Genomic DNA, 576,716 nt, shown 5'->3' with positions numbered 1-576,716 from the left:
GCGAAAACCATTGACTGGTTATTTGTCTGTCTTTGAAACAGATATATGCTTACGTGTTAGTCTGCTATCAATTTGCTAGCTTACCATTTAAGCTACAACATGAGCTTCTCATAGATTTTCGTGACATTGTATAGAAAGGCCACCAGAAAACTAATAATTTTTATATATAGTTTTGCCCCCATGTCTGCCAATGCGCAAAGCCTAATACGATTCCAAGAGATAATTTTTTTTTTAAAAGCATTTTAACTTCAGGCAATTGTACAAAACAAAGATAAGTGATTGATTTACAACTGACATATTGCACTTACACTTACGTCTAATTAGCCGTAAAATCTATTCCTGGAATGACAGAAACGTCTGTAAGTAGGGGAGATAACATTGACTGACACCATGGCTGTCTTGTATGATTACCTTTTCATGATTTATTTGGTTTAAAATAGTCTTTGTTAATTTTCACATAATCACATGATATTAAGAAATTTTCACTAGATAAAGTTATTATCCATTTAAGTACTATTGTCCGCCTTTAGGCTAACAACGTAATATATGTGTAGTATTAAAGTCTTTTTTATTAAAAATATTTTCAAATTGGACAACTGATAGCATGTGGCGTGTTTTCTATTTATGAAATATTTAGGTTTGGTGCGGGGTCGGGGTACGCAACTTAGACATACGTTAAAGTTGCTTTTGGCAATTTAGTATTACCCACCAATGTGTGGAGCTCTTATTGGTTAATCGGTTTTGTATCAGTATTAAACTTTGATTCTTTTGTAAATCAAAAAGATATATATTTGTTTTACGTCATTTACATAAAATGACATTTTCACAAAACAAATGGTTCATGTTTTTACTGTAGTTGGTAGCTCACACATATTAAGTGCACCTCAGAAGTGTACGGTTCCTTAATTAGCCGCTGCTTCACTAGTGCCATAGCAAACTCACATTGCCAAGTTTCACCTTAGCAAACTGTTGTAATTTTGGTGAAGTGTGATGGAAGGAAGGATTCAAAAAAGCTTGCCCGTGTATGGAAAGAAATTCGCTGAAGTCTAAACATTATTGTTATAAAAGACATAATTATAATTTTACTACATTACTCCAGCTATAAAAAATAATGATAACACCTTTTACTCCTCATCCTGCATACTCGATTACTTTAGAGTGACGATAACACGACTTCTCCAGCAGTCGGGACTTTGATGAAATTGGAATTTGATTTTTTTTTCTGTAAAAAGTTTAAGAAAATATTAAGTTTAAAGTCGTTGTGTGCTTCAGCTTTGTTTTCTAAACGCGGATTAGTTACAGGATGTACAGTGATATACATTAAGCTATTTTAGTTTACATGATTTACAGATTACGAATTTATCCAGTACTCAACTGCGCATGAATGCAGTTGTCGTTTTCATTCCCGAACAATATATATAGGAAAAGAAACATTTCAATAAATGATTTGAACTACATGGTTGTAATATATAAATTAAGGCCTTGGCTTGCGCTCTAGATTTGAAACAGTCATTAATTGATTTGTAATTTATTACTGTCTAGACGTGCTTCTGATATATAAAGTGTTCTTTTCATGATAGACAGCTTCTACTGATAAATAATTGAAAAGAAACAGACACAACCCCTTTATAAAACTGTGCTTCTCTTGCCTTCTGTAAGAGCAGCGAAGTACTGTAAAAATATACGTGTACGTTAGTTATTATTTAGACAGAAATAACTTTTAAAGTAATGCTTCAGACACTGAATGCTTAATATGATTATTTCATAAATCCAGTTATATTTTGTTAGTGTCTTGCCTTCCACATTCAAATCTACAGTTACATTGCAAAGAGAAAATATATTGATATTTAAACTGGGAAAACCTTCATTAGTATTGAATATTATTTTGCAAATCTCATAAACGTATAACGCCTCGATAGCCTAGTGCTAGAGCGTCCGCTTCGAGTGCGGGAGGTCGTGGGTTCGATTCCCGGCCCTTAAACTATACGTTTTACACTGAATAAGAGTGATAAACGTGTTATATGACTCTAGAGTTACATTTTTCACAAGTTTGTTGCTAGCATATGAAACAGAATTCTAGTTTGGTATATGATTTCATCATAGAGAATAATAACTCTATAATAATGGTATCAATATTCTTCAAAATAGCTCCTCTTATTATTAATATTATCAGTTATAAGTTGTATTATAAGTATTTAGAGATATTTTTGTGCATTTAGACCGATATAATCTAGCAAATTATCCAAGAACCGCTAGCGCGATTCGTGGTCGCCTGAAGTCCTAAATTGAATATGGTTTATATCCGTCTTAACGCACAAAAATGACATTACAGTAGTCCTCAAGTATGAAAACTGCCTTTCTAAAAATATGTGTCTCTCAGTCTGAGTTTGAAACATACTCTAAGAAAACAATGCCGTGTTAAGTTTAAACTATTGAGTGCAAATAATTTATCGCATCGGATTAGTACAAGCCGATTAATACAATATAGACTTTTACTCAAACGAACGAATGAACAATATGTTATCCTCAGGTAATTCTGTTTTACTGGTGCCTTAAATATAATGTATGTTTCGGTCAAGTAAAACCCTGCACTTAAATGCATTTTCCTATTATTTATCAATAAAAGTTACAGGGAAATATCAGACTGCTAAATATTTACCAGCATGATTTCTTGTGAACTTGAATGAAGCACAGGTATATATCAGGAACAACACGGGTGACGTGAAATGAAATGGATGCTTGAATGGAAATTGTTACCTACCAACCACACACTGCATGTTTTGAAATGCCATTCATTTTTAAACCTGACTAACTAAATGGAGGAATGGTTAAGAAATATTAACAAATACATCTATGAATAAAACGCCGGTTCCTCTGTTCCGGTTGATATTCCTTTTCATATATTTGGTCTTCGAAATAAAAACATTTTTAGTTTTACTATTATCTCAAAGAATCTCATTGTATTGCTCATTTGAATAAAACAGTAAATGTACGTAGCTGAAAGCAGTTTGTTTCGTCCAGCTGCGAACGAACAAAGGCTTTGCAGATTATGAATCTATAATACGATTAATATTGTTATTATAACAGTACCTTGATCTGCAATGTTATATTCGTCTCATATTCGTCTAGATTGAATTTTGTAAGGCATCTGTCCCTCTAGGCGCTTGCACCCAATTTGGTCCGGCATGACAAAATTCAGTTGATACATCATTGCCAGTAAATGTATTGTTTTTTCATGACCCTTTTATTAAAGGCATATACTTATTTTATTTATGTTGTATCAGCAAAAATGACTATAACTTTAGATAAATACGTATACGTTGAACACATGGTTGTGTATTCATTAGTAAAATACATACTGTAGACAGAAAATTCGAAGTTATATATGTAAATTTACAAAAACTTAATTGTGTTGATGTGTTCCAATGAATTGACAGTATTATAATGAATGATATTGCCTTGCAGAACTGTATGCCAGATCAGCATGAATGTGAAAAGCAGAGTAGGATTATACAGAAGATAATACCAATTGAACAATGATGCAAATAACAAAATATTTCGAGTGTTCACATTTGATCGTCGTTTGATATTTAACGATATCATCGTAAAAACATATGCCATATCTTATAAACTGTTGAATGTCAGTATGATATGCCACTATAATCTATGTCCCAGCAGAACATAATTATTCAGGAAAGTTTTATTGTAAAATAGTATACATCTCTGTATATAATAATTGTGTAATCTACTGTATTTATACATTCCAGATTTATATATTTTGATATAATACCGGTCCCCTTAATGATAATTAGCTCCAGAATCGTCCAGACATCACGTTTTATATTAAATATTTAAATGTATGTCAAAATTTGCCACTTACCACTCCACTGATAATCAAAACAACATCAAAACCACGTCCATCTTCAATATATCCATGGAACATCAATTAAGGATTATATATACAACATTTTACAAATGTATTTACAGACATTTCTTGCTTTGTGATAATTTGAATGTTAATGTGGTCATATGAATTCGATACAATAAATGGAAGTTTAGCGCAAAGCTATGAAAAACCAGTGATGTCTGTATGATTTCACATTGCACAACTTACAAAATTGAGAAGTTTGAGATCATGATCTTTTTAAATGTCATACTTCACAATTTCGCGAGTTTCTTTTTTTCAACAAAAGTTTAACGTGAAATCATGAAGTATGAAATGATGATCTTCTGAACCTTACACATCACGACTTTAAAAGTTATAAAAGTTTATAAAACGTAATCTCGTATTATACATGAAATAATTAACATCGAGCACGTCACATTTTGAAGCGTGAGGTATGAGGTAACGAACTTCACAATTTCTCAACTCACTATTTATAAACTTTTTTTAGTATAACATCATGAGCTTTACAAGTTCTGGATTTATAAAATCTCTTAAACTTCTCGGTTTTACGCTGCATGAATTATAAACTTTAATAAAATACGAAATCGTTATGTCTGAAATCATAAATTTCACGACTTCATGATTTCCAAAATTTCACAAAACGCGAATGTATGTAAAAAGTCATGATGTCGGGAAGAATGAAAACGTGAAATTCACATTTCAAGTTTTAAGCCGTGTTTGTGAAATCAAGTAGACAACGGCGATCTTTCGTATATAGTATAGCTTTCAATATACAGACTGTTAGTAACAGACTTTGTCTCTTTTACATTTGTTTTAAAAACATGTATAGTACCTTCGTGATATTCAGGATTTTGCAGACTAGAAAGTTAAAACTGTGTTTTTGAATACGTAATTTGCAAACTTATTACCTTGAGCAGACGCATTGTTATCTAAAAATGAAGTTTTGTTTTATCTAATACGATTAGTTAGAAAAAAAAAGAGTTTAGAATAGTACATGCGCAAATCTTACTGCAAACATATTTTTGGCGATCTCCAAGATGTCTTAAAGAAGCTGTATGCTTAGTGAGTTAGTCATGTATGTGCCTTCTTTAGAGAGTAATTTGCGGCATCATCACTTGATGCCTATTGTATGTTTTAATTAACAGTATAGTATAGTGTGATCTTTTTATTTTCTTCTTTCAATAAATGAAATGCTTACCAAGGCTAGAGAGAAAGATATGTATTTCTTGTCAAATGTTTTCAAAGTATCTGCGCACGCTCATCTTTTGAACAGCTACCTGGAGGTAAGCTTTGTACAGGAGAACACTTGAAGCTCGGTACTATATAACTTAAAACTTTGTGTCCAGTCAGGTACCGTGTAGGAGCAAAAGAATGGCTTTGATTTAGCGAGAAAAGGAAGAGTAGTAACTGTCGGTAATGATATATCAACTACGAAAATAACATACCTCGTAACTGATTGAAACTCTGCAATTGTTTCGCACTGCTTATTAATGTAATGAAATGTTATTTCTAAGGAATCTGAAAATAATACACAGATACTTGTGCAGAATTGCATTTCCTGGTTGCGAGGATTATTAATGAACACAGAAAATGATTAATGCTCTCTCGATAATTCTTTCTTTTGACTTTAGACAATTCTTTTATGATGATGTCTTTTATAAACATAAAAAGTTATGTGAATGTTTGAACTATTTTCTTCTGTGAACGTCTCAAATGGTCATGGTAAAACGCCAGTGTAATAAAACTTTCCGAAGTAAAAAGCAAAAGTTACAGTTATAGTCACCTTACTTCTATGATATGATAAGGATATGCTCCTAAAACCATTTTCATGCGCACTAGTTATTACATCATTTGCATTTATGGAAAATGAATACAGCTGATGTAACAATATACGTTCTCATATTGGCATACAGTATTTGTATGTTGTTTGCTTTAAACATTAAATCTCTCAGTCATTATTTAAGTCACGTGACAACTTTCGGGTTTTAGTTATTGAGAAAAACGAAAGATGTCAGAACATGAGATGTTGCTTCATGCGCAATACATATACAATAAGATATACATATAAAACACAGTTACATGTATGCGACCAATCATAATATGATTTATAAGAGACCTACCTAATTCAAGTATCAGTACATCTAACCTTAAAACATAGGTCTAAAACTATTATACAAATATACAATATATTCCACAGTGTATAAAACTCATTTTGAATATAAAAACTCCTTCTTTCATGAAGAATGTTGAAGCAGGATTTGGCCGATACATACAACAAACTTCCATTGGTGGATATGTATTTTAGTTTCTCAGTATCTGACATGCTGTCACAATCAGAGTTTGCATTAATTTTACAGTATCCAATAGACTTTTCCTGACATTTACATACAAAGGACAATGAAAATGTACATGTATCTCATCCTCCACTATATTTATACAATGGAAACATGTTCTATGACACCACGCAGTATTCTCGTAACGATCCGTTTCTAATCTAAGCGGTGCCACACCGCACCTGAACTTGGCCAATGTACTTCTGTACAGAAATGGTAATCTACATTTAGCATAAGCTTCTTTTCCGAATTCAACTTTAAATAATATATGCATCCTTAACATATTACGTCAAACACTTCTAGTTCCAGTGTCTCTATTAACAAAATTTCTCCATTCAACAATTTCTTTTTCAAAAATCTTAGATTCAATACCATTTACTACTTGTTTAGTGTTGCTAATAGGTGTATCAACAATATCCGACATGTTTATATTTTTCAGGCATGCTTTTAGCCTTGAATAACTATTTCTTACATTTTTTTTTACTTTGCCCAAAAATACATTTTCTTATTTATTCTGCAATCATTCATATTTACATTTCTAAAATGTTGTCTAAAACAGCTCCCCATTTTATTACCATTTGTTGGCTTCCATTCCATTTCACCCACGACTGCTGGATTAGGGGTGTATTTACCGACACGAGATAATATCCCATTGCCCGATTTTGGACGGCATTAATTCATGCGTATGATTTATCTCCCCATATTTGTGCGCTATAACTGATAATAGGCCACACCATAGTATCAAACAGTTTAGTGAATGTAGAATATTGGAAACCGCCAAATGTTTTACTTTTAGAAATAACTAAACCTAATGCTCTAGATGCCGACATAGCCACACTTTTGCTATTTCATGATAATCTAAGAATTCATTTAAAACTACACTAAGATATCTTTTCTGAAGGTAAGCCAGCAGTTTTAAAAACATGTTCAGTTTTCATAACACTTTTAGGTCTGAAATGAACAATGATTTGCATTAGTGCTTGGCGTTACAATTACATATGTTTTAGTCTTTACTTTTAACAAGCAGTAAGAGTTATTTCGTTTTATGAATAACGTGTTAATTACACCTTTCAATATTGAAGATATTCTACAAATTTTGAAAAATGTATTGCTACAGGATATACTTCAGGTAACACTACCTGTCAGTAATAAAGATCTTCTTGGTTTCAAGTATTTCCTTGTGTTTTATTATTTATATTTGAAAAATACTGTAAAGCAACTAATGCAGCTTACCAAAGCAAGCCATTGTTTTGACAAGACTTTGTGGTGAGACTCTCATGCTTCTGTGGTACTAATTAGGTTCCGTTTCAAGGTAATATACAAATCAGTCAACTATTGCTGCACGTGTAAATTTGTGGGTCAACTCCCTCTAAGAATCTCCAATAGATTAGGTTGTTAAAGTCGCAACTGAAGTAAAAAGCAAATCAGTTTTGAGCTTATCATATTAAACCGCATTATTCGTAAATACTCAATATCGCCAATATTGTAAGAAAAATATTATTTATGTCAAACATAAAAATGAAACTTCATTTCATAATAACTATGTGTTAATGCATATTACAGTGTTATTATTTCATTCATGCATATAGATTTATGTGACGAACAATGGCTGGTTTTTATTTAAGTACATGTATATAAACGCAATGATTATTTCTCAATAAAACCGTAACAGGATTAGAATACAGAGAGACAGACACCTGGACGATGATTACCACACTTTGAAGTAATTGGTGTGTATTTATTTCATAATACAAAACAGACATATACATTTGTTTGTTTGTTTGTTTTGGGTTTAACGTCGTTTTTAACAGTATTTCAGTTATGTAACGTATAGCAGTTATATAAAATGTAACATTTTACTTTTTAAATAGTCCAGAATTGTATGATGATTTTCAGTAAGTAGTTTTAAAAAAATTGTTGAAGTTATTAAAGTCAATTTTTGATCAACTAAATTATTAATTATTAACGGGTTGACCATTTATTTCCTTACCAGATCATTATTCGTTTAAGCATAATAAAGAATTAAAACGACAAGCTAACGGTTGAACAATTATTCCCTTACCCGATCCACGGGGTGTCAGAGTAATAAAGAATAAACAGACGCATTAACGGGTTGAACAAATATTTCTTTCCCGATCCAAGGGGTCTGGCATAATATGAAATTATTAATCTAAGGTCCATTGTGAAACTGGTCAATATATATATAAACGAAGAGCAGCTAATAAATTAGTTTCCCAGTTAGAACTCGCATTGCTCATTCTAGCACATAATGTATTGATGTTAAACAAACTTGTACACTGCCTTCGTTGGTATTGGTGTAAGTTCATTAACCCGATTCAAAAGATACAAAAGTAAAAGTTAAGGTAGAGCAACTTGTCTCATTATACTCCTAAGCATGAACAGGGAGAGAAAGAAGAGTAAGTCATATCAGTGAGGTAAACAAAACAGCATGTGAGCTACTGGAAATAGCTAAAATCAGCCAGATATCATGTTAAGAAAGTTTGTTTAATCGTATGATAGATATAAACGTAATAAAACTTTACCACATCTTCATTTTAATATTCATGTTTTTATATTTTAACTATCACATCGAACAAAAATACACATATATCGTATCTTTTTATGTCTGTATGATACACCACTTTTAAAGTAGACATATTGAAGAATGTTCTTAGGATAAGTTCATTGCAAATCAGATTATCGTATCACGCTCATAGTTATTAAGAAATAAATTCGTACACTGAAGTATACTTAATTCATTATGCCACTAAAATACAATCTGTTCAAGAGACAATCAATCTAAAACAAAACATGTTGCGATTAAAGATTTCTTTGTATGCCACGATATACTGTATATCTCTCCCCTGAAATAGCAGATGTAATTTATATCTCGAGTAAATTCAATAATTTCATGGAACATCATTTTATTAAGAACATTTTTCTTGTTTATGTGAAAGATATTTCAATTATGGTAAAACGGTCATATAGCTGACATAAATAGTTGACTTTATTCAGGCTACACATAACTTTACCAAATATAAGTTCAAATATGGATTGTCTACAGTGAGTAGCTTGCAAGTGGCAGTTCCATGATATTTGTTGGGGAAGGGAGTGAGGGTATGGTGTTATCTGGCGTATATTTCCTTCCACACAATGCCATTTTTTAAATGGCAAACTTAAGAAAAAAGCAATTAAAGACGGAAAAAGGATTTAATTTGTCACCAAACTATAAATTTTATACTAGGTCATCAATCATTAATTTTTCAAATTCAATTGTTTTCGAGCGCACCCCCTGTCCCCACCCTCGGACACTGCCCTTGTTTGGTTCCTTTTTAAACGATTATTTTAAATTGTTCTTAAACGAAGTTGAACTATACACGACATTTTTATAGGTTCCAGCATATGTATAAAAGCTAAGCATAATCTTAGGGTGTGGTTTAATGCTTATGAATTTTTACTCTCTAAAATCTGTTTTTTTTTTCTTATTGGATTAAGAGGCTTTATAATATTTCTATTAGTTTCGCATATGTCGGTGCTTATGGGGATGAGGGGTGTTTAACATCTCATTGCCTTTCATGAACATACCCAGTTAGACCGAACCTGCTATTATTTTGTTTTTAAATTATTGTTTCTTTTTTTGTGTGTGTGTTTCCTATGCATCCTGTTACAGATTATTTTCACTCACTACCTAATGTATGCGCTAGATATTCAATTCTAAATATTTGTATGATATCGTTATCCACTTTATAAAAACTTAATTTAGCTTAAGATGAATGTCTGTTTGAGAAATAATAAAGAAACAGTAAATTAAGATGATAAAACTATTCAGTCGTGCGTCAATATAAATAAATCCGAGCATCCATCCGGCTATTAAGAAATAAAATGAGCCGCACCATGGAAAACCAACATAGTGCATTTGCGACCAGCATGGGTCCAGGCCAGCCTGAGCATCCGCGCAGTCTGGTCAGGATCCATGCTATTCGCTAACGGTTTCTGTAATTGCAATAGGCTTTGAAAACGAACAGCATGAATCCTGACCAGACTGCGCGGATGCGCAGGCTGGTCTGGATCCATGCTGGTCGCAAATGCTCTATGTTGGTTTTCTCACGGTGCGGCTCAAATAGTTTTAAAATTTCAATGATAACCACACACGCAGCAAGATGAAATTAGGATGATATTTTAGTAGAACATTACCAGATCTTGTGCAATAGATACAAAGCAGATGTCAATTTCTAGACGATTTTCTTCAAATAAAATCAACGTTCATGTTTAAAGATACTTAACAAATTAGATTAAAAATAGTAATAAATAAGAAACAACTGTAATCAAAGGGTGTCCTTTGTGCCTTTTACACTGACAAAATCTGATGAGAAATATTGTATTTAAAATAAATGATTCATGATATACGCAATAACCTTAGATAGATTTAGAATTTATTTTATAAAAACTAACTATGCTTCTCTAAGGAGGCATGCACATCTTCATACTGAATGCCTCTTTGCAGATGACATTAGTGCAGGCGTTTTGTTTCATTTCATATTGTTCGTTACCATTTCATGTGTGTATTTCGTCTGTAGAAGAAGTCTGTACTTTTGACATGCAGTAAGATGCTTTTTTAAACACCAAAAAGTTTATTTGGTGTGTGACATGTGCATATGCTGTAATTTGAAAAGTATGGTTTACACAATACACATCACAAAAGACGATGGATATATTATGACATTGTAAGTTGGCTTTCAAGTTACGGACTCGAATGTTTCTTTAATTTATGTCACGCGTTATTTCACGCCTCTATAGGAAGTGGTCAAAAGGAATCTGATCACGCAAATAAAATCTCAGAGTATCATGATACTATTCCAAGCATAATAAATAACAAGGCACTCATACTATCAACAAAATATCATCTATATTGAAACAAACACTCATCAAAATGTTTAACTTATTACTTCACATTAACGAGTATATTTCTTCAGGAGTTCCAGATAAGTTAGGAATCCCTTTGCACCCAGTAATGAATCTCTGTGAAACATCGCTGTGAAATATTAAAAAAATAAAGGTAAGTGCAGATTTCCCGGAAGCACAAAGCACAACAAACACAGCCAGGGACAAACATCGCAAAGTTGGCCGACTCAAACAGAAAATGTAGTGGAAAGATATAGAAGAGGAGTTACTTTAAAAATCAAACAAAAAGTTATATGCAAGATATAAATGCCCATCGGGTTTTTATTTGGATACAATGCTGCTTTGTAAAATATGGGTGTGGAACATTATATATCTAACCTGCAGAATTACCTTAACATGTAGTTTTAGCAATAAGTATTAATTTTCATCTAAACAGGAGGAAAATTAAAATGTAGCATTTCGAATTTTACTTTAACTTAGACATGTTAAGATTGCAGTCTCAATCAAAACAGAAACAACAATTACTAATGTAATATACATATAGAAAAATGCATGCTGTGAAATGCACAATCATCTCTAAGGTTATATTAACCTCTACCAGACGTACCATTACCACAATTAAGTTTGCTTAACGAATTAATTTTGTATTCAATAAATGTACCACACTTTCCATTCAGATATAAAAGAAAATAATGTAACTTAAAGACAGAAATTAAGCAACACCCTCATTGTCGAGTATATGGGATACACTTTTATTTTGGACCATATAAAGATGGTAATGAATAGATTCGAAACGATAAACAGAACACAGTGAATAGTGTGTTAAAGGACCCACGATATTGCACAATAGATTTTAGTGAATAAACAAAAAATGGTATAAAGAAAACACCAAAACTGTATGTAATGCAAATTATTATGTAATATAAAACAATGTTATTTATCATTCCTCTCCTTATTTGTAGAGCAGAAAATATATTTTTTATTTAAACATTCATCAAATTGTTGATCCGATTTATTGATAAGGGAGGTTACTCTAAGTAAAATTTTCCGAAAGAGCAATGTTTTCCAAATATCCAATGAAATTGTAGGAAATGAATTACCAGATCACGTGAAACTTTATCAGTAAATAGTAAACACTCATTATAAAAATAATGGTTTCTGTGAACTACAACTCTGAAATAATTAACTTTCAGCATTTCCTCATTTCCAAACATACTGCATTTATGTGATACTTCATACACATGCACCTGGTTATAAGAACTTGCCACAGGTGCTGACCTTAGTTGGTGAAATAATTAATTCAATTTTGTATGTAAAGGGATCACCTACTCGCAATGTCAAGGTCATTGCAGGTAGATGATTTGTATTGCATGGTAATACTTCTTTATCATGTTTATTCTTGACTATTTCTAACAGTTGATAACATATATGTATTGTGTTGCTAATGTTGATAATTTGTAACCAGTCAGTCTAATACAGTAATGATGAGGTAATTTCTCATATTGCAGTAAATGTACTTCAGACACAGTACTTGGCGGCGTCTTTGATGATTGCATCAATGAATTTCCTTGTGTATCCATTGGGATACATCAGAAAAAAGGAGACCAACGTAACACATTTCATAATACGCACATAAACATTGACAGCGTAAACAAAGCTGCAGGAAAAATGAAAAATCAGTCAACCATAAGGCCGAAAAAATATCATTTTACGGGAGACTGAATTAAATTGAACTGTACATTTAGTTATATGCTGCTTAAACATTTAAGAACTTTAATGAAAAAAAAAATCAAAGAACACTTTTAAAAAAGAGTAATGAAAAATGAGATGGAACATGCCTGATGGACCGTGTAGTTTCAGGTCCAATTGAAATATGATTCAGTGCGTGTTTTGTTTTAGTGGTGGATTTTATTTATACAATAAGCAATAAAATAGGTGCAAATGTCTTTTTCCGGTACTAAATAGATCTATAGAATATTTGTAAAGACGAAAATGCCCGAAAACGACATTCCGTACTTAGATTCAGTGTATTAAATCGTCTCCTCTTCTCGTCTTGGGATTAGTCGTTATGTATGAGTTCCGACAATAGGGAGTGTTAGGGGTGTTGTCTACATTTGAATAACAAGTCTGACAATACGAAGCTTAGTTATTAGGAAAAATAACTTTTCCGATATATATATTCAGCATATTTTCAATTTGATAAACCTCTATTCAAGCTAATTCTATTTTATGCATAACAGAATAGAAAATGTGTTTGTACAAATAATGACGCAAAACATGTTTTAATCTTCTTTTTGTGACATAAGGTAATGACGATTAATAAGGCGGAATTTCAGAGAAGAACATACGCCCACTCAAACACGCACAAACAGCATTTGACATTGTTTATTAAATGAAATGAACCAAGCCGCAGTTTCGGATGCAATTGGAAGTATGGTAGATTGTGCTGTAAAGTAAGTGATAATAGATATAATCCATCATACAATATGTTACATTCACGTGTTCAAGTGTAATACTTGAATAAAAAATCGGAAAAAACTGAAGGGGTAAAAATTGCCTGTAGCTTTCCGAAACATAGATATTGTAGATAATTATCATACTTGACATTTTAAAAACATGCTTTACCCCCCACAAAAATGCATATATGAAGTGAAGATTAAAGTATAAACTCTAAATCTAGCAAAAGATTGGTCAGAATTTTTTTTCTTTTGACAGTAGTTATAATATATGCAGAAAAAAGACTTAGCAATTGACAGCCATTTATGTTTGAAATAAATAAATAGATATGTTTCAATCCAAATTGGCCATGCATTGACAGACATATGTGTTAAAAGAAATTTCAAAACATTGTAAATTTTGAAATACTAAAGGTAAGAAGTTCCACATTTACATTACAAGTTGAACTAACACTGTCTATTTTCTATCTATTTGTGAGATTTGCCACTTATACTAAATATTTGCCACTTATACTAAATATTTAAATTTCATATTTAAAGACAAAACTGTTTTGCCTGTCATGACTTAGAACTTTAATACTGTACGTTTGGTATAGTTATTATCAGGTATACAAGTGAAATTTCATTTAGGTTGTATACTACCTTTCTCAGATAACTGTTGCGGTGAGTGTAGAAATGGATTTTCTCTGATTACTTCCCGTGAACAACACAGCTCAAAATTAATTGATGACACATACACAGTTTGAAAATACTGAAGGAAGATGTAAACGCAATATTCACTTAAAGAAACGTCTAGTGAAATGATATATCCCTAACAGTGATTGTGTCATTGAATAAATCAATGTTTGGAGTGCAGAGGTAAAGGAACTATATCATGAGAGCGCATGCCGAGTCAATGGTGTTGCTATATGTACACATGGTCCTCAAAAATTGAAAACAGAAATAATCTACAAAATTAATGCTTATAAACAGGGATATGAGTATACATGTTTGTTTAAATCTTTCGATGCCTGTATAGTAGGAATATTTTCTCCATTTTACCGTCGAGCAGAAAATAAGGCACTGAGTAATGCGTACATTAAATCTCTAAGAATTATTCTCTATGATGGTGTGTTTTGCTGTTTTAGCTCTTAAAACATTTGCACGTTAGTTTTAAGGCGGTCAATTTCTTTATTGAAGAAAAGGACACAATTATAGTTTAAGTTAGATCTGTATGAGAAACTTATGTTTTATTGATTTTCCTTTGTAATTATCCCTCTTAAATACAAAAGTATTTAAAAAGCTGACTGTTTCCTTTTATTTGAATATAATAATGTCAAGTTTCACACATGTATTAAATAGATATCAGGATGTTCAACTATCTGAAACAAAAGGCAAGTTTTATTTTTGCGCGTAGCTTCTGAACTAGTTTATTTTGCAATCATCCTCTCTCTTGCGCAACCCAGATGAACAAAGGGAGGTACTAATCATTGTGCAAACTTGCATTCCTAATATGCAATATGAAATCCACCAAATATTTTCCTGTTTTGTGTCATATTCATTTTCAGCACACCACCATGACTTTTAACGCTATGAAGTAATCATTATGACGTCAGTGTTGTAATATTGTCTGGTCCTTTGAGATCATGGAGTCCATTTGATATTTATGTAATAGAATTCCGCTTAAGCTGGTGCTAGGGGTGTGACAGGTGTTGCACTTTCCATTACCTCTAATGGACAGACTCAATCAAACCGAGTCTGTCATTAGTTTGTTTGGATGCATTCTTTGATTCTACAGATTTTATTAGTAAAACCACACTGACTTGATGCATAATACAGTCTAAGTGTGGATTTTCTTTGGCAAACTAGGCGGGTTACGTAAGAATAAGAATTTCAATGTTATCACACGCTACATGTAAATGAAAAGATGTTCACATTCACTTATAAGCAAATCAGAGTGTACCAGTAAAAAGCTAGCTATAAACATTAATTTAAAATATATTAAATCCTTGTTAAATTCTACTTTCGATAACGTTTTTTTCTCTCGTATATATATATATCAAAGGTCTGAATATTTGACTCACATAGTAGAAAATATTGTTGAGTCCGTTTTGTATTGCCTCCTATTTATTATTCTGATTGTTTGACTTTATGTAATGATTATCCTACCATGTAGATTATTTGTACCCTTAAGTTGGCGTGCTGCTTGATACATTAAAAATCTAATGGGATTTTAAGCGTAACATCATCCGTGATATAATTTCAGTTTTAAATCTTGATTTCATAAATGTATATATAAGTGTAAAATGTGAAGTCAGAATGAGTCACTGCAAATACGTACATAGTAAGACTCAAACCGTGGATTTGGGGAGCTATACGTCTAATGCGATAAATCAACGTCAATTTTACTGAAAGAGTGCCGAGTTGACCGAGCACGTTAACCTAAGTGGGATATGGCTCTCTCGACTAGACATTTAAAAATATTAAAGGATTAATTATGCAAGTAGCGTACATGCGTACTTGTCAACCTGATAATTTATCTAAGATTATGATAATCATATTTCTTATATCGTTTCTATCCAGATGAGGTTTAAGGAAGTCAAACTAGCTTCTAAAACTATTGTCCATGCCATTATTTAAAAGCCTACATCTGATTCAAGATGACAGCAAACAGATGTCAACGAGAAAACACTTGTAACAAAAGATAGTACATAAGAAGCAGAAGCAAGGTCGTCAAAATATCGGTCTTACCGTATCTACATAATTACTGCATTTCCCATATTCTAGAATTGAAAAGATGTGACATTATCAATGAAAATAGAAATTTACTACGTATATATAATCACTCTGACTATCAAATGTGGATTGTTTAATATACAATTGAAGAAATTTCATACCAGAGTAAATCTCAGTATTTAATGCATAACATGTTATTTGCTACATTGTTTACTACTTCAGTCAATAGGAAATGGTCTGATGTATGTCCAGTTCTGGTCACAATCTATACAGCACGTGCGTTACTAATTATTACCTTCGGTAAATGTTGATATTTTTATATTAGTTATTCAAATATGGTTTCTTCGATAGACAATACTTTGGGAAAATATGTAAGGAGAGTAGCAGGAGGGGACGATTATCTGTACTGCAGTAATGTAAAAATGATATAATTAAAAAAAATGCAAGCCGTACTTTGAAGATATGAGAAAATCAAATTGCAATTATCTGACCAATATTTTCTACTGTTTATCCTCAGAACTTCTAAAGGAAAGTGGAAAGGCATGCCTTGTCCATGTGTCGACCGTAGGTTGCGTGAATCGCAATGCTAATGCATATTATGATGTTTACTTTAAACAATTCTGCACCTTATGAGCGTTTGTCTTTCGAACAGTTATAGTGTACAAAGTAAAACATACTATATAAATTTTGTAACAAATTGAAAATTCCAGACATCATTCCTTATGCATCATCAAATCCACTAAAAATATATAAACTGACCTCTGACAATCTGCTACAAAAATACAAAGACGTAGCAAATAGACCTATAGACGTTTTTATAACATCTTTTACATATAAATCATAGTTTGCGGATGTCTGGTACTTATACCATGTGTAAATGTTGAGTTCTACTCAACCAAGGGCTAGAGGGCGTGCACGGTAGCTTGCATTTCCACTACCGTCCATGAAAAGGCTCAATCAAACCGAGCCTGCAACATTTTCGTTTATGTCGTGTTAGGTGTGCCTGTTTTTTATTTACTATACTGACTACTGGATGTCGTTCAGAAGTACTTTCACCATAGGTATAAATTGATAGTTTTTTTTTTTCATCAGAGGAGTCAAACTGACTCCCAGAGAAAAATAAATGTATAGATACACTTGATAGAGGCCCTGACATTGGTTGCTGTCAAGTTCAATGCTCATTCCATTGGTAAATTACACTGTGATGCATGGAGATATCATGAAAGGAAAGTAATTACCTTAGGAATGTATTTTGTGTTTATCTCTGAAGAGTGGTTACAGATTAATTTTAAGATAAGGGAGTAATCAATTTCTAAACTAAGAGTGTCTTTATGGATACGAGTTCTTTAACCTGACATTATCTTTTCTAATTTCCAAATTTAAATCCCTTCAGATCATTTAAATGTTTTTCCATTTTATTTTAAGTTTGCGGCTATTGACAAAATGATAGTCGCCGTGTAAAGCGAAAAATGTACTGAAAGCCGTCGGTGATTAAAAAAAGAGTATGCCTAATATTCAAATGAAATTAAGCATAAGGGGATAAATTAAAATAGGTAATTTCTAAAATGTTTCTTTCCTTAGACAAAATGTCCGTGGCAAGGCAAAATATACTAATACTGATTTAAAACATTGCGCGCATTTTGTTCTCTGTAATGTAAAAGATAAAAATCCTAGGCAACGGTGTAAGGTACAAATGCATTTGTTTCCCTGAACTGATTACAAACGAATATAAGTTGTGTCTTGATTCCAAACAAATAATGTCATACCAAGATAATTTAGGTGTTTTGATGGTGATAAATATGATGGGTAAATAATGCTGTTATACTACAAATACGCTAACATGTTCAACTTGGTACAACCGCCAATCTTTCATGGCTTTCCTCCATAAACTAGGCCCGAGCAGTTATCTGTATCATTCAGATAGTAAGTAGTAATACAGAAATTACATACAAAGAACTTGAATTTGATCATTTCACAAGACCGTTCCATAATATTAGGTAGATATAGATACTTAGAATTTCAGAGATAGAAATACATTAGATAAAGTCTAATTATGTATTTCTAAGTCCGCCAAAAATGATTTTACAAGTGTGAAATTTATAATAGTTTTGTTTATAGTATTTATATTTAATTTAAAGTTGTGATCCACAAATAATGGCAACTTTTACAAACATAGATATCTATTTGTATATTTCTTTTGAAATTACACAATTGAGTGAAAAATGAAAACGGGTTTAGACACAATATCATACCTTTTCGCACAACAAAAAAGAATGTTTGTCACATTATGGTAAAAAAATAACTTTTAATAATTCAATAATAGAATGAAATACCAGCAAGTATTTTATAGTGAAGATAAAACAGTTTCGCTTGCATCAAAATGTAACAAAAGAACAGGTTTCGTAACACAGGACAACAGGACAGGTAGGATTAGTAAAGATGCAATTATATTGATATCTATTTCCTATGCCTACATTAGATGCCATATGAAGGGTTTTACCTGGCAGAGATTACTTTTGAACAGGATGAACAGTCATAAACCGGTTTAAACTCCCAATTGGAATCTGAAACCGGTACCTGCTTCCTACCCCTACATGTAGATTGATTCATCTATGCTGCTTTTATGGTTTGTTCTGTCGAAGCAATTTGTCATACATTTGGTACACACGTACTTGCATTGTTACATTGTATAGAATTTTGATTTGGAGGTGCTTTATTCTTACTCGATCATAGTTCTTGTTTTCACCTTTCAAGAGCCGTCAGTCAAATAGACTTCTGCCTTACAGAAACGAAAAAAAAAACTGACATGCCTTTGTCACATAACACACATGTATTAGACATACGTTTATTTTACTTTATAGATTACCCGGTGCCTTTACATTCTGATAATGAAAATGAGTGATAATCTGTATGTAGTTTGTAGATGACATCTATGAATTCAAAGAACAGCTTAAATTGACATTTTATAAAGAGAAGTGTTGATTACAATATCTTCTATTCCAGCTTGAATTGAAGTTTGCTTGCTGTGAACGTGTGAACTTTGTGAACTGTGTTTTATCAGATAGTAAACAGTTGCTGGGTAAACAGTTGCTCAAAATTCATACAGCCATGTATTTGCTGCAAAAACCATAAGCTGTTAAGTAGCTGTAACAAAAACCTTAAGTAAGACCAGTTCTTAAACTTGGTTGTCCCCAAACCCCTGTATACTATGAGGATGTAGTTACGTTAAACCTAATGCTTATTTTAATCTTACACCTGACGGTACAGTCTGTTAGAAAATTAAAAAAGGAAGACACAATGCAAAGATCGTAGCTCACGTTGCATGTTTGGTGAATAATCCCTTTACTGATAACCGCTACGCTGTCTTATTGGATTGTGCGATGACTACCCAAGAGTGAGATTCCGTGAGATTTATCTTCTAAATCCTGTAAAATCGGATGGAGAAGTGGATATTTTTGCCAGCATTTTGCCTAGTCGTTCTGCCTTCAGAGAAGTCATTATGATACATTTATTGTCGAGCCCGCTTGTGGAAGCGAAGACAAAGTTGTCCAAATGGCTGTTCGGTGTATGTGCGTGCGTGCGCCCGGATTTGTTTGTCCGGACCATAACTTTGACATGCATTGAGAAATCTTGTTTGTATTTGGCATGGATGTTCGACTCAGTGAGAGGGAGTGTCCTGTGCAAACCCCAGGTTCCTATCTCAAAGGTCAATGTCACAGCTAGGGGTCAAAGGGCGGGCTCGACATGTTGCCCGTGGGCATCTAGTTTATTTTTTGCGTTATACAGTCTTGTATTTTGTCATGGATTTTGGAGCTTATCTCAACGATGAATTATTTTATTTACAATAGCTTTTCTAACTAGTTGAAAGTAAGGTAATGTGTGAAGTTAGCACATCCCGATCGCGATTAAACATCCACTTTCCTTTATATATGTTACTTACCTTCTAAGACGGTGCCCCTATTTTAAACTTGAGTCTCCGTTTCGCTATATATGTATTATACATTGCCTTGCTTAATTTTGGTGCCTCTTTTCTCCACCCCAACAACCTTCTTTCTCTCCCCCCCCCCCCCCCCCCCCTTGTTTTACTTCGTCACCAATTTTATATCTTTCATATAACTGAAATAGTTGTTGAAAGATATTTGAAACAACCCGTCTGCTTTATCTTTTCACTACAATTTCTTCTGTAATTTCTTTTTCAGGTGGGCCTTCATTACAATGTGTGTCTGGCTTTGTTTGTTTTGCTCAATTCTTCCAGAGAGTTAACTTTTGCCTTTTTATTTTTGTCCTAGCAGGCGAATATTGTCACATGAATTTAAACGTGATAAAAACTTTTTTTGTGAAACAATGACATTTACTTTAATAGCACAAAGTACGATATTGATTGAATTTCCATTACATTGTAAAACAAATAGGAATTATAACATGTCATACACAGAAGACATTTTGATATATTTAATATAACAGAGAAATGTTAAGAAATGACTGTGGCTTACGAAATAACTATAAGTACATAATCATGAGGAATAATAGCAAGCTGGTTAGAGTTTACATTCAAACAGTACTGTTTTTGAAATGCTGGTCCTGATTTTGCTGTTATTTGAAAAGCTCCATCAATATAATTTGACTTTTTAAAATATGATATCAAACGTCATTCAATATGCAGTCAAAAATGTAACAATAACCCTAAGTAGACCAGTGGGTTTACTTCCTATTTTGACATTTTCACATGTATATAAAGGCTACCTGTCAATAACGTTTTGTTCTATCTAACAGTGGTAGTTCTGTGATTGTAACTAAGACATTGAATAAACAATTGTCATCATTTACCATCTATAAAAAAATAGTTGCAACGTTTTCTGTCGTTTAGAATTTACATTTGTAGATTCAAACTTAAACGCAGTAATCGGAACAGGTAAAGATTATCTACATGTAGATGAAAGAAACTCGACATAATTTTAAAATCATTTTGTATTCTTATTGTACTGACAACTGATACGTATCAGAGTCCTTAATGACATTTTAACGATACAAAATGCACAGATGTTAGACAACAGCATGGAATGTAAATATATTGTTCATCTGGAACAAAAATGCGTGTTAAAACTGATCATATGCTTTAAGAACATAACAGATGATTGCGACGTCAGGTCTTTTCATTTATTGATGGGAAAATATAGTATTTTGGTGTTTGGTTATGAGTCACACTGAGAGTGTTGATGTCTTTTGTTTCTGGTTCTAGCTGTACTGTTGAAGGAAGATCTAAATGTGCCTTTCGGACATTAATTCATGACTAGTCAAGTACCTAGGGAAAACTACTTACACTGCAAAATTTTGTAGCCGAGAAGACTCGCACCGTTAACGGTGCGGGATAAGTTTTTTTTTAAATCTGCTACGAACCGTATACTAAAGGATACATGTACTAAGTCAGAGTTTTATTGCAAAGTTTCCTCTTGAATTTTATACAGGCCTTATTAACAAGAACGTTAATTAAAATTGAATATGATAAGTCAGTTTGTCACGTCTTGATTAATAAGAGTTCGTTCTGTAGATAACCAACAAAATTGTGGCAATATAGTATGTAAGAATCAACATCCGAATAACTGTTCAAAAAAGACTGCTTTATACCCCAGTCACACATACGGCGCGGATAGCTACGTCTAGACACGGATAGAAACGTAGTAATCCGTATCGATCCGTACCTGAGCCGCACGGATTGGTACGGATTGATACGGATTACTACTTTCAGGTACGGCTCAGGTTTTAGGTCCTTTCCAAATAAAAGTATTTTCACAACTTCGTCTGCAAACTTTTTCAGTTAATCTCTTTTCAGCATAGTTTTAAGAATATAAATGAATAACAATCTTACACTGTAGAAACAAAATGTGATTGAAATTTACCTAAATACACTGATTTATGTACATATGGCTACATTATTTCAATAAAATTTTAGACATTAAACACATTGTCTTGGCCTAATCACTTATCACTGTCAATTTGAAACTAAAATTTTATACATCTCATTTTTTCATGCAAGTCGTGTATAATTACCATAATGGAAATACAGTTATTTTGTCACGCGTCTTTAAACGGATATTCGTTTAAATTAATTTTAAAAATTACGTGATCCCGAAGAATTTCCGACTGATTACGGAAAGGCGATAAAAACGAAAGTAGGACAAAATTTGAAAATTTGTTTTCAAATTAGAATTTTATGAGTTAAGTGAACCTACCTAACACTATACAATCAGGATTTGTCCGTTCGGCACGGAATTTAGCCCGCTCTAAACCGGAAATGGAAAAATTACCCTAACACCGGATCCATTTCCGTTTCCCCTCACGTGACATCCACGCCTTCTTCAGTTTTTATACGGCGTGAAGCAGTTGCTTAGGCAACTAATATGGGGGGAGGTGGGAGGGAAATAAATATTGTACAGTGTTAGGTAGGTTCACTTAACTCATAAAATTCTAATTTGAAAACAAATTTTCAAATTTCATTTCGTTAAGTCTCACCTACCTAACACTATACAATCAGGATTAATTAGATTACAAAGTATTATATGGTGGATGGGATATTAGTTACCCAAAAATGAAATTTTTTTACAAATAATTTCATAAAATAATGAAATAACTCACCATAAATGAGTCTTCTTCTGTGTTATTGTTGGATCTATAATCCAAGCTGACATAAATACCATATAATATAAACATCCCTCCTGTACAATCTCCAGTATTATGTACACATTATACACTTATCTATATAATCTTCTTGATATATGAAAAATTCATATTCCAGCAGCCGCCCGGAAGACATAACCCACAATATTATATCAGTTTGAATGTTCATTCTGTAAACATTCAAATTTACCCTTTAAACTGTCTCATACATATCTTTTGAAATGTTTATTCTTTAAACATTTAAAAACTCTTGATTTAACTGTCTAATATAATGTTTCACAAAAGTGGTCTCGCGGGACCAATCAGCGGACTCCATGATTTGCTCCAAGGGAGCCCCTTTAAACAAAGCCCATGAAGGACCAATACTTCTGGTAGAGTGTGCAGTAACATGTCCTAAAGACTTATTGCACAATTCATAGCACAATTTGATTGTGCTGACTATCCATCTCGAAACTGTTTGCGTCGATACTGGACGATGAGGTTTATTTATTGCAAGAAACAATTTCAATGTACCTGCCTCTGAATCAGATCTGAACTGTTCTGTTTTCCTTAAATAATAAGTCAAAGCCCTTTTTGGATCAAGTCGTTTATCCCCTGTAAATTTTGGAACAAAAATGCGTGTTTTAACATGACTGGGCCTGTCAGTTTTTGATAATCCAGTCCGAAGAAATGAAATACCGTTTCTTTGAACATTTAAAAATTGTTCTCCCAGTTTCAGCTGTTGAATATCACTACATCTTTGAAATGTGGTAATAGCAATCAAAAAACAGGTCTTTCATGTGATGTGTTTCAAAGAAGCATCCCGCATTGGTTCAAATGGAGCCCGTTTCAAGCAACCTAAAACAGAAAGTAAATCCCATTCAGGAACAAGTTTCTTTTTAGGGGACGTTCATTGAAAATACCTTTCAGTATGCGTATAACAGTTGCATTTTGTCCGACAGGTTTGCCGTCAAAAGGTGGAAGAACTGAACTAAGCATTGACCTGTAGCCATTAATTGTCCTATATTGTAGTCCTTTCTCATAAAAAAGATAAGATAAAAAATCACCACAGTCTATCAAAGATGCCTCATAAGGACGGATTTGTTTTCGATTACACCAACTAGAGAATATTCTAAATTTGCTTTTGTAGTCACTTTGAGTGCCTTCTCGCCAAGATGAGGCAAGTAAGGATCTAGTGTTCTTCGAAAAGCCTTTTGATAACAAATTTTTGTCGATAACTTCCATGCAGTCAGGTCTAGACTCTGAGGGTTTGGATGAAGAACCTTGTTCTGTCCCTGTGATAGTAGATCTGACATGCATGGTAGTTTGACAGGAGGAGCTATCAGTAATTGTAACAACTGTGGGAACCAAAACTGACGGGGCTAACATGGGGCTATTAGAATCAATGTACAGTTCTGTTGATGTTTGAGATGATACAAGATTTTGGGTACTAACTGAATTGGAGGAAAAGCATAGGCAAAAATGTTTTTCCATGATATTGAGAGAGCATCCACTGCAAATGCTTGTGGGTGTGCCATCCATGAGCAGAATATCTCTGTTTGTTTGTTCTGAAAAGTTGCAAACAGATCTATTAGAGGAGTACCCAAAATCTTGAATATCTGCTGTACTACAACCAAATTCAGGGTCCATTCGGTCTCCTGAATCAAATTTCTCGACAGTGCATCCGCTAAAAGATTCTTTTTCCCTACAATGTAAGCGGCTTTCAATTTGATGTTGTTCTGAATCGCTAACATCCACAGTGACCATGTCAAGTGGCACAGCTGTGTAGAACGGGTCCCACCCTGTTTGTTGATGTATTGTATCACAGTTGTATTGTCTGTCCTGATCAATACATTCTGATTCCTGATTTTGTTCAGAAAATGTTTGATTGTGTAATAAACTGCCTTCATTTCTAGACAGTTTATATGCATCATTTTCTCTGAAGGAGACCATGGACCTTGAACTGTTAGATTGTTCATGTGACCACCCCAACCCCATGTCGTACTTGCATCTGTTGTTATTATGACAGGAAAACTGTCTTTCACTAATGAGCGCCCCTACAGAATGTTCTGATCCTGTAACCACCATTTCAAATGAAGTATTAGCTCTGGTGTAACAGGAATTGGGTAAGATAAGGACATTCTTGCAGGGCTCCAATGCTGAAGTAAATGGAGCTGGATTGGTCTCATGAACAGACGGGCATATGGTATCAGTTCCAGACAAGATGCTATCATTCCCAACAATACTAAAAACATTTTTGCTGAGTTTGTTCCTTTCATGATTGACAACACTATATTCTTTAAATTTTCTAATCTTTCCAGAGTTGGAAAAACTATGCCTCTGTCTAGATGAAAATTGCACCCTATGTATGTCAAATTTTGCATTGGAACTAAATGGGATTTCTTTTTGTTCACAATGAAGCCCAGTTGAAAAAGAGTGTTGAGAATTAAAGATCTGTCTTGAAGCAATTTTTCTCGACAATGTTTTAGAGCTAACCAATCGTCTAGGTATGTGGAAAGTCTTACTGCCTGTTTTCTTAGAAAAGCAGCAACCACTGCCACTATTTTGGTAAAAACTCTTGGGGCTGACGTTGGGCCGAAGCATAGAGCCCGGAACTGATACACTACATTCTGAAAAGCAAACCGCAGATATTTTCTGTGACCTTTGAAGATTTTTAGATGGAAATATGCATCTTTCAGATCTAGATTTATGGCATGATCGTCTCTTTCTATCCTGTTTAGGACTTTTTGAACAGTTTCCATTTTGAAATGTACTTTTTTAGAAATTTGTTCAATGGTCGAAGATTTATTACTGGTCTTAATTCCTGAGAGTTTTTCTTTGGAACCAGAAAAAGTGTACTGTAGAAACCTTCCTTGATAAATCTTTTCGGAACTTTTTGAATAACATTTTTTTCTAAAAGATTTTCTATTTCTGTTTTTATGAGTATAGCCTGATTCGGCGGAACGTTTGTGCTTTTTATACCCAAAAAAGGAGGTTTCTGCAAAAATTCCAACTTGTAGCCTGTTTTGATTGTATCCAGAACCCACTGGTCTGACGTTATTTTTGTCCAGGCATGATAGAAAAGAGACAATCGGCCCCCGACAGGAATATGTGGAAGTTTCGCAATTATACATATCTTGTCATTGGTCATTTGATTTTCCCAGTCTCCCCTTGACCGAGGAGCTGTGGACTGATTTCTTTGTACTTGTAGGGAATCTAGATTTACCCTGTTTGTAGTTGAATTTGTTGTCATCTTTTTTCGGGATTCTGTAGTTCCGAAAAGAATCTCTAAAGCCAGTAGACGAACTTTGTCTTTGATAATCATTCGATGACTGATTATCATATCTCGTTTTTTTGACATTTGAACGAGTATCAGAAGGTAACTTCCTTTTGTTGTCCTTTTTCTTAAAATCTGGAATTATCTCATCGATCTGCTTCTTTTTTTCTTTGCGGTCCTTCAAAAAGGTATCAAAATCTGGACCAAATACCCCTTTGCCCGATAACGGAATATTGGCCAGATCAATAGCATCATCTAGTTCATACAACTTCGAGTCTGTCATGGCAGCTGTACGACGTATTATATGATGAAATGCTCCTGTACGTCCAAACTGATCCAACTGCTGTGTAGTCATAGAAAAAACATTCTTTACATGGGTGATAACTTTGTCTTTATCCCAATTATCTTCTACAAGAAGATCTTACAAGGTTGCTAAACTTTGCTGTACATATGATGTCAAAATAATACCCATTCTAGAAGCCTGTTGGCCCTTGTTAGCAATTTGTTCAATTTTCTTACACGGTTGTGTAACAAGAGAACGGGAATTATTCTTTGTGAATGAACCTTTAGCACCATAGTTCTTGATCAAACAAGATTCCAACAACTTATCTAATGGTGGAACTTATAAGAACTCTTCTGTTTCTTCGCTTATTGGAAAAGAGTCCAGATTTTCCTCAGAAAAACATGATAAAAAACGAGGTGTCTTGGAACGTAAACTGTTTTCAATAACTTCTTTCTGAGAGTCATCAAGTTCTAAGCCTATACGTTTCTCAGTTTTCTTAACACTGGCATATTCTCCAAATAAGTCTTTTAAACACTTTTTAGATTCACTAGAAAGAGTGTTATTGTCATTGGAATTACCAGAATTTTGTTTAGAAGTATTCTGATTAATAGACTGTCCAACTTCCTGCGACTCAGACAGGAAATTTTGTTCTTCTTTGTCTGATAAACTGATATTGTCACTGTCTCTAGAAACACTCGACTCTCTTGACCTAGAAAAATCACCGGATGAACTACTGTTCGATTCAAAACGCCTATCCTTGCATCTACTTCTATAAGATTTCTTCTTGGGTGGAGAAGTATGCCGTCTGTGTGACACAGATCTGTCCCGTCTGTGTGACCGGGCTCGTGAGTGTCTGTGAGATGTACCCGAATGCCTGTGTGGTGATCGGGAACGTCTGGCTTGTGAACGAGAACGCCTGTGTGGCGATCTACTACTGGATATATCTCGTCTGTGTGACGAAGATGGATTATTTGACCTTTTAAAGTCTGATAATATTTTCTTCAGTTCATCATGACCTGAAACTGACTACTTACGTGTCCACTTTTTCCTAAAGATTCTTCGTCAGAAATTTCAATAGTTTTCCGTTTAGAAACAGATTTCTTTTTCTGTAAATCAAAATCCGAATTTCTATTGTCCAAAACTGGAGAACCCTTAGTCGCTATGGGCGAAACTGCGGACAACTGGCGTTTTACTTCTTCCTCAGCCATAGTAAAACACCAAAACACAAATAAAATTTCAAAAAAGATCCCAACAATCACTGAGAAGAGCGAACTTTTTTTGCATCCGACTGCTTCACGCCGAAAGACAAAACTGAAGAAGGCGTGGATGTCACGTGAGGGGAAACGGAAATGGATCCGGTGTTAGGATAATTTTTCCATTTCAGGTTTAGAGCGGGCTAAATTCCGTGCCGAACGGACAAATTCTGATTGTATAGTGTTAGATAGGTGAGACTTAACGAAATGAAATGACCACTCATGTCAGTCTAAGAAAATACAGAAACAATCATTTGTTTCTCTGTACATATGTAGATTTCAAGGGAATATTGCACGGCTATCGTAATGTTTGGTAGTATAAAATTATTTCAAAATGTGTAGTCTTGTTTTAAGATTTATGTCTATTAATTTGTCTTTATTTTGCACCTTTAAGATTAGAATAGCTTGTAGTATTTAAACAAACAGCTTATAAAAATAGTATCCTTGTAAATGCTCCTTTAACACTGCTTTGATTGTGGAGGAAGACCCACTTTGTAATTGTAAGTGTCCATTACTGACCAAAGGTTTATAGGTTTTTAGTAAGATCTTAGTTCTGCGTAAACTTTCTATACTATATTTATCTTGTGATGTCAAGGCTTCCTGTGATATAGATATAATTTGTATTTGAAAATGAAAATGTATCAACGCATACAGTGACACCATTGATAAACATTTTTGTTAACTATTACAACAACGTGCATAAATGCCGTATGGCGGCCGTAAAAACTCTCCCCGTACTTGGATTATGTGCTGTTATATTTTCTGGTCCTTTGGAATAATAGCTATGTAATAGAATTCTGCTTAAGCCAGTACTAGAGGTCTTAAGGAGTGTTGCACTTTCTTATATCTGTCATAAACAAGCTCATTCGAATCGAGTCTTTATTATATTGCTTTGTTGCATTCTATGCTTCCAAAGGATCGTCCTACAGATTTTATTAACAAGTTTAAGAGCTTAAGTTCCGTCTGACGGCCGTAAATGTCTCTCTGTACTTGGATTCAATGTTATTATGATTTCTGGTACTTTGTGATCACGGAATCCATTTAATGTCTATGTAATAGAATTCCACTTAAGCCATGACGGGACGTTGCATCTTCCATTACCTCACATGAACAGACTCAGTCAAACAGAGCCTGCTATTATTTTGCTTTGTTACATTTTATGGAATATACACCAAATTTTCAGGATTTAATTACATATAAAGGCGTTATATACAAAAACCCCACCGGAGAAAAAATACTCCCGAGGAAGGACCAGTTTTGAAATCGTCCCAACGATGCATTTTGGAAACGACCAGTTATTATTTCTCTACAGTCCCTATCTATTTTTAGATATCAACAAAGTAAAAAAAAGTAAAAAAGAAAGTATCTGAGTTTGCGAAAACTAAATTTGGAGACTGTTTACGTAGACTAATACAATTAACATCATTTGAAACTTTTGGCCAACTCTTCCACTAGGAGTTAGTGGTACAAACATACACTCAGATGTAATTGTTTAATAATATATCTCTATTAAAGGTAATGTTTTGATTAACGACTCATCTACTTTGCTAGTATTTTTACCTTGATAAAGTCTGAAAAATATTTTACATAATAAGATACTACTCGTACTTATGGTATTATACAGTGAAATGAAAAAGTGACTGTTCCAGGCCCGCACCCAACCACCTCCCCCTCCCCTCAACACACACACACAGCGGGGCTACCTATAGATTTGCAGATTTCTGAAACTGCTATACTTCGTTCTTTTATTTATTTATCTATGTCATCTTATTTTTTACTTTATCTATGTATTTTTGATTGATTGCACTTCCATACATACACTGATGCAGGGTTTCATATCAAGAGGGCTGCCTTGAATCGCAGTATTCGATTTATTCTCCGTTCATTATTTAATATTTAATGTCTCCATAAGAGGTCTGAATGCTCATCAATCTGCAATTATTACATATAAATGAGTAAACCGAGATGTTTCATTGACAAACTTACACTTTGCTCTGTCGGATACCTCATCAAACTTTCATTAGTAAGACGACCGTCATAGCGGGTTGTCGTATGCTGTTTATATACGGACTTTTGTTTGATAATTTTTCTAATCATGTTAACAGCTGTTAAACTACTGATTTGTCCACCATTTCTGTTATTTCCAACATTTATCTTTAAGTATAAGACGGTATACCATTGATAACCATTCGTAAATGCTCCGAGATGGCAAGTTTTGATACCAAGTTATTTAGGATATTTATTTTGGCTGTTTTTAAAAGATTTTCATAAAACCTTCAGGATATTTTAGTTTACATAAAAACAGCTTGTTCATACAACAATGTTATAAAATTTCTATAAAAATACTTCTCAAAAATTTGCTCTATTAATACAATGGAAAATACACTTATGTCAATAAGGCTGAAATTATTAATAAAGAAATATTTAAAATTCTGAATGATCTTGCAAAGTAAAAACCCGCCCGCTTAGCTCAAAATGGAGAGTGCAGATCTACAGATCACTGCGTCGTGAGTTCGACCCCAGGGCGGGGCGTATGGTCTCCGTTGCGATTTGATAAAATACATTGTGTCTGAAATCATTTGTCCTCCACCCCTGATTCGTGCGGGGAAGTTAGCTGTTACTTGTGGAGCACAGGTTTGTACTTGTACAGAATCCAGAAACACCGGTTACGTTAACTGCCCGCCGTTACATTAATGATGCTGCGAAACGGCGTTAAACCCAAAGCAAACAAACAAACAGACTTGCAAAGTAAAGCCTTATAAGTGGCGTACAATTCATTTCAATTGCCATAATGAAACTAACTTCTTATTTCGAGATAAATAATGTGAAAAGAAAGGAAAAGTTTCAACTTCAAGGAAAATATGCACAATATGATTTACCTATCAAGTAGACGGTGAGCAGGGTTACAGTTACTATTAAATGGTAAGAAAACCATGAATAAAGTACACTTAATATCTTTTTTTTGGAAAAAATAATCCAAAGTTTATGCTCTTGATACGAGTTGGCGCTAGGTACGTTTTGATCAACCGAGATTTCAACAAATAATCGACAAAGGCCATACTTCTATCAATTTCTTTTTCCAGATACAGCATCAAAGTCAACATAACGTAACCAGTATGTTCCAGTAAGTAATACATTACACATTTAATCTAAATTGCCATACATCAAAAGAAAACATACTGAGGGTTAAAAGGTAGTCCAATTGAGGTATAAAATGTAAATACACAATCATGATACCTTTCAGCCAATCAGTGCAAAAAGTCATAAATCAAGTTTTGTTTAAGTTGGAGTGATCAAAGACAAAATTAATGTCTCATACGACAAATAAGCAAACAAAAAGTTTCTTGTGCATGACGATATTTCTCAAGTTGATATGATGTGGTAACGACGTAATCATCAATTAGGTAAACGTTAAAAGTCAGCAAGCAGAGTATTCGATGCTATTAACAGAACAATTCCAGTTATCATGAAACATGTTATTGACAACATCACATTAATTTCAATGTGCATCCAGAAAAAACAAAGCGTTTCCGCTATTAACCAACAAGCCCTGTCATTTACAGCTCAATGTCATTTCCAGAAAATACATGGTGTATCTAATCAGAATAGCAAACTATTTATTTTCTCCGTACAGCTATCGTTTATATTTATTTGTACGTGACAAGCAGTTTATTTTGGACTAAATGGCATTTCCAATAATTTGACTGACGTAGTTTGCAGAGCATGTTTTGCTTTTTATATTTAATGCTCCAGATATGATACCTAAACCTATAAGGAGAAAAAACAACAACAGCAGTAACAACAAGGAGAAAGCAAGTGCAAATTGCATGTAAACTATACCGATTGCAAGAGTTTAACGTACATGTAGCTCAGTGAGTTTAAAGAGGGAGTTGCTTTAACGGGATACTATGGCTTCGTTGTTTTGTCTGATTTTGTTTAAAAAAAGACAATGTCATATCTTTTTAAGTAATCCCGTATTTTAGAGGACGTCTGCATTGCATTCACATAAGTTTCCATTACTGCATTTCGCAATGATTAATGAAATTTCGAATCACTCGTCTAAAAGACGAATTAGGTACTTTTGTAAACACGATGTGTTTGACGTAAACAGTTGATTAATTTATTTCGGTACAAACTGAGGTATGGTCTGGGAGTCACAGTCAGGTGGATTATATACACTTGTATTCGGAGTGACCCATACAATTAGAGCACATGATTATGTTTGAAAACGAATTTTATAAATATTGTCGAAGTATTCAATGTCGTAAAATTTATCTAATAGGTAAAAACGTTTTTTTTGTCACGAATGTTTTCTTTTCTAAGATCATGTCATACCTTTAAATCATACCACTTCTCTGCTTGAATTAATTTGTTTGAAATATAGAGCTGATATGAAGTAATATGAAAGTAATGCATAAATCTTGTACTGGGCTATATTTTTTGAAAAACAACATTCAGTCCTAGAACTATTTTATCAAGATAACTAAGTAATCAAAGAACAATAATAATCTCCCACTGGATTCATTGTCCAAAGTAAGTCCATTTTTTCCCTTTCAAATTGTAACACTTTATATTTAAAATGAAAAATGCGTCATATAAATGAACTCTATAGAATTGAGGTAATATGTGATCAAGTTTTCAAAACGAAGGTAATGTCAGATGAAATTTGAATTTCAAGAAACCATTCTTATATTCTTTATTTTGACTGCTTCTTTTCAGTTGTACTAAATCATTGGTGTTTAGCTTTAGTGAAACAGAAAAAGGGAAAACTCCAGGGGTCGCTCAAACTCCAAAAATGAAAATGCTTCATGCTCGGTTCGACTGAGCCTATTCAAGGACGGTAATACAAATGCATGTTACCGTTCACTCCCCCTGGCCCCGGATTAAGCAGAACTCAATATTTGCACATGCAACAAATAACCTGTAATAAGTTCAGATGTGTTCATACGGCTGTGTACATGGAACCCTCAGTGATACACAGAGTGCGATTCCATGAAAAACGGTGTATGTTCCCCAGTTAACATAATGGGTTTGCCATTAAAACATTGTACAAATGTATAACATCATCTATATTGGAGTCCCCGATAGCAGACACAACTCTATCTAGTAAGTGCGTATTTGTTCGGTGCAGTGTGAAATTCGTAAAAGCCTATAGATTGACAAGGCCATTGTCATCAATTCACATCCCATTTGGCAAGGTTATTTTCTACTTTACTTAATGGGCAATGCACTGTCATATGTCATTTTACGACTTCAGTCAAATTATATGGGACATATTTATGCAGTCATTGCATTGCATGTATTGTCTTGTAGACATTGCTTTCAGAGAATAATCATCATTGGATTTCGGAAAATGGTCTCCTCGATCAAAAGTATATTCTTAGAATAGCTTTACTGATATTGTGCATTCGTAATTTTATGAATACCATGGGTCATATATAAGGAATTTTAATGATGAAGACAATATTAAGCGCAAGTTTAGGAATTCTCATGCAAGTGTCATTTAACAGTATTCAAATATAATTTTAACACTTTTCGTTAGAGGAGGCGGAGACACTTGTACCAAGAGATGTTATATTTTTTAGAATTGTTGCATTGTTGAAAGTATAATTTTCATATAAGATCTTTTTGCAGGTTCATTGTGTTTTCTATGACCATTGTATGCTGAAAGTATTATCTGTATCCTTTTGACGAAGTAATTGTTAGGTATTTACTTTATCAGCTGTAATATCAAAAACATTTAGATGTTTATATATTTCATCATTATATAGTGACTGCCTCTTATGCCAGTAAATACCCTGACGGCTTTTTCTTGTTTTGCCCATTACGTTTCACTCACAAAGTTGATCTAAATCAAAGGTATTTAACCACGAAAACACGAAATTGCTCAAGCAGCATAATTCAATGTTTTGAGATGAACGATAAACAAAACTGTAAGAAATATATCATCTCATAACAAAAAGCCAATGAAGAAATTTATCCCAATTAGGGAAATTTGAATTCAGACATCTCATCTGGTATTGAAACACAAAAGTATCGTCATGCTAACAATATGTGATGCTACAGTATACTGATTAAAACTTGAATCAAATCAAACTAAAGTCCATTTTGTTGAAAAAAGTGTAAAATATGAACAGAAAATGGAATATTTCAGAATTGTCTAAAGTTTTATTAACTGAGTGTATACATTTGTTTGTAATTAAACAGTTTCTAAAATATAATTAAGTAGATGGCATTGGTAGAACTAGAAGCTACACAGATTTCAAACTGTCGGTGACATACTGGCAAACACAGGGTTATAAACTGTTTTTTTTTTTAGTAAAACATAAAAGCTTTTCCAGACCCAAAAGTAAACAACAGTTATCCCTGCAGTTTGACTTGGGACAAATTATCAGTACATCACAGACTAACTAACATATTATTTTCTACTTTAGGTAATGGAAAATTGTCTTCCATACGTCATGCCACAAATTTGAAATAATCAGTATTTTGCTTTTTACGTGGCGTTCATATATTTTGTACTCCAGAATGATCATATTGAATACTGTTTATTTAATGTTAGTTGTTCAGACATGTTTTTTTCACGACAAATTCGCACTCTAACCGAAAGTAGCTCTATATAACAAGAAGGTAATGTTTATAATTTACCTGAAATGAATTATATATACAATGTAGATAGTTATATTAATAAGAAGCTGTTTAAAAGGCCTGTACAATTATTTTAAACCATATCAACATTTATTTCTTGCCCAATTATTTCAAGTCCAATATCTTTAAACTCAGAAATTAGTCATGTGATAAAATAACTAAAAAATCATTCTTTAGTGCAAAAAGAAAACCTAAACAAAATGTCCAATAAGCAATTTAGAACAGGAAAAACAAAACACATACTGATAACCATGATATTAACATTTTATTACAAATACTGATATTCGAACTCAGTACTGCTGTAATCGCTACTTTTGGGAATCTTCTCACTGCATCAATACAATCGTTCATTTTTGAACGGACCAACGTCACTCTCCTGAGGTAAAACTTATCTGAAAACCTCAAAAATACATTGCAATAGGTTTTCTGTCCAAGAGTAACAATTGCAGAAATAATTTATCAATTGTTTGCAACTTTCCTTAAACCATAAAGGATGGAAAGTGAACTTATAAAACAGTAGAAAATAGTATCTTTTTCTCTAATCGTTATCTTACATTATCTTACATTATGCACATAAATTTTAACTGCCATGATTTCACTGGGTTTTCAGATGAGGTCAACGTAAACATTGACCACATAATTGATGAGAGGATAAAAGTACAAAAATTAACACTATCTACGTTCAGTATTTTATTGAATAAAACAACGCAAGCTAAACTTAATAACAAGTTACTTATTAATATTTTGTGGTGGGCGCATATCGTTCTAATATCATTTAAACCACATAATTAAAACATTAAATAATATGGCACACTTGTACGACTGCAGACATTGTATCAAATTTCCCCGTTTCATATCTTCGTGTCTGTGCAACGGACAAACATATTTATCAACTGATTACGTGACAACACCTAGACAACATTGTAATCAGAATTCCATTTTCCTGTTGATCATATCGCTTGATATTTTCCTAGACAGTTCGATGTTTGTTCCATTGTCTAGTTTTACTTTACGGTTAAGACAAAGACTGTTTGTGTAAGAGGACAAATGATCTAATATCAGCCAATGCCGAAGTCAAAAACAGACCTATGCTATGTGTTTCGTTGTAATTATTGCTACTTAGACTATCAGACGTGCAGAAAATGTACTTAGCTAACATACCTTTAACATTATGTATTAAATAACATTTTTAAAGCTACTTTAAAGCCTCTGTTAAAACAAAGGCTAATAAAAAAACAACGACCAGAAATAGGTACTTTGTCATCTACCTATCTTTGATAAATTGAGTTAATACTTGAGTTATATAACATGTATGGCATATTTCTATTAAATTATGTGACAACTGCACGGCAGGATTAGAATTATATGTACCTTTGATGTTGGTAGCTAACCTTAGAACAATTAATAATGTAAAATATTTTATGAAGGAAACCAAAAAATTAGAAATTCTAAAAGTCATTCTTTGTGCATCAAAAAACATACAAAATAGATTCATATTAACTTCTAATAGTGTTAACACCTCCCTATCTACTTAGAGAACTACAATAAAGCAGTTAAATAAACAATTTTAAATATCAAATATCAATTTGAATAACACATGAAATAACACGTGTATTAACTGTCAGTGTCATGCGAAATCATACAATCTGTATAAATTTCATAACTAATCACAATGAGTCAGATAAATTGTGAACCAAATGCTATATATCGCTAAAACATAACAGATACGCTTTGGCTCGATTAAAAGTATGACGTAAAATTCGAGATGACCCACAGACTTTCCTAAAGCCTTTTGACTGGTTCTTCAGATAAGCAAATTCTACACTCGATGCAAGGATCAAGTAAGCAGCGCTACGTGACGACTAGAAGGCCTCATAAACATTAATAGTTAAATGTTATATTAGACTCAGTCAAGATATTATATATATACTTTTGTGTGTACCATTTCAAAAGACATAAGTTTTTAAACACAGTCATTGACAGACACGCGCCTCATTGAGAACGTCGTTAATTTATTATTATTAAAATCTGATCACTGACACTAAATTTTATTCATGCCTCACAAATGTTTTACATAAATTATGTGTCCGTTTTGTTTGTCAGTTAAGTTTTGTTAATAGTACGTTTGATTGTCGACGATAGTTCCTTTGTACTGCGAACATCAATGAAAACAGTTAAATGGAATAAACATGAGTATTGTTCACATGCATATTCCAATACATTGTTTTCCAGTTTGACATATGGTACAAAAGACAAGTATAAATACATGTAGCACAAATTATCTGTAGTCGCGGTTCACCATTGGCCGTTTTAAATAGGTTGTTACTCAGTTTTACCAACCTCATTGGCAAAAACAGCTTTGAATCTTATTTTTGAAATTTATCAATCATATTTAGATATTTAAGCTAGGTAAACATATCAATATGTGTTACAACACAAAACAGCAAACAGACACGTAAATGAATGGTTATAAAATCAGTTAATATATCGTAATATAAAAATGAATTACGATAAAAACGAAGTATTAATTCCTGTGTTATTTTACTACTTGTTTGATGCTTAAATTATATATAATTGTTTAATCTATTTCATACGGTTTCAACATAACGTTGCATATAGAGATACAATTGCCGTTCAAGGTGGTTGTGCACGTTCCGGTCAATCATTTTATCTACAATGTAGATTTTTTATTTAATCTTGTTTTCTTTAAAGCTTCAGAATATACTTGGAACTTGCTCTAAATAAGAAAGACAGGGTCGTATGCTGGTTTGTTTTAGCTAGAGTCTTCATTATGGGAGTCTATTGGAAAACACAATTGATTGCAATAGGTTATTAACATGGAAACCCTCAGATGGTCAGTCATCGCACAATAAACAATGAAAGCGTAGTGATCAACTTTAAAATGCACGAACATTAAACATGAAGTATATCTAACAAAAGAAAAATACGGTTTGAGCCCCTTTCAATAAAACTTTGTAAATTTCATAATAGTTTTGATACTTTTGTCACAGAAATATCTTCAGATTGCTTTTAAATAATAAACCTAGAATTACGGCGAAGAAGAAAACATATTTATGATAAAGATCTGATGTAGAACTATGTTTCCACAAAAAAAACGAAGAAAATGCCTATAAGTAATTTCTTCAATACCAATATTATCGGGATATATCATCATACGTGGAATAGCCAGTATGATCTTGACGGTAATGGGCCACAGGTACAATCGGCTTTGGATATGTTTTGGCATAATAGTACTGTTTGTTGGAAATATGTAAATAGAACAGACACGAATGTGATTGTCACGTAAATGTCAATTTCCAGTTCGATTACGGTAAAAGCTTACTATCCAGGAAACTATCCGGTTTACCAAAGCGTGTACTGCTAAAATTACAGTTTAATCTTTATTTTTAAACATATTTCGTGTATCCTTATTTGTCCTATTTGACGTTTGTTTTCATGATAGCTTTACATGTATATATCTTCTCAATCTGTTTTTGTTACATGTCTTCTGCAAAGCAAATGTTTACATTTTAGTTCTGTGATGCACCTCTGTGCACTTATATTTTTTTATTTGATCCTCGCTGTCTTGATCTTTTACCTCGTCTATGTATATGGTAATCATGTACATAAATATCCATATTTTGCTTTATGGCTACGACTTGAGGACGTCGTATTCTATGAATGTGGCTTTTGTCTATTGGATGCATACCTTTATTACTTTGCATATTTGTTTTAAGTTTGATGGGCCGTTGGTCCAGTTGTAACACGCTTGACTGTCAATCCAGAGGTTCGGGGTTCGAATTTCGGTCAAGACACTGGATTTTCTGAGATGCTCTTGAGTGTTTCCCACCGAACTTAGAGGCCTGTACTGCTTCTTCCCAGGAAAGACGGCTTCGCGTGTACCGGTGCTATACACCGGGCACATTAAAGAACCAGACTGTCTATTCACAAAGAGCTAGGTTAAGTTAGCAGGAAAAGTCTGTATCTAAAACGGATTTCTCTCTATCTGTTCTGGGGGCTTTATCTCACAATATTCCTTTGGTCAGATCACTCTGTGTCTGTACTAGTAGAGGATGAATTTCGCGCCCTGTATGGCTGCGTTTGGTATTATATGTAAAGCGCCTTTGAACGTGTTTATCATGAAAAGGGCGCTATATAAATCGGTATAATAATAATAATAATAATAATATAATAACTATGTAGTTAACCAAATCGTTTACAGCAGAAATACAGCTAAATCTTTTATTTGATTAAACGAAATGCCTATTTAATCTGATAGTACATGCTTATAACTTCCGTTTTATGTACATTTCAGCAAAAGTAAAAGTACATTAGTTCTAGTTTCTCGGCATTATGATTTGTAAATTGTACTGTCTGGAATGTTTTTGACCTACGTCTAATTTCTTACATAAGGACATTCATGAAATTCACATTTTTGCATTATTGCTACATTGACTGAATAGAATTTCTTTGTCTACAACATTAAACTTCAATATTGAATTATTGTTTTAACTTGCTCCACGTTAGTCTTCAATTGTTACGTATGACTGAATATTGGTAGAATAATAAATGGTATAGACCGTGAGATTTCTTGTAAGGCTTTGATTTTGTTAACCGCCATGAGACTGTTGTTTAATAATGCTTGTACATCTGGTTTATATATAAACTCGACACATTATGAACTCAGACTATTCCAAAACTTAGTTCGTTAGCAGTATAAGTGATGAAATTTGCAAAACACATTACTCTACGTATCTTTGGCTCAATAACCATAATATTCCTTTGGTATCATTTGTTTTACGTAGGCAATCCAGGCATTTTGGTACGTTTGATAACCGAAACTGACGTTAACTGTTTATCCGAATATAATAACTGGATTATTAGATAATATCAAAACCATTCCTAAAGTAATACAAATCATGTAACATCAGAAATAACAACAACATTTAATGAAGGGTAATTATTATTGATATAAAACAGTGCCCTATTTAATGGGTAATAGTTACAAGTGCCTTCATCGATCACGTTTAGATGAATATTCACACAAACATAGGTACTTAATATTTACATTCAACAGTTTACTTTTCTACGCATTTTTATGAAAAGTTCGACTACAAGTAAATATTTGTCTGGTAATGTGATATATATTGACCCTGTAATCGTCTTAGATTTTCTTACAGCAAAGGAACAATTCTTAAGAATTCACATCTGTTTGCAGCTTTTTATCTACTTTACTATGAAATACAGTATTTACAACATCTAAAACGTCAGCATTTCATTGAATTTTAGTTTTAAAACAATTCTTCACTAAGCAGTTACTGTCATCCGGAAATGGTTTCCGATGATGAATTGGAGCAAATAATTATATAAATGTATGTAATACTTCGTCCGCAGCCGTACAAGAAGTCTTGTAAAGTGCTTTTGATTTTGATTAACACGACTCATAGACTGTTTGTAATAATTGCCTTGTACATTCATGGTTTTATATAATAAAATCTCTGAACAAATCCTTTGGAAGCGATAGAACGTAAGCCAAAGAATTTAATATATTGTTATTGAGCAGTTCATGAAGTGATGAATTTGCAAAACCACAAAATTACTTACAATAGTTCTTTAATGGGAGTCAATAACACATTAAATACTTCATGAGTAAATATTATAGTAGTTATAATGACGTAGCACATCACAGTTGCATTTTGGACTTTGATTAACCGGACAATTCATGACGTACATCAATTTCCGGATAAATATATGATTAGCTTGATTCCATGTAGGAATTAATACATTGCTAATATCGACAAGGTGGTAGTTCATTTCATGATGTTTTTACTATCTTTCAAAGTTAAAATATGATACATTAACAACATTCCAACATGTAAAAATGGTTTAAAAATTTTTAAAATCTAGCTTGAAATCGCTGTCTCTTTAATTGTAGGAAATATCTTAATAACAGCTACGACTTAACATCTATTTTACATTAAGGCCCTGAATTTTTTTGTACGACTGTTTCATTAATAATTACCCTTGTACAAAATTTCTGTCCTCGAAATGTTATCTAATCATATACTCCATTTATGAAAACTTGCGTGACGTAAATATTTTCAATCAATCTAGCAACAACAAAAAACTGAGCGCTTGAAACTAGCTTTTTGATTGGTTTCGAATTTTCTAATTATATTCTTAACATGCAAAACAGTCCTTTATTATTTCAAATGTTTAGAAGATAATTTGATCGACATGCAGAAATACTCAAGGGAATGTCATCATGTATCCATTTTAATATACATTTAATGAAGAGTCGTACATAATGGTTCTAGTGAATTAAACAAACTTGTACATAGTAAGGTAAAACTTCAATAAAGATATTAATATGATTAAAACAATATAAGCATATTTTTAATCAAGTAATTAGTAACAATTAAAGTTATTTCATATAAAAAATATCAAACGTTTTTGTCATCATTATACATCGACATATTCTTTGTTACTTTTATTGCAAACTTGTAGAACTTCAATCTGATACATATGTAGCGCAAATGATTATTTTATTGATAATGGATATATATTTGAGTCCTTAATTACATATTAACGACATAAATAGGCACAGGTCTTGAACACTGGAATAACAATAAGACATCTGCTACCAAAGTACCAGTTCATGCAGCTAATAAATATAATAAGATCAGTTCAAAAACCAAATGAAACGTAATAAGACAATAAAGGTTTGCTTTTGCTGTTAAGGTTTAAGTAGGACACAGTTCATGTGACGTGCTGATGACCAAATTTCCGTGATAAAATATATGATGCCTTTCAGGGCAGTAATTCAGCAATAGACAGTCGATGTTTGTTTTGTTTTGGGTTTAACGCCGTTTTTCAACAGTATTATTTTTCAGACTTGAATTGAATGACCACTTAACCCAACGTTCGACGACTGTAACAGAAATCGTTTTTATAAAGACTTTTTTTTATTCTTGTCTTGACGAAATCTTCAACTTTAAAGATCATGTAAAGCCATGTTGAATTACCTACGAATTAAGAACATCCGAAAATATTTAACAAAAGCAGCCACTGAAATTTTAATTTTGTCTGTAGTTGTTTCACATCTGGATTACTGCAGTGTCATACTGTTATGGTGTAGCTACCGGTTAGATGCGTAAAATGCAGCGTAATAAATAACTATTCAAAACATGTGCTCTAAACTTGTCCTTAATAGGAGGAGATTTGACAGTTCCAAATAAGCATTGTATGTCGGTGAAAGCAAGAATTGAGTTTAAGATACTTTCTTTCATGTATTGCTGTTACAATGGCAGAACACCTATGTATTTAACAGAATTGTTTACATAGTATGGTTTGAGATCGTCAGAAAATTCTGAATGTCGTTATGTAATTCCATAGTGTAAAACATTTAATGATAGAAGTTTCTGTACTATTGGTCCAAAACTATGGAATGAACTGCCGTTAGAACTACGCAAATGTAAATCACTTGATACATTCAAAACAAATCTTAAGACACTGTATTTCAGAGACTTCATGGTATTGTTTTAAATGTTTTGTTAATTGTTTTACATGTATATGCGATAACAGCAGGTGAATGTTTTTACATTTTAACATATATATTTTCAAGGTTTGTTAAATTAAATGTACTTGCTGGTACAGGCACTGTGGGTAGGGTAGTATGTAGTAGTTCTTGTTTAAAAATAATAAGTGATGGCACCATTAAAGAGGGAGTTTGAACCTCCATAGGTAGCCCGTCTGCGCATATACCATGTAGAGCCTTAAGCACTGGTACGCGGCAATAGGTGTAAAATGGCCTCAAGGGGCAGGGTGTAGACATGACTGTTTGTTTAAATAAAGTTATTACCATTATTATTATTATTATTATTATGTACAACGCCATTGAATATGCCATTGTATAGAAATAGGCGTTTAATCAAATAATTCAGTTTCATTTTATACCTGGTCTTCGGCAACAACCAGCGAATCTTCATTACTCAAAGAATAAATCTCAGGAAAATAACGCCATTAAAATAAGCAACAATTATTCCGTTCACAACTGATTTGCAAACTCAGTCTGCTGTCTCATATTTGCAGTTTAACCACTTGCTCTATCCGATGCCTCATTAGGTTTCATTAGTAATATGACCTTCCCAGTGAGAACAGTATGTTATTTTAATACAATATTATGTTGGGTTATCTTTCCGATCATGTAAAATGTCAAAGGTTGGTATTAGAGAAGGAATGATACGAAATATATCAGTACAATGTATTTCATACAAAAAAAAAAACGTGTTGTCCGCCGGAAGAACCTTCATGAATGATTTTACCTTTCAAAAATTAAAATATGGGGTACTGCAAAGTGCGGGCAATAACAGGATCATTAGGATGGAAATGTTATTGTTTATAAAGCCTTCATTATGCGTTTTACAATGTAATTGTTTCCTCAAGTATCAGACGTTCACTAATTATTTGAGCCACAACATGAGAAAACCAACATAGTGCATTTGCGACCAGCATGGATCCAGACCAGCCTGCGCATTCGCGCAGTCTGGTCAGGATCCATGCTTTTCGCTTTCAAAGCCTATTGCAATTAGAGAAACCGTTAGCGAACAGCATGGATCCTAAAAACATCCTGACCAGACTGCCCGGATGCGCAGGCTGGTCTAGATCCATGCTGGTCGCAAATGCATTATGTTGGGTTTTCTCTCATGGTGAGGCTCTTTTGTGGTCAAGACAATTCAAAAACCTCCATTTCACCAATACATGAATTTATTAGTGGACTATATGACAATATATTTGAGGCACACAAATAAAAAAACAATATTATTTTAGCAAAATTGGATAAAAGTTCTCACACAAACTCCCTTACCATTACTAACTACAATACACAAATGATGCCCCTATTTGAGAATTGACTTTTACTAGATTGTGTGATTATGTAAAAGGAAATATAAGTGTAGAAAAGTGTAGAAAAGTGTAACTTTAACACATTTGTACAATTTCCTAAACTATATTTGTTTTGCTTTCAGTGTTTAAAAGTTGTTCTAAGGTAAATAATTTAGATATCTGAAGAAATATGGTTTTGATATTTTTTTCTTTCACTCGAAAAAAGATATTGTAGAGAGTGTTACCAAACACTGATTTTTCAGCTAATTGCTGAATTTGAAAACTAAAACTTTAAGTCTTAGATTAAAACGGTATTACTTTATATTAAATTTGATAATTCATTTCGTTACCTTCATAACTATATATGTATAAAGGACATACAAATTTAAAATTTACATTATAGGAAAAACATTCGGCGGTCCAAGGCTGTCTTTTATATTTTGTTCTATTACAAGGAATTTCAAATCAATGTAAACGCCAGCATTATCCCTGCTGTTTGACATTAAGTAATTTATCTAGATTATTTTCTACTTTAGTTAATGGGAAAAGGTCTGTCATATGTCATACCGTGGCAGAAATCAATAGTATGAATTTTATACAGCGCCTTATATATTTCACCCCTACACAGCCTTTAGGAGATATTGTTGTTCCTGAATGAGGACACGCGAGTAGGTTTGACGTTAAAATGATGAACATTTTAAGCGAGTATAAGTAATAAGAGGGTAATAAAGATGTAATTAAGATGTGAATTTACTAAATAACAACATAGGTGTGTGACTTTGAAGATCATGTGCAATCCTTAATTCATCATTTTATCATCAGGGCACATCTATTTCAGATTGCACAGTGACTGTCTCGCTGTTTTTGTTCTGCAGTTTGTATCATATGATTTTTAGACTTTCATAAAGGTATGTTATATATGACAATAATTATCGTCTTAGTGTTCGATTATAAACTCATTAAAATATAAAAAAATAAACTGCAATATGTAGGATGTTTAAATAATGTGCTATGATTACTTTAAACTTGGAGATAAGATGTGGAACAATGTTATTAAAGTGTATAATATTCTTTTCTCAAATAAAACCTGAGTAAGTAAAAATGAAATGGCACTGAAGTCGCCGAAAACTTCTCTGTTACGTTGTATTTATACATGTTTAGAAATGAGAGAAAATTCGTCATCATAGAATAACGAGTCCTGCTATGTATATATTTTAAGCTTATGTTAGACTAATAAAATCATCATCTTAGACCAAACCAACAATAAGAAAATACATAATTTATGTTGAAATTACTGTTAACCTCCGTTTCTTCAGGCAATATGTCATACCGAGACTATTTAAGTCAAGAAGAAATTTCCCAGCTATAATGATGGCCATCCACATAGAATAACCAACAAGTAGCGTTCGGATACGTGAAACAAGAATGTTTCAGATAATTTAAATGCAGGAAGTTTATGTTTGACTACGATAAAGTATTCATGTTTGACTTGTTAAAACAATTCAGCCTGCAAAGCACATAGATAAATGAGCCGTGCCATGAGAAAACCAACATAGTGGGTTTGCGACCAGCATGGATCCAGACCAGCCTGCGCATCCGCGCAGTCTGGTCAGGATCCATGCTGTTCGCCAACAGTTTCTCCAGTTCCAATAGGCTGTAAAAGCGAACCACATGGATCCTGACCAGACTGCGCGGATGCGCAGGCTGGTTTGATCACAAACCCACTATGTTGGTTTTCCCATGGCACGGCTCAAATCACTTATGACGTAAAAAGCTATCAACGGCCTCTTTTTATACGTTTCAGAGAGGTATGTAAAGTTTGGTTTATCAATTAGTATAAATGGCCTGCATACATTATGTATATTTATCGATGACAGCTGACATATTGTTGAGAAAAGCAAATCAACGAAACATTCTAAACGGTATATTGTGTACGGCATGCTAGCCAAGAGCAGGCTTTAGTCCCGGTTACCCGCTTTTGGTCATTATCTCGTCCAATGGTTACAACTGTTTCTAAACTTAAGTGTCACAAAAGATGTTTGTAAATGTTATTTTTTGTATCTGGTGACAAGTTTTTGTCAATCATAACATTCAGTTTAATTGTTCATTAATTGTATTAACCAGCAAGAACTGTCTTCTGCAATAGCAAGTTTGCATTGTATATGTATTCGTCTTCTTTAAATTATCATTATATGATATGTATATGATATCTATATTTATACTAACCTAAATAGATTAACAAATAATGCAGTGTTCAAAAACATAATAGAATAACATGTTCAAAGGTCTACAAATATATCAGCCATTTATTATTACAAATGTATATTACTTAAATTATTTCTACATAACATATCAATACATGACATATAGATAAACATACAACTACATACGGTAGTGACATTCTGAATTCATTTGAAGTGTCCAGCGTCATGTAAGTTTCTTGCTATCAAATGAATGTGTTTTCGTTCAGATTACAGGAAGCAGCTCAAAAGGCATTTAAAATGACAAGGACAAATGTTTCAATTCTTCTTATGACATTAGGTTAAGTTATTGCGCATTGTATTTAATGGCAATGCAATGCACTGTCATGTGTAATGTTACGGAAATAATCAATACCTTACAGTTATTGCATTTCCTGTCTCCTAAACATGACATCTCTGAACAAGTATGGATTACGTGATCACTATTACCTATAGCGAATTGCTGTGATAATGAATTTTCCGCAGCATGCGGCGGATTATGTTTGATATGTATGCTATTGTTCAGCATAAACAAGGGGACTTCTAACAATGACATCGTCACGGTTTTATGAACAATATAAAAGAAGTATTGACTTTACTGAGAGCATGTCGTCACGTGTGCTCTCCTGTACGAAAACCCCTTTGTTTGGAAAGGACCTTAAGTTTATTGCAACAATGGCCCGTGATTCGTTAAGAGTATTACTAGCATTTACATTTACAAATATTCATATTCGACAAATGGTTATCTTTAAACTGAACATAGTTCATTTTAGAACAACATCTAATAAATAAAAGGAGCTGCAATAAGTAATAATATCAAAAACCTTTAAAGTAATAAACATAGATTTATAAATTGTTAAAATAAAAGTACGTAGATTACGAGAAAATGCAAATAATGTGGGACTGTACTGATACGTTAAAGGTGTACACAGTAGCGTAAAATATGTTTCAAATGCAAACCTAGACACTCGATCATTCTCGACATGCTGACATGCAATACCGCTTTGTGTATTCATGGTACGATAGTGATACTATACGGATTTATTTGATACTTTAGAAGTAATCAGCATATATGATATTATTTAACTTTATATCAAGACCATCTAAAGAGCTTTTGTCACCGCTGGTAAAAGCAACGTTCTGTGACAAAGAAAGGTCGGAGTAATATAGGTTTGGCATTAGTTGGTGGCATTTGTTTGTCCGTCCGCTTTTAAAAATTTAAACATGCACTCATATCTGCTTCTTTTCAAATGTTTCTGAAACAAATTCGTGTGATCATAGTAACTGTCCTTGGATTCACTGATTCATTTATTACTTAACGGAGCTCTCTGGAGTAAACAGTATCAACCGTTCGAGAAAAGCATTATTCATAGTTAATTTAGCATTTAGATAGCATATATTGTTATTATGCAAAATAAAATAAATGGTCTTAAAGAAAAGAAATTATTTTGCTAACATCCAAAAGGCCTTCCATTACTAGCACGTATATGGTGAGTCAATGAATTAGCAAAATGTACGATTTGTTATATATAAAGTCTAAGATATCTGCATGATAAGAATATCCATTGTTTAACTTTTACGACCTTATATGGGACTAAATATAATGTGTTTATATAAGTTCATATAGGATTGCTCCTGTCCGTACATCCGTCCGTCCCGAATGCGTCCAACACCTGACACACCCTGATTTGCATCAAACTTTCACAGATGAATACGCTTCACGTGCAAATAAACAAAAAGGAAGAATATTTCCCCGTGACTATTTGTACGGCAGTTATTGTCCTTTGATAGTTTTGCTATATAGAACATAGAGAAAAAATTTTGTGTATCAAACTCCTCAAACACATTTGAAAGGATATGTTTCAAAGTTTCACAGATGAAGGACCTTCATGTGAAGATAACCATAAATAATGGCCTTTTTTCTTTGGCGGCTATTTTTTTCTATAGTTATGAACCTTTCTTCACAAAATAGGACAGAGTGCGGAAATTTGGTGTGTCCAACTCCTTATACACTTTTTTGAAGGAATGAATTCAAAGTTGCTCAGATGCAAATCCTTACCTGAATACACTTTGCTTCAACGTTTTAATCAAACATCCTTCATGTGAAGATGATCTGTACTAAAGTCTTTGGTATAAAAGTTTTGACATAATTCTAGTTGATAATCAAAATTCATGAAATTGAAGTTTGTAGCTTTCTACTGACTTTTACACGGTTGCCATTGTTTGTTTATGGTATCTTTACAAAACACTTGGATCGGTTCGCTGTTTGATAATAATCAATAATCTCCCTGGCCGGCCTAGCCTTGCATATTCAGTTGCACAAAGAAAAACAAACAAAGTAACTACCTAATTCAAGACTCATTTGATAGGAGGCGTGAGAGGTGTTGCACATTCAATTACATTACAGAACAGACTCAGTCAAACCGAGTCTGCAATTATTTTGCTTGGTTGCATTTTATGATTCCAAAGGATCTTCATATAGATTTTATTTACTCTAGAACTGTTGAAGCAGTAAAATGAAATAACTTGTATTTACTAAATTACCATGTTTATGTTTTGCAATACGAAATGATGTAATTTGGTTAGTTCAGTGACCGCATACGTCTATTTGTATTATTACTGTACGGAAAAAAGACAATGTAAACAAAAAGCAACTGTCTAGGAATCAGTTTTGTTAATCGTATTTAGCTGTGAGATCAACGAGAAAAACAACAAATATTTCTTCTGGTATTATCACGGAATCAGTAAATAAAGATGTTTGTCCAAGCTATGTCAATAGTCTGACGGAAAGGATAAAAGTATTAGTGGTCGTGATGTTTTATGTTAGTTAACATTTTCTGGCATGTCATGTGGGCTTAAAATATCCACTACGTAATGCCCATAAAACGATGCTGTATCGATTTCTTTCGTAATCAGACGAAACCCTATTTTTTTGTTGATTAAGCAGATTAAACATACGAAAAAATAAAATATTTCTTATGTCAGTTTTTTTCTGTGTGTACTTCACATTCCATGTCTACTTTTTTACTTTGGTTAAATACTGAGTGTTTTTTATTTTAAGTTACTAGTAGTACAATACATACAGACTTAATGCCTTCATCTTCTATACAAAGGTAGGTATGCCCGTTCAACATACAAATATCTAAATTTATTTACCTCTACAAGCAGAATATGTGTATCAAACAGAACCTTGGTGCTATCATACCTTCCAAATACTCTTCTTAAACTTGTTTCCGCTATATAAGGGCATGTATGAAAAGGAAATTAAATCGTCGATGTTTTCCTGTTTACTTTTCATTTGCTTAACAAATGTGTTTTCTTACATATTTTAGCAATTTTGTGTCATTCAGAACAAACAAGCATACATTGTTAATCACGTTTATATCGGATGTGATCTATTAGTCTTACAATGAATCAAGATATAAATTAGATCCGAGCATGCAACATTCGGATCCAAATATGGCTTAAGTCGTTTTCTTTAAAGCTGTTTTATGTTCGTTTATTAATGTGAACAGACACAAAATATACAGCAGATTGGTTCAATTGAATGCCTGTCAAATTAACTCAATGTACCGCTATTTCAGTCATTTTTATAAATGACGGTGCCTACGTTGCAGCAGTTAGCGCAATGCCCAGCTTTATACCGATGACTCACTGGAATATCACGCAGAAAGACACGTAATATAATACCCCACCAAGTCACATTATACTGACACCGGGCCGACCAGTCTAGTTCTATTCACTTAGAAATGGGCGCCAAGAAAAGGAGCTAGTAGAACCATTTTTCACGCTTTTGGTATGACGTAAACCTACGACCTCGAAGCGGAAACTATATCATTAGGCTACCGAGACAGCTTTTGAAATGAATTATTTATGATTTTATTTTCATATTTTTAGCTCTAGATGCTCTTTACTGCAGTCAGGCGGAACCATTTAAACGTATCTGAGATCGATTTATCCAAGGAAGTAGTGAACATTAACTGAGCTGTTCATGAGGTGGTCCCCTCTTAGGAAGCAATCGTGGTTGTGGGCCGAACAGGGAACATTTTCTCCTTGGAAATGATCAAACAATCGGACCAGTGATATAGCAGATAATGTTTGAAGCATTTTCAAGGTTAAAATGTCCAACCTTGTGATATGTTTTAGTCATACATGGAAGTATTTTTTTTAAAAATTAAGATCTTGCTTACGTTCTTTTCTTGTCTTCAGACAGCTTCATATTTAAAGCATCACTGAAGATTTCAACACTTTCATGCATCACCAAGAATAAAAAGAAGATTCTGGAAAACGCAGAAAACCAGATTTTAATAAATGCATGCGGATCTAGCGGCAATATTGTTTTCTTGGACAATCTTGGTTTAGGGGTTACTTATGGTAGCCCTGGAGGGACAATTGATTTCCGTACTTCCCACTTCTGACTTCTAACTTTTGCACTTCTCACTTCCAACTTCTTGACTTCCTACTTCCTTCTTCTAACTTCCGCACTTCTGACTTCTAACTTCCGCACTTCTAACTTCCAACTTCCTGACTTTCGACTTCTGATTTCTGTCATTAAAATAAAACGCTATACAACACGTCGCGAGAACGAAAGACTCTTGCATGAATTTCATCACTTTCCTTATCTCTGCTATTAGCTGCATTTAAGAGTCGATGTTATTATTTTGAGTACAGTCAATGCAATGACTTCTTTGATATTGTGGTGCATGATATTGAGTAAAATCGTGATATGACAGTGCATTTTCCATTAAGTTAAGTAGAAAATAATCCTGTAAATGAGATTTAAGATAAACAGAAATTACTGATTGATTTCTCAGTGTAAATACTATTTAAGAGAGTTGTGTCTGATGTTAAGAAATACAGAAGATAGCTTAGATTAACATAGCTAGTGTACAGGCAGGACACTATTTTATCAGCATGAATGTCTCGTCACCAAGACTATAAATTGAATTCAGATCCATGTTTCAGCATATAAATGGGTGCGTATCCTCAAAGAGAAATAAACCTAGCCACACTGGAACTGGAATGTCTTGAAAATAACTATTCCCAAATAATCCTTAGAATGGTTTTTCAGCCATTAGCAAACATTGACACTGAAAACACAATTCCCAAGTTATCTTATGCATGTCTTTTTGTTATAATCCATTGTTCATTTATATTTTGCATGAAAACAGAGATGGTTACAGTAATACACTGGATATTTAATAGCTGATATTTAAACTGTTATATAAATAGTCATTTCACCTCTGTTGTATATTTTTTTCTCAAATTGATGATGCTTAAAAATTGTTTTCATATTTACACTTTTGGTTAGAAACATTATCTCTGTGTGGACCTCAAATGTGTGTCATGTACAGTTAAAAGCTTTGTATTTTTGTACATAAGGTGAACTACAATATTTGACCAGTTGCAATACTTGATTACTGAAGCGTGACGGATAGATGTTTACAAGGTTGATGACTTTGAACCACTTGCCTCTCAACGCTGTGTGTTCAAAACATCACTTGAGATGAAGAATTATAAAAATAAAAATTGCTGGCTTTGATGTTGCTGCTTTTGACAATATAGGACAAAATATGATCCGCAACTTGAGAAAACCAACATAGTGCATCTGCGCATTCTGGTCAGGATCCATGCTGTTCGCTTTCAAAGCATATTGCAATTAGACAAACCGTTTGCGAACAGCATGGATCTGACCAGACTGAGCGGATGCGCAGGCTGGTCTCGATCCATGCTGGTTGCAAAAGCACTATGTTGGATTTGTCATGGTGCGGCTCAATTATGATGTTATTATTTCTGATTTCAAACAACCTATCCTTGAACTGTCGATTTGTTTCTTTCTGCAGAATAAAATCCTAATGTTTTCGACAGATAATTAGAATGTCAAGTAAAAGAGAACAAATTCGGTATACATTGGGAACGGCTATACTGACCAGCTAATCAAATAGTGACAAACACTTGTAATGTTACCGAACTAGTATCAACGCACTGCCATGAACAAATGCAGATATGGAACATTATAAGACAAGAATACTCGAAAATATCATTATTTCTTATTGTGGCTTAAGCGATACGCTAACCACAATGCTTATTTTTATTTACGTTAAGAGTTAAAAGCATCAAAACTGTGCCAGTTACACTTCCACACTTCTGTAAGACTTTATAAACGAAAATTGAAATATTTAAACTGTGCTAACAAATTTAGGCGTTATTGAAAATTTATGTTATAAATATATAAGACTTCTAGAGCCATTCTGGGTATATCTGCATGCTAATGAACTGTATTTGCAACAAATGTCATAGTCTGCATTTTTCTTGTCTACTATAAATGTATATGTTGAATAGAACAAGAACTCTAAAGGTATATCTGAAAGTATGATATTTATGTAAATACAAATTAATGAGTTTATATGTATTGACAGAATGTTTAAATCAGTATACAATTAATACATGTACAGCTAAACACTATATAAATATATATAACTACTGAAACTGGAAACAACCGTTACCTCATTGAAATTTAATTATGAATGCAGTCTTGCTCACACAATTAATTTATATATTTATTTAGTTAGTTAATATTGACGGGGATTACTATATTTGTAGTATAAACATCTAACGATTAAATATTTTAGTGAACAACGTTAAGCATTGGATATTTAAAACATAATTGACATATTTTGTCGTAATGGTAGTCTTTTTTCAGATGTAATTAAATTTTATTTAAGATTCGATCTCGTCTTTTCCGTTGATTAAATAGTAAACGATAGTTTCTATCTATCTAAGCATACATATATTTTTGAATATTAAAATTTCTGTTTTAATATATACCTCCAACCTAGAAAACTTTATTTGTTTCAGAAAAACTATGTTTCTTAGTCACGGTTCTATGATATCTAGATAAGAAATATTGAGTCAAACGAAAGTTCTTATTATTTGAATTGTTAAATGTCTACAAAAATAAATACGACAGAAAAAATCAGTATTGTCATTGATTGACGCTTATCGCACTGATGATGTTTCAAAATGTTTCCAAAATTACATTACTTCGGTTAAGTTTAACTATTTGAATTCCAAAAATTCAGTTTTAAAATACCTCTGTCTCCATGATTCGATGAAGAATGAGAACTACTCAGTACACATTCTGCCGGTATATGTAATCATGGGACAAATTTCAGAGTATCATGAGGCTGCTAAAAGGATGAATCCTTTTTATTTCACCTTCGATCTCAACATACATGACTGAAGGTTGTATTATGCACGCCGTCTCATTATAGTTAACATTTTTGTATCATTGAACATATCATTTTTGACTGAAGGACAGACAGACAACCGGACAAAAAAACGCTCTTAAATGATAGACAATGTAAACTACACAGAAAATGAGCAGGGCAAAAGGAACAATGATGGCCACCAGTTAACTGTGTGCAGAAACAGACACTCTATATCACTGCCATATACTATGCTTTGTTCCTAAAATCGGAAGACCTATTATTTTGCCTTGAAAATTTACATTCCTTCATTTATTAGTACAAGTATCTAATCACTTGGGAGTAATTTAAGAGAATGCCTTCGGTAATTGCACACTATATACTGAAAGAGTTTCAAGAAACGAAAATGTATTCAATTGCAAGAAACCGTTCTTCGTACGAAAAATGTAATAATTACATATTAAATACCTTATTGCGAGGAAATTCCATTATGTGTTCTATCTATGTATGTAATAAATCTAAAGGTTACTCATTGATAAGGTATTATTAGCAATCAGAAAATTAACGTTATTTATCGGTTTCATTACTTTTATCTAAATAAGCAGAAAATAAGATTCAATTGTTACAGTAGATCTGTAACAAGGCTCATATTGCTCTTAAGTTGTTATTGACCTAATCAGGAGTTTAACAATATCGGTAGCTTAAAGCTGCAGTGTTTAAAGCAATTGTAATAAAGACCACTGCTTACAATACACATATCTCTTTAAAGGTTTTCTGAATATTTGGTGTTAAATAAATGTGCGCACGTATTGTTTGATAGAAAAAGCGTCGAAAAAGGTCTGGATAAATCTTGATGTGGTATGTATTTTAGTATATTATGGGTAGAGGTTAAAAAATAATGTGATTATAGAGTCTACCAAACTTATGCGTACACAATATCTTTCGCAATGTTCACATTTTGCAAGCTGGACCCTTGGCAATATCAAAATATCTTATAAATCAGAATAGAATAATCAGCGCTTTTTGCCTAATACTTATTTGTTTTTATTCTAAAGTTACCAGTTATTTCATATGTTAGAAAAAGTATCAATAACCTGTAACAACGTTCAAAGAATAATTTTACGTATTTCCATTTGTAAGCAAGCAGATATATATACCGGTATGAGTCTGCTGTATTATCACAGCTTGTTGATTCACTTATGATTAAATTTTGGTGGTACATAAATATTACTGTTTTTCAGAACTTGGAAATTCGGTATGATCTGTAGATTGCAATTGAATAAATAACAGAAAAAGTGCAAACTACAGTCTAGCCACAGAATTGTAATGCATTACTGTTGATTACATGATAACTTAAAGTGTATTCCCAAGTGATACAGGCGTATCTACATTCCCCGCAATTGTCAATAATTCACAGAGCATATATCTCATGTTGCACTGTAAATTGTCTCGATGCCATTCAGTTTTGTGATTTTTTTTAAAGATGCGTAATCCGTTTCTATCTATATCCATTGCTGTCACAAAAATGTTGGTGTAAAACCTATCATTATATTTTTTTCTCAGTGAATTATTGAAATATTAGAGTGAAATATATCTGCTACAATGAAATATATCAATTTTTCACTGGTAAGAAACTATGAAATGGGTACAATTAGTCAAAACGTGAAACAAAAATAAATTGTTTGACATGGCCACGAGTAAAATGTAAGATAAGATGTTGACGAGTGTAAGATATTTAAATATTACATGTAAAACAAACAAATTTTCATTTTTGAATTATTATATGTTTCGAATCAATTTACCCGTATTTTACCTAGTATTATTTTACCAGTGAAAAATATAATTGATATCTTTCACTGTGAACATACCAGATATATTTCATTCTATTATTTTGATAATTGACTGAAAAAACATGTTATAAAATGAGGGTTCAGGGCGTTAAATGCTTCATGAGAGTAAGCTATCAAGCTGGCTTAAGAAGGTGGGTGGTTCGATCAAGGTGCCCGTCCAGGATGAAATGATACGTCTTCCTCTACCATCAAAAGCTAGAAAATCGCCATATGACTTATAATTGTGTCGTTCTCACTTTAATTCCAACAAAAAATAAAAAGACTTTTGATATTGTAGAGTATTGATTTAAGCTTTCATGTGTTAGAAAAATGTTTGGTTAAAATAATCAAGACCATCTTGTTGTTAGCTGTTTGACATACGACTATTTACCCGAGAAAATTTAATGCTTGAACACATAGCTACAACGGCTAAATCATTCCTGCCAATCTTAACTCTGAACCGTGGTTTATCAAATGGTAAATCACGAAAATCCTTTATATACTTGATATATAAAGAAATTCAAAATACTCGATACGTAAAGACATTCATTGTTTCTTCCTTCTAAAAATATATCATGGATGTTGAAAGCTATATCAACATTAATGTATTGGGCATAATTTATGTCAGTGTGCGAACTTTATTTATCCACAATATTGCGCACTCTCAGTTGTTTCGTGGTTCCATACCCGTGTCTATTAAACGACACAAATACCTTTATCATGTGCTATGTAATACTAACAGAATGTTTTGTGTCAAAGAATATTTATCTCGCAGCTTCAAACTTTTGAACATTAACCAAACACTAGCTTTGAATTCCCACGTACTTTACTAACATTTCTTTAAATGTTTTGCTATAATTTGATGGAATAAAGAGAATCGCCTGGGGAATCCTACTGGTAGCAGAAATATAACAAAATATTAAATGAGATTTACCAGCGTATGTGAAGAAATTACCTAAAGCAACGAGCGAGAAAATACTTCTTCCTTTAGTCAGCAATAGTTTAGTAGATGATAAAATGTATGGAGATATCAGTTGTCATGTGCACGTAGAATGTCACCAAGTAAAATAATAACAGACTCGGGTTGTAGAAGTCTGTTTGTAGAAGGTTACCGTAATAGAATGTGCGTCATCTCTAACGCCCAATGCATCGATGGACCGGTTCAATCTAAAGTAAAATAACCTGTGCCCTAGGATCAAAAAGAACCAGAAAATATGAAATCATCGGGTCTAAGTACGGGGAGGCCTTTTATTTACAAATTCTTAAAATTAGATGGAATGTTTTAAATAAAGCATGTTCAAGAATTAATACATATGTTTGAGTATTAATTGAATAAATCATTGATTTCTCCGTTACATGTACAACAGGTTTTTGTAATATGTATATTATTTAGTCTCGCAACAGCTGTTAAAATATGATTTCTTCGCTTTTGAAATAGAGTTAACCCGTAAGAGTTAGTATTTTCACGTGATGATACATGTATTTATTGTTTTTACAGTACAACTATCTAACTTTATACACACTGTGCTTGTAGTTCACAGTGTTAGACATACTAACATAAGGCGTGGTAGAACGTAGAAGGGCACACATGTCTGCTGACAAATTGTCTACAATAGACAATAAAACTTAAAATACAGGAGCCCCGGACAGTGTTTAACAGAAACAAAACATAACCACATATAATGTATGATATCATAACAATTAAGCACACAATTAAAGGCAGTTCCATAGAAATGTTACAATATTAAATAGATTGACTATGCCTATATTAATAATGCAGTAAATGTATAATATAATTGTATACGAAAGACCGGTGGGGACATTTCAAACTCACCCGTTTTTCGTAATTGTAGATTTTGTTTGTGTAATAAAAGGAAGCTACAAATGTATCAAGGCATTAAAATAACTTAATCATAAAATACATCAGCGTACCCTAACTGATCTGATTTGCGAGAACCTTTACCTTACCATTTGCAAATCAAGGCAAACATAGTGACGGATGGGTCAAATATGATGTGAAAATACTTGACCTGATAAAGAAAATTAAATCTCTTTAGATTATTTTCTACATTTGTAATAACATAGGATACTCACAGGGATATTGACTGCTGATAATTTCATCATGGATTGATTGATCAAAATGCAATTCAGTTATGCAGAACATAATTTAAACAGTCAGATATCTTATTTGCTCAGAGATGCATTAATACTCATTAAGTGTTTAAGATTTAATCTCAGACCCCCGTTATTGTTGTTAAATCGGTTTCAATCAAACGTCAACATTGGTGAATCCTATGGAAGCTAGCATTGTCAAGTAATCAGAGGATGAAACCCATTGTGTGTTGAGACATTATACCATAATGAAATTTGTGATTGGGTTCCTTTTCTTTTCCACAGATCAAATTAAACCGGTTTTCTGACATCCATACACGAGTAAAGCGCCAAAACGTACAACATTACTTTATTTACATAAAATAATACACTTTTTATGCGCTGTTGTTATGTTTGATATTTTTTAATGTTTTTCTATACGTTCATTTTTCAGGACTGAAACCATTGCATTGTTTGAACAGTGCGATGATTGTTAGCTCATTTTGTGACATTTTGTTCACTTCCATAAAGGAAACGAATGAAACGAAATTAAATCTACGATGTATGTACATGTAATGTTGTATCTAGCTAAACTATTCAATTTGTGAACGACATGTTGATCTAAATACGAAAGAAATACATATCCTGTATTTAAATCCAGCTTTGATTATTACGAGAAAATAATTCCATTAGACATGTTCATAATTTAAGTCGGCATATGGCACAAGAGCACAGTTGTTTGCACTTGCAAAATAAGGAAGTTGTTACGCGGAAAATAGTTCCTGTTGATTAAATATTGATGTAGTTTCGAGTAAAAGACCTGCAATGAATGGCATAATTGAATAGAAAAGATAGAAATAGTAGGTACATGTACAATTTTACAGAATGAGAATGTCTGAATATGCAAAACATGACTTTCTGAAAGGGCCAGTTTTGCCTGTTTGTGGCCATTTAGAGGGTATTCTTCATCGCATGTGATTTGGTGCAAGATGGTGGAAAAAGAGCCTGTCAACCCCATGTTTATTGTGGTCGAAATGTTTTGTCTTGAATTTCTCTGTTGAATGTAGGTAGTTTTGAGGGGTTTTGAATAAGGCAAAATTGCAATAGTGGCCAGTGACCATATAGAACATATAGTAAAATTAACTGTGGTCTTAGGCCATATAATTTAACTGCACAAATAATATACAGTTATTGCATGGGTTGACGGTCAATTGTCAATGGTCAAAATTATTGTCCCTGCCCAGACGGACTGAGGTTTAATAGTTTTGACTAATGAAATCCATAAGCGTTGTGGATGTCTAAATGTTTTATATTTTTCTAATCTTAAGATAGTGAAGGGATTGGGAGTTTTGTACATGACTGTTCCTATGGATTTTTGTCATTGCTTTGTAATATACTTAGACATCTAACTTCCTGTATTTAAAGAATCATCAAAATGATGTTGATTAGGCTTAGCTGGTGCTTTGGGTGTAGGGGTGTGTCACAATTGACTACCTCTTAAGAATCGACTCAGTCATACTGAGTCTATCTTTTTTATTTGTTCCTTGGCTGCGTTCTTTGATAGTACATGATAGTTTCGCTGATTTTGTTGAATATCACATCAACAGTGCTGCCTTTTAGTGCCGTGTACGGTGTTGTTATACTTGTTGATCCTTTGGGATCATGGGGCCGGTAGATTTCCGCTAGTGGCGGTAAGGCGTGTTGCACACATCATTTCCACTAATAAATAGACTCAACTATGTGTCAAAATGATTCTTCTACAGATTTGCTTAGATTACACAACAGGTATATATGCTACAGGGTATCAACTGGAGCTTTGTTCCTGTATATATGTACTCACTCGGACATCTATACATTCAATAATTAAAGAAGTAGTAACTTTTCATTTAGAATAAACCTCACTTAAAATTTAGAAACAGATACCTTTTGTGTTATTCTAGAATTCTGGCTGATATCCTAGCGATATGCAATATTGTCAATAAATACCTTTGGTGGCACTTTTGAGTTTGAGATTTTTTTTCTTAATTGCGTAAGCGAGTAAAACAGAATAAATCACGTTCATTCTTTCAACTCGATTACTATATGACCCTAAGTTTGTGTCAGTTAAACAAAGAAGGAAATCAAACTAAGAATATTTGGTATTTCACAACGGATTTGGCTATTATGACGTCACAGTTATCATATTGATAACGAGGCGATGAACGTAGGTCAGCAAGTTTTGGATCTACATGTTTCTATAGATCTGTTGAAATAAAGATAATCAAGACTTGCTTGTGGTTAAACGTGTAATATATCACGAATAATACTTCAGATGCAAAGATGTATTACCTTTAACACCCTACGTTTTAATTTTTGTGTATCGGAGTGACAAAATATGTAAATGTCGTTTTATTAGAATTAAGATTGTTTTCTTTCTTTCTAAATATATCATATTTGTATGGTTATATGTTCATTTGTACTGGAAACGTTTATGATTCTCTTAAATGTTTTAAACCCTAATTCAATTGACGAAGTCTCACTTATTTCAATGCCAGAACTTAGCTTAATTAGTAAGATCATTCTGGATTGTTTAATCAATCAGTCAATCAATTAATCAGTTTAATCGATTGAAAAATAAAATGGTGTGAAGTATTATTTCCACGACATGTTTAATTAAAGTTCGAGATTAGGTTGAAACAGAAACATAACAGTTGGTGACGCAGATGAAAACTTTCTCCTACTAATCTAGATGTTTAAGAGCTTTATACATTGTTTCAAACAGTTCATTGACACACTTGATTGATAAACGTGATAAATCGGTAAATGGAACATAATACTCTTGTCAATGATTAACATATATCAAGCACAAATATGTTACCATGATCCCGTTTTGTGACATATGCGCCCTGAGATCTTTTATTGACCACGTGCCCACGTCTTTTAAACGAAACAAAGCCTCCTCTCACAAGTTACGTATTACTAACAGATCATTACTTCGCAACAAAAAATGTATGTTCTTGATGCTAAAATGTCTTGATATCGTGACAGCTTGCTTCAAACGTTTTAACATTAAAAGAAAAGATCTAGCTTTGATTGCTGATCTGTGAAATGACACACACTTTACTTGTTAAGATGATAGGCTATAGAAGGAAGTATATAGCGACTTCCTACGAAGTAGCAGAAATGAAACAAAATAATTGCGGCTCAGTGTTAGTATACTGATACATTAATTGCTTTATCATTAAACGTAAAAACGTAAAATACTTCCTAATTTTAGACGACTTTAAAGTGTTATCATCGCAGTTTATTACTTGGTTCCTACATGTAATAATTATTCGTTTAGTCATTTATGGTACAGGTTCTCTTTTATTTACTGTAGCCAGGCGTATTATCAGAGCTAGGTAACAGCTAGCAGAATGATTTTTCATTAGTCAAAAAGGTTAGTTTTTCAAGAATAAGATTAGTTAAACGTATTGTATAATCATCTGAGCGGCAAATCTGTACATTGTAGAGTACCAGTCTGTCTTAAATAATGGTATGTAATGTCATTTTGTAGCTTTCGCTGTTTTGTGAACCTATTTTGACTTTATTTATTGTCAAAACCTTATGTTTATTTCGGTCTATTTTGAAATTTCTTTTTACATAACACATTTATCAATATAATGCGTCTGTACAGTACAGCACGTACTAAAAAGCAAATAAACGAATATTTCATTATGTCAACATATTTATTATAACAACAACAATGTGTCCAAACAGTAGTTATATAAACAACTACATGGTATGTTCTATAAATTGTAAATTAATTGTACTGCAGTTTCTAATAACTTTTATAAAAACTTACCGTTAAAAATCAAGCGGCCATATTTGATCTGACCATTGCAATACAATATAAATCAAGGGCTACACATGTGTAGTAAAACACCACTCCAAGTCATTGCTATTCTGGCATTCAGTCATTAAAATTCAGTACGTAGTAAGATCTTATCAAATAAATACAGGAAACGTATTGTGCATTCAATTGATTTCTAGAGAAGTTGTCTGACCCCACCGTTTGCCAAACGAGACATTGACGGTGTGATAAGAAGATACGTGGCCTGATAAGTATTGTTATCTTTGCGTTAAAGGCGTCAAAACATTATAGAATTGTTTTGTTACATGTTTAATAACTTAAGACATTCGAAATGTCCATTACCGGTTGATAATTTCATCATGATTCCTTAAATGCTGACGATTTCATCATTATTCCATTAAATACTGAAACTTTCGTCACAGTTTGATTACAATTTGATTGAATTGTACATAATGATTTTCAAATGGTGAGTTTTTTCCCGGTACGAAATGCTTAGATAACTACCAACTGTTTAATCTGAGAAAGTTACAGCTGTAAAAGACCTGTAGGTGGAAAATATCAAACAGTTGAAAGGGGTGGGGTGCCAGTTAGGTGTCTGCGCAAGATGTTTTTTGATTTTATTTATATTTTATGGCAATTTACCTACATGTATTAAATTTCATTAAGAAGTGTTACTGTTACCAGTTTTGACTTACTTTTATAGATATTCATATTTAAAGTGGGTGGGGTAATTTGACATGTGACCAGCCTGGAACACAATTTCCGTTACTTATTAAAAAAAATAGTTCAAACTTTTTACCTGAAACTTTCATGATAAAATAACTATGCAATGGACATTCACACAATACGTTGCATTTTAAATTGTCTTAAATACTTTATTTCATCACAGAGCCACAAAGTTGTCTGATCAAATTTATTGATTTTCAATGGACGAACTTCACCAAAAAGCTAACACATTTTGTATCAGTTGAGATATTCAAGTGATTTTTTCAGCAGATATTATAAACTAAATAAACATTAAAATGACAGTATATCAGTACACTCTGATTAAAATTGGAAGAGTGGTACACTCTCAAACTGGGAAAAAGTGGGTGGGGTAAATACAAATTCGATTTGGGTAGTAATTGCCACCCTTTCAAGAGAATTACAATTCATCCTAAAACTTTTTGTACCTCTGCTTTCGTCCCTTAAAAACAGTCCTTTTAACACCAGTAATATTTCTATAGCTGTAACTTTTTTTACAGCTGTGTCTCATTTGCATAATTCGACCTGTTTTACAGTTGTTTTACAGCTGTAAAATGAAACCTACAGCTTTAAAATCAATGCTGTTATATAAAGTCTACAGGTGTAAATTTGAAAAAAAATCTTGACTGTAATTCTGAACAAAAATATAGGTCTTTTACACCTGTACAATTTTGTACAGGGATACATAAAAGAGAACATAAGTCTTCGAAATAGATTTTGCTGTAACAATATGTTTAGACGAAGTAAATAATATTGGCTTATAGTCGTTGTTTTTATTTTTGGTGGAACAGACAGTGACAAATGCCATTCCATGAGTTTGACAGAACACACAACCCTTCTTGCTAAAAAAAAAAAACATTTTAGGTTGACCATCCATGATCATACTGAATTTGTCATGATATTACGGATTCTATAATAGCAGATCATTCCGAAATTCCAAAATGTCTGTCTGTTTTATGTCATAAATGGATGTGTAATGGTATCATAAAAATACCTAATCAATCTTTCAAGTTTGTACCCACTAATTACACATGCTTTTCTCACGATTCTAGTGGATATACATAAAGTAAATGTAGTAGACGATGTCTAGGCCCTTCATGTCACTTTTCAGTCAAAATATTTCTGCTATAATTTCAAACTGAATGTAACTTGCAATGTCAGTTATAACAGTAACTGAATTCAAAATTGGTAATTCTGTCTGATGATTTAGTTTTGCATGCACAATGAATGCACGTTTCGGTATTTTAGGTATAATTGTTAGAGGTCGTGGAATTACAGTACATGTAAAATTCTCAATCCAAAGATCGTTAGTTCGTGCCCCACTATGCACAAGACTATACATTGTATGACAACAGTACATGGCCTGGTTTTTACATGAAGGGAATTCGAAAATGAATCAGTTAAGCTTGAAGCTTAAATGAATCAGTATAAACTAAAATGGTCGCAAAAATCCATTAGTTAAAATCTCCATTTTATGGGACATAACATTTCATAAAAGTAAATATATGAAATAAATAAATCAGAGATTCTTTTTGGAGTTTATCACAAACTTCCGACAGATAGGAATGATATGTGTTATGCTGTCTGAAATTCAAACACCAAATTCATAAAAAAATGATGTACTAGACATTTTCGTTAACTTGACACGTATTGTAATTTAATTTTGCATTTGTATTCAGCTGCATTCACAAACAATTTAATATGCTTAAAAAAGTCCGAGACTAACTTTCTGATTTCAATCTTTAATGGTGTTGATTGCGATTCCATTACTATGTATTTATTATGTATAACGTCTGAAAAAAAATAACAAAAAGATCTGAACTGATGTTTTATTTTTCCTCGCTTGTTCTATCAAAAATTTTACTCAGTAATATCACGAGATAAAACTCTGTAACGTATTTATAACGTTAATTTACTCTAGTCGAGAATTTACGCAGGTTACTGTATTCTGATTTGGGCTAGTATAATGCGCTGGAAATTAAATATTCATTAAGGTTTTATATTCACTTTACATTGATAGCGAAACAAGTGTTTTAACCTACAATTATTTACGGCGACATGTATTTTAATGCGGGTCTCTGTAGGCTGAATTGTCACCTTGATTTTTACAATTGAAACCAGTTTCTAACGTGAACTTCCATGATTGTAAGTGGCAATACTAAATTACTAGATCGTGCTTTGTTGAAGCAATTTCAAATAGGGCAACATCTTTACAAAACATACTGATGACAAGTGTTTCATGAAAAAATATAATACTTATATAAATTCTTTACTATTGTTAAAAAAATTCACTTTGGGGACAATAACGAAATTTCCTACATTCAACAAGGTTACTCTTTGATAAAGTATATATTGTAATTTAAAACATGAAAATAATTAATTCACACTTTCAGTCGGTTTCGTTACTTTTATTTAAATTAACATAAAAATGTTGAAATTGTTTTAACCGAGAGCTTAACGATGTGAAGGGTAAAAAGCTGTTGTGATCAATACAAAAGTGATTAAGACCATTGTTCTAAATACATTATGTACAAATGTCATGTTATTTCTACAGGTTTGTTTGCAAACTAGATGCGCATACCTCACGCTTGACAAGTCAAAGTGAACAGAGACAGTGTAAACACGTTTTGGATATATCTTTATGTGGTATGTATTTTGTGTATTGTGGGTAGAGATTAACCCTTACCATACTGGACACGATTGATTCTGCCTTTGCGACCAGTGTAGATCAATATCAGCCTGCACATCCGTGCAGTCTGATCGTGATCTGCACTGTTCGCTATTCAATCAGTATATATCTTGGTAAGCACCCCTTTTAACAATTAATGTACTGTCCAAACTGGAAGATGGAACAGTTCATTATAGAAATTTAGCATGGTAAGGGTTAAAGTTAAATGTAATTATATTGTTACAATTGCAATAGTATGACTGTCTATCAAGGTTGTTGGCAAGAAACATCTTTCACAAATGTTTGACTACGACATCACCACCAATTCTTTCCTAGTCAGGAGGAATCACATAAACTTAGAAATAGAGGTGGCTATACCAACAGTTTGATATTTTGAACTGAATGCGTCTTGTGAAGGAATGATGATTTTGCAATAATTGTTAAATCAATTATGATGATACAAAGTTTTACACAATATCTGCTAACAATTTAATAGCTTTCAATTAAAGTTTCAGGAATCTGTGCATCAGAGATTTCAGCTTTTTAAGTCCACATGTTTATCTTGTAATATTTATTGAATGCCGTGTCGTTCATTTTGTATAATCGTCAAAAGAAAAGGCACCAAAGTTACAGTAACGCCACTTTGTGATAAACGTCCACACGTTCCTCATATCACGTCACAGATGTTAAGTCCGGAGAACAGAACGACCTGGAAGTAGCCTTTAACGTTGAATACATTTTACAAAATAATATTTCCACACATGACACACTGTATTGCTAGAAAATACAAAATGTGTTTATTCATTTACTGATAAAAACAAACATTTGATATTTCAAAAATGTCCGAAGCAAAATGGACAACTCCTGTATTGCCATGTGGGATTTCATCAGTTATAGTTCATATCAAATGCCTTCACAGGTAAATACATTCAGTAGAAAAATGTATACGCTTAATCTGCTTTTAACAGTTTGAAAGAGTCTTTAATCAAATTTCTCAAAATCACGACAATCAAAAACGTCATATTCCTTAGTAAAAGAGATTCATATGCTTATTATGATGAGCATACCAAAAGACATTGCAAAATTAACCTGAAAGAGGTTGTTAAAGATTTGGTATTTTAACAGTCCATTGAGGCATTTGACGCACTCAAAGCAGGCCAGATGATAATTGTTATAGTTGACTGTCTGGATGTAATCGTAAATGAGAGGTTCCCATAAGTTAATTATTGTTTATTTCTAAAGTTACTGGCTTTAAGACTGCCGACGGGAAGATATAAACATAACAATATTCCATGTTGTGAACGTTGTCTTTTGCATGTGTTACAATAGCTGATATTTTAAGGACAATTTGCACCGGTACATGTTATCTTGAAATAAGGAACAAGATATTAAGCAACATTACTTTGCAAATCAGTTTTCAGGTTGCACACATGAAACTACCAACAAAAAGACATTAAATTTTTTAATGTTTGTAAATATATCAAAGAGACAATAATGAAATTAAGTTTGGTTTTAGAATTAAAACTGCATCTTAAATGTTAACATAACATACTTTTCCTGCTGCAAGGGGCCTCCGTGACCGAGTGGTTAAGGTCGCTGACTTCAAATCACTTGCCCCTCATCGATGTGGGTTCGAGCCTCACTCGGGGCGTTGAATTCTTCATGTGCGGAAGCCATCCAGCTGGCTTACGGAAGGTCGGTGGTTCTACCCAGGTGCCCGCTCGTGATGAAATGATGCACGGAGGGGCACCTGGGGTCTTCCTCCACCATTAAAGCTGGAAAGTCGCCATATGACCTATCATGTGTCTGTGCGACGTTAAATCCAACAACATTTCCTGCTGCATGTACCAACTACGCATCATAGTTCTGTAATACCTATGTCCTTCTCTGTGGTTTGTGATCATTTTGCACTGAATAATACATTTGATTCTTTCCTTAAATTGTATGAACGTGACTATATATAGTCAATATTGGTGTTAGTTGATGTAAATTTTTCTGTTCTGTACGTTGTGTCCAACAGTGAGTAAGGCATTTTACAATTTGTTTAACATGTTAAAATCACATTTGATGACAGTGGCCCTTTGTGTTAATATATCTGCAGCAAAGTACACCTAAACTGTCAGAGCAATAAGTCAACCATCAGAAATTTGAAACGATGAAATGAAAAGATGACTATTAACAACATTCTACATAGTTTGTTACCAATACATGATGCCGGTTTAAACTTTTTCTGTTATATCTGATTGTCGGATATACATCGTACACTTTATGAGATTATGTGGAACACATTTATTCTCATTGAAATCAAGTTTAGTTAAAAGCCAAAGAAACAAAAAGCCAAAACAGAATTATTTGCAGTAACGATTCTTTTAGGTTGTGACATCGTTTTCATTTTTATAAAAAAAAATGATGGGTGGGGCTACTTTTCCCTGTATTGCTATATAGAAAACTTTAAAATATTCCCCTCTGAAACCACTGACCCGACAGTAAAATAACTTCACACACATGTTTCTTGGGTGACCTCGGCATTTTACTCTAAGTTTCTTATGTTTCTTGATATTAATTTTAACGTGTCCATTTGTTAAGACTTGGGGCTGTTAAATTATTTTTTTTCACTTTTGATCTTTACTTACGTTGGTGTCAGTTTATTGATCAGTATTCAGAGTTGTTCCCCTAAAATATCTACATTTACCGCGCATCATATTCTTAAAATGATTCACTTGTTCTCGGGAAGACGGGATCTCCACTCAGTTATGAACCATTTTATCTGAAATGAGATGAGAGATAATTTGATAGAAAATAATTAATTCAAGCCATTTATCGTTTTCATTACTTTATCTAAAGTTGCAGAAGATTCGTTTAAGAGACTGAATAGTTACAATAAAGCACTGAGATAGATATCATTGGCATAAGCAGGTGCGTAGAATAAAGGAGATTTTATGTTGTTGAATGTAATAAATGCAAAGAAGGTTAGTCTATTGTTGCTAATGGTTTATTTACAATTAACATATTGTTTAAAACATTTCTTTATAAAACATATTAGATTAAGTTTATACTGTACTGTGTAAATTATATGTTATAAAAAAGATTTAAGTCGGCAAATATCATAATATATGTGTCCCGCTATGACATTTTTATCCCAAATGTTACAAAAGTATGCATAATATGTGGCATTTTACTAGACGTTGCCTTTATATTTTCACATTACTAGTTCATAGCAAGATTTGTTACTGCAGGTACAATCAGCATTTTGATGACTTGGAATAATTTACAACACGGAATAGTTTTCCTTTAATCAGCTTTAAGCAAATCAACAATTGAGTACGACAATTTGAAGTAAAAGATAAGATTGGAATAGGGAGTTATTCAATCAATTAATATTGATTGAGACGTATACCTGCGAAGTTTTATCTACAGATAGAAAAGACAAGTTGCATAATCCGGAATATTGTCATATAAAATAATTGATAAAGCAAACAAGTAATGAAATAAACTACACGATAACAAGAATTTCTCTCCCTTTCATTCCAGAGGCCCAGTAAATATAATCCATGTATTGAAATATATTCGTCTGTTAGCTGGCTACTTCGATACAATGCATAATGATTAAACAAAGTAGCCGTACAATCTAGCTTTAAGTTGAACTTGTCGGGTTTACATTTTAATTTAAATAAACAATGATAAATCAAGTTTAACCAAGTCATATTTTTGCATCATAAATATTGTACTTCGACGATAGCTTTTCAGATGTATTTTATATTATATACGGATTGTTTGCTTTGCTTATACAAGATCGAAGTAAAGGTGAAATTTCATTACTGAATTGTAACTGAAAATATCGGAGAAACGTTTGATATAAATTCAGAGCCTTTTTGAATGTCTGAAATATATGCCCCGACTTGATTTATATGTATGTAACGCAATTCTGTTTGAAATTATCATGTTTTAATATATTTTAATATCTTTTATTTATCGAATAAAAATAATATTTACTTCTTTCTTTTACAAAGATATTTTAAATAATGCTTGTGATACTAACTGAGCACTTATTTTGGAACATATCTAGCTTCTTGATGTGATAACAGCAATGCAGAGATGTTTTTGAATATATTTGAATTCAACGACAGAAGGTAATTATATTAACTTTTATCTTTGCAAATTTCGAATAGATCAGAACAAAATATACGAGCCGATTTTAACATTGAACTGATTTTAAGAGAATTTGGCTAACCTAATAAGGTCAAGGACAACGATTGATAAATAAAATAGACTTGAAGATGGTTAACTGGTTAATTATAGCATTTAGTAAGGTACACTTACTGGACTGTCTTTGTGACACGATTGAAAAAGTAGAATTTTCTGAAGGTCTATTAAATACAGATGATTAAATCTTGGTTTGATCGGAAAATAACTTAATTCCACAAAATGTAATTTCAGCAATCGGTTTCGCTTTCGCTCAGAAGTGCTTTAAAACTCATTGATTGCTTGGGAGTTAATCTTAAAAACGCATCATCATTGTGAAATTGTTTTACGTCGAATGCCGACATTGGTGAATTCTCTGGACGATAAAATCATCAAGTAATCAAGAAACGAAACGAAAATCATTTTGTGCGAAGATTATATCAGATTTCTTTCTATTCAGTTGATTATCTACCGTTGGTCATTCAACAGAAACTTGATACACCATATTATTTACGACGTTTACGGCTTAATTAAACTGTAGCTTGCACAAAATGATCCCAAAGGAGCAGAAATAGTATAAAACTAGTCCAAGTAAGTGGACTTTATGATTGCCGTTAGCCATCTACAATGTAGCACTTATATTGTTCAAAATCAGTTCAGTCTACAGATCCGTTAGAAGCATACGGCTAACCACAGCAAAGACAAAGATACTCCCAATGTCCACAACAGCGTCTCATAGTTCTAAGTCACAAAATTAAAATGCAGCTGATCTTCATTTGTATTTTTACGAGGGTCCAGGAAAAAGTCCTTTCACTAATCGGATGCCGTCGTTGTTTAGCACGTGTATGTTTGCGTCTTATCCATCAGGTAGTAAAATCACTGGACATTTCTTTAAGAACACTGCTAACAAGAGCTGTCACAGCAGACAGCGCGCTCGACTATTTCGATGCTGGATAGTGAAATTGGGCACATCGGAGGAAGCTGGAGCTGTCATTGGAGCGTTTAATTACTCCAATCTTGATGAAGATATTGGACAATAGCTTAAGTCTGTGTCAAATGTATTAAGTAATAACAGAGGTAGGGGAGTGTATCAAAACATCAGATACGTATTAAAGGGACATAAGTCATGGAAAATGTCTGCAAAAGTAATGCACTATGTGACACATCATGTGGCTAATAATGTGGAACAACCATTTAAAGTTTGAATATATATCATTGTATATTTCATATACAGATTTCCTAAAATGCATTTTTAGCTATTTTTTTTTTATTTCAAACGCCTATTTCCGTACAAACGTATCAAAAAGGTTTAATAAACACTCATTTTTAGAAAAAAATCCCTAATGTTCTTAGGACGACTGGCACATTTTTATACAATCTCGCCAGGCATACGTATGTTTTTGACAACACAGAAAATGACGTCAGACGACCTTCAGCTTTTTCCGGAAGTAAAGAAAATGAAAATAAACAGGCTAAACTTGAAAACGAAAGTCGCATTTGCATTGGTTATAGTCAGGGGTCACGCGCAGGGGTCACCCCGTCTAAAAGTGTCAGTATATGCCTCGGATGTTAGATATTTCCGTATTTGAGAGCTGCAGACGTAGACATTTCAGAAATAGTTTCAAAAACAAATTCGTATAATAATGTTGATTTTACGTAAGCGTGAAAGGCCATCAGACGCTAATACTTGTATTACGTTACAGGCGCGGACAGGATATATTGTCAACTGAGGAAGCTTATTAAAGCGAAAAATGTTTTGAAAAGACTGTGTTGGTTTATGAATTATAATCAGTGAGACAGAACAGAAGCGCGTCACAACTTGAACCTGAAATTCCAGTAAAAAGGGGGCATGACTCATAGCATTATTGTGACAGCATCATGAATATTGAGTCAAATTATGCGGATGGCCATGTGGAACATCCGTTTTAAGTTTGAATCAAATCCATTTAGTAACAACAGAGATATAATGAAAAATTAAACTAAAAATCTAAGTAAAAAGGGGACATAAGTCACTAAATATTTGTGCCAAAGTTTAGAGAAGAAGTCTTATCTAGAAGTTCTCTGTGTAGGACTATATACCAATGCCTCTAACCGATACCACAGAAAGACCACCATACTGCATTTCACGGCTGGCTGAATGATTATAAAATGTGCTTTTGTTAAGTGGAAATACTTTAATAGTTTAAAAGTTCAAACTGTTGCTGCCACAATGTTTTATGAATATAATACACGTCTATTTCATGTTAAATTGACGACTATTGTTTTCCCTCATATCTGCAAAAGGCTAAAATAGCAGAAAATGTTACTAAATATATTGTTTATAGTTGCCTCCCTTAATTACTCTTACTCTTTAAGTTTAAGTGCAGAATTGTAAGTGGTGCTTTTCTAACCATGACTTCTGTAAAGAAATCCAACCTCAGCTGCAGAAACTTTAGTAGGATACTCTTACGAATGCATTCATTGTTTGTCTACGACCGTATCAAACTGTTACATATCTAACTGACATAGTTAACAGACACTATATATCACAGTTTGACATCTAACGATACAAATAACAACCAGTTGTCTATGAATTGTTTTTGCAGTGAGAACCGTAATATCTGGAGGTTATCACGTAATTGCCCAACTATCTGTTTGTATTTTTGCCTACATTCATGACAGTTTATTGAATAATAGCACGATCTTTATTATGTAAGTTCTACATGCAACAGTTACTTTCACAACAGTAAAATGCAAGTGACTGCGCATAACAGTATTTTGTATTTTCTGACCCACTGAAGTCCAGTGTATTTTCTTTTTATTTGTACTTTTTCTTACGTTGTTGTTATTGCTATTTATAGTTCCATGTTTTGAGATTTTGTATCGTTTCTGGTTTGTTGTCGAAATAAAAATGTCATATACGTGAAAACATTTTTGACATTATCAAAGTAGTAATGACTTTCTGTTAATTGGTCTCCCCTTTGCACGGTGCGTGCTGCCAGGTAACGTAATATCAAGGAAAACGAAGACTAATAGGGGTGCATTTCTTTCGTGACGCTCTTTAAATGTGTAGTTTGATTTGTACACAGTCTACAGAGCTGTTACCATGCTTACTAATCATTGTCGTGTCTTGGAAGATTCCTTGTGTTATGATACAACAAACACGTATTAATGTTATGGTTACATAAAAATACGGAGAGGTCAAGGAAATGGAAAACACTGTGAAAACCATACTACATAATGTGTCAGAATCAGCTAAATAACATTGTATAACATCTTCTTAATTAAGCTATGAAAATGGATTGGGTTTCAATGTGAAATCATGACGGACGTTTGTTTTTTACAGTTTAGGAATGACTTGTAAGCAACACCCCTGTAAGCTTTTGATCTAAGGAGATGATATGAATGTACCCGACTTCACTTCTACTATTGAATTTAACTAAATATATTCCAAACAATATGCAATCAAATTTACACGTTTACAGACAAAATTTACATAAACAATGAATAGAGATGGATTGGCAGGTCTTGAAGTGCTATTTTACGCCTCCAGTAAAAATGACGGATATTGTCCGGACATGTGTACCTAGTGATTCAAACATTAAAGTTAGATTGCATAAGAAACCAAATGATGAATAAATTGAAAGTAGCTTAATATTAAAGCCAAAAACGATAAAGTCCGTTTGTCAATAAAGCGAATCCGCGATTTAAATTTGTTATATGAAACCATTGTTTGTCCTAAAAGTTCTTTATAGAGAGCGTGCACAGTGACTTCCTGCCATTGTCGATCGAATTTGCACGCCATTGTTTGTTGTTTATTCACCGCATGACACATGCTGATAATTTTAAGTAATATGTATGCAGTAGCTGGCTTTTCTTTATACTCTACAACAGGTCTATTGTTTTAAGTATTTATATCATTAAAGAAGCAATAATTATGCTTATAACTAACTGGAATAATTTTATGCTCGTACTTCTTGTTCTATGTTCTTTGTATTTAATATATATTTTTTTTTATTTCTTGACGGCGGTAAACATTTATTCTACGTTCCATATCCATCCTTTGTAGGCATGATGGATTATTTTTGTATTGACAAGCATCCCGAGGACACTGAATGATCTCCCAAACGTGCTTCAATGTTATCGAACATGTCTCTTTTGTTATGAAACCACACTTCGTTAGTTAAATAATTCCCAAGTACAAAACGATAATAGTTTCTACCGTATCACTAGCTCTTTCATGATAATATATAGTGCAGAGAACTTCAAGCTTAAATAACTTGCAGTTGTTGTTTGCATGTAACTTCCGCGTTAATTTCATTGTTACAAAAATACATGTATGAATACTCATAGGTGGGACATCTCTCTTTATTGAAAGCTGAACCTAGGTTTTCGGTATATAACTGATTTGGCCAAATGAGATTATTCCGGACATCAATGAAGACAGGTCAAAGTGTTTGATGCGTAAAAAGCTAGTGCTGTGTTTTCCTAAATAAAGTCACAGTTTTATTATGTGAAATGACTTATATTCTGAACTACTGAAATAAATAGAATAGAATAAATAGAATATTTCAATGTCAAAATATCTAAAACACAATTTAATACCTGTAATACGCCAGTGTTAAAATGCAATATCACTCGTATCCGTTTATATAACCAGGGAAAAAATATTTCCAGAACATCATTATTCCTGAATTCGGCGTAGTTTTGGGTATAATGAAAACTGTCTGGGCATAGTGATTATTACGTTAGTATGACATGTTGCAGACCATTTCCCGGTATATATAGTGGAAAATAATTCTTTTTATTCCAATACATGGTTTGATATATTATGAATTGTTCAGACCGACCTGCAACTTGTCGTCCCTTATCTCTGTAAGGCCTGTAAATCACGTTTACAACTGAATGCCGGAAGAATAAGACGCTGAACTGTGTACAGAATAGCCATGTATATGATATGTAAGCGCAAATAAGACAGACAAATTGCGGAATTTATATAAACTAACTATAAACTTCCATGGCTGTCTTCTCACAATAACTCATAAATTTACAGAGTATACTGTCCGTTTTTCAATATGATTTTTGCCTGATGCAGTACATGAATAACAAGTCCATGTATTTCATATATTGTCTACGGAGCCATTTCCTTTGTGATGTGGATGTAAACTGGTTTGTGTGCAAGTTGAATCGAAACACATTTTGTACTTTTAAATTAGATATCTGGCACAATTCTGTTATTTGACATGGGTATGACTTGATTCTCAGTTTTAGCCGATCTAAGCCGTGTTGATGTGCACCCATTCCGTAGCAGAAAGGACTCGATCTTAGAAGCAAGTAGATGGCAATTTTCCCAAACGAATTCCATGTTTGAACTTCAGATTCATTTCCGGAGAATTTTTTTTTAGGATTCTTAAGGTCGGTTCGAAGGGTGTTGAAATTTCTTTACCTCTTTTTAACAAACACAATCACACCCACTCTGCTATGATGTTGCTTGACTGCATTCTAGGCTTCCAATTATTTCGATTTTAGTATTTATTGTTCATGAGACAAAAACACGGTCGTAGACTTAAACTGAAGACATTTATGTCAACATAACATACACATAAACAAGTCAGATTTACATTAAGATCCTCTTGAAATGCATTACTGTAGAACTAATGGCATGGGTAAGCATGTATTTCTCTATTCAAATTTATTTCCAAGTGTTACAGACATATTTGTCTTGGCAAGACTGTTGTTAATGTTATCTAAAATTCCTGTATCAGCATAAATTGTCTGGATGCATCGTCTCAATGAAATAATACTTGAATTTTAGATTCATCAAGAAGCCTTCTTTCTTTGATATCTAAAATAAAACAGTTTGATATTTCACGTATTGTCTTAAAAACGATATCAATTGAAGAAACAGTTTCACTTGTATAATTTAACTGTCAGAAATTAGAATTTAGACTAAATCTTTTGATCTGAATATACTGTCGTTACATTTTGTAATGACTATATTTTACAGACTATAAGTATTATTTAAACACCGCAATAACAGAAGTGTTCTGTTTGTAAATTAAAATAAATGCTGTTCTTACTGGTCAAGTAATGCCTTATATATAAAATAATGATTCAAATCAGTTTGCAAAGCATTAATGGACTATTCGCATTGAAGTAATACAACGTAATCTTTGTCTAGAGTAATGATTAATTATTTTAATTAACTACTTATAGATCTTCATTCTATGTAATATTTTTCCAATGTTACTGTTTCATTACATTAAACAAATTTAATGCAGATATATATTTATTTTCATTTTTAACATAGAAATTGTTCATAAAACATATGAGCCGCGCCATGAGAAAATCAACATAGTGGCTTTGCGACCAGCATGGATCCAGACCAGCCTGCGCATCCGCGCAGTCTGGTCAGGCTCCATGCTGTTCGCTTTTAAAGCCTATTGGAATTGGAGAAACTATTAGCGAACAGCATGGATCCTGACCAGACTGCGCGGATGCGCAGGCTGGTCTGGATCCATGCTGGTCGCATACCCACTATGTTGGTTTTCCCATGGCACGGCTCATATATTGTAATGCCATACATACTACACGAGATTTAATTTCATCTGAAACTGACAGCTGAGTTTACGTGCAGTAGGCTATAATAAGAGAACTCATAAGGTCTCCAATTCTGAGGCGTCACATGTGTTAATAAATGGGTCATCAAAGATAAATCTTATTCAGTATATAATTAGTTGTGTCCCATGTGCTCAAATGATTCAGTGCATGTGTCATTTAAAACTAATAGCTAATGAATAACGGATAAGTGGCATTTTAATGAAAGCATAGGGATTATGTCAATTTCGTCATTCGTAAATCTAGCAAACGTAACTAATATTAGTTGTATGTCGTCTTCTCTTCCATTCATATAGTATTTTAAATTTCGCCCATGAAGAAGTTCATACTTTTTTGAAAAAGTAACCTAGCGTATATCTGGCTCTACTTAATGTGGGTTCTCTCCTTCACAATGAAAGAAGAACAGTAAGTACAATCTAATTTGTACGTTTTTAAACGTTCACGCTTATGGTAAATATTAACTACCTTTTTTCCTGATCAGTCAATGCATCGGAGTATAGACAAAGTAGTGGGCCAATAATGACACGCGGTCCTTTCCGTGTGATTACGTATTCACGTTAGGAAGATCAGTATTCTTCAGACGAAACTGTACTTTTATTAGGAAGAGTAATAACAATTTAATGCTGGCTAGTGTTTTCCACTTATATTATATCAATTTATAAACGTAAAAATAAATAGTCGAAGATGTATTTACGTTTGAATAGAACTGTACATGTCTTGTTTGGATAATATTTCTTGTGTGTTTACACGGGTATAGTTAAATAAAAATATCATTTGTAAGCATAGAACAAAGCCAACAAGACAATAGCAAACTCGATTTTACTGAGTATTTTCATGAGAGGAAAGTGCATCAACCCTCACGCCAACTAGCCCGACTTAATGCATCACAACTAACGTATACATAACGGTTAAGTGTCCTTTGTTGTCTTTAAAAATATTCAAAATGATCATTTTCGATATCATTATATATTCAAAGCGAGTGAAATCTGATGTTAGTCTCAGCTGGATCTCTTGACAGTTTAATGCTACAGAGCAGCTGATGAAATGAGAGAAAGATCGTTAAATATTCAGAAGTAACTCCGAAAGTGCCCCGTGGTCTTAAAATGAATAAAACATTGAACACTAAACCTAAATTCCATTGTTCCAAGGATCATTAAATATTAACTCCATTCAGTACTTTAAAATATTAGTTCTGTCACATGTAAACTGTTTCAATGTATGTGTCATTCAAACGATGCTGCTCTATTCTCATTTGTTTTGTATTAGGAATTAATTATTTGTAACGTATTTTGTAACTTTAATTTTTATGCACTTAGGTTCATGTAAGGATCAAACTAAATTCACCAGCTCTTGCTTCGAACATTTGGAAAATCTAATCTAATCAAAACTAACTTATGAAGTTTTGCCCAGTATTCTCACTTTGTCAGATCTCAAGAAGTTAGCGAAAAAGAGTGTTCACTTGGCAGTTATAACAGAAAAAAGTGCAATCCGCTTTTGTGTACATAAATTTTGCAATTTAATATAAATAAAGACTGATTATGTGACATCAAATATCTATAGAAGGTCAGAATGTGTCAAGAATGTACGATACCTGGATAAAGAGAAAACATGCAGTTCGTCACGAATATGACTTATATTACAGAAGAAGACCTTACTCGAATTGGGCAAAATGTTTATAAATGTTCGTTTCCTTATTTTACATGATATAATTATACTGTGACAACAAAGTAACAGTAAGATTTGACAAAAAAGTGTTAAAGGTCTCAAACTTGGTAATTTATAGAGGTTCATATAAATATGTCAATACATGCCTTTCAAACGAAAGCATTGCCTGAATATTTACCAAAATTACGTATGAGAAGTTATGTCTAGCATGGTAATTGTATATGGTGTGCACGCAGTTCTAAAAAACACTGCATTTAGATTTTCTTATTTTAGTCTTGTTTACTTCAGTATATTACATATTTTTATTTGTAATGAAATTCTACTATTTCTTTCTTTCTTTCCTTTGTTGTCGTTGTTCTGAAGTTCGGAATAGTTAGGATTATATAATTATTGAAAGTATAGATATTGGGGTCATTATTGCATAAAAGTGTTTTTTTGCAGTGAAATAAGTCCACAGATATTAATGATAATAACACTTTTAATAATGCATTAATACATTAATTTCAAGATCTGACAAGTCAAACGTGTCTGTCATGCCAGACTATTACTTTTTGTTCCTCTAATTTCCATGATTCAAAACACATTAACTGGATTGTAAAGTTGGCATTATCCTTTCATGTCAAATTGTTTATATAGTCAACCAGGATTGATTTATTTCGCTCCACCCGGAAGATGAAGCGGAATTGTCACAATTTATCGATATGTAAAAAGACCCATGTTTGTATTCAATCTATAAAAGGATTCATTAAATCAAGAACACTCGCGTACTGCAACGGTACGTATAATATATAACTCGGGTTATTCTACAATAAAATCTTAATATTTAGAAATTTTATTATTTTGATTCTAACACGACTTACTTCAAATAACGATAGACGAGAATAAGAGGATTACTTTCATCAAACGTAAATTACAACTGCATGCTACGCCGCAGCAAAGTCAAAACACGATGCGCGCGTAGCATAGATCCTGGTCAGTTTATTGCAGAATAACCCGAAATAGATTTTGCAAGTATGTAGATTATTAGCTGGCCGTGTTAGCATTAGAAATAATAATTTAACTTAGTTTCAGATTAATTTGAGTTGATTATGACGAAACATAGTACACTTTCCTTACATTTTTTTCCAACATATGTTTAAGGTGCATGATATATTAAAGACCTTATAATATAACAAGATCTATTTGAATATTCTATCGACGCGTAGACAGCTACCAAGCAAAGTATTTATAGACTCTGTTTGAGTCTGTTCGTCCGAGGTAGTGAAATGTGCAAACCACTAATACCATCACTGGTGGTGACACTAATCATATGCATAGCTGATTCGTCAACCAAAACAATATAATATATATAATTCATTCATATCTTATGAAATATCTAAACTAAAAGTTATTAGTTTGATTAAATCAGTTTAACGCCCGCTAGGGTTCTCACAAACAAATTCACATGCTATTGATAATGCCTTCAGAACATATTTTTAATTTTTGGAAATCATTGTATCGTTGATAAAGGCAAACCAGAAAATTTCTAGAATTGAATTATTGCCTTATGTCATATTGCTTATGTGGATGGCCATCTCTTAAGACAGACACAATCAACTGAGATCAATGCGTTACCCTTAACCGATATTTCTGCTGATATCGGAAGTTCTGAATGATATTCCGATAAAACAGCTGACTTGTTGAGAATTATAATACCCTATCAGAAAAATACTTATGATCCAAGATTATGTTAAATATGAACAGATTTCTTACGATTTATAATCTTATCAAATTTGAAGAACATTTGTAAAAAGCCTTAATCTTTCTCAAGTAAACAATGTTTCAATTCAAGAAGCGATTACATCGTTGGTACATATGCTCTGTGTAAATCTGAGGCCGATTTTGTGCTATATCTTGTAAGAGGGTAGGATAAAAAAGATTATCGAACAGAATTATTGACTTTGCCAGTTTAATTAATTCGTTTACCCGCACTGTTTCTATTTAACGTTGTGAAGCATAGGTGGAACATGTTTTCTCTCCTTGAATTTAGTTAAAGAGATACATTGTCAACTAGATATTTGAAGGAAAAAGATATTTTTATTGAAAGATTTTACAATGCCTACAAAATTTCTTTTTAATAATTCATGAATTAAGGAGTAAGTTACAAAAAAAACCCATCAAACCTTTGTGTCAATGTTACTGGTAACCCAAATATTTTTAAAGTAAGCATTACTAAAAGTCAATATAATATGTGTTATTGTAGCGGTTTGCTACCCCAGTGATACGTTGCTTAATTGCACTGGAACAGAAATCATGGTAATTCGACAGCATTGCATAAATTCGCCTTATCTTCATTTTAATCAGGCTTTCATTTGTTAAGGAGTTATTTCTAGATAATGATATGATGCCGTCTTACATTAAAGTGTACTTGCGGGATATTAAAACAAGTTTGATTACACATTAACTTGGTGTATAGGTTAAACGTTTAATTACTCTAAGCACATTTAGGATGAACGTTACTTGGTCAATTAATAATGTTTCCTTGCACGAAAGGTTTTGTAAAATGAATACAAAATAATCGTTATCGTGTAAAATAACAAACATGCAGACTGTATATATATATTATACAAAAGCATGACATTATAACCAAATTGTTATTTAATTGATGTACTCCGGAATAAAGTTTTCAACAGAAAGTAATATCAGGTGCAATTTGAATTTTCAGGTACCATCTCTACGTAGTATCTCGACGTAGATTTTTATTCAACACAACGATTTTACTGCAAGTGGTAGAATCGTTTTGACGTAGCAACACAATGCAGAGTTTAAGTGGGTCCTAGTATGCTTGTAACATCAAGTTAATAATAGATACTTTTTTTTCGGTCAGTAGCTTACTGCAAAATACTATTTCCGTAACACATATAAGAGAATCATACAACAAATATACGACTAATATTTTACATTAAACTCGGCGATATATGACCATTTTGAGTTGATTCGCCGTAAAACCCAACACACTCGTTTTACATTAAATAGATAAACAGCCAAAAAGACCCACCCGCGTTAAATTATAATTCGCCCTCTTCCCCACCCCTATTCCCACCCCGATAAAATACAGTTCTAAATTTTAAGTAAAAGTACCCTTCAGTCCAAAGAAAATAAATCGCATAGTTATATCGTTTCAACTTCGTCTGTATCATTAGTAAATGGAGTTATAGCTATAACTGCATGTTACCTTTGAAGTTGTTATTTTTTTTTATAAACCGACACCCTTTTTCTTTTGTATATTATTGCAACACTGTTGTTTAAACCAAAATAAATTTTAGTTTCTTTCTATGCAAAATACAAAGTAAATGCAAATTTGAAAACTTCAAGATACGGCCATGTCTGTCATTACATAAAACAGCACATCAATATACTGATTCACAAAACACCAAGTAAACCGTCAAGACATTTATAAAGCCTTCTTGTATTTTCAGTTTATCATATCCACCTTGACATGAAAAATAAAACTGCACATGATTGCCGCATTGAAATATGTAACTGAAATACCGTTTTCCTGTCGTTCAGACATATCAAGGCAATGTTACATGACGTAGTAACACTCCAATTCTAGTTATCCCCGCTTTTAATCAGACAATACAATGGAGTAGGGTATTAAGATCTTATCAGATATGTCTAGATACAGGAGATCAATATTATTTGGAAGGAGTTTCTAAGGAACTGTCTCAGTCTACATATATTTTTATGTAATTAAATAAGACATAGGAAAAGATGAACAATGATTATTGTACAGCCTTGGAAAACATTCTAGGGAAATAATATAGTTGTCTTTAATAAGCAAATAGCTTCAATAAAGCTTTAATTCATGGAATTGTATTAAAAAAGAATAGTTAAGAAAAGAAAAGAAGAAAATGTAAGCCTGTAAATATCAGCGTTACAATACATTTATACCAGTGGCATTGTGTAAGCATATAGTGGTACCATTGTCGCGGCTTTTAAAGGAGGTTAGAGAGAAAGTCTTGATCCCGTGATACAAATGTATAAAATGCTTCAGTACTGGTGCATCTTGATATGAATCGCATTGGTAACAAGATTCGAATCTTTTGTATCGAGTTGCAGCTCCTTATAGATCAAATCTATGTTTCCGGTCAAGATGCGTCCTGATATCAATCAAATCTTTAACATACTAGGTGGACTCGTTCCGATCGGGTTTGATGAATAAGTAATTAAAATCTTTTAGGTGGAGATGCACCCTGATATAAATCAAATCTATAAAATTATTAGAATTTTTCGATGGAGGTGTGCCTCGATATAAATTAAATCTATAACATAAATTAGAAATGCATCGGTTTACTTTATGAATGGCCTGACAATAGAAACGGTATTGCCGGTTTCTCATCGAAACGATTTCCAGACATATATATCACATGATAGCTGCGTTATCACATCTAGTTAATTCAATACAATTTCGGTAAAATTGGCTGAGTTGATATATTTTCTTCTAGAATGTTTTTGTTCAGAAATTGTGTGCCGATAAAATTATTGAAAATATAATTTAAAATGAAAAACATATTGCGGCCATGCATTGCGAAGAGCATGTATGTGCTTGGAGTGTAGACCTTAACTCGTCAGCTAATTATAACATTAAACACATGTGCTACTAAGTTTGTTTAGCAATTTCATACTGATTACTCAGTACATGTATGTATAACATTAAGCACTTCTCCCGCATCGCCTAGTAAGTAATGAAAATAAAAGAAAACGCGTCCATATAATTCACTTAAAAGGGTTCTTTTACCTCAAAATGATTTATCCAAAGTAGACAAGATGCTTATAACATTTCTTTTACCCTTACGCAATATTAAATGCAACCAAAAATCTCTTTGGGATAAAAATGTATCTGTATACATAAACACCGGCATCTTAAAAGAAATCATTCCTGTTGGCACGATATTCGTTAAAAACAGGCGTAAATTTAATGAAATAAATATGAACTGACAAAACTTAAAGTCTGTATACACTACTTGGAAATCCGATTCCGTACCATGTGTGTACCCATATTACTATCATTAATTCTTATGAGCCTGTAAATGAGACGGTCCTAGTAGTACTCAAATAATAACAAGACAATGTGGGAAAGTGTAATCAAATGTTAAAAAAGTAGCTTGATATGAGACGTATTTGGATCTCGTGGATTTTACAAGGCCGGATAATACTCGGCTGGCTAGAACTGGCAAATCCACTACCCCTGATCAAGATACTGTTATAATACCCTTAACAAGTAAGATATAACATTTAGAAGATTCTGCATACTGCAATAAAATATTTTATTTCAATCTCTCCCTACTATTTTGTTGATACAGTACTCATCGTTTTGCCTTTTGCTTGCAGTGTTTTTTTTTTTTAATTATGATTAAAAAATAAATTCAAAGTGATTCCTATTAAAGTAAAGTGGCTTTGCAGTGCGTTAACATTACATATACTACAGTTAAATAAAATTTTTAAAAATGTTTTCCTCTTCTTGCATGTAACGAACTATCTGACAAATGTATTCGTTGTGTGTCAGTTTTTTTTATTTAATCTATGATACTCCATTTTTTTTTTGTAATTCACTGATTGGATTCAACTGGCATCCTTTCATGTTAAATTGTTTATACAGACAACCTGCTTTGAACTGTTCGTTTGAAAGGTTTCATCGGGAAGATAAAGCAGTACATTCAACATGATGTCACAAAACAATTGCTTTGATCCAAAGTAAAACTGTTATGATCTTATTTTTGTCGAAAAAGTAACAAAATAGTTTTTTTCTGAAACTCTATACATTACTTTGTCACATAGTAAAGCATATTCTTAAAACAATGGCAAAGTACATTTCTGTATTCATTATGAAATTGATAGTCGGAAATTTAGGTGTAAAACATTTTGTCAAAACGCTTCTGAACAAGTGAACGTTTCACTTATAAGAAGTAGTAAGGCTACCACTCCATAAGTTGTAGTATACTCTTACACAAAGTTCAACATTGTTAAGCATCGACCTGAACAATAAATTGATGTCTTCTAGCGTTTACTTAACTATTTATTGCATATCTTGTGAAAGTATTTTTAAGTGAACTTTTTCTAATACTTTTTTTTTAAAAAGTCCAAAAAGAATTAATATAGTATGCTTTTCTTAAGTACTTTGTACCTTTATACGGTGCTTCATCACCGGTGAAAAAATTGACGTGTTTTTATGTATTTCTTGCGTTAAAATAGGTTGTTGGTATCGAATAACTGCATAATTTCATATTTAGACGATGTTTTTTTGGTGTGTATTTGTTTAATGTGTTTAATTAATCTTTTTGTCACCATTACCTATATTCAGCAGATTGATGGAGATCTATACTCTACCCTTCACCTTGATTTCCGTGTTTAAACCTGAAACAGCTTGCCTCTTCAGCAATACATTTCATTATCAGAAATATAACCACGATTCAAGACTAAGTTAAACAAAACATCTCTTTCATGATTTATAATCATGTAATAAATAACAGGCAATTTGGTCAATCAGCAATAATTCTATACAACTGAAATTCATGAATAAAATACAGATTATTAATCATATGTTGCGAGCATTGTTAAAGAACAGCATGTACTTGGTTTGTATACAACATAATGTCAAGATATGATTTCTGTGTCTTTTGTCAATTTAAGGAATAGATTGTGTTCTTCTAATTATTTTGAATCGTAAGGCTCCTTCAGTTCTATGAAAGATTTTGGTAACTAAAGGCATTGCACTTAAACTGACGCGTTTTGCTTTAAACCTCAAAATATCAATCGGGCAATGCAAGTGGTTTATTTTATGGCATGTCGGACGTAAAGCTAATAGATTATTAGTCCCCTAATGGTTGAAAACCGTTTCGGGGACTATAGGAATGCGCTTTTTCGTCCGTCCTTCCGTCCGTCCGCAATTTCGTGTCCGGTCCATAACTCTGTCATTCACGAAGGGATTTTAATATTACTTGGCACAAATGTTCCCCATGATGAGACAACATGTCGTGCGCAAAACCCGGACCCCTAGGTTAAAGGTCAAGGTCACAATTTGAGGTCAAAGGTCAACAGGGCTTTTTTCCTGTCCGGTCTATAACTCTGCCATCCATGAAGGGATTCTAATATTACTTGACACAAATGTACCTCATAATAAGACGATGTGTCATGCACAAATTTCAGACCCCTAGCTCAAAGGTCAAGGTCTCACTTTGAGATCAAAGGTTAATGGGACATTTTTCCTGTCCGATGTATAACTTTGTCCTGCAAAACAGGATTTGAATATTACTTGGCACAAAATGTTCACCACTATGAGAGGGAGTGTCATGCGCAAGAACCTAGACCCTAGGCCGAAGGTCAAGGTCACACATAGATGCCAAAGGTCAGATACAAGAATGAATTTGTCTGGAACACTTCTTCTTCATGCATGGAGGGATTTTGATGTAACTTGGCATAAATGTTTACTATCATGAGACGGATTGTTGTACGCAAGAACCAGGTCCCTAGGTCTAAGGTCAAGGTCACGCTTAGAGGTTAAATGCCAAATTCAAGAATGACTTTGTCCGGAGCATTTCTTCTTTATGCATGGAGGGATTTTGATGTAACTTGGCACAAATGTTCACCACCATGAGGCACTCTTGTGTTTTAGAATTATGTCCCTTTGTTATTACTATAAATATCTTATATTGTAACTTGGAAGAATCGAGACCAGTTTTATGTGGTACAATATGCATGTTACATCCAATTTTAGGTGTATTTTGACCTATCTCTACCTGGTAAAGAGTTTTGTGTGGACTTATATGGAACTTATTTATTTTTAAACATTTATTTTATTTTTCATTGAATAAAGTAGTCATTTTAGGGTAAAACTTAATAGTTTCAGTAAGAAAATAAAAACAGTAAAATAAGAAAACATTAAACAGTTTATGTAAGCTAAATATAAGCAGGTGCCTACTATTTTATGTATGTCGTGATGATAAGGGGCTCTTTAAGGGGCCTCCGTGTCTCTGACATAGAATCACTTTCCCCTAACCACAGTTGATTCGAACTCTCGATTTGGGCATAAAGTTTTTCTTGTGAGATAAGGAATCCATCCAGCTGGCTTACGGAAGGTAGTGGTACTACCTATGTGATAGCCTGTGACGAAATAATGCCATGCAGGGCTCCAACAACAAAATCTTGAATATCACCATATAACTTATAAAAGTATCTTATGTTTATCCTTCTAACATTGAAATATCTATCAACGTCAAAGAAGGCTACAATGCTGCGTGTTATCGATATTTCTCCAAGAAGAGACAAAATGAAAGCTCACAGTATTTTAAAAGGCTGTATAAGAATTATTTTCTTTCTATACCATGTCTTTATCTTGATAACGTAGATTGCGTTTAAGGGAAATACATCCAAAAATGTGTCAGACAGTTTCTTGGGAATTCAATCGAATGTAAAAGATGATCTCGTTTATTTACGTAACTCTGTAGTAGTTTCTGATTGAATGCAGGAAAAGCTAGAAATTGGGAGAATGTGTATTGTTATAACGCTCTTCAGAGAATGATGGGGTCTTGAAAATGTGATCACGTTTAAAGAGAATTCCTATAGTTTTTTTCCTTTCATAGAATTTTTTTAAATTCACATATATGATAGGAAAATTTGTGCTGAAAACAATGAACAAATAAAAACAATAGGTCACCAGGCTTGTTTTTGTGAAAAATTGTTTTGAACACACCCACTGTTGCTGAAACTGCTAGCGATTTTTCAACATTTTCATAATTTTCTGCTTTTTTATAAATACCAACCAAAATATACATCCAGGCAGCACAATACGGTTTTTTCTTTTTACAGATTTTATTATATACTTATTTGATATCATAGCCATATTTGTAATACTCTATCCTTACAATAATGCGTTCAAATGAAAAAAAATATTGTTTCATATTTACTTTTGTGAACTTTTTTCAATGAAAAATACCCATAGTGAAGAATATTTTGTTTTAATTTTGAAAAAACTCTTTCATAGAAATTTTTCTTTTTCTTCTTGTGTATAGATAATTGTATTGTGAGCATAAAAATGGCTAAAAATGTATGGGTCACCAGGCTAAATTTTATGTTAAGACCGCTAGAATACAACACCTGTTCGGACGGAAATGGCGCGAACCTGGCCAAATTGATAACATGTATGTCTGCTAAAAGTTAAAAAAAAGTTTTAAAAATTCTTAATTCTTTCTATAATTGAATACTAAATAATCTGAAAGGTGATATTGTCTTATAATTACTAAGTCAATTATCTTAAATTATATGAACAGCACTGTCTTTGTACTAAATGCGATGTGAAAACACAACCACAAAAATAGCAAGATGCCTGTCAGGCATGATACTTGTCAATACAACATAAACCAGTATCAACATTTGATTACTGATATAACTTATCAAAAATGTTATTTCATTCAAAATTCCTCATATTTAAGATTGTCTGTAACATGTTTCAACAAATGTTGACTTCAGTTCAGTTTTCCATAGAAAGTGTCGGCTGCGCAGAAAGATGCGCATAAAAAACTATAGGAATTCCCTTTAAACCGTATGAAAACACAAACTTCATACTTGATAACGTTAACAATCACTGCACATATTTATTGTAAATATATATATATATATAAATTCAAACACAAAGCTTTTGTGTAATAAAAGTATTATGCATTTACATGTAGTTAAAAAGTATCACTTTAAACATTACTAAAAATAGAATAAATGTGTACTGCGACTAAAACTGTTACAATTTGATTTTTTCTAATAAACAAATGTTACTGTTCGACCTAGGCTTGCATACGTAATTAATTTATACATTTAGCAAAGCTAAAATAGTTATTTATCTATGTTTTTAAAACTATACTGAAAAGAGATTGACTGAAAAGTTTGCATGTGAAGTTCAGAAAACATATTAATTTCGGAAAGACCGAAATTGTTTACCTGTCATCTTGTAGTATAGCTGTATTATACCTGTATTATCAGAATGATTTTCATTAAATTTATATGGGAGGGAAAAGTTGGGCACTATATTGTAGAAGGTATTTTATCTCGAATGATCAGACAACATCCATCAAAAATGGTTGCTATATCAAAGACTACAATTAAAATATTAGTGATTTGTAATCTTAAAACATTGGACTTCAATTGAATGCTCACACTCTAGCAACGCGTAATAAATTGCACACTAAGAACATTTTTCTAAGATCGATAACGCTTAGAAAATTGCCATGATGTGCAATTTATTTCGAATTGTACGGGTGGTTAAACGTTCATACAAAATTTATAAGTTAACGCCGCTGTAACAATAGATATACGAAATCAGTATTACATTGGACTGATATCCTTACAACGTTTTTGGCTTCATATTTACTCAGATTCAATCTTTATAATTGGATAAGAAAATGAAGTAGTAAAGAAATGATCCTCTGTATACGCTTTTTATATAATATATTGCAAATGTTTAATGTTATTTCTACTTGCAGAGAAATCATAAGAAGGGACTAACCTCTCTGTCCTTTTGACATGAAAGTCTGTAACAAAAACTCCAACATATAATTCATGTATGAGGTGGCATCTTACATTAATCCTACACAGAGTGCAAATGCAGGGAGAGGGTTTTGTTTCTTTTTCACCAATGGTGGCGGGTGGTGGGAACATTTTGAATTGTGAAGGTATCCTGAAACACAAAGACTAAGACCAAGGCCACACGTGGAGTGTGAATGTGTGCAAGGTCGGTTTTATGTCCGAATTCATCAAAGGGGTATTGAAGTTATTCCTCATAATAAGAGGATGTGTCGAGCACAAGGCGAAGACCCCTGGGTCACATTTGGAGGTCACATGTAAAGAGCGTAAGTTTCATGTCTGATCAGTAACTCATTCATCAAGAGATTTCAAGGTCAACTAGCGCATTGTTCACCATAATAAGTCAGCACTTCGGGTACACCACCCAAGTCCCTGTCTGAAAAGTCAAGGTCACACTTAGAGGTTAAGCGTTTATAGGTCATTTCCTTCTTGTCTGGTCAGTAACCTTTCTTTGCATGGATGCATATTCCAGTACCTTTAGCTTAAACAGTCATCATAACGGATTTTGTTGCATGTAAACCTCTAGCTAAATATCAGGGTCGGACTTGGAGACATTTATGGTAGTTTTTTTTCCAATTTGAAATGTATATTCAAATAACATGGCAAAACTGGTCACCATTACAAGACAATATGTCATGGCACATCCCAGATACCTCCTTGAAAGGTCAAGTCACAAGCACCAAAGTTACCTTTTTTGTTGGTACATGAAATTGCTTCCTTTTTCAGGTAAAGAAAAATACATGTGTATTGTTTTCCCAGTTATCGATGCAGCATTATCATGATTTATAAGTACATTATTTTGAGGTGCATTGCAGCTCTGCATCAAACAACACTGGTATTAACCTCAGCTGGTGTTAAGTTTGAACACAAGTACCATTTAATATATGAATATTGTTCTCTAAATTCATGCATTTTATTTTAATTAATCACGTCCCCTTAATATGTTAAGATATTTCATTACATTTTTATTTCTATTTTCTTGCTTATCTAGAAATAAAATCGCTTTAAAGCTTTAAAATAAAGATATCAACAATTTGAAAGCATTCGCATTTAGATGTCCAGACATTTTCAAATTGCATAGTTACCTCTTCATGAATTATATAGTATATAGTTATGATTTACAAACATTCATAGTGAGAACAAGATGTTGTATTTGCTGGCAAAATGCTTTGTGAAAAGTGTCCCAAGGCGTGGGTCGTTGGTACCTCTGCAACTATTTATTGTTTGTTTTGGAAGAAATAATAATCAATTCAGTGATTAAACATATCTACATGGAATATTGAATATATCTGAAAATCAAAAGCTTAACATAAATGAGCACTTTTAAGCTAAATTCCGCTTTAAGAATTTTTTGTATTCCCGGCTATGTATTGTTTTGCTCTCTGTCAACAAATAGATATGTTGATGAAAAACTCCACAGTATGATAAAAGTGCTGAATACAAATGCAATACTCTCTCTTTTAACATATTCGGATGTCTTTTTCTCCGGATTGATGCATCTTAGCCGATTAGAGTAGAGTCAAAATATTAAAGAAAATGTTTCACTTTTCTTTAAACGTGAATTGTTTGAAGAAATTGCTAGTAAGTTTCTGAATGTATCATAATTCATAATTTGGAGAATTTCGTTTTGCATTAATCCAAGCAACTTTGGAAAACCCATTAAAAGCTCATAAAAGAAACTTCTAGAATATATACGTCTGACATACCAAAGATTGCTTCAACCAACATAAAAGTTTTATTCTGTTTAATTTGAGAAAAAAATTTTAATCAGAAATATTGGCTTTTTTTTACCTGAGATGCCATTTAATTTGCAAATTCTACTCAATATTGACTGAGCGATTAAGCTAGCAAACAACATTCTTTTTCTGCCTACCGGGGAAATAACGTGGCAAAAGAAATAAAGTTTTTATTTTCTCATTTAAACGAGTTCTAGACACATATATTACTTAGTAACTACATTCACGGCTGGTAAATTAAACGTTTCCCAGCATCGGATATTTCAATCAGATTGGCTTCATTTATTACTGTTCTCTATACCGCATGATAAAGCAGCAGCAATTTACCGACCAATGTACATTTTAGGAATGTCGCATTTTTACTTTTATATCATTATTTGTCTATAAAAAATGGATAAAAGTTCATCAAGAAAAACCACACTTGAAAAAATAACTCATCCGCCCATACAGCACTCTACAAGGAAATATTATTATTTGTAACTGTGTACACGTATAAATGCAATAATGTAGAAGTAACATAGATGGAGGAGGAGGACAGTTATTTAACGCCGGCAAAAAACCCACTTTCTAATTTACTTTCGTCAAATCTCTCCATTAAACACTCACTTCTATTACACGACAGTGTAAATAAAATGGTAAAAATAGTTTGTTGGTAAAAATGCAATTGGGATATTGTAGAATGCTATATAAAATGGCATAATAATAATGTTCTGACGTTTGTCATTGGTTTTTTTGTTCTAGCATTATACATGTACAAAAATACATAATGTATATTAAAATAATAATATTTATTGCTTAATGAAATAGTTATCTTTACATTTTACTTTGTTATTTGCGCTCAGTCGCAAAAGGTTTCTTTATAAAACATTATGCTATTATCATAGGGCAAGCATAAAAAGGAGAAAACATTTAACAACAGAGAATCTAGTAGATCCGGCTAATACGATACAAACTCTTGTTGACAACTAGTCTGGCTCACTGGCTGCATTGTTACTTCTTAAAATACTGCACATATTTTAAAGTAAATTTTAAGACTCTAAAGTAGCATATTTTTTATCTGATGGCTAAACAGTAAAGCCCCTATATTCGGAGAGAGGGGCATTGAAAAGGTCAATATAGAAACAATCTGCCTGTGATATTGATATTACAATAAACTGATTTCTTGGGGCCTGTCGCAACTTTATCAAAGATAGATTCTTTGCTACAGTGTTTAACATTTGACAACTGGACTGGACGTTTTGTCAGATTTTCAGTTAGTAATGTTTTCTATAAGCTTAGTACCAATAAAGCACTGTCCGAACCAATGAAAACATTTTCTAGTTGTGTTATACAGATTATAGGTATAATGATATGGATCTTTTTGCCTTTATCAGCCGGTCAGATTTCGTTCGATGTGAAGTTTTAACAGTACGAAAAATACGTTTCTCATCATAAATCATTAGAGAAATAGCTGCTTTGGTGGCATCTGCAGCTCATAAATTTAGCAGCGTTACTTAAGCAATCACTGGTGCAGAACACTGATAACGGGGAGATACATACTATTCGTGAAAAGATTTAAACGATAGATTCCTACGTGATGTACCATATTTACTGATTCAACAACATTATAAACAATTACACTTTAATACTTACAGTGAGATTTATACTCAACTGTGAGACTATGAAAGTCCTGGCATATTATAGCGGTATTACAGTTCTCCGCGCTGCTTGACCTATCCGCAGCTTTTGATAATATTGATGTTCAAATGTTGTTTCACAAATTTAAGCGTCATTTGCGAGACACAATTGTACCGGGTTGTCGTCATATATTCTCTGTTTCTGTGTCAGTATACTCTAACAGAGACATAAGTTTACAGGAGTGTCGTAATCAGCATATATCTATGATTATTAGATTTTTTTTTAATGTAGTATTAGTAATAGTATTTTCACGCATTCTTGAAATTATCAATGTACATGTATGTGTATTTTTATCATGATACTATCATAACCCTTTTGACAAAAAACATTGTCTTAGAAAATTATGCTTTTTGTTACGAATCAACCCAAATAGTAAGATATGCATGGTAGACAGTTATTACCAAATGATTTTACACGCTGTATACGACTTCTATACGAAAATGTATCTCACCTAAAAAAATGCATTACTGTATTTATTTTACCAAACAACGTTTAAATCAGAAGCATAGGCTGCTACATGATTTAAAACTCCCTTTATATATTTGAGATTCTATTCAATATGGATTGAGTGTACTGCACAATAAAAGTCATTTTGACTACTAGAGAAATGGCCTGACACTAGAAACAGTGTTGTCATTTTCTCATTGAAACGAGTTCCAGACACATATATCACTAAGTAACTGCGTTTTCACGACTGGAAAATTGAATGATTCCCAGAATCGGATATTTCAATTAAATTGGCTACATTTATTGCTTTTTACAATGTTTTGGCTCTAGATGTGTGTGATGGTAGAAGCAATAACTGTCGAATGTTTCTTATTATATAACATTTTTATTCTGCATTTCGAAGAGAATATAATATAATGATTGAATATTGCTATGACTGTTGATATGAACATAGTGCTCTTTCTGTTATAACTAAATTGCTGTACTCGGCATTTTCCTTCATTAGTGGATTTTGTTGGAACTTAGTTGAATATATGAAATACCTTTATATAGAGAGCTACAGATACTACAAAACGACGTTGAGTAATAGGCATTCGTTTTAAAGAGGTACATCTTTGCTGACATTGCACATTCACAATGTTTTAAGTGATACATGTGAAGTTTTTTACATATAATTTACAGTACTGTTCCAACACATGAATGGGTTTTAATGACGAAGATTAATTGTTCAACTTTTTCAATTACAAACTTTAGGCAAAAGACACCATTTCGCAAAATGTGACGATATCGATTAATTTACACCAAAGCCGTAACATGAAGTATGTACAATGTTCATGCTCTCTATGAAACTTTAACCTCAAAAATATTAGTTAAATTCAGTTTCTTTAAGTGGAAAGTTATTCGGAGTTTTAGCTGCTCCGTAAGAAAATAAGGCAAATATCTTGTAGAAAATATTGCCTACATAAGATTATCTCGTGGAAGATACAATACTTGTTCTTGCTGAAGTCCTTAATGTCTGTAGTGCGTTACAAATTACTTTTTTTCATCAGTAGTTGATCAATGTCTGTATACACTGTAATACATTGTACTTACAATGGTGAGGAGCTTTCTCGAAAAAGTACCTTAACAGCTTGCAATGTTTTCTTTATTTCTTTTCTTTTTTTGTTTTCGCTAAAATTCACCATTATTTAGTTTAAGTGTTGCCCTAGCATGCTTATGTTCCTTTTAATGTGGATTTGAAGAGCAGTATTATTAGTACTACACATAGTATTTGAAGTCACAGTTTTAAAATTGATCTTCACTGCCTGCATTAATTCCCTTTTGTAACAAAGATAATATCTGCATTGTCAAACACTTGCTGTTTATTCCCTAATCGTCGATGTTTCGTAATAAATTATTATCGATGTGACGCTTTTGTAATAAATAATGCAATAATCTTTCATGTGGCAGATATGTTTTGTTAAACATTGAACTCCATGAAAATGTTTTCACACTTTTATGCGTATATTCGCCAAATGATTAAAAGCACAGAAACTCCTTTTACAAAGAAATATCTGAGCTCTTGATAAATTTTAGTCAAGGTGTAAAAATCCTAGGAGGCGATCATAATGATGTTCTTTCAGTGAATGATCGTATTTACAAATCCAATAAAGATAAAGATAAACCTAAATCAGTACCTGTTTCAAACTTAAAAAGTCTCATAAAATCCCATAATTTAAAAGATATTTGGAAATTCAAAAACAGTGAGAAATGTCAGTTTACTTGGAGAAGAAAAAACAGCACCGGAAAAAGTAGAATTGATTTTTGGCTGATTGAGGAAACTTTAATACCAATGACGTTATGTTGTGATATACGACCTGCTCTAATTCAGTGTACAGATCACATGGCAATTTCTTTAAAACTTAGAATACCAAATAGGAGAGGAAAAGGGTTTTGGAAGTTTAATAACTCCCTATTAAATAACGATGAATATATAGAAAATATAACTAAAATAGTAAATTCTGTAAAATCTGTACATCCCAAAAATTATCAAACAAAATGGGAACTCTGTAAATTAGATATAAGAGAATATTCTATAAAGTTTTCAAAATTAAAAGCTAGACAAAGGAATAATAGAATCCAAAAGCTAGAAATAGAACTAAAATCTCTACTTTCTTTATCCGAGAATCAGCTAAATGATGAGATAAGAAAACAAAATCAATAGACTTGAAAATGAAATCGAATCATTATATAATTTCAGAACTCGAGGTGCCCAAATAAGAGCTAGGGTGCAGTTTCTCGAAGAAGGAGAACAAAATTCTAGATATTTTCATAGTTTAGAAAAATCGCGACAAGTGAGAAAAGTTATTACATCATTAAAAGTTAATAACAAAACAGTAACTCAAACTGAAGATATTTTAAAAGCAGAAGTTGAATTTTATAAAACATTATACGACTCAAAAATAGATATAAATAGTAAAGACTGCGATTCTTATATAAATGAAGTGCTTACAGAAAACATAAGACTAAATAACCAACAGGCAGAATTATGCGAAGGCAAATTCTCAATAAATGAATGTTTCAATTCTTTAAAAGATATGAAGCTAAACAAAAGCCCGGGCTTAGATGGATTAACTGTTGAATTTTACTTGAAATTTTGGCATCTGAATGGAGAACTTGTTACGTATTCATTAAACGAAGGATACGAAAAGGGTCAACTTTCAAACAGTCAAAAACAAGGTATTTTTTCATTAATTTACAAAAAAGGTGACCCAGAAAATTTGCAGAATTGGAGACCTATTTCATTGCTTTGTATTGACAATAAAATTGCAGCTAGAGTCCTAGCAAAAAGACTACAAAAACTTCTTCCTTATATTATAAGTTTAGATCAACAAGGATACTTTAAGAATCGATACATTGGATATAACATTCGACAGATTCAAGACATTATAGACTATACAGATATTTTAAATATTGACGGGGCTATTCTATTTTTAGATTTTAAAAAAGCTTTCGACACGGTTGAATGGAATTTCATGTTTACAGTTTTAAGAAAATTTGGATTTAAAACATCATTCTTACACTGGGTCAAAGTGCTTTATACGAATATTTCAAGTTGTATTTTAAATAATGGATGGAAATCTGATTCCTTCAAAATATCTAGAGGAATTCGTCAAGGCTGTCCATTGTCAGCCCTCTTATTTATAATCGTTGCCGAGATTTTAGCTTTAAAGATACGAAAATGTGAAAATATCCAAGGTATTTCCGTTAAAGACAGTCAATTTCACCAAACTCTAAAATTAACTCAATTAGCCGATGATACCACTTTATTCTTAAAAAACGAAAGTGATATTTCAACAGCCATATTAATTATCGATGAATTTGGAAAATATTCTGGTTTAGAATTAAATAAAAGTAAAACAAATGGTTTATGGATAGGACGTTCTAAAACAACAAAGTCTTGACTTTTTTGAACAAATACCATTTACTTATTCATATGTTAAATCTTTAGGAGTTCATTTCGGAAATAATTCAAAAGAATGTGACAAGTTAAACTGGGATTCAAAATTAAACACATGTCAATCACTTATAAAGGCATGGAATAAACGAAATCTTACTATGTATGGTAAAATTCTGATAATTAAGTCTATCTTGTTACCAAAAATAACATATTTACTACAGAATACAGTTCCACCTAAAACAATATTAAGTGAATTCAACTCAATGTTCTTTAAATTTCTCTGGAATGGAAAAAATGATAAAGTAAAACGAACGACAACAATAGGTCACAGATTAGATGGAGGGTTAGATATGATAGATATTTACTCCTTTTATAAAACCATGACAGTTAAATGGGTTAAAAACTTAAAAACAACAGAAAATGCAAATTGGAAAGTAATACCATCTTTTTTCTTAAACCAGTATGGTAAAAATCTTCTCATATTCAATACTAACATAGATTCAGTTAAAAGCCTTCCAAACGTAAACTTGAAAATTCCATTATTTTATAAAAATTTAATTGAAACTTGGATAGAAATAAAACAAAAAGATGATAAAACAGAGAAGGTACACACTTTTTATGACATTCGCAAGCAACTTATCTGGGGAAACAGATTTATTAAACACAAAGGGAAGTGCCTGTTTTTCAAAGCGTGGATTGACTCTAATTTGATTTTTGTAAATGACATTATTTCAAACAATGGCGAAATAGATCCAAATTTTATATATGAAAAATTAACCAGAAAGCAAAATTGGATCGCAGAAATTAATATCATTAAACAATCTTTGCCTAATTCATGGAAACATAATATGAAATCCGAAACGTCTGTGCATACTAAAGTTAAAACATATTACGATATTCGTATCAAAGGCAAACTTCTCGAAGAAACCACGAACAAAGACATATATAATATCTTTGTTTCTTCAAAATTTACAAAACCATATACACATAAATACTGGGAAGATATTCTGTCCTGTGAAATTAACTGGAATTCATTCTACTATGTTTTGAATAAATGTAATGTTGACAACAAAATAAAACAATTCAAATATAAAGCCGTACACAGAATACTCGCAACTAATTCAAACTTGTTTAAATGGAATATTGAAAGTAATCCTTGTTGCAAATTATGCAATGAATTCGAAGATTATGACCATTTTTTCCTCAATTGCAAATACTTAGATTCATTCTGGTCTAAAATTGACAAAACTTTCAGAAAATGTGGAATTAATAAATCTTTTAAAAATTTAAAAAGCATAATAGTTGGTTATAAGATAGAACTTAAGGAGTATAATGACATTAACTTACTATTAAACACAATTTCATACTGCATATATAAATCGTATTTTTTGAGTGAAAGAAGAATGAAACATTTGAACATTTGGAATATCTTGTATACTGATATTTTAATACTTATTAAGTTTCTCGAAAACAAAAATTTATGTACACACGTTCTTAAAGACTTTCTTAAATACACGTACTGTTAGACACTTTTGACTTGAAAAGAAATAACTTAAGTAGAAGAATATGTTAGAAAAGTATGAGCTGTATTTTGTAATGCTTTTTTGTGTCTTGATGTAAACTGTTAAAAATATGTCTATATGTAATAATCGTCAATAAACGGGCTGTTGTTTAAGCAGTTCAAAAAAAAAAAAAATCTTTCATGTGAAATTGTTTATACAGACAGTTTTCTTTGATTCCTTTGATGTGAGAAGTCACAGATGGAACATAAAGCAAAGTTTAACACGCACTCGCACTATATATATTAACGATCTAAATTAAATATTTTGTTTTCTCACATAAAAGTATCGTAAATTTAAATCTAAATCTGTAACCCAATATTATGATTTACATCAATTGAAAAAATGAAAGAAATTGTTCTGTAAAGAAGCCACAAAAATAAATATCTTATAATAATAATATATAATAATATAATATATTTTAAACACTTTATATACTTTAAAAGCATATGGTAATATCTTCTTTTCAGAAAAAAATCTGAAACGGGTGGGTTATTTCTTTCTTTTTTTTCTTAACTTAAAATAAACAATAATTGCTATCTTTAACATTTACGAAGAAAAGACGAAAAACATATTCAAGAAAAACTTGATTCGGTAGCGATGTACAACTTACATCGGGATCTCAGTCTTCGTTCTGTACCCCCCCCCCCCACCCCCCTCCCTCACACACACACACATGCACAGCCCCATCCCATTGTGAAAGAGGAACATGAAATGTCAGGCTATATTGAAAGTGGGATTATACATTGTGTCAGTCGCAATACACATTGATAGCTCGTGTCGTTTTAAGACATATATAAAACAAGAGCACCGCCTGGCGGGTGCTGACGCTCATCTGATTTTTTTTGTATAATAGAAATATTGTCCCACCCATGATTTTCTAAGTCTAAAAAGGGCCATCATTCTTGCAAAAAGCAGGATAGAGTTATGTTTCTTGATGTACAGTGTCCACTTATGATGGTGGAAAACTGTTGCAACTTTTGAAGCAATAGCTTTGATAGTTTATGAGAAAAGTTGCCTTAAAGGTCCAATACTAAGGAAAGTGAACATTTTAATTTCTTTTAAAAAGCACAGAAACTATTTCATTTTATTGGAAAATGAAAGTTGGTATGTAGAAATTCGAAATAAATCGCAGTATATGTACAATTATTTTTCTATGAAGTATGAAGAAAGTTAAAAAGACCTGGGGGGTCATTCTGTCGATTCATTGAAATTTCAACATAATACACATAAATTTCTTTGAGTTCCAAAGACCTTCTGTAAATTTTGACCTGCCAATCTTCATTATTTAGTGTCTTGCACAAGTCTATGCACTGGCTATGAAAAAAATTGCCAACTCACTTTCCCTTAGTAATGGACCTTTAAACGTAATACTCAACCAAGAAAATGATTTTCTAAGTCCAAAAGGGGCAATAATTATTGAACAAGTGTTGCAAGTTTTAAAGCAATAGCTTTGATAGTTTAGGATAAAAGCTGACCTAAACATAAAACTTAACCAAGAAAACTGATTTTCTAAGTCCAAAAGGGGCAATAATTCTTGCAAAAAGCAAGATGGAGTTATGTTTCTTGATGTACAGGGTCTGCTTATGATGGTGAACAAGTATTCCAAGTTTCAAAGCAATAGCTTTGATAGTTTAGGAGAAAAGTTGACCTAAACATAAAACTTAACCAAGAAATCTGATATTTTCTACGTACAAAAGGGGCCATAAATCTTGCAAAAGCAAGATGGAGTTATGTTTCTTGCTATACAGGGTCAGCTTATGATGGTGAACAAGTATTCCAAGTTTCAAAGCAATAGCTTTGATAGTTTAGGAGAAAAGCTGACCTAAACATAAAACTTAACCAGGCAACGCCGACGCCGACGCCGACGCCGACAACCGCTCAAGTGATGACAATAACTCATCATTTTTTTTTTCAAAAAATCAGATGAGCTAATAACATCGATTTATAGAATGGCGCAATACACATTGATAGCTCGTGTCGTTTTAAGACATATATAAGATGACATCGGACTACTGAATGGCTACAAATACTATCACAAAACCTTAATAGAAACCTTTATACAAATTACGAACTCCGGGCTCCCTGGTACGTGCACGTTATGGAGAAGGCACATATGGCGCTAACTGGTTCAGCTCCCTAACTAGGTCAACGTGTGGCCTAGTTAGCGAAACCAGGGGAGAGTGACCGTAAAAAGGGCACAAACATTCTTCCGGTTTATTATCGCGTCGGATTCTCATCGAGCGTTCATGTGCTGGAACCGCGCCACGACCCGAGGACTTGGCGGGCTGGAATTTCATAAAATCTTCATCGTCGGTGCCGGATTTACATTCCCGAGAATGTTTTGAAAGATTTGGCCTCAGCTGGTTCATAAACAGGGAAGAAGATATCAGCACTCTGGGGGCCCAATAGAGGCACATAAAGGGAAATTGATAGGTTATATGGACGTCCGACCGGAGGCCTTCTACAGACCATATCAACGGGATGCAGATCAGACGCGACTAGTGTTCAGTGCTGGGTGATATACTTAAATTGGTAGTGTTTACAGCAGTATCGGTCTAGACTGGATACTGGGGAGGTAAATATGACGCCTTCCGTGGGCTCGACTGGAAATAAGTTGTCCCATCCATTCCAGGTGGGGACTTTCGTCGACTACCCGCGTTAAACAAGAAACTTTACCGACTGAAAGAAGTATTTACATTTCATTGGATTGCGCATGTCTTGAACTACCTTTTTTTTACAAATATCCTGTATCAAACTATCTGCGAGTATGAATAAACAACGACCACAAGATCAAACTTTATTGCTAAATGGAATAATTTTCCTGGTCAAGTACCTACGACTATATTCTAGGAATTTTCATAGCATGTAATCGCATATGTGTTTGCTTACGACGATAAGCAGGGGTAATATTTCTGTCGAATACGGGCGAGCTGTTAACTTTCTTACATTTGGCTGCTCATTAGAAAATATGTACTTTGATAAAGCTAAACACACTGCTCAAATTGGGAATATTCTCGTTATCTATTAAACAATACACAATTAAATCAGATAATAATAATAAAAAATAATGTAACACTGACTGATTCTGATCTGTTCCAATTAGTTGGCGATTTCCTTAGTTTATTTCCTTAAGGGTCATATTTCATATATACGAAAGGTGATGATTGACTCACCGATCACTTTTCTGTAATACTATGCAGCATACGCTATAATTATAATGTAAATGTCTGCGTATGTAAATTATTTAGTGCGAAATGCACTTAACAAAGTGTGTTTAAATAGACCGATAGTGTTACAGTTGATACTAAATTGGAAATTACGTAGGTGTTTTAAATGTACAATGTGTTTGTTATCTTTCAATCTCACCATCCTGACATTGTTTTTAAATATTTATTGGATTGGCAACTGTAAAGATATCATATTGATGAAAAAGTAAACGCACGTGGCATAGAATGATGTTAAACCGAGACGGTGTTATTTCACCAAACTTAAACAATTTCCAGCTCTTATCAATCATATGAGCCGTGCCATGAGAAAACCAACATAGTGGGTTTGCGACCAGCATGGATCCAGACCAGCCTGCGCATCCGCGCAGTCTGGTCAGGATCCATGCTGTTCGCTAACAGTTTCTCCAATTCCAATAGGCTTTAAAAGCGAACAGCATGGAGCCTGACCAGACTGCGCGGATGCGCAGGCTGGTCTGGATCCATGCTGGTCGCAAACCCACTATGTTGGTTTTCTCATGGCATTGCTCATATCTCGTGAATACATGCTGCTGATCGAATCTAAAACCTAAGCGTTTTTCTCTACTTTAATGATTAATTCAAATTATTTGGTATTTAAAATTGCGTTAACCTAAAACGTATGTTAAATTGTGTTTCCTGTTTCCTGTTAAATATTTCTTAGCTTATTTATAAGCTTTTTCACGGGTTTCAAATAAAGACAATTATTGCCAAGTTCTTCCTCCTAAACTAGCGTGTTATATTATTCTTCGTCATACGGAGACACCAACACTGTCAAAACTGTGCGCCATGTGACGAGTGACATGTAACTGTGTTGATTTTATTATTACATTTGGATTCAGTGTTGTTATAGTTTTGGTCCTTTGGGATCATGGAGTTCATTCGTGTTTACTATAATTATTATTATTATTATAACAGATTTATATAACGCCCTTTTCATGATCAATTTCACGTTCATAGGCGCTTTACATAGTTCAAATGCAGCCACACAGGGCGCATAATTCATCCTCTACTAGTACAGACACAGAGTGATCTGACCAGAGGGACAGAGTGAGACAAAGCCCCCACGACAGAGAGATCAGAAATCAGATACAGCCTTGTTCGGTTAACTTAGCCTAGCTCGTTGCGAATAGACACCCTGGTTCTTTAACGTGCCCAGTGTATAGCACAGATATACACAATCGAATTACGCTTTGGCCAGTGCTGAGGGCATGAGAGGTGTTGCATATTTCATTATGTTTCATGAACAGACTCAGTCAAAGTGAGTTTACTATTACTTTGCTTTGTTGCATTCTGTACTTAAGGGATTTTCGTTTTGACTACACAAGTTCTTAAATAACATGAAATATTTTGGAATAAACATCTGTATTTAAACTGGCTTTGTCTGCGCCTGTAGTTGCACATTGAAAAAGACTATAAGAGTATCGAAACACATTGCAACAACAGGAATATATTTATATGTGTCTGTTTAAGAAAAACAGTACAATTTTAATGTTTAGGTATGTAAAATCTAATAATACCATTGAAGTATATGTCTTCTTTTCATACGAATAATATTTATCACAAAATGTCTGACGTCGTGGAAGAAGTGAAATTAAGCCATTACATAGTTTTTGTACAACATACACTAGTGTAATACTTTTCCTAGTTGACGTCGCTTTAAGTAAAAAAATGTTGCTCGAATTGACTCGGTCTGTAATACTGAAGAAAGACGAAATTTTGATATGCAAGTAGGAAAAGCTACATGTAACATGAGATGAAAAGAATATTACATTTGCTTCGTTCCATACAAAATTTCTTAATAAAATATTAAGTTCGTTGAATAAAATTATAAAATGCTTGGCAGATTCTCGCATTTTATCACTTTATTCAACTCTACTAATAAATTCAAAATTAAAGGACGGTCATGTAATATCCTGTATGTATTGCAGTTGTAGGTCAAAAAAGCCAAACTTTAGTACATAAATAGTGAACATTCTTTTCTATATACAGATAGATAATATTCTGTTCAAGTTCTCCTCACTTGAATTTATGACCTCGTTAAGATTTATTTTGTACTTAAGTGCTTTTCTTTCTTTTCTTTCGCAATAAGTGTATACTTATTACAAATATTACAGGAATGTAGTGTTCAAGACTACAAAAAAGTCTTAATATCAAAAAGAAGTGTTATAAACTACATAAAATAGTAAAATCTACAAAGTAGTGTTAAAATTACAAAGTTATGCTCACAAAGTACAAAGTTATGTTACATGTAAGAAACTACAATATTATTTTAACAGACTACATAGAAGTGTTAAACGCCATAAAACAGTTTTAAGTTGTCTTCGTCCACAAAGTTATAACCCATCAATAACATCATAAACATCAAATATAATTATATTTACAGTTAAACATCACTTTACTTTTAAGGTATTGATAATACTCTCATCTATATCTTGACTTGTTCGTGGACTTCAAAACCAAATATGTGTAAGAAATATCTTACAGTATGGGAGGGTTGACCTCCCATAGTTTATGTATATTGATTACGGGTAAAAGCCAGCTTATAATTTTAAGGTTAAATAAAAAAAGTCTTATTATCTTAAATGTTAGTTTAAACCAGATGATATTAGTTTTAAAAATGCACTTTTATTTATATTGTTTGTTACAGTAACCAAGTTTCGAAGAGCAGATCATATGGTAAATATTATACAAATTGAATCAGAGTTTTTGTACAGATCGTGACATTTCTTTTTTTTTAAACAGTAATCAACAAAAGACAAACTAATATTACTTTTTATACTTTAAAATGCATTTGCCCATGGAAAACCGTGTATAGATAATAAGAAGGAAACTTATCTCTGCACGAATTTGTAATTTAATGTTTGTCTGTAATATTAAATCGATCTTAAGAACCATTGATTAGATAATAATACACATGAACATGCAATTTCTTGTTTAAACGTGGCTATCCAAGTTATCGCTATTTCATTAAAAAAGTAATTTCACACTCGGTGGCAGTTTTAGTAGGCAATTGATGAGAAACCTGTTCAAAAGAGCAAGACAGAAATCGTACTGTGTTATCTTATAATTTTATAAGATGTTGTTATATCATACGGAGCGAAATGTCACAATTTGCGATCGAAAGTTCTTTCAAATATGCTTTTTAGTCAGCAGTCAATGTTATGTCTGCGGGAAACCATAGAGTTATATTTTAATATATGTTTGACTTCTTTCCCGAAGTTCTGTGCTAGAAAACGTTTCAGTGGACTTTGCGAGAGACATTTATTTGTAAATTATACAGTTTATTAATAATATTGTATCCACTGATTATATTGTGATTTTGACGTCATGAAAAGAAATAGCTCCAGTTAAAAAAGAAAATAGCAGAGATATTTGATCGTAGAGCGGTTGCAGCTCAAGAAGTAACACTAACTGTCTACGAAAATAAGGGTTGTGAATTCGAGCACCAACTCAAATTTAAATTACTAGCAGGGGAATACTTTGCACACTGGCTTTCCAATCCAGAGGTCGGGGGTTCGATCCCCGGCAGCAACTCGGGAATTTTCAGAAACGCCTTTCAGTGTTTCTCACCCAACTAGAGGTGTACTGGTGTATCAGTGCTATACACTGGGCACTTTAAAGAACCAGGCTGTCTATTCGCAACGAGTTAGGCTAAGTTAGCCGGACATGCCTGTATCTGATTTCTGATCTCTCTGTCGTGGGGGCTTTGTCTCACTCTGTCCCTCTGGTCAGATCGCTCTGTGTCTGTACTAGTAGAAGATGAATTATGCGCCCTGTGTGGCTGCATTTGAACTATGTAAAGCGCCTTTGAACGTGAAATTGATCATGAAAAGGGCGCTATATAAATCTGGAATAATAATAATAATAATATCAGTTTCCTGTGTTGGTGCTTTATAAATGGCACGCTACAGAACCAGAAAAGCTTCTAGTATTAGAGCGTCTTCAGTATCCCGCACTATCCCTATAACTAACAGTCTTCTGGAGGTCCTGGAGTTGTTCATATGAGTTACCGATGACGGCTATATATAAGCCTACAAACAAACAAACGAACAAACAAACAAGTATATTTGTCATTCATTGAATTGACAATCCGTGCATGTCACTTTACAATGCAAATAGTCATCCTAAACTTATGTTAAACAAAAATCCTAAAATTCAGTTACTTTATGTGAATACTGAATTCGATCATTGTACTATGTTTATTATAAACATTATGATAGATTTATTTTGTTGATACAAACATTGCAATCTGAAATTTAGCTTTAAGCAATTTGCTAAATTATTGTTACTATTTGCTGCACTAAAATGTATCCAGTTGTAATAGATGTTTCTTCAGTTAATAAGCATTTTATGCTCAGATGCCTGCATTTTATTATGATAAATTATAAATGTAATTATCTGTATTAATTCATTATGAGCAATAATTACCGACTATACTATGTCAGACATGAGACTTCTGAAATCATTTAGATGAGCTCCATACGTGGAATCAAACACTTGTCGCAATTAATGAAAACTACATATGATTTCTGTAATTATTGAATTTACAGTGAAACTGCTTTTTGAGCTGATGTGAAACATATAATTATCAGTAGCCTATCGTAAACGTTGACTGAATTCTTCTGTGTAAAACTAATATAGAAATCGACTTCGCTCTTTAACCTTTAGCCTGCTGGCGGCAAGTGAATCTGCCTATGCGACCAGTGCAGACCAAGATCAGTCTACACATCCGTGCAGTCTGATCATGGTCTGCACTGTTCGCTATCCAGTCAGTTAATTTTCAGTGAACACCCCGTTGAATAATAAATGGTACTGTCCAAACTGAATGATGGACCAGTCTATTTTAGAAATTTAGCAGGCTAAGGGTTATAGGCTGTACTGGTTACAGTAAGATGAAAAATGATAAAACTCATTAACTGTAGAATTCTTAATCTGTTTGTTTTATCTCGCCATCGTAGCATTGTATTCATTCAGTTGTCAAGATTGGCGACGACTATGCTGCGATAGCATCGGCAAGCTTTATTCCAATCTGTATATGCACGACATGTTGTATTAAGATCGTGTTGGAAATAGTGTTACTGATTTCGTCTGAATGAATTTAGTGTTTCCACAATCATTTGTGTAGGGTTATGCACATTAATCTTAAGTACAGTACCTAAAGCAGTATGATTCAATACTGTTGTTGGTTAAACTTTTAGTTAGAAAGAAGAAAATGAAACATAAAAGCGTGAAATAAAACGAAATATATCATTAAAGGAAACCATGCCACAGGTTTAACAGGGATATGCACATGTATATAGCATATGTACACAATATACGCAAGTTCCGAGCTATTTATCAAGAGGCAAAGCAGCAAGAGAAACACTATTACCACCCATTTAAAACACAAATATGCACCTATATTACTTAAACATTATGTTGAAATCTACATTTATATCAATAAGCTTCCAGACATTTAAAGCTTTTTTCAGTTAAATCGTGAATTCAGCTAAAACCAAAATTTAGCATTATGTTGCCGATAAGATATTGCATTGATCTTGGCTTCACCTTGCGGCGTTTTTTCTTCAGTTTGCTATCTTAGGGTTTATTGATCTTTGTGAAATTATCGTAATCAGTCACTCTAATGGGCCTGTGAAACATTAACTAACTGCAAAAACATCGCAAAAGTGTCAAATCTAGCGTAGTAACAGGAAAAGACACAATTTTGTCAAATCTGTTGTTGATAAAGTTAGCAGTCATACGTAAATATAACGTTTTTCTTTCTGTTATTTAATAGGCATAAATATTGTTGCGCTAGAAACTGTTTGTAGAGCGCTTTTAAACACATTTTAATAGCAGTCATTATTCCGCACTTAGTACCTCTATTACGTTTTCTTACCACTTCCGCACGCAAATTGTCACTTAGTTCGACATTGCCATGCTTAATGAACAATGGAGATTGCCAGTATTCAATCAGAAAATGCATGTTAGTTCACATAAGTATATTATCGATGATGACGATTGACATATATGTTCTATAATAATAGACAGTAAATAAAATATCAGTTTTTGTCTTGTCTACTTGTAAGCTGATTGTATGTCTTAAATCTAAAATACTTTTTCTATCATCTTGAATATTCCTTGTGAACACGATTGATACTAAAATGGTAAAGCGTCGGGTTGAAGAAAATAGAAAAAGTGGAAACTCCACAGGTCGCTCAACACAACAAAAACGAAAATGTTGCAGGGTCGGTTTGATTGAGCCTGTTCATGGACGGTAGTTAAAATGCATGCTACCGTCCACGCCCTCTAGCCCCGGGTTGAGCAGAACTCAACATTTACACATGCTAAAAGTACAAAAAAACAATTTAGAGACATCCGCAGATGAACAAGCGAGATTGCCAGTATTCAATAACATGTTCCACTTCCCAAAATACCCTCACCTCTATATTTACTCCTTATATTATCCATTTTTGTATTTTGCATTAAAATGCACTTGTTGCGTGATTTTTTAGTATTTTTCAATTTCAATATCAGTTTATTGGCAAATCAGCATTTATACAATGCCTTTGGCCATTTACAAACACATTAAATAAATAAATACGACCAAGAGGTTGAACATATATACATACAATAAACAAACAATTACAATACACATTATAAATATAACACATTTCTAAGAAGCAGCAATAACTGTAAGTTTTTCCTTCCTAATTTCCATTGCACTATACACATATTTTGCAAGATTTCTAATGGTTCTAACATTTGAACTAGACATAACATTTGTACATTTAGTAACGGATGCCCAAGAACTATTTTTGATAAATTTTTGGCGTAAATGTGCATAAGACGGACAACAAACTTTAAGTAAGAAATGGTATTCACTTTCAACTTGATTTCTGGTGCATATTTTTCGTATCCTGTTATCTCTGTCAATTTCGTGGAATCTACCACTTTCTATTTCAAGACTATTTGAACTAAGCCGGAATCTAGCATATTCTATTCTAACTTTTCCATTTTGTAAAACATGGAGATATTTTTCAAATTTGAAATCTGTTTTAAACTTTACATAGTATTGTATCTTTGGCTAGTTACTTAAAATATCGTTCCAATTCTAACATATTGATCGCGTAAACGTTGACTAAACAAAGGAAATTATTTAATATTTGCATCAAAGTTCAACATAATATCACTTTATCCTAATATATCAAGAGACGTTTTCACATTATTGCACCAGTTCTTATTATTAACGCCATAACCAAAAACAGCTTGTTCATTATAAACCTTGTTCATCAATTAATTTTTCACAATATTCAACCAATATTTTAAAGACCTCTCTTTACAAATAAGGGAAAGCGGAAACCTACCAAGTTCCCCAAGAACAACTGTCAGCATTTGATGTTTGCTGACGAACACCTAAAATATTTTTACAAAATTTTGTAATGTAATTTATCCACGTCCGGAAAATTGTAAATACCCCAGACTTCACAGCCATAGAGAATTATGGGTACCACCAGAGCGTCAAATAGTTGTAATTTCGTTTTAATGCTCAGACTTACTTTATTGAAAATTGACAACAAGTGATTGTAGGCATTGAGAGCTTGTTCATATAAACTTTTTACAGCATATTCCATATTACCTGTATAAAAGAACTTGACACCTAAATAACAAAAACTTCTACTTGTTTAGTATTAATAGTCCAAAGAAAATCTAACCTACCTTTTTCTTTGTTCAAAAATGCATATTTTTGTTTTATTTAAATTTATTTATTTTCAGACCCCACTTATACGAATATTGCGAAATTGCATTAAGTTGCAGTTGCAAACTCTGTTTGTCTGTGGTGAACAAAACAATGTCGTCAGCAAACAGTAACATATATATAGAGAGCAAATTTACATCATTTTCAGACATGTTATTTAGATCAATTGTCTCCCTTATATCGTTAACAAATAGTATAAATAAGAGAGGAGAAAGTGGTTCTCCTTGTTTAACACGAAGTGAAATATCGAAAAAATCAGAATATGACATATTGTGACAATCTTTGATACATTATTTGACGTTTTGGTATATAGCCTGGACCGTTTTAGTTGCTTTACAGCTTACACCCGCTTGAATAAGTTTTACCCATAATGCATCATGAATAACAGTGTCAAAAGCCTTTTCGTAGTCAATAAAAGCACAATATAACTTTTGTTTGCTAGCAAGGATATTTTGAATAATAGTGTGTAGTATAAATATACAATCAACGGTACTGTGATTTTCTCTGAAGCCGAATTGTGCTTTGTTAAACATATTTTCACTTTCACACCATTTATTAATTCTATTTCGTAAAGCAAGAGAGAAAATTTTAACATAACATTAACAAGGGTAATTCAACGATAATTAGCTGGATTGTTACAGTCACCTTTCTTATATATAGGCACAATAACTCCTTTACACAATGCTTCTGGATAACAACCAGTATCATATATAACAATAAAATTTGTACAAATTAAGGAGATATAAAATCTGTAGAGTCTATAAAAATGTCTGCTACATTGTTGTTAAAATCACAACTTTTTTGCCTGTTCAAACCAGAGATGGTTTTACAAATTTCTTCCGCAGTAAAAGGACAATCTAACTCCTCTATAATTACGTTTTCATCTAAGTTAACAAAATCAGTTATGTCAAAGTCATTTGCATTTTGCGTATTGGCAGTTTTCTTAAAATGTTCTACAAAATCGCTCAGAGAAATATCATTTTGTACTTTAGATTTTTTATGTTTATATTTATTTACATACTTCCAAATTTTTCTTGAGGACGACGTACTAATGGCAGACAGATTTCTCTTTTCTTTAATTTGGTACAAGCGTTTTGCTTTACGCTTAGCTTTACAAAATTCACTTCTTCTTGATAAAAATAACATACGATTTGCATTTGTTGGGTAATTATGAAATAGCCTTTTATTTCTGTGAAAAGTAGCTTTCAACCGTTTACAATTTTCGTCAAACCACAAAGATTTTCTAACCTTCTTGTCTCTGTTCTTCCTCTTAAACTGTCTACCGTTGAGTTTAAAAGATACATTATATATAACATCAGACATTTCATTTATACATATATCAATATCAGAAACTCCTGATGATAAATTATGTATAATGTTATCAAATAACACCTTAGATTCATTTAAAGTACAATATTTAACACATCGTTATCCGTGTCTTCCCATACAATATTTTCATAGCTCACATTATCTTCACAGCAAGTATTCATGCATGAAATCAACATTACTACAGTTTCTTTTTTGTTGCGGGCCTCATTTTAAATGCATGTGTCTGTTGTGTGGTAGCAGACACACGTGCACGTACATGCACACCGATGAGTACATTTCCTTAAGAATTATTAAACGATCGACAGATCAATATCTTGAGCATTCAGTATAACTATGTAAATTCTAAATCATTTCATGTTTAAAAAGCAACTTCTTACACAAATGATATGAACGAATAGAAATTCATAATGCGTTAATACTATTAAATAACTGGTACGTGTATCTAAATGGGGTATTCAAATGGACAAAAACAGTTTATTTTACAAATATGAATGTCTTTTATTCAGCACAGTTCCACAACATCCGTCTTTAGTTTTGCAAGAAATGAGTGTTCAATACAGCTTATTCATAATACGCCATGATTAGATTTGTCATAATCAATTAATATAGAGCTCGATTACAGATAAATAATAGAAAATTAATTGAATTACCCAAATTCCTCGCTTTTATGTATTTGTCAGTTCAAGCAGGCAAGTTTTTTACTCGTTCAAGATTGAATAATGTAACGGTTATAAGGCTGACATTACATTCTTAACAGTATTGACATTAACAGAGAATTTACAGTCTGTTATGATCGATATTAACTTGATTCATATGAGCCGCACCATGAGAAAACCAACATAGTTAGTTCGCGACCAGCGTGGATCCAGACCAGCCTGCGCATCCGCGCAATCCGGTCAGGATCCATGCTGTTCGCTTTCAAACCCTATTGCAATTAGAGAAACTGTTAAGGCCCATCTAGACGGTACTCCTTGCTGTATAAACTTTGATCTATACATCAAAGTTTACCGTGTAGATGGGGTCTACTACACTGTTTTATAAACCTCTCTGGGAGTATACAGCAAGTTTTTAGGGTAGAGCATGTTCTATTTCTGTAAACCTTGGCTGTGTCGATTTTGTTTATTTTACCAATTACATCGAATTAAAGCGAATTAGTGTTGTTGTATGACATTCCAGAAGTATTGAGAGTATGAAAGTGTACAATTTATGAATTTATTTGTGATTATATACAAAATGTCGGCTAGTTGGAGCATCGCAGACACAGAAAAAATAATTATATATTATCATTGGGAAGAAGAATTATGGAATATAAGAAATCCTAATTATTCCAAGAAAGACTGCAGACAAAGAGCACTTTTGATAAGGGGTGTGACTAATTCCAACAGTTCAAGAAATATAAATGCGTATAAAGTTTTTAAATGATGTCGGATCTTCAGCATCAAGTTCATGTAACAGTGCATTAAATGCACCAAATTTATCCCTCCTGGCTATCCATGACCTCACCCATTGTCTTCCTATCAAATTATCCCTTCTAATTTGCTTAACAGTAACACGAATTATTACTAAACAAACACACAACAAAAGGTCTTCTTCAAGCATTTGCATTGTGTAGAAGGAATGTTGGCGGAAAAATTAAATAAAGGATAATGAGTTGCATAAACCATGATTTGCCGTGTAGATGTACAAGGTGTACTCCTTAAAAAAATGTACACCTCAGGTTTATACAGCAAGGAGTACCGTCTAGTTGGGCCTTTAGCGAACAGCATGGAACCTGACCAGACTGCGCGGATGAGCAGGCTGGTCTGGATCCATGCTGGTCGCAAACGCACTACGTTGGTTTTCTCATGGTGCGGCTCATATTTAGTTTTTTGACGAGAAAAATTACGCAGCTTTTAATTTTAAGATAAAAAATCATTGTTTCTGAAGATGCTGTTTTCAGTGCAACATAAGTTTTCATCGAAGTCTCTTCTACACTGATTAATACAATAGTTTGGACATAAACCAGATGGTGAGTATTTATCTTTAATATAGAAGCCATCGATAAGGTATGAAAGTGTAATTGTAGTTGTATGATAAGACAGGGCATTGCATTTCCTGACACCAGCTATGATATCTTGAACATTATTTTTCAAGTTCTTAAAAATCTTAAATAGTTAGATAGCGTATCTCTTGATACAACTTTCAATTTGCACATGTATTGTTTTTATTTAATGTAAAATATTGTCACGACATTGACTATTTGAACTGTTGCTCGGTAATCATCATCCGGTACATGTAAATTTTATGATATCGTTTGCATGTTTCCCGTACATTAAACGTGTTTGCTCTTCAGACTCCTTAATTTAAACTTTAAACAGTCGTTCTGTTAATTCTGTATACCATTCAGGAATGGTATAAACAGTGTACGGGACAAGTTTACATCGGAGGTTACAAGGATGTGTTCATATAATGTCCGTGATGAAGTTACATTAAACGTCAAACATAACTCTTAATTGATTAGGTTTTGTTTGAAATTCAAGACTTAGCCTTTTATATGGGCGTTGGTATTTTGCAACTGGCATAAGTGTCTGTGGTAAAGATTGACAATCAATTTTAGTTTTAGAGATAATAACTTAAACATAGGTGGCCATGAGGTCTTGTGGTAACACGCTTGACAGCCAATCCAGAGGTCCGCGGTTCGAATCCCATTCCAGGCACAGGAAATTTCGGAGATGCTTCCCACCTAACTCAGAGGCCAGTATTCTTCCTAGGAAAGACGGCTTCGCATGTATCATTGCTATATATTGGGCATGTTAAAGAACCAGACTGTCTATTCGCAAAGAGCTAGGTTGCTATATGCACATGCCTGTATCAAAAGATGGATTTCTATCTCTTTGTCTCACTCTGCCCCTCTGGTCAGATCGCTCTGTATCTATACTAGCAGAGGATGAATTTGGCACCCTGAGTGGCTGCCTTTGTGCTATGTGAAGCGCCTTTGAACGTGTTTATCATGAAAAGGGCGCTAGATAAATCTGGTATAATTATTACCACTGTTGGGAGACAAAGAATTTGTAGGACCTAGTGATGGCCTAGACAAAAAACCAAACTTACATACTTTGATTTTCGAAGCAGACTTGATTGTATTCTTATATTTTGACAAATGATTATACTTAAAAGTTAAATGGTTTTACGGTCTTATCAGTTGCTGACGTAAAGGGTTGTTCAGCACTACACTTCAGTAAGCAATCAAAATAATGGATCTTCTTAACCGATATCGCCAAGTTTTAATCGAAAAATAAATATTATTTTGAATCAAGATCTTACCAATGGCGCATAAGATCGATTTAACCTTCAGGAAATATATTAAGACAGAATTAATTAACATTAAGTAAAGGTTATAAGGAGATTCTGGTGATTAAAACTTAATAAAAGTAATTTACACATGCAAAAAAAAAAAAAGAAAAAAAAACAACACATGAATTTAAGAAACTAACTTATCTACAAAACTATTTTATTCGAAAATGCTACCAAACTTTGACCTTGACATTGTACAACAAAAAAACTTATACTAGGCATATAGTAATTCGGATTGTTATTATATTTAACAAAATACGTTAAATTTAAGCCCGTACAATATGCGGCATTTGCCCATGTATTATCTTGAAATTTACATGAATGTACTATTAGTTTGGGAACTGAAGTCCGCAAACATAAGAAAGCTGCAAACTTTGACAGTGATTCACATATTAACAGATATCTTAAAGTTATTTCAAGCATATCAGATTTGTTGGTGTCGCCAAGAAATACGGAATTATTGTACTTAAGGGACTATGACAAGATCAAAATCAATCTCTTTTATGTCTTTTCTTTTTTCATCCGTACAACTGCAGTTCCCCATGGTCTTCATTGATTTTGTCGCGCTGTCAAATGTGTCTTTTAAAACTTTGTAGTTACTGTACTAAAGGTACAATCATGCGTCAATATGGCTTTACAATTTCCAAAGATTCCGTAGAAATCAGATCATTCGTAGTGTAGGACTTCTTTAAAGAACTCTTTGATGTATAAACTTTTAATATCCTTTTAAGAACAAAGGACTAGAATGTTCTCTTTTCAGTAGTTATAATGATATTGTCCTCTTTTTTTCCTTTCTTGTTAAATACTTTTTTTTTTAAATCCAGTCAAAGGCTGATGTTTGTATAGTGTTGGATTTTATTGTTACCTGTCACTGGTTGTAGATGCAGACTGTAAAGTTGTCTCATTAATCACAATGCTTGGATTTTCAAAAGGTGTGACAAACCTTTACCATTTTATTTGTAGCCAGTCTTTTACGCAGTTGCATAATAAAGCATTGATGCTTGACGTGGCTTATAAACAATGCATTGAGGAAACCAAATCTATTACACCTCCTTACATACAAATATAGTTACTTTCACATGCGTTAAAATGGTTTGCATAATAAATGATTAAGTGGAAAATATGCAGGCCGCTCAGCAATTTGACAGAGTAGTAGTGGAAATAGACGGTACGGGAAATTCATGCTAACGTCCACAACCTCTAGCCCAGGGTTGGGCGGAACTCGACATTTTCACAAGTACAAAAATACAGTTTAGAGGCATCTGCAGATGTTGTCAGACGTCTGTGTACATAGAACCTTTAATAATACATAAAGCGTGCAATTGCATGAAATGCAGCTTATGGTTCCCAGTTGAAATAATTGGCTCGCCTAAACGGGAAAACAGCGAACAGTCCTAAACAAATTAGAATTTAAAAATGGAATTCTACATATCACAGACACTGCCTAGACACAAAATTAGAAAGCAGGCAACATTTCCAAGGGGATATTAAACTATCCCAAATGCTATGAAAGCTTGAGTATAGGAACCAAGTTAAAAACTAGATATACAATAAACACATCATAAATATCCTGTTGAAAGATCTAAGAAGATTGAAATATCACAGTTCTGATTAAATGTACGTGCTATTTTTGTATATATTTTTCTTCTTTTTCATTTTCAGAAAGCCCATAATATTTCACACCTTTATTGTGGTTTCAATATGCGTGCTTATATAGATTACGTCTGAAATAAAAAACAGTATAAAATTGCGATAAACAAATTCTTAAAAACGATATCGATGAAATTGTAACAATAGCATAATGACACATAACAAGCCCTAGATTTGACAATGTACATTAGTTTGAAAACACAAAATACGTTTTTCATAAATAAGTTTTCATTAAAGCTATAAGCTGTTGTAAATAAATCAACATATATATAACATATATATCTCTTACAACAAATGATAATTTAGAAAATAGATAAACTTTAATTCGTAACTAACTTATTCTGGTGACAGTAATAATATTATAAACAGTCACGACCATGGAACAGATGAGCAAAACACTAACTAAGAAATGTACCGGACAGACATATAAATGCACATAACAAACTGTTTTATCTAGATAACAAATTATATTTTGTACCTAACATATTGGAAAACGCACATGACGAACTTTCAATGGGACAGCAAACTAAGAAATGTACTGGACAAACTAGTCTACGTACATAACAAACTGTTTTATCTACATAACAAATTATACTTTGTACCGAATATGTTTTATCTACATAACAAATTATTATCTGTACCTAATATATTGGAAAATGCACATAACGAACTATCAATTGTACAGAACAAACTAGTAAATGCATAACACAAACTAAGAAATGTACCGGACAAACTAATAAATGTATATAACAAATTGTTTTATCTACATAACAAATTATAATTTGTACCGAATATATCGGAAAATGCACATGACGAAGTATTAATTGTACAGCACAAACTAGCAAAAGCACAACACAATCTGGAATGACTATGCAAAAAAAAAAAAAAATATCATTTCCAGGCAGTCTAAGCGTTCCATAGAATAATGATGGCATGTATCCCTTATAACAATGGAGTGATCATTGCTCTACATTCAGGCATTGTTTTTATGTTTGTTATCTTAGGGTTTATTGATCTTTATGCCATTGTCGTAACGAGTCATTTTAATGAAACTCTGATTCATTAACTAAAATGTTGCAAGCGTGCTTGAGTAAAATCAAGCGTAGTAATAGGATAATACATGCTTTTGTGACATCTGTCGTTGTTGACGGTAACAGACCTATGTAACAATAGTGCAGTTTATTACGACAGACTTAAATGATGTCGTGCTTGAAACAAACAATAGTGTGGTGACGTAAACATGTTTATTTTTCAAAACATTTTAATGAACCCTCTTAATACTCATATTTATTTATGCCCAATATATTTCTTTCTCCAGTACATCCATTTAAGGAAGTGGACCCGAAGTTACACTCGGCTGTTTAAGTGAGATAACGTATTCTGATAAGGATATTTAGCATTCTTCGAAAGTAATGTTGCTCAAGGCACACATGACTTTCCGTGAAAAAAACAAGGATAAATATCAAACGGGGAATGCCACGTTCTAGAAACGTAGCCTCCCCAAAACGAAATTCACAATACGCAGCTACACACACTTCTAACACACACACTCACAAACAAAGCAAACGCACGAGGACAAAAACAAGCAAATAAAGGAACACAGCGGGGCACCACCTTGGAACGGTCAGTAGTAACAGGAAAAACGCAGTAATAGAATACGGAGAACATTTAGTTGCCGACTATCATTTGGGGTATGTTTTTAATAACATTTTGCGTTGGCGGAGATCTACATCACTGTAGTGTTTAAACGCTTTCTTGAAGTCCCTGTAATCCTGCATTGTCACAAAAATCTCTTGAGTATGAATCGTAGCTGATACGTGTCGTATAAATGCTCTCATTCTAGATAGCGGCTACATATGTCCAAGAAAACAATGCAATTATTAGCACCACAATCTTTGGCACTAAGTATAATTATCAAGATGACTTTTCAATGGCTTCGCAAATTGTCGCTAAGTACCATTTCCCATGCTTACTGAAATGTCATTTAGGAGAAATAATCATGTTTTTACCTGAGAATGCACATTAAGATATAAACGATGCCTCCAAAATTGATTTTACATAAAGACAAATATCACGAGAGAGTTGGCAGAACATAACAATAATATATTGTTCTTGTCTGCATGTAAACTGCTTTTACGTCTAATTTCTTTGACATTTTTCCGTCTTGGAACGCAAATGGTATGTGGCGGTTTCAAACCAATTTTCAGTATTTCTTCTGTTTGTTTTACTCTGAAGAACATTTTCCGAAACATTCTTTTAGGGCTAAATGCCGTTTTCAATTTTATTTCAGTTATGTTACAACAGCCAGTACTACCAGAACTTTTCTGTTCACTGAAATTAACTGTTAACTTCTCGACAGGCGGCGGGCGCTTTATTTCAGTGACAATTTAATATAATCAAAACGTTACGGCGAATATAGGTCACGCCCGGGGATCCAGCCCAGGGGCCTTCATGGCTGAGTGGTTAATTTCGCTAATTCAGTTGCCCTCAGAATGTGGATTCGAACTTCACTCGAGGCGTTGAATTCGTCATGTGAAGAAGCCACCCAGCTGGTGGCCTATGGAAGGTCGCAGTTTCTACCCAAGTACCTAATCGTGATTAAATAATGCACAGAAGGACACCTGTGGACGTCCTCTACCACCAAATGCTTGAATGAGTTGTAATAATGACCCTGTTACGTTAACACCCCCCCCCCCCCCACCCAAAAAAAACGACAACAAAAAAAAAAAAAAACAATACCTTTCACCACCCACAACCCCCAAAAAAAGAAGAAAAAAAAAAGAAACAGATCCGTAGATCTGCTCCCTCCCTAATGAGATAAGCGGGCAGACTTTAATACAGGTCCTTGCTGTTGTCATATTTTTATCATAAAGTGATAGTGCCTAAAACATTGTCATGGAGACTATTGTCACTATATGTCGTAATTGTATTTTTTAATAATTCCCATTTTTCTGCTGATACAACTGCACTTATTCTGCATACAAAATATCTTAAAGCGGGTTATTAATGAATTGCAGACATTTCAGTTTTATTTTCATTATACAATATATATAGAAAACGCAACACGAAGTGTGTTTATGCCTTTGGCGCGCCACCAAACATACGTTTCAAGGTTGTCTTTTCCAAACTGTGAAAATACCGCGTTAATTAAAGTAATATTGACAAGAACGCCAAGGTGTATTTTTTATGAACTATATAGGGACCGGTATATCAATATCTAAAGCAGTCGAAAAACACAAATGCGCAATTTTTAAATTCTTTCATATAGAGAAAGTTAATGTGTATATCAATGGCATTCAGTTCACTAAAACAAATTGTTTTATCTTTGGCTATCACTTTTATACACCTGGTACCTAGGTTTGACATTGAAAATGACACAACACGATATTTATTTACCAACAGCAAAACATAAGAAGTGTAGCTTATCGTTACTAAGCAGCAACTTCACATGATAACGACCCAGATGGATAACGGACATATAATAAAATGTACTAGATTCACCGTCAGTATCACTTTTATTTCGGTGTCTATTTAAGAAGCAAATATCGTTATACGTTCAAGGCGGTAATATTGCTTACAGTGTTGAAAATTAAAGGATTTACAGTCTAGACGATGCTTAGCTTAATGATCAGAGTAAAAGCGATTTAAGTAGCTTACAGGATATTATGAGCATCTCTTCAAAACAGTTTTCTGAACATTCTATTTTCAGTGCAAAATGAGTACTTTTGCAGGTTATTCTAACATTGTCAATTAATGAAACTGTCGGAACATAAAACCAGATGGTGAGAATTTGCCTCGTACTGCTGCAAACGGTAAAATATATGTTTGGTACTATAGGGACTTCAAATAAAGTGTCACCAAATACGATAGAGGTGAAATGTGACTTTATGTTCTATGAGCGTCGTAAATACGTAGAAAACATTTGTTGTATTCATCAGTTCCTGACACATTATTACTTTGTAATCATATAGAGGATATGTATTTGTTTCAGTGAATGCATGAAATATTTTCCAGTGGGTGGGCATCAGATGCATTTATTTCACAAGTGTCATATGTTAAACAATCTATATTATAAAATGAACATTAAAAACATAATCCATCATTATATTTCAACAAACTTCTAATTAAAAAAACAAACAAACTTTTATACATTTTTTACTAGCAATAAACGAAACTATGTTGAAAAATTTCTTTTTATCGAGTATAGCTTGTTTTCATCAATTTTCGTCTTTATATATTTTTTAGACATTTTTCCGTAAGTCGTTCAAAATTTGTATCTGCCGTTTAGAGCACAGCATGTAAGTGTTGCAACTGTGTTATTAAAATTCTGTAAATAAGAGAATAAAATACATTGCCAAGAAAACATATGTTTCAAGTATCTAAATGCAAGGAGAGATAATTTTACTTTATCACTGAAATAAATGATTGGGGGTACCACAAACAAAAGGTTTGTTACTGTCTTATGATGAACATTATACCTTGTGTTTTAAAGGTCAAATCTTTTCTTTTTTTTTTCATTTTTAAGATACATATATAAAATGCTTTTAGTTCCCGATAAATTTTTAGGTATTCACGCTTATGATTATTCAGGTATAGAATAGTCGTAAAACAATATATAGACCGTCATGCACAAAGCTGTTTTTGTTTCTCTTTTCATATCTTTCGTTTGCCTGTATCGTTATACAGAGCTCAGATTACTGTGCGCTTCTTATTTTGTTATCTGTTCATAAGAAAAAAAGATGACTATGTCTTTTCAGTAATTCTAACGATTTTGTCGAAACATTCTCTAAATGATATAGACAGTTCATGCGCCAAATCTACTGCTGGCGCTACAACTGTCAGTTTTAGTTACATTCGAGATTAAGTTACTACCATAATTCAAACTTTATTTTGATTTTAATTAACTATAACTTAAGTATCAGTCCTTTAAACGTCAAATTGATATCTAGGGATATCTTCAGTACATAGGTATGTTGCAAATAGCATAATATGAAAGTCCAAAAAAAAAAAAAAAAAAAAAAAGAAAAAAGGAAAGTAAACCTTATATGGCTTACACAATTTTGAAAAGTTTCAAATTGGTGATAATTGGAAAAAAATATATTGTTTGCTACCAGAATGTTTATCTTCTGCAGCGAATTAAGCTTTTTTTGAAATAGATTTTGAAACAGATTAATTGCTAAAATCATGTCACTGAATGTTGCTGAAATCAAAATGGGTAGTTTTGCCATAGCTCGGACAGATTCGAATGTGTTTAGTAGAGAGCATAGACAAGGACCACAAATATATTTAGACCGTAGGTCAAGCTTCTTTCATGGTCATTTTTGATTGTGGCCGACAACTGTGGCCATATTGAAAATTTCAGATTTGTTTAAACATTCGGGCAAAAACTAAAAACAAACTAAAAATATTGTTGAAAGTATTTCCATTTTCGTCAGATAATTTATTCGATATTGAATAAATTGTAAAATATTGCATGCAAAAACAATACTTCTTGATGAACAGAAATTTGAAATTTAATCGATTTGAGACTTTCAGTTTTTAGGTCATCTTTTTTTTTTTGGGGGGGGGGGGGGGGGGGGGGGGGGGGGGGGGGGGGAGGGGGGGCAAATGTGAACCTTCCCCTTTCGTTTTAAAGTTTAACTTAAGATGAAAGGCTGTTTGAATTACGAGTATTGTCAGGATACAGAAGGAAAAACGTCTAAAATATTTATAAATACGCAAGTTTTAATCAGCAACTGAGAACTAATTGTAACTCATTAACTTTTTGACTGTATCCAAAGACCAATACATTTAGGAAATAGATCACCATCTTCAAATCAAAACACATTATCAAAAGATTTCTTATCAGTTGCCAGCGTAAAGTGTTATTAAGCAATGCATTATCTGGTTTGTTCAAATGAAATGGTGACTCTTTAGAGAATTTGCAATGTCTTAATCAGAAAATGCATGTTAGGTGGAATTAAGATCAAATCAATGTCGCCGCAGATCGATTTAACATTAAGAATATAGATTTAGAGAGAGTAATGTTAGGTGTTTGTCTTTTCTATCTATAATAAGGTTGGATATAATTTATAAACACGTGTGTGGGATCATTATGTATAACATGTTAAATCCACGCAAAATTACATGTAATTACATACGAAGGTGAAATAAAGGAATATTCCTGACGTACAGGCCACAAGTTCATAGTTTGCTAATCATCATGCATTAGTCAATTGTATAGACATTTCTAAGGAAATAACTATTGATTTATCTGTCCACTGACAAAGATTGATAAACTTATATATATATATATAGAGTCTGCATTATGCAACCTTGTGGTGCCTAATCTCCTGAACCCATGCACACAATTTATTGAAACTTAATACAAGTGATCAGTAGTAACCAAAGCTGTGCATGATGGATGTTAAGTTCTTTCAGATCATAATTCTGCACAGTTATGGGACACAATTAAATGAAACTTCACAAAAGTGATCAGTACCAACCTTACTTGTACATGGTGCATGTTAAATTCTTTCAAAAAATATTTTGCAGAGTTATGGGACTTTGTTTTTTTGTTACTATACTATACACATAGAGTCTGCATATACAATCTTGTGCGCGCCTAATCTCCTGATCACTTGCACACAATGAAACGGCCAGCACCAACCATAGTTGTGCATGGTGCATGTTATGTTCTTTCACAAATAATTTTGCAGAGCTATGGGACTTGGTGTTTTGTTACTATACTATATATACAGTCCACAAAATTATACAATCTTATGTGCGTCAAATTGCAATGTACTTTGTCAGTGCGGGGTGGCGGCGGAGGGGGGGTTACATTCATCATCTTCAGTAAAAGCTCTAGTTTGTTAATGCATCAATCTTTTCTGAAAAAAACGAGGTCTTCTTACAGATCTACTTCCCAAATACCCAAATATTTTTCTTTTACACCTGACATTAGGTGGAATAATAATCATTACTCATTTTAACCGGCAGTCGACTCACCAACTTCGGAATGATAACTCTTCTAAACATTTTGTTCCCGAGGCGAAACCTAAATCGTCTACTGGCTAAGGGGTTGGCTAGTGTAACTGCATTGCTTTCCTGGCAATCAAAATGAAACTGCTTATTACTAATGCCTCCAAATCACATGTACATGTACCCGTTCAGTAGCGAACTAAAACTAAATAAAATGTACTAATTCCTGAAAGCAAGATTAAGAATTATGGATATCAATATAAAATACAAATATTCTGTAAATTGCTGGACAATCATTGGCCGGTCATTGACACAGACTTTGTAACCTCGACGATTAGCCATGTGCGTTTTAGGTAAGACAGACTAGAAAAACAACCTAATTTTCAGTTAGGCTAAAAATAATAACTTAAAGGTAAAAAGGGTCCTAAGATTACAGGAAACAATAAATGCTTTTTACATTCAAAATGGCCGAGAAATAAACAACAACAGACATATGGCTTTATATCTAGATCATTATGTTTATGTCGTTTCTATAAAATATTTAAATGGTTACAATACTATCAGAAGCGATCAAAAAGTCAAATGTAATTGGTCTGCTAGATTTCTATTTTAACACAATTCGAAATGAAAGCCAACACATTCAGTTATCTCAGTTATCGAAATTGAGTTTGCCAACTGCATGAATAATACCTGCACACTGTTTTCATGTTAAATATACTTTTGTAAACATTAATTAAATCAGTTAGGAAAGGATAATTATCAAGTTTATGGAAAATGAATTTATTTTAATATAAGGCCTAGAAAACTCATAAGGTGGCACGGTAAGCAATTAACGGTAGGATGCAACAAATGTTGAGATCAGTTAAAAAATATCTGCTTTTTTGCATTATATATAATTTTTACCCTCAGTTCAGCTTTGGCAAAGATAACACAAATTGGCGACAACTTCTATTTCTGTTCACAACGGGTAATGGCAAGTACATACATAGAAGACAAACTGTGTCTGTCTTCCAAACATTTGTTATGCACCCACGTACATTCTAGTAATAAAAATCATAACATCCATAGATGCCAAGCCAAGTATGACCATTTAAATGGAGAAAGCACTTTCAACAATATAAACAAGTACCTGATGAATATTGTATCCATTCAATTGTTAAAAGGTCAAACCAAAATTGCGCTCCTATGTCTATCATCTAAGTAAATTAAGAAGGCTTCTACCCTTGAGAAGCCATTTCAAACCTTGCCATTACACGGTTCAACGCATGATGTGCCCGAGAGCAGTGAAGCGGATCAGAAGGTGTTAGCTTCCATCAACTATGATGATTAGGGTAATGTATCTTAAATGGTTATGTCAACAATAGATTTCAACCTCCTCTCAAACAAGTGACGTGTGTAGCAAACCGAATCACACACATTTTTTACTCAGATTCTGCATATAATTAGAGATTTGCGTCCAAATCCATAAATTTCATCTCATTTAGGAGACCTGGCTCTTCTATAGGGAAACCAGCTGCCACATCATCCAAAGCAAAACTCAGACGTTACTCGAAAAAAATACAATTGAAACCATTTGCCATAAACATGAGCTTTTCAAGAGCATCAAAAATAGTTTCTGATATGAAAGTAAGAAGTGTAGGTACACTTGTAGATCCTTGTATTATTCCTGGTACAGAAACATGACTAATTTACAGTAGTTTTCACCCAAAATATTATCAAGTCCTCTGGAAGAACCGAGACGTCTTCTACACATCTGCTGGTGGATGAACTTCATACGTTTCGACAAAAACATCAAATGCGTTCGTTCTGGGAGAAGGCATATCAGATGCAAAATATTAACTGTTCATCCCTCGAAGTCATCTTGCAGCATCGTCTGCTTTGTATATAAGATATAAACATTATCATCCCTAGCCAATGTGAAGTAGCGTGAAAGGTTGCAGTAAGAGTAACAAAGATCTTCGTTCACTTCTTTACCAGCAATCCGTCAAAAGTACTCAAATTCAAACCTATCCTATGAAAAAACGACCAGGAAGTTGTCCTTACTGACACACTTATATTCTTGGACAGAGTTTAGTCGACAAGAAGTTTTTCTTCGGGACAAATTAGAATTTGAAAACACATGTTAATTTATTGCATGAAATATGACAATTTATGACGTAAGTGTATTGACACAAATAGAATGGCTAGAGCAAACACGAACTTTTTCTTTAATTCGGAACTTTTTGCGTTCAAATCGTAATCTTAAATTGCGCATTGATCATAATATACGCTACAGAGGCAGCTTCAAACATGCTATTCAATATTTATTAATATATAAATAAGTAACAATACGTATTATCATCTCTATATCCGCAAGAACATACACAGTTATAGAAGTTAAACAGTTTCTAATTTATTGCAATAGTTGCTGTAAATAAAACTTCAGAATGTAGTTTTATAAAGGTTACACTGTATCTTTGTTCAAATATTTTTTTTTTCACTCAGAACAGGTCCAATGTTAGGCCGTTCTGAAATCATTATCAATTCTTCTTTGTTTCTGTTTAGAGCCTTATGGTTTACTGTTTCATAATAATAGTGGACATTTTGACGCCAAGTTATATCATTTTCTTGCCAGCAGGTATGGAAATAACGTAAATCATTAACTCTCTATGTAATTTACTCATCGAGCAGAAATATTATATTGAATAATGTATGAGCTAATCGCGTGCATAAACCAACGGAGAAGAAACATCGACCAAATAATTATAAATAACATATAAGACCCGGCGACAGCTTAACGCGGTATATTTATTATGGACCGTTGAACTACAGTAAAAACAGTTATGTGATGATTTTGTTCTATGATATATCTTTCTTCTATCATCTAACAATATGTTACTTTACTTATTCAGTGGTTTAAAGTATTTGCTTAACGGTCTAAATACTACCCAGCCGAGTTTTGAAAGAGGTTGTTTGTTTGGGACTGGGAATGAAGTTATTCATATGCGCGGACTAACAGTTGCGTAAACTTATTAATATACTATGTAATAACCCGATAAAATGTTGAAAAATGTTCTAGGAGCCAACGAGACAAAGTGAATGATTCAAATGACTTATCTCTACAAAACTAATTTAATGCAAAGGTGGTTGTTAAGCATAGCAAGCAAAAACTTGCATTGGACGTGTTTAGATCAAGAACATAATCATACCTGTGAAAAATTTTGACTCTTAATATTTGAAAAAATATAGTGTGGCATTTTGAACTATTTTCTGTTTACCACTAAATACGACGACTCTTGTTTCTTTTTTTTATAAATGTACTAGGTACCTGTAATCTGTTACCATTTTCTTACAGTTATCACGCCTAAGTCTGACAAATTATGTCAGAGTTTTTTTTTAGGAAATGGCGATTACACTCTCATCACCATGTAGTAGTGATTTAGATTCTACACTTACGTTTCTTTCCATATCATTTACATAACATAGGTGGGCAAGAGTGAAATTTTGAGTGAACACCGTCAATCCATAACCTGTCTATATCAATGCAATGTGAAAGTAAGCTATCTATGTTAAATGCAGGACAACGCAGTCATGCATCTAACAGTCTTGAAATTGTTTCCTTTAATTCTCTCATTTCTAGATATTTTCCCAAAACTTTGACGCATATATATAGGTAGCAGAGATTGTTCTCCTTCCAGCAATAGCTTTTTCAAAACAGTTTTCCTTGGGACATTCTGTGGGTTTTGACTTTAGAAATATCTTCTGTCTGTTGACAAATTTCACCACAAGAAATGTCACAATTTCCCAAGGGCAGTAATTGACTTGATCTCTACAGACTGTAGTAATTATGCATGCTATTTTCATGCCTACAGGTAAAAAGTGCATGGTTTGCATGAGGTACTAGGTCAATAGTCACCTAAGCCTACAATAAAGTCTTAACGGTGTTGTCTCCATTTATTCCAAATATTTTACCAAAGATTATTTTTTCCCAGATGAAATAACTCTTTTTTTTTTCAGAAAATGATAGTTTATTTTGTTCAGACTGTGTACTTTGATGCAGATAACTGCACAACCTATCACAATCACAATCAATATATCTAAAACAGGTAGTGTCTACTTGAAGTTTGTATTTTTACGTGGCTTCCTCAAACTGATTTTATACCCCATGCGAAGTATCTAACATACAACGGTGATAACCCACAGTGGTGATAAGCGGTGATAACCCACAGCGGTGATAACCCTCAGCGGTGAAGAACAAGTGATAATGATTATGCTACTGTAACCATTCAGCAGTGGAGGCCTCCCCTTAGTCAGTATTAGAAAATCATTGAAGACAATGACACACAAAATTAGCATTAATTACGTTTAATCAGGCAATACCAATGAGTTCTGTAATTATATGAATTTGCAGTAAAATCATATCTTCTGCTCGTGCAAAACATTTGTTTTGCCAATCAGGAACTGGTTTTGCAAACGCAATTTTCTGCATGCAACTGGAATAACGGATGATTTTGTTGCCTTATTTTTGCTACCGTTATTAAATCAGTATAATAATGAAACTGACCTAAAGCAAATGTTATATAACACGTAATTTGATGTTCTTTTTAGGTAAAAAAGATAAATAATAATATCAACTTTTCTCTGGTTTGCCGATAGTTGTATTAAATCGGTAATACTCATTATTATTATTATTCAACTGTTATTCAACTATAGTATCGTTTTCAAGCAGTTGTCAAGCTAAAAATTGAAACAAAGGCTCCGAAGAACATCGGCTAGTAATAATATATAACCTGCACAATATATACTAAAGATAAGATGCTGTCCTAAAAATCTTGTTATTTTCAGTGATTTTGTCTTAATCTAAGATTTTGAGTTTTTAAGTTTTGACGAGTTACTAAATTAAATTTATATTGATAATTCATAACCCAGATACATAATTTTAGTAATAATTGTTTATACTGGTGGAAAGCTCATGTCTCATATCCCAAAGATGTATTTCAGTAAGTCAACAGGATGTCTTACACTTACATCTGTTTTATACAACTCTCTGTAACGGAGTTCTTATTATATTGTGATATTTATTTTTCGGCCGCAGGCCAGGTATTGGTATCATCTTTACTTCCTGTTTTTATCTGGGGTGAAGGTCAATTAACAGCTGATTAAAACTGTACATTTTGATTGGTGGATGAAAAATTCCATATTTTCTTAAAGGGTGTGCAAGTGCTCTGAGCTATATTGTTTGACAGTATAATCCGTTGCAAGGCTTCTGTGGAAATAGCTTGTAAAACGTCATAAACCCGAATCCCAAGTTCGACTCTGCCACTCAGATACGGAGTGATCTCCCATAAACGATTTAAAGTCAACTCGTCCCCGAGTCAACACGTTCCCATTTTGGACATTTCCTATCTCTTGACGATTTCAAAAATGGTCATTTCGCACCCCCGTCACTTTCGGCATCTCCTGTTTAGTCTTATTTTTTGTTAAAATTTCCTAGATTATAATATATATTATTATGATGTAAAATATGTGTTCAGTAAAATAGGTTCTACATAAAAACATGAAAATGTTACTTTAAAAACTACATTTTGTTTTACTCTATAAATAACCGATCGTATGTAAAAGTGCAGAGTGCGTGCACGTTTCATAGATAAAGTTTGCATTGACTAATGCGGCCGTGTATCATTTTTAAAGATACTTCTTGTTCAAACAGTTATCTTAGAATCAGATGGTTTCTGTGTTATCATCGCAACAAGTCATTGTAATGAGTTTATTAGATGGCAGCTTTAATATTCAATTTCTCGATTTTGCTCGAAATATTTCGGGAGAAACTTACGCTACTTCAATATATTGTCTAAATTTATTGTTATGTCATTTCTTGTTATATATTATACAAAACGACAATAGAGTTTTTTTACCTGTACGGCTGCTTAATTAAAAAGCATTTACACAGTCGCCAAAATCACATTTCACTTGGACTCGAATTGTGGCCGAGGAGGTTAGGAGGTATTCTACACTTAGTCTAATGACTTGACTGTAAGCTCAGATATGAAAACGTTATAAACATCTCTACAACTCTCAATCACCCTTACTCTTGCTTGAGAACCATGGAACACGTATTGTGGGAAATGGAGCTGATTGAATTTGAAGTCAAGAAATATCTCAAGATACAAAATCACGACCTAATAAAGCATATTTGTTTCACGGTCGTCTACACTAAGTACTGATTTAATCGATTTTATCTTTTACCAGCGCTAAGTACGGCATTAAATCTTAAATGAACAAAAATTACAATGAATTTCTAGGGAGATATTGTCATGTTTTAATCAGAAAACGCATGCTTGTTTATATTAAGAATGAATCAATATCGCCTAGGCTGTATAGTATCAAGGAGGTACAAGAACAGTTAACAAAATATAGCTAAAGAAATGACAGTTTAATCGTTCATGTCTTTATGAACGTTGTCTGTAAGCCCTATATTTTTAAACTTTTTAGATACTTATGAATTCTCTAAAATTGTTGCAAAGTTATTCAACGATCAGTAGTAGATATTCCTGAATCTGAATGTGCCCCATGTTAAGAAAACATTTTCAGTCTCAGCTGAACTTGATAATGAAATTTTACTTGTTATAGTGTTACCTTAATTGTACATTTATAATTATATATTAAGATAATAGTTATTTGTAAGTGACTATTCAGTATTAATGGTCCAGTCTTATTAGGAATTTAGTCTTTTAGAACTTATACAATTAGCTATCAAATTTTCAATGGCAAACTCATCTGAGATCGAAACTTTTTAGAACATTACTGACAATAATTGATACCAGGGTATTTTTATCAAGAAAACATAAATAAATGACAAGTAGCATTACGTATTTGATACATTACGAATTTGATTAAAAATAAATTGTAAGTAAGTACTCAGTGTTACGCAACTACATAATTCCTCAGTGTAGAAACGTGTGTGCATTTCATATACTGAGGAACAGGATGCTTGACAACAGAGCTTTATATGTCATGATACTACACGGTTTAAATTGGTTTCGAAACCATTACAATACAACTGACATTTCACAACTGAACAGCCAATGCTTGGGGCTATGCTATACCTTTCTCTTCTGTTCGTTTGACGACATAAACAGTAGTCACATAGATATTGGCGATGATTAGTTGTCGCCCTTGGTCTAAGATGTAATATCTTTCATGTAAACCAAATAACCTTCTTGCTTGTAGCTAGTCTGGAATATTACTATTATACAGCTTGTTCGCCATAATGCCTTGACCAACAGAAATATGATTCCGCTTATGCCAGTGCTGGGGTACGTCACTTTGCTTCATCTAGTATCAAGATCAAACTCCCGCTAAAAGTTTGCTATCATTTTCACTGGTTGCTTTCTATGCTTCCAAAAACTCTTCTTATAGTTTTTTCTTAACAATTATTTTTCTATAAATACCATTTTCCCCAGAAAATAGAAGCTATGCAAACAATTTCAAAAGTTGAACAGTTTTCTAGACCTCTATAATGATGTTCGCTCACGTATATATAGATAGAGGAAACCCATTGGATGTTTTTCTTTTTTATTTATATATATATATTTATATATATCATATAGTTCTGGCAAGGATAAAGTAACGGACACACCGAATTACGGATTTGGAGAGTGGGTTAATTATTACATCTTGTAAAGCAGTTGAAGTTCTTCCTGCTCATATCTCAATATACATTTGTGCACACTGTTCAGGGATGATAAGGATAGGAACGTTTTAAAATGTTAAGAGTATATTGTGCAAGTTTTGTCAATTATTATAACTCAACAATCGGTTTATCTTTGCCTTGTCCCGTTTTTCATGGAATTGCACTCTAGTGTAGCACTGAAGATTCCATGTATTAGGTTGTATGAACACATCTGCGGATATCGCTTATGTTTGTACTTGCAACATGTGCAGATATAATATGTGCAGATGTTAAGTTCGTCTCAGTACGTGGCTAGAGGACGTGGTCGGTGGCATGCTTTTCAAATAGGCTTGATCATGCAAAACCTCCAACATTTTCATTTTTGACGGGCAACCTTTAGAACTTCCACTCTTTCTTTTTTATTGGTGGCTGGTCAACTCTAACTCAGTGAAACTTTTGTTATGTGTATGGTAATGTGTTTGAAAAAGCCTGTCAATACACAGATATAAGACGTTGAAATTGTATTCAGATCATTTTGAAGACGTGTAACCGCTTATACGTAGTCTAATATAATGCTACGCTTCACTGACCCATTGTCATTTAATTATTTTACGACATAATATAAAGCAATTCTTAAATAGTATAAAATTTGAAACATAACAGGGAAGATAATATTATATCACAGTAGCAAATATAGCTACAGTCGCACATCTCAAAATGGGTCCGCAAGAAACAGAAACGGTTATCAAAGTTACAGCAAAAAGGTAAGGTATGAGTGTTTTTGAGAACAAGAACAAAAGAGAAAAACATATTCTAAAGACGTTTTACGTAATCTCCCTGAACCATTGAACACGCACGCACGCACAAACACATAAATGAACGCATACACGTAGAGAAATGTTAAACCGACAGCAAGAACAAATGAAGGGACAAAGGATCACAAAGGGTCAATGTCTAGGTATGACCAGCTGGGAGATCAAACCGGATTATCGTGGGCACATAACCTGATTAATAGTAAAAGTAAAAAGAAGAGGTAAAAGAAAAGCGTAAAAAACGTAAAATATGAAACGAACAAAAATCATGTTGAAAAAAACAAAACAAGGAAGAATATCCAACAGGGAAAGCCACGTTCAAAAACGCAGCCTCCCCAAAGACACACACGAACAACTCTTGAACACCATACACAAACCTGAACACAAAAGGACAAAACAAACAAATACAGGAACACAGTGGGGCACCGCCTTGGAACGGTCGGTGGCAAAACCACCACTGGGGAGCTTAAACCGGTTTATGGTGCACCTAACCTCTGTCTTACCCCCACCATGTTCCAAAGTCACAAGACAGTGTAAATAAAAGTAATCCCCGCCAGGTGAAACCCTAACATACGTAAAGGCAACAGAAGGTACGTAATGTAAAACACAAAGATGCCCTTGTAGATATAATATAAAAATGCAATCCTTAAGAACCTAAAACGCATGTACTCAATGCCTTTGCAGAAGACAGAGCAACAAGGGAAACACCCTTAAGGGCCCGACGGAACAGGCCAGAAAACGGAAATCAAAATAGCTCAGTCCTGTTGGGATTTAAGAACTACTAATCATAGAGTCCTCCACCTGATCCGTCAGACACAATCAAAGAGGAAAGCGTAGCGTCCAACTGTAACAGGGTTTAACACCAAACATGCGGTGTGTCTCAAAACAGTTGGGTCATAACCTCTTTTCATAAAACGTTTAATTACTTTACTAAATCACCCAAGTTACCCGGATAATACAAAATGATGTGATAATTGCAACATGCTATAAAATGGCCGATCAACGATTTTGAAAATTTCACGTTTTTCGGTAAGTTGCTGTGGCTTTCGTCGGGCCCTTAAGGGTGTTTCTCTTGTTGCTCTGTCTTCTGAAAAGGCATTGAGTACATACGTTTTTGGTTCTTACGGTTTGCTTTTTATATATTTATACACGAGCATTTTTGTGTTTTACATGCCATGCCTTTTTGTTTCCATTACATGTGTTAGAGATTCACCTGGAGGGGATTACTTTTATTTACACTGTCCCATGTCTTTGGAACATGGTGGGGGTAAGAGTGAGGTTGAGTGCGCACCATAAACCGGTTTAAGCTCCCCAGTGGTGTTTTTGCCACTGACCGTTCCAAGGCGGTGCCCCACTGTGTTCCTTTGTTTGTTCGTTTTGTCCTTGTGTGTTGGCTTTGTGTGCGCGCGTGTGTGTGTGTATGCTTATTGTTCATCTGGTTCTTATGTGTTGGCTTTGGGTGTGTGTGTGTGTGTGTGTTGTTCGTTTTGTCCTGATGTGTAAGCTTTGAGTGTGTGTGTGGTGCACACGTTTGCGTGCTTGGTGGGGGGGGATGGGGGTTCGTTTTGAGGAGGTTGCGCTTTTGGTGCGTGGCACTCCCTGTTGGATATTTTTCTTTGTTTTGATAAGAAATTTTTACCCCCAAATGTTGCAAAAAGAACGAATGGCGATTTGTTTCCATGGAACTCAAACTATTTTACTGTTTTTTTTTTGTGAATACAATACACAATACAAAAACCATGTACGTTTAGTTTGAAAAATCATAAAAAAATATTTAGTATTGTTTTTCATGCTTGTAATTCACTGTATAAACCACTCTACCATTTCACTATCTGACATAGTTTACAGTAAGTTGTTTACTTTTGCCGTTTTAATGTCAAAACCATTTATATTGATCTGTGTATGAAAAATGGATAATAGCCAAAAATGACCATGGATAATGCCCTACATGCGTTGTCTTTGAAAGTGGATAATAGCCAAAATTGAGTTTTTTCATTGACATCCTATTACAGATTGACCAGTTTTGTGTGCGTGGACATGTTTTGATAAATTACTTTGTAACAACATGATGATATTAGCCTGTTAATATTTTTATGCGGGTAACAGGCACAGTGTACATCTTGCACTTCCTGGTATCAAGTACACATGTGCATAAGTATTATTCCTCCACCCACCCACCCCCCGCCGTCCCTTTTTACCCCACGGTCTCCATATAAAATACATACATGTATTTGATTTGTCAACTACCCTTTATAATCACTAATAGCACAAACCCTGTTCACATTCTGAATACCCAGGTGTACATATTGGTACACCAAGATCTCTCTTAAACGCACACGCACACGCAATCCACGTCACATGTTGTAACTGGAAATCCCGGACGACCAATTCACCGTGACACAGTCATAAATTGTTTGCGTAAACGCGGGATTAATTTTCGTCGTCCAGCTCGATGTCAGGCTCTTGTCGTCGTCAAGAAAAGCAACGCTGGGCTCTAAATAACCGACGACGTCAGTGGGGAACTGTTGTATTTAGCGACGAATCAAGATTTAATTTCCATCACGCTGACGGATAGGTCAGAATATACAGACGCCGCAACGAACGTTTCGCAAATAACTGTGTGCCTGAGGTTTATCCGTACAATGGTGGCAGAGTCATAGTATGGGCAACAATAAATTCCACCTTCAAGTCCACCCTTGTATAGGCTGTCATACAGAGCAATGGTGGCTATACGCGTTATTGACTGCACTCACGTTGAAGCATGGAAAGAAATATAATCTCAGACGATATTCATTTTTTGATGATAAATTTTTTTTCTGTTATGTTTACTTTGATTACACATATAAATTTGTATGGCTAAACATCAGTAGGTTATAAATATTGACTATTACAATACTCGTTGCGTTTCTTTTTCGTGTCAGTTTACAATGTTGACTATTATCCATATAACATTTTGGGCTTTATCTTCGAAATTTCTGTGAACACTTTGGTCAGTATCCATCGACTAATACATATGCTTATATATTTGTAAATTTGGGTTATTTGATCTAAGATAAAAACTTCCTAACATGTTCATATCATTGTTAATATAATAACTGAAAATTACAAAATAACATTCATTACCCAAAGTCCATTAAATGAGGTTGACAACAGTTTGAATCGCCAAACTCGTTCTCAAAAGCAAAATGTAAACATTGTTAAAGGGTTTCCAAAGTGAATAATATGTCCTATATGCAAATTGTTTAGTGCAAATGGTACAGCTTGTAAACTATTTTGAATCAGTTATAACACTTTAAACGATCAGAATGAGTAATTAGAAAATATTGAAATAAACAATGTCCTTACCAAGTTTGACAGTTCATCCAGTTTGTAGTATTTTGGAATTATCATATCATTTCGTAATATCCGGGTAACAAGGGTGTAAATACAATTGGAAAATTGCCATGACCCAAAATCTTACGAAGTTTGTAAACCACATCCCCATAAAAAGCGGGTTTTGATATACCTTCCCGCGTGATTTTAAATTGCTATTGTATTTTAAAACCAAATCTGAATTACGATAGTAAAATTTAGAAAAGCATTTTCGTAATTCATAATAACGGTAGCTCTGTTGAAGAAGCTTATTTGTAATAAATAAGTTGCGTTCATTGAAATCTTCAACATGACTACACGCTCTTGCAAACCGAATTAACTGAGAAATATATACCCCATAAGATGTAGCCAGGGGTACATCTCCATCCAAATGTGGGAAATTTACAATACTGAAATTAAAATCATCCCTCTTGTCATAAATTTTGGTATGTATGAAATTGTCGTAAATAGAGAGATGTAAATCTAGAAATGAAGTAGTATTATCCGAGTTGTTAGTTTTATTAAGCTGCAGCTCCCTGGGATATATATGTTCCACTAACTGATCAAAAAAACGAAATATCCATATTAAGTATATCATCAAGATAGCGTGATGTATTATTAAATGCAGTTATAATGTCTGCCTTTGTATCTTGAGAAAGGCTCAACATAAAATCTCGTTCATAACAATATAAAACAAATCTGCAACAAGGGGTGCACAATTTGAATACCAATTACTTGTCTAAAAACCGCATTCCCAAACCTAACGTAAATATTGTTCAATAAAAAGGAAAGGGCTTACAAACTTCGTCACAGGTCAACATAGTAAAATTCTTTACAATGCAATTAGTAAAAAATGCTTTATCGAAATTGCATGCGAGAAAAGTAGCATTTTCCCTGGCAAAAGTCTTTTGAATTAGGGCAGTAAGTTTTTCCTTTATCAATTTATGAGGTAAAGTCGTATAAAGAGTGGAAAAATCGTAAGTACTGACTGAAGACACCCTGTAATTTTTAATTCTAAATTTATCTAGGATTTCGCCAGAATTTTTTACCGACCAAAATAAGTTTTTACCCGAGTTGTCGTATACTTTGTCACAATATCTTTTCACGTGGGCTTTAACAGCAGTAAGGCATGATGTTAATAACTTGGAAATATTTGTGGTGGTACAGGAGCTTGAATTAGCGATAAAACGAGCTTTATATGGCTGTCTATGTAATTTTGGAATCCAGTATAAGTAGGAAGTTTAATTTGCTGGTCATCTATACGAACTTTCAAATTAGAAACTTCAGTGATGTGAACATTGATCAATCGTTGTTCATCAGAATTACCCGGTGCATAAGTTTTGGTACTATTTAGATCGTTTCGTAAAACATTTATATAATGTAAGCGTCAAATCATGATAATATTGTTAGCCGCCTTGTCTGCTGGAACTAAAACATATTTAAAATGAAATTCTTGGATTTCTTTTTTCAGATGTCTTAAAGTGAACTTGGGCTTAGGTGGAAGTAGTTGCTCATTTGTTTTATAAAATTTAATACGGGAATCGACAATTTTAAAGATATTACGTTTCCAAGAGGATAATGCATTTGAATCAGCATTTTCACGTCGGAACCATTTTACACAAAAAGTTTCGATGGATTCTGCAATCTGACCACGACATGCATCAAAGTCGATATTTGAAGGAATTCTGTATTTAGGGCCTTTAAAAATAAATTACGAATACGTTTGTCTTTGATAATATCAAAATTACCAGTGTCTGCATCTGAGTAGCAAAATTTTGAGTGTTTACAATCACAGGAAGTTGGAGTATTAGTATATACATCTAGGCCTGAGACGATTTTATTGTAATTGAATATAATATTTCTTACAGGTGTTTTATATTTATAACAGATAATCGGAACTTCAGAGTTTCTGAAATATTTAGGCACAGAATCAATGACACGTTTATCCCGAAATATACTAGGTACATCGGTGAAGTCAATACCTTTATTTACAAAACATATTTTAAGGAAATGTCTGTCATGGTCAGATTGTGTGTCGATATGTGGACGGAGAATATGTTGCGTATAACTTTGAATAAGATATGATACAGTGTAGAAAGGATCTGTTTGAATAACATACTGGTCCGCTTCTTCGTCGAGTTTAAAAAATTTATGGTGTGATACCAGATGCATATATTTGTTATAATAACGTACGTATTCATTTCATTTTGTTGCAAGCAAGTACGGAAATAACGTACCCCAACAATTATGTATATCATTTCCTATATATGTAGCGTTATCATATAGAAAAATGAATGAGAAAATCGCATGCATAAACCAATGAGGAGAAACACGAACCAAATACAGATAATATCTTGTGACAGATTTGACTGGTTTATTTCTTAAGCCACTGAACTACAGAAAAAGTCAGTCCAGTCAATTTATGTGAAACGTTTTTCCTTCTCCCACTTTACCGCGTTATTACTTTCGTTTGGCAAATCCGTCGCGGAGTGTGTATAATTCTTCATGTGAGGACGCCATCCACGGATAGTCGGTTGTTCTGTCCGGATGGCCATTTCCAATTAAAAAAAAATGCAAAAACGCAATTTACTAAATTGTTTTGCCGCGTACTATCCTAGTAGTTCTGCACAACCCGGGGCTAGAGGGTGTGGACGGTAGCTTGCATCCCCACTACCGTCCATGATTAGACTCAATCAAACCAAGCCTGCAACATTTTCGTTTATGTCGTATTGGACGACCTGTGGTTTTCCACTTTTTATTTTTGTATTATTCTCTTCTTATCTATTTAGTTTTCAGTGTAAAATTTGTATGAAAGTTATGTTACAAATACTTTATGCTGCTTTCTACATTTCCGCCTCTTAATGTCTATCCTGAAATATAGTAATTGTGTTTGCAGCGTTCACATTTTAAGATAAATTGTTGTTATGCTTTCTGCTGTCAATTTAATTAATGCAGACAGAAGTACGATATCATTGCTCTTTAAATGTAATTCATCGCTTTCCTGTACTTTTCTCTTGTCAGTGTTTTATGATTTTGATGCGTATATTAAGAGTAGCTTTTACCTTCATCTAACGTTTCATTGATTTTAATTTTTCATATGACAACATATTGTGTATGCCTTGATCTTAATTGATTTACTTTATTTCAATTCATGTTCTATGTTACTTACTCAATGTATAATTTCTAAATAAAGATAGAAGACCAAATATTTGACTGGCTATAGCAAAATATGTTATCCTCGTTAAATAAAGTTATTATCATTATTATTATTATTATTATTTGAACTTTGAACTTGAATTATTATTATCATATTATGATTATTATTATTATTAGTAGTAGTAGTAGTAGTAGTAGCAGTAGTAGTAGTAGAAGTAGTAGTAGTAGTAGTAGTAGTAGTATAAGTAGTAGTAGTAGTAAATAATTATTACGAATAAGATACTACGGATTAAAAAAATCGAAGGTTTCGTAACAAAACAAATTTCTTTCCTAATCAAAATTGATATTGCTCTCATTTCATCAGAAAAATAAATCGGAAATTATGCAGCTACGGCGGCGTGAATTGAACCACCAGTTAAGCAACCACATGGGTTTTAAAGCAGTTTTTGATATAGTCACTCAATGTATGACCAACATGGGGATTCGTAGACTTATTTACGAAATGAGGCAGACATCAAATACAATGATTTATATCTTCTGGATAATGTCACTGTCCCTTGAGACAAAGTGAATGTTATATTTTTGTCTTTTTCAGAAGGAGGTGATTTCTGCGATTCATACAAATCTGCCTTCTGTCTAAACACAATGCCAATATCGAAAACAACCTTCTTATTGTTAAATGTTGTTTAAGAAATAATAAATATGTACCTATATTTTATCAGTGAATAAAATATGGGCAGGAGTTCGGATGCATAATAATTAAATCACGAGTGCGTAGCACGAGTGATTTAATATTCGCATCCGAACGAATTTTCCGATATTTAGTAAATTTTAATTAAAGTATTGAGTAGTTACTGCTGTGAAAATGTTATTTTCAGTCACATCTAAGGTCGGATGTAGAAATCAGAAGTAAATACTTCATTCAAAGTTTATCTATGCAGTTTCTAAAAATAGTACACGTCACCTACATGACGGCACTGAAACATAATCGCATATAAACACGTAAACACTCGAGTCTGGAAGATTGGAACATGAATTATGATTTATTTACTGTCAAGTAGAATCTAGTTGACAGTTGTGGTGCCTACAACAAAGAAATTGTAAACTACGCACACTGCCAGATATAGATGCACAGGTCTTAAAGTTGAAACTTACCGGTACTGTCTATCCTGGCTGAAACATTTTCTTATGGTAAAAATATAAACAAATAAATTCATCATTTAGAAATTTTGTTTTTGAAAAGTTGATGTACTTTTATTACTACATGTATTTGTATTATTTAGCACTGAAAAGTCGAGTATTTAGTCGGCATATAATTGAAGCAGAGTAGATTCCCACAGTCCTGTTACAATCGTAGGGCGGAATGGAAAGCTATATTTTATCGTAGATTTGTGTATAGGCGATTTCGCTATATGTTTATATAGCAACTGCTGCGAATCGTGTTAGAATTAAGTTTAATTATCGACAGGGATTATTTAACATTCTAACAGAATATGTCACAATACCTGTAAAGATAGTGCTAATATGCAAGAGCAGTGTCAGACAATCAAAGCCTGAAAAATAATATTCCTATAAAGGGTTCCATTGATAACCCTGAGACTGTGGACGATAGCATGTACTCACACTGCCGTCCGTGGACAGAGCCTGCAACGTTTACATTTTCCTCGTTTTGGACGTTTCCACTTACCATATTCTACAACCCTACATTTGTAAGTCATTGTCTAGTAATTGTATGTTAAAATTTCCATATCATGTAATGGACGTGTATGTACATCGGGCAATATGGAAGAAGATCCTTTTGAGGCATATGACGCAACCAGCAAAAAATAGCTAAATCGGTATTATTGAGTCTGTTCAGGGGTGCGATAATAAAATGTGCAATTATTTTTACGACTTATTTCTTTCGGAATATTGTAACATGACCGGGTATCTCGCAAGTTGTATTCTAATTTCGAACTAACTGGTCTTTGGTACTTCTTCAACAGATTACGCCTAGGTGTTATATAAACATCAGAAACAATGTGGTTTAATATATAAGTAAGATATGCTTGACGTTTTCGCATTTTGACAATGGACATATTTGATATTAAAAGAATTATAATCAGCAAAACTTCGTACTGTATTGTTCGTGAACAAGAAAATAACTGATAGAGCTTTTATGTTGATGCATGATTTAAAACTTGTTGCGTCCAAGGATTACACAATCACCACGCATACACGGCTTTCTTTTCAAAATACACGCATTTACAACGATGTATAAATAAAGTATATGGAAATTAATTTCGGTTTACAACTGAGTAAGATACACGTCTCCAAATGTGGGTCATTACGTAAGCTAAGCGAGTTATTACAAAAAGATAATTACCCTGATATCCTTTTTGTATCATATTATCATGATTTACTGGCAAGCTTCCAAAGCATCTATTGCTGCCGCCGAAAACGTTTCTCAGAAAAGATTACCAAAGGATACTTGCGATGCTTTCCTTTATTTCATCACAGCCCACACAACAAAGTATATACACTTATCATCTTATAAAGCCGAAAAATGAGAGTTAATGAATCCGGAATATTCTTACTGCTGATACATATATTTTAAAGAAGTCGCTTTAGACTGTGTCTAAAATTACTACACATCAAAATATGATTAATCTTAAGAACTGTGTCTGGTGAACTATTAATATCATGAAACAGTTCTGTAAAATAGGCCACCATAGATAAACCAAATATTCATTCTTTTGAGAATCTCTATTCACGAGGGATAATAAAATGTGCGATACACCTCACAACTATTAACACAAGTTTACACAGAACTCTATTATTCATAATATTAAAAGGTGCACATGTCCATCCCACACGTCCGCCAAATATCACAACACAGGTTCCAAGTATGAACAGACTTTCAACAGCTGCCACTTGGATAGTAAGTGGCTGGCATATTTTTATTATCGTCATAATGAGCATGAAATGAATAGTTTAGAATGTTTGTTTCACAGAGGTGATAGAATTATTGAATTAATTAACTGTGTTTGACAACCACCCGTTTGGATTCTTCTGCAGCATTGAGAGTAGTCATTTTCAAAACAAATAGTTATGCATATTCATTATAATTCAGACAGTTCCTTTATCTCTCGTTTAACGTTAACTGAATGTACATTACATCTCACCTCTTTAAAGTACAATATAACATGCAAAATGTCATAACAAAGATTTACACTGTAACAGTTTAGCACATTATTACCATTTGATGAGGACAAGGTAAATTTTTACACACTCGGATTAAAATTCATTTAAGAATAAAGGTAGTTAACTAGCAAACAAAATTGTTTCTAATAAATGTTTTAAGAAAAACTGTTAGAAATTATTTCTCAGAGCAAAATTTCAGGAAACGCTAAAATGCCAAGACAGAAGAAAAATGTTTCTTCATCATAAAGCAAAAAAATCCACATAATGCCCTTTCACTTTAGGAAACGTTTTTCGCAAATTACAAGTTATGTAAGCCTGACTTAAGTTACAGAAAAAATATAGCGACATAGTGCCGGGAAGATAATGTATCACTAAATGAGTAATAAAATAAAAATGTCGTGTTATAAACTGTCGCTGATTACTTAATGTTAATTTTGTTTTATAATAATTTTTGGTCGATGTTTCTCTCCATTGAATTATGCCCGCGATTACTTCATACAGCATTTAATATGATACGAATTCTCACTGACATTCACTGGTGTGCAATGACGTCATTCATATCACCATAATTACGTAAGCGAAAGCCACAAGCTGACAACATAAATTACCATCAATAAAAAAGGACGGCTTTTCTGAGGTGTTCTAAGTACATCAAAAAATGTGTGTCAGTGAATTACTAGAATTTATTAAAAACTTCGTATCAGTATGAAACAAATATAAAATGAGCCGCAGCATGAGAAAACCAACATAGTACATTTGCGACCAGCATGGATCCAGACTAGCCTACGCATCTGCGCAGTCTGGTCAGGATCCATGCTGTTCGCTAAAGGTTTATCTAATTGCAATAGGCTTTAAAAGCGAACAGCATGGATCCAGACCAGCCTGCGCAAGTTATATATATGTATCATAACACTGAGGCATTTTTTCAAGTATGTACTGGTTAATTATCAAACCTTCTTTAAACACTTTTAAAACAAGACGTGGAAAACTTAAATATATGTTTAAATGAAATGTATACAAACTTTGACTATGATAAAAGATTAAGAGGAAACAACTTCAATTATTTACATGTAAAAAGCCTATTCCATTGCATTTAATATTACGACGTCGATAATGGATTAAAAGTGTTTTGATCGAATCAGAAAAGAAATGTTTTAAAGTGATTAATTAAACTATCAATTAATCAACACAAAATTGTCAATGACATATTGCATATAACGACAGAATGTATGGCCGCATTAGGGAATCGTAGTGTCACGTATGTCAGGATGCAGACATAAAAGACAATGATTTACATCATTTGGATACTGTCACTGTCCCTAGTGATATGGTGTGCTATTAACAGAAAGTTATATCTTCTTCGAAAAGTGATACTGCGATACACACATTTCTGATAGGCTTGCAATTAGGTTTGTCTCTTAATCAAACGAGCCGTACCATGAGAAAACCAACATAGTGGGTTTGCGACCAGCATGGATCCAGACCAGCCTGCGCATCCGCGCAGTCTGGTCAGGATCCATGCTGTTCGCTAATGGTTTCTCTAATAACAATAGTCTTTGAAAGCGAACAGCATGGATCCTGACCAGACTGCGCGGATGCGCAGGCTGGTCTGGATCCATGCTGGTCGCAAACCCACTATGTTGGTTTTCTCATGGCACGACTCAAACAATGACGCTCTTCTTATTGTGCAATAATATGAAATATTAAAATGATAATGAAAGATTGGTCATTAGTCTATTAGTAATGACGTTTACTAAATTGAAAATATCTTAGTTAAGAATATTTTTGCTTACACTCCATGTTGGCTAAATACTGATAAAGGAACGTGCTACTTTAAGTACGTTGTGTAGCTTAACATGACATTTTTATATACCAAAGCTTCTTTGATGCCTTTATGTAACCATTTATATCTTTATTTGTTACACGTGTGATATCAGATTGCAAATACATGTCTAAAACACTCGAAAATGACAGAACGTTTCAGTCGAGTTATGAATGTAAGGCTTATGAGTTTATAGTTAAGCTATAAAGTAAACCTCTTGTTAATCGTAGTCAGTAAAATGTCCCCAGTTGCTTTTGTTGTTTAATATATCCAGCCTCTTGATCCCAGTAGATACTACACGGTTCAAATTCGCGTGTTCTTTTTTTTTTCAGAGGAAGCTGTCTGTTGTTATCGATAAAGACATTGTTAAGACAACATAAATAATGATAAAAAAAGTTCCCTGGTTGTTTTTAGATACTGTATTTCTTTACATCAGTAAGTACACTACAAACTCATTAAAATACTTTGCATCCCCGTACTTAAAAAACTTTGCAACTAAGATAAATAGTATTGTATATTGAGTGTCTGAAAGTTTTTTCCACACCATGTCACATATATTTGACAAAAAATGATTTGTTTCACTAATTTATATTGTAAAGGGGGTATACCGCCACTGCATAAATACAGGACACAAAACAAATTTAAAGACAGATATCTAAATACTGCCGATCAGGGTATACTGAACAAAATCAAGTAAAACGACTAAAAAAGGGGTCAACCCTAGCTGTAAGTCTATTTGATAAAGTGTATTCCAGTTTGTAACCGATATCTTTCGTAGTCATTCGCAGTAAGACAAGTTTTGTATTACTTTTCATGAATTAGTTTGCGAACTGTGCATAATGTGTAAAATGTGATATCTAGACAGGTTTGATAACACTGTCTTAAGTGAAATCTTATTTCATATATTTAATAATGTGAATATTCGAATTGCGCTGTTACTAAAACGTTATAAATGCTCATCACCAAGACTTCTTTTATAAATTGTCTTACTATATTAAAATATAGTTAGGCTTTCATTGGAAATTACATTTTCTCCAGCGCTGTTTGATAATTATTTTATGAAAAATGATGTATGTATGTTATTTGCTGACCTGCTGTGAACAAAGGAATGTAGTGCATCTTGTCAAAATTAAATATGAACTTAAAACCTGATCAGTATCAGGCATGCTGCTTGTTTTTATGCTTCAAGGTTATAGTAATCTTGAGGATTGTACATGCCACTTAGTATTGTTTCAAAATCTATACACGATATATGACGGGCTTCATCTTTGGTGCTGGTTCTCCCCTCTTTAAAGAGATACCCATCGGACAATAGTACGATATGGCAGCGTACTGTCCCGTACACTTTGTCCAAGCCGGCTTTGATTGCTGATGCGCTGATGCCAAGCATTCCGCGTATCTTCAATTTTTGCAGCTAGATTCAGCCATCTTTTCAGCCAGTATGATATACTAGATGTATTTCAACTGCTAATAAAATGTGCTTTTGCATGTGATTTTATTGCCATTTCTATTCAGTTGGACGGGAAAAAAATCAGTGCTCTTTCCATTGATATGCCACACTTGTGGGTGCACGTGCAAATTGTTAAAATATTGGATTGTTGCCACTACGTTTCAAATACTCCTTGTAATTTTAGTATGTGAGTTGTAGTTATTCCCCTGTTGCCGACAAATATCAAAATATCAAAAGAAGATGCACGGCATATGCAAAACATAATCGTATGACTGTAATGCCATTAAACCATGCTACGACATTATTCTATAAAGAAATATGATGACATGTTTGTCCAGTACATTGTATATGTATTTCGTTTTTACTTAGATGCAGCATTGTGTTTTCGCTAGCAAATCCCTATGAGGCTTCCGATAACATTACATTTAGACATAACACATTATATAGAAAAGAACATTTATCGTGGAACTCGAGTTTTGTTTCAGATGGCATTTATCTTATCTATAATTCATGTCTATACTGTTTGTAGAAATGAAGGATTAATTGTTGACAACTTGAAAGCATCTCTAAGGAAAAGAAATATTTTGAAATGGATGTTTCCTGCCACCTACATCAGTTTACACACATATTGATTTTCTGTTGTTGTTATTGTTCAAATTTGTTTTGAAGAACAATAAAAGATACGTTTTATACAATTTTGTCAGGTTTATGATATCTGCCATCAGTTCTCTTGGGGTATCATGCACGAACAATGCTGATTTAATTCTGCAAAATAAATTTCTACGATTTCATGTGTTCAAAGCATTTAATTGAACACAGTGTTTGTTTGTTTTGGGTTTAACGCCGTTTTTCAACAGTATTTCAGTCATGTAACGGCGGGCAGTTAACCTAACCAGTGTTCCTGGATTCTGTACCAGTACAAACCTGTTCTCCGCAAGTAACTGCCAACTTCCCCACATGAATCAGAGGTGGAGGACTAATGATTTCAGACACAATGTCGTTTATCAAACAGTCACGGAGAACATACGCCCCGCCCGGGGATCGAACTCACGACCCCGCGATCCGTAGACCAATGAACACAGTGTAACATTCTCATCATTAAGACGAAAGTACAACTTTTCATTAAACACTTTTTGCAGGGACATTTAAAAGATCAAATCACTGGCTAGGGAAACGGTGCTAGATGTTGAAAGCTGATTGAATGGCAGTTTCTCTTATCAGTAAAACGTTCTGCTATCATAGCGCACGTACTTGACAGCGTGGACTAAAGTCACGGCCACTGTGACTATATTGTTGTACTAGTAATTAAGCCAATCTGACTGCTTTGCAAATTGGTACAGGTACAAATGTAGTTATGCTTAATAAAAATGAATCATGTTTGTACATAAAATGCACGAGTTTCCATTATTGTGAGCAGATGTAAAAGGATGTAGAGAAGTTTCTTAGAAATGTCATTGCGAAAAAAATCCCTTTTTTCAAAAAGATATGTCACTGTTTAATTTCCCATTGATGTAGAGGAGTCTGCTGAAAATATATGACAATACGTCCTGAAAAATTTCATGCGAAAAACAGGTTACATTGTGCGTACTGTATAAGCACAAATAAGACAGGCTGTACTAGTCTTTTATCATTGTGCGTACTGCATAAGCACAAATAAGACAGGCTGTACTTGTCTTTTATCATTGTGCGTACTGCATGAGCACAAATGAGACAGACTGTACTTATCTTGTATCATTGTGCATACTGTATCAGTACAAATGAGACTGACTGTACTTGTCTTTTATCATTGTGCGTACTGTATCAGTAAAAATGAGACAGGCTGTACTTGTCTTGTATCATTGTGCGTACTGTATCAGTAAAAATGAGACTGACTGTACTTGTCTTTTATCATTGTGCGTTACTCTGTCAGCACAAATGAGACAGACTGTACTTGTCTTGCATCATTTTGTGTACTGTATCTGTAAAAATGAGACTGACTGTACTTGTCTTGTATCATTGTGCGTTACTGTACCAGCACAAATGAGACTGACTGTACTTGTTTTGTATCATTGTGCATACTGTATTCAGCAAAAATGGTGCAGATGCTTTTTTCCTTATTGTATCAGGAATAATGAAGCAGACTATATTTATCTTATGGCATTGTGCGTACTGTATCAGCAGAAAAGGTGCAACTATATTTTGCCCTATGTTTTTTGTGCGTACTGTATCCTAAAACATGATGCAGACAGTATTCGTCTTATGTCATTGTGTGTATTGTATCAGTACAAATGGTGCAAACTAAATTTGCCTTTATCAGCTCAAACAAAACACACAATATTGTTCTTTCAATATTGTCATTGTGCGAGCTGTATCAGCACAAATGATGCAAACTAGAGCGTACTATATCAGCAAAATGAACGCAAATTTGATTCGTTTGATGTCTTTTTGCGCATGATGTCAGTACAAATAATGCAGATGATATTTGCCTTATGCCTTTGTGTATAATGTATCATTTCAAACGAAGAACACAATATGTTTCTTATGTCATTGTGCATGCTGTATCAGCACAAAGTAATGCAAACAATATTTGTCTTATGTTACTGTGTAAATTATCAGCAAATAAATAAAAACTGACTTTTGTCATAGTGTTTTCTGTTTCAACACATTATAATTGTATTGTGATATTCTGCTTATTGTATCAGCTAATGTTATGCAGAATGTATTTTTCCTGCATTTTGTGCATACTGTATCAACAAAAATGTTACAAAATTATATTTATGTTTTGATGTAGAATATTTTTGATACATGTTAGTGTGTGTTTTATACAAAAAAAGAATGATGCATAATTTAGTTATCAAATGTTATTTCTCGTATAGTAACAACAAAAGTGATGGTGGTGCTTCATTTTGAAACATTTCGTAAAAGTATCGTACAAATGAAGTTGCTGGATGTTGTCTGTGTAGGGAAATCTATTGACCATATTTATGTCGATTATTGCTTTTTCTCCCAAAGATATCATTTAGGAAATATTAACGCCTAACAAAGTGGATATTGCACTGCATGTATACTTTTATCATTGTCATAATAACAGACAATCGCTAGCACAAAGGGTTATAAAAGCAACATCGACGGTCGCCTCTAAACGATTAATAACATGTAAAAAGAATATTCTGACCTTAACAGCTTAGATTCTTTATAATTTCCGATCAAACAGATCGAAATGATTACCCTCGTATGCACCAGAAAGTATACTTCTAGAGGTTTTTAAACTGGTAAATATATGAATCCAAGTATATCTCAGTTTTGATTTGTGTAAGCATTCCGTGTCAAACGCATGTTTATTCTAAAGGAATTATTTCTAGTGGCCACTAAAAACGGATGTTGATATATATAACATTTAAATATATCAATCTAAAACGTTCATATCACAAGGCTTATACTATTCTTTTATTCTAAGCAGATAGTAAGAACTTTCTATTTAATGAAAAATAATGTTAATGGGATTAAACAACAAAATCACTGTGGTTGATAATTTCAAAGGATTAACCAGAAACGGTGTATTGACTGTGAACATATCCTTAATACAAAAATTATTTTTCAGTACCTTTAGCAAAATATGAGCCGCGCAATGAGAAAACCAATATAGCGCGTTTGCGACCAGCATGGAACCAGACCAGCCTGCGCATCCGCGCAGTCTGATCAGGATCCATCCTGTTCGCTAACAGTTCCTCTAATTGCAATAGACCTTGAAAGCGAACAGTATGGATTCTGACCAAACTGTGCGGATGCGCAGGCTGGTCTGGATCCATGCTGGTCGCAAATGCGCTATGTTGGATTTCTCATGGCGCGGCTCTTATTATGGTGTTTCGTAAAATCTGTGAAAACACCTGTATCAGCAGAAGTAATATACGTTAAAAATCGTTAGGGAGAATATACTGTAATATTTTTACATTATGGAAATGATGAAAATAATTTTTTAGCTTTGGAGGATTCGCACCATAACATTATGTCAAACTCTTCTAGTATATAAATCATCATAATTTGACAGAATGTTTGAAGCATTTATAACAAAATATGGTACACTTGTATTGAATGACTATATTTAATGAAAAAGAATTACACTTCGAGCGTGATTTCTATCATTAAGAGAAGTAATTATGTTCAATTACATGAATATTACAGCTTAAAATGCCAAGTTTCTGTAATGGATTATACCTCTAAGGTAACATTGTTTTGGTATCATCTTAAATCTTCAGAAATTATGCAGCCACGTTAATGTGAAGATTAAACCAACAATTAAGCAACTGCTAAATTTTAGGTATTTATTGGCCATAACAAGACTATTTGTGATCACACTGGGGAATCGTAACGCACGGATGAAAAGAGGCAGACTAAAATACAATGATTTATATATTTTGGATAATGTCAATGCAACCTATGGCTAGGCTTGGTTTTAACGGACTGTTATATTTTGTTTTCTTCCTGGCTAATTGATTTCGACGACATTTGCGAATCTAAAATGACAATAGAATCTCTAATAAAACTTAACTCGAAGATTAACACAATATTTCCTATTGTGAAATTTAGTTTCTTTTTAATAGTGCAATTATATCAATGTCACAACGATACAAAAACGTATTGTATTTTCGTTTTAGGGTATGTGCGAAGTAAAATTTAAAATGTTCAAATCTTATTCTAATATACTTGTTTCTGTTATAACACGCTTTCGCTAAAATGACTTCACGTAAACGTACGATGACGCCAATGTTGTTGCGATCAAGAAAGAGCGCTACTATATTTTATCTACTGTTTTAGATTTAAGGCATATTAGAATCGAAATAATGTATAGCAAAATCGTGTTTTATCTTTATCAATACACTAAAAATCGGTTATACGTCGCCAGAATAACTCCGCTGACGTATAACCTCTTTTCGTGTTTTACTAATAATAACGTTAAAACACGGTTTTTCTATAAATTATTTCATAAATAATATAATATCTTAATTAATATAGTACTGATAACAAATCTTAATGTTTTTTTATCAGAAGGACTGGTTTAGTTTTCATTTTCTCTTCTCTCCTGTTTCGTAAACAACCACGATTTACAGTCCGAAATTAAGTTTCAAGTGAACTAGACGTATACATCCAATTAGCCATATTCAGGTAGTTTCTGTTATTTTGCTATTCACCGATTAATTACAAAAATAAGTAAGAATACTTGCAACAGATAATACTTAATTTGACTAGTTTATAGTATTTCAAAAGTATACATTCGAACTATAAGCGTGGCTATGAAGTGCGAATTTAAAGTACTTTGTATTAGACAAATTATTTCATGTCTGCTAAGTGTACTTGTGAATAATGGACTCATAACTCGTGATATTTCGTGAATAGACACAACCTTTGTTCACTACGTTTTAAACATGGCAAAGCAAACTATTGCAGTTGATACTCAAAGTTTTGTCTCAGATATTTGATACCTATAAACAAATGACGATTTCATAATAATGGCAAAACTGATTTTCGAAACTCTCAACCGTATCTAGGAGTATCCGTGCAATAAGTAATGAATAAATTTAGTATTGTAATGAAATAAACTTTTTAATACTTTTAAATCAAGCATATAAATCCACGTTCACGGGTCAAATGTGCTGTGTTTACGGATTACAAAATAAGCGTTCACGAATTCTTTCTAGAATAACAAACTTGGAACGTTGATTAAAGTTCTGTAAAAATAATTAGAAGCCGACTTCCTCTTTTGTTCTGTGCCTCTCAATGACAACAAAAGAGGAAGTCGGCTTCTTGTTATCTGGATACCATGAAAACACTGGTCGCTGAATGTAAGAAAGTTTTTATCAAATATGTTCCTGCATGTTTGTATGTGGAGATATGTAATTTGCAATCTAAATCACAGATGATTGTGTTTAATGTGAATAGAATTTGAACAGACGAAGAAAAGGTGTAATTGCATTCGATGTACTTTGTCTAGTTAATAAATACTATAAATGATTTAGTCAGGTGTTTATGACAATCGCAATTTAACTTTTTTTTCACCACAATATTGATAAAATGATATGGTGGACCTAGACTTTAAGAGTTGAAAGCGTCTTAGGTTTAAAACAGACTAGAAACGTAAAAATAAAGAAAACATTATGATCATCAGAGTTTCATAATGTTTTCAATAACAATTCCATACACTATAATTATTCCATCTATTAAAGAGGCGGTGGCAATGCAAGTGCTCTAAAAACAAAAGTACAGTTAACACTTTAAATTAAAATAGACTCAGCGATAATATAAAGTCAAAACAATACTGTTTTATTTCTTATTTCATTACAGACATTTTGACAATTCAGTAGTTTAAATACTCATTAAATGGCTATAAATATATGAGATTCTATCTCTTTTATCATGCTATCATCACAGTGATTTCAATCAATCGTCAAAACTGGCGACTGAATAAAGCGAGCAAAGACATACAATTTGTAAATACACGTCTTTTTTATTCATATTTGATGCGAATATTTCTTCATTTCAATGATTTCTAAATTTCTAAAAAGACCGCGGATCGTTCAGAGCCGTGAATTATATACCATATAGAAACAACAGTTGTTAGTATTTGGGAAAGTAAATTATAGTCACCAGTACAGAAATGCATCCGAACGCTACAGCATACGAACTACTCAAGAAACGGCACTCGGGTACTTTGCAAAATACATTTGACAATAAAACCGATCAGACAAAACGATTTCGTTTGAAAAGTGTGTGTACTGACAGATATGCAGGACAAACCAAACGTTTTGCGGATGCAGGCACTAAAATCTGTCAGTACTTATCTTTAAAATTACGGAAGTGTCATACTACAGTCAAAATTGCTTGAGATACCTCATCTAATAAAAGAACACCTCATCAAGACACTACATTTTCTGTTTTATTAAAGAACATAATATATGGTATAAAGATACCAGTTATGTGAAGAGATCACTTTATGCATTTCCCCTAGGTGGTCAATGTGCAATGGATACGAATAAAACTGATAGATATGATATAACCTCAGTCAAATAAAATGTGTTCCTTATAAATAAAGACAGCAGACAAACAAAACAAGATTCTTTCACGGGATTCCCCTACAGGGGATGGCGTTTATTTACACTGTCCTGTGACATTTGGACATGATTGGGAATAAAAATGAGGCTGAATGCGCGCCAAAGACCAAGCTAAGATCCTTAGTGGTGGTTTGCTACTGTCCGTTCCAAGGAGATGTCCTTCTGAGTTGAGTGCCTTTAATTGTTCGTTTAGTCTACGTTGTCTATTGATGTGCTAGTCATGTGCGTCATGATACATTGTAGCTGTTTGATTAGACTGTGTCCATGGAAAGTAGACTTTCTTGTTATATTCATCCTTCTTTTCTAATTTTAGTACCGAAAAAAAAAGGCCTATGAATTACCGGTGTTCAGTTCTGTATTTCTATTTTAAAATAAAATACTGCCATGTAAAGTTTTTGGTATGTGTATCTGCTGAATGCTGCGAGTGAAAAACGTGATATTGTATTGTAAGAGTCCCGATCTAGATGCACAGTCATTTTCCCGCCCATTGACACAAACTTCATGAATGACAAAACACCATTTTAATCATAGATTTTGCTAGAATTAGGTATTACATAATTATAAGTATTGGCAAACAAGTATATTTCATTCACAAGGGATGATAATTTTATGGGAAAACACATTTATCTGTTCTCATTTATCAGCAATCTGGTAAGGTATGTTTCGAACAATGCAGCAAATATAATTTTTGTTTCTCTGTAATGATATGAAATTAATTCTCTAACATATTCCGTTTCATTTATACAAGATATTGGCAGTAAATGTCAATACATTTCGTGATCGAATATCGAAATCCAGCATTTTCTGTAATGGTGAACGAATCAAACTGTTCATTTACAAATTATAAAATACGTAATGTATACCTAATACAGCAAATTAAGATGATAATTACAAACCGGTACGACTTAAAGACCCATCACAACCTAGTGACCTACTATTTTCTCCCACATGAACTTTGTGAAAATCACTCTGATAATACTGTATTACAGGATGACAGATGGACAATCTAGGCCCTCCCTCTCATAATGTGTTTTCACAACTTCATCTGCAAACCTACTCCGTCAGTCTCTTTTCAGCATAGATAAATAACTATCTTACCCTGTAGAAACAAAGTGTGGACTAAACTTAACTTATACATTGAATACTGAGCATGCTGCTACATTCATTCAATGAAATATATAGACATTAAATACATTGTCTTGGCCTAATATATGTTACTGTCAATTTGTAAAAAGATACTCGTATTTCTCTTTTTTTTTCATGCAAATCATTAGCTCATCTGATTTTTTGAAAAAAAATGATGAGTTATTGTCATCACTTGAGCGGTTGTCGGCGTCGGCGTCGGCGTCGGCGTTGCCTGGTTAAGTTTTATGTTTAGGTCAGCTTTTCTCCTAAACTATCAAAGCTATTGCTTTGAAACTTGGAATACTTGTTCACCATCATAAGCTGACCCTGTATAGCAAGAAACATAACTCCATCTTGCTTTTTGCAAGATTTATGGCCCCTTTTGTACTTAGAAAATATCAGATTTCTTGGTTAAGTTTTATGTTTAGGTCAACTATCTCCTAAACTATCAAAGCTATTGCTTTGAAACTTGGAATACTTGTTCACCATCATAAGCAGACCCTGTACATCAAGAAACATAACTCCATCTTGCTTTTTGCAAGATTTATTGCCCCTTTTGGACTTAGAAAATCAGTTTTCTTGGTTAAGTTTTATGTTTAGGTCAGCTTTTATCCTAACTATCAAAGCTATTGCTTTAAAACTTGCAACACTTGTTCACCATCATAAGTTGACCCTGTATAGCAAGAAACATAACTCCGTCCTGCTTTTTGCAAGATTTATGGCCCTTTTGGACTTAGAAAATATCAGATTTCTTGGTTAAGTTTTATGTTTAGGTCAACTTTTCTCTTAAACTATCAAAGCTATTGCTTTGAAACTTGCAACACTTGTTCACCATCATAAGCTGACCCTGTACAGCAAGCAACATAACTCCATCCTGCTTTTTGCAATAATTATTGCCCCTTTTGGACTTAGAAAATCATTTTCTTGGTTGAGTATTATGTTTAAGTCAACTTTTCTCATAAACTATCAAAGCTATTGCTTTAAAACTTGCAACAGTTTTTCACCATCATAAGTGGACACTGTACATCAAGAAACATAACTCTATCCTGCTTTTTGCAAGAATGATGGCCCTTTTTAGACTTAGAAAATCATGGGTAGGACAATATTTCTATTACACAAAAAAAATCAGATGAGCGTCAGCACCCGCAAGGCGGTGCTCTTGTTTATACTTACAATGATCACGGACATACAAAAGAATGCAGATATTCTGTGGCGCGTCTTTAAATTTAGACAAAACGTGTGTATGATTGCAATAATAACTATTCTGTTTGTCATTTCTCTCCTCAGTTTGTTTACATTACACGAATAGTTAAGTAGAGGAATTTAGGCAAAGCCGCTCAAGAGGAATCATTTAAAAATCACATCTGTCAGTACCGGCCAGAATGATTTCATTTGTAAGAGCATTTGCGACTTTTTTATGGAATCTCTGTACTTTTATCTCAATCCAGTTTATGTTTATCTTATTTATAGGAGGCAACGCAATATAAATCAGATACTCAAACAGCTGTGGAAGGATTTTCATAACCAAACAATAATTGTGAAATAAATTAAGGTCTGTTTGAATTTGTAACGTTTTAATTCGAGGAGAAAAAGATCGCTAATTAATGAGCAAATGTGGTAACCTGAATGATGCTCTGCAAACATTTACAAATTCAAGAAATCCTGTTCAGATATTTCACTCAATGAGCAAAGATAAAACATATTGAATAATGTATGAGCCAATTGCATGCAAAAGACCATAAAGAGAAATGTCGACCAGATATTCATAAATAACATATTAGCACAGCAACGATTCAGTGATACAACATAAGGCAGATAATTATGTAGATTACTAAAACCTTTGTGTCATTTATATTTCTTGTCCTCTGTGATTTATATATCTTGTGTCATAGACAAAATCAATATAATCGCTTCTTTTTTTAAAAATTTCTCTTTAAGATATGTCAACAAGTGGTATGAAATACAAAACATTGTATATATTGTCTTTCTTTTTCAGTTCACGTAATACAGTGCATAACGTTTACTATAGTTTATTAACTGATTAATGCTCACAATTGCTATTGCAAATATCTGGGCAGGTTTTCATTCGCTAGAAATTAATGATCTGGCACGCATTCTATTTTTTTTTTTTTACTTAAATTTAAGTTAGACTTTTTGTTGCATTCTGCTCTTTTCCCTTAATCAAGAAAAAGAAATTATCATAATTTTAATGTTTGTTCTTTTAACAGTCTCAGAACCAAACAATAGTTTTAAGGAATATTTGTATCTAGATCTGTCTATAGCCATATGATAAACAAATTCTACGACATATAAGAAGTATGCAATGCACTTCAAACTAACTATAATTTTATCTTGAAACTGCAAATGACAGGCTTTATTATCACTGTTCTATTTAACATAATTATTCTTTAATATTGTACTGCATGCTTTTTCATATAATTTCAGTCATACTATGCATCTTTAGTTTTAATCCTATCGATACAGTAAAATTAGAATATTAGTTTCAGTGCAGGCAGTGGAAAAATCTAATGTTTTTGCTATTAAGCTGATCGCAGACAGCTGTCATTTCATTTGACAAAATGAATCCTGTTCCAGTCACAGACTAGGCAGACCTAAGACAGAGAGACAGATAAATTGACATAGAGCTGACATAGCACAGACTCTGACTAATTATGCATGATCTGCTCGCTGTTTTTTATGAATACAAAATATGGTTTGTTGCAGTTGAATAATTTTGAACGAAAATATGAAAAGAGAATTGTGTAAGATAGCTTTAGATTGCCAATACAACGTTCAATATGTGTCCTGCTTCTGTTATTGTAGTTATCACTTTATAAATATTTAGTCAAATGGTATACATTTGTGACCGACGTAACGAACGGGTTTACTTAAGAAATATTACATCTCAATTGGTGATTCGTCATTGAATAAAAGTAATTTTTAGAGTTCAGATGCGAAAGAATTGTATCACGAAGGCGCCGGAGTAATATTACAATACGCATCTGAGCGACAATTTTATTTAAGAAGAAAACACTAAATTAGATAATTATATCATTTCGATTTTAGCACGTTTTTAAGGGTTATTACCTACATCTTTGAAGATATTTCCCAATATTTGCCAGTTTTGTTTGGTGTTCTTTTCCAGGTCGTCGCTGTGACGTTTCACGCTATGACGTTATACTTGTGACGTACAAACTGTGTGTGTTGATTAATAACACACAGTTTCAGTCTTTTTTGTTTAATAGGGATATAAAGCTGGTCGTGATAGAATGGATCGTAATTTTGATCTTAAAAATGATTGTTGTGTAATATTTTGACGTTGATATGTTAAACACACAATATGCCTAAATGGTATTTTATGAGAAGCGGCATGTTTTTTATGCAAATGTCCGAAATACTGGCCCCGTTAGCAGTCTGAGGGTATTGTTGAATATTATGTTAATTGGTTACGAGGGGAATTTCTATCAAAGGTAAAGCAAATGGATTTGAGAACTATAGAATGGAAAGTACTAAAAATGTCATTGCAGACTATCTCTTGTTTTTGCGACACGAATTCTGATAGAACTTTACATGCTTTCTTTCAAATTTAAGTATATTGGCAATGACTAGTATCTTGATATACTGTTAATTTTAACAATGAAATAGTTCATGTTATGTATCTTTTTGTTTTCACGACAGTGAAAACGTTCTAAGAATGGGAAATATCAAGTTATACGTCTCAGTTTTTGTAAAATTTATATTCGAAAGCGTGGTTAAAATGTACTTTTTGCATTGCTGTGCCATAAATATGTCACCATGTCTTGGTGATTGTGTGTATTAAACACATGTGCTCAAATTTTATTGGAAGTATTAACTATAAATGTTTACTGTACAGTTAAGATATATTTTGAAAAAGAAAACACTTTACATTATTGTTGTTATGCAGTCTAAACATTCGTTGTGTGCAAACAATTCTCAGTTAGAAACATTTAAAGAAAACTAGGAAGCAGAGTCACAAAGGTCACAAAGTATATGCTATGTAGGTGTCTTTATACTGACATAATTTTTCTGACACTACAATTATACACGTGTAAATATTTAGTTTGTCGTGATCTAAGATGCAGAACGGTGATAATACTGGAATAACAAAGGGCGCTAGATAAAATATATTGTCTCACCTTTATATGACCGGTCTAAAGACTTGTATGTACTAAAGATTTCTTTGAAGCTAGATTTAATGAATTGTGATACAATCACATGACAAGCAATGCTTAAAAATACAGATAGGATATATCAACTACTACTAGTATGTGAATCTTCATCCTGAGACGTATCTAACTATGTCGGAGTTCTACGTTAATTTGATTTTTAATATGTCAATACATTTACCCATAGCCTACTTATTCTGCCTTTGCGACCAGTGCAGACCAAGATGAATACACTTCTTGTCTGCACGTCCGTTATAATTGTTTGGTAATGTTTAGATGTTTTTGTTATTAATATCAATTTATGAATGACAAATGATGAACTTTGTCAAGGTAATATCTCTGTCAAACATGGTTTTATCAAACCATTTAACACAAATAACATTACGCATATTACCTTAACTTTAAACTGAGCTGTGAATTGCTATATTCTCTATATGTAACGCTCAATTTATATGGTACTTGTTGCACTTATATGGTATAATAACATTTATGGGATTTCTTTTCCCTGGTATTGTTATAGGATCTGGCGAATATGTATATTTTACAGACGATGAAGTGCATGAATGTAAAACGGACATCAAACATGAAAATATCAATTTAAACTGGACTTTGTAATTTCTGAGACAATAACGTGGTTCCGGCTTCTTGTCGCTTTTATGTTTATTTCAGTCATTGAAAATTAGTTCCTGACATTAATTTTACAATTATATCTGTTTAGAAAAGAGGTTATTGAATATATCTTCTGTGTGCAAAGAAGCCTCTAACTTGTGTTCATTCAATGATTGAAAAATGTCAACATCACAGAGTGGTCATTAAACAGGTTTCAGTAGTCTGGTCGATTCTTATGTTTTGAAAATAGTTCATATCATGACGGTTTCCATACTTTATGATGGGGAATTTTTTCTTATAATGAAAAAGTAAAAACTCAATAGTACTGTAATTCCTTAGACAAACATTCAAACATTTTGTCAAATATCTAAAAAAAACAAAAAAAACACGAAATTTAGATACTCATCAGATTTATAAACGAAGGTTATGAACCTGGATGTTTACCCGTTTTTCAATGGATCGAGGACGTAAATTCAATAAAGTTTGGTCATTGCATTATTAGAATTTCATTATTGACATTTGGTATAAAATAAACTGCATATGGTGCAAGTGTGTCAAATTATCAAGAAACTTTACTCGTATTCACAAAAAAGTATTGGCAAAATATCAATTGGAGTGCAAGGAGATTTTGAAAGGTTCGTTTAAATTCCTTACCAAAAAGTTGTCAGAACGTGAAGCAGTTGAATAGCTGTTTACCAAGGTACGGCATATGAAACGTGTTTTGTTAAGGTCACGAATTGTGAATTGTGACGTATTAGCTCGACTATAATAAGTAAATAAAAGTCGAACACTTGTATAATATTGTCATAATTGTCATTTGTTTATATGTCTCAAGTTCCTTTACATAAGCTAAATGTCACCAATTCTTAGTCAGCCATGGCTGTAATTCCTAGCTCTCATCTCTATCGCTTTACACGTTTATATTACAATGATATTGCACAATTATTCAAGATATTTCACCACGAGATGGTTATATAACTGCGCAGAAATCCTCAAAAGTCATAAGCTTTGAATCAATCAATACTTTTAACAAGATGTCAAACAATTCTTCTCTTGTATGCTGTCTAGTTAGATACATTTTATAGTTCAACACGGATCTTTTGAACAATGATTTTAATCACAATATGTATATATGACCAACATAAAATACAATATATATTTTTAATGCATTAATAGAAATATAACAGACACGTTTCCCTAATATTCCTATTCCGACGGGTTGTGAAACACATGCAAGTTGAAAGCACAGTTATGGAGAAACAATTCTTTATGCTGTATCAATCAATGATCATAGAACTTTGACGCTACATTAAGTTTAATGGTGTTGTGTAATAAACTAATATGGATTTAATGATAGAAACAATGTATATTTTATGGTTTTATGACGTCCATTAAATGTTCTCTTAATTGAATATATAAACCGTTTTATTGTCATTTTGGATATAAAGGTTTGAACAACAAAGGCATACGATGCATTGAAATCTGATAGGAGCAGGAGACTAGAATTATTGTTAAACATTTCCAAAACAACGTGTGTCACGTTGTGTCTATTTATGTACAGACTAAAGTCATGTAGTAATATTTACTTGATCTAGTTTAACTCAATGCAATTTGCAAAACAAAGAGATGTTGATTACATTTTTTCTTAAAGTACTTCTCCTTCATTACCCATCGTAGAAGAAATTTCTTGATCAAATGAGGTGGCTTTTCTAGTGCTATCACTAGTATTTCGTTATTTAAGGCAGCAATGCAAACACATAATTTACTACTCAATAGAGGCCAATTTGTAAATGAGAATAATTTCTATGCAAGATTGTATCTAAGACATTCCACTTGCAATATGAATACAGAAAGCTTGAAATCACTGTCAGAAAACAATCCAAGACACTTTGAAGGAAATTTGCCTTTATTTTGTTTCTTTTTCCTGGTTCGTTTCTGCTGTTCAAAGTAGAGTTCTTCAAATAATATATCAACAAACGCTGATAAAACCTTTGTTCATATTCAAAACAAATCTTAAGTGTACGCATTACATTTACAATCAATTATTACATGATCGTTTCTTTTTCCAGTTAAGATACAATGGTACCGGAAACGTCAATATTTTCCATACACTGACGCATGGATTTCATATCGGGTTCGTGACGTAATTTTAATGTGTGTCGTTTCGTTAGTTCTTTTATTTAGTTCAGTATTGCCAGTCTTAATCATTACATTTATACGTGTAGATATGTATGTAATAAAAAGGTTATTATCTTTGCATCGGGAAATATGCATTCGTTCTTTAGCGGAAAATATTGCGCTCTTAAAGTCGCGCAATATTTCCGCTGCTGAAGTCGGGCATATTCCCCGATACAAAGCTAATAACCTATAATCATCTTAAGGATTCTTTACAGATGAGCAAATTAATATTTTGCGGTATGCTTCGTAGCTTTGGTATTAAATAATGCAACATAAAATAATAGTAGTCTGAATATTATTCGCGAGGGTTTATTTTGGCAACATGTGAAAAATGCAATTCACAAATTTAAAACATTCGTGGATATGAATCTGTTTGTCCTAAAACATAAACATTTACGTCCTTCTTAATTCTTAACGTCGTGAATGAGGCTACCGTTCATAAAATTATTGAACAAAGCCTATCTGAAACTTATCCAATCTACACCTCTTCTGTATGATATACTAATATCGATTTTTCCTGAGTATTACAATACATGTCAGAAAGTATTCGTTTGATTCTTAAATATCATTTAATGCTGAAGAAAATGTGCAAGTATGTTTCAGTGACAAAAGATGATGTTTACAATTACAGGAATCGTTTGATTAATTTTTGGTTAATAACCTTTTCCTTTTCTTCTGCCCATTTTAGAAGTTCTAAGATGAACAATTACAGTAACTGTATTTTATGTTTAAATCTCTTTAAATCCCGCCCGCTTAGCTCAATAGGGAGAGGACGGGATCGTGAGTTCGATCCCTGGGCTGGGCATATGTTCTCTGTGACGATTTCATAAAAGACATTGTGTCTGAAATCATTCGTCCTCCATCTCTGATTCCTGTAGGGACGTTGGCAGTTACTTGCGGAGAACAGGTTTGTACTGGTATATAATCCAGGAACACTGGTTAGGTTAACTGCCTGTCGTTAGAGAACTGAAATACTGTTGAAAAGCGGCATAAAACCCAAAACAAACAAACTATACTTAACTTTGCACCAGCTTTCGCTGGGACTGAAACACTTAATGCAAAGTAAATGCTGCTGTTTAATATATATTTCTTAAGCAATGTGCATTTTACTTTTTTTTATTCAACTTGAAAGACGTCAGTTTTCCCTTTCATCATCGTGCACAATAAGATTAGAAGAAAGGCTTGCATGCGACCTGATGACGTGTGCCTTTGATGATTAATGTGATACAATCAAATATAATGTTGTTGACTATATAAGAGTTCGTTGACTTTTGATTCGCGCACAAGATAACTTAACTGTCATTCTTCCCAATAGCATTATGGAAGTATTTGTCTGCTATCTTGAAATAAAGCTTCTGTAATTTAATTGTGTCTTTATATGGACGCTCCCGGCAAACATTGTAATAGTAATCAATATTAAAATATATACGAGCCGCACCATGAGAAAACCAACACGGTGCATTTGCGGCCAGCACGGATCAAGACAAGCCTGCGCATCCGCGGAGTCTGGTCAGGATCCATACTGTTCGCTTTCAAAGCCTATTGCAATTAGAGAAACTGTTAGCGAACAACATGGATACTGACCAGACAGCGCGGATGCGCAGGCTGGTCTGAATCCATGCTGGTCGCAAATGCACTATGTTAGTTTTCTCATTGTGCGGCTCATATATCGTTCACATCGTCTCGGAAGTTACATTCACTTTGTGCAGTACACAAAACTATATTCATACACATTTTAGAAGTTTGCAAAGCCGGTAGTAAGAATATATTGAATGTCAAGAAAACGTCCATTCTAAAGATTAAAGTCATGCTATAAATATGAATTCATAAACACCCACTATAAATGTTCGACTATAAGTACTTTTGATTTTTATACTATTTTTATTTTGTTACCACATACTTTCATAACGGTGAAAGTGATAGCTCTAAATGAGAAATCGTTTGCTAGAGAAAACGTTAATTATTTGGTATGTAATGATTCTAAAGCATTTTTAACGGTAAATGTAACGATGAACCCTGTGGAGCTGTGACTAGGTTTGTGGAGCGCTCTTCTTTCTTTTAGATAACATATTTATTATATTTGACAATACAACATACAGAAAAAAGAAACTGATATTACTACGGGGACTAACTGCGCCTCACCCATGCTGATTTATTCCTAAACTGTCAGGAACGTGATTGCATGCTCAGTTTGTCCATTTAGGCGCAGTTTTACATTAGGCGACGCGATATACCTTTATATTTTAGATATGGACAACCTATATTTTGATGACATAGTGAAACACATTTATCCAAAAGAATTACAGCTTCACAAAACTAATATCAGACTTTGAAGTGTCTGTTTCGGACTAACATTTAACAAATATAAATAGAAATTTAGAAACAAAAATATATGAAAAAGAGTCGATTTCAATTTTGAAATTGTCAGTTACCCCACCTAAATGGGGATTTCTCTAGAGCGACATCATACGGTGGCTTACTCTTTTTGCAAGAGCTTGCTCAAAGTTAGAGAAATTTAATCACGGAAGTCTTCATATTACCAAAACAGTTACCGATACCATAAACTACGAAAGGCTTTCACTAAATGTAAATTTCTCCATAACTTGTTTCAGATATTTTAAAGAAATATAACACAAACCTTAAAACACTTCTAAAACTTGGCCTTACATACACCGTATACCATGGGGACGTCGTTTATAACTTACGGAAAATAAAACATGATGCTTATTTTAATCAAATATTTGTAAAGTGTGCTAATAATTATCAGCAAAAATCGTAAAGCACAGTGCGTGTTTACTTTGCTAAGTAGACATATGAGCCGTGCCATGGGAAAACCAACATAATGGCTTTGCGACCAGCATGGATCCAGACCAGCCTGCGCATCCGCGCAGTCTGGTCAGGATCCATGTTGTTCGCTAACAGTTTCTCCAATTCCAACAGGCTTTAAAAGCGAACAGCATGGAGCTTGACCAGACTGCGCGGATGCGCAGGCTGGTCTGGATCCATGCTGGTCGCACACCCACTATGTTGGTTTGCTCATGGCACGGCTCATACAATGATCGGGATGCTATTGAACTAGAAAAAAATGGGATAACATTATATGAAAACATCTAATAATAATGCTGGAACCTTGCTTCTCATTCTTTGTAGTTTCAGTATTTGCAGTATTTAGTTTTCAAAGCTTATTTTGTAAGAAAAATAACAACTTCTGTTTAAAATATGTCCTCCATCTTTAAGTCATGTGGAGAAGTTGTAAGTTTCTTGCTGAGAGTAAGTCAGTGCTGGTGCAGAAGTCATAACTGCTGGTTAGGTTAACTGACAGCCGTAACGGTTGTGTAATTGAAACAGTATTGAAAAACGGCTTCAAACTCAGTCACAAGAACAAACCATCAAAACAATGATATTTAAATTTAATCGTTTTATCGAAAGCTTTTCAGAAAGTTCATATTTTATACGTGTTTTGCTGGTAATTTTAAATAAAAAGTTAAGACTAAATGATAAAGAGAACTTTTATCATCATTTCTTTACAAACATCGAACTCTTTAAAGCGACAATAAAAGTTTTAAGTAAAACAAATTGAACTGCAATTTATCACATGGTTTGCAGGTAATTCTGCATGTTCGGGTCAATTTTTATTTTCTACAATGTAGCATTTGATTAAACTCATACTTTTCAAACCTTCAGAGTATTCATTGTTCTTAGAAAATTCGGCAAATAAAAAAGCTACCATCTGTCACAAATTGACATACGGGCCTTATTTTATCTGTAGTGTAAATGCAGGTATTGCATCATCTTTTTGTAAATTTTTGAGTTATTGAGGTAAATGTCAGATTTCACGCATGAAATACCTCTTATATTTTTCTGTATTTCATAACATAAATTTCCATGTAAATTTCATTAAATTCTGTTCAGTAATAAGAAAGTTGATATTTTATAAACTTCAGTAATTTATGTTTTTATCCCCAAAACCACTATAATGGGCCTCAAATTGTCAATTTAAATTCGCGCCAAAGTAGTTAGATTTCCCGGCTATATCGTGAATCCCGTGAAAATGACAATAGTCGGAGCTCACGGCTTAACCGTGAATCCCATGAAATTTAGTATTTGGCGGGACATTATCCTTTAAATAGACTGGACTAGATATGCCTTGCGCACACCACCTTACGACTTTATAGACGAATCTATGTCTGAATTATTTTATTGCTAGAAATTTATGCTCGATCGAGGTAAGAAATTTATTTGTTAGATTTTTGTATGATTTTTACATTACGATTTTTATTTGGTAAATTTTTGTTCATTCTACAGAATTCTGTAACATTTACTTTTCGGCATATGATTTTAGCTAGTTTCGGTATGTCAGGATAATTTATTACATTTTTCAGACTTTTGTAAATTATTTCGAAAGAGGAGTCTAAATGTTTCGTTTATATAAGATGTAAAATTTATACTGAAATTTGTAACATGATATTTATAAAGCACTGTTTCAAAAACTTATGTCAAACATTTTGTTAATTATGGAACGCCATTACTGCATTGTATTGTTATGTATAAATCTATATGGCAAGTCTAGTGCCATGTTTGTAATATATTATTGTAATATGAAATTGTGTGACAGTCTATTGCATACACATACAATGTCCGTTTTAGTGTACGGCATTAGATATTATATGGATGCCAACTCTCATATAACGTTTGATTTACATTGAATTTTGTTAATTTGTAGTTGTAAATAATGGCTGCAGTTTATCATGTCCGTATCTATAATGTTTCCTCATATACTTTTCATATCATTTCATACTTTAACTTTAGTCTTTTAAGTAATCTTTGTAATAATGGAAGTAATAAGTGACATATTTTAATCATGTGACGTTTGAACTTAGTAGCACATATATTTTGTATAAGTAGCACGTATTATTTATGGGAGCCTACGGAGGTATGGTATACCCAAAGGAGCAGTTTTATGCCCTGACTTATTTGTTTTGCTATGGTGCTTACCATATGTTATATATTTTAGCTTCTTCCGCCAGACGATTTTCCTGGTGATGTCATAACCCGGAAGTACAATGCCCGAGGTTCACTTGTCTTCACTCGCCTGGATGTGATATTCCCAGCGCAGAGCTTTCGTCCCATGGTTGTGCCGTAAACCGCAAAGACGATGATTTTTGTTATCCTCTGAAGTCAGCTCAGGGATGCAATCACCTACCACCATAGGGAGCCAATACGGAATCAACGTATACACGGTTTAAAGGGACTGTATTTTGAATTTAGAAGCTGTTTTGTTTGTGCTACTTAAAGTTCACAATTACATTAAAGACCTGTGTCACGTCAGATTAGAATGGACTATAAGAACTTTTGTATCTAGAGATACTGAACTTTCTTTTTTTTTCTTTCTTCTAATCAGTTTTTTTTTCTTTTCATATCTATTCATTGTTAATAATCATCTTATGTAAATAAATTTGTAAATATTGTAAAGGGTGTTGATTTGTTCTGATGGTTACTGTCGCCGGTACGGCCTTTCCTGTCACACCATCGACTGCCTGATTTTTAGACTGAAAATGTGTTTACGCAAGTTTTCATACTGGGAGTCTAGTCATGCTAATAGAAAGGACAGATTTTGATGACATTTATACAAATATATTATTTATACAATGTAGATTTTACTGAAACTTCTCAAGGGTGTCAACAAACATATATATGGTCTTTAATATAGTGAAATGAAATGTATTGTCCATTTGCTTAACATTAAAGAGACCAGCGCATTTTAATGGGGTTTAAGACATTATTTAGAATTATTTAACGTGTCAACATTTGTAATATCATATTTTATCTTTAGATAGATAGTAACGTGGTAATTGTTACATCTTCATTCACAGGTTGCCATTTACTCATGATCATTATTTTGTTTTCGTATACCGAGTCCAGGCATTAACGCTGTCCGGATTAATGAAGTTACACCGTTATTTCCGGTAAATCAAACGTGTAGGACTACTTTATTTACTTTTTGTATAGATTTCCATTGATAAAGATCTTATTTATTAGCAATTGCAATTTATAAAGATTCAGCTTGCACATCATAATTATCAAACTGATTAATTTCATGTCTGTTTTACTCCTGCATGCCACAACCTCCGACGGCCTCTCTCTATTCTACATGCTTGGCACTTCCCTCAACTTTTCTACGACAGTTTTCCCATGCGGGAAAGTACTGAGCCTCAGTATCAATATGCAACGCCGTACTAACCGGAGCACGGTGCATACTGACACCGTGGTTTGTATCTGTTATAAACACACTCACCTACTGGTCATAACGTAAATCCTTACAACTTCTTTGTTTCATCAAAATATTCAGTTATTTGCTTGCATGCAAATAATTGATAATTGTCCGTGAATTGTTGGTCTTAGTAAATATATGTATTGGACGAAATAGTGGATGATTTTCTACCATTTACTTCAAACAATAACATTGGACTTAAACGTGATGCATAAACTGATTTAGGTCATCAGCATGATAAACACTTTATTATGTTTCTAAAGGTTCAAAAACGTCGCAATTATAATTTGCTTTAAATTTTATGATTGAAATGTGTTAACTCAAACCAAGCAGTTCTGAAACACATAATTCTTCCCTAGTCAAAAAAATAATGCATTTTAAAAGTCATATAAACCGTAAAGTTTAGTTAATAAACTATATGGTAAATAGGCCAAAATGAAAACCTGCTGTTAAATAAATCTTATTTTTTATCATGCTACAATTTTACAAATTGTTTCAGTAGGCGAACTACAAATTACCGGGAGAACATTAATTATATTCAATATTTATCATTATTTCCTGCAGTAACAGGAGATCATTCATATTAATTTAAGAACATTGATATTAATGAAACCTTTGATGAGAAACTTGAGTGAGCAACACTAATATTTCGATGAAAATGACACTTTTCAAATACTGGTATTTAGTAGTTCTAACATGTCTCAAGACATACTACAATTTTACTTTTCGAAATTTAATAAATTCAAAGCTGTCATAAGTTAGAAATGAGAAATTTGTTGAATACGTGATTTTACTACTTGATATGATTTATCAGTAAAACAAGCTTTAATTGATATCTATCAATGAAGATAAGCTTATAAGCCCGAAACCAAAAACCTGAAACAGAAACGTGACAGAAAATATGGGTACATTATTTTGTGCATACGCATTGACATATCAACCTAAATTGAGCCGTGCCATGAGAAAACCAACATAGTGGGTATGCGACCAGCATGGATCCAGACCAGCCTGCGCATCCGCGCAGTCTGGTCAGGCTCCATGTTGTTCGCTTTTAAAGCCTATTGGGATTGGAGAAACTGTTAGCGAACAGCATGGATCCTGGAGACTGGTCTGGATCCATGCTGGTCGCAAAGCCACTATGTTGGTTTTCCCATGGCACGGCTCAATTCTATTAGTTTGTTTTTGTCGGTATGCTTTGTTTTGAAATAATAAAAGCTTGATGTCATTTCGGAGGCTTCTGTCTTTGATAATGCCAAACACGTTTGATGGATAAACTGTAACAAGTGTAGGTATTGTGAATGTTCGCCTATGTACATATGTTTGTTGGGACGGCGACTGTAAATGTGATCAGGCGGCAGCTCGAATAGTTAATTCACCAGAATACAGAAGCATTAACAATGCATATCATACCTTAAATCAAGTGTGTGTTGTATTTCATTTTAGTCACATTGTGTGTCTGGACTATTTTTTGTTGTAAAACGAACAGCGCAACTTTATAGTTGTTTTGATTTGTCTACTTTGAAATTTGAATAATTGGCGGTCATTGCATATAATGATATCTGCAGTATGTCACCGCTTTATATTTCTTTGATTACTTTTCTATACATCGTTATAAAATTAATGTTAACACAAATACTATTACAACTTTAACGATATTATGTATAAAGAAGCAAATTATGCTTACTTGGTGGGACATTGGTTTAGATACTTTCCACAGATATGGTTGGTTCTTTTCCTAGGAAAGGTTTGATTTAGCATCGATGTTTATGTCATTTATAGGGTGAACCAACTTTCATAATTATATTTTTCATCCTCTTTAGATCCTATTTTGAACGAATGTTTTTCTAGCCAGTTAATATTTGTTTTCAGTGGTTTATTCAATCAATAAGTGACGGTTTGTCATTACATGTTGAAGTTCTACGCAATTCTGCGGAAGAAACCAAAACGGGCAGCTTAACAAAATGTATAAGAACCAAAGAATGACAAACGTAGACTTTAAGGTAATTTACACTTTTTCATTGAAACTTCCTTATAGCAAGAAAAACCCTCATTCGTGTCTGTCCCATAAGCAGTGTACTACTACTAGGTAAAACATTATTGCTGGGGTTAGGTACCAATTCCGACTCCTGGGAGAATGTAACATACATTGTGATGATTTGACGGAAGACAATATCTCTGAAGTTGACCACTCTCGAAAAAGAGGTTTATTCATATAAACACTAGTTTGCCATACTCTTATAATGCGTTCAACTTACATGTATGAAACAAGGTAAACAAATACCACACACAATATTATCATAAATTTCTTCGTAACATGCAATCCAACTCGTGACATTTAAAAGCATATTTGATATAGTGCGCAATTTAGGCATTGAATAGTCTTCTTATTGAGTTACAGTTATATGATGCTTATTATGCCGCTCATTGCGTACCAAACGATTTAAATATCAAGGATATGAAATAACATACATTTAATTATAAAAGGTCTTTCATCACATATTCAGAGGCGATACCTCATTTAACTGCAGCTCTTAACCACAACAAAACTTTTAGTCTTATACATTACATAGCCTCCAAACAAAATACATTTCATAGCTTCCAAACAAAAAGAAACAAGAAGAAATTCGAAACAAAACTCTGTAGAAGGTTCTTGTTAATAAATTCGACTCGAAATTAAGCACAAAGAAATACTAACATAGTATGGCGGCCAGAGAGTACGCCTTTGGCCAAAATGTTTGCCCTGTTCAGATGATATCATTGAAGCTTTACGTGATTAAAAAAGCTGATGATAATGCGCTAAGTTATAAATGTTTTTCTTACGGTGATCTCATATTCAAAGCAAGGAAACAACCGACCTTGCATGTGAAGGTCATACTTTAGTATTGTTTAATCCAAATATCTGTTGATGCCGGTATGCACATGGATTCCCTCTCATCAATAAAACCTGAAATCATCCATTACACGTGTTTCCACTTATGTGTTGTGGTTATATAATGACACAGTCGTTATCATAAGTAACCGCTGCAAAAAGAGAGCTCTAGGTTTGTCACTAAGATGTCTCCCGGAACGAACAGTAAAATAAAGAAAACTGTTTTATTGGTATGGTTGTTTTGTATCATTGGAAATTCTACTGAGAATATGCAGCTGTAACTACAGCAACTCTCTCACTCTCTTCTAAGACTTAAAATTATGAAGTCATGACACTGTGGTAATAATCGGTAAAATGATCAAAACACACTTTCGGATAGAGTAGGGCGATTGCGCATCGGAGACATTATGTTTGGAATCAGCTGCTCTCCTTTGTTGCCGTGTGGTTCTATATTCTGTACCAGGAATCACTACACCTGAACTGTATTGCAACTGTCTGCCCTAATATGTGTTTTGGATCCGTCATAGTCCGGAAAAACTATCAGCGGAGGATGTCATCCCTTTTCTCATTCTAAGTACATTAAATCGGACAAGCGATAGTAATGAATTTGACAAATTTCAGATCCCGACCAGAATATCTATCTTTTATATGAACATGTAGTAAACGTGTGAAGCAGTTGGAAGAAGAAAGAAACTTATAAAATATGACTTGCTCTAAGGTTCCTTACATTTAAAGATTGCCAAATGAAAGTTAAACACCACTTGTTCGAATGCTCACTGTGATAAACTGAATAGGAAACTGTTTTGCTCCAGGGATATTTGACAATTATGCATATAAAATTATACTGTATATCAATGGTAAATAAGGTTAAATGTAAGTGAAACATTTAAGGTTAAAAATCAGAATAAGAAATGCACAATGATCATTAAAGCCCTGCTCCGCGGCTACACAAATCCTATTGTGTGTATACAACCCATGATTACAATAGGTAACAATTAACGGCCACGCGCCACACTTCATAGCATAGTTCATAGTCAGGATTTTCATGCTTTTTCAGTGACAATTTAAGGTTAAAAGGTAGGACTGGAGCAGGTCTTTAAAGGAAGGTACTTACATACAAATAAGGTCAAAACATCGGGCTAGGAAAAGTCAATAGCACGTTATAATAGGACGTTAAAAATTTATGGTAACATATGACAAGTATCGCAGCAGCTTTTTTACATGTTAGACTATTGAATAGTACATACTAATATATTGTTTAGCTTTTTTTTTAAAAAAAAAATGCTTGTATATTTCAGGTACTGTTACACAAGAAATAGCTTGATCACAAGAAAATCAACAGACACGAATTAAATCTACATAAGTTGGTATAGGTAGGACTTATATTTTTTAACTTTTACATCCAGAAACGCTTAAAGATGGTATGTCTAAATGCTTTATATTTGCCCTCGAAACGTTCATAGTTCATTCGTCCGTCAATTTCTTTGACATTTTCAGAATAGGTTCACAACTGTCCGGCAACTGGCTAGAATACATTACGATAATGTACTTCTTTCCCATAAAGCGCTTATGCAAACATAACAATGTATTTTATTTATAGTTATTTCAGTTTCTCTATGCATTAAGTTTTTCACCTTGTTCTTATACATAAATTGATTATTAAGTTATTGTTATATCAAATTAAAATCATTGGTGAAATGTACCTTTTTATTTCAAAGATACTAATTTCAAGACCGTAAAACAAAAATATATTAAGAAATTATTGCTATACTTCTTAAAATGTCTTTAGGCTTAATAATATCAGATTATATGTAATGGAAACGCATGAGAATAAGTTGTTTCAATGATTTTTTCATTGAAAATTGGAGTTACTGTATTTGTGTCGCAGGGTACTGAATGTAAACTGCCTTAATCACGAAACTTAATATAGACAGAAGTCAGTACGAATTACTCCGTGGTTTATTGGTCAAGATGGTAGATAAGCTTTTCTTGTTCGATTCCCGATTTCGCCATTTTCACTTTTCTTAGTTTTTTCCTGAACAGGTTAGAAACGAAAACTCATGTTATACTGTTCATAATGTTCATAATGTGACCAATGTTTCATTTTTAAATTAACGAAAAATAATTTTAGCCAAAATCCCCTAAAAGCATTATTGTATTACTTATAATATTTGTATCGGATTTAAAGCACATATAGACTGAAGTAAATTGAAATAGCATTTTTTTTTTCGTCGTTTAGATGTCTTGAATATATTGCCTTCTTTTCACTTTGATTCTTCAATTACACTTAAAGCGTCTAGGAATTCGAGAAACATCTAAATGCAGCTTTCGTTTGGTGACAAGTAATAAATCTATTGGGCATTTGCTTCCGAAATGCTTATTTAGGCTTCAAGTGATATAATGTTTTTGTACAATTTATTTTTTGACAACAAATACTTCATTTAAATTGATTTTAGAGAAAAAATAACAAAATGTACTTTCAAGATAAAACGTTTATTCATTATATCGTGCAATCTTTGGCACTTGTGTCTCAGTAGATTGTAAACGATTCGTTCAGAAAACTTAATGATGGTATACGAGTATCGTTCAGTTTTCAGTAGCTAAATACGCGCGTTACATTTCTCAAGCTGTTGTCTTCAACGCCAGAGCTATTTATTCAATTGGCGTAAATACTTTAGCTCACATGTTTCTATATAGAATAGTGTATATTTACATTGTATGTATCTACGTAGTGTACAATCAGTCGTGTTAAAATGTCTAGATTTTAACTGGATGTGGCAAGTATTTCTTTCAATAGCAGTGTGTTATTAATTTTGCCAGCAGTTAAACTGAGGTAGAGGTCCCTTACTAGAGTTCGGCAATTTCGTATTGTCGTCTCTTACTTCATCAGTTTTGATTTAAATGTAACTTAAATGGGTTTTAGTTTTAGGTGCGACAGGAAATGCCGAACAATATAATTGAATGGAAGTTACCGCTTGTCACTTTTGGTCCATTACCTTTATTCAACTATTTCAAATATGAGAAGGTTCTGCAATTATTCATTTGAGCCGCGTCATGGGAAAACCAACATAGTGCAGTCTGGTCAGGATCCATGCTGTTCGCTTTCAAAGCCTATTGCCATTAGAGAAACCATTAGCAAACAGCATGGATCCTGACCAGACTGCGCGGATGCGCAGGCTGGTCTGGATCCATGCTGGTCGCAAAGCCACTATATTGGTTTTCTCATGGCGCGACTCAATTTTCATTTTCAAGATAGATTTCGATAATGACCTTTACCTTTTTTCTTATCATATGGGACCATCTTTTATTTTAATATTAAGTGAAAAATATTGACTTTTTTATAAGAAATCATTTCAGGGTCCTGTATATTTGGAATTCAACATCAGTTACAATTGTTACCATTTTTATTAAGACTCAGATGTAAACCCCTTCCTATATCTATAGAGATATTGCCATGTTTTAATCTGTAGAAACCATTTTAGTTCAATTCAAGATCTTATCTACAAGATTAAATATAGTGGATGAATATTATACTTCTTTTTGTCAAATATATTTTGAACTTTAAACGCTTTCTTTTTTTAGTATTCGCTTAATTCATAAACGCAAAATATCGCTGGTGATGTTTGTAACGTTTTAAAAATAGGCCGAGGTTGAAAGTTGAATATGAAATCATTTTACTGCATAATCCAATTTTACTGACATATTGATATCCCAGGTAAAACATGTTGCTCTAAAAGTAAGTCATATTTTAAAAGCAAACGCATTGCCAATGATTGTAAAGATAATATCGAAATATACATCAAGCGTTGGTTTAAAATATTTGAGCTGGCCATGAGAAAACCAACATAGTGGGTTTGCGACCAGCATGGATCCAGACCAGCCTGCGCATCCGCGCAGTCTGGTCAGGATCCATGCTGTTCGCTTTTAAAGCCTTCTGCAACTAGAGAAACTGTTAGCGAACAGCATGGATCCTGACCAGACTGCGCGGATGCGCAGGCTGGTCTGGATCCATGCTGGTCGCAAACCCACTATGTTGGTTTTCTCATGGCATGGCTCATTTGATCGATGTTAAGGATATTAGCTTCTGTTCTTCACGTTGTAAAGTAGTTGTCACTATGTTATCAAATGAAACATAATTTGACAGACATCAAGAATCATCATGACTGAACTCTGATTGAAAAATTAAGTTAGATGAAGCGGTCTTGGTTTATGGCATGAAATGAGACCTCCATGAAATTAATATCATGTTAATATGGTTTTATTTGAAAATAACTGCATTTGACGTTATAGCTTTCTGATTTCTATTAAATAATGATTTAACAAGCGTTTTGGGTATCAACCTCTAAGAAACAAGATAAGTCTGATATAGATAGTATTACTAAATTATAGGCAATTGATATATTCTGTAATATAAATTATAAAGGAAGTAGTGCAATCGGCAATGCGGTTGGATTACAATTGTAAGTGATTGCCAGGTCAAACGCAGGTGTCTGTTCTGGGTTGATTTCTTGCAAAGCAGCAATGTTTAATACATATTTGAAAGTATGTTTTGTCATGCTACTGGGAAATATAAATAAATGATTACTTAAAGGTTATTTAACATTTAAACAAAATAAATCATGCATGAGGTATGACAGCTACTAGTAATAGTAATATTACGGAATCAACGACAGAAACATAGATTACTTGAAGATAAAACAGTTAGAGTATAATAAAAAATCAGAATGGTATTCAGTGTTAGTTTTTTTTAAATGTTTGTTAAAAATAAAGTATAGGTTTTTATCTTAACATATTCATGTCAAAACCCTTTAATAATTAGTCAAATAATCTGTATCAACGAGGTACTCGGAAACGGTCATTACTGATATGATAAGAAATATAAATATTGCTAAGTACATTGTAAAAATATATAATATTAAGTGCCCAGTGTACAGTTAAATCATATAAGATATCAAGATAAAGACAGCTGAATTAGGGGCACACGAGCTAGTCGCTCAGCAAGCGGAGACTGGGTTGGAGTGTACATGACTGAGGAGAGCATTACAGAGGTAGATTGTTTTATGAAAACTTGAGAAATACTAGGCACTCAAATTTTGAATAAGGTTATTCTTATTAAGATACTTTGAAGTGTCATGTTGTTGGTGGTTTAATTTGAACAAATTTGCATTAAGTTTTGCTTGCAACATGCAATAAGTAATGTGTTGCCAGTTAGTTTTAATACAGAATTCATCATTTGAGAAACACAGCCTGTTGTTACAGACATACCCTGTCGCTGGCGGGCTTATTATGTTTGTCAATTGCACTAATGAAGTGAGAATTTTTATTTGCCTTATATGAACTATTATTGATATAGACTGGTCAGCTTAGTGAGAATAATGGCGTTGATTTCCCTATTATTTGTCTTGACATTTCTTCTAATGAAGAAAAAAGAGAATGCTTTGACGGTAATGGTAAGATTTTTAGTATAAAAAATTCAAAGATGACAAGTTGTCATACTGTAGATTCTCATTAACTGATTAATAAAGAATATGAAACTGCAAAAACTTCCTCCATTGTAAGGTTCAGTTTAAGTTCCGATGGACTATATCAAAATCTTTACGAGTAGAATAATCTTTTGATTGCCCCTTTTCCCACTCATATGTAAGGCGATTGTTTCGTATTCTTAGATGTACAAGAAATTACGGTGGCATAGAGCTGACATGCACTTCTCTTTTTTTATGTCGTTCCCACGAGATACTAACTCGAGGGAACGACTTAATATGTCGTGGTAACAAGTTACTAAGTCGTGGGAACGACATAAAAATAAGAGAAGTGCAATTTTACAAGAAAGTATTGCATTGAACAAAAAAAGAATAGCATCATAAAAAAAGGAGTAGTGTAATAAAAAAAGAATAGTACAATAAGAAAAAGAGTAGTGCATGCTAGTTATGTCGAGGGAACGACTTACTAAGTCGTGGGAACGAGTTAGCTATATCGTCGGGGTTCCCACGACATAGCTATCTCGTTTCCACGAGTTAGTCAACCCTGGCACTGTATGTGGGCCCATCTCCGGTTGGTCTTTGTCTCAACCAGAGTCAATCTGCCCGAACTCGGTCTGGTTGTGTTTAGAGTGGGACAAACCCTCCATCTGGTGGTATCAGTCATTCCATCGGTATATCGACGGCTTAGGACCAAACACGGACACTGTCTTTGGACCCAGAGAGTAATGCACCCCAAGTCTCGTTGTATGTCTATTTTCGTTAGGAATACTCTGGTATGCCGACTGCTTAGACACATAACGACCCATAACTCTGTATGTTGATCATACCTGGCTGGTTTTTGTCACCTTTAGAGTCAGTCAACCCGAACTCGACCTAGTAGGGGTTGGAGTGGGTCGAACCCCAGTCGGGTAGTATGAATTGTTCCGTCGGAAATGCTCTGGCATACCGACAGCAGATGTCCGAAAGGCCCCTGACAATATATGTGGACTCGTGTCCGGCTGTTTTTGTCACCTTCAGTCAATCTGCTATTGGAGAGGGTCTGGCCACTCGTCGGCTGGTGTTAGTCATTCCATCGGAAATACTCGTGATTGCCGACGGCGAAGGACAGAACGTGACACAGACACTGTCTGTAAGTCAATTTCTGGCTGCATTTTGCCCAGTCAATACCTCCGGAATCGACCTGGTGAGCGTTGGAGAATGTCGGATCCCTCGTCGAATGGAGTCGTTCCCTCGGGGATACTCCGGTATAGCGACGGCGGATGTCCGAAAATGGGCCTGGACAATATAATATAAGGTGACAACAATCAGCCAGAGATGGGCGTACGTATAGGTGACATTTCAGGCCTCTTCCGTCGCCATTCACGACGGAACGACTCATACCAACTGACTGGGGGCCCAACCCCAACTCACATTAGGTCTAGTACGGGTGGATTAACACCAAAGGCGACACAAAACCAGCCGGAGATTGGCCTACATGCAGTGTCAGAGGGTATATGGGGCATACCAAAGCAAGCCCTTACGGAACGGCTCATACCAACTGACTTGTGGTCCAACCCCCACCAGGTCAATTTCGGGCAAATTGAATCTGAAGGCGACAAAAACCAGCCGGATATTGGCCCACATACAGTGTCATTGGCATACCAAAGCATCCCCGACAAAAGGGCTTCTGCACTCAATAGGGAGTTAAACCCACTCGCGTTAATGCGGATTGACTCAGAAGGCGAAACTTACTAGCCATATCTGGGACCACAGGCAGTGTCCAAGTTTGTTCCTCGGTCTTCCATAATGATCACAGGTATAATAAATATAACAAACAATTCGACTGGCTGACCAACTCGTGGGAACGAGATAGCTATGTCGTGGTAACGACCTACTATGTCGTGGAAACGAGACAGCAAGTCGTTCCCACGACATAGCTAACTCGTTCCCACGAGTTAGTAAGTCGTTCCCTCGACATAACTAGCATGCACTACTCTTTTTTTTTATTGCACTATTCTTTTTTTCTTTTTTTTATTATTACACTACTCTTTTTTTATTGCGCTACTCCTTTTTTTCAATGCATTTGTTTCTAGATCTGCACTTCTCTTTTTTTTTTATGTCGTTCCCACGACTTAGTAACTCGTTACCATGACATACTAAGTCGTTCCCTCGAGTTAGTATCTCGTGTGAACGACATAAAAAAAGAGAAGTGTAATTGAAAAAAATAGTAGCGCATGTCATCTCTGTGCCACCGTAAGAAACTGATATTATGTGTATATAATTTGCATCAAATTTCACAACCGGTTTGACACTTAATGCAAATCTATTTCGAAACAGTATGCATTCTACCAAAATTCATATATTTCATTTCAAACGTATGTATCTAACGTTCAAAACAAAACTGAAGGAAAACGAAACTCGCGATTTATTTCTTTAAGTAGTTAACACATTAAATCTATTCAATATGACAATATACATAATAATCCTACTGACCTTAACATGTCATTTCATTTGCTAAACAGTGCATTGACTTTAGATGAGAATATAAAAGTATGTTGTTTTTTTTAAATTCTCCTGCCAGGTAAATTAATTGCTTTTCTTCCTGATTGAACTTTGCAATGATTTGTCTTTTGTCTTACAATCTTCCACACTTTAATTATATTTTATCTACAAGCTTGAGGTGAACACTTTTAAGATAATCGAGTGGAAAATATATAATGTTTGATTTAGATTTTCTGCCGGAAGAAACTGACATTGTGTAGGAAAGAATATATATCCATGCTGCAAAGCTAGTAATAGGACCATCATATCAACTTATTTGTTTATCAGAAAAATTCACTCATCGATGACAGACATGACATGTTCATCAGTTTTTTTTTTGTATTTATGGGCATATTTCAGCGTTGCATCAGTGCCGAAACCAACAGTTTTAAGTTTCGAAACAGGCTGATGATTTTCTTATTTCAGAACGAATCATGCATAAGCATCCATTTATCTTCTTAGATAATTCCCTATCCCATGGTCATGGGTTTCATCAAACTTAAGTGACGAGAGCAAAATTATTGAAAGATGAAAAAAGTGGCGTGGAAAAAATGTTCGCTCATAATTTAGTGTATAAGCCAGTGTAAAATCTGCCTTTATCAAAGACATTTTTTAATAGCAAAAAACTCGAAATATTCGGCAGGGTTAACACATGTATGGACACCATGAAATAAAAAATTCAATCCTATATCATCACGAAAAATTACATTTTAAAGAAGGGTTGGTCTCTCTAAATTTACAGAACACGAAAATGCATTACTGTTCCCGTATGCTACAGTCATGCTGTTTGTATCCTACAAAAGAAGTTCCTAAAGATCAAAATAATAAGTCCATATTTAGTGGCTCAAATTGATCAAATGAAACAGATTGCCTTCCTTGAGTAAAGAGAATTTAGGTAATATATACTACGTTTTAATGTCATGTGTAAACATTTTATTTAGCCAGAATTTCAGTTTCTAAACAATTCACAATTTTACTTATTTCATTACCTCTCAGTTACAGACTCAGTTGACCTGAGTTAGATATTATTTGGTTTGGTTTCACTCTATTGATCCAAGATATATTTTTTTTATTTTATTAGCGCTCACTAAACCTTCCAGTACTTTAATTAGTTCTGGATTTGTTTAGTTATGCCGTCCGATTAATTTTTCTTTAAAGTAGAGTTCTGTTCAACCTGACGTTAGGGTATGATGATCGTTGACGTTTTAGTCCCTCTCATGAATAGACTTAATATAATCGAGCCTGCTATCAAATGCGTTATATGCGTCCAAATGATTTATAGATTTAATTTATTCTAAGTTTTGAGAGGAAATTGTCTCAGATATTTCAAAATCACATTATAAATAAGAATTCGTCTCTGCTGAAAATATTTGATACAGAAACTTTAAAAGGAAATTGATTTTATTCGGCAGGGTAATACATTTCAAAATAGATTCTAATATTCTAATTCTAGTGTTACTTTTGTCCTATGATGCATTTTTCCAATCTGGCAAGAACTGCAATTTGGAGCTTTTCCAGAAGCACTTGTCTATTTATATTGAACACGGCGCTTCCTACAGCAACAAAATATATTTCTCTTTTGGGGTTGAATAACACTTAATATATAAACACGCAGAAAATACGCTTCTTTCACACTGGGCTGGGATTCCCGGCGGTTTCACGTATGTTGGCAAAACCCATATAGCATCCCCATGACAGATAATTATCATGCTGTCAGTGAGGCTATAAAACTAAAGATTCGTGCATTGATTATGAGATTATATTGTTTATTAAGTAAAGTCCGACAGAAATATCATATACTCTGATAGTTGCTTTTTGTTCCTCATATTTAAACAAACTGGAATGTTGTAATTGTACTTCTCAATTTCCATTTAGTAATATAGAAATATATTTTGTTGTACTCAATGCGCTAACATATATTGCAGGGTTCACTATATATACCATCTTTACTCAAGGAAATCAACCAAATCCAAATGAATTTCATTACCGTATGACTTTGCTCGCTGAAGTTCACAGACAGAAAATCTAGAGAAATTATACAAAGTTGAAATTATGCATTCACCTTGAAGCAGTTTACTTCCATAATATGCGCGGTGATTTAAATCCCATCAGAGCAATTATGAATATTTATATATCTGACATATTAAGACAAAATGTTAAAACCTTCGGGAAACTTAGCTATGCCCAAGGATGCAGAAAGTGATAATGATTGATGTTAAACATTTACGGGGTTGATCACTGTTTCTAGCGTTAAGATCCTTCTGATCTTGGAGTTATATAAGAATTTACGACAACATTTACGACAAAATTAATTTGTATATTTATATTCATTATTCTGGACTATTACATACACAATGATTCAATAATACTGAGAACAAAACGATCAAATTATGGCATGGACATTCTGAAAATGTTCATGTTAAATTGACCTCATACGCGCATGACGTTACGTTTCAGTAACCGCTCAAAATTGATAGCTTCTTAAAAGCACTAAATTTTAAGCACTTCTCTTATTTCAGCTATGGTTAAACAGCCATTATTTGCTGAAATAAGTTCATGAATCTCCCGTTTTAAATTATGTTTAATATAGCGCGGATTTTAGTTACTTTTTCTGAAATGTCGCCAGGAAGGTTAAAAAATGTTTGTTATTACTGGCTTTATCGGTGAAAGGTAAATGAACACGGCTAGTTTCACAGAAATAGAAAAGATTAATTTGACTTCCTTTTTTCATTGTTAGTTTGGTATTTACATACCGATGAGGTACTGTTATAATACCTTAAGCTTTGACATTTGTTTATTGATTTCTGCTCTAATACCCGATTTCCTTAGGCCAAAGTCTCCGAATCTCATTAGTATCCATACCGCTTTATAATGAAAGAAAAAGAGTTCCCATGGGAACACGGCACGCGACATACTATTTTACGCTATTTAATTGTGAAAGCTAATGCGTATGTATAAATATCAACTAAGCAAAATTTAACGAAAAAAGAACAGAGTATTATGAAAGTTCTGAGAAATCCCCATTTCTTCTTCGCTCAATACCAAATACCTTTGGAGGCTGGTGAACTACAGATCTGATAATAATTACTTAAAGGACAGATCTAACAAAGAAAGAAAGAAACAAACAAACAAACATAAACATTTTACCAGTATTTGATTAAAAACTACTAGTAACTAATTTAAAACAGTACAAACTTTTTTTTAAGTGAATAATTTAATGACTTTGTTAAACGATTTTTTCTTTAGAAAAAAACTGTGTTATAGGAATAACAAAATGATAATAAATAACATACTGGCACAATATTGAAACAATAATTGTCCGGTAATGGCTTTAATAGATGAATAACTGAGATAGCACATAATGAATGTCAACCTCAAGGAGTGTATTTGATGTATCGTTACATTTATGTTTGGAACAGACACTTGCACATGAAATTAAGATAAAATTCTGGACATTAGCTATTGCTCCATATATACAGTTTGGATTGAGTTTTATTCTTTAAGCAAAGATAACATATAAAAATAGGGCATAATGAGCTTTATTTTGCAATATCTGCCAACCTGAAGGTGGTTACTTTTAAATGGTTGCAAAGTCTTTGAAAGGCATTGACGAGAAAACCATTTAAAGTCATTTTAATGTCGGTGTGCTTAACTTGTATTTTAATGCCTTTAAGTATGCTTTATCCTTGTTAAATTAATTTGAAATAAGACGAATATTTGTTTAGAATGATATGCTACAGGTTTGAAATTATTTTTTGCGCTTTCCTGGATAATTGAAAGAATATTTACCTTAATTATATAATGGAACGTTGTTGATAACTAGAAACATGCAAACGTATCATCAATAACGATAGCAATTTTGACTGACGTCGAATCGCCTTAACTGTGGAAGTTTAATGCTCCCCTTGATATAGGTACCTTTCTAACACATTACGTTTTAATATGCAATTTGATTGACTGTTACGTTCAAATTTGCCACAGTATGATATCCTCTATAAATTCGCACGTCTCTGCTGCACTGGAAAAAAAAAGATTAAAAAGTAATTAATATCTATCTTTTTTTTTGCAACGTTTTCACTACAGCTTTATAATGACAGACATAAATCAGATTATTCTAATATTATTAATACATGTTTCTATTAAATCTTTGGTAAGCACTTTAAAAGACGTTTTATGAAATCAATTGTAATATATCATTACGGCATTTAATATGAAGAACATACGATAGAGAAATGCAGTACTAACAGAACTACGAAACTCGAGTATTTCAATAAATAAAACCACCATTGCATCTTTAGGGACAAGAACCCGCTATACATTATGAACCGTCATTAAATATTTATAATTAAGACTTTAATGTAATACTTCTCTCGTCTTTCAAGAAGGAGAAGCAATTACTTTTGCAATAAAATACATATTACGAAGGTGACATTTGTTTGGCGAGCTAGTGTATATTTTTAAAACCTTAATTTAAATATTTGCGCCTCTTCAATATTTGTCACGATGTCAAGCAGTTTTCTTAATGATTTTCATAGACAGTATTTTCTCATCTTTAGGTTTGTCACACCGTTAAAATCCATCTCTAATCATAATAGTGGAAACAGACCTTCTCAGGTTTGACTGGGGACATATATAGTCTTAAGGCAGTTTGAATGCTTCCTTATATAACAAACCGAGCCTGGATGGAACAATCACATTTATTGGAAAAATTGCACGAAATCAACGACAGTCACTTTTAAACTGCTCCTGAAAGCAGATATTAAAGTAGCTCCGATCTGAAAGGCTATTTGTACTTTGTCACGTCCTCCTGTTCCGTCAGGCACAATGAAACAAAAAAAAAAAGAAGAAAATGTGGCATTTAACTGTAAAAGGTTAATCACCAAACATGCAATGTGTCTAAAAACTGTTGGGTCGTAACCTCTTTAAGTACCACTTTTGATAACTTTACCATTAAAATAGTCATTACCGCAGGTGAATATTTCTTTGTATTATCATTTGATTTCAGTTTACACTACATACAAGTTGTTTCTTTGACAGTCTGTTTAGTCGGGCTTTTAATGTTGCTTTTTGAATTTTTTCTTCTGCATAGACACTAAGTACATACGTATATGGTTCTTAGGCTTGCTTTGATATAACATTTTCTGTTTCATATGTCATGTCTTCTGTTACCATAACTTGTGTAAAGGATTTCTCTAGCAAGGACAACTCTATTTACCCTGTCCTGAATGTTTGAAAAATTTAGGAGATTAAGCTTGAGATTCTACGCATCAATAACCGGTAATTACTCACCAGTGGTAGTTTTCCCATTGACATTTCCAAGGCGATGTCCTACTGTTTTCCTTTATTTGTCCGTGTCGTCTAATATTCAAAGTAAAGTGATAAATAATATTAAGGAATATTTAATGTGTTACAAACCATCGATAAGTATGTACATGTAGCCCTCTAATTTACTTTTTTGTATACTTCATGCATAATGTATAACTTTAAGATATACTCTTTAAATTACACAGTTACTGAACGTTTACACTTCCGTCAACTACTCCATCCCTTTCTCCACACCCCCTCCCCCTTCCCCTTACCCATTTTTGTATCATTCATATCATTAAATTTTCCTTTTTGTTGGATTTTAAGCAGTCATCTGCTATATTTTTCGACTACCAAAGTTTTGTTGCGGACCTACCTTGCGATGCATATGGCTCTCTGGCTGTATTTGGGGTGCTCAATGATTCCGGGAAATCTACCCTAACCGTTTTGATTTTATCAATAAATATAGAGGGTTGAGTGGAAAAGTGTCAAATTAAATAAATGCGGAGTAACGCTGAGTTTCAGTTTCAGCCCTTGGTATATAGTTTCTTTAACGCATGGAGTAACTTGATCTCTTCTTTCTACTGGAATTACCAACAAGTGACAGCATTTTCTCAATCTCTAAACATTTATTTGAATTGGGAGGCATATCCATTCGAATTTCTTCTGGTTAAATCTGTGAGAACGAGAAAAGCATAGCTGATTATTTTTATACTTTTTCCATTACAAAATACGATATTCCAATATTCAGACATTCAAGAGACATATTAAGGCTTTGTTATGTCTTAAATACGCTTCAAAATGCTCATTTCGACATAACTGCTTTATTAAACACAAACAGATGAATGTATTTGGCAAACCTCCAAAATTTGGTTAAACAAAGCTGAGAAAGTTCCAATTGAGACAAAGATTCACTAGAACTAGAGCATCCAAGTTTCTGTTATAATTACGAATAGCTCGGCTGACGTTTCAGCGAAAAACAAGCTTTCTGGTTTTTAACCCCACAGCTAAACACAAATCAGTGGCATGTTACTGTACAATGACTTGTATAATAACACTTGGTTGAGACGAGCTTAATTAAGTTTAAGTGATTAATGAAAGAATTGGTAAATTAAGATATATTGTTCGTGTCTCTGTAATTTTGTTATTTGACCGATGTATGCACAGAAATTTGGATATCGCTTTCAACAAATAATACAAAACTTAAGGCATTAACTAAAAAGTCTAAAACAACAGCCCGAGGATGTTTAGTCATTATACACCCTTGAACTACGATGGCATAATATTGAACCATTGTAATTCACGCTTCAAGTGATTTTAAGGTGGTCAATTACATTTGAGCAACATTTTAATACAGTTTTCATTTTTTACTTATTCAAGGAACAAAATGATTCTTTTCATAGAGTTAGATCCCTATTAGAATGGTGCGTTTTATTACTTTTTGCGCAACTAAGATAGGTATAGTGAGGTAATAATATTTTTACAAATAATATAGGAGTATTTTCGGCCCTTGATTATGAAAGCGATGCTTTCAAATCAATGGACACTTCCATTTGAATTGCCTTGCAATGCAATGACAATGATGGTACAATACATCACCTGCGCTGCATTTGTTTGTTACAATATGTAAAATTATATAATGTCAGGACGAAAGCTGAAATTTAGGAGTCAAGGTTGGAACAATTACTACAAAACAATATCAAACAAATAATTGAGCGCAATGGAAGTGACGTGACAATGCGAAAATGCAAAAAAGTCAAATTAATTCCTTTGCTCTGCTCAATCAATATTTTCGGGAGATATATCCGCAAAATTGATACTTCCAAAGCAAAGAAGTGCAAACATCTTGGTTTCAGGTTCTATACAAAGTTGAGAATTACATTACTGCTGAACCATATGGCAAAAAGTTTCAAACTTACAACTTTACAGTTTTTAGGTCTACTCTTTTTTTGCACGTGTTAAGAACTAGACCATAAAATAGGAACCACTGGTATGACAACTGATTTGTTAAGATGAAAACCTTTCTTTTCATGGTTTATATATTACTTTTTATATGCTCATTTATAGGGTATATCTGCCCTGACAAGATGTGACGCATCAATAGCTCTTTATTACATATCTTCATTTACTTAATACAAAGACGGTTATAAGGGACGCATAAATGTAGGCATTGACGTCAGTGTTCTGATTTACAAAAATGTTTCATTTAGATAATGTTTTATAAATTAAACCACCGTGTAAATGCCAAGTAGAAACAAGGTTTGATGCATAGCCTTGAATACATGCTCGAGTACAAGAGGCTTACCAATTTCCTTTCTTAGCAATTAAATAACTCGTAGATGAATTGTGTACATGACTTTGCAGCACGTGCAAATAAAGTTTTCAAACATAAAAAACAAAAAAAGACATAACACGTTTTGGCAACAAAATGCACGATATAGATCACATAAAAATTTAAATGAAGCCATAACAAACAAGTACGCATGTATGCAATAACAGATACTGTAGAAGAGAAAACAATACGTTAAATGCCATAAAGAGCATCATTACGAAACAAAACACAAATATCAATGGAGACTATAACAACTGTCTTCAAGTCAAGACTGAAACCCAAAAGGAGAGTGTCGTGTGCATGTGAAAAAGGGATGAACACCAATCTGAGCAACAAATACGATGTTTGTTGTGAAAGTCAAAACTAATACACATCCCGAAGACACAATAGGTTCGTCTAGTGGTTCGTACAGTGTGCTTTTCTCAAATGGGCACTAATCCAGGTCCAGAAAATGTTTAAAAAACAATATAATACACATACTATTGCTCTGTACTTAACGTTGCTATATTTGTACTAGTATCCATCTTTAAATAACAAAAAGGTTAATACACCTATTTTCATTAAAATATGAAAAAAATAACCGTTGACATAACGGCATCACTAAAGCAACATGAAATCTCGAAACTATTTATAAAATTGAATAAATATATAATATTTTCTGAACTTACTGTTAATGGTGTTACACAAATTGGGACATACAAAACTAACTGCAAGTCTGAAAAAAAGTGGTAGAGTCTTGAATCTACGTCAGGTATATTTATCAAAAAAGTGAATATTGATCGAAAGATATTAGCTGACATATCAACTATAAAATTAATATAGTAATAACATAGCCGAACTGCCGAGTCGATCAGAAACATTTAGTTACGGAAACATTGTTAACTAAATTTAAAAGAATCAAAAATTATAAATAAGTTTTGAATACATTATGTAAAAAATGATATTTAAAATACGCAAAATTAATTTTAAACATGTCATATTCCTATCTGGTCATTTTGTGAATTAAATACGTTTTAAATAACAGAATAAAGATACCCGTGTTTATTTATGTGTCAGCTATAAAATACTTGAAGTACCATTTATTGGCATGCTGTCATACTGAAAAGTTGATGTGACACAGGAGTAAACTACCGGAGCTGTTCAGTATCATATGGAATTTTACAATTTTTAAAATTTCTACAATATTCATACAGCTAGTTTCAAGGTTACAATAAATTTTACAGATTTCGTTTTCTGTAACGTTTTCCCCATGAGGCATTCTTGAAAGCTTACATGGCTTGCTATCCAATAAACATGTCTAAATGTGGATAAATTGCGCGTACAAAAGGATTCAAGTATAACATGACACTATTTTCTGTTATATAGACGAAACAGATGTGTTATCCCGTTTTTCCCTTTTCTCGATATCTTCGAAAAGACCGAGTATGTGCAATGCATTATTTTATTTATCTGTCACCTATTTTGGAAGATGGTGTCAGCAATTCATCTTCACAATTCTGTCCTAATATATGGAATGTATCGTTATAGAAAACGTAAATTGCGTATTATACTAAGATAACGTGCTTACGATGATATTGCTGTGAATACCGACAGCAAATATGTAAAATCTAATATAGAGATATTACCTTTTTTTTTCAAATCATAGATATGAAGTTAAAAAGCTTTGAAATGCAGGCAAATGTCCATATATTTCTCAAAAATAGACATATTGACAATGTTTTAACCAGAAGCATATAGTAATGAGCATTTAAAATTTTCATAAAATATATTGGATATTTTCTATGTGGGTGTGTTTCATTTAACATTCAGCAGTGATCTGGATTGTTAAATAATGATCCATGATATTGTTCGCTAAAAATATAGAGCATCTGGAACAGTCTAATAACCTGGAAATACATGCTGTAACAGAATGCAAATATTTAAGCTCTGACCGGGACTCGAGCTCAAGGCCTCTCACACCTAAGGCAGACGCACTACCACTTCCCTATAACAGTAGTAGCTATAGGTAGGCAGTTTAAGTGCAGCCCTATTCTCTACCCAACTGGAACAATTTTGTGACAATAACATGTTCGGTGTATTCCCGGATTATACGTATTGACTTTGTTACCTAACGGAAATGTTCGTGTAAAGAAAAATATAATCTAATTTTGCCAACATTTTAATCGGACAAAACTGCCCAAATTTCTCTTATTAACTGGTAGTACCAGTGAAATATAACTTACTACGAATCTTTTATATTTACCCTTTTAGCAGCAATGACAGCGATCTTTGTCCAAATTTAAGCAACAATTTTAAAAGTTTTGAGAGGATTTCAATTGATAGGAAACTACAGTTACCAACTAAATACCTTCCTGTATGACACAAAGTCATTAGCATTCACTGTCAATCAGTATTTTGACTAAGATCGACTGTCATTCATTCATTCCAATGATTCATAGACAGAGTCCGCTGTTCACATTTTTACTCGTAACCGGTGCACTTGTAAAAACCACTTGGAATCCTTCCTTCCATCACACTTTTCCACAAATACAACAGTTTGCTAAAGGTAAAACCTGGCAATGTGAGTTTGCTATGGTAATAGTTCAAGCAGCGGCTAATTAAGGAACCGTACACTTCTGAGGTGCAGTCAATATTGTGTGAGCTATCAACAACAGAAAAAAAACATGAACCATTTGTTTTGTGAAAATGTCATTTTATTTTAAATGACGAAAAAACAACTATATCTTTTTATATAGCGAAAGCATCAAAAGTAAAAGTTTAATACTGTTACAAAACCGATAAATCAATAAGAGCTCCACAAATAGGTGGGTTATACTAAATCGCCACAAGCAACTTAAGCAATATGTCTAAGTTGCGTACCCAACCCAACACTTTATTTGCAAAAATCAATGTAAGCGAAGAACTCTTGTACGGTCTCTACCTAATATACAAATAGCAAAATAAATATTCACGAAACATACTGATTAATTGTTTGCTGATGAAATCAAAGTTGACACTAAAGCTTTGCAGAGTGTAAGTGTTCAGTAGACGTATCGCCCAATACAGTAGAACAAATAATCAGTATCTTTATTAGTAAGTAAATCTTTATTATAGTGACATATGCATGACGCATTACAATAAATGAAATAAAATAAAAATAATATAAACCCTATTGCATCAGGCAATTTGGGGTTATAGGAAACCTGACAGACAACAATTATGAACATATACAAATTAATATGATTGAGTTAACATCAACAGTTACAGTCAATGGACAGAATTAAAATGCTTTAGAGCTAACTGTTTTATCATTAAAATGATAAGAACATCTTTTATATAATTGGTTTAATATCACAAGGACAACTATAAGCACATGACCGAAAATTTAAATGAATCTAGATTTGTCCATATGACAGGCCTATTTCATAAATTAATAATCGATGCCTACCGTCTATAGGTACTTGATGCCCATCCCGTATTGCCTACCACAGTGAGCCTGTGGGCGCCCATGAAATATTTCATGACACAGTATTGTACTTTTGCAATGTTTTAAATGCATCTTAAAAAGTATCAGTCTTCATACTGGCGCACAGTAGGCCAGTACTCATGCTTAACAGTTTAACAATAATTTGAACTAAGGCCAAATTCCTTTGTGTCCTATTAATAATGTTTTTGAGTGCCCGACTAACCTCGTGACAAATTATGGAAAGGTACTTTCTTTTGTCATTTAATATGCAAAATAATGTCTAGGTATTTATAGGTGTCTATTGTTTCTAAAATAGTTTTACTAGATTTTCAGTAAGGTTAATGCGGGTTCTTCCAATTTTCAAAATGCAAACATGCAAATTTATTAGACTTGATAAGTGGTCGCCAACGTTTGCACCAGAGTCAGATATGCAAACGATATCTGCCGCGCACATCATAATTGACATATTTACGTCCCGAATAGGTATACAGAGGTCATTGTCAGTGACTTCCCTGAAAAAGTCGTTGACGAAAAAAAAAAATGGCACAGGTGAGAGCATGCATCCTTGTTTTACCCGGCTGTTACAATAGAACATGTCTGTCAGCTTGTAATACTTTTAATACACTTTTCAATTTGTCAAATCTATAAGTAAGTTAAGTAATAGTATGAAGGAGCATAGCATATCTCTTTCCATGGAATAGATACACTTTTCAGAGCTGCGCTCATAAATTCATTGTTTCGTAAAAGTTTTGAATTATACATATTCCAACGACTGCATATCATTGTTTCCTATATAAGGTGACGTACGTTTATCAATGTATTAGCTATGTAGTTGATTTATACATGAGAGCAAGCTTGTCTCTCTATTATATGACGGAAATCATCAGTCAGAGGTTACATTACATATTGTATTTAGATCATACAAACATAAAAAGAGCATAAAAAGAAGCATTTCATTGAGTATTTCTAAATGAAAACGGAAATATAATTTCCGCGCTATGCACATGACATTAGTTATATCGGCTCTCTAATATGATTGTGCTATTTATTTTAGAACCATAGCTACATATTATAGCGAGGAATTAAAATGATTTAACCTGGGAACATTGGACAGGATCAGAAACACCACTGTTGACTCATTTCTCTGTTACTTTTGCGTGACTTCGAATGCACAAAATAGCTTTACAACATTGATATTTGTTATGGACAAATTTCTATATCTGTCATAAATCAGTTTACTCTTTCGGACATGGTACCCGATCTATTTTATAATAATGGCTTAATAATGGCCATGACTTTACTTATGTTTTATAGTGCGATCAATTCGTAACAGAAAATGCCAAAATACTTCAGAAAATGGGAAAAGCACCAAAATTGGCACAGCTATTTATTAAAGCATTAAAAACATTTTTTTCATGGGACCCATTTGATATCTGTCAAGATGGCCGATATAGCGGCCATTTTCCAAAATGGCCGCCAAAACTCAATATTTACCTTAGAAGACTCTAATGAAAGGTCATTATATATACATTCACCTCCAAAATGTATTAAATATAAATGTATATAATAAAATAAATCCTAAATTTGCATCAAATGCAAAAATATCAATTCAAATGATGTTAGTTTCTTTCTGTTTCCATGGTAACGGCAAAAATCTAACCTTTAAAACTTAGTTTAATATTATCATTGTGTAGTTTTTATATTTTTAAGAATATTTTGTTTTAATGTATGTAATTTATATTATTTCACTTGAATTCCCTCCACAGCAGCATATTGAAACATTGTTGTTATTCCCTTACCAGTATTTAGCCAGATGGGGCTTATGGGTTGCCCCTGTATGCATGTCAATATGTCAGCCATGCAGAGTGGGATACTGAAATAACTTTGAAACTACAGCAGAATTTTTCATGATACGTGGTACATGGATAGATGGCAATGCAGAGAATGCCAATGTCATTTAATTTTGTTCCTATGGCAACAAATGTTGTTGCTATGGCAACAAATAGTGCACGAATATGACACAAAGTGTCATCCTGCATTTCTTCAAAACAAGTAGAGATTGTTTCTTGAGAAATTTTACATAGACAGAGGGACAAATTGAGAACATGCTTGTTATCTTATTTTCTCCTCTTGTACATCATTTTGTCCGTCTGTATGTCGGTCCATCATTTGCAAATGGCGGATTCTTCAATAACTTCAAAATTGCAAATTCTAAAGACTTCTTTATGAAGCCTTGTTTATAGATGGTAAGTAATATGGAGAATGTGAAGGTCAATTAACTTAGTTGCTATATAAAATTGTAGTTTCTTGACACCAAGTACGACAACTACCCCTTTCAGTTTGGGACTTCGAAATGCAAGAATAGATTATAGCGACGGGCTAGTAGGATCAAATGAAACAGTGTTCCTTATTATGCACCCGCAGTCACAATGTCTGCGTAATAAATTGCTAACTGTGTAACAAAGAAGAGTAAGGCTGAAAATATAAAAGTTGTTGTCATGGACAACACTTAGTAACTATTCTGTGAAATATATTACTCTGAACAGTGAGCTGAAATCTGAAATAAGGTACATGTCAGTTACTCTTGTCAGTACACACAAGCACGAGGTTGTCGACAACTTTAGTTAACTTGCATAAGGCAGTGCAGATCATTTCAGCACGTTTGACAAATTACGTCTTCCTCGACAGACTTTATCGAGGTTGCAAATGCACTTGAGGAGCTATTGGTACGAGACTCGGGTACTTGAGACAAAAACTATTGGAAAGGTTCCAGTATATCAAAGATCTCTCTGGTCAGCCTTATTTATCTTGCTTAGGAATTTTAGGAAAATGATAGAACACCCGACACCCATATGTGCCCGACCTAATGGGCAACCTTTTTTAGTATGTTCAAGAGGTGTGCAGACGATGCAGGAATGCACATTATAGCCCTAATCTATATGTGAACAGATGGTTGATCAAGCTACTTGACATGTTTTGCTGTAAAGAAGAGTATCGAAAGCCTCCATTTATACCCCAGAAATATAATAGTCTATAATACGAACAGTTTGTTTGTAGGAAGATGTAGAAAATGCATTTAAAAGCTTGATTCACCGGTAAGCGCGAGCTGTACTGGTTAGTTTTGTTTGACAAGACAGTGTTATTCTTACATTGGACTGCTTAACTGGAAGTACAAATGGTAAATAGATAATATTTGTCGTCTTAAAACTAGTAATTTAAATTGGTATTAAAATTGTGTTTCGAATGTACCTGTGCTCATTAGAAAAATCCTCAAGTACTCACATTTAATTTAATTTTAATTTCAGTAAAATGTTCAGAAATAGATATTAGAGCACATTTTTCTTGTAGAAATGATAGATTCTGCTCTTAATTTATACCCCCGTTACACTCAGCCACGTTCCCACTACGTCGTAAAAACTAGCAAGACGCAGTAAGAACTTGTACAATGTAGAAGAAATACAGTAGACTCCGATAAGAACATGATGATTAATAATTATGGTCTCCATGAGTGTAGAGAACGCGGTCGAATTTTCGACATGTTCAAAACAAATGTAGTGAGAACGCGGTCTAATCAGGAAGCAGGAAGGACTTAGTAATGATTAACTAAAACCTAGTAGGACATAGTACAAGCGTGGTGCGGACGGGAAAGGCTGCATGGCGTGCCCGCTGTGGTGTCATTCGGTAATCATTGCGTTCTTGCTACGTCAATGGAGTTCTTACTACAACTTATCTACGCTTGTGTGCTATGACCATGCTACGTGCATGCCACATTGTAGTATACCGCATAAGGTTATTAATACGTTCTTTCGGTTCTTAACACATCTATGTCACGTTTGCAGCAGGTTCTCACCATGATTGGTTTAGATTCTGATAATTAAGTATGAATACTGGATCCAATTCCCAATCACTTCGTTTTCAATCAGCAATGGGTATCGAACATCATCAGGAATTGCCACATAATCATGGACTCAGCAGCACTGGCAGCTTGTAGCGGACTTTTGGACCTCCGTATATCCTTCACACTGCTTTTGCTTATTCCACCGCAGTCTCTGTCTATAAGACTGCTCTTTTTTCTTCATTGGGGCGTTGGGGTGGGGTGGGGGGGGTCGTCATTTATTGTAATTTATGGTTGTTGAATGTAGATGCGGACACAATTATGTCAATATAACTTGCAGAAGGAATGGAAAAAAGAGGCGCACGGCGTAGTATCTATAAGTAGCCGACGAATGCAGTGAAAAGGTGATAAGCATATGGTTAAAGCATGGTAAGCGAGAGGTGCAATCTGACTGATCGTACTAAGAATGTAGTAAGAACACACTGGACGTGAAGAAGCGCGTGGTAAGAAAATTAGTGTGAACGTGTTAGACGCCGTGAGAACCAGGCAAGGATGTTAAAAGCACGAAGTATGAACTTTAGAACTGCACATTTTTCGAGTTTGATCCCCGTCCCCACCGAGTCAAAATTTTCAGGAAGCAGTATGATCTTCATGGTCTTTGCCTGAGAGTGATCAGGACATTAGTGACTGTACATTATATGCTTATGACATTAAACTATAAAACCATTATTATGGCACAATGTGCTACAATTTGACAAAAACAGAATATTACAGGGACATGCAAATGTAAATTTGATTACGCTGATCAACCGATTTTTCCCAAAGAAATCATGATGATCTGACAGGCCAGGGATGTTCACATGGTCTATCACACTAACATAATTAATGAATTATATAGTTTTATTAACTGTCATTAGTTCTCTTAGTGTAAATAAATTGAAATGAATACAGCAACACTTACAAATTCTGAGTCACGAAAACTAATGACAAAGTGAAACACATGTCATTTATTCACTAATACACATTACAGACTAAAACTTCGTTTGCTCAAACTCTGATAATTCGAACACCATTCTTCAATTAATCTATCGTCAGGTCCCAAACAAATTCCTTTATAATATATTTTTCGATCACTCATACTAGTACTACCTATAATTCGAATAAATTTAGTCGGTCCTGATGGGTTCCAGTTACCGAAGTTCGAATGTATTTATAATTAATTAATTTACAATTGTTGTAAAGTTCTGCACAAGACTGTTGCATTTTTAAACTTTCTTGATATGCCAGTTATATACTTAATTTTGATTCATATAAATGCATTATGACTTTTCTTTTGCTTAATAGCACATTTTATCCAAGGGAGACAACATTTTTCATTTTTGTTGGAAGAGCGGTATTTTTGTTAATATAATATGTTTGGATTTATTCAGGCAGGTGGTTTTAGCTTATTATACTGATAACTGTAAGTGTCAATAGAAATTTTATATATGATATTGTGTATTTTTGAAAATATATACATATATGGTGGCCATCTTGGATTTTTCGGCCATATTGGATTTTTCGGAGTGGGTCTCATGCTCATTTTTAGTATTTTGCCCTAAAGTAGTTATGTACCAAGTTTCATGCTTTTCCCATTTTCTGAAGTATTTTTACACCATTTTACTGTACTATTATACCTTCATGCGCAGTAAAGGGCAAAATCCATGTACAACACATTTTGCTTTAGTAGATGAGAGACGAAATAAAATTTTACCGGATGTCTTTTTTAAAAAAAGATTGGTTTTCTTAAATCAACTATATAAGACATATTTATGCAAACGATTATTTTTTTGTATACGAGTTTTTCTTAGGTATGAAAGAACGTCACTTATGTATTTGCAATGACCTCAAGACGTTTGCACTTGTGTCAATAAATATTGCACAGGTAAAGGATTTTTATTGATTTCAGATAGTCAAGGAAATGGTTTTATTTTCTGAATGAAGCGGTGTTGTGACCCTTGTAAATTGTGTCTTAATGTTTCCTCTTTAATCTTATAATGTAAACTATTTAAGAGCAATTGCAGTTCAGATTACAAAATACTAATAACGATTTTTTATTTTGTCAGAGCCTGAGCTTGTATTTTTCTCCGACTTGTCTAATAAAATAAAGATTATAAGACAGTAATCTAGTATGCTCTTTAACTCACTATATTTAAGTAATTCTGTTATCTCGCAATGAAACCGTATCAATCAATCCTGAAATAACTATAATTAAATATAATGTAATAACATAGCATTAAGTTTGGTGTTTAGCTCATAATAAACTCAAAAGGCTGAATTTGTGATGAAACATTTGCCGATTGATAAATCATACAAGGAATTTGAATGCTTTAGTTCTAGTGTTCACATTGTTTTCTAATGGAATGTCCTTTTCTTTGCTTTTACAAATGATTTTTGAGCTTTTCGAAAACCATTTCTTCCTACGTATTACGAAAAAAGACTGTGCATTTTCATTACGTCACATTACTATGTCTAGTATGTGTACTGAATGTCGGAGTAGGGAAAATTACTGTTCCATTCTTGGTAAAAGTACAGACATTATCAATTATGCATATCTCTTACTCAGCTTTTAGAACAGTACAAATGTATTGGAGCGCAAATTCAGATTTATACATGTTAAAACTTCCAAACTTTAGAGAGTGCGATGCACAAAAGAAATTAAGAGATTCCGTGCATTTGTATGCTGCACGTATTTATCAGTTAAACATTACTATTCAATATGTAGGAAATATCTCAAAAGCATTGATTAAGCAGTATGTTTTACATAATATAAATCGACTTTAGCTGCTCTTATACAATGCACATTGAACAGAAGTATTAGTAATATGTGTTTATCACTTTGAATGTTTTAAAACTTTGAAAGTTTGGCGTTTATCTGGAGCTATGCTCCTTTAATTTGAAGTGCTCAAGAAGCTTGCTATATAAACTTCAAAAGATGGTAGGTATGTTTGCTTGTTGAATGGCAAAATCGGCATAATAACTATGAGTTCTTTGATGAATTAATCCAGTCCCAGGTGAAACTGTTGATTAATTTAGAAGAATGTAGTATTACGAATGAATATTATTCCTTGAAATAAGTGCATCTTATATCTCTTTTTAGTCACTCTGCTTGTCTGGAAACGACTCGGAATTTGCCTTCAGAAACGCAATATTTAAATGTTTTCCCAATAGATGACAAATGCTGATTGATATATACAGTATTTTATGCATTCAATTATGTAAAACACTTTAAAGAACGATTTACAAGATTACAACATTATCTGTGGTACGTATTAACACTCAACTATTGATTAATGAAACGGACATTAGTTTAGACGTTTTGCCCCTGAGATGGCTGGTGATGTAAGTTGGGTTTTACATCGATGTATGCGCAATTTGTGGAATGATACAAGTTGTGTTATAACATAAAAACTTGCGGCCATATTCTGTTATTGTTATTATTATTATTATCATTATTATTATTACCCGGTATTCTGCTATTATCTGAACTACTTAAAATTCTAACGAAGCTTCATTCTATTGCATACAATTATTAAACAGAATATATCCTCCGAATTGTACTTAAAATGCTATTGCTTCGTTTTTCGAAAGCAGTTTACATGGATATTAAATTTCAAAAGACCGGAACCAGGAAACTACTCTTGAGAGCTAAGAACATAATCTGCCCCATGAACATGTAGACGAACTCCATATGTCGTGTCCCTAATTATTTAGGATGCACCAACATTAGGTTATTTATCTGGAAACATGATGTTACTTTCTAGGTATAGTTTCACGTATTTCCTCTGTTCGAGTAGGTATGTTTTCGTGATTTCGAAGAGAAAGGACAAGACTCTTGCTGTCGCAAATTAAATGATCTGTGTCTGCTTCGTGGCTGAGATTAAACAAATGCTGATTCGCTGTCAATAGTTAATCTGCCTCAACGAGACTACAATACAATTTAGTGAAATAGATTTCGGCAGATACAAGAACAAATCCTTTATTCGCCAAACAGTAGACAAAATAGGTAACTGCGGATTGCTGTATGGAGGACATAAAATACTTTGAAAATACTTTTTAAAATGTATTTTGCATCAGCGACGCATATGAAACAAGAGAATAATGTTTTACAAAACATGCTAAACCATGATTATTTTCGTATGCAGACAAGATATAATATATGATTAAATCTTTCAAAGAAATATTGAAACTATTGCAACAAATAGTTCAGTAACAGCCGATCAAACTTTAAACTGTTCACTTCAACATTTCCTTTGTGGTGAATTTAACAGAGAAAAACAACGAATAAATTTAATATTTATCATACATTTTATACAGAAAAAAATTGTTGACGTTTCAGATTGCTTTAAAAGCAGATACAATCTTGCTTATTTAAAAGGAATATAACGTGGATCAATGGAAAGAATTATAATTTATATTATGTTAAGCACCCATTCAAACATAAGACAAATACCTAATATAAAGGAAAGGATTAGAAATTAATACATTTCATATTAATAACGAACAATGTGGCAGTCACAATATGACCCTTCAACTCGGGTGTTGATAAGATAACAAAGATGTGCGTACAGTAAAGGACACATGCATGCCATGCGGTCGAATCCAGTAAATGATATTGGGTTATACCACAGTCACACATACGGCGCGGATAGCTACGTCTAACCACGGATAGCAACGTAGTAATTCGTATTATTCCGTATCGATCCGTACCTGAGTCGTACAGATTGGTACGGATTGATACGGATTACTACGTTAAGGTACGGTTCAGGTACGGATCGATACGGGTTACTACGTTTCTATCCGTAGCTAGACGTAGCTATCCGCGCCGTATGTGTGACTGGGGTATTAGTTAGAAGTATTATTCACTCCACGGAATACTGTAAATAAATATTGAGATGACAGATAAATAACTTGTTGTATATTTACTTTATTCAAGGGGGATAAATGGATGTGTTTAGAATAAAATAGCAAAAATCTAGAACAATAATGGTCGTCAAGTAGTGTGTGAAGTCTACCACATGTATTTGAATACTTAGAGCACCAGTGTAGAGATTCCCGTTGTCATTTGACACTTTGGTGGAAGACAACGCTTCTGTGGACGTCAGTACTAGTGAAACAACAGACTGATATAGACGCCAGGAACACTGATTTTCCATTACATAATTCAAGTACCAAAGGCAACCTCAAAGAAATATCACACAGTCAAATAGTAAATTCTTTCAAAGCATGCATGATCGTTACGTTTAGACATTTATTTCACAGAACTCGCGATAAATGACAGTTATTGGTTATTTAGCAAATACAAGTAATCAGCAAAGTGTTTTATTACGTGTTCATTACATTGTGAATGATTAACAGCATTAAACATTTAATAAAACGACTGAGTTTACAAACCAAGTTCTCACTTAACAGATATTGATATGTAACATGTAAATAGAACACCGGATGCAATATTTTTACCAGCGCCGCCTCCACAAGTAGTTGATAGTTTACGGGTGAAATATATTTCTATCTTTCATGTAAAACAAACGATTTGTTTTATTTTATGCATTTTCATTTGTTTTAACCCATTATACACATTTAACCGCACCATGTCACGTGCATTGCATCATATATGCTAAATAATGTTAAATAGCTCTATGATTTTGTTTTGAGTTTGAGTTTTTTTTATGCTGATGCGCTTAAAAACTACCGTTGAATTTATAGTATAGGTATTTGCAGTCAGTTTCAAGTTCTTTCACCGTAGTTTGTTAATGTCAACGCGAAGATCCTTCAGGTAGATACGGTGAAAGAATGGGTTAACGGCAGCTAGTTCTTTTATCTTAAATTCAACGGAAATCCATGTAAGATGTTAACATGCACTGTCATCTGACATCATATATATAAATCTGGTGTAATAATAATAAATAATAATAATCATTTTAAATCCATAACAGATACAACAGTAACAAACTGCTAGTTTTGAACAGTATTACAATTATAATTTAAACAACACCATCACCAACAACATGTGCTAGACACTCATCGGATTTACTCATTTTACCACTTTACGTAGTACTTTGTGTTTAATAAATTATGTTTGGTTTCAGGATTGTATGTAAATAAACTGAAAATACCAAAAACAAATTAACTTGACGCCATGCCTCTAGATTATTGCGTATCCCGCAGTCCTTTACTTTTACGGGATTTTCTCGTGATTTATTATCGGTAAAAGTGGCTGCGAGACAGGTAACGTCTATATTTAATGTCTTATGACCAAAAACATAACGATATTCTTTCACATTGCGTAGGTCCTGAATATTTGACATCTATATTGAAATACATTTAAGAAGGATTTTCTGATTATCTCTAATTCATACTCTTTGCACAGTGGAAATATCAATATTATTTAAGGATATATTCCAGAATTTATCTATTTGTTCTTTAACTGATGTTTTAAATAATGTAAATTAAGGGACGCCAGTGGTAGATTTGTAAGGATAACATTAAGCATAAACGATATTGTTTCGAAATATCATAAAAAAATATAATACCAACTTTGCTTGTAGATGGTGTTTTGTTTTATCTAATCAGAAAGCCGTGCAAGTCTGAAATAATATTCGAATTTGCAGATTTGGCTTTCTTTCACTATCAAAAGCGCGAAGTTGCAGTATGTTCAATTATCGTATATTTTCACTTTCGTGCTATTGTGATGTAATGACACATACATTTAAAAATGTTACTACCACTAAAACGTCGTCCAAGCTTTGTCGCTGAAATATCTTCCAAATGGAACGCTATTTTATTGTTTAGGCTGTACTGTCGCTGCAATATCTCCCGACATGATTAATAGTTTATTGTTCACGTTGTTTCTGTCGCTTAAATGTCTACCCGTATTAACAATATTAAATGCATAAGGCTGTTACGTATCATTGGAATTCTACCGAGAGTATGCAGCTGCACTTTGCAACACTACTTTTGTCTCACACTTGAACTAATCAGATTATCAACAATGCGACATGGGACTGCTATAAGACAGTTAAGGCTTATTTAGGCGACACGCATTTAGAAAGACAGACACATCAGGGGAATTGCAGTGCGTGCTTGGAAGCAGCTGCTTTTCCTTGTGTCAATATATGCGCTGATGTATGGTTATATACCATATAAATGAAACCACACAATATGTTGCAAATATCTTCTATAATTCCATGTCATTTCAGCCTCGGTTAAGAAAAAACTTGTTGAAAGATACATTCTAAAGAAGTTGAGATAGAGACAGACAGACAAACAGATATTATTTTATTAGTATTTAGTATATTTGAAATGTTTTCGTATCCAACCAGATATATATAGACTTAAAATAATAAAAACCAGTGTCGGTGACAGTTATGTATTTATTGAACAATAACTGCAGCTGGATTACAGAAAATATGAGGTAAATGTCCATTATAGTCTTTCATTGATTAAATTCAAAGTTGCTTAGCGCAATACGTTATACATATCATTAAATATAACAACTATTGCTAATTTAGCATATTAAATATAACATAAATCTCTGACTCTTACCTTAATCCTAAATCCTTAAAGTATGTGCATGGTATATGAAACCACTACGAAACCACTTTCTGTGTTAATGTTGTAATTTTCAACGATTTTTGTCCCTACCTAATATAGCATTCTTGAGTAAATTACGTTTAAGTCTTGGTGTTTTGTAAGGTTTTTACTGCAATCCTTCACTGTACTATAGCATGTGCTAAGAATAACACATACGTACTTTTAGATCGACTATTTGAAGTCTAGCAAGAGCTACTCTTCTCACCTGAACGTCGCCGTCGGCGACGGTGTCGTCGTAGGCGTCATATCTCGGTTAAAGTATTTCGTACGAGATCATTTCTCAGTAGCCACATGATATTTAATTGATATCTGACTTATTGTTATTCTTTGGTCATTACAAACCCAAATATTTTAATTACATGTGCTTAAAAGACTTAACTGTAATGAGATTTGTTTAAGATCTAAACTTTACTTAATGATTCTGGTTGCATAACAATTAGGATAATGCAGTGGCATTAAATAAAATGGCTGCTTACATTCATATGACTTTCAAAACAAAACGAAAAGGAAAATGAAATATACAGTAAATAAAATTATATCTGTCAATGATATAGATTATAACTTTAAAAATAAACATGCAGTTAGCTCCAGCACCGTAAGCAGAGGAGTTAATAGCAGAGCTACCGGCGCCGCGAAGCGGCGCCGACAGCGTCGCATTACGGTTAAACGTGTGAAAAAAACAAAATGAATAAAACTGTGTAAAGAATTACTATCGAGTTGAAAATTCGTGGTACTTTTTTGGAATCGGTGTTGTTCGGGTTTCTTCCAGCACACAATGCTCATAGTAATTAATCAGTAAGACGTCAGTAGACGCTTGCTGTTTACGGCTGACAAAAACGTTTCGCTTACTGCTTTGAACGTTGAATAAAAATGTAAATAAGCGTTTGATAATAAGAATTTAGTGCTAAATACATTTTTTACGAAGAAAAAACAGATAAAATACAATATTTTCAATGCGAAACGATTTTCATCACGCTTCCATAACTGAAATTTATTATATATACTTATATTTGAGCTGATGACGTCATACTTTCACATTGGTGCAGTGGTTAGCGAGTTCGCTTTGAAAACCAAAGGTCGGGAGTTCGATCCTCAGCAGATGCATTTTTTTTATTGTTGTTTTTTTTTTATTTCAGTTTTTATTTATTTATGATGAGTTTTAAAAGCATTGTAAAAAATAAAGTCATTCATGGGAAATTTAACAAGTGTTTTGTTAGTGAGTCGGGTCTGTAGATAAAACTTACTTTTAAAAAAGTTTTGGGATCAAAATATACAGGCATTTAACTGTGAAAAGCACATAATGCTCTTCTTCCCGTTCACATATATTTCATCCACAAGCTTAAAAATCACTGACCAGAGTTTATTACTAGGAAAAAAATCCCTATTGCCTATGAATTATCAAACATCAAAAAGGCTCCTACTACCATTCCTATTCTATACCAGTAGTGCTAAAAGATTAACCATAAAAATGTCATAGACTGTTAACTTAGCAGTTCAGTAAATAAAACAGGAGTTTTCGAGAATTTCGGCAAACAGTGATTTTATCTGGGTAAAATTCTCATCACTAACTTTTAAAGATGGCTAGTCTTTTGGATTTTAAACAAGCTTTGTACATGTAAATGATTTTCATTCTCCCATACCAGACGTCTATCATAGCAGTATTTTTGCCTTAATTAAAGTTGGACACATTCTTCCTTCTAAATAGAACCGTAACTTTCTTTAGTTCGTATATAGCATACTTGTAGAGTTTTCGCATGTCAAGATTTAATCTTAATGCATTCTAAGACATTCATTCAGAAATCATGAATTATCATCAATTCTTAAAATTTTAATAGAATCTAGATCTTAATGAACATAAACTTCCTAAAACGGATTCCAGATAATTCCAGCAACACTCCTTTAATTTTCAAGGCGCACTGGTGACTTTTTCAAGGGAGCTCTGCCTTCTAGGTAGCACCTAAGTTCATATTATTTTTTGTGTATTTCAAGAATTATTCTGTGCACGGCATTGAAGGCAAACGACATACACGAAATTGGTAATTTGAAAAGGTAAGTTTAATACAGCGTAGGTCAGAGTCCCTTGTTTGATAAAACGGCCATAACAGGTTCATCGGCCAAAACATGCCTGTGTCTGACAAGACAGTTTTTAGATGTTTTTATCGGATACGTTTAAATTTATTTGGCATATGTGCACTTGTGTAAACATCTAAATTACCTTTGCTGCTGTTTCAACATCTCTAGTCATAAACCATGCATTTTATACCTCGCACTGCAATAGATGCAAAAAAACAAATGAGCCGTGCCATGGGAAAACCAACATAGTGGGTATGCGCCCAGCATGGATCCAGACCAGCCTGCGCATCCGCGCAGTCTGGTCAGGCTCCATGCTGTTCGCTAACAGTTTCTCCAATTCCAATAGGCTTTAAAAGCGAACAGCATGGAGCCTGACCAGACTGCGCGGATGCGCAGGCTGGTCTGGATCCATGCTGGTCGCATACCCACTATGTTGGTTTTCTCATGGTACGGCTCAAATATTATGAGACTCCAAGTTACATGTGCCTGCATTTGTTAAGGTTTTATAGAAATCCACATTTGGTATTAATTTAAAATTGCATGTACCATCGTATTGGAAGACATTTTATATCAAATCAATTTTCCCAAATGATATTGCCGTATATTTCACTTTGATGTCTCCAATATCACTAAAAGCGTCTGGCAATTTGAGGGAAAATGATTTTAAAACGTCTAAGTGCAGCTATTGTTATATGACAAATATCATATCTATTGGGCATTTGCTGGAGTTCTTCGAGAGATATTTTGCCTTTGTGCAATGTTTATTGACAATAAATATTTCTTGTCATTTAATGTTGGAGGAAATCATAACAAAAGTGTCTGCAAGCTTAGAAGTCTGTAATTAATATATTAGTGTCTGTGCTATTTATCGATGTCCGCAGAGGTTCGACAATTCTGCTAATTAACGTACAGGTTTAATATCAAATTCATGTCAAAACAACCATAAGTATATTGAATACTCGTATTTGATCTCTTTATTGTAGACTATTAGAACAGAGCAGAAAAAAGCATGATGATTAAAAAAAATCCCATATAATTGATTTATTTTCAGTATATATTACTTTTGATAACAAATATTTCTAAATATATATGTTCCCGCCGTTACATGACTGAAATATTGTTGAAAAATGGCGTTAAACCCAAAACAAACAAAAATATATATGTTATGCTTTAAGTGTTATAGGTATACAATGTATTTCATGTCCATGTCTTATTTATTTGCATAGTACATCATTCGACAATTAATGTAGTTCTTCGCGTTTGACAAAGCGAATGTAATGGCTTAATTTATTGGTGGGTGCTAGGGTATTTATATATATATACAGTCAAACCCGCCTGCAAAACCTTCCTTGGGGACTGAAAATGCTGGTATTTGTGAAAACTTGAATTTTTCAAGACAGGTAAAGTGTGACTTTAGTAAGCAGGTTATATGTATTTGAAGGTTGTCTACAGTACGGGTCTGACTGCATAAGGGAGTTCATCGCTTCTTAAGACAAGAGTAAATTACCAAGTAATGTAACAAAAAACAAAACAAGATTATGTGGAATAAGGCCGTGACTTTATTATAAATTTCTAAATGGAAATTATGACATATTGTAAATATATAGCATGGTATATATGAAAATGATGAGGAAATATGAAGGACAAAGCTCCAGCTAAAATACATGGAAGCAACATAGCAGCGCGTAGGTGCAGAAAACTATGAAAGTAAGCGCAGAATATACCAGACCTAATAGAAAATCGTAGGTTCTAGTAAATCGCACTAATGAGAAATGAGGCAAAGATGCTCTCAGAGATCTCTATGACATGAGATGATATATCAACAAAAATATTCTTCCTAAATTAAGTAAATACGAAATGAAACTAAACACTAAGATCAAAATAAAATCCGATGTAAGTTAAGAAAGTCTTCAGCAAACAAACGCACAAAACGAAATAAAATATTGAAAAAATTCTTTTAAATGTTATATATGAACAAACGGACCCGGTGCGAGGGAATGGTTATAGCAAACTATGCTACAATTAATAACATATAACCCATCCAAGCGATTGACTGAGCTAACCGACAGACTGGAAACGTAAGAAAAACAGGGGGGATTTACATGTCTGTTTCAACATAACCCATGTGTTAGAGATTTGTAGCAAAGTGATCCACAAAATTATATATATTATGTACGGACCTACACGTACATATAATAAATGCAACTTTCGACTGATCACTTATAATCGTATGGCCGATAAGTTGAACAACCCTGTTTATATAAGACACAGTAAATCCATGGACCAGGTTTATAGCCGAATATTGTTTAATATTATATAACAATAATCTGTTTTAATTTATATAAGTCCTTGTATATGATAATCTTTTGCAGAACGCAACCATGCAAAGTATTAGCAGAATCGGTTCGATTAACTTGTTTCATTGGAAATCACTCATCACATCCCCAAGTAGTTGGGCTTATTCCATTTTGCTCAGAATGTTTGTGTTTTTATTTCTATAGCACCGTTCTCCATAAGTTTCGTTGTTTTGCTGGATTTTATTCTTATGTAAAATACTCTCAGAAACAGTAACCAGACTTAAGTATGAAAAGCACATCTTACCTTACTTCGAACATGTCCGCATTATATTGTTTTACAGTTCTGAAAGAGCTTTGTAATTTCATTTCAATAAATTAATAATATATCTATAAATTCGTGAATTATTTGATTTAAACATGACGCTTTCGTGCTTTAAGAAATATTTCTACGACTTAGAATTGTGACAGTATGTTATTAATTTTCATAAGCATCACTTATCATTTACTGTTATACATTACAACAGTTGAGATCTAGGTTACACTGCTGATGTATAAAATGAAAATATATCTTACATTTCTTTCGAAATCTAACAAACAGCAGCTAACCAAGATGTTACATTATGAAAACAACCAATATACACGTATCTTTCTTGTCAGCTGTTAATGTTTCATGCCCTGATATGAACCCAACTGGAACGCTCTCTTGCTAGTATAGCTAATTAAAGTTAATATAGCCAATTTCGTTCCTGGACACGTAAAAAGCGTAAGCTTACATTACCTTATTATATAGCAATTTTCCTATGTGCAGTCTCTACGAACGCTTCAGCCATCTCACCGCCATTGCATAACTGAAATACTGTTGAAAACGGCATAGAACCAATTAATTGTATGTCGCCCCTTTCTCATCGGATCTGTTAAGCTGTAACATGAATATGCAGCATGCTTTTTATCATTGGAAGCAAGATATTTAAAGTATAATTTTGACAATTGGTAAGAAACAACCACATGTATATTTCTATTTGATTTAATGACATAATAGTTTGTAATTTTTTTGAAATTATATTAGGCTACAAAGCAAAATTCTTTGATTCATCCCAACGTTACTAAATCATGTTACAAAATATTTCGCAACAATGTACGTTAGAAATGCATAAACCACATAAACCACAATACACCTCGGGTGAAACCAGTACTTGCATATTGTACATATGATTTAAGTCCATAAATAATATTCTAAGCGGTATTCTATAAGTTTTTGTAAACGATCTGTCCTCTACGGATTTCAGATAAAGAATGTACTTGTCACTGCACTAAATTTGCCCATGAAAAACCCGTGGGATTAAAACTTGTCAGACTAGTATTTAAAGTGATACGGCTATAAATACAATTACAGGTGTGGATAAGCAGTGAGGCGTTATGTTAAGCAAGACAATACCCACCAAAATTCAAAGTATTTATTTCTTAAAGAGAACATAAATTTACATAATGTAATTTATCCGTTTAACGTAGAATAAAGTCTGGAAACGGTTTGTGGGAAATGAATTAATGGCAACCCGTGATAAAAAAATATGTAAACGACAAAATTACTATCCCTAAAGATAAGATATGATATTAAAACGTTCGACACGTAAAACAATTCTAAATAACGTCTTTAAATCAGCGTGTAATTTTGCGAATCTCTTTAATAATGAGTAGATATCTCTAAAACAAGCACACGAAACTATACATTTTATTTCACCTGTTATAGGCCATACAGTTTATTATTTTCAATAGAAGTTTCATTAAAATCTATATTTTACATACAAAATTTTAAGCAATACGTGAAAATGTTATTCCCATAGACGCCCTTTATGAAAACTTGTGTGATGCCCAAATCTTTTGAATCAGTCTAGCAAAAAAATAAGAACACGACCCTGACTTTTTATTTTCCGATTTTTCTAAGTTTATTTTGAAGTTTTGAAACATCAGGGTTTAATTTAATTTTACAGTGTAGAAAAAATCGATCCAAACGTTCAGAACTACCTTAAGTACCTTACTGCCATAATTTCGTTTGAACACTAGGTATAAATGTGGTACGTTCTGTTATGTGATCTCAATTTAGAATAATTGTTTCCTGCTTTTATGTAAATATTTGTTGTCATCAGCCAGCATTGTTGTCCTTAAATACTGATTTAAGAGACTGATATAGATAGATAGGTCCTATAAACAATGTATACTTTTGTGTATATAATGGAAATGTACAACAAATGCATAGACTATGTAAAGCCTAAAGGACGAAACGAATAAAATAAAAAGAACAAGAATGAACTGCCAGATAAAGCGCGAAAAGCACAACTGGGAAATGGGAAATGAAAACTGACTGAAATTTAACAAAACCCCTCCCTTGACCGCAAGAATTTTCCAAAATGAGGTTTTAAAACACAAAGTTGTAATAACGTTAATTTTATATAAACCATAGCTATATAGTTTAATTCTATATAAAGATAATCATGGACCTTTTAGGGCACGGCACAAAAAATACTTTTACACATTCTTAATTTTAGATTTATGCAAGTGTGTAGTTTTACAACGTATAATTTGAGTGTATTCTGACGTTCTGGACTTCAAAATATACTTTGAAAATTTTGCAGTAAAAAAAACAGAAGGCCGTGTGCTAAACCGATTTCTAAAGTTTGAACCTCACGCGCAAGCAAGTTTTCCTTATTGGAGTCAACGGAAAAGCACATTTTGATGATATTTTCGCAGAAAAATTTCGACAAAGTGGATTTTTTGCGAACATTTCACAGTTGTAAATCAACAAATTGTCTATTAAATTATCAAAAAACTGTATATGTCAGTGTGCTTATCCTTTACATATTTGCCTACGATGTAGGAGCGCCGCAAATATTAAGCTGATTTGAAGGCATCATTTGAAATTACGAGAGACGGTCAAAACATCCGGACTTTATGCGCTTTCTCAAAACTGTTCAATATTTAAAAAAAAAAATATATCTTTTTTATAACATTCCTCACCTACGTCTATACAATTTTGCCATCTTCGTGGTAGCTGTTATATTCCGCCTGCAAACAATGAAGTAGACCTACTGCTGAGGTACCGATTTTCAGCTGAAATCAAAGTCGACCTTGTGTCATGTTTCTTTTCAGTGAATCTTTTCTTTCAGACTTGGAAACAAATAAAAGTCGCAGGAGGTCAAAGCATGGGCTGTACGGAGGGCGGGGCAATAATTGCCACTTGATCGAGATAAGATCTACTGTAGATGAGGCATTATCAGAGGGGACATTATCATACTAAAGAATGACATTTTTCTTAGCTAGCCTGGGACGTAATTTTTTCAGTTTTATTTTGAAGTATTTAAAACTTACATCTGAATAGAATCTAATAGTCACAGTTTGACCTTTTGGCATGGAATCAGCCAGTATTATTTCATGTGAATCCCGAAAAGCAACCAACATAGCCTTGCTAGCAGAGGAAGACAGCTGAAACTTCTTGGGAGTTGGGGAACCGGCTTGTTTCCACTGTTTTGACTAAACGTTTGTTTCAGGTTCAGCTTATTGAACCCATATGTCATCCCCAATGACAATACATTTCAAAAACCTATTTTTATCACGGTTAAAACGCCCCAAATGTTTTTTGCTATGGTCACCATGGACCTTTGGTATTATGTTTCGGCACAAACCTAGCACTTACCTTGCTTAAACCTAATTTTACGTGTTAAATTTAAAGTGCCGGCGCTTTACCAATCACAAACTGATTAGCTGCCTCCTTCAACGTCGCACTGTGATCTTTGCTGACAATAACCTCAACATCTGCCACCATTGTAGGGGTCAGAGGGCCTCCCTGGCTTAAGCTTGTCCCTCACGCTTGTTCTGCCCTCCATAAACTGTGAAACCTAGCTATAAAATGTTGAACGGGATATGCAGGCTTAAAAAAACCTTTCGGCCACCTTTGAAAAAATGTGGAAAGGTTTTTCACCCTCTTAAAGCCGGAATTTTATTACAGATCTCCATTCTAGCCCAGAGGTCATTACAGCCTTAAAATATACCTTGTCTAAATGCTAAATACTTCTTGTATACATTCTTCTCAACTTAAATAAGCTTACCGATTTATAGGCGATAAAATATCATTTTCACTCATGTATAATATGTGCAGGTAGCTGCACGTGGAAAGACAGGAACATGAAAAGTCCAGATATTTTCCGACCGCCCCTCGTCTTTTTCGTGTATAATTTTTTTATCTTTGGATGGGAATTTATGCACAACACTACCAACTTGTTTTTGAATTGATTTATTATTCAAAGAAAGTTTTCGTACATGTTCATTATCCGAAAGCAGCATAAGGATTACGTAGCCGCTGTGTTATTATACAAAAATGCATGTCCAACTTGGAACTATTTTTCTGTATGTTTCACTGGCATGGTCAGCACTGCAGAGGAATCATTCAACGTAAAACCGACCGGTTTATAAGTATAGAATTATGCAATAAAACAAATAGCTGGTTTCGTTTGCTGATATGTTGCAATGCCTTTATTGCATTGACGGCACGACTTAATTAAAAACGTAAATGGAGATTACAAATAAATAGCATAAGCTACGTGACGTTTTTTATTTTCTAAATATATTTGCATTTTTTTATAATCATTCATTTCTATTTATCAATTATTACGTTTGTCAAACCTTGAGGTGGCCTTCCATAGGTAAAAAGAGTACAACTGAGGATAAGAAAATGTGTTTATGACAAAACCGTTTTTGAAATATATGTATTATGATGTCACTTTTTCCACGGCATTTAAGGAAAAGACAAGTAGATAAGTAGGGTAAGCCCAGAAACTTTGATTTACTTCTTCCGCGCTGGTGTAGTTATAAACCTCTGATTGGTCTCGAAAAAAATTACATTTTTGTAATTGACAAAATTATCAGTAGTGATATATTAGCTCGGTACTTATATCCAGATGCAAAAGCCGTCCCAAGAATATAGCCAGTATTAGGCTGGGAAATCGCTTTTAATCTTAAAGCCCTCACCATTCCTAGTATTTATACATCTATGGTTTAGCCATTATGCTTTTCAATTTCATCAAGAACCCTATATTAACTAGAGATGTTATTGTATCCGCTGATTCGCATTACGTATTTATTCATTTATTCCTGGAAACTATCCGTAGTATTACATCTGTCGGGATATATTGAACAATGTGTCATGTTGTCAAGGGAACGAATACCAAAATAACTGATTATAATTAATCAGAAAAACATTTACATCAGAGAAATGCCTTCCGAAGTCAATTACAATCCGGCTTTCTAAATCACGTAATACGTCGATGTTGTTATAACATATGTTAACTGTACCCATTATGGCTGACACTATTTTCTGTTTGGAAGAGTTTAATAAAACGACTTTAAAGAAGTACATGTCCCACGGTAACAGCTGTATCTTGAGATACTGCCCACACCAAACCAAAAATATATTTGCTTTTGACCACTCAAATATTATTTAATGGGCCTCTTTTCCATATATTTTTTCAATGTTTTTAAAGTGAAAAATACTATTATTGAAATGCTACATGGCAGATACGTAAAAATTATCCTTAGAGTGACATTGTTATTAATATTGTTATACTTACTTATAATTGATCTAATGTAACTAAAATGATGGTTTTTACTTATTTCTTACATCATTGTCTCTTCTGAAAACATTCATAACGAACACTGTACTGCATCTTATACACGTTTGTACTTTTATAATTATTGTATTTACGCGCTTTATGCAGTCTTTTGAATAGAAAATTGAACCCCCTTCTCCAAATAGGCGACATATAGTAATCAAACCATCCGTCCCCATCCAGTCCGTCCATTCTTCTTTCCGTCCTTTTGGTTTCGAATCTACAATTGTAGAACATGTTAGCGCAGAAATAAGAAAACAGCCTAGTTGACAGACAGTTACCGGCAGATGACCACTATTGATTTTGAGATCAGTTGCTCAATGGTCAAGGTCGCGATGACCTTGAGCTGAAAATCGGTCTGTGATCCATAAATGAAGTCTTAGAATAATTTAACCCACAGTCGTCAGACTTCATAGGATAATTGCCTGTGGTCAGCAGATGATTCCATTTTCCTTGTTGATTTGGAGGTCAGTAGATCAAAGGTCTTAAGTCACAGTGACGTCGTGACTCAAAATGGATCCGTTTCATAACTTAAGACCATATGGCCTACATGGCCTACTGTCTTCATACGATTTTTTGTCTGATACATGACCTAAATTGCTTTGCAAATCAGTTAGTCATTGGTCAAGGTCAAAGTGATCTTTAGCTGCAAATCAGTTTTCGATCCGGAATGAAAGTTGTCAAATTTTATAGGCTGATTTCCTGTGTCCAGAAGATGATCCCTTTTGTTCTTAGGTCATTAGTTTAAAGGTCAAAGTCACAATGACCATGAGTGACCAATTACTAGTATTTGCCCAATTTATGTGCAGCCTTTCCTGTAATTTTAACTGCGACCGTTTGTTTTGTGCTTAAGCTATTAAGGTTTGGCGTATTTCGCGACAGGCATATTCCGCGAATCTTTATAGCCGCTAAATCGTCTGTCGTCATTAAAACGCGAAATATAGTGTTCGCGAACGTTTCTTGGTTTACAGTACTTAAAACGGTTTCCACTCAAAAACTACAACACGACTTGGCTTACAGTCGTCATAGGATGATCGACTTTGTTTTGAAGATGATTGCCTATGGTTAGTAGATGACTTCTGAAGCTTTGACAGTCAGTAGGTCAATGACACTGAAGATGTTTTAGCATGTTTTGGCCTACAGTCCACAGATGCCTGTGGTTAGTAGATGACTTCTGAAGCTTTGACAGTCAGTAGATCAATGACACTGAAGATGTTTTAACATGTTTTGGCCTACAGTCCACAGATGCCTGTGGTTAGTAGATGACTTCTGAAGCTTTGACAGTCAGTAGGTCAATGACACTGAAGATGTTTTAGCATGGTTTGGCCTACAGTCCACAGATGCCTGTGGTTAGTAGATGACTTCTGAAGCTTTGACAGTCAGTAGGTCAATGACACTGAAGATGTTTAAGCACGTTTTGGCCTACAGTCCACAGATGCCTGTTGTTAGTAGATGACACTTATTTTTTCGGCGGTAAGAAAGTAATGTCAGAGTGATCTCAGGACTGAAAATGTCTTGGGCCTTCGTAGGGGATACGTTTTTTACAAACATCTTTCGTTGCTTTTTTTCTGATGTTATCATTAATTAGTTTAAGTTCAGTAATCTAATGACATCTTTAGTGAAGGTTGTGCTTGCGTGCTGGAATCACGTTCTGTTTTCATGGCTGTATGGCTGAAATACAGTTTCGTCACCTTTGTTTTGTAAATGAGACAACTTAATGTACGATAGATCAAAATTGATTTCAGAAGCACGAAACATAACAATTATTTTCCCCGCATGACGTAATATGTATGCAAATTACCGTACAATCAGGTTTGACTAATTAGTTTCAGAATGAAAATAGATTTTTACTGCACAACGTATAAACGATGTACGTAAGTGTTGTTTAATGTAACAGTTTCGTTCACTTACCCTAAATAGAGTACACAACAGAAGATCAAAGAAACTTACTTGTGACATTTTGCAGACCTTTTTAAAAAGAAACAAGAGATAGTTATATGTGAAGTTACACCAATAAGGCTTGTCTGTTTGGTTGAATACAGTATCTATGTCATTTTGTAACTGTGTGTTTAAAATGTATAACTCAACCGAATATATTTATGAGTTTACCCAGTAAAATAAAGGATATCTTTATCATAAAGTTAATTAATATTCTTTTCTAAGTAATTGGAAGGAAAAATTCGAAAAACTCTTTACGGTCCTTTTATGGTGGAATACCTGATAAAGGCCGAGAGCAGAAATAGATTTGTTTCCTAACCATTACTTACACTTATTGGATTTGATCCCAAAAAACGTACTGCGGCGATACAATAAATGTTCAGACGATGACGTGTATGATTATATATATTACACCGAACGCAGTTAGACGCAATTTCGTTTTGACGTCTAACACTAAATCACGCATAATAATATTTCCCAAAACACGCATTTCCTTGTTAAATTAAAGACAGAAATCTGGAAATAATGTTTTCTTTTTGTGTATAAAGTCAATGGATCATACATTTGATATCACGTTTGTTAGAAAACTACGTACAAATCCTTTTTGTTTTTAAATTTTACATCACACCTTGGCACACATACTTTATCAACTGTTGCAGTACACAGGATATAAACGCATGTCAACAAGCATCTCCTATCGCAGTTAGTCAAGACCATTCTTTGAGTAAAATATGGCTTGTAATGAAATTTCAGATTATGGTTATAATCGTTTTATTATTATAAATGAGGTAAAATGCTAGTAGTAATGCTGCTCACATTATAATGAATTAATTAGTCAATATACAATTATCGACTTTTTCATAGGTTGATATCAGGATTTATCAACCCGAAAGAGTTATATTCACCCAGCCGAAGGTGAGGTGAATATAACTTTTTGAGGGTTGATAAATCCTGATATTAACCTATGAAAAAGTCAATAATTGTTTTATTACATGAATTTATAGTCAGTCTTGTTATTACAATTGTATCTTTAATAAAGAAATAAGGAATAAATTTAGACCAAATCAGGTTGATATTGGTTTTCCAAGCACCTACTATTTTTATTTTCGTACTATTTATAACCCAAGATAAGTTGATATGATATGTACTCATTACTTTTCGAACCGTTTTCAGCCAATCAGAGAAACAATAGAATACAGTCATGTAATAATAATATTTATAACCTTGACTTACATTAAGGTTACACCAATGTATATTGTACATGAAGTGTTTAAATATACATAATTTTCATCGGAAGGTTTTTTTTGTTCGACTGTTCGTATTATCTATTCATCACTAACTACTAACAAGCTGGTTTACGTTGTAAATACCTTGTTACTATGAAATACTGTTCATAATTCTTATGATGTACCCACGTTTTATTCAATCCATGACTTTTAAATTGCTTGTACATAATTTGATGCTGCCTGTAAATAATTACCATGTCTAGTGTCTTTGCAACAGTGGTGCATAAAATGGGTATAGTTTTTGTGTTGACTTTTTATATATGATTCCCAGGAATACATCACTTTCTTTTATTTTGCGCCATTTTATTTGTAATAATAAACTCTGTATGTGCATAAAATGGATTTTTTAAAACTATTTATAGTCTGCATTTCTTTTAGATAGCAGTGTTTACTTTTACTTTTGTTTCTTTATAGCGGGGGCCTTCGTGGCCGAGTGAAATCACTTGCCCCTCATCGATGTGGGTTCGAGCCATCATGTGAGGAAGCCATCCAGCTGGCTTACGGAAGGTCGGTGGTTCTACCCAGGTGCCCACTCGTGATGAAATAATGCACGGAGGGGCATCTGGGGTCTTCCTCCACCATCAAAGCTGGAAAGTCGCCATATGACCTATAGTTGTGTCGATGCGACTTTAAACCCTACAAAATAAATAAATAGATTTGCTTCATTAGTGTACAAATACGACTGAACTAAAATTGGGAATAGTTGTTTGCATATCGATTTGTATATTAATCTGTTTTTTGGTGGCAATGCAACCATATTGGGATTGCATCAGTACATGAAATTTCATTTGTGTCCTTAATTCGTAAGGTTATCAAGTTGTTCTTTGTGCATTAGTGTAACAAGGATTGATTTTATACAATTTAAGAGATCAAGTAGTGTCTCCAGATATGTATCACGCATTGATTTCTTTTTCGTAGACATTATCTCAGGTATTAATGTCTTGTCTTTTATTGAATAATATATATTGCAGACCAGAAACAGAAATCTGTATTAACTAATTTTCCGATATATTACTCAGAAAATCATGCTTTCGGGACCAATTAAACAGAAACAATTCTGTAATCAGTAAAATAAACGACTTGTTTAAGGAGGAAATATTTGCATTAATGCGCAGTGTTGCGGCACATGTATAGCGTTTCCTTTGAACAAGTCATTAAAGAGATCTTTCACGAATCGCAGTATATATGTGCATTGAATAGAAGGAACCTCCATTTTCTAGGAAGCGCCGCATTGAATGAATTTTACATTCTGAAGCAGAAAATAAGTGATAGTTTATTAAACGTGTGTCTACACTTAACAAATAGTAGCTTCATTTGGAAACAGAGGTCCTCAGCAGGACATTGCAGCGGCTGTTTTGTATCGTTTTAATACATTAAGAGAATTAAATTTTATGTTTTATTTTTAGACATACGTAAATTTCACTTTTATCGGACAATAGTCTCAGTCTGCAGTCTACATTGTCATGACAGTCAATCTGTCAGCTATATAAAAATAATCTACGTATATGATATAGTATAATGACTGAAACCCGAGAATAGAAAAAAAAACACAGTGTCAGCTTAATGCATTTTATGTATATTTGTAACAACAGCTAGAGTTATGCATGCTCGCAGCAAAAGCAGATATTTGTGCACGATAATATATAGATAACTATACAAAAGTATTGACGCATTTCGTACATTGAAATAATTAGCCATTATTTCTTAATTGGTTTTCTGTCGCTTCTAATTTATCAGTGACAAGTCTGAATAAGAGCGAAATACGAAAGTTCAAAAATATATTATTACACTGGTTTATATAGCCCATTAATCAGTTTAAGATTCCGGAGTAAAAACTTTTTCAGTTAAAAAAGCATTGCTTTAACAGCAAAAACAACAACATATGTTGTAAATACTGTTATATTTATTTATACAAGTAATGCCTTTTAAGGTTATTTTGTTTTATAGTCTCAGTCATATACATTTAACCAAATATGTGGAACATTTTTGAAAATTCGTGGTAATCTCATCTTCATTTATTAAGAATTTTATTATTTAAAAATAAAATTGTGTAAATAATTTTAACACAATGCAGTATCGTTGGCGATAAAATCAGTATTGTTAGTACTTAAAGTTAAATTCTACATAAGAAAAGATGTTTACAGACAGTATACCCTTCTATATATACCATTCAATAGAAGAGGAAGATAAAGTGCAAAATATAACTGTAATATTGTACTTAAACTAATTACATCTGAAAAATTAACAAATCAGATGTTGTCAAGTATCACTTTTATGCAATTAATCAAGCTTACAATGGACATCAATATTATGAGCTTCCAACCACTGCGCAAAACTGAATTTACGAGTTCTAAAATAAAATCTAAACATGCCGAAATATCAAATTAATACTATGTTGTTGTGTAAAACATTTCTTTTGAATATATCTAACATGCATGCTTTACGAAAAGTAGTTTTCAACTGAAACTTATGCCTAGAAATCAACCAAAAATACAACAACGGTTGTTTATTCGGCATTTGATATTATCACAGACCTTTACTCTCTAAGAACTAAACTGAATACATACTACAGCAAAACGCCAATTACCAGCCCAAACGTGTGTTTAGATTGTAGTGATTTGATAGTAGTGTCATTTCCAAGAAAACAAAACAAAAGATTACATATGAGTCTAAATTCGGTCACGAAACGCAGTTTAAATCGTATCAGCGGTAAAGAAACTTTGACTATAATGCCCAATATGGCCTCCGTTGTAGCGTGCGTACGATTTTCTTTAATTTACAGGTGAACAAAATATACAATTTCTCCGTATTGCGTAGGTGGATACAAATTCATTATATGTGTTTATCTCCTTTTGTTGATTGTTCTAAATGTTTGTTTGAATCTACGTAGAATTTTGTGCAATCTGAATTGTCTTCAGTCATAATTGATCACGTACGAAGAAACAGTACGTGATAATTTTCATTATTGTTTGGAGTTACGTGTGCTAAATACTGCTACTTTTGGAGATAACATAATGCTTCATTATTCTTCTTTAAACCGTATTTACTGATTTTCCCCAATTGTTACTCAGAAAACTTTAGTGTTTGGGGGACAGTTAAACAGAAATAGGTCTGTAATCAGTAAAATGAAGACTTGTTTAAGGAGGAAGTATTTGCATAAATGCGCAGTGTTGCAGCACATGTATATTATTTTCTTTGAACAAGTAATTAAAGAATTCATATATGAATCGCTGTATATGAGCTTTACGTACACAGCCGACTAAAGTCAGTCTTCGAACAACAAAGGGAAGGAGCAAATAAAATTGGATTAAATGAAATATTTGCCATTAATGAATGTTGTTTTTTTTTTAAATTTTCTTGAACTTATAATAAGACACAAGTAAATATATTACGATTTTCTTTTATTTACAGGTGAACAAAATATACAATTTATCCGTATTGTATATTAAGTAGATACAAATTCATTATTTGTGTTTATCTCCTATTGTTGACTGTTGAATCTACGTAGTATCTTGTGCAATCTGAATTGTCTTCAGTCATAATTGATCATGTACGAAGAAACAGTACGTGATAATTTTCATTATTGTTTGGAGTTACGTGTGATAAATACTTGCTACCTTTGGAGATCACATAATGTTTCAGTATTCTTATTTTTTTCTTACTATGAATGGTACTGTTAAAATATGTTTTGATTAGTTATCTAGTACAAAAACAACCTAGTCATTGATTAAGCATTCGATATCAGATTGATGTATTGCGGTCAAACGTAGTCAAAACAGCTACAGATTTAGGTTAAAACCACGATAACTACGTACGCAATAATGTATTTCTTGGTAAACGTTTATGATTTACCTTCAGCCTGCTGGCGGCAAGTGATTCTGCCTTTGCGACCAGTGCGGACCAAGTTCAGCCTGCACATCCGTGCAAGCTGATCATGGTCTGCACTGTTTGCTATTCAGTCAGTAAATTTTCAGTTAACACCCCTTTGAATAATAAGTGGTACTGCCCAAATTGAATGATGGACCAGTCCATTTTAAAATTTAGCAGTTTAAGGGTTATCTGCTTTCCTGCTTACGTCTCATAAGGAACGATTACCTACTACCTTACCTCAAACTTCAGAACAGTCTTAATAATGCTGTCGAAAACGAGTGTAATGAATATTTGAAATCATAATTTTATGTAAGGGAATAGTCTGATAAAAGATTATCAACAAATTGAAAACGTGATATGAAATAATAGTAATAAAAAATAAATAAAGATATAATAAAAAAGGTTTAATCATGTAAATTGTGTGTCTTCAGATATGATCGGTTGAATATTCCTACATAAATGGTTAATGTTACTTATATTGTCGGTATTACTTCTTGGTGTTGAATTTCAAATAGTGGCAACATATCCAAGACAGAAACTTGTCTTATTTACGTAATACAAAGTAATAAAGTACAAATTTCAAAGACATTTGTCACTTTTCTGACTCGAAACAATTATAAACTTGATGGTTACATTTAAAATTCAAGCACTACATAAAACGGAATTAGACAAATTGTTCTATTAAATGCGAAGAAAGTATGCATCATCATGTCGAAATTATAGGAAAATGTCTATAATTCTAATCATTAGTTGTCTTTACGGGTTTTTCTGTCGTCTATCATTTTACCAATGACAAGCCCTAAAGGAGGGAAGATACAGAAGTTCAAAATAAATAATGTTATAAATAAATCATACAAAACCCATTGATCAATGTCAGAATACCCAGGGGAAAGCTTTTGTTATTCTGCAGTTCTGATTACATTGTTGATGTGTTTGATGATAATGTATAATATATCAGTGACTATATACTTTTGAAAATTGCTTTAAACGCATGATAATGTTTTTAGCTTATCTCTGCACGAACTGTTTGTTTCATGTTTGACAATCAAACAAATGCAATTGAATTTAATTCCACCTTCATGCAACAGATAGATTTGCAGATTCATAACGACTTTGTTTATAATGCGACTGCCGTGTGTTTTGTAAGGAAAATAACATGCATTATTTGTTTTGTTAAATCTCTCTTTCGATTATTGTTTTCTCATGTATTTGTCAATGGTTTGAAGATTAATTCAGTTAGTAGGAAATACTATTGAATCTATTGTTTTATTACCACCTTTTATTGCACTGGTCATATTAAGTTATGTGCAATTTAAAGTAATGCTTTTTTAACCATTTTGCTATGCATATGGTCTATTCGAACAGCTGCCTTATCAGTTTTTGACAAAAAGCAAAGACTTTTGGGACTTTAAATCGACGGGTGAAATGAATTTAATTTGCTGCAGAATGAAGGTTTATATGATTTGTTTTTATTTAATGTTCATGCGTTATTCACTTATTTAAGGCATCTGACATGTTTTAAATAATGTATACACGTCAAAGATCAAATCATTCCAGGCACCTGCGAAAATGCTTTTTATCTCATATTTTTGCTTGATTTTTGTTAATTTTAATGAAGTTACCTTTTACATTTTATAACGGCAGAGTGGCGCAATCATTATGCTGTTTTTGTAAAACTGGCAAATGCTCGGTACAAATCGTATAATATCTACTGACGATACACACTGTAAACCAGAGTTGGGGAAGTTTGCAATTCATCAAACTAAGAAAGTTTATGAAGCCATAATTTTGGTCGATCACGGCAAATATTATTTTAATTGGCATTAAATTGTCTAATTAAAATAACCCAGTATCATTCTGAATCTACGCCGCCGTCATATGCAATGAACTATTGTAAATATGGTTACAAAGACACAGTGTAAGGGGTAAAACCTAATTGTTCAATGCGATTAATGTCAAGAATGTTGTAAATGAAGAATGGAATTTCTATCAATTTAATTGCTTAGTACATGTAATGCGATTTCAACGCAATTTGTTTATCTTTTTAATGTGAGCCACATTATTTAGCCGTGCCAAATTACCGAATAACATGAGTTTTGAATCACTGACAAACAGAAAATATTGCGATTAACTCCATGGCCGAGTGGTTCGCTGACTTCGAATCACTTGCCCCTCACCGTCTGAACATATACTGTAGCTCGGATGTAGAAGTTTTGTATGTTAGGAAGCAGTACGGCTGGCTCACGGAAGGTCGGTAGTTCTACCAAGATACCCTCGGGGATGCAAACTCCATTACTACGTGTATAATGTCTTCCTGAACATGAACAGAAAATCACTATGTGACGTATAACTGTGTCTGTGTGATATTTATAAAAGAAACAGATAAGATAGTAATAAGTGGGTAAAGTTAGCATAATGTTGTGTTTGCTATAAATAGAATGTAGAATAAATATAACATTAGACTACTGTACAAAAAGTTTGAATAGATACAGACCGCGGAAAATCCCTGTAAAGTTTTCTTCGTCTCACCTGGTAACAGATTTAAATTACCGTTGTATTTTCTTGTTGTATACGGCATACGAAAAATCGAATCCAAACTTTAGTAGGTTACTCTTACTTCTCGATTGTATTCATTCATATTTTTTCCTTACTCCTAAATTATGACTCTCGAAAAATTATGGGATTTATATTTGTTTAGGATCAAAACAACTTTCATTGAGTGAACACCGTTAGCACTTGTTTGGAATAGCAGCGTGTTAAAAAGTAAGATAATCGTGATCACATATGATTTCTTATATAATTATATACAATAAACCGATAGTTATTTTATTTTATTACTTTGCAATAATATTAACTAAATTAGACTTCTTTTGTAGTTCCGTACTAGAAGAAATAGTACGGAACTACAAAAAAGTCAAAATTAGTTAAAAATGATTTGGATTGCAAATGATTTAATTATACAATTATCCAGTAACAAATAAGGAAATTGATATTTCATATTTTAACGTGCTCAAGCTACCGAAGTGGCCATTGAATGAGAAAACGGGCTATTTGCCATACGTTTTCAGGAAAATATTCAACATTCTTTTGCATAGGTTATTTGCAAGATCTCGGATTTTTTGGAAAAAAAAACAATAAAAGATATTTTTATGTAATATCTAGGTGAAGTTACTTTTGTAAAGCCAATCTGATTGAATACAGTCGTGTGTGTCATTTTCTGATTTTTATATATTGCGTACATGTAACATTACTATAACAACTCCATCACGTTAGTCAACTAGATATATTTCCTTGTGTATATTTAGTACAAGGAGAAGTCATAATCATTTAGAAGTATTTGTTTCTAGCATTTCATAAAATATGTGATATATCAAACATGAAGTTTAGTATTACCCTTTTGTAAGCAAATGGTGGTGCAGGAGTGTGGAATACTTTTAAGTGTTCGTTTCTGTAACAGTCCTGTTATGGTTGACAAACGCATGCCATTACGATATACGGAATAATTGATAAAGGCCGAGAGCAGAAATAGACTTGCGTTGTAACCATTACTTACTCTTATTGGATTTAATCCCCCCAAAAGTACTGAAGCGATGCAATAAATGTTAAGACGATGACGTGTATAATTATATTTATTACACTGAACGCAGTTAGACGCAATTTCGTTTTGACGTCTAGCACTAAATCACGGATAATAATATTTCTAAAAGCACGCTCGTCTTATGTAAAGACAAACGTCGGAAAATAATGTTATCCTTTTTTTGTATAAAGTCAGGGGAACACTGGAATTTCAGAACGTATTCATTGTAAAGAAGTAATGTTATAGCTTTTGGGTGAAATACGAGTATTAATGCCTTCCACATGCCGTGAACTACATACACTATTGTATTCATTGGCATTACTTACAGTTTGATCACAAAATAAAGATTGTAGAGCACTTACTTACATATGCATGTCTTTAGCATAAACTTAACGTTTTTTATCGTTCTTTCTTCATTCATTTGCCTGTTACATGTTATCTGTTGATAACACTTGTTTGTTGACAAAAAAGCTGGATAATTTTGTAAAAACCTTGTTCATGCGATAGGCGGTCCATAAAATTTCTAACATTGTACCCACGTTTAAATCCGTAACTTTTAATATACTATTTCATGATATAATATTGTATATAAATAATTGCCTTTTTAGTACCTTTCTGCAACAGTGGTATAAAAGCTTCACGCTATAGGGGTTTCTTGTGATTATTTTTATAAATGGTTACCAAAGATCTACCACTCTCCTTTATTTTAAGCCTTGTAATGTATAATAATAAATGTTGTTTGTGCATAAAAGTGGTTTATTTTTAAAGTATTAGGCCCATAAACGAGTACCTCCTTTTTGAAGAGTATTCAATATCTACCATAAACCTACTTTGACTGCAATTTTTCAGGGGGGCGTAGATTCAAGCCCCACTGGGACACTTTTTTTCCCTTATTTTCCTTTTTTTCTTGGTAAGTGTTTACTTCTTTCAAGACTTGTTATTGATTCATTGTACAAAAGTGGAAAAAATCATTTGATAAGCGATTTCTTGCTGTTCAAAGTGAATTTACCTCTGAAACAGAAGGGGTAGAGTAAGACATCTTTTAAAATACTGAGTTACATGCGGTAAAAGTTCTCTATTTTGCCTTTATTCTTCAGATTACATATTGTGGAAGAAATGTAGGTAGGTTTTACTTCTGCCGCAAGGTTATTTTTGAATGAAGTGAGCAAAATTCAAAACAGACCAACAGGATTCGACCTTAATTTGTTGGAGTTAGAATTCTGTCTCATTAAATCCGTTTACTCGAGGCACCCTAGAAATAATGATACTGACAGTTTTTATTTTAAGTTTTATGTTTACCAATAGTTTGATGTTTCTTTCATAAAAAATAATGGAATAATGAATTCTCTGCAAACGTTTTGGATAAAAGCCACCACTTTGAAATTTGTCTCTACTTGAGCTTGAGGAAATACCATAAATTACACAAAATTTATACAAGAACGGCACGGTAAAAGTTTTTAAAAATTTGCAATTAAGTGCGTAGCACGGTCAACTGTAAGAATATACCCAGCAAATGCCATTTTTTAAACACTACTATTAGGGGCCTAGTACCTTAAATTATGTTTATTGCCTGGCTGTGTTTTTTCTGGTAGCGAGTATTTCACATTAGTGTACAATTACAACTGAATTAAAATTGGGAATGTATGTTTGCATCTTGGTATATACATGTATAAACCGATGGTTTTTCGGTATGCAATGCAACTTCTGTCTGATTCCTTAGTTCCTACGGTGATCAAACCTTTGTTTGAACATTAATAATAATAAGCCTCCAAGGAGCATTTGTCGGGGATAGTGTGGCAATGTTTGATATTTTATACGATTTAAGTTGTATGAGAATATATTGTGTTTCTAGATAAGTATCACGCATTAAATCGTTTATCGGAAACATTATCTCCGGTATCAATGTATATATTGCTGTCTTGTACAATTTAACTGTATACAAATGTATAATATATATATCAGAAATGGAAAATTAAAATAACAAACTTTCCAATTTGTTACTCAGAAAAACAAACTTTAGTGTTAGAGGATAGAAATGATTCGGTAAAGTAAATGACTTGTTTAAGTAGAGAACATTTTCATAAAGTGGCAGACTAGGGGCAGATGTATATTATCTCATTTGAATTGGAAACAGGAAGAAAGTGTTTGAAATATGTCATTAAATTATTTCAATATGAAACACTGTATATATTTGCATTAAATAGAAGGAAACCCCAGTTTTAAGGAATGGTTGCACATTCGTAATAAGAAAGGAAGTGATAATGTGTTTAGTATGTGTCTGCACATGAACAGCATCTTCATTTACAACAAGACATATCTTTATTAAAGAAAAGATATTCGGCGTTGCTTGGGATTGAATGTATTTAAAATGTCGGATTTCAGTAAAGATAAAGCATGTCTCCCGCTAAGGAAATGCTTTACTTCATGACAAAATTATGACATATTACAAAACGAGTTCGAATATACATGTGCAATTTTGAAATAATACTGCATTTCTTACACTTTTCGGTAGATATACAAGCACATAGACAGCATTCTGTAGTTCAAAGTCATATCAAACACTTGCATTTATTACTGCGTCGGATATCAATCTGCAAGTACATTACAGAATTTACGGAGATAGCCATGCCCACCACGACCGTAAGCTACACTGTACATAAATAGTTACACTAAGTTGGAGTCCCAAGATTCGTGTTTTAAAAAGCAATGCTCATTCAGGTAAAACTCCATTATTATGTGTATAAATACCTCTTGTCTACAGTAATGGTTTGTGCTTCTCCGATAAACGTCAAAAGAGACAATGACTACTGTATCTATGTAATACTCTGTTGAAATGTAAGGAAACTTTTTGCGAAACGGTATATTAATTTCAGCAAATTAAAAGTATACATGTATTAATTTCCGTCTAGTCCCGCATTTTCATTGGTTGAAAAATTATACATTTACAACTTTTATTGGTCCTTTAAGTAGGACAAAAACGCCGAAAAAAACCACAACAATAACAACAAAAAAAACCCCCAAAAAACAGATGCTTGTCTTCAGGAGGACATTGCAGCGGGTTAGTCTATAATTGAATCATTTTGGCATATTAAACAGAATAAATTTATGTTCGACACGGCTGAACAAAAGAAAAACACGAAAGTTCTAAAACAAATATTTACATTGGTTATAGAGACACTTGAATCAATGTATGATTTCGGAGGAAAAACAATTGCAGTTCACAAAACATTCCTTAAGCAGCAGAAACTAAAACTTACGTTGTAAATAATGTTCTTTTAATGTGTGAAATTAATGTAATTTAAGACTGCTGTGGATAGTGTAATCCAATCGTATACATTTAACCAGATGTATGTACGGTTTTAAGCAATTTTGGTAATGCAGTCGTCTTTTACTGTGAATTTCATAAATGAGTAAGAAATCCTTTTTTAACATACTTCAAAGATACAACAGCCACAACTATACCAAAATTGTGTACAGGATGTAGTTACAGGACAATTGTATGATTTGCTTAAACGAAAATATATTTCGTATACATGTACCTCTCAATTCAGTCAAAAAACATCATGACTTGAGACGTTTCAGCTGTGAAAAAACTTCGTTTGTAATGACAAATGAATACATGCTCTTTATTGCAGCGCGAGAAGACAGAAAATCAAAGTTATTGGTGACACAGTGGTATCTCCTGTAGACAAAAAACAAAAACAAACACATACATATCTTTGTGTGTTTTGGTCCCCTCTGACTCAATATTTTATCTCATTTGTGGTAATGTCATTGAAGCCGTACATCAAAAGTTTAGAGAGATATTTGATCCTTTAAGATGAAATATTTTCTAATCTGGAGAAAGTATATTGTCACCTTCAGCCACTGTGTTATAAAATATACTTCTCTTGAAAGACGCGACGTATTAAGTGTTCTTTATTACAAATATCCATTCGCTTAACATATTAACATGTTCGTGTGAAGACATATTACATATTAATGATGCAATAGGCATTAAAGCCAACAACTACTCTGATTCATTTCACAAACATTATTTCCTTTAAGAAAATAATTGTATGTGTGTGTGTGTGTTCTGGTTTAACGCCTTTTTCAACAATTTTTCAGTCATATAAATGACGGTGTCTACTTGTAGCTGTGAGCACAATGCCCAACTTTATAGTGCTGCCTCACTGGAATATCACGCCGTAGACACGTAGCATGATATCCCACCCAGTCAGATTATACTGACACCGGGCTGACCAGTCCTAGCACTATCCTCTTAATGCTGAGCGCCAAGCGAGGAAGCTACCAGTACAATTTTTACGTCTTTGGTATGACACAGCCAGGGATCGAACCTACGACCTCCCGCTCTCGAAGCGGAAGTTCTAGGCCCCCGAGGCGGTTTAGGTAAAACCAAAGGCTGATGACAGTAATAGTAAACACGAGGTTTATATTCTCCTATTTCGCAACAGAATGTTGTCCGTATAAAGCTGACCAAAGACGTAAAATCCGTCATATAAGGTAACTTCATGCTAAATATCAACACTTGCATAATAAAACGAAAACAAAACGGGTTTTCTATACAAAGTAATCATTCCTATGACTGACTACGATTGGTTAAAATAAGAAACTTGCTTACATATTAGTCAGACCATACAACTTAGTAAACGTAAGGAATATATGACTAGACATAAACATGGGAAATGAAATAAAACGACCAAAACACTAAATTGATTTGCATACACCGTTAATATAACCTACGAAGTTGCATAACATCAAGGCTGTTAATTTATATTTGCATTGCGCTAATTAAAACTTTGGAAGGTGATGTTTGACGTAAGCACCAGAATATTTTTGAAGTGAGTTAAATACAATAGCAGCAGTTTTGAATTATACATGTTGTACTCTGTAACACTGTTGCCTGTTGTATATTAGTAAAAACTTAAAAGTACAAAATGTACAAAATGTATAGCGTACAGTTAATATTGTTGAATATTTAACAAAATTCCCTGCTATCGGTAAGCAAGTTAGTTTACAAACAAACGGATATGTTTTGTTTTTTTTTCGCACCGACGCAGTCATAAGTCTTATGGCGACTTTCCAGCTTTGATAATCATTATGGAGGAAGACCCAGGTGCTCCTTCGTGCATTATATCATCACGGTCTTGCACCTGGGTAGAACAACATACCTTCCGTAAGCCAGTTGGATGCCTTCTTAACTTCAGTTATTCAACGCCCCGAGTGAGGCTCGAACACAAATCATCGGTGCGGGGCAAGCGATTTGAAGTCAGTGACCTAACCACACGACCGCGGAGCTTCCCCTTTTCCCTCTTCACAAACGGAATGAAATATTAATAATAATGAAACCTGTGAGTGCAATATGTGATGAAGCTCGCATGCAAAGGCTTGATAATGTTCATCGTAATAGCTTAGTACAGCTTTTCCGTTATATGTTCACTTGCCCTTCATACATGTGGGTTTAAACTTAGCTTTCAATTCAGAATTTAACAATGTAATGGAGTTTTCTAGCTAGCTTGCAGAAGATTGGTGGTTTTATCCACGTACTGAACTATGTCTGAAAAAAAAAGTTGCACGCCTTCCTCTTCCATTTATGGAAAGTTGTCATGCGAACTGTGTTGCGTCGAGTTAAAAATGCACAATAAACAACATTCATTAGGCTAAGCATTCAATAAACTTATGGTTTAATCCTATTAGATAATTTCATAAAATAATTCTGACTATTTATTAATAAGTTAAAAATAGAATTATTATCACTTCACATTGTTAAACGTAATATTATTTCAGACACTTAGAAAAGAATTTTGCAACTATATACCTGACCTACATTGAATGTATTCTTTTTATATTTATCATTTGTTAACAGTTTCCTAGAGTGAGGTTCATCGGAATGTTCTCTCTTGCAACCTTTGCCCTTTATTTAATCTGCAGACGTGTGATTGTATAAAACTATGGAATAATTTATAAAGGCAAGAAGCACAAATGGATTATGAATCGCTCTTGGTCATAATCATTTCTCACTGTTATTTAATAACACACTGTAAAATGACTAGTGAGATGCAATAAACGTAAGGATGAGGACTTACCTTATTGTATTTATTGCACTAAAAGCAGCTTGACACAATCTCATATTGACGTCTAGTACTGAATTAAATTGTATGCTATTTCCTGTACACGCTTTTCGTTTATTAATCTTTCTTTGTGAAGTACATGCTCTCCGCTTGGAAAGAGGAAAGTATTAGCAGTTCGTTGTGTTGCGGCTTGATAGACAAATTCACATTAATTAGTTTTTGGTAAAATTAAACTAAGAGACTGTCGCCTTGGTTTTCTTGTGTAAGACAAGTAATTATCAAAATGTTGAATATCATGATTTTATTGGCTTTGTTATTTGGCAGAGGACTGTTGTATTTATGACATGCTCTTTGTTTAAACGTTGTTTTCTATCAAAAATGGTTTATTATCCGTCAAATCTCTTTGCATGAGGTCAGCCATACATTAAATGTTTTATTTAATGATGCCAAAATAGATTTTCAGATATTTTTTTTCATTTAAGGTTTAACAGTATATCACAAAACCACAGATTTTTTTTAGAAAACGAACAACATCTTTAAAAACAACATCTGTCCAATACATTTTTGCCATTCTATCCCGTAGAACTGGATACTTAAAATATTCTAAAAGGGTTGTCCCCCTTAAAAAGGAATGCCATTTGTAAAGAAATAAAAGTAAACAATTGTAAAAAACGATGTTCAACCTAGTTATTGATGAAGTTCGACTTATTGCAAGAAATTCCATTGCATCTTGTATATTACTGACTAAAACCTGGCTAGACCAGTCTATTTTCGACTCTAAGGTATTGATCGACAACTATATTATTCTACGAAGAGACAGAAACCGTCACGGGGGAGGAGTGTGTATATATACCCACAAGGACATTACTTTTAACGTCAGGGATGATCTCGTACACGATGAATTTGAAGCTTGTTTTATCGACATTTTACTACTTAAAACGAAACCTATTTTGTGTGGAGTGCTTTATATACCATCAAAACAGTCAAACTTTTATCAGATTTAAGAATCTGTGCTTTTATCATGCTCATCTTTTAATACAGTCGAATCAGTGTTTTTATGCGATTTTAATACAAATGTTTCTGCTACCCACAGATGTCCTTTGCTTTCTGAATTTAAATCATTTTGTGATATGTTTAGCATTACTCAAATAGTAAAGAACTTTACCAGAATATCCACTACAACATCTACAACCATAGACCTTATTTTAGTTTCGGATCCAAATAAAACTTCCCAGAGTGGAGTAATTGACTGTTGTGTCAGTAATCATATGATAACATACTGTACTAGAAAGGTTCTTCGTAATTTTGTAGGAAAGCACAATACAGTACGTTCGTTCGTTAAAAAAATATGATAAAGATAGTTTTCAACAGTCTTTGTTAGGATCTGACTGGACCTCAGTTTTATTTTGTGATAATGTTAATCAAGCTTGGGAAATTTTAAATCTATTTTTATTGCTACTGTAGATAGTTTTGCTCCTGTAAAATCAGTTCGTATTAAACAACGAACAGAAGAATGGATAAATTCCGAAGTTTTACAATGCATCAAGGATAGAGATAAGGCCTTTTACTCATTTAAAAGAAATAAATGTGAAGAAACATTGAACCATTTTAGACCAATGCGAAATAAAGCTAATTCTGTTATTTTAAATGCAAAAAAGAATTATTTTAGAACTTCTATTGAAAACAATAAGTCAGACTCAAAATCTCTGTGGAAAAGTCTTAAAAACCTAGGGTTACCTAACAAGAAAAGCCAGTGCACTAGTAACATTTGGTTGAATATTGATGGTGAAGTCTGTTTTGATAAGTTGAAAGTTGCTGATAAGTTCAATTCTTTTTACACTACTGTTGCAGACAAGCTTGTTAGTAAACTTCCAAAAATAACAATTAAGTTTGGAAGCACTTTTGTTCATAACTTTTATTCATCTATGGGCGTTAGACCTGATATGTTTTCATTAGGCATTTTGCCAGAAAGCAAAGTTTTTACTTACATTAACAATCTCTCTACAAATAAGGCTACATGCTTAGATAGGATTCCGTCACGTTTTATTAAGGATTCAGCTTCCATAATCTCTGGGCCACTCACCCATATAATTAACTTGTCAATTATTCAAGGCGTGGTGTCAGATGACCTCAAGTCTGATCGAGAAGTTTCTTTATTTAAGAAAAATGACAAGACTGATGTTGGAAATTACCGTCCTGTCTCAATACTTAGTATTGTGTCTAAAGTTCTTGAATGTGTAATTTATGACCAACTGGAGGCTTATCTTGTGCAAAATAGTGTTTTATATCAGTTTCAGTCAGGTTTTAGGCGTGGATTCTCGACTGATACCTGCCTTATTCACTTGACAGATTTCATCCGTCTTCAGATGGATAAAGCTCATCTTGTTGGCATTTTAAAAAACTTAACTGGCTTCCAGTGTCTAGCAGCGTCAATCAGAATATCCTATGTCATGTTTTTAAAATTAATGTTAACCAAGCTCCATCCTATATGGGTGAACATTTTATTCCAGTTTACCATATGCACAATTATCCTACCAGATTCAGAGTTAATGCCAGCTCTCGAAAAACAATTACTAATGGAGATATACCATTTTCTGATAATAAGCGTTTTGCAATTCAAAAAGTTAAAGGTTTTGGAAAAAAACTCTTTTGCATATATTGGCTGTACCTTGTGGAACAGTTTGCCTCAGTATTTGAGGGACTGCACATCTTTGTCGAGTTTCAGACTAAAACTAAGAGAGCACATGTTTAAGGTAATGTAAAGTTATTTGTTTCATTTTTTTTTAAGTTTTTAATTTAGAAGTATCATTTCTAAGTTTCAGAATTCTATTGTATACTGTTTGTAATGATAGGTTTATTTCCTGCTTTGGTTAGCGGAGCAATGCGCGTTCTGCTAGTCTTAAATTTCATTCTAGTCAATTTTAGTTTAGTCATGGCATTTTTATGTATTTTTATGAGATTAGGTGATTAATTTGCAACCTCATTTGTAGATACATTTTTATTACCAATTTATTGTTATATTAACCTTGAAGATTCTTAATATAAATCCTCTAGTTGTCATTTTTTGCAATGATTGCTTGATATTACCCAGTTTTTCAATATTTTTGTGATAAGTTTGAGTCTTTCTTATTTGCCTGTGATATGTCTTCCTATGTCAGACCCTATTATATGCCAAGGACCACAATGGAAATAAGGGATTCTTCTATCTCCTTTTTGTGTCATCCTTTGCTATATAATGTTGATAACATGGTTGTATTTAACATGCATTTTGTTCATTGTTGTTTGTATGTTTTATATGATGCCATGAAATTGTACATTGTATGCAGAAATAAATCTATCTATCTATCTATCTGTGTAACGTTTAAGCACTGATACAAATGCATCAAAACGGAGACATGTAACAGCTTTTTAAAAATGGTGAGTTTTTAAAGGCGTTGAACTGTCCAGAAGTGCGGCCCCTTCATGCAATCCCTTGCCAGAATTCAATACATATACGAGTAAATTGACAATGGTTTTGTAGAATAATATAAATGCTTTATATACTATGTAATTTTCATGTAAAACAATGCTTTCTTTCTATGATTTGGTGATGTTCGAACTTTTTTTCTGCTAAACATGGACATTTGTGTTGACTGTGTCAAATTTAATCATAAAACATAAAGAATTTTATTTAACTTCTGCTTCAAAACTCATTTGAGCCGTGCCATGGGAAAACCAACATAGTGGGTATGTATCCGCGCAGTCTGGTCAGGATCCATGCTGTTCGCTAACAGTTTCTCCAGTTCCAATAGGCTTTAAAAGCGAACAGCATGGAGCCTGACCAGACTGCGCGGCGGATGCGCAGGCTGGTCTGGATCCATGCTGGTCGCATACCCACTATGTTGGTTTTCTCATGGCACGGCTCGTTTAAATGTTAGGAATATGAATATCCAGATTTATTTAAAATATCTTCACAGTTTTATTTTCTCTTATGAGTTGCCGATTTCCTATCGTTTTATTCACATGTCTATTTTTAGTGTATTCTAAAATATCTTCACATTTTTATTTTCTCTTATGAGTTGCCGATTTCCTATCGTTTTATTCACATGTCTATTTTTAGTGTATTCTAAAATATTTTCACAGTTTTATTTTCTCTTATGAGTTGCCGATTTCCCATCGTTTTGTTCACATGTCTATTTTTAGTGTATTCTTAAATATCTTCACAGTTTTATTTTCTCTTATGAGTTGCTGATTTCCCATCGTTTTATTCACATGTCTATTTTTAGTGTATTCTAAAATATCTTCACAGTTTTATTTTCTCTTATGAGTTGCCGATTTCCCATCGTTTTATTCACATGTCTATTTTTAGTGTATTCTAAAATATCTTCACAGTTTTATTTTCTCTTATGAGTTGCCGATTTCCTATCGTTTTATTCACATGTCTATTTTTAGTGTATTCTAAAATGTCTTCTTTTTCTTGTCGTCTGCTTAATAACACATCTTTAGAACGGTTAATAGCAAACACTGTTTACTGATGATTTTAATCACTATTTATGCCACGTAACAGAATAGTGCATCATGATAAGTGTCTGTCATGTTTCCTTTTATTGCAAAGGTTACGTGACGAATGTCACTGTTGTTTGTTCTCTTCGCGTGCAATCTCACAAATTCCAGCAATTGTTGACTCAACATCTATTCCACATCGTTTAGTTCAAAGCTCATCGCTCTGCAAAGAGCATTGGGATGGTTGTATCAGTTTTTACGACTTGTTCTTGTTAATTGATCATAGGGTGATCGTGTTAATATATAAAACAGAAATAATTATTTCCAAATGAACGCAGTGGAAATCTTTTAAACGTCAGTCAGTGTAATACAGATATACAAAAGTGACGAAAGATACGAATTGTAAGGGTTTCGTTCGAAATGGTTTGATAACAGGTTGACATACATGTAAAATATTTTGCGTCATTACATTTACTTAAATTACAAGAATCAAATATTTTCACACTGATAGTAGATCTACCACTAATTTCACTTGTTTTTAGTTTATTTACAATGTCTAGGCTAAGCGTGAGACGAGGAAAGCAAGCCCTAAATCAGTTAAAGTCGTCAGTTTCATTCTATTACTAAAATCACATATCGTTCTAAGGTGGTGTACCTACTTTTAGTTTGCTTATTGTACGTACCGTATTATATACTTTCTGTTGGTGGTGTTAGTCTCCCCTACAATTCTACACATCCTTTTCTTCTCCTACAACTTCCCCTGCTTTTAGCTATCGTTCTCATGTTATTAAAATAATTGAAATGTTCTTGTTCAAAGGTATTTGTACAAAGCACACTGTCTGTTATATCTTTATTATGTTCGTGACCTGTATTTTCGTGTGTTAGTTGAAGCTTCTTCAGATGATATATGTACCTTTTCTTTTGCATATTTGTTAATAGTTAGAAATTTGCACAGTGGTTAGGCATATGTGGATTTTCTTTCTTGCATACCAGACGGGATTTCCTGTATTTTTACCGGTGCTGAAAAAATCCATCTTACACCCCGGGGAGTAAGATAACTCTCGTGCTGTAAATGACGTATTACGAACACACACATAATTATATGTAGAAGATTTATGTAGAAATTTATATTTTGTTTCATAACACGAAATACGAAAAAAAAAAAAAAAAAAAAAAAAAAAAAAAAAAACAATACCTTGACAGTTCTTCTTTGTTCCTGATAGTATATATCTCGATTGATAAAACGTTACCGCCTAAACAGTTGCCCTCGAGATCGGAAATTCCTGTCTGCACCTACAACCGGTGAAATAATTTTATATTATTGTTCAATCCCTTTAGACATCAAGAAGTTTTAGATTTGATCTATTCAATTATTGTCTGAATTGGTATATCAAAATCATTATGTCATTAGCAAGTCTTTTCGTAATTATGACCTGTTGGTTTACTCTCAGGTCTTAAAATTTTGATACATTTATGACGAAATACAACACCAAATTCACTTTGTTTTATCTTATCCTGTCTGCTTACAATTCATTTGGTATTGGAGCGGAATAAATGAACCACACTTATTCCTTTGTTTCATCTATTGAGGTGACACATTACCGCAAGTGCCGTTGTAGGTGGCGATTTTATAGTAACGAGAGATCAAAACCAAAACATAAATACAAACGTAAGTCGTTAGTAATATTCAATTTATCGAACAATGGTTTATTTGTTAAAATGCAATTTTTGTGCCTGTCTGGCTAAAGCAGAATTATTAGCACGACTTTTAGATAAAAAGCTCTCTCACTTGGAACGTAAACGATGTTGATGTGAACTAGAAAATGCTTTTGTAAAAAAGCGCATGTCTACCCCAATGCAAAGTCCTATAGGCAAGAAGTCAATAGGGGTTAGGAGCAAAAGTCAAAGAGACACTGATGGTTGGCTGCAATAGGGATCATCTACTTGGCATGTCCAATCATCCCGCTAAATTTCAACACTCCTGGCCTAGTGGTTCTCAAGTCACTGTTCAGGCTTCTGTGACCTTGACCTTTGATCAAGTGACCTCAAAATAAATAGGGGTCATCTACTCTGCAAGTCCAATCATCCTATTAAGTTTCAACATTGTAGGTCAAGTGGTTCTCAAGTTATTTCCAAAAAATGATTTTACATGAACAGGCCACTATGGCCTTGACATTTAACAGACTGACCCCAAAATCAATAGGGGTCATCTACTCTGCATGTTCAATCATCCTATGAAGTTTCAACATTCTGGGTCAAGTGGTTCTCAAGTTATTGATCGGAACTGGTTATCAATGTTCAGGCCCCTGTGACCTTGACCTTTAACGGAGTGACCCCAAAAACAATAGGGGTCATCTACTCTGCATGTTCAATCATCCTATGAAGTTTCAACATTCTGGGTCGAGAGGTTCTCAAGCTATTGATTGGAACTGGTTGTCAATGTTCAGGCCCCTGTGACCTTGACCTTTAACAGAGTGACCCCAAAATCATTAGGGGTCATTTACTCTGCATGAACAATCATCATATGAAGTTTCAACATTCTGGGTCAAGAGGTTCTCAAGTTATTGATCGGAAATGGTTTTCCATGTTCAGGCCCCTGTGGCCTTGACCTTTAACAGAGTGACCCTAAAATCATTAGGGGTCATCTACTCTGTATGACCAATCATCCTATGAAATTTCATCATTCTGGGTCAAGTGGTTCTCAAGTTACTGACCGGATATGGTTTTCAATGTTATGGCCCCTGTGACCTTGACCTTTCACAGAGTGACCAAAAATCGTTAGGAGTCATCTACTCTGCATGACCAATCATCCTATTAAGTTTCAACATTCTGGGTCAAGTGGTTCTCAAGTTACTGACCGGAAATGGTTTTCAATGTTCAGGCCCCTGTGACCTTGACCTTTAATGGAGTGACCCCAAAATCGATAGGGGTTATTTACTCTGCATGACCAATCATCCTATCAAGTTTCAACATTCTCGGTCAAGTGGTTCTCAAGTTACTGACCGGAAATGGTTTTCCATGTTCAGGCCCCTGTGACCTTGACCTTTGACAGAGTGACCCCAAAATCGATAGGGGTCATCTACTCTGCATGACCAATCATCCTATGAAGTTTCAACATTCTGGGTCAAGTGGTTCTCTAGTTATTGATCGGAAATGGTTTTCCATGTTCAGGCCCCTGTGACCTTGACCTTTGACAGAGTGACCCCAAAATCAATAGGGTTCATCTTCTCTTCATGACCAATCATCCTATGAAATTTCAACATCCTGGATCAAGTGGTTCTCTAGTTATTGATCGGAAATGGTTTTCCATGTTCAGGCCCCTGTGACCTTGACCTTTGACAGAGTGACCCCAAAATCAATAGGGGTCATCTACTCTTCATGACCAATCATCCTATGAAGTTTCAACATTCTGGGGAGTCATCTACTCTGCATGACCAATCATCCTATTAAGTTTCAACAGTCTGGGTCAAGTGGTTCTCAAGTTACTGACCGGAAATGGTTTTCAATGTTTAGGCCCCTGTGACCTTGACCTTTAATGGAGTGACCCCAAAATCGATAGGGGTCATCTACTCTGCATGACCAATCATCCTATTAAGTTTCAACATTCTCGGTCAAGTGGTTCTCAAGTTACTGACCGGAAATGGTTTTCCATGTTCAGGCCCCTGTGACCTTGACCTTTGACAGAGTGACCCCAAAATCGATAGGGGTCATCTACTCTGCATGACCAATCATCCTATGAAGTTTCAACATTCTGGGTCAAGTGGTTCTCTAGTTATTGATCGGAAATGGTTTTCCATGTTCAGGCCCCTGTGACCTTGACCTTTGACAGAGTGACCCCAAAATCAATAGGGGTCATCTACTCTTCATGACCAATCATCCTATGAAATTTCAACATTCTGGGTCAAGTGGTTCTCTAGTTATTGATCGGAAATGGTTTTCCATGTTCAGGCCCCTGTGACCTTGACCTTTGACAGAGTGACCCCAAAATCAATAGGGGTCATCTACTCTTCATGACCAATCATCCTCTGAAGTTTCAACATTCTGGGTCAAGTGGTTCTCAAGTTACTGACCGGAAATGGTTTTCAATGTTCGGGCCCCTGTGACCTTGACCTTTAATAGAGTGACCCCAAAATCGATAAGGGTCATCTACTTTGCATGTACAATCATCCTATGCAGTTTCAACATTCTGGGTCAAGTGGTTCTCTAGTTATTGATCGGAAATTGTTTTCAATGTTCGGGCCCCTGTGACCTTGACCTTTGAGAGAGTGACCCCAAAAACAATAGGGGTCGTCTACTCCAGCAGCGCTACAACCCTTTGAAGTTTGAAGGTTCTAGGTCAAACGGTTCTCCAGTTATTGATCGGAAATGAAGTGTGACGTACGGACGGACGGACGGACGGAAGGACGGACGGACGGACGGACAGGGCAAAAGCAATATGTCTCCTGGGGGAGACATAATTATCGTCAAATCCTTCAATGGATTCTTTGGAAGCACAGACAGAAGTCAAAACTAGCAAAAAACGTAAAAAGCTGAGCAAGCATTACTGTATGACTGCAATTGTGAGTTTTGGTAAAAGACACTACTGATGTTATATGAGAAGATTTAGTCGTGACCCCAGTGGGGCTCGAACCCGCAATCCCTGGATTGATCGGCTAGCACCCTTTCCACTAGAAAATCGGTTTCTTTAAAGAAGAATCATGACGATCTTTTTGGCACTATATGACAAAGGTTCTAGAAATTTTAATCTTCCCCGAGTTAACAATGTTGAGTAAAATGTTATACATTATTATCCTTTATTCAGCCTATTTCAAGAATGATTTTATCATATGGGATATCTTTAAATTCCCCACAAAGAAAAACATGAAACTCAATAAATTCAACAGCAATTCGAAACAAGCACTACATCAGCACATGAATCAACAGGGAATATAACTATTATTGTTACTCAGTAATAACTATCTATTCATGATTGATATGTCAGAACTGTAACGTTTTTATATCTACAATGATATGGGCATTCACAAAATTTATGTCTGTCTGGAATAACTATTTCTGGAACTACAGCCAGAGTAATAATCAAATGAAGAAATTAATCACTGTTTTAATGTTCACAGATAACAAGAGCTCGTAGAACACGAAATGCCCATTGATGCATTCAGTAATTGCACAAGAAACAGGAATTATTTGGTCACTGTGCACTGGACGTTTTACGTACTGACCTCAAATCAATAATTATGGGTCATTTACCAGTCATAAGTGACCTCCGTATCAAATTTGATCTTAGACAAATCATTGTCTAGTTAATTGACAAAAGATATGTTCTACTGTTCTGGGTCAGTGTGACCTTGACCTTTGACCTGCTGACCTCAAAATCAATACGGATCATCTGCTGGTTATGCTCAACCTTCCTATTAAGTTTCGTGATCCTAGGCCCAAGCGTTCTTAAGTTTTTGTCCATAGACTGTTTAACTGTTCTGGGTTACTGTGACCTTGAACTTTGATCTACTTACCTCAAAATTGTTAGGGGTCATTTGCTGGTCATGACCAACCTCCCTATCAACTATCATGGTCGTAGGCCCAAGCCTTCTTGAGTTATCATCTGGAAACTGTTTAACTGTTCCGGGACACAGTGAACTTGACCTTTGACCTACTGACCTCAAAATCAATACGAGTTTTTTGCTGATCATGGCCAACCTCCCAGTCGTCTTTCATGGTAATAGACCTAAGCTTTCTTGAGTTATCATCCGGAAACCGTTTAATTGTCTTGGATCACTGTGTCGTTGACCTTTGACCTACTGACCTCAAAAGCAATACGGGTCTTCTGCTGGTTATGACCAACCTTCCTGTCAACATTCATGATCCTAGGCCGAAGCGTTATTGAGTAATCATCCGAAAACCGTTTAACTGTTCTGGGTCAATGTGACCTTGACCTTTGACCTTTTGACTTCATAATCAACAGGAGTTTTCTGCTGGTTATGACCAACCTCCCTATGAACTTTGATGATCCTAGGCCCAAGCGTTCTTGAGTTATCATCCGAAAACCGTTTAACTTTTTTGAGTCACTGTGACCTTGACCTTTGACCCACTTTACGAACAGACGGATCGACATACCGACCGACCGACATCTGCAAAACAATATGCCCCGCATTCTTCGAAGGGAGGCATAATAATGCGTTTTACATGAAATGCGTGAAATAAGTAGCAAATGGATAAACACACAGGCATATCTTTTTCTGTCCTTTTACGTTTATAAAAAATGCGACTGTCAAATATACTTTTGAAATGTGGGTTAAACTTACACAATACGGAATAACTTTAGTATAGACTTAAATATTACGTATATTATTGATTTAGAGTAATACATACGGAGTTCTAAGACCACCGGTTGATTTCTTTTTCTTTTTTTTTTCTTTGTATTTTTGTTTTTGTTTCCTTGGTTGTCACTTTTTGGAATTACCTTAATCTTATTTGCTTCAGGACAGTTAAGAGATTTTATATACTGTTTTGTGGCAATCTGAGCTTTGACATATTACTTCCCAACCTAAGACAGTAATAAAATAATGGTCTATAACGTATAATAAACGCATTATTTAATAATTTGTTAACTTTGAAATTGGATACCACAGCACTCCAAATGTCATATTAGCATTTATTCTGCATAAAGAGCATTGCTCATTCTACTCGAAAAAAACACATGGAAAACAAAACTTTATTCGATAATAAATTATTTATCAAACTTTTATACCGATTAAGTATAAACAAAACATAAATCTCATGCAGGCATTGCCTGACATTTTCCCTGCATTAAATATTGATAGCTACGACTGCGTGGGAGGATGTCGCAATGCCTGCACTAAATTCTGTTAGTACTTCGTCCTCCTGAGTATTCTGAATATTCTTAAAGTTTCTTATAAATCTATATAATCCAGACATAACTACTGATTCACATATTCCACACGACTTGTTTTGATAAAACAAAATATTCATAATAATTTTCAGTCTACGAATCCACATCAAAATCTTCATTATATATGCGTCACTTACAGTTTCTATCATAATACAGTCTAACCTGGATGAAGACAAGTGACAGCTTAAGAAGTTGAGCATAGAATAAAAAAGTGAATTAGGGAGGTTACCTTACTGGTTACTTCAGGCAAGTGGTTGTTTAATAAAGGTGACTGCTTGAGAAGTTGAATTAAGAATGAAAAAGGCAATTGTTGAGGTTATCTAACTGCTTAAGAAGTTAAAATTGGAGCAAAAAGTCAGTAAGGGGAGTTAGCTGACTGCTTGCTGAAGGCGAGTGGTTGTTTAACACAGGGTGGCCATTGAAACTGTATTTCATTTCAAGTGTTGTTCTGTAAAAAGATACATTCAAGGAAAAAGTATAACAGGACCACAGCTATTGAGTTAAACTGAACTATGTTAGTGGTAGTACATATTTGTGCTGTATTACACCATACTTGGTTTAGATGACAACTCATTAAACACAGCACTGTTCAAACACACTATGTTTACATAGTCATACTTGATACTTTATCTTTACCATTTTCGAATATGACTTTGGGACTCATACATCTTTAATTAACAACATCTTCTGTGTAAGATTTATTTTAACAACTAGAAACAACGTTGTTTTAATGCTGTTGACTTTAACCCCGCCCGATCAATAGTTCAAGCACGGCGTTCCCTAAATAAAGCCACGGCTCTCTCTGTAAGGAACAAAAATCTAAAGCCCGAATCAAGCAATAAAGGGCAAGTGGTCAATAATCGCCAAAGAATGATTAAAATCGCAAATCATTACTTAATAGTAATTTGTGTATAAATTTGATGTTTTATATAATACGCCATAGCCGTGTCTTTTTAAAATATTCTGACTTTGATATTAATACGGCATTGCAACACCTAAGAAGCTCACTTTCTATTACGTTTGAACTATAGCATGTGAAAACATTATACCCACTGATTAGGTTACGAAACGTTATTAGCGTAAACTAAATTCCTATGTAAGCGTTTTACACTGCATTTTATAATGTCATGCACTGAGCACACCCCAGATTATATTTAAAAAACAAAGACAAATATCACGTTAATAATTACGTTTAACCTATAACATTATCATATAGCATACCTCCTAATTAGATGATCGATTCTCATGAAAATGTCCTTAGAAATTAGAGTACTCCAGTTCACTACCTGAGGTTTTTATAACGTGACTTCACGAGAGTTTCTATTAAAATATCATGTTGCAGCAGCCTTTAATAGATAAGCCGTTAACCCGATCTTGAAATTGTTCACGACTTTTAGACACACATGTTTAGGTCAATACTTACTCTCACATTTAGACTAAGTATAAATACGAAAGCAGAACGCATTTAGTCACCCAGAAACAACGCACAGAAACAAGTAAGATTTTGTTTATTTATTTTATATTTGTTGGTAAGGTCTCACAATCAGCTTACGTTAACTTGTCACGATGACTTACACCACCCTCGCACCATGGAAAGGGATTTTGAGACCTCAGTCAAGTAACGCTGTCATTGAGATTCGAACGCGGATATTCGGATCGGAACCACTTTACTACTTATTACACATTTTACAAAAAAAATTACCAAAACAAGGACAAATATTTGGATTCTTTTGTAATATGTTCAGTATGGAAAATATATCTTCTGTTTATCTATGAAATATTCAGGTTAAATAAAGACAAATACGCTAGCAAAATATTATTTTATGCTGCCGGACATGCTATCAGAATTCTCATTCACGGAAGTTTCATTTTTAAATTGTTCCAATTTAAATTTGATAAATGATCAAAATGTGATAAACATTTTATTCATGAACGGCACATATTTTAGCAGAGTGACCGTTATTCACGTATAAATAAATCTATTGATGATCTTTTGAAAGCAATGATATTTCAGCTGACAAACACAACAGTGTACGTACAATATCTTGCTAATTTTCAAATTGGTTCCTTTGTATTTCGTGCACAGATTTACATCTCGTTATGGACATAACCTGTCAAAATGTAAACAGTTTATTTGCATAATTGCTCCCATGCAGTGGATCTAATTTCTCGTCATTGTACTGTGTTATTATAACGTTAATCAGATTTATCAATGAATTTATCATTTCTTGACATCTTAGTATTTGGAGAAAATAGCATCGTAAAGGATATGTGATTATTTTTGAAAACAGACTTTAAAGAGATATTTCGTCAACAAAAACAATTTTATTATATGCAGCATCACAATGATTAATGTATAAGAAATAATATATTGTGCTAATTCTTTTCACACGTAAGCAATACTATTATTAAATGTAGATATTAACACATCTCATGAAATTCTTCATAAGTTATTGCATTATCGTTGTAAAAAAAGCGTATATACTATGTTTATGTTTACGCTTTTAAATACTATCTTCCATTTTAATATGTGTATCTATAAACCACTATGTACATACATTTAAGAGGACAAAAGTCAAAAGTCTTCTTTGAAGAATCTCACGGCAGATCTTGGTCAAAACTTTAATCACATCTGCATAACTTGACTCAAGATCACAGACCATTTCTCCCTTTCATCTAATGAACCAAAGTTATGTAAGTGACAAGAAATACGGTATGGTAGGCCACAACATATGTATGCAATATTCAATGCTAAATACTGTCATATATTTAAATAACCAGAAAGTAATAAAGATATAAGATATGTTCATTTAATTTATTTGATTCATTTGATTTCATTTAATTCAACGAAGAGCTATTATCCCTATCGAAATGCAACGAGATAAATATACAAAAGATTACAGATTCAGTTGCTTGACTGTGGTCCACCTTTAGCAAAGTACAGTTCTTAAATTGACGTTATAACCGTACACATACAATCATAAACTGTAAGTATAAAAATATACATAAATAAAGTTACATATTATTATAAAGTAGACAGCATCCCTCTACATCAACTTGTCACTATGGTTATCAGTCTCTCAGCATGCCGTTGGTGAGTTACATTGTACTGGGCACAACTTGCCTTATCTATATAATGCTTCTTTGAAATGAAATTTGAATAATTGATGTTTTTATCATTGCATTTGATACCATTGTTCTGTGTTGTATCTGGAATCATCAATAAAACTGATAAAATCCTAGGATTGTCCAGTCTATAATACCCTATAGCATTAAACAATCATTGCTGCCCAAAATTAAACGACGAAACGTCGTAAAAGTGATACATTGGCATAACACGTAAAACTTGATGCAATCACAGGTTTACAGAAAGATTGAAACATATAATTCAATGGTCAGTTTTGATGGTAAACTCTAATCTACCGTATTAATTATTTAATGTGTCAACGTAAATGCATGAAACAGTTAATGCTAAAGCATAATGCTGTTTTTACTGAACTAAATATTCATTCTTGATATACCCTGCCTAATGAAATTGATATAAAAGTGTATTTACTTATACATAATATTATTTTAAACAAAATTTTAACATAATGTATTTACGACAAGGCAGTAAGAATTAGCATAAAAGAGAGAACATTTTTGTAACAACCAAAGCAGATTGTTGTTATATTCCGTTTCATTATTATGCCCCGGCAAAAGAAGCAGGAGGGTGGGGGTATATTAATTTGCGTCTGTCGGTCGCGTCGGTATCTGTTAACAGAGCGAACGGCTTCCGTCCAACGAGAGAACCACTTGATTCAGAACTTTCAAAATTAATAGCCTGCTTGGGTTTATAAACTTAATTATCCCTATAGTTTTGGAGGCTAGTAGATCAAAGTTCAATGTCACATCGGCCTAAATCTTGAAAACAGTTTCCGTCTAATAACTCGAGAACCTCTTGACCTGGATCTTGATTGGACTTATGAAGAAGATCACTTCTGTTGCTTTTGGGATAAATAAGCCACAGGTCAGTGTCACAGGATCCTGAGCCTAATATACGGTTTCCATCCTATAACTTAAGAACCACTTGGCCCAGAACTTTTAAACTTGGTAGAATGATTTAGCTAATAAAGCTGATGACCCTATTGTGTTTGAGCTCATAAGGTCAAACGTCACAGGGGTGCGGAATGTTTAAACGGTTTCGGTCCAATTATTTAAGAACAATGAGAACAACTTGACCCAGAACATTCAAATTTGATAGCATGTTTTGGCTTACGGAGAAGTTGACCCCTATTATGTTGGGATCAGTATGTTAAATGTCAAGATTACAGTAGCCTGAATCTTGAAAACAGTTTCTGGTCAATATTTTGAGAACCACTCGATCCAGAACCTACAAACTAGAAAGCATGATTGGGTTATAAAGTTGATGATCCTTATTGTTGTCAAGGTTAATAGGTCAAAGGGCAAGATCACAGAGACCAGAATATTGGAAACGGTTTTCCCTAAAAAGCTTGAAAACCTCTAGACCCATTACTTTAGAAATTGATAGCATGATTGGACCTGAACATTTAAAACTATATTTTGCACGGTAAGTGGGGAATCCCTTGACAAAGAACTTTCAAACTTGATAGCATGAATGCGCTAAATCAAGTTGAAGACCCTTATTGTTTTTGGGCGCAGTAATACAAAAGTCAACGTCACAGGAGCCTGGACTTTGAAAACGGTTTCCACTTGATAACTTGAGAACCCATGACCAAGTATCTTCAAACTTTATAGGACATTAAGTTGATGATCCCGTTTTGTTTTGGAGGTAAGTACGTCAAAGTTCAAGGTCATAGTGATCAGGGGACTGAAATGGGGGCAAATGTATTTTACAAACATCTCTCGTTTTAAAAGTGGTTCAAATGCTTTGCTAATGCTGAAGCATTTCTCAGACCATCCAGTGGTCTTTTGCTGCTAGTATAGTTACACAAAGGGCGGATCAAGTGGAATGATAATAAGTTAAACAAATCTTACGATCCCCTCACTGTAACAAAAGATATACGCAAGTAACTTTAGAAATACACACAATTTATAACCTATATAAATTCACATCTTTATGAGTCATTTTCTGTGAGGGCCTTACATTAGAGATTACATGTATATCCAGACAATTTTATCAGCTATAACTTGCTTTGACATTATCCGTGAGTGGAAAAATATTAATGGTAAAATGCAGTACTGTAAGTATTGAAAGCAGACAGAACTTGATTGAATGTATTTACCTTTGGAGATATATAGTCTTTTTTGGCGAAATACCGGAATCAATGGAAAACTGTAAATGCAGAAGTTTTCTATACTGTTTCAGATAATTTTAGAATGTCATGTTTTAAATTTTCGTAAGAAGGTTGAGAAAGATATATACCGATTTAGTAAATTGGTACACTAGACAATTATTTCTCACTGAAAAAAAAACTTAACTGTAGAATTTATAATTTATAGGTACAATCACTAGAAGGTCTTTAAGAATTTCAGCAAATATGTTGGAAAAAGATAATATAAATAGAAAATATTTAAATAACATTGATGACACTTTTAACTTTAAACAAAATTTCCCTGATCCTCAGTCATGCAATTTCTACAATCTAAAAACTGTTTCTGTAATTTATGACTCATTTTGATTCTATAGTGCAAAGATTATCTTGTATTTAATAGTTATATATGCCAAATTGTAAGTATTTCCAATATTAATTTCATTTTAAGGGCTACACAAAGACTAGGTAAATTCAACCCTTTCTGCAGTGTCTGGAGAAAATGAATTATTTTCCGTTTGGAATTACATGTATCAGAAAGCAGTATAATGCCTTATCTAAGGATACCTCATTACTAACTGATATTCTCTGAATATTTCTAATAAGACTTTAAAAAATTCCCTATTTGATGCGCGTTTCCTTTTATGTGCTGTTGTGTACCGTTATTTAATCTTCCTATAGTTGGACAGAAAATTGATAATTATGGCCAAAGTCTTTTGCGTAATACATCAATGTGCAATTAGGCAACCTGAAGCCAATGAGTAAGAAAATTAGGTTCATTTGATACGCAATTTGCTCTTAGCAACATATAGCTGCTCAGGGGATGTTAACAAATGAACACTTGAGAAATCACAGTGGTATAACGTTCCGTTTCCAAACTGTATATCATATCTATAAGTCTAAATTGTAATATTGTATAAAGCTGAACCATACATTAGTTGAAATTTCACTACAGTTTCTACTTTTCATAAATAAAGATCACCACCTCAGCGGTCTGTTTTCTTTAACAGTTTAAACAGTAAACTTGTAACTGAATAAAATTGATAAAACGTGACTCATTTTTCAAAGGTACGTTGATCATGAGCTGACCAAATGATGTAGCATTGTGGTGTCATTTTCTTTCACATGCAATAAAGCTCATACTCCTTAGCTTTTACAAAACTACTTGACTTCTGTTTATTATTAGGTTTTCATTTTTCTTCAAAACATATCGGTTGTAAGAGTAAGAGATATAACACTGTAAAAACTATAACCTGTGTTAGGTAATCAGTGTCCTTCTTTGTGTCTGAAACCAGAATTTATAACTGTTATGCTCTATTTGCTTAGAATTTCTCATCTTGCAGCATCTAATATTAATGTCTGCTACATGTAATTAGTCCGATCCCTTCATACGCTCCAAGGGAAATCTATATAATTTGAAACGTATGTCACAATAGTATAATTGCCTGTGGTTTTGATAAAACCTCACTGCACAGTATTAGATTGAATTGCAAAACTTAGGATTTATGTAACATACTAAAATAGATGTCAATAATTGCCTACTGTCTGGGTAGAAGCTGAGAGCTCAGAATAAGTTTGCTTTACAAAATTTAATATATTCTGTAACATCTTGTGTGCTTTTAGACCGTAATTTACCGTAGCAACGATTCAGTTGTCCTGTATCACTCTCTTGGTACAGATGACGTCATCAACTAAATTTGTCCAAATGACTACGAAAAGATATGTCGCACTAGATTAAAGGCGAATGTCAATTTCGATATGATTGTGCTCTGGGTAAGATACTTTTAAATGTGTGCAGCCTGGTTCATCAGTATGATGCTTTCTGTGAACTGATATTTTAACAGTTGGTGTAGTTATAATGTCTTCAATATCCTTTGCTCGTAGTTTAATTTGCTATCATACATAGCACTGACATTCTCCTGATATTGCAAATGATATAACGTGGTTATGGTTATCGCATTAAATTATTTATTAAAGATTAAAAATCTCATTTAGTATAATACAAGCAAATAATGTGCTGTCACATTGTAACTTGAGGAATAAAATTAAAAACAGACAGGTATCGTACGTCATGATAAATAAGAAAATGATTTTCAAGTTAATATTTTTCTTTAATCACTTCTTATTAACCGGTTTAATATACACTTATATTGAATGACTTGCCGTTCTATAGTCAAAACTACTGGCCAAGGTCCGCAAGACGGTAGGTCAACAGTTTTGACTACTGGCCAGGAAGCCATCGAGATAGATATGATGTTGGGCTTTGGACCTGTCAAATATTACTGATATTTGTATTTAATTTGATGTAAATGTATTAAGCAGAATTTTAATTCTAGAATTATTTTCTTCAGTGATATAACTATTAACAAATTCTCTTGGTAGATATTATAATTTACGTCTTTCAAAACAATATCTATTCTTAAATATTCTTGAAAGTTCTCCTGATCGCCAAAGTAAGTGGAGGTTTCCAAGATATTGCCTTTACTAAGCAGCAGTGTTTTAATAGATTATTTACGATCATTATATTTGCACGGATTTCCGCGAATAAGTATTTTGTGTACAAGTAATAAATACAAAACAAATTTCCTGGCTTTACAGAGACGGTCGTTGTTGAAAAAACCAAACTTATTAAGCGTTGAAGCTGGTCAAAACGGGAACGGCCATGAATCAATACAGATTCAGTTGAAATGTGCGAAAAACGGTAAACTGCTACGGGGTAATTTTCACAGTTTGATACTACAAAATGTACACCCATTTAAATCCAGTTATTTGCATGTAATATTAGACGTGTTTTAAATGGTGAAATTGTGTAAAAACTACTGGCCTGAAATTGATATTTAACCAGTTTCTGTCATATGAACGAATAAATATGTAGACTGAAAATAATATCTGATAAATTACTGCGTACTTGCATGACATGGACTCTATAATTCTTGACACACTGGAATAATATACATTTTATGATTTTTCTTTCATTGATAAGAACGCTGTTTTTGTGGAATTTTAGATTTTACTATCACCTTCCCCTTCTTAAGAAAAAAACGATTTCAAATAACCCCACGGGCAAATTTCAGACTATTTTTATAAAGCACGTCAACGTTTTATCACAATTGAATTCCCCGTCGCCTCTTACAAGAAGTTATTGCAGTCCAACCGATCGTATATGAGCAATTGTTTTCTCGGAGCGCTAAATTCAATGTCAATTTATGTAATGGTTAAAGGTTATTGCTGTCACGGGTATGCAAAACGCAATTATAAAAATGACATTGCTGGCTCGTGATAATGTCAACATTGACAGAATCAATTATGTATAGATTCATTCATAATGCTATATGAAGTAAATAACTTTTGCTAGCAGTCAGGGTGTCTAGGATCACTTACGTTGTAGTAGATGCAACTTTGTTCATTAATATTCACTGTGACATGGAATTTGAATAACTGATGTTACAGTATCTATTCTTTAATATTTTATGTGTCAAGAGTACTTACATTCTCAAGTCATTATACAGTATATCATATAATATTGTATTACATAGCAAGACATTGATCACTCATTGTAGAATATAACTATCCAGAATTGAAAAGGTGCCACTGTCACTCCTTCAGGAGGCAAAACACGATATACAAACACGGAAATGAAAAACTAAGTTACGAACTGGAATCATTAGGTTAAAATTCGATCTGTGAAAAAGAACACTTACTGATCTAAATATTTATCGCATATTATATGTTTACGTAAAATAACGGCAATGCATATACTTAAATTCTTGTGAAAATTTTATTAACCGAACTTAATATTAACTGTTCAAAATAAAGTACTCGGAACATCATACGTGACATTCAGTTATACTATATAGTTATTTGCGAGCGTTCAGCAGTCAAGAAGGAGTCAGTTTTTTTACCTTTTCTATGATTGTTGGTTTAGTCAGCCGGCTTTGCTAAACTTTAGTCACCGGCCTCAATTCATTCCATATACCTTCCAGTCAAACAAATTTGCTACCTGGCAACTGTTTTAACATGGGAAAAAAGTGAAAACATGGTAATATTGACACCACAAATGAGTTGGCTATACATATAAATACAAATTCCAGTTGATATATTGTTTTGACATATGTAGCGAAAATAATATTTCCACTAGTTTGTTTTGTTGGGTATAACGTCACACCAACACAATTATAGGTCATACGACAACATTGCAGCTTTGATGGTGGAGAAACACCCCAGGTGCCTCTTTATGCATTATTTCATCATGGGCGGGCACCTAGGTAGAGCCAGCGATCTTCCCTTAGCCAGCTGGATGGCTTCCACACATGACAAACGCCCCGAGTGAGGATAGAACCCACATCGTTATGTGGCAAGTGATTCCAAGTCAGGGACCTTAACCACTCGGTCATAGAAGCCCGGCTATTTCAAACAAATATCAAGCAGAATCCATCAACAAAGATATAGCTGTCGGCTTTCTCACAGAGATAGAGGGTAATTTCTAATGTATTTCAGACTTTGCAGCGTTTCAAGTCTTAAAGTTTCAAGCAACTACTAATTTCCTGAATATTCAGTCGTATTATGTTATGAAAGAATATGTTATTTTATTCAATGTACCAGCCTCACCTCGAATTACTATGAGCTCGAAATCTTGCTCGTGGTGTAGAAGTCTTTCATGTCGGGAAGTCATCTGTCTGGCTTACGGAAGGCCAATGGTTCTACCCGGTAACGCGTTCGTGATTTGTTGATTTGTTGTGTTTTAGAGCCACATCGATACAACTTACGTTATATGGTTATTTTGTTGATAGCGGAGGACGACTCCAGTGAATCACTGAAGTCTACTTCCGCCATCAACAAAATAACCATATTATCTAGTATGTTGTATCGATGTGGATCTAAACACAAACAAGAGGGCCAAGATGGCCCTAGGTCGCTCACCTGAGAAACACACCATAATACACCATAACGGTGTAAACATAGACCTAGTGATTGCATGGAAAAAAAATTCTGAACAAGTATCATTAAAATTGGAGCAAACACAAGTATTCTTTTATTTGACTTAGTGACCTAGTTTTTGACCCCAGATGACCCATATTCGAACTTGATCTAGATTTAATCAAGGCAATCATTCTGACCAAATTTCATGAAGATCAATTGAAAAATACAGCCTCTATCACATACAAAAGATTTTCCTTTGATTTGACCTAGTGACCTAGTTTTTGACCCCCAGATGACCCCTATTCAAACTTGACCTAGATTTCATCAAGGTAATCATTCTGACCAAATTTCATGAAGATCAATTGAAAAATACAGCCTCTATTGCATACACAAGGTTTTTCTTTGATTTGACCTAGTGACCTAATTTTTGATCCAAGATAATCCATATTCAAACTTGACCAAGATTTTATCAAGGCTATCATTCTGACTGAATTTCATGAAGATCAATTGAAAATGTAGCCTCTATCGCATACACAAGGTTTTTCTTTGATTTGACCTAATGACCTAGTTTTTGACCACAGATGACCAATAACCACACTCAACCTAGATTTTATCAAGGCAATAATTTTGACCAAATTTCATAAAGATCAATTGAAAAACACAACCTCTATCGCATACACAAGGTTTTTCTTTGATTTGATCTAGTGACCTAATTTTTGATCCAAGATAATCCATTTTCAAACTTGACCAAGATTTTATCAAGGCTATCATTCTGACTGAATTTCATGAAGATCAATTGAAAAATGTAGCCTCTATCGCATACACAAGGTTTTTCTTTGATTTGACCTAATGACCTATTTTTTGACCTCAGATGACCCATATTCTAAGTTGACCTAGATTTCATCAAGGCAATCATTCTGACCAAAATTCATGAAGATTAATTTAAAAATACAGCCTCTATCGCATACACAAGGTTTTTCTTTGACTTGACCTAGTGACATAGTTTTTAACCCCAGATGACCCATTTTCGAACTCGGCCTAGATTTCATCAATGTAATCATTCTGACCAAATTTCATGAAGATCAGTTAAAAAATACAGCCTCTATCGCATACAAAAGCTAAATGTTGACGGACAGACGACAGACAGACGACAGACAGACAGACGCCGGACATCGAGTAATCAGAAAAACTCACCTGAGCATTGCTCAGGTGAGCTAAAAATCAAACAGTTGCATATGTAGATGTATTGCATGCATATTCTCTTTCATGGATTTCTATTTGATCTCCTTTCTGCTCAGTTAAAGCAACATGATATTTATTTCTTAAATCCCTTAGCGTAATAGACAACTGCAAAATTTAGCAATACAATGTCAAAGAGTATAAAACATTTGATATGCAAATTGATTTTAACTTAACACTTCTTCAAACCAGTTTTTTTTTTTAAATTGACGATTCAAATTTAAAACATGTAAAATATATCATAACGGGTTTATTCAACCTTCATAAGCGTATAGTATTGAATATCTCACAACTGCGTATCTCATCCTGTAAAGAGTGACATTTTTGTTCATAAAGTATGTAGTTGCAAGTTATTATTCGTCTCTACAATACCAAACAAGATAAAACCAATTAAAATTGCGTGCTCTCTGTTCAGAAGTTACATATTGACTTTTCTACAAGGAAACAAGGCATGGAAAATAACAGCAATACTCTGCACACAGAGGCCATTGAACTGATCAAAATTTAATGATGCATTTATAGATAATGTGAATTGTTAATTAAAACTATTTTAACTGGGTTTATGGTCTAAATCTGATCAAACGTTGTGTAATTTACTTTCGATTTCTGTCATATGTAAATTAGCACAGGAACGTTAGTTTTTGAAAACTGCTTGACCTACATCTAGTATGTATGTTTGCAGTTTCTAACCAACAAATACAGTCAAGTTCTGATTAAACATCTTACAAAGAATGTAGTTTAAGGTGGTCATATACGAATCTATTAATTGTAACAGCTATAAAATGCTGTAATAGTGTACAACATTATGATAAATTATTTTGTAACCAGAATTTACAACTCCTGTTTATATGTTGTTCCTTATTGTCTCATATTACAGCCTAATGTAAAAACAAAATCTAATGTCACCAGATTAGACGCACAAAGGTAAATCTATTTCATTTGAAAAGTACATGTATGTCACAATTCTAAAATTTCGATAAAACCTCACTTCTCAATATTACATTGCTTTGCAAAACTTAAGATTTTGTGTAACATTCTATGATATATGTTTGTAATTGCCCATGATTTTGAGACATCGTTACTGCTAACGCAAAACTGGTAATTGTGTGAAACATTTTATGATAAATGTTTATTTAAGCCTACGGTTTTCACAAAGCTCACTTTTTCCCAATAAGATAACACTGCAAAAATTATGATTTGGGTGTGCATCATTCTATGGTATTTTTTTTTCAATCTATGAATACATCTAAAAAGATTGAAAAGTATCTTCGCTCGATTTAACCTGTCATAAAAGAAATGCATGTTGCAGGATTAAACCTTTGGACAGACAATATGAGGGCAACCATACATATTTAAATTGGTATAGGTTTATTTTTTTTTGTATTTTATCAAGATATTGTCCTTTTTCAAAATAGACCGAAATACACTGACTTGTAGGAACATTTAAACTCCTTGTCCTAGTTTTACTTTCATACATTTTAAGATAGTTCTATGGTTCTTTTCTTTGGTTTATCATGTTCATAAATTAAAAGACGTTGTTTTTGAAAACAATTAGAAATTATCCTAAACTTAAACTGTGCAGTTGAGCATGTAAATATTATCAAACAACATTGGTACGTTAATATGAAGTGAAATCTGTCAGCGTTAATATTCCATAGGTGTCTTACATTTGGGTTGGCTTAGGTTGGTCCATATATGTATTTGCTTTCTGCGAATGGAAATTTGAATAATTGATGTTTTTATAATGATAATCGTATTACTCCCCCTTTCTGTTTTAGTATCATCCAGACTGGTATTGCAAATGATGTACTGTTGGTTTAGCATTAATAAATGAATTTAATATCTGGAAGGGAAGAGTAGGAAACAACTTCACAAATGTGCAGCTGTCAAGGACGAAAAAAGACAAAAACTGTAGTACGTCCGAAATATTTCAGACTTGTCTAAGAGTATTTATCATACCATAATCACTCGTTATTTACGTAAAATATATATATTTCTATGAAGTTCCAAGTGTTTTTGAATTGTTGGGGATTTTAATGAAATAAATGAACATCCTGCCAGATATAAAGATGTTCAGGAGAAGTTTTCACACATAAAATTATACGCCATTGATATGTAAATGAGCGATATTGATTGGTAGTGCAAAAACCAGTTTGCAAGATATTATCACTGTATCTGTTTAACATATTGTTGGGATTACTTCTTAGCACTGAATTTTATTTTGTGACATTATGCCAGAGACAAAAAACTCATTAATTGAATATAAGCAATACAAATGTATAAAGTTTTAATACTATAAAAGTTTAGAAATGAATCTCAAAGGCACCTGAAACACCTTTGACCTTAAATCAAACACTAAATAAAATTGAAAGTCGACGAGGTATTCCATTGAATGCGCAGAGCTCGTGCAAAATGATGTCGCAAATAAAGGAAAATATCTATTTTGATCTTTTAGCAGTATTAATGGGTTTCTTGTAGACTATCATTTATCAATGACAAGCCCTGAAGAAAGGAAAAGAAATACCCAAGTTCAAAATAAATCATTTCATAATTTCACAGAAATTCATTAATCAGCGTCAGAATACCGAGGGAATACTTAAATGTGTAATACCACTGTTCTGATTAAATTGCACTTTTGATGTGTTTGAAGATACTATATAATATATTACCAAATGTATATTTTTGGGAATTTGCCTTTTAGTTAAGCGTTTGAAAATGGTAGAATTTAGACTATCTCTGCACGAACTGTTTGTTTCATTATGACAATCCCACAGATAAAATTGAAATTTATTCAACCTTCAAACAGAATAAATCAAAGGTTTAAGGGCTCACCCATAATGACTTTGTTCATCATAATGCTGCCGTAGATTTTGTTACGAAAGGAAAATGAATTAATCGTTTGTTAAATCTTACTTATCATATATTTATCGAAGGTCTGAATATTTGGTTCAATTAGTAGCAAGTACTATAGTTTTTGATTACCTCCCTTTATATTGCTGATCGTGTAAGATCATGTGCATTATTAAAAGTAATACTTCTTAGCAAAATTAGTTTGATATTCTTTATTTGGACAGACGATTTTTTTGGTTCAACAACAATTTGAAATTGTATCGAACTTTAAACCGATGGGTGTAATGAATTTGCTACGAAATGAAATTTAGACGGACTTTTTTCTGTTTAATGTTCAGGCGTTATTCACTTGTTTTACGCATTCGGCATATCTTAAATCATATATACGCGTCCAAGATCGAATAAGTGTCTACGGAAAAGGATCACTGCCTTCGAATCACTTGACCCTAACTTCTACGGGTTCATTACATAGCTTGAGTTGTAGAAGTCCTACCCAGGTAATAAATGAAATAAAAGCAGGCGAGCACCTGAGGTCTTCTTTCACCGTAAACAGATGGAAACACGCCATATGACCTGTACTAGTGTCGGTTAGACGTGAAACCTAATAATGCGCTATAGAAAGACTTTTTAACGCTATTTACCCAAATGAAATGCTTTTTAGTTGGTAAGTTTATCTTAAGAATAAAGTATTGTGTTTGTTATAAATGGAATGTACAATAAACAGAACATAATGCTAATGTATTCACATGTTCGCGTGAATAAATACAGGCCTCGTTGAGTCCCGACCTGCATATTTTCTTTGACCCGTCTAATAAATGTATATTATAATGCTTGTTACATAGGAACAAACGAATCCAAACCTTAGTAAATTACTCTCTGTAAAATGTGGCCGCTTCTCGAATGTATTCGTGTATATTTTTCCGTCTGCTCATTTTAGCTATGAAAAAGTTGGAGAATTTAGATCATGTCTTTCATGGAGTAACACCGCAAGCATGTTTTCCATGTTTGGAGTAGCCACGCCATAAAAAGTATGATAACGCGTTACGATCGAAAATTGTTTGATTTGATATTCGCGACAAATTAACATTATATTACTTAAAACCAATTGCAGCTCCACCATGCTAATAAACATGATATCTTCAGACACGGAACAGTTATGATCGTTTCGTGGTATTTATTTCAGGCCAATGGGAGGAAAAGTGCTTTATGTTTTTAAACTTTCTTCTGTAACAGTCCATCCTTTAAGTGGTTGAAAACGCATAACTTTACGATATACAGAATAATTGATGAAAGCTGAGAGCAGATATTGACGTGCATCTTAACCATTACTTATTCTTATTGGATTTAATGACCTAAAACGTACTGAAGCGATGCAATAAATGTTAAGACGACGACGTGTATAATCATTTACATTACACGCAGTAAAGCGCAATTTCGTTTTGACGTCTAGCACTAAATCACGTATTTGATACTTCTCAAAGCACGCCTTTTTTTTGTTAAGACAGAAATCTGGAAAATGTTGTCTTTTTTGTGTATAAAGCCAAGGGACCAAACACTTGATATCGTATTTCTATAAACCTACGTACAAAACTAATTTGTCTTTGTAATATACGTCACTTTTGGACAGACAGACTTATTGAAGTGTTGCAGAACGAACGGACCAAGCGCAGTTCAATCACCATCTCAGGTCGCCCACAACTGTAGACCATTTTGTGAGTAAAGGAGTCTGACATGGAATCTCAGATATTTAAAAGTTTATAAACATATTCATTGTCAAGAAATGCTGCAGTAAAGTGGAATAAAAAAGTAAACCCGTGCAAATATTATGAACTAATATGAACTGTGCCATGAGAAAACCAACATAGTGGGTTTGCGACCAGCATGGATCCAGACCAGCCTGCGTATTCGCGCAGTCTGGTCAGGATCCATGCTGTTCGCTTTTAAAGCCTACTGGGAATGGAGAAACTGTTAGCGAACAGCATGGATCCTGACCAGACTGCGCAGGCTGGTCTGGATCCATGCTGATCGCAAACCCATTATGTTGGTTTTCTCATGGCACGGCTCATATAATTTTGGTATGTCTTGCAATTTGTTGACAAAAATCTGGGTAACTTTTTTAAGAACATGCATCTGGGTCATAGAATTTCTAATGGTTGAATCAGTAGCCTGTAATCGTTAAATGACTTTGTTGCTTTTCCAAAGTAACCCTTTTAATTTACTTTCTGCAACAGTGATGCTTGTAATGGGTACAGATTTACCTTGAAGAGTTTATGTGTTGATTTTTATATATGATTGCAATGTATCTATCACTTTCTTTTATTTTGTACTTAACCATATATACATTGTAGTAATAGGCTATTTGTGCATGAAAGGGATTTATTTAAGAAGAAGTTTATAATAACATTGTTTACTTGACTATGGTATTGAGTGTTTCACATTAGGTTACAGATACGATTTAACCCATATTATTTACGTTTGCAGTTTGTTTTATATAAACCATTGGTTCTTCGCTATGCAACTTTATTTGGACTGGATCTGTTCAGAAAAGTTCATGTTTGTCTTTAGTTTTTACGGTAATCAAGCTGTTCTTTTATCATTAATAATACTGGGATTCCAAAAGGCATTTGTCTAGGATAGTGTGATAATGTTTGATATTTTATAAGATTTAAGTAGCATGAGATTAAACTGTGTCTCCAGATACGCACTAAGTATTGAATCTAATGATGTCTGGACATAATGTTGTCCTATATTGAATTATATATAATGTAGTCTAGAAACGGACAATTAGAATACTGATTTTCCAATTCATTTCTTCAGAAAACCATTCTTAAGTGTCAGGGGGACAGTTAATCAAAACGGTTTAATGGAAGAGAATATTTTTTATAAATGGGCTGTTTGGCGGCACACCAATAGCATTTCCTTTGAAATGGAAACAGGAAGTAACAGTTTAAATATTTTATTGAATTAATTCTATATGAATCGGTATAACATAATATATATGTGCATTAAATACGGAAGGTCGGTAATTCTACCCAGGTGATCGCCAGTGATGAAATAATGCACGGAGGTGTACCCTTTGTCTTCCTTAAATCAAAATCTGGAAAATCGCCAGTGTCAGCGTGACGTTAAACCCAGAACTAAACAAAATAGAGGGAATCCCATATTTCTTAGGAAATATCTCATGGAATAAATTTTACCTTCTCAAGCGGTAATAAAGTGATTGTGTATTACATGTTACTTAACACATGAAAACATAGCTTGATTTATAATCTGAGGTGTTTTCCGTAGCAGGATTTTCTGCAACTTAGACTGAAAATATATCGTTTCAATATATGACAGGATTAAATGTTATGTTTAATTATTTGTCATACGTAAACTATACTTTTATATGTTAAAAATCTCAAAAGCCTCATCACAATCATTAAGCCCACCCGCTTAGCTCAGTAGGGAGAGCGTTGGTCTACATATCGCAGGGTCGCGAGTTGATCTGGGCGGGGTATGTCTCCGTGACGATTGATAAAGACTTGTTCTGAATCATTCGTCCTCAACTTGATAATGCATGTGGGAAGTGGCGTACTGGGGAGAAAGTTGTTGGTACAGAATCCAGAACATGTTAGGTTAATTTGCCCCGTACATGACTGACAATACTGTTGAAAACGCGTTAACCCAAAACAAATCATCACAGTCATGCAACTAATCATTTTAAATTTGTACTGAATGAAACGTCGATGGACAAGCTCGTGCTGGAAATATTTTAATGTTCGGTATGTAACATAGCTTGATTATGACTATTCGCAGCAATAGTAGATATTTGTGCAGTAATATACAAATCTCGTCGAACACGGAAGCCCCCCTTGATGCATTCTGTTTATTGCACAGGAAACCGAATTTATGTACTTTTAACAAAGTTCTACCTTGTGTTTATGACCTTGACCTTTAACTTATAAACCTAAAAGATTCAAGTGTCTGGCCTCCACTGCCATTTGAAGTCAATTTCAAGACTAGCCTAGTCAAAATCATTGGTCAAACATGTGTTTGGTCCAGATTTCAAGCTGTGGTTGAGAAATGTGAAAGCGTCATACTCATTTCAGGGTCAAAGTTTTGGTGACAAACTAGCTGTGCATCCAATCGAAAATAGTAACAGTGTAAAAACTCCATGTCAATTTCATCAGAACCAAAATGCATGCGGTCCATTTGAAGCTGTAGCATCCGAAATGTGAAAGTGGTCACATCAATCTCAAGATCAAAGTTCATTCGACACAAAACTATGCTTGTGGTTTAAATGAAGGCTGTAGCTAAGAAATGTGAAGTAGGCACATTGTCAAAATCAATGTATTAATCAAGGTTCATCTTGCATTAAACTATTACGTGTCCAAATTGAATGATGTAAGTTATGACATGAGATTCTAGGTTTTCTCCCTTATATCTATATAACATATGACTGGCGGGCCATAATTGACCCTAGGATAATTTGAACAAAACTTGGTTTGAGACACTAAATGATGCTAATTACAAACTATAAGCTAGTCTTTGGTTAGACAGAAATTTCAAAGTTTTCCCTATATATTATGTAAAATGGACCAGGATAGCAGAAACCACAGTTTATATTGTAAAAACGTTCTTTAAGATTGGGAAAATAATGCAATTTTAAGACTAATTGCGATTTTTATAATCCCAGTCATATATATTTAATCAAATATATGGAACAATTTAATAATCCCATCCTATATAAATTTGTATTTTATAACTAAGAAATAAATTATTTGATAATCTTATCATAATGCAACACATTGTCGAAAAGAGCAGGGTGGTTAATATCTAATAAATGAAGTAATTTTTAAATGAAGTTGAAGATTTTGAAATGTTAACAGACTTTAAACATATCATTCTGTAGTAAAAACTACTCACCTAGACTTTTTAGACTACAAGGAGAATAATTTGACTGTGTGATTTTGTACTTAAACTAATTAAATTTAAAGATATCCAATTGTTATTTTTCACTAAAATATTTTATATCAAGGTATTTACTTCAAATGTAGAAAATCACATCAAATACATCATTCTATTATTTTACTAAATATCTACATAATATGTAAATAAGTTGTGGTAGAAATACATTCATAATTAAATATCATGCAGTAACAGTCGACTGTTCAAAACACTTCCATTGTTTTAGCGGTAGGACACGTTGTTCAGCTATATATATCTACAGCGATACGATTTTAATCTAATGCATTGTACTGTTTATACACAAAAACCTGTTAATTTTGTGTTTACATAAACTATATGTTATTATGGTCATGTTTTAAAATATGACGTTTAGGTCTAGTATACTTTTAAAATATTAACAAAATAAATATTGTCAAGTATTTCTTTTCTTCAGCTATTACAATACCGCTCTCCTTATCATCTGTTTTGGCCCGCTGTGCAATACAGAATTTACGAATTATAAAATTAACTATGTTTAGCTTTATAGCCTGAGAGATCAAATTAATACTGTGTTGTTGCGGTAAATATGATCTTTGAAACATTATCCTACGCTTGCTATTGGATAAAGTAGTTTCCAACTGCAAGTTATGCTTAAAAATTTACCAAAAATACAATTTTGCTTGGTTTTGTTTATCAATAAATATTATCAAAAACGTTGGCATTATTGGAATTTAGTGCAATATATACTTCAAAGTAAAATGCCCATTACCATACCCAATTTGTATATAGGTTTTAGTGATTGGAAACGAGTAAAATTTGAAAGACAGATAGAGATCAGCTATACGCCTCAACTCAGTCATAAAATACAAAGTTGCATCAGCTGTAAAAATGTAAACTTGATTATAATGCCCTTCTGTAGCGTCAGTAGGTAAAAAGTCAAATTGATCGGCTTTACAGTGGGATCCGTTACAGAAAATACACAATGGTTGTTGGTTTTCTTTTGGTGCTTTTGACCGTTCAAAATCATGGAAGATATCCGATTTATGGTAATATCATTGAAACCGTACATCAAACGTTTAGAGAGATATGATTTGATTCTTTAAGATGAAATATTTTCTAATCAAGAGAAAGTATATTGTAACCTTAAGCCATTTTGTTATAAAATATACTTGGCTTGAAAGATGCGACATATTAACTGTTCTTTATTACCAATACCCATTTGCTCAATACACAAACAGGTTCGTATGACGGCATATTACATATTTATGGTGCAATTGGCATTTAGGTCAGTGACTTCTCTGATTCATTTAATTGACTTATTGTTTCTTGCATACTAGCAAGTGTAAGAGGGAGTAAGATGGTATGCATTTTCCACTACCATACATGAGCAGGAACAATCAAACCGAGTCTGCTACATTTTTGTCATATGGAATTTCTAACTGTTTCTATTTAAGGTATGACCATAGTTTTACGAATAGAATGTTAAACATGAGGTTTTATATCTTCTATTTCTCGATTGAAAAGTGTCTGTATAAAGGTTGTCAAGGGCGGATATAACGTAAGAATTGTTTTGTTTTTTTTGTGAAGTATCAAACATATTTGTAATGAAAGGAAAAACAGACGGGTTTTCGATACAAAATAACCATTTTTAGGACTGACTTCTTAATATCTTAATAAATTCGTCATATGACTGTTTCTGTTATCTGCATTTTCTTTTGTAGGTTTGCTAATAAAACAATGATTTCGGATTAAAGGGTTTTTATACCGTTTTCCATTAAATTCTTTTTATCTTTTTAATTGCTACACGGACATTACCATCGGTACGAAGCAATCGCACATGTATATTGATTAGATTGCACATATTCAAGTATGATAGGAGGGTGGTTACTTGTTGTAAATTGGTAGGTATAGTTTCATAGCAAGACTGTCTTTTTGACTGTAATAATTTCAGATGAGTACTGGTCGTAGTCGAATTTTGTCTGAAAAACCAATTAAATCATAGTCAATGACAATAAATTCACCACCTATCTCCTTAAAATGTTTATCATTCTTTTCCAAGTAGTATTGTAATATTCCAATATGCACAACCCTTCTACCTAGTGATATAATGACCCTGCATCTGAACATTATTCAACGAAATTATCACTCTGTGAGCTACATTATTTCTTGTATAAAATTCAAAATATATATAATCAAAATTATTTGTTTGTTTTGCTTTGTTAGGTGTAACGTCGCACCGCCACAATTCTAGTAATATAGCGACTTTCAAGCTTTGATGGTAGAGGAAGACCGCAGGTGCCCCTCCGTGCCATCCAAACAAAATTGAGATCAATTATTGATACTTAATCATTACTCTTGATATGTACACAAAACTGTTAGTGTTCTAATAGTGACAATCAGATCACATTTTTGCCGACATACAGAATACACAAGAATGTAGAGTACATCAAGAGAATAGCATACATGTTGTTTTTGCTTTAATGTAGTTGGAAAACATATTGAAACTACATCTTCAAAAGCTAGTAACACTCTCAGATTCATAAAAAGAAATGTACAATGTAACAACCGTAATATCAAAGAAACTGCCTACAAAACATACGTCCGCCCACAATTCAAATACTGTACCACCATATGGCATCCATGGCAGAAAACCGTAGCCTCTGAAATAGAAAAGGTAAAAAGAGCTGCAGCCAGATATGTCGTGTATGATTACTAATACCAATTCAATTGCTTGAAACTCTTAAATGGCAGGCATTAGAACAGAGAAGAATACATGCATCCCTAATAATGTTGTACAAAATGTCACACAACCTCGTCATTGTAGATCATAACCACCTAGCAGTCTCTAGAAATCTAACCTTTATCATACCATCTTCAAGAACAAAATATCATATGGACTCCTTTCTCACACGCACGATCAGATGCTTCACATCTGGCCTAGTCCCGCATATGTACTAATGCCATCGCCCTGGTTTTATTTTTAACTAAGCTGTATATATTACTACTCTTACTCTCTTAACACATTCATGTCATGTATCATGTAACATAGCAGCATGTTTTTAACAACTGCCCCGACCTCCTAGTTATGATCAGAAATTGATTGTTGGGAGTATCCCCGTAGATGTAGTGGATGTCGATGTAGCGAAATGTAATTTTAGGGCATAATATGCATCTGTACAACACGAGTTATATATTCAAGAGAAAATCATTTCTTGAGATCTACGATTTCGATTTTAACAGGATATAAAATATTTTTATATCTTTATTTTTCAGCGCACCACTATAGCATATGACTCTTTAACGTGATGATTTTAACTCGAAAACAGTCAGTTTGTGTATTGGCAACTCCACAGTTTCAGTCAGTTTTCTTTATTTATTAGAGAAACAAATCTGGTCGCGTGTGAATTATATGATCGTACCTGCCTGTGAATTTAATGATGAATTTCTCAACAAGTGCGTGCGATAATATTGTTTGAAAATCATAACATAAAATACAATGAGTTATACGTAAATCATTTTTAATGTCTTTGTTATTATATTTCATTTTCTCCATTTATATCTGTATTAAGTCTGGTATTAAGTATCTTTTCTCAATTACAGGTTCCAGGGAATCGTCTCCATGATTAATCTTAATAATCTTTATGCAGGTTTCATATTTTAACATAGCACGATCTGGTCTCTTTTAAAACATTATATTTAGATCGTGATACGTTGAAATAAGTAACATGCATAGACATTAGTAAGATAAGTAAGGAGACGATGATTAATATCATTTGACTATATAAATATAGAATATTATAAATATAGAAGTAATTTAGTTTGGGACACCTGATTGGACATAAACGTGGTAACAGAAAATGAAATAACAAAGGTTAAAGAGATTTACATATACCATTCTTTGTCCCAACGACATTCACATAACCTTACCTAACATCATAGTTGATTATTTTGCAAGGTGCTCAATAAAACTTGGATCGGCGGTGTTTGACGCAAGCACAATAATCCACACAGAAATTGTTGTTTTTCTGTGAATGCTTGTATTGAGTTAAATGCTGTTATAGAAGTTAAGAATAATACATGTTGTATTCTGTCACACTACTGCCTGTCATTCATACTTTTAAGTACAAAGTTTATAGCGCGTCGATGCATTTTACAGTTTAATAAGTTTAATATTGCTATAAAAGCATAGCATACAAACAACCGGAAAAGGAAGTTGGTTCACCACGATTTTCAGATATTGTTTCTTGTTGTGATAAAAGCACAAGGCATTTGTGCTGACTGTGTCCAACTTTAAGTAAAATTTAAACATTAAAAACAACAAATTCTTCCAATACTTACAGAAATGTTTAGAAAATGTTTTAACTAATAAAAATCAATAACGCGTTTATTAAAAACAAATCTCCACAGTTCTTTTTGTTTCTTTGTATATTGTCGTTTTCCTATAACTCTATTTACATGCTCATTTATTTCAAAATGTCTTCTTCAGAAACATAACAAATTCTTTGCCATCTGCTTAATACCAAAACGTTGATCTATAATTGTATCGATGCGACATTAACCAAACAAAAACAAAACACAAAAATAACAAAACTTGTTTAAGGCATGCACGAAATTTAACATTGAATACTTTTAGGACGGGCAATTATAGCAAAATTATAACAAAAACTGTGGACCGATGGAATTAATTACTATTCATATCATGTAATAGAATACTGCATTACAATTATTGACTGTCATGTTTCCTTGTTTTGCAAAGATTACGTGACGATTGTTACTGTTGTTTGTGTCCTTCACGTGCAGACGCACAAAGTCAAATTAAAGAAAGCCATTTGACTTTTTATAGTTCAAAGCTTTTCGCACTGAAGAAGCTCTTGGAGGACTGCATGACTGTGTATTTTCAAACTTTGAAATGAGAGAGAATTCAGTGCATTGCTTTACATTAAATGGTCATAAGAAACCAAATATCATTAATTCGAAAAACTAGTCGCTAGTAGTTCTCAGTTCATTATTCTAATTTGTTTCATTGTTATACACCATTTGTTCGATAGATATGCATTCACCTCAGTTTACGTGCACAAGAACATTAACATTCATTTGACAAGGACATTTAACTTGTTAAAACTGAGCACTTCTGTTTTTATGAATTCTACTGTGAACGATCTTTAATTGATACTTCTTCATTTAATTTTTCCGGTCGCGTGACTGGTTTGATGCTTGTGACTGTATGATTGTGCCTGCATGCCAGGTAGCAATTAAAATCAATTTTCTTGGCACGAATAATAGTAACTAATAGCACAGCGTCTGAAATGATTGGATGTCCGTCCAGTGTAGAATTTTGCAATATTATTATAAACAAATAACAAGTTCAAATACTAGATTAGATTTTTAACAAGAATGCCAGAATGTCGCAATATATGCCCGTCACAGAAAATTTCTTTACACTAGAACCTGTATTTGCAAATTGAATTTTAATCTGTGGTTGTTTAGTAATCATTGTAATTCTTTTGTTTTTCTAAGTCAGCAAAAGAACTCCTTACCAGGTAAAAATACCTTAAATTACACCTAAAATTTGAAAGTAACATCTATGTTGTACCACAGAAAAGTTGTCTTGGTTTTTCCCTACGGTTAATTATAAAAAAGTTACAAGATAAGTTATTTATAGTAACAACTAAGGGAAGTTAATCTAAAAACAAAAATATATCCGAAAAATTCTAAGTCCACACAAAAATCCTTAACAGGTAGAGATAGGTAAAAAGACACCTCAAAATTGGATGTAACATGCATGTTGTACTACAGAAAAGTGGTCTCGACCTTTCCCTACGACTAGTAATGAAAACGTTACAATACAAGTTATTTATAGTAACAACAAAGGGAAGTGATTCTAAAGAAGGGACCTGCGCATGACACTCTGTCTCGTGATGGTGTAAAATTGTGCCAAGTTAATAATCAAAAATCCCTCATCATGAAAGGGAAGAATGCTGACCGTGGTCTGCACTCTGACTTTGTGGCCGTCTAAAGAGGATGTGACCTTGTATCTGACTTTGCTTATTGACTGACCTTAGACTAGGACCTGGTTCTTGCGCACGACACTCTGTCTTGTGGTGATGAGAATTTATGCCAAGTTATATCAAAATCCCTCCATGCATAAAGAAGAAATGCTCCGGACAAAGTTTTCATTCTTGTATCATTTGACCTCTAAGTGTGACCTTGACCTTAGACGTAGGGACCTGGTTCTTGCGCATGACACTCCGTCTTATAATGTTGTACAATTGTGCCAAGTTACATCAAAATCTCTCCATGCATGAAGAAGAAATGCTCTGGACAATGTCGTTTTTGTATCTGACCTTTGGCCTCTAAGTGTGACCTTGACCTTGAACCTAGGGACCTGGTTCTTGCGCATGACACTCTGTCTCGTAGTGGTGAGCATTTGTGCCAAGTTATATCAAAATCCCTCCATGCATGAAGAAGAAATGCTCCGGACAAAGGTTTCATTCTTGTATCCTTGGACCTCTAAGTGTGACCTTGACCTTAGACCTAGGGACCTGGTTCTTGCGCATCACACTCCGTCTCATGATGGTAAACAATTGTGCCGAGTTACATCAAAATCCTCCATGCATCAAGAAGATATGCTCCGGACAAAGTCATTCTTGAATTTGACATTTGACCTCTAAGTGTGACCTTGACCTTAAACCTAGGGACCTGGTTCTTGCACGTGATACTCTGTCTTATGATGGTAAACAATTGTGCCAAATTTCATCAAAATCCCTCCATGCATGAAGAAGATACGCTCCGGACAAAATCTGTGGACGCCGCCCGCCCTCCCATCCACCCGCCAGGGGCGTTCCCATAATGTGTCCCGATTTTTCAAACGGGCGTATAAAAATCTGTACAACACTATGAAAGGCAAATTGTTATTTTTTCAATAGTGTTATGATAGTTTTGATCATTGTTTCTTAACAGGGTTTGTGTAAATGTCTGCATTGTTAAAAAGAAAGTCGTAAATTCATAAATATGTTATCACAGAGTTAAATCTTTGTGTTTCGCAAGAAATCTCTAATCGGCATAAAGGAAACGGCCAAAATATTGTGTCATGTGTTTTGATTAATGCGATTTAATGGATTCATGTAACTTGTGATAAGTGGAAGAAAAACATTAGCGAACGTAAATATATACGTATTGACAAACGACAATCTGACAGAATGAGATTTGGTATGAAATACTTTAATATTACTAGAATATGTTTGAATCATTAGAATTGAATTTTCGAATCTATACACATTATGGAGTGGTATAGGGTTACTCTGTAGATAAGTTGTTGCCTTCAGTGACAAAACAATAAAGATTCAGTCTAAACACATTCGTTCTATTATTGTATAAAATGGAAGTATAATATTATCTGGGTATTTTGTAACATTTTATAACATTTTAACCAAGGAAATTGAAAGAAAGTAACGAAATAAATAGCGTTCGATAAATTCATAACCCAAAAGGTATACTGACACCAAAATACGTCTTGCTAAATGTTCTTGTAAAAATGTTCTTGTAAAATTAACGTACAACAAACTATATAAGAAAGGCATTGATTATATTTACGTCTGTTTTAGTTCGATTGTGTTAAACGCTTCAAGCCTTTTTGAACCACACTCGAGTTCACTTCCCGGAAAAAACACTATTGTTGTTATATAAAAAGGTTCAGACGTGACCCCAGTGAGGCTTAAACCCACAATCCCCCGAGTGGAGCGGCCGAAAGCTTTACCACTTGACTATCGCTCCCATACAAGAAGAATGACATTTTTACACAATATGAGAAGAGTTTATATGTTATATATGAATCCACACAGAGAAAACCATATGATTTAAAATGTTAAATATGGTGATCATTTTAGTCAGATGCCTTTTTCATATCTGATATGTTTAAGTTTCCCATGAAGAAAACAACATGGAAATCAATAAATTCAATTGCAAGCTGGATAAAGCACTTTCATTAGCACTTGAATCAGATGGGGAATATAACTATTATTTGCACACACTAATAACTATCTATTCATTATTGTAGCGTTTTTATATCTATAATGGTAGAGACATTTTGCAAAATGTATATCTGTCTATTACTATTTCTTGAACTAAAATGGAGGTAATAATCAAATGATGATATTTATTAAACCTTACATAATGTTCAAAAAATGTTTACATGAAATGCGTAAAATAAAGCAATATAGATGAAAAGGTAGTTCTTGTTCAACTCTGATTTATAAAAATAATGACAAATAAATATTCTTGAAACTTAAGTTAAATATATACAACAGCCGTATAACATTACGTCTACATATTGAATATTACTTACATTTATTGATTGACTACAGGAAAATAAGTGTCGTTCGAGGTTCTGCGGTTGTCGGCTGTATATTTGGTAAGTTTTTGGAATTATCGTCATCAACAGGAGGGGTAAAAATAGTAATCGTGTACCTGTGTAAAAAATAAAATCGTGTTTCTTGATAGCAAAGAGATTTTATAAAATATTTCTTTGTCTTTATTTTCTAGTGAAGAGAGCAAAGACATATCAGTTACCGACCAAAGACATCAGCATCAATATCATATAATGAAGGCATTATTTAATGATTTATTAACTTTGAAGTTGAATGTCACATCATCACAAATGTCACACTAATAATTGTCAACAGAAAGTTCATTGAACTCCATCCTACTCGATAACCTTATATAGGGTAAAGAAAGCTTTAGCAGATGATCAATTATTCATGAAATTTTAAAACTAATAAAGTATAAGCAAAGATAGATATCATGCAGGCATTTTGTGACATTTTGACATCTTCTTGCATTAAATATTTATAGCTATGACTGCGTGGGAGGATGTCGCAATGCTTTTACTACATTCTGCTAGTACAACATTTTAAGATCTTATAAAAACTTTAACAAGAACTAACTACTGTTTTGTAATAACAGAATATGTCGAAGTATATACTTAGCAACTGTAGTTTTTTTTAACTTACACAGAAAATCAAATGTCAGCATTAACTTGTCGTATCCAAATGAAAAATTTTCATTCTATTTAGACTTTAACAGAAAAAATACATTTAAGAAAGAAGCTTTAGCAGGACGACAGCAATACTAATTTCAGGAAAATTACTTTAGAAGTAGTACACATTTATATTTCCATACTAGTATAACTTGATACTATGAAGTAATGTTTCATAATTTCAAATTTTTCAAATACTAGTTTCCCTCTAAAGTAGATGGATAGAACGGTGGCTGGATAGATGGGTAGGAATGGTTGAATAGATAGATGGAAGGGTGGATGGATGGATAGACGGACGGACTTTCCTACCAATGGATATTTATGTGGCTACTCTTTTGTTCTTGTTGGTAATATTTCAAGCACGAGGGTCCGTTCAGCATGCTTGCAAAAGAATAAAAAAGAACGGAAAGGCTTGAATCAAGCGGTAAAATGCAAGTAGTCAGTAACCGTTCAAGGATGCTCAAAGTTGTAAATCAATTTTTTTACAGTTTCGATATTTCGTATAAAAAGACACTTTCTATTTCTTTTAAAGACCGGCCACAGAATAACTGTATTCATATGCGTTTCCATGGTGGAAATTACACATGATTTTCTCTGAAAATTGAGAAATACAAGTATCTACCTTGTTTTTACAGTAATACATTTACAGTGACATATATCTGCCCGAAACAACGTGTTTAATGTCTAAACATTTTACTGAATCAGTGTATCAGTATGCACAGTGCTTGATGTATTTAGTTTAGTTTAGATCACGCTTCATCACTGCAATATAAGATAATTATTTGGGTGCGTTTCTAAAACTATAAAATCAGCACATCAACACTAGGAAGATCTTAAATTTTCCACATTTGATCTTGAATGTATTATAGGCAATTGTGCTATCAGAATGATTTCTATGAAGTTCATGAAGGGAATAAGTAGGTCATTAGGTTGTGTTGGGTCTTCAAAAGTATCCTGTCTCCCAGTATCCTAAAGTAATTAGAACACTTTTCATTAACTTGAACAAAATTTCCTACTTGAGCGTTTTACACTGCGTTTTATAAAGTCCCGTAATACCGTACAAATATTATGAATTAATATAATTATGATAATAAAAAGGGCATTTGTCTAGGATAGTGTGGTAATGTTTGATATTTTATAAGATTTAAGTAGCATGAGATTAAATTGTGTCTCCAGATACGCACTTAGTATTGAATCTTTTATCATAGACATTATCTCAAGTATTAATGTTGTCTGGACATAATGTTGTCCTATGTTGAATTATATATAATGTAATCTAGAAACGGACAACTGAAATACTGATTTTCCAATTTATTTCTCAGAAAACCATACTTAAGTGTCAGGGGGGCAGTTAATCAGAAAAGGTTTATAAAGAAAGAATATATTTCATAAATGGGCAGTTTGGCGGAACATGAATAGCATTTCCTTGGAAATGGAAACAGGAAATAACAGTTTAAAATATATGAATCGCTATAATATATATGTGCATTAAATACGGAAGGTCGGTGGTTCTACCCAGGTGACCGCCAGTGATAAAATAATGCCCGGAGGGGCACCTTTTGTCTTCCCTAAATCAAAATCTGGAAAGTCGCCTATCTTTGTCAGCGTGACGTAAAACCCAAAAGCAAACAAAATAGAGGTAACTCCATATTTCTTAGGAAATATCTCATGGAATAAATTTGACATTCTCAAGCGTAAATAAAGTGATTGTCGATATGTAACAATAGTTTGAGTTATGAATATTCGCATCAGTAGTAGATATTTTGTGCACGATAATATATAATATAAATTACTTGCACATTTATATAAACGTATCGACACATTACATTTAAAATAACTAGCCGCATACTACTAGACTTAAGCCATTATTCCTTAATGGGTTTTCTGCCGCTTATCATTTATCAATAACAGTAAAATACAAAACTTCAAAAAATAATTATGTTAAATAAAGACGCATGATCAACGTAACATTCCGGAGGGAATAAAATGCTGTTCCCCAACTTTTGTTTGAAAAGCAGAAACCACAGTTTAAATTGTGAAAAACATAATGTTTAGATTGTGAAAATAATGCAATTGTAAGAGTAAATGCGATTTTTATAATCCCAGTCATATATATTTAATCAAATATATGGAACAATTTTGAATAATTTGATAATCTTATCCACTATTAATTTGTTGTTTTTTTTTAACTAAGAAATAAATTATTTGATAATCTTAACATAATGCAACATCTTTGTCGAAAAGAGCTGGGTGGTTAATATCTAATAGATGAAGTAATGTTAAATTTGTCATGTGAAGATTCTGAAATGTTTACAGACTTTAAACACATCTGTAGTAACAACTACTCACATTGACTTTTGAGACTACAAGGAGAGTAAATTGACCGTGTGATTTTGTACTTAAACTAATTAAATTTAAAGATATCCAATGGCTATTTTTCACTAAAATATTTTATACAGGTATTTACGAATGTAGAAAATCACATCAAATATTAATTACTTTACTAAATATCTAAATTGGATTCATAGATTAGATACGTTACATCCGAACGGTATGAATTCAAAGTCACTATATAAATTTTCAGAGTAACTTTTCTGAGAACTGAAATGTCTCGCATCATGTGTATGATGTTTATTTGATTTTATTGATGTTATGTTTTACACAGTTATATACTGCATGTTTTATACAGTTAGGTAAGCTTTCTGTATTTTCTTAACACTTCCAAAATTGTTCAGTTTTAATTTTTTTCATGTTTATATTCTCAATTTATTGTAAATATAAATAATCTTATGGCGACTTTTACAAAAAAATAAAAATGCATCTTAATTATTACCCCCCTTTATTGTGTGTAAAATTTTGATAAATACCGTCTGCAAGTTTTGTTTGGAACTTAATTTGATTAATTCTGGCATATATCATATTTGCTAGATAAATTAGCGCATAATAGTATAAACAATTAGATTACTTACTACTATATGTACATTTTTTTTAAATGTTCAATTATCTTGTTAATGATTTAATGTCATTCCTTGATATATATAACAAAGTTTGCCTTTATCATGGCATTATGAATTTTAAGGTGAATCTCTGTTACCTTTAAAACTTTTGTATGTGAATCTTCAATAATTAACTGTTATTTCCACTTCTTTGAATATTATTTACTGGCCGAATCTCTGTGGAAATTCATGTATCATTTGATCCTGTTAATTAATGATGAGTTTATGTGTATTTAACATACACAGACGTATTATTTCATGATGCACTTTTATCAGCCATTTGTGTCGTCTAAACGTCGACGTCCATTTGGCGCGTCGACGTCATTTCCGTATTAAACGTATCATTGTGTATGTTATTGTCAACTGAAGAAGCTTATTAAAGCGAAACATGTTTTGACAAAACTGTGTTGGTTTATGAATTTCAACATCATAACTAAATATCTACATAATCTGTAAATTTGTTGTGTATGTAGAGCTACATTCATAATTAAATATCATGCAGTAACAGCAACTTTAAAAAAAAATTCTAGTTTTTTAGTGGTAGGACACGTTTATACTGTGTTCAGCTATACATATCTACAGCGTTTACTATCTTAACCTAATGCATAGTACTGTTTATAAACATAAACTCGTTAATTTTTTGTTTACATAAACTATATGCAGTATTTGTTCATGTACCATACCAAACTTGTGTATAGGTTGTAGTGATTTGACTGGAGTTAAACTTGAAAGACACATAGAGATTAGCTATAAGTTTCAAATATATCATGAAATACAAAATTGTATCAGATGTGAAAAGTAAACTTGATTATAATGCCTTTCTGTACAGTCAGTAGGTAAAAAATCAAATTGAACAGTTTTACAGTGGAATCCATTACAGAAAATACACAAAGGTTGTTGGTTTTCTTTTGGTGCTTTTGTCCGTTCACAATCGTGGAAGATGTCCAATTTATGGTAAAATCATTGAAACAGTACATCAAACGTTTAGAGAGACATGATTTGATTCTTTAAGATGAAATATTTCCAATTAAGAGAAAGTATATTGTAACCTTAAGCCGTTTTGTTATAAAATATACTTGGCTTGAAAGATGCGACATATTAACTGTTCTTTATTACCAAAGCCCATTCGCTTAATATACAATTAGGTTCTTATGAAGACATATTACATATTTATGATGCAATTGGTATTAAGGTCAATGACTTCTTTCATTTATTTAATTGACTTAGTGTTTCTTTTGATAAAATTACTGCATACTAGCAAGTGTTAGAGGGAGTAAGATGGTATGCATTTCAAATGCCATGCATGAGCAGGCGCAATGAAATCGAGTCTGCAACAATTTCATTTTTGTCATAAGTTGTTTCAACTTCTTCTATTTAAGATATGACCATAGTTTGATGAATATAATGTTAAACATGAGGTTTGTATCTCCTACTTCATGATTGAAAGGTGTCTGTATTGAGTAAGCCAAATGCGATTATAACGTAATATAAGGTAGGTTTTCGTGAAGTATCAAACACAGTTTCGTAATGAAAGGAAAATAGACGGGTTTTCGATACATAATAACCGCTTTCAGGACTCACTTCTTAATATCTTAATAAAGGTTTTCATATGACTGTTTCTGTCTTCTGCATTTTCTTTTGTAGATTTACTAATAAAACATTGTTTCCAGGTTAAAGGGTTTTGATACCGTTCTCCATTAAATTCTATTTATTTTCTTAATTGCCACTCATAATTTTACCGAATCACGGGCATTACTATCGGTACGAAGCAATCATACATGTATGTTGATTAGATGTCACATATTCAAGGATGTATGGAGGGTTGTTAATTGTTGTAAATCGAGTAGGTATAGTTTCATAGCAAGACTGTCTTTTTGCCTCTACAGCACATAACATGGTCAAACTGTAGATCTTCAGATGAGAACTTGTTGCAGTCGAATTTTGTTTGAAGAACCAATCAAGTCAAAGTCACTGACAATAAATTCTCCATGTATCTACTTAAAATGTTTACCATTCTTTTCTTAGTAGTATTTTAGTATTCCAAAATGCACAACCCTTCTAACTAATGATATAACGACTCTGCATCTGAACATTATTCAACGAAATTATTACTCTGTGAGCTACATCATTTACTGTATAAATTATAAATCAGAATTGTTTGTTTTGTTTTGTTAAGTTTAACTTCGCACCGACACAGTTCAGGTCATATGGCGACCTTCAGCTTTGATGATGAAGGAAAACCCAAGGTGCCCATCCGTGCATTATCTAATCACGGGTGGACACCTGGGTAAAACCAAACAAAATTGAGATCAATTATCGATACTTGATCATTACTCTCAATATGTATACAAAACCGTCCGTGCTGTAATAGTGACAATCCGATAGCTTTTTCAAACATTATTGCCGACATATAGAATCACAAAAATGTCGAGAACATCAAGATAATAACATACATTTTGTTTTTGCTTTCATGTAGCGAAATGTAATTTTAGGGGATAATATGCATCTGTACGGCTAACTAGTTTTGTATTCAAGAGAAAATCATTACTTGCGTTATATATTATTTCGATTTTAACAGGATATCAAATATTTGTCTTTGTTTTTCAGCGCACCACTATAGCATATGACACTTTGACATAATACTTGTGACTTGAAAACAGTTTGTGTTTTAGTAACGCCACAGTTTCAGTCAGTCTTCTTTATTTATTAAAGAAACAAATCGTGTTGCCTGAGAATTATATGGTCGTATCTGCTTGTGAATATGATGACGAATTTCTCAATACATGCGTGCGATATTATGGTTTGAAATTCATAACATAGTATACAATAAAGTTATACGTAAATCGATTTTAATGCCTTTGTTATTATATTTCATTTTCCCCGTTTATTATTATATTAATGCAGGTTTCACATTTTAACAAAGCACGATCTGATCTCATTTGAAAACATTATATTAAGATCGTGATTGGTTGAAATAAGTAACATGCATACTAGACATTAGGAAGATAAGTAAAGGAGACGAAGATTAATATTCCTTTTACCATATATAAATATAGAAGTAATTTAGCCAAAGTGTTCGGGACGCCCAATTTGACATAAGGGTGGAAAATGAAAATAAAACTATTAAAACATTAAAGGGATTTACATATATATTCATTGTACCCAACAACATTTACATTACCTTACCTTACACCAAGGATGTTAGATTTGTATTGTGCGCATTGAAACTTTTATCGGCTGTGTTTGAAGCAAGCACAATAAGCCGAAGTGTAAAAACTTTTTTCTCTACTGTTTATGGTGAGTTAAATACTGTTATAGAAGTTAAGAATAATACATTTGCATTCTGTCACACTACTGCCTATCATAAAGACCTTTAAGTACAAAGTGTATAGCGCGTCGATGCACTTTGCAGATTAATTGATTGAATATTAAGTTAAACCATAATGACTTGCTATAAAAGCAAGTTAGTATACAAACAACCGGACAAGGAAATAGATTTTCAGATATTTTTTCTAGTTTTGAAAAAGCACAAGGCATTTGTGCTGATTGTGCCCAATTTAAAGTAAAAAATATAAAAACAGCATATTTTTACTTATATCTTGCTCCAAAACTCATTGAAATGTTAAGAATATATTTTAACTAAGAAAATTAATATACGTGTTAATTAAAAATCTCCACATTTTGTTTTCTTTGTATCTTGTCGTTTTCCAGTCGCTCTATTTACGTCTTCATTTATTCCAAAATGTATTCTTCAGAAATTTTAACAAAGTCGTTGTCATCTGCTTGCAAGCTAAACTTTGACCTATAATTGTGTCGTAACGACGTTAGCCCGACAAAAACATAACACAAAAATAACAAAACTTATTTTAGGTATGCACTTTATTTTTTAACGTTGAACAATTTTAAGACGGTCAATAGTAAAAAATGTGAACCGATGAAATTAAGCATCATAATTATTGTTTGTCATGTTTCCTTGTATTGCAAAGATTACGTGACAAATGTCACTGTTGTTTGTTTACTTCACATGCAAACGCACAAATTCCAATCAAGGAAAGCCATTCGACTTTTATAGTTCAAAGCTGATCACACTGAAGAATCACTTGGAGGACTGTATGTGTATTTTCAAACTTTTTTGTGAGAGAGAACTCAATGCATTGCATTATAATAAATGGTCATGGGAAACCAAAGAACATTAATACAAAATTAGTCGCTAGTAGTTCTCAGTACATTAAACAATATCTTAATTGTTTCAATGCAATACATGGTCCGGTTAAAAAGTGATTATTTGTTTTGAGAAAACATGTTATCTCATAGAACAAGAAGCAACACGATTTGTAAAATACAATACCCTATATATAGAACCTAAAATAGGCTGTTGTGAGTTTAAAAAGTTCCTTTGGAAGCGCAGAATGAAGTAAACCGAATAAAAGGAGCAGACAGAGTTAAACTTATCTTCTTCATTAAACTTTTGCCCGACAATTAATTACAATTTGCGCAGTTATTACACTTGGTTTTATAGCCCTTTGTTCAATAGGAATGCATTCACCTCAGATTACGCGCACAAGAACATTAACATTCATTTGACAAGGACATTCAACTTGTAAAAACTGAGCAAGTTTGTTTTAAAACTTCAGTTGTGAAAGAGATCTTTAATTGAAACTTCTTCATTTAATTGTTATGGTTGCGTGATTGATTTGATACTTGTGACTGTATGAGTGTGCCTGCATGCCAGGTAGCAATTAAAATCAATTTTCTTGACACGGATACTAGTAATTAATAGCAAAGCGTCTGAAATAACTGGATGCCCTTCCAGTGTCGAATTTTACAATTATAAACAAATAAATAACACAAATACAAGATTAAATTTTTAAAAAATCAGTACAACACTACAAAAGGCAAATTGTTTTTTCAATAGTGGTATGGTAGTTTTGATCATTGTTTCTTAACAGGGTTTGTGTAAATGTCTGCATTTTTACAAAGGAAGTCGTAAATGAATATATGTATTATTAGAGAGCTAATTATTTTGGTAGGCAAGTAATCTCTAATCGGCATGAAGGAAAGGCGCAGAAGAAATGTACCATGTGTTTTGATTAATGCCATTTAATGAATTCATGTTACTTGTGATAAATGGAACAAATACATCAGCGAACGTAAAAACGTGTACGTATGGACAAAACCTTCTTTTGCAGGACAATCTGACAGAACAAGATTTGGTATAATATACATTACTGTTACTAGAATATGTTTGAATCATTAGAAATGAATTCTCAAATCTATACACATTATGGAGTGGTACAGCGCAACTCTGTAGATAATTTGTCGCCTTCAATGAAAAAAAAACAACAATAAAGCATTCAGTCTGGACACATTTGTTCTATTATTGAATAAAATGGAAGTATATTTGGATATTGTTCAACATTTTATAACATTTTAACCAAGGAAATTGAAAGCAAATATTGAAATCAATATTGCTCGATATATTCATAACCAAAAAGGTTTACTGGCAGCAAAGTGCGTCTTTGCTATTGTTCACCATTATCAGCGATTTGTGCCAACGGCTACCATAGGTTCTCACTCAGTACCCAACGATTTTAAATACGATATATATTTTTTATAGTGTTTTCTTTCATTTAAAAGGATATTTGTTGTTGCTACTTTCTGTTGGGAAATAATTTGTGTTCCCCGTGAATTACAGTTAGGTCAAAAGCATACGATTCGTTGGTGGAACAATCCACACTATAGGCTGTTGGCAAAACCCAGCCGCATTCATTCATACACAACAAAGTAAAAGCATACATAAATTGTTATTGCTTACTATTTCATTTGCTAAATGTTCTTGTTACATTAACGTATAACAAACTATATAAGAAACTCCATAATTTAAAAGTCTGTTTTAGTTTGATTGTGATGAAAGCTTATTTGAACCAGACTCGAGTTCACGTCCTGGGAAAAAACACTATTGTTGTTATATAAGAAGATGTAGACGTGACCCCAATGAGGCTTAATCCCACAATCCCCCGACTGAGCGGCCGAAACCTTTACCACTATACTATCGCTCCCCTACAAGAATTGTCAACACGACCGTTTTACACCATGAGAGAAGAGTAAACCATATGATTTAAATGTAAAATATGGTGATCATTTTTAGTGAGATGCTTTTATCATATCCGATATATTTAAGTTCCCCATGAAGAAAACAACATGGAAATCAATAGATTCAATTGCTAGTTGGATATATTATCATTAGTACATGAATCAATTGTGGGAATATAAGGACAGCAACGCTCGACTATTCACCAGCTTTCTCAATTGAATAAATATAAAAAGTCGAAAAAAGGGCATAGTTTTGTAAAATTGCAAGACATGGTTATGGAACCTGTACAATGCATATCAGCTCATGACAGTGGACAAGTGTTTGAAGTTTGAATCCATTTCCACCACTGAGATACCAACTTACATACAAAAACAACGCTCGACTATTCACCAGCTTTGTCAACTGAATAGATATAAAAGTCCAAAAAGGGGCATAATTTTGTAATGATGCAAAATAGAGTTGTGGAACCTGTGCATTGCAGGTCAGTTCATGAAAGTGAACAAGTGTGTAAAGTTTCAATGCGTTACAATTAAAGGGTACTGAGATAGCAGCTTACGTACAAAACCTTAACCAAAATAGGGACATTATTTTGTAAAAAAGCAAAATAGAGTTATGAAACCACCTGTGCAATAAAAGTCAGTTTAACACTGTGAATAAGTGTGTGAAGTTTCAAACTATTTCCACCAGTGGTTACTGAGATACTAGCTTACATACAAAAACTTAACCAAATCGTGACGCCTACGCCGACGCCGACGCCGACGCAAGGGTGAGTCTAATAGCTCTACATATTTTTTGAATAGTAGAGCTAAACATTATGCCAGATTAACATTCTTGCAATTTCAGTTAAACGTATACATCAACCGTATAATCTTACTACATATTGAATATTACTTACATTTATTGATTAAGATATTAATTAATACTAGTCTTATTCGGGGTTCTGTGGTTGCCGGCTGTAATTTTGGTAAGTTCTTGTAATCATGGGGGTAGAATAGTGATCGTGTACCTGTGTACAATAATAAGTTCATTGTTTTTCAGGACAACAAAGAGATTTTATCATTTTTCTGTGTCTTTTTTTTTAGACTAAGTGAAGAGAGCACAGACGTATCAGTTACCCACCAAAACATCAGCAGAATTTTCGAGCCATAATCTAATGGTCCATATCAGATAATGAAGGCATTATTAAATGATTTGTTAACTTAGAAATTAAATGCCACAGCATCACAAATGTCGCACTAGTATTTGTCAGAATTTCATCCTACTTGAAAACCTTATAAGGTAAAGAAAGCATTATTCGATAATTTATGAAACTTTTAAACTAATTAAGTATATGCAAACCTAAATATCGTGCAGGCATTTTGTGACATTTTGACATTTTCCTGCATTAAATATTGATAGCCATGGTTGCGTGGGAGGTTGTCGCAATGCACTACAGCCTGCTGGTACATCTTATTGAGTATTCTTAAATTTTAAGATCTTATTAAAACATTAACAAGAACTAACTTCTGTTTTGAAATAACAGAATATACCGAAGTATATACTTAGCAACTGTAGCTTTTTTTACCTTACACGGGAAATCAAATGTCAGCATTAACTTGACTCAGGACTATATTTCAATCTTCTCAGATCATTCAGCACGACTTTTTTGTCGTGTTATTGGTACTGTTTAGTTTCTCAGCTTGGACATTTCGGCCAGGGTGGTTCCAATACTCCCGCTTTCATAGCTTTGGGTATTGTATAATCACCCCTTGGATATGGTGCCTGCTTTTTAATTTTGTCTTTTGGTAGTTCCTGTGATATGCAGGCTCCATAACCTCAGATCCCCATTCTAAATTCCAGTTTGTTTAGTTCTGCTCATTGTTTTCTCGTTTAGGGCAAACCCATTATTTTAACTGGGGACCATACGCCGCTTTTCATGGAATTACATGCAAGTGTATCATTGAAGTTTCCATATGCACCGCCGTATGAACACATCTGCGGATGTCTCAAAAATTTTTTTGTACTTGTAGCATGTGTAAATGTTGAAATCTGCTCATCCCGGGGCTAGAGGGCGTGGACGTTAGCATGCATTTGCACTACCGTCCATGAACAGGCTCAATCAAACCGAGCCTGCAACATTTTCGATTTTGTCATGTTGGGCGACCTGTGGAGTTTCCACATATTCTATTTTATCCAAATGAAAAATCTTCATTCTATTTAGAGTTTAACAGAAAAGATGCATTTAAAACAGAAGCTTAGCAGAACAACAAAAATACTAATTTCGGGAAAATTACTTTAGAAGTAATATACATATATGTTGTGTTTCGACAAGCATTCATTAAATGTGTACTAATTAAAACGTAACAAACTGTACTGTTTTTGCGCAAAACACGTGCATTTTTATGTTTGCATAGTATAACTTGATACTATGGAGTAATTTTTCGTAATTTCAAAATTTTCAAATATTAATTTCCCTCTAAAGTAGACGGATGGAAGGATGGGTGAGAATGATTGAATGGATGAATGGAATTATTTACGAAACTTTTGAACTTCTTATGTATAAGCAAACGTTAATATCATGGAGGCATTTTGTGACATTTTCTTGCATTAAATATTGGTAGCTATGACTGCGTGGGCAGATGTCGCAATGCCTTCACTATATTCTGCTAGTACAACTCTTCTTACTGAGTATTCTGAATATTTAAATTTTAAGATCTTATAAAATCATTAACACGAACTAACTACTGTTTTGAAATAACCGAATATGCCGAAGTATCTACTTAGCAGCTGTAGATCTTTTTTTAACTTACACGGAAAATCAAATGTCAGCATTTACTTGACGTATCCGAATGAAAAATCCTCATTCTATTTAGAGTTTAACAGAAAAGATACATTTAAAAAAAGATGCTTAGCAGGACGACAAAATACTGATTTTACATTTTTTACAGTAACAAATTAACAGTGACATATATATGGCCGAGACAACGTGTTTAATGTCTAAACATTTTGCTGCATCAGTGTATCAGTATGCAGAATGCTTGATGTATTTAGTTTAGTTTAGATCACGCTTCATCTCCACAATGTACGATAATTATTTGGATGCGGTTTTAAAATTATAAAATCTACTTAAATACACTGAATGAATAAAAGATCTGAAAGCAGTTAGCAGATAAAGTTTTGAAAGCACCTTAACTCTGGAATGATCTTAAACTGTCCACCATTTATCTTGAATGTATTATAGACAAGTGTGCTATTGGAATGATTTTTATAAAGTTCGTGTAGGGAATAAGTAGGTCACTAGGTTGTGTTGAGTCTTTAAAAGTATCCTGTCTCAACTTTAATTGTATACAGAACTGTAATACTTAGGAATCCCACATTAAATTTCTTTGGAACTATAACATTAGGAAATACTAAACCCACTGATTAGAACACTTTTCATTAACGCGAACAAAAGTCATTATCATACACTGAGCACACACCTGATTATGTTTAATACTATTTGTTTTAACTATTACATTATGGTATAGTGTACCTTCTAATTAGGGTGATTGATGAGCATGAAAATATCCTTCGAAATCAGAGTACACAAAACTTACTACATAACTTTTTATAATCAGACTTTACGAGCGTTCCTATTATTATAAGACATCAAGCTGAAATCAATAAGAGATAAGCCGTTAATTGGAGCAATATAACCCGATCCTAAAATTGTTCACGATCGTATGACAGAAAGCACGTCTTTAGGCAATTATGGACTTTTCCTTGGTGTAAATGTGGAAGAGTATCTTTTGGCAGAATTAGCTTACGTAAACTAGCGTCGATAACTGTTTTTTGGATTCCATACAAGCACTCTCGCCTTGAAAAATGATTGTTGAGACTTCGATGAAGTTACACCCCTATTAAGGTTTGTGGTATCTGGATCAGGAACGTTTTGCCGTTTAAAAAAGGTATTTTGTTTTACAAAAAAAGAACACTTATTGCAGAGTGATCGTATCCAAAAATTAATACATTTATAAACGATTGTTTAAAAACAATGACATTTTAGCGGACAAACACTACGCGTATACCAGCTTGCTAATTTGATACCTGATTCCTTTGTTTTTCGTACACAGCTTTACTTCACGTAATGGACACAACGTTCCAGTTTGCAACGTTGCCGCCATACAGTGGATCTACCTTTTGGCCATTGTGCTGCTTTATTATAACGTTTATCATTTTTATTAACGCTTCTATCCTTTCTTAACATCATACTAATCGGAAGAAATTTACATCATCAAAGTCAAGTGGTTACCTCTGAAATAATGCTTTCTCTTGAAACGTGCACAAAACATTTACAGCTGTCCAATGACAAAGTTTCACTTAAATATTTTATCTTCAGATATTTACTTCAAGTGTATAAAATCCTCATCAAATGTATTTAACCACACTAAAATATAAATTAAGTTTGCATATAGAGCTATATTCATACGGAAATATCCACTGACCAAAAAAGAAAATGTCTCTGTACATGTTATACCCTACCCCTAGGTATACTATAAGAACCATGGTCATGAACGGGAAATTTTTAAATATACTAACCAATTTCAATCGCAGTACAGTAAATGTGTACCATTGATTTTGCACAAGTGGTTATTTATCTTCCATTTTGTACCGGTCACATTTCTTCAATAATTCTTATCTTAAAGAAACAGTGAGTAGATTATAGTTTTTTCAACGTTCCACAAAAACTTGGTTGAACTTTCCTAGTGAAATTCCGGTCTAGATTACAAAACTATTTTGATTGGCTGATGTGAAAATGTATGTCAGTCGTCGTTTTACTACACGTGCACTCTAAATTGTGTATATGCAGCATAAATGTGCAATATGAATTTAATAAACAGTACAGATGTATACCAATGTATGACTTCAAATTCAAAATCATATCTAAGATGAATTTCATTCATCATTTCGAGTTTCATTTATCATTTCGAGTGGAAGATAAATTACCGCTTGTTTTTCAATATGCTTGGTACACATTCGTCAAACTGCGCGTTTTAAGTGAGAAATATACGATTGAAATGGGTTAGTGCACTTTCCCGTTCATGACCATGGTTCTTATAGTATACCTAGGGTTCTTATAGTATACCTAGTATACAGACACATTTTCTTCCTGGCCTGGTGCCAGTGGAAATGTCATGCAGTATCAGTTAAGTGTTAAAAAACAGCCAGTTTTTAGTGGTAGTACACATTTACACCATGTTTCTATACACACGTATACAGTTTGTACTAATTTTAACTTATTGGTGTCTTGATACATATAAACTTGTTAATTTTATGTTTACATAAAACTATACGAAGTAACTTTCATTCTTTGTTTAAAAATATGAAATTTAGGTCTAAAATGCCTTTAAATAAATGCAACATGGAAATGCCAAATGTAACGTAATTGATATATTGTGCTAATATTTTTCACACCGAAATAAATGCTATTGTTATAGACAGATGTGAACACAGCTCGTGAAATTCTTCATATGTTACTGAATTGGTTGTCATTCTAAATGTTGTTTATATATTACGTTAGTGTTTACTGCCTAAAGTACCATTTTCCATTAAAAGTGTGTATTTATACACCCATTGATATAATAACATACACTAAGAATATAAAAACATCTTCTTGAAGGAATTTCACGGCAGATTTTGGCAGAAAATTTTGCCACATCTACATTACTAGATCAGAGATCACAGACAAGTTCTCCCTGTTATCTAATGAATCAAAGTTATATAAATGACCAGAAATATGCCGAAATAGTGCAGTTGGCACACAATTAAAACATGTTCAGTTACATTATATTTATTACAATTCAAACATTTTATTAACTTAAGGGGGATATCCTCAGACCGGCTGTTTCTAAACGTACAGGAGCAACCACACATCTGAACTTGGCAAAAACATTCCTATTGCGGCCAGATAATAGAAATTTAAAGTAAGAATCTACTTCATAATCTCACGTAAACAAACGATTCATCATTAATTCATTGCTTCTATCCATCTTACTGTATTCTCAGAGTTTTTATTATATTTTCATTTGTTTCACATTCTAATTCTCTTAGACTAATACTTTTCATTTCTACTTCACCAATATCAACAATTTCAAAATGTTTTGTTATGCACTTTTGTAAATAGTTTTCCTTGGCTTAAAAGATTCATTTGTCCGTAAGATATTGTTTATTTTGTGACAGAGAACACAGGAAACTCTACTACTGGAAATAACTTAGGAACGATACGACGGGTTGAGAGCTAACGATGATTATTTTATATTTATGTTACCATTCTATCTGCCCGGTCACGAAATAGTGTCAACCTAAGCTGATCCTGTAGGATGCACTTAAAGAGCAACCCTCAAGTTTACTTAAGTTTCACGCTGCATGAACCTTATCATAATAATATAAAATGTGACAAAAAGTAATACCATGAATATTATAGTCTATTAAATAAATTTAAAGATGGTGATCAACTAGGGAACACACTGGTTGAGGCGGAAGAGGGCCGTCTGTGACCCAATTTGTACGAGATCCTATTTCTGGGTAATGACAGAATGTGGCTGTCTATACCCTTATAGAGATAGAAAACTAAGTATTTATTAACAGGAATCCACTTTGGAAACTCCCTTAGGGTTATGACAGAAAATGGCTGCCTGAAACCCAATTTGTGACAAATAATCATATCAGACGTAGGGTCAGAGTTGCTGATTAAAGTGCTGCCGTATCATTTTTTCCCGTCGGCTAGCTTTTGGGCATTGTATGGTAAAGAATAACACTTCCATGCAACGGTATTTGTTAGCACACACATTATATTACCATACGACTAAGGTTGGGGCCGTCGCGGGCTAAATGATACCACAGTTATTCTTTTGTAATTCTTTTGTTTCAACTAATAAGAAATGATATATAACAAAAGTTACCATCTATGTACTGAGAAATGAATTAGGTCCATCCAAGAGACTAACACCCTTTTATGGGCACATTCTGTACTCTATTTGTCAAAATGTTATTGATGTGTATATTATGCTTGTCACTAGAAACTATATAGTTTATGTAAAAATAAATTTGTTCGTTCGTTCATTCGCTGACCCAGACTATATATTTTCCAAAGTATTTATGTAAACTTTCAGTAATAATTAGAATGGTCTAAACTTAGCATATTTACAGATTTTTAAACAATTATACTTTCTCTAATATCATAAATACAAATCTATTTTACCTTAAAGATACGTTAAATTAAAATTGTGTAATTTTAACAAACTTTAGTTTTACTGTGAAAGAAATGTAATTGTTAATGTTCAGAATACAAGGAGATTAATTTATGCATGAACAGAATTAAGCCAGAGTTACTATACTTCCAATAAGCATACAGAAGACTCAAAACCGTTTTATTTGTAAGTCCACCCCTATCACCTTTCACCGCAGCATTTGGAGTGTATTTCCAAAGGCCCATAACCATCGTTCTGCTTTATTCTGGACTGCTGAACAAGAAAATTCTCTGTCACCCAACATTACAGCTCCATAACCGATACTACTCCATACCGTTGCCTGGTACAGTTTTGAAATAGTCGAAAAAGGAAAAACTCAAAGATATTTATTTTCTGCAGAGTTTGCTGATTTGGCAACATATTTTATCATACTATTTTAAACTAAAGGTATGTTCGGGTAAATACAGACAAAGGTAAACATAATAGTTTTCAACAGCCAAAACTTCATCACCACATTTGCCATTCCATTCTGCACAACATGGCCAACATTCCAATACATTGACCAGTAGTTTCGGCAAAAGTAGTCTCCCTTGAATATACACGAATCGCGAACCCGATAACGTTTATCGATAAACAGTTTTACTATAGATTTGTATAGGAAAATGTATTTCGAACATCAAAAACGTATTTTATCGTTATTTAACGAAATTTTGTAACCTCGTGAAGTAATCTTCTTTTTTTTGCCCTTTATTTCAATGTATTTTTTATCGATGTGGTACAAATACTTATTGCTTCCCTTTTTGAAGTTGATGACTATGGTTTCTATGTATTTCTATATAGAAATGTGGAAAAGATCGGTTATGTCAGGTTTTAAAAGGCTATGAAAATACTTTCTATCAAAATGACATTATTTTATAACATCGTGAAGTATTCTCCGATACTAATGGATAATAGTTTTGACTTTCCCGTGTTTTCCGCTATCTTTGTAACATAATATAAGTTGTTAGTTATATTCACAATCACCTATCATAATTTTAACAATAGCCTTTAGCAGGATAGACACTTTGTCTTATCACATCGTATGAAAATTTATTTTCTTTTGTGAAAATTGTTTCGATGTATATTTCATGCAATAAGGCAACAGGAAATAAAGGAATATTGAAAATAACGTTACTTGTACATACAAACTGTTCTTAGCAAAACATGGCTCTTTAGAGGTAACCATGAAATTGACGCCAAAGAAATTAAGTATCATCGAGTTGTCTAGAAGATTGTATATCGATTGATCTTTCAGGGTTTTGAAAAATAAATATGGAAGGGTAGGAGACAATATATGTTTTCAAGTTTCTATAAAACATAATGCCATATAATGTAAAGTAGCAGGAAGTATTAAACATGTGAAATCTGCTCATTTTGATGATGTATAGTCCCTATCGAGACGATATACTAGTATATATTAAAGGTTACACAGCCGATAGCTTGATTGCGATATATCATACTCTAATTACGCCCACACCTAACAAAAGTACAACGATTAAATTGACGTTGATGAAATTATAATCATTAACATAAAACATAAACTGTCAAACTAAATATAAATATACAAATATATAGTTACAAGTATAATGTTATATTACATTAGAAAGGAAATAACTGCCTTCTACATCAATTTTTCACTATGGTTATCAGTCTCTCAGCATGCCGTAGGTGAGTTATATTATACTTGGCACAACTTGCCTCATCAATATAATGCTTCTTTGAAATGAAATTTGAATAGTTGATGTATTTACCGATGCATATGATGCCAGTCTTCTTTGCTGTATTTAGAAACATACACAAACAATCTCCTGGGATTTTACAGTATATCACACGCTTGGGCTTAAATTAACCATAAATGTCAAATTGCTAAATACAAAAATGAACGACTAAGCCTCCCAAGCACAACATGTCACAAATCATGCAGTGGCAAGCATAGGGATAAACTAAAAACATTTCAGTGTTCATTTGTATAGTAAACACTTATAACCGTATTCATTATTTAATGTGTTCAATCAAATACATAAAACAGATAATATTAAAGTTTACATGATGTATTTGCTGAAATAAATATTTATTCTTGATGTACTGGAAACTGCATAGGTGGTATTCCCGCATGTTATTAAGTGTGTGATTTAGCCGTCTGCAATTGATTTTAAAGACATTTAAATTACACAACTGTTTCTTCTTCTCTTTAATATTTGGTTCTGACAGGCATTTTGCTTCACGTCTTACATCCTGAACTAATTAATTCCATATAATATATGTTTTCTTGTTTTCAGTAAAACAAATAACTATTTCTAAAACCGCCAAAATCTCATGCAGGTACAAAGAAACATTAACATTAACGTCACAAATTAGTTAACAGTAAGACTAGAATTATGAAATTAAGATTAATGTTTATTTACTAATACATGTGTTTAATTTATTTTCTTCCTGTTTATGAACACATTGTCTTTTCTAGTTTTGGAACAGAAAGATATACACCTCTTAGAGTAGTAAACGGTCTTCAACCATTTGCAGCAACAATATTAACATAAAGGTTGAAATAGAGATGACATAACAGGAAAAAAATGACGACACCTTTAACATTTAACAGCTGTACCTGCTGATCGAATTTCAGATCAAAGAAAAGCAAGGTCATTTCTTTGATTTATTCCTATTCAATGTTGATAATTTCTATAAATTACAATGAGCTATATAGCGGAACAGTTGGCGCTGAATATATATCACTTTTGTTAATACTGGATTATAAAAAGACACTGATGACTGGAACATGTTACCTTCGATTTTTACCTGCAATAAAGGTAGCGTAGATAGTATTTAAGGTAATTACAATACGCAGTTAGTAATAAATTGAAAACGTCAAACTAAATACCCTTTTGTATAAAGCAGCTGTTAATATGTATAATTATGCATGTTTTAATCAGTAATAAAATTTGACGAAATGTCTTTTTTCCCGTGTACAAGAAAACTATAAAATACCCCTTCTATTTGCAGTTTATTATAATTCATCAAGTCTAGTCCTTGCATGGATGACATCATCTACTAGATACATTAAAATGACCACAAAAAGAGATATCATGCTAGACTTAACGTGAATCTAAATTAAATTGTCAATCCATTATCAATCTCTCATCGCTGTTGTGTCATAGGTGCCTTACTTTTACGTGTGGGCAGCTTGGTTCATCATTATAGTGTTTTCTGTGAACTGCAATTTGAACAGTTGATGTATTTATAATGATAACTATATCCTTTCCTTCGTGTTGTTATTTGGTGTCATCAAGGGTACTGACATTCTCCTGGTTTTGCAAATGACACCAAACGTACATCAGTACGTCGATATAAACTTAAACATGATTTCCGAGTTCATACTAATTATTGACCGGTATTATATACTCTTATTAAATGACTTGCCGGCCAATATTTAAAACTATTGCCCGAGGTCCGGAGGACAGAAGTTCAGTAGTTTTGATATTGACTGGCAAGTGATTCAGTAAGTTTTTTGTTACATGACATTAGATGTTTGTCAAACAGTCAAACGTAACTCATGTGACACAAACTACGAACCGTTCATATAGCATAAACTATGGACCGATGCTAAGGGACTTGAGGAATGTTGAGCTTTTAATTACCTCTCATAAACAGACTCCTGGTTGTGTTCTATGCTATGTTCGTGCATGTATAGATTGTATTTAAAACAGGAGTTATGTACTAATGAAGTTAAATATCAAAGTGTACAAAGTTAACAGTGCACGTTTTGAAATATTTTTTTCTGGCTGATTTCAGTATTGATATTTGATGTAAATGTATACGTACAATTCTAGCATATTCTTGTATTGTAACGGGTTTTACCTTTGTATTTATGAATGCATGAGCGAATTGTTCTGCTTTACAATGACGGTTATCCAATAGGTAATGTGATCAAAACTAGAACTGTCATCAATTTCAAAAATGCGAAGAAGGTAAGCGGTTAAATGACAATTTTCACACTACCGCTGCTATCACAAAATGTACATCCATTTAAGACCAGCCATTTAGATGTTATAGCAGACGGTTTTAAAAGGTAAAAATGTGGGAAAATTGCTTGACAATGTCTCGAAATTGATATTCAACCAGTTTCTATCATAAAAAAGTATAAATGAGGAAACTGAAAATGACATCTGATAAATTGCTTCGTATTTGCACGACATTATCTCTCTTCTGTAACTCCTTGACAGACTTGACAAGTATACATTTGATGATGTTTCTCGCATTGGTAAGAACGCAGTTTTGCTGAATTTTACTGCGTAAGGAATTCCCAAACTTTTGGGACTCTCCATATAAAATATAGAAAAAACAGTTACTGCATTTAAGCATATTGCTTACACCAGTTACTCAAATTATTCAACACTTTTTCAGCCGGGCTTTCTCTTACTTTAAAGCCGTAGAGTAGTCGGCCTTTGGTATACTTTGCATACACTGATACACTATAAAGGGCGCTGCTGGTCCGGCAAATCCTGCTGTACAATATTGCAAGTGTGTGTAGATGCATTGTCATGAATTAGACAGATTGTGAGAGACGTTTAATATAGTGACGTAACGTCAAAAGTTGCAACCCATTAATGTAACATACAAACGACGTCAAAATCATGAAAAATCAGTAGTTTACACAGAATAAAAACGGGACGTCTAAATGCTATTATTTCATTTCAGGCATATTTTTGTTTCATGTTATATTATAAAATCAGTGCATATACTTATATTAAAGCGTACTTTTAAATGTAATAAAAACATTTTAACAGTACAGATATTACCGTTTATAACATCTGAATGTTAAAGAACATTTTTCTGTCTCGTAAGTTTGTGTTTCTTTATAACTGTGAGATTTCACCCACAATGTCAAGAATGGTTTCGAGTAAATAAACCGGTAACGAAATAGTGTTTGCAATGAATTTCTTTAACAACACACATTATTAAACTTGAATTAGTGCGCGTTTCTGTTTTCATTATCATCTTGTATGAAAGAGATCCTGTTTTCGGATAGTAAACACCGCGGTAATAATCTGAAATATCAATTTTTATGGTTCTCTTTGAAAATCCACTTTTTAAAACAAATGACAGACCTTTCTATCATTGTAGGTATATTCATTGTATTTTGCCGTTATTGAATAGAAGACAGAATAAAACGTATTGACGTTATTTCCTTTTGGCGTTAGTTTTTTTAAAGTGTGACAATTTTAAGAACTCATTCATCTGTAAATAAAAATATCATCTTTGAAAGCATTTTCAAAATTATACTATCATTTTACAGAGAAAAGTAAGCGAAATTGATCAAACTTGTTAAAATACAATAAAAGAAAACAGTTTTTTTGTTATCGCAGTTCACAAAGCTTGTTATTTTTCATATGTTTAATAATTGGAAAACGTGACAATTTTAAGAACTTGTATTTCTGTAACTACAAACAAAGAAATGCTAATTTTTAGCTTAGCGTTGCTATAACAGATGCTGTGAAACAGCAAAGTAAAAATCTGAAAATTGTTAGATTTTCAGATAATGAATTTTTCTCACATTTTATAGCTCAACATGTCTAATTTTGTATTATTTAAGTGAAAATTACAAACTCAACGCCGCGGAAAACACATCTCATGTTGTTTTTTAACGTATTCACAACCGTCAAATTACCCCTACAAACGTTATCACGTTCAATGAAAAGCAAGCAAAATTTCCCGCAATTTCAATCACGTCAAAATAAGAAATTTCCCTAAAGGTACTGTTTGTTTAAAAAAATGTTACAAATACATACACTTTTCGTCATTTTTCACGCATTGGTATGATTTTTCATATAACTGTGATTAAAGATACTTTTTTCATACTTTACTACAGCCTAATTATTGCTGTATATTTGATACTTATTAAAAGAAATAGGATGAAATCATTAAAAACTTTACATTTATTATATCACTTGAAAGAATTTAGCATGGTCGCAACTTTGACGTTACGTCAATATTTTTTAACTGATTTTAGAACATTGTGCCTTAAAAACTTTTCACTAATAGATTTGCCGGGTACATTGGGTATTTGCACAACTGGGCCTTCGGAATAGAAGAAAATTGTGTAAAGAGCCCGCTTGCAATTTTTCAGTTGTCGTTTTTATTTTTTGTTTTTGTTTTGTTTTTCTTGGCGACAACTGGTCGCCCTTGCTCTTTCCTTAGCCACTATTTGTCATTTATCTGCCATTTAGGTTTGAAATAATATACCCATGCCTCATCCCTTGTGTGAAGTGCGTCATACCTCCTTTCATGTGCATTTTTATAGAATCTTAGAATTTTTTGCAACATTGCACCCATTTGGCTTTTTGCTCTTTGATCAAAAGATGGAATACCCACTTTGCATCCACCTTTGTGTGTTTAGTCATAATTTTTTGAACACTACCTGATAAAATATCCACTGAGGCAATTATTTACATCTCGACTCTTCTGCAACAATGGTTGCTTCAGCAGCTTTGTTGCTAGGGGGTGGTTTTAGAGCGCACGACAAGAAGTAGATCTTGGATTTTAGGTTCTCCCTTATTTAATACCCCTTACCTGAAGTAGCTTTGGATGGGGAAGAATAACCGTAGTGATATTTTGGTAGAATCTTCTTAGCTAGTATATTCAATTAACAACGCAATTTTATTTAGGACCTTATTTCCTGGAGCCTCCGTACTTACGATAAAATTACATCCGTGTAACTATACGAGTGTGGTGTGTTAAAACGCTTGTCAGTCAGCTATATCAAAACCAGTTGTTTTGAAATGTTCTATGTACATGGCTATTGAAACCCCATTGAAGCCCATTAGAAATGGTGCTTGTTCTCGTTACAGTTTCCACGGAAGAGTGTTAGTCCCACATTTTTCTTAATCCCTCGTATCAATTGCCACATCATCATCCACAACGAGAGCTGAACAGTTCACATATCATTTGTGTTTGTACGATAAGCAATGCCGGACTGTCTCGGCGAGACGGTAGGATGTTAATATCAAATCTAGCTAAACCGATGAATATTTTCCAAAACAGGAAGTGAATGGCTTCCAGTTGGTACTTTCATTACATACATGGAGCCGGCGGCGACAAAAATCAATCATGTGACAATGAAACATAAAAGGTGATTGGCTTATTAAAAACGACCAAAAGAACCAAGTCTTTTACAGCAGATGCTTTCGTCCACAATCCACCATTTAAAATGACAACCATAATATGACTGGAAACCAGATAACTGAAACGATCTCAACGGCACGGAATGTAGTTTAAACAATATTAAGTTTGAAACAACATACACATAACATGTGCAACAATTTTCACAGGTCAAATACATGGATTGGAAAACAAGCTAAAAGCTTATGTAAATTCCTTTCCACGGGGAAAACGATCTAAATTGCAAGGAAAGGATTTTAGGATTTCTCAATAAACCCTATAATTAAAAACTTCAAACCATACGACAAGTGATGTTTTCATTTATCTGTTTACTTAATATTATGACGATTTTAGGAGAGCTACGATATGGACACCATTTTAATTGGGTTCCTTTCTCATCTGTCTCGTTGTTTCCCTAATTATTTGGTTTTTATAATAACAGACGAAAATTTCTTCATAGAAATGGTTTCAAACAAATGTTTTGAGCGCACAGGTCGCAAGACTTTCCAGCAGCTCCCCACACCCTTTCTAAAATTTTGACTAACATGAAACCTCCCAGAAAGAACCAAGCGAGCCGCATTCGCCGTCTAACATGTTTTAAAGCTAATCTTGTTTGTGATTATATTGCATGTGTGTGTAGACATTGATCATTTATTTGGTTTGATTATGCCTGCGTTGTAGTGTAAAATCACCGTGACTATGTTCATATTTGCCATGTATGGTTGAAAATACTTAACTGATATTGCTTTTGACAAAAAAGCAAAGAGCATTTTCACAAATAAAGCTGAGAGATTCTTTTGGTCTGTTTATTGTACGTTAAAATGTGCAGCGCAAAGTTAAAAAAAAAGACAATCTCATTACGAAAAGGCCACACGGTTATGTCAAGAGATAGTTTTCGTGTAACCTGATGAGCAAAATTCAAACTCTTTCTATAAATCATGAACATTTGGCATGTACAAAAGTTTTCTAAACACGTCAACATTGTTATCACAACTGATTTCCCTTTCGCCTCTTAGAATAAGTTATTGCTATTTCTCCAACTGTGTTAGATTTTGTTTCCACAGAACTCTGAATTCAGTTTCAGTTTCAGTTCAAAAAGGACTTTTTTCTATAATCATACATTTTGCAAAGAGCAATTATAAAAATGGCGTTGATGTCGCAAACATGTCATGTTCAACTTTATGAAATTAAGTATGAATAGATACATTTAAATTTTGTAATGTTACATCAAGTAAACAACTTCAGTAACCAGTTCCTCAGGATGTCGATGGTCAGTTACGGTGTAGTAGGTGGAGCTTTCTTCATCAATATAATTCCTCTGGGATATACAATTTGAATAATTGATGTATTTATTTTTGAATACATAATGTATGAAGAGTAGTGACATTCTCATTTTATATAACAATATGGTATACATGACAGGACACAGACCGATCATTGTAGATTTAAACGGTCAAGAATCTTGAACGTAGTGCTGTCATTTCTTGAGGAGGCAAAACAACATAAAATCACTCTAATGAAAAACTTATTTAATAACTGGAATTGTACGTTAAGGGTAAAAATCTGAAATGTAATAATCACATGTCTTTGTGAACGTAAAAGAACGGAAATAAATATTATTTATTTGCCGAACTAATAGTAAATTTTCGTAAATAATTTACTCAGAAATTCATTAGTGTCATTCTATCATTTACCTTATTGCGGGCTTTAGTTCTCTGCTGCCGTTTATGTAAAGGGTCATTTGCTCTTTTCTGTAATTGTTGATTTAGTCCACAAGTTGTGCAAAACTTCGAATCTCCAGCGTCAGTCCATTCCATTTGTTACGTTGAAACTACCCCAAACTGTGAAAATAATCAGACATGGTAACTTTGACATCAAAGGTGAGTTGGCTTTAAGTATCAATGAAACTTTGAATTATCTAATAAAAATCAAACAAGAAAAAAAAACATGAAAAATATATTTGTTGATTCGCTAATATGCATTCTTACAACCATTTTCCTTGTTCTTACTTATAAACTACAGCTTCATTATGGTTACAATTTTATATTTTACTGAATCACTTTCTGCTTGTTTCTCGAGCAGACAGTGGAAGCAAAATTCTTTTATATTTCAGTCGTAGGTGGTTGGGATTAAGAACAAAATTTGTTCGAAAAGCATCCGCCATAAGGTTCAAACAACTAGACAGAGTTGGTTGTCTAATATGCGATTATGTATGTGATAAATCATGTAGCGGTGGAATTGCTTTTATTGATCACAGCTCGTTTTATGTAATATGTTTGTTTTGTCGCTCTGCTTTATATATACCGGTATATTACAAAATAACATTTAATTTATTAGTACAATTTATATTTCTTAAATAAGCCATGGACATTTTTATATACCATATCAACCGTTGCGTTAAAGCAAATATAATTTAATATGCTCTGTCTTTGAAATATCATATAATTGAATATCTTTGACATCTCTAGCGAAAGGAATATTTCAAACATATAACAGGCAGTTTTCACAGAGATGGAGTAATTCCTAGAGGTGTGTTTTAAGAATAAGATTAATAATACAACTGCTAGTTTCCAGAAGATTCGGTCGTTTTTCGTTTTAAAAAGATTGCTATTGCCATACCAGCCTCAACACGAAGAAATGAATATTAAGTGACGCAAAAGTATCGGTCTCCATGTTTATAATGTAGAATTAACAAACTCGTTCATTTAAAGGATGAAATCGAAAATTCTAGGAATCAGTTATAGCCGCGCATACAATCCTAGTAAGTTACCGCAAATGCAGAGGCGCTCCTTTTCTTTTTATATCCACTATTAATTATTCACGACAATTACACATCAAATGCGAGTACAAACATTTAAAACAAGAGTCTAATGTTACCTAATGGAGACACACCTAGTGCTGTAAGGTCAATGAGTGGCGTTTATGCAAATAACAATCCAACTGAAGAAAATGAATGACATGCATTAGATATGTATTGAGGTTTTCTGTATTGGACATTCGAGGCCGAGCGGTGAAGGTTGCTGACTTTTAATCAACTGTCCCTCACAACCGCTGTGAGCTTGAAACCTCGTGTTGGGTGTAGAATTATTTCATTTAAGGAGGCTATTCAGCTTGCTTACGGCAGGTCGGCGGGTCTTCCCGGGAACGCGTTAAGATGAGGTAATGCCGTTCACACTTATTCAGCTAAGAACATATTTGCATTTACGCCCCCTCTCCTTTTACTATAGGCGAGGTTAGATGCCCTCCTTTTTTGCCACTTGCCGTCCCCTGGCGGTGCCACCGTGTGTTGTATTTTCCTGCATGTCTGTTTATTTGCCGTGTACATGCGTGCAAGCGTGCATGTATTTGTCTCGTGTATGTTCGTATTTGCCCTGCTGTTGTTGACGGTGTAGGGAGACTGCGGTGTTTTGGAACGTGGCTTTCATTGTTGAATATTAATCCTTGCTTTTTTTACCATTCCTTATCACCCAACCCCTTTTTACCCCTTACACATTTTGTTTTATTTTGCATATAACTGAAATGTTCATGTTGTCTGATTTGTGAAGCAAACCGTCTGCTATATCTTTCCTCTGCAGTCTCTTTCTGTTTCTGGTCTACTTTGTAATGCATGGCTCTCTGGCTTTGTTTGAAGTGCGCTGTACTTTCTGGAAATCTACCCTAACATTTTGATTGTTTAATAAACATTCATATGCGTGTAGCATTGAATATCTCACAATTTATCAATGTAACAGTGTAAGCTGACATTTTTGTTTATAAAGTTTGTATCTCTAAATCGGTAATTGTTTGCCTTTGCAGCATAAAACAGGCTAAAACTGACTAAGATACGTATACTCTCCGTTTTGTAATTACATTTATGATATTGCTTCAATGAAAAAGAATATCCTTAAACAAGACATGACCAATGATCAGCCCTTGAATTGATCTAAATTTAATGATACATATTAATAGATAAAGTGATATAAAACTGGTCTTTATTTTTCAATCCTATCAAACATTACTAATGTAGATTAGTATAGAACCGTTCGTTTCTGATAATTACTTGACTATCTTTGTAGTAAGTTTACAACTACAGTCAGTAGCTGACATTTTAGCTTACAAATGATGTTGTTTCAAGATTCGGTATATTAATATATTTATCTTACTTAGGAGTAAGTAACTTCAAGTACAGCTATGGTTAATTAAACCTTTGTAGAACAATATACAGAACACATGTATGCAAGTTTCAACCATATGTATTGAGATTAAGGAATTTCCCTTACAGATACGAAATGTTATATAAATGAAAAACGTCATTGGCTCATTGCAAAATGACTCACTTTAAACATACATCTGTGATATAGTTCTATGGTTCTTTTCTTTAGTGTGTCATACTTATAAATTACAAGACGTTTTTCTCAGAAACAATTAGCAATAATCATAAACGGAAACTGTCCAGCGGAGTATGAAACTATTATCAATTATATTCTATGTTGAGCTCAGATACCAATATGTCAGTGCCTTACATTTAAGTCAGCGTAGACTGGTTCATCAACGTAATGCTTTTTGTGACTTGAATTTTGAATAATTGATGTGCTTATGATGACAACAGTAATACTCTCCAAAACTGTATTTGGTATCATCCAGACTGGTATTGCAAATATATAATGTAGAAATGGCGTAAATAGATTACTTTAATATCTTGCTGTGTATGAAGCAACTCCGCAAATTCAGAACTGTTATTTTTGTGTTATTAGAACGAAAACTGAAAAAAAGTCAAAAAAGAACCGCAGCTTGTCTTGAAAATTTAAAACATGATTCAATAGCACATATAACACTATAATCACTAGTAATTGATCGTAGTTAATTACATCTATATACCGAATTTTACAAACTAAATTAATATCGCAGTGTTTTGACCTTATTTTACATACTGAATTCAATATCTATACCCGATGTAGCCGCATATCTATAATTTTATCATTTTCGCAACTTTGTAATTATTCTCTGGTCTTTAAATATGCCAAAACTATGTTCTGAAGTTAATATAGCACTTGGAAAATCTTCAGCTGTTGCAAACAGTAAGAAGAAATGTTCATATATAACGGCCTACAAAAAGCATCAACATCTGCAAGGTAAACATTTTTAAATAAATATCTCATGTCTTTCTCTATCACTATTTTGTGTCGTGGTTATTCATTTTGACTTCTAATTTTGAAGTTTCGAACAGTTCAGACAAACTGAAACATAGTGATTATTCTGTCTTAAATCTTGAATTTGAAATGCAACTTTAATCACATTTTTATCGGAACCTAATTCAAAGTGGCATTTTCTAATGTGATACAATTTAAATATGACTAGTCAATTAATGACACCGGATGACACGGAAATTTGAATGCACAGGAACGAGCGTCATCATATTTTAGGATCAAGTCAATCAGCTCAGAGTGATATTGTCATTTAAAGAGGTAATTTTAAATATATGTTTCCTAAAGGAAAAGGCAAAGTTGTTCTTACGTTAATATTGCCAGCTAGGGTTTCTTAAATTATTTAAAGAAGTGACAGAATTTTCAAAATTGGAGTAACAATGAGAAGGTTAGGAGCATTTAAATATTTGGACAAATTGGTGGCCATTTTTTTTCCATAAATGGCGGATTTATTAAATTTTTAGATACACATTTGAACTGTATTTACTTATTTCTGTAAAATAATTTCTCTACTTTTTTCCAGCTATAATGAAAGAAATTATCATGTTTATAAATGACGTCATAGACACACTAAAATGGCTGCCTCAATGATCAGCCATTTTCAACAACAACGGAAATACAGAACATAAAAGTCGGGTCCTGCATATCGAATGAGCGATAATGTGTTAATTTACTGATGAAACTGGCGACGCTTTTCTCTTTCTGAAGATTAAATGTCTGACCGGAACTTCTTACTCGTGAAAATAATTCAGATTTAGTCAAGCAATCCGCTTTGACTTTCCATATTTCTTTAAACATCGACAAACATCTCATAAAAAGCACAAGGACCTATGTATTTCTTTCAGTCCAAAGGACAACATGTCAATTTACAATTGTAAGATGTTTCATTAAAATTTACATTGTATATTTTTCTATAATAGGCAAAACTGTCATCAAAACTGTGATTTTACCATTATGAAAAGATCAAGGTACATATTTTCCAAATCAGCCTAGCAATGTAAACACAAGACACTAATTTGTACCAGTACACATTCGTTGTTTTAAAAATCGCGGTTTAATCAAATTCTGCATTGTACAAATATGTTCTGAACGTGCAGGAATACCTGACAGGACATATAATTAAATGATTTCAATGACGTAACTGATGATTGAGCAAAAACGAACATATATTCATGTGTAATACAGATTTTGTTTCGTTTATCTGTCCTACCTATAAGTTCTTATATGCATAAAAGGACATCATTTAATTTAGAACAAACGTCCGCCATATCAAGCCGATGTGATACTTACGTAGGGTCATATTTTTTCCAGTTTAAAATTTCAGTAAACATGCTCAATTTTCATAGTGCCGTTACTCACAAGGCGCACTCTACTACCTCCTGACATCACAAAATGGTGTCATCTTTGTCTTGTTGACACATTTCTGTTGATCTCTATGTTTTGTGTTCATTTATTTGTCTTTCTCGATGTTTGCAATTCGATGAAATTCTACCACTATGCACAGCTTAATACATTTACAACACCGCATGCATCGTAAACATATTTAGAAGCTTTCTGGTCAACTTCACAAATGAGATTTCAAGAATATTTTGTAAAACTTCAAATAGTTTGATTCACACAATAAATGTTTACCCTATACACTTCTGAACTTTACCGCTTTTGGAGGAGGCCATTTCAGTCAATCCGGTTGCACTACTTTGTATTTCCTCAAAATCGCTGAATTAAATTTTGTCGACACACTCTGCAAACTTCTGCAGAAGAAAAGAACCTGTGTTTTCAGTATTTTGTCAATTTGCCTACTGAGGAGCAACAGTTAGAAGAAGGGTCATCAAGAAACAGCTTCACTGAATAGAAACAGCAAATTTCAGAAGCATGATACATACAATTAACACTGATCTCAAAAAGTAAGGCTTACTTGAAAAAGACATGCACCTAGATATACTTGTAAAAAGATATATTCATGTATAGAGGGCGAAAGAGTATGAAAAAATATATGTTTAAACAGTGTCAAAAGTTAAATTATAAAAGTGTTTATATGTTTGACCCTGTTTGGACATATATTTTTTGATACTTATAATCTCATGCTCTTATATCCTTCTGGAATACAGTGTGTTTGAAAGGTATTTCGTTGATCTTTTCTCTTTATTTTCTCACTTATATGTGTAGCGTTTCAATATGTTCAATATCATCGCCTTCTCTGATAAACGTTGCATGCCTTGTCCTTGTAGCGTCTGAACAGTGGCATGAATCGTTACAGATATATCTTGTAGATATTCTTTTTAAAAGCACAATAGTAAAATAACCAGTAGAATTTTGTTTCATAAACAAGTATTGTATCTTTTTAGCTTCAAAGCAAATTATCTAAAACAGATGCAGGATATATCATAATATTTGAGACATATTTATGTATTCGGACAGATTACCTCGAGTACATAATAGTGTTCAAAAATAGAAAGACCCAACGTGCAAAGCATGGTTATATTATATGATACTCGAAAGTTTGTACATTAATGTGAAATAGTTTTCAAGTGAGAGCTTATTCTTTTCTTTAATGATGGGTTTAGTCTGGAAGTGGTGCTAAACTTATCACGTCCAGCACTTATTCATTCATTATATTAATTTACTCAGTAAGACAAAACACAACATCTGACATTAGGCCAAGCTGTAGAGAAATATTAAGATGCTTAAATATTGACATCACAAATGAGATTACAAGAGCAGTCGGGCAAACTTCCCATTTTATAGTGAAAGTAATGTAGAACAAATGGCGTTTGTTCATTTGTTAATACTCATAGAATTATTTCCCTGTTATAGCCGAGAGATTTCATTCTTGAAACGTGGATTGTATTAGGTGGACCTGATTCGTACCAAACCGGGCTATTCCGACAACGTGGTAGTGGACCGAAAGGCGCCCTGACGTTTTGATTGGGATATTTGATATGTCTGGCAGGTGTACCGAATTGATGAATGATACGTGTACACGCACAATAAACAAAGGAGCTTTGCATGAAAATTAAATTGACAATGTTTTGTTTTTCCCCATCCATCGTGATACATTTACTAACATATTTTAGTATAGCATTTGTGTAAGTATTCTATGTTGGCTCTACTTGTATAACACCTGTACAAATACAAATGTATTTGCTTATTTCATAGCATACACGTTAGGTTTTTGACTTTTTGACTGTCGGCCGGTGAGTCAATTAACAAGTGTTTTATTGCAGAACATCAGAAATTAATTTTATTTTATTAAAGTTTTGATGTATTAGCTAAGTAAAGATATTATTCCTCATCCATATAACATAAAGTATGAACCGGCGTTTAATGTAAAGGGTTCATGAGAAAATATAATGTATTTTTAAAAACCCTTCTCTAACACTCATTTTATGACACGTCTAGAGATACAAATATTTCACAGAAATTGTATTATCACAAAAAGTGTTCTGCACATTTCAGAGTATTAAAACAGCTGTTGGTTTCACCTGATCGTCATTCTTGCCTTTTGTTTTTTTTTATATTTGATATTTTAAGTTGAACATCATTATTCATATAACAGCCTTAACTCTGAAAAATAAACAAAAGAGTTTTGATATTAGATACAGTCAGATCTTTGCTCAAACCGCCTCCAAATAAAGACCAAGTGCTTATAAAGACCACTATTTTCACTTATCTGAATTAACCATATATATAGTGTGAAACTTCCTATGTTTAGAGAACACCTGTCAACAAAGATCATTTTCATTTCTCGTGATCCTTACAGACATGTTTGAGTGTAATATGCAGTCATTCACTTAAAATATCGATCTGTAAAACTATACATCTAGGAATCATACATAGCGATGCATTCAAGGCTGGTACATAACCGCAGATCGATGTTGTTATATAGGTAACAGAGGGAATTCTTACTGCGTTAGAAGTTCGTTAGATGCTATCTGTGTTATTAATGACTTTTTAATCATTAACACTAGTTCTAATGTGATAAAAAACAGGACTTCTGCGCCAGCTGGGAAAACTTGCATATGATATTGTTGAAGAAATAAATGACCTGTCATTGTTTTTCATTCGTTACCGCCTCAAACATTTCGTCTTACTGATAATTATACCCTAATGGAGTTAGCACTAGACGTCCAGGACAGGTACAATTCATTAACAAGAGGGCCATGATGGTCCCATATCGCTCACCTGAGATTAGTTGCTTGCTTGCTAAATCTTCAAAAACAAAAAACTAGGTGAGTAGGTCTTGGTAAAGATTATTCAGGATAACTACTGAAATTTGTTAAAACGTTATACAGGTGGTCCGAGTCTCTTTGCTGTAGTAGGTCACGATTTAGACTAAGTATCAAACGTTATACTTGTGGTCCAAATTTCTTTGCAATTGCTTCAAAAACAAATAAGTCTATGTAAAACAAGGGACTACCCGGGCGTGGCCTATATTGACCAAAGGGTTATGATTTGAAAAATCTTGGTAGAGAACCACTAGAGCATGTCACATTCCAAATATCTAAGCTCTGAGCCTTATGGTTTCAGAAAAGATTTTTTTTAAAGGTTTTCCCTATACAAGTCTATATAAACCATGTGTCCCCCGGGGCGGGGCCAGTTTAAACCCCATGGGGATAATTTGAACAATCTTGGTAAAGGACTACTACACAATGCTACATACCAAATATCAAAGCCCTTATGCCCCGTGGTTTTGGACAAGAATATTTTCAAAATGTTTCCCTATATGAATTTATATAAACCATGTGACCCAAAGGGCGGGGCCATATTTGACCCTAGGGGTATTTCTAAACAATCCTGGTAGAGGACCACTAGATGATACTGCCTACAAAATATCAAAGCCCTAGGGCCTGTGGTTTTGTTCAAGACGGGTTTCAAAGTGTTTCCCTATATAAGTCTTTATAAACCATGTGTCCCCCAGGGCGGGGCCATATTTGACCCTAGGGGGATAATTTGAGCAACCTTGATACAGGACCACTAGATGATAATACATACTAAATATCAAAGCCCTAGGCCCTGTGGTTTTGGACAAGGAGGTTTTCAAAGTTGTTCCTATATAAGTCTATGTAAAACGCGTGACCCCCGGGTTGGGGCCAAATCTGACCCTATGAGATAACTTGAACAATCTTGGTAGAGGACTACTAGATGATGCTACACACTAAATTTCAAAATAGAAAAAGTGGAAACTCCACAGGTCGTTCAACACGACAAAAATGAAAATGTTGCAGGCTCGGGTTGATTGAGCCTGTTCATGGACGGTAGTGGCAATGCATGCTACCGTCCACGCCATCTAGCACCGGGTTGAGCAGAACTCAACATTATACATGCTACAAGTACAAAAACAAATTAGAGACATCCGCAGACGTGTTCATGGCGGTGCACATGGAACCTTCAATGATACACTTGTGTGTAATTCCATGAAAAGCGGCGTATGGTCTCCAGTTAAATTATAATGGGTTTGTCCTAAACGAGAAAACAATGGGCAGAACTAAACAAACTGGAATTTAGAAAGGGGATCTGAGGTTAGGGAGCCTGCATATCACAGAAACATTTAAAAGCAGGCATAATATCCAAGGGGTGATTATACAATACCCGAAGCTATGTAAGCGGGAGTATTGGAACCACCCAGGCCGAATTGTTCAAGCTGAGAAACTAAACAGTACCAATAACACGACATAAAAGTCGTGCTCCATGGTCTGAGAAGATCGAAATATAACAGCCCTGATTGAATGTACGGGAAGACTTTTTACGGCCGCCCCACGGCACAAACAACGCTGCTGTGATAATAAAATAGAAAAAAGTGGTAACTCCACAGGTCGCTCAACACGACAAAAATGAAAAGGTTGCAGGCTCGGTTTGATTGACGGTAGTGGCAATGCATGCTACCATCCACGCCCTCTAGCCCCGAGTTGAGCAGAACTCAACATTACACATGCTAGAAGTACAAAAACAATTTAGAGACATCCGCAGACGTGTTCATACGGCGGTGCACATGGAACCTTCAATGATACACTAATGTGTAATTCCATTAAAAGCGGCGTATGGTGCCCAGTTAAAATAATGGGTTTGCCCTAAACGAAAAAACAATGGGCAGAACTAAACAAACTGGAATTTAGAAAGGGGATCTGAGGTTATGAAGCCTGCATATCACAGAAACTGCCAAAAGACAAAATTAAAAAGCAGGCACCATATCCAAGGGGTGATTATACAATACCAAAAGCTATGAATGCGGGAGTATTTGAACCACCCAGGCCGAATGTTAAAGCTGATAAACTAAACAATACCAATAAGCCTTAGGACCTGTGATTTTGGACAAAAAGATTTTTAAAGTTTTTCTTTTTGGTTGCCATGGCAACCAGAATTCTGTATGGAATTCAATTATTTGAATAATTTTAAAGAAGACCATCCAAGGAACATCTATGTGAAGTATTATCAAAATTGGCCTGGTGATTTAGGAGGAGATGTTGTTTAAAGGAAAGTGTGGACGGACGGACGCCGAACGGTGAGAGATCACAGTAGCTCTACCCGAGCACTTTGTGCTCAGGTAAGCTAAAAATTGATTCGTTACCTACGTCTTTGGTTAGTATAGTTAAAACAACCTAAATAAAAAAGATGAAAATGTAGAAATTCAAGGTTGTTCATTTTTATACGCCCGAAGGGACGTATTATGTTTTGACGCTGGAGTCCGTCTGTCCGTCCGTCCGTTAGCAATTTCATGTCCGCTCTGTAACTCTTGAACCCCTTGAAGGATTTCAAAGAAAATTGACATAAATGTTCACCACACCGAGTCGACGTGCAGAGCGCATGTTTTGGATGTCTCGCTTCAAGGTCAAGGGCACACTTAGGAGTCAAAGGTCATATCAGTGTCTTTCATGTCCGCTTAGTAACTCTTGAACTGCTTGAACGATTTCTAAGAAAATTTACATAAATGTTCACCACACCAAGACGACGTGCAGAGTGCGTGTTCTGGATGACTTGCTTCAAGGTCAAGGTCACACTTAGGGGTCAAAGGTCATATATGACTTTTGCTTTGTGTTTATTCCTCTGCATTGCAGTGCTCTTGTTTTTATTTGGCAGATCCCTCTTTTGTTCACTTGCAATATTTTTTTTTGAATTACTTCCCTTTTATGTTACTATAAATAGCTTGTTTTGAAACTTTTTTTATTGGCTGTAGGGAAAAACCAAGACCACTTTTCTGTGGTACAACATTGATGGTGCCTCCAATTTTTATGTGTATTTTGACAAACCTTTACCTGGTAAAGATTTTTTTGTGGACTTAGAATTTTGTTTTGGAATTTCTTCCCTTTGTTGTTCCTGGCCTTTGGGCTTCACACTTTAAATTTTGCTCCCATCCTCTGATGTAACCCTTCGGGCGTATAATGCCCCGCTTGGCGGAGCGCTTGTTTTAAATTTAATTTGATGCTATATCTTAATTTAATTTAATATACAGCTTCAAAAAATTACAAATGATATCTTCTTTCATTCATATTCCACTTATAACACCGAGTAACTAGAATTGATAGTGACTTCGGGTTAATTGAAAGAAAATTAGGGGAAACCCTAAGTGTTTTGCTGACAAGTTAAATATGTATTGCTCACAACAACGATTGTAGTGTTTTATAGTATTGATGTATACTTGATTTTATAAAAGAATGTTATAGGAGGAATTACAATACTAATTTTCATTCATATTAATAGTTAAGATTTACAACTGGTAAGAACTACTTTAATAGAATACATTTAGTGTCTGAAAAGCTACACTTTGGTAACACTTTGGTAAATGAAGAACACATTGTGGGTCAAAGAACGATTTGAGTAACCGTAAGGGAGTCTTTTTTATAACAAAAGCCAGTAAGAAATCATTAGAAATTTCTGACTATTCCTTACATCTATATGGACTATTAAACATATTCAACAATGGGTTATTTTCCACTTCGAATGATCTTAAGACAGAAAATTGCCGTATGTCGAGACAGCTCATACTTATCTGTTAATTGGTATTCTCAACGCATTTTGATATTACTTCAGTTGCATAGGAAATTCTGTTTCATATGAAGATTTGATACCTGTCTACTATTTGAAGTGTTATTTGATCTCCCGTCAGCCCAAGTAAAAAATGACTTCCTAAATCCATTTGCTTAGTAGATCACCGAACAATTAAAGTTCCTTGAGATTTTAAATTTTATGTTGAAAACAGATCAAATAGATGTTATGGCTAATTAAATGGTTTGAAAAGTGCTTCTTTTAATACTGCACATGAAGTTTTACAGCTGTAGTCATAAAAGGAGGTTATCCAGTTGAACGTTCTACTGTGTTAGTCAATATTAAAACATTTGTCAGTTTCACAGAAAACAATAACAAGAAAGAAAGCATTATGGACATTTAAGCAATATCTAGGCAATGAGTATAAAACAGGGATATGCAAATTTATCTTTGCAGAACATACTTTTATAAGCGACTTTTTTTATCGAAATCCATGCTCAGCCTGATAATTCAAACGTACATACAACGTTACTAATCCCTTACCTGACATACCTATAACCTGTTACTTAACGTTTCCTCAATGTACAGTTATGTTACAAAATTTTACTAAATTGGTAAATGTCTAAGGATAGAGTTTTAAACAAGTTAAACGTTTTCCACAAAATCCTGTTTGTTATTTACATATATTGAAACTATTTATATGTAAATATGAATGAATAAATACTTTTTAAACAAAATGATTTTCAAATTTTCCCCTACCTTTATATCGGCTAAATTATCATCACTCTGAAATGCAAATTAAACATGCTATGGCTATGATGACATGGTAACGGACATGAATTATCTATCCTTAATTCTTATATCTGAAACTTAAAATATTAAATAGCAAAAAGCATAATATAACTAGTTTTGCTTGTGGCTGTTGCCCCGGTATTTATTAACGAAGTACATTGATCATTAAAATAGATCATTCTAAATAGGCGGAACACATGTGTTTATGTCCAAGAAAAATCAAATCTATTACCTCAAATTATAACAGTTATACAAACTTAAACATAAAATATTAAATAGCAGAAAGCATAATATAACTAGTTTTGCTTGTGGCTGTTGTCCGGTATTTATAAACGAATTAAGTACATTGGTCATTAAAATAGATCATTCTAAATAGATGGAACACATGTGTTTATGTCCAAGAAAAATTAAATCTATTACCTCAAATTATAACAATTATACAAACTTATTGACTTAATGATATTGTAAGAATTAATCAAATATATTGTACAGAAGGTAGTTACCCGTTGCAAGGCTTTTGAAATAACGCAGAAAATTTATATTCTTATTGACTTTTATTCGCACCCATTTTATCATTTCTAGTGCCATATATACATTCTTAGCCAAAGGCGGAAATGAATATGTTGAAACATTTCACCCAAATTGTGGGCGAGTAGCTTTAAATTGTACGAAAGGCTTAAACGCTTCTCAGCAATCAGATTAGTATATTATTAAAGTTTATATAGAGAGTTTCCGACTAATGATATATTTATCTATAAACAATCAGAGCTAAATTTGCCTTTTGCGTCATTAAATTGTCATCTGATCTTTCTGTTATATGCCCATAAGCTCATAATTTTAGTTTTAAAGCAATATCCTGGAGCAATACCTTGAAATATCTATTACTTTAAACCACTTTAAAAGACTAAATAATTTACGCTATCAATTTAATTGTTATTTCCTGAAATTAGAATATTAATCTTTATTTTATGCTTATTGGTGAAATACTGGAAAATAGCAATGAGATATAAATTGATATCACTCACAGTGCCGAACTTCTTTTTTTTCCAGATAAATTATCTCCCTTGAAATATATTCTTTAAATACCCCCCTTTGCTGCTTTTAAAATTACTGGATTATACCAAAGAGCTATAAAAATAAATAGATTGGCAACTTGAAAGGCATATAGAGCAAATCTCGCCAACCTCCCGTGACAAAAAAACGAGATCTCGTTTACCGAAAGTGGCGCTTTCTCCACACACCATTTTGTATGCGAAAGCAATTATTCATCGGTAAAATAATTATCCCGTATGACCACGCTTCTTTCGATGGCAAAAAAAAAAAAAAACAACCGTGTACTTCGTGTCTTAAGACCATTTCACATTAAACTAATTTTGTTTTAGAAGCTAACATGTATTTTAAATGTAGTTTTAAAGGTACAAATTGTAACTCCATGCTCGCCGATGTTTGTTTTTAATAAGATAACGCTGAATCACGCTCTGACACGAGCTCACGCGAGATTACAGCCAGTTGCCATTCTGTGTATTTTATACTTCTTTGATTATACTAATACTCAAGCCATACACGAGTCATGAACTGCTAGACAATCCCATATAGAACAGGCTAGCTATAATTAAATATGTTACCTTTGTCAGCTTGGTTGCTAGGCCTTGCCATTCATGTAGCTACAGATATGTGTCATTGTGTGTTTCCTCTACTTTTTTCCATTGGTTCACTATCGTGTGGTAGATTTTACTGGCGACAGCACATTTAGTTGGTTGTTGTCTTAGCTAATTATCACAGGACAACTCAACCTTACGTAATATGCCAGCATTTTCGTCGAAGTACTTTCCCACTACAACTACAAGGCAACAAGCCCAGCCAGTTGCGATCCAACTTCCATCCATTTTGTTATGCTATGCAGCTCCTTGATCAATATTTCCTAGCTATTTCTATTGAATCCGTGATGATATTTAATTCTGCAGCTTGATTTTCCAAGGACTTACGCATATTTCACAGTTGTTTAGAATTTTCGTGTTGTTTTTTTTTAATCTGACCTTCAGCGTGTGTTTTGGTAAACAAAGCAAGCTTCCGGTTATTCAACGAAGTGACGGATTGACCCGAAAAGTTTTAAATATGCTTCAACTTAACTACCGGCATTTGTCAATGTCTCTGTTAGCCGCGGACTGTGTATTTTTACACAAAATATTTAAATGCAGGTTTTGTTTTTAAAAACAAAATGGCGTCGTGTTGATTTAATGAACCTAATCACCAATATTCGATATTAATGTGCCTAAGTGTCCATGGTAATTTAGCGGATGTATCATATGTAACACGGTAGCTTAAATAAATCCGAATTTCGTCATGAAATATTGGATTTATATGAACAATTATGCACGTAATAAACAGAAAATTCGTTGATCTTCACAAACTAGCATAAAATAAAAAGAAAATTTGTTTGTTTGCAGTGAGATATCGAAATATATCATCACCGATAAGGGAGACAATTCTGATATTTGAGCCTTCGTGAAAATATTCAATTGTCTCCCTTATCGGTGATGATATATTTCGATATCTCATTGCAAACAAACAAATATCCTCTATTTATTCTACATTTGTTCCCATATCGCACCATATATCTATCGTCGTCTAATTATACGCCCCCAAAGAAATTCCGTGCATTTGATAAAAATGCTAAAAATTGCACTATACCATTAAACCTGAGGGAGTGTTACCCCTGCTTGTGTGTGCGTGGTACGTTCTTTCACAAAATAGTTTAAAGTCCCATAGTCCTACATTTCAGGTTACACGGAATGTAAGGTAATGTCCCTATACGCTCTATGACTTGTTTATGCATGCATGGATATTTCAATAGCTCGCCACAAACATTAGCAATAATGAGAAGACTTGTCTTGTTTAAAACCCATACACCTACATTAAAAGTCAAGGTCACACTGTGAGGTTAGATCTTTTTTATATATTTTTATATTGTCCAGTCTATAACTTTTGGTATAAAATGGTGGATATTCAAGTACTTTAGCATGAAGGTATACCATAACTAGAAGATGTGTTGTATATACGACCTGCACCTCTAGTTTGAATGTAAAGGTCACGCTTAGAGGTCAGTACTTCATTTCTTTTCCAGTACTTTTCTTGTACATCGTTGGAGATTCCAATATTTTGGCACAAACATACTTCATAACAAATTGATAACTTGGTTATTATGTCTCCCACCACACAGTGGTGTGGGAGACATATTGATTTACTCCAGTCTGTGTGTGTGTGTGTGTGTGTGTCTGTCTGTCTGTCTGTCTGTCTGTCACAAAGCTTGTCCGCATTCTAAGTCGAACATTTCTCATCCGATTTTCACCAAACTTACACAAAATGTGTTTTACCATGAGACCTCGGCCATGTTAGATAACTAGCCAAATCGGTCCAGGCGTCTTGGAGTTATGGCCCTTTAATTTCCAAGAATCGGTCTTTTTACTCTTGTCCGCACTCTAATTCGAACATTTTTCATCCAATCCTCACCAAACATGAAAATGTGTTTGATCATGAGACCTCAGCCAAGTTTGATAACTAGCCAAATCGGTCCAGTCATTTGTGAGTTACGGCCCTTGAATTATCGAAATATCTGCCTTTTTACTCTTGTCCGGACCCTAATTCGAATATTTCTCATCCGATCTTCACCAAACTTGAACAGATGTGTTTGACCATGAGCCCTCGGCCAAGTTCGATAACTAGCCAAATTGGTCTAGGCGTTTTGGAGTTACGGTCCTTGAATTACTGTAGAATCTGCCTTTTTACTCTTGTCCGGACCCTAAATCGAACATTTCTCATCCGATCTTCACCAAACTTGAACAAAATGTGTTTGACCATGAGACCTCGGCCAAGTTCGATAACTAGCCAAATTGGTCAAGGCATTTTGGAGTTACGGCCCTTGAATTACTGTAAAATCTGCCGTTTTAACTCTTGTCCGCACCCTAAGTCGAACATTTCTCATCCGATCTTCACCAAACTTGAACAAAATGTGTTTGGCCATAAGACCTTAGCCAAGTTCTATAACTAGCCAAATCCGCCTAGGCTTTTTTGATTTATGGCCCTTGAATTACTGATTGGATCCATTCGTCCAGACCATCTAATTGGATCCACTCATCTAAGCCATCTAGACACTAGACATTTTTCATAGGGGCAGTTGTGGGAGACATGCGCTTTTCTCAAAAGCATCTCTAGTTAATCTCTCAGCGTTCCTATACCGTAGGTTCCTGTGTTTAAGTGGGCGAATTTTGGTTCATCAATGCAGTGTTTTCCATTAATTGAAATATGAATAATTGATGTATTTATAATGGCAAACATCAGTCCACAGTGCTGTATTTGGTATCATCTAGAGTACTGCCATTTCTGGTATTGTTAACGATATCATTTGTGTATAGCATTCATTAGTATCTTTAAATCCCGATAAAACTAGGACACAAGGTCACATTTGTGATGCTTGCAGTTCTCACCTTTAAGGGAACTGAAAATGTATTGGTCATGTTTACTGCTTTACTCTTTCGGGTACATTATAACAGTGTATAAGCTAAATATGTTTTAATGAGTAGACCACGGAGACACAACACAAATTTTGAGACACTGAGCCGTCATAAACATTGCGAAGAATGACATGGAGAATTCACCTATATATTCGGCAAGACAGACTGTGAGGAAGACTCATAATTTTTCGAGTTGCGGACCCAGTTAATATATTCCCAAATTAAGGTAGTGGACCCATAATGACAATAATTACAGTTACTTCCGTTCCATTACGTGTACTCCGCATGTGATTTCGGCATTTTCCGGTTGTTACCGAAACTGTTCCCCGCATGAGTTACATTCACAATTGAATAATGCCGAAATAGCAGACGAGAATACAAAATCGCGTGAGAATTGTCGAATGACGTTATGGGTCCATTTCTTTAAGAGTATTATAATGTAAAACTGTGTTAAAGAAGCCACAATCAATTATAGACAATCCTCTTTCCTTGGCTAATTGTAATTTATGTCTAGCAAACTATTAATTTCACTTTTATGATACATCTTGTAATATACAGTTAATATGTCTGGTATTTTTATTGCATGCTTAGATTTTGCTTGCCGCAGTTGCGTGAGAGAGAGAAATTAGTCTTCTTTGGGATTGTGTATCAGACGGCAGGAAGTCATAAATCGGGTGCTATGACACACAAAAAAATTGATATTTGTTATGTTAGAGATCGACTGAGGCTGTTCGGTTATCCTCATTATAAGACGAAATGAAACTTAAACTATACAGAAAAAGGCTATCTTTGCGCTTTGAAGTGAAATGTGATACGGCAACTGTATTTCAACCCTGAGCATTTCTTCGTAATGGACAGTTTGTCAACAAAACACTCTGACGAAAGTTTAAAACAGATTTTGTATTGTTTGGTTTAATGAGTCAGATCACCTTCTGTGGAAGTATTCTTACGATGGCCCAAACGATGTTTTGAGCAAATAATAAACTTGTCTAACTGTTTCTGAAACAAGCATTCAGACGGGTTACTTTCCCTATTAACTAATTACTTTAACGAAAGTGTTGCGTTTTTATTACCTGTGGTGTTACATTTAGCATTTACAATCTTAGATTATTGATGTCAGTTTAAGAAATTATAAAAGGACAATGTATTAATTGTAAACATTTCAAGTCAACGTCTTCTTCATTTTACGATAAACACTTCGATAAACACTTATGTCTATCTTACAATTAACTACTATTGTCATAAAACTAAGGACAAATACCCTAATGGAATAGCTATGGTTATTCGAAACAGAACACCAAACAAGTGTATGTGTCTTTGTGTGTTGGTTGGTTGGTTGGTTGAGGGTGTACATGATAGACATATACACATAGTACATAGACAAATGTAACCTCAAAGGCAGACGGGGAAAACAAACACATTACTGAAGTTGGAAATTAACATTTAGGAAGTTGAAAGTTAGAAGTAAAGTAGTGGCAAGTTAGAAGTAAAGTAGTTGCAAGTTAGAAACAATGACGTTTTTAGGTAGAAGTCATAAAATTAAAAACTAGAAAGTAAGAAATTTTGAAGTTACGAGCCAAAGTTAGACGTTCCTCCATTGCTTCCTAGTAAAACGATTTTCGTCTGCTGTTTTGTCCGTGAAAGCCTTGTAATTTCCATAGTTTCCCACCCGCATGATTTCTGATATGCACGTTCCTGGGGTGAAATAGCTCATAAACGAATTAAGGTGAACCTTATGTATCTTGTTTCCTAGAAACGAAAATTATACAATACTGATTACAATATTCCACATAATCAACTTCTGTGCTTTCAAATTAGGCCTCTATAAATTGAGAGTTAAGTTAAGTGCACTAGTGTCAATATGGACTACAAACTATTGAGTTTCTTTGAAATTTGTTACGTGTCATATCATAACATTGATACCTTTTAATCCAAGTTTATCGCAATAATGCTTTGTTGACATGACTATTCCCAGAAAGGAATTCACTACTCTTTAAATGGCATTATGTTGGCTCGTATCCAAACGATATGTTATCCTGCAATGCAGAGAAAAACATTTTGTTTATAAATGTGATGCAAATCAATAGTAAGTCCTTTAAAGAATCTCATACAAGCCATTTGTTAAAATAAAGTACTTAAACAATTCCAAAATTGTTTGTTTTAGAAATTGCATTTGGTACAAACTCATTGACAGATGATTGTTCAGAAAATACAATAACACGCTTTTGAATGGATGAACAAAAGCAAAATTATACCAGATCTGGTTTGCAGTTGTTCTAATGAGCGCGATTGCCTCAGTGTCAGATTTACATTTGATATCAACAACAGCGCTAACAAAGAGGTAAAAACTTTCCACCATGCTAGTGAATGGGTAGTTTAAATCAATTATTTTGTTTTCATGCTTTGCCCTTCCTTTATTGACAATTTACATGATATTTAATTAAAATATCAGCCTTTCTATGATCATAGTAAATCATGTTAGACACTTAAAATATATAATAATTATATCTTAAATTAAAACGGGAAATTAAAACAGCCAAAGAAATGATTGCATTTTGTTACTATTCTTACTAATATATTCATAGTTTTATTACGTTGAAATATACCCTTTTACATAAATTTATCCTGACCTTAGATTCAGCAGATATTATCCATTTGCTAAACATATAGTGAACATTTTACTCGGCCACGGAGGTCCCTGTTTAGATTGATATCAGGTAAGATGTGTATACTTTCATCTTATGTTTTATATAATATTTCGTCAGTTTCGAACAAGTTTGATTTTTGTCTTTTGTAAGTTAAAGTATTCCGGTTCCGTAAATGGTTACGATTTTCAGTGGAATCCCGTCTCAAGTAGAGAGATGATGCGTCGTATAAAATAGAAGCATTGGATTATGTGGTGTCCACCAATTTACGCATCTAATCTTGTTGTCGAATAATGCATTGGCCGTAGCATTACAATTGTCTACATATATTGAATTATATATCATATTGTCCGGAGAACGATAATCAAAACATCCGATTTCCTATATATTTCTCTAAAATATTTTCCCATCTAATGTAAGATGTGTACCAGAAAGCATGATTAATCTGCAAACACAGATGATAATGCTGCACTTAATATTATATGATAATACTTGTGACGGCCGTAAAAGGTCTCACCGTACTTTGATTCAGTGTTGTCATGTTTTCGAATTCCGGCCCATTGGAATCATGAAGTCCATTCAACATCTGTTTAATTGAACTCATTAAGCCGTTGCTATGGGTGAACATTACGGGTGTTGCACTTTCCATTTCCTCTCATGAACAGAATCTATTTGACCGAGCTATTATTTTGCTTGATTGCATTCTATGATTCCAAAGAATCTTTTGTACATTTTATTATTTATTTAAGATGAACTAGGTATATCTATTACAGTCAAACCTTTAAAATATTTATGTAAAAATCTGCTAGATATTGTCTTATGAAGATATTCAAATGTACTAATAACTATCCAAACTAAATCAATAATAGCACTTTAAGTGCTGACAGAAACGACTTTTTTCGTATGTCAAGAGTAAGATCGGCAAATAAATGTCTTAAGGTAATAAGTATCTAGTATATTATTAGCTTGTTTGACAGTATTCTATGCTTACAAGAAATTGTCTAAACAAAAGGTATTCTAGTCAAGCCAATGCTGGAAGGAGGAATAACGATTTTGTTCTTAATAATGCTTCTCAAGAATATGTACTACTTCAGCTACTTTGCTGGACTGGACGCAATGCTTTCCAATGATATTATCTAATCTATCTACCTCTAAAGAGGGTCGTGCAGTGGTTTATGATTTTATGATGGTATCAATATTGATTCGTCGGGACCACTGCGTTCACTCAATGTTTCGTTATAACGGTCCGCTTGAGTTAAGATGGTGCGCCTTTCATTGCTTCTCATTACAGGCTTTGACAAAATCAGCTAACAATTTGCTTGACTGTATTTCATGCTTCCATCTGTCCTCTGATACATTTGTTGTTATTCATTATTTCCTCTTTTGTGTAAAACTATGTATTATCAACACATTTACATCTTTTGTTTAATCAACTATAACCATAATTGTTTGCCTTTGAGTGAACGCCTAAACGACTTAAGAAGTATATTACCATGGTAACACTAAAACTAACTTATAATGCCAAGAGCTTAGCCAGGCCCCCTGATTGTCCAGACACACATTTTAGGACACACAACTGAGGCGATGGTGAGGGTGTAATGAATGGAGGTGATACCCCTCCTAAAGATAAAGAACAGCTAAGTTGCATTTCGATATTTTAATATAATTTTTTAAAGTATGATAAACCATGCCTGTGTAAGACAAACGCCTTTTTTGGCTGATAGATATCAACGCCTCTTCAAACAGTGTGGATTTTGCTTGCAACCTTCAGTTCACAGTTTAAACAGCTGTTTGTTTTTGTTGTATGTAAGTGTGGTCTTCGTTATATTTGACCTTGATGGATACGCGAGAATCAGATAAATTTTTCTTTATATTTAGTAAAGTGCAAAATTAAGTGCAGTATATTATAAGAATTAATTTCAAACGCGTGGATATAACAGCTGGATGTCACGTTAGAATTAACTCCGTAAATTGTTTACATGCCATCTCCTGGCATGAAGCAATTTATTCAAAATACGAACACTCAGTAAAAACTATTACAACATTAAATGAAAATGGATTTGAGAGAAACAGTATTCGTCGCGCCTTCGACCCAACTGAATTAAGAGAAAATTGATAATCCAATAGGAAGGTGTCTATTCTGTTCTTTGTTTCTTAACTGAATGTCGGCTATCATTTATCAACGACAAGCTCTTACGTAAAAACAAAATGTAAAGGAAATCTTTATCACACGAATCGATATCAAATCAGATGTCTTAGAGAATATTCTTGAAAATAATGCAATTGTGTTTTTATGTAGTACTTACCGTGATAAATTCGTATAAGGACTAATGTCTGTCTATGGATGATTTCTGTTCTATGGATGATTTCTGTTCTTGGTACTGCATTAGCCGAATTATGAGTAAAATATAGTATGCTGACGCATGTCAAAGGATTGCTCAATGAACATTTCGTCTCAAAAGTTTAGTAGTAAATATACGACAAAGCATATAGTAAAAGAGCCGACTCAACAAATTTCAGTTGTACTGTGTCGCCACTGAGAAGCGTGGGTTTACCATACAATAGGAATAACAGTTTTCAGCAGCGAATGAATGTTACAATTCAGTTCTTGAGGCCCGTACAGACTGAAATTATTCATCGATTTTATCAAGTTTGCATGAAATATTTGTTCCAACATCAGTGTATAATTAAAACAAATATTAGATTATACTAGCTTGCCCGCTTAGCTCAATAGGGACAGCGCAGATCTTCGTATCGCGTGGTATTGAGTTAGATCCTGTGGGATGCGTATGTTCCAGACGATTTGATAAGAGACGTTGTGTCTGAAATCATTCGTCCTCCACCTCTTATTCATGTGAGAAGTTGGCAGTTACTTGCGGAGATCAGGTTTGTACTGGTACAGAATCCAGGAACACTTGTTTGGTAAACTGTCCGCCGTTGCATAACTGAAATACTGTTGAAAAACGGCGTTAAACGGAAAACAAACAAAAAAGATGGTAAAATGAACAAAACTGTCTCAGAGAACTTACAAAATACTTGTAAATGTATCGAGAGACAAAAATGTCGTTATTTATTTTGCATAGCTCGATTGTATAGGTCAGAACTTCTTTCAGATGAGCACTTACGTCTTACTGTAAGTAAAACAACCAGTATGATGCCTAGAATGGTTTATTCATTGTGCACACGTCGCTATTGTAAATTTTTAATATTGTAACCGTTTGTTTATAGTTCATGTTACCTTGAGATGGAAATTACAAAATTGGTATATTTTTAAAAGTCAGGTAATACGATCCCAGGCATCTTTACCTATCAATCCATGGTAAGTTAAATTTTCGTTGCATTTGCCATTCTAAAGCTTAGAAATTTTGAAAAATGTAAGAATTAGTCATCAGATAACAAATGTGTTACATGTATAGTTAAAGTTAAGCAACTACACATTTTTCAAACTGTCTGAGAGCTATCATCAGAAATGTTGCTAGTAATATTTGTGTTGCTAGCCACGCCGACAATTAAATGCTGTTTAATTATATAGTAGTACTAAGCATAACAGCAAGTACATGACTGTATAAGCTTATGAAGGAAGCTGAATTCTGTCAAAAGCCTAAAATTTATCGATTGGGATGTTGATATATTTTGTTTTATTTCTTAACTGATATTCACCAGGGTATTTGCGAGTACCTACATGGTGTTTAAAATTGCGTTTATATGTAGATTTTATGCGTACCAGCTCTTTCTCTGGAGAGTTGTCTTGAGCGTCTATAAGATGGAACAGAATTATAAGAATTATTATTCTTGGTACATTTGTACACATTACATCACATAATAGGTCAATATACATTTAGAAAGTGGGGACTGTACAGTAACCTCATTAACTCTCCTCTTCGACGTTAAATTAATCGTAGGAAAATTATATCAGCTAACAATGTATTACAACACTACACTACATTATCAAATCATACACAGGGATAGAGCTATACAGCTAAGTTGGTACAGAGAAAAATAATAAATTCCTGGAAAGCGAGGGCGGGTTATTCATGATGAAAACTACCAATATTGAGTTATAAGTCAAAATGATACAACTTAGATCACAAAGCCACATTTTAGTTTCACTAATTGAATAATTGTGTCTGTCGGCTCAACAATTGGGCTATGTCTTTTCGTTTTCAAAATGTAGAAGTCTTCCACGCAGAACTTAAAACAATAAAAGACATACAGAAAAAATAACATAAAATATTGTAGGAAGATATTAAAGAATATCAGAAGATCTAATTGCTTATGAAATGATAAATTATAAGAAATTTCATTAATTGAAAAACTAACAAAAAAACAAGGAAGACAGAAAAAGATATTTTCGCCTCATATTACAAGAAAAGGGAAAACTTGCTCTTTAATTAGATTAGATTTAACAATTTTAATCATTTATCAAATAGTGTATAAGTCATCTGTACTTAGAGAAGACCTTGGCATTTTCAACATTTTGGGACCTTCTATCCCCAAATTATATAAGCGCTTATTTCCTTTTAGGCAAAAAAGTTGACAATGTTTGTTTGTTCCTACGGTTTAGCAAATTCTACGTATGCATCTATCCTCATTTTGCTGTATTTTGCCATTGTTTACTGTCGAAATAAAACAAGTTTGAAACAAAATGACAATATTCGTCGCACTGCTCTATCGGAAGATAATATGGCAAAGCTGTCCCTTTATTAATTGATCTGGAGCAGTTTGTAATTTACATCCTATTTTACAAAGGCATATATATGATTCTAGTTAAGGTTTATGATTGTTCAGTGTTTATGTCACTATCGGATTTACCACTGTAGTGCCTAAGTCCTTGAAAAAAATGCAATTATTATAATCAATTCTTACAAATGTATCCAAACAGATGACAAAGAACAAAACACTATGCATAATCTTTCTTTATAACGTCACAATTTATCTTAGCTTGCTATCGAGTCATAGAGTTGGACAATACAAACATAATTTTATATACTTTTTAAACAAAAGGTGAAAAAAGTGTTCCATAAAAAACAGACGATACACTGTCAGTATTTTGCAATATAACCACTATCAATGGAAACAAATGTCAAGGTTCCATTAGGAATAGCCACGTTTCCAGGACGTAGTCTCCCAGAACAGAACTGCATGAAAACGTATTCATGATTAACGTGTAACAAAATAGCTAGGTCATAACCTCATTTGATAAAGCTTTAAAAAATCTTCTCAAAATCAGTTGGGATTTTTTTATGGCCCAGAATCTCAAGGTTGTAAATAACAAAAGTCATGTATTGACTGTTTTTCCAAAATGTTGAAATATACCACGAATGCCTTAAACAATAAAAACAAAGGGCATTTTCATAATGTCATTCGGCGTTCGAATATGTGCAGTTGTGGTTTTGCTTTGAATATAACTCATCTAAACCAGACTGATGATCCTTGACTTTTTTCAAAAATGAACATAATAGTCTTAAGAGTATCTGTCGCATATATCACAATGTACCGCTATGGTTATGACAGATAAAGGGTAAGAGTAGATTTTCCGGAAGCACAGAGTACCCCAAACACAGTCATAGAGCCATGCATCGCAAAATGGGCCCACAACAAAAAGAAGCTGTAACGGAAAAATATTGTAGACGGGTTGCTTCAAAATCCAAACTAGAATAATATTCAACATCTATAGTTGTGCATCTGGGGTTTTGTTTAGGATAAGGCTATGCAAGACTGGAGTTATTACCATTTTAGTCAAGAGTACTCATTATAAGCCTAAAAGTTCTTATGTAGGTGACGAAGAATTGATGCTCAGAACTTATAAACCAGGTCATTAGCTCAAAAGTCAAGGTCACAAGGTGAAATAAAAGGTCAAATGTGTCCTTCATATTTCGTGTCCGTAGCAAAACGTAATAGCCACTCGAACTAGTACCACTAATCTCGGAATATAGGTTGGCAATAAGACAATGTGTATGAACCGGATTTGAAGTAAAATGTCAAACTCACAGCAAAGTCAAATCTGCCCATAATGTTTTTAGTTCATAGCATAACGTAATAACCATTTAGAGTTTTGAAATCAGACTTGGAAAATAGGTGTGTAGGAATTAGACAATATGCAGAGCACAGGAACTTGGTTGGTATCAAACATTTCAAGGGACCAGAGTTCTAATGTCAAGTATGTCCTTTGAGTTACTTAATCAAGGTATTTACTTAAAACTTGGAATATAGGTGGGTGGTGATGAGTTCATTGGAAGTGCGCAACAATACACATTTCTCCCTGCCGCACTCCACTCCCCCGCAACACACACACACATAAACACGTCCATCCCCACACCCCCAGAATAAATAATGTAACTCTTTTACTTCCTTGTGTCTTACCATTTCATCACAACCACTTCACAAAACCCCCATCCTCCCACACGCCGCCAAATTAAATCCGTCCATACCGAAAAGCACTTCTTTTGTTTCATAATGTTGTTTTGTAGCATTTATACCTAACTCCCCCGAGGACTCACACCCTTAATCCAAAGTAATATTAAAGTTAATGTAGTCTTACATAATCAAGAAGTAACATAAAGCTGTAGAGCGACAGGAGATTTGGACCCCAGTCTTCTATAAACACATCTCTAATTCTATCATAGGAAAGGTGTCTGCTTTTCTCAGTTCTAAGCAAGTATAACATTTTGCAAAATCACGTTCCAATGGAATAAGTCAGAGGCATTAAACTATTAATGTATTTATAATGCATATTTATTTATTTTGCAGTTTTGACATTCATTAAACTAAGAAATTACAAAAATCAATCCCTTTATTTCCGATAACAACAATTTCAAGTAAGATTGAACAGCTTTAATGCTTTTATTGTCCACACCAAAATCACTTTTTCCGAAGTTCTGCTAAAAACTCTAAGTAAAAAAAAATGGTCACACGAATGTTTTTGTTCTAAAGCAAAAAACTATGGCATTTTTTCCAAATTGTACTGTTGTCTTTTTCATAAAAATCATGGTTCAGCTTTTGTGTTGACCTTTTGTCATTTGTTTCTGCTCCTCGTCTACTCCCTAGAAACAGCCATGATTTGAACAGAGGTATAAAGTGTGGCCACCAGATCTCTTTTGACAAATCAAATTTCCTGTCACAAATAACGTTATAATTATTTACCGATTTTACCTTAAAAACTTTGTGATATCATTTTTAAATATTAAAATTAAAAAAAAAACAATGTACTATGCGTAAAAGATTTTTTTTTTGTAATTTCCTGCTGATATATTGGTAAACAGATGAGTATTTTTACATTAAAATCGTTTATTGGTTTGGCTAAAAGTCGACGCTGTTGTAGATTGCTCGCCTATAATTTCGTCAAACGCCTCAAATATTAAAGACTGGTTTTCAATAATGAGTTATGATGCTATAGACAGTTTTTTGTCTGCATCGCTATTAGGCCAGTTTCTATAAGACGTTCGCAGATATGAAACAGCACTGTCTCGAAATTATAGCTATTTCAACGTTCATTTGTATTTATCCTAGTTCTTTAGAGGCATGTTGTATTTTCCTTTTTGTAAGATCGCATTGTTTGTTATTAGCCTTTTTCCAATCTAATTCTGGAAAAGTCGCACCAAAAAGGAAATATAATTATCAGTTTGCTTGCGACTTATTCATTTCCTTGCATGATGCTTTAGATGAATATATAGCTAAAATGCTAGAAGAGTAGATCTTCAGTATTTTGATATTAATCAATCGATTAATTAATCATTTATGCTTCATCAATAAGACAGCTTTGTCAATGTCATCAGCATAATTTATATTTCCTAGTTAAATATCCCCATACGAAAGAAAGAAATAGAAGTAATGTTTTTTTTTTCCAACGATGAAATCAAAAGCCCATAGCTATGCGACAGAAAAAGTGAATACCTAACCATATGTGCACTAATGTTCGTAATTATATGTTTCATGCTTGTTAAAAAAAAACAAGGACAAAAGTTCAACGATAAAAGTCACATTCAAAGAATGCAGCCGCTTATAATATAGTTTCATGTTTGATTTTAGAAGCGTTTGAGCATATTCAGCTTTTACGGCTTGGTGAAAGAATAAGCAAACAAAAAATACTGATGACAAAGACGTTTTAAAATCAATGTTACAAGATTGCAATAATCTTCGTGTTAATAACCTAGATTGTTACAGAAAGTTTCCTTCATATATTTGTGACAGTACTCAAATTCGCTTGCAGCTAATGTGTGCAAAACCATCTTCTTCGGGATTGTATGACAGACAGTTCGAGAAATTCATTACCGTGACACGGAAAATAGGCATCTGTTGTCTGGTTAAAATTCACATTCACTTTTCGTTAATCATTATCGTATATCGTTTAAGATCTGACCAGTTAGTTACGACAATTCAGCTAAACTGACATACCCCAAAACCAAGTAATTTAAGTGGAAATTCATACTGTAAAAAGAAAGTGTCAATTGATGTTATTCATCACAAAGACAACCGGCATGATATGTTTTCTGTTGTAACTGTTCATGCTAAGATAGAATTATTTTTAGTTGAATTTCGATCTTCTCAGGTCGTTCATCACGACTTTTATACCATGTTATTGGTACTGTTTAGTTTCTCAACATGACCATTTCGGCCTGGGTGGTTCCAATATTATCGTTTTCAAAGCCTTGGGTATTGTTTAATCAGCCCTTAGATGTGGTACCTGCTTTTTAATTTTGATTTTTGACAGTTCCTGTGATATGCAGGCTCCATAACCTCAGATCCCCTTCCTTAATTCCAGTTTGTTTAGTTCTGCCCAATGTTTTCTCGTTTGGGGCAAACTCTTTACTTTATCTGGGGACTAATTGCCGCTCTTCATGGAATTACACGCCTCAACACGTGTATCATTGAAGGTTCCATGTTCTTCGCCGTTTGAATACATCTGCGGATGTCTCTAAATTGTTTTTTGTACTTTTAGCATGTGTAAATTTTGAGTTCTGCTCAACCCGGGACTAGAGGGCGTAGACGGTAGCATGCATTTCCACTACCGTCCATGAACAGGCTCAATCAAACCGAGCCTGCAACATTTTCGTTTTTGTCGTATTGAGCGACCTGTGAAGTTTCCACTTTTCTCTATATTAGTATTTACATTCTAAGAAGTTACTAAAGAAAAACCTTTAACTGACTCTTATTTAAACAATGAATAAACTAGAACACTTTTGGGCTAAACTTTTCTTTTTAATAGTTAGCCCCGAAATGAATTCTAAAATTTGAGAATATTACCAGACAGAAAATGCATGAAGATTGAGAAAACAATACATACGCTTCAAGAATAAGTCACCCAAAGTTTAAACGCACCTGCAAACGGGTGCATTTAATGATATATGGTAGTTAACGTATCTGTTATCTACACAAAATAGAAAGTAAATCACAAAGACAACGGGGTAATAGAACACAATGGGGTACCGCCAACAAAAGTGTCATGTGGCTATCTGTGCCAGCTTTTTTAGTTTCCGTAATATTTTCTTTGTCCGATTAATTAAAATCCGCTATATATATATATATATATATATATATATATATATATATATATATATATATATATATATATATATATATATACTAAGGTAAGTTTTTGTACGTTTTAAATAAAATGAAAATCTACTGAGGGTGACTTTGGTTTTGATCCCGCCAAATGAGGTCTAGCGAATATATTGCCCTAAGTGATGGTTTTGTTTTGTCATGCTTTCGGCTATTGAGTAGATATTCGAAATGATATTACATATTTTAGTTCCTCGTATTAATTGCTCTTAGCCGTTTGATTGCCCTCGGAATGAAATATCACTATTATGGGTTATGTCATATATACATGTATCTACGAGGGATTGTTTTGCTATTTATAGATAATCGGCAAATGAACACTCATGTTAAAGTTAATCTGAACTTTCTTTTAATAACGACTTGTTTACATGTACCAGGCGTTGACACCGGAGCTAGATAATTGGTAAATTTATCATAAGAACCGCAAGAGACTGGAATTGTACACCTCATAACAAGGAACTAAATGCCAGTCACTTAAGTTCCAATTTTAGCTCTCATCATATTGCGTTATAGTACCAAGCTTTTTCTCATTTGTTAGACGAGGAAACAATTAATGTGATAAATATACGCAATTCGGTAAGGGATAGCGATTTTGATCAAACCCATGGCACGTGCTTCTGTTAAGGTATTAGGCCCATAAAAGAGTACCTCCTTTTTGAAGAGTATTCAGTTCCTACCATAAACCTACTTTGACTGCAATTTTCATGGGGGCGTAGGTTCAAGCCCCACTGGGACCAAAACTTTTTTCCCTTATTTTTCTTTTTTTTTCTAGTAACGTTTTACTTATTTCAGTACTTGTTATTGACTAATTGTACAAAAGTGGAAAAAAATTCTATTCATAAGCGATTTCTTGCTGTTCAAAGTGAATTTACCTCTGAAACAGAAGGGGTAGAGTTAGACATCTTAAAGAATATTGAGTAACATGCGGCAAAACTTCTCTATTTTGCCTTCATTCTTTAGATTACATATTGTGGAAGAAATTTAGGTTTTACTTCTGCCCCAAAGGTATTTTTGATTGGAGTGAGCAAAATTCAAAACAGACCCGCAGGATTCGACCTTAATTTTTCAATGTTTGAGTTAGAATTCTGTCTCATTAAATCCCTTTACTTGAGGTACCCGCGAAAAAAATGATATTGACTGTTTTATTTTAAGTTTTGTAATTGTTTACCAATAGTTTGATGTTTCTTTCATAAAAAATAATGGTAAAATGAAATCTCTGCAAACGTTTTAGATAAAGGCTGCCACTTTGAAATTTGTCTCTACTTGATCTTGAGGAAATACCATAAATTACACAAAATTTATAAAAGACGGCACGGTAAAAGTTTTTGAAAATTTGCAACAAAGTGCGAAGCACGGTCAACTGTAAGAATATACCAAGCAAATGCCATGTTTTAAACATCATTATTAGGGGCCTAATACCTTAAGTTGAATATAACAGTTTATAATAATGTAATATTAACGTTGTTTATATTTTTAATTTTAATCTAAATAATGATATCAAAACTGAATAAGATTTGAACAAAGTTTCAATTATTGCAAGCAGTGCAATTATCTATACAATCCTGTTCCTCCGTGTTTATATCTGTATGTGTAGGTTTTACTTATACATGTATTTTCATGAATATTTGATGCGTACATTTGATGCGTATATCATCAACTAAATAATCCGTAATTCTAAAATAAGATGATCAACAACCTTAACACGGTGTTAAGGTTGTTCTACACGTTTGATAAAACAGAAAGTAATGGCGTAACGTCATTCATCCGGTAACGTAAAATAAAGTCCGGACTCGGCAATCATTTTATGAATTACTGTCAACCCGTGAGTAAATATATTAAAACGGCTACGTTACAATCTTTCTTAAGAAAAGATATGATGTCAAAAGGATTGATATGTTAAATTCCAAATGATATCTTAAAAAATGTGATGATATTTTTAGCATGGGGAAATATATTAAAAAACAAAAAATAAGCACACGGGCTTGTACCTTTTATTTCACCATATTATTTAGGTTATGATTATTTACGACTGTGATAAGTTTCATTAAAATCTGTTTTAGATTTGGAAAAAATATTTTTGCGAAAATCAATTTTGTGATTTTTCCATGATAGACTCTCTAAGAAAACTTGTGAGAGACCCAAATTTCTCGAATCAGTCTAACAGAACAGCAAAATCTTAAGTACACAACACTGTCTTTTTATTTGCCGAAGTTTTGCTAACTATATTCTGAAGTTTTGAAAAATGAGTGTCTCATCAGGTTCTATAGTGTAGAAGACATCCAAACGAGCGGAACTAGTGGTCAACACGAAAACTACCAAGTTTCATAAGCAGTAATATCGACAAAGGTAAACAGTGAAATGAATCATTATATGTTACTTTGTCAAGAGCTTTTATAACGTTTTACCAGTTTACTTTGACTTTACATAAATAAGGAAACTATTATTTAAGAAATAATATATCTCATCCAGTGACTTGACGTTGAATAAATCATTGTTTGGAGTTCAGATGCGAAGGAATTATATCACGAGGGCGCAGTGATATAATAATACGCATCTGAACGACAAACAATGATTTATGCAAGAGCAAATCACTAAATGAGATATATTATTTCGATTCTAACACGTTACGTAAAACCCAACTCACTCACTATTTTGTCGTTCGTTTCGCATGAACATCGAAAAAAAAGTTTCATTTCTTAAATACTAGTAGATGCGGGTAAAATTGAAACTAAAAACATCACGTGACAAACGACTATTTCATTATGTGATTATTTGGCAGGAGTCTATATTTAGATTATGCATATTAATTATATTAATTTCTATTCTACATTCTCATATATTCTATGTGCGGGTTAATACTCTATACGAATTATTGTTTCGTATCTACGTGCATTCAATGATTTGTAGTTCACGATAGGTTGACTTGAAGGTTCCTGAACACACAATGGCATAGAGGCTACTCCTAATGAATATGCAATAATCCATGTGCGGCTCTCTACCGTTAATCAGATGCCTTTTACAGTATCCATGTATCCATTACCTGTTCAGTCAAGTGTAAATGTTCCTGCTCTTGAGAAGGAACAATCAGTTATGTTATGGATTATTTTCTTTACAGGTTTAGATACTTTCTGTCATATGTTGAGTATATATACAGGAACATAGGTTACAGAGTCCCTGAAAATGCACCCTTACCGCATATTCATGTAATACATCAATAGTCAAGACTAATTAAATGGTTAAATTGCGTTTGACAGCTTAAAATTGTTATTTTTGTATTCATTCTGCTATTCAGAATAGGACAGAACGGAATATATTTCTATTCTGTTCTGTTCTGTTATTTAACATGTTGATGCATGCTTGCGATTTCATCTATGTTAAGGGTAGATTCTTCATTAATTTCAATATCTCTTCAATAATTTAATCATCGTCTTTCTGAAATATTATATCTTTGATGAAATCAAAGAAGTTTGGACAGTAGCTACTATTAGAAATCTGTATTTCTTTGATCGCCAATTCATTTGAAAGTAGTCAAATGTCAATGCTACAAATAAAACTGCAACTTTCTTAGAAACAAACAAAAATGGAACTTAACGTAGCGCATCTGACCTTGATGCTCCATCGTATGGGCATCTTGGTGACCCTGGAAACATGGTTCTAAGTTCCACTAGATCTGGAGGCATTCTTACATAGTTGAAGTTGGAGCCAACGTCTTCGTCTGAGTTCTGTCTTGAAAAGTTGAGGGTATTGTCCCAGGTGTTGCTTTCGATTTTCACTTAACCATGGTCTCACCCAGCAGGTCTTAGGCCTTCTATTTCTTCTTCGCCTTCCTCTCTCTTCTATCCTGCCCTGTTCCTTCCCTTGTTGCTGCTGCCGACGCGTTACTATCATAGGCATACACGAAAATTGCAAATTCAGCATCTTGTCCAGCTCTTTGATGCATATCTCGTTCCTCTTTGGAATCTCTGAAGAGAATGTGACGATCCTATTTATACACCAATCGTGCTCAAAACGTGTCAATCTTGGTCAAATAGTGGCCATAAATCGTAGGAGAGCTTAACAAAACCTGATAACGTGAGGGATCTAAACAGAACGTGACAAAACGTGATAGCATATCGTGGTAATCGTAAGAGAACTTGAGAGAACGCGACGAAAATCGTGGCAGATCTCGATCAGAATCGTGTTGGTTTCGTAATGAAACGCTGCAGGTTGGAACAAAACGTACTGAGAGCGTAAGAAAGCGCATGAAAGCGTAGAAATAAAAAGATCGTGCAATAAATCGTGGAGCTCCCACTTTTCTTTAAATCGTGGACACGCAGCATTAAGCAGCAATTAACCATTGAGTTCTTTATAATCAATAATTTTGAAAAAAGTTTATTCTATAATATTTTATAATAAAACATACTTTAAACAATCCTGAAAATTATCATTAAATTCTACTTTGACTGTCACTTTTTATTAGTTTGAAACATTCACGAAAACGCGATGCTTATGTTTTTATAACCGCGTTCAGAATTGGTTTATCTGTATTCTAGTATTCCGATCTTGTTTATGCACGTCAACCGCCATCTTTGAACGTTCGAGAACTTTGCGAAATGTTTGTTTTGGAGTGGGACAAAATACCTCTAAGACCAAATTTCAAATATTTCAGACATTATCCATATAGTGAGAAGTCACTGTCATGTGTGAAACAAGGCTCATTAAGACTCTGCAAGATATTGATTTGGTGGATTGTACTGTTTCATCTGATTAACGCAATAAACCTTGATGAAACTTTCCTGAAATGATATGAAAATGTTATGTTATCAAATAAAATGACTTTAAACATCCATTAAGTCTCATAGTTTTTAGCGTTGCTTTTTGAAAGTCGTGTGGTGTAATACAGCAAATTTCTAAAATGGAGTACCTTCCTTGAACATTCTTTTATTTACCGATGAGCATATTTTTGCATTACAAATAAATCGTGTTAGATGTTACTGCAGTAGATCGATTTTAGAAATTTCCCTACTAGGTGTATTGATGTTTAACCCAACTTTATGATGAATCGAATTATTGTTATAATCCGAGTTAATTTTCCTCTTCTAACATATTCATAAATGGTTTGTCTAAAATAGCTTAAGATCTATGCTCTCTTATTTGTCACCTATTTCTGCGCGTACAACGCAGTAACTATAAGATATGGCTATATAAGGAAAACATTACAATGCGCAATTTTTACCTCTTTGTACATGCCTCAGAAATTTAATTTTACACTGTTTAAGTTGAACACTTCACGTAAAAATATTATTTTGCCACTTGCTCTCAAATGTTCGCAGAATTAGAACTGTGTTGATGAAGACAGCACTGTCTTTAAATTAAGCTTTTACTACATTTATTGGTATGGTTCATAGTTCTGCATACATGCGTCTTTCTGCTAAAACATTTTGTCTGCTAACAAATTGCATTTCGATGTAATCTTGAAAGGACATATTTCTATGCGCATAATGATTATATATATATTTTTCCGTGACGCTTATTGTTGGTGAATTTCCATGTACATTTTTCAGTAATGCAGAATTTTCAGTGGCATCCTGCTTTAAAATATATCAGTGGAATACAAAGCTGAAAATAAATAATGTTGTTTTAAAAATAATAGAACAAAAGCCTTTCAATCAGTACCTTACTCATAGCAAAGATAATTTAAAAAAAACAAAAAACACTTTATTTACAATTCAGACATGGTTTCATCTTTTGTGTAGAAGAAATATCGAACTGTTACCTTTATCGTATTTCCTGCGGCTTGATGAAAGGAATAATGAAATAAAAAAAAATGCTGACTATCAAGACGTTTAATCATTAATGGTCTCTGGGAACAAAGATTGCAATAAGGTATGCGTGAATAAGTAACGGTAATGTTGCATATCTTTTGTGAGTGTAATCAATTTCGCTCGAAGAAAGTCCGTGGGGGACGGGGATTGTTTATCAGACTGCGAAGTCGAAAATCGGTTTCTGTGACATGGAAATAAAACATTTGTTCTCTCGTTCAAACTTACCTCAAATTATCCGTTTTTACTCTACTGGCATAATTATTTTGACCAAACTGAAACGTAATGAAACGAAGCTTGAGGTACATACTAGTCAAAGGCGTCGCTATGCTTTCAAACCAAATACTTTTAGAGAAATATTATACGGCAATGAGAAAGTACCAATTTTGATCATTGTGTTAAAACGGACTGTTTTGGGTTGTCAATTTTCAATGAAAATGCTCTGATTAAATAAGCAAAAGTTTGCAATAAGGTTCTTTCTCGAGTTCATGTCAGAGAACCAACAAATGAAATATACTTGTGCAATTTTTCAGTTAGAATTCTTGTTCCTATATATGATGTGCGATATAGAACATATACAAATAACATTATAATTATATAAATTCCAGCTTAAGTATTGGATCTGAATAAATTTTATTAGACTTAAAACATTTTCTGTTGTCATACAATAGGCATGTATCTGACAACTTTTAATTACATCGAGATAAGTTCTTCCAGCAATAATACAGTTATAATTTGGGATTAAATATTTGTAAATGGCCTGGCAGGTAGGACTATATTCAAGAGCGGCTAATGGAAGTTAAATAGGAAGTTTCTGAAAATGTTAAATGGCATGCCTCAAAATGATCAAATCTGACACTATTTTTAAAACAGACAAAACTTCAAGATCACCCATTAATCAAACCTATATAGCCGTGACGAAATACATATTAAACGAGTTAAAGAGACACACAGACGCACAACGTGGATGATTACACAAAGGAATACAAAATGTATAAGCATATATATAAAAATTACGCGTCGTATCTACATAGTTAAAACATACACAACTAAAATTCATAATACCATGTAATGATATTTATTATATACTCAGCAAGACTTAAGTATGTGTTATATTTCTAACTTTTACCCATTAGAAACGGATCTAAAATGTAAGACTCTTTCGTCTGTTAGTTCGTCTGTGTAGCCATTTCACCAATCAGTTGCTTTCTTTTACAAACACTAACGCATACAATTTTGATATGAACTACCAGACCCGTAAACAATGTTTCCATATTATCCACACCTTCTTATCAGCAACACATAAATATATTGAGGTGTTATGTTATTTTATGAAATGGAATCCTACAGACGTTAAATGGGTATTGTCGAGTAATTGAAGGGACTTATCACCCTTGCAAAAATGTTGCCGCATCCCGAACTGTTAGCTGTGTTTAATGTGTAGGTGCGCAGTTGGCATATACATTGTTAAAAGGTTCTCGTTGGATGGGTTAACCAAAGTTATGACCATTAGTTCCTGTTTAGTTTTTCATGTTGCTGTTCGGTTAAGAGTAACACCGACATAATCTGGTGGACTTTTCAAAATTCTGATGGTGCTGGAAGATTCCAGGCATAGGCGGGCACCATTGTAGAACCACCGACCTTCCGCAAGCCATTCAGATGGTTGCCTCACACGAAGAAATCTAAAACCCAAACAAAGCTGAATATCAAGTGATTAAAAGTCGGCGACCTTAACCACTCAGTCATGTATGCTCCCCCCCCCCCCCCCCCCCCCCCCCCCCCCACCTTCACACACACACATCCCAACCTTGTTATTTTGTGGACAACCATTAAGTTGCACCATGCTCTCGATTATTAACTTAAAGTAGATTTTCCTTGTCTTTTTGCTTGATTAGAATCACCTGATGTTTGATATCCGGTTGAATGAATAATTAATTAATGGTCCTCGCACCAATTAGACGTTAGCATAATGGTTTGTGTCTGACGAATATACGTTGGCGTTGCTTTTGTTATGTAATTCATTGGTTTCTAATGTAATATTGGCTCAGTTAATTTCAATTATCCTTTAATAATCATTTAATCCCCCAGTGGCGACACCTGAGCGGGAATAAGTGGTAAATCAATTAAGAAAGCTAAACTACGGCCTCATAATGAGAGTGTCCATTACTTATACAGTAAACAACTTTTCCTATTTTAGATCTCCTCATATTGCGTAGTATCATAAAGAGTCATTTCATTAGTAAGACGAGATAATAACATAATGACATGTGGAAAACAACTTGAAACGAATGCCCGATTTTGTAACAGTGTACGATTCGCAATAAAACGCTCTACACTTGCTTAAAAATAATTTGAAATATTAAATTGTTATATAACAGTATGTAACAATGGCAGTAAGTAGACTTTTGGACTCATATGACCTAAATTAGTCACTGCAATATTTCCAGTTTTGAAAGCAATGTCTTCTGAAAAAAACTGAGCAAAAACATATTGTTATGATATTGACTAAAATATGTTTCCCAATTAACGAATTTACATTCTCCCTATTCGTAAATTGAAAATTATTGCCTTCATTTGTATGTACTGCAGAAAGAAAAGCGCCAACGTTACGATAACACCCTTTAGCGTATTGTCTGGGAGAACGTTCCTTAAATGACCGGTGTAACAGCCCTAGTCAGTTTTTTCCCCTGGAGAAAAAACAAACCGGCTGATTTCTTCCCCTGGGGAAAAAAACAACTTTTGGTTCCCCTCAGTTGTTTTTCCCCACTCGTTTTTGTATAAAAAGACAGAAAAAACTGAACGGCTGATTTTTTTCTCACCTCTGGTTAGTTTCCTTCCCCACAGCCCAATTTAGTTTTTTTTTGTACACGAAAATGGAGAAAAAAGGTTTGTTCTTCTCCCTTAGCTACTCCACGCACCCGCCACCACCCTCCCTACTCCCCTTTTTTGTACATACAACAAAGAACAAAATAATCAATTTCCTCCTCAGTTAATCACCCGTTGTTCTTTTTCTCCCCTTAGATTTTATACACGAAAAATGAGAAAAAATAAAAGTGGTTGATTTTTTCTCACCCCTGGTTAGGTCCCCCCTTAGTTTTTGTACACAAAAAAGGGAGAAATTTTACCTGCCCCCTGGCTATTACTTAAGATTGTATACACAAACATAAGAGGAAAAATGACCAGCTGGTTCCCCTCCCGCCTCACCCAATACCCTTGTTAATTTTTACCATACTTTTTCCTTTCGCAAATATATGTTGACAGACTAATATATAACTAAGAAATATATATACTCATATATAAATATGTATTTCTGTCTACAGAGATAAAGATAGAGGAAACCCATTGGATGTTTTTCTTTTTTATTTATTATATACTTGTCCAGGAGTAACTTTTAATATTTTCTATTATATATATATATACAATATATAGTTTTAAACGTGGTTAATTATAGGGTCTAATTAAATTCTGAAAGTCAACAGTTGGGTCCGAAGTCGATTGTCGGGCCACGAAGTGGAAAAGTGGGTCTTTTGATTTTTACCACTTCACCAATGGTCTAGAGGGGTGTGGGGGGGGGGGGGGGGGTGGGGGGGGGGGGGGGGGACGTTACCCCTATGAAACTAGCCTAATGTGTTAGGAACCGATAAGTGGGTCTCTTTTATTATAACTGATTGGTGGGTCAAAATTTTATATACAAATTTAACTGGGACCCTTTAATTAACCAAATATTTTTACTATACCGTAGAAGTGGGCAGATATACGTTTGATCTATAGATTCAATCCGTAAAAGACCGTAGAAGTGGGCAGATATACCCAGATTTACGGAAGGGGGAAAGAACCAACTAGTCAGTTTCCTCCCCTTCCTCATCTATTTCTCAGACATGTAGATACATGCGCACTAGAGTGGGTGGGGGTGAACCAACTAGTCATTTTCCTCCCCTTCCTCATCTATTACTCAGACATGTAGATACATACGCACTAGAGGGGGAGGGGAAACAACCAGCTAGTCAGTTTCCTCCCCCTTTACTGTCTATTATTACTCGGACATATAGATGCATACACACTAGGTGTTACAGAACCAGTTAGTCAGTTAATTCCCAATTTGACATCACATTGGGCCTTCCTCCACCATGACCACTCGCCCGCTTAGCTCAATAGGGAGAGCGCCGATCTACGGATCGTGGGGTCATGAATTCAATCCTCGGGCTAGCTGTATGTTCTCCGTGACGATTTGATAAAAGACATTGTGTCGGAAATCATTCGTCCTCCACCTCTGATTCATGTGGGGAAGTTGGCAGTTACTTCCGGAGAACATGTTTGTACTGGTACAGAATCCAGGAACACTGTTAGGTTAACTGCCCGCCGATACATAACTAAAATACTGTTGAAAAACGGCGTTAAACCCAAAACAAACAAACAAATCCTACACCATGAAAAACTAGAAAAGCCATATGGTCTACATTATGTTGATGTGACTCTTAAACCAATAGAATAAAACAAAAGAAGTAATGTCCGATTTACATCTTAATTCAATAACATTAAATATCATGTCAAGTGTTCTAACAAACACCGTTAAGTAAATGTGTGTTTCGTTTGTATAGGACAAGAACATGTTTCATTTAAATAGAAATATCACTTAATTTATTCTGTTCGGCATAAAATGTAATATTGCGTTTTATTATATACCACCTATGTAAATTATGTAAAATGATAGGCTTGTATTTCACAAGTAAATATGAACAGGCAAAAAAAATCCGTATTGTACCTTTTGTATTGTATGTTGCGCACTACTTTTATCAGTATGCATGACCTGACACAGTTCAACAATTTCCAATATACCCTTATCGCAATTAATGGCAAAACAGCGGCCCCAAACATTTCAAACAGTACATTTACCTGTTTCGACTATCTTTATACTGTCACTTTATTCGTTATAGGAAACTTCTCGAATCAAATATTTCTACGAAATACATTTATGGAAAATGCGCATTTTATAGATAAAACAATCATAATTAAAATAGCTAGCTTTTTGTTTCAGTAGCCTTGCTAAAAATAGCAAATAACCTTTGTTGCCTATCACTTAATTAATAATATCAAGTAGTCAGCTGTTGTTCATTTTATTCGTCAGCCTCTGACGAATCAGATCATTTGTCATTATGAAATAAGAAACTGAACAGCGACAAGAGCTGGTTTTTGTTTTGATTTCTAAATAAAATGATATCACGTGGAAAAGATCTCTGTCTAATATATGTATACTTTTAGAATAAACACGTTTGTTTTGTTTTAATTTGTAGGGTTTAACGTCGAACCGACACAATTATAGTTCATATGACAACTTTCCAGCTTTGATAGTGGAGGTAGACCTCAGGTGCCCCGTGCATTATTTCATCACGGGCGGGCACCTGGGTAGAACCACCGACCTTCCGTAAGCCAGCTTGATAGCTCACTCGTTTGTCAGATAGCTTATATAATGATGTCTTCAGTTACGAATAAGTCATTTTTGTTAAGTTGTCGCAGTTTTGTTTAAGTATGTTTGTTCTTTAAATCGTAGAATCACTAATATTATAACGGTTCAGTGTATCTCCATCTCCGGTAGAGACACACGCTTTTTTTCCAGAAAAGTAGCCTGTGATTATATTGTGTCCACCAGTTTACGCTATTAATTTTACTATCTTGGATAAGGCATTGTCCGTAGCATTAAAACTGTCTCGATATATTAAATTGAATATCTTGATATACAGAGCACGATAATCAAAGGAACTGATTTCTTTTACTTTGATCTAAAACCTTATTTTACAAAATGATACTTTTTGAAAGCTTTTATATTTAACTTCTGTCGTAAACTGCAAAACAAATAGCATAGATAAATGTAAAACAAACGGTAATGTACGTATAATAGTGTTTATTCTGGAAACGTTATAAAATCAATGAAGCTGTGACATTCTCTTTCGTGACAGAGACTAATTATATATTAAAAGAAAAAAGTAAGACTGCAAGAAACGAAATGTTATTTATCGATCACGATAAACTTTACAGTTACCTATGCGGAACTAAATTCCATCCATGGTTTTATTGTATTTCTTAGTTGCAGTCTATACCTGCAAAGGACATTCTTGTGGCTTTCTTAAAGCTGTCGCCACACTCGCCATCTTGGAATCAGCGTTGTAATTATTTTTGTTCATGATTCAATATTGCGCTCAAGTCTGTGTTTTAAATTTGGCTGGAGCCTTGAGCCTGAAGATTGTTGCACTTATTAATGCCTCTCACATGTGAAGAAGCCATACAACTTGAAAGCTGACAATTGGGAGATTAACGCGCACCTTATACAATACCCGGAACGGTACTTGGGGGATTTACGCGTACCTTATACAATACCCGGGACGGTACTTGGGGGATTTACACGTACCTTATAAAATACCCGGAACGGTACTTGATGTCACGTAATCCTCCATCTTGAAAGCTTAGGGGTTGCCAAATGAGCTTAACCGTTTCATGATAAAAATAATCCCACAAAATCAAAACGGAATTATGACTTTTGGTTTGCGTCCACAAGAAATATGGTTTAGTAGATCTGTTGTAACATCTGTTTATGCCTAACATGTATTTATCTTATTTGAATGTATACATTGCATTCCAGGCCATTTTTTTTTATTTGATTTATGGAATTAGTTTCAGAGATGCATATGAATTAGAGCCGGATGTACACGGGTTGCCATTAATTCATTTCCGTAAACCGTTTCCAGACTTTATTCTACGTTATACGGATAAATGACATTATGCCATTACATTCGCTTTGTCAAACGTGCAGAACTACATTAATTGTCGGATGATGTATGCAAATAAATAAGACATGGACATGAAAGACATTGTATACCTATAACACTTAAAGCATAACACATATATTTAGAAATATTTGTTATCAAACGTAATATATACTGAAAATAAATCAATAATAGGTTACATTCTACCAATTCAATCCCTTATTTATTTCATATTAATAACAAAACATTCAGACCTCATTTTCAGCACTTTACAGCATTTCAATGATATGAAAACCATATATGGTCATTTAGTATAACATGTCTTCTTATCAAAAATAGAAAAATATTGACATGTTATGTTGTATATAAGAAAAATAATCTGTTCTGACAAACATCACCCTCTAAAAATGCCCCCATGAAAACAGCCGTTTAGCAATTATGCGTAGGTAGACATTTTTCGCAAAGAATAAAACTTATTCCAAGAAATTTACAATGAAAATGGTCTAGATCTATTCTCAATACTATAAGCAATAAACATAAGCCAAAAATTTAACTGTCACCTCCTCATGTTACTCATTATACCAGATTTCATCCATAGCATGGAACTACATTTTGGACTACTTCACATGTAACACTGAGTAGTCACTTCCGGTTTGGTATAATCCGTCCTTAAAGGAAAATTTTTCATACTCAAAATGTGTTATTTTCACTTAAATTGTACCAGTAACCCAAATGCATGAAAAAAATACCAGTTTCAGTTTGATACAATCAATTTTCAAGGTTTTACGGCTTTTTCAGTAACGTATGCTAGCGCGCCAAATTTCCTGGAAAAAAGCTGTCGCGACATCATTTTTGACCACTTTTCCTTGCTTGAGCTTATTTTTGCCATATTTTATCAAGTTTTACCATAAACTGCACTCAAATCACACACTGTTACTGTAAAATATACCCAAACTCACCCCTGACACCTAAAACTTACAAATATTTAGTCAATAAATGTTCTGAAGAATTGGTTAAATTTTCAAGTAGTAATTTAGGGTTCACGCGCCTAAGAGGCCGAGCATGGGAATTTTTGCTCTTTTCGGTAATTACTTTACTGTAATTTCTGTACTTGCGTGAAATATGACCATGTTGTTTTTTAAGTCAGCCATGTTGAAAAGTGAATTGATAGAGAAAATAAAAGTTAAAAAAGGAAAATAGTTGTAATTATAGTTGTAAGCGGAACAAAATGGTAGCAGAGCGAGGTTATGATAATAGGACTTAAAAAATATAAACACAAAATTGACTCTGAAGTGTAAAAATGGCTGTGGAGCTCAGCGAAGAAGAAAAACAAGTGGTTTTGCAAAGAATTGCGGACTTGAAATTGTTAAAGTCTAAACATAAATCAATCTATACAAAGACAAAAAACAAACTTTTACGGTGTTTAGACGTTGATATCGATGAAGAGTTGGACAAAAAAGAAATTCGAAAATATCAGGACTATTTAGATGATGCAAATGAAGTTGCTTTAGGGACTATGCACAAATTGTGTTCATCTTACAGAGAAGTAAATGATTTAGAAAACGAAAGAAAAGTTATGGAAGAAATTGACATAATTGAAAAAGACTATAGTGAGACCCATAAAACTGTGTTTAAAAAGTCTACGAAGGCTTCACTGCCAGCTAGTGCTACAACCGAAGGTTTAGGCAAAGATATGTGGCAGCAATTAAAAAGGGTACAAATTCCAGTATTCACAGGTGAGAAAAGAAAGTATGAATCTTGGAAAGCGGCATTCAATGCTTGTATTGACAGTGCACCGTCTACTGCTGAATATAAGCTCTTGCAGTTAAGACAATATTTATCTGGTGAGGCATTGAAGTCGATTGAAAATTTAGGGCATTCGGCAGCTAGTTACGAAGCAGCAAAAGAACGTTTAGATAGAAAGTTTGGCGGTAAACGAAGGCAAGTTATGGCATATCTAGAAGAATTAGACAAATTTCCGGTAATGAAAGAGGAGAGTGCTAAAACTATCGAGAAATTTGCGGACTTGTTAGATATTGTAGTGATTAATTTGATAGAAGCAGAAAAGGAAGAAGATTTAGGAGATGGAGCACTGTATTTGAGACTTCTGAAAAAATTGCCTGAAACAATGCTTACGAGGTATAATCGGTGGATTTATGAATCTAAAGAAGATGAATCCGTTCAAACATTAAGAAAGTGGTTCAATCAGGAGGCTAAATACTATGTTGCTGCTGCCGAAACTGTTCATGGACTTTCTGGAGACAAGTGGAAGCCTTCAAGACCACAAGTAGCTACTCACTTTGTAAATAACAAAAAAAGTCAAGGAAGCCAAAAGGTCTGTAAAGTCTGTTTTGATAATCATGATGTTTGGAACTGTTACGTGTTCAAACAATTATCACCATCACAGCGTTGGGAAAAAGCTAAAGATCTGAAGTTGTGTTTTCGGTGTTTAGGAAACGGACATGCTGGTAGTACATGTAATAGAATGAAAGTTTGCGGAATTCAAGGTTGTAAAAAGAACCATAATAGGTTGTTACATAATGAAGAAATGAATTATCAAAATGCGGGTAACAGTTTGTCGTTACACAAAGATGAAATGAATCAACAAAATGTGCCTACAAATGAAAATGCGACAAGTCATCATGTTCAACATCAGGATCATGATAATGACAATCGTTTCTCAGTACCAAATCGGATTTCACTTCGCACAGTTCCAGTAATAGTGAAAAATGGAAGTAAACAGTTGACTGTAAATGCACTGTTGGACGATGGCAGTTCAAAATCATACATTAATGCAGATGTAGCTGCAGAATTAGGATTAGACATAGTATCTAATGCACAGTTGATAACAGTAAATGTTATGAATGGTAGAAAAGAAACTTTTGAAACTGCACCTGTGAAATTTCATATTGAAGGCTTGAATGGTCAAGTGAAAATGGGAATGGAGGCTACAACAACAACTTGTGTAACAGGAAATCTCAGAACAGTAGACTGGAATAAACAATCTGGACAGTTTAAACATCTAAATGGTATACAATTTCCAGTGTGTAAGAGAAAAAATACAATAGATTTATTGATTGGGGTAGATTATTCAGATTTACATTACTCGTTACACGAAGTCAGAGGGGAACCCGGTGAACCAATAGCTCGTCTCACTCCCTTAGGCTGGACTTGTGTTGGATCCGTTGAAAATTCTGTTGAAAAATGAAAGTAGAAATTATCATACATTTTTTTTGCAAAAAGATGTAAATATCGAAAAATCGATAGAAAAATTCTGGGAAATAGAACACATTCCACAAAAAGGAAGTACCATGTCAGTCGAAGACGAATCCATTGTGAAACAAGTAAAATCTACGATAACATGTAGTGAAGGACATTATCAAGTATCCATTCCATGGAATGACAAAAAGCCGTCTCTGAAAAATAACTATGAAATGGCATTACAGAGATTAAGAAACACAGAAAAGAAAATAGAGAAAGATCCAGTTGTGAAAGAAGCATGTGAAACCACACTACAGAAATATCAAAATAAAGGTTATATAACGGAAGTTAACCCGAATGAAAGTTTCAATGACAGTGAGTGGTATTTACCACATTTTCCCGTAGTTAAACTGGATCGAGAGACAACTAAAGTCCGTATTGTTTTCGATGCAGCAGCAAAAACAGAGGGATTAAGTTTAAATGAGGCAATATATCAGGGACCAAAGTTGCAGAATGAATTATTTGATGTATTGTTGAGATTTAGAAGTCAGCCCATAGCAATTATGTGTGATATTGAAGAGATGTACTTACGTGTAGGAATTAGCCCTATTGACAGATCATATCACAGGTTTCTTTGGAATTCTTCAGCACCAATTCGGTATGAATTCAAAACACTGGTGTTTGGAGTTAATGCATCACCATTTCTAGCCCAATATGTTTCTAGACATAATGCTGAATTACATAAAGAAGAATATCCACGTGCTGCAGAAACAGTCTTTAGTTCAACATACATGGATGATAGTATGGATTCTGTGTCTACCGTAGAGGAAGGTATTGAATTGTATTATCAGCTATCAGAACTTTGGGCGAAAGCAAACATGTATGCAAGAAAATGGCTGTCAAATTCGGCTGACGTACTAGAAAAAATCCCCACTGAGCATAGAGCTTCTAAAGTTGAACTGGACAAAAATGACTTGCCAACTGTAAAAACACTTGGTGTAACATGGTTAGCTAATGAAGATTGTTTTATTTTCAATGTGCAAGAGTCGGATAACTATACAACATTGACAAAGAGAACAATTCTAAGAAAAATAGCGACTATATTGATCCACATGGTTTTGTTGCACCATATATCGTGCGAGCAAAGATTCTGATGCAGGAATTATGGTTAGCTGGATTAGATTGGGATGAAATTGTTCCAAATGAAATGAATGAAACATTTTGAGGTGGTTATCTGAATTGAAAGAACTTAAACAAATCAAAATACCAAGATGTATAAGACATGAAAGCTATGTTCAGCCAAAAAGAGTAACATTACATGCATTCGGTGATGCATCAGAAAAAGCTTACGGTTCAGTAGTGTATGCTCGCTGTGAAGATTCTGACAATAACATTTCGGTTAGACTCGTTGCAGCAAAAAGTAGAGTAGCACCGGTTAAGACAATAAGTATTCCTAGATTAGAGCTTTTGGCAGCTGTTCTGTGCTTGAAACTTACATTGTCAATTTGTGCTGCACTGAACATTTGTATTAACAATTGCACATTTTGGACAGATAGTATGAATGTTTTACATTGGATACGAAATAGAAGCACAATTTTCAAACCATTTGTTGCTAATAGAATTGGAGAGATTCAGTATCATTCAAATCCTATACAATGGCGACATGTACAAGGAAAACAAAATCCGGCTGACATTTTAAGTAGAGGATGTTCAATATCTTATTTAGAAACGAACGAATTGTGGTGGAACGCACCTGAATTTCTGAAGAAAAATGAATGCGAATGGCCAAAAAGTAAAGTTGAATTTTCACATGAGAACAGTGAAATAAAAAAGTCAAAACAAATGCAGTTTGAAGTACAAACAATGCACACACAGAGCGCGGATGTACAAACATGCATTGAAGAATGGCGGCTTGATCCGAAACGATATTCCAGTTGGACAAAATTAGTACGGGTATATGCTTGGGTTATGCGTTTCGTGGAAAATTGTAAACGTACAAAAACAGCAAGAATTGAAGGACAACTGGGTGCGAATGAAATACATGATGCAGAAGTAAAATTAATAATAAAAGCTCAAAGGTCTCATTATAAGGAAGAATTTACATGTTTATCTAAGCAAAAAGAACTACCAAAAGATAGCAAATTGATCAAATTGAATCCAAAAATTGACGGTGAAGGAGTAATCAGAAGTGATGGACGCTTAAAATATGCTGAAATGTTATCGTATGACTGTCGATATCCAGTAATACTACCTCGACATGATTGGATTACTGAACTAATTGTTCGTCACTTTCATGAAGATTCAGGACATAGTGGTACAAACTATACACTTTCCGTGTTATCAACACAGTATTGGATACCATCTGCAAGGGAGGTAATTCGTGCAGTAGAAAACAAATGTACAAAGTGTAAACTTCGCAAAGCAAGACCAAAAGAACAGATTATGGCGCCACTTCCAAATATCCGTCACAATATGCCATTAAGAGCATTTGTTCATGTAGCAGTAGATTATGCGGGACCATTTGTAACTGTTCAAGGCCGTGGAAAACGTCGAGAAAAAAGATACCTTTGTTTATTCACTTGTTTGAGTACAAGAGCTGTACACTTAGAGATTGCATTTGGAATGGATGTAGATTCTTTTCTTAATGCGTTTTACCGGATGGTTAGTCGTCGGGGATTACCAAAAACTATGTTATCAGACAATGGATCAAATTTTGTTCGTGCTGACAAAGAATTAAAACAGTTATTGCAGTGTCTTGATCAGGATAAAATTATAGAAAACACAGCAAATAAAGGAATACAGTGGCAATTTATTCCACCCTTTGCTCCTCATTGGGGAGGTGTACACGAAATAATGATCAAAAGTGCTAAACGTGCAACATACGCAATATTACAAAATGCTTCAGTTACTGACGAAGAGCTTATGACGGCATTTGCTGGAGCTGAAGGCTTGATCAATTCAAGACCACTTACATATCAGACTAGTAATCCAGCAGACTGTATACCGCTTACACCAAACCATTTTCTGCATGGACAAATCGGGGGAAAGTTTGCTCCTGAAAGTGTGGATACTACAGAATTCAGTCCTAGAAAGCGATGGCGTAGAATACAGGAGTTAGTTCGACACTTCTGGAATAGATGGTTACATGAGTGGTTACCCAGTCTACGAACATCAAAAAATTGGCATAGAATTAATCCAGACCTGAAAGTTAACGATGTCGTGATTGTTACGTCTAATGATTTACCGCGAGCACAGTGGCCATTAGGGCGTATTACGCGTGTGCATACAAGTCGCGATGGACATGTGCGCGCAGCAAATGTTTTAATGAATGGCAAAGAATTTGTGCGACCAATAACAAAATTGTGCCCATTAGAAATAAATGCTGATGATTAAATAATATTAACGCGTACTAAAGCAGAAAATGTTTACAGTTACTCATAATTCGCGTGTGGAGGGCATAATAATCCCTCAGAAGCAGTAATTTTTAAAAATCAGTAAATTAAGATAAAGATTGGGCACAAGGACAAACATTTTTCTTATTTCAGGAATTGTATAATCTGATGAAGAAGATTGTAAAACAAACAAAGACTCTAGAAGAAAATATTGTCTCTAGGAGATTGTACATTTTTTATTAGTTATTAACATTTTTTGTGTGAAAATGAACTGTTTAAAGTTTACTATGTCATGAACTTAATTGTTTAATGTTTATTGAGAATGTACATGTATGTAACTATGTAAAACAGTTGTGGGAGAATATAATCTGAAAGTCACATATTACAAATACTTTTTATAAGACAAATTAATAGATAGAACATCAGTACATTAGTAAGTACGCAGAATGTCAAGAATTGTTTAATTAACAAAAATACTAGTCATAAACGGTACACATGAATAGCGTAAAAAAAAAGATATAGTGCTCAATATTTTATTCAATAAATTATGTTAACATGACAATTGTTGCTAGAGTAAATTTATGTAAAGGTTTTCTAGCGATTAGTATTATAGTAAATAGTTGAAATGTATAGGTTTAAAATTTTAGGTGTTTCGTAATTGTTGGTTATATATTGAGCATTGTAAGATTTTTTTGAATGCTAGAATTTTGTATACATGTAATTGAAAGAATAATTATTGGTGTTGACTGGAATGATATTATTGTCCAAAGTCTGAACTGAAACAACCAAATTGTCATAAGCTTTATTTACTATATAATTTTACGAGACAAAGAAGCTGAATTGGTTCTACCTGATGATAAAGAGTAAAGTGAAATATTCTAGTTATCAGTGTAAATATGAAGTATATTAAAAGTGTCTAGCTTTAGATATTTTCTTGTAGTCTTGTCAAAATTGTTATTTTTCAAAAATGTTCATTTTTGTATAAAATAATTTTCTGTAGTCAAATGTTATTGATAAGTTAGATTGAATCAAACTTATCAAGGTGGGGGAGTATGTTCTGAAGAATTGGTTAAATTTTCAAGTAGTAATTTAGGGTTCACGCGCCTAAGAGGCCGAGCATGGGAATTTTTGCTCTTTTCGGTAATTACTTTACTGTAATTTCTGTACTTGCGTGAAATATGACCATGTTGTTTTTTAAGTCAGCCATGTTGAAAAGTGAATTGATAGAGAAAATAAAAGTTAAAAAAGGAAAATAGTTGTAATTATAGTTGTAAGCGGAACAATAAATATGCATTTTTTGAAAAAAAAAAACACCCAAAACAGTGATTTTGAAATATTTTTAGTTTTTCTTCTTTTTCTCTGCTAAATTGCATTGAAATTGTCATTTTCTATCATAATCTGGCAAAACTAGCCTATTTACAGCCACATCTAAACAAGTTTCAATTTTTACTCCTGCACAACTTATAGGTTACATTCTACCAATTCAATCCCTTATTTATTTCATAGTAATAACAAAACATTCAGACCTCATTTTCAGCACTTTACAGCATTTCAATGATATGAAAACCATATATGGTCATTTAGCATAACATGTCTTCTTATCAAAAATAGAAAAATATTGACATGTTATGTTGTATATAAGAAAAATAATCTGTTCTGACAAACATCACCCTCTAAAAATGCCCCCATGAAAACAGCCGTTTAGCAATTATGCGTAGGTAGACATTTTTCGCAAAGAATAAAACTTATTCCAAGAAATTTACAATGAAAATGGTCTAGATCTATTCTCAATACTATAAGCAATAAACATAAGCCAAAAATTTAACTGTCACCTCCTCATGTTACTCATTATACCAGATTTCATCCATAGCATGGAACTACATTTTGGAATACTTCACATGTAACACTGAGTAGTCACTTCCGGTTTGGTATAATCCGTCCTAATATGGGATTTTTTAATCATCATGCTTTTTTCTGCTCTAATCTAATAGTCTACAATAAAGAGAACAAATACGAGTATTCAATATACTTACGGTTGTTTTGACATGAATTTGATATTAAACCTTGTACGTTAATTAGCAGAATTAACGAACCTCTGCGGACATCGATAAATAGCACAGACACCAATATATTAATTACAGACTTCTAAGCTTGCAGACACTTTTGTTCTGATTTCCTCCAACATTAAATGACAAGAAATATTTAAGGCAACATATCACTCGAAGAACTCCAGAAAATACCCAATAGATATGATATTCGTCATATAACAATAGCTGCACTTAGACGTTTTAAAATCATTTTCCCTCGAATTGCCAGACGTTTTTAGTGATATTGGAGACATCAAAGATATACGGCAATATCATTTGGGAAAATTGATTTGATATAAAATGTCTCCCAAAACGATTCAGTTAATACCAAGTGTGGATTGCTATAAAACCTTAACAGATGCAGGTACATATGTCTTGGAGTCTCGTAATATTTGTATTTTGCATCTATTGCAGTGCTCAGTAAATTTAAACGTTTCCGATTAAAACATCTAAAAACTGTCTAGTCAGACACAGGCATGTTTTGGCCGATGAACCTGTTATGGCCGTTTTATCAAACAAGGGACTCTGACCTACGCTGTATTAAACTTACCTTTTCAAATACCAATTTCGTGTATGTCGTTTGCCTTCAAGGCCGTGTACAGAATAATTCCTGAAATACACAAAAAGTAATAACTCATTTGCTTACGGTACTGGAGCTAACTGAATGTACATTTTTAAAATTATAATCTATATCATTGACCGATATAATTTAATTTTATGTATATTTCGTTTTTTTTTTTCGTTTTGTTTTGAAAGTTATATGAACGTAAGCAGCCATTTTATTTAATGCCATTGCGTTCTCCTAATTGTTATGCAACCAAAATCATTAAGTAAAGTTTAGATCTTAAAAAAGTCTTATTACAGTTAAGTCTTTTAAGCACATGTAATTAAAACATTCGGGTTTGTACTGACCAAAGAATAACAATAAGTCAGATATCAATTAAACATCATGTGGCTACTGAGAAATGATCTCGTACGAAACACTTTAACCGAGATATGACGCATACGACGACACCGTCGCCGACGGCGACGTTCAGGTGAGAAGAGTAGCTCTTGTTATTCTTCAAATAGTCGATCTAAAAGTACGTATGTGTTATTCTCAGCACATGCTATAGTACAGTGTAGGATTGCAGTAAAAACCTTACAAAAACCAAGACTTAAACGTAATTTACTCAAGAATGCTATATAAAGTAGGAAAAAATTGTTGAAAATTACAACATTAACACGAAAAGGGGTTTCGTAGTGGTTTCATATACCATGCACATACTTTAAGGATTTAGGATTAAAGATTTATGTTAATATATTTAATATGCTTAATTAGCAATAGTTGTCATGTTTAATGATATGTATAACGTATTGCGCTAATCAACTTTGAATTTAATCAATGAAAGACTATAATGGACATTTACCTCACATTTTCTGTACTCCAGCAGCAGTTATTGTTCAATAAATACATAACTGTGGTTTTATTATTTTAAGTCTATATATCTGGTTGGATACGAAAACATTTCTGGCTCTATCTCAACTTCTTTAGAATGTATCTAACAACGAGTTTTTTTCTAAACCGAGGCTGAAATGACATGGAATTATAGAAGATATTTGCAATATGTTGCGTGGTTTCATTTATATGGTATATAACCATACATCAGCGCATATTGACACAAGGAAAAGCAGCTGCTTCCAAGCAAGCACTGCAATTCCCCTGATTTGCCTGACTTTCTAAAAAAGCCTTAACTGTCTTATAGTAGTCCCATGTCGCATTGTTGATAATTTGATTAGTTCAAGTGTGAGACAAAAGACGTGTTGCAAAGTGCAGCTGCATACTCCCGGTAGATTTCCAATGATACGTAACAGCCTTGTGCATTTAATATAATTGTTAATTCGGGTAGACATTTAAGCGACAGAAACAACGTGAACAATAAACTATTAATCATGTCGGGAGATATTCCATCGACAGTACAGCCTAAACAATAAAATAGTGTTCGTTTTGGAAGATATTTCAGCGACAAAGCTTGGACGACGTTTTAGTGGTAGTAACATTTTTAGACATACATTGTGCGCACCTATACATGGTAATTTTGTATTTATGTACACATTTTTTCTCTCATAATTCTGAGTAAAGTATTGATCAAATGGTATATACGATAAATATTTTAACGCATGTCAAAAAATTCTCTGATAATTGAATACACGACAGTGTCATAATTGCGCATTAGAATACATAAGCAATCGATTTACAAATTGATTTTGCTACTTTTGCAATATACTTTTAATTGTATACTTCAACAGAAAGCCAATATAGTAACCTAAATAATGTTTTTATATATAGCAAAGTAATTTATGGCATCGTCTTATATCGAGTAGTGTCATATATATCTCCTTGATTTTCTTGATTTCCTATAATTGATATTCACCAGGGCATTTGGAAGTACTTACATGGTGTTAAAAATCCGTTTATATGTAGATTTTATGTGTGTGCCGTTTCTTTGTCGAGACAGTTGCTTGAGCTATTTTCTAACAGAATCGAATAAAAATACTACATAACAAAATAGGTTCTACTACATTTAAAGAAACAGACAGTCACTGAACAAGAATACAATTCTTGGAGAGGACGTTACGATAAACCCATTTGCTATAAAGGATATTTAGGGAGTGTTACCCTCGTGGCATTGTTAACTTTTTCAATAGTAAATAGAACATAAAAGAAGACCCTATGGAAGTATAGCATACAACCAAGGAAAATAATAGCAGACTTGGTTTGACTGAGTCTGTTCATGAGCCGTATTGAAATATGCATCACCCTTCACTCCCCTATTACGCCTCCTCCCCCACTCCCGAATCCCCATACCCCGGCACCGGCTTAATCTTTACTTTATTATATGTTTATATGTTAAGATTGAATAGACTCAATGGTCCCAAAGGACCAGCAATCATAACAACATAGATTCCAAGTTCGTTGATTCTATTTTCAGGCTGTCACACGTTATTATTTTCAGATTTATTTTTGGATAGTAAATACGATCTATAACAAGATTCTTTGGAATAATGGAATGCAGCCAAGCAACGTAAAAGCAGACTCAGTTTGACTGAGTCTGTTTATGATAGAAATGACATGTGTAACACCTCTTACACCCTTAGCAAAAATCATCAGATTATACTGAGCAATATAGTATATCACATAAATTGAAAAATTGAATAAAAATATGGTCACACACACACACACACACACACACACACACACACACACACACGTATATATACATAAATATTAAATACTAGAACAGCGAAGTTATTCATAATAAAAAGAGTAAATGCGTTATATGTCATACCGTTACAGCCACATTCTATTCCCCTTGACTTTACTGTGATATGAAGATAGCGTTTCCAGTAAGCGATGAATGCCAATAAAACAATTAAATCTGGATTTTTGGCTTTTATCTAAGATTGTACATGTATAGTATTTATCTGAATTTAGAGAAATGTGTGCCACTCCTACCAGTCAAAATTAATACTTCATATACAAAACGTTCATGGGTAAGGGAATGTCAGATGTTGTTATATAATACCGTCTGGTTTTTAATCATTGCATCAGTATTTTTGATAAAGGAAGCACTGTGTTTGCATCCTTATTAAGTAACTTTCTAACTCAGACGTTCAAACAAAATGAACTGCGATGATAAAAACAGCTGTATCTCTAAATCGTATCAGTCACTGCATATATTTATTGAATTCATCTAAATGTTTTCTGTTTGAACATGTATCTTTCTTCGAGACCACATTGTCGTGAACTATTAATTCAATGTCTTTGAAAACGCACCGGAAAGGAAATGTATATTTTGCTTTGAAATTTAATATATTAGTAACTGCTTTTTTCTTCAGTACTAAATTACGCAAAATTAACAAATTGATCCATTAATGACGTATTTTCTATCAGATAGATGTAGACCTCTTAATGGGCATCTTTCACGTTAAGTTCTAGCTGCTTCAACATCTCTTCATTAATTATCTCTAGAATTAACAATTGAAAATCAATGTTATGACAGTCGGCGATTTCCGTGCCATTACGTATCATCATAGGCTATTTCGACATCCTTTATCTATAACACACCATTGCTTTTCCATCACAACCGGAGAATGCCGAAATCTCATAGTATTACGGAATATATGAACGGAATTTTTGAACGGAAAATGCCGATTGCCTTAAATGACAAGAACAAAGTCACTATAGTCACAGACAAAGTGCATAAAAGCGTTTCTGACGCAAAGGTCTCTAAGATGTAACACTTTTTCTTCTCTTAATTTTCAAAGCTATAGAAAACTCTACCTCTGGCATATATCTGGCGGTATGATGAAAGGAATAATCAAATAAAGAGGCTGATTACAAAGACGATTTATAATTAATGTTCTCCGGGGACAAAGGTTCCAATAAGCAACGCGTGAATAAGTTGCGGAATAGTTATAGAAGAGATACTGCAGCTGTCTGCGTGACTTCGTAATAACATAGCGGCTGCACTAGATTGTCGTACATTTCTATAAAGAAATAGATTTTTTCATAGCGATTTATTGTTTTGGGCCAATAATGCTATGTGATGGATTTTGTAGTCAGTGATTCTAGTTATTTTGTCAGGAAACTATTAGTTTTATTTTTTATTCGTTTTTTGGATTTTCTTTGAGGTTGGTTTCATTCAAGAAGGATAAGTACGTATTTGTTGATGTTTAAGCACAGGATTTCGATATTTAGGTAGGCATAATATTGAGTAATTTATGGTTTTAATTATCTAAAACATATTAAAGAGACTTGACTCCAGATTTTGGCTAAAATGATCTTTCTTTAAAACTGAAGTTTTGCCATATTACACGTATGAACATTAGAACATCAGTTTTTGTTTGTAAACCATCTAAAACAATCAAGACAAAGAAACATGTTCGAGCCGGGAATCGAACCCGGGACGCCTGGGAAATAAAAACTTTCCTACATAAGTGGCCAGTACACAACGGAGTAACTTGTACTTATCGACGGTTAAATATAAAGATATATAATAATTAAGGGAGTTTGCCTCTGGTACCCCGTTATAAACGCTTTTTTAAATTTTGAATGTAAAAATAATTAAAAAGCCACTTATTCCTATGTATTTCCGTAACATGTAATCTGCCAGTAACAAAATTTCAAAGCCTTCAAAGTATAACAATAATTTTCTGAAATACATAAGTTTTCTCTTTTCTGTTGACGGACGATCTCGACGTCAGTGCCTTTAAATATGTTCAAAATGATAATAACACGATACTTTGATATTAGGTACAGTAAGCTCAAGAACAAATAAACGATTAAGAGTGTAGTATGTTTCTTGGGGTTTTGTTTTTTTTCATTGTCATGTTGACAAAATTTAAATGTCGTATTTAGATAAAAATGTATTACACAGAAACAACAAGCGTCGATAAAAACCGTTTTGATATCCATAAATTCATCGGGAAAAAAATAAGAAAATATAAGACACATTGCATCTGAATAAATAGTTTTGTTAAGGTTTTTAGTAATTAAAGTACATGTCCTTTCTTGCAGATAATATTCATCATACCCGCGTCAGTTCCTCATTTTTCGACGAAATAACAATTATTTTATTCTTAATGCCTGTATTTAGGCTATACTAGGTTTACTACAATATATGACAATTTTAATGGAATTAATCTAAAAAAAAGAATGTCATTTTATCAAACATTGTTCAAGCTATTAATATATCATGAAAATAGCCCTTGGCATAAACTTTTTACTTCATTCTTACAAGATATCACTTTGAAATTAAACAAAAATGTTAAGAAAAGAAGATGAATTCTGCATTCATGCAGAGTTTTCGAAAATATTTACAACCGACCTTCATCGTTATTTTTACTTAGCAATGTACGATAAAATATAATTTAAGTATTTCGAAGCATTCTTCGCCCTTTAAGATATGAAACTTCAAAGCTTCTTTACAATTGCTCACTTAACAATTGTAGATCAAAATGAAATTCTCTCATTTTGCAGTCTAAGTAAATTCCGAGTACAACTAACAAAGGACGTTCCTTAAGATCACTAGCATTTTATATATCTAACACTATTCTCCCTGTAGAACAACAAATGCTTTCTTATTGATCTAAGAAATGTGACTGGTTGACTTGGAACTAAGACCTGAAAGTTTGTTATGTAAGAATACATTTTCATTCTCGGTCAATAAATGTTAAGTTTTCAATTAAATAAAATATGGAAGTAAACCGAACATTTCATAAAAAGTAGCGAATGTATGGTTAATATGTGTATTCAGGAATAACCTACTGATTAAACAAACCCTTCAGCCTTGTATTTAAGAATGTTAAATATGATTTATTCTTTTAAAATAAGACAAATAGTGCGTACGTGCTGTATGCACTTTTAACAATTCACCGCGTTTTATACCAAAGACGTGGAAAATTATACCAGTAGCTCCCTTGCTAGGCGCCCAGCAATAAAAGGGAAACTGGCTTCTCTTCTCTCATACTCCCGTGGCGATGGATTCCATCAGGAATGCGGTGTCGAAAGTGATTAATATAATTTGTAGATCGACCTAAAACAAATAAATATAAGCTAAATTCATTCATTTTTTTTTAAATATTAAGCTTTATCAATTTTTAGACATGTTTCTAGTAGAGTTCAGGGAAAGTTTACATAGTAGGAATATAATAGTTAATTAAGATGATTACAATTGTAAGACATTCTTAATCCCTCTAGAGAAAATCTGTATGGTAGTTTATGAACAATTTGCAGGAGTACCATGCGGTTATATACTACAAACATAGTAAATTATGTATAAATATCATAAGTGGCACTTGCAAACGTATTGTTCCCACTTTCACCAGAAATAAACGCGTTGCAATGACCGTTGTGTTTACGTGTATCAGTCCCTTATATTTTGCGTGTGCTGACATTTCCATTTTCCCTAAGACTCCTTTGTGTAAGCACGTCGACTTAATATTTGCTGGAGATTGTGAGTTGATATGAGAAAATATTAGGATCATAAGTGCGTAGCTTTCTGCTCCACTAAATTTACACATTTGCTAAACTTGCATACAGATTGTTATTTAAAGTAATTAATGAATAGGTTTATTCGATAAGTACATAGTCATGAATACTGACAAGCAAAATTCCAAACAGAACCTAGCTAGTGAGACTTCGAAAAAACAAGAATATTACTAATGTCTACTGAATTCTACCGACGCGAAAGTTACCGAACCTACAGCTTTTAAGAAATAATTACCAGGTCGACAAGCGACAAGATTGCCGGCCGAGGTCATGTAAAAATACTGCCATTAATACTGGATAATTGCCTTTAAATGATAATTATCTCTGTTTGAGTGGATGTGCATTGATTATTGGAAGAAAACAACTTGCTAAATCTATAACATTATAGAGTGTTTTATTTGCTTGCGTTTCTCGTGTCAGTTTCAATTTTAGAAAACGTCACACCTTGCATAGTTTAAAGTCACATCAACAAAGTAAAGGCCATACAGCGATTTTTTTAACCTTTCTTGATGATAGAAGAATATCTTAGGTGTTTCTTCGGGCCTTGTTTCAGGCTCTGGTGGACACCTGGGTGGTACCACTGACTTTCTGTAATCAAACGTCTTCTGAAATTACATAAAGTAATCAACAACCAAGCGAGATTTAGAACCCATATCGATGAGGGGCAAGTAATTCCAAGTCAGAGACCTTAACCACTCGACCAATGAGGAACTTGTCAAGCCTTGGATCGAAGGACAAGATGTTGATAGTGTTCACAATCACTTCAAAATTACATGTTTGTATATGATTGATATTTAACTCTCACTTTGTCCGGCCCTTTCCCTAAGCGTCGATACATATTTGGCTAAACACTGTCAAGGCGGGTGACCCTAGTGGTGCCAAACTCGAAGCATTTGATTTTAAACGTATATGTGTACTATCGTTGTGAAAAGACGACCGGTGTAGCAAAATGATCTCTGTGCACAAGTACAAAGTCGAAACCTACAAATAAATTACCAATTATATTTCAGGATAGAAAATAGTGTAAACCTGAGAACAATGCAACCATCATACAACAGTTCAAAGGGTGTCAAGTATCTGCAGAGGTGATCAAATTTCAAGGAGCTTCGGTCATTTAGTTGTGTATTATATAACACCTTAAAACAGTATATGTAATTATATGAATGTAATTCATTCGTAAATTAAAAACAGATGTTTTATGAATTTTGTTAAGGGTTCAATGTCGTTTTCAGATTGTCCGTGTTCAAATGAGATTACACAATTCAGGCTGATCGTACATATATTATTATAACAATAAGTAAGTCCTATTGTATACGCTTGTTTGATCGACTTGCTCTCCATGCTTTTGGGTACTAAGCGTTCGGTCCCTAAAGAGAAACGTGCATTTCGATGTGCCGATTACATGGATGTGATGACCTGCCGTTGTAAACATATATTCATTAAAATGTCTGTCTTACTTTTACACATATAGACATATAATGTACACGCTTATTTACCTCAGTCACATAATGTGTACTCTTATTGTTCTTAAAGAATTAATCGCCATGCGCATGTTGTAATAATATGTATTTTAAATTGTATACTTCGTCTATGTACTTGGAAAAAAAACTGAATAAGAAATAAATGTAATGGTTTAAAGTATTATGTGCTTGTTGGATGGCTTAGTGGATAACAGATATAACTATCTGCCATCTTTTCTTTCGAACCTCGGGCAATAGTTTCGGCTATTGACTTGACTGGCAAGCCATTCGAAATGTGTGTTTTTTGTTTGTGTTTTTTTTTTTTGCATGACGTAAGACATAAATTCTAAAATGAAATATTTTATATCCGGTTGTGTCAGCTTGATGTGAAAGGAATGGACTGCAGTTTACCTGTCAATTTTCATAAAAAATTATGATGCAATTTCGTATTGCTTAAAATTGGTAGTTATACTGTTAGTAAGAATGCATCTTAAACGAAATTTAATATTTAGCTCGTATTTAAATATTTTAAAAACGGGACTGCCAAAAAGAAACGCCCTATTTCGCAACATCGTACAACAGATTTTATCTACATCACGTTTACACATTTCAAACAAGTTCTTCGATCAGAAATTCCACTTATGTGTCCTATACACCTCGATGTGCATTAAAAGTAAAACAGTACTTCATTATACCATTCCATTGTCACGACAGCTTATTTTACTTTTAAATGAACTAAAATCATTTTCCAGTTTCTATTTCCTCCCTAATGTCCTTAAAATGTAATAACTGTCACTTGCAATGCCGGTTTAATCATTATACATAAAGTAGTTCTTTAAGAATAATTTGTCTTTCTTCAGTATTTTGTGTTGTTTATTTTGTTTGTATAAATACAATGTACATACGATATTGTATTTAATATTATTAGGAATATTATGAAATGGTCGTGCCAGCCCTAAACATTAAATCCTTAGTGAACAAAAAATGTAAATTTCGATTAGTCTCATATTTTAAATTCACAAATTCATGAGTCCATGAAATAACATTTTGATCCACACCGCAGGATTTCATGCTAAAGAAAGTATGCGGTTTTACAGTATTGCAGTTTATCCCAAAATATCTATATATCAGTTCAGTTCTGCGTTAATACAACACAACATAACTAACTGACTCTTATATTTCCTCCGAGTATAATTCATCGGGCTAAATGTTTCATTTTTCTCCGAATAAATAGACAACCCTTTATTAATGAAATCATTTCAGAATGCCTGTAGCCTATCTAAATGTTAAATTTTCTATCATTTCAAAATTGTTTCCTGAGTTAATAAAAGACAACATGCCCAAAAGAGCCCTCTCAGGGTAATTACTAAATATAGTGGTATCCATTCCGTTAATACGTTTCCGTCCTTATTTCTCTAGCCAGAAAGATTCTTGTTATTTTTAATAATGTATGTATCCCATTTCAGCTATGGTCCTTGGGGGAATATAGTGATCGACATGAAACACAATATCAGAGGCTTGATTGAGTTTGGTAATTGATTACTTCGTGGACGCCATGCTTCATCAGGATCAATCTGGGTGATACAGACGCTTATACGGCTCGTAGAATATCTACACGCCATAAAATTGATATTTGGGTCTGGCATCAGACTTCTCAAAAGTAAAAAATCTTGGTAAGATTTGTTAACTTTATTATCCCCCACCGAAGGCGTAGTGATATAGTTTTGGCGTTGTCCGTCCGTCCGTCCGTCCGGAGTCATATCTCAGAAGTGGTTTGGAATATTTAAATAAAATTTCATACACATGTTCACCACTATAGGGAAAATAATGCACGTCGAGTTTCAGTCAGATTTCCCAAGTAACACTAGTGTTATGGTCTTTAGTAGTTTCTAGTGTTAACTATATAGGATACTATAAATATGGCAATTTCTGCTTCATAACTTGTGACATATTTGACCTAGAACTATGAAACTTACAAAGAATTTAGATCACCATAATGTGGTAGTGCACATATAATTTCATCAGGATCTATTCGGTAACTTCTGAGTTATTGCCCTTTAGTTGTTTAAAAATCCACACATTTGTACATAACAAACTAACCAGTTGGTAGAATTATATTAAACTTCTTTCATTTTTGTCCTTGAACATTTATTATCAACATGTGAAGTTATGTACCCACACCCGGTCACTCCCACAACCCTGGTCACACCCCTTCCCCCACCCCACCCCACCTCACATTTTTTCTCTTTTTTTAAACCTTAAGCTTTCATGAATATTTATCAACATGCACAGTTGTACTATCCCCCCACCACCTCGCTCCTCCACCCAGTCACCCCCACCAACCCGATCATGCACCCCCAACAACATTTTTTCCCCATTTTTTATTTTCCATCAATATCTATTATCAACATGTGAAGTTTCGTACCCAAAAAAAATATTTTTAAGTTCAAGTGTAATGAAATTATTTGCTTCTCAGTAACATCCTTAACTTTTTGCCGGATATATTTCTTTGCCATTCCTCGCCATAAACCAAGTAGGCGGGGAGGATACCAATTCATCGGATTTGCTTGTTTGTTTTGAAGAATTGCCTGTAGTATTCAATAATGATTAATCAAATATTTATGCCTCGTACAACATGTTTATTACAGTTAAATCAGTGTTTAAAATGATTCGGCCACTGAAATGGCCACTGAAATAGAAACATTTAGCTTATTTACAGAGACAAATTATACAACTTAAAATTCGCAATGCACTACGAGGAGACCTTGACACAACAAGAACAAAACTTGGCACTTTTATCCTAGGGATATCTATCGCGTATCAATTTTTGTTCTTGTTGTGTCAAGGTCTCCTCGTAGTGCATTGCGAATTTCAATTTGTATAACTTGTGATTAAATTGTTCGACTATAACGCCAGCGACCCGGGTTAGATTCCTAGTCGCGGTTGATATCCCGGCTAGTGTAAGTTTTTATCAAAGCAGAGTCGGCCTAGATAGGAAGCTAGGGAGGTAAATATGACAACTGCCATTGCATTGACTTGAAATAAGTTGTGCCATTCATTCCAGGGCGGGACTATTCGTGGACTAAACTCTACTAAGGCTAAACAAATTTTAACTTCTGAAACCGACTGTTTCTTAACAAATGACTATTACTAAATAACATTTAATTGTGAATACAGCTAATACTTTAAATTTAGCAAAATTGAATACAGTTGATGAGATTTTCTAAGTTAACAGTATCACGGTGTATGATCATTACCAAATTTGCCGGAAGTTTACGAAATTTAACGGACAAAGCACCTAAATTAGAGTATTGTTTTCGGAGAAATAGAAAGGAAGATTTTAAGTCTTCAATTTGTGTTCTTGAGTAATAACGCATTAAAGCAATGTTTTTCTATCTAAGGTATTTCACGGAGATTTACATTGATTTATTTAGCTAGTACATCCTTTATTTCCCCTTCGTAATGCCAGTGATTTTGAAGCTTTTGCGATTTTTCTGATGCCTCAGTTTGCAGAAAGCCTTTGTTTACCAAATAGGATAAGATTTGTAACACTTAATGACCAGATTTAGGAGGTCAGCTGTGATTATGGGATAGCATTATAAGTGAATGTACATATATGCATGCAGAGAAAGGCTACATCCCATCTTATATTTTCTATACGACGATATATTTTTTATTATGCATACCAAGTTGTCGGAATATGCACCCAATTTTGTTCATTTTTTATCCTTGTGGTGTCTAGTAAGCTAGGAATCGTGAAACACGATACCATTCCACATTTTTGGTAACATAATCTTATACAGACTTTCAAAAATGAGTCATTCCTTAATGCAAAAGGCCTAAAGAAATAATGCTAAAGGTAGTTCTAACTCCATCTTCAAACATTTTTGTATAATCACACTGTCATACTTAACTTAGCAAAAATAAGCGAAAATGAGGGTGTATTGCCTCTGCAGAGTATATTATTCATATATTTATTGAGATACTGGAATATCTTTAGTTTAGTTGGTTTACTTATAGAGATTCACAGGCTATTGTCTTTTGATATCAATGTTATACGGTCGAGGTTGATATGGGCTGGAAAGTGTGAGGTTCACCAAACCCCTTCCGCCTATATCTGCCAATTTTGATAACATTGCTATCCAAAGACAGTTGTCTGTTATTCTGTTTATCATGAAACTCATATAACCTGCCTAGAACAACATGTGTCCTAATCTTTTATTTTGTAAAAAATGACTTCTTAAGCAAACAATAAATAAATTCATATTTTACGGATTTGAAAATTCATTCGCTCCTGAAACATCTGAACGAAACAATACGTCAGCCGTATTGAATTCAAATAAGACCATGTTTATTGACTTCTGATATTCTTATAAAAACACTTACAATAAAATAAACTCTTACCTCATGATGTACGTTACACAATGACGTCATTAAGTAATATTGTCTGTGCGATGATATAGGCATAGTTAAGAAAATCACTAAAGTTGAGATTACAAAATCTGTTTAGAAAAATGTCGTGCAACATTAAAACTGGACTCTGTAATAAAATTCTGTCGTGAAGGAAACTGACGTAACAACTAGTCCGTCAATATGGGTGGAGCTTCATTTTGATATCAGGCCCCATGTTCACAAAACATTTTTCGGACTCAGCTGAGTTTGAGATTGAAATTTTGATTGCAGATTTTACTATAACTTCAAGAATAAATTCCAATTGAAACTTACCAAGAAGATTGGATAGTCACTTGAAAATAGTAATTAATTTAACATTTATTTTTAAACATGCACTTTTGATATAAATGACAAATAAAGTTTCACTATCAAACTCAACTGAGACTGAAATTGTTTTGTGAACACGGGGCCAGGTCAATGACCTGATATAAAAAAAAATATCAGACAAGTGATATCAGGCACTTTGCACAGTAGCTGCATGATAAAATGCTACAATTGTTGTCTGTCATTCATAATTATTGCTTTTCACATTATAGTACATTTTATAGTTTGTGTGAGCTGTAAATACATGAGACTAATCCATTTTACGAAATAACATCACATTTGTAAGTTTCTGTATAAATGTCAGTTGTATGTGATCAATTTGTCAGTTAATCTATCAGAAACTCAGTATGCAAGCGTCGCACGATTCTCTTTTCAATCAGCTTTTAACCGGAAACTACTGAGTCTGGTTGTGTGTGTGTATATACATGTATACAGACAGCCCTGTGTTTAGAGGCAACACGTGAATAATGGCCATCTGCCTCTAAGACGTTTACTTAGATATCTAATGTTAACACCTAGTGTGAATTTTAACTACGAGCTATAAGGCATACTGACACTAAATAGGAAAATGGCTCGAAAAAAAGGTAGTCGCATAATGGCGGATTCAAACTCAGTTTTTTTTTGCTCTGTAGAGCTATTTTCCTTATTTTCTTTGCATGTGTTTTGCTGAAATCTCATGACAGATCTATGCTTTATATTTTGGAAGCATTTTCATAACGAAATGATAGCTTGACAGAAATTGTCATCGAATCATAGTTCATACACCACCACTACAATTTGGGATCTCATTTTTAACTGATTTTGCAGTTTGTGTGTTTGACTGAAAATATTTTTCTTGCATCAAACCCCCAGTTGTCTTTCGATTTTTATTCAGCACTGACAATATTTTTCAAGAAAATGTAAGTTACAGACACTTAAAATGGGTCCTGATGTGAGTTTCAAAGTTAGGAGTTTAAAGACAGCATTGCATTGCCTTTTCATACGTGACAATACAAAGTAAAGACATGTTTTAATGAGGCTTACAATTACAAAACATTAGCACAGCTTGTTTAACTGCCTGAAAAGATATAAATCCGCCTACTAGTGAAAATAAAATTGAGCAACAAGCCTAGATACAATATTTTGTCAGCATGGAGTACAATTATCTCTTTTCAAAATGTAATATAAAACGCATTTCTATCATATTATGACAGAAGTAGAACACCCAATACTTAAAAAGTAGTACAGTGTAAGAATAGATAGTTACTGAGGTTTTAATTCTTATACTTTAAGATTATACAAAACCGTTGTGATAAATGTAGGTTATTTTCATATTGTATCCAAAATAAAATGTACTACTGTAAAATCGTGTACGTACATGGCCTTGAAATGTCACAGCTTTGGTCAAAATGGCTAGTTCGTGGAGATAAGAATTCGTTGATTACAGCTTTTGAATATAAATAGAATTTAATTTGTTCATTACAGTTTAATGTCGTGGTTCACAATGGTTACCATGGAAGCTATAAAAACTAGTATCCGAAGAATATTTATATAGCGTGCCTGATAAAAGACATGTCTATAAAAATCTCATATTTCTAGTCTTGACTTTACAGTTTTACTTTCTATTGTTAAAACTGTTTTACATCCAGGAGGAAGTTAGCAAACATATTGTAGTTCTTGCAAATGTATGGTATCATGTTTTTCCATCGGTTTTTCGACCAGATATGTACGCGACCGCTTGAAAGTACGCATTCAAAAATTTCAAAATGTCTCATGCTACTGTAAATTTAAAGCAAAAAGTCGAAAACTTGAAGTTTTTGACACGACATTTGTCGACATTTCTACCAAACATTTAGCACGAAAAGTAGAAAAAATGTTATGTCTAACTTCCCGCAGTTAAAGTTGAAAAATTGAAATTCATGACGCGACACTTGTCGTAGAAACGCCAACTTGTGGACTAAACTTGTTGGGAGAAAGTAGAAATTTGTAAGTCTAAACTTCTGCTTTTCATGTCAGATCTTGCTTGCGCGACGAAGAGAAATTATACTTGTTACGGTAGGATAAAATTTAGAAATTTAACAGTTTCACGTAATTACAGGTACAGTGGCAGTGGGTAAAGGAGACAATGATGTACGTAATATGCAAGTACTGTATTGTCAAAATCGAAAAAAAAATGTTGTTTTTGAGTCGGCTAAACGCTGTCAAGCGTTTGACGAGTCCTTGCTATCGCACGATTTCTCATTCTTAAATGGCCTCACAACACAGCGAAGTGATGTAGTTCCATTCGATTGTCTCTAATTTCAAAGAGTTCATTGATCGAATGAAGTTCATTTATGTCAATCCTATTTGCTATGACCAATATACGATGTAATCTGTCATATTTATGACTTGTAATTGTGCAATACTCGAATAAAGCCACGTATTTTCTTCCGCGGTAACTCATTAAGCATAAACACGCATAACGATTCTGCGGGATTTGGTAATACATTTGCGCATATGTTTATGGTGACGAATTTTATGCCCTTTTGTCACAAAACAGCAAATATGATGTTCACAAATTCAAATAAAAACTGCATATTATCTTATTAGCCAAATTATCCATTTGTTACCCTGTCCGTTTCAAAAAATAATCTTTAAAATAATTGCGCAAATAACAAATTTATTGTTCTGTGCATTTTATGAATTGAGCAGACTTACAAAGCTGGCGTAAGATCCAGCAAAGACAAAATATAGTTTCAGAACATACTGCTAGTATTTTATTGAGTGGGTACCTCTGAAAGCATTGGAATGTCTCTTATCAAAGAGTTTACCACATCGATGAAATTAAATTATGACAGCTTCATTTTAAATGACCCGAATGAGATATGTGCAGTACGTTAATTCTTCCGCGAGACTTCGCGGATGAATCCTAACTACATTCTGGACACTTCTCGGCGAACACGCGTGACCTGCATATAACAATGCTTCTACGACTTTGCGTGGGTTGAATTTTGTAGTCAGTAAACGGATAAATTATCGGAAGAAGAAGCTCTTACTGGTTTGTTTAGTTACTACTGATATTAAAAATGATATTAATTCTTATTTTTCGAGAAATAAACAAATCGGCGAAACATTAAATTGTATTTTCTTGTAGTTTTTGAAATCGAAAGTAGATCGTCTATGTTAGAGTGCTTTGACGAAACGAAACAATTTTTTTTATGAAATGAATTAAATAATTTCACCGTAAACTTCAATGTCAGATACTGCCAATTGCTGCTAAACTGTCTTCATATCATCAAAATTTCTAAAACATATTGTTGAAACTGGAGATTTTGGCAGTATAAAAGAAAGTGTATATCATATCCGGATATAATATTTTGGGTAAATATCGAGCTGTGTTATGAAATTTAAACATTAAAGTAACAGACATGATAGATATTATTGTAACCGAAATGATTCTAGAATTTATTTTTATAATACACATGTACATACATAGAATCAATATCAGACTTATATTCTAGTGCTGAGGCATGACCTGAAAGTAAAAATATGAAGTGACAGTCATTCATACTTTGAATATTGTAATACTAAAAAGAATCTAGGTAATATTTAGAAATTGAAACATAAAATTTTCAGTTAGAAATCGCACCAAAGGCTGTATCAAGGGTCTACATTTTCAAAATTTCCTTGTGGTGATACCCCAAACCCTACTTGCAGGAGGGGGTATCCTCCCACAGCCTCCCCCCATATTGCCACTTTACAGTTTGATACATTTGCCCTTTTACCACCTGCCACAATGCCCATTTCAAAATCTGACTGCAGTTCAAAGCGGAAAGGAACACCCCTTCCAACACCCAACCTGCTACCGACCACGTAAAAATGGCTCAAACATTTTTTCAGCCCAGTCTGGGCCTGTCTGTCTACATGAATCAAAACGGATAATTGAAAGTACATAGACTTGGGGACTACTGACATGGTTTTGAAGGGGTTAACAGGTCTGAAATAGAATAAATGATGGTTTTAACTAAAAAAGAACTGCATTTATTAATACTGGTTATCTTTTCCGAAATTGGAAGCTAGTCCCAGCAACTTCTCTTAGTTTCGAATGCGCAATTTTCCTGTCAGTGTAAACATTCATGACACTATATATTGACACTCAGCAACATTTACATATCTTTAAACGCAAAAGTAAGTATACTTTAAATTCACATCCCTTATAATATGATTGAACAATACCTAGCGTGTGACACGGTTATTGCCAGGCCCCTTATCTGTAAGATATCTGAACAGTTCTTTCGTCCATCCTTTACAAATTGTATGTGGCAATCCGCGCTATAAAATTTCAATATATAAATTTTCATATTCAAATTTTATCATGTGCGAATATATACCAGCCGATAATTGCCTGTTTTGGTAATGCCGGAGGCAAATGTTTACTGGAAAAATATTTATAGTCATGGGCAGTATCTTAGTGTCACCTGTCAAATTGTAGTTTGTACTTTTAACATTTTTATTTTTGCGAACCACTCTTCAATTTTAGAGAAATATATTAGGTTTAAATACTTGTATAATGTCAATCAAAGTTTTACTAGGCATCGATTGAATGTCCATTTCATCTATTGTAACAAAATCTCTGTTCAGTTGGAGAAAAAACTAAAACCAAACTGAAACTGGTAGACTATACTACCAGTACATCAATTATTAGCCGACTCTCAGGCCCTACAGGCCTTTGATTTGTTTGTTTGTTTGGTTTTTTTTTTTGCTTTTTTTTATTCTGTGAAATTGTTAAAAACAACAATGTACAGCCCGAATAAATGCTACTGCCAACAGTTTATCCTACCGCAACAAGATGACGTAAAGAGCTCTAAGTTCGCTTTGTCGCATACAAGATCTGACACGAAAAATAGAAAATTATTATCATTCTACTTTCCTCCGTACCAGTTTGCACGACAATTATTGCATCATCAACTTCAACATTTTAAACATTTCTGTGGGAATATTTCGCATGAAAGAAAAATTTCCACTTTTTGCTAAATATTGGGTCGAAAAGTTGAAGTTTTCACGACAATGCTCGGTGTCGGAAACATACAATTTTGACTTTTACTTTTTAACCTGCACCAGGATCATTTGAATGAAACATTAACCATTGTGGCAATTGTTTGTTTCAACTTTTATGGTGGCGGTGATAGGCAGTAAATGATAAAAGAAATATACTTAGCATACTCTAGCTGCTTCAAAATGTATACTTTCTTAAACAGTTATTGTATGATGATTACGTGAATATCCAAGTTTATGAACCTTACGAAGTTGATATTCACTGAGACAGAAAGGCCCTTGCAAATATCGCCATACCAATATTATCATACAGTAAGCGATTTATTCTATGACTACCCTTAAAAAAAGCAGTAACATGGTTAATATATCTGACAGATTGTTCTCAAGAAAAAATGTTTACAGCCAAATACACAATTTATTGTATTATAACGAGGCTACTGATTATATTACGCTTTTATGAGTTATAAGCACCCACATATTATCCTTGTCGATCAGCGATGTGTGTATGTATCAGTTTGTATTTCATTTTTCGGCGTCGGACCTGACGCTTTACAACACAGTTTTTATAATATTTTATACAGGAACTCATTCAAGGTCTTCTTTGTCATCTTCAGGTGGGTCAGTATGTCTGTTTTAACTGCTTTAAGTTAGTATTTCCTTTTGTACTTCATGACGAAAAATAATGCCCGTTTTTTTTCATATTAATCTGCGACAGAAGTTTTCTTAATTTATATACAACTTAAGGGTTCGTTTAATTTCATCTATGCAATTTCCCAGTGGGCCACGTACACTTCGTTTCCATTCTATAATATGACTTTCTCCTGAAATGAAACGCTGATTTAAATCCAACGTGTTCATTACGCCTGTTGATAAAATATAAATGAGCCGCGTCATGAGAAAACCAACATAGTGGGTTTGCGACCAGCATGGATCCAGACCAGCCTGTGCATCCGCGCAGTCTGGTCAGGATACATGCTGATCGCTAACAGTTTCTCTAATTCCAATAGGCTTTGATAGAGAACAGCATGGATCCTGACCAGACTGCGCGGATGCGCAGGCTGGTCCTGATCCATGCTGGTCGCAAAGCCACTATGTTGGTGCGGCTCATATATAGTTGTTATGAAATATGTCAATAGATACATTCAAAGAACCACTTAAGGAATTGGACCCGTAATAGATTACCTCCTTTTTGAAGAGTATTCAATTCCTACCATAAACCTACTTTGACTGCAATTTTCAAGGGGGCGCAGGCTGGTCTGGATCCATGCTGGTCGCAAACCCACTATGTTGGTTTTGTCATGGCACGGCTCAAATATGCTAACGATAACGGTATTGAAACAACTCGTTCTTGGATTTTGTGTTTGACATTTAACTTTTCTCCTGTGGCACGAGTTCATTTTATACACTGAATTTAATGTAAATGAAACCGTCCATGTGGGAATATTATTGTTAGTTTCATTAATTTAAGAGAAGTATATTTGCTTTTGTTATTTTGTTTATTGTAGATATATGGTTTCAAAATAATTGGTTCCCCTGAATAGTTTTGCACGTAATTCTCAAGTAATTTGTTTGCCAGGGAATGTAAAATTCTAATGTATTTTAGCTCAGATGTGTAAAAAGCTTGGAGTTAATTCAAAACACCCTTGAGTCCGATCCTTCAAACAATATTGTTTTGTTGTCCGTTCCTCGGTATTCTATATAGAGAATATTAGGTTACTGTCTTATAAATTTAAATTTATTAAGTGAGTCAGAGAAAATATAAAAGTCGAGGCTCTGCCGAGACTTTTATTTTTTCGTAGACGAACTTAATAAATTTAAATTTATAAGACAGTAACCTAATGTTCTATTTATCCTACCTTCTGATCTAAAATCATTCTTTTATTAAAATTCAAAATTTACCACCAACTAGATCCGAGTCTGTCTTGCACAGAAATTAATATGCCCCACCGTTACACAAACAGGTCTTTAAGATAAAAATATAAAATATGAGCCGAAAAACAAAGGCTAACCTTGTTCTGCTTTGTGTCTGACTTCTCTGTTCTGCTGAACATTAAAGATTAATTCTAATCTGCTGCCAAGTGAAGTTTTGTCCGAAGTTCAGTTGAATGTCGGATTGCCCATTCTCACCAAGCAAACGATTGACGAGACTTATATACACGCCATATCGCCGCTTGACAAAACAAATAGGCAAACCGTTTCCTCGATGATTTTATTCAATAACACTCCATTACAGATGCAATATATTCCTAGATTGACGTGTAGAAAGCTTAAATTCTGAACAAACGCTATACATGAGTCACTTTCCGTTTCTCCGAGCGTTTCCGTTATAAAAACTTTTTGTAGTAATTGCAAGTACGGTATGCATACACTATATATTTGTGATGGTCTCACATACCTAATAAAAGCGCGTTTATGAAAATAATTTCATAAATATGTCTTTTAGCAGTTATTCTCAAAAACAAGATGGCGTCGTTTTAAAAAAAATCCAAAAAGTAGTCCGCCAAGCTTTATTTAGTCACTGACCAGATAAAGCAAATTTATCTGACCCCTTGATTTTTGCCTTTATTTTGCATGAAGGTAGGATAAAAAGTAAATTAGCGATCATGTAATATCAACAGTAATATAAAACTATATTATTATAGGACAATGCATCAGTCTGAATAAGAGGATTTTGTAAGAAAATTGAAACCTTGCAATTTCTTAAATTGTATACATTCAAAATTTACACAAAAGGTCAGAATGGTTTATATAAATGTTCCATTAAATCAGTCAGTTACTGAGTGAACTCCGTTACCATCACATGAAGTTTAACTAATTAACAACCGATGTTATTTTTATCTTGTTATCTAAATATGCTTGCGATAAAGGTTATTGATTGGCTGAAAATGTCAAGTGCAATTCAAGCATTAAAAGTAAAGAGATATTGTTCCGTGGGTAACATGGTACGGCAAAAGCTGATGGCGTAAAATCTACAACAGTAGGATGTGAAAAAAGTCCGTTTTTGCGCGTTATATGATGCAATAAAGATAATAATACTTTTCCGTAACTATGAACTTTTTTTATCGATGTCGCATGGATTGCAACGCGGAATACAATGTATATTTTTTATATCACGATAATAAAACGCTAGAACATAAGAGCTTAATGCAGTAGGTTAGCTAAACAGAGACTATATTAAGTATAACCAATAATTTTGTGAAATCTAATGTTATATGCATATTGTAATATAATTATGCTTTTCTAGTTTTCATTGGCTGATAATAAACATTTTTCTTTTGACGATTGATGATTTTTGTCAATTGCCGACTAATCACGTAGATGAAATAGTATTGTAGAAGCGTTCATACACCACTTAGTACATCTAGAAAAGTTTCTCAAAGCTGATCACTACCAATTCACTGATCACTCTCCGGCAGCTACTCGGGAATTTTCAGAAACGCTTTTCAGTGTTTCCCACCCAGCTAGAGGTGTACTGGTCAGGAACCCAGGCAATCCTTGCGTGTATCAGTGCTGTCTATTCGCAACGAGCTAGGCTAAGTTAGCCGGACAAGCCTGTATCTGATTTCTGATCTCTCTGTCGTGGGGGCTTTGTCTCAATCTGTCCCTCTGGTCAGATCGCTCTGTGTCTGTACTAGTAGAGGATGAATTATGCGCCCTGTGTGGCTGCATTTGAACTATGTAAAGCGCCTTTGAACGTGAAATTGATCTTGAAAAGGGCGCTATATAAATCTGGTATAATAATAATAATAATAATAATAATAAATCAAATATAAGCTTCCGCAGGTCACAAGTAGTCCTAATATAAATAGTGCTAATCTTTTTTTCCTTTCCTGGTGCCTTTTCTCAATAGCAACGTGTTTACTTTTACTCTACCGCGTTTCAGTATGTACATGTATGTGTAGCATTCTATCGAAGCCGGCATGTTCCTATCGCATGTTAGGTAGAAGTGGCTGCGTAAGAATTTTACGTCTCGAAAAGAGACATTGAAAGAGGAGTAAATTCGGCGGGTTGTATTTAACAAACTGTAGTTTTCTTATATAAAAGTTAACACCCCTTTTTCTTTTTCTTTTTCTATAGCGGCGATATAGTTCTTCATAAGAAAATAAGTCTGTGAAATTCTGATATGCTAGAAAATGTCGAATAACCGTTATAAGAAAGTGGATTTTATATGAGATAAAGAACAGCTGGATTTTAGTGGTGTTAAGCCTATAATATCAAACTTTCCTACTAATGAATGCAATATATTCCTAGATTGACGTGTAGAAAGCTTAAATTCTGAACAAACGCTATACATGAGTCACTTTCCGTTTCTCCGAGCGTTTCCGTTATAAAAACTTTTTGTAGTAATTGCAAGTACGGTATGCATACACTATATATTTGTGATGGTCTCACATACCTAATAAAAGCGCGTTTATGAAAATAATTTCATAAATATGTCTTTTAGCAGTTATTCTCAAAAACAAGATGGCGTCGTTTAAAAAAAATCCAAAAAGTAGTCCGCCAAGCTTTATTTAGTCACTGACCAGATAAAGCAAATTTATCTGACCCCTTGATTTTTGCCTTATTTTGCATGAAGGTAGGATAAAAAGTAAATTAGCGATCATGTAATATCAACAGTAATATAAAACTATATTATTATAGGACAATGCATCAGTCTGAATAAGAGGATTTTGTAAGAAAATTGAAACCTTGCAATTTCTTAAATTGTATACATTCAAAATTTACACAAAAGGTCAGAATGGTTTATATAAATGTTCCATTAAATCAGTCAGTTACTGAGTGAACTCCGTTACCATCACATGAAGTTTAACTAATTAACAACCGATGTTATTTTTATCTTGTTATCTAAATATGCTTGCGATAAAGGTTATTGATTGGCTGAAAATGTCAAGTGCAATTCAAGCATTAAAAGTAAAGAGATATTGTTCCGTGGGTAACATGGTACGGCAAAAGCTGATGGCGTAAAATCTACAACAGTAGGATGTGAAAAAAGTCCGTTTTTGCGCGTTATATGATGCAATAAAGATAATAATACTTTTCCGTAACTATGAACTTTTTTTATCGATGTCGAATGGATTGCAACGCGGAATACAATGTATATTTTTTATATCACGATAATAAAACGCTAGAACATAAGAGCTTAATGCAGTAGGTTAGCTAAACAGAGACTATATTAAGTATAACCAATAATTTTGTGAAATCTAATGTTATATGCATATTGTAATATAATTATGCTTTTCTAGTTTTCATTGGCTGATAATAAACATTTTTCTTTTGACGATTGATGATTTTTGTCAATTGCCGACTAATCACGTAGATGAAATAGTATTGTAGAAGCGTTCATACACCACTTAGTACATCTAGAAAAGTTTCTCAAAGCTGATCACTACCAATTCACTGATCACTCTCCGGCAGCTACTCGGGAATTTTCAGAAACGCTTTTCAGTGTTTCCCACCCAGCTAGAGGTGTACTGGTCAGGAACCCAGGCAATCCTTGCGTGTATCAGTGCTGTCTATTCGCAACGAGCTAGGCTAAGTTAGCCGGACAAGCCTGTATCTGATTTCTGATCTCTCTGTCGTGGGGGCTTTGTCTCAATCTGTCCCTCTGGTCAGATCGCTCTGTGTCTGTACTAGTAGAGGATGAATTATGCGCCCTGTGTGGCTGCATTTGAACTATGTAAAGCGCCTTTGAACGTGAAATTGATCTTGAAAAGGGCGCTATATAAATCTGGTATAATAATAATAATAATAATAATAATAATAAATCAAATATAAGCTTCCGCAGGTCACAAGTAGTCCTAATATAAATAGTGCTAATCTTTTTTCCTTTCCTGGTGCCTTTTCTCAATAGCAACGTGTTTACTTTTACTCTACCGCGTTTCAGTATGTACATGTATGTGTAGCATTCTATCGAAGCCGGCATGTTCCTATCGCATGTTAGGTAGAAGTGGCTGCGTAAGAATTTTACGTCTCGAAAAGAGACATTGAAAGAGGAGTAAATTCGGCGGGTTGTATTTAACAAACTGTAGTTTTCTTATATAAAAGTTAACACCCCTTTTTCTTTTTCTTTTTCTATAGCGGCGATATAGTTCTTCATAAGAAAATAAGTCTGTGAAATTCTGATATGCTAGAAAATGTCGAATAACCGTTATAAGAAAGTGGATTTTATATGAGATAAAGAACAGCTGGATTTTAGTGGTGTTAAGCCTATAATATCAAACTTTCCTACTAATGAATGCGCTATAACATTTAAGGTATCATGTTAATCAAAGAGTGTGAAAATGACACATAGTTCCAGCATCTGAATTAAAGCACATTCGAAAACAAATGTACTCCATAATGTCCGAATAAAATAGACATTTATTGAAATATGATTGTTCAAGACAAAAGACTGAAGAGACGGTGAGGGCTGAAAAAAAAACATTGGTACAATAGAGATAGAATTAGTATTTAGTTTACAGATCCTTACCAATTCTATGTATTCTTATCGTAATTAAATGTTTTACACGTGACAGTAACTGAAGCAGAGAATACAAAAACAACAATAGGCATGTGACGCCAGTGAATTAATGTTTTCCATTATGGAGTAACCCATTTTCATTTTCCCGCTGTTGACATCAAAATTGTCTGTCTCATTGCACTACTTTGGTATGGGACACTGATAATCTGTTCGAGACGTTGTTAAACGAATATTAGTTTTATGTAAAGTACGTGTATTTCATAAACAAAGTAAAAACATGGGCTTCTAAGTCAAAATTATTGCAAATTATACATAAATGATCAAGCATATCTGTGAATAAATCAGGAGTCTTATGCAAATCACTATAATTTCTATTTCAGGTGTATCTGACAATTATTTGAAAACAAAACATATAATACCTGAAAAAAGGCTAAGACATTGCCGACAAAACTCGTTAGTTATAAAAAGCATTTAAGATTTCTTTTATGCCCTTTTATCTATCTAGAGGAGATCATAGAAACAGATTTCTAGACATAATAAAGTCAAGTGATTAAGTAGTCAATCTTTTAAAGCTATCTTTAAAACGTTAAAAAGAAAACCTATGCCAGACTATTTTATAAGATATAGCCGTTTCCAGTAATAGTTGTTTTACGGAAAAGGTTTTGTATTTCTAAAATAGTTTAAAGATTGTCATAAAACTGTTACGCCCAGAAGAGCACACATGTTGGTACAGCAAAAAGTAATCCGATATATATATATATATATATATATATATATATATATATATATATATATATATATATATATATATATATATTCCGTTGAAGATATATGTCCAATTTCAAATTACTCCCTGTCTAAAAGATTTAGGACTGATATTGTTATAAGCTCTGTATATAGATTTGTGTTGTTGCAGGAAACATCAATTATAAGTCATCTTATTCATTTGCAGAGTTTATAATTTTTCTCTCTATTGATATATCGTATATTTTGATTGTTGTACATAATGAAACTCTTCTTAATAATTTTGGTGTCTCATTATTGCTTACTTTAGAAAATAGCCCGTATCTGAAGGTTTACGATCGCTGACATTCGATCATTTTCCCCTTTTCGCTATAGGTTAGAAACAGCTGGCTAACAGAAGGTCTATTGTTCTACCTACTAGGTGCCAATCCGTGCCGGTAATACAAAATGTAATAGCTTCAAAGTTACCATCTGACCTGCATTGTGTCGGTGTTGCATAATACCAAAGAAATATATACCTTGGGAAACACTCTTGTATTTAACTGGAAAACAACTGACAAAAACTGCCATTGTCAATAAATCATTAAAGACGTTACAATCTATTTGATTTCAGTCATCTACTACAACAATAACGTTACAAGCATTATCAGATATCTAAAACACTCATTTATATTTAAAATTTATGAGTTTATTGAAACTGACTGTTATTCACCAGATTGTACTTATTTTCTTATTTCGTGCTGATTTAACAAACTTTAAGGATGATTTTGATACTAACGGACATAGAGCTACACACATAGATAACACTTGTCAACTATTTCATACATTTATGAAAGCTTGCCAACTCAAAATATTAATGTTGCGGAATCTCGAGAAATTCTACAAAATTTGCCTTTGATAGATTTCCTTGTTTCTGTACTAAAGATGTTGTTTTCATTTATATATTTATATAGATGTATCTGTACATATTTTCATAAATACGGTAACAGGAACACGCTTTCTAATGTTGCAGCATAATTGCTTTCGGCCTTTTTCGTAAGATAAGACAATTTAGTGTAAAATCTTATCAGACAGTTTTAACACCAAACGATTAAATTTTAAATATTCTTGGGAAAATTAATTACGCTTTAAAGATTAGGTGACACAACTATAAATTAATCATGTCAGTGTCTGTGTCGTAGATAATTATTAGCTCTCACAGACACCAACGATGTACTCAAAAAGTATTTTTGTGCATAGATGCATCTTCGACAGGAAAATACTTCATAAGGCGCGGTTCGTGTATATGATATGTGGGTGTGCATAAAGTGTGTGGAGCCCCGACACCAACCCCTGCGACCCCATGTACATTAAACGCAACCATGTATTTCATACCAAAATGAAAAATACTAAATTTGGATTTATATCTCGTACATACTGTTTGTTTATTACTTTTTCACATTTAAATGTTTCCAAATATGAATACTTAAGAACATACAGATCTCTAAAACAACAAAGTCGTCAGGTTAAGGCTGATGTTGCAATAGCAAGCCCGCTAACTTCTGATTCTACGTCGATTTTTTCTAAAGATAATATGAAATGTAGCTCTTGAAAAAATATTAAGGGTATCACCTTAACATGACGAACACGATCCCTTAAGTCTATAAAAAGAATTTTACGATCACTGACTCTGATTTACTGAGTTTGTCATGATAGGTTTAATGGAAAGTGCAGCATTCCTCGTGCCCCTTCCCCCACTCCCAGCACCATCTTAAGTGGAGGGGGCCTCCGTGGCCGAGTAGTTAAGGTCGCTGACTTCAAATCACTTGCCCCTTATCGATGTGGGTTCGAGCCTCACTCGGGGCGTTGAATTCTTCATGTAAGGAAGCCATCCAGCTGGCTTACGGAAGGTCGGTGGTTCTATCCAGGTGCCCGCTCGTGATGAAATAATCCACGGAGGGGCACCTTGGGTCTTCCTCCACCATTAAAGCTGGAAAGTCGCCATATGACCTATCATGTGTGGGTGCGACGTTAAATCCAAAAAAAATATCTTAAGTGGAATTTTATTATGCCAAAGGACCAACATTATATAACCCATATTAAGAAGAAATGGCTAGACTTATTGTTGGTGTGAAAAATATGTTGGTATTTAAGTTTTTATATGAATATATTTCCTATTTTCATCGACTGACCTCTTCCAATGATCCCAGTACTGTCAATGAATTCTAATATAGCTACATAAAATCAGTGACAATACAACATATATATTTCACTACGGTAACCGTGAAAGTACATCTTATGCTAAAACGTTCTTGCAGTGGATGATAAATACAGTATACAATGAAAATATTAGTTACATTCCATCTGTATTTTTCAGTATATTTACGGACAAATTATATTAAAGAGAGATGCAAGTTATTTTCATTTGTTATATTAAATAGTCCAATGATCTATTAAGCGATTTTGAATTAATTTAACAAATGCATAACATTCTTGCTTTGTGCAAATTACTTTTTATTTGAAGTGATTTCATAGAACTTTTGGTACATATTCACATAAACGCGAAAACGGGAATACGCAGTCAGAGGGATTTTTATTTGACCTCGCAGACAATTTTATTATTTTCGTAAAATTTGATAGAGTAGGATAAATACGTACCAGACAGTTTAAACACATATTGAAACAATTTCAAATGTTCTCATGAACATGAAATAAGGATGTTAAAATAAGGTGAAAGAAAGATAAACTATTTACACTAGGAAGACAATTTTTGTCACATTATGTAATACGTGACGTAAAAATTAAAACATTTACACATTGAATTACAATGCACGTCTCCATGGTAGCGTCCAGCTCATATGATGACGTTATGTTCGTAAACTTCCATAACTAATCGACTGTTGTGAATTCTAGAATGGTCCGAATATAACTGACGTCATAGCATATGTTTTCATTGAGAAAATTTAAAAACATGATTTATAAAGTATTTACAGAATTACAGAATCATCAACAATTGTGACAACTGCTATTTTCTACTGACACTTGCTTGTTTTGCAAAAATACGTTGGTTTTTAAAATGATAATATAAAATGTAGTTTTTTAAAACAAATGTAGAAAATATATGATTGTTTTTGTGTAAGACGAAAAATACATTTATTTAATGGGATGAAAACTACATCTGAAAATAATATTACTGTTAAAACATAGCATTTATAGAGTGTATTTTTATACTGAATTTGTTAAACGAGTAGAGTAAAACATTAAAATGCTTGGCTCTGCCGGGCATGTTATCAATTTTATTTAGCGAGTTTAATAAATTCAGTGTGGAAAGACACAAATGTAGTATTCCTTTTATCATGTTAGCTTTCCCTGCTGAAACATCCACATTTCTTTCTTTACCTATAATAGACCAAGAAATTCGTCCTTTCCCATTGCTCACATAATCATTGGTGATTGTTCATGATCTCAAAGTCAAAGAAAAAACGTAGACATCTGTTCACTCTTGTGGTATCTTGAAAAAATATAGAAAGTACTTTGTGCGCAACATTGGAAAATCTATGCAGCTGTCTTGTTGATACCTGATAGGGATGTTGTTCTCGCTATTTGGATATATATTTACAATATTGCCTTATACTGCTAGAGTACATTTGGTTTAAAAATAGATTTACGCAGGCTTATATTTTGGATTAACTTCATGAAAGAAGTAGTTCCTTTCATTTTTCCGCCATGGAAATTACAAAATTGTAACATTGAGGTCAGTTGCTTTTATACAAATTGTTTGTATCTGTATGCAATATCAAAATGAATTTTGTAAAGTGAATTAATCAAATACATTTTGAAGGTATGTAGAAACAGTTGGACCTTTTACATCTGTTGGGCATCCAAATGTTTTCTGTGATATTTTTATAACATATGCTGTAAAATGAAATGAAATTTGCTATTAATATCTCATGCTGTAGTCAGTATTTAATTGTTCAAGCAGTAATTTTTTTAAATGATAAAATTTGTTTCTGTAGCATCATACCAATTTTAGTTTAAATCGTAACTGCTAAATTTACGCATTACGTTTTCAAGCTTCGAGTACGTTTGCTCTGCTTATTGACATGTGAATATTCTCGATAACTGCATTTTTCCAAAATGCAATGAAAAATGCAACTCGGTCACAGCTAAGGAGCATAGAGAAGGTGGTTGAAAATATTCTTTATTTTACCTGTTTATTTGTTTGCACGTATAGGAACAAATCACATTTTTTTTAATTGACGAAACCCATTGTTTTCTGTAAACATTATTAACCTTATCAACCTGTTGGAAATTTAGCGTAAATTCCAAAATCAAACATATCATTGGTTTGCAAAAATAGTCATTTGACCACATTTTTTTTTTTAATTTGTTCAAATCGTATTGATACTTATTTGAACTCATTATCATACATTAAGACTTTAATAGTGAAAACTGCACAATGTTCAATTTGATGGAATTCTACTTTTTCTACTAGTATTTGACAATGTGCTTTTAGCTGTATTGTTGATAATGACCAAGAAAACGATGTTGTTTCATCTGTACTTTCAGCTTATGTACGTCTAGGAAGCCTATAAATGTATTAGAGTATGGAATGTTTTTTTTTATAACATAATTATTTTCCCACAATCCACTGTATAGGTACAATGTGTAAGATTAATGTCGTAAGATTTTCCCAGATATGTAGTTAAGACTGGTTCTAAAAGCAAATAGCGGATTTGGTTGTGGATATTTTTCCACAAATACTGTATATACATTCATTTGTAAGTGTTTAATGCCATCATTTTTCTTTTCTCTTCTTTTTTCTTGTTTTTTTTTTTTTTTTTTTTTTTTTTTTTTTTTGATAGTTTAGTTTATGTTTTGTTCATTTATATTTCTTTAGCATTATCAATATTTTCAATGGATGGATTTGAACGAACCTAACGATACATTGTCCCTTATAGTACTTTTCTTATCAATATACTTCCTGGACTCAGTGGTGTTATTCTGTCTAGTGGTATCTACGTAATTTTAGTATATACTAGATGTTCGCTAAATTCTGTGCTATTGGCGTGAGAAGTGTGTAATTATCATTACCTTTCATGAAAAACCTACAATAAATCGAGCCTGTTATTACATGGTTTTGTTGCATTCTATGTAATAATTATGCTTTTATAAACTTGATTAGACGTTGAAGTTGTCGATTTTCCCTCTTAAATGGATATATCTGTGAAGCAACATTATATGGGGAACACGTATTACAATTTACCTGTTTAATGAAACAGCTTGCTCAAAGTTAGATGATTTTGATTAAAGATATCTTATTGCAAAAGGTCGTTTATTCTACCGACAGGATTACCTCTGTCACAAATTACAGAAACCTTTCACAAGATTTTACCGCGGATCGTCCGACATTTTAGTGTTACACACCACATAATTATATACTACGGGGATGTAGTTTATAAACTACCGTAAAGGGAAATTAAAAGCAAAATGCTGATTATAGTCGAATATGTTTGTAAATTTGTAACCTTAAAAGGGATGCAACATTTGGCAACATTCTGATTAGAGAGAACTAGGTGAAACATTAACACTACCGAAAAAAGTGTCAAAATCAGATAACAAACATATTATAGCCATTTTAGTACCATATATTTAATGGCAGGCATTTTGGGCACAGTGACATTATCATTCTTTCCATATATGGGCATTGCCATATATGGAAAATCAGTGAATAACAACAAAGAGAATCATATTTTAACTAAAAAGCAGGATATTTTTATTATCGGAAGGCGAATTATAATTGTACGCGGGTGGGTCTTTTTGGCTGTTCACTTTAGATGTAGAACATATTGATATCCTTTCATTGATTTCGATTTTCTGATACTCATTGAAAGCATACAATTTATTTTTTGTTGCAAGCTACTGTAACAGTAAAAATGTAAATAAAAGAATTTATTGTTTTTAATGCATTTATACGGGTTAAACTCCATCAGGACTTCTTGCAAATCGTCCAAGAATTGCTAGTGCGAATCATGGATTGGCAAGAAGTCCCAATTTGATTTATCCCCGTATAAACGCACAGAAAATAGCATTTTGTTCTTAAATATCAAACAAATGATTTCCCACTGGAAAGCTTTTAACACTTTTTTCTGAATATCTAATCCTGTGCAAATAAATTTAAATTTGAATGAGAAGAAAGCTTTGAGTGTATTTTAAACCCTATCAGAAACTGAACTGTTGTCATGTTTAAGACTAACATTGTCGCTACAGTTTGAACCAACATCAAACAAGTGTCACCACATATCAAAGATTAACTCGCTTTTCAAAAAATGGCCAAAATTGCTATTAAAATGTGTTGCATCTTATGCTGGAATACTTCCATTATCAAGATGTGAAATTAGGTCAAACGATTTTAAGGCCATTAACTCTTTTCAGATTCAAGTTCTACAGCACTGCTTATCACAGTGTCAGCATATAATGTTTGTGCTTTTCTCTGGCGTGCAGTTATGAATATGTCAAGTGCTCTCCATACAATCAAAACTTAAACATTGATTAGGTCAACTGGTACGATAACTGACTCATGACGTTAATTCGAAAGATGGTCGCAGACCGTCGTATCCCAGTGGCAAGAAAGTGGAAATTTCATGTGACAAGAATATAAATGATTATGACTGTCCATGCAATGTTTTGTTGCAGTTCCATTTTATGGTTGTCACATGTACTAGTCTTATTATAATATACACTCTTAGCACTATGTAACTAAATGAAATAAGTTAGCTTTGGTGTGCAGCAGTATGCTCATTTGAAGTCGAAGAAGGTTGTGGGAACTTCCAATGCCACGTTGTATTGGGAGATTTAATTGATAAATGTATGAAACAATCTTATTATTTACGGCAGTTGATGACTGTAAATGCAAAGCTGACAAACCATATAGTTCAATTGATAGCTTATACGTGCTCTTACACCACTACAGCTATAGTAAAAATTACAATAATAGCAGTAATAATAATTTCATTTAACGAGAATAACATATTTGTATGTGTTTCTCTAACTAAATGATTTCAAATTTTTATCCTTGATACGTAACAAAGGTCATGAATAAAAAAAAACGTAACAAAAACAAATTAATCATTAGTGGTATAAGCAGTATGTAGTCGTATGAAATAAATTTAATTTCTAGGCAATATTAGAAGCTATAAGTATGAAAGTATAAGCAAAAGTGTCACATCTTACTGTCATTAGTATTTCACTGCTTCAACATGGATAACTGTGGAGCTTTAGATGAATTCGATTGAACGATATAAACATTTTCAAAACATATCGTTTGAACTGAGATATTTATTTATTTCAAGAAGATATTTAAAATCCCTATTTCTTTAACAAGATATGGCTATTGTTTATAAGCAAAACCAAGTAGTTAAATGACATTTTAGATGATTTCTTATACCTCATAATCTGTCTAGAAAAGTTCATCACGATAAATTTCCAGACATAATAAAGGTGATTAAGTGCAGAACCTTTTAAAGAAAGTGTTATTCAAAATACATTTTAAAGACGAATGATTGCAGTCTATAATTTGAAATGCATCACAGGGAAAAGCCGTATTTCATAGCATTGAAATAAAACAAAGATTGTCTCGTCCAGAACTCGTCTAGAATAGTTCTTTGAAAGAAAAACAAAAGTCAAACAGAAAAGTCCACATTTAAGTAATACGTTTGAAATCGACTTAAAGTGTGCCTATAAGTACCTTATTTTGCGAGATCGCATTTTTACAAAAGTTGACATACGAAAGTAAATTCATGATCACTGTAATTCATTTCACCGCAAGGGGAAGTACTTTAGGTTTGAAGCTTTTATGCAAATCAGTTTTTTATATATAGAGAGAGGTTTAAAATGACAAGAAAACAAATCATTTATTTACTTGTATGTAAGTTTAAAATGTATTGTAAGTGATCAGTTTTCTTAATAACGTATACAAGCATTTGTAACTTTTAGAAACGAACACAGAAAATCTGGCGACACAGTAATACCTTATATCTTCATCTGTGGAGCTATTTGTTGTTGTTGTTGTTGTTGTTGTTGTTAGTATCAAAAGTTAAAGCTGATTGTTTACTTGAATATTTTATGACATATACTATAACTATTGTTTAGAATGAAAAGAAGCTGGAGTTGTTAACTGCATCATTCGGACGAAAACATTCAGTTGTATACATTGTAATGTTTTAGAATAAATGAATCCGAGTTAAGCTTAAATAACGACATCTTACGAATCTTAAGCTCAGTGATGGTAAATGTAAGTATTAGGTTTCCAAGCTTAGAATTGTACGTTTGTCCTGCTTCCAAGCATGCTAATATTTCATGTAAAATTGAATGGTTTTGCAATAATAGTAAAAGATCATTTCAATACTTCAGAAAATGTAACCTTTCACAGTTCTTGTTTTTAAGTTTAAATGCTATTAATTTGCCATAGTTGGGAATCTAAACCAATATTGATATCAATATCTCTGAAATGAATTTAATAATCTAGTAAAAGTTTCGACCCTGTGGCACATTTTGGTCGCAATGAGTTTTGCAACTGCAGCTTAGTAGAATCAAGTGATGGCTAATATATTTTTAGAAAAAATACGTTCAACAGTTTACACAAAACTCAATATTTCTTCTGCAGATATGAAATACATTTCTTCTGAAGCAAGTTTTTTTTAACCTTTGAAATGTAAGCGTAATTTTCAAAATAATAAATATTATTGGTTTAGCCATATAGTTAAATGTTCACTTTAGAGGATTTGTTCAGATGATATTGATAATTTTTTAACTTAAAGATATGTAATGTATACATAGTTTAATGACTTTCTGCTATTCAGTTAGTCCTTTGCTACAGGCTACAGTGTAATGCGATTTCTTCACGTGGCTCTGACGGAAATCACAAATGCTGAAACAATTCAATACATAACTTTCTGCGTCTGTTAGAAAATCATAAACCACTGCAATTTTATATTTGGATTCATCAAGTGTTGGCAGACTCTAACAATAGGACACATTGTAACAATGAAGAGCACTTAAAATCAATTTAATTTCTCTCATAAAGCTTGTTCTTGCAGTGAGAATAAAAAAGCTGTAACAGCAGTCGATTCATGCTTTACTAGATTGTTGGCATATTTTTAGAAAAATGGTATTTAATTAAACTATTTTGTAGGCGTTGCATAGTTATGCTTAATTTCGTTTATGAGAGGGTGAATTTGTCAACTGCTGTGTTCATATATTCGACCTGATCAGCAAAAATCGGACATTCAATACATATAAGTTATTACGATATTAAGCAGCGTAGAAATACTAAAGTTGTCTTACTTCCCACAAATAAATTATCAATCGGACAACAAAACCGACATGCTGTTATAATCTTTTTAATAGCCAATCATACTTTTTCAAACAAGATTGTGCCTGCTACTTTGTGTGAAATTGTTAAACGGCGTATTTCAAAATCCGTTCCCGGGACTTGTTTTGCTTGTAAAATGATGTTGTATAAAAAAGTCTAAATACAGTTCTGATATTTTACGCTTAGCCTATAAGATATGCATAGACATCGTTTCCGGACATTAAGCGATAGATATGTTATTTCCAGATACGACATCTGTTACGCAGTTGATAATGGGATATCTACTTAATCTTTAATCTTATTAAAAAGCAACCAAACGTATCGTATGGCAAATCAGTTAAAGGTAAGTTATACAATTCGATTGGTACATATACACTACTGTTCACATTCTCTTTTAACAGCTTGTATACCTATTAAATAAAAGCTTTTATAATGGATTTATATGAGCTTATTGTCTGGAATTTAACTTATCATGTCAGAAATTTATTTCGAAAAGTTCATAAATATGGAAATTTAGACATGATTCAAATGATGAGAGTCTGTTTCCGTTTGTAGGACAAGCTATTGAACGGGCCAAAAAGACCTTTTAAAGACATATTTGCACAAAAAAGCAACAAAATACACAAATAATAAAGGATTCTTTTTATGCCCCCGAAGGGAGGCATATAGTTTTTGAACCGTCTGTCAGTCTGTCGGTCAGTCAGTCTGTCCGCAATTTTCGTGTCCGGTCCATATCTTTGTCATCGATGGATGGATTTTCAAATAACTTGGCATGAATGTGTACCACAGTAAGACGACGTGTCGCGCGCAAGACCCAGGTCCGTAGCTCAAAGATCAAGGTCACACTTAGATGTTAAAGGTCATTTTTCATGATAGTGCATTCGTGTCCGGTCCATATCTTTGTCATCCATGGATGGATTTTCAAATAACTTGGCATGAATGTGTACCACAGTAAGACGACGTGTCGCGCGCAAGACCCAGGTCCATAGCTCAAACGTCAAGGTCACACTTAAACGTTAAAGGTCATTTTTCATGATAGTGCATTCGTGTTCGGTCCATATCTTTGTCATCCATGGATGGATTTTCAAATAACTTGGCTTGAATGTGTACCACAGTAAGACGACGTGTCGCGCGCAAGACCCAGGTCCGTAGCTCAAAGGTCAAGGTCACACTTAGACGTTAAAGGTCATATTTCATGATTGTGCATTGATGGGCGTGTCCGGTCCATATCTTTGTCATTCATGCATGGATTTTAAAATTATTGGGCATGAATGTGTACCACAGTAAGACGACATGTCACGCGCAAGACCCAGGTCCGTAGGTCAAAGGTCCTAAACTCTAACATCGGCCATAACTATTCATTCAAAGTGCCATCGGGGGCATGTGTCATCCTATGGAGACAGCTCTTGTTCATATCTGTATGTAATTGCTAAATGGATGTATTGCGTAACAGTTCTTACTGTAGTTATGCTGTGTAATACTTTTTACTACCTTGCTTCCTACAAAGGGTAGAATTAAATATTAAAAATGATCACAAAACACAAATAAGCATAAGGTATAGTTGAGTGCCCATATAGGCCCTAAGGTCAGGCACGTGCGGCACGTACGTGCGACCACCTGATAAAAATTATCAATTTTCGCTTGCCAGTTTTAAGTATCTTCACCTGAAATAATACTATATTCTGCCAGAAGTGTCTGATCCACACTGGTGGTGGACAGCTGATCTTAACAGTTTATTTCATTTGAATGATAATAATCTAAAACTATATTAATCAGGTAGAATATCATTACTTTTACTAAACAAATAATCCCACATTCGGGAGGTTTGTCGCCTGATATGTCACGGTTCAGATTTCAGATGAGCAAGAATTAAATCACAAGTGCGTTAGCCGAAGGGGTAAAATATCTAAGAATCTGAACGATGGACCTAGGTTAACATTAGAAGGCTTTATTGTTTTTCATTCTTTCATGCTTATTGAAATTCTTTGATTATATTATGCTGGACTTAATTCATCCGAGTAGAAATGATCCGGACGTCACATGGTAATTTGACGTCGCAGTTGACGCCATAATGATCTAATATATTGTTTGTCACACACTGTACATGACATGGCAATCTTTGTTATTGTCAATCAAATTGAGCCATGATAGTATATGACATTTCTTATAATAACACAAAAAAAGGAATCGTATTATTATTAATTTAGTGTAAACATTGTATAGCTAACTCGCAAAGAAAGATAGCATACAAATGGTCGTTACCCTTTATGGCCTTATTCGATAATTTGTCCTAGATATTTAGAAAACAAAGACTACAAAGACACAGTGATCACTGAACAGGATGTTAACATATCTGCTATCGGAGACATAGCCTGCAAAATACAATAACGCGATTAAAACCGCACAGATCACTCGGCTTCTGATATCTTGAAAAAAAATCGAAATGGAAGTTTAATAGTATATGAATTGGCAACATTGGAAATTCTCTACATTTGTGCAACTCTGTTGATGATTGACCTTATAGGATTGTTGTGCGTGGTATTTGAGATATGTTTACAAAATATTGCATTCTTCCGCTGGAGAACATTTAGGCATGAAATAGACACACGAAATGTAAATATGTGAATGTTAGTCATAGATGCATTTCAAATTGTTCAACATGTGTATTTTGTAGAGACTTCATTGAAATGTTGAAAAAAATTGATCAATGACATTAAAACGTTCAAAAGGGAATATATTTTGGAATTCAAAGTGACATAGTTTAACCTAGAAAATATAACTGCCAACACTGTCAGTTAAATACTTTTATATATTTATGAGACAAATTTTCAAAGTTATAGTTTTCAGAAACGTTTGTTGCTCGAAGTTAGAAATATTAATTTATACGGTAAGTAATGTTTTTAATGTATTAATTTTTGTTATCATGGTTATAATACATTTACTTGGTCTAATAATTGTGTTTTGACAATGGCTATATCTTTTTATCATTAGAAAACAAATAGCTTGTTGAAAAATCTGCAACGCTTGAAAAGATACTTATGTTTGACTGAATTTGCGCGAGATTATTGGTATCTAACCAAACTGAATATTTCAGGGTGAGTTGTTGTAGAAAATAAGAAACTTTGGAACTTTTTAAAAGTACATAATGTATTAAAATTATATCATGTCATTGACAAGATTACGGTCAAATAGTTTAGAACAGTAACAAATAGTATATACAGTCCAGTCAAAATATTTGTTTTCTATGAACTAGAATAAAATGCAACAGAAAAGGTCATTAACAAAGTCAAAGTACGCGAGTAACTAGTAACTCTTATATCATATTCAACTACAGAGTGTTTAAATTTAACCATTATTGATTACATTGCAATATAAACAATAATGGATTAATTTTAAACATTCTGTAGTTGAATATGATATAAGAGTTACTCGCGTACTTTGACTTTGTTAATGAACTGTTCTGTTGCATTTTATTCTAGTCGCTTTAATCAATTTATTTTATTACAATATAAAATGTAACAAATACACTTTATTTCTATAACAGTCTTCCTCCAGTAGTTGCTTAGTTTGCTTTGTCACTGCTCAAGAAAACAGCCCGTTATGATTCTGCACTGTAGATACACGTTCAGAACGTGACTTTATTTTATCGTTAAGTCTCACGTCTACAAAAAAAAAACCAAAAAAAACTGCCACTCCGTGAGATATGATGCTACAAGAGAATTACTACGTCTCCTTAACAGAGATTTATCACCTTAGTAAATTATATACAACCTTGAAATATATCCGTTACTTTTTTGATCTATCATGAACACATTTGAGAATTAAGCCTTACGGAAGCTCTTAAGTGACATGTGTGTGTTCCACGAGATAATATAAGCACATACATGTCACTTCAAAGCTTCCGTATATACCACTTCAGATAGACACAAGATTTATGCAGAGAAGTGTTGTATTTGTCTTCTTAGGAAACACGAGCGTAACAAAATAACATGTACGTTTCAATTATGTTTAATACTTCAGAGTACTTTGTTTTGTAAATAGATATATAGCACTGATGGATTGATCTCAAACGTCTCATTTTTAAGTGATATTTAAATATAGAAAAAGTCAAAATACTTTTTCCAAGGCTGCTTTAATGCGCTTAATTCATTTCCTCTTAATGCTAAATTCATTTTTTTCAAAAGCGGTTGTATTATGGTTATCTAACGTTAACATTAAATACACTTAACGCCATTAAAATGCAAGTTTAGATGCATCAGTAACGATTACGAAGATGAACTATAGGGCAACAGTTTTATCAAAGTTCTGAAGCATGGTTGTTATACGCTATGCAAACACGTACACATACGATTCAGTAGGACAAAACAGAATTTTTTAAGATATATGTAATTGTAAAATACCAGATGAACACGGGACAAAAAAGACGTCATAATTTGTGCTGAATAAATAGATTTTTTATCACTTGACGAATTACAATAAGATAAAAAGCCTCGAAGACAGGCGTCTGCTACACATTCTCAACACTTTCTCCAACCCCTTTAAATACCAGTGTGCACGTTGCCTACATATTTGGTCCGTGGGAAACATTTGGACGAAGTGTTTGCGAACAGTATTGAGAATGTCTGACAGACGATTTGTGCCAAAGAAAGCACTTGTTTTCCTGTCTTTGACGCTTTTTATGTTCTCATAATAATTCAAATAATAAGGCAATTATAAAGAAAGATGTAATCTAAATCGGGCGATTTCTCTATGTGTATGATACCGAAATACCCAGCCAAAATTTAAAAACAATAAAGGGAAACAAATTGGAGGGATTCTTTAGTAACATTATATTATCTTTTTTGTAAACATATAAAACTGACATGACAAACGGCCCAGTGTTAACACATACTGAGGAAGCTGATAGTTACATGTTGTAATTGAAAGTTCATCACGAAAATGCACACTGTCTACATCAGAAGAAGGGGGTATTCACATTCAAATTTGATTCTTCTGTTCATATCTGTATTTAATATCAGGTCTCTGCTTACGAAACTGACACCAGTACTGGTTTTTGCAGAGTGGTTACAATAAGCTTGAAGCTTTCGTCACAATCGAGCTTGAACAAATTAGTGTAATCTAAACTGAAACTGCAAGGACGTTTAACTTAATATTTAGATATAAGCATTTAAACAAAAGTCAGCATGTATATGGTAACCAGATGTACCTTCTGAAGACATATATATTTTGCCGCATGTTAGTAGTAGATATACCAGCGATATTGTTTAGCTTATGGTTGATTGTAATGCAATGAAACATCCGTTTCGTATTAGTATATCTCCAAAACATATATCATACAGGTGGCTGCTTATTCTTGACACAATCATCACAAAACGTTTTGAAAAAAAACGAAATATGTTCGAAAAGAAATACAGCTTAGTCTGTATATTTTGCAAACTAATCATATTTTATTAAACAATCTTTATTTTGAGGAAATAATCATCTCGTCTCCATTGTAGCAACTACTCAATACTTCAGCTGAAATAAGGGGCAGTTTTCTGACCAATAAGTAGTTTCCCTTATAAGACTGCCTTCGTTTCGAAAGTTTTTGTTTTGCTATAAAAATCCATTTTGGGTTTCATATCTATCTACACGCAATATCTGTGGACAATTCCAAAAAATATATACTTGAAAAGTGCAGTGGGAAAATAGTGACGGAGCATAAACCAACTTTTATAGTCGTACAAAGCGTGTGCTCTAAATCAGCTGGCAAATCAAATTACCTTTAATTGCTATTGGATATGTGGATTTGTCCTAATTAAACTAATGTATTTTATTTATTGGTTGGTTTCCGTTGAAGTTATACTTAATATAAATTAGTAATCTTTACATCTGTTCTCCGATCCTTTAATTAACGTTAAAGATGAACAAATACGAATATTCGTAGCTACCATTCTAATGTTTTATATGATTACTGTGAGTCACCTTGTTTAAAAATGAAACAGCAAGACATGCACTCCATCTGGATAAAATAACGCTGGAATCAATATCACCGGAATTAAATGCATTATTGCAGCCTAATCTGTGACTGTTGTGACATGTTTGGGTCAATACTGCATTTCCGAACTAAAGTAACATTCTAAAGTGTCAAATGTTTGTTATGATTTTTTTTGTACTTTGTATCAAAACCATTTCCAAAACCACAACGATATACGGCAAGCTTAACTTCGAAGGCAATGTGCAAGACTTACTTATCTCCTATGCAATGAATTTACAGATACAAACATAACTGGAATGGAACTGCGTTTGAGTCGTGTAGGACTTGCATTTGATGATGTAAAATTGAATATCACTGGAAGTAAATATCTATAAATTAAATTATTCCACTTCTTGTTTAAGTTTAATAGATTTTCATTTATTTATCAGTTCTAACGTCTGTGTATATATAATACTTGTTGTAACGTTTACTCATAATAATGCAAAACTTTTCATTTTTAAATATTTTAAACAGCTTATTCACTTTATTAAAGTTTCTTGTCAAGTGGTGTGTTAGAACTTTTGTCATGTATTTTATACAGTCATTTACCCGTTCAAATATAACATATATTATTAGCTCTGTGTACTTTAGTGTTCACGTCGCATCTCGTACATTGTATTGTACAATTTATGGCTGATTGTTATGCGGTGTCGTATGAAAATATTTGTTTTCTACATTTTTTGTTTGTAGCCATACAATACCCTAGATGAGCACAAATAGCATGACATTGTGTAAGCTGTACGTATAAATTACAGATATTAAAGCGTATGTTTCAGCAGACCAAGTTTGTCTGAATAAATTGAAGTGCTTTTTCGTTAGATATATGTATAAACGTAGACAATTATAAGACAACTTGTAAGCTTCCCAGTTTAAAATACTGGCGGGTGAATGTATGCGAAGAAAGAAATTATGACAATCCCTGAACCATTTTAGAACACCGTCTTTAAACAGGTTTTAGTTTTATATCTTTATTTACGTCTCATTCTTGCATACGACATATAATTACAGTGTACACTTACAACAAACTATTGCAAGACCATTCTATTTAAGAATTATAAGAGACTACAAATATAATATAATTTCTGTACATATCATATAAAATATTCAAATAATTTACAGTTAAGATTCATGAATAACAATACTCGACTTTTCACGGTGTTTGCCTCTGAATAAGAGCTTTGCCATTAAAAGGGGCATAAATCTCTCAAATTTCTAAACAGAACTATTGAAAATTGTTTATAATGGGGTAACCTTTAATAGTAAACGAGTATTTAATTATCAATTCAATGGCTTGATAGCAACAGAAATCTTGGACATTATGTAAAAGGTAAAGAAAAATAAAGGCATAACTCTGTCAACACTGAAATCAGAGTTGTGGGGATTGTTTCTCTTTGGGCAGGTTTTGATAGTAGAAAAATATATGAAGTTCTAAGTCAAAAGCTTGATAGCAACAAAGGTACTTGACTTTATAATATAAAAACTTAAAAAGGGGCATAAATCTTTCAAAATTCAAATCATAACTATGAGGATTGTCTCTCCTGGTGCAGACTGTAATAGATAATAACTAGAAAATGCTTTTGTAAAAAAGCGCATGTCTCCCCAAATGCAAAGTCCTATAGGCAAGAAGTCAATAGGGGTCAGGAGCGAAAGTCAAACAGACACTGATGGTTGGCTGCAATAGGGATCATCTACTTGGCATGACCAGTCATCCCGCTTAATTTCAACACTCTTGGCCTAGTGGTTGTCAAGTCACTGTTCAGGCTCCTGTGACCTTGACCTTTGATCAAGTGACCTCAAAATAAATAGGGGTCATCTACTCTGCATGTCCAATCATCCTATTAAGTTTCAACATTGTAGGTCAAGCGGTTCTCAAGTTATTTCGAAAAAATGATTTTACATGAACAGGCCACTGTGACCTTGACTTTGACTCCAAAATCAATAGGGGTCATCTACTCTGCATGTTCAATCATCCTATGAAGTTTCAACATTCTGGGTCAAGTGGTTCTCAAGTTATTGATCGGAACTGGTTATCAATGTTCAGGCCCCTGTGACCTTGACCTTTAACGGAGTGATCCAAAATCAATAGGGGTCATTTAGTCTGTATGAACAATCATCCTATGAAGTTTCAACATTCTGGGTCGAGTGGTTCTCAAGTTATTGATTGGAAATGGTTTTCCATGTTCAGGCCCCGGTGGCCTTGACCTTTAACAGAGTGACCCCAAAATCTTTAGGGGTCATCTACTGTGCATGACCAATCATCCTATGAAGTTTCATCATTCTGGGTCAAGTGGTTCTCAAGTTACTGACCGGAAATGGTTTTCAATGTTCAGGCCCTGTGGCCTTGACCTTTCATAGAGTGACCCCAAAATCAATAGGGGTCATCTACTCTGCATGACCAATCATCCTATTAAGTTTCAACATTCTTGGTCAAGTGGTTCTGAAGCTACTGACCGGAAATGGTTTTCAATGTTCAGGCCCCTGTGACCTTGACCTTTGATGGAGTGACCCCAAAATCAATAGGGGTCGTCTACTCTTCATGATCAATCATCCTATGAAGTTTCAACATCCTGGGTCAAGTGGTTCTCTAGTTATTGATCGGAAATGGTTTTCAATGTTCAGGCCCCTGTGACCTTGACTTTTGACAGAGTGACCCCAAAATCAATAGGGGTGGGTCATCTACTCTTCATGACCAATCATCCTATGAAGTTTCAACATTCTTGGTAAAGTGGTTCTCTAGTTATTGATCAGAAATGGTTTTCAATGTTCAGGCCCCTGTGGCCTTGACCTTTGACAGAGTGACCCCAAAATCAATAGGGGTCATCTACTCTTCATGATCAATCATCCTATGAAGTTCCAACATTCTGGGTCAAGTGGTTCTCTAGTTATTGATCGGAAATGGTTTTCAATTTTCAGGCCCCTGTGACATTGACCTTTGACAGAGTGACCCCAAAAACAATAGGGGTCGTCTACTCCAGCAGCCCTACAACCCTATAAAGTTTGAAGGTTCTAGGACAAATGGTTCTCCAGTTATTGCTCGGAAATGAAGTGTGACGTACGGACGGACGGACGGAAGGACGGACGGACGGACAGGGCAAACACAATATGTCTCCTGGGGGAGACATAATTATATAATTGTAAGTTATAAGTCAATAGTTCTGATAGTAACAGAGATATTTATCAAAATATTTAACCAACGGCACGCCAACAAGTATGCCAACACTGGTGTGAGTGCAATAGCTCTACATTTTCTTCGAAGAGTCGAGCTAAAAACTATGTGTAAAAACCGAGAAGCTGGCATTAATCTGGGCCTTTCACTGGCCTAAAAACTGCCATAAAACGATTCAGTTACCTAAAAACTGATAGGCCAAAACAACACTAATGTGTATCTGGTAAAAAACAGTTTAAAAAATCAAGTATTATAACAGATCAGATCTGTTGTAAACTGATTAATACAAGCCTCTCGTTAAAACATACTTTTAGAACATTTAATCTTGTAAGATTACAACAAACATAGTTTAAACAATTTGTTGCATTACTAATGTAGCTAAACTATAAAAGTGGTATTTACATATCACATTATAGATATATTACAGTTAAAATTAACTAACATGAACCACAAAGCATCAAATTAAGATTTAGTGAGTAATTGTACTGTTCAGTGCAAGACCCAGTCCCATCCACCAAAGAAAGAACAACACTGCCATGAATGGCAAAGCCAGCAATGACCGTGCCACGTCAGCCCCTAACATGACAAACCAAGTCCCACCTTGAACACATACAATCATTTGTTATACTACATACAAAATTATAAAGGACTTTAAATAATTCGATAGATCACAGTTAATAATTGAAATTTTCAAAATTGAATATCGATCTTCAGTAATAGAAATTAACATATGTTGATGCTTTACGGTGCATTAACTATACAGCATGTTGTTTCTGGTTTTTAAAATCATATAACAGGTTTTGGCACTTATTTTTATCATGGCTTCATCAGATAGTACAAATACTATTTTTTCTTCATCACCTAGGTTATTATAATTACTATTAACTTCACAGGCTTTGGTACATAGGTCAGTCTGGAAACTTTGATAGGCATTACAGTGGAATAAAACATGTATTTCATTTTCAACACTATTCCTACAAAAAGGACAAAGACGCAGGTTTTCAGGAATATTCTCATATCTACCCGTTTCTAGTTTTAGAGGTGCAACACCACATTTAAACTTGGCAAATGCAGCTTTATGTTTAGCTGGAATAAAAGCACTAACATATTTTTCCGGTACAAAGTCATGTTTAAACATTTTATAGGTTCTCAGTTTATTTCTTCCTCTACCAGATGGACCAGAATCACAGTTAATAGCTTCTTTCCATGAAACAATAAACCTTTGCATGGAACAAGTTACAACCCTATCACAAAAATATTTAGAAGAGGTTGTATTACAGTTAACAAGCATATCTGACAAATTTATATCATTCATATGTTTTCGTACTCTAAACTCCCAATTTTTACATCCCGAGTTACTCTTAGTATTACAATAAGCAAAAATTTTATGATTAATTCTATCATTATCCATTATACTAATTCTATGCCAATGTTGTGCAACAGTCTTCCATTGTTTAACAACTGGAGGTTGCCAAGCAAGCTCCCAATACACAGCATTATTAGGTGTATAACGACCAACTCCCAAAACAAAGCGCATTGCTCGCAACTGTACAGCATTAATACATGAATAAGTTTGCGTTCCCCAAACAGAAGCACCATATGAGATTACTGACCAGACGGTGCTGTCATAAAGCTTAGAAAAAACAGCATATGGCATACCACCAGCAGACTTATATTTAGCAATCAATAAACCGAGTGCTCTACCAGCACTTTGTGCAACACATTTGGCTGTGACATTAAAATCTAAAAATTCATTTAGCAATAAACCAAGATATGTGTACTTGGTTGTTACTTGTAGACTATGATTGCCACACATAAATTCAAATGAGGTTCTTTCAACTGTCTGAGGTCTAAAATGAACAATTTGACTTTTTGAAGGATTAACCACCATACTATTTAAATCACACCAGGTACTCAAAATATTCAGCATAAATTGAAGGTCATCTTCTGTCTCTGCTATTAATACTATATCATCTGCATATAACATAATGCATATCTTGTCATTATCAACCATTATACCTTTATTTGCAGATTTTATAGATACAGCTAAGTCATTTACAAAGAGATTAAAAAGCAGAGGGGATAAAGAACAACCCTGTCTAAGACCACATTGTACATTAAACATATCAGTATATAATCCATTAATTCTAACACATGAAGAAACACTACTATACAGTGATTTCAGTGCTACAATCATTTTACCCCCAATACCAATATTTGAACTAGACAGTTTATTCCATAAAATACTTCTATCAATAAAATCGTAAGCCTTTTTAAAATCTATAAAAGCACAAAATGTGGACTGTTTCTGTTTCTTTCTAGTTTCAGCAATGTTTGTTAACGAAGACAAGTGGTCAATAGTACTCCGCTTTTTTCGAAAACCATTCTGTTCGTCAACAATTATTTTGTTAATTTCGGCCCATTTAGAAATTCTTTCATTTAAAATTGAACAGTAAAGTTTATACATTGAACAAGAGAGTGCAATGCCTCGATATGAAAGAGGATCACGTGGATCTAAAGTACTAGACTTGGGGATAGGAGTAATAATAATCCTTCCCCATTCTGATGGTACAACACCAGTATCAAAGCATATATTATAAAGCATATGCAAAAATGAAACACAACCATCATTATTGAGAACATCAACTGGTATAGAATCAGTACCACTTTATTAACTGCTGTTTTGACTTCCATTAATGAAATACCAGCATTAAGAGAATCACTCTCAATTGTAGAATTATTACATTGTGGATTCAAAACATTATGTGCACCATTATTATACGCCCGTTTGAAAAACGGGACGTATTATGCGAACGCCCCTGGCGGGCGGGCGGGCGGGCGGCGTCCACAGACTTTGTCCGGAGCATATCTTCTACATGCATGAAGGGATTTTGATGAAACTTGGCACAGTTGTTCACCATCATGAGACGGAGTGTCATGCGCAAGAACCAGGTCCCTAGGTCTAAGGTCAAGGTCACACTTGGAGGTCAAAGGATACAAGAATGAAAACCTTGTCCGGAGCATTTCTTCTTCATGCATAGAGGGATTTTGATATAACTTTGCCCAAATGTTCACCACCACGAGGCGGAGTGTCATGCGCAAGAACCAGGTCCCTAGGTCAAAGGTCAAGGTCACACTTAGAGGCCAAAGGTCAGATACAAGAATGACTTTGTCCGAAGCATTTTTTCTTCATGCATGGAGGGATTTTGATATAACTTGGCACAATTATACACCATCATGAGACGAAGTGTCATGCGCTGTTCCCTGTTTAGAATTACTTCCCTTGTTGTTACATAAATAGCTTATATATGTAACTTTTTCATTACTAGTCGTAGAGAAAATTCGAGACCACTTTTTTGTAGTACAACATGCATGCTACATCCAATTATGAGGTTTATTTTAACCAATCTCTACCTGGTAAAGATTTTTGTGTGGACTTACAATTTTTTTGGATTTTTTTTTTTTTTTTTTTTTTTTTTTTTAAGATGTTCTATAAATAACTTATATTGTAACTTTTTATAATTGACCGTAGGGAAAAACAAGACCACTTTTCTGTGTACAACATAGATGTTACTTTCAAATTTTAGATGTATTTTAAGGTATCTCTACTGGTAAGGAGTTTTTTTGTGGACTTAGAAAAACAAATGACTTACAATGATTACTAAACAACCACAAAATTAAAATTCCATTTGCAAATACAGGTGCTAGAGTAAAGAAATTTGCTGTGACGGGCGTATATTGTGACATTCTGGCACTCTTGTTTCTTGATAAAAATAAACTACTAAATTCTTGTTTCCACTTCTTTAAAACTGTATCAACATTATTAGATACTAAACCATCATTATCTATAACTTCCATTGGTATTGGTTTCCTTTTATTTTGAGAAATACCTATTTTGCCTATGGATTTCCAGAACTCTTGTTGGTTATTTTCACATTCATACAAAAGCTCTGTTTGGACAGAGACCCAATATGCCCGTTTACTTCTTTGAACTTCACGATCAAAGCCCGTCTCGCTGTCATGAAAACAGACTTCAACCGTTTTTTAACAGATGCATTATTACATTTCAACCAATCTCGTTCTGCCTTTGTCTGAGAAATCCATAGGTTAGATAGAGTTTCACTCCACCAGGGTTTTTCAACCCTTCTATTTTTAGTATATTCCCAGATAATATATTTACTGTTTTATGGTCTAATTTATCATACATTTCTGTTTTAATAACAGAACAAATGTCAGAATAGGCTGCATCAGTATCGTGTTGATGACGTATACTTTGTTCTAGTTTAAAAATTGCATCATGTAGTGATGTTACGACTGTGTCAGACTTCAAGAAGTTAACTGGAATATTTTTCAGGTTAAAATAGAATGATCAGGTGCTGATGATGGTATACATCTATTTCTATAAATTTCAGACACAATTTCTGAACTTCTAATTATTTTGAAGTCTTTGAATATATACAAATTATCATGATGAACTATACAATAGTCTACCACAGAACATCCCTTAACAGATACTGAAGTGTAATAATTTTTTAGACACTGTCTACCATTAAGAACACACATATTGCTATCAATTAAAAAATCTATCAATTTGTCACCAAATGTATTTGTATTAAAATCAACCATATTTCTCTCTGGTAAATCATCAACACCAGCAATATAATCAAGATTGTAACCAATTCTACTGTTAAAATCCCCAGAAATATACAGAGGACCTAAATTTTGATAAGAATACATATTACTGAGTAATGTATCATAAAACTCACATACATCGACTTTTCTAGAGGAATTAACTGGTGGTAAGTAACAAACACATGTATAAAAGGAAAAACCAGTACATTTATCAACAAATTCTAGCCATAATATACCATAACTATCATCAAAGATATTTATAAATCTTCCTTTATAAAAAAAGCCAACACCGCCAGACCCTGTTCTCGCATTTACATGAATTAGTTTCCTATTATTTCCAATCCAGACATATCCTGGTAAATCTAATACATTATTATCTATTAAATGTGTCTCAGCTATGCCTAAAATGTCAAAATCCAGATGTTTTATACAATCAGATCTCAAAGAGAAATTGTCACTGTCTGGTTTTGTACTAAAGCCGTTGACATTCCAAAACCCAATGGAAACCTAGCTATGTCTGTTTCCACGACCACGACCTCTCCACGCATTTCCATGTTGACCTTGACCTCTTCCTCTCTGACCTTGACCATTACGGGAGTTAGTGTTATTTCCGAAACCACGATTGTTATTATTACCACGATTTGTACCATTATTGTGGGTACCACTATTTGTACTACTTGAATTACGAAAACCATTATTTTGGTTTGCACCATTTTTACCATTATTATGGGTACCACTATTCCCAGAATTACCATTTCTGCCATTATTCTGTTGATCTTTAAAGACACGGTTTCCTCTGACTGCTAAGTGTTCTCCCTTGTTTACTGCATCAACCATGAGTCTCAAGTTGTTTGCAGTAATCCTTTCCTCCTTTGACTGGTCTACATGCACATAAACATTGTTGTATATTGTATCTTTTAAGTTTTTCTTTGCTTTTAGAATTTTAGACCGTTCATTTTTGTTTGGTTAGTTTTGAAGTGGCTTGGATCGATCTGATTAAAAGCATTGTATATTTTACAATGCCTATGATGAAACATTCAAATATATAATTTGTTATTGTTCTGGTGTTTTCACACTTAGTCTATTAGGTGGAGTCCAGCCTAACATTTTCATAATCGATCGGCAAAATGGGCACATTGGTTTCCATTTGACCTTAATCTTTCATGATTATTCATGATTACAATTAGAGTCACTAATCTGTTTCGTGCATAATTAACTGAAATATGTTATACACTAACCATTGTAACAACTGCAATTGAGAAATAGAAACGATGTTTCGTATATTGCACATTCTAAAAGGAACTGATGTCCAGATTTATCAGTTACAGTAGCAGTGTGTAAGAACATGAAATTAGGCAAAAATCAGTTTTAATTGGCAAATTTATATCAATACACTAATGTGAACTAAATCGTGGAATAGACCATTCGCCTATGTTGATTGAAATTAGTGTTAACAATCAATAAACAATAACTATAGAAGTCAATTCATATAACTTTAACAATCATGGGAAAAGGAATAATACCAGCTCATTGCCATGGTAATCACGTTTATAGAAATGCTATATGCCTGATAAATGTTAAGATTATCCGGTTTATAGCTTTGTTATTAGCCATACTAAATGAACTTACGTTGAGGATGGATTAATGTTCACTAATGTTAGGGTTGTCAAGTAATAGCGCGTTATGCTGATGTGATTGTTGTGCAGACTGCGATAAAACAATATGGCCTGACCTGCGTTACTACGTCCTTGGTATATTTTGTTCAACACCGGTTTTCTAAAGTATTTACGTAAATTCAGTAAAGCGGACCGTTGTCCTGGTTACACGATAAGCATTTACCAAATGACGACAAATTTACCGGAAACACCTGTCAGCTTACATAAATTGTTATCAGCCAGTTAGAGACGTAGAGCATAGGTCATGCACGGGACTCTAATTGTCAAATTTATGTTTGGGCGTTTTTCTCAAATACGCTTAAATATCTCTGTCCTGGTTGCCCAAACAGTAAAGGAAAATCAAATTTTAGAACTGCTTCCAGTGCAAATGTCACTCGTTTTAAGCGCTTATGAAATAAGTGTAAAAGTCAGATTTAAAGTTTCGAACAAACCACTAATTGGACAAAATTTGATTAAGGTCACTTTTAAGTTCATTTACAAAAAATATCAACACGAAAATAAACACATAACAAAAACGGTCAATAACCCTTCTATCATTTTTCAAGAAACAAAGATAGGTTTATGACTGGACATTGTATAAACATATCGGCTTATGATGTCAACGACCGGCTTAGAAATACAATAATAAGACAAATTGCGTTCATCATTCTGAGGTCTTTGAAGTACCGTTATGCTTAGCCTAATTAAAGTGAAATAATGCACTTTCAGGGTAAGGATTATTGTTCAATTAACATGCTGTCCAGGGAATATTTGCTTTGGACAGATTTTCGAAGGGTTATATATTAATAAGGTAACGGCCTTAGTTGCAACCGTGGGACGGAAATATCACGAAGTTCAATATAGACAACAAATTCAGCTGATGAAGAATTTTGTAAACAGAATAAAACTTGAACGGCAAACAATATTATGTTTACTTTATTGATGTACCATTGATATCAGATAAAACAAACAACACTTCGAATATGATTTTGAAAGAGTCTAGACGTGTTTAGTCATTGACATGTCTCTATAGTGTTTAATTTCAAACTATTTTCATGAATAATAAAGTTGAGAGACATTAACAAATACATAGTATTGTGTTTAATCATAGATATACAAGTACAGGCATGTACAGTTATACATTATTTTGTAAGTACGCATTCTGTTTTTTTTCTCTTGAATTATTTTGTTTTGCCAGTTGAAACAAAGACTAAATAAATGCCAACACAGAAAACGTGACTGGCATTACGGAAGTCCGGACATGTCTCAACATGACACTGCAAGTTATACATGATTTATCTTACTAGTATACTGTAAAATCTGGTAAATAAGCGTATATGCTTATAATAATTTTAGTGACAAATTTATGCTCCTATTTTTGATATGCGCTTATACTTAAAGGTCCATTACTAAGGGAAAGTGAGTTGGCAATTTTTTTCATAGCCAGTGCATAGACTTCTGCAAGACACTAAATAATGAAGATTGGCAGGTCAAAATTTACAGAAGGTCTTTGGAACACAAAGAAATTTATGTATTATGTTGAAATTTCAATAAATCGACAGAATGACCCCCCAGGTCTTTTTAACTTTCTTCATACTTCATAGAAAAATAATTGTACATATACTGCGATTTATTTCGAATTTCTACATACCAACTTTCATTTTCCAATAAAATGAAATAGTTTCTGTGCTTTTTAAAAGAAATTAAAATGTTCACTCTCCTTAGTATTGGACCTTTCAGCCAAAACTATGCGCTTATATTTGATATGCGCTTATAGACAAGCCGTGTGCGCCTATTTTTCATATATTTAGAATATTGACAGTGCTTACCTTGGTTGAGAAAACGAAAGTAAACATGGTCATGGACGTGCTCAGTGAACTACTTCCTTTTATTGCACACAGTATTTAGACATAATGAAAGCATAATGAATACATAATTTGCAAATAATGTTCAATCTCTCGGACCTTTCAAGAATTTGTCAACACTAAGATTGTAGCATTTTATCCATATTCTTTTCATAGATTTACAAAAGTATGACAAACTGTTATGACAACGGAAACAACTTTTCTGGTATTCAAACGTTTTCTTTCATTTACTGAAAACATTTTCTATTCAAAAAGATGATTATCCGAGACAATTATCGTTTTATCAGACAATAGAGGTTAAAATCTTTTAACACCTATCGGCTATTCAACAGGTAAGAATACTTGTCGCCTGTATTTATGATAAACAATTATCACGGTATAATACCTTTAATTACGTCTTTTTGCTGCATCTGTTGTTTGTTTACCAGTAATCGGATATGCGCCAACTTTCGAGACAAAATTATTTTAGGGGCATGACATGCGCTTATTATCCCATACGGAATAACGGTAAGGCCGTATGCACTTACTTTTGATATGCGCTTATATTCGAATACTAGTATGTGCTTATTTACCAGATTCTACAGTATTAGAACATTCGAATGTCAGATTTAAGTTCAATAAGTTTACTTTGACCTTATTGATCGAAATATGACTACATTTTATAGTTAATCACATACAAATCAATAGTGTCGCATTTGCAATATGTTCTTGTATTGTAAGGATACTGACTGTTGCAATCTTTATCGGGCTTACATTTTACATAAATGATTTCGTCGAAGACGTAATGTTTATCAGTTGATCAACTGTAGAGAAGCCGTTTTAAAAACTTAATTGATATGTCTAAATATTGCCACGTTTTCGCATATTTTATTGCATTCTCGGGTTTAATTACCTTTAAACCTGTACAATTGAGAGAGTACAGTATTTTGCATGGACAGGTCATTGCTTGAGATCAACATGGTCTCCACAAATATGATAACCTTTAGCCTGCTGGCGGCAAATGATCCTGCCTTTGCAACCAGTGCAGACCAAGATCAGCCTGCACATCCGTGCAGGCTGATCATGATCTGCACTGTTCGCTATTTAGTCAATATATTTTCAGTTAACACCCCTTTGAATAATAAGTGGTACTGCCCAAATTGAATGATGGACCAGTCCATTTTAGACATTTAGCAAGGTAAAGGTTAAGCTATGTAGCATTGCAGAGAAAATCATTTCGTATGCTCTGTTGTTGAAATACGGACAGAAATGCATAAACATACTACTCTATATACAATACAATTGATTTGGTCCTCTTATTATTTAGAAGAAGCGTGAGAAACATGATAAACATAACGCGCCTAGTCAGACAAATGATTCCAAAACATTTAGAATGTATGCCTGTGTTTGCGATAAGAATATTTCACAATGCGCAAACAAAACAGACTTTTCTTCTAAAAACACTAACTAGGACAGCTAAAAGACATGTTAAAGCTTCTGACTATATCTTTTCTTCTCCACTGTCCAACTGTTGTAACTCATCCTTTAATAACTAAACAGTTAAACTGTAGCACTGCTATTCTTAAAGTTTCGCGGCAATCACGCAAACATTTAGCATTTGGAAGAAAAAGTATTACAATTATAAATAAGTTTTGTAACGTCTATTTTACTGCACAGTTTTGTAACATTTAATTTTACTGCAGTTTTCATATTTTTATGCTCACATGCAAAATATATTTAACACAGATGTATTTCCGTACAATAACTTGGCCTGCTGATGATGATTTAAAATATATTGTCTGCATAATTTCCGTCGATGGGCACAAATGACGTGACATGGTATTAGCTGTTAATATATTTTTAAGATGTCTTATGTCCCAGTTGATGTACAATCCGTATAATATTTAGATGACTAAATGTTTTTCATCAATTTTCTGAGAGAATCTGAGGTTATGGAGCCTGCACATCACAGAAACTGTTAAAAGAAAAAATTAAAAAGCAGGTATCATATACAAGGGGTGGCTATGTAGTACTCAAAATTATTAAAGCGGGAGTATCACTACTGGATGCACATACCATTAAACATGGTTTAAAACCAAGTAAAATATCCATTAAAATAGGAAAAACTGTTAATTAACCCCATTCATTCTTGCATCACTTTATTTAACAGGTGTAACAATATTAATGGGTTACATGTTAAAATACCATTAAAACGCCCATTTTTGATCATGAATCATGCCGTTAAAAATTTGGTTTGGTAGCTAAAAAAATTAACGGCTTTGAAAAAATAATGAAATTCTGTATATTTTGAATTTAACAGGATAATTCATGGCCCTTATCTTTGATTTAATGCCCATTAAAAGTTAAGGTTCTGTACGATTTCATTTTAGAGTAAAATTAATGGCACTTAATAGCAATGTGGTGCCCATTAATCCTACATTCTGTAAAAGGTGATTCGTATATTTTCAGAAGAACAATTTTTTGTTTGTTTTTGGCTTGCACTCGTCCCATTGAATGCTTATAATTCCAGTCCCATATTGTTCTAAAATGGACTTTAATCACAATAAATACATACTACGCACACATCGTCTATAATATATCATGATGTTATATTTAGTTGCATTAAAGTTATTTCCCCTTGATGCAGTTACGCCATTTTTTTTAAATGTTTGCCAAATTGTGTTCCTACAAAAAATCGGATTTATTTCAATGAAAGTCGGATGAAAACATATTAATTTATTTGATAACATCAATCTACATTATTTTGGTAAGGGTAAATACGTATTGATGCATGCAACTTTTTCTGTTTTTTTTTTTTTGGTTTTCCTGTCCAAATAATCAGCATTTGTATAAGAAAGTGGGAGGGGTAAGGAATTTACATTATGAAATGTGTTCAGACCAGTTTAGATTTTCAAATGTTCCAATCCTTGAGTAGAAACTAAGGTTTATAGAGAAGTGAACAGTACACATGACTGTGAGATTTACAGTCTGATTTAAATTCATTTGGGGCAGATCAATGGCTTCTTCAGTTCAATGAATCAAAGAGTGTGGTACGCTTGATTGTGGGGTGGGGGGGGGGGGGGAGCTACTTGTGATGCAATCCCTCAAACATTTGCTCTTAGTTGTTTAAGTGCATGTACCTGAGCACAAAGTACTGAAGGAGAGCTAAATTGTGATCGCCCATTGTGCGCTGATGTTGTCATCAACAGTTGCTTTTAGAATACACCTGACGCCTAATGTCTGTACCAATAAAAACTTGATCAGAATGTTTGTCAATATAAAAATGTTGAATAGTTAAAACTACCCATATGGTCACATGATCTATTAAACCCTTCTCGGTACAGTACATATGTATAGATACTATTACATGTGTAGTAATACGCAGTTTAAATCAATACGGCAAATATCAATATGAAGTTGATTATCTTAAGATGTCTAATTATGATGGCAAATTTTCATGGCCCTTCATTTGGTATACCATTAAAATATTACGAACTCATTTAAATTGAATCTGACATATTTAATGAGACCATTTGTTAATAATTAACGGCCATTAACAGGGTATTAAAAAAATTAATGGCCAATTAGTATTTACTTATTAATGTGGAATTAAGGGGTACTTTTTTAATGGCACATTAATTTCACCCCAATTAAAAATTTTCATGGAGTTTTAAGGAGCCAATTAACTTAATTTTAATGGTTTATTTTAAGCAGCTTTTCATGGCTATCAAAGTCATTTTAACAAGGTGTATTTTACCAGGGTTTTAATATACTTATTTCATGGCTTTTTGATATACGGCATTAGAACTATGGTCATGAAAAACCCATTAAATAGTAAGAAGTAATGGGTGAATTTTAATGGTGACCTGTTAAAACTCTGTTAAAAACGTTTGAAAAAATTAAGGCCAATTTCATGACCCTTTTAATGGCATTTGCATCCAGTAGTGTATTGGAACCTTAAACAATATACTAACACAACTTAAATGTCGTGCTGAACGATCTGAAGCGACCGAAATATAACAGCTCTGACTGAAGATACGATAGATATTTTACGGCCGCTACACGGCACAAACAACGCTGCTGTGATAATAACATAGAAAAAGTGAAAACCACAGGTCGTCCAACACGACATAAACGCAAATGTTGCAGGCACGGTTTGACTGAGCTTGTTCATGGGCGGTAGTGGGAATGCAAGCTACCGTCCACGCTCTCTAGCCTTGATTTGAGCAGAACTCAACATGTAAACATGTTATACGTACCAGGTTCATGTTAGGAAGCTGTCCAGCTGGCTTAGGAAAGGTCGTTGTCGCTACCTAGGGGCTCATCCGTGAAGAAATAATGCCTGGAGGGGCAAATTGTGTCTTCTTCCACTATCAGTACCAGGAAAAGTCGCTACATGACTTCAGATTTATCAGTGTAACTCTGAATCCAAAACAAAACTAAACAAAAAAGTTAATAGTTTGAATAGATGAACGACAAATAAAACATTAATTTCTTTTTCAGCTGCTCGGAATAGTTTATAACATTTTAAATTTTGTCATGCAGATGCTTAAGTATTCAGACACTGTGACATTGTTCTAGGCTTTCAAGACAAGAGCTTCCTAGGCGAAGTCCCTACTGCAATCTTTATGATTTATCTGCTAAATGGACATTTGTTTCCGATTTAACATGAGTTATTGATAGAGTAATTAATCATCTTCGTGCATAATTAACTGAATTATTTTGTATACGAACTTTTCCCAAATATAGCGGAGGCGTATAGAAAACGGTATAAATATTTTATTTTTCGGAGGTCTAAAATGAGTATTTTTATCATTTTATGGCATATTGAAAAAAGTATGGTGTCCAGTTTTAACCATATTAGCGTGTTAAAAGAAAAATGCAGGCAGGGATGAAAAGGCGTTTTTTGGTATAGTGACAAAATTATGAAAATTTCACAATATGCGCGAGCTAAACATCGATAAAGATATTCAAGTTAATTCGATTAAAAAAGTGTAAAATTTTAATCTGTTCATGAGCAATAACGACAAAAGCAACAATCCTTATACCCCCTAGCACTGACTCAAGTGTCTATGATAGCTTAAAAGTATCTGTTTTCAGCAAATATCTCCGAATCTTTCCTCAAGATAGGAATATCTCACGGTGACAACGGATGAATGGTTCTCAGTTACGGAGAACACAGCAAAGTCAAAAAGTTTACATGTACAACAGATTACGAATTACCACAAACAGAAGAGTGTACACATGTCTTTAGTAAACGGATGACATAAATCTCATTATAATCAAACTTTATATTTTATAAGTGTTTTTCGTACAACACTAACAAAAAAGTACATAGACATTTAAATGTAAACGCTTAATATTACCTTCTGTGTGGCCATTAACTTTTTTTTAAATTTATTTTTATTAGTGCCCTGATAATTTCTTTAATAGCAGTTCAACAACCGATATTTGGACTGCGTGTATGGTAAGGTATATATGGATGTAACCTGATACAGAAAATACTTGTTTGATATTTAATTGATCAGAAACAAATATTTATGACTTGACATGACATCAACATATTGGCTTATGATGTCAGATAGAAATCTAGAAATTCAGTGATAAGATCAATCGCAGTCTTTAAGATGTCTTTATGTAAGGTAACGTAGTATATCAGTACGCCATTCAGAGAAACATTGGAGAGTATTTATATTTGTGCCACTCTTGTCGATGTTCTAACAACAACATTATACTACTCGATAATTACTGTATTTATATTGGGATTATTGGTCGTATTACTACGGAATATGTTTGCAAAGTGGAAATGTCGATGAGGTTTATGGTCAAGGTTGTCGTTTAGTTCCGTCGTAGGATCATAACACAAATATATAACGTTACGGAAATAACAAATATGTGTAACATTTGATACATATCTTTTCTTATGTACTGAAATATAGTAAATGGAATGGAATTTAAAATTAATGATATCAAAAGTACATCTTCCCCTACAACAGTTTTAATTTACTTAATTGTAAATGTAGAAACACCTGTTTAAATTTAACTTGACTAAATATACAAACATACTGTGTTTGTAGAGTTGCAATCACAGTAAATTTTTATGTATAACAATCGTTTGTTAAAAACTGGTTTACCTACTGCGCTTCGCTGTTGTACGCGTTCAGGTGTGTAGCTTTATAAACATAACCCACAGAGCTGTTTATACACAAGCATAGATCTAATACACTTTGTGTCTTTAGATTTGCGTGGACTATAAATCTATGAAATTCGCTCGCTTTTAAAGTCAATACAATTTCGTTATTTTATTGTTATTTGAATTTGAAAATGACTCCAAGTCGTAAAATTAATATCTAATAAAAAAAATCTTAAAGTTTTAATATTTCATTACGTCATGAACATTTTTTTCTATTTTCTAAATGCTAAATTTTTAAAACATAGTTATTAAGTAGTTCTGAACGTTTAAAAAAAAACTTGCTCTATTATGTAGAATTTTTAACCGTATTTTTGCAAAGCCTCTTTATATTCGGAGATAATGCAGTCGGTAAAATGTAAGGGTCGTGTGCTCAATTAGTTGTAATACCAACTGGTTTTCAGGTCAATTTTCACGATGGACTTCTTTGGGAAAATCGCACTTTTGGTGACATTTGGCGTGATGAGAAATATCCGTAATGTAGATTTCAATAAACGTTTTTAGTTGTACATTAAAAGGTATATTAGACCCAAATTTTGTATCTGAAAACATGAACACTTACTACATATAGTTTATGTATGTATAAAATGAACAAGTTTATGTGTATTAACAGTACTTTGCATTAGGTTTATAATAGTACACACTGTATACACATAGCTAAACACTGCATAGAGCCACTAAAAAACTGGGAGTTCTTTTAACAATAGAATGTTACTTCATGACATTTAATTATGAATGTACAGAGCAGAACAGAACAGAAACTTTATTTCGACTTAAGCATTAACAGCTCATCGTCATAAATGATGATCACAATATACATTTACCGTTTTACAGACTATATATGGAATATTATAATAAGAACATGTAGGTAAACAAAAACGTACATGCTATGTATGAGAGTGTTTAACTTGGAATACACAAGATATGCTCAATTGTTAAGTACATCATTTCTAAATTTAAAACCTTTAGTACAAAACGTAGCTAATATATTTAACACTGACTTTTTATCCGAGTTGAGTAAAACAATAAACTTGTACATACTGGGAGCTGTAAAGAAATATATTTGTATATATGTCTTTCTCAAATCGCTATATAATGGACAAATTAAAATAAAATGATATTCATCTTCGATGTCGTTTAAAGTACACAAGCAGCATTTCCTTTGATTTCTTTCTATATTTCTATGGCGTCCTGTTTCGATAAATGAATAATGTGAATTTTACCTTATTTTCGCCAGCGCATTTCTCATTTTAGGATTTTGTATAATTCTCAAATAACAAGCACGTTGAAAATCAAGCTTTAATTGTTTATATAAAAATAACGAGGAACAAGAAGAAACGTTAGAATGCCATTCTGAAATATATATATCCCGAAGACGGGTAGTAAGAAGTGGTACAAAAGAATTAATATTAACAGATTCTGGGTATAACCAAACATCATTAAAGCCAGCATTTTGCAACAAGTTCCGTACATTAGCTGCCCAGTTTTTTTTACATTTTGATTGCTGATTAATTGTTCTTTTTGAGACCTTATGACAATAGATAAAATACAATTACAGTCTTTACGTGAGAAAAGCTTTAACCAATATTTAACAATTCTAACGTACCTAATTAATATATAATGGAAATCTTCCTAATTCTGCATATAACGAGAGAGAGAATTTGTAGACGTCTTTACATTTAAAAGCCATTTACAGAATTTTCTATGGATTCTTTCTATACTTTCAGCTTTAGAAAAGCCCCATACCTCACAGTTGTAATTTAAAATAAATGAAAAACATAAGCATCAAATAACTTAAACATGATATCCACAGATACATAAGATCCTTTAGTAACACTAAACAGTGAGTGCATTGCTTTTAATCCCTTACCGGCTAACATTTGGGTTGCCTTAATAAAAGAGCCGCCGCTAGAAAATACAACACCTAGATAGTTGAAACTGTTAACAATTTCAATTTCTTTCCCGTCATATGTCCATCTGTAATTTTGGTTTATTCTACCAACTATCTTAAAAACAACAATTTTCGTTTTATCTACGTGTAAAGTTAAATACATTTGATGAGGATTTTCTACATTTTAAGTCAATACCTAGAGATAGAATATTTAAGTGATTGATAGCCATTGGATATATTTAAGTACTCTCATTGAAATGGTCAAACAAAATGTATAGATCCTTAATTTTTCACAATGTGGTGTCAGTTCCATTTTGCTAATTATTTTATCTTATTATTGATGATAATACTTGGAATTAGTTTACATAAAAAATCTCTGTTGTCAAAATTAAACTAAGAAATACATTCGCAGTTACTGTATGCCACTTAATACATACTAGGATCTTATAAACTTCTGGTAAAATTTATCCTACCCATATTACGACTACATTGTACAAGACATTATTCTACGTTTTCCGGATACATGACGTTACGCCGTCACTTCGCGTTAATCAGACTTGTGACAATCAAACCTAGCCTGAAACACTTTCGTTTATATTGTGTTGGGCGACCTGTGGTTTTCCAGATTTTTTATGCCCCCGAAAGGAGGCATATAGTTTTTGAACCGTCTGTCAGTCTGTCGATCTGTCCGCAATTTTCGTGTCCGGTCCATATCTTTGTCATCCATGGATGGATTTTTTAGTAACTTGGCATGAATGTGTACCACAGTAAGACGACGTGTCGCGCGCAAGACCCAGGTCCGTAGCTCAAAGGTCAAGGTCACACTTAGACGTTAAAGGTCATTTTTCATGATAGTGGATTCGTGTCCGGTCCATATCTTTGTCATCCATGGATGGATTTTCAAAAATTTGGCATGAATGTGTACCACAGCAAGACGACGTGTCGCGCGGAAGACCCAGGTCCGTAGCTCAAAGGTCAAGGTCACACTTAGACGTTAAAGGTCATATTGCATGATAGTGCATTCGTGTCCGGTCCACATCTTTGTCATCCATGGATGGATTTTCAAATAACTTGGCATGAATGTGTACCACAGTAAGACGACGTGTCGCGCGCAAGACCCAGGTCTGTAGCTGCTCAAAGGTTAAGGTCACACTTAGACGTTAAAGGTCATATTTCATGATAGTGCAATGATGGGCGTGTCCAGTCCATATCTTTGTCATTCATGCATGGATTTTAAAATTATTGGGCATGAATGTGTACCACAGTAAGACGACGTGTCGCGCGCAAGACCCAGGTCCGTAGGTCAAAGGTCATAAACTCTAACATCGGCCATAACTATTCATTCAGTATGCCATCGGCGGCATGTGTCATCCTATGGAGACAGCTCTTGTTTATTTTGTGAATGCACCTTATGATAATTTTAGGGACATTGACAAGATATCAGCTTTCCAAGAAACTTTTAAACATTTATAAGAAGATCATTCGGAAGCATTGAACGCATCCAAACAAACTATAGCCGATTTGGTTTGATTGAGTCGGTTCATAAAAGGTCACTCATCACGTCGCATAGCACCGGCCTAAGCGAAATTTTATTATATATGAATTGAATGTACTTCAAAATTCCGAAGGACAGGTAAACTAGACCATGCATGTATACAAACTATTCTTTGTGTGTATTTCTCATGCATCGGTAACTGTCTGTTCTAAAATAACTGTATGTCACTAGTGGCAAGACTCTTATTACAAGTCCCTAGATAAACATAGAGGACGTGACATGCGTTAAAGCAAATGTATGTCTCAAAAGAACTATGTCGCTGCAAGTGTATGATTAATTACTGGTTTGGATGATGAACGTTCGTATCAATTTATATTGACCTTACTGATCTTAATATGACTACATTTATTAGTTGATTGCATGCAATAACATGAAGCATGAAGGATACTTTTCGGAGACATTGTATAGCTTTTATTTAAAGTTTCAAATGTTCAGTATTTATTTTCATTTCAAGAATCCTGATTTTTGTCTGGTTTTCGCTTTTTCAATCTTCATCAGATATAGTCATTATACCTGAATATTTGACAAATAGGTACATATGAGCCGCACCATAAAAAAAACCAACATAGTGCGTTTGCGACCAGCATGGATCCAGACCAGCCTGCATATCCGCGCAGTCTGGTCAGGATCCATGCTGTTCGCTTTCAAAGCCTATTACAATTAGAGAAACCATTAGCGAACAGCATGGATCCTGATCAGACTGCGCGGATGCGCAGGCTGGTCTGGATCCATGCTGGTCGCAAACGCACTATGTTCGTTTTCGTTGATGTGAATATCAATTAGTGTAGAAGAGGACATCGTGATATTCAATAAGGCTGATAGACCGGGCAGATATCACCTTGGACTGGTCCATAGACATGTATATATCATTATACAGTATATATTTTATCTTATTATTACAATGAAGAAAGGTAGTGTTATAAGTACGTGATAAAATAAATGTTATTATAAATTGTTCATCAAATATTTACAGCCAGTCAACAAAACTAATTACTCATGTTCTCAGAAGGTCTGATGCTTTTAGCATAATTTTCTGGTCAAGTATCGATACAAAACTATGACATTCAGCAGTGAATATCCCTTTCCGTGTGACCAGTTACCGACCAATAATATAAGCGGAAAGTCATAAAATAATAATAAAGATGTAGTAATGATACAGTAGCTGTATAATGGTAAAGATCCGGACAGTTCTGTCATTTATTTTAGGTATACATGAAACAGCTAAATTACAGAAATATTGTATCATTTTCCTGGTCATAAAATTCTAATTGACCATTATCAGTCGGTAAAACTCTTTCATACTTTCTGCTCCAAAGAACTAGTTCCATTTTCGTGACAATTGTCTGTACAACTGTATCTGATTGACCGAAACATGTTTATCTATAAGAGATAATTTGTGAGCACGTCATATGTAATGTGTTTTGTTTCCGTAAATTGTTTGTTGTATGATATAATGCCAAACTAAAATCATATGTAATGTGTTTTGTTTCCGTAAATTGTTTGTTGTATGATATAATGCCAAACTAAAATCACAAACTAAAATCACGCACACACACACAAGCGCACGCACGCAAACACGCACACACACACACGACGCACGCACGCACGCACGCACGCACACACACACATTACATTATAGTATATTACGCATTTAAATTTGGTAATCGGGCATTGAGCGGTGCCGATTTTAATATTTTAAAGAAAAACGGAATGCTTCGTTCATACTTGTCTACGTAAGTAATGTTGATGCCAGCTGAAAATGAACATGGCTATCAGATGTCAGCAAACGTCTACCGACAAGAGAAATATGCATTTTTCCATATTTATACGTTGTCAGTTGCTAGTTCATACATTCATTCAATTAAAAATTGGAGATATAATGCTCAGTCGATGGCTACTTGTTATTCATTGAAACGTCAGTTAAGGATTACTGAAAAATATATATGTTAGTTCTATATACCAGATATAATTGTCACAAAACATTCTGAAATCGTTCTGAAAAGATACAATATAATCATATTGATTAGTCTTAAGTTTGTCCATTAGCTGTCTTGAATTCCATGCAACTCTCTCTCTCTCTCTGTCACATTGAGCTGTTGTCAGTCATCTATTTTGAAAATGAAAAGTAGTAAAACGTGCACTCAATCTTGATAAAATTGCAGTAATCAGTTTCTCCGGAATTAATATTTAAAAAAAAATTATTAATGCATTATTGCACTACAATTAGAAATTCGGGTCAATACCGAATTTCCGACTGAAAGTAATGGTTTGTTGTTTTTGTTTATTTTATACTTTTGTATCAGATTCATTTCCGAAACCATTACGTTTAGGCAAATATGGTTTTAATGGCAATTTTAAAGTACATTTTCATGTGCATTATTATCATATTGTCAGTTTGGAAGATGAACTTACAATTTAAAAAAAAATCAACGATTTGAAATAGGGTTGCATGTACGTTTCTTGCAGATTTTGTTTGTAGATTTGCGTCTTCTATGATTATTTGACACTTTTTATCTACATAATACATGTAACAATACAGTTCCCTTGATGAACATAACGAACGTGACATTGTTTAAGCTGTAAGTTTTTACTTTGACCTCACGTATGTTGATAACATTTAATCCGCAAAACATTTGTCTGCTCATATCTCAATGCTTTTCGCACAATTTTCTGTAAGATATTCTTTTTATCTTTATGGCCAAATACTATATGAGCTCTCAAACATGGCATTGTTACACATGCAAGATATATTGTGTTTCAATGTGTCATGGTGCACGTTGTTTTCTATTAAACAGTTATTGTATAATGATGAGAATAACATCCAAGTTTTTTGTCCACAGATTTAGATATTCACCGATATCATCATACGATAAGTGTTTTATTGCATGACATTTCTTTAAAAATAGGCACTTGTGTTAATTTTTTTTCAATAAGATAATGTTAACAATCAATACATAATTCTATCTGAATGTAACGTAACAAGGCGGCTGATTGGATAAGCGTTTATGGAAACTAGATATGATTGAATGGTGGTGAGTTTGGTTGTGAGCGCATAGTTGATCGTTCGAGTCTGTGTAGTAAAATATCTCTTTGTTGTGGTGAATATCACTTTCACTTAACCTCCATGTGACCAGTTATCGACCTATGAGATAAGCAGAATTTACGAGTCATTAAATAATATTCGATAAATCGTATGTTAGGTTGTTAGCTGCAGGGTCATTTGCCAGACAGCATTTACTACATGTACCATTAACAGAATGCCAGAATATCATAGTTTTACGCCGTTTTTATAGTTTAGAAAATATCTAACTTCGAAAGAAACTCTGTTATTTAGCTATTTTGTTATTTTTAATCTTAGTTAATACATCAAATGCATTTAGTAAAAGATACATCAGTGAAAGAAGATTATATGTAAGCACCACTGATGACTTAGGTTAGAAGTACATATTGTACAGGTAGGATTAAATTGAAATTGCTTTAAACACATTTGTATTTCGATAATTAAATACAATGTTTGCTTTAAAACATCTCGTAACAGTAAAGTTTTTTTGTTTCACAGACATTTAAGTGTAGGGTTTAGACTTTACAAGGACATTGATGTTATTGATGCTACTTTGGCCAATATTTTCAATGTTGTAACAACATAATTCTGCTGCATTGCAGATGCTACATTATCTATATGGCCCATGTTTAACAGCATTTTGTAAAGGCTTTATAAAGGCTTTATTATCTGTTAGCAGTTAAAGTATCCCGTTTATCATGCGTTTATTTTATTTAAGACACAAAAGATATGTAAATCTTCTTCAAATTATATAGTATATCAATGATTGAATATAACAGATAGACTATTTATATGCTGAATGCTCAAGAAGAGCCGTCTGTTCAGTTATGAAACAAAAATGTTTATTTATTTGTTTGTTTTGGTTTTAGCGCCGTTTTCAACAGTATTTCAGTTATACAACGGTGGGCAGTTAACCTAACCAATATCCTTCCTGGATTATGTACCAGTACAAACCTGTTCTCCGCAAGTAACTGCCAACTTACACACATGAATGACACGCATTCGTACGCATTTGCATTTCAACAAATCATCACGGAAAACATACGCCTCGCCCAGGGATTAAACTTACGACCCCGCGATCCGTAGATCTGCGCTCTCCCTTTTTTTGTCATGTGCATCTCGTTGAATTCATCTTATTTTAGTCTTTGCGTGAATATTGTCGCTTGTATTTGATTATTTGATGTTTGTAATTCAAACTATTGGAAATATATAAGGGCCTAAATGCTTTTCTGATGCACAGAATATACATACAAACGGTTTAACAAAATGATTTAATTTGATTTTTTTTATATCAGAATTTCTAAACGCTTTCAGTATCTTTGATTTTGATCACGTGAACTAAATGACGCATTTCCTTCAGATTCCTGATTACGGCTGAAGAAACTAATACACGACCTTGCATAATTAACTGAATACTTAACTGAAATAGTTAATACGCATTTAATTTATTGGTGGGATCTAGGGTATTTATATATATATATATACAGTCAAACCCGGCTGCAGAACCTCCCTTGGGGACTGAAAAATGCCGGTATTTGTGAAAACATATATTTTCTCAAGGCAGGTGACGTGTGACCATAGTAAGCAGGTTATATTTTTGGAGGCTGTCTACAGTACGGGTCTGACTGCATAAGGGAGTTCATCGGTTCTAAGACAAAGGTGAATGTACCAAGTAATATAGCAAAAACAAAACAAAATTATGTGGGATAAGGCCGTGACTTTATTGTAAATTTTCAAATGAAAATTATGGCATATTGTAAATATATAGCATGGTATATATGAAAATGATGAGAAAATATGAAAGACAAAGCTCCAGCTAAAATGCCTGGAAGCAACATAGCAGCGCGAAGGTGCAGAAACCTATGAAAATAAGCGCAGAACATACCAGACGTAATAGGAAATTGTAGGTTCTAGTACTTCGCACTAATGAGAAACGAGGCAAAGATGCTCTCACCGGTCTCTATGATATAAGATGATAACTATAGATTTCAACGAATGTAATGCATTTAAGATTTTAGTACTAATAAGATTTACAATATGCCATACCGAAATGCACATTACGTGTATTGAGGGCCACTCAACATTTTATGAAAATAAAATTCGCCAAAACGAGGTATGCAGTGAATACACGTTTACTCAATAGGTACAGCAGGTCATTGACAAACAGTTAAAGTCTAGAGCTAGAAATTACTTTTTGCTATGTACCTTAACTTTTAAGATGTATCAAAATCTATGAAACTCGCTGCATATTTTACATATTCAATTTGTATATCTTTAAATGTTACAATGTCACTCAGGTACATGTACCTATTATCCAATAATTCGATTACTATAAGCCAGGGTCATCATGAAACCTTTTGCTGAGGTTTCAGTCAAAATGTATTATCTATTTATTTTGAACGAACATCAAACGAACGGACTGACGGGCGGACGAATAGGAAACCAATAGCCATAAGACTTTCAATTAGAAGAGTCTGACTGCCACTGACTTGTTACGTCATAAACAGAATATGCTTGAACAGTTTCCTGTGACGTCTTCTTTGCATTCATATTATTGAAATTATTATTCATATCATTATTGTTATTATAATTATTATTATTAACATTATTCTCATAATTGATTCTATTCTGTTTTACACCTATTTTCGATATTTCTTGATTATTTCGTTTTCCATATCAATGCATTTTTATAACTTATTCTTTTACATGCAGGCAGTTAAGTAATGCATGCAACGGACCTAGATAAATCGGATCTAATAAAATTAACCAGGTACAGCAGTTACCTTTCAACACAAGGTGCCCCAATAGATGCCGATCCCGACCATGCCACGCCGCTCCTATAGCTAAACTGTTTAAAGACATTAGGAGAATAGCCGGTTGACGACATTAGTTTTCTGCAGCCGCTTATACCAGAGATTGACCGTGTTAATTCTGGTGTTACAGTTGATGACGTAATGGATAATCCGCATCAAAGCGTACAGGCTAGAACTGCGTCTAAAATAATGTGTATGCATTTCATTAGCGTGTAACAAAATTGATAACCCAAATCCATGAAGAAATACATTTAAAGCTGAATATTGTTCAAAATATAACAATAATCTGTATTAATTTATATAAGTCCTTGTATTATAAGATTCTTTCACTGGTTATAGGTGCAGATGGGAATTTCCGGCCTCGAGGGTAACTGTTTAGGCGGTAACGAGGTTCCTACCGAGTTACCGCCTAAACAGTTACCCGAGAGCCGGATATTCCCATCTGCACCTATAACCAGTGACAGAATCTTTTTCTTGCATACCGATATCAAGATATAATAATAAAAATAAAATCAGTCGAACGGCTTTCTTTTTAGAACTATTTCTTATAGCAGCGTATTTAAACAAAGCGCGGGAAATCAACGTCCGTAAACAGGAAAGACGTCATGACGTTTCAAAGACAAATAACAATGTTTAGTTCCGGTTTTGTTTTATCAGTTCCAGCGTAACGTTATGAATTTTTGATAAAATAACGTGTTTTGAATCGAGAATATACTATCAGGAACAAAGAGAAACTGTCAAGGTATTGGATTTTTATTACGTTTTTCGAAATAAAATATAACTAACTACATAAATCTTCTACATATATGTAGTTCGTAATACGTCATTTAAAGCACGAAAGTCATCTTACACCCCGGGGTGTAAGATGGATTTTTCCAGCACCGGTAAAAATACCGGAAATCCCCGTCTGGTATGCAAGAAATGATAATCTTTTGCAGAACGGAGCCATGCAAAGTATTAGCAGATTCTGTTCGATTAACTTGGTTCATGGCAAATCACTCGTGGCACTCCCAAGTATAGGGTGGCTTATTCCATTTAGCTCAGAATGTTTTTGTTTTTATTCCTATAGCACCGTTCTCCATAAGTTTCGTTGTTTTGCTAGATTTAATTCTTATGTAAAATACTCTCAGAAACAGTAACCAGACTTAAGTATGAAAAGCAGATCTTACCTTACTTCGAACATGTCCGCATTATATTGTCTAACAGTTCTGAAAGAGCTTTGTAATTTCATTACAATGAATTAATAATATATCTATAAATCCGTGAATTATTTGATTTAAACATGACGCTTTCGTGCTTTAAGAAATATTTCTACGACTTAAAATTGTGACAGTATGTTATTAATTTTCATAAGCATCACTTACCATTTACTGTTATACATTACAACAGTTGAGATCTAGGTTACCCTGCTGATGTATAAAATGAAAATATATCTTACATTACTTTCGATATCTAACAAACAGCAGCTAACCAATATGTTACATTATGAAAACATCCAATATACACGTATCTTTCTTGTCAGCTGTTAATGTTTCAATCCATGGTACGAACCCAGCTGGAACGCTCTCTTGGCAGTATAGCTAATCAAGTTAATATAGCCAATTTCGTTCTTGGTCACGTAAAAAGCGTAAGCTTACATTACCTTATTACATACCAATTTTCCTATGTGCAGTCTCTACGAACACTTCAACCATTTGACTGAATTACTGTTGAAAACGGCATGGAATTGTATGTCGCTCCTTTCTCATCGGATCTGTTAAGCTGTAACTAGACTATGCAGCATGTTTTTTATCATTTGAAGCAAGATATTTAAAGTATAATTTTGACAATTGGTAAGAAACAACCAAATGTATATTTCTATTTGATTTAATGACATAATAGTTTGTATTTTTTTTTGTTTTTTATACGCCCGAAGGGACGTATTATGTTATGACGCTGGTGTCCGTCTGTCTGTCCGTCCGTCTGTCCGTCTGTCCGTTAGCAATTTCGTGTCCGCTCTGTAACTCTTGAACCCCTTGAAGGATTTAAAGGAAACTTTACACAAATGTTCACCACACCAAGACGATGTGCAGAGCGCATGTTTACAATATATTTTTTTTAATTACTTCCCTTTTATGTTACTATAAATAACTTATTTTGAAACTTTTTTATTATTGGCCGTAGGGAAAAACCGAGACCACTTTTCTGTGGTACAACATGGATGGTACCTCTAATTTTAAGGTGTATTTTTACATACCTGTACCTGATAAGGATTTTTTTGTAGACTTTGAATATTTTTTTTGTGGACTTAGATTTGTTTTTTGAAGTTTTCCTTTTGTTGTTGTTTTGTTGTTTGGGGCTACAACAGTCAAGTTCTTAAAATTTTGCTCCCATCCTATGATGTAAGCCTTCGGGCGTATATTGCCCCGCTTGGCGGCGCTCTTGTTTGAAATTATATTAGACTACAAAGCACAATTCTTTGATTAATCCCAGCGATACTAAATCATGTTACAAAATATTTCCGCAACAATGTACGTTAGAAATGCATAAACCTCGATACACCTCGGGTGAAACCAGTACATGCATATTGTACATATGATTGAAGTCCATAAATAATAATGACCGAGAATAATGTACAGGAACTAACGTACTGCATTTTTGCGAATGTATCTGCAAACAAAAAAAAAAAACGCTCGACCACACCCATGTTTTACCTGTGAGTGTTTGTCAGCTCATTATGTCTGTTAATTTTATTTATTTATTTTTTTTATAACTAAAATTCACTTCAGACTGATTCAGTCAGTGATTGAATAAAACCAAATAACCAATATATTGCTGATTGTACGATGAACACGTGTCTCCATTACTTTCCAGTGGACATATTCAAATGCCGTATAAACAGAAAGTTCAACAATCAAAATTATAAGCGCAGACATGTAAAGAAAATATATAATGTATACTCATCTCAATTGTGAATTCTCAAAACAGTAGCGCTGCAGTTTTCCGTCGTAATCTTCTTTAAATTTTTGTAAACGATCTGTCCTCTAAGGATTTCCGATAAAGAATGTACTTGTCACTCCACTAAATTTGCCCAAGAAAATCCCGTGGGATTAAAACTTGTCAGACTAGTATTTGCACTGATACGACTATAAATACAAATAAAGGTGCTGATTAGCAGTGAGGCGTTATGTTAGACAAGACGATATCCACCAAAATTAAAACAATTTATTTCATAAGAGAACATAAATTTACTTAAGCTATTGATGACCGATAAATATGCGCATTTACATTAATTTATTTTTAAGGGAAAATGACACGCGTAGTTCCTGTTAATGACAAAATTAGTAGTTAGTCTTTTAGAGTGGGTGTTATTCAGTTTCATTTGTTCTGAGTCTTTCGTTGGTAGAGACATAGAAACACGTTCGGTTATTTACTCTTATTTTCTTTTTTCAGTGATTTATGTTAAAATATAAGAAAAATAGATAGATTTATGGTATCAAAAACCGAATTAGAAATACAGTAATAAGACTTAAAACGCACTTGTCTTTCTGGTGTCTTGGGAATATCGTTATGCTCGTCAACGCAGAATGTCAGATGCGATTTTCAGGAAAATATTGGAAAACATTTATATGTGTGCACTTTGAAGACGTCAGTGTAGGATGATTGTGCCCCCGGGATACTGCAGTTTGCTTTTGTGATTGTAACTTTTTAAAAATGAAAACATCTACTTTAAATTCCATAAATTCCATATGTCTATTAACTTTGATATTTCAGCTGAAATAAAACTAAGTCGCAGCATGAATATAATAGAAAAAGAGCCTAGTTATTTTCTTTAAGGCTTATGCTTTTCTCTCTATTGAAAAATGTGTTGTACTGAGCTTTAGTGTCAGTAAAAATCTGTTGCAGAACATCAAGTACTGAGTTAAAACGTGTGTATATACACACACAATACTTGTTAATCTTATTCTATTTTACGCTTTGCTGAAAGAGCTTCAAAAATTTGCTCGGACTTCAAGCTGACTTATTTTTGCATTACGGACAGTTGCCTCGATAAACGCAGTGAACGTGATTGACTGTATGTAAGGTGAAAGTATTTTTCTAAGCTTGGGTATGTCTCAAAAGACTTGCAATTTGTGAAACATGATACATCAATCGCACTTATATTAATGCATTATTGTTATTATTCTCTGATGAAGTCCAATGGACGAAGCATGTTAGTTTTAAAGTAAAAAGTATATATCTGGAGTTAGTTCTTCGCTTAATCTATTATTGTATGTGCAAATTCATGTATTTCTGATGGACAACGCGTTTATCCATATAAACGGCACCTTTCGGAGATATTTTCTGTTTCGCCCATTTATTAAAAAGATTTAAATGTCCCATGTTCATTTTCATTTTGCAGTTATAACTTGTGTTCGGGTTAGCTTTCATCTTGAATTAAATTATAAACTTGGTTTTGTTTCTATGTTGCGGAATTATTTTATTAGATTTATCTCAACATGCACATCAATGTGATATTGCTAATTTATTATTGCAATGAAATTATGACAACTTTTTGAAATATATAACATGATATAATTGAGTATTTAAGATGATTATTATTTCAAATGATATTGTAATAAATATGAATAAATCCGCAAAATTATTTGTCACAACGGTATTCTTTTAAGTTCGTGCATGGTAACAGGGACGTATAAAAGTTACAGAACAAATAGAATACTATGGAAGTTGGCATTCAAGTGATGAAGTATTTGCATTGTGGATTTTCTCTTGGGGATTTCCGTAGATAAATGTCCAGACTGCAATCTTTATGATCGCTCTGACAAAAGGACACATTTTTCCATTTTGACCTTTTTTATTCCTGATTACAGCTGGAGAAACTAATCACTTCCGTGCATAATTAACTGATATAGGTTTTACGTCAGCCTTTTGCAAATATAGTGAATAGAGGCGAATACTGTTGTACATTTCCATATGAGTATTGATGACCGGTAAATACGCGTACTTATATTTCAAAGAAAATTGCAATTGAAAATGGCAACCGGAACTCCTATTAATGACAAAATTAACATTTATGTCAATACCTCTTAGAGTGGGTGTTATTCAATTTCATTTGTTCTGCGGCTTTTTAGACACGTTCGGTCATTTACCCCTCTATCCTTTTTTCAATAATTTAATAATGTAAACACACCGGCTTGTGATGGCAACAACCAAATAAGAAATACAATGCTAAGACTTAAAACGCACTCGTCGGTCTGTTGTATTGCATGTTTACAGTTATACGATATCGCAAAATATCTATATTTGTGCACTTTGTAGATGTTTAATATGTAGAATTCTTGTGCCATCGGGATACTGCATATTGGTTTTGTTATTATAACTTTTTACAAAGAAATCCTTTCCTTTAAATTTCATGCGTCTGTTATGAACTACTTTGATGCTTAAATTGAAATTACACAAAGTCGAAGGATGAATAAAATAAGAAAAGACCCTAGTTAGTTGGTTTTGGGCTAAACGTTTTCTCCCTGTTTCAAAACTGTATTTAGTTAGCTTTAAAGATTGCAAGCATTTATATCTTTTATTTACAATTTCAGATAATGCAAATAGCAATGTTGTATTTAAATCCCATTTTGTTATTTGTAATCGCTGTTTTTTCTTGTAGTGCCGAAACCTAATTTTTAGAACTTGTAATTGAAAGTATGGTATTTTCGTAGGCTTTTTCCTTCACGTCAAAATATCCCAAATGTAAACAATCAACAAAGGTGACAAAGGCGGAAAGCACTAGTTCCGAGATTTTGGTAAGATAATTAGGCCAGAAGTTGTATGCTTTGGGTTTTTTCCGCATAATTGTTAATCGTTTCTGTTGAAATTCGCTTTCTTACGGACCGACATCGACATTGTTTGAATCCGAAAACAGACGGCTGCGCATGCGCGCCAGGGTTCATTTTGCTTAAGTGTCATGGACGACAGTTAGTGGTTACGTGATATTTCCCATCGAAATCTTCGAAATTATGTTGATTTTAAAAATTTGTACTGTTTCGATATTGAAAATTATTTGACCACGTACAACTAGAACACATCTTCTGTAACGAAATTTAATTGTTCTGTGGAAAGTAGCTTTGTTAAAATGTGTGTGAATATGCATGCGTACACTATATTTGTTGTTTCTTTCATGTATATATTTTACGCTTTGCTGAAAGGTCTTAAAACAAATTGTTCAGACTGCCAGCTGATTTCTTTAGCATAACGGACAGTTCCCTAAATATACGCGGCGAACATGTTTTCATGTAACCTCTAAGCATTTATTTAAGCCTGGGTATGTCCCACAAGTCTTGCAAATTCGTGAAATATGACACAGCAAGCGACCTAATATTAATAATTTATTGTATAAAACGTGCAAGTTCATGCAAGGTTATAATTGCTCTACTGACGGAAAATGAATACATTTAGGAGCTTATTGATACCATCAACACCTTTTGGGGACATTAATTTCCTGTTCAGAAAACCAATCATTAAGATTCAAAATGTTCCATATTCATTTGTGTTTGCTTTCCTCTTGACTTTGTTTGGTTTTCTCTTTATTTTACGGAATCATTATATAAGATATAATTATTAACCTCTAAATGTATGCTTATGTCAATGAGATATTGTTTAACCATTAAAATAATTATATCATGACAATTTTTTAAACGTATAAAGAAAATATAATTGAGTAATTAAGATGCTTTTTGCTGTTATTTGTTTTATTTCAAATGATAATATAATAAGCATAACTAGTTCCGCAAAGCAAAAGTCGCAACGGAATCCTTCAAGTTCGTGTATCGTTACAGCGGCGTATAAAGCTACAAAACCAATACAATATTTGCTTAACAATATCATTTAGAACACTATGGAGAGATGGCATTCAGATGATGAAGTATCTGCATTGTGGATTTATTTACTCTTGGGGATTTCCGTTTGTGAATGTCCAGACTGCAGTCTGGACATTCACCGATCGCTCTGACAAAAGGACACTTTTGTCCGATTTGACCGGACTTATTCCTGATTACGCTGAAGAAACTAATCACTTCTGTGCATAATTAACTGAAATAGTTTTTGAAGATATTGCGGAGGCGTATACTGTTGTTAATTTCCATATGAGTATTGATGACCGGTAAATACGGGTATTTACATTTTAAAAGAAAATTGCAAGGGAAAAACGACATCCGGAGTACTTATTATAGAAAAACCAATATTTATGTCAATACCATTTAGAGTGAGTGTTATTAAAATTAATTGGTTATAAGGCTTTGGAGATGTAGCACTTACCCCTCTATTCCTTTTCAAAAATTTATCTTCCAGTTTTAGGAAGAATGATAGATTCATGACTGGACATGATGTAAACACACCGGCTTTTAATATAAGACTTACAAATACAATAATAAGACTTAAAACGCACTCGTCTTTCTGGTGTCTGATATTAAGGAAAATATTGGAAAATATCTACAGCTGTGTATTTTGTAGATGTCAATGTAGGATTATTGTGCCCGAGAGAAGCTGCATTTTGTTTTGTTTTACTATAACTTTTTGACATGAAAGCATGTACCTTAAATACCACACGTCTATTACTACTTTACTGGTTATATATACATATACACAAAGTCGAAGAATGAATTAGGACATAGTTATTTTGTTTGGACGAAAGCATTTCTCTATATTTTTCAAAATATTGTTGTAAAGAGCTTTTGAATTATAAAATATCAAGTAATTACTAGAAACGTACATGTATACGTATACTATATTTGTTTTCGTTATTTTTATTTACATTTTACACTTTACGGAAAGGTTTTAAAACAACTTGTATTCAGTCTACCAGATGATTTCTTATGCATTACAAACAGTTTCTTAGATAAACACAGCGAACGAGATTATATTTGAACTGTCGGTATGTCCCACAAGACTTGCAATTTCTGAGATATGACTCAGCAAGCGTACTAATATTAATACTTTATTGTATAAAATATGGTTATCGTTTCGTTGCCGAAGGATAATGAATACATTTAGGAATTTATTGATATTAACGATATAGTAGTCGCAACTTGATCGCGATAGTTGACCTTAGGCTGATTATTCATATCGATTATTTCATTGTAGAAATCAAGGGTGCTTCGGGTAGCCGTGTGTATTTATATAGAATGAGTTTGTACACAGTGCAGTATCAAAGTATATGTACTTTGATTTGATCAGTTAAAACTTTCCAAAACACTTATTTATATTTACACAAATTTATATTTCCTTTTTCTCGTGCAGCTCGTGTTTTACGAACACTCCTTTTCAATAATAGGTTGTTCCTTGTTATGTATTATAATGCAAAGGTCAACCATCGGGGTCAAGTTGCGTCCACTATACCTTTTGGAGAGATGTTCTGTTAAGATGCTTTGTTGAAAACATTAAAATATCCCGTATTCACTTTCTTGTTCAGATAAGACATTTGTCTCTGTTTGCTTTCCTCATGGATTTATTTTGTTTTGATTCCATTTTGCGGATGTTTTTTGGTCAGATTTAACCTCTATATACATGTATATTTAAATACGATATTGTTTATTCATTATTATATTAATATTGATGACAACTTTTTAAAACAAAATGTAGTTGACGATATTGAAACGCATTTGTATGTCTTGATTAAACCCTAACGCGGAAGTTGACGCATTAAAAAGAAAATGGAAGATGTCTAACCTATCTAATTTTGTGTAAGTCAATGTTAGACCTAAACCAGAAACTGTGTCTCAAATTTATGAAATCAAACTTTAACGACGCAACTACGTACTTCAATAGCGTGTAGATGTTAGATAAAGGTAGTAGACAATAAATTGGAAATTCAATACCTTAAGTTTGTTATTAACATTTATCAATGCACATTTAATAACAACAATCATTAGATGTAATAGCGTGTAGATGTTAGATAAAGGTAGTAGACAATAAATTGGAAATTCAGTACCTTAAGTTTGTTATTAACATTTATCAATGCACATTTAATAACAACAATCATTATAATGTTATTCCTATGGGAAATATTGAGGTATTCTCTAATCAGCGGTTATAAATATGCATTGTGTCCTTTCAGCGAAATTGTTTTAATATTGTATCTTCATCGGTATATAACGCACATCAATATGTTTGTTTAAAACATATCAAACTTTGTTAATATTTCCATCTTTTCTTCAAAACAAACATGTTATGGTGGCCAGTGCTTGATTAAATGTGTTTTGCAACAGACGAAAAGTGATTTCTATCTCGTATCTATATTATGATAGAAACGCCTGAAATAGAGAAAGCGAATTGGTTTTCATTCAATATCAGCTTTCGCAAATACATCTGCGGAATCATATATGATTCTTATATCTATATATTTCTTTAAGTCAGAGTTAATCTTTTCAGAATTATTCCAAATCTTGAACCAAAATAATGGAAATGGTTGAATGATGTACAATTTATCAGGTTAATAAGAATTGTGCCCTATTTACTCTCTCACATGTATTTATGTATTGTTCACTGCGCTAAAAGAGAGTATGTGGCGCCAGTTGTTTGTTTATTACATGGCATTTGAGATGATTGTTATATAAGTCCATTTGATCTTAAGCTTTACAAGAACCAGATGTAATCTTAGTCACATATTTCTGTCCTAGATACTAGTAGGTTAATGACCGGGCATATTAAAACACAAAGACATATGATGTCAAAGACCGAGTTAAAATATGATAATATTAAAAACGCATTTAACGTTCTCATGTCTTGGAAATATTGTTGTGCTTATACGTCAGTAATAATTTTCAATGAAACACAGCAAAATAGCTTAATTTGTTCGACTCTCTTGTTGAGGACTTTTTGTAGAATTACTGCACTTTTAGCTCAATGGTATAAATTGTTTAATGCGGGTTACGTTAATGGAAGCCATAGTTTTGTTTAAAAGCACGATATCAGAATAACATAACTGTAGATATTAAGCGAGTTACGTTTATGATAAAAGGAATTAAACTTGCATTGTTTGTAATTATATATTTTACTGCTAAACATGAAATACGATCGTTATCTAATTCGATACGTGCTAAAACAGTCTGGGTATTTTACTTTACTAAGATTTCATTATGTTTTCAGAAACGTGTTATATATGAGAATTATTTGAGAGATTGGTAAGATACCAAATATAGTTTTAACTCATCTATGCGTGAATATGCATATATTTCAATGTTTAACCATTTATTTATTTATTATTTACTATTATTATATATATTTAAATTTGTTATAAATGCTCTCTATATCAAGTTTTTTGTATGGTTAAAGACTGAAATGAGAAAAATATACCACAATGTAGACTCATTCATAATTTTAAGCTGTCGTATATATTAATTCAAGCTTACTTGTTCGGCAGACATTACGCTGTAAGGGTATATTAAATGGTTTACCGTATAAACGGTAAAAATGATAAAGTTATAGTTCAAATTCATGTTACATAAGGTTTTAAACCTTTTAACTTCGAAGGCGCTAATAATAAAACTGCAAGTTCTTACTAAATGTGCTGACCTTCAAATGATTGAACATCAAGTGTGTACAGAAGGTGCCTAGTTATAAACCTTCAAGTTTCTTTGACATTCGCCAAGAACAAGTAATCAAAGAAATGAATTAGTAACGGTTTGCAAAGTACTGTATATATTGTATACAGTTTTGCATTTGATGTTACAAGATGAATTATTTGTGAAAATGAGCCGTGCCATGAGAAAACCAACATAGTGGCTTTGCGACCAGCATGGATCCAGACCAGCCTGCGCATCCGCGCAGTCTGGTCAGGATCCATGCTGTTCGCTAACAGTTTCTCCAATTCCAATAGGCTTTTAAAGCGAACAGCATGGATCCTGACTAGACTGCGTGGATCCGCAGGCTGGTCTGGATCCATGCTGGTCGCAAACCCACTATGTTGGTTTTCTCATGGCACGGCTCAAATATGTTTTTCTACTAGAGTCTTATTACAAGCAGTTCGGGTTCGGTCATACACCTTACAATAGGGACATAAGAACTGGCGAACGAATTAAAGTGTGTTTAATGATAATAAATAGTTGCGAATTTTTAAATTGACGACACGTTGACAATATCCAGTGTACAGTAAAAGTAAATGTGTTCCTGCATATTTAACTGATATACCCTTGCTAAAGAGCAGAGACATTTAGAGTACAGTACAAAAGCGTTGTCGTCATGGCATGTATATAAATTATTATATAATCTTGCTTGCACAATACAAGCCGTAACGATGTCAAGATAAAACCTTATTTGAAAGGTAAACAAGTAAAGAAGGAAGAGGAAAGAAACTAAAGTATTTAATTTCCGTAGGTCATTATTAACAGCGTCATAAGTTAATGAATCGAATTATGATAATGATCGGCCTCTTGCTTTGATTAAATCTATGTAAATAATTAAATGAAAGCAGCAAACAACAAGTTGAAATCTAACCCTTACATCAATAGCTTTAATCAATGTTCAGTATAATGACGCTATTTATATACTACACAACATGAGAAGTTGTCGTGAATCTATCAACAGTTATCCAAACCATGCATATCCTTTCATCTTGTTTGCAAGAAAAACATTGTGAATTAAGGCTTTTCCCTAATTAAATGTTTTTAAGAACGTATTTCTCTTCTAATGACTTTGTGTAGATCACTTTACCATAACTTTGTACATACTATATATAAAATGTATCTACATCGTTTTAAATTCTAAATATATGATACAGTTCAAAACCATGCCATTTATAATTATATTCTGTACATGCTGATATTTGTGTACACAATACGCTAGCTACCAATACAAATGTTAAGTGGCGCCAATATTTATAAAGGAATGAGAAATTACTTACATTACGAAAGTTCTCAAATGTACCTAAAAGTTTGACAACAATAGAACGCAATTCAGACGAACAGAAAGTAAGTTAATTTATCAAAGCCAAGCAAGGATGTCAGACTTTGTAAATAAATAATGACTTTTAAATGGAAATTCTCAATGTGATAAGTGATTGAATTTTTTCGTCGCCGCCAGTATTTAACATTCTCATATATATTAACACAACTGGCATAAATATCTTATTATATATGCACATATGGATCCATGTACAACTTAACTGAATTTATTTAGGGTTGGTTGATACAGATCAGTTATAAATCTGTATTAATCTTCTTTTTGTTGGAAACTAGATTTTTGACTATGTATTTGTGACTTGCCTATAGGTCCTTTTATTTTGAGAACATCCTCCATAAATAGTCAGTATGTCGTGTGCATGTTCTAAACATGCAGATTTATTATCAAAGTCAGACTTAAAACTTTCTTACCAGGTCAATACAATTTTTTGAATGGATAAATATTTAAAAACTTTCTAACAATATTCATTAAAAATTCCAGTGTCACACGCAGAGCTTTTGAACAGAACAGTTCCTGTCAGGCCCATGTCTTTTTCAGTAATGAATGAATATTTCAATTATATCTTTGCATGCAATATTACAGAGATATATGGTCTCTTGCTTGTAAAATTCAAATTTCACTTTTATGAAATATGTTAAACCATTTTTATCGTCCAAATAGATATTAATTTGCACATGCATAAACGCTAGAAAAAGAATCTGCTGTATTAAAAATCTTAGACCACTAGCGCAAAGATTAAGCGCAAAAACGTAAATATACTTATAAATATCAAAATACTGTATACAATGATTATATGTTCTTGAATGTTAACATTGGTGCGTTTGTACTGGCATAAACAACAGTGGGACGCTAACAATTCTTGGATGACTTGAAAGAAGTCCCTATGTGGTGTATACCCTTAAGAAAACAAAAAAATAGCAGTAATTTCTCAAATTTACATTTTGTACAGTAATTTGCTATATATCATATGTACGTGGTTTGTTTTCCCTGAGTATCAGAAAATCAAAATAAATGTCAGGATATATATCTTTTTAACATCTAAATAGAACAGCCAAAAAGACCCACCACGTTCAATTGTAATTCGCTTTCCGGTGAAAATAGTTACTGGTTCAAAGATCTGATTATACGAAAATAAACGCTTTTCTTTTTTTCATAAAAAGTATACATTGAATGTAATTATTAACCAAGATACATGTTTTAACCTTTACCCTGCTGAAATGGACTATCATTCAATTTGAGCAGTATAGTTTATTATTCGAAGTCGTGTTCAATAAAAATTTACTGACTGGATAGCGAACAGTGCAGACTATGATCAGACTGCACGGATATGCAAATTTATCTTGGCTGCACTGGTTTCAAAGGCAGAATCACTTGCCGCCAGCAGGCTAAAAGTTAAGGCAGAAAAGGAAATATAACTAAATGCAAATATATGTCGTTGTATAAACCACTTTGTTAGATAGTCTATATTCTTTAATTGTACCTTTAGATATGTATCTACGACTGTGTATGTAAAGCCTATAAAATACTTTTGTACTTTGCTGATGTTTGCGATCGATCGATAATTAGGACAACTGTTCTATAAAGTTTAAAACAAATCTTGCAGTAAAGTTTCAAATATCGGGGTATAAATACACCATTATTAGGAAATATCGGATTCTAAATTGTCTTTAAGAACAAGCAATGTCAAAAAGCACTTTGCAAGGTAATATCCTACGAAGCGAAGTCACGAAAATAAGTAATATCTTAATTAAGTTGATTACAGGAAAGTGGGCAATAAAAGCTGTCTAAATTGAATGTACACATTTCGCACTAGGTAAACTATAGTTACATCACTTATGCATTGAGCTTTGAGATCTTTATGATCCCACAATCATTAATTGGTTATCTTTTAGTAGTAGCTGTAACATAAAAAATACATGTGATATTTGATTTTATAAACTTTGTTACTGTTCTTGTTGGAGCTACATAGCAGTATGACCACTAAAATCTCTTATTTCCATTACAGGATGTGTAATCCCTTCGGACGTATTGGACTTGAAATGCGGAGATGTACTTGATTTATGTTACCAACTCTTGTAAGTATATCATCTTTGTAAATTAGCTAGGTAACTAGTTGTCAAAAAGACGTTATGATGGAAGCTGCCAAGTACAGTTGCTATCATTTAACACGTGGATTGCCCGCCTTATCCCAACTGTACACTTCATCTGCCTGATTTTGCTGTTTCTGTTTCCCATAGGTATTGGAATGAGTAACATACAATAGCCAAAAATCTCAAGGAAGCAATTTCATGAAGAGTCAAGTTCTGTCTTCTTTATTATATTACCCACTACTGCACTTGTGCGCACATAGACGCATTATATGATGTCACAGGTCGTCTATACGTCTTTCATTTAGCAGTGTCTTTTTAATTTATAATTTATGAATTCTTTAAGGTATTATCATCAAACTTGATAGGATAATTGATTATTGCTACGGATACACATTACCCAGATTGCCTTTGCGTTAGTGGGTCAAAGTGAGTTTCAGTACAGAACCTGTTCGTTTCTGCTAAATGCATTAAGCAGTTATTCACTTACAATCCTCTAACTTAAATGGCATATCGACCACGGTTGATAAATAACCTGTATCAATTATGAGCTTAGTTGGTCAAAGGTCAGGGTCATAGTGCCTTCTAATACAAAACCTGCTCCCAGAAAGCCCTAATTTTCAAACTTTGAAGGCACATTTGCCACGGACAGAGCATGTGTCTTTTCTGTTTTGAGGTAAGTTGGTCAAATGTCAAGGTCATATTGTCTGTTAGACTAGTACAAAATGTATTTTCTGCATTGTATCTTGAAAAGCCCTTGGCCTGAGATCCTCAAACTTCCCAAGCACATTTTAATGGACACTGCATTACCCTTATTGACTTAATGGTTAGTGAGAGAAAGATCGTGGTTGCAGTGTCTGCTAATAAAAATTCCTTTCCACCTAATATCTTTATTTTCAAAACAATTCTACCTGTGCCCCTCTAAATTGCATACACGTTCCAAATTGGCTGGAAATGATCCTTTTGCGAGAGGTCCAGTAACTAACGCCACAATGGTTGCAAGTACAAAACCCCTTTTCCGTTCGGTGTTTTGAGAAAGACTTGACCTACAACTATAACAAATGGCATTCACACTGCTCAGTGAATGACTCCTCATAAGCTTGGAATCAGTTTGAAGTCAGATCACTGTAATCTTTAAGTAAAAAAAAACACTTTTCATGAACCCCTCTTGAGTTTTGTAGTCCAAAACAATGGTCACTTTCATGCAAAACGAATAAATTGACTTAATATGTGACGGTGCTTATCTCTTTGTCGTTTTGTTTCCACTTGTAAAGCTTAATTATAACGTTGCTTCTAGTATTTTATGCTCCACACAGAGATACTCATGTAAACTATGAAGTGCAGCTTCTTTGGTTAGACCCTTCAAAGGACCACCGACTATACTTGTAAGTTTCTGAAATGCAAATGGACTTTAAAATTCAACAGAGCCGTAAAGATTCATAGAATGCCTATGTGTGATAAAGTCACTGAGATGCGACGTAACAATAAGGGGTTCTTTTGTCTCACATGCAATACTTCATAGAAACAGGACCCTTTGCGTCCTTACTGTTTATTAGAATCGAAACAACGACATTGCTCTTATTTCCGACGTTTTATGACACCACCCACTGGAGTCAGCTTTATAAAGGAGTTAGCAGCTTTTTATATCATATCTCTAAATTCTATGTCCTATTTCATATAAAGTCATTTTTATTACATGTAGAGACGGCTAATAGATTGATTTCACTCTATGAATATTATCAGTCGTAGGATATTCCCTGATCTTGTGGTTAGGTCGTTGTCCTAGAATCTCTTGTCCGTTACATCAGTCGTTTCAAGTCCAGTTCGGGTCGTCATAAGGTACAGTCATCCAGCTGTTTCTCCGTACAGTATTTCAGGTCATTCCATCTGAGGTGTATTTTCACTATTTAATGTTAATTTATTCCTTTTTAAAATAAATTTTGCGCGATTGACTTAACACACCCCTCTCCTTGAAAAGAAAACAAGTCATTGTTTGGAACTTGTAGGACAAAACGACGAGGTGTTTCTTACGTTGCTAAATAGAAAACGAAAAGACTAGTCACATTTAGAGCAGCACTTTTCTGTAATATATATAAAGCAACCCTGGATAATATCATAAGTAAAGATTGTTTAATAAAACATAATTTTGACAGATCAGTGTAAAACGTTTGGATCGTCTGTCCAAGACACACTTCAGGAAACCGTAGGCTGATATGCCTATGTTTTGCTTGATTGACCTTCTAGGCCAGATTCAATGTCCTGGAATTTAGTCTTTAAATCTGCCTCTGCACAGTGTCGATATAACATTATAAGTGTGTTAATACTTGCTATAAGGTACATTTAATGCAAGTGATCGTTAGCAAATATGTTTCTAGTATTGCAATGCACGTATTCTTCGTAACGTATATTGATTTCTGACTGTTTTATAATAGAGAATAATCGGAGACGGCTAAATTGTTTTTCCATCTGTCAATGAAATTATAGTTCTGTCACGTGAGTTTTTATTTCCGTAACATCATCTGAGTAGCTGGATTATGTTGGGATTATGTTGCCGTCACCAGGACCGATAAAAGATAACACGTCCCTGCTAAGAGTAGAAGATATTTAAGATAAAATTGTCAAACTGACTTTGATTTGAAATTGAACAAGCGTTATAAACCACCAAACCTGTAGATAAAATCAAATATGTAGAGGCCCAAAATAAGCTGCCAGTATTTTAATCATTACGGAAATGTTAGTGATTTTAGAGAGGGACCGCAACAGAAATAATAGATGATTTCTCTTTTTTGTGTCATCGTTTGTGTTATAATGTTTATGACATGGCTTTATTTAACATGCATAGTTGTTCATTGTTATCTGTAGTTTGTTGTATATATTGCGATGAGTATATACATTGTACACAAAAATCTAATATTTAGTATGATTCATATTTAAAAAATAATATTCAATTTTCTGCATACAAAAGTGAGCCATTTTACAAAATTTTGGCAAGTGTGTGAATTAAAAAAGATTTAACAATAGATTCGGAAGTAGTTTGGAAAATGTTTGCTTTCCCTAAAAAAAAAACAGAAACAAGTATCCTGAGGAAAACCTAATATTTGGCAATCTAGCGAATATTGACGTCACATTAGTAAACACTGATAAATGGGGGATGAACACCTAATAAAAAATTAAAAGACATACGTATTTAGTACAACATATCTGTTTGTAAGCTGATGTATGCATATCAAGTTTTCCCTATTTCATCTATAATTCTCTTATGTGAAGTGATTTTGCCCATAAACATTAAGGATATACAGTTGCATCTTAAATATTTGCACGCAATGTTTGTCTTTTTGTGGCCATATTTACGGACGGAACACCTTGATATGCCCTTTCCAGTCCGTCTGTCTTTCCATACATGCGTCCGACAATGTTTGTAATTTCAACTGATAATAGACTTGACTTAGAATTGTCAGTCTTGCGTCAAACTCAATAAGCTTAATAATCATATGGCATAGAAACGAGAACTTTATGTAGAAACACTAAGCAGTATGTGCAATAGCTTACCTACGGTATTAGAAAAACGCCACCATAACTTTAAATATTCCCTTGTTATAAGCAGAGAACAAACAGCGATCATGCAGTAAATTGAGTTCTGATTGGTATGTCGAATTGAGACATAGTCTGTATGTTGCTAATAGAAACGCAAAGATTCACAACAACAGTGTTTAAGTGCCCTGTGACGGCTGTAGAATCTACCAATATTTGCACTCAGTGTTATTGTATGTGTCCTTTTGAATCATGGAGTCCATTTAGTTTTACCATTATAAAATTTCGCTTAACGGGCGTTAAGCGTGTTGTACATTTTATTACCCACCCCCGCGCCCTCCCCTTAGACTCTGTAAAACCGAGTCTGCAATTGTGTTGATCGGTAGCGTTCTGTGCTTCCAAATGATCTGTTCACGAATTCTGTTAGATTTGGGGATATTAACTTTTTTACAAATATGTGCCTGCAGTAATGTTAAACTGTCCCACTGTAGCCAATTAAAAGTTATAAAGAGTAGCATTCCCGTGTTAATGTAATGCAACATGATTTACAGATTGACAGAATGTTACAGTCACTGTGATATCTTGCTTTCACCGTTTGTAAACATGCTGTTTAAATGTTTCTGCACTCTTGCAAATAGTGCTATCTAAATTCATCTCAGGAAATCAGCCGGACATAAAAAGAGAAATTGGCGCTTCCCAATTTTAGTTTGCAACTGCGGGAATGGTTTGCAATAAAATAAAGTTTGTTTTGCATTTCTCTGCTGAAAAGTCGAAAGTACGATGGTGAAATGTCGTAACTACGATGGTAAAAAGTCACGATATTGAAAGGCCGAAACAAAGAAACCCCGAAGATGAAAGTACGAAATGATTTCGATTTTTCACTATCGTAGTTTCGTTGTTTCGATTTTTCACCATCGTAGTTTTCGTGTTTTCATATAACGTTCAAGAATGTTTTTTTCTGATATAAAATGATTTCAAAAGATTTAACATCCATCGACCGTGTTTCAAAAAAGCTACACTGAAAAGGATCCATGGAAATACATTTCCGCGGACAGTTGGGCAAGTTTGACTCAAACATCCATATAGTGTAAACTAAACAAACATGTTCCTCTAACGCCTGTGATCAGGTTTCAAAATATATTCATAGATAAATCCGGAGACACGCTACAAAAGCATGCCCATGCTGTATGAGTGTGTGTTTTGTTCAAATTACCGCAATTGAATGAAACCTTTATCCTTCATCGTATCTGTAAATACAGTAACAGTATCCTTTATCGCTGCCATTACCTCCGCATACGTTTGTAAATGATATTTAGCCATAACTCGCTAAAAGTTTTCGCAACTTTGTTACTTAATATTTTATGACATATACGTGCATCATTTTAGGCCAGTATTTGCCTGTCTGCCCGTGGACATACGACTGGAAATTTTTGACACCATATTGGGTAGAGCTGCGTTAATGCTTTCTGTCACAGCGTATATTCAAATAACAATGCCAGAATTTTATTATCGCGTTTGCAAGCTTATGTTGGTCTCTCGGGGACAACTGTTTTCACAGATAAAGCGTAAGAGCAGATAAGTTATAGATTTCCTCTTTAATTTGTTTGCATTATTTTCTGTATACTTAAAAGTGCACTGGTGTATGCGGTTAATTTGAGTAATTGAAGAGAAATAAGCTTAAAACTATGACATATTATTGATTGCTTAATTGAAAATAAAAATTTCAGCTTTCATAACAAACTATAAACATTGCAGATTTGATTATTTATTTATTAGAGTCTCATCCATTTACATGACATACATAGATACAAACATAAAATACACATATCATACAAGTAAATGGCCATTCTATACAGAATTACAAGAGACTATAAAACAAATACTCAAACCATAAAATGTTACACAAAAAAAAAAACAACAAAAAAACTATTGCTAATGTATTTGTTGTGTTTGTTTCATGTGCCTTGAATATGTTGACTGGGTGTGTGTGTGTGTGTGTGTGTGTGTGTGTACCGGAGTTATGTGTATGCGTGCAATGAGCATTGAATGTGTTGTGTTGTGCATGTCTGTGTGTGCGTGTGTGTGATTGTATGTGCCTACAATAAAGTATTACCTCTGACAATAAATGAAGCAGTTCATCAGCAAAATGTTGATGTATCACTTTATTATTCCAAAATTGAGGAAATCGATATAATTGTATGAATATTACATACAGGATTAGCCTTTATATAGTTTGGTCATATTTCGTTGCTTATCATTTACATACTTGTATCATATTACATACGTGTATCATAATTTTCTTATTATTTACAAGCGTATATCATATCTTTGCTTATTAAATACATACATGTACCATACTTTTAACTTATTAATTACATACGCGTATCATGATATTGCTTATTATATGCATACGAGTATCATATTTTCAATTATAAATTGCATACGTGTATAATATATTTGCTTATTAATTGCATACGTGTATTTTATCACAGCAACTGTACGTACACAGCAAAACAGGACACAAGGTGTTTCAACGTCAGTAAACGGCCCTTGTTTAAGACCTCGTTTTTTATCAGCTACATTACATTATAGTACTTTGTTTTACATGTTATAGACTTCTTTAAACGGCAGTTGTGGGCTTTAGGTAGTTAATGGGGCTACTTCATCTGTACTAGCACGTGGGTGTAGCCCGAGTTATGATTTAGGTAAATCAGCGGCAAAACCACATATCAACTTGCTAAATGCGTTGTTGTTGTTGTAATTACTTTTTCTTATCATTTTACTGCAAAAAACAGAGCAAAATACAAATATGTCGTACGGCATAATGGATTCAGTGATAGCGATATGCATTCTAGTGTGATAAGAAAATGATTTAATGCTTAGTTTGTTTATGTGATTTTTGTTTTGATTAACCCTTAGCCTGCTAAATATCTAAAATGGACTGGTCCATCATTCAATTTGGGCAATACCATTTATCATTCGAAGGGGTGTTCACTGAAAATTTACTGACTGAATAGCGAACAGTGCAGACCATGATCAGACTGCACGGATGTGCAGGCTGATCTTGGTCTGCACTGGTCGCAAAGGCAGAATCACTTGCCGCCAGCAGGCAAAGGGTTAAACAAGTTTGTGACACACTGAACATAGAGAGAAAAACGATGTACTAAAATATATAGCCTTGAAAATTGCCATAAAAGATACAGTTGAAAGCTCTGAATTTGTAACTTCCTTTCTTTTATAATCAGAATGATGACTCCGTCTTTTGTCTGGTTATAAATTGGCTGATATTTACATTGGCTGTTACTGTGTTTTGATATTACCCATGTGTACAAATCTTTTTATATCAAATATGTATATCACGACCGTTTGTCTGAAAGCTAAAAGGTATTTCAAGCAATTTAAAGTGCACATACTATTTTATCTATCATTTCGTTTCTTACTGAAATCTGGCAGAAAGTTTTTCGATTTTCTTATTTATATTTCAAAATTGTCCGACGTTGTTGCGTTTGCCAGACCCAAGATGATACTAGATTAGTTCATATGTTCAAACGTATAAACAAGAATACGTGTATTCTGAAGATATTCGTTGTGTGTGATTTATACAAAACTGTAACAATGATTTTTGTTTTGCTTTGGGATATGTCATATTACAAAACGATCCCGAACAATTTTACATTAAACATGAATGTTACCTTAATACTGTCTAAGCTCCATTTAATGACAATCAATGTTGCTGCTATATATCAACAGCTAATACCGTTTTAGATACTTTTTAGTTTAAACAAAGAAGTTTATTTAAGGAGAAGCAGTGCCATATGGCGTACATCGTTTCTGTAACCAGCACTGTGGCTTAAACTAGCTCAAAAGCTGTCGCAAACTGGTGAGTAATAAATTTAACTTTGGTAGAACATAAACAAGTGAAAACCTCAACGTTTGCCCGCGGCACCTTTTGACGGCCGGTATCTTAAACTGCCAAGCTATATTAATGAACCTTTACATGCATGTACATTTTGGAACGAACTACCTTTGGTAACTGTTATACATATGCTTTCGACTGATTACTCCTTGAAAGTATTTCTGTTATACCGTTCTTACATACTTGTTACAATAAAGATTCGCTGTTATATAATTATTTCTGACATGTTCGATAAATAAACACGGTCATCCAATGTATGTTATAACCAGGGTCATAAAAGTATGTTAACACGTTATTTAACCGATAACAAATGATAATAATAGAAAAATGCCAGCTGTGCCCGTATTTTCACAATGCTTGACGCACTGTGTAAAGTCAATAAAATACAGTAACTAAAGTTGATTTCGTTATTAAAGCTACTTTTATACAGGTCTTTCTTGATTATGCAATTACTACCAAAGAGCACGTCATTTTAAAGTTGTACATCAGCTGACAGAGTTGAAGGTTTTAATTGCTCGTTACTACTTTATTCATTTCGATCTTTTTCATGGTGCCTAGTAGTTGAGATATACTGTATTTAACAAGGATACAAAATACAGAAATTACACTTAAAAAATTACAGGTATATAATTAGAGGGATCTTACATGCTACATACCCGATCAAAATATTTGTATGTCATTAAAGTTTAGAGCTATTTATTATAACTACAAAATCCGATGCTATGTTAACCTCTATGTTATGAAATAATTAGTTTCAAATACAAAGGGTATATGAGCACAAACAAGTTTCCTTATGATTTATACAAAACACAATAAAATAACAAAAACCAGTTACTGACACTCATATATCTATAATTGGAATTCTGTTTTTAAACATAAGAAATTTGCGTAGTTCATATCTGTTTTATTATCATATTTGTTATCAGTAAACATTAAAATCAATTTTTTTCCGAGATAGAAATGTTTGATTTAATAATTGGCAATTAGTTACTATTAACATTATAGTATGGAACCAATTTCAAATTCGGTATGACGCAGTTACCCAACATTTCTCCAATAGAAACGATTAAAAAAGATTTTGGGAAAATTGTTAAAGGGTGATAATCGATGCTACCACAAATATTTTAACGTAATGAACGCCGTTCTTTACACCCCGGCATTGCCCGGATCTATAAGTCGTACGCCGATGTGCACCGGTCTCGGCAAAAGCCTCGTTACGGCCATAAACAGTTACCCTCGAGCCGGATATTCCCATCTGAACCTACCACCAATGAATCTTATAGCGTTGTTTCTTACGCAAGACTGTGTCTCGGCACATTGTCTTTGAAAGTTTTGACTGTTACCTGTTTTAAGTTACTTTTAATGCAAGTATGTTTCTCGTTCTGTGTTAATCATAATGCATATTGAGTTATGGTCCAATGTTTGTATAAAACAGAATAATCTGTCAATGCAACTTTTAGTCTTCTCACAAATGTTATTATTTCCGTGATGTATTCTCATTAACTTGATCATGTTACCATCTTCAGGGCCTAGGAACAATTACTTTTCTCTATAATATTATTACGAAGTTCAAAAATAATGAATCAGCGGAGTTTGTTTTTCTGTTTCCGGAAATGTGTAGAAAGTTGAGCAAAAACCAAACACGTGCGACAGAGCAGATGAAAAGCCTCGCTAGAGGTCGATTCACCATTCTCCGTTGCTCCTCGGGCAGGAAAAACTCTGGCATGTAAGATTCATACATATAAACACAGCTTTGCTTTAAATCCGCTGTACACAATAACAAAAAGGTAAAACAATATTAGTGATCAAACCAAATTTACCTAAAAAATGTCAAATATGTGTGTTTGTTATTCTGTTGTTGAAATTTTAAAGAACAATATTAGAAAGCGATACATGTACTCCGTCGTTCCTTTTGTATATTTAATTTGGTATTCTATTATTCTTTTTAAAAATCTCTTCAAAATCAGATATCCCCGCTACCAACTCTCAATGCTTTTCAGAATAACTATATAATCTATAAGACTATTTGGACATGCGCACTCACTTAAGCAGAGATTTCTATATCATCACAGATTCTCAGCTCTTTCAAAGCGGGGTAAGTAATTAGATTTTATCATCAATCTTATAACAAACAAACAAGCAAATTAACTAAACAAAAATACACGAATATTCAGTACTTTTTGAAACTTACAGATATTTTATATTCTACGACAACACTTCTATTTCATGTGATGATGCTATTTTATATTGTGATTTATGTTAAACATCGGAAACAGTTTGCGATAATTTATCTTTGTTTATAACACATCAGTTACATAACAAAATTTCAAATATAGAAGTGCTCTTTTTGGCCCATTTCGAAGAAGTCGCGGTATATTGTTTTGCATATGTCGGTCGGTCGGTCGGACGGTCGGTAGGTAGTTATGTCGGTCGGTCAGTCCGTAGACCAATCCGTTTCGGATGATAACTCAAGAACGCTGAAGCCTAGGATCCTGAAAGTTGATGGGGTTGTTGGTCATGACCAGCAGATGACCCCTACTGATTTTGAGGTTAGTAGGTTAAAGGTCAAGGTCAGAGGGACTCCGAACAGTTAAATGGTTTCCGGATGATAACTCAAGAACGCTTGGACCTAGGATCATGAAAGTTGATGAGGAGGTTGGTCATGACCAGCAAATTACCCATATTGATTTTAAAGTCAGTAGGTTAAAGGTCAAGGTCACAGTGACCCGGAACAGTTAAATGGTTTCCAGATGATAACTCAAGAACGCTTGGACCTAGGATCATGAAAGTCGAAAGTTGATGGGGAAGTTGGTCATGATCAGCAGATGACCCCTATTGATATTAAGGTCAAAGGTCAAGGTCATAGTGTCCTGGAACAGTTAAACTGTTTCCGGATGATACCTCAAGAACGCTTGGGCCTAGGATGATGAAAGTTGATAGGGAGGTTGATCATGACAGCAGATGACCTCTATTGATTTTGAGGTCAGTAGATCTAAGGTCAAGGTCAGCATTGACCAGGAACAGTTCAACTGTTCCCCGACGATAGCTTTAAACAGCTTGGGCCTAGGATCATGAAAGTTGATAGTGAGGTTGGTCATGACCAGCAGATGACCCCTACTGATATTGAGGTAATTAAGATCAAAGGTCAAGGTCACAGTGTCCCGGATAACACTGAGGTCGAACATGACCAGCAGATTACCCCTTTTGATTTTTAGGTCAGTAGGTTTAAGGTTTAGGTTTAATTGCATCAAAGTGGGAGGTGGTGGGGAGCATTTCGTGCTCTACGAGCTCTTATTTTCTCAAGTTTTATAATGATTATATTTCCCGAACTGAAATGATAAATTAATCATTGTTTTGCAACTAGAAAATAATCGGAGATGAATGTACTTTTCTCCCATCTGTCAGTGGAATTATAGTCCCGTCACATCTGGTTTTATTTTTGCAACATCTTTTGAGTATGTGGATCATGTTTCGTTCTCAGCAGTCGATAATACATTATATGTCCTAATGATTTATTAAGCGAGATCACACACACTGTGTTAGCTTGTATTTTTGGATTACATCTGCATGTATGAATCAGAAATGTTTACAAATATTTTTATGAACGGTTTTAAGATTTCACAAGTGTATGAAGATGCGCATGGTAAAAGTATATTGCTGTATAGATTTGGTATAAAATATAACGTAAGGACATCGGACATTATGCTAGGGATTTTGCCCTAAGTTCAATGCTATTTCTTGACTTCAGTAGCTGATAGTTTTATATAACAGCTTCAAATACTGATAAATAAGTTATATTCCTATCAAACTGTCACAAAAATAGTTTTATTTTATATTCGTTTTCTTGAAATTCGAACAGTTTGTAACTAAGGGTCATATTTTTGAAAAATTTTAAATGTGTATTTTTAGTTAAAATAAGCATTGGTATTTAAGGTATGTCTACTATGAAATATTTTGACACAATAAATAAACTGATACCATAGAGATTATCAGTTTTATTGACATTTTTTCAAAATAAACGAAACGGAAAAAATAAGAGTGGAACAAAACATTTGGTCCCTAACTGTACTTCAAGTTATTTCCACCCGAGTGCCCATGATAACACTGATGCATTGATCATATTCTATTGTTTGTTTTCTATACATCAATTGCTAGACTGTATTTATACACATGTACAATACAGACCGGTCATTATGTGGAGGATTATAATTGAATACATGCAGTGGTGTAGCTGGCTATACATTGGCGTAGTTGGCCTTTTTCAGTTGAAACGGAGGGGTGCAGGAGACTGCCTATTCCACTACGGGTTCAGGGATGCCTTACTTTTAGCATTTTATATCAGTGGAACTTCACTAGCTAGTATCAACCTTATTTATATAGATATTCTTGGGGTGTCTGTGTTAGTTCTTTGAGGTCCTTACTAGTAATTCGGTTGGCTTCGAAATAAGTTTCAGATGTGTGAGCGAATTGATGTTAATTCTGGGGGTGTCCGTGTTAGTTATGGGCGAGTCCGTATTAGTTCTATGGGTGTCAGTGTAAGTTCTGGTAGCAATTAGGTTAGTTAATGTGATGGTGTCTGGTGTAGTTTTTGTTAGGGTATAGGATGCTGGATCAAATAAAACAAATGTTGCTCTTAAAATGCATTCTATGTTCGCTTCAGCTGTGTCCTACAAAAGGTAAAAAAAATGCACTTAAGTGGCACTATTCCCATAAAAGTTCGTCTGTATTTCTTTGTCTACTTTACTTTGAAGACACATATGTAATATGTCGAAGCCACTTGCTTGGTTCTTGACTTATGACAGATGTAGTTGTCTCAATCCTGATAACACTCAATCGATGGACTTAGACTGTCAAGAGGTAACAGATCTGATTGCAAAATTCATAAGATATACTTATAAAGATCTGTCTGCTTTCTAGCTTCACTTTCTATGTCCCCTATTTATTTTGTTTAGTGTTTTCTGTGCTTGAAATATTTACAAAAATGAATAAACTGTGTATATATGTAAGGTTTTAAGAAATACATGCAATAAGTGTCAAATATTTATGTTAAAATTTATTTGCTGACACCCTGTACGTAGTTTTTTTTCAATTCTAAACACTTTCCCACCCGTGACCAAGTGTCATTTTTGCAGCATACGTATATAATAATTATTTACACAGGCATGTGAACTATTTTGTTGCGTCACTGGTGGGAAAGATGTTTAAAACGTAAAAATGATTTATGTTCATATTTTAATAGAAAAGAGAATGAGAAATGTCTACAAAGTCTTCTTTTTTGTTCATAAACTTGTAAAATGAAGTCGCATTTATCAAGAAATGGTCTTCAACTATCATAACTATGCAATTTCAGAAGTCTATCCCTATGTCAAGTTTTCCTTAATCGGATAGGCAATCTGAATAGAAAAATATCCGAGGTCCTTTTAGCAATATCATTAGCATGTTATCATTCAGCGATGAAAGAGAACACATATGGAAACTTCAATTCAAATTATGCATGAACATATGAGAAAAGTCACACTGAAGGATATAGATGTTGCACCAAATGATATTGACATACTATCCCCGATAACCTATTGCCATCTTCATTGAAACCGGTGGGCCAATACTAGGTGGTCCTTCACCAAAGTACATCAAGCGAAACAGTTTTTTTTTTTTGTAGAACTCTGTATGCATCAGAAAGATAAAATAGTCTTCTCATTTGATATTGAAACCTAAAAGTAATATAACATGGATAGTAATCTGATACGTCATCAGTACAATTTTTTATACAAGCTGATTCGACCACAGAAACATTTCTGCTGTGGATAGGGCTGGTAGTGTTCCCAGATTTAAGCTCGACTCCGTTTTGAATTCCTTTTTTTAGCTCACCTGTCACGAAGTGACAATGTGAGCTATTGTGACCGCTTGATGTCCATGTCCGTCGTCCGTCGTGCGTCGTCCGTCAACAATTTCTAAAAAAATCTTCTTCTTGAAAACCACTAGGCAGAATTACACCAAACCTCACAGGAATGATCCTTGGGTGGCCCCCTTTCAAAGTTGTTCAAAGAATTGAATTCCATGCAGAACTCTGGTTGCCATGGCAACCGAAAGGAAAAACTTTAAAAATCTTCTTCTTCAAAACCACAGGGCCTAGGGCTTTGATATCTGGTGTGTAGCATCATCTAGTGGTCCTCTACCAACATTTTTCAAATTATCTCCCTTGGATCAATATGGCCCCGCCTCGGGGGTCACACGGTTTATAAAGACTTATATAGGGAAAACTTTGAAAATCTTCTTGTACAAAACCACATGGCCTAGAGCTTCGATATTTGGTATGTAGCATCATCTAGTGGTCATCTACCAAGATTTTTCAAATTATTCCCCTAGGATAAAATATGGCCCCGCCCCGGGGGTCCCAAATTTTACATAGATTTATATAGGAAAAAAAGTTTAAAAATCCTCTTGTCTGAAACCTCAACACTTAGACCTTTGATATTTGGTTTGTAGCATTGTCTTATGGTCCTCAACCAAAATTGTTCAAATTGTACCCCTTGGGTGAAAAGAGGCCCTGCCCTGGGAGTCCCAAGTTTTATAAAGACTTATATAGGAAAAGCTTTAAAAATCTTCTTGTCTGAAACCATACGACTTATGCTTTTGATATTTGGTATTATGCATTGTCTAGTAGTCCTCTACCAAAATTGGTCAAATTATGCACCTGGGGTTAAAAGAGGCCCCGCACTGGGGTCACTTAGTTATTATGTGAGTTATATAGGAAAAATACTTAAAAAATCATCTGATCCTATTTCCAATACAGTTTAATTATAATTACCTGATGACCCCAAGTAATATGATGTCACTTGACTGTGACCTTGACCTACTGACCTACTTTCTTGTTTTTTAAGATACAGCCTTGAAATTTTGATGACATACACAGTTTTGCACACAAATCGTAAAACTGAATTTCATTGACTATGAATGTGACCTACTGACTTTCTTAATATTTTTCATCAGTTTGACATTTGAAACATGTTGCTGATATTACTCAGGTGAGCGATCCAAGGTCATCATGACCCTCTTGTTACAAAATTGTGTCCCTTTTTCGGCTTAGGAATTTTTGTAAAGTTTTGTATGTAAGCAGGTATCCCAGTACCCACTTATGATAATGGATTGAAACTTCACACACTTGTCTATTGCGGTGTTCTAACTTGCACTGCACACGTTCCATAACTCTATTTTGCTTTTTCACATAGACTTCGCAATGTTTGGTTAAATCCTTATACGTAAGCTGGTATCTCAGTGCCGGTTAATGGGAATGGATCGAAACAACTGCACATGCATGTATTGCAAATATTCTATATTCTATTATTTTTTGCATGTTTACAAAATTATCCTTTTTCGACTGTTACTTTAGTGTTCATTCAATGAACTTTCTTCTACGCACTTGGATAACACGTTCAGGCTCTGCGATTCTAAAGAAACAGACTCTGAGCAAGATTATTTCTTTAAAATACCTGTTTCATTATGGGAAAACTGTTTTCCACGAAACGTTAACAGTTCTGATAATGCCCGTTGTTTTGCGAGGATACTATCGAGCCACTCTGAGATAGAACTTACTAAGCTTTGTAATTCTGTTGGCGGCATTGTTATGTCAAGTTTTAAATATATGTTTTCCGGTTTCTAAGAACATAGCAAAATATAACATGATGATGTCCGAGCACTTTGATATTCCCGATTCCCAATTCTGTAACTCCGTTGAATTATTTAACTACACATAGTAGGAGTCATAGCCACATATCTGCTTATTGCGACATGTGCCATTAATACTAAATTTCATACCTTTATAATGAAGACACAGACACTTAGGGTCAGGATCCCCCCTCCCTGCCCCGCCAACACACACACACAAATCCTCCCTCCTGCCCTGCCCGCCGGGATCGCTTGTTTTATATAGACTAAGGAAGACTAAGAATTAGGAAAAAACTTGAGAGTTTTCTTGTCTCAGTGAAAAACCTAAAACGCCTAGAGCATAAGTATTTGGCATATAGCAAATTTTCTCATCATGTGTACATTCGTGTCAGGTGAGTGATACAGAGCCTTCTTGGCACTCTTGTTTCTATATGCGTATACTTTAACTTTCACCAGTCTTTTAGGCCAGTGATCAGATTTAAGAAAACAACTATATTCCTCCACCAACAGTGTGTTTTATCAATGCTTTACACTTCATCTAAATAATAAAGAACTTGTTACGCTCACATTGTGTTAGAGGTTCGTTGAGGTTCGTATTTGAATCTCTGAACACAAAAGAGTATAATTGCCCGTCATTCCTGCTTTGTCTTTTAAATAGCCTATGATCACGTCTTTGCGAGCAAGTTTGTACATGTTTTTGGTGACTTGATTAGCAATTAAACATCTTCACAACTTAATTTAATAGTGTTAGGCGATTTTAAAGTCATTAAGGCACACACTTGCTAGTTTGTTAAGGTTGTTTCTTTAACGCCTATCCTTTAGCCGATGATGGTAGGCTGGTCATTTTAACTTTTGGGGTTGAACTAATTTCAACATAAACGTTTTTGTGTGGAATAAGTAGTGTGTTAGAAAATGAAACATAGGAAAACAAGGTCCTCAAATATATCAAAGCACATTTTTGAGGTATTGCTTATGGAAATGCGCAGTAACGTCTACATCTAATATCTATTATGGCCGCTAGTGAGGGCCATATGCTGTATTGTTCTTCTGCTGGTATACTACTCTTTGAATATTAGAAAAAAAGATGTTTTAAGATCTCTGGCACTTACTGGTAGCCTACCTTGTGTATCATAAAGCGTCGGGGTGTCAAAATTCAGAATATAAGTGTCAAAATTTAGAACAGAATGAATTTCTAACCAAATTTATACATACATATTTCTAAAACAAACTTGTCGGCATTGGAGTTTAAAGGTTTAAACCCCAAACATGTTTATCTCAAAGTGAGAAACAAAAAAAAAAAAAAACATTCATAGGGGATTCGTGAAACAAAAATGTATTCACAATGTTACTGCAGATGGGTGGGGTTCTTGATAACATCAGTATTTGCTCGAAATTCGTAAACAGTTATGAGAATTATTTATGCTTCTTGCGCTGTTTTATTATGCAATGCATGCATGCGAATAAAGAAATGATATTTGGTATTTGTTTAATTGATTTTATTGTAGATAAATTTGCAATACTTAGTGTAATTAAAACCTAAAGGATTCTGCCCTTGAATACCACCAAATTTTCAGTTTGGCTTGGATTTCTTTTGAGGACGTTTTTCCTGTATTGTTTACTTAACTTATTATAAATCAGCAATAAAACTTTTATGTTGGAATTAGTTTGGTGTTCGGATGGTGAATTGAAGAAATGACAATTTACATCTTGGCCAATGATGGTAACGAATTGTCATACCATGTTCAATGCAGATGTTTTCGTTATTTATAGAAATTTATAGAAATAACAAGGCCAGACTCTGGTTATTGAATATGCATATTGATATAGGTCTCGCTGGGACAACTGTTTTCACAGTTAATTAATAGAGTGTACGAGCTTATTATTAGTAAATAATATATTCTCTTTTATTTGTTTATTCATTTGATTTATCCTTCTGTTTATGTTAACTGTAGAGGAACCACCCTTTTAGTAACTGTCAGATAGTTTCTTAATAAAATTGGATCCTTTCCAAGCATCAGTATTGCCAATCAAATGCCATCTATAATATATACAGAGAATCTGTGATCCTCTCACAAGTTAACAATTTTATAATCATGATTGTTCTTCTTTTCTTTTGCAATTAGCGGTTAAGAAAAGCACTGAAGTGATATCATACCTGTTGACCACATTATGTGCTCGGTTGATCTATGTGTTAACAACAACACACGTATCAAAAAAGAACAACTATCAATTTAACCTGTCTTTCCAAATATGTATTGAACTTGATTGTTTTGCTGTGTGATTGAATGTATGTATAATATTTAATTTTCATATTATGTTTCGAGTAGAGGGAGGTATTGTACACGAATTGATACATCAAGAACGCATAGCAATAACAAAATTAATTTTTCCGTGTATCGCTAACACATTAGATGTGGTTCTCTGTGTACCGTTGACACAGTAGTTGTGGTTCTCTGTGTACCGTTGACACAGTAGTTGTGGTTCTCTGTCTACCGTTGACACATTAGTTGTGGTTCTCTGTGTACCGTTGACACAGTAGTTGTGGTTCTCTGTGTACCGTTGACACAGTAGTTGTGGTTCTCTGTGTACCGTTGTCACATTAGATGTGGTTCTCTGTGTACCGTTGTCACATATGTTGTGATTCTCTGTGTACCGTTGACACAGTAGTTGTGGTTCTCTGTGTACCGTTGTCACATTAGTTGTGGTTCTCTGTGTACCGTTGACACAGTAGTTGTGGTTCTCTGTGTACCGTTGACACAGTAGTTGTGGTTCTCTGTGTACCGTTGTCACATTAGTTGTGGTTCTCTGTCTCCCGTTGACACAGTAGTTGTGGTTCTCTGTCTACCGTTGTCACATTAGTTGTGGTTCTCTGTCTACCGTTGACACAGTAGTTGTGGTTCTCTGTGTACCGTTGTCACATTAGTTGTAGTTCTCTGTGTACCGTTGTCACATTAGTTGTGGTTCTCTGTGTACCGTTGTCACGTTAGTTGTGGTTCTCTGTGTACCGTTGACACAGAAGTTGTGGTTCTCTGTCTTCCGTTGTCACGTTAGTTGTGGTTCTCTGTGTAACGTTGTCACAGTAGCTGTGGTTCTCTGTGTACCGTTGTCACGTTAGTTGTGGTTCTCTGTGTACCGTTGACACAGAAGCTGTGGTTCTCTGTGTACCGTTGACACGTTAGTTGTTGTTCTCTGTGTACCGTTGACACAGTAGTTGTGGTTCTCTATGTACCGTTGACACAGTAGTTGTGGTTCTCTGTGTACCGTTGTCACATTAGTTGTGGTTCTCTGTGTACCGTTGTCACATTAGGTGTGGTTCTCTGTCTACCGTTGACACAGTAGTTGTGGTTCTCTGTCTACCGTTGTCACATTAGTTGTGGTTCTCTGTGTAACGTTGTCACAGTAGCTGTGGTTCTCTGTGTACCGTTGTCACGTTAGTTGTGGTTCTCTGTGTACCGTTGACACAGTAGTTGTGGTTCTCTGTGTACCGTTGACACATTAGTTGTGGTTCTCTGTGTACCGTTGACACGTTAGTTGTGGTTCTCTGTGTACCGTTGACACGTTAGTTGTTGTTCTCTGTGTACCGTTGACACGTTAGTTGTGGTTCTCTGTGTACCGTTGTCACTGTAGTTGTGGTTCGCTATGTACCGTTGACACAGTAGTTGTGGTTCTCTGTGTACCGTCGACACAGTAGTTATGGTTCTCTGTGTATCGTTGACACAGTAAACGTACCGTTGATACAGTAGATATGACTCTTTGATATGTACCGTTTATACAGTTGTTATGGTTCTCTGTGTACCGTTGACACAGTAGTTAAGGTTCTCTGTGTATCTGTCACACAGTAGATGTACCGTTGATACAGTAGTTGTGGTTCTCTGTGTATCTTTGACACAGTAGTTGTGGTTCTCTGTGTATCTTTGACACAGTAGATGTGGTTCTCTGTGTATCTTTGACACAGTAGTTGTGGTTCTCTGTGTATCTTTGACACAGTAGATGTACCGTTGATACAGTAGTTGTGGTTCTCTGTGTATCTTTGACACAGTAGATGTACCGTTGATACAGTAGTTGTGGTTCTCTGTGTATCTTTGACACAGTAGTTGTGGTTCTCTGTGTATCTTTGACAGTAATGTGGTTCTTGTGTATCTTTGACACAGTAGTGTGGTTCTCTGTGTATCTTTGACACAGTAGATGACCGTTTACAGTAGTATGTGGTTCTCTGTGTATTTTGACACGTAGATGTACGTTGATACGTGTTGTTCTCTGTGTACGTCGACACAGTAGTTGTGGTTCTCTATGTATCTTTGACACAGTAGATGTACCGTTGATACAGTAGTTATGGTTCTCTGTGTACCGTCGACACAGTAGTTGTGGTTCTCTGTGTATCTTTGACACAGTAGATGTATCGTTGATACAGTAGTTGTGGTTCTCTGTGTATCTTTGACACAGTAGATGTATCGTTGATACAGTAGTTGTGGTTCTCTGTGTATCTTTGACACAGTAGATGTACCGTTGACACAGTAGTTATGGTTCTCTGTGTATCTTTGACACAGTAGATGTACCGTTGACACAGTAGTTATGGTTCTCTGTGTATCGTTGACACAGTAGATATACCGTTGATACAGTTGTTATTAACCTGTATGTATCGTTGATACAGTACTTACATTTTTTCTATGTATTGTTAATGTAGTTGAAATGAATTTCCCCGTATCCTTGATACAGTCATCTTCGTTTCATATATCTTGGATATAAAGAATATACTGTAGTTTCCGTGCGTACATACAGTTACTACCAAATAGCAGTATTTCTATAATAAGGCGTAAAACGTTAAAAAAACAATCGCAAGACAAAATGCCGTTCAAAATCTTACGAGTTCATACAAACAACGACCGTGTGCAAAGATCTGATAAAGATATAAATCAAAGCACTAAAGTTTTGAAAACAAGTTTCAATATATATTTGTTACTGATGATAGTTTTTTTTTTTATAATACCAATGTTTGCAATTACTTTATACAATCACAATATACATTGCTACATTTATCTGACAGTTAATAGATAATTTAAGCGATATTTTAGGACGCACAGTGCTTTATTCTCATATGTCATGTTTTGTTTTATTGGATTCTGACAAATGACTTTTCCGGTTGTCTTTGATTTATATTGCAAAATTACACTAAATCTTTACGTTTGTCAGGTCTGTGGTATGCTAATTCTCAATATATATTTTCAAACTGACATAAATGAAACCATGTGATTTTTATTATATTCCATTTAGAAGATAAATCATTAAGTTTTTAAATGTAAATCCATGTTATTAACACTTTTTGTTCTTTGTCTAAAACAACGTATTTCATGATTTGTTTACACGAGTTTTGATCTGAATGGTGGCAAACGCTTTTTTTTCAGAAAATGCATTATGTACATAATTATCGAAACGCACCTGCTTTACATGTCCCTTATCCTAATTTACAGAAGGCGGTAAATAAAGTTCAAATGTGTTTAGTATAACTATGATGCTATCATCGAATAAGAACATATATGACATAATGATAATAATTTGTTAAACTGATACTTTAAAATCAGATGAGATAGCCAGGTAAGAAAGACACATTTTGAATTTTATACAATGTTCAGTTATATGTATAAACACTGGCATTTTTGTTCATCACAAAAGCGTGATCGTCGTCCGTTTGTGATAGGACCTCCTCTAAAGCTACCAAACAATCGTATTGACACTTAACAGTAACTATCCTAAAACAGACCTCAAACAAGTAACATAAAATCAAACTGGTTTTTTCAAAGCTCTTTTGCGAATTTAGGAAAGTCTTAAAAAAAATATTTTATGTCTGAAGCTGACTGTTAGATTTTAGAATAAGTGCTCAAAAACGATCATCTTACGACCTTTCGTTCGTGTTCTTAATACAGCTTAAAAAGACCCCAAAACAACACACCTATCATGGACAGTGCTTAATAATATATTTTTATAGGTACATAAATTGTATTTATCTTCTCCGTTCATCAGAATTTCATACATAAGGTCATCTTGTGACCCAATACTGTAAGTAAAATTTCTCCCCTTTAGTACGGGGATCACGCTACTAAAAAACTGTGTAGATATACTAGACACAAGGCTAAACCTATAACATTTTGATCTACTCTAAAGACATGGTATAATGAATATGTACAGCAATTCAAAATGGTACTTCTCTTTCTCTCGCATGTTTGCGACTTCGTATCCTCAGAAATCCCAGAAAAAAGCCCAGAAAACATGAAAACAACTCCTTTTATACCAGTTACAAAACGCTGAAAGCTATCCCCCAAATATTGAATGCTATCTATAACTAACAGCATGATCATTGACAGCTAGGTAGCTTACACCCTAGAGCTACATGTTGAAATACACACTGACCCTAGCTGACCCCTGCATCCTGCAGAAAGTAGCAGAGATTCTCTGCTATGAAATACTCTAAGGGAACGAAAATAAGACAACCATTAAAAAATCTTTATAGAAAAATTACAACAATTCTTAAAATGTTATACTGCGATAATGGATCCCTAAAAAACATCACCGCCACGGTGGAGCCTGATTTTCTTAATATGCCATATAAAAAACTCCGAATGATACAAATTCTATCTGGTAGTACGATTAACTACAAAGATTACGAAACTTATTCTGATACGAAATGAAAATTACGTGCAAATGACCCAATCTAAGGTAGATCTCATCTCCTTGTTCTTATAATGCTTTTCCATTACTGCCCATGAACAGATTCAATCAAACCGAGTCTGCAATTTTCACTGTTTGCATTGTTCTCGATGCTTCCGAGGGATCTAATTTCCAGATTTTATTTACTTCACAACAGCGGGTGTTAAGTGCCGTGTGGCGGCCGTAAAAAGTCGCCCCGACTTCATCTCAGTGTTGTTATATTTTCTGGTCCTTCGGGATCATTGATTTCATCTCATTTAGATTTGAAGATTGAATACTGCTTAAGCCGGTGCTAGGGAGCGTGGACAGTGTTGCATTTTCCATTACTGCCCATGAACAGACTCAATCAAACCGAGTCTGCAATTTTCACTGTTCGCATTGTTCTCGATGCTTCCGAGGGATCTAATTTCCAGATTTTATTTATCAGTTAATCTCCTCTGTCAAAATTATTGATTTTGCAGAAAATAATGGTTTTTAAAATAGTACTTAGTCAGAATACAGACCACACAAACACAAGAACATACATATCTTTGATCGTTTTGCAAAATAAGCTCATCTGAGCTTTAAATTCGATTTTCGCAGAATGGGGAAATTTATAGATATTTTGCAAAGATTTCCTGCTATATTTGGTAAAGTTGCTATTATTCGTTCTGTGACGATATATACTAAATGTTACCCAACCAGACTTTGCCTATTGAGTTTGCAGATTTATGTTGGTCTCTCGGGGACAACTGTTTTCACAGATAATTAATAAAGCGTAAAAGCAGATAAGCTATAGATTTTCTCTTAATATAATTTGTTGTCTGCATTATTCTTCCACACTTCGAACCTATATTGTCATATTCTATTATGATGGTATTTTGTTCAATTTAAAGGAATTTACAAGTAGCTATAATAATTCCTTTACGGTTTGTCACTGTAAATGATTAAAGTAAATGTCTTTGAGTAAATAACAGGAATGATTCTTAGACTAAGTGAAATTGTACTTTGCTGTCTGTCTAGATTATATAAATTCTGAATTTGGATTTTTGCTTCTTTTGTGAGACACGGTTTTCGATATGAAATCATTAAATATATATAAAATATGTTCACCGAGTCATTTACATAAAACTATTAAAATATTACTAATAGGTTTACCTTCAAAAAGTTTCCATACACAAAAAGCATAAGGGTACTGTGAATACATCTGTGACTAGCTGCAGAGAGATGTTGCAGATAGATGTTGTTTGGTTACATGAGAAAACTGTGAATCCATCTGTGACTAGATAAACTTTTAAGACATGAAACTGAAAATATTTGCCTAAAAGTTATGTCAATAAACCGTAATGGTATAGCATTGTAGTTGGAGTATCATAAGAAGCATGTACAACGGATTACTTGTTACACTGTAATGATCTGAGACTAAGTCAACTTTGTTTTACAAGAGCACTAATCATTTAAGAAATATTTTGCAGTTGAGCAGTTCTGTACAGACATGTTTATAATTTATTATGAAGGAACCAATCACTTATCAAGAAATATTAAACTTACTGTTAGAGCATTATTGGAATGATATACATGCACATCTATATACATATAAGTTAAAAATGAAAGTGTTTTATCAAAAATAACAGACGAGTTTATATCTATTTATGTTAAACTGCGACGTTTTCCAGGACGATTTGTACTTTAAGATTATTTACGGCACGCCATAACAGTCAAGTTTACTAAAGAAATATGTGTTTACATATACTTGAGTTGTTTAAGGTAACATTTTGTTACGATATCAATATAAATCATTTGCAATTAAGTATAATGTGTTGGTATTTAAGTATAATGTGTTGTGGAAATATATTAAATTTTCTTGCTTTTGCGGATACAACGATAGATATGTATCAACACAGATGATTAGTAGTATTCTTGTCAGCTCTATAATGTAAGTGTCTCTAGTCCGAAGACGCCATTACAATCAGGTTTAAAAGTTCCAGGAAAAAATGTCACATCTCATCGAATAAAATTTATTGGAATATTACATTATCTAGAATGAGCGAGTGATGTTAAAATGCACTTTGATGGTAATTCCCTTGTTCTGTACGTTGACATATAGGCATGACAAAGCTATGAATTTATACAATAAAAACAATGCATACGTGCATTATAGTCGTAGTTTAGACTACACCATCAATACTTTCCCATTTATTTAGCAATTCAAAACATAAGAAAGGATTGGTTGATAGCGTGGTCCCCAAGTTTAGGACAACTCATATATGTAAATACTTTCATTTCTGGAGACACCAGTCATACAAATGCTTTGATAACTGTCTTTGTCTAGGTTAATGACAATTTTACAATTCGTAGTATGTTTCTTTTCATCTTACAGGATTTACATCCGATCAATACAAGCTCGACTGGTCAGGAGAATATTTTCTTGATAAACTGATGTGAGTATATAATTTTCGATATATTTTTTCACCATGTTATAATCCATTTACATTCTATTACAATTATTTTGACAAAGTCTTCCTGTAATAATAATAATTCAACCATGATCTTTTTTGACAACACATGTCATATCTACCAAACATGTGTTATTTAATTCCGTCGCAATTAACATAGCCGTTTTAGCTCAGATCTATTTATCAACGGGTCGAGAGTACTTCGAAACGATTTGATAAAACTCACTGTTTCTGAAGTCATTCAAAAAGGGGCGATAAAACCAAAACGTTGTATAATTTCAAGGTCTGATCTAGGAACGACTGTTCAACTACAAAATATATTCATCTTTATCGGTTACAGTCCACTGATAAATTGAAATATTAACAATTATAGTAGAGTGACTTTCAGGGCGAAAATGGGCATGGGATAGTCACAAATGTATAACAAAAGATGTTATACACCAAAATGTTGGCAAATGTCTGGATGACTCTAGCAAAAATATATTTCTCAAGCTAGTGCGAGCCGGGAAATCGAAGATGACGTCCAAAATGTCTCATATTTTTTGTCAGACATTTCCAAAATTTCTTTTTAAATATACTAAACAACTTATATTTCATATATATCAATGAAAGGTTAAAAAAGAATAAAAACTGAAGAAAATGTCAAAGCCAAATTCAAGGTCAAACCTGAAAATTGGTTATTTTTACAATATTGTATAGTAAATTATGTTTTTTATGCCCCCGAAGGTAGGCATATTAAAATCGCACTGTCCGTCCGTGCGTGCGTCGGTGAGTCTGTGCGCCCGTGCGTGCATCTGTGTACCTCTGTATCTCTGTCATCCATAAAGGGATTTTGAAATAACTTGGCATAAATGTTCATCATAATGTGACGACCTGTCATGTGCAAAACCCAGTGTCATGTGCAAGACCCAGACCCCTTTCTCCAAGGTCAAGGTCACATTCTAAAGTCAATGCCATGCTTAGAGGTTAAAGGTTAACATGGTCTGTTTCTTGTCTTGTCCATTACTCTGTCATCGATGAAGAGATGTTAACATTCTTTGGCATAAATGTTCCCTAATGGGATGATATGCCATGTTCAAGACCCAGACCCCTAGCTCCAAGGTCAAGGTCACACTTAGAAGATAGAAGTCAAAGGTTAGCATGGTCTTTTTCTTGTCTGGTCAAAACTCTGCCATTTATCAAGGGATTTGAACATAATTTGACACAAATGTTAACCGTATTGAGAAAGGTGTCATGCTTATGACCCGGGTCTTTCAGGTCAAGGTCAAGGTCAGGGTCACAAAATATTTTATATCAAAACTATTCTGGCATATTATGTGCAGACAACTGTAGCATTCTTTGGGCACGCTTCGGGGGCATTTGTCATCAATAGCGACAGCTCTTGTTCCATTCATTAACCTTCAAACATTTTTATCTGGGCAGTTATCCCTATGTTACTACATGACTCTTTATACGGATGATTTAGAGAGGCGGATTGTAGCCAGCGGTAAAAATGGAATAAATACAAGTGGTCCTACCCCTTCTTTCAGTCCAGTATTTTAGGAATATGTATTGAAATTGCATAACCCGTCATTCAAGTTATATGCATAATTTTGATATTCTCATCACCTCATCAATTCACATGCAAGATATAACGGATGTTACTGCTTTACCAATGCAACTTTGCATGCCTATACACCATTCTGTTGCTACAACAGCAATAACCATTACATACATAGCATACATTTATTAGTATGTATTTGTTTTGAAAGTTGTTTTGGTGTCTGGACTGAAATACCATTTGTCAATATTGTTGAATTTTAATCTCCGTTCTTTGTATCTGGATCATAAAACTATGCTTGTCGATACAAAATTGAATTCCCTTTTGCAATACATTTATAAAGTTTGCATTACGTCATAAAGTTAGTACCAGGTGGCCTGTCTACTCCAAAGAGAAAAAGTGATGACAAATGGTTTTGTCAAACTAGATATCTACAGATGCTATCCCATACTCATGTTAAGCAATAAATGAATTAAATCTGTGTAAACAATGCACACGTTTAATCTGTTATGATGAGATGCAAATGAGACCGAGATGATTGATGTCATATAACATTTCATTCAGATTAATTAATGAATAGAAATATCTCGTTTGCCTCAAATGCACGTGTGAGAATCTCGGTAGAAGCACCGATGATTCGGGACTGAGACGGAAGTGATGGTTTGCATTATTTGTGTAGGTTATAGATCATTTATTGACTTTCTAATGCAATTAAGTTTGCCAAAACGGAGCGCAGTGTAGTGAAGGCAAAACTTAATGCATTAGAATGTGAAAAAGTGTATCTATAACCGACTTATAGTTAAAACGCCCCTTTTCGTCAATCAGCAACGTCTCCGTCTCAAGTAAACTAAACCACATAGTGAACCCTTCTTTGAAAATACCTTAAATCAGTAAAAAGATTGTTTTTTTAATTTGCACATTTGTACATAGTGACTTTTTACAATATGCAAAGGTGACTTTGAGAAAAAAGTTTAAGATTTGAATTTGAATTTCCCTGGGAGGTGTGGTCAACATTGTTTGTACACAAAACTCATGCCGATGTAATTATAAATACATAGTAGACGACTCACTTATCGAGTAGTTTGTAGAACACAATATTACATTCTTATTTAATGAAAATATAATGTGCAGGTTTAACTTTATGCACTCTGGTTTATTTTTAGACCAGTAGAGGTTAATTGACCTCCGGTTTACATTTGCATTTTAATTAATGAACAATAGGAACATTTGGATATATATAAATAGGAATAATTAGTGCACGTTTCAGTCAACGCTGTATTAAAATCGTGGAGTTAATACAAAGAGTGAAAGGTGCAGAAAGGTAAAACTTGAACTATGAAAGTACAGCTTGCATTATCAAGAAGAAAAAAACAACAACACAATTTGATATTTATATTTATATAGATGCATTATTTCTTGTATGCAGTCCATGTTTTAGCAGTTGCTCCGCCTTCATGAATATGGGAAATCCATAGTAGGCGGAACAATGAATACTCATTAATTGTGTACCACTTCATGATGAAGTGGACCCATTTATTCAGTTATGAACTAATATGAAAGTAAGTTGGTTACTTTTTTGAAAATCCTTCGCTTGTCATTGGATAACAAAGATGCTTGAACTATAAAATTACTTTGTCTCTAATAAATTTAGCTAAGCAAGTCCTTTTATAAGACTAACTTTAAGAATGAGGGTACCTTTTTACCATTTCCTTTCCTCTTGGATAAACGTTCGATAAGGTTGATACATTCGTTGGAAGTAAAACTTATTTCTCGTATCATCTGTGGCGTCTCCTGTTTGCTTGGATCCTGTTATTAACAAGTGAATGAACTATTGCCATGAAATACAGCTACTCGAAAATTATCGCAACTGCCGATTAGCTTAATGATCTGGTATCTGTCAATCATGTAAATGCTTATACAACATTGTGCTTTACATACAGTATGTTATAACGCACAATGTTGAAATTCGCATATAAAAATCTACAGTGACTGTCGTTAATTGCTTATATCATCAATTCATATAATATATATTTGATAACATTTCATTGTTAACTGATTGGAAAAAAAGAGAAAATGCAAAAACGGAATACTTCGTCATATTGAACGAAGATAATTTTGAAGAAAAATAATCATCGTTATTTTATTTGTGTCCATATGAAACATGAGCTTGTTATGTTGAATAATTGTCAAAGGTTAATTTGATATTCATGCATGTATGAAAGAGTTTCAGACAGGACAATAAAATGATCTTAAATATTCTTTCAGACCGGACAGGAGAAAATCAATGTTGACTTTGACCTCCAAGTGTGACCTCGACTTTAAAGCTAAGGATCTTGATATCATGCATGACATATTGTCCTAATATGTGGAATATTTCAGTCAAGCGGTATTAAAATTTCTTGATGGATGACAGATGTAGGGACCAGACAGAAAAAAGGTTTACATTTGACCTCCAACTGTGTCCTCTCATAATTGTTCTTCTTCTCGTTTTGGGGAAGCTGTTTTCTTGGAATATTATTCCGGTTGTACTTTTTATATTTCATTTTACTTTCGGTTAATATGTAAATGTCATGACGTAATCTACAAACAATTTGAAACTGTGATTCATGACTGTTGTTGACGTTTGCACTACCCTTGTGAAATAAACAATAACGGTATATGTAATTATCAGATGTCAATTTAAAAAGGACATAACATCCTTTCAGTTGGCATACAATTATCAAATCAAACAACACGAGACAAATAAATTGAATGTATTTTGTATTTTATGTAGTCATAATGCTATTGACATTTTACCAGACTACAAAACAGTTTTATTAAACCCATGTGTACAATATAACGTGTTTACAGTATATGAATCACTAGTACATTTGTCTGAAAGCAAACAGGCTATTCATATGAGCTGCACGGAAGTACGATATTTCATTTTCGCATGTCACATTTCATTGTATTTGAACTTGATTGATGATGTTTCCGGATGTCTTTGATCTTTACCGCAAAGCTTTCTGACATTATAACATTTATCTCATTTTTATAAAGCCTAATCAGTCTTCATTTCCAAAACGTTACAAAAAGCACTTTACCACGTGTACTGAATACATTTGAAGCTACATCATGTGTGGCTCAGACCACTGGGTCAAATGCCATAATTACCATCAGATACTTTTACTTCGTGTCCGAACAGATGGAAGGATTTTCATAAATCAAGCATTATTTGCTGACCTTATCAAGACGAATTGCAGATCGCAAGGTTACATAGACCCAGCATCACAGTTGCAGTCAAATAGATTTATTTCGCGTCCGCTGTTTTTCTGATGTAACACTGAAAAGATTTTCATTAAGTTAAATTTTGTTGACTTCATCCAGATGGCGTACAGTATAAAGACCTGGTCACTAGATTAAAGGTCACAATTGGGAGGTTAAAGAAATTTTTGTTTTTTGAAAACCTACACTATTGGCACCTGTCCTACGAGTTAACTAGTTTTTTTTTATTAAGTATACATGTTGACAAGACGATTTTCCCTCTACTTATGTAATACTACATGTAGTAAAATGTATTATTTCAGCTCGTTTTGTATTGAAAAATAGGAATCAAAACAGCGTTGGCAGGTGGCTCTGTTTGCTTATATTTGCCTATCATAATATTGAAAAATAGGCTTTAATTAAAATAAGGCAAGGGAATTATAACGAAATAAGAAAAATGTATTCAGTTAGCATTACAACTTCTATTAAAACAAACTTGTTTCTCATGATCACCTGATTACGTTTAGCTTTCCTTGTTAATTAACGAAAATGTCCCTGCAAGAGATGCGGGACTGCAGATAACAAACTCAGTACAACATTACGTAAAGTTTAGAGATCAATGCCCGTTTAAATCAATAACATCTTACTCAGAGCAACATTTGTTCACTTGTTCCAATTTTGCGGAACAACGCATATCCCGAAGCAATTTTGAGGTACTTTTTGCTTTGTAGACAGATACACTATATTTTATTGTTATAGTATTAAAGTTCATGAAATGCATGATACTAAAGATTAATATCAACTCTTTTGCAAACTTATTACGCAAACCAGTGCAAAACAAACTTAATCAAAATGTTTACTCTTTGTCATATTTCCAATTTACAAAGATACATAAGCACGTAATAAATAACATTATGCAGGACTGTTACTGTAAGTCACTTCCTTCATCTCTTGATGATATAACTGGTACCCTTGGGTAATAAGGTCACAACAAAATCCGAGGACGCGTTTTAAAGTTTTATTCATTTCTAAAACCAATTAATGCTGATTTAATGCGCAATATTTACAATTCAGTGTGGCTGGTATAAGAACGGAAAAAAATCAGTTCGACCGTTGACGGTTCTTCTGTTCAATTTCTATTAAGTTTAGTATCATATGATTTCGATCCATTTCTAATTCCTTAAGATCAGTCTTTTTAGATGTTCTACAAATGTTTTCTGCTTAGATTGATTTCCTTTTTTGTTATATTTATCGTTTTTTATTAGCTCAGCTGAGCAAAGAGTACATCGGGGAGCTACGTGGCCGAGTGATTAATGTTGCTGAGTTAAAATCGTTTGCTCTTCCCGCTGGTGGTTTGATACTTCGTTATTTCATGTGATGAAGCCATCCAGCTGGCTTACGGATGGTCGGTAATTCTACAGAGATGCGCGCTGTTAACTGACATTATGTACGAAAAGCTAAAACATCTCCATCAAACATATAAATATGTCGATGTGAAAATAAATCCAATAAAATAGTGCATACGAAACTTAGTGGCTTTTTTACCAATGAGAGATGAAAATTTAAGGTTTTGTTTGAAAATTAGTTTTTTTTTTGGCAATTAAAGTTCTCTCGTACAATGTATGGGTGGTATGTTATTTAAATACTGTATATGAGCCGTGCCATGAGAAAACCAACATAGTGGGTTTGCGACCAGCATGGATCCAGACCAGCCTGCGCATCCGCGCAGTCTGGACAGGACCCATGCTGTTCGCTTTCAAAGCCTATTGCAATTAGAGAAACCGTTAGCGAACAGCATGGATCCTGACCAGACTGCGCGGATGCGCAGGCTGGTCTGGATCCATGCTGGTCGCAAACCCACTATGTTGGTTTTCACATGGCGCGGCTCATATATAAAATGATGTCTGCAAATTGGCTAAATAACTGATAACTTCTACCACAACATATTGATACGTGTTGACCTATCAAAACCTTAGTCGAAGTTAAGCAGAAAAATGCATGCTTTCTGAAAGCCGACACCATATGTTACCTTGCATAATGTAATAAAATCTATAAGAAGGCATCACATTTTGCTTTAATGGTTTGTTGTCTAGCTTTTTGTGCCTGTCTATTATAGTATTACTGAACATAATGTTTTGTTTTGATTTTGTATCTGTAAAAATTGCCATTGTCATTCCAATGTGTTACACTTTGCTTTGCTCAAATAAGTTGCTTTCAGTGTGCGTTAATGATCCATCAGCGAATAATTTGATAACGTTAATTCACATGAAATAAATAATAACCGTATCAATGCATTTAAAGTAATTACTTTTAGCCATTTGCGGTGATGTACACGTTCTGTCTTCTAAAATCTCCATATATTTGAATTTTTTCTTGTCATATTGCTACCATTAGATACTTTGCAAAAAAGTGTTTTGTTGCATTTATATCAATTAGATAAACAACATGTGGAGATATTATGATTCAATTTACATAATACCCGGTTACGTAATTCTTATTTTACTTTCAAAAACAGTGAAAATTAGTCCAAATTCAAATGTTGTATAATGACTTCTTCGGTGTCGTTTGTATAGCACAATATTCGTATTTTTGGAATGTGGTTTTTGTCGCATACAGCGTATGACTTCTGTTTGCATTGCATCGTATAGAATGAAATCATCTAAGGCAGTTTTAGTGGCAGATTTTTGAAAGGTGGGGATTTATCATTTCTTTTTTTTTTCCTAAAATGGAGAGCACAAAAACGTAAAAAGTGAATTTCAAACACTAACCAAGGTGCCACCATCTTCGTTTTGTTCAAATACACTAGTGCTGTAGCAATACACAGGGAGAAAATATGTGCCTGTGTACAACGTATACAGACACTGAATAGGCAAAAAGCGCATAATGGCGGATTCAAACAGTTCTATTTTGTCGGCTCTATATGGTTGTTTTCTTTATTTTCATTGCATTTTTGATGAAATCACATGAAAGATCGCTGCTGGAAATATAGTATATGTAGCATTTCCATAATGAAACAATAGCATTAATGTAGCATTTCCATAATGAAACAGTAGCATTTCAGAATTTGTCATGGAAATTTTGACCATTCATTTTGGATCTCAGACCTAGTTGATTTTACCAGAGTGTTTGTCTGTCTTATGATATTTTTCTTGGATCAAACATAGCCCCTTTTCTTTTAGTTTGTATTCAGCACTGACTAAGACCAACTATTAAGTGTGTTCATTTCACAAGAAACTACACTTATCAAATTTTAACGTAAAGCCATTCAAGTTACGTGCAGAATTTGATTAATTACCCGTTAGAAGTAGCAGCTGGTATTACAATATGCTACATTTTTTTCCCATTTGAGTTGTTTAACACACAGTATGGTATTAACCAGGCTATATAATTTCATTGAATTGCATGATACTAAGACGGATCTTTCATAAGATATGTTAATGCAATTTGAATTATTTATTGCTTTTCTTTCGTAATGGGGATATACACACTTAATGCAAGACTTGAGGCTGTGCCTTTAATTAGGTTACATATATAAAGCTTAATATAATTACCGGGTACATATGAAAACTTCAACTTTAAATAATAGAGAGAAAATTGCGTTGTTTGTCGAATGAAATTAATAAAAAGCATGCCTCTCTTTCTATTAAAAAAGATTAAAGATTATTGATTTATCTACATATTGTTCATCAGTAGTTGATATTCTAAATGACTATCATACCCTGTGCACAATGTGTTTTTATTGCCTGCGAACTTTGCTATTTGCTGTGTGACGTTTATGTAAATACGGAGAGCAACAAAAGTGATATTTTAGGAAGCTCGGTATTTTATCCCCACATGTCTTGCTTTGTCCTTTTTGTAAATGAAATAAACGGTTTTCGAATGCCTTTGATCTATGTCATAAAGTTGTCTGGCATATCTAAATTTGTCAGAACTTCGATGATACTGCATCAGTGTATATGTCTATAATGACATATTCTCTGACAACATTTCTAGTATGTGTTTTAACAGTACATGCATGCACTTGTGTGCGTGCGTGCTTTATGACAATTATTTTCAAGCCCTTTTCTACGGTTCAGAAAACTTTTTGGTTGCAACATTATAAATATATGTATTAAATACCAACTAAGAGAACTTTATCATTATCCAAATAACATATTTCTTTAATTGTGCTGTTTTTGTAATAACTTACAACGGAGAAAGATGAGAAAATTATATACGTGACGCGCATGTATATTTTGTATCCGTCTTACATGTATAATATGCGTCTGTGTGGTCTAAGGTGACCATCATGACACAGTCTTCGTAAGAAGTAATTTCATTGATCAATGGTTTAGTTGAAATTTAATGTTAAAATTATATATTATATAGTGAAGCTGAAATATTCAGTGTTTTCTTTCAGCATCTGAGTGTGCACATATCGCTCGCTTTGGCTAACAAGTTTCTTTAACAATACTGATTACATTTTAGATTTATTTTAATGTTTAATTTTGCCAGAATTCGATTACCAATTGCATGTAGAAGAAACATTTCGTGCATAATGGTAATAACTCTCTTTATTTCATGAAGCATGCATGGATTGTTATTCTAATAACGATTATGAATTGTTTAATTAGCTATAATTTAAACGGAGAACACGAACGCATTCTTACCAATTAAAGAGGATGCTGTCTGAAATTCTGGAATTGATTTAGTAATGCTTATATACCAAATATTAATCGATGAATTATATGTATCATCGATTAGTGAAAATAGAAATAGACAGCAGCTGATGCATATGTTATATATTAAAACATTATTTCTGCAATAATATTTTATATGTTGATTTTCCCCCCAAGATTTGCACATGACTGCACGACATTTCTCATTTGTTAATAATGTAACACACTTTCGACATAGTTTTGGAGCATATTACCTAATAAAAATATGTTTCACTAATGCATGTACATAAAGTATAGATTTAGCATATATGAATTTAAGACAGTATCGTGGGTTATTTGCATAACATAATCAGAAGTTCACTTCCGTTTCAATCAATTTAATAAACATGATACAATACAAATAGATTTCCATTTGTAAAAGTAGCTTCCACGTTTACGTACTGTAACTTCAGGCTTTCCCTCCTTGAAGCTTGAAACGGTTTATGTCTTTGACTAAACGCTACATTTACTATTTATATTTCGTGCTCTAGTTTTATTTCCTCCGTAATTAAATTCTAATATTTCTTTAGCTGAATATCATTTTATGTTTTGATCAATTCTCTTTTAGAAGTTGCCGTTAAAATTACAGTTTGTTACACTTCAAAGGAAGTTGCGTTTGATAGCACAGTAACGTCTGGTATAAAGTGTCACCATGATATATAATGGAATTAATCAACATGAAATATTAAAAATATACTCAAATATTTACAGTTCGTTTCAAATGCCAAAATATATTCACATTCAGATATATTTCTTTTTCGAAGCTTTTAAAGAACACACAGAAGTGTAGTATTTTTTGTCCTATCTCTACATCTAGATATTCCATAACAAAGCATTATTGCAAGCATCCAAAATAAACAGAACAAATAAAAGAAAGTAAATGCCACAATATATGTTTCCCGATATTTTAAATTTAGCAATAAAGCTTATACATAATATCAAGACATATTATTATTTCCACTTCATGAAATACTGATATTTGTATTGCTTTTTCAGTGTGTACTGAACAACCACCGGCACATATATTTAAAATTGATAGTCGCGTGCTCGAAAGCCTAAAACATACGAACCTAATTGAATTGTTTATTTCTCGTTCTTATGTAGCTGATAATTAACGTAACTGCAAAAATATTTTACAACACCGTTGTGTGCAGTGCATTGGCACTGTCACATTCTATGCAAGTACATAGGCCATTCTAGTTATGTTTTTGGAAGCATGTTATATTATTCTCATATGTCATTCTTTGTTCTATTTGAAAATGACGAAAGAGGTGTTCGGCTTTCTTTGATCTACATCGTAATTTTTTTTTTTTTTGAAATTGTTACGTTTGTCAGACATTTGATTGTTCTTATTCCGTTTATATTTTTATAATGACGTGAACCAAATGTACTCTGCATCTGTGTGGTTTTTATCAGTATTTTTATTATTTTTTTTTTGGTTGTTTTTTGTGTTGTTTTTTTTTACAAAATTCGTTGTTAGCGCAATTATGAAGCGCTTCTCTACATGTTTTGCAGACTCGAAAATGTTGAATACAAAACTATGGAACACTGTATTTGACAAATAAATTTAATCAACATTTACTAATATGTGAAAAGCCCCGTTATTTAAATATGAGGCAACTCTGGAATAGTGTTGTTTCTAGGGGTATCTAACAGATACGGCAATTACGGTTGTGTGATTTAGTGCTACACATGTGATGCTGTTCGACGTCTGAATAACGCCATCTAAAAACATTAATGTACAAAGTCTTGTTTCTAAAAACGTTTGCAGACTCTACCGGATTAACAACTCTTTAATTTTGAGCCATAAGGTGTATTTTTTCTAGTTGTATCACTTCAAGGTCTGACCTGAGAACCAGTGAGGGTAGACAACTGTAAAACTGCAAAATAAACTCATCCTTATCGGTTACAGTCCACCGAAAAATTAAAATATTAACAATTTTAGTAGACTGACTTTCTGGGCAAAATGGATATTGGGTGGTCAAAAAAGAACAACAAAGGATGTTATACACCAAAATGTTGGCAAATGTCTGGAGTTTATGATTCTGGCAAAAATTTATTTCTCAAGCTAGTGCGAGCCGAGAAATCTAAGATGACGTCCAAGATGTCTGTCATTTTTTTGTCATGACATGTCCAAAATTAATTAAATCTTTCTTTTTAAATATACTAAACAGCTTATATTTCATGTTTATCAATGAGAGTTTAAAAAAGAATAAAAGCTGAAGAAAAAATGTTAAAAACAATCAAGGTCAAAGCCAAATTCAAGGTCAAACCTGAATATTGGTTATTTTCTAGACTTTGATGTACACATTATTGTCTGTATTTTAATGCAATTGGACAAATGTGTTATTTATTGTCATTTAAATAATATATAAATAGCAGAAATTACACAAAAAGATTGCAAAAGGAAATCGCAGATGGCGTCCAAGACATCATCTTAAAAAGGAAATAATTACTATTTAGTTCACATGCTTCTCAATATCTCCACTGTCAAAGCATTTTACTTAAAACTATAAAATGGTGAAAATATTTTAAACCCTCGAAAAGATCGATTGTAACAAGGTAAATTAAAGATCAAGGTCAAGTTCAAGGTCAAATCTAGAAATTTTCATATTTTTTTCATTGTTCGTTCTGTGCTTCCACAGATTTTCTTGAATACTATTATTACCTATATTTTCATAGCAAGTGAATAACTGTTTACCATTGTTGTTGTTGAAAGCAACATCGAGAAGAGTGATATACTATGTTAATAAAAGAAATTTGCTAGTTCATTCTTCAGGAAAATCTAAGATGGCATCTAATATGGCCGACATTTTCGTAAACTTTTACGAAGAAATTATGTTTGCTTTGCCCCCGAAGGAGGGCATATTAAAATCGCACCGCCCGTGAGACTGTGTAAATTCTTGTCCAGGCTGTAACTCTGCCATCCATAAAGGGATTTTGAAATAACTTTGCATATTATTTTTCCATAATAAGACGACATGTCATGCGTAAGACCCAGATCTCTAGCTTCAAGGTCAAGGTAACACTTAGAAGTCAAAGGTCAACATGTGTCCGGTTCAGTAAAGTTGTCTGGCATATCAAGTGATTTTGAAATTACTTGGCATAAATGTTCCCCATAATTAGTCAACGTGTCGTACGCAATAGTCAGACCCCTAGCTCTAAGGTCAATGCCACACGTAGAGGTTAAAATATAATATGGTTTGTTTCTTGCCTGTTCCATAATTCTGTCATCGATGAAGGGATTTTAAAATTACTTGGCATAAATGTTCTCTATGATAAGATAATATGTCATGCCGAATACCCAGACCCCTAGCTCCAAGGTCAAGGTCACAATTAGAAGTCAAATGTTAACATGGCCTTTTTGTTGTCTGGTCCATAACTACCATTTATCAAGGGATTTGAAAATAATTTGACACAAATGTTAACCATATTGAGAAGGTGTGCCATGCTTATGACCCGGGTCAAGGTCACAAAATAGTTAAAACCTAAACTATTCTGGCATATTATGTGCAGACAACTGTAGCATTCTTGGGGATGCTTCGGGGGCCAATAGTGACAGCTCTAGTTTCATTCATTAACTTTCAAACATTTTTATTTAGGCAATTATCCCTATGTTACTGCATGATTCCTTATACGGATGTTTTTTAAAGGCGGTCTGTAGCGAGCAAAAGCAAGTTGTCGTACCCCTTCTTTCAGTCGAGTATTTTAGGAATATCTAATCAAATTGCATAGCCCGTCATTCAAGATAAATGCATACTTTAGATATTCTCATCACCTCATTAATTCACATGCGAGATATAACGGATGCAACTGCATTCCCAATGCAACTTTGCATGCCTATACATCATTCTGTTGCCACAACAGAAATAACCATTACATACATAGCATACATTTATAAGTATGTATTTGTTTTGAAAGTTGTTTTGGTGTCTGAACTGAAATACCATTTGTCAATATTGTTGCATTTCGCTCTTCGTTTTTCTGTGTCTGGATCTATGCTTGTCGATACAAAATTGAATGCCCTTTTGCAATACATTTATAATGTTTGTATTACGTTATGAAGTTAGTACCAGGTGGTCTGTCTACTCTAAAGAAAAAAAGTGATTATAAATGGTTTTGTCAAACTAGATATTTACAGATGCTATCTCATACCCAAGTTAAGCAATGAATCCATTTAATCTGTGTAAACAATGCAACGTGCAATCTGTCATGATGAGATGCACATCAGACCGAGATAATTAATGGCATATGACATTTTGTTCCGATTAATTAATGAACAGAAATATCTCATTTGCCTTAAATGCACGGGTGAGAATCTTGGTAGAAGCCCCGATAATTCGAGACTGAGAAGAAAATGATGTTGTGCATTATTTAATTTCTTTGTCTCTAACAAATTTAGCTAAGCAAGTCCTTTTATAAGGCGGCTAACTTTAAGAATGAGGGTACCTTTTTACCATCTCCTTTCCTCTTGGATAAGCGTTCGATAAGGTTAATGCATTCGTCGGAAGTAGAACTTCTTTCTCGTATCATCCGTGGCGTCTCCTGTTTGCTTGGATGGACGTTCGTCCTGTTGTTTAAATGCCGATACTAACAAGTGAATGAACTAGTGCCATGAAATACAACTACTCGAAAACTATGGCAACTACAGATTAACCTAATGATCTGATATCTGTCAGTAATGTACATGTTTATACAACATTATGCTTTATATACAATATGTTATAACGCACAATGTTGCAATTCGCATATAAAAATCCCCAGTGACAGTCGTTAATTGCTTATAACATCAATTCATATAAAAATATATTTGATTACATTTCGTTGTTCAAGTGTGACCCCGACTTTTAAGCTAAGGATCTTGATATAATGCATGACATAATGTGTTAATATGGGGACCATTTTAATACAAGCGATATTAAAATTTCTTGACGGATGTCAGAGCTATGGACCGGACAGAAAAAAGGTTTACATTTGTCCTTCAACTGTGACCTCTCATAAATGTTCTTTTTCTCGTTTTGGGGAAGCTGTGTTCTTGGAATATAATTCCTGATGTACATTTTATATTTCATTTTACTTCCGATTGATATGTAAATGTCATGGCTTAATATAAAATCAATTTGAAACTGTGATTCATGACTGCTGTTGAAGTTTACACTACCATTGAGACAATAAATAATAACGGTATATGTAATTATCAGAGGTCAATTTAAAAAGCAAAACACATCCTTTCAATGGGCATACAATTATCAAATCAAACAACACGAGACAACTAAATTGAATGTATTATGTATTTTATGTAGTCACAAAGCTATTGACATTTTACCAGACTACAAAACAGTTTTATTAAATCCATGTGTAAAATAACGTGTTTATTAATCCCCCGCCGTGGTGGAGGGATTATAGGAATGGTCTGAATCCGTCCTTCCGTCCGTCCTTCCGTCCGTGTTTCCGTTCGTCCTTTCGTCTTTCCGCCCGTAACAAAATCGTGTCCGGTCCATATCTCCTAAACCCCTTGAAGGATTGTCATGAAACTTGGGTCAAAAGTTCACCTCATCAAGACGATGTGCAGAACCCATGAGTCAGCCTTGTCGGTTCAAGGTCAAGGTCACAACTCAAGGTCAAAGGTTTGAGCCTGCCATTTTGTGTCCGGTCCATATCTCCTAAACCCCTGGAAGGAATTTTATAAAACTTGGGTCAAATGATCACCTCATCAAGACGATGTGCAGAACCCAAGAGTCAGCCATGCCGGCTCAAGGCCAAGGTCACAACTCAAGGTCAAAGGTTTGAGCCTTCCATTTTGTGTCCGCTCTATATCTCTTAAACCCCTTGAAAGAATTTTATAAAACTTGGGTCAAATGATTACCTCATCAAGAAGTTGTGCAGAACCCATGAGTCAGTCATGCCGGCTCAAGGTCAAGGTCACAACATAGGGTCAAAGGTTTGAGCCTTCCATTTTGTGTCCGCTCTATATCTCCTTAATCCCTTGAAGGATTTTCATCAAACTTGGGTCAAACGATCACCTAATCAAGGCGATTTGCAGAACTTATGAGTCAGCCATGTCGGCTCAAGGTCAAGGTCACAACTGAAGGTCAAAGGTTTGAGCCTTCCATTTCGTGTCCGCTCTATATTTCCTAAACCCCTTGAAGGAATTTTATAAAACTTGGGTCAAATGATTACCTCATCAGAACGATATGCAGAAATTATGAGTCAACCATGCCAGCTCAAGGTCAAGGTCACAACTAAGAGTCGAAGGTTTGAGCCTTCCATTTGGTGTCCACTCTGTATCTCCTTTACCCCTTGAAGGATTTTCATCAAACTTGGGACAAATGATCACCTCATCAAGAACTCATGAGTCAGCTATGTCAATTCAAGGTCAAGGTCACAACTGAAGGTCAAAGGTTTCACCTCTGTATCTCCTAAACTCCTTGAAGGATTTTCATGAAACTTTGGTCAAATGATCACCTCATCAAGACGTTGTGCAGAATTCATTAGTCAACCATGTCAGTTCAAGGTCAAGGTCACAGCTAAAATCAAAGGTTTACCCTTTCACTAACCATAGCAGTGGCGGGGGATTTAGCTGTCTTTCAGACTGCCTTGTAGTATATGAATCACTAATACATTTGTCTGAAAGCAAACAGGCTATTCAGATGAGCTGCAAGGAAGTACGATATTTCATTTTCGCATGTCACATTTCATTGTATTTGAACTTGATTGATGATGTTTCCGGATGTCTTTGATCTTTACCGCAAAGCTTTCTGACATTATCACTTTTATCTCATTTTTATAAAGCCTAATCAGTCTTCATTTCCAAAACGTTACAAAAAGCACTTTGCCACGTGTACTGAATACATTTGAAGGTACATATCATGCGTGGCTCAGACCACTGGGTCAAATGCCATAATTGCCATCAGATACTTTTACTTCGTGTCCGAAAAGATGGAAGGGTTTTCACAAATCAAGCATTATTTGCTGACCGTATCAAGACGAATTGCAGATCGCAAGGTTACATAGACCCAGCATCACAGTTGCAGGTCAAAAGTCAAATAGATTTATTTCCCGTCCGCTTTCTTATGTAACACTGGAAAGAATTTCGGGAAGGAAGTTAAATTTTATTGACATCATCAAGACGACGTACAGTATAAAGACCTGGTCACTAGATTAATGGTCAAGGTCACAATTGGGAGGTTAAAGAAATGTTTGTTTTTTGAAAACCTACACTATTGGCACCTGTCCTACGAGTTAACTAGTTTTTTTAATTAAGTATACATGTTGACAAGACGATTTTCCCTCTACTTTTGTAATATTACATGTAGTGAAATGTATTATGTCAGCTCGTTTTGTATTGAAAAAAATAGGAATCAAAACAGCGTTGGCAGGTGGCTCTGTTTGCTTATATTTGCCTATCCTAATATTGAATAATAGGCTTTAATTAAAATAAGGCAAGGGAATTATAACTAAACTAGAAAAATATATTCAGTTAGCATTACAGCTTCTATCTATAAAACAAACTTGTTTCTCGGGATCATCTGATTACGTTTAGCTTTCCTTGTTAATTAACGAAAACGTCTCTGCAAGAGATGCGGGACTACATATAACAAACACAGTACAACATTACGTAAAGTTTAGAGATCAATGCCCGTTTAAATCAGTAAGATCTCACTCAGAGTAACATTTGTTCACTTGTTTCATTTTTGCGGAACAATGCATATCCATAATCATGAGGCACATTTTGCTTTGTATTCACTAGAAAATATTTTATTATATTAAAGTTCCGGAAATTCATGATACAAAATACAATGGTTGATATCTGCTCAGCAAATTGTGCGAACGTTTTACGCAAATTAATGCAAAACAACCCTAATCAAAATGTTTAGTATACGTAAGCACGTAATAAACAACATTTTGCAGGGATGTAAGATCATTGATATTGCTGCTGTCCTTGGGTAATACGGTCACAACGGGATCCTAGAACGTGTTAGTATAATGCAATTTTAAAGTTTAATTCATTTCTAAAACTAGTTAGTGTTGATTTAATGCGCACTATTTACAATTTAGTGTAAGCTAAGATGTCTCTGTCTGGTAGGGGCTGGTATCGAAGTGGAAAAAACAGTTCGACCGTTGACGGTTCTTCTGTTCAAATTCTATTAAGATTAGTATCATATGATTTCGTTTCATTTCTCCTTTCTTAACTTCAGTCTTTTGATGTGTTTAACAAGAGTATAGACTATTAGATAGACTATTAGATATGTTTTCTACAAATGTTTTCTGTTTAGATTGATTTCCATTTTTGTTATATTTATCTTTTTTTTAATTGGCTCATCTGAGCAAACAGTACAACAGGGAGCTACGTGGCCGAGTGATTAATGTTACTGACTTAAAATTGCTTGCTCTTCCCGCTGGTGGTTTGATACCTCGTTTAGTTTGTAACATTATTTCATGTGATGAAGCTGGCTTACGGAAGGTCGGTAATTTTACCTAGGTGCAAGCTGTTGACTGAAATTATGTACGAAAAGCTGAAAGATATAAATATGTCGATGTGAAAATAAATCCTATAAAACAGTGCATACGAAACTTAGTGGCTTTATTATCAATTAAGTTGTATCAGAAATGAGAGATGAAAATGTTAAGGTTTTGTTTGAAAATTAGTTTTCTTGCATTGTCGCTTTGGAATTATAGATCTTTCGTACAATGTATGGATTGCATGTTTTTTTTATATATACTATATATAAAATATTGCGGGCAAATTGGCTCAGTAACTGATAACTTCTACCACAACATATTGATACGTGTTGGCCTTTCAAAACCTGATTCGAATTTTAGCAGAAAAAATGCATGCTTTCTGAAAGCTGACACCATATGTTACATTGCATAATGTAATACAATCTATAAGAAGGCATCACATTTTGCTTTAAAGGTTTGTTGTCTAGATTTATGTCCCTGTTCTTTATATATAGTATAGTGTATTACTGAACATTATGTTTTGTTTTGATTTTCTATCTTTAATAAATTGCCATTGCCATGTCATTGCCGTGCCATTGCCATTGCAATGTGTTACATTTTGCTTTGTTCAAATAATTTGCTTTCAGTGTGCATTAATGCTACCGCCAGCGAATTATTTGAGAATGGCAATTCACGTGAAATAAATAATAACCGTATCAATACATTTAAAGTAACTACTTTTAGCCATTCATGGAGATGTACACGTTCTATATTTACCGTCGAAACTTCTAATATCTTCATAAATTGAAATTTTGCCTTGTCATATCGCTACCTTTAAATACTCTGTAACAAAGTGTTTTGTTGCATTTATTCAAATTAGATGAACTTTAAACGGCGGATAACATGTGAAGATATTATGCTATGCTTTTAACTTGAAAACAAAGTTTTTACATACATAATACCCGGTTGTGTAATTCTTATTTTACTTTCATTAAACATTGAACATTAGTCCAAATCCAAATGTTGTATAACTTGTTCAGTGTCGTTTTTATAGCACATTAGTATTTTATTTTCTTGCAAAAAGTCCGAAAATTTTATATCAAACGGCGTTTTCGGCACTTCTTTAAACACCTTTCGAATGTCATATGTCGAATGTCGTTTGTTTAACAATTTTCACCCAGCTGTGATAATTTGCATTCTTCGCCGGGGGTCATTGATACATTTTATATGATACCTTTTAAAGCATGTAGCAAAAACGGACAGCATATAAATTTCAAAGCAGTTTTACGAGGAAATTTGTCTCCCTTTCTCTCTTTTCATTTCAAAGATAAAAGCTATACTGTGCTCTACGTGAAATTTTTTACCCTTTTCTGACGCTGCTGATTTAAAACAAATACCATACTATTTTGAATAATTACTATATTACTATATACTACATATGAAACATTGTCATTGACAGTGTTACATGATATGAAAGCAGATAAGCAATTTGTATGATGTTTTAGTAAACGCTATATTTTATCCGAGTATATCACGCTTTGTTCTATTTGCAAATGCCGGAAGATGTTTCTGGTTATCTTTGTTCTATATCATACATTTGTCAGATCTTTGATATACCACATCCATTTATATATCTATAATTGCAAAACAGAAAAAAATGGGTTTTCTAGCAATATGTCTGATTGTCTGTATTTAAGAGTACAAACGTGCCTTCTGGCTGTATGATGTTTAAAACTGTTCGATATATTTTGAAATAGAGAAAAGTGGAAACTTCACGGGTCGTTCAACACGACAAAAACGAAAATGTTGCAGGCTCGGTTTGATTGAGCCTGTTCATGGACGGTAGTGGAAATGCATGCTACCGTCCACGCCCCCTAGCCCCGGGTTGAGCAGAACTCAACATTTACACATGATAAAAGTACAAAAAACAATTAAGAGACATCCGCAGATGTATTCAAACGGCGGTGAACATGGAACCTTCAATGATACACGTGTTTAGGCGTGTAATTCCATGAAGAGCGGCGTTTGTTCCCCAGATAAAGTAAAGGGTTTGCCCCAAACGAGAAAACAATTGGCAGAACTAAACAAACTGGAATTTTGGATGGGGATTTGAGGTTATGGAGCCTGCGTATCACAGGAACTGTCAAAAGACAAAATTAAAAAGCAGGCACCATATCCAAGGGGTGATTATACAATACCCAAGGCTATGAAAGCGGGAGTATTGGAATCACCCAGGCCGAAATGGTCATGTTGAGAAACTAAACAGTACCAATAACACAACATAAAAGTGTTAAACCGACTGTAGATGTGCTGAACTCTACCAACCATGCTTTGGGACAAGTTTCAAGCAGGCAATGGTCGTGCAGAGTAAACAGTTTTACCTAATGCTGTTGCAAGTGTTCCTTTATTGCTGCGAATTATCACCACAGGATTTAACGTTTCGGAACTTTTTTAAATCAGTCCTAACGTAGCTAAATTTGGAGAGGAAGGTGTGAAAGTAAGTTCTTGCTTCTGTTCGCTCTGCATCATTAATAATAAAGTTAATGGAAGGATTAGAAACAGATGTTAATGTTGTTAGGAGTGTATCGCTTTTTAGTTTCTAATTGGGAGATTATATGAATGTTTAATCGACTTTCAAACTCCAGTCAATAGTGCCACCAACTAAGTTGACTCGACTTTAAGTGACAGATGAGGTATGACTTCTGTTTGCATTGCATCATATAGAATTAAATTATTTAAGGTAGTTTTAGTGGCAGATTTGTGGAAAGGTGGGGGTTTATCGTTTCTTTTTTTTATTTTCTAAATCGGAGATCACAAAAACGTAAAAGTGAATTTCAAACACTAACCACCGTGCCACCATCTTCGTTTTGTTCAATTACACCAGTGCTGTAGCAATACACAGGAAGAAAATATGTGCCTATGTACAAGGAATACAGACACTGAATAGGCAAATGGCGCAAAAAATGGTAGTCGCATGATGGCGGATGCAAGCAGTTCTATTTTGTTTGCTCTGTATGGTTGTTTTCTGAAAATATAGTACATGTAGCATTTCCATAATGATACAATAGCATTTCAGAATTTGTCATGGACCCTTTTCTGTTGATTTGTATTCAGCACTGACTAAAACAAAAACCTTTATAATTACTTTATTAAATAATGGAAAATATTTTTTTGTCGAGATCAAAAACTACACTTATCAAATGTTAATGTAACAGCCAACCAAGTTGCATGCAGAATTTGATGCTACACTGTTTTGCCCAATTGTGTTGTTTAACACACAGTATGGTATTAACCAGACTATATATTTTCATTGAATTGCATGATACTAAGACGGATCTTTCATAAGATATGTTAATGCAATTTGAATTATTTATTGCTTTTCTTTCATAATGGGGATATACACACTTAAATGCATTTTCCGAAACTTTTAAAGGCTTCATGTATTTGCTTGTCATACCCCTACATTAAGATCATTATGATTAGACGACCAATAGAAAAAGGCAGACAAGGCAAGACTTGAGGCTGCGCCTTTAATTAGGTTACATATATAAAGCTTAATATAATTTCCGGGTACATATGAATACTTTAACTTTAAATAATAGGGAAAATTGCGTTGTTCGTCGAATGAAATTAATCATCTTTACTTTTTAAGCGTATTCTGCAATATTCAATCAACTAAAACCACAAACACATCCAACAGTTACCAGAGAATCGTATTCAAAAAGATTAAAGATCATTCAGTTTGATATCTGTACATATCGTTCATCAGTAGTTGATATTCTAAATGTCTATCATACTCTGTGTACAATAACGCATGTATTGCCTGCGAACTTTACTATTTGCATGTTACATTTATATAAATGCAGAGAGCAATAAATTGATAATTTAGGAAGCGCGGTATTTTATCTCCATAGGACTTGCTTTGTTCTTCTTGCAAATGAAATAAACGGTTTCCGAATGCCTTTGATCTATGTCATAAAGTTGTCTGGCATATCTAAATTTGTCAGAACTTCGATGATACTGCATAAGTGTGTATGTGTATAATGACATATTCTCTGACAACATTTCTAGTATGTTTTTTAACAGTACATGCATGCACTTGTGTGCGTGCGTGCTTTATGACAATTATTTTCAAGCCCTTTTCTACGGTTCTGAAAACTTATTTTTGGTTGCAACATTATAAATATATGTATTAAATACCAACTGAGAGAACTTATTCATTATCCAAATAACATATTTCTTTAATTGTGCTGTTTTTATAATAACTTACAATGGAGAAAGATGAGAAAATTATATACGTGACGCGCATGTATATTTTGTATCCGTGTTACATGTATAATATGCGTCTGTGTGGTCTGAGGTGACCGTCATGACACAGTCTTCGTAAGAAGTAATTTCATTGACCAATGGTTTAGTTGAAATTTAATGTTTAAATTATATATTATATAGTGAAGCTGAAATATTCAGTGTTTTCTTTCAGAATCTGAGTGTGCACATATCGCTCGCTTTTGCTACCAAGTTTCTTTAACAATACTGATTACATTTTAAACTTATTTTAATGTTTAATTGTACCCCCCGACAACAAAGTTGTAAGGGGGGGGGGGGGGGGGGGTATACTGGTTTCAGGTTGTCTGTCTGTCTGGCCGTCTGTCCGTAGACGCAATCTTGTGCGCACCATCTCTCCTTATCCCCTTGACAGAATTTAATGAAACTTCACATAAGTGATCAGTACCAACAGTAGTTGTGCATGGGGCATGTTAGGTTTTTTTAGAAAAAAAAATTGCAGAGTTATGAGACTTTGTTTTTTTTGTTACTATACTATATACATAGACACAATCTTGTGCGCACCATCTCTCCTCATCCCCTTGACACAATTTAATGAAACTTCACACAAGTGATCAGTAACAACAGTAGTTGTGCATGGGGCATGTTAGGTTCTTTCAGAAAAAAAAATTGTAGAGTTATGGGACTTTTTTTGTTACTATACTATATACGTAGACACAATCTTGTGCGCACCATCTCTCCTCATCCTCTTGACACAATTTAATGAAACTTCACACAAGTGATCAGTAACAACAGTAGTTGTGCATGGGGCATGTTAGGTTCTTTCAGCCACAAAAAATGCAGAGTTATGAGACTTTGTTTCTTGTTAACATACTATGTACATACAGTCTGCATATGCAATCTTGTGCGTGCCTAATCTACCAAACCCTTGCACACAATTTAATGAAACTTCACACAAGTGATCAGTACCAACCCTAGTTGTGCATGGTGCATGTTACATTCTTTTAGATAAATATTCTGCATAGTTATGGGACTTTGTTTTTTGTTACTATACTGTATACATAATGTCTATATACATACAGTCCACATAATTATGCAATCTTGTGTGCGTCAAATTGCAATGTACTGTGTCAGTGCATGCGGGGGGTACATTCATCACCTTTAGTGATAGCTCTGGTTTTGCCAGAATTCGATTATCAGTTACATTTAGGAGAAACATTTCGTGCATAATGGTAATAACTCTCTCTTATTTCATGAAGCATGCATGAAATGTTATTATGATAACGATTATGAATTGTTTAATTAGCTATAATATAGAAGGAGAACACGCACGCATTCATACCAGTTAGCAGAGTATGCTGTCTGAAATTCTGGATTTATTTAGTAATACTTTTATATCAAATATTAATCAATGAATTATACGTATCATCGATTAGTGAAAATAGAAAGACAGCAGCTGATGCATGTGTTGTATATTTAACCTTATTTCTGCAATAATATTTTATATATTGATCTTTTCCCCAAGATTTGCACACGACTTTACGACATTTCTCATTTGTTAATAATGTAACACGCTTTCGAAATATTTTTTGAGCATACTAGCTAATAAAAATATGTTTCACTAGTGCATGTACATAAAGTATAAGTGTAAACATATAATTATGAATTAAAGACAGTATCATTGGGTACTTGCATAATATAGACCTTTTTACAGATACCTATTTCCTTATCAACGGGAGAGAATTTTTGCGTATTCGCACCCTACGTAGGGCAAAAAGACATTATCGTACATTATGAATTACGTTAGAGTTTTATTGCATTTCAATCTATTCGATCAATAATGAGTTTGTTTAATAGTAAATATCCACCGTAAGACAAAGTAAAATATATGTAGATCTTTGCAGACCCAAAACTGATATACTTTAACTATAATTGCACATCATCATCGGTGCTTTTGGATTAATAAACTATTTTTCAGCAATTTTAATCTCGACAAAATTTATGTTAAGAAAAATGAAAAAAAAAATCCATGAATTAATAAAGTAATTATAAAGGTTTTTGTTTTATTTCCTAACATGATCTCAAAGAACTTACCACCTGTCACAATTAGCTTACATGATACTTGTAATACAGTTAAAAGTCAAAGTTGAAAGTAAAATGTTCAATTAACAAAGTTCAGCCTTTGATGTTTCTATCCAATTATACTCAAATGGGGATCAATTCATTCCGTATTAAAAAAAATAATCTTAAAATTGTTTTTTTTTTATTTCTATTGATTCTTTGAATTTGAAAGTATCAAAGTGGTTCGGATGGTAAATGCAGCAGTAAGATTTAATACTAAGAGAGGGGACAGGTGTGTTCTACACATTCTTTATCTGTTGTTAAACGATGTTCTGTTCTTTGTGGAATTCAAGTTTATAATAATTTTTCTATTAATTTACGGGTAATGACTTCCGCGCAAGATACATTCGCGATATGAAAATGATCCAGCATGTAAAATTAAGAGATAAAAAATAGAGATTTATATTAGGTATTTCCTTCGGTATGTAGTTATAGTCCTTGATTTGATTCATATCTTACGAATTTAGATTTTTTTTTATAACTACACGTTCATCGTTTAAATAGGAAATGTCCATTAAAGTTTTGAAGTATTTTCTTATGGATGATATCACATGAAATGTTTATTTTTGAATCACAACAGCTCCGCCACGCGAGTGCGTTCTTATTATGGCATTGATGACCGAAGGCATGTCACATTAAAAGCCGTTTTATATGCTTCAGTAACGTTTATGATCCGCTCTAAATAAGGGACACCCTCGAAATTAAGTTACGGTCTTGATTACCCACAGGTGACGTATGTTTTATCATGTCATTTGCATAATAGTTACGTAATAATTTCCGGTATTTTACTTAAAACAGCAACTTCAGTGACATGGAGCCGCGACCCCTAAGTATGTAAATGTCCTTCAAGTCGGAGAAAAATTATTTGAAGTTGTGGAAAAAAGATAAAATGAAAGAAAATATGACATTTTTAAATGTAAGGAACAAGATTTAAGTTTCTATGATGTGTGGAATGAGACTGGAAATGCTTGTTCTTTTTTGACGAAAGTAAGAATAAAGAAGGCTAAATAACATACATGACTGTCTTTAATCAAAACATATACTGTAATAATCTTTATAGTGGCAAAAGAGTTCGTAATATAATGATAATTTTATGTAGGTTTTCTTATCGTTGAGCGTTCTTTTGCCACACCTAAAGAGCGCATGCGCGTTAAAATCAAAACATCCATGAAATAGCACAGCAACGATAGCTTTTGTAAAAAGGTCTATAATCAGAAGTTCGCTTTCGTTTCAATCAATTTAATAAACATGATACAATACAAATAGATTTCCATTTGTAAAATGGAATTCATTTGTAGCATCCACGTTTACTTACTGTAATTTCAGGCTTTCCCTCATAGAAGCTTGAAACGGTCTATGTTTTTGACTGAACGCTACATTTACTATTTATATTTCGTGCTCTAGTATTTTTTCCTCCTTAATTAAATTCTAATATTCCATTAGCTGAATATCATTTTATGTTTTGATCAATTCTCTTTTAGAAGTTGCCGTTAGAATTGCAATTTGTTACACTTCAAAGGAAGTTGCGTTTGATAGCACAATGCCGTCTGGTATCTTAGTGACACCATGATATATAATGGAATTAATCAACATGGTTTGAAAACGTGAAATACTAAAAAAATGTATTCAAATAATTACAGTTTGTTTCACATTCCGATATACTTTCTTTACGAAGCTTTTATAGAATACACAGAAGTGTAGTATTTAATGTCCTGTCTCTACATCATGATATTCTATAACAAAGCTTTATTGCAAGCATTTGAAATAAACAGAACAAATAAAAGAAAGTTAACGCGACAGTATATGTTTCCCGATATTTTAATGTGGTAATAAAGCTTATACATAATATCAAGTCACATTATTATTTTCACTTCATGAAATACTGAATGTCTGCATTACTTTTTCAGTGTGTACTGATTAACCACCGGCACATAGATGCAAAATTGATAGTCGCGTGCTCGGAAGCCTAAAACATACGAACCTAATTGAATTGTTTATTTCTTGTTCTTATGTAGCTGATATTTAACAAAACTGCCAAAAATATTTTACAATACCGTTGTGTGCAGTAATATGTTTCCTCGGCATTGACACTGTTACATTCTATCAAGTACATACTAGGCGATTCCAGTAATGTTTTTTGAAAGCATAGTATATTATCCTCATATGTCATTCTTTGTTCTATTTGAAAATGACGAAAGAGGATTTCGGCTTTCTTTGACCATATCTTAAAATTGTCTGAAATCGTTACGTTTGCCAGACATTTGATTGTTCTTATTCCGTTTATGTTTTTATAATGACGTGAACCAAATGTACTCTGCATCTTTGTGTTGTTTGTGTATTTTTATTTATTTTTTTTTGTTGTTTTTTTTTATTACAAAATTCGTTGTTAGCGTAATTATGAACCGTTTCTTTTCATGTTTTGCAGACTCGAAAATGTTGAATATAAAACTATGGAACACTGTATTTGACAAATCAATTTAATCAACATTTACTATTATGTAAAAATCTTCGTTATTTGAATATGAGGCAAATCTGGAATAGTGTTGTTTCTAAGGGTATCTAACAGACACGGCAATGACGGTTGTGTGATTTAGTCTTATACATTTGTTGCTGTTCGACGTCTGAATAACGACATCTAAAAACATGAATGTACAAATTCATGTTGCTAAACACGGATTTTCTGTCACTAGAAACCGTGTTCCGTTTGCAGACTCTACCGGATTAACAACTCTTTATTCTGAGCCGATAAAGTGTGCTTTTCTAATAAGCATTTATATAGTGAGTGTAAATTCTCTACACAAAAGTAAATACCAAACTTAGAAGTTCGCGGTCTCATTATGTTTAAAAATGATATTGTCTTCAATGTATTATTTTGTACATCTAGTTCTGTTTTATTTCCTAGTCTAAGAATATTCCGTTTATTTTCGTCAGAATTAGATGACCGATTGTATGCTGGCGAAACATTTCATGTTTAAAGAAAATAAATATTCGATTAATTAGAACATCTGCTTTGAGTCTTTACAACGATTATGAATCGTTTAATTAGCTATAACAAACGTATAGCGGACACGCATCATTGTCTATTTAGGGGGAACTTCGCCTGATGTTTGGCAGTTATGAATATGATATTGGTTACTTTATGTTGTTCTGCTAATAATTTTCAAGATTTATCTACAAATTATTTGTCCAATTTAAATCTACTTTCAGTTAATAGTTTAATAAAGGAAATATATCCTCACAGTCACAGTATAGTTTTACTTCTATTTTCACTACGTTTTTCTTTGAAGAAATCCATGCTTTTCTAAAAGGTTTAAATTATTTTAAAGCAATACATCTTATACATGAATTAATATATTTTTTTAGGTTGAATCGTTTTATAGTCTAGCACTACCTTGCGTCTGACGAAATAGATGGAAGATTCCGATTTCACAAAATTATATTTATTAGTCCCCTACTGGTTGAAAACCCATTTCGGGGACTATATGATTGCCTGACGTCATTCTGTCATTCCGGCATTTGGCCCGTCTGTCCGTTCGCCCGTCCGCAATTTCGTGTTCGGTCCATAACTATCATTCAACAAGAACAAATGTTCCATATGATGAAACGATGTGTCTTGCGCAAAACACAGACCCCTAGCTCAAATGTCAATGTTGCATTTGGAGGTCAAATGTCAACAGGGTTATTTTCCGGTCCGGTCTGTACCAAAACAATCCTTGAAGGGATTCTAATATTGCTTGGCAAAGATGTATATCATGATAATACGATGTATCGTGCACAACTTCAGAACCCTAGCGTAACGCTCAAGGTCACACTTCGCAGTCAGTATTTAACAAGTTATGTATATGGTCTGTTTAGTGTCCGGTCCAGAACTCTGTCATCCAGCAAGGAATTACAATACTGCTTGGCATAAATGTTCCCCTTTGTCAGACTACGTGTCATGCGCACCATCCAAATGTTAATATGGTTTCTTCCTGTCCTATCCATACATTTGTCAGGCAATACAAGATTTAAATATTGATTGGCACAAATATTCCTCTGGATGAGGCGATGTGTCGTGTGCAAAACCCAGACCTTAGCTCAAATGTCAAGGTCACAATTGGAGGTCAAAGAGCAACAGGCCTTTTTCTCCTGTCCGGTCTGTAACTTAACAATCTTTATAGGGATTTTAATATAACCACCATCTTAAAGGTCAAGGTAACACTTTGAGGTCTTTAGGGTTTTTTCCTGTATGGTCAGTATCTCTGTGATCCATTACGGGATTTTAATATTAACAGACAAAATTTTCCCCGAAATGAGACAAAGTGTCTTACCCAACACCCTTATCCCTACCTCAAAGGTCAAGGTCACAGTCGGTGGTCAAAGGTAAATTGGTTATTGTCCTTCCTGGTCCGTAACTCGGTCATCCATTAAGGGAGTTTAATATTACTTGATGAGACAATGTGTCATGTGCATATCCCGTACCGAGACCCCTAACTCAAAGGTCAAGGAAGTGCACTGACACGGAATCATACCTCGAGGAGGTTCCAGTTTTTAATTATCTCCCTTTTTAGAAAACCTTCTCTGGGTCATAACTCTTATACTATGTAAGGTATTGACTTCATACTTTACTTATTGATACAGGTCGATTAGAAGGAGTGCAATGACATAGAACCATAACTCTAGGTGGTCGTGTTTTTTTTTAATTATCTTCCATTTTTTGGAAACAAACTTGAATACTATGTAAGGTATTGACTTCATACTTGCATATTGATACAGGTCAGTGAGAGGAAGGGCAGTGACAACCAAAACTCTGGGAGATCCCTCTTATAATGATCTCCCTTTTTGAAAACCCTGTCCGGGGCATAAATCAGATACTTGATACTTTAATATTCGTAGAGATCAGTGAGAGGGAGTGCAGTGTTAAAGAAATACAACACTTTATGTCTATACTTCTGCTTAACATAACCTCCGTGACTAAAAAGCCCCTTATGCTTCAGTAATTTCGGGGAGCCCCCATAGGTGTTACTGATCGCCTTGTTCACTTGTTTAGTACTGATTGATTTTTGTGTGTGTTTTTTTTTTGTTTTTTTTTTTGTTTAAGCCGTTGGTAGTTTAATTCTGTTTGACTTGTTCTACTGCCTGCAACAAAAGGACTGGTACATGCGTATATGATTTTTAGATGTATTTTTGCTTAGCGTGCCTTTAGTGTCTAATGCCTGATGTGTTAGGGATATACAGTGTACCTGTTGATGATAAGTTGAATTTGCACTGCCATGTTAATTACATTGTCATGATACTTTAGAGTAATGTTTTGCGCGCTTTTATCAGGTATAATCTTTAAACTGTTTTCCGTTTTGAGTTTCTGTTGTCATCGTTATACATTTCTTTAACTTTGTTTTTGTTATTATACACATAACAAAACCTACACTTAAAATAGAAGTTTGCTTTGAGAAGGCTGCTTTAAAGCGGCATGCCTCCGGATCGTTCGAAAACAAAAACATTTTTTTTAGATATCTTGAAATAAATGCTTTATTACTTAAGAAGGCTTTAAAACTTAATTACTGACAAACTTTATGCTACGGAAACACATTAGAATTTGCTGTTTTACTGCTTTTTACGATGAAAATCGAAAAGCGTTTGTCACGCTTTTACTCCAGGTAAACTGTCTGGATTATAAATATCTATATTTTGAAGTTATTATTCACTTCTTCAACTATAACGCTGTTGGTTACGACTTCGGGAAAATGTCTTTATTGCCGCGGCGTTCCGGGGTTCGATTCCCGATGCGGTCATCTTTTTTTTTTCTTGATTTGGAACTTTTAAAATATTTTAGAAATAAAAATTCATATTCTAATATTTATAATATGACCAAACTTCAATTTGAAAGAAAGATTATTTTTTAGCCAAATCTGGAGGCATGCTGCTTTAAAACTCGCTGAATCGTGAAACACTTTTTTTTTCGCTTGGATATTTTACTCCTTATGTTTCACTGAATGTTATTGATCTCTTTTCTGTTATTAAGATTAATTAAACAACTCGACTTCACATTTCAAAATATGACCAATTACTTTATTATATCCACATAAGCATAAAGTTATTATGTTTGTGTATAAACAGTACCGTATGCTAGATGTAAAATAGGACACACAATATTCATTAATATCTAAGCTCAGAATAATTGTGTACTTCAATAAAAAATGGAAGCTACTTGAACTAATGACTGTTGTACATGGCACGTAGTTTTGAATGTAACGCTACGTAGTTTGTTTGAACATGTATATTTAGTCAAGTTAAATTGAATTGATGAGAACATTAAAACATATAAAATTGTATCTGAATATTAACTATTTCAGTGAAAGATGCACATTTAATAACTTGAAGCAATGACCATTTGTGTTAACTTTCGCAACTTTGAAAATAACGGGATATTAACACATGTTTGAATGCAGTATCCCAATATACTAGCAATTAAAATCACTGGCACGAATTAGCAAAGTTACTGGAAAATATTATTTGTCAAGTGTACACAAGTAAAACAACATTGTATATTCTGTCTGTTTTCAAGGTTGTAACGCTACTAATGTTTCATATGCGTGTGAAAATGTTTTATTTTACCCCTGAGTACAATGAAATTATTATCACATATATTTTATCATCAATAACATTGCTACATTTGTCTGAAAGCAAATACGCAATTCTAGTGAAGTTTTCGGAAGCTCGATGGTTCCGTTTCATGTGTCCCGTTATGTGATATTGGAATTTGATGAATGATACTTCCGATTGTCTTTGATCTAGATGGTTGAGTTGTCTCATATTGTTACACTTGTCATTTTTGTCAATTTCAATATACAGAATGAAAAGGGCTTTTAGCAACATGCTTGAACCGACCAATTTCTATTAATGGTGACTTTTAGCCGTGATGTGGAATCCGTTATACCGAACGTGAATAGATCCTAATGTAAATATAATTGCACAGCCGATGCAGTATTTTTCAATTTGTGTGATACTTGAAGTTGCTTTTATATATATATTGTATAAAATTCACCCATTACTCGTATGAATTCTGGAACGAACGTTTCTTTGTAAATAATTGTTTTAAGGAAACAGGATAATTAAAACATAACAAAATAAGAAAAAACTTAAGCAAATGTATCGCTATCTTTTGTAACTTTGCACAAATGAAGGTTGTAGAAATTAATATTGCGGAGACGTCTGTTGAAACTGGTCATAAATGTGTTTTAAATCCAGTACTGATACAAAATCAACCATAACTTATTTAAAAAGAGCTTTGCCATTCAGTAAAATGTACGACTAAATTTGTACTTCGAAAGAGGCCCAGCATGACGATGCTACCTTTTGTCAAATGAGTGTTCAAAGTACAATTTACCGTTAACTAATCCAACATTAAGTTAGTGTTCTATGTGCAATTATTATGGGTGCGTGTGTGTCGAGCGGGAGTGGGGGGGGGGGGGGGGGGGGGGTAGATTGATGAGGTCTGAGGTTTGGGTACATTAATGGTGATGTCATTGTGACCTTGAATACATCTTTTAAGCTGTGAAGCCAGCTGTAAATAAAAGCATTTTAAGGTTGATGCGTCTCCATATTTTTATGCCCCCAAAGGGAGGCATATAGTTTTTGAACCGTCTGTCTGTCGGTCTGTCGGTCTGTCAGTCTGTCGGTCTGTCCACATTTTTCGTGTCCGGTCCATATCTTTGTCATCGATGGATGGATTTTCAAATAACTTGGCATGAATGTGTACCACAGTAAGACGACGTGTCGCGCGCAAGAACCAGGTCCGTAGCTCAAAGGTCAAGGTCACACTTAGACATTAAAGGTTATTGCATTGATGGGCGTGTCCGGTCCATATCTTTGTCATCGATGGATGGATTTTCAAATAACTTGGCATGAATGTGTACCACAGTAAGACGATGTGTCACGCGCAAGACCCAGGTCCGTAGCTCAAAGGTCAAGGTCACACTTAGACATTAAGGGATAGTGCATTGATGGGCGTGTCCGGTCCATATCTTTGTCATCGATGGATGGATTTTCAAATAACTTGGCATGAATGTGTACCACAGTAAGACGACGTGTCGCGCGCAAGACCCAGGTCCGTAGCCCAAAGGTCAAGGTCACACTTAGACATTAAGGGATAGTGCATTGATGGGCTATCCGGTCCATATCTTTGTCATCGATGGATGGATTTTCAAATAACTTGGCATGAATGTGTACCACAGTAAGACGACATGTCGCGCCCAAGACCCAGGTCCGTAACTCAAAGGTCAAGGTCACACTTAGACATTAAGGGATAGTGCATTGATGGGCGTGTCCGGTCCATATCTTTGTCATCGATGGATGGATTTTCAAATAACTTGGCATGAATATGTACCACAGTAAGACGACGTGTCATGCACAAGACCCAGGTCCATAGCTCAAAGGTCAAGGTCACACTTAGATGTTAAAGGTCTTTTTTCATGAAAGTGCATTGATGGGCGTGTCCGGTCCATATCTTTGTCATTCATGCATGGATTTTAAAATAACTACGCATAAATGTGTGACACAGTAAGACGACGTGTCGCGCGCAAGACCCAGCTCCGTAGGTCAAAGGTCCTAAACTCGAACATCGGCCATAACTATTCATTTAAAGTGCCATCGGGAGCATGTGTCATCCTATGGAGACAGCTCTTGTTTTTTGTATAAATTGTATTCGCCAAATCTGTGCTTACATGCTTACATTAATATTACAAGCTGATGTAAGTTCTTAAAATATTTGCAAGTCCTAATGTGATCATTTGGAGTTTATCATAAACATTGGTTATCATAGTCTGGTGGCCAGGTATCATTTTAAGTACTGTAGATAGTAATTTATCCTGGATATGTGGAATTTTATTATGCTAACATATGTTAGTTGTATGATGACTCACTGTAATGGATTGGGGCCTTATGTTACAAGTGTATTTGCCCAAAGCATATATGTTGTTCACAAAGACTAACATCAAATGGCGGGAGTGTTTGATGTTATTTATTTCTGCGTGAACTGGCACTTCGGGCTTCTGGTTATATATGTATAAATAATGCGAAATTGTGTGATAAAATATTATGATTGTTCCGACTGATAATTCATTTTAATCTAAATGAAGTAAAAGTGGTCAGTCTCTGTCGAGTGCAAACGCCGGTAAAGGCAACTGAATGCAACCCTTGTGTGTTGTCTTTGATTTGAATGGATTATTGCATCGGATGTCGCATGTGTATTTGAACAGTTAGATTCGGTACTTGATGCTTAACCCTATGTGTCTAGACTCCTTTTCATTAATCAAACGACCTCCTTTTAAGGCTTGATGTGACTGCTCGGTGAGTCTGGATCTCTGTGGACTGCTCGAGGTGTCTTGACCACTGAAGACGGGTAAACGTGACTTGAATTATGTAGACTGCTCTTGACCTCTAGACGTTCTTGAGCTTCGACATGACAACTCTAGATGGCTGCTTGAGCTGCGGATGCAACTTCGTCTCCGACCCTTTTGACTACCTGTTTCCATTTGCCTGATATACAAGAAACTGGTCTGTGTTTGGCCTCCAAATGTAAAATTTATGAAATTACCCTTGGTAAAGTACTTCAAGTTTAAAAACACCACACATCGCTACTTAAAGTATCACATATAACTGAAGACCACAGCCACAACAAAGACGTGGTTGTCCATCTATAATCTCAGAGAATCAGCCCACAACACACAAGGTGGAAGTTTGGAAAACGAACAATCCACAGATACAGAAAATACAAAAATGCGTAAAATAATAGCTGCATAATCATAGAGAGCCATATTGAAAACAAATCGTGTTTGACATATCATGGCAAAACGCCGTGAATGAAACTGTTTAAAACAGTCAGAAGGCCTGTCTAGAGGCATCTAGAACATGAAAAGTACAACTTCATACATTAAATCTTAATGAATGTGTTACTTAAAGGAAGTATCTGACAAAGTTTGCTGCATCAAATGAAATCAGGATCTAATAACACGAGGAAAGTAAATTAAATAATAAGGAATTGGTTACATTAATTTAGAAAAACTGAATACAGGCTCAAACGACTACAAAGATCTGACATGGAAACGGCTTCAAAAGTGAAGGATGGATCGAAAAGCTGGCACAATACGCAATATTCGGGTATTATCTTGTGGTTGTGATTTTGTTGTTAGCAGAATAATTCGCCATGTAAATGAAGCTCTGCACATTTGAATGAAATAATTTTCTTTTCTTTTTTTCAAAACAACTGTGTAACCAAAAGAAATTTAGCCAGTTAAAAAAGTTTGTGTCAGATTTTCTGTGAAGCCACATTAAAAGTATTAGTCAATTATCGCAATGGGCTTCTTTTCTTTTGATGACATTTTAGCTAATAGAAAATATCCACAAACGTATCACAGTTGTAGATTCATATGGCCAGATAACATGTATAGGCCCATATACTCAAATTTTCACAGTTCACTTAATGTAAATTTGAGACCTTATGTAGCTGCTAGTTTTATTTTGTCATTTTAAATAATTTTACATTAGAACCTATCAACTCATTATAACCGATCAAAAGAAAGACAATCGTTCCTAATACACCAAATTGATTAGGTTCTCTACAACATTGATGGTACCCGTCCAACAGCTACTAGGCACAGTTCTCTGTCTTCCGGATGGATGATATTACACAGTTTCTTCGCGTTAAACTACCTTAAAATTTATTTCGCGAAATGTGTGTGCATTGGTTGTAGGACATGATGCAGATTACTTTGCACCCGCCTGCCTAGATCAATAGGAAGAGTGCAGAGATCTACGGATTGCCGGGCCGTGAGTCAAATCCTCAGACGGGTCGTATGTTCTCTGTGACGATTTGATAAAAGACGTTGTGTCTGAAATCGTTCGTCTTCTACCTCTGACTCGTGTGTGGAAGTTGGCAGTTACTTTGGGAAAACAGGTTTGTACTGGTACAGAATCAAAGAACAGTCTGGTTAGGTTAACTGCCCGCCGTTACATAACTGAAATACTGTTGATAAATGGCGTTAAATCCAAAACCAACAAACAAACTATTCACAAATATTTCAAATTCGCGAGTAGCGAATATCAATGACAATAAACCTCTCGTGAATGTCACCAAGTATACAGTAGTTTATTTATCTGAAACGTTCATTAATCTAAGGATGAAACACACAGTACGGGATTCGAAATAAAACAAACATACATGAACTAAAATAACCACCCCAGAAAGGTCATTTAATGTTTACCATACAGTTATGATGCAAACAACAGTCATATATCTATTCTGGAGGAAAGTCAATCTGTTTACTACATTTGGATTTGAATTACATTGCCTTTTACTACGTATTGAAGCCAAATTAAGAAAAGCGTTGAGAAATTAACTTGAACGTGTGAGCAGTTCATTTGTCATTTTTTATCAACCACTATAACATTTGTTGCGAAACATTCGTAAATTAATTTGATTTTGGTTAAAGTACTAATATTTTTAGAGAACGATTAATCAAATGTAGTACTAAATTACAAGAGCAAACATGACATAATTAAATAACGCGTCTGTTCCTGTCAATATCCTGTGCAAATTAAGTCAGATAATTATCACATTGTCCAAATAAATAAACGTTTAATTAATTATCTTAATGAAACCGATCCAGCAACATACGCATATTACAAAAATACATCTGTTACCTGTTGGTCTAAGCTTTCATATTGTTTAAATTCGTTAGCATAATTGCTAATATACTGGTAACAGTTCAGCTATTGCAATTAAATAATACTTTACAGTTCAGCTTAGTCTGCAATCTCGGCTGGCTTGTAAGCTCTCCGCTTATATTTGTGGCATACATATAAAGAGCTGCAGTAACACTAAATTAGATGGCGAGTGTCCGTAGTATGTAAAAAGGACCACGTTGAGAAATTAAATTAAGGCTTACTAAGAACCCCATTATCATGATTGTTGACAATCTTATAGCAATGTCGTACTGCTCATTGTTTTGAATAGTAATTCAGGTAGATTGAATAAGTTTTGGTCACTTCTACAGCGTAATTTCATAGACATTTCATATCACTTGCCCTGTGTGCCTGCCCGTGCTGTCAGATGCCTGAAATGCCTAAGTGATCTTCAACACCATAAATACCTAGAAATTTGACATATGACATAAACTCTTTCGGTGTGACGTAATAGATCAATTATAAATATATTATGTGGTCAAATTCCATTTTTTTATTACGGAATTTAAATCTTGTTAATTATTGTCAGAAATCGTTGAAATGATATACATTGAAACAAATTGCATCATACCTGATTATGGGAGAGTAAAAACTCAGCTTTTCGAAGTAAACGATCATGGCATGTAACACAGCCGTTACTTGCTGGGTTAGATAACTGGGTGATTTTTGCATGTTTCTCTGTAGATATGAATAATTGATCATGCTTCACGGATATAATTTCTACGTGTTATCGATGTCTAAAACAGCACAATTGTCAACAATTTCATTGTATAATACCTTTTTTTGTTTTTAGAAACCCCGCTTGAGCCGGTGCTGGCGACGTGAGGGGTTTGCACGTTTTATTACTTCTCATGAAAAGATTTTATCATTCGAAGTTAGTGGCAGTTTCAGGCGCAAAAGACCCGTCTGTCATATTATAATGTATTCAGATCTTTCAGCACGAAATAAATGTTGTGCTAAATAAATCCGAGTATCCAGTGTTTTCATTTCGTCGTGTTGAGCGACCTGTGGAGTTTCGACTCTTTCTATTTTATACGGTCATGTATGTTTATATGAACAATTTATTAAACCACTTTATTTCACACCCTCACTGATATTTGCCAAATTGAACATTTACTTCATTCCATTAGCACGTTAGTAGGCGAAGTGTTGTGTGTAAGGTATAAAAATGTACATATCTAAATGTCCTAAGCGCTGTTTAAATATGGTGTACCATTAAAATCTCAAGAATATTTGTTTTAAAAAATGACCGAAACTTATGACACTTTAATTGTGAATGTAACTCTACAAACACAGTTATTTTATTTAGTCAGTTATTCATTTGCCTTTTTCATTAATATTTTTTTATTGTGAAAGATGCACATTATAAGTTATTTGTTACAAAGTCACGTTACTATATTCTCTCTGTGGGCATCTTTGTAATTGCCTTTTTCTGTTTTGCTTTATGCATTTCCCTTTTATCATATCTTCGGGAGCTCTTGAGGCTACATAATACCATTAGGTAGAAACTTCAAAGCAGAATAAGCCATCATTTATGACAGAGGGTAATCAACGATTGATCATTTCAAAATACATTATATAATATGAAGTCATCCTTACTACCAAAAGTGTTTTGGAATGTCCAAAAGAGGACTCGTTGTGCAATGACGAAAATAAACTCATTTCGATTCATGTTTTTACGTAAAAGCACAATGTAATTATTAGTGTTTTTGAGTGTCCAATGATAGCAAAGAAGTGGAAATTCAAAAGGTTTTCCAGCACGACACAAAATGACAGTTTGATTGAACATGTTCGCCAGCGGTAGTGGAAATGCATGCCACCGTTCATGCATTCTAGTCGCGGTTTCTGCAGAATTCAACATCATTAGTTTGACTCAATTCAACTTGATATTGGAAGTTTCACCATACTAAGACTCGATGTTCTAGTGCATACTGGTCCTTTTTGTTCATTGTGTCCATTCATTGCGTCTGTATAATTGAATAACCATTTAGCTTGTGCTACAGGGTTGGTGCGCTTGGCTTGTTGTGATCCCATATGACCTTTGTGTATGATTTATAATTTATTATTTTTTTATTCACACTTTTCTCTAAAACATGATAAAATATTAAAACCTGAAGAAAGTTATATATATATAACTTCTAAGCTTAATTATTACAACTAGCGTTTAGAATGGCATAATTTTGATATCATAATGCATAAAGTGTAATGGCTTATCACATAGCTTCAAATAAATGTACAAACAACTATAATTCTCAAGAGTGCTCTTTGTATACTTAGAAATCGTTATACATGGTAATAGGGAAAAGATATAATGTCAGTTACTACATTCAAGTAATTGAAATAATAATTCACTAAGCGGTCTTGCTATTGATAATGTTTTGAAAACAGGAAATGGTTAGTTACATTTCGCACAATATTGTTGCAAAATTAAAATTGTTTTCCTATTACATGTCAAATAATTCTATTACACTATCGTTGAAGATGTATGTCAGTCCTTTCTATTATCTTTTCCTTTTATCATTCTCTAGACTTCGACTCTATTTTAGTAGTTTAAGTGCGATCCTTGTGCAGAGTGCTATTGAGAATAAATCATATCAAAATGGTGTATGCCCTGTTATTCGCTGAGGTCCTAGTTTTGACGGTCGACCCGTAACTGACTTAGTATTAGATTTATTGGAGTATCTGGCTACGTGCAGGTTGCATGAAAATAAATCTATTATCTTTGACACTGTAATCATGGTAATAATCAAAGGGCTTGTCTGTTTTGATTTCCACCAAATTGTAACGACCTCTATCAAAATATAGTATGGACAGGAAATTGGAACAATTATCTCGGGTTTTCTTGCTTTTGTTTCGTAACGTTTTCAATTAATTTATTTACAAACTTCACGCACGGTCGTATTTGTATTCAAGTCATTTATTAAATTAATTAAATGTTATGTGTCGAACTAACGACTCACTTTGTTGTGTTCAAGCGCTTAGGACTTGAATGTCAGCGACTTTAATTGAAAAACACATGGTTCATAGTTTATACATTTGCGTTTCATTATTTTTGTTCATATGCATATTTTGCAAAACTCTGCCACTCCCATGTGACCAAATTAATCTTACATTTCTAGAAAATAATTAAAAAGACATAAGTATTCGGTGATGAAGAACAACAAATTAATATGACAATGTCTGACATATTATAATCGAATTTGCGGTACAAAGCTATGAATTACAAGTACAAGTAACTCATTTAAGGTCATTTACTTACAACGGTTATTAGTTTAAAAAGCATAAAATTTAATATTAAATCACATAGGAAAAATTATCCTTAGGTTCATTCGTCTTGTGAATTTGACATGACAAATTGGCAGGGAGTCAAACCAGATGGGCAGTTAATTCATTATTAACAATAATCATTCATATATGCATGTCTACAATACGCTGGAACTAGCGATGATGATATGATTAGAAGTAATCTACTAATTTAAAAATATACAATGGGTGTGCAGATACATTACAGAAAATGAAAACGGCCACCGATTCAATATATATATAGATGTTTTATATATAATATTTATATATATATATATATATATACTGAGTTCACTTTACATGTATGTAAAATGCTAAGAATTTACAAACTTGGTGAAAACTTTTTGTAGACAAAACTAAAAACATGGGATCAAAGTCGTTGGCAGCCTTTCGAAAAAGAACATCAACATTTCTGTTGGTCCTACTGGAAATAATGGAAATATTTCCTTACAACATAACTGTTTTGCATATTTTGTGACTTTTTTTTAAAAAAAAAAGAAAGGACGTGGTAATAAGATGAATTCCATTTAAGGTTATTTTATTTTATTTTTTGAAATTTTGTGATGTATTTACATCTTGAAATAACTTTAACATAATTTAAAAAGTTCTTTCATCAGTTTGTAAGATATTGGTAAAATTGCAAGTGGTGGGCTATCTGTGTCGTTTAGCCTATATGTTTCCATTATTTTATTATTACATTAAGTAATACAGTAAATATGTAAAATATTGCATTCAAATTTGGTATGCAAACCAACTGATATCTGCATGCCCGTCCGTGGATAAAACAATGTTCTAAGAGCAACTTGGACTTTCCACCACCATTAAAGCTTGCAGACCGTATATTGTCCAAATTGTTCTGATATAGTTTTGATATGTTCATGTTCATTTCAGACTTCAGTGCGAAGGAAATCACGTTAGCTGTATACAGTATCAATCCAAGAATAATTGGCTACTGGAACATTAAAATAAAACATCATTTTAACAATATTTTAAGGTAAGCGCACAAAATTTTATGTGCCTTTTTTACTTTAAATTTCGAAAGTTTGTTGCACTTCTCGTGCTGTGAAACGGATTATTATTTCGACAATTGGATAAAATGGGTGTTAATCGTCTCTATGCTCTTGTTTTTATGCGCTGGGTTATTTGATGACTCTTTGATTAGATGAACTGAACTTATTTTCTGCGTCCTAGAAAATAAAAAAAACTGTCAAAATTTCAACCGTTTGGTTTTATGGTCAGAAATGAATGCGAGTGATATTGTCTTCAATTTTCCCGTTACTGTTTTTTAAATGTTTGTTAATGGAAATAAATCATTTTGGACTTATAAAACGAAATACCTGAAATGTTTACCAGAGATTATTTAACAAAAAGTACGGGGTATTTTCATAGATTCAAACTGCCTATGACAGGTGTTAAAACATTGTCATGATAGGTGTTAACACATTGCCAGACCTATCAATACGAGAATATTGTTCTTAATCCGTGAGACAAACATGCCAACATATTAAATTCGATAATTCTTAACAAAAGTACAGTGTAATTACGGCAAATAGCATATAATCTTATATTTTTTACGTAAAAGCACAATGTAATTATTAGTGTTTTTGAGTGTCCAATGATAGCAAAGAAGTGGAAATTCAAAAGGTTTTCCAGCACGACACAAAATGACAGTTTGATTGAACATGTTCGCCAGCGGTAGTGGAAATGCATGCCACCGTTCATGCATTCTACTCGCGGTTTCTGCAGAATTCAACATCATTAGTTTGACTCAATTCAACTTGATATTGGAAGTTTCACCATACTAAGACTCAATGTTCTAGTGCATACTGGTCCTTTTTGTTCATTGTGTCCATTCATTGCGTCTGTATAATTGAATAACCATTTAGCTTGTGCTACAGGGTTGGTGCGTTTGGCTTGTTGTGATCCCATATGACCTTTGTGTATGATTTATAATTTATTATTTTTTTATTCACACTTTTCTCTAAAACATGATAAAATATTAAAACCTGAAGAAAGTTATATATATATAATTTCTAAGCTTAATTATTACAACTAGCGTTTAGAATGGCATAATTTTGATATCATAATGCATAAAGTGTAATGGCTTATCACATAGCTTCAAATAAATGTACAAACAACTATAATTCTCAAGAGTGCTCTTTGTATACTTAGAAATCGTTATACATGGTAATAGGGAAAAGATATAATGTCAGTTACAACATTCAAGTAATTGAAATAATAATTCACTAAGCGGTCTTGCTATTGATAATGTTTTGAAAACAGGAAATGGTTAGTTACATTTCGCACAATATTGTTGCAAAATTAAAAATTGTTTTCCTATTACATGTCAAATAATTCTATTACACTATCGTTGAAGATGTATGTCAGTCCTTTTTATTATCTTTTCCTTTTATCATTCTCTAGACTTCGACTCTATTTTAGTAGTTTAAGTGCGATCCTTGTGCAGAGTGCTATTGAGAATAAATCATATCAAAATGGTGTATGCCCTGTTATTCGCTGAGGTCCTAGTTTTGACGGTCGACCCGTAACTGACTTAGTATTAGATTTATTGGAGTATCTGGCTACGTGCAGGTTGCATGAAAATAAATTTATTATCTTTGACACTGTAATCATGGTAATAATCAAAGGGCCTGTCTGTTTTGATTTCCACCAAATCGTAACGACCTCTATCAAAATATAGTATGGACAGGAAATTGGAACAATTATCTCGGGTTTTCTTGCTTTTGTTTCGTAACGTTTTCAATTAATTTATTTACAAACTTCACGCACGGTCGTATTTGTATTCAAGTCATTTATTAAATTAATTAAATGTTATGTGTCGAACTAACGACTCACTTTATTGTGTTCAAGCGCTTAGGACTTGAATGTCAGCGACTTTAATTGAAAAACACATGGTTCATAGTTTATACATTTGCGTTTCATTATTTTTGTTCATATGCTTTTTTTGCAAAACTCTGCCACTCCCATGTGACCAAATTAATCTTACATTTCTAGAAAATAATTAAAAAGACATAAGTATTCGGTGATGAAGAACAACAAATTAATATGACAATGTCTGACATATTATAATCGAATTTGCGGTACAAAGCTATGAATTACAAGTACAAGTAACTCATTAAAGGTCATTTACTTACAACGGTTATTAGTTTAAAAAGCATAAAATTTAATATTAAATCACATAGGAAAAATTATCCTTAGGTTCATTCGTCTTGTGAATTTGACATGACAAATTGGCAGGGAGTCAAATCAGATGGACAGTTAATTCATTATTAACAATAATCATTCATATATGCATGTCTACAATACGCTGGAACTAGCGATGATGATATGATTAGAAGTAATCTACTAATTTAAAAATATACAATGGGTGTGCAGATACATTACAGAAAATGAAAACGGCCACCGATTCAATATATATATAGATGTTTTATATATAATATTTATATATATATATTTTGAGTTCACATTTTTTATGAAAATAACCATAAATACATGTATGTAAAATGCTAAGAATTTACAAACTTGGTGAAAACTTTTTGTAGACAAAACTAAAACATGGGAACAAAGTCGTTGGCTGTCCTTTCGAAAAAGAACATCAACATTTCTGTTGGTCCTACTGGAAATAATGGAAATATTTCCTTACAACATAAATGTTTTGCATATTTTGTGACTTTTTTTAAAAAAAAGAAAGGACGTGGTAATAAGATGAATTCCATTTAAGTTTATTTTATTTTATTTTTTGAAATTTTGTTAGGTATTTACATCTTGAAATAACTTTAACATAATTTAAAAAGTTCTTTCATCAGTTTGTAAGATATTGGTAAAATTGCAAGTGGTGGGCTATCTGTGTCGTTTAGCCTATATATTTCCATTATTTTATAATAACATTAAGTAATACAGTAAATATGTAAAATATTGCATTCATATTTACTGTGCAAACCAACTGATATCTGCATGCCCGTCCGTGGATAAAACAATGTTCTAAGAGCAACTTGGACTTTCCACCACCATTAAAGCTTGCAGACCGTATATTGTCCAAATTTTTCTGATATAGTTTTGATATGTTCATGTTCATTTCAGACTTCAGTGCGAAGGAAATCACGTTAGCTGTATACAGTATCAATCCAAGAATAATTGGCTACTGGAACATTAAAATAAAACATCATTTTAACAATATTTTAAGGTAAGCGCACAAAATTTCATGTGCCTTTTTTACTTTAAATTTCGAAAGTTTGTTGCACATCTCGTGTTGTGAAACGGATTATTATTTCGACAATTGGATAAAATGGGTATTAATCGTCTCCATGCTCTTGTTTTTATGCGCTGGGTTATTTGATGACTCTTTGATTAAATGAACTGAACTTATTTTCTGTGTCCTAGAAAATAAAAAAAACTGTCAAAATTTCAACCGTTTGGTTTTATGGTCAGAAATGAATGCGAGTGATATTGTCTTCAATTTTCCCGTTACTGTTTTTAAATGTTTGTTAATGGAAATAAATCATTTTGGACTTATAAAACGAAATTCCTGAAATGTTTACAAGAGATTATTTAACAAAACGTACGGGGTATTTTCATAGATTCAAACTGCCTATGACAGGTGTTAAAACATTGTCATGATAGGTGTTAACACATTGCCAGACCTATGAATACGAGAATATTGTTCTTGATCCGTGAGACAAACATGCCAACATATTAAATTCGATAATTCTTAACAAAAGTACAGTGTAATTACGGCAAATAGCATATAATCAGCTGGAGCCAGTATGATATGGTGTTTATTGCCACAAAAATGACATTTGTAAGTATTTCACCTTGTTATTTCTTTTTCGCGGTAATGGAGCCTTTTATCATATAATGAAATGCGCTTTACGTTACTAATCCTGAAACTCCTGATATTACTGTTATATTCAACAGAAATGCTTTTACAATCTTTAAAATATTCACATAATTACAGAGTAGCTTTCTGTTCGAAATTTCGTTGTTTATCAATCAAACTAGCTTTAAGGTGATTTTTTTGCACATTTCTTACTAAGAGATTAACGCAAAGTGTGATAATACTTATAAAGTGCATGCCAGTCCTGTTTACGAAGTACATTGTTCAACGAAGACATTGCATAATGGTAAACTTTGCCACGTGCACTTATAAGCGACAGGCGATTTACAGGAATTCTAGCATAAATCCGTTTGTTTTCAGATAGTGTTTTACATGTAACAGGAGAGTAAACGTACATTAACACAGAGATTCACCACGTGCTCTCGCGCTTTTAACACATCCGTTTGAATTATGAACGCGTAAAAGGTATTAAGGTCTCATGTTGAATTCAACGGTAATGACGTTAACGTGATCAGTCACCGCTGACATTCCCACGCATTTCATGGAAATTTAAATACGATGATGGCCAATATGCTGCGTTTCAAATTTAAATACGCATTATGTTAGAAAAGGATTCGCCCTTCGCTTCGGTCTTGATAAAAGGAAAAAAATACGTGCCGACTTAAGGTATCCGTTAACTTATGGCCCCATAACTTTTACAAAAGCTGAAGTCAAAACGTTTCACAGGCCAGTTACTTGCTTGATTTATTTATGATGACAGAAAACAGAATTGTACGTCCTGGTAATGCATCTGATATTCTCATAATTTTCTTCTTGTGTTCGCCAAGGTTCAGGTTTTGGCACCGTGAGTTCTTTGTCTACATAAAATGACATTGTTTATGATTACAAAATCTTCTGTCCGAGTATTCGCCGATATTATCATTTTTAATAGCATGTAGCTGACATATTGAATGCAGATTTAAATAAGCTAACAAATGGCTATTGTTTCACAGAAGAGCCGATTCTTTATTACGTTCTCGAAATACCTCCTAAATGTTCCACCCCTTTGATGATATTGATCACGCACGAACGCATGAACGCACGCATTAACCCTTGTTTCATAGTGTACTTTTATCTCCCTGCAATAATTTATCCAAACCCCGCCATTTCTTTGTTGTTATTTTGTTCACACTCCTGTGTTTCTCAATACTATTTCTTCCCCCCCCCCCCCCCCCCACCACCTAACCACACACAAACCACACACAAATACCTCACACAGAGGAAGACCAAACAATGCGTTTTCAGAAGCCCCACTTTCGGAATGTGCTTGTTGCCTAGCCCATTTCTTTTCTTTCTTTTTTAAATAATTGCTTTTAAAAGCGCGTGCATCCTGTTTCTAAAAGGATAAACATTTGACAACCGGACCGAAAATGATATAACCGTCTCTGATCATTTCACATGATGGCTGTATTGTAGATATCGAATGAACTCCGTAATATACGATACACTTGTTATAGCCTCATTCTCAGATTTCGTCAGCCCGTCACGACTTTCCGCAAAGTGTATAATGGACAGGAAATTAAAGCTATCACCCTTTACTTTCATGCTAAAACAACATCTAAAATATCAATTTCTGAACAATTTTTACTGAAATGAAAATTGAAAATTAAACAAAGACACATTTTTTTTATAATGCATAGGTGTTAAGCGTTCCCAGTATGAATTTATTTTCATGGGTTAGTTTTAGATATGTTCTATAACAATAAGTATGGCTGTTATACTCCAAAACACATGCATTATTTGACGATTTGTTTGTTTGTTTTGGGTTTAACGCCGTTTTTCAACAGTATTTTAGTCATGTAACGGCGGGCAGTTAACCTAACCAGTGTTCCTGGATTCTGTACCACACAAACCTGTTCTCCGCAAGTAACTGCCAACTTCCCCACATGAATCAGACGTGGAGGACTAATGATTTCAGACACAATGTCGTTTATCAAATAGTCAAGGAGAACATACGCCCCGCCCGAGGATCGAACTCACGACCCCGCGATCCGTAGACCAATGCTGTACCTACTGAGCTAAGCGGGCGGGTTCATTATTTGACGAAGTGCAATAATTGATACACCTGTAAATATCATGAATTTAACCTTGATGCTGCGGAGAAACAGCTTAAGATCGGACATAAAGATAAATCACGTGAATGATTTTACCATCTGACGCATTAAATTGTGACTACCCGGACAAGATTGTGTAATTAATACAAATAAAATAGGACCCTTTTATTATAGATTTTAGATTTAATTGTTTGTTTACGTCTCATCAATGTACAAACATATGATACGACATAAAACATCATAATTAATTATAATATGAATCTACACAAAAGTACATTGCCGCTCAAAGCAGAGTTATAAGAGACAATAATTATTATGATATCATAGACATCATTTACTTACATTGACAAACATAGATGAGAATTTTAAAAATAAAAGGAAAACACCGCCGCTCATCAGTTATAAAGAGGAAAATACTGATAATAAAGTGGATTTATAAATGGGTGTTACTACACTAGATAAAACAAGTATAAAACTTTTTTCTGTATTGTTCTTAATTAATCATATATTACTGATTATTAAAAGTATTTTAAAGGTAGTCTAGATAAAACAAACGAACACTTAAGAACACTTAAGATTTCTAAGATAAACTGGCTATATATTACAGGATTGTAGAAAGCCTTAAAATACAATGTTGGAATAAACTCTTTAAGAATGACTGAAGAACTGGTATTTGCCAAAAGAATGATAATCACAGAGTGATAATGCCTAGAAAACCATTATGTAATAACCAACCCATAGAAGTCATTGCAGATTAATCAAAATATTCTTCGACACCCCCACCCCCCAACTAAAAAGATCATGATTTCAACAATGACAATTCTTCAACCACGATAAAACAACATAATTGTTAGTTTGTTTGTGCAGCAAATTGTTCTTAGCAATAACATTAACAATATCCTTTTTGGAAAGCACAAAATTCAATTTCTTTTGGATATTAAAATTCAAAATAAATAATTAAAATTATTAATAATATCAACAGCTTTAGCATTGAGTACATCTCTTAAACCTTGGTATGCATTACAGTCAAACAGAACATGTATTTCATTTTTAACTGACATTTTACATCTTATTGTTCTGGAATGTTTTCATACCTTCCAGTTTCTAACCTAAGGGGGGCAATCCCACATCGGAACTTAGCATAAGCAGATCTGTGTTTGACAGATAAATGTAATCTGAGGTATGACTCTGTTTCATTATATTGTTTGAACAATCTATATGTACGTAACTTGTTTTTTCCCCGACCAGATGGACCAACTTCATCCTGAATATAGGAACTCCATGCACTAATAAAATCATCCACAGTACCTTGCAAAACTTTATCACAAAAATACTTTGATGTTGAACTTGTACACATATCTAGAGATTGTAACATATTAATACTATGATTCTTAAACTCTTACAACGAGTGTTACTTTTATAACAACAATAGGTGAAGACCTTACTGTTAGTTCTATCAATATCCATTGATTTCAACCGATGCCACTGATGGGCTACAGATTTCCATTGTTTCACATGAGGGGCCTGCCAGGCAAACTCACCATAAAGGGCATTGTTGGTGTATATTTACCAGTGCCAAGGAAGAACCGCATGACTCGGGACTGAATAGCATTTATACAGGAATATGACTTTGTACCCCAGACTGAGGAACCGTAAGCAATGACAATATGTTAAAAGCGAGAAAATATTAGTTGATATGATTTTTTATGTTTTAAAATTTCACTCAGGTGAAGATAAGTTAATGTATATGCTTGTCTTTGAAACATCCTTATCCCGATAAATTTTATACCAGCACATAAAAAGTAATAAGCAAACTGAGAAGCCCTATTCATTGACCATATTTTCTTATTCGTGAAATACTCATAAAAACGGCTTTGTCTTAAAGATGAAAAGAGTTACTTTATTCCATAATCTGTATCATATTCGGCATTGGTCGTTACGCAAATAGTATTTCGTAAATTATAACCTTTTTCTATTTACAATTCAAGGTATTTATTGATTTTCCTCTGTAATTATGCAATATATTATGTTTTAAACAAAATTCAAGTAGCATACGTGCAATTTTAAACAAGCGTATTTTGGCGATCTTGTTTCATATTACTGTAACCTTTTTAAGAGTCTTGAATGTAAATATCTGTCCAATTTGCACTAATGTTTACTAATGAAAAATATCTCGACCAAACTATCACAAATGTAAAATTCGTCTTCTATTTGATAATAATTTCGCTGTAGACTCAGACACTGTCAAGACATATTTACGAGGGTAGTGCTTGTATTTTATATAGATCCATTGACTAATGAATAATTATGTGTAAAAGTCAGTAAAATTACCGAGAAAGGTTTTATGAAGCATTATTTATGATGCGTGTGCAGTGACAAAGTACGTCAACAGTTGCAATTCATTTCAATTTGTCTGCTGATATTAATTACTGGTTTCTCTGTTATAATGCCCAAGTGCAATGTTAGATTGGGCACTTGTATCGTCCATTTGTCTAATATGATGGCTACAAACATATAGGTGGAGTTCAAACGGAGTCCTAATGCAAAATTCATGACTCAGTTAAGAAATTGAATAAAAAATAGGTATTTAGATATAAGTTCCCGCTGTCAGCTCAAACCAGACTATGATTGTTCTCTTCAATCAAATACATTTAATCTATAAATGATAGAATTCTTACAGTCAACTACCTATTCGAGTCGTATCTTATGTTTGCGAGACAGGCAGAAGTGCATTTACTCTTGAATCTCGTTCAGCATAGAACTGCCATGCCAGTCTTGAGGTCAGTATTTGAGCCTTGCCATGAGAAATCGAACATAGTGCGTTTGCGACCAGTATGGATCAAGACCAGTCTGCGCATCAACGCAGTCTGGTCAGGATCCATGCTGTTCGCTAACGGTATCTCTAATTGCAATATGCTTTGAAAGCGAACAGCATGGATCCTGACCAGACAGCACGCTTGTGTAGGCTTGTCTGGATCCATGCTGGTCGCAAACGCACTATGTTGGTTTTCTCATGATGCGGATCATTTTACGACAGAGTATTAGTGCCACGTACATGTTATTCATTAGGTATTTTCTTTACTCTCTTAGGGTTTATACATAACGAAGCTTAATTAATACAAAACAGGACACTTGATTTCTACGTTTAAACAAAGTGCATTAGAGAACTTTTTAACTGACGTGTGATTGCTTTCAAGCGTAAAGATTGCTCCATTATGATTTTTGTCAAATGCCTTTCTAATTACTCAAAGCCATCAATATTTCTAACTGAGTTTACCTAATTAACTGAAAAAAGTTAAAAAAAAATCGAATTTAAAATAACATCACATGGGAATACCAATAAATACTTAATGGCCTGCATCATCTTTGGTGCATTAATGAGTGTGATTTTTGGCAAATAGTTATCAACATGTCGAAATGAATAAACAAGTAATACATTATCGGAAGTGCATGTCAGTAAATTTTGGATAATGGGTAAACAACGGTAATACATTGATCTAGACGATTAAACCACCATAATTGCTATTTTGCAAATGTCTTAAAAACTAACTGAATTTTTTTTTCCAACATTATCTTACGCTTCGGACCATATTTCAAAATTGAAAAAACAATCATTGAAACATCTATAATTTACAAATTTACGATATACTTTTGAGGGAAGATAAACGAAATAGCTCCGTTGCCACACCTTTTCGAGAACAGGCATTTAATATGTATATGATACATGTATTTAGCCAAATTTTTTAGAAAATCAAAATCTACCCCCTGTAATGCATAAATAATTTAAGGGAGTTCTATGTACAACAAAGGTCGCTTAATGATCTTTGAATATAATAATTTAGGTGGTTATCTTAAGTGCAAGGGACTGAGACTTATAGTCTCAAATTATGATGTTCTCCCAGAAAAAAGAATTATGCCGAGATGGCCGCAAAAAAAAAATGCAGTTTGCAATGCTAGGGGACGTGATACATGTAGGTGTTGCACTTTCCATTAGACACAATCAAACCGTATCTGCAATTATTTTTTTCGGTTCCATTCTATGCTTCCAACATTATAATATTCCATATATTACATGTAGTATGACTTTTCTGGCTCATCTAATCACATGCTGTCCAGTTATCATGTCTCATTCCTACTTTATCTGACAAGTGTTCGTTTTTGAAAAATGCGCATTTGATCATCTTGGAAACGGTAAAAATATTTAGATAGACGGTGATATTTTCTTCTTAAAATGCATTTTTTTTTCTGATTAAAATATTAGTTTTAAATACTGACGATTGAATTGATTTAGCGTATTTACAATCATAGTAATCAATAAAAATAAAATAAAGAATCAAGTGGGTTAGGGTAATCCAACATGAGAAATTAGAAAGAAGATATTTACTTATACTGTCCATTTGTAAATATAGTGACTATAATATACCCACATTCATGTACTTGAGGTAAATGACAACATGTTTTTAAGAATATGCGTATTAAGGTTTGTCATGCGTATTAAGGTTTGTCCACCTAATACATATTTTTACACAAAATTGTTCTCCATAAAAAACTCAGTTATTTTTATACATCAAAATGAGTTAAAAAATGTAATTATGTTATAAAACATCTTACTGTACATTCGTTTAAGTAACCACTGTCCACCTATCAAATCTATCATTTAAACGGTCCAATATTTAATACGTTTTGGAAACTGGCTGTTAATTTCTATGCCTTATGTTTTTATAGTAAATCTTATATTTTTGGAGGAGATGGCCATACAAATTGAGTAAGATATAATAATAATCGCGTTACTTTCTGTCATAAAACATGACCTTTCTATGAATTTTGAATAAACGCACTGCAAATTCAAAGTTGTCAAAAATGCATTTTTATCATATTGTTCTGTCTTGATACAGTATATATGCATAAAATTCAAAAGTATGAAACTTGAATAAGTATTTTTTACTTTTTTGTTTTATCAAAGCTTGATTATATGATTTGTAAAGCCATTCTATCTCAAATTTCATGGTAAGAAGGTGGCTAAAAGGTCTTAGAATTTCTTCCCTTGAGTATGCTGTATTGTTTTTAACCTTATCCCTAAAATTTGTAATTCCAGTATTGCTCACATACATCATTTGATAATTAGCATCAATATCAAACGGGTCTAAGGAGTTCTAGTTCTTGTATTTTTTCAGGTTATAAATATTATTGCTTATATCTAGATTTTATTTAGCATGCATATTTGTTTTTTAAAACAAAGTTTTCCTTGCCTTGCACTTTGTTCATCTGTTTATATTCAAAAGCAAGTGAACGTGTCCTTTGCAATTTTCTTTGAAGAACTGTATTTAATTATGTATATGTTTTTCTTTAAGTATACCCCCAAGAGAGACAATATTGGACTCACTTCGTAAAGCCTATATGTCCTTCTCATTGTTCCAAAACATAAAGAAAACAATAATTGAAAACACCTTTGAACTGATCTCCAATAAGACAAACCTTATGATCTATATCCTATAACAGTCTATCTTATAATTTCGGAACTGTCTTCCTTATTGTACGTTCTTTCTCACGTCTTTTCTGGCATTAAAGAAAATAACAATGGCACCTCGGATGGTAATTTTATGTGTGGCATTTGATGCAGATCTTTTTAGTAAAACACGATTTCAAAACTCATTTAACGGGGTATGAATCCCTTTTTCTTATTTGTTTTTGCATTAACTTAGGGGAAGCATTAATCACAACGTAGCGCTCATTTTTTGTTATTTTCGAAATTTTGGTATGTTTTGTATCAGTAAATCAACCTGTTATCAAATGAATGGGGACTGATGTTCTTTTATAACATTTGCACGTTGAAAGTACAGAAGACGGTCGTCGAATTGACTCTGTAAATTTGTAAAGTTATAGAAAGAAGAATGTCACTATATCAGCAAATAGGCTAATAAGCAAAACGAAATCTTACATTTGTTTCTTTTTCCACATTGATATTAAACTCGTTGAATCAAATTGACAAAATGCTAAAATTCTAAAATCGAGTAAAATGTCTTAATGATTTTATTCAATTTCAATGAAGCTTAAAATATAACGGCTGTCAGTGTTTCATATCTATTAAGTGTTATTTAAGTAGGATTATTAGCTTGACAATTAGATGAAAACAGTTTCAGTATTTAAATGCATTGTATCACATGGTGATATGTTGATTATATGAGCTTACCTTCTTTGAAAATCTTTATTTACTGTTCAAACCTCTGTAGCAAACGGACGAAACATTTATTAGGAAAAAACCTTTATCAGGGAAGGTTTAATATAAGCTTATGTGTGTGTGTGTGTGTGTGTGTGTGTGTGTGTTGGGGTTTAACGTCTTTTTCAACAATTTTTCAGTCATATAAACGACGGTGTCTACTTGTAGCAGTGAGCACAATGCCCAATTTTATAGTGCTGCCTCACTGGAATATCACGCCGTAGACACGTGGCATGATACCCCACCCAGTCACATTATACTGACACCGGGCTGACCAGTCCTAGCACTATCCCCTTAATGCTGAGCGCCAAGCGAAGAAGCTGCTAGTACCATTTTTTTACGTCTTTGGTATGACGGGGATCGAACCCACGACCTCCCGCACTCGAAGCGGACGCTCTACCACTAGGCTACCGAGGCGGTCTAATATAAGCTTATAGCTTACTCCTTAATCCTATGACACTAATATATGTGTGTATGTAACGCATATTAGACATTTGCGAATTAATCCGATACCGAATCCGAGATTGTAATCCGACATTCATATTGTTTTTTGAGGGATAATCTCAAAATATTTATGTGCTATGATTTAATCAGAAATATCAGCAAAGTGTTGGTCGATTTAATATGAGGTTTTTAACTTGAATCTATCGTTTTTAGTAGTAAGAGCTAACAAAAAATTGTTGATTCTTTATGTGGTAACATGCTCACAAAGTTGGGCAGGTAGGTCGGTAATTTTGGTGATTTTGACAATTTTCAATTGAGTAGAACCTTTCAGAAATTAGTTTTGTCTTTTTATAAAATTAAAACAAATTGGAGAGTGTAGTAAGTTGAATTCTAACATCACTGACTATGTTCAAAGCATGTTAAATATTCTCAAGGGCCATAACATAATTATGTTAGATTAATTTGTGTAGGTCGGGAAACCAGAAGCACACAGTTTTTCTAGGCCTCGTAGTGTTTTGTTATTATGAAATTTGTTTAACACTATTCTGTTAAGTGTTAAGAAAAAGCCACATGTCTCAGACGCTATGACCTATTATCCGTGAAAACAAAAAGGGAGAACAATAGACATCTTTCTTCCTATTTCTGGCATCATTCCGTTCGTTATTAAGTGAGGTCATTGTTAAGTTTTAAATAAGGGATGCGTATTATCCGGATACCTTTGTAGTTCTGTGAGGCAAATAAAAATGTTTCTTTTTTAACTTACAGATCTTTACGTCATTATAATTATATGTAAAAAATATTTCTAAATAGGTTCAATGAATAAATTTGCAAAACACGAAAACGGGTTATAGATACATTCTTATTTCTTTCACAGGCAATCCTGGACATATTAAGTTCACCTATCATGCCGTATTTGTGATGTATCTGGGATTATGAGATGTCCATTGTACATCCGTCATCAGCCCCCTTACTTATTGTTATGAGCATCTTTTCCTTAATCAAGGAGTCAGATTTATCCAGACATAACAGAAGAAATTCTTGTACATGGTGCTCTTTCAATACAAGAAATATTGGGTCATCTATGCAGAGTTGAGATGGCAAACGAAATAAAGAATTATTATCCTTATTTACTCCCTTTTCAACACTTAGTCTACTTAAAAGCAATGTTACCTTCAACCAGATTTCATTAAGTCCTGCCCGCAAGTTACTTGTATAGAATATTCGAATCTTTCAGAGTTCCTTATTATATATGACTGTTCTGCATACATTTTTATTGGGTGGCCGTCAGATCATTGGCTATGTTAAATATGGCCTTGAGGGGGGAAATGGTTCCATTATAATCTAAAACCATAACTGATTTTTTGAGAATCGCCTTTTATAAGACTGCTAAGCTGATTTAAATATGTTTTCAAAGGCATGGAAACGTTCCTTTTGTGAGTCTAAAGAATGTGACTGCCAGGGCGTGGAGCTGGGTTTCCTCAAACAGCAACAGAGTAAACTTCTGAGATCTTCTTTGACCCATCCCCCACCCTAAAATCGCCGGAGCACAAATAATTTGACTTTTGTCCTGGGTGAAAAATATAAAATATACATTTTCTCTCTCTCCCTCCCTCCCTCTCTCTCTCTCTCTCTCTCTCTCTCTCTCTCTCTCCGCGCACATGTGTTATTTATCTTTTGTTCTGTGTGAAAAATATAAATGTGCATTTTATCTCGCTCGCTACGCTCGCATAAGTAATTTATTGTTTGTTCTAGGTGAAATATATAAAATATGCATTTTTTCTTACTTGCAACGCTCGCACCAAAAAGTCTGACAAGTTTCCGTGAGCTCTTATATATTAATACTTTGCAAGTTATTCTTCGGACAAAAGTGTGACGGAATGACGGACAAAGCGACAACTATATGCCTGCCCTTCGGGGAGCACAAACAAATATATATAATAAAAAAAAAGAAAAAAAAAAGTAACAAAAAAAAGCTCAACATTAAAATGTTAGTCAACAACTATTTTTATCATTTGAACCACTAAATGTTTTGAGAAAGTCCCTACAGTATACCCGAAGTCAGATTCGGATTCGGCATCGGATTAATTCGCAAATGTCTATTTGGAAATAAATGTTGTTTAAACCAAACCTTTACCGAGATGTTTTATAGCAAGGAAAAATGTTTCTGATGATATTGATGCCGTTACTATTTAGGACACAACTGTGACTTTAAAGGTTTTCGGACACACTTTTGTACAGATTTCAAACACAGGTCTTGAATCACAGATTATACAGCGCAAATTTCAATGCATTATATAGATCACCATTGCTTTATATATCGTCTGTTTATTGTTTAACCGATGACAGATCTTTTGAAATGAGAAATATTTGACATTTAAACTATACACATGAACTTCAGCCTGTTGCCTCTGGTTTCTATTTTAGTGTTATACTGATCCAGTTTTGTTGTTTCCTTAAGCAATATCATTTTATTTTAGTACATTTTCCAAAACGAAACAAAATCTTAACATTAATTCATTGTCTATCGTGTCTCGGAGGGTAATTTTATTTTAGAAACTTGCTAAAGACAAAACTGGCGATTGGATAAGACCCTTTAAATAAACGTTTCAAGTAAAATTGACAAAGAAGCGTACAATCGTTTGGAATCGGACTGGTTTTCATCATCCTTGTGGGAATGGCATCAGCGATTATTTCATATGATGTCATACTTATAACATAATCAATAGTTTTTGCTTTAAGGATGACTTCCCGTAATAGGCCTCAGTTTCACCAAAAGCGTACATACAACTTGATAATGTAAGCTTTGAAAATAAAATAATTTTCTCCTTTTCCCTACGGGGAATTTTAGATTTCTTTTTGATATTTGTACCAGAATCATATAATGCAGCTTTCTACCGCAAAATTTTCTCGAAACTCGAGTTCAGATTCTTATAATCAAAGAAATTATATATTTCCCATAGGCATCAATGTTAACTTCAATACCGATTATCTCCCCAAAAAATGATAAAATTTGAAAAATCTCTCGGTGAAACGTTTTTAATTTTGAATGTCTTTAAAGTAAGCAAATTTTGTTTAAATATTACCACCAAGTTACAAGATGTGAAATATGGCTGTTACACCATGTTATCCTTAAAGCTACTCGCCCATAGTTGTTCATTTCCACCAAGTTTGGCATAGAATGTATTTACAACACTGAAAAATGATAACGTGGGTGAAAATAAAAGTTACATATTGGTAATAAAATGCAAGAAGAATGTAAATTTTCTGCATTATTCCTTAACCGTTGCAACGGTTTACTGCCTTCTGCAAAATATTTTTGGTTACCGAAAATACGCTTTGTAAAGCATTCACCTTGCCACTGCCGTTCCAATGTGGCCCATTGTGTTGTGTTGCTTTAATTATTCGTTTCGTTCTCTTTGTATTCTTTTCTGTTGTGTGATGGTCACGTGCGCGTCCATCCTTCATCTATTTTAATTAGGCCGCGTTCTTGAATTGAGGCTTCTCCAGTCAGATATACATTTGTATAATTGTATGTTTTGTAAGTATCAGGCAAAGTATGTAATGCATCTTTTGATTATAAGCATACTTTTTACTCAGACTCCATATTCAAAGAAGTTAATACAGTGCATTGTAAGCCATGTTGGATATTGGCAACGAATGCATTGCATAAGTTCAGGGACAGGATACATTTTGAAATACATTTAAAGCTAACTAAAAACTAAAGGCCATTTTTCCTTTCATAATACAAACTCATTAGTTAGGCACTCTGTCATGATTGGTATATTCTGTTTATGCTTTAAGTAGTATGTTTAAACTTAGTAAATGTGTTATTTTCTTAATTGCAAACTTGTATATATTTACGTGGTTTACCATGTGAACATTTTTTATATCATTTTCTTTATCGTTATTCATAGGTTTTGATTTGTATTTAGCTAGTACAATCACAATTTCTATACTATGCTCTTTCTCTGCATACGCTAAATTATATAACACTTTATCATTTGTTTTAGCATTTATTGCTACAGTAATCCTTCTTCTTTGTTCCCCATCTTCATGTTATTCATTTGCAAATACGCTTGGAATGTAGAGTAAACTATCGGCCTACCTTGGTGTTTATGTTATTTTTACTTCTTTGCCTTCCTTAAAGTAACGTCCTTAGTCTGCAGTTCCATAAAACAACACGTTTGGTGTGACTTCACATCCAGCAGAAAGAAATAGCAAATAGAGTTGACTTTTTTACGAATTGCATATAACAGGATATACTTTGGTACCACAAAGATGCTTAATGCATTATATATGTGTTTGCTGCAGTTTTTTAATAAAATAGTTCGGGGCCACTTGTAATACATGTACATACCTATCTCAAAATTAACCTTCATAGCAATTTCGCATACCGCTCCGTCGGCCAAATCAGGATCACGCTAAAGCACAATCATTACATGAGCCGTGCCACGGGAAAACCAACATAGTGGCTTTGCGACCAGTATGGATCCAGACCAGCCTGCGCATCCGCGCAGTCTGGTCAGGATCCATGCTGTTCGCTAACGGTTTCTCTAATTGCAATAGGCTTTGAAAGCGAACAGCATGGATCCTGACCAGACTGCGCGGATGCGCAGGCTGGTCTGGATCCATGCTGGTCGCAAAGCCACTATGTTGGTTTTCCCGTGGCGCGGCTCACATTATTTTTGCGGAAGTATATGATTTTGCTTTTGCGATTGTATTAGATGCGATCAAGCGATATATCTATCATATTACAAGGGTGATTATTCTACCGGTTGTACTGATAGCTTAACCTATATCAGAACATCTAAAATTAAGTAGCAAGAAGCATAATGTAGCCTTTTTGCATGTGACTGATGCAAACCTGATCAAAGCTTATATTTTATTAAGTGGATAGGTCATGCCTTTATTGTCAAGAAATATGTAATTGTTTTGTGTTATCTCAAAATATAACTGATACGAAAGTAAAATCGAATTAACATTCACACGAAATAAACTGCTAAGTAGTTTAAATCTAAAATGTAGCATAACGATCATGTTTTACTGAAAAAAGAATACTATCATGGTAGTATGCTTCAATACAGTTAAAACAATTCATTTTCAAAACTCCCAGTTCCTTTCCCGTCCGTTGCGCAAATTCAACGTTCTGATCAAATTAAAATGTTTATGGAATCTGCAAAACATGTTTTACCTACTTTTCATTTTTTTATCTTTCTACACAATTCTATACACCTCTCAAGGTTTTGATTCCAAATATGAGCAAGTGATAGGAAGTTATCGAACTTAAACTTACGGCCATGGAGGCCTTCCCCCCATCCCATCACCAATTCCAAAAAAGTACGGGGAACTCTCTGGGAATAAGGTAACTCTACACCTGGGAATAAAATAAAGTTTAGTCCCTTTTTGATTGAAAGTGATGTAAAGAAACGCAGGAAGTGATTTCTTTTTCAAAATACAGTCTTTTTATGGCGGTTAGAGTATTCTATATACATTCTGACAATATTTGCTTGATTTGACGCGTATTGAAACAAATTGTTTCATGAAACGGTTTCCTCTCGCAATGCCAACGATGTAAATAGGGGGCCATATCATTCAGACGAAAATACTCAAATAAAGTATCACTATTTATACGTTTTAGCCGTTATTTTGGTGCTAAGAAAGTTTTTGAAAAGAATTTGATTACCTATACATGTTTCGATTCATGAAAGGTCGTACACGCCATAGTATTAATAAAATAGAAGTCTATTGGAAAACAAATGGTGATCTCTAGCCATGAATTATGCATATATATGATGCAGCAAATAATAACTCTGATTAAAGCCAGAACAGTCTGATTAAAGCAATTGTCGCTTAAAGCCACGGGTCCTTTGATCTTTATTACACACTTGCCTGTCATTGTACTGTTGATAACTTTTAGACTGAGCACGAGCCTATGAATTCAACGTGTCATTACTAGTCACATAACGCGTCTTCAAACGAAATTTCTATCCAATATTTATGATAGGCAGTATTACATCTATGAAAATGTTTTATTATCCAATTAAAAGCATTATTTATGATAGGCGGTATACCATCTATGAAAATGTTTTATTACACAATTTGTCGCCTGAAAATGACGGAACGGTCACATGTCCTTGATGATTATAAGGTGTCACATTTGTTTTACTTTGCTCCATACTACCCTTGGTAACCGGAGGAGGAGAACGTTATCTTCGATTATCTAATGACATGTAATAACTATTTAATAACATTGTCGGTTTGAAAACATTCATTAGTAGTGTAGATGCTGTGGATTTTTGGCGTTTAATCTGAAAGTAGAATTGTTCGTTGATGAACGTTTATATTCTTATTGTTTTCGGTATTTAGTTTAATAGCTCGTCATGTTAACCATAGGAATTCAGAAACATGTTGAAAATTTATAGGTGCTTCAAAGTCTTATTCAGAATGATAATATTTTATTAGTAGTTTGTCGTCATTGGTCCTTATCTTAATTGTGTACGAAGAGTGCATGCCCGTCAAATGTTTCCGTGTATCTTATATCACTAGTGTTGTGTTACTTTGAACCACAGAACCATTTTATATTACAAAGTATATCTTTCCCAAAGGTAAGAATTTACATTTTATAGTTTAAGCATATGCGAAAGGAGTCGTTAAGTGCCGCGTGGCGATTGTAAGAAGTCGATCAATAGTAAGACATGCTTTAAGTTGTTTTAATATATTCAATTCAAAAGATGCAGAGTGTTGCTTGCTTGTTTAGTTAATGTGTTTATGTTCTGGTCACATGACCTATAGGGAAATTAACTTTTAAACATTCTGAAATCTGATTTCTGTCCTTGGACTCATTGTGTCAATTTAATATTCTTTGATACGTGTCATCAAGTACTAGTACCTAATTAACCTGTTTTTGTTTAATCTTCTCTTATGCATAATTCGGTTAAGGCGAGCCTGCTGTGGGTTAAAGCAGTCATTATAAGAAATGTATGACTACATGATGGCGCTAGATTTTTTGACTAGGTGTTGTTATTGTATCTAGTCCGTTGTGATCATTGATTCAATTCAATAGTTTCAAATAGAATTCCGTTTAGGCCGATGCTAGGGCGTGAGAGAGAGTGTATGCGTGGCACTTCTTTTAATTCATGAATAAATCAGTTAAACAACGACACTGCGTATAGATTGTCCATTATATACTGTTTCTTTTTCGGTTTCGTTCCTTCGAGTCACACTGACACAATTTATGTCATATGATTATTTTCCAAATGATTCCGGAAAAGATGAGTTCATATTTTTCCTTTTCTATCGTATTTTTGGCTTTACCTCATACAACGGCAATTTACATAAAACAGATTTTTATTTCTGTGAGATATTGCTTTCTTAATTGTTGTTCTATTAAATTGACATTTCTAGTTTTTGTGAAGTTTTAGATTGCCATAATTAGTGTTGTAGCCCACATGAAATCAAGTATTATTTCACAAGAAAAAAAAACACATGATTATTTGCCAATATCTCCTTTGATGAATTTTAACTTGTAAATTTAACCATGTTCTTTCCTAGAGTGCGCAAATGATGATCTGTTACGGTAATTATTAAATAACATTTCATCACGTTTGTTCGGCTACTTATTTTCGTATCCTACTTACATGTTATTTCACGGCGTTGAACATTGGTGTTTTTCTAGATAACTTCTCAGATACATAGATTTAAATCTCATGATAGTCCAGTTTTGTTTCAGAATGTCCATTATTTCAGATGACACATTTGTATTTTAAATGGAAATGCGTCATGATTCTCAGTTCAATCTCTGACTGTTACTCATGTTTCAATGTATAAGAGTATCTGATAGGAAACACATTGATTGCATAAACTGCATTATGTCCAAGACCATGAAAACAAAACACTTCTTTCGCCTCTTTGTCTTTTTTTATCAGCACATCACGACCTTTCCAAAAAAGTATAATAGGCAGGAAATAGAACATATTGCCAGTGGCTTTCATGTTAATGATTACTTGATGTTAAACCATGCGGTAGGAACAGCATTATTTCTGTATAAATGTCATTTTAAAAACTCGTTAACTTAGAATGGCAATTCGTTGATTGTATTTACCTAATGAAATACTCAAAATTAGATTTGTCAAAACCTGAATCTTTTATTTTGACAACGATAATTACGTAATACATGAGTAAAGTGTGGAATTCTTTCTACGGAGACACTTACATATTTTGCAACTTAAAATAGATTGATTAATCGTTAATAACAGAGCATAATCAAGTACTTATCGATACCAATACTCTTAAAATGTAGGTGTGTACAAGCCCATATTAAGAACGTTCACTTGATACTTAATACAGTCGATACAACATGAACAAACTTACAATATGTTGTAATTAGTCTCGTACTATAAACGCCATGTTAATCAGACTTAAATCGTGCCCTGTCATATCCAGTCTGCAACGTCATGAAGGAAACTTTGACATTTAAATATGTCGTGTCATGTGTAAAGAAACTTAAACATTTAGGCCGTGCCCTTCAACATTTAAGATAGGCTCAAGGATTAAGTCAATCGAAGGAAAAAGTATTATAAGCCAAGACAATATTCAAACACATACAATCATACATGGGCGGTAATGGATGTTTTGGATATGTCTTCATTTATATTTGAATGAATTAATACAAATTAAATTTACTTAATTGGTACTTAATTGGTAGATATTATCTACTGGCTTCCCTTTCATAACGCCATATAGCAAGAATTAAACCGGTCACATATACCATCGGGTTGTCTAATATGATCGTTACGGTCCATATAATTTTAGTTCGGACGAACATCAGCAAAAGAATCTTGTTACACAGTCAAGAAATAGAAAAAAAATATAGGAGCCGCGACCACGCAGTCTGGTCAGGATCCATGGTGTTCGCTTTCAAAGCCTATTGCAATTAGAGAAACCGTTAGCGAACAGCATGGATCCTGACCAGACTGCGCAGACTGGTCTGGATCCATGCTGGTCGCAAACGCTGTTGGTTTTCTCATGGTGCGGTAGTAGTATTTTCATATCATCAGATTTGCAATCAGACTGGGAATCATACCCTGCTAATCTAAGCTACAAAGCAGACAACGGACGAACCAGTCTTGGGGTCAAACTTTCGAATGTCTATTTTCGGGCATTTAAGTTAGGAATACTGTTTACTCTTATAAGTTTTTTATGCGATAAGCATCATATTAATTGTGCAATTTTGTCGCCGTATCTGTTAGAACCTGATATCATGTTTGTAGGAGATAGTGCTGTTATTTCACAAGTTTTGATAGCATGAATCATACTTCTTGACTTCACTTTGTAATTTATTGACATAATAGAAGATTTCCATATTTAATAATTTAGTAGTAATTTAGTATATTTTCATTTTAAAGTCCACATATTAATATCTATTCTTACCGTTTTTGTCTGTTCTTTTAATGTGTTTTAACGCCCTGTCTTCTGAAGAGGAATTTAAATACAAATAGTTCAGTCTGTTATAAAAGAAAACTGTGTGAAACAACTTCGACGTCTCTTTATACGACCCAAACAAGAATACACAACAGAACGTTTTAGCTTACGTGTACAAAAATTCAAACTGAAAATTACATCACATATAATGCATGTATCGTCGTTGGTGCATTCAAGGAGTACACTTCACCAAACCATTTATTTACACTTAAAACTCACGCTTGATCAAGCGCTCGATATGGGGGGTAAATGGTTGTACAAATATGTTGTATCAAGCAGTTATCAGTGTTGCACCCATGTTTTTACATTTAGTAAACGCAGTGCATTATCATGATTATTTCATGCATGAAAGGTATTACGATATATTTACATTCGCCCTATTCTTTTCCATTGAAACTTTTGACGTTCATTTCGTATGAACAGCAAAAGGAAAGGCGCTAAAGTTACGTCATCGATGCTTAGTGATAACCGACCGTTGTTTTGACGACGTCCGCGTATAGTCAGGGAGAACTTTATTTAGTTCCTTAGATGACGTCGCAGTTGTTCCATCTGGTGAACATAATGGCCAGGAAGCTGATTTTAATGCTAAATGCAACAAATTGTATACAATTCATTATATTATATAGTTTACAAATGGAAAGGAAATATAATGTAAATATAAGAAATTAAACTATTTTTATCGGTGTTTATGCGAAATGAACGACAGAATAGGATCGGCAAATTAAACATGAATCGCTAGCGCGATTCATGGATTTGCCGATCCTATTCTGTCGTTCATTTCGCATGAACACCGAAAAAAATCATTTCATTTCTTAAATTTCCCCGGAAGTTCGTGCATAAAATAACTTCTACATATAGAATGTACCCGAATAATATCTGATTGCCACTATAATTCAGTTGTGTGCAAACTGTTAAGTAATGAACGTTGGACAATTTTATGAAACAGTATGTCATGGAATTTAGTGGGGTATTATATAAAGGTGATAAAATTTGTTATAAACTCAAGGTAAGATTACGAAAACTATTTAATTCATTTTGAAATAGTGATTTAGTATCACTTTACTAATATATACATAAATGTTCCAACAGTTTTTTTTTTCTGTTTCTTGTATTATCCCATTTTGTTCCCATACCCATTCAAGCTTTAAAAGTCAATAATTTCCAGCCTGTTTTGATGCTTTAAATGTTGTCAGAAAGATTACTGTTTTGACAATTGGATGAAATCGTACTCTAGTAAAAATGCATTGAAATATTTGAAAATATGTTGATCACACTAGCTAAACTTTTTTTGTATATTACCAGATAAAAGGCTTAATAGCATTACAGTACACTTTCAGAATCTCTACCACGACGTTTTATTGTCAGAACATTGAATCCCATGATATTGCTTTGAAGAGGTATGTTGCTGTACATAAGAATTTGAATTTAAATGTTTCTGTAAAAACATCTACTTTATCATTTCGAATGAAAGCCTTGAATCCTTAAGTTTATAACAAAATATTCAACACAACAACGAAGCACTTTAAATTTACAGACTGTAACATTGCGTAGAATTTAAGAGTGTTTATATGAAGACAGAGCTGTTGAAGGAGAATCTTGTAACACCTTATAAATTAAAATTTGAAGAACCGCGTCATCTTTTTATACACCATCTCAAAGCAAAATAATTTTATTTTATATTTGTCACACAGACTAAACCATAGCTTGTATGTAATTGGACCAATGATCACTATAAATATTGACAAAATACCTAACGATCAACTCGGACCAGCGTTGTATATATATTTTGTATTAAATGATATCAGTACATACGACATGTTTAGTGGTTTATGCGGAATTTTAACCTTTCTAATAGACCATGAAATCACCTTGTAAAATATAAAAGTCTTATAATCGCTATAAAGTGTTTTGTCTGTTCAACAGAAATAACATTGTAGTGATAGTAAGTTTATAGGTAACTTCTAATAGTCCTGCTGTTGGGCTAACCCTTTTGCGACGTAGTTAAATTGTCCGCCTACGGTTAACTAGGTCCGGGGTTCGAGCCCCAGTAGGGACGTTGGTATTTTCTCTCCTAGGATTTATTTCAATGGTGTCAGAAGTGTTTTGACGGACTCATGCGATGCGCACGGAGTGTCATTCTGGAGAGCTGCTTAGCTATGAACAGTTAAGGGGGTGAAGTGTAGTGAAAGCAGGTTTATAAGCCCCTTCCAACAGCACTGCTTTTGCGACGTTGTTAGAGTGTCCGCCAACGGATCAGGAGGTCCTGGATTCGAGCCCCAGTAGGGACCTTGGCATTTTCTCTCCCAGGGTTTACCTTAACATTATCAGTAGTGATGATTTTTTGTGTTATCTCTAAGATTTGAACCCATTAAATATATTTATCAGTATCAAAAGCATTTTGAGAGCAATTACTCATGTCTTATCAAGTTAATGATATACAATGATTAAATACTATTTTAAGATGCATGTATATTATTAAAACCATTAATAATTACATCATAATGTTTTTGCAAACATAATATTGACATGATTAATTGTGTATACTGAACTGTTTATAAGAATTTATTGTACATGCGTAATACATATGCAGCTATACACAGTATGAATATGCCACTATAGAAGGTGTTTTAACAAATAACTGAGATACATAACATTTCATTCTGAATGTAGCTCAACAAATATAGTTTGTTTACATGACTGGCTGCTTAAAGATACATTTATCGCAAGCACACGTACAATTACTTCAGAGTAAAATAAAATTAGCGTTTACTTGTATTTATTATACTAAGCAGTACCGTGCGTTGATAGACCCTATGTTCACTTGCATGATTACTTTGGCAACGGTTAAAGGTTTGCGATTGCCCTTTGCATGACATAATTGCCCCTTAGGTTATATGTCACAAACTGGAGCTATACCTTTACTTTTTAAAGGATAACAGCTATAAAATAGAGAAAAATGGAAACTTCACAGGTCGCTCAACACGGCAAAAACGAAAATGTTGCAGGCTCGGTTTGATTGAGCCTGTTCATGGACGGTACTGGAAATGTATGCTACCGTCCCCGCTCTCTAGCTCCGGGTTGAGCAGAATTCAACATTTACACATGCTAAATGTACAAAAAGCAATTTAGAGACATCTGCAGATGTATTCAAACGGCGGTGAACATGGAACCTTCAATGATACACGTGTTGAGGCGTGTAATTCCATGAAGAGCGGCGTTTGGTCCCCAGAGGTTATGGAGGCTGCGTATCACAGGAACTGTCAAAAAACAAAATTAAAAAGCAGGCACCATATCCAAGGGGTGATTAAACAATACCCAAGGCTATGAAAGCGGGAGTATTGGAACCACCCAGGCCGAAATGGTCATGTTCAGAAACTAAACAGTACCAATATAAAGCGGAACGTGTAATCAGTTAATGTGCACAGTGATTAAAGGAACATATGTATAATCAAGCTCGTATCAACATTTTGCAAACTTATATCTGTACTCACCTGTATCCCAGGTAAGGATAAGTTAAGCTAAATTCAAGTATCTTCTACCGTAAATTCATTGCCTTGAATTACCATTAATATGTGTTTTAGGTCCATATCGGATATTAACTAAAATTTGTGAAATATTGAATCTACAATATATATTTTGAAAAAAGTGTTTAAGGAAATAGCCAAATCCTTTCGATTTTGTATTTTTTATTTATTTCTCAACCGGTTTCCAAAAACTATCATCAGGAGGGTTACAGACAATATGGTGTCAATTAATAGTATAACGATGGCAACATGTTCTCTGCTAAACTAAATAGAAACTGGTCATTTTTACTTTTTCTATGTAGGTAGTTAACTTTAAAAGATTGACATAACTTTGGCCAATCAGTAATCTAATTAATAGCAAATATAACTCATTTTTATTTCTGTTGGTTGTATCAGCATACAAACTTGCAATACGATTGTATTAGAATCATCATAATCTGCTAGACAAATGCCATTAAACGTCGTGCATGATGCATTCTCTCTGATGAAATAGTCAGTTTTATTCAATCTGATTAAAGCATCGTTGGTTGCCTGACTCTGCTGATCCTTTGATTGAATTACACATGAGTTTGTCATTATGTCCCTGTGTACATTTTGAAATAGCATTTTGCCAGTGTATTTTAAAAAAGTATGTAATCATAACAGTTTATTCAGTTCAAACGAATTTTCTGTGCAAGATTCATGATAGGAGGAAAAACGGTTTTTATTTTTGTTCAGTATTATTAATGAGATTATAACGTTTTTTAAGTATCTGCCGCCACTAACATCAGACCAGAAATAAAACACCAACCCCATGTAAAGTATGACTCGGTCTCGAAAAAGACAAATGCTAGCTCATTTGAATACGGCATTTCAAGCCTTAAACGCACACTTCAGCAGATTGGTACCATGCAAATTGAAGAATTGATCATTTACATTCAGTCGTGCTTAAGTCACCTTTTCTCACTGTTGATTAGCGTAGAAACACTTAAAATTCTAGTTTCTTTGCACAAAGACCATAGTGAGCTTCCGTTTTAGACGACAGTAAATATGTTTTATGTCGTAACTGCATCAATCAAGTTTGATACAACTTCATTACAAATGATAATGATTATGCCTGTATGCTCGGATCTTGTTTAGTGAATCATATATTTGTTTTCTGTATTTTCTTTACATTTGGTTGCATAATTCAAACTACTTTAATTGTTTGTCTCGGACTAGACCAAACTTAGAATATCTTGATTGTTCAAGAACTAATACCAACTATTATGCATATTTTACTCCAGAGACACTTTGCTTTTATAGGATAATTACTTCAGTTCATAGAACCTTTGCCTTAGGTAGATTTAGGTAAAAGCACCACAAATAATTGATAAAAACAATAACTATGTCTTTTATGGTTTTTCTCAATCAAAGCTATCAGTTTTTTATTTATAGGACTATGTAGCAAAGCGGTAGTGTAAAGGGTAAAAAAAAATCTTACGTGCTTTAAATCGAACACTTGTGTGTTTTATTAACACATTTTGTTGTGACATCACGGGAATTCTTGATGGACCAAAACAGATTAAAACAGAATTCTCATAAATTTTAGAGCACTATATCTGCAGGAGGTGTTTCAATGCTGTAAGACACGATAGAAATCCCACTTCGTTATCTGTGATATAATGAAAACAAAACACTTGTTATTGCCCTCTCTCTGTATTTTCATCAGCCTGTCACGAACTTTTTCCAAAATGTATGGTAGACAGGAAATTGAACATATTGCCGTTGGCTAACTGTTTAACCATACTTCGGGAACGTATTTTTGTTTGGATGACTGTCATCATCTTTAAAAGTTGTAATCAAAGAAACCATGTGTTGAATGTTATTACCAAATCAGGGTTAACTTCAAACTTAAAGTAATTGTTTATCTTTATAATCACGATAACCTTAGACCAGAACCATTCCTTTTTTATAAGTTTTACATATTGAATGATTGCCCATAATTATTTGCAGTTAGACTGTTCTTGATTTTACCTAACGTTTATTGTTTACTTATCGGAATTGTTTTAAACTTAAAACAGGTAATATACAAGGGATTTGTGTTTAAATTGAAACAGGGTTTCTCGTCTTCACAGAGATTTAACAGAATGGTAAAATACACTATGAATGATCTGGTTCCAACAACACAGCCACTGATCCCCCCCCCCCCCCCCACACAAACACAAAAACAAAAACACACACACACACACACACACACACTACAGCTATTTATGTATGCATATGTGAACGATATCCATAAACGTATAATAACATAACAACACTAAGCTAATTAGAGAACAAACCTAATTAAACTCGCTTTTGTGCGCTTTAAAAGATCAGTTGCGTCGAATTTAGTCCATCAGCATTTAAGCATCTATATTTCATGTGATATATCAGTACTAATATATTAAGTAACTTAAATTTGGAACTCTTTCTTGCTAGACAATGTTTACACTATTGACAACTTCTAAACAGATTAATTAATCATCCATAATGGAGAACCAAACAAGGACATTATCAATCATATGAAACTCGTTGTTTTTACAACTCTACTTCCAGTTACAGTATGGTTCGACAAGCTTCAGTGTGTTTCTGTCAAAGGGACGTCACGTGCTGACTCGATATATTCCATATTTGGCGGGCCATAGTCCATATCTAGGTAGTAAACGTCTGATTGTTGATTTATACAAAATGGCTGCCGTCAGAGAATGAATTGTGAACACGTAATTTACAGAGGAGCGAATTTGGAGGATACTCCTTTTTCCACAGGACTATAGTCCTATGGAATAATCTTCAACCTGACATCCCCTTCCTCCAACCCTTGATCAGTTCAGTGCTGCTGTTTACAACATTGAACACACTAACAAATTTTCCTTTGAATTCCCTTTTATTTTGGCCGTATTTTATTTCATTTTCTACTAGTAATCTTTGTGGCTTGCCGCGCAGAAAGTGTCTACGTCCCTGTAAAGGGTCAGACAGTATCGGAAAATAAATAGATTGCACAGTCGGGGTTGTGTTATATAGGAAAACTTCTAACCTTTCGCAGGAGGAACCAATACTATGCACTTGCGGAATTAATGACATTTTTTAACTTTTCACAATTTGCAGACTGACTTAGGTTAGCCCTTGATGCTTGTTTTCATCTTGGCTCCATTTCCATCTAATGGCTTCGGTGTACGGTAAAAATCCTCATTAGCTGTTACGCATTCTTTTTATTTTTGGTTCGATTTTATTGAAAAGAACCTATGTACTCGTAATAGGCGTCTGTTAGGTTGCATTTATATCTATATTTCCATATATTTTTCAATATACATTTCTGTCGTTTCTTGACAGCATGATTTCAATAAAAAATTTCTTGACTTTATTTATTTTAATGAATTGTTACAAAACTCCCATGAATCTAATGTAGCGTAATAGCTTAAAATTCTGTTAAACGATAATGGTTTTTGCCAGAATTTTAAAATGGGGCAAATACATTTTTTGCCAGAAAAATGGCATATGACTACTAAAGATAGTTTGAAATTGTCCTACAACCACACTTGGAGCTCTTTTAAGTGATGCATGGTCCATGTATTGACCTTGTATAATATGATAAGTATTAATGTACAATTCGCGAAAAGAGACCTATTACAGAAATGTAGATCAAGGAGTAGCCAAAGTTCTGTCGTTCTACACCAATGTCGGTCATGTACCTAGTTAAATAGGTCACATAGAACGACATCTAGTTGCTTGAGATTGATTTTCCAACTTGAGATTGATTTTGGAAAAAACGTAAACTTAAATAAATAGGCTAAAAGGACAGCAATTACACCACGTCACTTTGTATTTTATGATTGCTTTTTAGTAAAGCTAAATTATGGTACGTTTCGTTTATTACCTCATGCATTTGTTAATGCCAAACTCATTTGCTTAAACCACAATTCTTGCTGCTTCTAGATCTGTTAGACAAATACTGTCTGTTTCCTTAGCGATCTATTTTTATTAAGCGTTGGCAGTTCAAACTGCCAGCAATACTTTGAGTTTATATAGAATGTCTCGGTAATGGCGTAAAATGTCTATAGTCAGTTTAACTAGACATATTATATGGCTTTACATTTACTACTAGTTGTCTCAGAACTGTTGAAATTCATTTCAGGTGAAGTTTTCAGTCACACTGGCAAGCAGGTTTATGTATCATAAGCTCTCATGGGACAGCAAGATTGTAAACATTAAGAAAATACTGTCAACATTGCTTCCACCTTTTTAACAGCATTCTGGACATGTTTACAATATTTTCTGTCCACTCAAAGTAATGTGATAGGTTTATAATAAAGTAGGATATGTCGCAATTGCCTTATATTTTATTATAATAAGTAAATGTTTGTGCAAAAGCAAAACGTAGTGCGACTTAATAAGTAATTGCACAAACGTTACGTACGAGGTAGTAAATAATATAAAATATTTCAATTAAGAACACATTGTTGAACACAGTCCTCGTTCGACGCCGCTGATCCTTCGGTATTAATTACATGTTTGCCTGTTACCATGCCATTGTGTAATTGTAGATGGAGCAGTTGTATTGACCATACGTGTTTTATTATTATCTATAATCTATATATGTCAACTTCAAACGAATATCTTATACAGCATGTATGGATTCACAAAACAACGATGACGAAATCAATCTATCTTATCATGTCATAAAGAAATTGAATTTCCATATAACATCAGTAATTTACCCTTGTATTGTAAAATCCCCTCCGGCCGACAAAAGCAACCTCCAACATACTGCCAGTCTGTTATTTTTTACTTCGTTACTTTTTTTTCGTAAAGAATGTGAAAATATTAAAATTATTTTTCCCAGACATTTTCTGACATACACCTATCTGATATGCGCTCCTATATTGCTTTAAAGTATTTCTTCAGGGTTGAATCACCAAAATGCACGGCGTCACTCATTTATATAATGTTATATGGGTCTCATACAAGTACTCTCGAATATTTTATACCCAATGTTTTGATTTAAAGAAAACAGTCAGTGCTACAGTTGCTCTTAAGGTTGAATTGATTTTTTCCATATCCATTTATTGGCTATAGTTCATTAAGGTTCATTTATGCTTGGAAAATGTATGGTTTGATAAAATTCTTCATTGTAAAACAATATTTGTTTCAAACGAACAGAATTTCCTTTACACGGACATTTCGTAAACAATAATGATATGCCTATACCATCATGAATAACTTGATTATTGCATTAGATGTTGTACTATGTCCGCTTAATCTGTGAAATATGATATTATATGATTCGAAGAAAGTGCAAAATGTTTGGAACATGTTTACTCAATAATTAACTTATTTTAATACCGCGATTCCTTGCGTTTCTCCTAAAACTGGAAATGGGATAATTCTTTTAATTAAGCGTATAACTTTGAATATTGATGGATTCATCTGTTAGACTGCATTGGTCTAATGAGGCATTAGCCCTTTTTTATCGTTGGAATATCATAGTTGAGCGATTCAAATGAAACAAAATAAACAGAACTTCATCAGAACTTAAATATTCTGGCTTATTTTAAGAGAATAGACAAACATTGGAAATTGAAAAGCGCCAACGCTAGATTTGTTATTTGATATACGGTGCCTTTATTGGAAATTCTGTTGTTGACGTAAATTAAGCCGAGATCGAAAACATGCTTTCTGGAAGTGACAGGATTACATGCACACGTTATGAGGCAATTGTTACTTAAAGGGGTGTTCCTCTGGAGGTCTGACATTTTGCAAAATTGATTGAAAGAGTGCCTTTCATTCTAAGTTTATAATTTAACAGATAATCTTTGTAAATGGATTGGATTTTAATGCAGTCGTGATCGTAAGTGAGGAATAAGCGAATTAATGTAAACCACACTGTTTTCTGATATTACCATTCTGTTATATTTCGAACGTGAACTGAAAAATATTTTCGTCTAAAATATGCAGAAATTAATGTGTTTACAGAGCAAATACATTAAACGCAAAATTGATATTTTTCTTAAATTTTCTTAAATTGTGTTTTCCTGATTAATGTTATAGAATCACTTTAAGGATAGTGTGTTGATTATTTTTCCAATTGTATTCTCGTGCATAAAGTAAATTAGAATTTTTTCAGGACATAAAACATTAGAAATTTTGATTGATATTCTAAATGTGTTTGTTTTGTTTTTCAGAACAACCAGTCATGTATGTGATAGCAACAATGATGAATTGTAGAACTGGAGAATTTACGAAAGAAGAATCATTCGACTGTTGACGTTTAGCAAGTTTCAAAAAGTTATGGAAAATATAACCCTATATCCAGTTACAGCTTCAGCAGTTGATGGAAACTGGAGTGGAAGTAGAGAAGTGCCTAAAAATAACTCTATTACTGTAGCTTTATTTAATGTGACCGCAATATATGGCGATTTCAACTATAGTACACTTGCCTATAATACAAACGTTGTCACAAACGGATCAACAATAAATTATTCATCTGCGAGCAGTGACGGATTTTCACATATTCCAAAGTATGGTACGCCGGTTATGGTGATACTATGTATATTGCTTGCATTCTTGATTCTCGCAACGATAATGGGAAATGTGTTCGTCATAGCGGCTGTAATACTTGAACGAAGTTTGCAAGGTGTGTCAAACTATTTAATTTTGTCCCTAGCGGTAACCGATTTACTTGTTGCAGTTTGTGTAATGCCTCTCAGTTTAGTTTACGAAGTAAGTGTGTTTTGGTATTTAGGCAATACCATATGTGATTTCTGGATATCAGTCGATGTTTTATGTTGTACAGCCTCGATTCTCCATCTTGTCGCCATCTCATTAGACAGATTTTGGGGAGTTTCAAACATAGATTACATTCGAAGACGTTGTGCTAAGCAAATCCTTAAGATGATAGCCGTTGTTTGGCTTGTTGCTGTTGGCATATCAATACCTCCATTGTTTGGTTGGAAAGAGGAACAGAATAATCCTGAAAAATACGGTATATGCATGATCAGTCAGAACTTAGTTTATACTGTATTTTCAACCATCGGGGCTTTTTATTGCCCACTGGTTCTTATGGTATTTTTGAATTTCAAAATTTATATAGTTGCTCGGACTAGAATTAGGAAGAAAAATTTTGGCGGAAGAAACAAACCTATTCCGAGCAATGTGACATGCGCAGATATGAAAACTTTAAACAGAACATCGTCGTGTAGCGACGATGATGGATATACTATGTGTAATGGCTCGATGGCTGTTACGACGGCATTAAATGAAGAAATGCAAATGTCCGAATGCGAAGCTCAAACTCCGCCTGTAAACAATGGAGGGTACCTGACAGTACCAAATATCAGACCTATATATACAAAAAGAACGAACGGGCATATGGAACATACCGACATAAGCTGCGCAACCCAAATCACGGACGTACCAAATTCCAATGATATAAACACAACACATCAAAATACTGCAAAACACACGGAGAACAATAATCATAAGCATGATTTATTGAAACTTAAAAAGAAGAGACGAGAGGCTGACCGTAAACGGAAAGACAAAATGGAAATGAAACGAGAAAGAAAAGCAGCGAAAGTGTTAGGAATTATTACTGGTGCTTTCATTGCGTGTTGGCTCCCGTTCTTCGTGTTGGCGGTGTTAGCACCATTTTGTGCAGAACATTGTAATATACCTGACTCATTGTTCAGCTTTTGTTTATGGCTTGGTTACTTTAATTCATCATTAAATCCCATTTTATATACAATATTCAATCCATCGTTTCGCAAAGCCTTTCACAAAATCATCTATGGTAAATACAGAATTAGAGAATAATAATTGTCTAAGATACTTTTTGTCTATTTTTCTAAAGCATGCAACATTTTTTGTTAAGAACACGTGTATCCATAATTGCCTTGTAAGAGGTCCAATTTATGGTGTATGTGCCAGAGGTCATAACAAAAGGTCCGGGGTCAGTCAACAGATTAAAACATGTAAAAACACATTTAATTTATAATTGAATTTACATTGTTATATTCGAATACAATTCGATGAAATCATTTGACTCGCCTGGTAAAATAACTCAGCATTTGCACTTTCCTGGCTTGTGCAGCGGTGCCGTATTATTTACACATCTTGAGAAATAAAATATCATTTTGGACCGGGTGATACTAGCAAAAACGATACTTCTAGGTAATTGCAGACATGCAGTAATGCCTCGGCTGATCGATTTTTGCCGTGTTTATTCATTGCAATCACATAAAGATAACTGGTAATGCAAAACTGTGATTGCATAAAACTATTTATAACGAAATCACAAGAAACTAAAAGTATCAAATGAATTGTTGCATCTGTTGTGATGAATTCCGGTGCAAGGGATGCCTTTACTGTTAGACTATTGTTGGTTTTAAACTTGTGTCAAACACTGGTCATTACATTATAAAATATACACATAGCTAATTTTCAAATTGGTCACCTCACATTTACAAATATATTTTATCAGTCTTTTAATAAAAGATAACAGAGAAACTAAACTGTTTCAATTAGTATACAGACAGTGATAATATCTTTTTAAAACATGCATAGTATGTTCATTGCATAGTACTTATTATGATTAAAAAATAGATCGCCATCAAAGCAAAATATCGCAACATATTATATTAATTTGATTCATACATTTCTGCTCTTCCTATACACCGAGTTTATATAAGCAAGCATTGATGACTTTAGTAGGCCTTTCTGTATGGATAAAATTGGTTCAGCAAACTCTAATTAATGAGAAAGCTGAAAAATACTTTTAAGTGCTTGTTACTTTAGTTTTAGATGGGGAATGAGAACTATCTAGTAGTCATCAAACTTGACATTCTAACATTTCCCAATAAATATCAAAAATGATATGATAAAATGTTTGGCGTTTTTTCACTTGATACCGATTTCGTTATGTACAGAACGCTAACCCTGCATCATTACCACCACATATGTAAGCTATTTTGCAAATTAAAATATCGTTATTTTGAAAAGACCTAAATGATAAAAGCACGCGGTAAAAAAAAACAAAAACATATTTTCATTACAAATAGAACATATGCATCACGTAAAATAAATATTTGAAACCTAAATGTGACCAATCAGAAATTATGTTAAGTGTATGTTTTAAAATGTCGTTGTGATGACATAGTCTTGTTAAACATCATTTTTGCATGTTTGATGGAATGCTTATATCATAAATTATGAGAAATGTAAATTTCCTATTTTAAGACAGTACATAGGTTGTAATACATCCGTTTTCATTTTTGTAAAGCAAGTTGTACATTTAAAAGAATATGTTTAATTTGTATTATTATTTTCATATTTTTGCGGTTTCTGATTTTTATACCTTTGAGGTTACATTTTCTTTGTTTATTTGTATTGTGTAAATCATAGTTAAATGCGCGCACTGATTTTGTTATTCTTTTAATGTTATAAAAATAGAAGTATCTGAATATCGGAATAGATGTCTGAACTCGTATTTGAGCGTGATCAGAAATTGTCCTAAAACCATTGTATTATGGTAATAAAACTTATGTTTTGCCTCAGTTCGTCACTTCCTCTCAAAAATTTAATACATAACTGGAGGACGACAATATAGAGAAATGTGTACGTTATTTCACTTTGTCCATTCACAGCTCTGAAAGAAGTTCTATTAAGATATGGTGGTATGAAATTTAAGAAAATGGTCAACAATTATTGCAGTCTTATCTTTATCGTCGTTAACACACTGCTATATCATTTTTTCCAAATAGATTACCTTCCAAGTTTCGAGAGTGTGATTCGAAAATCATTTTTCTTTCATTCTAGTTGGAAAAAAGAAGACAGTTCTGCACATTTGAAATAGAAATTGTTCTACAATGTAGATTTTTATTAAATCATATTTTTTTTCAAAGCATCATTGTATCCGAGGGAAGTTCAATCAAACAGAAAAATGATACTGTCTCCATTATGTTTTGTTAGAACAATGAACATATTCGTCCTCCGGTCAATTTCGCTATTTTGATGACATTTTCGGGTATAGAAAAAATTTCCAAACAGTATATTTTTATAACACTTTTCATGCATGTAGATTTACGTATTGCAATCATATGACTAAGTAAAATATATAGGTTCACATTTAAAATTTCGCCAAGAATCAATTGGAGTTCTCGGACATCCTCTCTTATTTTACGCTATTATTTTGAATTATTTTACTTCAATCCGAATCTATCTTTTGTTGAAATTTTAAAAAAATAACCGTAAGCGTGGAAGTATGGATGACATTTTAACACTGAAGGCACGGAATGTAACAGGTTCCTAGTAGCATTAATGCTATCCGTATAACGGCTTCTGGGCATTATTGTAAATGATCTACGAGTTACGTCGTCACTTCCGGTCAATTAAACGAGAAAAATCACATTAAGGAAAATATCTAAACAAACTTATCCTATCATTTTTTTTTCACATTCCCGCGGGAACAAAATTGGTGCCATTTTGAGCCATATTAAAATGTTCATAAAAGCCGATGTTGAAATGAGCCGCGCCATGGGAAAACCAACATAGTGGGTATGCGACCAGCAAGGATCCAGACCAGCCTGCGCATCCGCGCAGTCTGGTCAGGATCCATGCTGTTCGCTTTCAAAGCCTATTACAATTAGAGAAACCGTTAGCGAACAGCATGGATCCTGACCAGACTGCGCGGATGCGCAGGCTGGTCTGGATCCATGCTGGTCGCAAAGCCACTATGTTGGTTTTCTCATGGCACGGCTCAAATTATTTTACAACCTTAAATGATGTAGAAATAGCTCGAGGAAATGCATAGATATAAAGAAGAATTTTTATTTTTGAGCTAAATGAACTGCTGAATACCTTTGTATGTCTAACCATTTTTTTAAAAATTTAAACGAACAATATATGCATATAATATGATGTATAATTATTTGATATGGCAATATTTATTCAGGTTTTTAATTTACGTTTTCGCTTTAAGACGGACAATACTGGACTGAGTATACAAATACCAATATATAGGAGGAAAAGGAAATTTGATATATATATATATATCTATATAATTATATATAAAATTTAATGAAAATGTTCCTCTAATATGAAAATGCCATTGCACCCAACTATCCATTTCGTACAAATAGTCTTGGACTATTGCTTTAATGCTGCTATATTTCGTAAGCCATTTGTTATGAAACGGCAAGGACCTGCTACGTGTAAGTTAAATTCCATGAGGGAAGATTCACGTAAAAAGATTTCAACAGGTAACAGATATTCAAAGCTACCTCAAATTAAAGAAATTGTTAAACAGTTCCAGGGGCTAAATATAGTTGATACGTTTCTCCATGTTTCTTGACGTCAACGGCTTGCTGTCAACATAATAATGTTTTGTAACATTGCTGTGGTAATTTGTTCAACTTGCCACACCTGCTTTGGATTGAATTTTACTGAATGTATTTTTGTGTGCAATTAATACTACAAAGAGCGTATAGTTCACTCTATAATACCATATTACACCAGGGATTTAGATATCTGCATTTATGGAAACATGACAAACACCTATCCAATGGATAATGTATTTACGTATAGAACACAATAAGTGTTATCTTTTCACATATGGAGATTTGTACCATTATTGAAATGAATAATGTATTTCAATTAAGATCATTTGGCTATTAATTTAAAGCTAAATGGTTGTTTGCAATTATGAGCAACATAGCTTTTGTCGTCATAAATGACATTTCTATACAAAAGCGTACATTTGTTCCGAACAAATATCATCAGATAAGTGGAATATTGCTCAAGAACCTGAGTATAGCAAATTCATTTACAACACCAATTCATCTTAGTAAAAACATAATGGCTTTCGCACTATTTTATATTCAATTAACTAGCAGCAGTTTCTCATAAAGACGCCAGAAGCCAAGCTGAAAAAAAAAATGAAATGCAGGATCTTGATGTTTTAACCCTTATCATGCTGGCCACGATTGATTCTGCCTTTGCGACCAGTGTAACAGTTAATGGTACTGTCCAAATTCAAAGATGGACTAGTTCATTATAGAAATTTTAACAGGATAAGGGTTAATGATTTAACTACTAAACTAGCCTTCATGAATATTTTATTTTGGAAGCTTTGTGAATGTGAATTGAAATAAATTACTGAGTTGTACGGGATGATAAATGATAGGGTAAAAAGTATCTTTGTTCATTTATAGAAGTGCCGTTGAGAAATGTGGTAAATTCAAACACTGGAAGCTTATTCCAAGGAGGATCAGTCAGTTAAGATTTTTATATTTCCTTTTAGATAATCTGATTCAGGCAAAACTTGAAGCATCTATTTCATTTTCAACATTCCTCATGTTTATTCAGACATATGAGTACAGAAATTAAACATACATTTGCTGACTTACCACAAATAAGAATATATTCCTATCATCCTCTCTAAGAAGTCTAAAAACCACCCTTCACACTTAAAAATGTCTGTAATACATACAAATTTCCCTCAAAACATGTCCAAAATATCTGGCTATATTTAACATATCAGACTCATAATACAGATAATGTTACAAATTAATTGATCTACAATTACCTCATATTATCAAAGCTCTTCATGAACAGCTTACCAAAAGAATACAATCCTCTAAGTTCTTTTCGCGATCATGTCGCGATCATTGGTCTTCCTGCGAATACCTCGCGAACTAGTGTCAAGTCAATCGGGGCATGATTGCGGGTAGCAGCGAATATCCCGCGAATACTTCCTGCGAATAGGTATGTTCGCAGCATGTTCGCGGTTTGTTCACATCTTTTTGACTATTTCGTAAGGGTTAAACATGCACAAAGTATGAATGTATTCGTTGTGCATTTGTCATTTGGCTTATGTTATTTTTATATCATACTGCACTACGCTAATTTTTTTATCCATTAAATTATATATGTAAAAAAACAAATCAGTCATTCATGTATTTATGAACATAACATAAGTGCGTCAGTTGTATTCTTCTATTTATTTCTGCATAGAATGATTTTATTTAAATTATCTGTTGTATAAACTCTGTGATAACTCTTGTATGTAAACATAAGACAGTTAGAAAACAGTGATGTGATTATGTGAAGGTGTTTGTGAACGAAAACATAACTCCGTTTGTTTTGTACGCTATACCCCTATGTCGAATGCTGGACAATTGATTATAATAAATCCTGTTAAATTCTGTTGTTTTCGTTTCTTTCTAAGCGCAAGCAGACGTCCAATTCGTTATCCAGTGAAATCAGAGCTGTATTATTACACGCAGTGTATGAGAGCTGTCACCCGCACAGGAATACGTCTATATACGGTTGGTGATCCCTACTAACCACAATGACAATAAATAAACAAGATATGTAAGACATACAGTGATATTTTGGGGACTTTGGTTTTTATGAGCAGATCTTTCATAGAATGTAACCGTTAAAATAATAGAAGTAAGGTTTCTTACTATTACGAGTGTAAGGGATTCAGCTGGCATGGATAACATTCATTAACTGTTCTGCAAACTCCACACACATATTCAAGTATATAGCCATGGTTATTTTGCGACTCGTTCAGTTTTTTGGCTACACCGTAAGTGTTTCTTTTGCACAGAACATTTGTACCGAGCAACTAACCCGTCATTTATTGTTTTCCCGATATGTTTAGAATTGCCTCTGATACATTTCTGTTACATTTAGCGTACCCTCAGGACAATAGTTTGTTGATGACATTCCAACACAGTCATGAAGCTTATGAAAAGACACAACAAAAGACTAAATGTTGAGAATGTACAGACTAACGAAAACGGTTTTATGAGAACAAATGAGCCGTGCCATGAGAAAACCAACATAGTGGCTTTGCGACCAGCATGGATCCAGACCAGCCTGCGCATCCGCGCAGTCTGGTCAGGCTCCATGCTGTTCGCTAACAGTTTCTCCAATTCCAATAGCCTTTAAAAGCGAACAGCATGGAGCCTGACCAGACTGCGCGGATGCGCAGGCTGGTCTGGATCCATGCTGGTCGCAAACCCACTATGTTGATTTTCTCATGGCACGGCTCAAATGATGACACGAATAGCGTCGTTGTTACATAACAATTAGTCAATGCGCATGTGCGATGATTTGTCTAGTAAAACTCAAATGATAACAAAGCTTATAAATATAAACACTTCATTCTTTTTCTAAAAACAAAGTTTTATGTGTACTTTGGTGACCTTTACAAAATTTATTATGTGACGATTTAGTAAATTGAATAAAAATACATCTGTTTGCAATGCATTAGATTTAAAATTTGTTACTGACAAAATTTAAGGCTTGCTAAATTTTAAAAGTGTTTAGTCAGTATTTGAAGATACTGACAAAGTAGTATATTGTGAGTCCGTTTAGGAGAGGTAATGAAAGGAACAACACACCTCACGCCCACTAGCACCGACTTAGGCGGAATTCTTGTTTCCAAGGGCCAAAAGGACCAGACAATGTAACAACAAAGATTATCTTAATCACATATATATGAACACATGTAAGTTACCACAAAAGAATTGGTGTACCTTGCGCATTTATAAAAGAATATGGTAATTGTATTATACAAAAAAGTGTTCTTTTGGTGACCATTGTCATACAAACGTAATGAATTAATAGGCATTTTCGTAACTGAAAAATGTTTCTCAACCGTAGAACGAAGATATTTCAACATATCCAATGCTCTCTTGGGGTAAGTAAAGAAGAACATTGAGGAAGATTTGTTTTCAAGTGAAAATCAATGTGGATGTTAATTTACACTCCTACCTAAATCAAATACCGCCCTGAAATAAAAATATGTCACGACTGCCTTTGTTTTAAATGAATGTTTATATTTCACTGCCGACGGAATAAATCATATGAAAAAAATACAATAGATGGCAAGGCTTTAAAGAGTTTCATATGTTTACATTTTAGCATTTAAAGATGATCAGTCACATTTGAGCAACATGTTATGACATTTTGTAGTTTTTATATATTCTGTTAGAGATTTATTTAAGGAGAAAAGACCCATTACATAGAGATAGTTTGGAAATGCACATTTTACTACTTTTAACGTTTTTTTTAATTACCTCCCTTTGATATAAAGATATTTAAAAATTGGACTATTTCCTTTGATTTCAATATAGTTTCTAGTTTAATACTTGCATTGGATGAATACTGGGATATTTCAACTACTTGAAACAAAAGGCAAGTTTGTAAACAGCATGTAGCTTTGAAATCTATTTTAAGTGATGTAATAATAATTTTATAAACTTGCATTTCTAATAGATTTTGGCAAACTATGTACCTGTCAATGCAAAATTTAAAAACTTTAATAAAAAAAGTGCTTATATTCATATATTCATCAGGCAAAATAAGTTTTGTAAATTTATATGTACGATAAAAAAACGTTATATTGGTTGGACAACATGGATTGGATAATCAAATATAAAAATACTTTCAGTGAAAATCTAACATGTATTAAGAGCTCAGTGAACACAAATAAGTGTAAATGATTGTGAGTTAAGTTTCGAAAAAATCCATTGGTTGACCTAAATCTGATAAACCATCTTTAAACATGATATGGATGAGTATAGTTTCCCGAATTACTCTGTTGCAATGTTTGTTGTTTTGTATTTGCCAAACCTTTAATTGCTCAAAATGATCCTGATTAAAAATCGCAGACATCTGGAAATTACATAAATAAAGATAAATCTTACTAACTGACATTCTTTATAAATCAAATGTGAGAAAGGTTTTATATTCTTTGGTTATCAGTTAGTTTTACGCAATTTATAAGGAAACCCAAATGTTTGTTGTTTTGTATTAGCCAAACATTTAATTGCTCAAAATGATCTTGATTCAAAATTGCAGACATCTGGAAATTACATATTAAATAAAAATAATTCTTACTTACTGGCATTCTTTATAAATATGAGAAAGGATATACAGGAATAAAAATCCATTTGGGTATCTGTTATACACAGTTATGCAATATATTTTGGTGTCGTTGGAGCTACATTCTATATATATATATATATATATATATATATATATATATATATATATATATATATATATATATATATATATATATATATATATATAGTGTGTGTGTGTGTGTGTGTGTGTGTGAGAGAGAGAGACTTAATATGTAAAAACATCACCTCATTACACCAGACTGATTACGGCAAATGGGCGGTGCACATGTCTCAAAGAGTCTGCTACCTGAAAACATTTCGGATTTCTATTTAAACCTTTGACATTGTTTAATAGTATATTTTCTTATTATTTTCTATTTCTTTCTTTTTCTATATGTATAGAAAGAAAACAAGAGGGCGATATAATTTATAAATAACACGACCCCACCACATTTCATTAGACCATTAATCGCAAAGTGCCTGGCAGTACAGAGTGGAGAATCCGCAACAAATGCACCAACTTGATACAGTTGGTTTCAGTGCTGCTCTGTCTACACGCCCGAACAGCACTACATGTTAGAGCTGGTTTCACATATTGACATATATGATCAAATATGTGTTATCAAATCTCACAAAAGCAGCTTTAAAATTGAAAAATGAAAGTTTATGCCTTTGTTAATAAAGAATTGTTTATCAAAACTGCCAGTGTTATTTTCTAGAAATAATATTCAGAGAAAATACTTATTTAATTAATTCAGACAAAGATACTGCTGATGACGAAGCGGACGTCAAATTAGTTTGAAATTTTTGCACGGAATTACGGTCTAGATGCACTCTGTCCTTTTATCATTTGCGATGACAGAATGTGTTATTCTTTATGAACTGTAATCAAAGTGGAAAACGGATAATAGCTGTAACCATAATGTGATTTCCCTGAACAATTACAGGACGGGAATAAGAGTTAAATACAAAACAACTTGCGGAGAAATAATTTTTGACAGCAACCTCGTGACAATTTTCCAGTATGATTATTGATAGATGAAAATTACTTGCAGGAACAATGATGACAGAAAACATCGCTACTTATGGACACTAGCTAAACAATTTCATGTCTGCATTGAGAGCAGTTAAATCTTTATTTATATGTCTCCGTTTTAAGCAGTCTCTCGCTGCTGTATTTTATGGTCCTTAGGGATCAAGGAGTCCTTTCAATATCTTTAAAAAAACATTCCAACCAAGGCGGTACTGGGAGCTTGAGGAATGTTGCACTCATAAACAGACTCAATAGTAGTATAGGCGCCACTTTGGGGGCAAACAAACGGGCGCCATCTTGGATGACCTAGTTACTATAATTAGTAACTCATTTGCATATAAGAATTCATAATAAGTGCGCGTGTGCGGCGGCCATTTTGAATTCTAATGACGTATTTATGAAAATGAGAATGTCTTGTTTACTTATCTAGGGCGTGTTCGCGCATATCGAGGGTCAGCCCTACAGGTCACAATAGCCTAAATAGTTTTCCCTATATAATCTATATAAAACTGACTTTTTTCAAAGCATAGCTAGACCCATTTCAGAGAACAAATCCTTTCCTCATTTTAAAGAGTTATGATAAAACTGATATATAATGAAGAGAAAAGTATGGGTCATGTATCTTCTAAGGGAGATGTCTCTGGTCACATTACTGTAAACTGACATCAAAATCACACTTCTGTGACCCGGAAGTACTACTCATACTAAAATTGAGCTTGACTTTACCGAATACAACCTGCTCTCCCACGTTTCCTACCAAAATGTCAACAATACATCCACAGTGAAATTTAAACAAAAACTAGCCTCAATTTAGACCTCTGTTAAGTGAAAATTAGTATTCAAATACTTGACAGCCATTACGCGACTAGACCAGATGGCTCACACACGCTGGTTCCTTTTAGTTTAGTTAGGCCCGGAGATAACACGAAAACAAAGCTATACGCATGCTTTAAATAAAGAACCTCTAGTAACAAAATCATTCGAAAGAAAATGTATAATATAATTACGTACTGCTGACCAGTCATTAAAACTATACGAGAATACCTATTTATAAAATGAAATTAAAAGACAAACTATTACGCACTCAACGGATGTAAACCCGTCGATATCCCACGCTAAAATGAACCAACACTTTTAGAATACAGATTAATACCGTCGTTTCCAAACATAAAATAGCCAATCAGAAGGCAGGAAAAACGAACCAATGTAACATCTCCAATAAAGTCGTTTTAACCGATGAAAACGTCGAAATTTTAACCAATCGAGCTTAATATTATTAACGAATGACATCGCGAGTTCAGAAAGCGAATCGTATATAAGAGAGTGCACAGCCGTCATCCATGGAATTCATACGGGTGACATGGAAAACTTTACCGTTAACACTTTCACCGGCGCGGACGAATTTTGCGGGGATCAGCGCGTTCTCTTCTGCAAATGATAACGGTAAGTCTGAATACTGATCAGAGAATAAACTATTTTGACAGGCTTAAAACCCGTTCTAACTATAAAATCGATGATTTTACATACGCGATTTATAGCGATATATAGTGATTAAAATTTCTTTAATAAACCCGATACGAAAAACAATAGAAATTAATTAACTAATATATTCATACAACTTACAGTCCGAATAAATTCGCCAATAATCATGGTTGAATAAAAATATCGTTTACCTACCAACAGCAACCGGATTGCATTATTTACAAAGCGGTACGTTTTTTCCAATACGGGTTAAGACACGTATCCTTTAGTCTATCCACGCTATAGTGACATATATTGATTTTAACCAGCGCCGTTAACGCTTTATTAATAATTATTGAAATGATTATAGCAAAATGTCATGAATTTACCCGATACGAAATGAAACAGAAATACCTAATTTAATCGTTCAAAACAACTTACCTGTCCGATATAAATTGCCTAATGAAATCAAATCTTTAGAGGGTTGATAGAATATCGTTTCACACTACAACACCAATCGGAATGCAGTATTTTGACAGCGGTAACGTTTTTCCAATACCCTAACAGTTAGACTCCGTATCGCTTTACGTCTACTCCCGCTATAGTGTCACAATTCCAGACTCACCCAGTTTCACGCACAAACAAGCAACATGGCCGCGCTTTTTCATTCAGTAACAATACGTGACTCTATTAGATGTTGCAAGTGCATACCTTTTATGCACTGAATCAACCAATAACATCTATTTAAAAACTGACTGCCAGAAATCAAAAGTAAACAACAACTAGTGTGGTCGGCCCATATTTTTCTAAAACCCTATTTCTATCGATCTACATGATACTGTACGAAGCTTTTGATTGGCTAAATATTGTGCCAATCACTGTAAGTAATGTGCTTAACCTAACTTCATGGATGCTGCAATAAAACTTGACACAAAAGCAGATGCAAGTAGATAATCAATATTAAGGCCAAAGGATATAAATAAATCTGAAAACATTTTAACATCATAAACATAAGGGCTAAGAACATAAATAGTCACTCTGTTTTTTATACACACTGTCTGATGTTTTTCTTTCATTTCTGGACTGCAATGTTTCAGAGGAAGTTGCACATTTTGTTTAAAACTAAATACTTCAGATATCCCAGTGTTCGCAGCCTACTTGACAAAGAAAAAACATGAATTGTACGTAATGTCGCATTGATATATAATGCTACACCTTCCAAAAACAGTGCATAAAATAGTGCACTACATATTCACATGGCAGTGATTGACCTTGTAGCACCAAAAGTCGGCTGCAGACGTTACAAACAAAATTTCCAGCAACTTTTTTAATCTAAGCTATCACAGGGAAGTTTTTAAAAGGATGAAAATTTTGCATTAGTAGAAACATTATAAAACATGTATAGGTAAATGAAGTTGATAAATATCTTCAAATTCCTGAACTTTCAACTTTTTATCGTAAAAGAACCATATTTTTCTGTCATTACACCGATAACCTACGTCACGGAAACCCCAAGTTAATCGAGAACGAGGTCAAAACAAAAATGCGTCGGAAATAGGTTTTGCGTAAAATACGCTGGGTGCGAGACGATATATTGATTTTAAAGAGCGCCGTTAACGCTTCATACATAAGTATAGAAATGATTAAAGCAAAATGTCTTTAATAAACCCGATACGAAAATGAAATACAAGCACCTAATTTAATCGTTCATACAGCATAAACCGTGATGTGCGCTTTACTAGATTCTCTAATCGAATGATATTTACCTGTAGAACTCCAGTATACAACACATCACTACCATCAGCAAATCAGGAAGCAGAATTTTGACAAGCGATAGCGCGTAGTTTAACATTTGGCCGCATTATTGAGCGCGTTTTATAATTTCAGTGTATAGCTTTATAAATACTAATGGAATTAAAAAGCTAGGTTATTGAGTTTATTTATTTCCTCTAACGGTTCTTTAATACATAGATGAATAACTATTGACACGGCAGTCAATTAAGCACGATGGCTGTCTTACCTTACTTATCTGTTAAAAAACGTAAAGTACAACATTCCTCTATTATGCGTGGAACGGCTTTAGCAGTGTTTGGTATCAAATGAAAGGTTTTGACGAGTACTATTGACAAAATGATTTGTTTTATCACATGTCCAAAATGGCAGCGAATGAATTTACAGGGCGAAGTATAATAAATAGAGCCAAAGCAACGTTCTGATTAGTTAATATAACTTATAACATTGCTTTGATTTGCTAGCGATACGGCGCATTTTGATTGGTCGCACAGGGATCACACGCATATAAGTCAAAAGTAAATTTAACCATGACTGAAGGGGTTATGAGTTACTGTATATACCTACACCACCTGCTCTCCCTCCTCCTCCTCCTCCACACCTCCTTCTCTCCTCCTCCTCCTCCTCCACTCCTCCTCCTCCTCCTCCTCATCCACTCCTCCTTTTCCACTCCTCCTCCTCCTCCACTCCTCCTCCTCCTTCACTCCTCCTCCTCCTCCTCCTCCTCTCTCCTCCTCCACTCCTCCTCCTCCTCCACTCCTCTCCTCCACTCCTCCTCCTCCACCTCATCATCCTCCACTCCTCCTCCTCCTCCACTCCTCCTCCTCTCGTCCTCCTCCTCCACTCCTCCTCCTCCACTTCCTCCTCCTCCACTCCTCCTCCTCCTCCTCTTCTTCTTTCTCCTCTGCCCCAAGAAAGCGTAAGAATGGCAAACAGAATAAAGCAGTGTCTTTTTGATAAAAGATACTTACATCGATTTCACAAATGCATCAGTGTCCTGTTTGCCTTCAGTCTTTCTCTAGGATCGACAACATGCGGAGACATCAACGTTATGTCCACGGAAATGACGAAGCCACTGACAGTTTTTCACCGCCATTACAAGCATGGGACATCTCAAGAGAGATCACGTTTCAACATCCATTTTCTATGGTCGTTTCAGGACCAAGTGGTAGTGGAAAAACTGAATTGACAAGAAAACTGTTATCATCAAATCTTGTAAGACCTCAGCCTCAGCGTATCATATGGTGTTTTGGACAATGGCAACCATTGTATGATGAACTTCGGCGTGAAATTCCCGGGGTCGAATTTGTACACGGTATTCCAGACTACCTAAACGATTCCCAATATATAAATGTTAATCGAAGGAACCTGCTGGTCTTTGACGACTTGATGACTGAAGCTAAATGCGATCAAAGAATTGCTGATCTCTTTACCAAGGGCAGTCACCACAGGAACATATCTGTCGTATATCTCACCCAAAATTTGTTCCCTCAAGGTAAAGCTTGTAGAGATATCGCTTTGAATACGCAGTATCTGGTGCTATTTGATAATCCTATTGACAGACAACAAGTTGCTACATTGGCCAGAGGAATTTACCCTTCGTCTAGTAACATCTTTATGAAACGGTTTGAACGAGCGACATCAAGACCGCACGTTTATTTGGTAATAGACTTAAAATCGAGCACCCCAGAACAACACCGTTTACGCGAAAACATTTTCGATGCGATCAATCCAGAAAAGAGAAAACGAACGAATGATGAATATAAACAAGAAGACTATTTCAATGGAGAAGGATACTTATCTGACAAAAATGATGACAAGGATAAAGATGAGGAGGAGGATTATGATGACCATGATGATGAGGATGATGATGATGATGATAGTGATGATGAAAAAGAAAATAGAAATAATGTCACAAGCTTTGTAAAGAAACGATCTTTGATCAAGGGACCTCCAGGTAAACGTAGAAAAGTTGAGATTATAGAAGTGCGATCACGCCGTGAGATATGGGATAAGCGCTTTCAGTATCCTCTCAGACAATCTATTAAAGAACAATTCAGCGCTAAAGTTAACAACTATACGGAACAAGGGCTCTCTTTTGAAGACGCGTACCGTCACACCGCTAATGACGTGCTGCCTGAACTAAGAAAGAGACTGAGACAAAATTATGCCCGATTTCTAATCGACTTTTATGAGCTACAAAACGACCCTACTCAGCAGCAGATTATACAGTCGGCTAAGAAACTTAAAAATCAGCACGGGATGACTGTCAAAGAATCTATTCGGCAAGCCATTGCCCTTAGAAAAGACCTTTTTGTTGAGTTGTGGCCCGATCATAAAACTAAAGGAGACTATTCGATGGAGGATAATAAAGAAAGTGATGACGGTCAAGAATCGGATGATGATGAATGAACGTTGTAAGAAGGATTGGCGTGCTTTAACTTTCACCGTGTCAAAATGGGTTCCATAGAAGTGTACGATTATAAACAAGAACAATGGGTCCCGGATAAACCGGACCCTGAAAAATGGATACAACATTTCAAAGACCTGAGGGACGGATACGTTCGGCCTGATCATATGGGCCGTTACTTTGTAGGAAGCGGTGCATATCGAAGAAAAATGGCCGAATCAAAAGAGGAACGAGAAGGGGAAGCAATGAAACAAGAACAAAAAGGGGAAGATCTCCCCGTAGTAAAACTTGTGACACCAGTAGCCCAAGCGGTTGATATTGCTAGGTCGGAAATAAGACAGTCACGAAAGCATAGTGATCTGAAGCGACATAGGTATAAAATGGACACACCTTTGAGTCGTGATTTAGACAGCCCAAGACGTAAGAAATATCGCGAAAGCATGACCCAAGATACTATAGATTGGAACACCTATACATTTTAAAATGAATAACTACGAACTCGAGGAAATGTTAAAAGAGTACCCTGTGACAATATGCGCCGCGGACCAACTTCAAATACGTAGAGGACAATACGTCATTTCGAATACAGACACGAGCCAGGGATCAGGAAAACATTGGGTGGTCTTTTACTTTCCAAAAAGAGGGCCCGACGAATTTTTCGATTCACTAGGTAATAGACCAGAGCACTACAAAGTTCATTTTGAGCAAGCGTTAAAGAAGCGTTATTGGATGAACTTCAGTCAAATACAGGATACGGATTCAAACATATGCGGGCTGTATTGCGTATATTACATTATGAACCGATGTTCCGGACGAAAAATGAAGGACATTTTAAAACCGTTTGATGCGTATCGCAAGAAGTCGAATGATGAATTTATTGTGTCTTATTTTAGTTGATACATGTAGTCTGTATATGTGTTACAAGGTTTGGCAATAAAAGATTGAAAGTACAATATGCCTTTCTTATTTATAACCTATACATTCGAATTTGATATAACGGAAAAGATGAAGCGTCGGTAGGTGTGGTGATGCACACAAATAAAACAACATATTCCTTTATTGTATTTTATTTCTTCAAAATCGTTTCAATAATTGATAAAATAACATACCAGTTTCGAACAGCTTTGAACCAAAATATCGCAAAAATGACAAGTTTTAACACGTAAGCTAGCCTTCCTTTGAGAATTAAACCAATCAAAATGCGCCGTATCGCTAGCAAATCAAAGCAATTCTATAAGTTATATTAACTAATCAGAACGTTGCTTTGGCTCTATTTATTATACTTTGCCCTGTAAATTCATTCGCTGCCATTTTGGATATGTGATAAAACAAATCATTTTGTAAATAGTACTTTACGTTTTTTAACAGATAGGTAAGGTAAGACAGCCATCGTGCTTAATTGACTGCCGTGTCAATAGTTATTCATCTATGTATTAAAGAACCGTTAGAGGAAATAAATAAACTCAATAACCTAGCTTTTTAATTCCATTAGTATTTATAAAGCTATACACTGAAATTATAAAACGCGCTCAATAATGCGGCCAAATGTTAAACTACGCGCTATCGCTTGTCAAAATTCTGCTTCCTGATTGGCTGATGGTAGTGATGTGTTGTATACTGGAGTTCTACAGGTAAATATCATTCGATTAGAGAATCTAGTAAAGCGCACATCACGGTTTATGCTGTATGAACGATTAAATTAGGTGCTTGTATTTCATTTTCGTATCGGGTTTATTAAAGACATTTTGCTTTAATCATTTCTATACTTATGTATGAAGCGTTAACGGCGCTCTTTAAAATCAATATATATGTACACTATAGCGTGGAGTAGACGTAAAGCGATACGGGTCTTAACCTGTCAGGTGTATTGGAAAAACGTTACCGCTTGTCAAAATACTGCATTCCGATTGGCTGTTGGTAGTGAAACGATATTTCTATTCAACCATCTAAAGATTTGATTCATTAGGCGAATTTATCCGGACAGGTAAGTTGTATGAACGATTAAATTAGGTATTTCTGTTTCATTTTCGTATCGGGTAAATTCATGACATTTTGCTATAATCATTTCTATAATTATGTATAAAGCGTTAACGGCGCTGTTTAAAATCAATATATATGTACACTATAGCGTGGAGTAGACGTAAAGCGATACGTGTCTTAACCTGTATTGGAAAAACGTTACCGCTTGTCAAAATAATGCATTCCGATTGGCTGTTGGTAGTGAAACGATATTTTTATTCAACCATTGATTCATTAGGCGAATTTATTCGGACTGGTAAGTTGTATGAATAATTTAGTTAATTATTTCTATTGTATTTCGTATCGGGTTTATTAAAGAAATTGTAATCATTATATTAATGCGCTCATAAATCGCGCTATGTAAAATCATCGTATTTTTACGTTATAGAAGGGGTTTAAGCCTGTCAAAATAGTTTATTCTCTGATCAGTATTCAGACTTACCGTTATCATTTGCAGAAGAGAACGCCTGATCCCCGCAAAATTCGTCCGCGCCGGTGAAAGTGTTAACGGTAAAGTTTTCCATGTCACCCGTATGAATTCCAATGGATGACGGCTGTGCACTCTCTTATATACGATTCGCTTTCTGAACTCGCGATGTCATTCGTTAATAATATTGAGCTCGATTGGTTAAAATTTCGACGTTTTCATCGGTTAAAACGACTTTATTGGAGATGTTACATTGGTTCGTTTTTCCTGCCTTCTGATTGGCTATTTTATGTTTAGAAACGACGGTATTAATCTGTATTCTAAAAGTGTTGGTTCATTTTAGCGCGGGATATCGACGGGTTTACATCCGTTGAGTGCGTAATAGTTTGTCTTTTAATTTCATTTTATAAATAGGTATTCTCGTATAGTTTTAATGACTGGTCAGCAGTACGTAATTATATTATACATTTTCTTTCGAAGGATTTTTGTACTAGAGGTTCTTTATAACGCATGCGTATAGCTTTGTTTTCGTGTTATCTCCGGGCCTAACTAAACTAAAAGGAACCAGCGTGTGAGCCATCTGGTCTAGTCGCGTAATGGCTGTCAAGTATTTGAATACTAATTTTTCACTTAACAGAGGTCTAAATTGAGGCTATTTTTTTGTTTAAATTTCACTATGGATGTATTGTTGACATTTTGGTAGGAAACGTGGGAGAGCAGGTTGTATTCGGTGAAGTCAAGCTCAATTTTAGTATGAGTAGTACTTCCGGGTCACAGAAGTGTGATTTTGATGTCAGTTTACAGTAATGTGACCAGAGACATCTCCCCTAGAAGATACATGACCCCTACTTTTCTCTTCATTTTATATCAGTTTTATCATAACTCTTTAAAATGAGGAAAGGATTTGTTCTCTGAAATGGGTCTAGCTATGCTTTGAAAAAAGTCAGTTTTATATAGATTATATAGGGAAAACTATTTAGGCTATTGTGACCTGTAGGGCTGACCCTCGATATGCGCGAACACGCCCTAGATAAGTATACAAGACATTCTCATTTTCATAAATACGTCATTAGAATTCAAAATAGCCGCCGCACACGCGCACTTATTATGAATTCTTATATGCAAATGAGTTACTAATTATAGTAACTAGGTCATCCAAGATGGCGCCCGTTTGTTTGCCCCCAAAGTGGCGCCTATACTACTCTCAATCAAGCAGAGTCTGCGTTACAAAATGAATCATGTGCCGGTCTTCGTATACTAAGCGATTGCATCATCTTATTTTGGCATTTTTATTATCATTGAGTAAATTGATAGGTTACCAGTTAAAATTCATTCACTTTGATATAAAGTTTATCGAATTCGGTCCAGGAATAAGAATGATAGGGTTTCCTTACGTCTGATTTACACTGTGTTTAGATAATATCCTTGGTATAGTGCTGATTTTGTCAAATCGTTTTCATGTGTTTTGTAAGTTATGCCTAAATTAAAGTCACTTACCCGTAGTGAGGTTTTCATTTTCCACTTACTTAGTTTTTATACTCCTATCTTTTCGGACAAAGTGCGCAAACAAGAAGCATTTAATGACGCAGCCAGTTTTTTTGTAAAAGGATTTTAATATTTGTTTAAATTGTATGTAGAATAATTTCTTGATTTGAACGTACAGTAATTTTCTGTTTCTGTTGCGGAGATATTTTAAAGAAAGTTGTTTGCCTTATAGATATATGTCCTTGTTTTTTGGGCATTTACGGACGAGAGTAAGTTTCAGGTTAATCGTGCATAAATTGTTCTTTTTGTTACAACTTCATTTCGACGAAAGGAATACAAAATTTGTCTGTGTAACATCTTTAAAATCTTTATAAATGTTTGTAATTATGAAGGGTCGTTGTTGAGATACATTTATAGCTTATGTCTACATGTGACGTCATTTAGTACTGTTTTCAAATATTTCTGTGTACATGTCCGTGAATTAATTATTTGCGTTTTAACTTGTTTATTTTTGAAAATATTTGCACTGGACTATGATTCATAAAGGTTTGCTATTCGTGTCTTCTTATTTGATCCTGTCTTCACCAAATTCTTATGATTATATATTAGTGTTTTATCTACGTTTTTTTCGTATCTGTGTCATGTTTGAAAATAAATAATAAAGACTATTTCAGCGTTTGTTTTTACAAATAATCGTATCATACACACACGTAGGTACAATATGACAATATATTACGATGTAAGGTTTGTAACACATCATGCCCTCGAATTCCCAAATTCAAAATGGCCGCCATTTGGATGGCTCGAACAACGGAAAACTCGAACTTATTTCAACGGGACCCTCGAGTTCGAGCCATCGAAGTTCACACGTTCACACGTTTTAGTTTTATGTTCTACAGAACTATCAACGTGCTAAATTTTTAATATATTATGTGCGTGAGAATCGGATTACAGCGTACTAATTTGCATGCCTATATTCACATCATTCGCGTCATTTTGTCACCTTTTCATTTTATCAGGATTACTCATAAGCACTGGTTGACTATTTTAGATAAAGAACTATCCATAAAGCAACGGGAATCAGTGACGTATCAAGTACATCATATGTCTTTTTACGTTAACTGTGAAACACGTGACAGTTTGAGAACCTACCTATTGTATGGGTGTACTAAACTGAACTATTTTGTTCCCGCACATTCTTTTAGGGAGCCTACATATGTTATGGTGCATCCAAGTGAAATGCTAAATGTATTGATGTGTTATGTGTCATGATATTCACCGTGTGTTATCTATTTTAAGCTTTTTTATCCGGAAGTAATATACCAGGGAAGAATCTACTTTACCCCCAGAACTCCTATACCAAGGATATCTCTTTGAGCCAGGAAGTGTTATACCAGAGAAAAATGTGTTTTTGCTCTAGAAGTCAAATACCTGGACGAAAATATCGGTGAGCCCCAGAGATCATATACCTGAAAAGAGTCTATTATTAATCCCGGAAGCCATATACCAGGAAGGAATCTACAGTTTTGCGCAGGAGCTATTTACCTGACGTTTCCGGCGATCTGTCATACGATTATTCAACCTTTGTGCGGCAAAATCCATAGAGCACTGTTTACAATGGAACTGAACCAGTTCCACGCAATCAATACTTCTAGGAGGCGAAATAAAACAAGACTGTGCGGATTTGACTGTTGCGGAAGTAATATTTGAGTGCCCCACAATGCTGTTTTTTCATACTTGACAATGTGTGTATGTTAGTTGTGTGTGTGTGTGTTTGTCTTTTGTACGTGGATGTCTGCGCTGGTTTGTGTTGTAGGGTTACTGCGTTTAACGAATGTGGCTTTCCCCTTTTAATATTCATCCTTGCTCCACTTTCCCCCAACATCCGATCCTTTTATATACCCCTTTACCTCCGTCTTTTTTCTGTATTTTGCATATAATCAAAATGTACTTGTTGGATTTTTGGAGCAACCCGTTTACAGTATCTTCCGTTACATCATCTTTTACTTCTCTTTTTGTTGTGGGCCTACTTTGCGATGCATGGCTCTATGACTGTGTTTGGGGTGTTCTGTGCTTCCTTACCTTTTATCTTTTATACAGTCTAAGTGGTACATGTATAAGCTTTTAAAACGCAATAAAAATGTTTGCTTACATATTTTGTATACACCACGAAATGCAGTATAGCTATATTTTTGTAATTTCTTAATATACTTTACTTGTATTCAGATATTCATTATATTATTTCCTTTTCTTGTTTTAATTTGTAAATATATTATTTGATTATATAGTTTATAATGCATTTGCAATGTTTGATTTAGGCCAGTCATTTTACATGTTGTATGACACCAGTGTGAGTAACCGAACAGTGTTAAATTCTAATATGAATATGGAACAGCAGGACAACACACTTCGCATGCTTGTTCATAAGTAACTACAAAGAAAAGGTAAATTTAGATATAACACCTAGCAAGTAATGCAATCAAATCATAGTTATGGCACGTTTACAATATTGTACCACGTTGATGAGTGGTATACTGACTTTGACAAACTATAACATGTTTAGAACATGTTAATACTAAAATGTTATACACTGAAAGAGCTTCATTGACTTCCAACTGGAAACAGTACATTATTCTGATTCACACTTACAAGGCTGTTATCATTCCCTATCATGGCATGACATGATAATAATATAAAGGTGGCTTTGTTGTGCCAAGGCCTCGAACAGGGGTTTTACGTACACTGCGACCCAGCAGGTTAAGATATGTAGATGCATCTTTTAAATGTATTTTAAAAACAGACTTCTCTTTCTACAACACTTTTCAAATTGACTAGCTCTTGTTTGATGGTGTTTGGGGTTTTTATTCATTTTATTAACTATTTAACAAGTTTAAGATTTGAAGTTGTTTGTACTTTTGGAATTAATTCTGTATAGCACTTTTCCATCTTAAAAAATTTCAATTTATATTTTGTTCATAAAATGTCCTTGCGAAGACAGCCTGCATTACCACACAGTTACCCAGTTTTAAAAAATCAAATATGGCACTCTTACACAGTAATATTAAAGTCATCGCTAACCTTGTTTTTCAACGGATTTTTTTTTTATAAAACCTCGAGTATATTAATTTTTGCAAATTGTAAGCTGAGCCTTTACACATTATGGACCAGCTGATGTATCTTTTGAAGCCCCTTACAAATAAAGTGTTGCCTCTAACTGTATGGATTAAATACTTAGCGACTAATGAAAACTATTTCCTTAGTGATATGTAATGTGACTATCCTCTTTCCAGCCTAATTAAAGCATTTTTTCTGGTATCAAGCACGCCCTTAAAACATAAATTTACTTAGTCTTAATTCCCTATTTGAAAAAATAAATGCCATTACAATGCTGTTACATAAAGCCAGTCCCATTTAAGATTGCTTATCCTTGTATATTAAACAAATAACCTAAACAAGAAATGTCTTTAAAAAAAGACAAACGGCGTAGAGGTAATCATGTTTTGGCGCATGGAAAAATCATAATTAAACAGGATGTACAGACAGAAAAGATTTGGATATGCATCTATGAACACATGACTCATTTGAAAATATTTCAACTAAGCAGCAAATTTAAATTATCAATATGTATCCTATAAGTAATAGAAGGTCAAAATTATTCGACGTCCTGTGCTGATTCTGAAATAATTTCGTGTTGGGTCAGAATCCCCTAAAAGTACCCACTAGCACAATATCTCGACCCAGACTACAGTTACAACCATCCATCACTCATTCATATGAAAGCGAGGTACGCAACGAGGAAATATTCGATTTCACTTGAGATGATAAATTGCTAAAGGCTTTAAAGTTAGAATAAGTCATTTTAGTTTTGGGTTAAAATGACTAAATATCCTCTATTTAATATGTGCCTTCTAATATTCAATGTTATATGCACCTGTTCCGTGCCCCGCTTACTATAGAATATAGGTCAAAATCCATGTTACACAGCTACGCCGACAAATGACGACATTAGGGGGCATTATCTTGTTTATGTCAATTAGGATCATTAAGACCATATAAAACATCACAATTACGATGTTGTGCGGATGCTTCTCTACCATATAAACCTCATCATTTGTTTTTCTAAATTAATTTCAAGGATACGTCAACAACGAAACTTAAATGAAAAATCATTTCGCAAACTACTGTTAAAATTGTCTTTGATATTGCCACACCACGGTACCACTTGATCATTTATCCCAGCTAAGTTAAAGTGATTATGGTTCAAGCTTTAACGCTTGATTCAATGTCTTTATCCTCAACATTTCTCTAATGATTCCATGTTCAAAATTTTGATTCCATGTTCAAAATTTTCAACTTTATCTTAGTACCAAACCTCAGTTTATTTTCTGAAACCATCTATATCCCTCGTTAGAATATAACCATAGTAAGCTAGTTGATTGCGTACGGCGTTTAAATTTCCATAAGGCTTTAAATGTTATGTTAGAAACTGATAAAGAAGCTGCCCAGATGGAAAATATACATAATTTAATGGTTAGAAAAGTTCTTCTTTCAATATTACACAAAAACTTATACAATTTTAAACACAAAGGAAGGTAATCAAAATAATGAATTTAGTAATAATTTCTGCAATGTTGATAAAGTTAAATCACAACTGAACAGTTAAAAAACTGGCCAATAGTTGGGTACGCTTAATACATGTCAAACGTTGTAAAATGCAAGAAGTAATACTCTGTATTCAGAGTGTTTAAAATAAACATTTTATTTTATAATGGCATAAAGTACTTGTACCGCATACTTCAATACAGTTTACGGCATGCTATTAAAGTACACAAATATTATATTCATTTAGCATATTATAGAATACAATCTAATTTGAATTTGTCACAAATTGACATACGGGCCTTATTTTATATGTAGTGTAAATGCAGGTATTGCATCATCTTTTTGTAAATTTTTGAGTTATTGAGGTAAATGTCAGATTTCACGCATGAAATACCTCTCATGTTTTTCTGTATTTCATAACTTAAATTTCCATGTAAATTTCATTAAATTCTGTTCAGTAATAAGAAAGTTGATATTTTATAAACTTCAGTAATTTATGTTTTTATCCCCAAAACCACTATAATGGGCCTCAAATTGTCAATTTAAATTCGCGCCAAAGTAGTTAGATTTCCCGGCTATGTCGTGAATCCCGTGAAAATAGAAATAGTAAGAGTTCACGGCTTAGCCGTGAATCCTATGAAATTTAGTATTTGGCGGGACATTATCCTTTAAATAGACTGGACTAGATATGCCTTGCGCACACCACCTTACGACTTTATAGACGAATCTATGTCTGAATTATTTTCTTGCTAGAAATTTATGCTCGATCGAGGTAAGAAATTTATTGTTAGATTTTTGTATGATTTTTGCATTACGATTTTTATTTGGTAAATTTTTGTTCATTCTACAGAATTCTGTAACATTTACTTTTCGGCATATGATTTTAGCTAGTTTCGGTTATGTCAGGATGATTTATTAAATTTTTCAGACTTTTGTAAATTATTTGGAAAGAGGAATCTAAAATGTTTCATTTATACAAAATGTTAAAATTTTTACTGAAATTTGTAACATGATATTTATAAAGTACTTTGTTTCAAAAACTTATGTCAAACATTTTTGTTAATTATGGAACGCCATTACTGCATTGTATTGTTATGTATAAATCTATATGGCAAGTCGAGTACCATGTATGTAATATATTATTGTAATTTGTAATTGTGTGCCAGTCTATAGCACATCTAATTAATGTCCGTTGTAGTGTATGGCATTTGATATTATATGGATGCCAACTATGATATAACGTTTGATTTATATTGAATTTTGTTAATTTGTAGTTGTAAATAATAGCTGCAGTTTATCATGTCCGTTCTATAATTTTCAAACATAAACTTTTCATATCTTTTTCATACTTTAACTTTAATCTTTAAGTAAGTAATCTTTGTAATAATGGAAGTAATAAGTGACGTATTTTAATCATGTGACGTATGAACTTAGTAGCACATATGTTTTGTATAAGTAGCACGTATTATTTATGGGAGCCTACGGAGGTATGGTGTACCCAAAGGAGCAGTTTTATGCCCTGACTTATTTGTTTTGCTATGGTGCTTACCATATGTTATATATTTTAGCTTCTTCCGCCAGACGATTTTTCCTGGTGATGTCATAACCCGGAAGTACAATGCCCGAGGTTCACTTGTCTTCACTCGCCTGGATGTGATATTCCCAGCGCAGAGCTTTCGTCCCATGGTTGTGCCGTAAACCGCAAAGACGATGATTTTTGTTATCCTCTGAAGTCAGCTCAGGGATGCAATCACCTACCACCCTAGGGAGCCAACACGGAAATCAACGTATTCACGGTTTAAAGGGACTGAATTTAAAAATCTGTTTTTTTTGTGCTACTTAAAGTTCAAAATTACTTTAAAGCCTTGTCACGTAGATTAGAATGAAGAAAAGAATTTTTGTATTAGAGTACTGAACTTTTTTTTTTTTTCTTTCTTATAATGGTTTTTTTTTTTTTCTATCTTTCATTTTTAATAATCCTTTTTGAAAATAAATTTGAAATATTGTAAAGGGGGTTTTGATTGGTTTGTGGTTTACTGTCGCCGGTAGGGCCCTTTTCCCCTGCACAATGGTGTCAAAAGGGGGTTTGGCGCCAGACACATAGCTATTCGAAATTTTTAACACCCATTTAACTGCAGAAAAATTTTGAAAAGTTCCCTTTTTTGTTTTTTGTTAAATTTTAAATTAGTTTTTTTCTTTTTTTCAAGTGAGTTTCCCTCAGCAAGACGACGATCCGTAGCTTACTAACCAGTTTTGTGGTCACAGTGATGACAGTTTTTTACGACCTTGGGATTCGGGGGTTGAGTTGTTCCCTTTTTTATTTTTTTTTTGGGTTTTTGTGTATCTTTGATTAAGCCATATATATCTGTGTAAGGTGACCGCCCTTGCAGGGGTATCCTCTCACTTTACTTGTGCGCGCCCATTTCTCCATGATCCTATTGGTTTTAGTGTGCTGTATACATACCAATACAGTATTATTTTTTTTTCATTTGTGTGTGTTAGAAAGCTTGTTTACTTGCTTACTTTAAACCTACTTTTTGGGTTTTATTTGCTACATGTTGTTTTTTATCCCTATTCTTTTTTTTGGAAAAAGTTTTGGTTTTTTTTTGTTTTTTTGTTAAAAATAAAGTTTTAACACCATTACATTGATTGATTTGAAAAGGTAAGGTATTGTTACAGCCTACTGCACTGACTTTGTTATTTTTGCCTATGAAACCCGATTGCCATAGTATGTTGCGAAAATTGTGTTTTTTTTTTTTGTGGGGGATTTTTTTGTGTAGTATATCGTAGTGTATAGTACTTTTTTTTTGGTTCAGTGGTAATGTTAACCCTTAGTTTAAACTTGTAGTTGTATTCCCTACGATTTTTTTTAACTAGTGTCTCGGGTTGTTATAGTACTGTTGTACTGAGTTTTATAGTTTTTAAATTGAAATCATGACTAGGTAGTAGATTTAAACGAAGGTGGAAAAAGGATTAGGTTATGAAGGAGATGGTTACGTAACTTTTTTAAAGGGAAAAGGCAGGTAGGGACGTGGGGAAAGACTTAGTAGATTAAAAGCAAGAAAGTAGATTAGAGGCAGAAAAATTAAAGAGTAGAAGCGAGAAAGTAGATTAGAGTTAAAGCTAGGTTCAGAAGAAAAAAAAATATAAAAAACAAAGTAGTTTAAAGCGGGAAGTTTAAAGAGTGAAACAGAGAGAGAAAGAGAAAAGGGAAAAAGGTTAAAAGCAGATAGGGAAAATTAGAGTTGAATTTAGGTTGCGAAGGAAAAGTAAAATAGAACGAGTGAGCTTGAGGCTGAGAAGGAAAAGTTAGAGTTAGAACGTAATTAGAACTAATAATTAAAAATGGAAAAGGAGAAGTTAATGTGTAGGAAGTTGAAACAGAAAGGAGGGCAGAAAGTGGGAAAATTAAAACAGGCAAAATTTTAAAGACAGATTAAAAAAAAGGAGTAAAAAAAGGTAAAGGAAGATGTCCCCCTTTTGATGAGAAAATTGTTCCAGGATGCGTCTAAATGTGTACAAAAACTCGCTGTTGCCAGGTTTGGGGAAAAAGGGAATAGGGGCCCTTTAACTTACGTTCCTTTTTAGGGTGGGAAAGAGGGTTTTTGATAGGCTTCCGTTGGAAGTGGGAAAGGGATTTTAAAAACTGAAGCCGCTTTGCTACTCAGTTCGAACTAGACATGGCTATAAAAAAAGTTTAGAACTAGAGGCCTCGGGTATGGACCTTGTGATGTTTCTAGCCAAATAAGTAGATTTTGATTTTTGGCTTAGACTGAGTAAGGTAGAAAAAAAAGTACGAGGATTGTTAGATTTTATTCTTGGGACAATTTTTGATGTTGTTAGAGAACTTCCCAAATTTAGTAGAAAGAAGTAGTTAAAGTGGGGTGTACGAAGATGAAATTTTGTTTGCAAAGTCGTGGGGGCCAATATGTCGGAATCGAACCAAAAAGGGCCCGGAGCTAAAACCATATGAAACCCCCAGAGACGTTTCCTATTTTTTCGTAATGTGGACTAGTAATAGGGGTAGTGAAATTTTGCTAATAGAGGTTTAGAAGTTTTCCCCCTTTGGTGTACTAAGGTAAAAATGGGTCGAATAGGGCTAGTCATTTAGTAGGATGGAAAGTGGGGGTAATTTATCCCAATCAGCACAGGTTAGAGGTGGAGGAAGTAGAAAAGGGGAGAATAAAATAAAAGGAAAAGTAGAATAAGGTAGAGGGCCGTGACCGATTAGGAGTAGAGGTAGAGGAAAAAAATAGAGATAGAGTGGGATAAGTCAAGTAGGTAAGAGAGTGGAAATAGCTTATAGAACTAAGGATGTTGGGGGTTAGGTATCTTAGTGAAAGTCTGCCTAAAAAAACCCGGTCTTTAATGGTGGGGATGTAATCGCTATGGGGATAAGGTTTACTGTGTGTAGTGAAACGGGATTAGTAAACAATCAGTTTTTAAGAAAACCCGTAGATGTAATCATAGGGGGGAGTGAAAATAGGCTAATTAGCAGAAAATTTGTTTGTCCGTTTTTAAAGGGGTACAGTGAGGCGTTGGTTGTAGATAATCCCCCCAATATTTTTAAATTGGTAATGAGGGGGACTGTAGAACCCCAGTTTAGTATTTAGCGTCGAGTAGAAACTAGGCCAAGCAAGTTAAAGCAAGTAAAGTTTAAAAGTTCCGTCTCTTTTTTAGATAACTAGGGGATTTCTTAAAAAAGAACAAAAGATAGCATTGTTTTGTGTAGAAAAAGGCTGGGAAAGGGTACATTAAGCAGTGTAGGGAAAAGGTTCTTTAGGTTTGGATAAGGAATGATTGTTTTAAGAGAGTTACCCCCCAGAATTTAACAAAAGTAACAGTTGATTTACCTAATGTCTTAAGAAACTGTGATGAAAGTTGCAATGATTCGTTACTGTCAGGCCATTTAGGTATAAGGAAAAAACTGTGAGGGGTATTGGGGCAATTTTTATGGCAGGGAAATGGCGGGTTAGAAGGTCGAGTCATGTAGTATTTGTAAACGTATTAGCTAAGGGTAGAGTAAGTAAATTTCCCGTGGGAAAAATGTTTTTGATTGATACTCCGTTTAAAAGGTTGCTGTCGATTCTTTGGGTCCATCAAACCCTTATAAAGATGGGAAAAACAGGACATTTTGACTATGGTAGTTTATGTAAGTATCCAGAAGTATAGCATTTAATTTTTTGAAACTGAAGGTAGCGAGGGTTAAATGTATTAAGTGATTTGGAGTGCCAGAGGAAAGCTTAAAATTTGGTCGCGTTTTGTCAACCCTTTTGGGAAAAGGTTGTAGGTTATTGTTTAAGGCATTAATACAACACCGTATCACCCATGTTAAGGTTTTGTAGAGAAGTTTAAAAGGTAGTTTAAAAGATGTTTGGGTTTTTGAGTGAAGACCTAAGATGGGATTATTTGAATTATGTTGTTTTCTTACCCTGGTTCCCCAAAAAGTTTGGGATTTTTTTCCCTTTGAGTTACTTTAGGTAGAACAAACCGTGGACCGTAACTTTTGTAAGAGGTTTGGGCTGGTAAGACGGAGAATGTGGGTTTTAAACCCCTTACCATTTGTTATGGATTTGCAAGACAAGTTTGGGGATCGTGTAAGATACTCAGCAAATTAGCAAAAATGTGCAGATACAAGAAGTATTCAATAGGAAGGCTAAGATGGGGGGGTTTAGGAGGTAGTAAGGTATTGTATTTTACCTACGAAACATAATAAATTGTTTTTCAGGGAAGGGTCCTTACGTAAATTTTGGGGAGTAAAAAGACTGATTCGATAGATGTAGAGGAAAGTTGAAAAAAGTTTATGCAAAAAATGCTGAAAAATACTGTGAAAGGAAGGATTAGTAAATCAATACCCGATAAGGGTATTTTTTGAAGGTTGGGGCACTATTGTAGAAAGGATCAGAGAGTTTTTGACCGATTAACCGAAGAATATGATGAGTTTTTGAGTAAGTAAAAAGGGTTAGTTTTTTTTTCCCATAAGCAGGTACGAAACGTAAAAAATGTAGAGGTAAATCCAAGTTACCAGACATGTAAACAGGGAATGTTTTTTGTTAGACAAATTTTTCAAGGTATTTCAGTTTTTTTTTTTGTATGCTACTTCTATATACTTTTTAAATTTATCCAAATTTTGGCGCCATTTCAGTTCCCCTCACGATTTGACAAAAAAGGGAGCCAATCTTTTAAATTTGGGGTGAAAGTAAGAAAAGGCTTTCCGACATTGAAGGCTAGCTTAAAGGGGCCGCCCATTTGAAGTTGCCCGATTTAGATAGCTTTTATATTTAAGTAGAGCTTCGATTTGGTTTTGGCTAGTATTGCTTCGGAAAGTGATGGAGAGAAAATTTCCTGTAGGGGTATCTGTGAAAATTGCACCCGGGAGCAAAAAATACTCAGGTATAGAAGGAGGTTTTTGCGATGTATGGGCAGTAGCTAATTTCCCCGGTATTTTTTTCGGTTTGACTTTGTATTGAGACATTTATCACCCCCCTACTTTTTGAAAAAGCGAAAATTTTGCATTCCGGGCTGATGAGAGGGCATTTGGGATTGCAGCATAAGGACGTTCAGAGCAATTCCGGTAGAGAAAAAAGTAGGTGCAGATTATTTGAGTAGATGTAGGGCGGTGCTAATTAATTGTGTCGTAGTGACGGGGTTTTGGTTTTTTTTTTGTGTTTTCTATTTTCGTATGTCATTTTGCTTTCAATTAAGAAATTAGAATTTTTTTTTAAGGGGGGACGTTTTGTCACAAATTGACTCGGGGCCCTTTTTTATATGTAGTGTAAATGCGGTATTCATCATCTTTTTTTAAATTTTTTAGTTATTGAGGGGAATGTCAGATTTCACGCTGAAAACCTTTATGTTTTCTTTTTTTCATTTAAATTTCCCGTAATTTCATTTAAAAACTGTTTATAATAAGAAAGTTTTTATTTTTTAAATTCATAATTTAGGTTTTTTTCCCAAACCCCTATAATGGGCCCCAAATTTTTCATTAAATTCGGGCCAAAGAGTTAATTCCCGGCTATTCGGAAACCGGAAATAGAAATTAAAGGTTTAACTTAGCCCTGAATCCCATGAAAATTTTGATTTGGCGGGGGCAATTCCCTTTAATGACTGGATAAATCCTTGCGACACCACCCTTTGTTTTTTAGCGAATCTAGTCTGAATTATTTTTTTTGCTAAAAATTTTTCCGATCGAGGTAAGAAATTTTTTTTTTTTTTTTGTATATTTTTCATTACATTTTTATTTGGTAATTTTTGTTCTTCTACAAATTTTGTAAAATTATTTTCGGGATAATTTTAATATTTCGGTATGTCAGGATGTTTATTAAATTTTCAGACTTTTGTAATTTTTTGGAAAGGGAAACTAAAATGTTTCATTTAACAAGAGTAAAATTTTGTATGAATTTGTAACATGATATTTTTAAAATACTTTGTTTCAAAAAATTATGTCAAACATTTTTTTTAATTATGGAAAGCCATTATGCTTGTATTGTTTTTTATAAATTATATGGCAAATGAAAAACCCTGTATGTAATATATTATTGTAATTTGTAAATTTTTGCCCCTCTATAGCACTCTTTAATGTCCGTTTTTAGTGTATGGGATTTGATTTTTGGGTCCAAAAATTTATATAAAAGTTTGTTTATATTTAATTTTGTTAATTTGTAGTTTAAAAAATTCTGCAGTTTATCTTTCCGATCTATATGTTTCATCATAAAATTTTTTATTCTTTTCATACTTTAACTTTAATTTTTAGTAAGTAAACTTTTAATATGGGGTTAATAAATGACGTATTTTAATCATGTGCGTATGAACTTGAGCACATAGTTTTTTTTAATAGCCGTATTATTTATGGGGCACGGGGGTATGTGTACCCCAAAGGGCTTTTTATGCCCCGACTTATTTTTTTTGCTATGGGGCTTTCCATATTTATATTTTTAGCTTCTTTCCCCCAGACGATTTTTCCTGGTGATGTCATAACCCCGGGGTTTCAAAGCCCGAGGTTCCTTGTCTTCACTGCCTGGATGTGATTTTCCCCCGGCAGAGCTTTTTCGTCCCTGGTTGTGCCCTAAACCCCAAAACGAGTTTTTGTTATCCTCTGAAGTCAGCTCAGGGATGCAATCACCTCCACCATGGGAGCCAACACGGAAACAAAATTTTTCCGGTTTTTAAAAGGGTGAATTTAGAAAAACTGTTTGTTTGTTCTTAAGTTCACAAAACTTAAAGCCCTTTCACGTCAGATTAGAATGGAAAATATAAAAAACTTTTTTATTAGGTTTCTGAAATTTTTTTTTTTTTTTTTCTTTAATCGTTTTTTTTTTTTCATATTATTCATTGTTAATAATCATCTTTTGTAAAAAAATTTTTTTAAAAAAGTAAGGGGGTTGATTTGTTCTGATGGTTCTGTCCCCCCCTACGGGTTTTCTTACAGAATTATGAAATAAAAAGATTTAATTTGTATTTTACAAACGAATCAATATTACACATTTCAAATAATACTGAATATACAAAAAAAAACATTTTGGATAAAAAATATATTCTTGTAGAAAAAAATATTAAATTTTACAAATTAAAAAATAACAATATTCAACACAAAAATTACAAGCAAAAAATGGCGTCAATGATGAAATTAAAAGTGAGTCTTGAAATGTATTTCGCATCAGTTTATATTTAAAAAAAAAAACAATTTATTTAGAACTTTCTCATTTATATAAGCTATAGTTTCGATCCAGGACGTATTTCATTCTCGTAATACCTACATTGGTGAAGTCAGAATTATCTGCGCTTGAATTGGGAGATATCATCTAAGAAATCATATCCTTGATGTAAATACCGTCCTTTATATACGATGTAATTTGATATAATAAAATGGAGTCACTCTTTATTGTCTGTTGAAATCTAAATGAATTTTTATAAACAGTAAGTATTGTAATTATTCGGGAAAATGTGTGTTAAATGTATTAAGCTTTCATAAAAGTACTTTAGGGTAAATGAAAACTTTTTATATAGATATGTTAAAGCAAGCACGGAGCACTTCAAACGAGGTTCTAAAGATTAGAGCGTTTAAACCATTCTACACGAGTGTTTAAACCATTCTAAACGGTATCTCGTGCTTACGGATTTTGCTTTATCCTTAAGATTGAGCGCTTATCTGTGTGGAATCCAGTTTGAATCAGACGACAATTTGAATAATAGTGTCTGTGTATGATTCAGGATGGTAGATGTATATTTATGACAAATGTGAACAAGCATCTTAACAAGACCATTCATTTGGAAGGGAAATACTGAACGTAATGTAACTATTCTCACGCTGGAAGTGCTAAAACCAGAATTCTTCACTTGATATATAGTAGTCGCAACTTGACCGCGATGGTTGACCTTAGGCTGATTATTCATATCGATTATTTCATTGTAGAAATAAGGAGTGCTTAGGGTAGCCGTGTATATATTCATATGGAATTAGTTTGTATACAGCGCAGTATCAAGGTATGTATACTTACATTTGATCAGTTAAAACTTTCCAACACACTAATTTATATTTGCACAAATTTATATTTCCATTTTCTCGTGCAATAATAGGTTGTGCCTCATTATGTATTATAATACAAAGGTCAATCATCGGGGTCAAGTTGCGTCCACTATACCTACAGTCAAGAAAAGATTTGTTTACCTAATATTATGGTTTCCTTGCAAAGGAACAATTATTTGAATTTGCAAGATAAATCATGTCAACGTTATTTTGTATTGTTTTGATTAAGGTAAACTCGTGTGACAATACAAGATAGAAAAAATGACAATTTAGATAGGGAAACAGTCTACTAGGCAAAAAGGGCAGTAATAGAGAAATATGTGTTTTCTAGCGTTTCATACAGAATGTGGGGCTCATTTGATGATATCGAGGGATGTCTGTCATGAGTTCGGAAAAAACATAAGACAAGCATGAATAACACATTATTAACATGTATATTTTTATGAGACAATCACACAGAGAAATGTCATTTCTTTTTTCAGAATTCTGAAAAAAGTAACATCCATTTATTAGTTTTTGTAGTTAAAGGAAGAAACAAAGTAATACAGTACAGCAGTATTCACGATACCAACACTCGTAAGTAATCTTAAAGTATTACATTTGTCACTTGATAAATCGTTCACTAAGGTTATAAAAGTCACTAGATTACTTCACAATTTTATATACGTAACTCAAAGCGTTATTTTTTATGTATTACATAACACCTACTACACTTTTACTGATGTATGTTTAATTTTACTTTATAAAACGCTTTATGTTTAAATAAACATTTAATATACGAAAGTGTTAAATTACCTGTTGTTAGCATGCACTTTAAACGTTTTAAGCTTCAGTAATTATTAAAACTTAAATTCCGACCATAAGATTTAATATTAATTGGAATATATGCACAATTTCGTTTGTTCCCATGTTGTTTTGCCTACATTGTACATTGGGATGTTTTAGCCATCATTCGTTACCGACAAACCGATCATCAGCACTCTCTACCTCTGATTGCCGTACTAAGTCGTTTGCGGTAAAGTGCATGCCTAGATTAGATTGATTAACGAAATCACTCTCGTGGCGGGTAACTGCAAATGAAAATAGAATTAAAATGGTTTTTAAGGTCCAATCAATGTTACAAAAGTCATTTCGAGAAAGTCATGAACTGAAGTCTGAAGACAACGAGCCTACTTTTAAGGTTATATTTTATTATATGAAGGCACCATTCAATGCATTAAGGTTTAAGAGTATATCATCAAAATATACAAACACTTGAATAAACAACATACTTACCAACAATCTACCTGACCATTGCATGTTCTGTCGCACTGTCCAGAACAATGGATGCTTAAAATATTCTGAAAAAGTTGCTTCTCTTTAAAATGGCTGTCATTTGTAAAGAAATAAAAATAAACAGTTGCTGCACCTAGTTATGTAGAATTTCAGCACCGGGACATTACTGCAAATGCATCAAATACGAAGATATGTTACAGTAACAGTTCTTTCAAAATGGTGAGTTTGTAAAGGTGATGAACTGTCCGAAAGTGTGGCCCCTTTAAGCAGCCCTTTTCTGGAAATCAATGTATATATCACTATACTGACAATTGTTTTGCAGAGTAATGTACATGTTTTATATGCTCTTCAATTTTCATGTGAAACACTCTTTTCTGTCTTTGATTTGGTTGTGTTTGAAATTCTTTCTCAAAATGTGAAGCTAAACGTGAAGATAACAGTAATCAGCAAGTGGCAAGCGGTTAGGAGATTCAACAACGGTTCTAGCAAATCGGGTGCAAGTCTTGCTTGCAACTGATAATATGACCAGTATTCAACGTTGCTTGTATACTATAATTTGTACTGTTTCCTAGAAATATGATATCAGCTGACATAAGTTTTCCAATAACGCGAGATATATTTTAACAATATTTACTTTCGGAAACAATATACCGATTTATCCAACCTTCATGCGAAAAAAATGGCAAGGTCTAAGGGTATAATAAATATTGCTTTATTAAGTCAGTGATGAAATGAAATTTAGCAGATATGTGTTAAACCAAAACATCCCACAAGATAAAAATTGAACAAAAAGGGATATAAATATTGCTTGCATATAAATCTAAATTAAACTCAGTTACCCTTGATGTTCTGTTGAATACACGTATAAAGATTAAACAAGGAAGCCCTATTTTCGCAAAAACGACGCTTACCAAACGTTGAAAGCTATAGATTCGCACCACTGTTTCGTACGAGTGACATCCATTTGCTATAGCAATTGTATAAGTTTATCAACAGAGAAACCGGTGTGTATGTTTGGGAACATGTATTAAATTTGGATTTGATGCGAAATGGTTCTTGGGCTTACATTCATAACCTAAGCTTAATGCAATGTGTGTACAGAATATTGTATAATCAATCAAGACGAATAAAAGACTTGATTGTACACTCAGATAAAATAGGACTTGGCACAAAATACCTAAAACGGTCTAGGGCTGATAAATAAGAAAAACTTATGAACATCTTCCATATAAAGGATTTTAATTAGTTTAAACTATTCTATTTCCATGAGACTTTACTAATTAGCTTATTAAATTAACTCTGCACTGTACTGGTGCAGTAAGATTAGGCTGTGACTCCCGAGAGACCGACACTGCACTTCTTAATCCTCAATCACCTTAATAAACAGTCTACTGGTACAGTCAATAACACATTCAATTTAGGATTCTCATTACATTTCTGGCAAGTTATTTTTTATAAGACCAATTTACAGAAAATTATCGAAGCAATGCTATATTTTGATTGATGACGATACAACAATTTCATTGGTAGAGAATGCAAACATTTAGATGCACAGAAACACAAATTGTAGGATTTTATCGTTTCATACCATCTTTTATTTTCTGTATTTTGGCATTAATCTTAACATGCTTAATTCGTTTCCTACAGAGGCAAGATAACGAAATAACGTAAGTAATGTACTTTTCTGTAGACGAAAATGGAAATGTTTTCACATCATACTCATTAATTAAATATATACACTCAAGAAAATTAGAAATCATATTGTTGTTTCTATTATGCATTTGGTGTTGTAACCGTTGTAACCTGTGCACGTGTAACTCGTGCTGTTATTCACGTCCTACAAACTTCACAAAGCGCGTTTACAGTAATGTTTTTGCATGTTGAAGTTGATCACAATCTCAAGAACAAGCATTTCTTTCACAATTTCCTGACTTATATTAATTTAAAGGGCAATTGATTTAATTTTCTTAAACCTTAGGCATTTCTCAAAATACATTTTTCGAAATGATATAAGGCGACAAATTGAATGTCAAACATCGTTCACGTATTTCGGTATTGGGAGTCACGAAAATTATACTGGACAGGCTGCGCCTCTAGAATTTGAAGTTTGACGTCACTATGGAAACATTAACGTCACCTACATTTATGTCAATAACATGGTAAAAGTAGTTCTATCAGGCAAGTCAATTATGTGTTACGTTTTCAGAACAATAGTTTAAAACGCTCCAAGTATTTCATTTGTATTTCAAGACAATGATGACAAGACTCTCTCTTTGACATAACTGCTGAAAAATGTCTGTTTTGACAACATTTAATGTTAATCCACGTGAAACTGTAGGCTTATTTTATTGATATTCAACTTTGATAAAATTCAAACAGAAAAGGTATGCTCATTGCCCAAGAATTTATACATGGAATTTTCAAATAACTTGTTTCTAGCCCCATCCCTTCGCTACAGTTGCAATTAATTTAATATTTTCAGAATTCAACAAGGCAGTTATACCACTAATAGAGTTCTGTAAGATGGAATATATCTTGTATATGGCAGTCGCATAAAACTAAGAAATTCATGAAGCAAACGCCTGCAATAAGTCATGAATATTACAATTTCTTATTCCAGTCACCATACCAAACTTTGTCGAGTTTTAACTCTATGATTACTTTTTTTCTATTATGTTAACCTTTACCCTGCTAAAGTTCTAAAATGGATTGGTCTATCATTCAGTATGGACCACTTATGATTCAAAGGGGTATTCACTGAAAATTTACTGACTGAAAAGCGAACAGTGCAGACCATAATCAGCTTGCACGGATGTGCAGGCTGGTCTTAGTCTGCACCGGTCGCAAAGGCAGAATGAATCATTTGCCACCAGCAGGCTAAAGGTTAAGTGAGATGCAAAGACAAGCGTCAAATCAGTTATAGTGTAAACGCAATGGTGAGAAAGAACTGTGCTGTCTGCATTATAGTTCAATGTTGGGAAGATCACGACACTCACAAACCTTCTACTATACCTTTTAAAATATTGCAAATATTTCTTAAAATGTGTTTAGCGTCACGTTGTCTGAAAAGAAAGCAATATGAATGTCGTATACGTACAACCATTACCATTTGCGATTTAGAAGGTACATTCAATCTTACATGGATTTCTTGGTCGCTCAAATTCCAACTCTAATAAATGCCTCGAATTAAACAATAGTTTCATCTGTTTTTTTTTTTATAATGTAAAACATCGAGTTGAGCCGGTACCAGTGGGCGTGTGGGGAGCTTGTACATTTCATTACTCAGTCAAACAGAGTCAGATATTATTTCTGCTACTAGCAATCTGACTTAAGTACTTGATCTTCTAAACGAAGATCTGAGAACGACCCATTCACATTCGTCTTCTGTATATTTTGGATTTCCAGTATTGCTATTTTTATTTTATCCAATCAGACGATTTGTTCGAATGTATAAAAAGGAAGAAAAATGTGCAGTCATTCCAGGGCTCGAACCCGGGAGCCCTCGCTTACAAAGCAAGTGGCCTACCGACTGAGCTAACCGGCTATCTGATACGTTACGACATAAGAATTGTAAATATCAAAAGTCAAGGCTACATGTAGATTTGCAAGATGTTGTAAGTTAGGCTCTGATTGGCTAGCGAAGGGTCGTCAGAACGAGGCAATGAATAGGTCGTTCTCAGATCCTATGCGTAGCGTAATAGGAGATGTACTTTAGTCAGATTGTGCTACTAGTAGGTTGCGTTCAAAAAGATTTTCTTATATATTTTATTAACTATTAAAAGAAACTGCTTTTCAATGGACTGTCTACTGAATAACGTCATCATATCAGAGTTTTTAAAACGCACGAAAATATTTAAGGAGTAGATTATTAATTTAAACAATATTTCATGAGTATTATATACAGCAGAGATCTATTCCTGCTACAGTATGTGCTTTTTTTGACTGCATGGCTTACAATTCAGAAAATTTAATGTTTTATATATTCTTTATACTTCACGTGTGTTTTTACGAATGCATGCTGCCTTAAAGGCACTGCATCTCTGTGATATAACTTTTACATTACAAGTCTAGCAAGTGAAAGTGTTTCCTAATGTAAAAATAATGACACAAATATTGAGTTGTGCCCTTTAAATACAGAACGACTTTTTTATATAACATTTCTAAAGAATAGGCAGGGAAGGGGAGAATAAGCAATATTTATCCTATTTGTCAAACTTAATCATTCTTTTTTTTAACTAATTCATTTTTAAACTAGATCGACTTTGTCAAAATCTTTAACTTTATTTGAGGCGCTACCTGGAAATGCCAGAGTAGAAGTCGACAAGTCGATGTTATGACCCTAGTTAGCTTCGAATCCAAAAATCCAGATTGGGTACCCGACACCTTGAATACTAGAATATCCTTCACCTCTGACTTTAATTTGCTGCAAGTAAAATAACTCTTCATAGTTGATTACATATCAAATATGAAGAATGTATTATGTCTGGCAAATAATTATAGGTTATTAGCTTTGTATCAGGAAATTTGCAGCGGAAATATTGCGCGGTTTTAGGAGCGCAATATTCTTCCGCTAAAGAATGAGTGCTTATTTCCTGACGCAAAGATAATAATCTTTTTATTACATACGTATCTACACGTATAAATGTAATGTAAATATTATGAATTTGTTCAATAGCCTGAATAAGATTGACAATACTGAACTAAATAAAGAATTAATACAACGACATGTACACACATTGAATTATGTCACGCACCCGATATGAAATTCAGGCGTCAGTGTATGGAAAAATATTGACGTTTCCGGTACCATTGTAACTTAACGGAGAAAAGAAACAAGTACGTAATAATCTTCTATGTGACCATTTTACAAGATGGTTATTGAAGCAATGCCATGTGTCAACTGATAACGACGCAGCAGTTTCTTTTCAAGGCTGGGCATCTTTTGATACTGAAGTCTCTATAGCTTAAATGGCTAAAAAAAAGGTTTTAAGTATGTCTATATGAGAATCTTTCACTGGTTGAAGGTGTGGATTGAAATATCTCGATTGAGAGTAACTGTTAACTCGGGAACGAGGCTCCGTTGAGTTAACGCAAAAACATGTTACCCGGGAGCCAGACCTTCTACTAGTAATAAATTTTGTTTCGCATACCATATTATTTAACTGATAGCAGAAATAAAATACAGCCAATGTTTTTCTATTAAAACTATTTTATCATAGTAGCTTATTCATGTATTCATAAAGAACAACAAAAAGGCATCTTACACGCCGATGTGTAAGACGAGATCTTTCCAGCACCGACAAAACACGGATAAATCCTATCTGGCATTAAAGAAAATGTGACTTTAAAAATATATCATGCATAAGCTTTAAATTCGCCTTTTCGTCCTGATCTTGTATTTTACTTTCTGTATATTGTCCAAGGAAAGTCATTAAGCTTGATGTGCGTTAAAGTGACAAGGTCGTTAATAAAATTACACAATTATGTGGCTTCTGTAAAAATGGAAACGTATGCACACCACAGCTATAAATCTAATATCTATTCTTAACATTCCATGATGATAAAACCATCAAAAACGAAAATGCATGCTGAGACAATCAATCTTGTAGACAACAGACACGTTAGATATATCCCATGCGACGTTTGATAGGAAATTTTAATTATCTGTTGAAGGAAGCGTGATGGAAAATTAAATATTAATAATTTCGTGCCTGGAAGAAATGATCTTTTATATAATTCCCTTCTACACTTTATATCTGTTTCCTTATTACATATGCATACTATACATACCGAGCTGTGGTGGCCAAATGGATAAGACACCTGCCCCGCAATCGGGAGGTCGAAGGTTCGAGCCCTGTCAGAGGCGGGTCTTGTTACTGAAGAGAGACCGGTTGGTGAGCCGCCAGCTAGTTAAATAATGGTTACCGATTTTCTACCTGCCTGATGCCTGGCATTAAAAAAAAATAGGAATCGGGAAGTAATGCTGTTCAATGTATGTAGGTGTCTCATAAGCTAACTTGACTGGCCCTTTCAGTAGGGGTGACACTATAATAAAGAAACATTTTACTTTACTTTACTTTTACTGTTCAGTGAATCCTACTGTAATAGTCTAGTACACTGAAATTATTTAGATATGCAACATGTATATTGATTTGAGAAAAAAATGTCTTCATTCTTTAACATCATAAAAGCCAGTAATATTATACGACTTTCCTGTGATAATTTATCTAGCTAGTCAGTGATATTTCATCATTTACCACAAGAAGGTGTTGAAACATTTGTTTAAAATTTCTAAATTACGTATATACAACACATTGTGTGTCGTAAATGACAGATGACATTGTGCACGTAACATTATATACAATACCTTTATTCTTTAACTCAGTTTCAACAATATAAAAATGTTACTTTGTGCGTCCCTTCATTTATGAAGTGTATTCATTGTACTTTACTTTTATTAGAAATACTATAAAATTGTTAATCATTTGGGAAAGGTAATTACAAATAGAACACAGCCAGTTCAAACCACTGTTCTGAACACAGGATCAAGCTACATTTCTATACAAACAGAAACTTAGAATTTAACATGCCCGTAACCGGAGTACACTAAGGTAACGCATTGCAGTAAAAACATTATGAGTGTCTGCACTAATTTATATCCAATAACCCAGTGACATTTTCTCACAAAGGCACCACCATTAACGATGCAATAGAGGGTCTGTTTGTTTCAATCCTGTGTCTACTAGTCTCTTTTTTATAAATATTTGATTTAGAAATCTTTGTGAATGGTAATTGAAATAAATTATTAGGTTTATGAGATGAAAAATGCTGGCATATAAATATTCATTAATAACAGTGTCGTTGAGTAATGAGATACCCTTTTATAGTAAATGTAGACTTATTAAATATCTTCTATATAGACGAATTATGAATTATTTGCCGGAGAATAAGTGAGATAAAGATAACGACTAATGTCAACGCCCACAGTCATATCTATTTGACAAGTTTCATGTATCAACTTTTAATTGGCGCTGTACGAAAAACACGGAATTGTCAGCAAGAAGGTCTGAGATTAGATACCCGGGCGAGGGGATTATTCTCTGCAAGAAGGATCTTAGTATGAGTTATTTCGAGAAGATATCACCCGCATGTTGTCACTGATCCACGTCATAAAGCTAAAATACTCTGTAAAATGATGTAACAGTTAAAGAATATTTCTGGGGCCTTCGTGGCCGAGTGGTTAAGGTCGTTGACTTAATATCACATACCCCGATGTGGACTCGAGCCTCACTCGGGGCGTTTAATTCTTTATGTGAGGAAGCCATCCAGCTAGCGAACGGTAGGTCGGTGGTTCTACCCAGGTGCCCGCACTTGATGAATTAATGCATAGAAGGGCACCTGGGGACTTTCTCCACTATCGAAGCTGGAAAGTGGCCGTATGACTTATAATTGTGTCGGTGTGACGTTAAACCCAACAAGAACAAAGCAAACAGAATATCCCACGTCATTTAAACTAGTATTTACGCAATGACAAAAAGTTAAGGAGTATAATACGAACATATATACCCAGTTCGAATGTTATTACAGCTTGTAACATGCAATTTGATTTTAGTATGTGAATTTCATTCTTTTTCAATGAAATGCCAGTACTGATTTATTTGAAGTTCATTGGTGTCGGTTGTGCACGACATTTAAATCTATATAATAACTATAGCACGCTTTCTATGTCTGCACATATGCGCTGAGAACAACACTGTGATATATATTTATTTTTAACAGGCTTCATTCCAAGTGGACCTAGCCTGGAAAAGAGAGCTGCCTTACTAATCTTAGTTGGAACTGGTCATCTTCCATCCTTTAGCATACTTTATCGTTAGTTTTCATTTGATGAAATTTTTACAGAATACAGAAAGTATCGGAAAAATAAAAAGTTAGGGTAGATTTCCTGGAGGCACGGAGCACCCTAAGTCCACACGACAGATTTAGTATCACACTGGCCATAGCTTTCGCAGAAGCGGTGGTTCCAACGCCGCGGCGGTGGAGGATTCGTCGCAGAAGCGGTGGATAAATATGGCCGGCTGACTATAATCGGTAAGTTTTCTAATGAGTTTTCCCATATTTTTTTCACGTTTGACTGAAAACAACCAGCGAGACAGGAGCCCACATATGTACTCTTCCAGCCACAAACACTCTTTGCCATTAATGTAAACACTTCTGTACAGTTTGACGAGGGACTGTCGTTTTTGTAGAATTTCCATCAAACATGGTACGATTTTGTACAAAGCGACCCCTGAGCACGTTTGCATCAAATCGTAAGTATGACACTGTCAGGCAACAACTATTTTTTCGTAATCGGTGAATTTTCATTGCAGGCATATAAAATAATCGACTAAAAATGATTCTAACTCAGTGTGCGTTGGGGACAATTGCAACGCATTACGGTGTGTCCGATTTTCGGTTTTCTAAATGAACTAAGCTGCACTTCTAACAAGATTTGACTTTGGTATCACCATTACATCACTCTGACACCAGATGGCGATACTGTCTCAACATTTAGAAATAGTATATATTAATACATGACTCCGTATACACATCGCCGGCCCATAGTTTGTACTACGCCAGTGGTTCCTTTTCAACATGTGCTTACTGGGCTAATAAGTCTAAAATTAAAAAAAAATATGCTGTGAAAATAACTTTCTGACATAATGTAATAAAACAATTTATTGAATGACATGCCTGTCAATAGTAAAAAGCTATTGTCAATTGTTTTGACAGTTTAGCGGAACGCCATTCAATAAGAAAGTGTATTCTATTGACTTGCGCTTCTATTTTCTTTCGATTGAAAAATTTGTACCCGCGATAATCATAGAATATTCTACCATCAACGTTCCTGTTTTTACGAATCTTTATTTATCTGTTTACATATTTACTAAAAGTGACATTTTTATTGTATTATTCTCGAAAGTATGAAATAACATACTAATTCTTACGCTCCATTAAATTCATATCGGGTGCATATTTCTCGATACAAAGCTAGTAAGCTTTAATTATTCCACATTTGCAGCAAATGATAGTATTCTAACAATATTTCAAAGGAAAAGAATTAAAAGATCTACTACCTCAAAAATAATCGCAAACATTTTTCCATACGTCATACTCATGCAAGTTCTTAAAATGTACTGGTTATACGTGCTTCAGTTTCCGAATTGTTATAGCATTTTCGTCTTGTAAAAACAACTTTTAAATCGCATTAATGGTACGTCATATACGTTTCTGATGAACACTTGCGAGTTATCTCTCTTGATATGATTTCGTCATTTGTAGAAAAACAGCCGTTTCTTTTATCTTGGATCTGAAGATTTTAACTGCACAAGTCAGTGTAACCAATCGTAGCTTAGTGATTACATATAGACCCTCTCACGTCTGGAAAATTACTTCCTTAGTTATTTCTGAAAATTTTGAAGTTTAATCTTGAACCGGAAACATAACAAACATACCGTCAATACAAAATGCACTGTGTTATCGAATGCGTAGGCATAGGAGATGCGAATGGGTTCGGTTTTATTTGTCCGTTTGCTTTTGTGTCTGCTTTTTTTTTTTTTTGAGTGAACGGGATGCAGAATTTTGTACTGATTAAAAATTTAGTGTTTTTGTTGTAAGTCATATGAGTATGTCAGATAGATTCGCCTGACGGCCCACTTCTCCTGTTCAAAAGTATGCTTTTCCCATGCTTTGAAAAAACATCCCCTCCAAAATTGTTTTATATATATATATATTCAAATCAAAATTCTGTGTTGACCTTGAAATATTATAAACCAGATCCTATTTTTAAGAACTCCTTTTCATCTGCCGATGTTTCCTCTGAAATTTCATCAAATAAAACATCGTCATCCATTTCTTGTTCTCTCGAATTATCAAATCCGTATTTATATTTTGTCGGCGTAAGAATCAATTGATTCTTTGTCGTCTTCTTGGCACTAGAACAAGGAGTTAAAGGTCTCTTATGTTTGACTGGCGTTGTGACAGTTTTTAGAGGTGAATGAAGTTTTGCCTTTTTTTAATGTATCATTGCTTTCTGTTTGTCTTTTGTTATTTGTTTGTACTCTGTTTCTCCGTTTATTTTTCAATGCTGAAACAAAAAATCTAAACAGTTTTCTTGACATTTTGAAATCCTGTGGTAAACATCGAAGAGAAAAGGATATTGTAGAAGTAGAGATAAATCAGCCTACTTGTAACACGTCTTAACTCATATAACGCAGCTGCTCAATGGCTTTTCGTTATGGTATTAGTCATTGTTTCGTACATTAGTCAAGTTGGTATGTTATATGATGTAAACGTCGCATGTGGTCAGCATTTAATCAAACAATCGATATTGTCAGTTGATATTTTGTATATATTTAGGTAAAATTAAGTTAAAGAAATCTTTCTTGCGTTCATATAAACAATCATAACTGAGGTATATTTGGTACGAAAGAACATGGTGTTATTTCTTGGCAGTAAATTTAGTAACATAATTATGGTTAAAGACATTAGGCTTAATTTTCGTGTATGTTTTCAACAGAACGGATGTGCAAATCAATAGTATATTATTATTAAACATTCAATTTCTTCTATTGCTGTCTAATGTCAAAGTGATTTTATGGACCTACCCCAATCAAAATCCCAGGAAAAGTGTTGTTTAGTTAAGTTAAAAGTCCATAACGAACATTAAAGAAACAGGATACACTGTAATGAGTTGCGATTGTACCCAACGCACACTGCACTGGAATCATTTTTTTTTTTTTTTTGGTCGTTTATTCTATATGCCTGCAATGCAAATTCGTCGATTACAAAGAAATAGTTGTTGCTTTACGATTTGATAAAAACGTGCTCAGGGGTCGCTTTGTACAAAATATTACCATTTTGATGGATATTCTACAAAAACGACAGAGTGCTTGTAATAATTCTGTCAAATAACTTTCTATGCGACCATTTAGCGTTGCCAAATTTGGATTAATAAAAGAAGTAATAACGGAATACTTGCTAGAACCTTCTTACAAAGAAAACTTATTTACCAAAAGCAAAACAACATGAAGCTCTCTGCAAAAGTGAAAAAATATTTGTTCCTTGCATATAAATAAGCTATTTATGTTTGACATTATAAATGCTGAAAACATAATGAGAAAAAAAATGTTATTTTGACAACAACGTGAAAATGATCCATGTGACCGCGGATAGGAAAAGATTAACTTTGAAAGAGTAGACGTGATGGGTGGAAAATTAAATTAGTTCAATAATTATTCCCTTGACTCCTTTGCAAAGTTTAAGTCACGACCCTTATTGCAATTGACTTAAGTGCGCATTTGACACTGTCGACCACGACATTCTGCTAGATGTCCTAAAAGCACAGTATGGTGTCTGAGAAACAGCTCTTCAATGGGTAGACTCCTACTTAAGGCCTCGTACTTTTAAGGTTAATATCAACAATGCATATTCATCAGACCGCCATCTTGAATGCAGTGTGCCCCAAAGCAGTTGCCTTGGTCCTTGGCTATATCTAACCTATGCTGGAACTCTTTTTGATGTCATTCCAAAATCCATATCAGTCTACGGTTTTGCCGATGACCATATAGCAAATAAAAGCTTTCGTCTCACATCTGCTTCGGAATCCGTAGAATCACAATCGGTCGGAGACCTCGAACGAAGCGCAGTTATAATCAATGACTGGATGAATAGAAACAAACTGAAAATGAACACTTCAAAAACTGAATTTTTATGTTTGGTAGCTGACCTCAGTTGAACAAATGTTCTACAAGTTCGATTAACATTGCTGGTGATGATATCAAACGTGAAAACACAATTAGATACCTTGGTGCATTTCTTGACGAAACCTTGGACTTAAGAGATTATGTAAATCGTAAATGTCGAACAGCCTTGTTGAATTACCTACGAATTAAGAACATCCGAATATATTTAACAAAAGCAGCCACTGAAATTGTAGTTTTGTCTCTAGTTATTTCACATCTGGATCACTGCAATGTCATACTGTATGGTGTAGCTAACGGTGAGGTGCGTAAGATGCAAGGTATTCAAAACATGTGCGCAAAACTCGTCCTTAACAGGAGGAAATTTGACATTTCCAAACAAGCATTGTATGACATTGATTACCGGTGAAAGCAAGGATTGAGATTAAGATACTTTCTTTCATGTAACAGTGGAAGAGCACCCATGTATTTAACACAATTGCTTACAGAGTATGTTCCTAGTAGACAAGGTTTGAGATCGTCAAAAAAATTGAATGTCGTTATGTTGTTCCATACAACAAATGCAAAACATTTAATGATACTGGTCTAAAACTGTGGAATGAACTGCCGCTAGAACTACGTACATTGTAAAAGTAAAGCGCTTGATATATTCAAAAAGATCTTAAGACACTGTATTTCAGAGTATGGCATGTCAAACGTTGCTAGATTATATATGTATATTATTATTATTGTATGTTTGTTATTGTTATTCAATGTCGTGACATTCATATTCTAAAATTTGATATTGTTATTGTATATGTCGTTATTCTTATTGTATTTCGATATTCTTATGGTAAAAGTCATTAGTGTTATTCTATATTTCGTTATTGTTATTGTATCTCTGATATTGGTATTCAGTGTCGTGTCATTCATATTCTAAGTCTTACCATTGTTATTGTATATGTCGTTATTCTTATTGTATGTTCGACATTCTTATGGTTAAAGTCATTATTGTTATTCTATATTTCGGTATTGTTATTGTATCCGTCCGCAATTTCGTGTCCGGTCCATAACTCTGTCATAAATCAACGGATTTTAATATTACTTGGCACTAATGTTCCCCATAATCAGATGACGTGTCATGCGCAAACCCGGATCCCAAACTCATAGGTCAAGGTCACAATGGTAAAAGATAAACTGGGCGCTTGTTTTGCATTCCGTGTCCGGTCCATAACTCTGTCATTCATCAATGGATTTTAATATTACTTGGCACTGATGTTCCCAATAATCAGACAACGTGTCATGCGCCAAACCCGGACCTCTAGCTCAACGGTCAAGGTCACACCTGCAGGTTAAATGTAAACAGGGCTTTTTATGCAATTTCATGTCCGGTCCATAATTCTGTCATTCTTCAAGGGATTTTTTATATTACTTGGCACAGATGTTCCCCATAATCAGACAACGTGTCATGCACAAAACCCGGACCCCTACCTCAAAGGTAAGGTCATTATTTCTAAAAATAGAAGTAATGTACAATTCTTATCTTTTTAATTAACTTTTGAACCGTAAGGTTTCATACCTTGGGTTCTTACCAAACCCCTTGGAGGAATTCTTTTGGTTGGGTCATGTCAAGGTCACCTAGGTCATTGTTACTAAAAATAGAATTAACAGAAAAATTGGCTTCTCTTAGGAACCGACATGGATCAAACCGGCAAGGAAAAGAAAGTCAGCAATGATAACTGGTACTGACCAAATCGTAAAAGTAAGAGAATATGTTCTCTCCATTTCTCGACGGAAAAGCCTTGTTAAAAAATATGTAAATTAATTGCATCATTCAGAGGGATATAAATAGCACAGCGACGATATACAAATACAAACACATAACATAGAATATGAATGACACGTTTTGTAAATAGAATCATCAGATATTGAACAACAGTAATGACTTTTACAATAAGAAGATCGAACATGCAATAAGAATAACGACATATACAATAACAATGGTAAGATTTAGAATATGAATGACATGACCTTGAATAACAATAATCAAAGATACAATAACAATAACGAAATATAGAATAAAATAATGACTTTTACCATAAGAATGTCGAACATACAATAAGAATAACGACATGTAGAATAACAATGGTAAGACTTAGAATATGAATGACACGACATTGCTTAACAATATCAAATTAAAGATGCAATAACAATAACGAAATATAGAATAACAATAATGACTTTTACCATAAGAATATCGAACATACAATAAGAATAACGTCATATACAATAACAATAGCAAAATTTAGAATATGAATGACACGACATTGAATAACAATAACAGACATACAATATTAATAAAATAGATTATATAATTTAGCAACGTTTGACATGCCGTATCAGAGACTTCATGGACTTGTTTTAAATTTTTTTGATAATTGTTTTATATGTGATAACAGCTGTTGATAGTTTTTAAATTGTTGTATGTTTTTACATTTCAACACTAATATTTTCAAGTTTTGTTAAATGAAATGTACTTGCTGGTACAGGCTCTATGGGTAGGGTAGTGTGTGATATTTCTTTTTTAAAATAATAAGTGATGACACCATTAACCAGGGGGTTTGAACCTCTATATGCAGACCGTCTGGGCGTACCATGTAAGGCTTTAAGCACTGGTATTCGGCAATAGGGGTAAAATGGCCTCAGGGGGCAGGGTGCGGTCATGACTGTTTGTTTAAATAAAGTTATTATCATCATCATCATCATCATCATCATCATCATTATTATTATTATTATTATTATTATTAATATGTGCAAGGCCATTGAATATGTCATTGTATAGAAATATGCGTTTAATCAAAATATTCAGTTTATCATTACATATACACACACGTCATTGAATTCTAATGTAGATGCCCGTTAACAGCTTTGCGAAAAAGTCACTTTCTGAACCGTGAGACTACTAGTTCCAATGATAACGTTGAAGGTCGTTAGTAAGACGCTTTAAAAAAAATTAATTTCTATACTACTAGTAGATTAACTCTAAAGGTTAATTGATTTACTCAGTGTTACTGAGTTCTGTATTACACCTGTACTTACTTGTTTTTCTGCCTGACTGACATCTTCCTAACAGCAATCAAAATTAGGGGGAAATTAACTATCAAAATTAAATTAAAATTATTAAACATGTGAAAATGCAACCTTTAATCCTTAACATATAATAAAAAGACATTGTTTTTTTTTTTTTTTTTTTTTTTTTTTTTTTTTTTTATAACGCGTTTGTGTGAAGCGGTCCATTGTCGGTCGCTAAGAACTGGGTTTCCAGAAATAAAAGCACGAATAAAGCCTCCATTAGGTTTGCATGCAGTGTAATTGTCATTGTACTTTACATGCTTACTATCGTTTCGTCAGAATTAATATATCAAAGCAAGCTGAAAATGACAATTTGACAAAAAGTCAACCACACCACACAAAGTGACGACATGTGTTTTGGACGGCCGCTGTTAATGACGTAAGCATTAGCAAAAATAGCTTCTGCAACTGATTTATGCACTTTACATTATTACCAATCATCAGACATTAATATACCAATCACAGCATGGTGCATCTTGTATTCCTCACGTTTGACGAAATTAAGTGCTTTCTTACGTATATAAGTTAAAGTATGTGCCAAACCCAGTTATCATAATCATATAAGTACTAACTACTTTGAACGACCCACTCGCTTAACTCAATTGACAGGCAGAGTGCAGGTCTATGGATCACGGGGTCATGAGTTCGATACAGGCGAGGTGTATTGTCTTTGTGACGATTTGATAAATGATATTGCGTCCGAAGTCATTTGTCCTCCATCTCTGATTTATAGAATTTGTACGGAGAACGTACAGAATCAAGGAACACTTAGATTTACAGCCTGCTTTTACGTAACTGAAATACTGTTAATAATGGCACTAAACTCAAAACAAACAATCAAAACCCTTTAAGTTCTGCCTTATTTGTGCTACCTTGAGCACTAAGAAACAAGGACTTCTGTTTTCTTATATTTGGGATAAAATGTATTTTGTATAGATCTTCGCAAAGTGAAGTTAAGTTTTACTACATAGAAAAGAGGTTAAAGAGGTTTCAGTTAACGCATAAACAACGGATTCGGTGTTAAAATGACTCTTCTACCCTCAAATTATACAGCGAAGTATTAATCCTTCAGATAAGTAAGTTGCATTTTTTAAATCACAATTTTATTTAGATCACAAACATTTCTTATTGGTGTTTAAATAATACAATTTATAAGAAGAAGCGTTGAATGCAATAGAACACCCGGTTTGATTTGGGTATGTCCATGAGTGTAAAGTCAAATTTCAACAATCTTCAGTTCTATGGTGCACCATACCGACTTTATCAAGTTTAAAACTAAGCACAGACGGACAATTTTGTCCATTGCAACTATTAAAGATCGGACTGCGTTTTGAAAAAAGAAAATAAAATATTTAACTATAAATACTCGCTATATTTGTATTTGAAAGGAACCTACCACAGAAACAGCAGACGTAACGTACTCTGATTCCTACAATCATGATCATTACAAACTGAAGGTCAGGCATCTTAAAAACCGTGCGACATTCTTCAAAACAAAGATGGTATTCCTCCAGATGGATAAAATGTCAGACACCAAAATGAGTACTTAATTTTATCTAATTTAGACTTGTCTTATCCATTTTTACAATGCTTTTTCAAAACACATATCGCCTTTCCTGAAAGGCATTTACAACGTAAAAACCTTACGACACATACCATTCTTAAGTGACGATTTAAAAGTCATTCATCTATGGTAGCGTCCTGGTGCCATCAGAGAGATTTAAATTTGTCTTACGAACGACTTTGTATCTCCTACGTAGGACTTAATATCTCCTGCCTAGGACATATTTTCTCTATGTCCTACATAAGAGATACTAAGTCCTACGTAGGAGATACTAAGTCCTACGTATGAGTTACTATGTCCTACGTAGGAGATACTGTGTCCTACGTAGGAGATAGTAAGTCCTACGTAGGAGATACTAACTCCTAAGTAGAAGATACTAAGTCCTACGTATGAGATACTAAGTCCTACGTAGGAGATACTAAGTCCTACGTAGGTTAAATCTCTCTGCTGGCACCAGGACGCTGCCATACATTTTCCTTTACGTTTTCCGACCAGTTTTCATTCAAGCAGCTGACCCTGTGTGTAATAGTATAAATTAGTTTGCGCAGAATTGTGCATGGAATATTTTTAATCGACGCCATTTTTACGGTTAAGCCAAACGTTTGTTGAAACAAGTCGTCTGACTGGTTCGAATAAAAGTAAGATTGCAGGAAATAAAAATAGCACTATTGGAAATCCGATTATACCGATATATGAATTTGAATGTGTCGCCATCAGATAGATCATCGAGCACTTAGTTAGAATGAGTGACTAGAATTTATCAAATAATTGTTGCAATACAAGGACATCTCTGAGCCTTCGATGTACTCACTGCTTTAATATTATATACTGCTTATTACCTCCAATTTATGTGTTATATTCCGTTTGAAATAAAAAGATGATTCTTATACAGATAGAAATTTAAACTTATTGTTCATGCATTTGCTATCTTAGTTTTATAATATTATATTAATATAATTATATTAATTAAATGATGAATAATTGCGACGTCAGTGGATAAATAGTTAATACAAACATACGCTGTATTAAAACGGCTCAAGCGTATTGTAACAGTTGTAGTTAAATGACGGATAGATGAAGAAAGAAAAAAAGCATAAGCTGTTAGTTGTCTCTTAAGGTTTTGGATTAGTTATTTATTGGAATTTATGCTCAACAGTTTGAAAAGTTTAACGATATAAAAGCAATTAAAACTTAAAATCTGGAATGTACTACTGTCACTATTACAACTATATGTACATTATACAAATGCATTTGTGATGCTAAATAAAACAAATAATAACATATTATGTAAATGTCAGAAGAAAATAAATAAAATTCCAAGAATGAAACAATACATATTCGCCATTCTCTTTTCCGTCAGAATACTAACTGAAATACTTCTTTACAGCTGGTTGTCATTCCCACTGGCATTTCTTTTGGTAGGAAACACTCTGTGTTGAAAGTACATGGTTACAGAGATAAAATTTGAACACCCTTACAGGGCCAAGGTTCCCTTTCTATTCAATTTCAGCTTTAAAATGCAGGCCCAACTCTTGAGCGCGGCACTTCTCATCGTGTAAAGATTGAATCAATCGGTTAAAGTAATTATAGCTGAAAGACGATTTTTTTCAGATGGACTAATGTGCGAATATGAAAAAACTGTCTAAGCAACTGAAAATTATAGACTCCTGAAATAAAGAAATAAGTTTGAAATAACCAGAAAACATATAAGATTGTTTTCTACAAAATCAATATTTGTTTCATATGGTCAATGATATACTTACTTAATAGTTAAAAGTTAAGACGCACACTTCGTCAGAAAAAAAAACGGAAGTGTAATTGTCGTGTATGTGCTTATATAAAAATCTGGGACACTTCTGTTTCACATACGTTGCTATAAACATTTACTTATATAGCAACACATGGCAATTTTCCCAAGTGAGTGTAGATAGAGGAAGGTTAACTGTACAATCAAAGATGATAGACAAAGAAAATGCGTAACATTTTCTTGTCTGGAGAGGAAATTAATTCGTTGGACAATACTTGATTTTCTCTAGACAGGAAATACATTGCAATTATAATCTACTACAGTTACTAAAACGTAGACTGTCAGTTTAAAACGGCAATTGTGGGAAGCCTCGCAATTAGATATATATGACAGTTTTTACATCAATTATAACCTTAAAATACCCGCCTAGACTACCAAATGTCTAATAAAATTAGCTTAACTAGTCTCTTAAAATTTAAAATAAATTTGAATTACTAGTAAACAGAAAGCACTGTAATAGTCACCAATGCTTAAACTGTTTTGTCAGTTCATTGGCTTTTTTATTATAAAGTGTGTGTGTTTGGAGTCTATGAATTTGTACTCAAGAAACGATTATTTTTAAATTTTTGTTCCCACTGAATATAGTTTCACTGGAAAAGCAACACTTGCATTTCGAAGAAAAATAAGACTGCAGAATAAGAAAGGCGTTAGGAGTGTTGCACATTTTATTGCCTCCGTCGAGTGTGCTGTTACTTTACTTGGTTAAATTCTATGCTAACGATCTTCTTACAGATTTTTAACTACCACGACAGCAGTGACTGTCTTAAAGTGCCTTAAGGCGGCTGTAGAAAGTCTCTCCGTATTTGGATTCAGTTTTCTTGCATTTGTTTTGGTCCTTTGAGAGCATGGAGTATATTCAATCTTACTAAGATAGCATTCCGCTTAAGACAAAGCTACGGGCTCAATGGGTGCTGCACATTTCATTACCTGTCATGAAAAGTGTCCATTAAATTGAATAAGCTGTTGCTTGGTTGCGTGCTATGCTCCAAATGAACATACATTTTTCAAATGAAAATATTGCACAGAAATACACTCTTTTGATATACTACAGGAAGACGACAAATGAAATGAATTTGTTTTGTGTAAATGAAACTGAATGCGAAATTCTGCACTGATCTGGAAAGAAAACAGTCAAATGATTATTCTACGTTTCACGAATGATAGCCTTAAAAAGTAGGCATTCCTATTATAAGTTTTGACCACACATAATATACAAGAGCTTTCATTTTTAAATGATTGTAAACATTAGGGAACAACAGAATAATTAAACGAATTATAGGCACTATTTATTCATTTGAACACGTTCATGAAGTATGTAAATAATTATATAGTTTACGTTTATTACCTTGTGGCCTCTTTCATTAAAGGAACGTATCAGAAGGAGTGTACCTTTTATTCATTATTTGATAACTCATTTTTATATAACATAACAAATCAACATGATTGCCTTTTTGATATGATTGTTATTTGTGGGAGGTAGCCGTCACTTTAATACGTTATTGTGTATCTTCAATCAATTCTTGAAATCATTTTATCAACAGATTCAAACATTTTATGACCATGGCAAGAATAATGCTTATATTATTTGTCCCAAATATAATCTTACTCAAAACTTTCGAATTTCAATTCCATGTGAGCAAAGTTATTCAGTTCAACCCCTTATAGAAAATACGTGCTCAGAACACTTTTCGATAAGATTATATCAGTCATATCCAGATTGTCTTAATCTGTAAAGTCTATGCTTTGAATCGACACTCCCCTAGTGCTAGCAATCTGGGTTTGACATGTACTATTATCTAACGTTCAGTGCTGCATTTCCTGAGTGCAGTTCTACCGGCATGGACAACATACCGGGAAGGCAGATATAACTACTGCCGTTGAATCGGCAAGAAAAAAAATGTTTCCATTCATTTCAAGTGGAAGACTTTTTCGATTACTTGATTGATAAATATAATATATATAATTATATACCCTAATTAAATAACGAGAGATGTTTAAGCAAAGTTTTAAACAATGTTAAGTTTCTAATCTGTACATTTTTTTCAAAATCATTAAGGCCTGCTTACCTTACATAAATTTGGTTACAAACGCACGACGTGCAAACGAATGTAGGGCATGATTTTACGTATAACAACATCTGCAGAATGCCGAGGAACTGGTTGGTGCACGAGCCCGTATAGTCTGTGTTCAGACCCTGTGTTTTGTTCGCAGGAGATAACTCCTGAGGCTCTTCAAATTTTGTATGTCCCCTTTCTTCTCAAAACACTGGCCAAGAAAGATTGGTTAGAATATATAAATGATTAAAAAAATAAAAAGATTGTCTAGTCTGTAGCCGGACGAGAGCCCGTAGGGCTCGCTGTTCTTGCATAAAACGCAACACAAGTGCTGAAAATATCGAAAAATAAAACTCTTCAACTGACTAGTCCATCGACGTCGCACGCATCAAGTTGCTACGGAAACATGTTTTGTTTATGCATTCCCGGGGCCGAAAGTTATGGGGCGTATTTTGTACATGTTGAGCGGCCATTTACAAGACTTTATTTGATATTTCTTTTCGTCACGTGTCGATTTCTCATCATTCTTTTTCCTATACAATAACAGCAGTAGACACCGAATACTTCAGCTATACACGACACACTGCCTTTAAACAACGTACAGGTGTCGTGAGGTGCTGAAAGATCTTATCGAGAAATAGACAGAAATTGTTACACAATATATTCTTAAAAAGGAAATATCCACTGTATTTATTGTAATTCGTCTTAGAACATTTTTCTTGCACCCAGCCCCGGCTCGAACAAGGTTTGAAAAACACATTGTCAAACATTTGAATTTTCGAACACCAACAAGGTTGATGAGATCCACAAATAGAGATATGTCAAATTAGTACCTCCTGTTCACCAAATATTCAACAGCTATTGAAATATCCTTTCAACGCAAAATTTTCAACTAGCCTACCCTTTTAACGTTATGTTTATGTGTGACATTATACATCAACAGGTTGCATAGATCAGAAACATACAAATGTATATATATATAAAGGTTTAGTGAAAGATTTGAATTTATCATGTTAATTCTCTGAATTCAAATTGATTTAAAATAACGAAATTATATTTTTACCTAAATGTTGATGGTCTCTATTTTCAGGGATTAAGTCACGACATGTATACTATATGTTTGAGTCAAACGATGTCAAATGAGGAAGCCTACCAAACGCATGAATTGCAAGTTAAATTTTGTTGATACATGTACATGCTATCTTTAATGAAAAGGCACATAATATGAGCCGCGCCATGAGAAAACCAACATAGTGGGTTTGCGACCAGCATGGATCCAGACCAGGATACATGCTGTTCGCTTTCAAAGCCTACTGTAATTAGAGAAACCATTAGCGAACAGCATGGATCCTGACCAGACTGCGCGGATGCGCAGCCTGGTCTGGATCCATGCTGGTCGCAAACTCACTATGTTGGTTTTCTCATGGTGCGGCTGATATATTTAATTAGTCACGGACATCCCCTGGTTCATATTTGTTTACGTTGGACCCAGAAGAGCAAATCAAAAACGTTCACCAATAGCACGCGCTCTCTTGCATAATTACGTTTTTGCCCTGTTTGCACATGCATACAATCAGCAAAAAACTAAGGTTTTATGGAAGAATAGGATATAACTAGACTAAATGACGTTTTCTATTAACGGATAATAGTTTAATGTGTTTGAGTATCCATAACATTATGTAAACCATTCCAGAAATTAACATGTCGTTATATTGTATATAATTGGTAGAAAACGATGAATGTTAATGTATGTAAACGACCCCCAGATACTGTACTAGTAAGAGGATATTGTTGTGTATGAAATCTTACAACAAAATACTTTTAAATAATTTTAATGTTTTTAAACTGTGAACTTTTGATGACTTCACAATCATCAGTAAAGTCATTTGAAAAATACTACTATTTTGCTACATTAACAAACAATTCAGTTTCCATGACGGAGAATGATCTTAAAACAATACAGAGAACCATGAGAGCCTTGTATCGTTTACCTGAGTACCACTGCTCTTACAGCGAAGGACAAAGGTGCAGAGACCAAGCTAGAGTGAACAACAAGATCCAGATATCTGAAGCGCATACTGATCTTTAACTATTACGAATATCACATACTAGAAAGCGGAACTTAACAAGATATATAATTTTGCTATTGCCTCTTTTGATTGATAACCAGTGATTCGAAAATGAGTAGAAGTTAGAACAATAATCTAATAACATTAATGCAATATCTGAAGTTAGGACTTTATTCCGTGACCTTTAGCTTATAGCTGTATCTAAAAAGAGTTCTGCCTTGAATATTCTACCACTTACATATGTATATAACTAGGCCATAAGCGCTACACTTCTATCAACCTTAAATAAAGTGTCGAAGTGTTCTAACTCAACAATATCTTGTCAAGAAGGGAGTAGTAACTGTTAAAAGCTGTCTCTTAACAAGAACTGCGACCCGGTTTTTCGTCTAAGTACTAGTATATTGTGGCAACGTTAAATATCACAACACCGCTGCATGTCGCAACACCGTTAAATATTGCAACACCGCTAAATGTCGCAAAAACCGTTAAATGTGGCAACTTAAACGTTTAACGTCGCAAGAATTTGTCCACCGTTATATGTCGCAAAACGAACGCTAAATGTTAGACAGCAATAAAAAAAAGAAAAAAATAACTATGGTAATTTTAAGTCTTTACGACTCGGAAATAACTTTCAACAGTTTATAATCTCTGTAGGTAACCAGACTCCCTTCGAACGAATGTCTATTAGGTAGGATGGTAAACTTCAAAGTCGGTGTATTGATAACTTAGCACGACCGAACGATGCATAGTACAGCAAATTGCGCTTGATAATTGTGAGGTTGTTACCGCGACAAAAGACAATGCGACACGATGCAAGACAATGCCACACGACGCTGCCATACGACGCATGGAAATGCAATTTCCCAATATCTTATCGCATTGTCGTGCGTCTACCGGTGACATGTTAAAACAAGATGGTCATGATGACCCTGGACCGCTCACCTGAGTAATATGAGCTACAAGTTTCAAATGTCAAACTGGTACTAAAATATTAAGAAAGTGTGTCACATTCATGGTCACTGAACGTCAGTTTTAAGATCGGTGTGCAAAACTGTATATGTCATCCAAATTTCAAGACTGTATCTTAAAAAACAAGAAAGTAGGTCAGTAGGCCAAGGTCACAGTAAAGTGACCCCTGATTACTTGGGGTCATCAGGTAATTATAATTAAACAGCCTAGGAAATATGTTTAGATAATTTTTGGCGTGTTTTTTTCCTACATAACTAATATAAAAACTAAGTGACCCCGGGGCGGGGCTTTACATGGACCCTGGGTCATGATTTGAACGATCTTAGTAAAGGACCACTAGACAATGCCACATGTACAATATCTAAGCTCTGTGCCTCTCGGTTTCAGAGAAGAACCTTTTTATGTTTTTCCTATAGAAATCTATGTACATTCAAGGGGTCAAGGGGCGTGACCAATATTGACCCAAGGATCTTAACGTGAACAATCTAGGTAAAAGTCCACTAGACAATGCCACATACCAAATATCTAAGCTTTTAGAGAAGAAGATTTTTGAAATTTACAATATAGCCACATAGGTAAAATAAGCACCGCCCCCTGGCGGCCAAGTTTTTTTAACGAAATAGAATGGCTTAAGCAGTTTTGGTAGAAAGTCACATGGAGATCATTTCTACGAAATATTTTTGAAATCTGGCTAACAGTTTCTGAAAAGAAGATTTTGTAAGATTTTCCTTTCGGTTGCAATGGCAACCACAGTTCTGAATGGATTTTAATTCTTTGGGTAATTTTAAAAGGGGGCCATCCAAGGAATATTTCTGTAAAGTTTGGAGTAAATCTATCAGTGGTTTTGAAGAAGATTTTTGAAATTTACAATATAGCCATATAGGGAAAATAAGCCCCACCCCCTAACGGCCATGTTTTTACCGAAATAGAACGGCTTAAGCAATTTTGTTAGAAGGTCACCTATAGATTATTTCTACAATTTGAAATCCGGCTAACAGTTCCTGAAAAGAAGATTTTTAAAGATAAGATTTTCCTTTAGGTGCCAGTTCTGAATGGATTTTAATTCTTTGGGCAATTTTGAAAGGGGCCACCCAAGGATCATTTCTGTGATGTTTGATGTAAATCTGCCTAGTGGTTTTGAAGAAGAAAATCTTTTAGACTTTGTTGACGGACGCACGACGATACGATAGCACGTAGAGACATTGAGATATGTCAAGCTGTTGATACACGACAATCAGATATGATATTGCGACATTTTTCCATACGATAACCGTCAGTCCTATTGCATTGCCGAGCCTCGTTTTGCATTGTCATGTGTCGTATCTAATTGTCTCGATGTCATATCGCTTACGTTGTTTTATTTTGTGAC

General features: G+C 33.7%; 3 protein-coding genes across 5 annotated transcripts; all 3 read left to right on the top strand.

Moving 5' to 3' along the window:
* Positions 1-277,720: 277,720 nt before the first annotated feature.
* LOC123531845 (5-hydroxytryptamine receptor 1D-like) lies at positions 277,721-518,897 on the top strand. 3 transcript variants are annotated; one of them, XM_053517050.1, is made up of 7 exons: positions 277,721-277,826; positions 348,154-348,360; positions 419,789-419,858; positions 444,044-444,104; positions 484,362-484,464; positions 487,572-487,674; positions 516,266-518,897. In XM_053517050.1, the coding sequence occupies exon 7, from the start codon at positions 516,372-516,374 to the stop codon at positions 517,893-517,895; it is 1,524 nt and encodes a 507-aa protein (XP_053373025.1). In that variant the 5' UTR covers positions 277,721-277,826; positions 348,154-348,360; positions 419,789-419,858; positions 444,044-444,104; positions 484,362-484,464; positions 487,572-487,674; positions 516,266-516,371; the 3' UTR covers positions 517,896-518,897. The 3 variants fall into 3 exon arrangements, with proteins under 3 accessions (XP_053373025.1, XP_053373023.1, XP_053373026.1); XM_053517048.1 differs by lacking the exon at positions 277,721-277,826 and adding an exon at positions 342,708-342,935; XM_053517051.1 differs by lacking the exons at positions 277,721-277,826; positions 348,154-348,360 and adding an exon at positions 375,459-375,919.
* Positions 330,815-332,722, top strand: LOC128546732 (uncharacterized). Its single transcript, XM_053518009.1, has one exon. The coding sequence runs from the start codon at positions 330,815-330,817 to the stop codon at positions 332,720-332,722; it is 1,908 nt and encodes a 635-aa protein (XP_053373984.1).
* On the top strand, positions 334,273-336,108 carry LOC128546731 (uncharacterized). Its single transcript, XM_053518008.1, has one exon. It carries the CDS (start codon positions 334,273-334,275, stop codon positions 336,106-336,108), a length of 1,836 nt encoding a protein of 611 aa, XP_053373983.1.
* Positions 518,898-576,716: the final 57,819 nt, after the last annotated feature.

This window comes from Mercenaria mercenaria, chromosome 11 (assembly GCF_021730395.1).
Source record: "Mercenaria mercenaria strain notata chromosome 11, MADL_Memer_1, whole genome shotgun sequence".
Classification (NCBI taxonomy): domain Eukaryota; kingdom Metazoa; phylum Mollusca; class Bivalvia; order Venerida; family Veneridae; genus Mercenaria; species Mercenaria mercenaria.
Note: the sequence above shows the minus strand (reverse complement) of the source record. Positions and strands in the feature narration are given on the sequence as shown.

What these genes read in the sequence shown, in the direction of transcription:
- LOC128546732 (XM_053518009.1), top strand. Translation starts at nt 330,815, where the DNA reads ATGGCTGTGGAGCTCAGCGAAGAAGAAAAACAAGTGGTTTTGCAAAGA.
- LOC128546731 (XM_053518008.1), top strand. Translation starts at nt 334,273, where the DNA reads ATGAATGTTTTACATTGGATACGAAATAGAAGCACAATTTTCAAACCA.
- LOC123531845 (XM_053517050.1), top strand. Translation starts at nt 516,372, where the DNA reads ATGGAAAATATAACCCTATATCCAGTTACAGCTTCAGCAGTTGATGGA.